Raw genomic sequence first — 556,924 nt, forward strand, 5'->3', positions numbered from 1 at the left:
ATGTAATTACAGATAAATCTTTCAAATTTTGTGGGTAGATAGCCAGAGGGATGTTTGGGTCATATTGGTAGCTCTATTCTTAATTTTTTTTAGGAAACTCCAGATTGTTTTCCATAGTGGCTGTACCATTTTACTTCCTATTAACAATGTATGAGGGTACATTTTCCTCCACATCCTCTGCAACATGTATTTCTTGTTTTATTGATAATAACGATTCTAACAGGTGTGAGTTTATCTTATTGCAGTTTTGATTTGGTTATAGTTAGTGTTTATTCCTAGGTGTTGTATTCTCTTTGCTGAAATTGCAAATGAGACTGCTTTCCTCATTTCTTTTTCTAAAATGTTTTTGTTAGGGTACAGGGTAGGCAAAAGTGGGTTTGCAGTTGTGAGTAGGTGAAGCAAAGAGTTTATTCTTATATTATTATTTATTATTGTATCATTTTTCATACAAACAACTGTAAACCTATTTTTGCCCTACCTTGTATAGGAATGCAATGGATTTTTGTACATTGATTTTGCTTCCTGCAACTTTACCGAATTTGTTAATTGTTTTTAATGGTTTTTTTGGTGGGATCTTTAGTTTCCTATATAAAGAATCATCTCATCTGCAAAAAGTGAAATTTTACTTCATACCCAATTGGGGTACCTTTTATTTGTTCCCTGGCCTAGGACTTTCAGTACTATGTTGAATAACAGCGGTGAGGGTGGACATCTTTGTCTTGTTCTTGATCTTAGAGGAAAAGCTTTCGGTTTTTCACCACTGAATTTGATATTAGCTAAGGTTTTATTATATGCAGACTTTATTCTCTTAAGGTGCCTTCTTTTATACCCATTTTACTGAGTGTTTTATTAGTCAAAAGTGGATTTTGTGTATCATATATAGTGTCAAATTTCTTTTCTGCATCTATTGATATAATCATATGACTTTTGTTCTTTATTTGTTAATGTGCTGTGGAGCAGTCATCAATTTGCATATGTTAAAACATCCTCGTACCCCTGGACTAAACCCTACTTGATTGTGATGTATTTATCTCTTTAATGTATTTTTATGTTCAATTTGCTAGTATATTGCTTAGGACTTTTGTATCCATACTCTTCAGGGATATTGACCTGTAATTTTCTTTTTGTGTGTGTTTTTCTTACCTGGTTTCAGTGTCGAGGTATTGTAGGCCTCATAAAATGAGTTAGGAGTATTGCCACTTCTTCAGTTTTATGGTAGAATTTGACAAGATAGATATTAACTCTGGATGTGTAGTAGAATTCACTAGTGAAGCCATCTGATACTGGACTTTCACTTTTTGGGGAGGTTTTTGATGGTTGTTTCAATTTTCTTATTGTTAATCAGTCTATTTACATTTTTCAATTCTTCATGATTCAGACTAGGAAAGTTATATATGTCTAATAACTTGTTGATATCTTCTCAGTTATCCAATTTGGATAAGAATACTTTTTTAGTATTCTTTTATAGTCTTTTATAGTAATAACTGTGGTGCCCATTGTAGCTTCTCCTCTTTCATTTCTAATTTCATGTATTGAAGTCTTATCTCTTTTTTCCTTAGTGAGTCTAGCCAGAGATCTGTCAATTTTATTATTCTTTTCAAAGAAGTAACTCTTTGTTGCATTAATTTTCATATTCTTTTTGTTTTCTATTTTATTTAATTCTGCTCTCATTCTTATTATTTCTTTCCTTCTAATGAATTTGGGCTTTGATTGTTCTTCTTTTTCTAATTCTTTAAGGTGAAATGTTAGGAGATTTCCATGCTTCTTGAGGTAGGCCTATAATGGTATAAACTTCCCTCTTATTATCACTTTGGCTATATCCTGAAAAATTTCTATCTATTGAATTGTCATTCTCATTTGTCTCTATGGATTTTTAAATCTTTTCTCTAATTTCTTTTTTGACCCAGTCATTGTTTAGTAGCATGTTGTTTAATCTCCATGTATTCATGGTTTATCCCACTTTCATTTTGCAGTTGATTTCTAATTTCAAAGCATTGTGGTCAAAGAATGTGTTTGATATGATGTCACTCTTCTTAAATTTGTTGAGGCTAATTTTGTGCTCCTTGAAAATGGCCCATGTGCACTAGAGAAGAATGTATATTCTGGTGTTCTGAGGAAAAAAGGTCTGTAAATATCAACCATGTCCAGTTGATCTGATGTGTAATTTAAGGCTGATATGTCCTTATTGATTTTTTGTTAGTATTATCTATCCACTACTGTCCATGGGGTACTTATGTCCCCTACTATAAGTGTGTTTTTGTCAGTTTCTCCCTTTAGTTCTGTTAGTAGTTGCTTTCTATATTTTGGTACTCCAAGGTTGAGTGCATATATATTAATGTGTTATGCCTTCTTGATTGTCCCCATTATCGTTATAAAATGTTTATCTTTGTTTCTTGTTACCATTTTTGTCTTAAAATCTATTTTGTCTAAGTACAGCTACACTCACTTTTCTCTGAACACCATTTGCTTGAAGTATCACTTTTTACCCCTTCCTTTTGTGTCTATGTTTGTCTTTGCAGCTAAGATGTGTCTCCTAAACACAGGATAAAGTTGGTTTTGTTTTTTGATACATCCTGCTACTTTGTATCTTTTCATTGGTGAGTTCAGTGTGTTTACATTTAGAATGATTACTGATATATGAGAATTTCCTATAGCCACTCTTTCTTCTGTTTTCTGGTAGCCCTGTGTCCCCATTGGGTTTTTTTTCCTCTTTTCTTTCTGTCTGTTACTTTAATTTGGTGGTATTCCATGATTTTTCCTCCATTTTCTTTTTTGTTGTTGTTGTTATGTGTCTCATTTCTAGATTTATTTTTTGTTCTGTGAATTAGGTTCATTAGGTTCATACAAAAGAAAGTTTATATATATATAGTAGTCCTTTTTCTTCTCATTACATCTTATCTCCATTCACTTCACAAATTAACTTCTTTTCCCCAACTCTTTTTATTGTCACAAGTTATCCCTTTTTGAGATCCCCCTGGTTCAGTGTTGGTAAATTGGATCAGTACTCCCTCAAATAGTACCTCTGAAGGAGAGTACCATCTCCACCTTATTCAATGGCAAAAAAAAATCAATTTTTATGCTATGCATTCATTTCCAATTGCAGTAGCTATCGTCTTCTTTTTAAATGCTTTATCTCCTTTAACCTTAGATTATATTTAACTGTTTAACACCCTATGCTGGATTCTGGTCAAGATGGAGGCATAGGTAAATGTGGCTTACCTCCTTGCACAACCACAGTAAAACTACAACTAAATTACAGAACAACTGTCATCAGAACCATCAGAAAATTGAGCTGTATGGAAGTTCAACAACTAAGGAATTAAAGAAATAACATTCATCTAAATGAGTAGAAGGGGCAGAAGGGTGGAGATGTGAGACATGGAACCAGCTGATCCCAAACCCACGAGTGGTGAATATAAAATGGAGGAATATCTTGGGAGTGAGGGATCCCAGCCCCACACCAGACCAACCAGCCCAGGGTTCCAGTGCCAGGAAGAAAAGTCCCCATATAATTGGGCTATAAAAACCAGTGGGCATGGGTCAGCAGAAGAAATTGTAGGATTCTCAGACCTCTCCTCTTGGAGGGCCCTGAATATGGACTTCCTCTGACTCACTCCCTCTGGGCCCCACCACCAGGGCAGCACCTTGAAGAACACCAGTGGCATGTGGGGAGGAATTGAAGTGTCTGGCATCAGGGCAAGAGCTGGGGGACAGCTTCCTCCCAGACAGAACTGCAAAAGGTGGCCATTGTACCTTTTCTTACCCCTCCCATACACAGAGCCACAGTGCAGTGCAGTGGCACCATATCTGAGTCTCCATCAAACTGACTCACATGAGTAGCCCCACCCTGATGATTACCTAAGGCTCTGTGCCATCCAAACTATGGACCCACTCCACCTGGTAACAGTGGCTTTTCCATATGAATGGCTGGGCTAGGCTCAGGCTTCAGACTCCCTAAATGCATTCAAACAAGCAACAGCTGAGCCAAGCCCCATACCTCTTGTACCTCTCGCTGATTGGCCCAAGGCCTGGTACTAGAAGCAGCCATCTGCAGTTTGATTTATAGCTTCCACCAAGGGACCCAACACAGAACAAAGGTGGTGACTGATGTTGGCCCACATCACCTGGAAAACCTCAGAGCCTGTGCACCCAGTGGACAATTACATACTACATCAGAGTACCACCACCCAACCATCTCCGCAAGCCACAGAGAGGTGGTTGCTGGCCTGAGGTCACAGCCAGTCCTACTAGCTGTCTGGCCTGGATAAATCTCTCCCATTGACCTGCTAACTACAGGAGGAGGGAGTACTTAGCCCATATGAAGGATGCACCTTAATTACCCAGTTTGGTAGATAGGGGAGGCTGTGTCACTGGACCCTATCGAATATTTACTACTTATACCACATTACCAGGATGTGGAGTATAGGCAGCTCTACTTAATACATGGAAGTAAATATAAGGAGCCTGCCAAAATGAGGAGACAAATAAATATAGCTCAAATGAAAGAACAGAACAAAACTCCAGAAAAATAACTAAAAAAAAAAATGGAGAGAAGCAATTTATCAGATGCAGGTTTCAAAACACTGGTTGTAAGGATGCTCAAGGAACTCAGTGAGTACTTCAACAGCATAAAATGATCTAATCAGAAATGAAAAAGAGGCACACCTCTGGTCAAGATGAGGCGTAGACAAACATGGCTCACCTCCTCACACAACCACATCAAAATTACAACTAAACTATAGCAAAATCATCACTCAGAAACATCAGAAATTGAGTTGAGTGGAAGTCTATAAACAACAGAATTAAAGAAACCACATCCATCCAGACTAGCAGAGCAGAGACATTGAATGGGTCGGTCCCACACCCATATGAGGTGGTTAAAAATTCAGGAGATATATATTGGAATTGAGAAGTCCCAGCCCCACACTAAGCCCACCAGCCCATGGTTCTAGTGCTAGGAAGATAAGTCCCTGTAACTTCTAGCTACAAAAACCAGCAGGATTTAGACCGTGGAAGAAACTTCGGGAGTCCCAACCACTTCCTCTTAAAGAACCTGCACTCAGACTTATTCAAACTCACTCCATCTGAGTTCTAGCATGGGAGTAGCAGCTTGAAAGGCAGCAGTGGCTTATGGGAAGGAATTGAGTGTCTGGTATCAAAGTGAGAGCTGGGGGACAACTTTCTCCCAGCAGGAAGGTGGGCAGAAGCCATTATCCCTTTTCTAATCCTCTGCCCACAGAGCCAAAGAGCATGGCAGACACCATACTGAGACTCTATCAACCTGCCTAACACTGTTTGCCCCATCCTGGAGATTCACTGAGTCTCTGCCCCACCCAGTGTATGTGCCCACTCAAGCTGTTAACAGTGACTTTTCCATATCAATGGCTAGTCTTGGCTCATGCTTCACAAATTCCTAAATTCTCTCAAATAAACAACAGACCCCAGCTCCCAAACCCATACCTCTGGCTAAGTGGCCCCAGGCCCAACAGTAGCAGCAGCCAGCCTAGGTTCACAGCTTGGTTTTGCCTGGGAACCTCCAGTCCAGCACAAATAGCCATCTGTGGATTGCTTTGTAGCTCATGCAGGGTATCTCTGCAGAACACAGGTGGGGGTTAACTGTGGCCTGTACCACCTGATAATCCCAGAGCCTGTGTGCCCAGTGGACAGCTACAGACCACTTCAGAGCACAATCACCCGGCCCCTGCAGAGCTGATCCTCCACAGAGGAGGAAGGTGGTGGTCAGTGGTCAGACCCAGGCCTTGCTGCTGACTAGCCTGAATAAATTCCTCCTATTGACCTACCAACAGCAATCAAGGATCAACTAGAAGAGAGGGTGTTCTCAGCCCACCCAGAGGGTGGACCTTGAACACACATCTTGGGTTATAGGGGAGGTTGTGTCACTGGACCCTACAGGACATCTACTACATTAGGCCATGCTACAAAACAGGGAGTCACAGAAACTCTATCTAATGTGCAGAAACAAACACAGGGAGGCTGCCAAAATGAGGAGACAAAGAAACATGGCCCAAATGAAAGAACAGATCAACACTCCAGAAAAAAAACTAAACAAAATGGAGAGAAGCCATCTGTCAGAGGCAGAGTTCAAAACACTGGTTATAAAGATTCTCAGGGAAATCAGTGAAGAACTCAATGGCTTAAAAAAGATCTAGTCAGAAATGAAGGATATACTTAATGAAATAAAGAACAATATACAGGGAAATAACAGTAGAATGGATGAAACCCAGAATCAAATCAATGATTTGAAACATAAGGAAGCAAAAAAATCAACTAATCAGAAAACAAGAAGAAGAACAAGAAAACAAATGAACAAGAATAGTATAAGGAGCCTCTGGGACAATTTCAAGCATTCTAATATTTTCATCATAGGGGAGCTAGAAGGGAAAAAAAGAGGAAGAAATTGGAAATCTATTTGAAAAAATAATGAAAAAAACTCTAATGTGGTGAAGGAAATAGACATGCAAGCCCAGGAAGCACATAGAGTCCCAAACAAGATGGATGCAAAGAGGCCCACACCAAAATACATCATAATTAAAATGCCAAAGTTTAAAGATAAAAGGAGGATCTTAAAAGCAGCAAGAGAAAAGCAGTTAGTTACCTAAAGGGGAGTTTCCATAAGACTATCAGCTGATTTCTCAAAAGAAACTCTACAAGCTAGAATGGATTGGCAAGAAATATTCAAAGTCATGAAAAGCAGGGACCTACAGCCAAGATTGCTCTACACAGCAAAATTATCATTTAGAATCAAAGGGCAGATAAAGAGCTTCCCAGATAAGAAAAAAACTAGAGGAGTTCATCATCTCCAAACCATTATTACATGAAATGTTAAAGGGACTTATTTAAGAAAAAGAAGATCAGAACTATGAACAATAAAATGATAACAAATACGTATCTATCAGCAATTGAATCTAAAAAACAAACTAAGCAAGCAAGAAGAACAAAGACAGAATTATGGATACAGAGAGCATTCTGATGGTTGCCAGATGGTAGAGGGGTTTGAGGGAATGTGTGAAAAAGTGAAGGGATTAAGAAGTACAGATTGGTAGTTACAGAATAGCTATGGGGATATAAAGTACAGTATTGGAAATGGAGTAGCTAAAGAACTTATGTGTATGACCAGTGGACATGAACAAAGGTGTGGGAATTGCCTGGGGGAGTGGGGTTTGCTGTGTGGAAGGGGACAGAAGGGGGAAATTTGGGACAACTGTAATAGCATAATCAATAAAATATAATTTAAAAAGTAAAATAAAAAAATATAGACACTAATTGAAATAAAGAACAATTTACAGGGAATCAACAACAGAGTGGATGATGCCAAGAATCAAATCAATGACTCAGAACATAAGGAAGAAAAAGACATCCAATCAATACAGCAAGAAGAAAAAAGAATCCAAAAATCGAGGACAGTGTAAGGAGCCTCTGGGACAATTTCAAGCATTCCAACATTCTCATCATAGTTGTGGCAGAAGGGGAGGAGAAAGAGCAAGAAATTGGAAACTTCTTTGAAAAAAAATAAAATAAAACTTCCTTAATTTGTTGAAGGAAATAGACATATAAATCCAGGAAGCACAGAGCATCCCAAAAAAGATGGATGCAAAGAGGACCACACCAAGACAAATCATAACTAAAATGCCAAAGGTTAATGATAGAGAATATTAAAAGCAGCAAGAGAAAAACAGATAATTACCTACAAACAAGCTTCCTTAAGTCTGTCAGCTGATTTCTCAAAAGAAACTTTGCAAGCCAGCAGGGACTGGCAAGGATATACAACCTAGATTACTCTATCCAGCAAAGCTATCATTTAGAATTGAAGGGCAGATAAAGTGCTTCCAAGATAAGAAAAAACTAAAGGAGTTTATCATCACCAAATCATATTACATGAAATGTTAAAGGGAATTATTTAAGAAGAAGAAGACCAATGATATGAACATTAAAATGGCAATAAATACCTAACTATCAACAATTGACTCTAAAAAACAAACTAAGCAAACAAGCAGAACAGAAACAGAATTATAGATATGGAGAACATTTTGATGGTGGCCAGTTGGGTGGGGGGTCTGGGGAATAGGGGAAAAGGTGAAGGAATTAAGAACTATAAATCCATAGTTACAGATTAGGCAGGGGAATGTTAACAGCAAGTATAGAAAATGGAGTAGCCAAAGAACTTACATGCATGACCCATGGACATGAACAAAGGAGGGGGCATCACCAGAGGGAGTGGGGGTGCTTGGTGGAGGGGAACAAAGGAGAAAAAATAGGACAAGTCTAATAGTATAATCAATAAAATAAAAAATAAAACCCTACCCTGAACAAGGGTTGAAATTTTTGTCTATTAATTATCTTACTCATAGTTTGTATCCTTATGTCTCTGTTTCAGTTAGAGGAGTGCCTTTCTACATTTATTGCAAAGCAGATCTTGTGGTAGTAAATTCCTTCAACTTCTGTATGTCTGGAAAAGCCTTTATTATTCTTTCATATCTAAAAGCATAACATTTCTGGGTATATTATTCTTTGCTGCTGATTTCTCTCTCTCAGTACTTTGAATATTTGATTCAACTCTCTCCAAGCTTTTGGGCTGTCTGCTGAAAAATACAATGATAATCTAATGGTGTTTTCTTTACAGGTTACTGTCTTTTTTTCCCTGGCTGCCTTGAAACAATTTTTTCTTAGTAATTTTTGACATTTTTAATATACTCTACCTTGGAGAAGCCCTCTTTTGATTCAAATAATTAGATTTTTGGATATCAGGATCCAGGTCTTTCCATAATTTTTGGAAAGTCTCATGGGTTATATATTTGAATTGGCTCTCTCTTTCCTTCTCCCACTTTTCTCTTTCAGGTATACCCATTATTCTTCTATTTCTTTTGCAGATATTTCTTGTGGAGTATTTTTTATTTTTATTTTTTTACTCTTGAGAAAGTGTCTTCTTCCACTTGAGTCATGTCTATGTTTCTGTATCTATTTCACTCCCTTCTCCATCTGGCTGGCTTTATTTTCTAAGTTCACTAGTTTATTCTTCATCCCTTTTATTGAGTTCTTAAACTCTAAAATGTCTGTATGGGTATTTTATAATTTTAATCTCTTTGGTGAAGTTTTTCTTCCTTGATTTTATTTCTGAATTCATTGACTTGTTTATCTCAGTTTTCATGTATCTTGTTGAGGTTGTTTTTTTTTTTTTTTAGAACTGCCATCTTGAATTTTCTGTCATTCGAATCACAGTCTTTGGTTCTTTAGATTTATGTTCTGGATATTTAAAATATTCTTTCTGCCCTGGCTGGTAAAGCTCAGTGGATTGAGCACAGGCTGTGAACCAAAAGGTCACCTGCTCCATTCCCAGTCAGGGCACATGTCTGGGTTGTGGGCCAGGTCCCCAGTGGGGGCCACGTGAGAGGCAACCACATATTGATGTTTCTCTCCCTCTCTTTCTCCCTTCCTTCCCCCTCTCTGAACATAAATAAATAAAGTATTTTAAAAAATAAAATAAAATTTTCCTCCTGAGTTCGCTGTTGCCTTGGTTATTCATTGTGCTTGATGGATTATTGCTCTGCCTGGGCATTTGTAAGAATACAAACTGTTTTTTAGTATTTGACTCCATTTAGCAGGTTAAGAAGAGGTCTTTCTTTTCCTTTCCAGTAGGTGGTGCTGAATCTCAAGTTTTTGTTTTCTTTTACCCACACCGCTAGGACTTTCAGGATGTCTGTGAAACTGTTCCTTCAACCATGGAAAATGCCATATATTCCCCGAGTAGAGCATTCCCTTTTTGGCCCAGTAATCTTGGTCTTGGGGTACCACGCTTGTGCTTTAAAAGTGGTAGGCTATGGGTCTCCTGTGTTTCCTGGAGCCACCTTCCTGTAGCTGCAAGCCATGGGTAGAGTTGCTTGGTCTGAGTTGACTAAGCTATCTCTACCAGGCTGCACTGCAATGGGTAGGGGTGGGGTGAACCAGACAAAGTAAGTTTGTAAGTCTGTATCTCTGTTCTGTCCTTATACTGAGCTGCAATGAATACAGACCAACAAAGATGAAAAGTTTTTTTCAGTCTTTTCACAATCTGCCAAGTGAGAATTTTACTGCAAGTAGGCTACCAATGCATGGGGTGGATGGTTTCCTGCATCTGCAGAATTTACTGTCTAGTAATGGTGGGCTGTGTAATGCTGCCACCCTTTGTATCTCTGCTCTGTTCCTAACCCTAAGCCTACTCTCAGTGTGTGATCCCCAAAGACACCTCATAGTTGTCTCTGCCCCTTCTTTGCCCGATGGGGCTATACCCTTATTCTTTACTGCTATTGAATCCACTGGTGCTGCTACAAAAGCTGGACTCTCCGTGGCTTCCATCTCTGTACTTTCCCTGACTCCACCCTCTCATCCCTACTGTCACTGATATATGCCCCACTTCAGAGGTCTCACTGCACAGAACTCTCAGATATGTTTGTTTTTTGAGCAGGAAATCCTTTGATAAATTGTAGCTGTCTGACTTGTAACTTCAAGAGGAGAGACAAATACCATATATTACACCTATATGTGGAATCTAATGAACAATATAAACAAACAAAATAGAAACAGACTGGTAGATACAGAGAAAAGACTGACAGCTGTCAGAAGGGAGGGGGTTTGGAGGTCCCTGTGGAAAAGGAAAATGAATTAAGTTAAAAAGAAAACTCATAGATGTAGACAACAGTATGGTGATTTCCAGAAGGAAAGAAGGGTGAGGGCAGAAAGACAAGAGTAAAGGGGGGATAAATGGTGATGGAAGGAGACGACTTTGGGTGGTGAGACCACAATGCAATATACAGATGATGTATTACACAATTGTATACCAGAAACCTATATAATTTTATTAACCAGTGTAACACCAAAAAATTGAATTAAAAATTTTTAAACACTATGGTATTGACAGAAACATAAACACAGAGAGGAATGGAAGAAAATTGAGAGCTCAGAAACAAATTCATACATACAGGCAACTTATTTTAGACAAAGCAGCCAAAATCACAAAATAGAAAAAATAAATATATAAAAGTAAAAGCTTCTTCAATGAATGGTATTGGAAAAACTGAAAAACCCCATGCAAAAGGATGAAACTAGGCTGTTAGCTGATACCATTAACAGAAATCAACTCCAAATAGATAAAAGACTTGAACATAAGACCTGAAATCATAAAATACATAGAAGAAAACATAGGCCCTAAACTATGGACCTTGGTCTCAGAAGTTTTTTTGTGAAGTTGACCCCAAAGGCAAAAATAAATACACACACACATACATACATACATACATACAAAAGTAAATTGGGTTACATCAAACTAAAAAGCTTTTGCACAGCAAGGAAAACCATCAAGAAAACAAAAAGGCAACCAACTAAATGAGATAATATATTTGAAAATATCTCTGATCAGAGCTATTTCAATCTAATATTTAAAGTATATAAAGAATTCATACAACGGGAAGCAAGGGAGGGAGGTGGGTATGGCTAGGGTTAGGGGGAGTTGTGGGGGGGAATGCAGACAACTGTAATTGAACAATAAATTTAAAATTTTTTTAAAGAATTCATACAACTCAATAAGGATTCAATTAAAAAATAGTCAGAGGACCTGAATAGGCACTTACACAAAGAAGACATACAGATGGCCAACAGATACATGAAGAGATGCTCAACATCACAAGCTATAACAAAAATGCAAATAAAACCACAAGGAGATACTACCTCACACTGGTTAGTTGGCTATTATCAATAAGACAAAAAATTATAGATGTTAGAAAGGATGTGGAGAAAAGAAAATCATCGTACACTGCTGGTGTAAATATAAATTTGTATAGCCTGTATGGAAAACAGTATGTAGGTTCCTCAAAATATTAAGCTACTCTATGACCCAGCCATCCCTCTTCTGGGTATCTAACCAATACATTTGAAAACACTTATTCATAAAGCTATGCATACCCCTGGGTTTATTGCAGCATTATTTATTTATAAAAGCCAAGACAAGGAAACAGTTGATGATTGAATATATTGACTATACTCAGCTATAAAAAAATGAAATATTGCAATGTGCAACAACATGGATGGGTATTGATAGTATACTGAATAAAATAAGTCAGACAGAAAAGGACAAAAACAATATGGTCTCACTTCTATGAAAGATATAAAACAAAAAGCAACAGACAAACAACAAGAAAAAAACCTCACAGACACAAGCAACTTATAGTGGTTACCATAGCTGAAGGAGATCGGTGGGAGGATGACAATGGGTAGAAGGATTCAAATATATGGTTAGGAAACGAGACTAGACTTCAGATAGTGGGAACACAATAGACTATACAGATGTCATATTATGAAGATGACATCAGACACATATATATGTTATGGTTAACCAATATCATCCCCAAAAAACTTAATTTTTAAAAGCAGTTAAAAAAATAAATCTGAAAAGAAATTCAAAACTATTTTAGCTAAATGAAAAGGAAAATACATGTTAGCAAAATGTGTGGAACTCAGTGAAAGCAGAGCTTAGACAAAAATTTATTCATAGAATGCATATATTAGAAAATAAGAAATCTAAAAATCAGTAAACAGATCCTTCCCTTAAACTAGAAAAAGAAGAGCAAATTAACTCCAAAGTAAGTAGAAGAAAAGAAATAAAAATTAGAACAGAAATCAGTGAAATTAAAAATTAGAATTCAGTGGAGAGGAGAACCAAGATGGCGGCATAGGTAGACACACTGCGCCTCCTTGCACAGCCAGAACTGACAGAAAATTGAATGACAATGAAGTCAGACACCAAGGAAATAAAAGATAAACATTCATCCAGACTAGTAGGAGGGGCGGAGACAAGCACCTGGGTGGAGAGGACTCGCATTGCTGTGGCGGACTGAGACTGGCGGAGTGTGGGACAAATGGAGCAGGCCGGCCGACCACTAGCAGACCCTGCGACCCCACATTGGCGCACAGATAAACGGGACGTGGGGAGCGAAGCAGACCACGCAACCCAGGGCTCCAGCTGGGGAAATAAAGCCTCAAACCTCTGATTGAAAACGCCCGTGGGGGTTGGGGCGGCAGCAGGACAGACTCACAGCCTCACAGGAGAGGTCATTGGAGAGACCCACAGGGGCCTAGAGTGTGCACAGGCCCACCCACTCAGGTGCCAGCACCAGAGGGGCCCAGTCTGATTGTGGGTAGCAGAGTGAAGGATTGGGATCCTGAGGGGAGTGAAGCAGCGCCACTGCTCCCTCTCAGCCCCTCCCCCACGTACAGTGTCACAGTGCAGCGACCAGCATTACCCCACCCCAGGGAACACCTAAGGCTTCACCCCTTAAAGTAACAGACCCGCCAAGACAAAAAAAAAAAAAAAAAAAAAATGGCCCAAATGACAGAACACTTCAAAGCTCCAGAAAAAATACAACTAAACAGAGAGGAAGAGATAGCCAGCCTGTCAGATGCACAGTTCAAAACACTAGTTATCAAGATGCTCACAGAATTGGTTGAATCTGTTCGAAAACCAGATGAAAAAATGAAGCCTATGCTAAGAGAAACAAAGGAAAATGTACAGGGAACCAATAGTGAGGCGAAGGAAACTGGGACTCAAATCAATGGTGTGGACCACAAGGAAGAAAGAAACATCCAACCAGAAAAGAATGAAGAAACAAGAATTCAAAAAAATGAGGAGAGGCTTAGGAACCTCCAGGATATCTTGAAATGTTCCAACATCCGAATTATAGGGGTGCCAGAAGGAGAAGAGGAAGAACAAAACATTGAAAACTTATTTGAACAAATAATGAAGGAGAACTTCCCCAGTCTGGCAAAGGAAATAGACTTCCAGGAAGTCCAGGAAGCTCAGAGAGTCCCAAAGAAGCTGGACCCAAGGAGGAACACACCAAGGCACATCATAATTACATTACCCAAGATTAAACGCAAGGACCTACATCCAAGATTACTGTATCCAGCAAAGCTATCATTTAGAATGGAAGGGAAGATAAAGTGCTTCTCAGATAAGGTCAAGTTAAATAAGTTCATCATCACCAAGCCCTTATATGAAATGTGAAAGGGAGTTACCTAAGAAAAAGAAGATCAAAAATAGGAAGAGTAAAAATGACAGCAAGCTCACAGTTATTAACAACCACGCCTAAAACAAAAACAAGAGCAAACTAGGCAAACTAGAACAGGAACAGAACCATGGAGATGGAGATCACATGGAGGGTTGTCAATAGGGGAGTGGGAGGGGGAGAGGGGGGGAAAGGTACAGAGAATAAGTAGCATAGATGATAGGTGGAAAACAGACATGGGGAGGGTAAGAATAGTGTAGGAAATGTAGAAGCCAAAGAACTTATAAGTATGACCAAGGACATGAAATATAGGGGGGAAATGTGGGAGGGAGGGGGTGGGCAGGATGGAGTGGAGTGAGGGGGGGGAATGGGACAACTGTAATAGCATAATCAATAAATATATTTTAAAAAAAGAACTCAGTGGAGAAAATCAACAAAACCAAAAGCTGGTTCTCTGAAAAGATCAATAAAAATGATGAACCTCTAGCCAGGCTAACTCAGAAAAAAAAAGACACAAAATATTAATCTCAGAAATAAAAGAAGGAACATCACTACAGAACCTATGGGCATTTAAATGATAATAAAGAGCCCGCACTGATGTGGCTCCATTGGTTGGAATGTCAGCCCATACCCCAAAAGTTCAAGTAGTTTGATTCCCTGTCAGGGTAGATACTTAGGTTGCAGGTTAGATCCGCAGTTAGGGCCTATCGGAGGCAACCAATTAATGTCTCTCTCTCTCTCTCTCTCTCTCTCTCTCTCTCTCTCTCTCTCAAGTCAATAAAGATATTTAAAACATTTTTAAATATAATAAAGAAATATTATATACAACTCTATGCTCACAAATTTGATAATCTACATGCAATAGACCAATTACTTGAAAGATATAATTTATGAAAACTTATGTGTCATGTAAAGAAATAGAAAATTTGAATAGACTTATATTCATTAAAGAAATTGAAACAATAATTAACAACCTTTTAAAACAGAAAACACTGTGTCCACATGGGTACACTGGTAAATTGTATAAGAAATTTGGGAGAGAATTTATACCAATTCTCTATAAGCTCTTTTAGAAGTTAGAATCAAGATTAATATTTCCTGACTCACTCAAAATGAAACAAAGACATCACAAGAAAAGAAAGCTATAGAACAATATTTCTCATGAACATAAGTGTGAAAATCCTAAACAAAGTATTATCAAGTTGAATTTAACAACATATAAAAAGAAGTATATACTACAACCAAATGATGTTTATCCAAGGTATGGAAAGCTTATTCAACATTTGAAAATCAATTAAAGTAGTCTAGCACATTAACAGAATTAACAAAAAAAAACATGACCTTGTCAATAGATGCAGAAAAAGCATTTGATAAAATCCAGCAGCCATTTATGATAAAAACTCTCAGCAAAGTGGGAAGAGAGGAAACATACCTCAATATAATAAAAGCCATATATGAAAAACCCACAGCCAATATCATACTAAATGGGCAAAAACTGAGTGTTTCCCTTAAGATCAGGAACAAGACAGGTATGTCCACTTTCACCACTTTTATTCAACATAGTACTGAAAGTCCTAGCTGCAGCAATCAGAGGAAGAAAAAATAAAAGGTATTCAAATTAGAAAGGAAGAAACCAAACTGTCATTATTTGCAGATAACATTACCATGTATAGAGGACCCAAAAGATTCCACTAGAAAACTACTAGAACTGATACATGAACTCAGTAAAGTAGCAGGATATACATATCCAGAAGTAAATTGCATTTTTTACACCAATAATGAATTATCAGGAAGGGGAACTATAAAAACAATTCCATTTACAATTCCATCAAAAATTACCTAGTATAAACTTAATCAAGGATAAAAAAGACCTGTACTCAGGAAATTGTAAGACACTGAAGAAAAAACCAGGAAAATGCAAATAAGGGGAAGTATATACTGTGTTCATGATTAGGAAGAATTAACATAATTAAAATATTCATACTATCCAAAGCAATCTATAGGATCAATGCAATTCCTATCAAGATACATATTGCACAGAACTAGAACAAATATTCAAAAAATTTATATGGAACCACAAACCCTGAATACCACAGCAATCTTGAGAAAGAAGAACAATGTTGGAGGATTCGTGCTACCTGATATCAAACTATACCACAAGACCATAATAATCAAAACATCATGCTACTGGCATAAAAATGCATAGATTAATGAAACAGAATAGAGAGCCCAGGAATAAACACACACCATTACGGCCAATTAATATTCAACAAAAGAGGCCAGAACATTCAATGGGCTAAAAATAGTCTATTCAATAAATGCTGTTGTGAAAATTGGACAGATATATGTAAAAAAATGAAATTAGTCCACCTTCTTACACCATATACAAGAATAAACTCAAAATGAATTACATGAAATGTAAGACTCAAATACATAAAAATACTAGAATAAAACATAGGATGTAAAATCTTGGACATTTCTTATAGCAATATTTTTGTTGATAAGTCTTTTTAGGCAAGGGAAACAAAAGAAAAAATAAACTAATGGACTATATCAAACTAAGGTTTTGCACAGCAAGGAAACCATCAACAAAATGAAAAGACAACCCACTGAGTGAGAGAACATATTCTCTAATGATATATCTGATAAGGGGTAATATCCAAAATTTATAAAGAATTTATGCAATTCAACACCAAGAAAACAAACAATTCAATTTAAAAATAGACAAATCACCTACTCTAGCCAAGTGGTTCAGTTGGTTGGAGCATTGTCCCATACACCAAAGGGTCATGGGTTCAATTCCCAGTCAGGGTACTTACCTAGGTTGCAGATTGGATCCTTACATGGGCACACACCAGAGATGTCTGATTGATGTTTCTCCCTCTCTCATGAGTGCTTCTCTTATCCTCTCTCTCTCTCTCTCTCTATCTATCTATCTCTTTCTCTCCCTGCCCCCTCTTTCTAGCTTTCTCTCTCTCTCCCTCCCATCTTGTCTCTCTAAAAGTAGTAAACATAACCTCAGGTAAGGATTAATTTAAATGGGCAAATCACCTGAATAGACATTTCTAGAAGAGGACATAAGATGGCCAATATACATATGAAAAGATGCTCAAAGCCACTAAACCTCAGAGACGTGCAAATTAAAACCACAATGAGATACCACCTCACATTTGTCAGAATGTCTATCATCAATATATCAACAAAAAACAAGTGTTGGCAACGATATAAAGAAAAGGTAACCTTCATACATTGTTGGTGGGAAGGTAGATTGGTGCAGCCATCGTAGAAAACAATATGGAGTTTCTACAAAAAACTTAAAATAGAACTGCCTTATGACCCAGTGATTCCATTTCTGTAAATACATCAAAAAAACCTCAAACACTGATTTGAAAGAATATATGCACCCCTATGTTCACTGCAGTGCTATTTACAATAGCCAAGATTAGGAAGCAGCTCAGGTGCCCATCAATAGATGAGTGAATTAAAAAGGTGTGATAAAAATAATAAAATAAAGCAAAATAAAATAAAATACTGTAGTATAGTTACACAATGAGATACTATTTGGCTGTTTAAAAAAAGAAGAAGAAAATCTTACCTTTTGCAATAGCATGAGTGGACCTAGAGTGTTTGTGCTAAATGAAATAAGCCAGTCAGAAAAAAAACAAATACAATGATTTCACTCACATGTGAAATCTAATGAACAAAATTAACAAACCAATAGACTCATATAGACATAAAACAGACTGACAGCTGTAAAAAGGAAGGGGATTAGAGGGCTGGATGAAAAGGGTGGAGGGGTTAATCCCCAAAAAACTCATAGACACAGAGAACAGTATTGTAATTACTAGAGGAAAAGACAATTGTGAGGAGGTAGAAGAGGGTAAAAGGGTGATAAATAGTGACAGAAGAAGACTTGACTTTGGATAATGAACACACAATTCAATATACAAATGATGTATTTATAGAATTATACACCTGAAACCTATATAATTTTATTAACCAATGTCACCACAATAAATTCAACAAAAATTTAAATAACATTAATATATATTTATGATCAAAACTCTCAGAATACTAGGAATAGTGGAAAACTTTTTCAAATTGATAAAGGACATCTACAAAAAAGCCTGTAGATAAGATTACATTGCAAGGATATCCCATGTCACTACAACTTTTCATATCATACTGGAAATTCTAAGTAATGCAGAAAAAGAAATTAAATTATACTGATTGAAAATTTAAAAATAAAATTGTTTTTGTTCACAAATAACATGATGGTCCCTGTAGAAAATTCAAATGAATTCACAAAATAAAACCTCCTGGGACTAAAAAACAAGTATAGCAAGGTTTCAAGATACAAGATTAATATACAAAATTCAAAGCTTTTCTATATATACCAGCAATGAACAAGTGGAAACTGAAATGACAAACACAATACAATTTATATTATCACATCCAAAAATTAAATGCTTAGCTATAAATCTAACAAAATATGTATAAGATCTATATGAGGAAAACTACAAAACTCTGATTAAAGAAATCAAAGAACTAAATAAATGGATAGTCCATGTTAATGAATAGGAAGACTCAATATTGTCAAGAGGTAAACTCTCCCCAGTTCATTTTAGATTTAAAGCAATGCCAGTTAGAATCCCAACAAAATATTTGCGGATGTTGCCAAACTTATTCTAAAGATTATATGGAGAGGAAAAAGGCCCAGGATGGCCAATACAATATTGAAGGAGAACAAACTGAGAGGAGCAAAACTACCTTATTTCAGGACTTGTGGTTAAACTACAGTAATCAAGACAATGTGGAATTGGTCAAAGAATAGAAAAATAGATCGATGGAACAGAATAGAGAGCCCAGGAGTAAACATAGTCAACTGGTCTTTGACAAAAGAGAAAAGGTGATACAATGAAGTAAACTTAGTCTTTTCTACAAATGGTTATACAACAACAGACACTCACATGTAAAAAAAATCTAGACACAGACTTCACACCTTTAAAAAATTAACTCAAAATAATCATAGATGATAAAGCTCCTAGAAGACAACATATGAGAAAACTTGGATGACCTTAGGTAGAGCAATAACTTTTTAGTTTATTTCTTTTTTAGAAACTAAAAAAATTAGTTTACTGAAGGCAAGAGGATGAAAGCAATATAAAAATCTAAAGCTTATCTGGCTTTATTTGGCTTTTCTTTCTCTTGTTGACTGGGGGTGGAATTTTATTTATACATTTTATAAGAGTCCAAATTTGCTCATGAAATCCTTTTATTTTAATTTTTTTTATTGTTGTTCAAGTACAGTTCTCTCCACTTTCCCCCCACCAATCCCCCCACCCCTGTCATCCCCACTTCCCACCCTTGATACTACCCACCTTTGGTTTTGTTCATTGGTCCTTTATAGAAGTTCCTGAAAATCCTTCCCTCCTTTTCCCCTGGTTATCACCTCCCACCTCCCCTCTGGTTACTGTCAATTTCTTCTTAATGTCAACATTTCTGGTTACGTTGTGCTCACTTGTTTGTTTTACTGATTAGGTTCAATTTATAGGTGAGGTCATATGATATTTGTCTTTCCCTGTCTGGCTTATTTCACCTTGCATAATGCTCTCCAGTTCCATCCATGCTCTCGCAAAGGGTAGGAGCTCCTTCTTTCTTTCCGCTGCGTCATGTATCCCATCATGTAAATGTACCAAAGTTTTTTGATCCACTCATTTACTGATGGGCACTTCTACTGATAGGTTGCTTCTAGCACTTGGCTATTGCAAATTGTACTGCTATGAACATTAGAGTGCATAGTTTTTTTTGGATGGGTATTTCAGGATTCTTAGCATATAATCCCAGCAGTGGAATTGCTGGGTCAAAAGGCAGTTCCATTTTTAGTTTTCTGAGGAAATTCCATACCGTTTCCCACAGTGGCTACACCAGTCTGTATTCCCACCAACAGTGCACTAGGGCTACCTATCCTCCACACCATTGTCAGCACCTGTTGTTGGTTGATTTATTAATGATAACAACCAATCTAAAATCAATAAATAACCAGAAGTGCCAGAAAATTGAACTACATGGAGCTCTGACAACCAAGGAATTAAAGAAACAGTCAACCAGAAAAACCAGACAGATAAGTCGGCAACAGAGAGAATCTGTGGCAGGGCGGTAGACCATGGGTGTGGGGCTAGCCACGCAAAGGCAGGGGGACTGCGCAGGCAGGGTTGACTGAGTGGAAAACTGAGACTCAAAGCTGACTGTGGACTACAGTGGTTGCTGAGGTGGGAGAAACTCCCAGTCTCACATGAGAGTTTGTTGGAAAGTGAGGCTAGAGAGAGCAGAGGAACTGCATTGTTCTCTCTCTGGCCCCTCCCCCACACAGCCAGGCAGCGCCACAGCGCAGCAAGGAGAGTTGCCCTGCCCAGGTGAATACCTAAGGCCCCACCCCCTTACAACTTAACAGGTGCCTCAAGACAAAGAAATAGGGCCCAAATGAAAGAACAGAGCAAAACTTCAGAAAGAGAGCTAAGCGATGAAGAGATAGCCAACATATCTGATGGAGAATTTAAAGCACTGGTAATCAAATTGCTCACAGAAGTGATTGAGCTTGGTCAAAAAATGAGAGAACAAATGAAAGATACCTGAAATGAAATAAAGCAAAATATTCAGAGAACCAATAGTGATGGAAAGAAAACCGAGACTCAAATCAACGATTTGGAGCAGAAGGAAGAAAAAAACATCAAACAGGAACAGAACGAAGAAACAAGAATTAAAAAAATTGAAGACAGACTTTTGAACCTCTGGGACAACTTGAAACATCCCAATGTCTGAATTATATGGGTGCTAGAAGAACAAGAACAACAGCAAGAAATTGAAAACTTATTCGAACAAATAATGAAGGAAAACTTCCCCAATCTGGAAAAGGAAATAGACTTTCAGGAAGTCCAGGAAGCCCAGAGAGTCCCAAAGAAGTTGGGCCCAAAGAAGAACACACCAAGGCACATCATCATTAAATTACACAAGATTAAACATAAAGAGAAAATCTTAAAAGCAGCAAAAGAAAAGGAGACAGTTACCTACAAAGAGTTCCCATAAGACTATCAGCTGATTTCTCAACAGAAAGCTTGCAGGCAAGAAGGGGCTGGAAAGAAGTATTTGAAGTCATGAAAGGCGGGGACCTACATCCAAGAATACTCTATCCAGCAAAGCTATCATTTAGAATGGAAGGACAGATAAAGTGCTTCTCAGATAAGGTCAAGTTAAAGGAGTTCATCATCACCAAGCCCTTATTATATGAAATGTGAAAGGGACTTATGTAAGAAAAAGAAGATGATCAAAAATATGAACAGTAAAATGACAACAAACTCACAACTATCAACAATTGAACCTAAAAAAAGAAAAACAATGAAAACAAAAACTAAGAAAACAGCAAGAACAGGAACTGAATCAGAGAAATGGACATCACATGGAGGGATTTCAGTGGAGACAGGGAAGGGAGGAATGTGGGGAAAAGGTACATGGAAGAAGAAGCATAATTGGTAGGCATAAAATAGACAGGGAGAAATCAAAAACAGATATCTGTAGGAAACAAAGAACTCAAAGAACTCATATGTACAACCCATGGACATGAACTAAGGAGGGAGGAATGCTGGAGAGTTGAGGGGTTCGAGGCAGAAGGGGATCAAGGGGAAAAACTTGGAGAAGTTATAATGGCATAATCAATATATATATATACTTAAATTTTTTTAACTGTTTATTCTCTATCTTTGAATTATGCCATTAATAGGGATTGCATTGAATAGTAGTAAATTGCTTTGAGTAGTATGGACATTTTGATGATGTTAATTCTTCCAATCCATGAACATGGCACATGCTTCCATTTGTTTGTGTCTTCCTTAATTTCTTTCTTCAGTGTTGTGTAGTTTTCTGAGTACTGAACTTTTACCTCCTTGGTTAGGTTTATTCCTAGGTACTTTATTTTTCTTGCTGCTATATCAAATGGGGTTTTATTCCTGATTTCTGTTTCTGATATTTCATTGTTAGTGTACAAAAATGCCTTTGATTTCTGAATATTGACTTTGTATCCAGCTGTTTTGCCGAACTCACTTATTAGCTTGAGTAATTTTTTGGTGGAATCTATAGGATTTTCTATGAACACTGTCATGTCATCTGCAAACAATGACAGTTTTGCTTCCTCCTTTCCTATTTGGATGTCTTTTATTTCTTTTTTTTGTCTGATTGCTGTGGCTAGGACTTCCAATACTATGTTAAGTAGAAGTAGTGAAAGTGGACATCCTTGTCTTGTTCCTGATCTTAGTGGGAAAGCTTTTAGTTTTTCCCCATCAAGTATGATGTTGGCTGTAGGTCTGTTGCATATGACCTTTATTATGTTGAGGAATGCTCCCTCTATTTCCATTTTGCTGAGTGTTTTCATCATAAATGGGTGTTGTGTCTTTTCAAGTGTTTTATCACATGTATTGATATAATAATGTGATTTTTGTCTTTCCTCTTGTTTATGTGACATATTGCGTTTATTGAATATTGTACCACCCTTGCATCCCCAGGTTGAATCCCACTTGATCATGGTGTATGATCTTTTTAATGTATTGCTGGATGCAGTTTACCAATATTTTGTTGAGGATTTTATCATCTCTGTTCATGAGCAATATTGAGCTGAAGTTTTCTTTCTTTGTTGTGTCTTTATCTGGTTTTGGGACTAGGATGATTCTGGCTTCATAAAAAGAGTTTGGGTTTTTCCTTCTTGGATTTTTTTGAAATAGTATGTGAAGGATAGGAGATAGCTGTTCCTTAAATATTTTGTAAAATTCTCCTGTGAAACCATCCAGTCCAGGACTTTTGTGGGTTGGGAGTCTTTATTACTGCTTCAGTTTTGTCAGCTGTTATTGGTCTGTTCAGGCTTTCTGCTTCTTTTTCATTCAGTTTTGGAAGATTATATTTTTCTAGAAATTTGTCCATTTCACCTAGGTTTTCAAATTTCCTGGCTATTTGTTGTTTATAGTAATTTTTTACACTCGTTTGTATATCTGTGGTATCAGTTGTAATCTCACCGATTTCATTTTTGATTGTGTTTATTTGGGTCCTGTCTCTTTTTCTTTTGATGAGTCTGCTTAAAGGCTTGTTGATTTTGTTTATCTTTTCAAAGAACAAGCTGCTAGATTTATTGATTGTTAGAATTGTTCCTTTAGTCTCTATGTCATTTAATTCTGCTCTGATCTTAGTTTTTCCTTCCTTTTACTTTCTCTGTGATGGCTTTGTTGTTGTTCCTCCTATTCTTGTAGTTGTAGGGTTAGGTTGTTTATTTGAAGTGTTTCTGTCTTTTTTAGGTAGGCCTGTATCACTATGAACTTCCCTGTCAGGACTATCTTTGCTGTGTCCCATAAGTTTTGGACTATTGTGAGTTCATTTTCATTCACTCCCAGAAACTTTTTGATTTCTCCCTTGATCTCATTCTTAACTCATTCATTATTCAATAGCATGCTATTCAATCTCTATGAATTTGAGTGTTTTTCAGTTTTTTTCCTTGAGGTTGGTTTCTAGTTTCAGTCCCTTGTGGTCAAAGAAAATGCTTGATATGATTTCAATTTTCTTGAATTTGTTGATGCTTGTTTTGTGTACTATCATTTGGTCTACCTTTGAAAATGTTCCATGTATATTTAGAAAGAATGTGCATTTTGCTTCTTTGGGATGAAAGAATATATATACATATATTATATATATGTATATATGTATATGTATATATATGTGTGTATATATATATGTGTGTGTGTGTGTGTTTGTGTATTTTTTGTTCTCGGGCATTGTTCAATGCCACAATATCTTTGTTGATATTTTGTTTGAAAGCTCTATCCATTGTTGACAGTGGGGTGTTAAAATCTCCTACTATAATTGAGTTGCTGTCAATGTGTTTCTTGAAGTCCTTCAAGATTTTCCTTATATATGTGGGTGCTTGTCTGTTGGGTGCATATATGTTTATAATGTTTATGTCTTCTTGATGGCTTCTTCCCTTGAGTATTATGAAGTGTCCTTCTGAGTCTATTTTTATGGCCCTTTTTTTGAAATCTATTTTGTTTAATATGAGTATTGCTAACCCTGCTTTTTTTTCGTATTTGCTTAGAATATTTTTTCCCAACCTTTCACTGTCAGTCTGTATAGGTCTCTTGTTCTGAGCTGGGTCACTTGTAGGCAACATATATGTGGGTCGTGCTTTCTTATCCATTCAGCTATGTTGTCTTTTCATTAGAACATTTAATCCATTTACATTTAAAGCTATTATTGATAGGTACTTATTCATTGCCATTTTACTTCCTTCTTACCCATGTTCCTCTCTCTCTCTCACTCCTTTTCTTCCTTTTCATTTTTTTTTAAGATTTTACTTATATTTAGACAGAAGGGAAGGGAGGGAGAAAGAGGGGGAGGGAAACATCAATGTGTGGTTGCTTCCTGGGGACCCCTCATTGAGGATCTGGCACACTACTAAGGCATGTGCCCTGACTGGGAATTGAACTGGCAATGCTTTGGTTCGCAAGCCTGCTCTCAATCCATTGAACTACACTAGCCATGTTAAGATTACTCTTTATTAAGTAAAAGGTACCTTAAGTTGATTGGTTTAAGGTTTTGGGTTTATTTAAGATATGAATAAGTTTATTTTCATATTCCTTAACACCTGCCAATGTGTGGAGCCAGGTTCTGTTGGTGAGGCAATGTGGTGCCTTGTGTCTGTCTGCCTCCTAAATTCCTCATTACCATCTACAGAAGGCTCAGCCTCCAGAGAAGCTGAAGGTATGTTTACAAGGGCATCTTCCCCAGAAGAGTGATTTGGAGCCCCGACTGAAAAACATCAAATACACTGATGTATGTCTCGCTCTATCCTGTTCTGGCTTCAGAGAAATAAGACAGTTGCTAGTGAGAGGGGCTCTACTGTGTGTAGTTTCTGTAAATTCTCATGGGGCTTCTGGACTGGAAGTGGGCAGTGGGAGACCACTCTGCCCACCCTCTTTGCCTGGGATCTACATCTATAGCTGTCTCTTTTAGTTATTAATCTACTCACTCTGCACACAGCATTCAGGCTTAAGCACCACAGAGCCAGGGCAGTCTCTCTCGGGGGCAGGGCTATTGTTTCCCCTCAGGCAGCTGCAGCTGGAAGGGGAGTGATGTGCCTGAGCACTATGGTTGCAGCTGTTTGGGGGATGACTCAGCTCTGGGTTCCTTGCGGCTACTCTCTCAGCTCTCTCCCCAAAGCTTCCATCCTCAGTCTCTCCTCAGGCATCTTTGGGCCACTCTGCTTCTGCCTTTGCTGCAACCAAGGTAAATGACAGCAAATGAAAATTTGTACATTGGCCCTTTAAAGGGCTCTTTGGATCTCTAGCTGTCCATCTCTGGCAGAGAGCAACCCTGCCGCTTTCACCACCAGTTGTTATCTGTGTACTTTTGGGGTTCTGGTGTTCTAGTGTGTGGATCCCATCCTAGGATTTAGACTCCACACTTCTCAGGAGGATTTAACCAGTTGCTTAATTATCCCTCTGGTGCTTCAGCCTGCAGGCACCCAGCTAGCCCTCTTGAGTCTCCACTGCACTCTTTACCAGAAAGGCTGTGCCAAAGTGGGTTCTTCTGTCTGTCTGAGGTTATAAGGCTTCTCTCGCGCTGTTGTTCAGTCATTTGTTCTGGGTAATTTCTCCACAATTTATTTGTAATTACAGATTGGTCCTGGTAGGAGGTTAGTGTCACTTCCGCTCACTCCTCTGCCATCTTGCCAACTCCCCCTCCCACAGGGGACCATTCTGCATGGCATGGGGAATGTAGCCCTGCCCCCACTCAGAAAAGTCAGTGGGGAGCAAGATTCTGCACACACAACCCATGCCCACGGATAGGTTCTCCTGTAGGGAATTAGGCCTGCATTGCACCTAGGCCCTATGAGTCTTGCTTTTGCTAAAACTTCCTCACCCTGAATTGAGGCAGCAAGTGCTTTCTGCATTCTTTAAAGTAAGTTCCTAAAATCTGAGCTAAACCTCCCAAGTATGGAGTGTAACCAGTTCAACCACTTTTCCCTTTACTTTTGCAAATATCCTTATTCTTTGATATAATTAGCAACATCCTCTTCTTTGTTTTCTGTAAAAGTTAACTACGCAAAGTGAACCTGTACATAGTAAATGAGGACCATCCTTCATGTAATGCACCCAGAAAAACAATAAAAGCCTGTCCAAGCAGGGGTCAGGGCCCTCTCTCTCACAGAGAGTGGCCATGACGTCCCTTTTCTTCACAGGATTTCTGTAGTCCATGTGAATTTGTCCATCGCAGCCACAACACACGGGCCCTGCTGGCCAGGGTCCACATCAACCCCCCATGCAAAATTCTTTAGAGGCTTGAATCCTGAGCTCTGGTACTCTGGTGAATCCCTTTCCAAAGTGCTTTACAACTCTGATGTGGCTGGAGCTGGCCTCTGTCTGTACAGGTCTCAGCTATGTATTTCCCAAATTTTTGGTGTACAAATTGTTTGGCTAGGAGGCCATCTTTGAGCAGATTTCTTATTCTCATGGCGTTGGCTTCCAGGTGGAAGGGGTCTGGGTTGTCAGTTCATGTAGGAGGGCATCTGCTTACACCCATGATGTCCTGTCACTCCAGTCCCCATCTCAGCAGACAGGTCCAAAAGATCTCTCCAATTAGCAGAAGCCAGTGGCAGACAGTGCTCCCAGTTTCCTCCTCCACCTCCCTTTTCTCCTCCTCCTCCTCCTCTTTGGAGGCACAGCAGTGGGACTAGGGTGCCTGTGTCCCTGAGCTCTGCACAGGTGTGTGGCTCAGTGGCTCCAGGCAGTGGGGTGGGCAAAGTTTGGCCGGGTGGCAGTAGCCACCCTAATACATGGGGAGCTGCTCATGAAATCCTTATACAGTGGGAGCTGTGGGGCAGAGATTCCTTAAGTTACCCACTGGGAGAACTCTTTCCCTAGGCAGGTGTAATTGCTCAGTGCTGCCTACTTCTTCTTCTGCTTCATAAGCACTACAACATAGGTATTTCATGCAATAGTGAGGCCAGCGATTAGTGAAAAGAAGCTCTGGAAACTCTGCCATCTTGGCACTGGTCCATGTAACTTCATTATTTTGTCTATGCCCAAAGGGTCTTTGATTTTCTAAAAATCCAGGGAACTCCTTTTCCATGAGTACTCTCAGGTCCTCCTTTGTTAAGTAGCCTTTATTACCATCAGATTTGTGAAATATTAACATCGTGATTCCCATTGGTGTATTCCATTTGAGATGGCATTTTGGTGACATCTTGGCCAGAGGTGCAGCAGGATCGCAAGGCTGTCTGTTCGTGTGGCCAGTTGAGCAGTGAATTTTTAGATGCATTACCAAGGACATGATCCATGAAAGAAAGAACTGATCAGCGGGACTTTATTAAAGTTTAAAACTTCTACTCTATCAAAGATAATGTAAAATGAATGAGAATAAAAGCCATAGACTAGGAAAAATATCTGCAAAGAACATATCTGATAAATGGCTATTATCCAAAATACTCCAAGAACTCTTAAAACTCACTTCTAAGAAAACAACCAATTTTTTTTTTAGATTTTAACTTTATATTTTTTATTTTTCAATTACAATTTACATTCAATATTATTTTGTATTAATTTCAGGTGTACAGATAAGTAGTTAGACAATCATATACTTTACAAAGTGTTCCCGTGATACTTCCACTACCCACTTGGCACCATACATAGTATTACAACATTATTGACTATATTCCCTATACTGTACTTTACATCCCTGTGACTATTTTATAACTACTGATCTGTAATTCTTAATCCCTTCACCTTTTGCACCCAGTCCCCCAACACCCCTCTCTTCTGACAACTAGTAGTCTGTTCTCTGTATTCATGAGTCTGTTTCTGTTTTCTTTGTTCATTTACATCATTCTTTAGATTCCACAATAAATGAAATCATACGGTATTTGTCTTTCTCTGATTGACATTTCACTTAGCATAATATTCTTTAAGTCCATCCACGCTGTCACAAATGGTAAGATTTTCTTCTTTTTCGTGGTTGAGTAATGTTCCATTATACAAATGCAACACCTCTTTTTTATACAGTCCTTGACTGATAAGCACTGGGTTGCTTCCATATCTTGGCTACTGTAAATAACGTTGCAATGAACATAGGGGTGTATATATTCTTTTGAATTCATGTTTTGGGTTTCTTCAATTGTATTTACAGAAGTAGAATCACAGGATCATAAGACAGTTCCATTTTTAGTTTTGTGAGGAACCTCTGTACTGTTTTCTTTTTTCTTTTTTTTTTTATTGTTATTCAATTACAGTTGTATGCCTTTTCTCCCCATCCTCGACCCCACCCCAGCTGAACCCACCTCCCTCCCCCCTCTCCACCCTCCCCCTTGGTTTTGTCCATGTGTCCTTTATAGTAGTTCCTGTAATCCCCTCTACCCACTGTCCCCGCCCCCACCCCCCACCCCCGCCCTGGCTATTGTTAGATTGTTCTTAACTTCAATGACTCTGGTTATATTTTGTTTGCTTTTTCCTTCTATTCCTTATGTTCCAGTTAAAGGTGAGATCATATGGTATTTGTCCCTCACTTCCTGGCTTGTTTCACTTAGCATAATGCTCTCCAGTTTCATCCATGCTGTTGCAAAGGGTATAAGCTCCTTCTTTCTCTCTGCTGCGTAGAATTCCATTGTGTAAATATACCATAGTTTTTGGATCCACTCGTTTGCTGATGGGCACTTCGGTTGCTTCCAGTACTTGGCTATTGTAAATTGTGCTGCTATGAACATTGGGGTGCACAGATTCTTTTGGATTGGTGTTTCAGTGTTCTTAGGGTATAATCCCAGCAGCGGAATTACTGGGTCAAAGGGCAGTTCCATTTTTAGTTTTCTGAGGAAATTCCATACTGTTTTCCACAGTGGCCTCACCAGTCTGCATTCCCACCAACAGTGCACGAGGGTTCCCTTTTCTCCACATCCTCTCCAACATTTGTTTGTGGATTTGTTTATGTTGGCCATTCTGACTGGTGTGAGATAATACCTCATTGTGGTTTTAATTTGCATCTCTCTGATGGCTAGTGATGCTGAGCATCTTTTCATATGTCTCTAGGCCCTCTATATGTCTTCCTTGGAGAAGTGTCTGTTCAAGTCCTTTGCCCATTTTTTAATTGGGTTTTTTGTCTTCCTGGAGTGGAGTCGTGTGAGTTCTTTATATATTTTGGAGATTAGGCCCTTGTCTGAGGTATCATTGGCAAATATGTTTTCCCATACTGTTGGTTCTCTTTGTAATTTGGTGCTGTTTTCTTTAGCCCTGCAGAATCTTTTTATTTTGATGAGGTCCCATTTGTTTATTCTTTCCTTTATGTCCCATCTTGAGTGTATGGTGTAAGTTGGTGATTGAGTTTCATTTTTTTGCACGTAGCTGTCCAGATCTCCCAACACCATCTGTTGAAGAGACTGTTTTTGCTCCATTTTATGCTCCTGCCTCCTTTGTATAGACTTGAGTTTATTTCTGGGCTCTCTATTCTGTTCCATTGGTCTATGTGCCTGTTTTTATGCTAGTACCAGGCTGTTTTGATTACAGTGGCATTGTAATACAGTTTGATATCAGGTATTCTGATCCCTACTGCTTTGTTCTTCTTTCTCAAAATTGCTGCAGCTATTCGGGGTCGTTTATGGTTCCATATGAATTTCTGAAATGTTTGTTCTATATCTGTGAAATATGTCATGGGTACTCTAATAGGGATTGCATTGAATCTATAAATTGCTTTGGGTAGTATGGCCATTTTGATGATGTTAATTCTTCCAATCCATGAGCATGGTACATGCTTCCATTTGTTTGTATCTTCCTTAATTTCTTTCTTCAGTGTTGTGTAGTTTTCTGAGTACAGGTCTTTTACCTCCTTGGTTAGGTTTATTCCTAGGTACTTTATTTTTCTTGTTGCTATATCGAATGGGATTTTTTTCCTGATTTCTGTTTCTGCAGTTTCGTTGCTGGTGTACAGGAATGCCTTTGATTTCTGGGTATTGACTCTGTATCCAGCTGTTTTGCCAAATTCATTTATTAGGTCGAGTAGTTTTTGAGTGGAGTCTATAGGGTTTTCCATGTACACTATCATGTCGTCTGCAAACAGTGACAGTTTCATTTCCTCCTTTCCAATTTGGATGCCTTTTATTGCTTTTTCTTGTCTGATTGCTGTGGCTAGGACTTCCAATACTATGTTGAATAGGAGTGGTGAGAGAGGGCATCCTTGTCTAGTTCCTGATCTTAGTGGGAAAGCTCTAAGTTTTTGTCCATTGAGTGTGATGTTGGCTGTAGGTCTCTCATATATGGCCTTAATTATGTTGAGGACTGCTCCCTTTATTCCCACTTTGCTGAGTGTTTTTATCAAAAATGGATGCTGTATCTTATCGAACGCTTTTTCCGCATCTATTGATATGATCATGTGATTTTTGTCTTTGCTGTTGTTGATGTGATGTATTATGTTTATTGATTTGCGAATATTGTACCATCCTTGCATCCCTGGGATGAATCCCACTTGGTCATGGTGGATGATCTTTTTAATATATTGCTGGATGCGGTTTGCTAATATTTTGTTGAGAATTTTAGCGTCTATGTTCATCAGCGATATTGGCCTGAAGTTTTCTTTCTTCGTTGTGTCTTTATCTGGTTTTGGGTTTAGGATGATGTTGGCTTCATAAAAAGAGTTTGGGAGTCTTCCATCAGTTTGGATTTTTTTCGAATAGTCTGTGAAGGATAGGGGTTAGTTCTTCCTTAAATGCTTTGTAGAAATCTCCTGTGAAACCATCTGGTCCAGGGCTTTTGTGTGATGGGAGTTTCTTGATGACTGCTTCAATTTCCTTTGCTGATATTGGTCTGTTCAGGTTTTCTGCTTCTTCTTCATTCAGTTTTGGAAGATTATATTTTTCTAGAAATGTGTCCATTTCACCTAGGTTTTCAAATTTCTTAGCATACAGGTCTTCATAGTAATTTCTTACGATCCTTTGTATTTCTGTGGTATCAGTTGTAATCTCTCCACTTTCATTTCCAATTCTGTTTATTTGGATCCTCTCTCTTTTTTTCTTGATGAGCCTACTTAAAGGCTTGTCGATTTTGTTTATCTTTTCAAAGAACCAGCTCCTGGATTCATTGATCCTTACAATTGTGCTTTTAGTCTCTATGTCATTTAGTTCTGCTCTGATCTTGGTTATTTCCTTCCTTCTGCTTGCTCTGGGCTGTCTTTGTTGTTCTTCCTCCAGTTCTTGTAGGCATAGGGTTAGGTAGTTTGTTTGAACTGTTTCTAACTTCTTAAGGTAGGCCTGTATTGCTATGAACTTCCCTCTCAGGACTGCCTTTGCTGTGTCCCATAGGTTTTGGGTTGTTGTGAGTTCGTTTTCATTTGTTTCCAGAAAGTTTTTGATTTCTTCCCTAATCTCGTTCTTGACCCATTCATTGTTTAATAGCATGCTATTCAGTCTCCATGTTTTTGAGTGTTTTGGGTTTTTACCCTTGGGGTTGGTTTCTAGTTTCATACCCTTGTGGTCAGAGAAGATGCTTGATATGATTTCAATTTTCTTGAATTTGTTGAGGCTTGCTTTGTGTCCTATCATGTGGTCTATCTTTGAAAAAGTTCCATGAACACTTGAAAAGAATGTGTATTTTGCTTCTTTGGGATGAAAAGCTCTGTATATATCAGTTAAGTCCATTTCCTCTAGGGTATTGTTAATTGACACAATATCTTTGTTGATCTTTTGTTTGGAAGACCTGTCCATTTTTGATAGTGGGGTGTTAAAATCCCCTACTATAATTGTGTTGCTGTCAATATCTTTCTTGAAGTCCTCCAAGATTTTCTTTATGTATTTGGGTGCTCCTGTGTTGGGTGCATATATATTTATAATGTTTATGTCTTCTTGGTGGATTCTTCCTTTGAGTATTATGAAGTGACCTTCTGGATCTCTCTTTATGGCCCTTCTTTGGAAGTCTATTTTGTCTGATATGAGTATTGCTACCCCTGCTTTTTTTTCCTGTCCGTTTGCTTGGAAAATTTGTTTCCAGCCCTTCACTTTCAGTCTGTGTAAGTCTTTTGTCCTGAGATGGGTTTCTTGTAGGCAGCATATGTGTGGGTCATGTTTTCTTATCCATTCAGCTGTTCTATGTCTTTTGATTGGAGCATTTAATCCATTTATGTTTAAGGTTATTATTGATAGGTAGTTATTCATTGCCATTATTTCCTACCTGTGTTCCTCTGTCTTTCTCTTTTCCTTCCTTTCCTTAAAGCAGTCCCTTTAGCATCTCTTGCAGAACTGGTTTGGTGGAGCTGTATTCTTTTAGACTTCTTTTGTCTGGGAAACTCCTTATTTGGCCTTCTATCTTGATTGAGAGCCATGCTGGGTCAAGTATCCTTGGTTGCAGGCCTCTGGTTCTCATTATTTGGAATATTTTTTGCCATTCTCTTCTGGCTTGGAGCATTTCCATTGAGAAGTCAGTTGCTAACCTTATTGGGGCTCCCTTGTATGTTACTTCCTTTTTCTCCCTTGCTGCCTTTAAGACCCTCTCTTTGTCTTGGAAATTTGCCATTTTAATTATGATGTGTCTTACAGTGGGTCTCTTTGGGTTCCTCTTGCTTGGGACTCTCTGTGATTCCTGGATTTGGGTGATTTTTTGTCTCCTCAGATTAGGGAAATTTTCCATCATTACTTTTTCAAACAGGTTTTCTGTCCCTTGCTCTTCTTCTTCTCCTTCTGGTATTCCTATTATATGGATATTGTTACATTTCATGTTGTCCTGCATTTCCCTTATTGCCTCTTCATTCTTTCTGAGCCTCTTTTCCTTTTCTTGCTCCTTCTGGGTGTTTTTTTCTACTTTATCCTCCAGCTCGCTGATCCGATCCTCTGCTTCATCAAGTCTGCTTTTCATTCCTTCTACTGTGTTCTTCAATTCAGAAATTGTATTCTTCATTTCCTCTTGGCTCTTGTTGATATTTTCTATTTCCTTTTTCATGTTTATATAGTTTGCAGTGAGTTCATTGTAGTTTCCTTGTAGTTTCTGGTAGTTCTCTTTGAGCTCAGAGAGCTCAGTGAGCTTCCTGATGACCATTGCTTTGAACTCAGTATCTGATAGTTGAGTTGCCTCTTTTTCGGTTAGTATTCTTTCTGAGACTTCCTCCTTTCCTTTCATTTGGGAATTGTTTCTTTGTCTTCCCATTGTTTGTGAGGCTCTTCTTGTTGTCCTCTGCTTCTTAAATTGCTTTGTTCTGACTCCCTGGATTTATGATATGAACTTCTATGGTAGAATGCCAATGGGATTCGGTGGTGCTGTCTCCTTACTCTCCTGTGCTCACTGGTCTTGAGGTGACGTTTATGTGTTTAACACGGTCTAACTCTAGTCTTTTCAGCCCTCCAGGTTTTGTTGTCTCACCTGTGGGAAAAAGAGAAAGGGGGGGAGAAAGGAAAACACACACACACACACAAAATCACACACACACAAAAAAACCACCCCAAAAAAACCAAAACAAAGATGGGAAGGAGGGAAAAAGGAACTAGGAAAGGAGGAAAGGAAGGAAGGAGGGAAGAAGGAATAAAGAAAGATCGTAGGCAAGATAAGAAGGAATTTTAACAAAAATTAAAACATAGAAATAGATAAAAGAAGGCAGGAAGAAGACATAAAAATGGTAAAGGATGGGAGGAAGAAGGAATGAAAAAAAAGAAAAAAAGGAGAGAGGAAGAAGGAATTCAGGGGGAAAGGAAAGAAAAGAAAAAGGATAAGAAAAAATAAAAGAAAAAAAATCTTCTGTTGGCTTTGAACCGGTCAGGTTATATCTGCTGGTGTCCTGTCTGTGCAAGGGGAGGGGGTGGTTGGAAGGATTGGTTTCACTTTTCTCCCTTCCTGGGTCACACTCTTCGCTGTTTTGTAGGTGTGGTCCCTGGCAGTCAATCAGGCCGTTGATCAGCCACTCTAGCAGCTTTGTTCTTGGGACACGCAAGTGGCGGCTCCAGCCGCCCTGGCTTGGTACGCGTGCGCGCGCAGCAGGGGAATCCAGCCGCTTTGGGTTTGTGATGTATTTTGTGCCCTGAGCGCTCTGCTGGCCGACCAATCGAGCCGCCCGGGCTTGGGACTCTGGAGTTAGTACACTCGCCAGCAGCTTTGCGCTTGGAAAATGCGCACCCAACCGGCCCTGCGCTTGGTGAGCGCGCAATCCGCCGCGCCCGAGGTTCTATGCTTGGGGGCCGGATCCAGCCGCCCTGGGCTTGAGTCTCTCGAGCGGGCGGGGCCGCCCTGGGACTGAATCACTTGGCACTTGGTTCCGAGGTTCTGGGCCTGTGGGTGGAGCAGCCAGCCTCAGCTGCAAATGATCTCGGAGGTTTCAGGTGTGGGCGCCCCTCCGGGGTTTCATGTATGGGCCCCGTTTGCTAATCTGCGCGCGTGACCGGACCTCAGGTGAGCGCTGTGACTCCGGTGCTGCTTATCCCGCGCTCGCAGTCCAGGGGCAGAGGAGGGAGGAGCGCCAGGGGCCTCGGCTACTACCGAGAGTTCTCTAACTAGCCCCTGAGTGTCTCTATTTTCTTTTTCTTTTTGAGAAATTCCTCCTTTTCAAGCCCCCCTGGTCTAATCAAGCACCTGGCTGCTCACAGCGCAGCCTGGCCCTCTCCCAAGGCTCCTGCAGCAGCCCCTGAGCCAGGGCTGGCGCTTCTGCCGCCCTTGTACCGCCCGTTCCCGGGTCCCGGGGACCTTATTGTCCTTGAGCACTCTTCTTACCGTCAGATCTTTCAATGTCCTCTATCTTTGGTCTCTGATCTTCGTATATGCTGGAGTACTGTTGGCTGTTCGCTCTGCTCCTCAGATCAGCTAGGTATTTCCCTGGTGCTGAGGGGAAGTGGGTTCTGCTCCCACCTATGTTGCCGCCATCTTCTCTATTTGTCTGTCAGAAAACAACCAATTAAAAAATAGGAAAATAACCTGACCAGACACCTCACCAAAAAATATACGCAAATGGAAAATAAACATAAAAAGATGCTCGACATATTATGTTATTAGAAATTTGCAAATTAAAATAGCAAAGGGATACCACAAAACACCTATTAGAGTGACAAAAACCTAAAATACAGACAACGCCAAATGCTGACAACAATGTGAAGCAACAGGAACTCTCATTCATTGCTAATGGGACTGCAAAATGGTACAGCTATTTTGGAAGGGAGTTTGGCAGATTCTTACAAAACTAAATATGTTCTTATCATATGATTTAACTAGTGGTATTTACTCAAAGTTTTGAAGACATATGTCCATACAAACACCTGTATACAGATGTTTATAGTAGCTTTATTGCCAATTGTAAAAACTTCAAAGTAACCCAAATGTCCTTCAGGAGGTAAATAGATAAATAAACTGTGGTACATCAAGCCATGAATAGACATGAAGAAACCTTAAATTCATATTACTAGTGAAAAAAGCCAATATGAAAAGGTTACATACTCTCACTCCAAATATATAGTATTGTGGAAAAGTAAAAACTATGGAGACAATACAGATGCTCCTTGACTTACAATGGAGTTATATCCCAATAAACCCATCATAAGTTGAAAATATTGTTAGTCAAAAATGCATTAATACATCTAACCTACCAAACATCATAGCTTAACCTAGCTGGTTTCTGTTGAATGGTATCACTTTTGTGCCATCTTAAAGAAAAAAAACAACTGTTTAAGTCCAATAATATAAGTTGAGAACCATCTGTGCAAAGATCAGTGGTTGCTATCGGGATGGAGGAGGGAAGGATGAACAAGTGGAGCACAAAGAATTTTTAGGGCAATGAAACTACTATGATACTATAGTTTTGGATATATGTCATTATACATTTTCAGAAACCATATAATGTATAACACTAAGAGTCAACCTTAATGTAAGCTAAACTTTGAATGGTAATACTGCATCAATGTAGGTTCATCAAAAATAAGAAATGTATCACTCTGACATAGGATTTTGATAGTGAGGGATGCTGTGCATCCATGCAGATGCATACCTGCAGATAGGGAGTAGGTAGGATATCTCTTTACCTTCCACTCAATGTTGCTATGAATCTTAAGTGCTCTAAAAGTTAATTAATTAATTCTAAGGATTTGCCTGCATTAGCAGACTGGGAACAGCAGGTAACCACATACTCACTGGGTAACAAAAGTTTAATGAAGAAATCATTATAAATGTGTGGGCAGGGTTTACAACTATCAAAACAAGGAGTGACATAGTGTCTCAGTGCTAATAACAGAAGAGAAGAAGAGAAATTTACTGGAACAAAGAGAAGGATATCTTACAGGAGCTACACCTAGACAAAGGGACTTTGTTCTCCTCAATGCCCCCAATCTCCTGCTTATATTTCCCATTGATTTAAAATAAACAGAGGAAAGAAAAGAATACAGGTAAATTATAAATCAATAAAAACAGAAAACAAACACAATAGAGAAAATAAATGAAAAGAAAAGCTAATTATTTCAGAGGATTAAAAAATTGATAAATCTTTAGCCAGATTCATCAGGAAAAAAAGAGAACACACAAATTACTGATATCAGGAATGAGAGAATGGATTTCTCTATAGATCCTACAGATATTGAAAGGATGATACAGGGATATCATGAAAAACTTTATGGTAATAAATTTTAATTTTTTAGATGAAATAGACAAGAAATTGCCCTTCCTTAAAAGACACAAATAACAAACACACTTGAGAGGACATACAGAGCCAGATATCTCCATAGATGAATTCTACCAAACATTTAAGAAGTAAGTAATACCAGTTCTACATAATCTCTTCCAGAAAATGGAAAAAGGGGAAACACATCTCAATGTATTTTATAAAGCTGGCATTGCATGACACCAATATCAAAGAGACTACAACAAAAGAAAAATATGGGCCCATCCCTTTCATGAACATAGATGCAAATAAAATCCAGCATCCATTTATGATAAAAACACTCAGCAAAGGGGGAATAGAGGCAAAATACCTCAACATAATAAAGGCCATGTATGGAAAGCCAACTGCCAGCATCATACCCAATGGGCAAAAACTGAAAACATTTCCCTTAAATTCAGGAACAAGACAGGGGTGTCTACTATCACCACTTCTACTCAACACAGTATTGGAATTCCTATCCACAGCAATCAGACAAGAAGAAGAAATAAAAGCCATCCAAATTGAAAAGAGGAAGTAAAGCTGTCATTATTTGTAGATAACATGATATTATACATAGAAAACCCTATTGGTTACAACAAAAAAACTACTAGACCTAATAAATGAAATCATCAAAGTAGTAGGATATAAAGTCAATATTCATAAGTCAATGGCATTTTTGTACATCAGTAATGAACTATCAGAAAAGTAAACTAAGAAAATAATCTCATTTACTATTGCAAAAAAAAAAAAGTACCTAGTTGGTAACAGACCTGTACTGAGAAACACTAGGACACTGAAGAAAGAAATCAAGGAAGGTACAAATAAGTAGAAGCATATATTGTATTCATGGATTGATGGAATTTACATCATTAAAATGTCCATACTACTGAAAGCAGTCTATAGATTCCATGCAATTCCTATTAAGATACCAATGGCATATTCACATTTCTATAACAAATATTCCAAAAATTTATATGGAACAAGAAATGACCCTGAATAGCCTCAGCAATCTTGAGAAAGAAGAACAAAGTAGGAGGAATTACAACACCTGAAATCAAAGTATACTACAAGGCCACTGTAATCAAAACTGTCTGGTACTAGCATAAGAAGAGACACACAGATCAATAGAACAGAATAGAGAGCCCAGAAATAAACCCAGAATTTGTGGTCAATTAATATTTGACAAAGGAAGCAAGACTATATAATGGAGTAAAGGATCTCTTCAATAAATGGTGTTGGGAGAACTGGGTTAGCACATGCAAACAAAATGAAACTAGATCACCATCTTACACAATACACCAGAATAAGCTTAAAATGGACAAAAGAATTAAATCTAAGTCATGGTGCCATAAAAATCCTAGAGGAAAACACAGGCAGTAAAATTTCAGATATTTTGTGTAGTAATATTTTTACTGATATATTTCCTAGGGCAAAGAAGATAAAGGAAAAACAAACAAATGGGACTACATCAAATTGAAAAGCTTCTGCATAGCTAAAGCTTTCATTTTAATCATCATCAAAATGAAAAGGGAACCAACTGTATGGGAGAATATATTTGCCAATGATACATCAGACAAGGTTTAATCTCTAAAACATATAAAGAACTCATATAACTCAACACCAGGAAGATAAAGAAACCAATTAAAAAATGGACAAATGACCCTGAATAGACACTTCTCCAAGGAAAACATACAGAGGGCCCACAGACATATAAAACAATGTTCAATATCACTAGCCATCAGAAAGATGTAAATTAAAACAACAATGAGGTAACACTTCATGCCTTCCAAAATAGCTATTAATAAATCAACAGACAACAAGAACTGGCAATGGTGTGGAGGAAAGAGAGCCCTAGTGCACTGTTGGTGGGAATGCAGACTGGTGCAGCCACTGTGGAAAACAGTATGGAATTTCCTCAGAAAACTACTGCCTTTGACCTGGCAATTCCACTGCTGGGAATATACCCTAAGTATCCTGAAACACCAGTTCAATAGAAATTATGCACCCCCATGTTCATAACAGTGCTATTTACAATAGCCAAGATTTGGATAGAGCCTAAGTGCACATCAGTAGATGAGTGGATAAAAAAACTGTGATACATCTACACAATAGAATGCTACACAGCAGAAAGAAAGAAGGAATTCCTACCTTTTGTGACAGCATGGATAAAACTGGAGACTGTTATGCTAAGTGAAATAAGCCAGATGGTGAAAGATCGATACAGTATGATCTAACTTATGAGAGGGATCTAATGAACAAAATAAACTAAAGAGCAAAAGAGAACTAGAGGCTTAGAATCATGGAACAGACTAACAGTTATAAGAGAGGAGGGGGGAGATGGGGACTGATTGAAGGAAAGTGAAGGGATTAGTCAAATGACATATATAAAGGACCTGTGGACATGGACAACAATGAGGGGACTAATTATGGAATTGGGGGGCAGGTTGGGTGGAGGGGGGTGAAGGGAGAAAAAGTGGGACAAATGTAATAGTATAAACAATGTTATTTTTTTAAGGAAGGTGTACCCAAACAAAAAAGCATGAATATGATACTAGCCATTCAACAAAAACCAGATGTAGATCCTTCTGAACTTTTAGAAAAGATCTAGCAGATCTATCAAAAGCACACTATTCTAACCTAGAGGCACCAAAAAATGTTCAGATGGTGAATATGACCGTTATTCGGCAAAGTGCCCCAGATATTAGAAGGAAATTTGAACGTTTAGATAGAGCATTGAGAATGAATCTCTCCCAGTTGGTGGATATACCCTTTAAGGTTTGTAATGCCCAGAAAACAAGGAAATTAGAACAAGCTACCGTTTTCTGAGAAACAGTGTAGGGAATCCAGAAGGGGAGATGTAACCTGACAGGAAGGCAAAAAGACCCATTGGTGCCAATCAATATACCTATTGCAAAGAGGAGGGACATTGAAGCAGGGAATACCAAAACTCAAAAGGGAGAATAAAGAAGATGGAAATCCCTGTCAAGAAATGCTAGATAGGCAAGGGGAACCTAATGACCAATGGGAGACCCAAGGGATCCCCATACATCTCCCCACCTACTATTATTTACCCACAGTAGCCCCAGGTACAACTGACAGTGGGAAACAAGCAAATTGATTTCCTTGTAGACACAGGAGCTATGTACTCAGTGCTAAATACAAAATGAACTAAGAAAAGTTCTGGTGCTGTAATGGTTACCAGAGTGATTGGACAATTTTGAAAACAGGTGTTCCTTCAACCTCTAGTAATGCCTGCTTTGGGATCAAAAGCTAATGTATATTTTTCTCTATAAGTCAGACTGCCCCATTCTATTGCTGGGCTGATTTTCTTTGTAAATTTCATGCCCAATAACTTTCCCCTGAGAAGCAGCAATCATGTGTAGAAATCAGGCTGGAACATGTTTTCCAGCTCCAGGCACCACCAACTTGCCCAGAAGGACCCAGCGATAAACTCTTCCCACCTAAGATCTATGAGAAAATCAATCAAAACATTTGGGCCAACAGAATCCCAGGTGGAGTGGTTAACAGCTAACCCATCCAGGACACTCATCCTATGGTACCCAACCCTTCCATTTTGTTAAGATAACCCAAATGTTACTTGACAGACTATCACAACCTTGAACCTGGCCATCCTGCTCCCAGACTGGGGGACTCGGCCCTTTAGCAAGATTGCTTGGACTAACCACTGAAAACACCAGACTGGAAGTTATGTACAGATGGGAACAGCTTCATGGAAAATGGACAATGACAAGCCAGTTTTGAACTTCCTCACAGCATTCAAAGCAACAGTGGACCGTTGCTCACTTCAGAAATCTTCCAGAAGATTGGACAGCCATCTTGGAGACCTCAATCTTTGGGAAAAACTGAGAAAATGAACCATACAATAAAGAAGACCCTAGCAAAAATATGCCAGGAAACACATTTGAAATGGGATGAGGCATTCTGTATTGCCTTGCTCCGAATTTTGGTAGCACCCAGAAGTGGGCTTCAATTGAGCCCTTTGAAATGGTGTGTGAGAGACCCTTCCAACTCTCTGTTTTAGGAATCCCCCATGTAGATTTAGAGTGTGAGTCAAAAAATAATAATATGTACAATTTTCAGGGTTAACACTAACCATTTTGCACAAGTTTGTTCATTGCAGGGCCATCTATCCATCTGACAAGCTCTTATACCCATTCCAGCCAGGAAACCAAGTCTTACTAAAGACCTGGAAGACTCAAGGCTCTGGAATCCACCACATGAAAAAATGGGCACTGTCTGAAGAGGAATTGGACCCTGCTGCTGTAGTTGATACTGAAAGGGAAAGTTGGGCCTGCACTCTGAAGATTTAAAATTCCCCTTTTGGAAAGGGATGGCTGTTCCCAAAGCTAAATTCTTCCTTTTCATTTTGCATTTCCCATGTAGGGGCTTCCTCGGGAAATTTATCCTGCTTGGGAGTATGGGAGATGCCACCCAAATCCCCATTCCAAAATAAGTATTTAGCAATGGAAAAGCCTGTGTTTCAAGAAATGATAGGGTGTGTTTGCAAATTTAAGGACTTTTAGTTTCATGATATAGAGTTAAGGTATGGTCCTTTCCATTGTTAAGAAGGACAAGGATTGAAAGTGAGTTAGGTCAAAATGGTTGTTTCTGAATGGGTGATTGTTGGAGGGAAAAGCCCTCCTACTCCCTTCTGGAACATGGCAGCAGGAGGAGATGCTGACCTGCCAGTCTAGCCTAGGAAAAGGATAGGATTGGCTGAGGAGCAGGACCATTCCAGAGCACATGGAATTTTGAGCCACGACATTTAAACAGAGGGTAGGAAGAAATGCATGGTTCTTATTCCCCTCGCTGGCCCAGTCAGGGGGGTGGCTGGGGCACTTGTAGACTGGCTGGCACTTGAAGATTCATGGCCAGGTGGCAGGCTCTCCCACCCCACCCCCTCCCCCCAGCATGGGAAGCAGTGGCAACTGGTGGCATGAGCTGTGTGTACAGACTCCAGAAAGCAGCCTGAGGCCCAACAGTGATGAGCAAAGAAGCAGAGCAGCTGGAGGATGACTAGCAGCTTCCTGCAGTTTCCAAAAGGATGGTATTTTTAAATGGGAGAAGGAACTCCAGGTGTAGCCTTGGACAAATCTGTCAGCAGGTGGCTGGGTTTTTCTTCTGGGTGTTCTAGAGGGGAGGGGAACTGAGGCAGAAGCCTGTCATTCTAAAATTGTGTGGCTTTTGAATAAATGATCTCTTTACTTTTTCACCAAACTTCTTCCTCCAGACTTTGCCTATGGATGGCAGGCAGTAGAACCCCATTTCTGTTTGGTAACAGTAGGACATAAAACCCTATGACAATTATTTAGATTAGGTCTCTGCCTACCGATATTAGAATATTTCCTCTGATATACATCAAACATCTTCTCTGTAAACTGCTCATCTATTTCATTTCTAACAATTAGATCAATTAGCCATCACTGCAGTTCCATTACTACCACTCTCCCTGTAGCTTCTTATGGTAATTCTGTCTACCTTTGCTCTACCACTTAAGCACGATCAACTGGCCTCTGCCATTTTAGGTGCAGAACCTCCACCATCATCTCTGGCCTAGGTCAGACAAATAGTGCATTTGAAAGATGCTGGTTTTCTCTTGGCAGCTTAATACTTTTCTTAAGGGAGTGCCATCCAGGCCTTGTTGGGGAAGGGAGTGAAAAAGGAAAAGGACATGATTAGAAGGTTGCTAATCAAGTTGTACCTAATAGGGTCCATTCCAATTTTCCCATTTTCTTGGGCTATGAGGAAAGTTCCAGTATTTAAGCCTCTCTGCCTTTTGGTCACAATTGAGTTTAGGCTTCAATTAGCCAACAAACTACTCAAGCCAACACATTAAATTCCAAATCATGAATGTATGCACCAATGGCAATACTAACAGCCGAATCAAATCTTATATTTCATTTCTACTGGCCTAGCAGGCTTACAATGCATTCCTATATATGCTCCACAGCCACCAGCAGATAAAAATTGGCAAGAGTTTGCAACACTTTTGATTGATAGGCTATGTCCTCCAAAAATAGGTCTTGTGTTCCTCCATCTGGGCTCTGTGGGGATCTAATTTTCATATGGGCCTGGAGGCAATTAGCATTGGTAGGCACTTATAATTGAGAAGAATCACATCCTTTTATTAGCAAATTCATAGGTGTATTCATGAAGGACATTTATGCATTAGGAAGGGGTTGCCTGATGGCAAGAGTACAAGGGGATTTGAAGGTTTAAACTTCTGAGCCTCTTCTGTGTCTGCCCAAATGACTTCATTCCTTATCTCAGGGTCCCACTCCTGCCCCACTCCTAGGGCCATCAGCTTAGGGTAAGAACCGTAGGGAATGCATTTATTGTGCTGCAAGTCTACAACCCATGCATTGGCCTCCAGGGTTTGTACCACAGCCACATCTGCTCTGCAACTACAGAATGTGAGGAATTCCTACAAAGCTGCCACTTTTCCTGTCTGAGTATATTCTGAGTAAATAATCACAAATTTCAGTGTCTGTGTTTTTCCTCTTACATTTTCTGACCCTACAATCCTTATCATCACTGTTGTAACCACAGTGAAAGGGCCATAGCCATTTGATCTCCCCATTGCTTGTCCTCCACCTATACTTTATACTATGCCACCACTGGGAATGATTCTAGAAACTATGATGTAGAACATGCTTTAGCTGACCAGAGTCTCACTTCCTCCTAACAAAGTTACTGTTTTCCTCTCTAGTATATGAGCTATTCAATGCAAGAATTCCATTTAGAGGATTTGTTTCCTGGGCCCATTTCTGTTATGAATTATGAGGTCAGTCAGATGTTACAGATGTCATACTCAAATTTGAGAAGAGTTTAATGAAGGAACTATTTCAAAATATCTGAAAAATAGAGTATATAAATGATGGGTAGATGATTAATAATTAGGTGATAGATGATGCTGATGATAATAGATGATGGTGATGATGATGAGGGATACATAGATGATAGATGAGAGATACATGATACATGAGAGGTAAATAGATGATTGATAGATGATAGGTAGGTACATACATACATATTTACATACATATATATGTATACATACATATGAGGTCTGTCCAGAAAGTACACAGTCATGTAATATGAAAAATAGAGACATTTATTAAAGAAGATACAAGATATAAGAAGCATTGTACATAGGACAATGACACCTCAGTTTCCTTCAAAGCAGGCACCTTGAGAACTCACACAGTTCTCCTAGCACCTCTTCCACTGTTCAAAACACTGCAAAATCCTTTATTGGAATTGCCATCAGCTGCCTCTGCCCCATTGTGTTTTCCTGAATCTCATTGACAGTCAGAAATCTCTTCCCTTTCAAGGGTGATTTTAGTTTTGGGAAAGGCCAAAAGCCACCAGACACCAAATGAGGGCTATAGGGGGATTGAATCAGCTGGGTGATGTGATATTTTGCCAAAAAACTGTGCATAAGATGTGATACATGAGCAGGCATGTTGTCATGATGAAGCTGCTTATCACCAGTTGCCTATAGCTGTGGCCATTTTCATTGTGTTTTGTCTCTCAACTGGTAAAGAACATTGAAGTAGTATTTCTTATTAATTGTTTGGCCTGGAGGGGTGTACTGATGATGGAAATCTTCCCAATCAAAAAACACCGTTAACATGGTCTTGATCTTGCTGTGACTTTGCCACACCTTTGGGCATGGAGAGTCAGGCAACTTCCATTGGGACGACTGGGCCTTTGTTTCTGGATCATAGCTGTAGACCTACTATTCATCTCCAGTTATGACCTTCATGAGGAAATCTTGTTCATTGGTAGCAATTTGAATTAAGTCATTACCAACTGCAACATGATGTTCCTTCTGCTCTGGTAGCATAATTCACAGAACGAATTTTGCCATGACATTCTTCATGCCAAGATGCTGAGTCAAAGTTTTGGACATAGTAATTTTTAGAATCCCCAGATCAGCTTCTAGTTCTTGCACTGTCAGTTGCTGACCTTTGTTGATTGCAGCACGTACAAATTCAACATTCTCAGGTATTCTACTTGTTGCAGGCCTTACAGAATGTGGATCACTTTCAACAGATTCTTGGCCATTTTAGAACAGTTTGTCCCACACTTCTATTCGTGCTGCACTCATTGCATTGTCCCTGAAAGCCTTCTGAATCATCTGTATAGTTTCTGCAGAGGAATGTTCAAGCTTAACACAGAATTTGGTGCAGATTTGTTGCTCTACTCACTTAGTTATTTTGAATGTGATGGCCACACAGTACACATGCTCATTCAATGGCATCTACTACCCCTGCTGACTAGAATCATTAATGTTCATGCATGCATACTCCAGTCCACCCTCCTTGGCTTCCAGGTTACATCAATGTCATGCAAACTATTCTTATTATATTAACAATGGCTGGACTTTTTCCCAGACAGACCTTGTACACTTATAGATACAAAAATACATATAGAAATAGACAGATGATAGCTAGACAGATGATATAGATAGATGGATAGATTAGATGGATAGATAGATAGATTAGATAGATAGATAGATAGATAGATAGATAGATAGATAGATAGATAGGTAGATAGATGATAGAGTTAGATAGCATGGGAAGAGTTCAGAGAAATCCATTAGGAAAAATGGATTTCTGTTATTAATTATGATGAAGTATTTCATCTTAACATTACAATAGCTCAGAGCCATCACCACTTCTAGACCTGAAGGAGCAAGACATGTTACTGGAAGGCACAGGGCATACATATATGGAGAGAGCCACACAGAAAGAGTTATTACTTTGACAGTGATGCAGCAAATCATGTGGTCCTGGATGGAGTCAGAGGACAAACACCCAAATTCACTCATTTCCTGGTGCCTTTGCAAGCAATTACATTGACACAGAGCATATGGATTACTTTTCTGGAAAGAAAACAGAGGGGAGAAGCGTGGGGAAAAGTCCAAATGAAGATACCTTGCATGCTGTCAAATCAAAACCTCCCCTTGTCAGATCACTAGAAATTCACCACCCAGAGCCAGACAACCCAAGAAGCACAGAAAAATGTTCAGTAACCAAGAAGCACAAATGATGGGGATTTTTGTAAAGTGAAAAAGGAGGCAGGAGCCCTGGCTGGTGTGGCTCAGTGGATTGAGTGCCGGCCTGTGAACCAAAGGGTCGCCAGTTCAATTACCACTCAGGGCACATGCCTGGGTCATGGACCAGCTCCCCAGGAAGGGGCACACAAGAGGCAACCACACATTGCTGTTTCTCTCCCTCTCTTTCTCCCTCCCTTCCCCTCTCTCTAAAAATAAATAAATAAAATCTTTAAAAAAAAAGAGGCAGGAAGTTTAGAAAACTAAAATGGCTGAAATGGAATACGCCTGGAAGACATATTTGCCTTACCCAATCAGGAAATCCAAAGCCACATAGCATTAAGGTCAATTCTGGGTAAAACTGAAATTAGCCAAGTTGGTACTTGATCACTTTATTTCTGCATCCTTTCTCCATTGGTTGGCAAATCTACTTTGACATGATACATAATGTGTTTCCTTCTTCTCATCCCATCTTCCTCATCATACACTTTCTTCCATTTTCCCTCTCTTCTTCCTTTCACAAAAGCTGCCCTATTCAATTCCTTTTACATTCCATTTAAATTTTAATTTCAAGAATCAGTAAATTATCTAAGCAATTCCCTTGAAGATAAAAATTACTAATAAGGCTTACTATGTTATAACTTTGTAAATTGTTACCATTTTACAGATGACAATGACTTTTTAAAAATTTAGACCAAAGTGATATAATTGTGGAATTTTAGGCAATAATAAGTGGCAGTGGTATGCTTCTGTGCCTGAAGATAGGTCACAAACATCCTAGTGAACAAAGCAGAATTTATATCTAGTGCCTAGTGTAAGCTAGACACACTAATAAAAATTAAAAATGCAAATTAACAACCTCATCTAACTGAGAAAGCTCTCAAAAAGCAATTTACTTATAAATAAAATTGGTAATTAATTAAATAGGTACAAATTATTTCACCAGTAAATCATTTCAAATATTTAAAAGACATATACTTCTAAATCTACTTAAACTCTCACATTACATAGAAAAGAAAAAATTCACATTACTTTTATCATTCTGCATGATGCTAATGTCAAAACCCAACAAAAATCGCATGAAAAAGAAAATAATGAAATGCCAGATTTTTATTAGTAGACTAAATATCCACAAAAATCACTCAAAAGCAAAAAGAAGAAATAGAAAAACAAGTTCCATCTTTGACAAAATAAGAATACATCTCTAACACTCAATCAAAATATCTCATAATTTGCTGCCAAATGTTCATCTTGAAAGATATTCATTAATTTCATGGATGAATAAGGTAAAAAAATTAAATGAAACTGAGTATTGATTATTGCAAACTAAATAAAAATGTATATAAATGTATTTATGTTATTAATTAAATTATAATATATAATATACTGTTACCTGTTTTTAATCAACTTTAATGGGGTGACATTGGTTAATAAGATTATATAGATTTCAAGTGTACATATCTATGATACCTGATCTGTATATTGCATTTTATGCCCTTGACTCAAAGTGAAATCATCTTCCATCACCATATATTTGGCCCCCACTCATTTCCTCTGGTAAACATCATACTGTTGTCTGTGTCTATGAGTCTCAGTTTTATATCCCATATATGATTGAAATCATATGGTTCTTAGCTTCTTCTGACTTGTTTCCCTTAGCATGACATTCTTAAGATCCATCCATATTGTCATAAAAGACAGTATTTTAACTTGTCTTATGCCTGGTTAGTATTCCATTGTATGTATGTACCACATATTCTTTACCCAATCATCTATCATAGGACACTTAAGTTGTTTCCATGTCTTGGCCACCATAAATAATGCTGCAATGAACATGGAGGTGCATATGTCTTTGTGAATAAATGTTCCTTGGGTTTTTTGGGTAGATATCCAGAGGAGCATTTGCTGGGTCATAGGGTAACTCTATTCTTAATTTTTTGAGGAGCCTCCATACTCTTTTCCATAGTGGCTATACCAGTTTACATTCCCACCAGCATGAATGAGGATTCCTTTTTCTCCACAACCTCTTCAACACTTGCTATTATTGGACTTATTGATAATAGACATTCTAACAGGTGTGAGGTGGTACATCATTGTAGTTTTGATTTGCATTTCCCTAATAGCTAGTGAAGTTAAGCACTTTTTCATGTATCTGTTGTTATTTGTATTTCTTCTTAGAAGAAATGTCTGTTGAGGTTCTCTGCCTATTTTTTAATTGGATTGTTTGGTGTTGAGTTGTATGAGTTCTTTATACATTTTGGATATTGACCGCTTTATTGGAGCTGTTGTTTGCAAATACCATCTCCCATTTGCTTGGTTGCTTTTTTTGTTTTGTTCACAGTTTCTTTTGCTGAGTAGAAGCCCTTTAGTTTGATATAGTCCAGTTCATTTATTGTTTCCTTTACTTCCCTTGTCTTTATAATCAAATTCATAAAATCTTAAGACTAAGGTCCATAAGTTTATACCTATGTTTTCTTCTTATAATTTATTGTTTCAGGTCTTATATTTAAGTCTTTGATTTATTTTGAGTTAGATTTTGTACATGGGGACAAACTGTAGTCTAGTTACATTCTCTTGCATGTGATTTTCCAACTTTTCCAGCACCTTTTATTGAAGATGCTTTCTTTCCTCCATTGTATGTTTTTGGTTCCTTTGTAAAAAATTATTTGCCCATAGCCCTGATCAGTGTGGCTTAGTTGGCTGGGTGTCATCCCACAGAGAAAAAGTTTGCCAGTTCAATTCCTGGTCAGGACACATGCCTAGGTTGTGGGTTCAGTCCTCAGTTGGGGTTCATATGAGAGGTAACCGATTGATGTTTCTCCCTTGTACGAATGTTTCTCTCCCTCTCTTTCTCCCTCCCTTCCCTTTTCTCTAAAAATAAATTAATAAATAATTTTAAAAATTATTTGTACTTATACATATGGTTTTATTTCTGGGCTTTCAATTCTGTTCCATTGGTCTGCATGTCTGTTTTTCTGTCAATACCATGCTGCTTTGATTATCATTGCTCTGTAGTATAAAATGAAGTCAGGAAGTCAGCTAGTGTGATAGCTCTGGTTCACTTTTTTTTTTTTTTCAGGATTGCTTTGGCTATTTGGGTTTTTTGTGATTCTATACAAATCTGATTTTTTCTTGTTCTATTTCTTTTAAAAATGGCATTGGTTTTATAACAGGTATGGTGATTCCTACTACTTTGTTCTTCTTTCTCAAAGTTGCTGCAGCTGTTTGGGGTCATTTATGGTTCCATATAAGTTTTTGAATGTTTGTCCTATATCTGTGAAATATGTCATTGGTATTTTAATAGGGATTGTGTTGAATCTATAAATTGCTTTGGGTAGTATGGACATCTTGATGATGTTAATTCTTCCAATGCATGAACATGGTATATGTTTCCATTTGTTTGTGTCTTCCTTAATTTCTTTCTTCATTGTTGTGCAGATTTCTGAGTACAGGTCTTTTACCTCCTTGGTTAGGTTTATTCCTAAGTACTTTACTTTTCTTGTTGCTCTATCAAATGGGATTTTTTCCTGTTTTCGGTTTCTGATATTTCACTGTTGGTGTACAGAAATGCCTCCAATTTCTGAATGTTGACTTTGTATCTCTCTGTTTTGCCAAATTCACTTATTAGGTTGAATGCATTTTTGATGGAGTCTATAGCATTTTGTATGTACACTATCATGTCATCTGCAAACAATGACTGTTTTGCTTCCTCCTTTCCAGTTTGGATGCCTTTTATTTCTTTTTCTTCTCTGATTGCTGTGGCTAGGACTTCCAATACTATGTTGAATAGAAGTGGTGAAAGCAGACATCCTTGTCTTCTTCCTGATCTTAGTGGGAAAGCTTTTACTTTTTGCCCATTGACTATGATGTTGGCTGTAGATCTCTCATGTATGGCCTTTATTATGTTGAGGTATGCTCCCTCCCACTTTCCTGAGTGTTTTTATCATAAATTGGTGGTGTACCTTATCAAATGCTTTTTCCACATAAACTGATGTGATCATGTGATTTTTTTGTCTTTCCTTTTGTTTATGTGCTATATTACATTTATTGATTTGCAAATATTGTACCATCCTTGCATCCCTGGGATGAATCCCACTTGATCATGGTGTATGTATCACATGATCATTTTAATGTATTGTTGGATGCAGTTTGCCAGTATTTTGTTGAGGATTTTAGCATCTATGTTCATTGGCAATATTGTCCTATAGTTTTCTTTCTTTGTTGTGTCTTTATCTGGTTTTGGAATTAGGATGATGCTGGCTTCATGAAAAGAGTTTGGGAGTTTTCCCTCTTCTTGGATTTTTTGGAATAGTCTGAGAAAGATAAAGGTTAACTCTTTCTTAAATGATTTTTGTAAAATTTTTCTGTGAAACCATCAGGTCCAGGGATTTTGTGTGCCAGAAGATTTTGATTGCTACTTCGATTTCACTAGTTATTATAGGTCTGTTCAGGCTTTCTGCTTCTTCTTCATTCAGTTTTGGGAGATTACATTTTTCTAAAAATTTGTCCACTTCACCCAGGTTTTCAAATTTCTTGGCATGCAATTCTTTGTAGTAATTTCTTACAATCCTTTGTATTTCTGTGATATCAGCTGTAATCTCTCCTCTTTCATTTCTGATTGTGTTTATTTGGGTCCTCTCTCTTTTTTTATTGATGAGTCTGCTTAAAGGCTTTTCAGAAGCAACCTAAATGCCCACCAATAAATGAATGGATAAAAAAAACTATGGTATGTTTACACAATGGAATACTATGCAGGAGAAAGAAAGGTGTTCCTACTCTTCATGACAGCATGGTTGGAAATGGAGAGCATTATGCTAAGTGAAATAAGCCAGATCATGAAAGAAAAATACCATATGATCTCACCTATAAGTGGAACCTAATGGACAAAACAAACAAGCAAGCAAAATATAACCAAAAACTTTGAAATATAACCAGAAACTTTGAAATAAAAGAACAATATTTTTAAGATTTCATTGTTAGTACATAGAAAAGCAGTGGATATTTGTGCGTTGATATTTTATCCTGCAACTTTACTGTAATTGTTTACTGCTTCTAACAGGGTTTTGGTGGAGTCTTTAGGGTTTTCTATATTAAGAATCAGTCACCAGAGGGGAGGTGGGAGAGGGATAATGGGGGAAAATAGAGGAAGGTCCATCAAGGAACATGTATGAAGGGCACATGGACAAGGCCAAAGTGGGTAGGTTGGAGGGTGGAAGGTAGGGTGGGTGGGGCAGGGAGCCATGCTGGTTTGAAATGGAGGCAACTGTACTTGAACAACAATAAAAAAAATAAAAATAAATAAATATGACATTGGAGTTTTAATGGGTTTTGCATTAAAGCAGCATAATGCTTTGGGTAATATGGACATTTTAACTATGTTGATCCTTTCAATCCATGAACATAAAGTATCTTATCATTTCACTGTCTTTTTTCAATCTCTCTTAATAATATTTTGAAGTTTTCAATATATAAGTCCTTCACATCCTTTGTTAAGTTTATTTCCAGGTATTTCAGTTTTTGTTGTTGCTGCAACTGCAAAGGAATTTATTTATATTTATTTTTTAAGATTTCATTGTTAGTATATAGAAAAACAGTGGATATTTGATTTTTTATCCTGCAACTTCACTGTAATTGTTTATTGTTTCTAACAGTTTTTTGATGGAATCTTTAGGGTTTTCTTTATAAAGAATCATGTCATCTGCAAAAAGGGACACTTACTTCTTCTCAATTTGAATGCTTTTTATTTCTTTCTCTTTTCTGATTGCTTTGGCTAAGAGTTAAAGTATTATGTTGAATAAGAGTGGACATCATTGTCTTATTGATCTTAGGGGAAAATTTTTCAGTTTTTCACCATTGAGTATGATATTAGCTGAGGGTTTGTCATATATGGCCTTTATTATGTTGAGGTACTTTCTTTCTATACCCATTTTATTGAGTTTTTTATCATAAAGGGGTGTTATATATTATCAAATGTTTTTTCCTGCATCTATTGATAAGATCATATGATTTTATCTTTTATTTGATTAATGTAGTATAGCACATTAATTGTGTTGCATATGTTGAACCATCCTTGTGCCCCTGGGATGAACTCCACTTGGCTGTGATTTTTTTAATATATTGTAATATTGAATTTGCTAGTATTTTGTTTAGGATTTTTGTATCTGTACTCATGAGAGATATTTGTCTATAGTGTTCTTTTTTGTGTTATCTTTGCCAGGTTTTATTATGAGGGTTATGTTGACCTCATAAAATGTGTTAGTGAATATTGCTTCTTCAATTTTTTGGAAGAGGTTGAGAAGGATAGGTATCAAATCTTCTTAGAACATTTGGTATAATTCAATAATAAAGCAATCTGGTCCTGGAATTTTACTTTTTGTGAGGTCATTGATGGTTGTTTCAGTTTCTTCATTATTGATCAATCTATTTAGATGTCCACTTCTTTGTGATTCAGTCTAGGAAGTTTATGTAGTATTTTTAGGAACTTATCCATTTCTTCTAGGTTATTGAATTTAATGAAATATAGTCTTTCATAGTGTTCTAGTATGATCCTTTGTATTTCTGTGATATCTGTGGTAACTTCTTTCATTTCTGATTTTGTTTGTATCTTTTCTCTTTTTTCCTTACTGAAGAAGCTATTTATTGTATTAATTTTTGCCTAGTCTTTTTGTTCTCAATTTTATTCAAATCTGCTCTAATTTTTATTATGTATTTCTTCTGCTGACCCTTAGATGCTTTTGTTCTTCTTTTTCTAGTTCTTTAAGAGCTAATGTTAGGTTGTTTACTTGAGATATTTCTTATATAACATGTACACTTCTTTCTTATTACTGGTTTTACTGCATACCAGAAGTTTTCTTTCCAAAATTCATCTATTTTATTTCCATCATCACTCTAAGTCTTCCCCACATAATAAATTCATAAGCCCTTCACCAAAAGTTTTGACATGCTATATTGTTATTGTTATTCTTATTTGTCTCTCTATATACTTTGATCTCAACTTTTAAAATTTTCTTTCTTTTAATGATTCTAGAGGGCAGGGAAGGGAAGGAGAAAGAGAGGGAGAGAAACATCAATGTGAGTGGGAAACATTGACTGGTTGCCTCTTACATGTACCCCAGTTGGGGATGGCACCAGGCATGTGCCCTGACCAGGAATGGTACCCATGATCTTTCAGTTTGCAGGTTGATGCCCAACGAACTGAGCCACTCCAGCCAGAATTTGATCTCACCTTTTATTTCTTCATTGCCCAGTCATGTTTTAGTAGTATGTTTTTGAATCTCCACACACTTGGTTATAGTTTCTTTTTACTTTTTTTTGCTGTTGATTTCTAACTTCAAAGCATTGTGGTCAGAGAATATGCTTAGTATGGTTGCAGATTCCTTAACTTTGATGATGCTAGTTTTGTGTCCCAGAATATATTCTATCTTTGAAAATACACCATGCACTGGAGAAGAATATATAATCTGATGTTCTGGGATGAAAGGCTCTATAAATTATAATTATGTCTATTTGATCTATGTGTCATTTAAGGCTGATATTTCTTCTTGATTTTCTGTTTGGATGATCTATTTAAAACTGTCTATGGAATATTTAGGTACCCAATTATATAGTGTTTTTTGTCAGTTTCTCCCATTATTTCTGTTAGTGGTTGCTTTAAAAACTAGCTTATCAATGTTAATAAATGGAAAACAGATGGCTGGGGTGGTGGGGAGGGGTGGGGGGAAAAGGCAGAAAACTGTACTTGAACAATAAAATTCAAAAGTATTTAAAAATAATAAATGGAAAACAAAACAGTCACTAAAATCAAACATTCACATATGATTAGAAATAAAAACTATTTACAACTAATAATTGAAGATATACCTTTTAATCTGATAAAATACGGTCATTAAAAGTAGAGCAAACATCATGTATAATGATGAAAATATAGAAGCATTATATTAAAGTCAAAAATAAGGCAAAGATGCCCTCTATCACTACTTCTGTATGACATTGGACTAAAGGCTCTAATTATGTTATATAGCAAGAAAAAGAAGTAATAGTCATAAGAATTGAAAGCAAAGGGACAAAAGTATTTTCTTTTGCATGCAATACATTGTCTTATAAAAAACTGAAGAGAATATACAGAAATATTATTTTTGACACAAATTACTAATTACTTTATTTTTTATTATCGTTGTTCAGAAATTATTATGTAACAAGAGGAATAAGAAATTGGACGTTGTTTCAGCAAATTCTCTTTTTCAACAAATGATTGCTGGGTCTCCAGTGCTCTAAATTAAGTAATTCTCCTCAAGAACTTCCTTAACTCTCCCTCTTTGAACTCCAGTTACTGGCAAAGAATTGCAGCTGTCTCTGGAATGGGCAGTAGATTTTGTTTGTAATTATTTTTTTAATGGGCTATCCTCAAAATGAGGTATCTTCAGAGGTGTTTTTCTTCCCCCAGTAATTAGGAGTGGTTTTATTGATTCATTCTCAGCTTTTCCTTCTGTTCTATAAGAGGTGGCATTGAGTAGTAAAAAGATATTTTAGAAAAGAAAGAGAAGGAGAAGACCTTAGAAAAAAGTTTAAGACCAAGGTCCCTGACTTTTTGACCTTGGGTATCACCTGCAACCTTCACCTCTGCTGGAGGAGTGAGACAGCATATTAGCACTTTTTAAATTGAGAGGCACTGAGCATTATTATGTAGTATTATTAAGATGGCAAAGAATGACAATAACAATAAAACTGTATTCAAATAATTATAATAATAGATCATGTTTTTCAGGAGGCCTTAAGGATATATCATGTGCCTGGCATTGGTCAAAGTGCATTATATATCTTAACTCAAACAACCCTTTGAAATAGATTCTAGCATGTTCCAATTTTACCAAGCAGGTACAGAGAGGGTGAATAAGTCTCCCAAGATCACAGAGCTAGTAAGTGGCAAAACCAAGGTTCAAGCCCAGACAGTCTGGATGGAGAGTCCATGCTCAGCATTCTACAAACCACCACTTGCCTAGAGCAAGAGGTAACAACTTGACCCATTGGCTGAAACAATTGGCTCAATTCTCTGGCCTATTGCTTTTCTTTTTCTTTTTTTTTTTTCTGTTTGAAGTACATTTTATTGATTATGCTATTACAGTTGTCCCATTTTTTCTTCCCCTTTATCCACCTCCACCCTGTATCCCCCACCTTAGCTCATGTCCATGGGTTGTACATATAAGTTCTTTGGCTTCTCCATTTCCTATACTATTCTTAACCTCCCCCTGTACCTACCAATTATGTTTCTTATTCCCTGTACCTTTTCTCCCATTCTCCCCTCTCCTCCTCCCTGCTGATAACCCTCCATGTGATCTCCATTTCTGTAATTCTGTTCCTGTTCTAGTTGTTTGCTTAGTTTGCTTTTGTTTTTGCTTTTTTGGTTCAGCTGTTGATAGTTGTGAGTTTGTTGTCATGGCCTGTTGCTTTTCAACCACAAGGTCAGACATCCCTTTAGGGCATCACAAGGATGTTCTTATGTGGTGACAGTTACCAAATTGCCAATTTTAACCAGAAGTAAATGAGATGGGGAAAGAGGGTTGAGAGAGTTGTATGAAAAGGTAGTTGTGGCATGTGCTAGAAATAGTCACTAGGCTAGCAAATAAAAGAGCCCAACCCACCATCAACCCCCCAAGGGAGACAGTCATTCATAATAATTTACCTCTGATCACTATAAGTTGCTGAGAGGATGGAGAAGTAGCGATGATCAGATTTGTTAAGGGTGAGCAGGAAGGGAAAGTTCTGACTGGAGGCATGGACACTCGGCAGTCCAACCGGGGGTCCTGCAAGGGCTGGCATGTTTGTCACTAGGCAGCTTTGTGGTCTGGAGAAGGTCTGTGTGAGACGTGATGAGTTCACTGGTGGCCGTGGGCAGAGTTAGAGGACTAAGACAGCCCATGCCCCTTCAGAGTTTTGTCTCCATCAGATCTTAGAAACATGATCTATGTGACTCATTGACAAGAGCTGGTAGGCACTTGAGGCTGCATCATATGTGGACAGGGGACTGTGGGATGCTCTGTGGAAAGCGCCAAACAGAAAGTTCCTCTTTCTACAAACTAGGAATAATAATTCCCAGACAGTCTGACCGCACTCAGAAATCAATAGCAATGACTGAGACACACACTTTGTAAACAGCCACCGGAAGCCTAGTGAATGCTCTGACAAAGATAGAGGCCAGGTCCCCAGTGCCTGGACCCTGGGGCATGGCGTTTGTGCCTTGCCAGATCACAACTTAGCTAGAAACTTTAAAGCTTGAAAGTCAGAATGAGGAGCAACCACATAAGCAAAGTGTTGTCCACAAGGAAGGTCACCTTGCTTGGATCCCAAAGTCAAGGGAGCTAAAATCACATAACAGAGCCTCTGCTACCTGCAGCAATTTGAACTTACTCAAGAACAGCATTACATAGAAGAGGTGATCCTGGGGCCTAGGCAGCTCACAACATGGGCCAAATTGGCAAATACTTCAACAGCAGATTAGCAAAATTGATGCTACCTTAAATGAAACTCCTTGCTGGCTCTGCAGGGGGCCATGTTTGCTCTGTAATATTTTCTGGTGATATGTACAGAAAAGAGAGTGTTCCAGTGCATTGCCAGTGCAGGCCTTCAGTTAATAAGCTCCTGAGACAGAGGTGGACCACACACAGAAAGGGGTTCTCCGAGGGAGTGGTCAGGCAGGTGACACAGGTGCACACACAGGGCAGAATATTCCAGGTTTGCAGGACACCATGAAGTCGTATTTCTGCAGTAGTGTACCTCAGCACAGCAGCAACACTGCTAAGAAACAAGTGTGGGGATTCAAATCCTAGCCAGCCAGGACTTGTGTGAACATGCAAAAGCAACTTCTCTGAGGCTCTAGTGCCCAGAGAGTGAAATTAATACAATAACCTACTCCTGACCCTCACCCAGATTCCAACCTTCCTTCTGACTGCATGATGAACAGACACCTGGGTTATGTGGTGACTGAGTGGATAATGTATGTGCTGCAGCCTAGCACATAAGAAACACTCAGTCATCCCCAGTACCTTAGCCCGTCCCTGCCCAGACCACAGAGTTCTATGAGTTCTATTTTATTAGAGATGATTTCTGACCAGTAACCAACAGCATGACTTTAACAGGGGAGAGACACTGTGGAGGGAAAGGGGTGAGCTTCAACGTTGGCTTCTTTGGAGAGCCTCGACCTCAGGGTAGGCTGCCTGGTGGGTGGGCATGCAGGAGACTAAGCACAGAAAGTCCTGATCATCTTTCTCTGTGCCTTCGATTCTTCCTTAGTCTCCAGAATGAGCCTGCCACCACCTTCTTCCAAATATGGTCAATAGTGTTCTATTCCATTATCAATTTTGCAATGACTCTGCTTTACAAGAGAATGTCAGGGTAGGACCACTTTCCCTGGGCTCCTGCAGAGGGAGGGAAGAGTGGACCAGAGACACCTGAGGAGAGTTTGGGGCTGGCAGCTCTGGAGAGAAAACAGAAGGAACAGCCATTAGGATCTCCATGCTGAGTCACTCCCCATGTGGCAGAAGCCATTCCTCCCAGGCAGACCACTCATGTACAGAAATATTATTAAAATGAATAAGAAACTTTGGCAATATTGCCTAAATATAACAGCAACCATAAAATATTACAATATACCATAAAAATTGAAATAAAAAGGATATCTCATTTCTAATTGCAATGAAAACAATACATAGATATATTCCTAACAAAAGTTGCAAAAGATGTTCTGTGAATAATTATTGAACATTATTAAAAGGCAAGAAAAATTGGAGAACTGGATAAGTATAAAGCTGAACTATATTCATGGATGGAGACTCAAAAATTATAGAAATATCAATTCTCCCTTATTTAAAATATAAATTTAAAATAATTACAATAAAAATTCTAACAAGCTTTTGTGAAATGTAGTGAGCTAATTGTAAAATAAATATGGGAGAAAAAATAAGGACCAAGAAGAGCTAAGAAATTTTGAAAAAGAACAAGAGAAAAATAGCGAGACTTATGAAGCTATTGCAATTAACATAGCATTTTATTGGCACCTGGATAGTCTAATATACAAATAAAGCAGAATCCAGAAATGAGGTGGGTGTATATGAAAAGTTGATATATAACAGCGTTGACATTAAGTATATAGTATATAGTTCTTGAGCAATGGGAAAACAAAATACAATTATATCCATACTTTCTCTCTCTCTCTCACATACACACAGCAATTGAATTAAAAATTTCAATGTGAACAGCACAGTTTTTGAAGAATATAATGGAGAATTTTTCCTAATTCTGGGGTAATGTATGTTTTCTTCAACATAACAAACACAAAAAATCTATTCATTGGGAGGAAAAAAAGTTTGATATACCAAATATCAAAATTTTTCTATGACAAAAAAGACTTATTCTTAACTTTTGTCTTAAAGCCACAAACTGGGGAAGACATGTTTGCAATAAACAAAAGAAAGGATTATTATCCATAATTCAAAAAAGACTCCTATGAATCACTAATAAAATGACAACTCAAAGGAAAATATAGAAAGTTTAAAGCTCTTGCCAGTATGGCTCAGTTGGTTAGATTGCTATCTTGTAAACTGAAAGGTCATGGGTTCTATTCCCAGTTAGGGTACATGCCTACATTGCAGGTTCAGTCCCCAGTAGGGGCATGTACAAGAGGCAACCAATCAATGCTTCTCTCTCAATTCAAAGTTTTTGTCCCTCTCGCCCTCTCTCTAAAATCAGTAAGACCTGAACAGACCACATACAGCACACGAAATTGAAGCAGTAATCAAAAATCTCCCAACACACAAAACCCTGGACCAGATAGTTTCACAGGAGAATTCACAAAGCATTTAACTAAGAGCTAACCCCTAACCTTCACAGACTATTCGAAAAAATCCAAACTGATGGAAGACTCCCAAACTCTTTTTATGGAGCAAGCATCATCCTAATCCCCAAAACAGATAAACACACAGCAAAGAAAGAAAACTTCAACCCAATATCACTGATGAACATAGACACTAAAATTCTCAACAAAATATTGGCAAACCGCATCCAGCAATACATTAAAAAGATCATACAACATGACCAAGAGGGATACATCCCAGGGATACAAGGATGGTACAATATTCAAAAATCAATAAACATAATACATCACATGAACAACAGCAAAGCCAAAAATCACACGATCATTTCAATAGACGCGGAAAAAGCATTTGATAAGATACAGCACCCATTTGTCATGAAAACACTCAGCAAAGTGGGAACAGAGGGAGCATTCCTCAACATAGTAAAGGCCACATATGAGAGTCCTACAGCCATCATACTCAATGGACAAAAACAGAGCTTTCCCACTAAGATCAGGAACAAGACAAGGATGCCCTCTCTCACCACTCCTGTTCAACATAGTATTGGAAGTCCTAGGCACAGCAATCAGACAAGAAAAAGAAATAAAATGCATCCAAATTGGAAAGGAGGAAATGAAACTCTCACTGTTAGATGACATGATAGTGTACATGGAAAATCCTATAGATTCCACCAAAACATTATTCCACCTAATAAATGAATTTGGCAAAACAGCTAGATACAAAGTCAATACTCAGAAATCAAAGGCATTCCTGTATACCAACAACTAAACTGCAGAAACAGAAATCATAAAAGAAAAATCCCATTTGATATAGCAACAAGAAAAATAAAGTACTTAGGAATAAGCCTCACCAAGGAGTTAAAAGACCTGTACTCAGAAAACTACACAACACTGAAGAAAGAAATTAAGGAAGACACAAACAAATGGAAGCATGTACCATGCTCATGGATTGGAAGAATTAACATCATCAAAATGGCCATATTACCCAAAACAATTTATAGATTCAAAGCAATCCCTATTTGAGTACCCATGACATATTTCACAGATATAGAACAAACATTTCAGAAATTTATATGGAAACATGAACGACCCCAAATAGCTGCAGCAATTTTGAGAAAGAAGAACAAAGCAGGAGGAATCACAATACCTGATATCGAACTGTATTATAAGGCCACTGTAATCAAAACAGCCTGGTACTGCCATAAAAACAGGAACATAGACCAATGGAACAGAACAGAGAGCCCAGAAATAAACTCAAGTCTTTAGGTCAATTAATATTTGACAAAGGAGGCAGGAGCATAAAATGGAGCAAAAACAGCCTCTTCAACAGATGGTATTGGGAGATCTGGACAGGTATGTGCAAAAACAAGCAACTCGATCACCAACTTACGCCATACACAAAAATAAACCCAAGATGGGTAAAAGACTTAAATATAAGTCGTAACACCATAAAAGTCCTAGTGGAAAACATTGGCAGGAAAATCTCACACATTCCACGCAGCAACATCCTCACAGACAGGTCCCCTAAAGCAAGGGACATAAAGGAAAGAATAAACAAATGGGACCTCATCAAAATAAAAAGCTTCTGCATGGCTAAAGAAAACAGCACTAAAATACAAAGAGAACCAACAGTATGGGAAAACATATTTGCCAATGATACCTCAGACAAGGGCCTGATCTCCAAAGTATATAAAGAACTCACACGACTCTACTCCAGAAAACAAACACCCAATTAAAAAATGGGCAAAGGGCTTAAACAGACACTTCTCCAAGGAAGACATACAGAGGGCCCAGAGACATATGAAAAGATGCTCAGCATCACTAGCCATCAGAGAAATGCAAATTAAAACCACAATGAGGTACCATCTCACACCAGTCAGAGTGGCCAACATAAAGAAATCAACAAACAAATGTTGGAGAGGATGCGGAGAAAAGGGAACCCTAGTGCATTGGTGGGAATGCATATTGGTGAGGCCACTGTGGAAAACAGTATGGAATTTCCTCAGAAAACTAAAAATGGATCTGCCTTTTGACCCAGCAATTCCGCTGCTGGGATTATACCCTAAGAACCCTGAAACACCAATCCAAAAGAACCTGTGCTCCCCAATGTTCATAGCAGCACAATTTATAATAGCCAAGTACTGGAAGCAACCTAAGTGCCCATCAGCAAACAAGTGGATCCCAAAACTATGGTATATTTACACAATGGAATTCTATGCGGCAGAGAGACAGAAGGCACTTATACTCTTTGCAACAATATGGATGGACCTGGAGAGCATTATGTTAAGTGAAATAAGCCAGGTGGTGAGGGACAAATACCATATGATCTCACCTTTAACCGGAACATAATCAACAAAAGAAAAAGGCAAACAAAATATAACCAGAGACATTGAAGTTAAGAACAATCTAACAATAGCCAGAGGGGAGTGGGGAGGGGATAGTGGCAAGAGGGGTTTTCAGGAACTACTATAAAGAACACATGGACAAAACCAAGGGGGAGGGTGGAAGCAGGGGAGGGAGGTGGGTTTGGCTGGGGTGAGGTGGAAGGGTGGGGAGAAAATTCAGACAGTTGTAATTGAACAACAATTAAAAAAAAGAAGATAGAAAAGTAAATTGAAGTTCACCTCCACTTACAGATGGAGAAAGAAGGGCATTAAAAGAATAATAGGTGGGTTGTTTACTTTCTCATGGCTAATTGCAAAATTTAGTCTATAACCCCAGTCCTTTGACTTATAGCCCAACTTTCTTCCCACTAAAGACCTCTGCCTTCCAGTAAGAACCAAGCTTTCTACTTGAATTAGGTCCTTAATCTTTATTTTCTCATCTATAAACTGAAGCTACACCTTATCCTTGAAAATTCAAGTGGTTTCTATGAAGATGCAAATTATAAATGTGTACATCCTTTGTGTTTCTCCAAAGAAATATACATAATTCATACAAGGTGTTGTTCTAACAAAGATCCAAGTTTTGACCTCTGATATATGTCAATGACTGATGTCATATATTCCAAAACAAAATGTGGCCCAATATTGTCTGGATAAACCAGGCATGTAAATTAACTCAGCCATAAAACCTTTTTAAAAAATTTAAAAGTGGGTGACTTTGGCAAGTAGACTAAAATACAGAACAGTGTAAGTATTTCAGGCTGTTAACACTACTCATTGGCATTCTGTATGTTATTGTGATGACATTGACAATATAGGAAGGACTAGTGACTCCTGAGGGCTGGTCAATTTTTTTAACCTAGTCATAGTTATTCATATTAATCTCTCTCAAACTGTACCAGCACAGGGAAGAAGAGGAAATTGAAAATACTAGCTAAGGTCAATCTAGTCTTACCCTCTGCCCTTCTTCCCCCCAGTGTGTTGTCTATCTGGATAACATAGAAAATTGAAGTGAAGGTTTGGCATTAAATCATTTTTATTTAAAATGTGACTGATTATACTATGCTAAAAGGATGATGACAACTTGAAACACAGATAACAATTGGTGAATTTAATGGCATTGATTTCATTTTCAGAAATCTGAAGTTGCTGGGGTTTTGTTTTGTTTTTTTAATACTGAAAACACATTTGAAATATATTTGTCTGGTAGGGACATAAGATTGGCATAAATGTAAACAACTGGCAAATTGTTCACAGCAATAAATTGGCCCAGTGGCTTTTCATTCCAAAACTTTAGAAATTAGAGACTGTTCACCAGATGTTCTAAGAAAAAAAAAGTTCTGTTTTGTTTTTTTACTAATTTCACTGCTAAATTGCTAAAAGATATGCTCTGGTAAGTACTCTTCTAGCTGAAAATATCTGTGTCTTGATAAATGTTTATTGAATGGTGTAATTATATTGCTTTTGCTGTTAAATGATATTGACATTTGGAATAAAGATTTTTATTCAGTCAAGATGAAATGGGAACATCTGGAAGTAACCTTATGCATATCATGGAAACAAACAAACAAAAACTTGACCAGTCTGTACTTTTTTATTTTTTCTCTTTCCCAAGTTCTCTGGATGTAGCTCACATCAGAATACACTTAAATATGAGGACTTGGTCACTTAACATTGAAATGTTCAAAGTAAATCTAGCAAGCTGGTGGCTGCTCAAATTGAGATCAATTTAACCATGAAGCAACTGTTTCTCAAACAATGAGGAAGCTGCTTCATTCATTTCAAATTATTATAATAGTAAAAGAGAAAAAATATGTTAAAATATACATAATATAATGGTCATTTATTATAACATGTTCAGAAGCTTAATATTTTTATAATAAGTTCATTGAGACCCCAATACACCACAAGGAGATACAGAAATTAATTTCCAGATGGTATTGACAGTTTGCTGTAGGCTTTTTTCTCCACGCAGAAGGTTTCAATTTAAGAATCTCTTAATTTTATCTATTATATGATTGACCCTCCTTCACAAGTGGCTGTAATTAGGCCACAGGAAGAGGACCACTAGAGTGGTCGGCTCACTATGTTCCAAGCACATTTCTATCTTCTCTTTCCCATTTCCCAGTGTGTAATGGAGGATGACAGAAATTTGGCTCTCTCAAATCCTGAGAACTCCTTACTAATTTTAAAGCATATTTTGATTTATATGGAAGAAATAAGTTGCATATAGTCCTGAGTGTTTCACAAGGAATCTTCAAGGCAAATTCTTTATTTCTTTTAGGTTTCCCTGTCAAAAAATAGATTTAGACATCAGAGTAAGTCAACTATAATCAAATGCAAATGTCTACCACCAGCTGTATCTACACAGCAAGGCAACAGTTGACAAGCCAATTCCCTTAATCTAAACCCAGATCCAAAAGCATTCATTCATCTAAAATATCCAGACTGGTTATCAAGAATGTCCCCAGGTGGCCAATTTCTCAGCATCTTGTTTGCATTAATTGCTTTAAAACATATTCCTATACATTCATGGCATAAAAAAAATGTAGCCAAACCATCTGGTCGCTGCTCTTCTAGTCATCCACACAACTGCTTTTTATAGTGTTCTAGGATGACCCTAAGTAAATGGAAAGGTCCAGATTCTACAGTCCTAGGACAGATTCTTGATCTGAATTAACTCTACTTGCTATTAAAATAGGCTTGGATATGGTAGGCTTGGAAATGTGAGGCGCATTGATAAAGACACCCAAGTTGAAGAAAAGCATATGAACACAAGTACAGTGTTGAAAACCATACGGGGATATGTGGTGAAAAATGACTAGGTTTAACTAGTTAGAGTAACAGGTTACTTTCACTCTTGAAAGGTGTGCAGATGGATGTATCAGGTAGAAGGAACAAATATTAAAGAGAACAATATGTACAACAGCTTAAATTAGCCAGGCAGGTGAAGGTAATTGCAAGATTTGCATGACTAGAACATAACTTAGGGGTGTTGGTGGAGGGGATATTTAACTAGCAGTAATGCAATTAGGTAGGCAAGAGTCAGGTAACTAAGTCACCAGGCATGCTTAGATGTTTGAATTTAATCCAAGAAACAATGGTATTTTTGACAAGAATGTACTATGACCAGCTTAGTATTTTAGAAAGATCATCCCTATGACTTTATAAAGGAAGGGTTGGACAATCATAATATAAGGATGAAGAGATATGTAGAATCTAATGAACAAACTGAACTAACAAGCAAAGCAGATGTGGACTCATAGACAGAGAGCAGATAACAGCTAGTGGGGGTGGGGAGAGGTTAGGGGATGGAGGGATTGAGCAAAAAGGAAAAAGGACTCATGGACATGGACAACAGTGTGGTAATTGCTCGGGGGTTATAAAGGGACTAAATGGTAATGGTAAAATACAGTAAAGATTAAATTTAAAAATAAGATGAAATATTTAAAAAATGGGAGAAATTCTTAAAAGGCAGAACAGACATGCCTTCTTTTAAGGTAGAATGTGGAAGGTGATAGAGATATTTCCCTGGTTGATGATTTAGGTGACTTTCTCCATAAAGAAGCTAGTCTTAGATATGGGGGAAACAGAGGAGTTTGGTTTTAGATAAAATACTGAGTTTAACATTGAACATTATAACTGAATCCACAGGAAATGGCTCTGAAATTTAGGAAGAATAACTGGAGAAAATAAATAAACATGCAACATATAATAATACAAGTAAATTATATATCATACATAATTATTCTTTTTTTTCTACTTATACTTTTTTAATTTTAATTTTCTATTGAATTCAATTAAAGTTGTGTGCCCTTTCTCTCCATCCCTCCACCACACCCCAGCTGAACTACACTCCATCTCCCACCTCCACCTTCCCCCTTGATTTTGTCCATGTGTCCTTTATAGTAGTTCCTGTAATCCCCACATCTCACTGTCCCCTCCCCACTCCCCCCTGCCCATTGTTAGATTGTTCTTAACTTCAATATCTCTGGTTATATTTTGTTTCCTTTTTTCTTCTATTTATTATGTTCCAGTGAAAGGTGAGATCATATGGTATTTGTCCCTCACCACCTGGCTTATTTCACTTAACATAATGCTCTCCAGGTCCATCCATATTGTTGCAAAGAGTATAAGTGCCTTCTGTCTCTCTGCCGCATAGAATTCCATTGTGTAAATATACCATAGTTTTGGGATCCACTTGTTTGCTGATGGGCACTTAGGTTGCTTCCAGTACTTGGCTATTATAAATTGTGCTGCTATGAACATTGGGGAGCACAGGTTCTTTTGGATTGGTGTTTCAGGGTTCTTAGGGTATAATCCCAGCAGCGGAATTGCTGGGTCAAAAGGCAGATCCATTTTTAGTTTTCTGAGGAAATTCCATACTGTTTTCCACAGTGGCCTCACCAATATGCATTCCCACCAATGCACTAGGGTTCCCTTTTCTCCGCATCCTCTCCAACATTTGTTTGTTGATTTCTTTATGTTGGCCACTCTGACTGGTGTGAGATGGTACCTCATTGTGGTTTTAATTTGCATTTCTCTGATGGCTAGTGATGCTGAGCATCTTTTCATATGTCTCTGGGCCCTCTGTATGTCTTCCTTGGAGAAGTGTCTGTTCAAGCCCTTTGCCCATTTTTTAATTGGGTGTTTGTCTTCTGGAGTAGAGTCGTGTGAGTTCTTTATATACTTTGGAGATCAGGCCCTTGTCTGAGGTATCATTGGCAAATATGTTTTCCCATACTGTTGGTTCTCTTTGTATTTTAGTGCTGTTTTCTTTAGCCATGCAGAAGCTTTTTATTTTGATGAGGTCCCATTTGTTTATTCTTTCCTTTATGTCCCTTGCTTTAGGGGACCTGTCTGTGAGGATGTTGCTGCGTGGAATGTGTGAGATTTTCCTGCCAATGTTTTCCACTAGGACTTTTATGGTGTTACGACTTATATTTAAGTCTTTTACCCATCTTGGGTTTATTTTTGTGTATGGCGTAAGTTGGTGATCGAGTTTCTTGTTTTTGCACATACCTGTCCAGATCTCCCAATACCATCTGTTGAAGAGGATGTTTTTGCTCCATTTTATGCTCCTGCCTCCTTTGTCAAATATTAATTGACCATAAAGACTTGAGTTTATTTCTGACTCTCTGTTCTGTTCCATTGGTCTATGTTCCTGTTTTTATGGCAGTACCAGGCTGTTTTGATTACAGTGGCCTTATAATACAGTTCGATATCAGGTATTGTGATTCCTCCTGCTTTGTTCTTCTTTCTCAAAATTGCTGCAGCTATTTGGGGTCGTTCATGTTTCCATATAAATTTCTGAAATGTTTGTTCTATATCTGTGAAATATGTCATGGGTACTCAAATAGGGATTGCATTGACTCAATAAATTGCTTTGGGTAGTATGGCCATTTTGATGATGTTAATTCTTCCAATCCATGAGCATGGTACATGCTTCCATTTGTTAGTGTCTTCCTTAATTTCTTTCTTCAGTCTTGTATAGTTTTCTCAGTACAGGTCTTTTACGTTCTTGGCAAGGCTTATTCCTAAGTACTTTATTTTTCTTGTTGCTATATCAAATGGGATTTTTTTTCCTGATTTCTGTTTGTGCAGTTTAGTTGTTGGTATACAGGAATGCTTTTGATTTCTGAGTATTGACTTTGTATCCAGCTGTTTTGCCAAATTCATTTATTAGGTGGAATAATGTTTTGGTGGAGTCTATAGGATTTTCCATGTACACTATCATGTCATCTGCAAACAGTGTCAGTTTCATTTCCTCCTTTCCAATTAGGATGCCTTTCATTAATTTTACTTGTCTGATTGCTGTGGCTAGGACTTCCAATACTATGTTGAATAGGGGTGGTGAGAGAGGGCATCCTTGTCTTGTTCCTGATCTTAGTGGGAAAGCTCTAAGTTTTTGTCCATTGAGTATGATGTTGGCTGTAGGTCTCTCCTATATGGCCTTTATTATGTTGAGGAAGGCTCCCTTTATTCCCACTTTGCTGAGTGTTTTTATCAGAAATGGGTGCTGTATCTTATCAAATGCTTTTTCCGCCTCTATTGATATGATCATGTGATTTTTGTCTTTGCTGTTGTTTATGTGATGTATTATGTTTATTGATTTTTGAATATTGTACCATCCTTACATCCCTGGGATGAATCCCACTGGGTCATGGTGGATGATCTTTTTAATGTATTGCTGGATGCGGTTTGCCAATATTTTGTGGAGAATTTTAGCGTCTATGTTCAGCAGAGATATTGGCCTGAAGTTTTCTTTCTTCGTTGTGTCTTTATCTGGTTTTGGGATTAGGATGAGGCTGGCTTCATAAAAAGAGTTTGGGAGTCTTCCATCAATTGGATTTTTTTTAATAGTCTGTGAAGGTTAGGGGTTATCTCTTCCTTAAATGCTTTGTAGAATTCTCCTGTGAAACCATCTGGTCTAGGGCTTTTGTGTGTTGGGAGTTTTCTGATGACTGCTTCAATTTCGTTTGCTGTTATTGGTCTGTTCAGGTTTTCTGCTTATTCTTCATTCAGTAATGGAAGATTATATTTTTCTAGAAATGTGTCCATTTCACCTAGGTTTTCAAATTTCTTGGCATACAGTTCTTTGTAGTAATTTCTTACAATCCTTTGTATTTCTGTGGTATCAGTTGTAATCTCTCCTCTTTCATTTGTAATTGTGTTTATTTGGATCCTCTCTCTTTTTTTCTTGATGAGCCGACGTAAAGGCTTGTCCATTTTGTTTATCTTTTGAAAGAACCAGCTCCTGGATTCATTGATCCTTAGAATTGTTTTTTTAGTCTCTATGTCATTTAACTCTGCTCTGATCTTGGTTATTTCCTTCCTTCTGCTTGCTCTAGGCTGTTTTTGTTGTTGTTCCTCAAGTTCTTGTAGGTATAGGGTTAGGTTGTTTGTTGAAATGTTTCTATCTTTTTAAGGTAGGCCTGTATTGCTATGAACTTCCCTCTCAGGACTGCCTTTGCTGTGTCCAATAGGCTTTGGGTTGTTGTGAGTTCATTTTCATTTGTTTCCAGAAAGTTTTTGATTTCTTCCATAATCTTGTTCTTGACCCATTCATTGTTTAATAGCATGCTATTCAGTCTCCATCATTTTGAGTGTTTTGGGTTTTTTGCTTTGTGGTTGGTTTCTAGTTTCAGTCCCTCGTGGTCAAAGAAAATGGTTGACATGATTTCCGTTTTCTTGAATTTGTTGAGGCTTGCTTTTTGTCCTACCATGTGGTCTATCTTTGAAAAAGTTGCATGTACACTTGAAAAGAATGTGTATTTTGCTTCTTTCGGATGAAAAGCTCTATATATATCAGTAAAGTCCATTTCATCTAGGGTAGTGTTAAGTGATACAATATCCTTGTTGATATTTTGTAGGGAAGACCTGTCCATTTTTGATAGTGGGGTGTTAAAGTCCCCTACTATAATTGTGTTGCCATCAATATCTTTCTTGAAGTCCTCCAAGATTTTCTTTATGTATTTGGGTGTTCCTTTGTTTGGTGCACATATATTTACAATGTTTATATCTTCTTGGTGTATTCTTCCTTTGGGTATTATGAAGTGACCTTCTGGGTCTCTCTTTATGGCCCTTCTTTGGAAGTCTATTTTGTCTGATATGAGTATTGCTACCCCTGCTTTTTTTTTCCTGTCTGTTCGCTTGGAAAATTTGTTTCTAGTGCTTCACTTTCAGTCTGTGTAGGTCTTTTGTCCTGAGATGGGTCTCTTGTAGGCAGCATATGTGTGGGTCATGTTTTCTTATCCATTCAGCTATTCTATGTCTTTTGATTGGAGCATTTAATCCCTTTACATTTAAGGTTATTATTGATAGGTAGTTATTCATTGCCATTTTTTCATCCCTGTGTTCCTCTCTCTTTCTCTTTTCCTTCCTTTCCTTAAAGCAGTCCCTTTAGCATCTTTTGCAGAGCTGGTTTGGTGGAAGTGTATTCTTTTATACTTCTTTTGTCTGGGAAACTCCTTATTTGGCCTTCTATCTTGATTGAGATCCTTGCTGGGTAATGTAGGCTTGGTTGCAGGCCTCTGGTTCTCATTACTTGGAATATTTTTTGCCATTCTCTTCTGGCTTGGAGCATTTCCATTGAGAAGTCAGTTGCTAACCTTTTTTGGGCTCCCTTGTATGTTACTTCCTTTTTCTCCCTTGCTGCCTTTAAGATCCTCTCTTTGTCTTGGAAATTTGCCATTTTAATTATGATGTGTCTTGCAGTGGGTCTCTTTGGGTTCCTCTTGCTTGAGACTCTCTGTGTTTCCTGGATTTGGGTGACTTTTTGTCTCCTCAAATCATGGAAATTTTCCAACATTACTTTTTCAAACATGTTTTCTATCCCTTGCTCTTCTTCTCCTTCTGGTATTCCTATTATACGGATATTGTTATGTTTCATGTTGTCCTGCATTTCCCTTAATCCCTCTTCATTCTTTCTGATCCTCTTTTTCTTTTCTTGCTCTTTCTGGGTGTTTTTTTGTACTTTGTCCTCCAGCTCACTGATCCGTTCCTCTGCTTCATCAAGTCTGCTTTTCATTCCTTCTACTGTGGTCTTCAATTCAGAAATTGTATTCTTCATTTCCTCTTGGCCCTTGTTGATAGTTTCTATTTCCTTTTTCATGGTGATATAGTTTGCAGGGAGTTCATTGTAATTTCCCTGTAGTTTCTGGTAGTTCTCTGTGAGCTCAGTGAGCTCAGTGAGCTTCCTGATAACCATTGCTTTGAACTCAGTATCTGATAGTTGAGTTGCCTCTTTTTCAGTTAGCATTCTTTCTGAGGCTTCCTCCTTTCCTTTCATTTGGGGATTGTTTCTTTTTCTTCCCATTGTTTGTGAGACTCTTCTTGTTAGCCTCTGCTTCTTAAATTGATCTATTCTGACTCCCTGGGTTTATGGTACGAACTTCTGTGGTAGAATGCCAATGGGATTCAGTGATGCTGTCTCCTTAATCTCCTGTGCTCACTGGTTGTGAGCTGATGTTTATGGGTGTAAAGTGGTCTAACTCTGGTCTTTTCAGCACTCCAGGTTTTATTGTCTCACCTGTGGGAAAAAGAGAAAGGGGAGGGGAGAAGAAAAAAGAAGAAGGGAAGAGCGAAAAAGGTAATAGAAAAGGAAAGGAAGGAAGGAAGAAGGAATAAAGAAAGATCAGAGGCAAGATAAGAAGGAATTTTAACAAAATTAAAACAAAAAATGAATAAAAGAAGGCAGGAAGAAGGAAAAAAAAGGTATAGGATGGAAGGGAGAAGGAATAAAAAAAGAAAGAAGGACAGAAAGGAAGAAGGAATTCAGGAAGGAAGGAGGAAAGAAAGAAAAAAAAAAAGCCTTCTGCTGGCTGTAAACCCATCAGGTTAGTTCTGCTGGTCTTCCTGTCTGTGGAACGGGAGGGGATGGTTGGAAGGATTGGTTTCACTTTTTTTTTTTAATTTATTTTTTATTGTTATTCAATTACAGTTGTATGCCTTTTCTCCCCTTCCCTCCCCCCCACCCCAGCCGAACCCACCTCCCTCCCCCCCACCATCCCCCCCCCCAATTTTGTCCATGTGTCCTTTATAATAGTTCCTGCAATCCCCTCTTCCCACTGTCCCCACCCCTTGTCTCGCTTCCTGAGCCACACTCTTTGCTTTTGTTCAGCCTCCAGTCCAGTTCCTCAGGGTCCTTTTGCTTCCCCTAGGCCTTTAGTTCACCAGTTGTGCTGTCCTTGAGTTGTAGCAATTAGGGGCAACTCACACTCCCCCTTCTTGCCCTTTGCTGTCTTAGATGCTAGGGGCTCTTAGTGCTTCTATGGGGTAGTTCAGCCCCCTACTGGGTTGAGTCTTTCCTGGGAATGCCGTCTCCCCTAACCCTGTAGCTCCCCTCTGCTGGGTTTTCTCTCTTAGTCCTAGAGAGCCAGTAGGCCCTGTATGGCTCTGTGTGTAGGGGCTAGGTAGGAGTTGTTCAGAACCGCTGCTTTTAGGTGTGGTCCCTCGCAGGCAGCCAGGCCGTTGTTCAGCCCATCTGCTGCTTTGGGCCTGGGTCGTGCAGCCCACCTGTCTGCAGCTCTGGGCCTGTGCTTGGGGCAGCTAGCCTCTGCTCCCTGTGCGCACCCACCTGAGGTTTCAGGTGTGGACCCCCAGTCTGCTAATCTGGGTGCTTGCAACCTGGCTTCAGGTGAGCGCCGGGGCTGCTTATCCCACGTTCACAGTCCAGGGGCTGAGGGGGGAGGGGCGCCAGAGGCCGTAGCTGCTCGGGAGTGTTCTCTAACTAGCCGCTGAGTGCCTCTGTTTTCTTTTTCTTTTTGAGAAATTCTTCCTATTCAAGCCCCCCTGGTCCAAACAAGCACCTTGCTGCTTACACAGCTCAGCATGGCTCTCTCCCAAGAATCCTGCAGCAGACCCTGCACTTGGGCCGGGGCTTCAGCTGCCCTGGTCCCCGAGCTGGTCCCAGGGACCTTAATGTCCTTAAGCTCTCTTCTTACCATCAGATCTTTCAATGTCCTCTATCTTTGGTCTCCGATCTTCATATATGCTGGAATATCGTTGGCTGTTCGCTCTGTTCCTCAGATCAGCTAGGTGTTTCACTGGTGTTGAGGGGAAGTGGACTCCGCTCCCACCTATCTTGCCGCCGTCTTCCCGGACTCCATAATTATTCTTCTGATTAAGGAGTAACAGGTGTTTATTTTTAAAAATTTAGGAAAATCAGAAAAGAATAAAACATAAGTTGTGCAGCTGTGTTTGATATATAAACTCAATAGTTAAAGGTCCTGAATAATAATTGCCATCTAGCTCATATATGGAGTATAAATTTTTTAAAAAGTATCATGTAATAAATATATATAAAAGTAAAAATAAACTGTATATATAATGTAGTTTGACTATTCTGAACTAAGAATGACCTTAAGAAACTGAATTCTCACAAGAAGAATAATCTCAATATTAATAATACCAAAATCTTAATTACATCATATCAACCAAATTAATCTTCAACTTCATGGAAATATCTTTGCAGCTAGCTCATCTTGGCAAGCCCATTAGAAAATAGCACTATAGAAAATCAGGCTCCACACGAGACATAGCCTCAGATTCATCTAAAATTAAGACAAATATCTGTAAACACATGCCCCTATATTTTTTTTATTTTCTATCTATGAAATTATAAGATCTCAAATAATAATTGCCCAAATACAAGAGAAAATCAAAAACTTTGAGAAAAAGTTGACTCTGTTTTTGAATATCTTTACAGCCAATCTCCATTAGGGAGTGAAACGGAACCTCTTCGGGACAAGAATAAAAGTCAATATCTACAGTTTTCATAAAAGATTGTAAACTTTTAGGTTGGTATATCCAGTGTCTCTCTAACCTATGCAAAATGTATGTACTCCAGGCACTTATGAAAACAAATTGATCTTTTTTTAGTGAAGTATAACTCACATAAAAGTGCACAAATCTTAAGTGTATGGTTGGATAAATTTTTACATGTGTTACAATAGACCTGTTTAATCACCACCAAAATCAAGTTGCAGAAAACTTTCGGGACCTAAAAATTCTTCTTGTGTATCTACCAGTCCCTACTACCCTGAACCTTTACAGATGAGCACAATTCTGAACCCTGGCATCATAGATTAGCATTGCCTGTTCTTGAAATGGAAATGCAATCACATAATCTCTTTAGCATCTGGCCTCATTTGTTCAACATATCATTTTTGAGACTTATCTGTGTTGAACATTTGGGCTTATTCCAGTTTGTAGCTATTATAAATAAAATTGCTACAAACATTCTGGTACATGTGTTTTGATAGACATAAGTTCTCATTTCTCATGGATACCCATTCAGAGTGGGCACATGTTATATTCAGCTTTAGAATACACTGTAAAACTATTTTCCAAAGTAGCTACACAAATTAGTACTTACAGTAGAAAATTTAATCTTGAGTTAGATCCACACATGCTAACTTCTTTTTCTCCTAGGTTATTAAGCCCAGACCTTGTTTCAAGCTAGACCATCAGAAATACCTGCCTTTAGGGGCTGGAAAGAAGCATTCAAAGTCATGAAAGGCAGGGGCCTCCATCCAAGATTACTCTATCCAGCAAAGCTATCATTTAAAATGGAAGGGCAAATAAAGTGCTTCCCACATAATGTCAAGTTCGGGGAGTTCATCATCACCAAGCCCTTGTTATATGAAACATTAAAGGGACTTATCTAAGGAAAAGAAGATCAAAAACTATGAATCATAAAATGACAACAAATTCACAACTATCAACAACTGAACCTAAAAAAAAAAAGACTAAGAAACTAGAAGAGAATCACAGAAATGGAGATCACATGGAGGGTTATCAGTGGGGTAGAGGGGAGGGGAGAATGGGGGGAAAAGTACAGGAAATAAGTAGTGTAAATGATAGGTACAAAATAGACAGGAGGAGGTTAAGAATAGTATAGGAAATGGAGAAGCCAAAGAACTTATATGTATGACCCATGGACATGAACTAAGGGTGGGGGGAATACGAGTGGGAGCGGCTGTGCAGGGCAGAGGGGAATAAAAAAGGGGGAAATGGGACAACTGTAATAGTATAAGCAATAAAATATATTTTTAAAAATTTAAAAAAAGAAATATGTGCCTTTACTATATTATTTTAGATACCCCCAATCAATGTTTGAATTTTATCAACAGTCTCTATAAAAAACAGAAACAAACTGCCAATCAATCTGACATACAGATGAAGGATTCTCCAATTTAACATAAAATCAAAGAAAGGTGAGATTTAATAATTTAAAATTTTAAATATGTAGCTGATCTCAAAAGTAAAACAGAGAAAAATCCAAGATGCCCTAAATAAAAAATTTTTTTAAAAAGTGAGAACAGAGGCAAGATAGTGGAGGAGTAAATGGAATCCACACTAACCTCCTTCCAGGACCAATCTGGAATTACAAATAACTTGTGGGGAAATCTCTGGAACAAACAACTGAACAATAGCAAGAGAGAAGACTTATAACTTTGGACAGGCAGAAGAATCATCTTCAGCACTGACTGGTAAGGAATGTGGTAGAGACTCAAGAAGGCTGGCCCAGGGCCTGCAGGCAGCAGCACCAAAGGTATAATTAAGCAAGTGGTTGAATCCCCCTGAGACATGTGGAGTCTAAATACTAAGCTGGGATCCCCAGCATAGAGCCCAAAAAGTACACAGATAACAACTTGTCACGAAAAGTAGCAGGGTTGCTCTCTGCCAGACATGGACAGCTAGAGACCCAAAGAGCCCTTCAAAGGGCCAATGCACAAATTTCCATTTTCAGCCACTTACCTGGGGTTCCATCAAAGGCAAGGGCAGAGTGGGCTGGAGATGCCTGAGGAGAGACTGGGTATGGAGGCTTTGGGGAGAGAGCTCAGAGAGTAGCTGCCAGGATCCCAGTGCTGAGTTGTCCCCCATACAGCAGTAGCCATCCTGCTCAGGCAGACAACACCCCTACTAGAGGTAGCAGACTGAGGGGAAACAAAGCCCTGACCCCAGGACAGACTCTGCCCCAGCTCTGTGGTGCTTAAATCTGACTTCTGAGTGCTGAGTGACTAGATTAACAACTGAAAAAGAGAGCCACAGACAGTAGATCCCAGAAAGTCTCAGAGCAGGCTGCCTAAGGTTAGGTAGGGCCAATATCTGACATTACCAGATGCAGATCCAGAAAGGAAAAACAGTCGTAAATACTAGAGGTTACCAAGATGAAATTCACTGTGGTGTTCTCCATGATTAGCGATATTTTCTTTTCTGCATAGCTTTTTAACATTCATTTCTTGTCCATCAAGTTTGTACATGTTAAGTTACTAGATTTTGTACTATAGTTTATTTCTCTCCTTTCTTATAATAGTTTTCATCTCTTTACACCCTTATTCATACTGGTTCATTTCTTGTTGATAGTGGGATTGCAGGGAGGAGGAGATATTTTTGCAGATGTGGGCTTGTTCCGTTGGCTTTGTGGTTTTGTTCTGGTAGCACCTGCACAACAGCACACAAGACACAGAGGGCAGAGTGACCCTCAGTCAACAAGCTGGAGGGAAGGACCCACCAAAGAATGACCCAACAACAATCAAAACCCAATTATATCTGGAGAGCCAACATAAATGGCACTAAAGGCATCTCAAGAGCACCAAGATCAGGAGATCAAGGAGACTGCACCACTGAATCTCACAGGTCTTCTACCATAGAAGTTCATGCCACAAACTCAGGGATTCAAAACAGATCAATTTGAGAGGCAGAAGCAAACAGGAGAGTATCACAAATACTGGAAAAGCAAAGAAACAACCACCAGATGAAAGGAGAGGAGGAAGTCTCAGAAAGAATGCTAAATGAATTAAAGGCAAGTAAACTATAAGATATTGAGTTGAAAACAATGGTTAATAAGGAAGCTCAATGAGCTCACTATTACCAAGAATTACATCAGCATGAAAAAGGACATAGAAACAATCAACAAGAGCCAAAAGGGAAAGAATACAATTTCTTAATTGCAGAACACAGTAGAAGGAATCAAAAGCAGGCTAGATGAAGTACAGAATCATATCAACAAGCTGCAGAGCAAGGTAGAAAAAAATTCCCAGAAACATCAAAAAAAGGAAAAAAAGACTCAAAAAGTACAAAGAGGGGTTAAGGGAATGTAGGACAACATGAAATGTAATAATATTCATATGATAGTGATACCAGAAGGAGAAGAGGAGGAGCAAGGAATGGAAACCTGTTTGAAAACTGATGATAGAAAACTTCCCTAATTTGATGAGAGAAAATGTCACAGAAATCCAGGAAGCACAGAGGGTCGAATCAAGAGGAACTCAAAGAGGCCAACTCCAAAACACATCATAATTAAATTGAAAAAATTCAAAGACAAAGAGAGAATCTTTAAGGCAGCAAGGGAGAACCAGGTAGTAACATACAAGGGAGCCCTGATAACACTAGCAGCTGACTTCTAACAGAAAGAATACAAGCCAGAAGGGAATGGCAAGAAATATTCCAAGTAATGAAAAGCAAAGGCCTGCAACCAAACTATTCTATCCAGCAAGGCTCTCATTTAAAATGAAAGACAAAATAAGGAGTTTCCCAGACAAAAGAAGGCTAAAAGTATACACCTCCACCAAGCCAGTATTGCAAGATAGGCTAAAGGGACAGCTCTAACAAGATGAAGAAAAAGAGTGAGAAAGAGAGGAACACAGATACAAAGGGGTAAAGTGATGATGAATAAGTCCCCATCAATAATAACCTTACACATAAATGGAGTAAATGCACCAATTAAAAGACATAGGGTATGTGAGTGGATAAGAAAATATGCCCCACATATGTGCTTCCCACAAGAGACACTCCTGAGAACAAAAACCATACACAAACTGAGAGTAAAGGTTGGAAAAAAATATTCCAGGCAAATGGACGGGAAAAAAGCTTAGTAGCAATCCTTACATCAGAAAAAATAGATTTCAAAACAAAGGCCATAAAAAGAAACAGAAAAGATCACTTCATAATACTGAAGGGAAAAATTCATCAAGACATAAATATTGTAAGTATATATGCTCCCAACGTAAGAGCACCCAACAATATAAGAGAAATCTTCGAGGACTTCAAGAAATATATAGACAGCAACACACTTATACTAAGGGACTTTAACACCCTACTGTAAAAAATGGATAGATCTTACAAACAAAATATCAACAAGGATATTGTGGCACTGAACAATGCACTATATCAAACAGATTTCACTAATACATAGAACATTTCATCCCAAAGAAGTAAAATACACAATCTTTTCAAATGCATATGGAAAATTCTCAAACAGACCACTTGATAGGACACAGAACAAGCCTCAACAAATTTAAGAAAGTTGAAATCATATCAAACACTTTCTCAGACCACAAGGGCTTGAAATGTAAACCAACCTAAAGAAAAAAATCAAAAACATTCAAATTCGTGAAGACTGCATAGCATTCTATTAAACAGTGAATGGGTTACTAATGAGACCAAGGAAGGAATCAAAGTGTACTTGGAAACAAATGAAAATGAACACACAACAACCAAAAACCTATGGGACACAGTGAAGGCAGCCCTGAGAGGGAAGTTCATAGTAGTACAGGCTTACATAAAAAGAAAGATTAGAAATAAACAACCTAACCCTACACCTACAATAACTGGAGGAACAACAAACAAAACCCAGAGCAAGTAGAAGGAAGGATATATCAAGATCAGAGCAGAATTAAATGACATAGAGTAAGAACCAAACCTAAGGATCAGTAAATCCTAGAGCTGGTTCTTTGAAAAGATAAACAAAATCAAGAAGCCATTAAGCAGACTCATCAAGAAAAAGAGAGAGAGGACCCAAATAAATAAAATCAGAAATGAAAGAGGAGAAATTGCAACTGATAACACTGAACTACATAGGATTGGAGGAAATTACTATGAGCAACTACATGCCAAGAAATTTGAAAACCTAGGTGATATGGACAAATTTCTAGAAATATATAATCTTCAAAAACTGAATCAAAAAGAAGCAGAAAGCCTGAATAGACCGATAACAGCTAGTGAAATTGAAGCAGTAATCAAAAAACTCTGGGCACACAAAAGCCCTGGACTGGATGGCTTCACAGGAGAATTTTACAAAATACTCTGGGAAAAATTACCCCCTATCCTGCTCAAACTATTCCAAAAAAATCCACAAAGAGCAAAGACTCCCTAACTCTTTTCATGAGGTGAGTATCATCCTAATCCCCAAACCAGATAAAGATAACAACAAAACAACAGGCCAATATTGCTGATGAACATAAACACTAAAAACCTCAACAAAATATTGGCAAGCCTCATCCTTTAGCAGTACATTAAAAAGTTCAAACACCATGATCAAGTGGTATTCATCCCAGGGATACAAAGATGGTACAATAATCACAAATCAATAAGCATAATACATCATATAAATAAAATGAAAGATAAAAATCACATGATCACATCAGTAGATGTGGAAAAAGCATTCAATAAAGTACAGCACAGATTTATGATAAAAACACTCAGCAAAGTGGGAGTAGAGGGAGCATACCTCAACATAATAAAGGCCATATACAAGAAACCTACAGCCAACATCATACTCAATGGGCAAAATGAAAATCTTTCCCCCAAAGATCAGGCACAAGTCAACAGTGTCCTCTTTCACTACTTGTTTTCAACATGGTACTGGAAGTTCTAGCCACAGTGATCAGGCAAGAAAAATAAATAAAAGGCAACCAAATTGAAAAGGAGGAAGTAAAACAGTCATTGTATACAGATGGCATGATAGTGTACATACAAACCCTGTAGACTCCACCTGAAAACAACTTTACCTGATTAGTGAGTTTGGCAAAACAACAGGATACAAAGTCAATATTCAGAAATCAAAGGCATTATTGTACTTCTACAATAAAATATCAGAAACAGAAATTAGGGGGAAAATCCCACTTACTATAGCAATGAGAAAAATAAAACACCTAGGAATAAACTTAACCAAGGCGGTAAATGTCCTGTACTCAGAAAACTACACAACACTGAAAAAGAAATTAAAGAATATACAAATAAATGGAAGCATATACCATTTTCATGGATTGGAAGAATTAACAATATTAAAATGTCCATACTACACAAAGCAATTTATAGATTCAACACAATCCCTATTAAAATACCAATGACATATTTCACAGATATAGAACAAACATTTCAAAAATGTATATGGAACCATAAATGACCCTAAATTGCTTTTGCAATTTTGAGAAAGAATAACAAAGTCAGAGAGATCAGAATGCCTGCCATCAAACTATATTGCAAGGCCACAGTAATCAAAACAGTCTGGTACTGGCATAAGAACAGACAGACACATAGATCAATGGGACAGAATAGAAAGTTCAGAAACAAACCCAGGTCTCCATGGTCAATTAACATTTGAAAAAGGTGCAGGAGCATAAAGTGGAGTAAAAATAGCTTCTTCAATAAATGGTTTTCAGAGATACAGACAGGTACATGCAAAAAAATGAAACTCGACCACCAACTTATGCCATACATAAAAATAAACTCAAGATGGATAAAAGACTTAACTATAAATCACTACAACTTAAAAGTCCTACAGGAGAACATAGGCAGGAAAATTTCAGATATTCCATGCAGCAATATTTTCACTGATATGTCCCCTAGAGCAAGGGATATAAAGGAAAGAATAAACAAACAGGACATCAAATTAGAAAGCTTCTGCACAGCAAAATGAATCAGCCAAATGGGAAAACACATTTGCCACTGATACCTTGGACAAGGGTTTGATCTTCAAAATATATAAAGAACTCACATGACTCCACTCCAGGAAGACACTCAACCCAATTTAAAAATGGGCAAAGGTCTTGAACACACACTTCTCCAAGGAGGACATACAGAGGACCCAGAGACACATGAAAATATGCTCAGCTTCACTAGCCATCAAAAAGATGCAAATTAAAACCACAATGAGATACCACCTCACACCAGTCGGAATAGCCATCATAAACAAATCAACAAACAAGTGTTGGAGAGGATGAGGAGAAAAGGGAACCCTAGTGCACTGTTGGTGGGAATGCAGACTGGTGTAGCCACTGTGGAAAACAGCATGGAATATCATCAAGAAACTAAAAATGGAACTGCCTTTTGACCCGGCAATTCCACTGTTGGGATTATACTCTTAAGAATCCTGAAACACCAATTCAAAAGAACCTATGCACCCCAATGTTCATAGCAGCACAATTTACAATGGCCCAGTGCTGGAAGCAGCCTATGTGGCCATCAGTAAATGAGTGGATCCAAAAACTATGGTATATTTACACAATGGAATACTATGCAGCAGAGAGAAAGAACTATTCCTACTGTTCATGACAGTATGGATGGAACTGGAAAGTATTAGGCTAAGTGAAATAAGCCAGGCAGTGAAAGACAAATACCATATGATTTCACCTATACGTGGAACCTAATTAACATGACAAAGAAATGAGCAAAATGGAACCAGAGACATAGAAATAAAGAAGAAACTCACAGTGACCAGAGAGGAAGGGAGAAGGAGATATCAAGAGAAAGAAGGGGAAGGGTCAAGTCAAAAAACATGCATAAAGGATCCATGGGCAAAAACAATGGGATGGAGGGAGGATTGAATGTAAGAGGTAGGGAGTGAGTAGGGCAAGGGAGAGTAATGGGGGAAATATGGGGACAACTGTAACTGAACAACAAAAAATAAAGACTAACAAATATAAATACAGGCAAAGAAATGTTTGCTTATGGTTTGGTTTTGGTCACACCCTCAGAAAAACAGGAGAGAGGCAGCTGTGGGGTAATGTAGAAACAGGGAAGAAACCACTGTATTTCACATTGATGCAAGGGCAAAGTATGCTTTAGAAACATTTCAAAATAATATTGTAAGGCTAGACAGTTTTTCCTTTAACACATATTCAAAGCAAGTAAAATCTTTCAAAAATATTTACCAATCCCATATCCATTTTAATTTATTGTAATTTTATATTGAAAGGGGTAAAAGTCCACATATGTCTCTGAGAAAAATTAGGGTTTTTTATTTATATACATTACCAAGGAAACTGAGTTATCTTAGTTTTTTTCTACTTTGGTTAGTACTGTGTTGTGCATTCTATACTAGGACAATAAGAATGTGATCATATTTGTCAAAAGAATGTAACATTAAAACAGTTCTTTTTGAATCAGCTTAAAACCTTTTCCAAATAGTCATTTAATAAACCAGGTTAACAGTAAGAAGGAGAAAAAAAAGAAGAAAAAGCAAAAATGAAAAAGAATCCAAATGATATTAATTTCTTTTCTTTACAAATCCCAAATTCCAGGCAGTATTTCCTGTCTCCAGATACAAGTAATCTGCTGAATATTAAAAAAATGGAGAAAAACATCAAATATCTATTTTATTTTAGTTTCAGTAGATTTTGAAATTAGAACAAATAACTTATTGATGGTTTGAAGTACTTCATTCATTAATTTTTTCATTCATTCAACTTCTCCATTCTATAAATAATCTATTAAATTCAAAGTGATTTGTAAAGTGTCATATATAGATAATTACTAGGATTAAGAGGTGAAATGTAAATAAAGCTACCTGTTCGTGGCACTAAAAAGATAACATTCCCTTGTGAAAGATATTAACAGGATATAATTAACTTTTTACCCTTCTAGAATGCAATAATATAATCAAACATCTGAAAAGGAATTTTGTAGACATGTTACTAAAAAACACTTACATTCCTCCATCAAGATATCTAAAATATTATCCTAGTTTTATTCAGAGTTGAATCTATTAAAAATCTCCCCTATGGTTAATATTTTTCCTTATCATTCACTATTATAATCATGACCCCAAAAAATACTCTTTATTTAATTGAATTGCCACATAAATAATAGTATTAAAACTACCTCATAACTAGAGAGATTTTAAAAAATTGATATCCAAAACTGAAAGGCTTAAGCTATCAATCTTATAAGCACCAAACCATGGAAGACAAACACTATTTTACTATACTGTTGGAAACAAATTTTAACAACAGAGTCTAAAGAGTAGAAAAATATCTTTTTCTATTAATGAGCGTACATCATTATTCATCCATGGATACCAATGCAGTATGAATGTAGACATAGTGTTTGTTTTGAGATGTCTTCAAATTTCAGCTGTTATCAATAAAAGTTGATTCTTTATTTCTCATTATTTTCTTTTTTTTGCCATTGAACTGTACACTTTACTTTTTTTAGTATATTTATTGATTATGCTATTACAGTTGTCCCATTTCCCCTTCCCTCCACTCAATCCTGCCCACCCCCTCCCTCCCACATTCGCACCCTATAGTTCATGTCCATGGGTCATACTTATAAGTTCTTTGGCTTCTACATTTCCTATACTATTCTTAACCTCCCCCTATCTATTTTCTACCTATCATTTATGCTACTTATTCTCTGTACTATTCCCCCCTCCCCCTCCCACTCCCCTGTTGATAACCCTCCATGTGATCTCCATTTCTGTGGTTCTGTTCCTGTTCTAATTGTTTGCTTAGTTTGCTTTTGTTTTTGTTTTAGGTGTGGTTGTTAATACCTGTGAGTTTGCTGTCATTTTTGCTGTTCGTATTTTTGATCTTCTTTTTCTTAGATAAATCCCTTTAACATTTCATATAAGAAGGGCTTGGTGATGATGAACTCCTTTAACTTGACCTTATCTGAGAAGTATTTTATCTGCCCTTCCATTCTAAATGACAGCTTTGCTGGATAGAGTACTCTTGGATGTAGGTCCTTGCCTTTCATGACTTGGAATACTTCTTGCCAGCCCCTTCTTGCCTTTAAGGTCTCTTTGGAGAAATCAGCTGACAGTCTTATGGAAACCCCTTTGTAGGTAACTGTGTCCTTTTCTCTTGCTGCTTCTAAGATTCTCTCCTTCTCTTTAATCTTAGGTAATGTAATTATGATGTGCCTTGGTGGGTTCCTCCTTGGGTCCAGCTTCTTTGGGACTCTCTGAGCTTCCTGGACTTCCTGGAAGTCTATTTCCTTTGCCAGACTAGGGAAGTTCTCCTTCATTATTTGTTCTAGTAAGTTTTCAATGTTTTGTTCTTCCTCTTCTCCTTCTGGCACCCCTATAATTCGGATGTTGGAACGTTTCAAGATGTCCTGGAGGTTCCTAAGCCTCTCTTCATTTTTTTTGAATTCTTGTTTCTTCATTCTTTTCTGGTTGGATGTTTCCTTCTTCCTTCTGGTCCACACCATTGATTTGAGTCCCAGTTTCCTTCCCATCACTATTGGTTCCCTGTACATTTTCCTTTGTTTCTCTTAGCATAGCCTTCATTGTTTCATCTAATTTGTGACCAAATTCAACCAATTCTGTGAACATCCTGATTACCAGTGTTTTGAACTGTGCATTTGATAGGTTGTCTATCTCTTCGTTGCTTAGTTGTTTTTTTTCTGGAGCTTTGATCTGTTCTTTCATTTGGGCAATTTTTTCAGTCTTGGCATGTCTGTTATGTAAAGGGGCGGAGCCTTAGGTGTTCACTGGGGCAGGATAATGCTGGTCGCTGGGCTGTGACGCTGTATGTGGGGGAGGGGCCGAGAGGGAGCATTGGTGCCTGCTCCACCTCCATTCTCTGCCAGACTTCAGTCACTCCCTCCACCACCCACAATCAAATTGGGCCCCTCTGGTGCTGATTCCCAAGTGGGTGGGCTTGTGCATGCTCTAGGCCCCTGTGGGTCTCTCCAACGAACTCTCCTGTGAGGCTGGGAGTTTCTCCTGCTGCCGCCTCAACCCCACTGGTGTTTTCAATCAGAGGTTTCAGGCTTTATTTCCCTGTGCTGTTTTCCTGGGTTGTGCAGTCTGCTTTGCTCCCCCGCCATTCCTCCAGGTTTATCTATGCGCGAATGTGGGGCCTCGGGTTCTGCTAGCTGCAGCCTGGCCTGCCCTGCTCCACAATCCGCCACCTTGCTGGGTCCGCCAGCCACCGCCCTGCCACAAGTCCTCTACACCCCTCCTACCAGTCTGGATGAATGTTTCTTCTTTATCTCCTTGGTTGTTGGACTTCCATATAGTTCGATTTTCTGTCAGTTCTGGTTATTTTTTGTTTTTAAATTGTTGTTGTCCTTCTTTTGGTTGTGCAAGGAGGCACAGTGTGTCTACCTATGCCTCCTTCATGGCTGGAAGCCCGAACGGTACCTATTTCTCATTATTTTCTTATATAAATATATACTTGTTGATGATCTTATGTAAGTATGACAAGCTTGTAATCTGTCTGCAGGACATTTTGATTTGGCATACGTAGTGATATTTTAAAAATTTGAGTTAGTTGACAACAAAAAAATCCAGGTTTCCAACTTGAAAACTCATAACTGCCAGTTTAGGACCTGTTTGTTTGATAAATAATTGCTGCATCTCTGACTGCAACAAGCACTTCCTAGTTTGCCAGAATCCCTAGCCATTTTACTTTTGCCTGCACCTCAGTAATACATATGTTTGCAAGTCTTTAGACCATGTCTACTGACACAAAGACTAAAGATGGCCAATAGTGTTATTTAATCATACAAAGAGACATCTTAGTATAAGAAAAGATAAATCCGGTTTTGTGCCATGTGTTTTTTTATAACAAAATTTCTTGCAAGAAGGCATAATGAAATAATAAAAATTCTCTTATCTTGATTTTGTAAATTTGGGATTCACCAAGCCCTTTACAGTCACTGTCTTACAGAATCACAGGTACTTACAGACTGATTTTTTTTGCTCAAATGATCTTCATTCTCCTGTTAATGAGGCTCGGCAAGTAGGAAATATTACAAGATGGTGGAGAGCAATTCCAAGGTTCAGAGGGTCAGGGGGAATAATTCTAACAAGGAGATTTTCAACCAGTGTTCTGCAAGAATTTTTAAAGCATGCAATACCTAACTATTTAGTCAGGGGCACTGACCTCTTTTCCCTTAGATAATCAAATTTAAAAATGGCAACAGCCAACACAACAATGAATGAATCAAAATCATACCTATTTTTGTTTAACTAACATAAAATGTATTTTTGATTACTACAGAATTTTAGTAATTAGTTTATGTGCCATGAGATGAAAATGGTTGAAAATTGCTGTTCTAAGAGAATATATGGCCATGCCTAGGGACCGGAAAATAGCACAGATGAAACCTGTGGCTTAGAAGGTTGAGAAATGGAAAGATGCCTCTCTGTGGAGGAAAATGGCAGCAGAGAAGTCAGGAAGACTACCTGTATAAATCATTGAGGAGGATGTCCAGGATATCATTTCTGACAGCATGAATGTTGGAGAAGTGGTGATGAAAGGAGAGATGACAGGTAAGGTCACCTGAAATGCAAACAGGAGAATTCTAGAGAAAGAATGAGCCTGCAGGAGGAAAACAAGGAATGACCTCCCTTTGGATCAGTTTGTTGGGGAGGAAAGCCAGACTTCAGTTCAGATAAAGAAGGAAGAAAAACAGTTTTTTTAAAGTGTTCAGAATACAGAGGAGTTCACTGAAAATTAAACAGGGAGTTTTTAAGAGCAGTACAACTTCTAGTTTTTTAATGTAATCTTTATTGTATTTTTTTTATTACCAATTAGTTCCCTTGTAGCCCCCTCTCCCACAGCAATCACCACACTGTTGTCCATGTCCATGAGTCCTTTTCCCTTTTTCCTCGATCCCTAACCTCCCCCCACTTAGCTGTCACCCTGCTTTCTATGAGTCTGTCTCTGTTTTGCTTAATGAAATTGAATGGAATCTATATATATGGAATCTAATGAACAAATTGATTTAACAAGTAACAACCAACTTCTGTTTAGATAGGAATTAGTTAATGAAAGCAAAAGCCCAAATTACCCATGTTAAAGAAATCAAGCATTAGACCATGTCTACTGACACAAATTTCCAAATATTCATGATAATTAATATGTTCTTCTCCTTAACCTGGTTTCTACATGCTAATATGAAGGTAAGTACTTTATTCATTCATTTCTTTACTAAGTACAATTTTAAGTTGTTAAAAGTTAGCTTGACTATCCCACAGCTTGTCAAATGAATTCTAATCTAACACAGTATTTGATACATTTGCTCTAGAACTTCAAACATAATGGTAGAATTATTTGAATTGACTCACTTTTCTAAGCTTATATTTCCACAAATATAAAAAGAATGTTCTCCACCTACTAAGTTTCATTAACTGCTGATACATTAAAAAAAAAAAAAACTACAAAGGTACAAGGAGTTCTATCATGAGGTGCAAAATTGACTTATAAGATATTTTTTCCACCAGAAACTTCCCTAGACTTTTAAAAAATAATTCAGTATCTTGCATTGATGCTACCATTAAATCAGCCTGATAAAGAAACACTGCTTTTAAAATCATTTGGCCTTAGTGGCTCTTAAATTCTCCTTATTCTTATTCTTATTTTCCTTGCCACAACTCTAGCATTGAAACAAACAAACAAGCAAACAAAAAAACCCCAAAACCTTGCTTTTCTTTGTTATAAAACATCTAACTGATGTTGGTACCCTGAAGCTTGTTATTTCTCCCTTAGTCATGAAATTAGTGGAGTCATGTAATCCAAGTAACTGAATAAAAAGAAGCTAAAATTATTGTGAGATTTTCTTTTCAGTACTAGTTATTATTCTTATAGGCTGTGATTAAAACACTCAGTATTAGATATGATAAACTAAATTTTCACAGAAACCACTCCTGGTAGAGCATAAATAAAAATACAACAGTTGTGGAGGGGAAATTCTAGTATAATACATGACTAGGCTGGAAGAGAGTAAAAGAATTCCTAGAAACCAGAGCAAGAAAGTTCTTATCCACAGAAGTAAGCCGGCATTGGAGCCAGAGGTTACCTTCAAGTCTATGCTTAATCCTGGTAGCATAGTTTCTGGATTTTAAAGGAATACCCATTTGGATAGAAGAGACAAAGAGGACCTAAACAGACTAGAATATTAGATGAGAGACTAGAAATATAAGCTGCGGGATAGCGGTTACTTTCAGTCAGGAGGGGAGGGTGGTAGAGAAGCACAGAGGAGACTCTACTTGCACTGCTGCCATTTTATCCTTAAGTGAATTGGGTAGTAGGTATATGGGGATTCATTTTCTTTTTGTTCCCCAAATTATACATGCTTTTCTTCTATAAAATTGTTTTAGTTTAATGTGAAATAACTTGGCTGAAATGAAATCCATGTCAAAATATCAAGGGTAATTTCAATTTATAAAGTGATCATTTTTGGCCACAAAAAAACAAAACTATCATGTTAACACATCTGTATATATAGTCACCCCAAAAGATATGCTCTAATAAAAATTTTACCATAACTTTCCTCTTCTGCCTCTTGTATTTAAAAAATCAGAGATAATACTGAACCACGGTTTGTTAAATCAGGTAAAGTTCAACTCTATTACTAAATTCACCATTCTCTTTATTGTGCTATCTATTTGTAACACATGACCCTGAACCAGCTGTGAATGACTTGCAAGTTTTCAGAAATCAAATTCATACACCCAAAACAAAGAATAATAAAAATAGTGTTTTGCTTTAATTTGCTAATCTTTTAAAAACAAATTTTAAAATAGAAAATGCAAAATATATTGAGGAATGGTCACTCACCAGAATAGGTGCCCAACTTCTAAACAACCCTAAGAAGCCCAATTCATTTAAATATGAGGAAGGTTGGAAGATGGCGGTGAGATAGGTGGGAGCAGAGTCCACTTCCCCTCGGCACCAATGAAACACCTAGCTGACCTCGGAACAGACCAAACAGCCAACAGTATTCCAGCATATATGAAGATCATAGACCAAAGACAGAGGACATTGAAAAATCAGATGGTGAGACAATAAAACATGGAGCTCTGAAAAGACTAGAGTTAGACCATGTTAGACCCATTAACGTCAGATCAAGACCAATAAGTGCAGGAGATTAAGGAGATGGCACCACTGAATCCCACTGGCATGCTACCTAGAAGTTCATACCATAAACCAGGGAGTCAGAATAGATCAATTTAAGAAGCAGAGGCTAACAAGAAGAGTCTCACAAACAATGGGAAGACAAAGAAACAATCCCCAAATGAAAGGAAAGGAGGAAGCCTCAGAAAGAATGCTAACTGAAAAAGAGGCAACTCAACTATCAGATACTGAGTTCAAAGGAATGGTTATCAGGAAGCTCATTGAGCTCACAGAGAACTACCAGAAATTACAGGGAAACCACAATGAACTCGCTGCAAACTATATCAACATGAAAAAGGAAATAGAAACTATCACCAAGGGCCAAGAGGAAATGAAGAATAAAACTTCTGAACTGAAGACCACAGTAGAAGGAATGAAAAGCAGACTTGATGAAGCAGAGGATCAGATCAGCGAGCTGGAGGACAAAGTAGAAGAAAACACTCAGAAAAAGCAAAAAAAGGAAAAGAAACTCAGAAAGAAGGAAAAGGGGTTAAGGGAAAGGCAAAACAACATGAAACATAATAATATCTGTACAATAGGGATACAAGAGGGGGAAGGAAGAAGAAAAATAAGAAGGAGAAGAAGGAAGAGAAGGAGGAGAAGGAGAAAAGGAAGAAGAAGAGCAAGGGACAGAAACCTGGTTTGAAAAGTAATGATGGAAAACTTCTCTACTTTCATGAGAGAAAAAGTCACACAAATCCAGGAAACACAGAGTCCCAAGCAAGAGGAACCCAAAGAGGCCCACTGCAAGAAACATCATAATTAAAATGGCAAAATTTCAAGACAAAGAGAGGATCTTAAAGGCAACAAGGGACAAACAGAGAGTAACATGCAAGGGAGCCTCAATAAGGTTAGCAACTGAATTCTCAATGGAAACGCTCCAAGCCAGAAGAGAATGGCAAAAAATATTCCAAGTAATGAGAACCAGAGGCTTGCAACCAAGACTACTGTACCCAGCAAGGCTCTCAATCAAGATAGGAGGCCAAATAAAGAGTTTCCCAGAGAAAAAAAGTCTAAGAGAATACACCTCCACCAAACCAGCTCTGCAAGACATGCTAAAGGGGCTGCTGTAAGGAAAGGAAGGAAAAGAGAAAGAGAGAGAAACACAGGGATGAAAAAATGGCAATGAATAATTGCCTATCGATAATAACCTTAAAAGTAAATGGATTAAATGCTCCAATCAAAAGACATAGAATAGCTGAATGGATAAGAAAACATGACCCACACATATGCTGCCTACAAGAACCCGTCTCAGGACAAACGACCTACACAGACTGAAAGTGAAGGACTGGAAACAAATTTTCCAAGCAAATGTACAGGATAAAAAAGCAGGGGTAGCAATACTCATATCAGACAAAATAGACTTCCAAAGAAGGGCCATAAAGAGAGACCCAGAAGGTCATAATACCCAAAGGAAGAGTCCACCAAGAAGACATAAACATTGTAAATATATATGCACCCAACATAGGAGCACCCAAATATGTTAAGAAAATTTTTGAGGACTTCAAGAAAGATTTTGACAGCAACGCAATTATAGTAGGGGACTTTAACACCCCACTGTTCAAAATGGACAGATCTCCCAAACAAAATATCAACAAGGATATTGTGTCACTTAACAATACCCTAGAGGAAATGGACTTAGCTGACATATAGAGAGCTTTTCATCCCAAAGAAGCAAAATACACATTCTTTTCAAGTGTACATGGAACTTTTTCAAAGATAGACCACATGATAGGACACAAAGCAAGCCTCGACAAATTCAAGAAAATTGAAATCATATCAAGCATTTTCTCTGACCACAAGGGGATGAAACTAGAAACCAATCGCAAAGGAAAAAACCCAAAACACTCAAAATGATGGAGACTGAATAGCATGCTATTAAACAATGAATGGGTCAAGAATGGGAATAAGGAAGACATCAAAGTTTCTGGAAACAAATGAAAATGAACTCACAACAATCCAAAACATATGGGAAACAGCAAAGGCAGTCCTGAGAGGAAAGTTTATAGCAATACAGGCCTACCAAAAAGAATAGAAACAGCTCAAATAAATAACCTAACCATACACCTACAAGAACTCGAGGAACAACAACAAAGACAATGCAGGCAAGTAGAAGTAAGGAAATAACCAAGATCAGAGCAGAATTAAAGGACATAGAGACTAAAAGCACAATTGTAAGGATCAACGAATCCAGGAGCTGGTTCTTTGAAAAGATAAACAAAATCTACAAGCCCTTAAGCAGGCTCATCAAGAAAAAAAGAGAGAGGACCCAAATAAACACAATCAGAAATGAAAGAGGAGAGACTACAACGGATACCACCGAAATACAAAGTATTGTAAGAAATTACTATGAAGAACTGTATGCCAGAAAATTTGAAAACCTAGATGAAATGGACAAATTTCTAGAAAAATATAATCTTCCAAAACTCAATGAGGAAGAAGCGGAAAGGCTGAACACACCAGTAACGCCTGATGAAATTGAAACAGTAATCAAAAAGCTTCCGACACACAAAGCCCTGGACCAGACAGTTTCACAGGAGAATTCTACAGAGCAGTTAAGGGGGAGCTAACCCCCATCATCCACAGATTATTTCAAAAAATTCAAGAAGATGGAAGACTCCCAAACTTGTTTTACGAAGCCAGCATCATCCTAATCCCAAAACCAGATAAAGACATAACAAAGAAAGAAAACTTCAGACCAATATCACTGATGAACATACATACTAAAATCCTTAACAAAATATTGGCAAACCGCATCCAGCAATACATTAAAAAGATCATTCAACATGATCAAGTGGAATTCATCCCAGGAATGCAAGGATGGTACAATATTCACAAATCAATAAACATAATACACCACATAAACAAAAGCAAAGACAGAAAGCACTTGATCATATCAATAGATGCGGAAAAAGCATTTAATAATATACAGCACCCATTTATGATAAAAACACTCAGCAAAGTGGGAATAGAGGGAGCATTCCTCAACATAATAAAGGCCATATATGAGAGACCTAGAGCCAACATCATACTCAATGGACAAAAACTTAGAGCTTTCCCAGGAAGATCAGGAACAAGACAAGGATGCCCTCTCTCACCACTCCTATTCAACATAGTACTGTAAGTCTTAGCCACAGCAATCAGACAAGAAAAAGAAATAAAAGGCATCCAAATTGGAAAGGAAGAAATGAAACTGTCAGTTTGCAGATGACATGATAGTGTACATTGAAAATCCTATAGACTCCACCAAAAAACTACTTGATCTAATAAATGAATTTGGCAAAACAGCTGGATACAAAGTCAATACTAGAAATCAAAGGCATTCCTGTATACCGACACGAAACTGCAGAAACAGAAATCAGGAATAAAGTCCCATTTTATATAACAACAAGAATATAAAATATCTAGCAATAAACCTAATCCAGGATGTAAAAGTTCTGTACTCAGAAATCTACACAACACTGAAGAAAGAAATTAAGGAAGACACCAACAAATGGAAGCATGTACCATGCTCATGGATTGGAAGAATTAACATCATCAAAATGGCCATACTACCCAAAGCAATTTATAGGTTCAATGCAATCCCTATTAGAGTACCCATGACATATTTCACAGATACAGAGCAAACATTTCAGAAATTCATATGGAACCATAAACAACCCCGAAGAGCTGCAGCAATTTTGAGAAAGAAGAACAAAGCAGGAGGGATCACAATACCTGATATCAAACTGTATTACAAGGCCACTGTAATCAAAACAGCCTAGTACTGTTATAAAAACAGGCACATAGACCAGTGGAATAGAACACAGAGCCCAGAAATAAACTCTAGTCTTTACGGTCAATTAATATTTGACAAAGGAGGAGGGAGCATAAAATGGAGCAAAAACATCCTCTTCAACAAATGGTGTTGGGAGATCTGGACAGCTACGTGCAAAAAAATGAAACTGGATCACCTATTTATGCCATACACAAAAATAAATTCAAGGTGGGTAAAAGACTTGCATATAAGTTGTAACACCATAAAAGTCCTAGTGGAAAACATTGGCAGGAAAATCTCACACATTCCATGAAGCAACATCCTCACAGAATATCCCCTAAAGCAAAGGACATAAAGGAAAGAATAAACAAATGGGACCTCATCAAAATAAAAGGCTTCTGCATGGCTAAAGAAAACAGCATTAAAATGATAGAGAACCAACAATATGGGAAAACATATTTGCCAATGATACCTCAGACAAGGGCCTGATCTCCAAGATATATAAAGAACTCACAGGACTCTACTCCAGGGAGACAAACAACCCAATTAAAAAATAGGCAAAGGATTTGAACAGGCACTTCTTCTCCAAGGAAGACATACAGAGGGCCCAGAGACATATGAAAAGAAGCTCAGCATCACTAGCCATCAGAGATGGAAATTAAAACCACAATGAGGTACCATCTCACACCAGTCAGAGTTGCCAACATAAACAAATCAGCAAACAAATGTTGGAGAGGATGTGGAGAAAAGGGAACCCTAGTCCACTGTTGGTGGGAATGCAGACAGGCGAGGCCACTGTGGAAAACAGTATGGAATTTCCTCAGAGAACTAAAAATGGAACTGCCCTTTGACCCAGAATTCCGCTGCTGGGATTATACCCTAAGAAGCCCAAAACATCAATCCAAAACAGCCTATGCACCCCAATGTTCATAGCAGCACAATTTACAATAGCCAAATACTGGAAGCAACCTAAGTGCCCATCAGCAAATGAGTGGATCAAAAAGTTATGGTATATTTACAGAATGGAATTTTAAGCAGCAGAGAGAAAGAAGGTACTTATACCCTTTTCAATGGCATGGGTGGAACTGGAGAGCATTATGCTAAGTGAAATAAGCCAGGTGGTGAGGGACAAATACCGTATGGTCTCACCTTTAACTGGAACATAATCAACAAAAGAAAAAAGCAAACAAAATATAACCAGAGACATTGAAATTAAGAACATTTTAACAATAGCCACCAGGGAGTGGGGAGGGACTAGTGGGGAGAGGGGTCTATAGGAGCTACTATAAAGGACACAAAGACAAAATCAAGGGGGAGCGTAGAGGTGGGGGAAGGAGGTGCGACTGCCTGGGGTGGGGTGGAGGGAAGGGGGGTAATGCAGACAATTGTAACTGAATAAAAACAAATTAATTAATTAAAAAAGATTCAATTGTTGATTTTTGTGAATTTATTGCCATTTTAATGTTCATAGTTTTGATCTTCTTTTTCTTAAATAATTCCCTGTAATATTTCATATAATAGTGGTTTGGTAATAATGAATACTTTAAAATTTTTCTTGTCTGGGAAGCTCTTTATCTGCCCTTTCATTCTAAATGATATCTTTGCTGGGTAGAACAATCTTGGCTGTTCATCCCTGTTTTTCATGACTGAATATTTCTTGCCAATCCCTTCTAGCCTGCAAAGTTTCTTCTGAGAAATCAGATGACAGTCCTATGGTAGCACACTTGTAGGTCACTAACTGCTTTTGCCTTGCTGCTTTTAAGATTCTCTCTTTATCTTTAAACTTTAGCATTTTAATTATGATGTGTTTTGGAGTGGACCTCTTTGTATCCATCTTGTTTGGGACTCTCTGTGCTTCCTTTCATATCTATTTCCTTCACCAAGTTCAGGAAGTTTTCTTTCTTTTTTTTTTCAAAGAGATTTCCAATTTCTTGCTCTTTCTCTTCTCCTTCTGGCACCCCTGTGATGCAAATATTGGATCACTTAAGGTTGTCCCAGAGGCTACTTACACTATTCTCATTTTTTTTGGATTCTTTTTCCATCTTGTTATTCTGATTGGCTGTATTTTGCTTCCTTATGTTCCAAATAATTGATTTGATTCCTAGCTTCATTCACTCTACTGTTGTTTCCTTGTAAATTCTTTATTTTAATTAATGTACCCTTTGTTTCTGACTGAATCTTTTGTATGCTGTTAAGGTCCTCACTAAATTCCTTGAGCATCCAGTGTTTTGAACTCTGCATCTGATATATTGCTTACCTCCATTTTGTTAAGTACTTTTTCTGGAGTTTTGATCTGTGCTTTAATTTGGGCCATGTTTTTTTGTCTCTTCACTTGGTAGCCTCCCTGTGTCTGTTTCTATGTATTAGGTAGAGCTGCTATGACTCCTTGTCTTGGTAGTGTGGTCTAATGTAGTAGGTCCAGTGGCACAACCTCCTCTATAACCCAAGCTGGGTACTTGAGATGGGCCCTTCTTGTGGGCTGAGTACACCCTTCTCTTGTAGTTGAACTTTGATTGCTGTTGGCAGGTCAATGGGAGCTGCAAGGACTGGCTGTGACCACTGAGCACATACCTCCACCCTCTGTGGAGGATCAGCTGTGTAGGGGTGGAGTGATGGTGCTCTTATGTGGTCTGTAGTTGTCCACTGGGTATGCAGGCTCTGGGGTTTCCTGGGTGGTGCAGGCCAAAGTTAACCCCCACCTGTGCTTTGCCCATTGCCACACTGCCTGAGCTATAAAGCCACCTGAGATGGCTGCTACTTGTGCTGAGCTTGGAGATTCTCAAGTGAAGCTAAGCCATGAATCTAGGCTGGTTGCTGTTAGTGCTGGGCCTGGAGACCCTTAAGAAGAGGTATGGGCCTAGAGACCCTTAACAAGAGGCTGGCTGTTGCTAGTTTGAGAAGATTTAGGAATTTGTGAAGCATGAGCCAAAACCAGCCATTAATATGGAAAAGGAGTTTGCACAGGCCCATTAGTTGGATGGAACAGTCTCTGGGAGCTCCAGGGCAGGGCAGATAGTGTTAGCTAGGTTTGGCACCAGTCTGCCAGCTCTGTGGCTCTGTGAGTGGTGGGTTCAGAAATGGGACAAAGACCTGCCTTTCTATCTGGGAGATGGCTGTCCCCCAGCTCCTGCCTTGATATCAGACCTTTCATTTTGTCCCTCTATGCCACTCATGCCTTTCACACTGCTACCCCAGTGCTGAAGCTAAGAGGGAGTGAATCTGAGTAAGTCCATGTGTGGGTTCTTTAAGAGGAAGTGCTTGGGACTCCAGAAATTTCTTTCACCAATCCGATCCCTGCTGGTTTTTGCAGCCAAAAGTTATGAGGGCTTATTTTCCTGGCACTGGAACCTTGGACGGGGGGCCTGGTGTGAGGCTGGGGCTTCTTTCTCCTGAGATATCCCTCCTGCGTCTTTATCCACCATATATGGATGTGAGATGAGCCCATTCTGTGTCTCTACCCCTCTTATCAGTCTGGATAGGTGTGGTTTCTTTAATTCTATAGTTGTCAGAATTCCGTTCAACTCAATTTCTAATGGTTCTGAGTGATGGTTGCTCTATCTTTTAGTTGTAATTTTCATGTGGTTGTGTGAGGTGAACTGTGTTTACCTATGCTGCCACCTTGACCAGAAGTCAAGTTCTTTATACATTTTGGATATTAATCCCTTATTAAATATATGATTAGCAAATATTTTCTCCAACTCATATGTTGCCTTTCCTTTCTTTCTTTCCTTTCTTTCTTTCTTTCTTTCTTTCTTTCTTTCTTTCTTTCTTTCTTTCTTTCTTTCTTTCTTTTTTTTTTTTGATGGTTTCCTTTGGTGTACAAAAGCTGTTTAGTTTGATGTAGTCCCATTCATTTATTTTTGCCTTTGTTCCCTTTGCTGTTGGTATCAAATCCAAAAAGTCAATGCCAAAACCAAGTCAAGAAGATTACCTACTATGTTTTCTTCTAGGAGTTTTATGGTTTCAGGCCTTACATTCAAGTGTTTAATCCATTTTGAGTTGACATTTGTATTTGGTATAAGAAAGGAGTTCAGTTTCACTCCTGTCCACCACCATTTATTGAAGAGACTAACTACCCTTTCTCCATTGTATATTCTTGACTCCTTTGTTATAAACTAATGACCCCTATATGAGTGAGTTTAATTCTGGTCTCTTGTTTTTTAATCCTCACCCAAGAATACATTTATTGATTTCAGAGGGAGAGGAAAGGGGCAGAGAGAGAGAAACATCAGTGTGAGGGAGAAACATTGATTGATTGTCTCCCATTGTAATTGAACAGAGGTTTGGCTGCCGGCTGCCTCTAAAGACAAACTTATGAGGCTACTGCTGGTGCCAAAGAAACAAGATTTTATCCAAGTGCTACACGACCTGGGAGAATGGTGGGCTCCCATCTCACAGACCATCCCCCCTGCCTGCTCTAGTTCTCTATTTTTATAGGACTAGGGAAGGAATGGCTTTTCTCTATGCAATTATTTTTTCTGGCTTTCAGTGCATTCAGGGCCATATCCATTCATATTTGTATCTTTTGGCATGCTCAGGGTAAGAATCTCTCTTTGCTGCCTTCTTGGCCAATGGGGGAGACTCCCCACTATCTGACTGATTGTCTATTGTAACACTGTAGAAGCCTCGACCAGGGATTAAATCCACAGCCAGGAATTGAACCTACAACCTTTTGGTATACTGACAATGCTCCAACCAAGTGAGCCACCCAGCCAGGGATAATTCTGGTCTCTTTATCTCGTTCCATTGATCTATGTGTTTGTTTTAAATCCTATATCATGCTGTTTGATTAATATAGTGTAGTGTACCTTGAAATCAGGATTGATGTTTGCAGCTTTGCTCTTCTTTATCAAAATTGTGTTTAAATATTCAGGTCTTTTGTGGTTCTATAAAACTATTGGATTGTTTTTTATTTCTGCAAAAAATGTCATTGGAATTTTGATAGGTATAACATTGAAATCTGTTAAGTGTTTGGTAGCATGGACATTTTAACCATATTAATTCTTCTAACTATGAGCACAGAATATCTCTCCATTTATTTGTCTACTTCATTTTCTTTTATATCTTATAATGTTTTATAGTTTTCAGTATATAGATCTTTCTATGCCTTGGTATTATTTATTCCTAGGTATTTTATTCTTTTTGATGCATTTTGTAAATGGGATTGTTTTCCTAATTTCTCTTTCTGATAGTTTATTTTTAATGCATAGAAACACAACTGATTTTGTATATTGATTTTATATCCTGAAGTGTTAATTTTATTTATTAGCTCTAAGAGTTTTTGTGTGGACCCTTTAAAGTTTCCTACATATAATGCCATGTCATCTGCAAATAGAGACAGTTCTATTTCTTCCTTTCCAATACAGATAACTTTTATTATTTTTCTTGCTCAAATGCTATGGCTAGGACTTCCAGCACCATGTTGAATACAAGTGGTGAGAGTGAGCATCCTTGTCTTCTTCCAGATCTTAGAGGAAAAGCATTCACTTTTTCACCATAGGGTATAATGTGACTGGATTTGTCATATATGGTCTTTATTATGTTGTTATGTTTCTTCTATATCCATTTTGTTGAGAACTTTTTAAAATAAATTAATGTTGAATTTCTCAAAATGCTTTTTTCTGCACTATAATATGATATTGAAATGATGATATGATACTTATCATTCATTTTTAAAATTTTCTTACTGTGGTATATCACATTGATTCATTTTTAGATGTTGAACTATCCTTCTATTCCTGGAATAAATCTCACTTGATCATGGTGTATGATACTCTAATGTATTGTTAAACTCAGCTTGCTAATATTTTGTTGAGGGTTTTTGCATCTATGTTTCTGAGGGATATTGGCCAGTAATTTTCTTTTCTTGTGCCCTTGATTGCTATTAGTATCAGGGTAATGATGCCCTCATAAAATGAGGTTGGAAGTGTTCCCTCCTCTTCTATTTTTTGAAAGAGTTTGAGAAGGTTTGTATTAATTCTTTAAATGTTTGGTAGATTTAACTAGTGCAGACAACTGGTGCTGGACTTTTGTTTGTTTAAGTGTTTTTAAAGTTATTGATTCATTTTTCTTTCTAGTAATTGCTCTCTTCAGATTTTCTATTCTTTATAGTTCAGTATTGATTGATTGTGTGCTTGTAGAAATTTATTCATTTCTTCTAGATCACACAATTTTAGGGTATATAATTGTTCATGGTAGTTTCTTAGGATCCTTTATATTTGCATGATATCAGTTGTAATGTCTCCTCTTTCATTTCCAACCTTATTTACTCAAATTATTTTCTTGTTTTTGGTAAGTATAGCTAAAGTTTTGTCTATTTTGTATATCATTTCAAAACATAGCCTTAGTTTTATCAATCTCTTCTATTGTCTTTCTAGTCTCTATTTCATTTATTTCCACTCTGATCTTTATCATTTCCTTCCTTCTACTAACTGTATGATTTGTTCATTCCTTGGGATATAAAGTTATGTTGTTTTTGTACTCTTTTTTTCCTTAATGTAAGCATTTACCGTTATGAACTTTTCTCTTGTAACTGGATGTGCTACATTCCATAAGTTTGGGTATGTTCTGTTTTCTCTTTTATTTGTCTCAAAATACCTTTTATTCCCCTTTTGATTTTTCCTTTGACCCATAGGTTATTCAGTATGTTGTTAAATCTCCACATATTTTTAATTTTTTCAGTTATTTCTTGTAATTGATTCCTAGTTTCATACCATTGTGATCAGAAAATATTTATGATATAATTTCAGTCTTCCTAAATGTAAGACATTTTGTGGCCTAATGTATGATTTATCCTGAAGAATACCTCATGTGTACTTAAGAAGAATATATTTCTTTCTGTTATTGAATGAAATTTTTAGTAAATATCTTTTAAGTCAATCTGGTCACATATATAGTTTAAGTTCAATGTTTCCTGGACAATCTATTAATTGATAAAATGGGATGTTGAAGGCCGCCTACTATCATTGTAATGCTGTCTCTTTTCCTCAGTCAGGTCTGTTACTACTTGTTTTATATATTTAGGTGCTCATATGTTGGATGCATAAATACTTATAAATGTTGTATCCTCTTATTATATTGACCCATTATCATTGTATGATGACCTTCTTTCTCTCTCTTTAGAGTATTTGTCTTAAAGTCCCCATTTCCCCTTTACTTCTCCCCTTTACTGTAGTATGTTGTGACATCTAACATACTACAATTCTTTCTTCTATTTATTTATTTTATTGTTTTATTGTTGTTCAAGTACAGTTTTCTGCATTTACTCCCTACCACTTCCCCCCCAACCCCTGCCATCCCCACCTCTCTCCCCTGATCACAACTCACCTTGGTTTTGTCCATGTGTCTTTTATAGTTGCTCCTGAAAACCCTTCCCCCATTTGCCCCCATGATCCCCTTCCACCTCCCCTCTGGTTACTGTCAGATTGTTCTTAATTTCAATGTCTCTGGTTATATTTTACTTGCTTGTTTGTTTTGTTCATTAGGTTCCACTTATAGGTGAGATCATATGGTATTTGTCTTTTACCACCTGGCTTATTTCACTTAGCATAGTGCTCTTCAGTTCCATTCATGCTGTCACAAAGCGTAGAGCTCCTTTCTTTCTGCTGCATAGTATCCCATTGTGTAAATGTACCATAGTTTTTGGATCCACTCATTTACTGATGGGCACTTAGGTTGTTGCTTCCAGCACTTGGCTGTTGTAAATTGAGGTGCTATGAACACTGAGGTACATAGGTTCTTATGAATTGGTGTTTCAGGGTTGTTAGGTTATAATCCCAGCAGTGGAATTGCTGGGTCAAAAGGCAGTTCCATTTTCAGTTTTCTGAGGAAATTCCAAACTGCTTTCCACAGTGGCTGCACCAGTCTTCATTCCCACCAATGGTGTTCTTGGGTCCCGTTTTCTCCACATCCTCTCCAACACTTGTTATTTGTTGATTTGTTTATGATGGCCATTCTCAACAGTGTGAAGTGGTATCTCATTGTGGTTTTAATTTGCATCTCTCTGATGGCTAGAGATGCTGAGCATCTTTTCATATGTCTCTGGGCCCTCTCTATGTCATCCTTGGGGAAGTGTCTGTTCAGGTCTTTTGCCCATTTTTTAATTGGGCTTTTTGTCTTCCTGGAGTGGAGTAATATGAGTTCTTTATATATTTTGGAGGCCAAACCCTTGTCCAAGGTATCATTGGCAAATATGTTTTGCCATACTGTTGGTTCTCTTTTCCTTTTAATGCTATTTTCTTTAGCTGTGCAAAAGCATTTACTTTTTCCAATCTTTTTATTGTTTATCTCTCCCACTAGAGTATAAGCCATGTGGGTGCAAGGATTTTTTGTCATTTTGTTCCTGCTCTGTATCCAGCATCTAGAAGAGTACCTGACACACAGTTGACATGCACTAAATATTCTTGTATCAATGAATGAATAAATGGAGGCCATCTATGTTCATCTATTTCAAGTAATGATAAGAGGAAAATTTACACCTAAGAATTTTTAAAGTAAGTCAAGTATTTTAGTCACCATAGCTATTAAACTCTGTAATGCAGGCATGTAGGAGCTTTCCCAGCAGCCCTCTGGCTTTCCATGTCTCACTGATGAATTAGAATTGTAGAGCCAGGTATACTCATTCAGAGTTTTCTCCCTTGCCTACACATTATATCAAATGATCATTATAAAAACATTCCTTATTTCCATAGATCTTGCCAAAACCCTCCAATATTTCAACACTAACTCCCCCAAAATTGGAAACCCAGTGCTGGGAATGAGTCAAACAATCAGTTAGCACCTGCCATTCTTAGGTTACTTTCTACACCCTGTTTTCCTCCCCATTTAAAATTCTTAACCTTCAAGTTCTGTTCATTATCCTGGTGAGAGATTTAATTATTAGCAGTTTTAGTGGTACATGTTCACTACAAGAATGATGAAAGGTGATTAGAATCACAATTGAGAAGGGCTGACGTGTGTGATGATAAAAGTGAGCAGTGAATGAGCACTGAATGATGGCAACAGAACTTACTGGGTTTGAAACAGCCACCAAGATAGGAGACTTCAACCCTATACAGCTACTACTGATTTAGAACAAGCTCCATATTCATGAATCAGCTTGAAATTTCCCATAATAGTCAGACAATTAAACTTTTTAGCATTGTGCTTTTTATATGTTTAATTATAAAATCTTAATGTAATCTCACTAAAGAGTAAATTGTATCCATCATTTCTAACTGGTTCTTTTTTATGCTTTCTATGTCCTTTACATACTATTGAAATCATCACTAAGTTTCTTAAGTATCCTTATAACCATTGTTTTGAACTCTGTGTCTGGTAGTTTGCTTGCCTCCATTTTATTTAGTTCTTTTTTCTGGAGATTTCTCCTGTTCTTTCTTTGGGAACTATTTCTTTATTTCTGCATTTTGCTGGCTTCCCTATGTTTGTTTCTACGCATTAGGCAGAGTTGCTATGACTCCTGGACTTGGTAGAGTGTAGATGTCCTATAGGGGCCAGAGATAAAGCCTCCCCATTCACCTCAGCTGGGAGCTCCAGGGGCACCCTATATGTGGGCTCTGTATACTACCTGGTATAGTTAAGATTTCATTGCTGTTGGTACTGCGAGAGATAGGCCCCTAGGGCAATCAGCTGTGAGGATCAGCAGCAAGGAGTTGATGTTGCAAAACAGGACTTGTTTCAGTGGGGCTCTGGTACTCACCAAGTCCACCCCTTGAGCCTATCTTTTGTGGGGGTGGTAAAGTTGTAATGCAGTATGGTCTAAAGCTGTTCATCAAATATACTGGCTCTGGGGCCTCCCAGGAGGTGCAAAGTCAGCATTCTCTGTATCTTGCCTGGGGCCACCCGGCATGACCTACAGAGCAATCTGCAGATTATTGCTGCTTGTGTTAGCCCTAAATGTGCCCAGGAGAGGCTAAGCTGTGAACTAAGGTGGGCTGCTGCTAGTGCCTGGCCTGAGGCCACTTATCAAGAGGTATGGGATATGCAGAAGCTAGATGCTGCTTGTTTAAGAGATTTTAGGAAAGTTTAAAGCATTGGGCAAGAGAGTACAGTTATATAAAATAGCCACTGGAAAAGGCTTGGATGGGCCCACAGGTTGGGTAGGGTGGGGTCTCAGCGAATCACTAAGGTGGGACAAACAGCGTGAAGTCAGGTTGATTGAAATTAAGATATGGTGCTCACCTTTGGCCTTGTGGCAGTGTGTGGGGTGGTGTCTCAGAAAAGGAACGTTTTCTGCCAGCACTTTTTTCTGGCAGAAAGTTGCCCCCACCATCTCTCACCCTAATGCCAAACAATTCAGTTCCTCTACATAGATCCCTGATGCATTACAAGCTGCTGCCCCAGTGCTGAAGCTCAGAAATTGTGAGTGCAAGTAAGTTCATGTGTGGGCCCTATAAGAGGAACACCTGGGACTATACAAATACTCCATCTATCTCAGCCACAATCCCTGATGGTTTTTACAGACAGAAGTTATGAGGACTTCTCTTCCTGGCACTGGAACCCTGGACTAGGAGTTCCAGAGTAGGGATGAGACACCTCACCACTCAGGGGAAACCTCTGCAGCCAAGATATCCCTCCCAATTTTAAACTACCACATGTGGGTGTGGGACAAGCTTGTTCTAAATCTCTGCCCCTCCTACCAGAATTGTTGTGGCTGCTTCTTTAAATCCCTTGTTGTAGGACTTTCACTCACCTAGATTTCAGGTAGTTCTGAATGGTGGTTTTTCTGTAGTTTAGTCATATTTTTTACGTACTTGTGGGAGAATTTGAGTACAGTTTTACCTGTGCTGCTAACTTAAGACTGATTTATAAGAAATCAGCAGTAGAGTAGGTGATGCCAAGAATCAAATCAACAATTTGGAACATTAGACAGCCAAAAACACCCAATCAGAAGAGCAAAAAGAACAAAGAATCCAAAAATATGAAAATAATGTAAGGGGCCTCTGGAATAAGTTCAAGCATACAAACATTTGCTTCACAGGGTTACCAGAAGGAGAAGAGAGAAAGCAAGAAATTGAAAATCTGTTTGAGACCCAAGATGGCAGATGAGTAACTGGAAGCTACACTAAGCTATTCCCAAAACCAATCTGGAATTACAACTAAATTGTGAGAAATCATCCAGAATAACCAACTGAACATTGGATAGAGAGAAGCCTTATAACCAAGGACAGACAGAAGAAACAACTTCACCACAATGTTACTGGTAGACAGAATAGAGGTTGCTCACAAGAGCTGGCTGGGCTCCCATGGGCAGCAGCTGAAGCTCCACAGAGATATTTCAGCAGCCAGGGGTTGCCCCAGAGAAGTGTGGGGTCTAAACCCCCAGCTGAGATCCCCAGCTTAAAGCAACAGAACCAGAAAGAAACCCAGATAACATCCAGCTGTGAAGAGCAGCAGGATTTCTGTCTGTTAGGGAGAAATTGCTGGAGATGCAGAGAGCCTCTTAAAAAGTCAATGCACAAAATATCGTTTGCAGCCACTTACCCTAGGGTGTGGCAGAGGGAGGGTAGAGTGGACTAGAGACACTTGAGGAGAGTCTGGGGCTCGTGACTCAGAGGAGAGAAATGAAGGAACAGCTACAATTAAGGATACTTGTGCTGAATCATTCTCCATACTGCAGAAGCCATCTTTCTCATGCAGAGCACTTCTCTCTGACTGGCATCAGCCTGAGGGGCTGCAATCTGTCCCACCCTGTAGTACTTAAGCCCAACTGCCAATTACAGCATGATTATATTAACAGCTCATCAGTTTAGTGGACTGATTAGCTTAGCAACTAAGGCAGAAAAAACAAAAGGGAAGCCAAAATAGGAAGATGAAGAAACAGACCCCAAATGAAAAAGCAAGAGAATTCTCCAGAAGACTAGATAAAATGGAGGCAAGCAATTTATCAAATAGAGAATTTAGAGTAATGATTATAAGGATACTCAACAGCATGAAAAAAGACTTAGAAACCATAAAAAGGGAACAGATGGAAATAAAGAATGCAATATCTGAAATAAATAATACACTAGAAGGAAAAAAGAGTAGGCTAGATGAAGCAGATGATTGAATCAGTGATTGGGAAGACAAGGTAGAAAAAAAACACATAAGCACAACAGCTAAAAGAAAAAAGAATTTTAAAATAATAAGGAGAGTTTGGGGGAGAGAAGATGGCGGCGAGATAGGTGGGAGCAGAGTTAACTTCCCCCTGCATCTGGGTGAAACACCTACCCACTCTACTGAGAAACAAAGTGAACAGCCAAAAGTAGCCCAGCATTTATGAAGATAGGAGACCAAAAAGTACAGAGGACACTGAGAAAACAGAAGGTAAGGGGATTGCTTCAGGACAAAAAGGTCCCTGGGACCAACACGGGACCAGGGTGGCTGCAGCCACAGGCCCACCCATACCAGGCCTGCCCCAGGACTCCTGGGAGAGAGCCAGGTTAACGGTCCCCTCACCTGACAAACAAGGCCTGAGCAACACTGTGAGAGACCTGGTTGCCTGAAGTCGCAGGGAGGGGAATAAGGACGAAGTGGAAAACCCAGGGAGACTGCCAGGTGCTGGCTGAGGAGAGTTGAAAGTTGGGCCGTGTGCGATCCTGACCTGACAGCCCCTGGCCTAGCTGGAGAGGTGGGCTGTGTGAGAGGACAGCCCCTTCCTTGTACGGAGGAAGCCACAGGATTGAGAAGGAGGATTTTTCCCAAAAAGAAAAAGACTCTCGGGGCACTTTGGGGAATTCCCCTGCAGCAAAAGCTCCAGTCCCCTCTCCACCCCGCCACCCATCGAGGGACTGTGCGCACCTCATCTCGGAGGGAGCTGAGACTACAGGCATCAACCAGGGCGGGGTGCCCAATGACTGGGAGTGTGCCCAGCAACCGGGAATGTGCCCACCCACTGGGGATGGTCTGCACCTCATCTCAGAGGGAACTGAGACCACAGGCACCAGGGAGAGTGCGAATCAAGGAAGGCTCTGCACGAACACCCATAGCCCAGAGACAGCATACCATAAAAACGAGTGGGTAGAAGCTGGGAACACCAGGATTCCTCCTGGAAGAGGAAACCCACAAACAAAGGAAACACCAACAGATAAGAAGACAAAAAGGAGAAGGAGGGAGGGGAAGCCGCACGAAAGTCAACCCAGGACCAATCTGAAAATACAAAAATAGTGAAGAAATTACTAAGAACAAACAACTGAACAAGAGCAAGAGAAAAGCCTCAAAACCTTGTACACACAGAAAAACCAGCTCCAACACAACCTGCCCACACCTGCACAACAGAACACAAGAGGTGGGGGACAGCCCCTCAGATAACCAGCTGGTGGCAAAGACCCACCAAAGAAAGACCCAACAAGAACCAAAAACCAAAGACATACACAGAGCCAACAGAAACCACAGCCCAAGATCAGTAAGATCGGGAGATCAAGGAGACTGTACACTAAATCTCACAGGTATTCTACCTCAGAAGTTTACACTAAAAACCCAGGGGGTCAGAACAGAACAACTTAAGAAGCAGAGGCTAATGGGAAGAGTCTCAGAAACAATGGGAAGATAAAGAAACAATCCCCAAATGAAAGGAAAGGGGGAAGTCTCAGAAACAATGCTAAATGAAAAAGAGGCAAGTCAACTATCAGATGATGAGTTCAAGGAATTGGTTATAAGGAAGCCTAATGAGCTCACACACATTAACCAAAAACTACAGGGAAACTACAATGAACTCACTGCAAACTATATCAACATGAAAAAGGAAATAGAAACTATCAAAAAGGGACAAGAGGAAATGAAGAATACAATTTTGGAACTGAAGAACACAGTAGAAGTAATCTAAAGCAGGCTCGATGAAGCAGAGGAACGGATCAGTGAACTGGAGAACAAGGTAGAAAAAAACACCCAGAATGAGCAAGAAAAGGAAAAGAGGTTCAGAAAGAATGAAGAGGGGTTAAGGGAAAGGCACGACAACATGAAACGCAATAATATCTGTATAATAGGGATACCAGAAGAAGAAGAGGAAGACAAAGGAATAGAAAACCTGTTTGAAAAGTAATGATGGAAAATTTCCCTAATTTGATGAGAGAAAAAAGTCACACAAATCCAGGAATGACAGAGAGTCCCAAGCAAGAGGAACCCAAAGAGGCCCACTGCAAGACACATCACAATTAAAATGGCAAAATTCCAATACAAAGAAAGAATCTGAAAGGCAGCAAGGGAAAAAAAGGAAGTAACATACAAGGGAACCCCGACAAGGTTAGCAACTGACTTCTCAATGGAAACACTCCAAGCCAGAAGAGAATGGCAAAAAATATTCCAAATAATGAGAACCAGAGGCCTGCAACCAAGGATACTTGACCCAGCATGGCTCTCAATCAAGATAGAAGGCCAAATAAGGAGTTTCCCAGACAAAAGAAGTTTAAAAGAATATACCTCCACCAAACAAGCTCTGCAAGAGATGCTAAAAGGACTGCTTTAAGGAAGGGAAGGAAAAGAGAGAAAGAGGAAAGAACACAGGTACAAAGAATAGGAAATAAATAAATACCTATCGATAATAACCTTAAAAATAAATGGATTAAATACTCCAATCAAAAGACATAGCATAGCTGAATGCATGACCCACACATATGCTGCCTATAAGAGACCCACCTCAGGACACAAGACCTACACAGACTGAAAGTGAAGGGCTGGAAACAAATATTCCAAGCAAATGGACAGGATAAAAAAGCAGGGGTAGCAATACTCATATCATACAAAATAGACTTCAAAAAAAGGGCCATAAAGAGAGATCCAGAAGGTCACTTCATAATACTCAAAGGAAGAATCCACCAAGAAGACATAAACATTGTAAATATATATGCTCCCAACATAGGAGCACCCAAATACATAAAGAAAATCTTGGAGGACTTCAAGAAAGATATTGACATCAACACAATTATTTTAAATCCCCACTTTCAAAGATGGACAGATCTTCTAAACAAAATATCAACAAAGATACTGTGGCATTGAACAAGGCCTTGGATGAAATGGACATAACTTATATACACAGAGCCTTTCATCCCAAAGAAGCAAAATACACATTCTTTTCAAATGTAAATGGAACATTTTCAAAGATAGACCACATGATAGGACACAAAACAAGACTCAACAGATTCAAGAAAATTGAAATCATATCAAGCATTTTCTCTGACCACAAGGGACTGAAACTAGAAACCAACCCCAAAGGAAAAAAACCAAAACACTGAAAAACATGGAGATTGAATAGCATGCTATTAAACAATGAATGGGTGAAAAATAAGATTAGAGAAGAAATCAAAAAGTTTCTGGAAACAAATGAAAATGAACTCACAACAATCCAAAACCTATGGGACACAGCAAAGGCAGTCCTGAGAGGGAAGTTTATAGTGATACAGCCTACCTAAAAAGAATAGAAACAGCTCAAATAAACAACCTAACCTTACACCTACAAGAACTAGAGGAACAACAACAAAGACAACCCAGAAGAGTAGAAGGAGGAAATTACCAAGATCAGAGCAGAATTAAATGACATAGAGACTAAAAGCACAATTTTAAGGATCAACGAATCCAGGAGCTGGTTCCTTGAAAAGATAAACAAAACCAACAAGCTCTTAAGCAAGCTCATCAAGAAAAAAAGAGAGAGGACCCAAATAAACACAATCAGAAATGAAAGAGGAGAGACTACAACTGATATCACTTAAATACAAAGGATTGTAAGAAATTACTACAAATAACTGTATGCCAAAAAATTTGAAAACCTAAATGAAATGGACAAATTTCTACAAAAATATAACCTTCCAAAACTCAATGAAGAAGAACCAGGAAGCCTCAACAGACCAGTAACACCTGATGAAATTGAAACAGTAATCAAAAGCTTCTGACACACAAAAGCCCTGGAACAGATGGTTTTACAGAATTCTACAGAGCATTTAAGGGGGAGCTAACCCCCATTCTCCATAGATTATTTCAAAAAATTCAAGAAGATGGAAGTCTCCCAAACTTGTTTTATGAAGCCAACATCAACCTAACCCCAAAACCAGATAAAGACATAACAAAGAAAGAAAACTTCAGACCAATATCACTGATGAACATAGATACTAAAATCCTCAACAAAATATTGGCACACTGCATCCAGCAATACATTAAAAACATCATACACCATGATCAAGTGGTATTCATCCCAGAGATGCAGGGATGGTACAATATTTGTAAATCAATAAACATAATACACCACATAACCAAAAGCAAAGACAAAAACCGCTTGATCATATCAATAGATTCGGAAAAAGCATTTGATAAGGTACACACCCATTTATGACAAAAACCCTCAACAAAGTGGGAATAGAGGGAGCATTGCTCAACATAATAAAGGACATATATGGGAGACCTACAGCAAACATCACACTCAATGGACAAAAACTTAGAGCTTTTCCCCTAAGATCAGGAACAAGACAAGGATGCCCTCTCTCACCACACTTATTCAACATAGTACTGGAAGTCCTAGCCACAGCAATCAGACAAGAAAAAGAAATAAAAGGCATCCAAATTGGAAAGGGGAAATGAAACTGTCACTGTTTGCAGATGACATGATAGTGTACATTGAAAATCCTATAGACTCCACCAAAAAACTACTTGACCTAATAAATGAATTTGGCAAAACAGATGGATACAAAGTCAATACTAACAAATTAAAGGCATTCCTGTATACCAACAATGAAACATCAGAACCAGAAACCAGGAAAAAACTCCCATTTGATATAGCAACAAGAAAAATAAAGCATCTAGGAATAAACCTAACCATGGAGGTAAAAGATCTATACTCAGAAATCTACACAACACTGAAGAAAGAAATTAAGGAAGACACAAACAAATGGAAGCATGTACCATGCTCACGGATTGGAAGAATTAACCTCATCAGAATGGCCATACAACCCAAAGAGATTTATAGATTAAATGTAATCCCTATTAAAGTACCCATGACATATTTCACAGATATAGAACAAAATTTCAGAAATTCGTATGGAACCATAAACGACCCCGAATAGCTGCAGCAATTTTGAGAAAGAAGAACAAAGCAGGAGGGATCACAATACCTGATATCAAACTGTATTACAAGGCCACTGTACACAAAACAGCCTGGTACTCGCACAAAAACAGGCACAAAGACCAATGGAACAGAACAGAGAGCCCAGAAATAAACCCAAATCTTTATGGGCAATTAATATTGACAAAGGAGGCAGGAGCATAAAATGGAGCAAAAATAGCCTCTTCAACAATTGTTGTTGGGAGAATTGGACAGCTATGTGCAAAAAAATGAAACTCAATCACCAACTTACACCATACACAAAAATAAATTCAAGGTGAGTAAAAGACTTAAATATAAGTCGTAACACTAAAGAAGTGCTAGAGGAAAACATTGGCAGGAAGATCTCAGACATTCCACACAGCAACATCCTCAGAGACACGTCCCCCAAAGCAAGGGAAACAAAGGAAAGAATAAACAAATGGGACCTCATAAAAATAGAAGAAAGCTTCTGCATGGCTAAAGAAAACAGCACTAAAATACAAAGAGAACCAACAGTATGGGAAAACATTTTTGCCAAGGATACCTCAGACAAGGGCCTGATCTCCAAAATATATAAAGAACTCACAGGACTCTACTCCAGGGAGACAAACAACCCAATTAAAAAAATGGGCAAAGGGCTTGAACAGACACTTCTCCAAGGAAGACATACAGAGGGCCCAGACATATGAAAAGATGCTCAGCATCACTATCCATCAGAGAGATGCAAATTAAAACTACGATGAGGTATCATGTCACACCAGTCAGAGTGGCCAACATAAACAAATCAACAAACAAATGTTGGAGAGGATGTGGAGAAAAGGGAACCCTAGTCCATTGTTGGTGGGAATGCATACTGGTGAGGCCACTGTGGAAAACAGTATGGAATTTCCTCAGAAAACCAAAAATGGAACTGCCCTTTGACCCAGCAATTTCGCTGCTGGGATTATACCCTAAGAACCCTGAAACACCAATCAAAAGAGCCTATGCACCCCAATGTTCATAGCAGCATAATTTACAATAGCCAAGTACTGGAAGCAACCTAAGTGCCCATCAGCAAATGTTTGGATCCAAAAACTATGGTACATTTGCAGTATGGAATTCTATGCAGCAGGAGAAAGAAGGAGCTTATATCCTTTGCAATGGCATGGGTGGAACTGGAGAGCATTGTGCTAAGTGAAATAAGCCAGGCAGTGAGGGACAAATACCATATGGTCTAACCTTTAACTGGAACATAATCAACAAAAGAAAAACACAAACAAAACATAGCCAGAGACATTGAAATTAAGAACAATATAACAATAGCCAGAGGGGAGTGGGGAGGGGATAGTGGGGAGAGGGGTCTATAGGAGCTACTATAAACACACAAGGACAAAATCAAGGGGGAGAGTAGAGGTGGGGGAGGGAGTTGGGACTGCCTGGGGTGGGGTGGAGGGATGGGGAGAAAATGCAGACGATTGTAACTGAATAAAAATTAATAAAAAATAAAAAATAAAAGTGAAAATGAAAGAAATAATATTGAGAAGAGCTTATGAAAATTTTGGACAACTTGAACCATAACAACACCCATATAAGGGAATACCAGAAGAAGAAGAGAGTGAGCAAGGGATCAAGAACCTATTTGAAGAAATAATGACCAAAACCTTCCCTAATCTGGTGAAGGAAAAAGTCACACAAGCCTAGGAAGCTCTGAGAGTCCCAAACAAGTTGAAGCCAAAGAAGACAAAACCGAGACACATCATAATTAAAATGGCAAGGCTTAAGGATAAGGAGAGCACCCTAAAAGCTGCAAGAGAAACAGGTAGTTAAAAACAAGGGAGCACCAATTAAACTGGCATTTGAATACTCAACAGAAACACTTCAGGCCAGAAGGGTGTGGCCTGAAATATTCAAAGTGATGAAAAGCAAGGACCTACAACCAAGGCTAATTTATTCTGCAAAGCTATCATTTAAAATTGAAGGAGAAATAAGGAGCTTACCAGACAAGAAAAAGCTAAAGGAGTTTGTTAATACCAAACCAGCACTGCAGCAAATGTTAAAGGGCTTGATTTAATAAGAAGAAAAAGAGAAAGAAAAAAAAAACAGAGGAAAACAGTCTAACAATAACATGGCACTACATACATATCTATCAATAATCATTTTAAATTTAAATGGCTTAAATGCTGTGACCAAAAGTCTTAGGGTGCTGAAGGGATAAGAAAACAAGACCCATACATATGCTACCTCCAAGAGACCTATATCAGATTGAAAATACACACAGACTAAAAGTAAAGGGTTGGAAAAAGATTTTTCATGCTAATGGAAAAAAAAATAGCTGGGGTAGCAGTAGTTATATCTGAGAAAATGACTTCAAAATGAAGGCTACAGTAAGAGACAAAGAAGGACACTACATAATGGTAAAGGAAACAATCCAACAAGAGGATATAACCCTAGTAAACATTTACTCACCCTATATAGGAACACCTAAATATGGAAAGCAAATCTTGATGGACATAGAGGGAGAGAACAGAAAAGTACAGTCATAGTTGGGGATTTTAACACCCCACTGACTTCAATGGATAGATCTTCGAGGCAGAAAATCAACAAGGAGACAGCGGCCTTAAATGACACACTAGATTAAATGGATTTAATTGATATCTTCAGAGCATTTCACCCCAAAGCAGCAAAATATACATATTTTTCAAGTGCACATGGAATATTTTCTAGGATAGACAACATGTTAGGACACAAAACAACTCTCAATAAATTTGAGAAGATTGAAATCATGTCAAGCATCTTAGACCACAATGCTGTGACACTAGAAATAAATCACAAGAACACCGAAAAACACATAAAGACATGAAAGCTAAATAACATTTTATTAAACAATGAATGGGTCAACAATAAGATTATGGAAAAAATCAAAAGGTACCTTGAAAGACATAAAAAAGAGGACACAAAAACCCAAAATATCTGTGACACTGGGAAAGCAATCCTAAGATGAAAATTCATAGTGATAGAGGCCTGTTTCAAAAAGCAAGAAAAAGTTCAAATAAACAATCTAACTTCACACTTAAAGGAACTTCAAAAATGATGAAAACAAATTCCAAAGTGAGTAGAAGGGAGGAAATAATAAAGATGGAAGCAGAAATAAATGAAATAAAGTGTAAAACAAAGACAAAAAAGATCAACAAACCCAAGAGCTGGTTCTTTGAAAAAATAAATGAGATAGATAAACCTTTAACCAGACTCATCAAGAAAAAACAAAAAAGGACACAAATAAATAAAAGCAGAAAAGAAAGGAGAAATAACAATTGACACCAAAGAAATACAAAAGATTGTAAGAAAATATTATGAACAACTATATGCCAACAAACTGGACAACCTGGGTGAAATGGATAAATTCCTAGAAACATACAATCTTCCAAAAATTAGTAGGGAAGAATCAGAGTATCTGAATAGACAGATTATACCTAATAAAATTGAAGCAGTAATCAAAAAACTCCCCAAAAAACAAAAGTCCAGCACCAAATGGCTTAACAGGTGAATTTTACCAAACATTTTGAGAAGAACACACACCTCTCCTTTTCTAAATATTTCACAAAATTTAAGAGGAGGGAGGGCTCCCACATTCATTTTATTAGGCCAGCACGTTCCTAATTCTAAAACCAGATAAATATACTGCTAAGGAAGAAAATTATAGCCCAATAACCCTGATGAACATAGATGCTAAAATCCTCAACAAAATGTTAGCAAATCAAATACAGTAATGAATCAAAAAGATCATACACCATGAACAAGTGGGATTTATTCCAGGAATGCAAGGTTAGTACAACATTCACAACTCAATAAATGTGATTCACCAAATAAACAAAATGAAGGATAAAAACCACATGCAGAGAAAGCATTTGATAAATTCCAGCATCCATTTATGATAAACACTCTCAGCAAAGTGGGAATAGAGGGATCATACCTAAACATAATAAAGGTCATATATCACAAACCCACTGCCAGCATCACACTCAATGGGCAAAAACTCAAAGCGTTCCTCTAAAGATTGAGAACAAAACAGGGATGTCCACTTTCATCAATCTTAATCAACATAGTACTAGAAGTCCTAGCCACAGCAATCAGATAAGAAGAAATAATAGGCATCCAAATTATAAAGAAAGAAGTAAAACATTCTTTATTTCTGGATGACATGATACTGTACATAGAGAACCCCCAAGATTCTACCAAGAATCTCCTAGAACTAATAAATGTATTCAGTAAAGTAGCATGATACAAAATTAATATTCAGAAATCAGCTGTATTCTTATATACCAATAATGAACTAGCAGAGAGGGAAATTAAGAAAATAATCCCATTCACAATTGATTTTTAAAAATACAATACCTAGAAATAAACCTAACCAAGAATGTGAAAGACCGGTACACAGAAAATTATGACAGTAAAGAAAGAAACTGAAGAAGGTACAAATAAGTAGAAGCATGTACCTGTTCATGAATAGGAAGAATTAGCATCATTAAAATGTCTGTACTACCCAAAGCAATCTACAGATTCAACGTAATTCCTATCAAGATTTTAATGACATATTTCTCAGAACTAAAACAAATATTTCAAAAATGTATATGGAATGCCAAAAGGTCTCACACAGCACCAGCAATCCTAAGCAAGAAGAACAAATTTGGAAGAATCATGTTACCTAATATTAAACTGTACAATAAGGCCATAGTAATCAAAACAGCATGATACTAGCATAAAAACAGACACATAGATCAATGGAACTGAATAGAAAGCCTAGAAATAAACTCACACCTTTGTAGTCAATTAATCTCAACAGAGGAAGCAAGCACCTTCAATGGGCTAAAGATAGTTTATTCAATAAATGGTGTTGGGAGACTTTGGACAGATACATGCAAAAAAAATGAAAGTAGATCACCTTCTTACATCAGACACAAGAATAAATTCGAAATGGATCAAAGACTTAAATGTTAGACCAAAACCCATCAAAATCCTAGAAGAAAATATAGGCAACAAAATCTCAGACATTGCTCATAACAATTTTTTATCAGATGTATCTCCTAGGGAAGGAAAACAGAAGAATAAATAAACAAATAAGACTACATCAGACTAAACAAATGAGACTACATCAGACTAAAATATTTTAGCAAAGGAAATCATCACAAAATAAAAAGACAATCCACAGAACGAGAGAACATACTCATCAATACATCTGATAAGGGTTTAATATCCAAAATTTACAATACTTACAAGACTCAACACCAAAAACTCAAACAACCCAATTAAAAAATGGGCAAAGGAGCTGAATAGACACTTCTCCAAAGAGGACATACAGATGGCCAACAGACATATGAAAACGTGCTCAACATCACTAATCATCAGAGCAATGCAAATTAAAATCACACTGAGATACCATCTCACACCTGTCAGAAAGGCTGTCATCTATAAATCAACAAACAACAAGTGCTGGCAAGGATTTGGAGAAAGGGGAACCTTTCTGCACTGTTGGTGAGAATACAGATTGGTGTAGCCACTGTGGAAAGCAGTATGCAGATACCTCAAAAAAATAAAAATGGAGCTGCCTTTAGACATAGCTATCCCACTTCTGGCAATATAGCCGAAGGGACCCAAAACACTAATTCAAAAGAACATAAGCACCCCTATGTTCACTGCAGTGTTACTTAACAATCACCAAGATGTGGAAGCAGTCCAAGTGCCCATCAATAGATGAGTGGACAAAACAACTATGGGACATTTACACAATGGAACTCTACTCGTCCATTAAAAAGAAGAAAATTTTACCCTTTCCAACAATATGGATGGACCTGGATGGAACATTATACTAAGTGAAATAAGCCAGTCAGAGAAAGACAAATATCATATGATTTCACTTGTATGTGGAGTCTAATGAACAAACTGAACTAACAAGAAAAACAGAGACAGACTCATAGATGGAGATAAGGGTGACACGTAGTAGGGAATATGTTAGAGAGTGGAGGGATTGAGCCAAAAAGAAAAAGGCCTCACTGACATGGACAATGGCTTGGTGATTGCTGGGAGGGAGGTATAAAAAGACTAAATGGTAATGGAAAACATACAATAAAGATTAAATAAAACAAATAAAATAAAGTGATAGAAAAAAAAAAAAAGAAAACCTATTTGAAACAATAATGACAGAAAACTTCCTTTACCTGGTGGAGGAAATAGACATGCAAGTCCAGAGAGCACAGAGAGTCTCAAACGAAATGAACCATTGAGGTCCATACCAAAACACATCTTAATTAAAATGCCAAGAGTTAAAGATAAAGAGAATCTTAAAAGCAGCCAGGGAAAAGCAGTTACTTACATACAAGGGAGCTCCCATAACACTTCTAGCTGATTTTTCAACAGATACTTTGTAGGCCAGAAGGGATTGGCAAGAAATATTCAGTGATAAAAAGCAAGGACTTACAACCAAGATTACCCTACCCAGGAAACCTATCATTTAGAATACAAAGACAGAAAAAAACCTTTCCAGACAAGAAAAAGCTAAAGTAGTTCATAACCACCAAACCAGTATTACATGAAATGTTAAAAGGTCTCCTTTAAGAACAAGAAAATAAGATCAAAACTAGGAACAATAAAATGGCAATAAATAGATATGTATCAATAATTGAATCTAAAAATCAAAATAAATGAACAATCAAAACAGAAACATACTCACAGATACAGAGAACATTTTTACAGTTGCCAGATGGGAAAGTAGTTGGAGGAATGAGTATAACAGCTGAAGGGATTAAGAAGTACATATTGGTCCTGGCTGGTGTGGCTCAGTGGATTGAGCAATTGCCTGTCAATCAAAAGGTTGCCAGTTCGATTCCCAGTCTGGGCACATCCCTGGGGTACAGGCCAGTTCTCCATTTGGGGGTGTGTGAGAGGCAAATCATCGATGTTTCTATCATACTTTGGTGTTTATCTCCTGCTTTTTCTCTTTCCCTTCTCCTCTGTCTAAAGATAAATAAATAAAATCTTTTTTTATAAGTACAAATTGGTAATTAGAGAATAGGCATGAGGATGTAAAGTACAGCATAGGGATTATAGTCAATAATATTCTAATAACTATGTATGGTGTCAGGTGGGTATGAGATTTGTCAGAATGATCACTTAATAAGTTATATAATGTCTAATCACTGAGGTGTACACCTGAAACTGACAAAATATTATATGTTGACTGTAATTGAAAAATTAAAAATAGACCTTGGATGGGTACCTTAGTTGGTTGGAGTGTCATACACCAAAAGATTGTGGGTTTGATTCCCTGTCAGGGCACATTCCTAGGTTTCAGTTCAATCCCTGGTTGAAATGTGTATGGGAGGCAAATGATCAATGTTTCTCTCTCACATCGATGTTTCTCTCTTGCCTTTTTTCTCCTTCTCAAATTAATAAACATATCCTAGGGTGAGGATTAAAAAAAGAGAAAAAGAAAAAAATGATTAAAAATGGGGGAATATATCTGCATGTAGTCAAGCACTATGTAAGTGTACCCTTTAAAAAAGTAAATTATAATTTGTATGTTTGAGCTCTATGTTCTACTTTTGAAGAAATAGAGTTATGTGGAGCATTTCAGAGTGAAATTCTTTCCTTGCATTCTGGCTTTGGCCTATAAGTCAATTTCTATGGCTAGCTCACCATTAAAATAAATATAAATAGAATAATCAATGCTTCCCCCGTTAGCACACCAGTTTCTTAATGGTTCCATCCAGCTATTGATTTAACACAATTTACCTAATTTATAGAAGTTGATAGCATTTATTAGGTGTCAGGTGACATTCATACATAGTGAACTAAAAACAAGATGTTACTAACTAGCCACTGCTCAGTTGCTATATCAGAATTGTATTTATTTGAAGATCAGTTAATGTCATTTTCCTGTGCAATTCAGACAAAGTATGAAAAGATTTCTCAATTTATTTAATAATGTCAGTTAATTACCTAAATTCTAGGGGCAAACCTAAGTTTCTACAGAAATCTACTAGTCTACACAAGCAGATATATACCTTTAACTTATGGGCCTAATTTTGTACATGCAATTTATTCATTACTTAAAGTGTACAAAAATGCCATAATCTCACTATTAACTAATTATGTGGAGTGTGGTATATACTTTGTTGTTGAAAATTCAGGCATTATCATTCTACTCTCATCATTTTTGTCATCTCCATCATACTGTTATTTCTCAATAACACTTTTTAAATTCCCTTAATATTTTCTTTTACAACCCTACCTTTATCTTCACTGTAAGATAACAAATTATCAAATGTTTATTGAACATGTAGTTTGTGACACATGTTGGAGAGCTGGAAATACAGCTGTGGTTAGAATGGACAAAGAACCTCTCTCATAGGAATTACATTCCAATGTGGAACAGAGTCAAGAAACAAAAAAAATATATAGGGAGTTCTACAAATACAATGTCAGTTCAGTGCTATAAAGTAAAGTAAAAGAACGTAAGGAGAAAAAAGAAGATAAAGTTGGATAAGTTACCCTCTGAAGGAGTGGTATTTGAGGGGAGACTTGAGTGAAAATCCCTGAAGGCCTCAGCAGTGAAAAATAGAAGGGTCAATGCCTCGATGTGAGATTGAGCCCACTATTGCTAAGGGACACCAAGAAGGCAGGGACAAAGGGGGAGACAGAGAGGTCAAGAGATCATGCTTCAAAGTAAGGCATGAACCAGATCAGGTAGGATCTCATAGGTCCTAGAAAGAAATTTGGAATTTCTTTTGAGAGTAATGAGAAACCACTGGAAGGTTTTTAGCAGGGGAGGGGCATGAAGTGTTTTCCATTCATAATTACCACTTAGGCTTCTGTGTGAAAAACTCACCTTAGACTAGCAATTCTGGAAACCACTTAGATAGTTCCTCCAGTGATCTGGGGGTAAGGGGAACGGAGAGCAGCAATGGTGGAGGTTAGGGAAGTGGATGGATTGGCTATTTTATTTTTTCTCTAGTACACATGAAAAATACATATACAACTATTAGAAAAAGTTTAAAGTTCCTCCATGTTCTATCTGAAAATATTTCACATACCATGTTCTAGGCCCATCCTTTGTGAGGCACTGACACAATGGTTTGACTTCAGGCTCTGAAATCAGACTGCTTGGGTTAGTGTCCATTAGCTGGTTAATGCCTGGCAGACCTTTTCCCAGTTACTTTACCTTTTGCAGTTCCTATTTCTTTGCCTAGATAATGAGAATACTGCTAATAGCTCTCTCATAAGGCTATTAGAATTATTCAATGGGATAATGTATGTGGAGTCTTTAGCATAATACATGGTGAGTAATAATGACTATTATTTATTTGTGCAAGTATAATTCATGAAGATATCCACGTTTTATATTGTTTTCTCACAAAGCCACATTACTGCCCTATGTTAACCTAATAAATATGTTATTACCCTTAAGAACTAATGTTTTTTTAATTGGCATTCAATAAACAGAATTAATATGCTGAAAATGTGGTGGTGTTTTCCAAATAATTTTAGTGTAGTGCTTCGGGTTCAAAGTTCCAGGAGGTTTTTTTCTCTTATGCTCCACAGGTGAAATAACAACTGAAACCAGAATTCTACTTGTCAAAGAATCTGCATGCAGTGGCATAAAACTAACACAGGTGCCTCAGCATGCTGATGAAGAATAAATAGGAGCACATGTTTTGAAAGGTACATAATACTTCACTTCTTAAAATACTACTTATGAAATGTGGTCAGCTTTGTTCTGCAGTTGGCTGATACCTAACATATAGAGGAACTACTGTTGGTACCACATACCCATGCCACCTGGATTCCCTTATCTCGTTTATTATTATTAACCATTTCAATAACACTTTGGAGATTTTAAAGAAAGAGATAGATTGTAGTCTCTGTTTGAGTGTGGTCTTGCTAGAAGGCCAAATGACTTTTTAAAGGTGCATATTTAGTGACATGGTATGTCTTAACTGATATTTTCCTTTTGAAAATAACTGTCCTTTTGGGGAGCACCCAGAAAGGATATTAAGGATTATGTTTGAATAAAAACACTGGAACTTGCTTTCCAACAGCCACCTTCTTTCTTCAGGGAAGAAATCTTCTTGGAATATGGAAAAAAATTAGTTTGAACATACTAAATCCAAATAACCCAACACTGATCTCTCTTAATCACAGGTCAATATAATAGCAAAAGCTCCAATAATGTTATGCTGGGAAACACAACCTATGATGTGCTCTGCCTGTGTGAGATAGAGGGTGGTCTGAAGGATGTGACTCTCCTGTAAAAACGGGGGCATATACACACACATGCACTTATAATACTTCTCAAGAAGACCTTCCAAAGAATGTCTGTCTGTGCCGCCACCTCCAACTCTCCAATTAAAATTGAAGAGCCCTCAAAGTTTTCAAATTTCTCCTAGTAATACCAAATGTTGGACTTACTTGACAGGCATCATCAACTGTTATCTGAGAATAACCTCCCCAGCTTAATACTTCATTTTCTTTGAACCATGGAAACTGTGATACCTGGGAAGGTGTGTTTATCACTCAATGGCTTCTCCTCACTCATTCTCCAAAATCAGTATGAAGAAGTAAATTTCAAACCAGAGCCAAGGCCATGTTCCTTGAAATACAGGATTGGGTTCTAAGGTTTGGTAACCCAAGGTTAACAGAGAGTTATTGTAAAGTGCTGAGTTTGACAGTTTGTAGAACTGCAGAGCTGTATCAAAGTTAATCTATACTTGTGGTAGATGAAATACTAGGGTAGTACTAGCAACAGTGCATTCTAATACTGTCTTCCTAATACTTTCCCTAAATCTTAACAACACATGGGTATTAGGAAAGCTCTTGGAAACTGGTAAGAAACTAGATTTCTCTACCCGGAGTCAGTATTTCTTCTTTGGAATATTGTACTAACTGAATCATTCCATATATTAAAAATCATATTAAGTGCCCTATTTATAGAGAATTTTATAGCTAAAATGTAGAAATACCATGGTCAGACTATTTTATGAAAAGAGCCAAAACACATAATAAATTAAGATTGATTTGCATGAAATTTTGCAGACATCCAGATGATAACATAAAAAAAGGAAACAAACTTTGTTTGAACTCTGTAGCTATTATGTTAGATTATCCCCTGTAGGACTCTACTTCTGTTCCTAATTTAACACCTGTAAGTTACCATGGAAATTATATATAAAATGTACATTTCATATTGCAAAGGTAGGAAGTTCAAATTGTATGAGAATCAGAATTTTATTAGAATTCCTTCAGCTTATGCCTTTCCCCAGCCTTGAAAATGTGGGTAATTTGTTTTCTATCATTTTTTATATCTTGTTAGTGTTTGGCAATAGTTAACAAAAGTGGTCAGGAGAGCACAGAGACATTGCTAGAACTATAAATGATGGCAAAAAGATGAAACAGATCAAGTTTGAATTTAATAATCTTCTAATTCACTTTTTAAAGTCAATTTCTTGGTGAAATGGAAAAATTAGAGAAGCTCTGCAGTGGCTCCAATGATACAAACAGCTGGAGATAAAGTGCTGGGCAAGCACAAGAAGCATGGGTCTGGCTTTGGGTCTCTATAGTAATGAGGTGTGTTCTTCTAGAGTTCTGCTTTTATTACACATTACATTAGCTTTCTTCATTCCCCAAATGAGACTTGTTGACTCATTGCTAAAAGGATATGAAAGCAAAGGCATCAATCAGAGAAATTCTTTCTTGGGTGCACTTATATACTAATCCTTAGGAACTGTTTCATCAACTGGCGATTTCTAGCAAGAGTGGTAGGTCATGTGCATAATGCACATGAACATGCTTCGAATATTGTTAAGTACCATGGAAAGTAATAGTACTGCCATTGCCATTAGTATTGTGCAAAGTCCTTGTAGCAAAAATTACAGAATCTATTTTCCAAACCTATTGTGAAATTATTGCTGAACTAGAGCTAGAATTTAGACTTTCTTAAAAACTTCATTTTCAGTGCTAGCAGTTACTTCATAAACTTCCTTGGCATGAAAACACTTAAGTTTTCTTTTTTCTCCTAAGTGCCCCAGGCAGCTCACCAGGTGTGCCACGACCTCAACTGGCAGGTGGCCATCAAAGACTGACAATAGTGTGACTGCAGATGGGTAAACCTATATGATTCTTTCTCCTCCCCCAATAAATGTAAATTCCCATTCTTTCTTAATTAAAAAATGACTTTATTTTAAAAGGCAAAACAAAGTTTAATTATTGAACATGATTTTTAAAAGTAACTCAAAGGAATTAAAGCAGGAATTCAAACAAATTGTTGTCTTTTCCCCATTTTTCTACTATATGAATCTATACCTTCAATTCAAATCTCTTTTTGATGGCATTTTCACAAATGTTTGAACATACTACTCATTGATCAATTCCAGTCAAACTTCGAAGCTATAGACCAGTCAAAGGTTATTCATGGCTTAAATTATTCACTGAGAAATTCTTAGGTGAATGAGCATCAATTTAATCTTCATGTGCAAGAATAGAGAGGAAAAGAAACTGACAGCAAAATCCTGTTGCAGGAATCCTCCTTTCTCCAGTTAAAAAGTACCATTTTCTCTTTCAAGTTCCCACCACCTATTAGTTACTTAACTTCTTAGGTAGCTCTAGGCACAGTCTAATTTGTATATTATACTCGTTTATTTGTACCTTTACCATTGGCTACAACCTGAACTCACAAATTGCTTAACAAAGGAAAGTCTGGCTCTGGCTGGTGTGGCTCAGTGGGTTGAGTACTGGTCTGAGAAGTGAAAAGTTGCTGGTTTGATTCCCAGTCAGGGCACATGCCTGGGTTTCAGGCCAGTTCCCCAGTCAGGGGTGTGCAACAGGCACCCAATTTACATTTCTCTTGCACATTGATGTTTCTCTCCCTCTCTTTCTCTCTCTTCACCTCTTTCTAAAAATAAATACATGAAATCTAAAAAGAAAAAGAAAAGAGGAGAAAAGTCTAAAGAAAATGTAAATACTTCCTTATGTGGTAGGCAGTTAAATAGACATGAGCAGAACAAGGCCGATGGGCCAAGTACAGTGAGTCACCAAGGTGCTTAGGAGCCAGCAAAATTGGGAAAACAAGGACCTCACCACCAGGGTAACCTTTCCTCCCCTAGCATATCACTGGTTATACAGTTTAGGTCCCCTGGTCTTTCACATCATTGGTTATTCTGTTCAGACCCTACCCTGACCATTCCTTCCCTGGCATGTTGCTAGTCATGTGGGTTAGACCCCACCTTAGAGGTGTAACAAAGAAGGAGCCAGAGATTAGCCCTTAAGTATTAAGCCTCCAAGAAAAGGAGGTTCTGACCCACATAAAATACATCTAGGCCTCAGTTGTGTTTCAGCTCCCAGACCAGAAAAGCAGCAAAAGTAGACAAATGACACCATGCCTGACATCAGGACAAGCTGCACTGATGAATGATCCCCTGTGTGGCACCAACCAATTAGTAGAGACCAAGACCTTAAAGGGCACACCTGGAAAGATGATCCATATTCTTTTAGGATCCTTCCCTGAGACCTAAAGAATAATACCCTTAAGACAGAGGACCCTGTGTGGTCTCTCTATGGAACATGCCTTTCCCCACCCTGTTCCCTTAGGCATGCTTTCTTTGCCTCTCTCTTTCTCCTAAGTTCCAAGGGCCCTTCTTTTGCCTCTATAACTTGTTTCCTGAACCCATTTCTTCTACAGTTCACTTCTTCTTCCTCTGCGACTTTGTAAATAAACTTTCTCTTATAGTTTGAGTCTTGCTTCTAAATTCTTTCTTAGCCAGAACTCAAGTACTGAGGTTGCTGAACCAAGGTCTGGTCTGACTACAACAGTCTAACACCTGGTGCCATTTTGCCACTAACACTTAGGACAGATCTTTATACTCAGTTAATTACACCATCCATTAATAGATACTAATCTCCAACTGATAATTGCCTGATCTTCCAGGTATGTTCCAGTTGTATTTTATAGTTTTCTAATTGAATTTATTAGAATGACATTGATTAATAAAATTATATAGTTTTCATGTGTATAATTCTATAATGCATCATCTGTATATTGTACTGTCTGTTCACCACCCCAAGTCAAATCTTTCATCACTATTAATCTCTCCCCCCACCTCTCCCACCCCCCTCACCCTCTGATAATCACCATAGATTTGGTGTAACTACAGGACAAGAAATCCCAGTAGACCATAGCTATTCACTTATAAATTATAATTTTCATCTGTGTGGAAGAATATATTTAAGACCTATATAATTCACATACTTTGAAAAGAAAACTTTTTTTTTTGCCCTACTTTCTTGAATTGCTTGGAGGTGAAAAAATGTTAAACGGATAATATCTTTCAACACTGAATTGATTTCTCAGCTTAATTTAAGCATAGAAATTATGTGCCAGATGGCATAATCAACATGTTCTGTTGAAAGATTGCAATTTTATTCTTAAAAGAAAAATAAAATAAGCATTTTCCACGTGGTCTACTCAGTAGGAAAGAAAGTTTATGTATGCTCATTCCAACAATGCCATCTTTTATGAGGGAAATGACAATAGTTTTAAATGTATTCACTGAACTCTTTTGGAAACAGGAATAGTGCTTTGTTTCATTCCACCACAGGTTTCACATAAGATTTATGGTGAATAGCTAGAAAAAGAAATAGTAAAATGAATAATCATGAATGTAGTAAAATTTATCTTAGTGCGATTGGATATTTAAAGACTTCCTGAAATGCATTTCATTTTCAATCATGTCATAAGCATATTCATTCAATATCCTGAACCTTGTGCTCCAAAGTTGGAATGTGCACTTAGCTCTCTTCTCCCACTGAGGTCATTCAAAAATTTGCATATCTAGGGAGAGATGGCAACTGCCTGTTTCCATAACTCATTCCATTTATATGTGACATTTCTATGCCCTATACTGCCATAAAGCACCTGGCCAAGGAACTCAGCTATGAGTTAAAGAGTAAAACATAATGTTTATAAAGAGAGAAGGATACTGTCAACAAGTTTGTAATCTGAGGAGCAGAAAGAGGAGAAACTATTTGAGTGAACAGTTTGCAAACTGAGGCCAGGCAGCCCTTGTGGAAACTGCAAGAGTGATCCATGGAGATAGCAGCAAGGGTACATTTTATAAAGTTACCACTCTGGTTCCCAACTGGTCCATTTTTCTGCAAATGAGGAATACAAATTTGTACAAATTCGTCCAAATGGCATTGTCCTGATTGGTCAGGTTCTTGAGATCTGATTGGTTGTATACAGCCACTCTGATTGGTCACTATCAATGCAAATGAGAACATAGCTGCCCAATTCCAATTGGTTGGGGCAGGTCTCAACCCATTGGTTGAGATGCTATAACAGGAACTCCCTTAAAAGCTGGCAGGAGCATGGTGCAGGAGGTTAAAGGCCCAGTCTGTGGCATTTTCCTGAAGTTCAGAGTGAGTGAGAGGCATCTGTCAGCAATGGCTGCCATGATCTAGTTATGAATTTGTGACCAGTTAACCCCAAAGAGTCCTTCTGGGTAAATATTTTCTCTCTTGAGTTCCAAAGAACAGTTAACTGATACAAATATTTGAGCACCTTGAGTATCAAGAAGAGGAAAAGAGAGTGGGGAAGGGGAGAGGAGGAAAAAGATGGGAGGGGAGAGGAGAGGAAAAGGGGGTAAACACAATATAGGAGAAAAAAAGTGTGAATTTAGTGACCTTGTTTTTAAAAAATGAAGACAGCCCTTCCTATAACATAATTTATTGCTAGAGAAGATGAGACATTTCTAGTTACTTAGATACAAATTTTGAATGCTCATTAAAACAGATAATGGGGAAAAATAAGTTTTCCAGTAAAGTAATAACTTCTCAATCTACACTTCTTTGGGGAAAAGTTCAATAATCATATTGCTATAGCATATTTTCTTTTTTAGCAGGTTGAAATTATTCTCTCATATCTTAAAAATACCTGTATTTTGATACCTGGACAACTCTAGGCATTTCTGGCCTGATAATGGCAGCTTGCTTGGCAGTATTATGCAAAAATATATTTTCAGACTCTTTTATAAGAATAAATTTTTAAATATACTTTATGCTATTACCATTGTCCCACTCCCTCCCTTTATTCCCCTCTGCCATGCACTCCACCCCACCCTCATTCCCTCTCCCCTTAGTTCATATCCATGGGTCGTACATATAAGTTCTTTAGCTTCTACATTTCCTATACTCTTCTTCACCTACCGTCTACTTTGTATGTACTATTTATGCTTCTTATTCCCTATACCTTTTACCCCATTCTCCCGCTTCCCTTCCCCACTGATAATCCTCCATATGATCTTCATTTCTGTGATTCTCTTCCTGTTCTAGTTGTTTGCTTACTTTGTTTTTGTTTTTTTAGGTTCGGTTGTTGATAGTTGTGAATTTGTTGTCATTTTACTGTTCATAGTTTTTGAAATTCTTCTTTTCCTCAGATAAGTCCTTTTAACAATTCATATAAGGGCTTGGTGATGATGAACCCCTTTAACTTGACCTTATCTGGGAAGCACTTTATCTGCCTTTCCATTCTAAATGATAGCTTTGCTGGATAGAGTAATCTTGGTTACAGGTCCTTGCCTTTCATGACTTGGAATACTTCTTTCCAGCCTTTTCTTGCCTACAAGATTTCTTTTGAGAAATCAGCTGATAGTCTTATGGGAACTCATTTGTAGGTAACTCTCATTTTCTCTTGCTGCTTTTAAGATTCTCTCCTTATCCTTAATCTTGGGCAATGGAATTATGATGTGCGTTGGTGTGTGATTCCTTAGGTCCAACTTCTTTGGGACTCCGAGCTTCCTGGACTTCCTGTAAGTCTATTTCTTTCAGCAGATTGGGGAAGTTCTCCTTTATTATTTTTTTCAAATAAGTTTTCAATTTCTTGCTCTTCCTTTTCTCCTTCTGGCACACCTATGATTCCGATCTTGGAATGTTTAGTTGCCTTGAAGATTCCTAAGCCTCTCCTCATCTTTTTGAATTCTTGTTTCTTCATTCTGTTCTGGTTGAAAGCTTATTTATTCCTTCTGGTGCAAACTGTTGATTCGAATCCCAGTTTCCTTCCCATCACTGTTGGTTCCCCGTACATTTTCCTTTAATTCACTTTTCATAGCCTTCACTCTTTCCTCTATTTTGTGATCATATTCAACCATTTCTGTGAACATCCTGATTACCAGTGTTTTGAACTGTGCATTGATAAGTTAGCTGTGTCTTCATCACTTAGTTGTACTTTTTCTGGAGCTTTGATCTGTTCTTTCATTTGGGCCTTTTTTTTTTTTTTCCCTTGGAATGCCTGTTATGTAGTAAGGAGCAGAGCCTTAGGTATTCACCAGGGCAGGGCAACCCACAGTGGCTGCATTATGGCGCTGTATGTGAAGGAGGGGTCTAAAGGGAACAATGCCACTTTCTGGGCTCTCAGCTGGCTTTCAGTCACTTCCTTTGCTACCCACAAGCAAATTGGACACTTCTGGTGCTGATTCCTGGGTGGGTGGGTGGGTTTGTATATATTCTAGGACCCTGTGGGTCTCTCCAATGAATTTTCCTGTGAGTCTCAGAGTTTCTCCCACCACTGCAACCCCCACAGGTTTTTTTCAGTCAGAGGTTTTGAGGCTTTGTTTCCCTCATGCAGGAACTATGGGTTGTGTAGTCTGTCTCACTCCCCAGTTGTTCCTCCCGGTTTATCCGCATGGAAATGTGAGACCACCTGCTCTACCAGCTGCTCTGTGAGCCACCACCTTGCCCCTCTCGGTCCTCTACCTGCTGCCTTGCCATGAGTCCTCTCCACCCCAGGTGCCTGTCTCTGCCCCTTCTACTGGTCTGGATAAATGTTTCTTCTTTAACTCCATGGTTGTCAGACTTCCATACAGTTCCTGGCAGTTCTGGTTGTTTTTTGTTTTTAAATTTGTTGTTGTCCTTTTGGTTGTGCAAGGAGGCACAGTGTATCTAGCTATGTTTCCATCTTGGCCAGAAGTCCTAAAAATAATATTACTGAACATGCACTCCTTAATAATATCAGATAGATTTCAGGAGAACCATGTTATAATTTCATTAATAATAGGACAAAAGCCCTTTGTCAGGCCCTCTCCCAGAGCTGGCTGGACCCCATAAAGCAAGACTGACTCTATTTGTTTTATGAGTCTTTATCCTCAGGACTAGAAAATTACTGGAAGTGCTCTGAAGGCCCAGAGGCTTGGGAACCTATGAAACAGGACATGCCAGACAACAACCACCACTAAGTCCTGCACCCAAAGATAACATGAAAACAAACTGCAGCCTAACTAAAATATCTTGCTCTACAACCACCCCATTACCCCATAAAAGCTCAAAACCCCCACCTCTCGGTGCTGGTTCATTTCTCCAAACCTAGCCCTTTCCCTCCCTTGGGAAAGTAAAAATAAAAACTTTGGATCTCTGTACTTTCTTCTCTGTGTGAATTCTTTCACAGCCCACATCACCAACCATCCTAACAATTAAGATATCTAAATCATATTTCTTGAGTGTCAAATGTTTTCTCCATCATTATTCTTATACTTCACTATACTTCACTATATATACTATATACTGAAGTATATACTAAATATACTTCACTATAACCCCTTACACAGGATTATACCATATAACCAACTTATAGGAAATGTACTAGGTGTCAAACAGGTCACTCTTTATACATGGTTTAAAAATGACAAATCAAGCCCTGGCTAGTGTGGCTCAGTTGGTTGTGCATCATCCCACAAACCGAAAGGTTGCGTGTTTGATTTGCAGTGAGGGCACATGCCTGGGTTGTGGGTTCAGTCCGTGGTGGGTATGGAGTGACGGAAGACAACCAATCAATGTTTCTCACTCATATTGATTTTTCTCTCCCTCTCTTTCTCCCTCCTTTACCCTCTTTCTAAAATCAAAAATAAAGTAAAATTTAAAAAATGCCAAATCATATTAGTTGACACATTAATCACTGCACACTTGGGGTGCTACTAGAAGTGCTACCACATGTCTAGGGTCGAGGCTGAATTTTCTAGGTATTCCAATCCTATTTCTGTTCTGATACAAATGGAAACAATATGAATTAAGGATCTCATTTTAAAAATGGTTTGCCTTTTAATTTGCATTCTAAAATATAGCAACCAAAAATAAATATCCCAAATAAGTAAAACATGAGAAAAAATAGAATTTAGAAAACAAAATGAACAGAAATACCATACTTCAGTGGATTTAAGCAAGAAAGGGAAGAATGATCAAAGAGGTAGAGCATTTGTATCCAAGAAAACAAGGGTTAAAAGAGTTTCAAGAAGGAGGTGGCAGTCATTACTGTCAAAAGCAGTACAGAAGTCTATGAAAATAAGAGCTCAAAGCTGTCCTCTGCATTTGGCCAATTTGAAGTTACTGTTTAGGCTTTTTTAGTGGAGAGGTGGGGTCTGAAGACAAAGTCTAAGTTCAGGGGTTGGAAGTGTAATGTTCAAGAAGAAAGGAGGAAATAAAAAAAATCTTCTGTAGAATTTAGAGCAATTGTTCTCTTTTTTTTTCCTGTGGAAGAAAAAGTGAGTATCTAGTACATCATTACAGCTCCACCCTCAATTCTTTAAGTGTTATTATGTATCTTAAAGTTGTGTGAATTTTGCACTCTAGGTATTTTGCATTTGAATGATATTGAGTATTCTGTATCTTACTTTTTCATTTCCTGCAATGCAAAGCCTGAGAGTAAACTTGAGTGCAAGTGAAAGAGCAGAGAGTGAAGGAAAGAAAGCGTTAGAAAGTATAGTTGAGCTGATTGCCACTGTGGGCAAATGGAGTTGAATTTCCTTGGGATAGTAACCAAGAGTTCCTTCCAGGTGCATTAATTCCTTTGGCATTTCCAAGGTGTCTAACTGCTGGCTGAAGGAGAACTTCTGCTTTGGAGAAAGCCCCATGATAGAGGAGCTGAGAGATGCAGCAGCTAGGGCTGGGTGTAGGGGAGGAAGCATGCACAGAGACTGTCTGACACTCTGAAGCTGAGGTCAGGGGGGCTGGGGCTGGGGCACGGGGCACAGAGAGCATCCTAATTCCACCAAAAGCCTCTAGTAGAATTATGACTCCAGGAGGTGCCATGCTGGTTCTGTGCTTTCTTATGTCTCCTAGCACATGACAGGGAGCACATACCTGTGTTTCAGAAGCAAAAATTTAGAGCTCTGTATATAGGCGCCTTTAAAGAAACAAACATGTTGAAAAAAGTCCAGACCATTTTTGGACCCTCATTATGCTCGGCCTCCAGGAGCCCAGGTTGAGTCAGGGAGTGGGCCAGGCGGACTTCACTTGGAGGCAAAGAGCCCAGGTTACTTCCAAGAGATAGATTCATAATGATGGGCACCAAAGATTAATTCTTCTAGCAGTCTGCCTGCTAGGACAAAACCCATAACTCACAAAAATAAATGGGAAATTAACACTTCCTCTGACCATATCATTGAGGTAAACACTTCCTTCGTGAAGCAGCATTAGTAATTAATCATTTATATTTTAGACACTGTGATAGTATTTATAACACCAGGGATCAGTGAGAAATAACTACACTCACTTGCCATCCTCTGTCCATGCGCATGGGTCCGATTGTATTCATAGATATCATACATCTTACTCAGCTCCAAACTCAATGATGTCTCTGGCAAAGGTTTTCTTTCTACAAGGAGTCTAGTCAAAAGGTCAAATAGCAATGGAAGCTCTGGCAGTCTGAATTGAACTATGCAACAAGTGTAATTTCTTCTTCCTGAGGGAACTCATGAAGTTCTAAACCTGTGGGTCTCAAAACTTGCTTTCCAGACCAAGAGCATCAGCATCATCTGGAAACATGTTAGGAATACAAATGCATGCTCTCTAACAAAGACTTTTGGCTTGATCAAATTCTGGTCAGGCTTCTCTGAACTCTCTTCTCAGCTAGGCCCTGACATATGGGCTTCTGTGTTTGTTTAACACGGAACTGGGGAGCTATTTAAGTGTCCATGATATTCTGAAAAAGAGAACACCCAGTGGACTAGCAGATGTGGACATACCACTTATTACTCACAATGGCGGTGGGTCAGAGTGAGAGAGACTGAACTCCCTGTGTCCAAAACTTGTTTTAAGGGGTTCCAGACAAAGGAGACACATGTCCTACATGTGTCTAAATTACATTACCTCAATGTAGAGAAAAGGTCAAGAAGCAGTCACAGGACAGGAAGCAACTCCCAAAAGTGGATAAGAATGGAGTTACAATCCATTTCCAAAATAATACACATTCCTTTTGGCCAAGGACCCCCTGATCACCCCTCAGTCATGGGAGGGGGAAGGGCCATGTCCATTGACCACACATGTGTTCTCTGCATTGTCCACTTTTAGCAAGAATCCTGCTTAAATTGGTTTAGCCAGACTCCCCTCACCCTCAATATCTGATCACCCTCAATATCTACTCAGGTTCTTGGCTATCTAATCAGGTTCCTTGTCCTCAGCACCTCTGCTGATGTCTGAACGCCCTGGCAAGAATCCTGTCAGGTCAGCATGTCTGGAATCCTCCTTTGCCTTTGGTGTTTCCTCCTAGTAATTTTCCATCCGCTGGCCAAACAACATCCCCCACCTCTGCTCCTTGGCTATAAATTCCCACTTTTTCTTGTTGTGTTCGGAGTTGAGCCCAATCTGTCTCCACTACTATAAAAACCCTGTTGAAGTGCCCCCTCTGTATAAAGCCTTACTGTCTTTAACAAGTGTCACAAGTAATTTTTCTTTAGTGTCCCCTCTCAGACCTACTGAATCAGAAACTCTGAGGGTGGAGCCCAGTAATTTTCATTTTATCTAGCTCTTTGGAAGATGCTGGTGCTTACTAAAGTTTGAGACCTACTGCTCAAAATGAGCCCCTAAGGCAGGGTACATTCATGCTACAAAGACAACATACTAGGCAATGGGGACAGGTGCAAGAGCACACAGGAAACACCAAATCCTTATCTTATAGATCTCATAGCTAGTGACTTGTGAGAGCCCCATTTAGAGATGGGAACATACACTTACTTTCAATAGAAATGAGAAAGGCTGACCTAGGACCCCTGGAGAAACCATGATTATTTCAGGTATCAGATGGTAGTAATTTAAGGATCTGGATTTAAAGTATGGAATCAGTTGTGACTCTGAAAATCCCACAGTTCAGTGGCTAAAATTCTAATCGTCAGTTCTGCGGCTCTATACTGACCTGTGGTTTCACATAAGAAATACCCACAGCTGTAGAGGAAACCACAAAGGTCTGGAAACGGCAGGCAGAGGTAAACACAACCACAGTATTTTCTACAAATGATAATAAAAAACCACAGAAAAGTATCAAAAGGGATACTTTTGGCTGGGAATTTACTGCACGTTTAAACTCAGGGAACTAAGTGGTAAGAAAGTAAAGGGGATCTCCTTGGCTTTAATTGTACAGAGAAATAGTAGGAAAAGCCCACATTTTTATTTCTCATTAAGGGTGGTTAAGTGTGAAACACAAAAGGAGGATTATTTTAGAATATGTCATTATTTCATATTGTATTTTGATTTCATTATTAATCTTCACAGGCATTAGGAACTTATGTGTCTTTGCAAATTTTAAATATATTGAAACTTTTATTAGTAGACATGCTTTTGTCAGAGAAATATTCAAATAATAACTTTAGCTTTAGTTTTCTCTAACTTTAGCTTTTATTGTAAAGATTCTATTTATTAACTTTTAGAGAGATTGGAAGGGACGGAGAAAGAGAGGGAGAGAAACATCAATATGTGGTTGCCTCTCACACACCCGCAACTGGAGACCTGGCCCGTAACCCAGGCATATGCCCTGAATGGGAATCGAACTGGTGACCCTTTGGGTTTGCAGGCCAGCACTCAATCCATTGAGGCACACCAGCCAGGACTAGCTTTTTGAACATTACTATTAAATATTCTACTTAGAAGATAGGTGTCAATGAGTGAGTAATAATTGATATGATGCAAAAGTTGTTTATGTCTCCTGCATTTCATTCTAGAGGAGCATGTTTCAGAGGTTCCTTGACTGTTCAAAGGCCTTTTGTACTCCCTCTAGTGGTGGCTGCCTCGGAGCTGGAGAGTGTTGGAGAGGGCATTTCAAGTGCCCTGTACAATAGAATTTAATGTAAACTTTCAAGTCCAAAAATGGCATTGTTACCATTGAGTGAGTGGCCCCCCTCCAAAAAAAGTACCTTTTCCTTAATCTGCTAGAAATATATATGGTGAGAGGATTTTGATTTGTTGTAAGTCTCTAGTATGAATTTGAATAGTAATTAAATTCTTTATTCCTTAAAATTATAATGTTAATATTAATACTTATAGTATTCAATGTCATTTTTATATGTCACTATTAAAGACTTTAATGCAGCACAAAAAGACAAAGGCTAATTCTTTAATTATGAATTCTCTGTTCTACAAAAATTAATAGATTTTCTACAGACTTAGGAACATATGTCTTTGCAAATTTTAAAACATATTCAACTTTTTAAACAGACAAGCTCTTCACAAGAACAAATATTCAAATTATGAGAAAACAATTCAACTTTAGCTTTTTAGCATTATTATTTATTCTGTAACTCCCTTGTAGTTCAACCTACTTGGAAACAGTGCCAGACCTCTGACACATTGTTCCCAAAAGCATACAAATAAGCCTTATTCTTGCTCAGAATAAGTGACATCTCCTTTTACCCCAAAACCTCTTGACCTACCCCAACCCCATTTGTCTATTTCTCTGTCAAGCAAAACTTTTCCCTATTCTCATCTCACATTCTAACACACTGTTTTCAAGAAGTTCCCATCCCCATGACTCAGCTAAACTGGCGTTTATCAAAAGCACCAACAACTTTCATCTGGCCGAATCCAGTGGCCCTGATACCCATAACCTGACCAGTGCTGGTAGCCTGGCTGTTGCTGGAGTGTGAGCTGGAGTGCAGAGGAGGGGCGGTAGTTCTGCATTGCTTAAGTAACCAGGTTAGCATAGCAAGAGAGGACAGATTCCCCCACCTCCTGGCAAGACACAATGAAAGGAAGTCATTATGCTGAGCATGTGTTAGGCCAGTGAGGGTGATTGACTAAGGGAAAAGCCCTCCTATTCCTTCCTTTGGCTAAGACCTGTCAGTCTAGCTTGGGAAAAGATGGGGTTGGTTGAGGGTGCAGGACCCTCCCAAAGCACTGAAGTTTGAGCACCTTGCACAGCCCTCAGGGGTAGCTTATATAAATGGACAGAAGGGAGAGACGCCCTCACTCTCTGACCCATCTTGCAGTGGTGCAGGCCAGTGCTTTGTGGGACCAGCGGCTGGGGCTGACCTACAGGTGGGTCCCCAGGAAGGAATCTAAAGCAGGACTGCCACCTGGAAAAAGCCAAGCTCTCTGGGTTATGGTGTGGCAGCCACCTGCAGTTCCCAAAGGATGGTATTTTTAAATGGGAGAAGGAATTCTGAGGGCAGCTTTGTATAACAGGGTGCAGCCAGGAGGGAGGCCCCAAATAGGGATTTATAATGGGGTCCAGAACTCAAGGTGTCCAGGAAATATTAGAAAAAATATATATAGGATGTACTCACCCCCACAAGTCTGAGTTTGGGGGATGGGACACATGGAGAAGGGCCATTCAGAGCTGTTATGAATAGCAACAGCTGTGCAGCTAACCTCTGGCATGGTCATTTAACATATCTGTAACCTTCAACTGGTTTCATAGATATGTTAAATAGCTGTGGTCATGCTTTGAGCCAGGGGGATGGAAGTGACTTCCACCCAAGATGTAACTGGGAAGCAACTCCCCCTGGAAACAGCGCCTGCGTGAGAGTGTGGAGATGATTGGCTCCACGCCATGGGACCACACCTGCCTGGATTTACTATGGCAGCCCAGTAAAGCTGGAAGAATAGGGAATGCTGGCAGGTGTAACTGATTGTAGGAGGAGTCAGAAATGGGGCAGCAGAGGAAGACTGGCGCTGAGATTCAAACCCAGGTGTGGCAGCCATGCAAGGAGAGGATCCTGAGGCTTAGGCCAGAGTCAGGACCACATGGCCTTAGGGTGCTCCTTTTTGCCATGCAGCTTAGGAAGCAGGAGAGACTTTGATGGGAAGAAAAGGGATGAAAGGACTCTTGCTGGTGGGCCATGAGAAGGTGCCACATGGCTTTGTATTAACTGGAGATCGTGGCGGCAACACAGCTGATGGTGCCAGGAGCCTAAATCACGGACTTCTACTTCTTTTCCTGAGATACAGTACCCCAGACTAGGGCAGAGGGAGAAGGAAGGACTGTGTGTGTCTGTGGGTATTCTAAAGGACTTTAGTATTTTAATGAAGACATTAAGTCATTACTGTCAGTCTGTATAGCTTTTAAATAAATAATTCCTTTCCTTTTCACCAGTCTCTGGCATTGAGAGACATCTTTCCTCCGGCGGCTGTCAAATCAAACATAGTGGAGGGCACCCCTGGAGAAAAAGGGGGGTCCTTTCATAGTAGTATATCATATAACACCCCCTTGGATGTGTTCTGTAACACTTGGACTAGTCTGGCAGAGGGTGGCCGGGTGTTATGGAGGGGATGGGATTTGAGGCAGGAGCCTGCCATTCTCCCAGATTGTGCAACTTGTGAATAAAAGACTACTTTTCTTTTCTCACCAAACCTCTGCCTCTGGATTTTGCCAGTATGGGTGACAGTGGGCAGCTGCCTTCAGTGACAGTCCCTCATAGGTTCTCTTCTTCCTAAGTGGCATTTGACCAGTCACCCTTTCTTTAATGTCCAATAAAGTACATCAAACTTAAACGGAGGGATATCATAGCTTCATATTTTTCCCCTAATACTGCTTATATTTCTCAGTTCATTGCACCACCATCATTCAACTCCTCTCTTTTCCTCACAACTTTATCCCACCCAAAAGCATATTCAGGCAACTTTACCACCAAAATAGATTCTTTTTTTTTATTATTGTTGTTCAATTACAATTGTCTACATTTGCTCACCACCCCTTCCAAAATAGATTCTGAACATTACATCTCACTATTTCTACTGCCATATTTCTATTAGCACCATAGTGCAAATCAGCATCATCTCTAACCTGAGCCCCTGCAGGACCCTTTAACCACCCCCACCCCCAGCTTACCTTCAACAGTTCATCTCCACAGCAGCCATAATAACCTTGTAAAACAGGTGTCCCCAATCCTGGTGCCCTGGACAGTACCAGTCTGTATCCTATGAGGAACCTGGGACCAGTGAAGCTCGTCTGGGCTCCGCCTCCTGAGCTCTGCCTCCTGTCTCTCTCCTCCCCCTGAGTCAGTGGAAAAACCGGTCCCTGGTGCCAAAAAGGATGGGCATTGCTGTTCTAAAATACAAATTTAATATTATAGTCTCCCAGTTTACAACCCTCCAGTGGCTGCCAAATCTAATTAGAAGAAAATACAATACTTCCCCACCCAATGGCCAACAAGAAACAACATCATTTAACTCTTGCCAAACCTCTTTATATTTTCTCCACCCCTGTCCTTATGTTTGTTTCATCCATCTTATCTACTTTTTCAGCAGCAATTTCCTCTGCGTGGCAGGTAATTCCCTGTTTTGCTAGTTCCTTCTCATCTTTCGTGTCCCAGGTGCAATGACACTTAGTTCACTTCTCTGATTTCTCTGTCAAAAGTAGCTTCTTGGATCAACCCATTACCTTTTTCATAATCTTCATAGCATCTTTTCCTATCTTGAATTATCTCATTAATTTATATATATGTTGTATCTCCACCCACCAAAATATAAGCTCAGCAACGTCACTGATCTTCTCTTGTTCACCATTGTATTATGGGTGCCAAGTACTCATTACATAGCATATTAATTGGACAAATAATGAATAAATTCCTCAGTCTGTGACAGGCAACATAGCCAAATGATATGCCATGGCTGCTGTGAATGGCCATTTCCTGAACATGTCTCTGGGTTTATGGCTTGCTTCCTCTTCCCCAGTATACTTGTGATGCTTCAGAGCCTGGGCCCTAGTGAGTAACTGCTTCAGAGTTCCTCCAGTTCCCCAACACTGGGAGTGCCTTAAATGGAACCTCTGACTGCAATTCTGTTCCTGGCTCTGTTCTCTGGGACAAATTAATTGGACAGAGTATGAAGGACAAATTGATTAGGGCACATATGAGACCAATATGAAGACTATTTTAATTGTCCAAAAAGTAGATATAAGCCCCTGAAGAAGAACCCCAGCAGTAGGTTTGGTAGGGAGTGAATGAATTTAAGAGATATTACAGCAGAACTGACTAGCTAAATAAGTAGGGATGGAGCTGTCTAAGCTTGCTAAGGGTGCCTATACCAAACAGGCACAAAATGTCACATGCTAGGCTGCTTAAACAATAGAAATTTACTTCTCATAGCTGTTGAGGCTGCAAGTCCACAACCAAGGTATCAGCAGGGTTGATTTCTCCTGAGGCCTCTCTCGTTGACTGGCAGATGCCATCTTCTCACTGCATCATGTGTGTGTGTGTCTTCTTCAAAGAATACCAATTCTATCAGATTAGGGCTCCACCCTAGTGACCTCTTTAACCTTAATTACCTCCTTAAAGTCCCTACATGCAAATACAGTCACATTTGGATTTATGGCCTCAGCATATAAATGTGTGGGGGACACAGCTCAGTCTATAACAGAAAAGAAGACCCATTTAGGCTAAGAGGCATCAATGATGACTTCCAAATTATAAGATTTGTCTAATTGTCCTTCATTGCTATTGTAGACGTCTTATTTATTTTGCATATTAAGCACATTATAGTCACTCCAGAGAGCAGGAAAACTTTGTTACTTGAAGAGTGTATTTGTAGATTGGCTTTAGGACACAGAACCCATCAACTTCCAAATGACACCCAAAATTTCTTTGTGCCAATTAGTGTATTATTTAGATGAGTGTGTTAGTTGGCTTCACTAGTTTTAAGCAACAGAACCATCTTGGTGGCTTCTCAATCTGTCTTGAAAAGACTGGAAAGGAACTAAGAACATTCTGGTCCTTACAGAGGTACTATCCTAAAGGAAAAGTGTGAAGAGCTCAATCTCATGTGGATTGATGCAGGATGGACATGAAGGGCCTGGAACCTGTGCCTGGATATTGTCTTTTGCCAGGCTGTCTGCACTTTCTCACCTCCCTCTTCACAGCTCATTGCCCATGGGCTCTTATTTCACCATGACACTGAAGCCCCTCCTATCCAAATTTCCAGTTACCTCCATTTACCACATTCCATGGTCAAGCTTCAAAACCCACTCGACTTGACATTTCAGTAATAACTAACACAGCTGACCACACTTATTCCTTGCAACACCATTTTCCTTAGAAAACACATTATTTTCCTCCAACATCATTGGCTCCTTCTTACTCTTCCTCTTGGATCTTCCTCTTTCCTTGTTCCACTCTCTTTATGTTCATTATCTCATTCAAGACCCTTGATTAAAGATCAAATCTAATCTTTAGCTCTGACCTTTCCCCGGCAATTTAAGATTCTTATGTCCAGTTCTGACACTTCTGCTCAGAAATTTAAATGAACATCTTAGACTTAGTACTTCCAAAAATACTAATACTTTTTTCCTGAAAACCTTCTCCGGTCTTTTCCATTACAGTAAATAGCACAAAATTCACATAGTTGCCTAATTCACTAATAATAAAGATAATAATACTTAACTAACACATATATGTTTACTGGAGGCCAAATTCTTTTCTAAACAGGAAACCTTATTTTTAAGGATTTACATCTTCTGTGTTGGGCTTCCCTTTTGACATGGTTTATTAGGAATGTGTCTTTTGCACACTGAAGGAGCACACTCATCAGACACATTCCCTAGCACTCACCCCTCCCCAGACCCCCACCCATTATGAGATTAGACTATGGACACTGCAAATCAGATGTGCCTTGTTGAGTCCTGAAAACTCTCCCCCCAATCAAATGTCATGCTTCTTTTTATGTAGTAAAAATTAGCTAATGATAATAATTACCATGGCTATTTTACAACTAGAATAAAGAAAATTCATGCAGAAGATGCCTGCCTCTCAAAATTATAACAGGATAAACTATTAAAAAGCAGAACCACAAGCAACTGCTTTGGCCAAAAATCAAGAGCCATAAGGTAGCAATAGTACAAGTAGAGCTTTACAATATTCCAAACTACTGGTTTATGTCACCTCTTAGCCATGAAAGAGGCCACATTCATGAGCCAGTCAAGGCATATAATGATTACTGGGAACATGTACCCTTTGCTTCAGATTTTGGTGGCCATCTCTCATTGAAGGGCTGAGGGCATGAGGTTCAGTTTCCTAAGCAATCATGGGTCTGGGTAAACATGCTTGACTGATTAATGATAACAGCTCTTAAAACACCACAGATGTTTCCAGCGCCCAGAAATGTTTATTATTTTATACTAAATTAAATTCATTTTTCTCTTCCATTCCCTCTAAAAAATGGTGACAAATTTAAATTTGGAGTGGACTGCTATATTGGGTATGGCCATGTGCCACAACCTCTAAATAGGCTATGGCTTGAGTTTGTATTTCATGAGAAAAGGATGGGAGTGAGGAGATTTAAGGGCAGGGGGAAGAAAGAAGGAAAACCCTCAATGAGCACCGTACCAGTGTACAATTAGCACTGAGCCAATCCCCTGCACACAGAAGTGACTTGATAAATTTTTGTATTTACCAAAATCAGTAATAATCAAACCAGTAATAATTTATCATATCATTGTACATGATAAATACTTATTTATGATAGGCAAAGAGAAGGAAATAAATACTTAAGGAGAATCTGCTTTGTTCCAGACTCCACAATTGCTGGGAAATAGAAAATATTATTTCCATTAAATACATTAGAAAACTGAAGCTCACAGTGAGTGGTTCACTTGCCCGACAGAGCACAGCACATATTTATCCACTGCCTCAAAAGATAAGAGCAACAGCAGACATTTACACAGTGTCTACTTACTTTGCTTATATAAATCATTCTAGGCTATTTCATGCTTATAAATGTTACTTCTTAAAAATCTATATTAGACTAGACAGTCATGGCATCTTAACTGTTGTGTTTTTTTCATGTTACCATTACCCTGGTAATTCTCACTGGCTGAATCTTAGCCAGCAGAAAGAGTCTCTCAGAAGAGCACACCCTTCCAATGGATAGCTTTCCCTGGCATTTTTTCTCTTTTCTTTTTTAAAGATTTTTTAGAGAGAGGGTAAGGGGGGGAGAAGGAGAGGGTGAGAAACAAACATCGATGTATGAGGGAAACATTGATTGGTTGCCTCTTGCACATGTCCCAAACAGTGACCTTTTGCTTTGTGGGACAGTGCCCAACCAACTGAGCCACACCCTCCAGAGCTCCCTGGTTTCTAAGGATCATAGCTCTATGATTCAGAAATGTACACAGACCCTAGCATGAGCTGAGGCAGGATTAGAAATTCAGATGGTCATGAATATCATTTTTAAATTAAAACTAAAAAAATTAAAAATGGAACTGTTTTATGACCCAGAAATTGCACTTCTGGGAATTTATCTGAAGAAAACCAAAACACTATTTCAAAAAAATATATGCACCCCTGTATTAATTGCATTGTTATTTATAATAGCCAAAATTTGGAAGCAGCCCAAATGTCCATCAGTAGATGAGTAGATAAAACAGCTATGGTACATTTACATAATGGAATACTACTTGGCCATAAAGAAGAAGAAAATTTTACCCTTTGTGACAGTGTGGATGGACCTGGAGGACATTATGCTAAGTGAAATAAACCAGTCAAAGAAAGGCAAATATCATGTGATTTTACTCATACGTGGAATCTAATGACCAAACTAAGCTAACAAGCAAAATATAGACTCAGAGCAGGCTGACAACTCTGGGTGATTGGGAAGTGTGGGAGGAGTGGAGGGATCAAGCCAAAAAGAAAAAAAGACAACTCATGGGCACAGACAACTGTGTGATGATTGCAGGGGTGGGGGGGGGCATGGATGGAGGTAGAAGAGGGTATAAGGGGAATAAATGGTAATGGAAAATACAATAAAAATAATGTAATAAAAATAAAATAAAGCAACATAATAAATAAATAAAACACTGAGCTAAAAGCTGTGGTTTATAAATCAACTTCAAGGGACAATTAGATATTGTTTGTTTCCACTTTTTAAAAATTGTAGTAACACATGAATTCATAAAGGCATACGTGGTTACATATAAAACAGGAAGAGTCATGGCATCGCTGTGTATTATGATCTTCAGGAAAGGAAGACATTTGGCTTGCTGTTCAGGGAAGGTCATTATAAATGTAGGACAATTCTTGACAATGATTCTGATTTTTTTTCTAAATGTTAAAGATAGGCATATAGTTCATTCACATCATAAAGTGTGCATATTTTCTACATGTAAATATAAATGGGAATGGCCTACAGAATTTATTTATTTATTCCTCAATAAGCATCTATGCCTTGTTTGTTTGTGTCAAGAATTGTATAGTAGGTTTCAGGGTAACAGCTCAGCAAAACACTCCCCCTGCCCTCGAGTACCTCAGTGTTTAGGGTAGAGAATACAAATGAAAGCAGAGAAATCAAACTAAGCAAAATGCTGTAAGAGATCAAATTTCAGAACTTCTGCCATTTGAACAAGAACAAACAAATAAAATTGTTGTCCTAATCTAATAAATATTAATTCTTTGAGTTAAAACATTTGTTCTGGAAAAGGCAACATATTTTTTTGAAACATTTTAGGCCTTCCTATGGTAACGTATCTATCAGAATGGATCTGTGGGGCAAATGGTTTTCTGCTGTCTCTGAATGTTGACTTCTTACTCATTCTTCAAAAGTGCACTAGAAAAGCTGCCTCCTTCAAGAAGTCTTCCTTGATCCCCTAAGCTGAATATGCTCTGTGCCCACTTTATTACTGTCTTATAAATAGATCACCTTTAGACCAATATCATGGGGATTTTTTTCTGATTTTTTGCTTCAAGAACACATGGCTCAGGCCAAAGACACCTCAAATTACCAAACAGAATATCTTCCTCATTTTTTTCCTGGAGAATCTCTTCCTCTCATGGAACCTATGCTGATGCTTCTGAAAAATTCAGTCAAATGTAAGTACCTCAGGTTGTATATGGACCAAGTGAGCACTGAGAAGCAGGACCAACAGTTTTCCGTGTGCACTGTTCTCCACCTAGATCTGACCTCCACAGAGCTGAGACTGTTCCATGAAGCCCTGCTGTGGAACACATGGGTGTCTACCCTCCATTAATTCACTTTTTGATCTTACTTAAAAAAAAAAAAAAAGAATGATCATGATGTATATAAGGACCCTGATTAAGGTTAAATTAAACAGAATGAAATGGGTAACCACCAACCAACTGATCTCTGTTTTGGCTGAGACTGTGTTTTGCTGCAATATCAAACAATTCTGAAATATCAGGGTTTATAACAGAAATTTCTCCCTCAGTCTATATAACATCTCTCAGTAATAACATCCGTCTTGACTGTGCTCTGCTCCATTCATCCTTTCTGAAACGAGGGCTGAGGCTGAAGAAGTGGCCCATATCAGGAACACTGCAGATATCATAAAGGAGGATAAAGAAGGTGACAGACCATGTGATAGCTTTCCAAGCACAGGTCTCTTCTCCTCCTGTTCCACTGTCAAAAAAAAGTCTATGGCTAAGACTGGCATCAATGGGATGAGGATGTATAATTCCCTCATAGGGAAAAGCCTGGATGGGGGCAGTAAATATTTTAAACAATAATTTCATCTACTACAACATATGAGAAAGTTTTAGATATTGAAATAATCCAGAAAAACACTATACCAGCAGGTTCCTATTGCATTTTGGTGGAAATATAGTCATGTCAATTGTCTGCTTATAAATCTTAACTTTTTTTATCTATAAAGTCAGAGATTTGGTTTACATGGTATCAAGGTCCCTTCCAACTCTGCCACAAATCCCGAAGCCTCCATTAGGATTGTTTGTTTTGGTATCTTATCCAAAGTACGAGTGCCAGTATTATTTCTATAGTTCTGAGACCATACCAAGTATGGTGCTTGTAAACCTATATTGAATGAATTAAATTAAACACTATGAATAACTTACACTTTAGTGCAAATTCATTTGGTAATTTCCTGGAGGCAGGTTCCATGGCTGGACTGTGGAGAGCGCTTGAGAGCCTCAGGGGTGGAGGTGAAGGGAGAGGAGGAAAGAGAAAAAATGAAAATAGCACAAGAAGGCACGCAGGAGGGCAATCCAAAGACCAAGACTTGGAGCCCCAGCTCCCAGGCAGTTCCTCTCTGAGCCGCCCTGAGACTAACAGCAGGCTACAGTTCTGAGTTTCCCTGTGGCTGAAAACTGCTTCACTTGCTAAATCTAAAGATATATGTATATTTTGAATCTATTGCAAATGGAAAGAGGTTTGGTTTTTTTCTTCTGTTCCTTATTTTATTGAGAGAAGTAAGTAAAGACAACACTCTCAAACTGTTAGAATTTAATTATAAGAAATGCTGCAGTATTATTTAAAAATAAAATTCTTGGTTTTATTGTGAAAGGAAATGATAGCCTTTCAAACCTAACAAAATAATTGATTTGCCAAGAAAATCCTCTCAACTAGAAGAAATCAGCTAAGAAGAAACATACAGACAGTACTTTTGTCCCCACTTACTTTATTTTCATGAGGTGATGAAAAAGCTCTCATTTAAAAAAAAAAAAAAAACCTCTCCTATACTTACTTACTACAAATACAAAGGATTGTTATTAAATAATTACAAAATATAATTTGAATTTCATACTTAATCTTTAGGTGGAGTGATGGATATTTGTCTTCTACTTACCCATATCACTCTTCCTGCTTACAGAACTGCAGCTTGGACATCACTTGTGTGTTTTATTTCTTATTTTAACAATTGTAGTCCATAGTAGCTCCTCAATTATTTCACTCCTTGATTGTACAAATAAATCCAATGTGTGGCTTTACTTTTTATCAAGGCAGTGTGAAGCCGATTAAAGAATTTAGTGTAGTTTGAAGTTAAAAGTAGTTGGACTTAGAGCACAGATAAAATTCACCCAAATAATGGAAGCTGTTTTGTAAGCTCAACCAACATTGTGCCACTAAAAAACAAACATTTTTTTCCTTAACTAACTTCAACATGATGAGCTGTAAAACTTTAAATGCTGTAGTGAAGATCTGAGAAGTGAAACAGAAAGCAAATAAGTAAAAACAGGAGTCTGAGTATATAAGACCCCTGAGGAATCCATTATTTTCTATCTATTTTATTTTTTGCTTTCAAATATTACCTTCAAACTAATTATTTGAGCATGTCAGAAAAACACATTCAAGGAAAGGAGTATCTGAGCCATAATTTTTTTTACCTCTCTCAGAAATCTGCATTCTTACATCTTTTGCTGACTCAGGAGAGGACTGGCTCTCATTTTGGCAAGGAAGACACCAACACACCTCTGCCTTCTGACCAGTGGTTCTTCCCCTCTCCGACTGGCTATGGTATTGCAGAAGCAAAGCCACCAAATAGGAAACAATTATTCCTTAGGCCTTTAAATCAAAAGCATTTTATGGTTTCTACAAACTGTCCAGAATATTGCTGTTTCTGGTGACTAAAAGCCTGTATGTGCATGATACTGAGAATGTTTAAGCTCATGATATAAAATATGTAATGCCACTATAACTTTCAAGTGTTATTTCACAATTAAACACTCAAATCTTGAAGCTTAGCAGTAACCTTGGTCAGGATGTAATACCCGCAGGTCTGCCTCAGTCAGTACTAGCGTATTAGTATGCAGTTTTCCTTGGAGACTGTCCATCTTCACATTGTGCCTGTGTTCCCCTTTCCAACCTTCCTGTCACTGCTCCGTGTCCACGACCCCGCCTAGGGCGCCTTGGAAGGATCTCTTGCCATTTCCTGCATTCTACATGAGCACTAATTGAAAATTTGGGTGGCCTTGCTTATTTATTTTCCTGGAATGCAGTGGGTTATATTTTCATGGCATTTTCTCAGCAGTGCAGAGTTTCAATTTCAACTACAACAATGAGAAGAAAAGCTAGTCCGTGTCAGCATGCTGCACCACCGGTTTGAATTTGCAGTACCGCCTTTGCAAATTATAACTAAATGTAAGCCATCAGAAGTGACTGTTTTGTCAAGAAGCTAAAAACACAGGTTTACTTTCCCCATGTAAAGGAGAGAACATGATGATGTGCTCAGTTACTATAAAAAAAAACCATAAATAGGAGGTAACATTAAAAATTATTTGGTAAATATTCATAAAATGTACTGGCTCAAACCTTCTGTCAGATTAATATATTTTAAAAGAACTTGCCTCACCATACTGTAGCACTGGGATTTCATACAAATCACAGCCTCATGTGTTGCATGCACATTTTTCTGTAGGATTATGAAGGCCAACAGTGAAATATTTAATTTTATCAAGATGTTATACCATGTTGTTCTAATAATCTACCATTGCTGTAAAGTTTGTATTGCCTAACATTCAAAGAGGACTCTATTTCAAAGAATTTGTGTACAAAAAGAATTTTAGCAAAAATTAAATCTATAAACATGGCTTACAGAATTTATACCTTAAAACTGATTTTTTATCTCATTTCTGAACTAAGGATACATAGAATGAATTTTTAACATCTCATTCATTTTACATGAAATATATTGAAAAACATATGGTTTGCCATTGGTGTAATCAACATGTACACTAATTGTACATCAATTTACCTCAAAATGGAAAAATGATAAGAGCTTTCTATGGAGCAAAGGTTGCCATGGCTGTCAGCTGAAAGTAAAATCTTAAAAAAATTCTGTCTTATTGAGTTTGGGCAACTGATCTGGGAAATAAAAAAATTTCATCTGTTTATTTTAATCAAACAATTAATGGTATTAAATAGCTATTCTTAGTCATTTTTTATAAACAGACATAAATGACAATAACACAAACTGTATCTTATTAATACCTTACTATAATTCATAAATAGGATTTCTTTTCCATATACACTTTGTTTTTAAATCAAAGGTGTGAAAGAGGAAAAAAATTGCTTGGGCTATGTAAATATTACTTATAAGCTTAAATACTTATTTTGAATATATACAGATATAAGCTGAATAATATAATTATGGATTTTCACATGATACTGATTATGTATTTGAAGGTATACTGTGCATACAATAATGTAACACTTTATGTAGCTCTTCATAACTGTAAACACATTTTTCAACATATATAAGTGAACAATTTAGAAAACAAGCTAGCACACATTCATTAACTTGGTAAATTGAAACATATTTTGCTTAGTAGTTCTGTTTTCATTTGACCTTTTAAAAATAAAATATTAAAAGGAAATCACACTGTTCACATCCACATCATTTTTTTCCTAGTAGTGAACTTCTTCATATATCTGTCTTGTTATGTTAAATTATATTTTAAGGACATAAATGTCAGCTGGCTTATAGTCCATTTGGAGTCTTGCCTTTTGTAGTTAAGTCTGAGCAGGTATGGGAAAAGACATCGTTTACAAAGTCTCAAAAATTAAAACGACATATTTCTAATATTTCCCGCTATCATTACCACTTTGCTAACATTAACAATAAATTTTAGTATGGATGATGACTTCTTCCCTAGATGTCAAACAGCAACATTAAAATATTTTAAAATAGAAATGTAATTCACAGAATAAACAAGAGCAAAACTACCTCTTTTGACTTACCCTTTCCTGAGTATGTGGAGAGCTGCCATTTCCCTTCAGATGTGTGACTCCAGAGTACATTTTCCAACTTGTTCATAGACATAAGTCACAGCTGAATTTAGGCACTGCTCAAAAGAAATGAATTCCTAAAATTTCAACACTATTTATAATAAAAATAGAAAGTCTGGGTTGGAGGATTTATATAACAGGATTAGCCATTATCTGCAGAGCAAGCTGAGGAGAGATGAGGTTGCCAAATTGGTATGCAAAAACCAAAAAATCACTAGTGTCAAGTATGAAATATCTTCTCATTTTTGCTTTTTCTTTAAACTTAATGACTCAGACAGAAAACTAGGGTATTTTTACAATGTTGAATAACAATTACTGGATCTATGTAGTGGTTTTCTATATCTGACATTCAACAGTAAACAACTGACAACTCACCTGATTTGGATTAGTTTATCCAAAGCATAAGGTTCCTGATTTCTTTTTCTTGAGAGTATAAGCTGGTTCTTCTGAACACTTTCTTGTAATAAAGGCAAAAAGAGGTTATATAACTAAGAGAACAAAGTACCTAACAGACCTTTAGGCCTAAGGATTTACCTGTGTAGACTCTCTACTCACTTCAAGACTTAGAAAGAAGAGGCATCGTGACTAGGAAGCACTAAACCTCCCAAACACAATTCTCCAGTTGCACAGGCCACAAATGATCTTAAGAGCTGTCAGAAGCAAAATACTAGTATACAATCTTCCTATGATGAATAGGTCAGCCACAAAAGAGAAATGTGTAAATCAGATAATTTTTTTAAAATTACAATGCTGCTCTCAGAATTCTTTTTACATAGAATTCTGCTGAGGACCTCAATTTACATTAAAGATGAAAGAAATGTGGGGAAAATAAATATTTAAACTGTGACTGATGAGACATGATGATGCAAGTTGGAGTAAAACAGGGCTAAAGCAAAAGGGAATCTAAACATTCAGAAGTCCTGAGCCCCCACAATCGCACCCCCCAATTCCTCACACCCACCATCTGGAATGTGATTTCCAGTGGGACCATCCTCACTCACCCACTACAACATTTTTCCATAGTTGCTATCTCCAAATTCCGTTTTCAACGTTTTCTTAGGAGTGTGTGTGTGGGCACATGCATATGTGCCAGGCAGTAGCGGGCACTGACCCAGCATGTCTACTGCTGGCCTGACCACAGCAATCCTTCGGGCTGCCTGTCAGACGAGGCTTGCCCAAGGACAAAGAGGGAGGCCCCTTGAGTCGGGGCCATTTTTGTATAGTTTTGGGGGGCCTGCCTTAACTTGCCATTGCCTTTAGATCAAATAAGACTGAAAGCTAAAATGACAAGTTATTAAATGTACTTATTACTGTTAAAAAATAACTTATTTTCTCAGAACCATTTGTTCTGTTCAAAAATTAAAATGGAAGGAAGAAGAGAGGGAAGAAAAGGAGTAGGAAGAAAAGAAGAAACCGACGTCAGTCTATTGACTCAACTTTCTTCTATCTACTTTCACTTAATTTTTTTCTTTTTAATTTTGATTAGTTAGCTTATAGTTCTCACTTGCCTGCTGCCAGCCATATCTAGTTTTGTAACAACTTTTCTCCTCACTATAAAAATATGACTTTCAGGAGATAAAAAGCCATAGGATATAATCAATTCCTATGAATCTAAAATGAATTATGTATGCAAAAGGAGTAAGAAATTGATGTCTGCCGCCACCATCACCCACAGACTGAAATGCTTGCTTCAGTCTTCTGGAATGTTCTGGTGGCCACTGTCTACTGCTTGCCCATGAACCATGGGCACTCCCTGGACAGGCAAATAAGTTTTCTGCATGCATTTTGTTTATGATGGCCTGAAAAGAACTTGGGGTGTGTCAGGAACCAAAACTAAATGGAGATTTTAATAGTTCAGACTCCCATAGATTTTATATATTAAATAATGTTTTTTGTCTCTAAGTGTTTTTCAATAGTTGAAGGCAATTAATTGTAAATATCATTAACAATGTTAATTTTATTCATAATTATTAGATATGCTGAAAAAGTCAGCATAATTTCATATATCAGAGTTATGAATTTTTATATGTATTGTATTTTGTTATTTCATATTTAAATAAGCTGCTTTCTTAGGCTTCTTCGAAGAGTATTTCATTAAAATGCTTCTACAATATAAAATATTCTAATTTCTATTTTTTAAAAATGTAAGGACTGTCAAGTTTATAAAGTTAATTTGCTGTTTCTGTTAGTTTGTATGGTTACATAGTATGAAATCTCATTGGATAAAGTAAAAAGCTTTGACAGAAGCTTTGTAGTTCCATCACAGAACTGCATGCATTCTATAATTATATTTTCTATGAAGGTCAATATTCAAAATTAGTTATTTAGGTTCATTAAAGGTCGTGACATGTATACCATGTCTGGTAATTTAAAACTGTGTAATATGTAGTTATTAGATTTCTAGTCAGGTTAGACATATTGTGTTAAAACACATTTGAATAATTTTGTTTTGTCATTTTTAAAAAATAATAGTAATAATGTATATTTAATTCATTACTTATTTTCATGTGAAGCTTACAAATGCCTATATTTCTAAATTTCCAATACAGATCACAATAATGTGAATGTGTGGGTGTAATGTGAACTACAATATGCATATACATTCATTAAATAAGTACATTAAAATATTAAAAGGCTAATAATTTTCTCATGCTTGCATTATAAAAAGATAGTTGTGCAAGCAGCCTAGTGCCTGGGATTATTTCTATCCCCAAATACTGCTGACATAATTATAATAAACCTAACCAATAGGATAGTCCCTTATTTTGTCCCGCTCAAAATTCGTGGGTTTAAATATGTTTGCATGTGCTTGAAAAACAAGCAGGAAAGACAGCTCCTTCAGAGTTTCAGCTGTTACTTTTTTATTTATTAAAGATTTTCACCCAAGAAATTCTCTTTGGCAGTCAGTTTGTATTAGCCCTAATTGTAAGTATTTATCAAATAAGACCTGGGCACAAAATGTTTTAAAAAGTATAACACAGGATTTTTCATTATCCTCATCACTTTCCATGATCCAAAATATGTTTTTTTAAATGTTGCTTTTGGATAGTAAATATTGCAAAAATTGTAATAATTATGTCTTTACTTCATGGCAAATTAGCTTAATTTACAAAAATTAAGAGAGGTCATGTACAGAAAAAGAGTAATGCATGGAGTACAAGAGGCTTTGTCTGTTGCTTTGAAAAACAAGCTTGAAGTGCTGCAATGTACATGTACAGAGGATATCTCTGAATCAGTACCTAGGCAATTAGTTTTACACAGAAAATAAATCTTTTTTGAAAGTGCTTTCTAGATTTGCACTGCCTCTAGAATCAGTTAAACACAGATCTCTTAGACATTTAAAAAATTATTATCAGCTCTGTTGAGTTATAATTCACATACAAAAATTGCACATATTTAGTGTATACAATTTAGTGAGTTTGGAACTTAGACATCTTTAAACGAAAGAATTACTGTATTGTAAAGCAAGCAAGAAAAACAATGTGAAAATTCTGTAAATATAGATCAACTAAGAATGCATAAAGCTCCTCCCTCTGTTTGATGTGGGACACTGACTTGCTAGTTCAGGTAGAACATTCTAAATTCTTTGAGAATTAATTTATCTATTATTTCTCTTAAAACATGTCAAAACCCATGAGTGAGTGGGGGGTGGGAGACAAAAACTGGTATGGCAATGCATTTCATTTCCCCTTTCCAGCATTATAACCAAGGGAAATATGGGCTAGAAATTTTGGTTTAAAACTGATTTTCCTAGAGAATAACAACATCCTTCTAAATGTGTTTTAACAAATAAATGCTTACAAACAGGAGGATACTTAACAGCAATAAGAACTATAATTAAACATATCTAAACCAGAAAATGATGTGAAAGGAGTAACAGCAATCACTGAAATTTTCTTTCACAATTTGAAATCAGCAAACATAGTATATAAATTTCTAGGATAAAATTATAATTACATAGAAACATTTTCTGCATTTGTTCTCAAATAAAACATTAGTAGGAATCCTTACAGGTCTCTAGTCCTAAAAAGCTATTGTTTATAAGAAAGAAAACATATGCATGTGCTAAAATAAAATCTATCATTCATGTCTGTGCACTTATTTAAGCCTCCAATCTGTTAGTAGGATGAATATGCATCATGTTAAATACATGAAAACATAATAATAATGCAAACCAACACAGACCCACACATCCAGGATCTGAAGTGTGGCCAAGGTAAGAAGAAATTACTTAATGGAAAAGTAGGAATTCAATTTAAAAAAAAGTTGAAAACGCAACTCATGTAAATAACATTGTTGTTCTCTTTATTACTTTACTTTACAGCTAACCTGCTATAGTTTGGTTTTCTACTGCAGTACCCTAGTCAGGGACTAAGAGGCAAAGCAATTAGTTCATGGGGCAAGGGGCTGAGGAGGTGTGAAAGTGATCCAGGATAGAGGAGCACAAAGGTATGGAAATAGAAGAGGACTAAAATCTGCCTCAAAGTCAGAGAAAGCAATCAAAAGTTCTCAGTTTTAAAAATGGCTTGCCAGGTAACACAAAGAACAAAGTATATAAGAGGGAAAAAAGTCCCCTTAATATAACAGCAAGAAAAATTAGTATGATCCACTACCACTGTCATATAGTCATTAGGAAAAACTCCACTACTACCACCCATACATTCTGCTCTATGCAGATGGTAGGCCAGATAAAGTTGCCAGAGAGAAGGCCGTGTAGTTCAGCCAAAACTCACTAAGAATAGTTGTTGAAAAGTGTGGTCATGGGAATTTAGAACTTAAAGTAACTTTTGAGTTTCTTCCTCCTGAACAGTTTCTTTTAAAATGCTGTAACTGGAACTCTCAAGCAGTCAAAAAATGCATCTGATCAGGGCTGATATCAGGCCTGGCCAAGAATGTGGGCTTCTAAACTCTCCATGTAGTTAATCTATACAATAGCTTCTTGAATAATGCAGTTTCATTCAACGTCACTTTTTTAAAACGTTGATGAGAAAAAAAAACAAACAATTCCAGCTGGGGTCTCTGTCTGTGGAGTGTACACTCTTTGTCCATGTCTGTGAGGGTTTTCTCTGTGGACTCTGGTTTCCTACCACAGCCAGAGCTCTGCATGCGTCTATAGTGTCCCACCTATGTGACTGAGTGTGAGATGTGTGATGGGCTCTGCAACGGAAGGGTGTCCTGTCCAGGGTGGGGCCTGCCTGTGCCCTCAGCTGCTGGGATGGGCTCCAGACACTTTCGGCCCTGAACTGAAATAAGCAGGTTGGAAAATAATAATCTTACTTGTTTCTATTAATCTTTCATAAATGTTTATATAGCTCACATATATTTCAGTTTAAAAGTAGATTTTGAGTCTTTACTTAGAAGTTTGGTGATTTTTTGTGATCAGAAATATGCTGTAGAAACTTAACTCCTGTTTATATCAATTAGCCTGTGGTAAAACTGGTTTCGTTCTATGTCATTTTGCTTAAAAGTCACAGCTTCTGACAGCCTCTCAATGACCTAAGTGAGGACACACTGTATCTCTAAGCTACATCAATTAATTTATCTGTCTATATTTAAACCAATAACATTATAGTCAACCCTTGATTTTTCACAGATTATGAATTTTTTTTTTTAGTATTTCATCGTTCAAATTCCACCAGAAGTGGAAAATAAGTCATAAAGAACAAAGGTTCAGACTTTTGTCTAAAGGATGAATTGGAAATTATCTTTGGCTCTTAATTTTTCATGTATTCCTTATCCTTTAATTCCATGGAAAGTATAAGAGAGTTCTGGCCTGCTGGGAACTGGCCCAGCAGTAGCATATGAGGAGCTGTGTTGGAGATGTGCTTACATGAGGCAGCTTCATGCAGGTGGGCAGGACACATCCTTCAGGAAGCACTGTCATTAGCAGCCAGGCCCTAGCTGCAGTGGACACACCGAATGGGCATCCTGCACACTGATGTTTCTACTTGCCTTTGGGAACTATAGTCAATACCTTCATGGGGAGCACAGCTGAGTCAACAACTTAGGTGAAATCTACTGAAAACAGAATGAGAAAACTAATTTTAGGGAGTTTAAAATCTTTTATTGGGTTTGTGAGAAACCAAGGCGTTAGCTGAGCAATGAAAGGAGTCAGATGAAAATTGTCATGTTGAAACAAAAAGAAATGAGGTATAAAACCAGGCAGACAAATTGTATGCAAGGCATTTCTGAAACTCCTAGAAGTTGGAAGCCTTCATAACAGGACGCAAATCCTATAAAAAACCAAGAGGCCAGTAACATGTCTCTATGCCCAAGTGAAACTCTAACTGGTGCTTTTGCTCCAAATTGGGTGACATTCCTTGACAGCAGATGCATAACATGACAAGCCAGCCAGTCTGCTGCCCTAAGCCCCCATCTATCAGGGGAAATATCACATGAGTGGAATAAACTTGAAATATGGTATTATTTTCTATGTCTTTTCTATGATTGCAAACGCTAATGATAAAATGCAAATTGGCCCTTTTCCCACTGAAGTATAAAAGACCTTCCAGTGAAAAATTTTAAAAGAAAAAACAAAACACACACACACAAACCCCAACACCTGGCAGTTTAAAATAAGTTAAAATGCTATCTTAGATTCAGTTATAACTCTTTCATTTAGAAGATAAATAGGTGTAAATTCCTATTCACAGAAAACCAAGATTTAGCTTTTCCTTGCCCTCTCTGCAGTAACAGGGCAGGCAGATGCCCATGTCACTAAGATGAGTCATTTTTATATTCTGACCAACTTCCCTCTCCATAGGTTCTGTATCTGTCATATCTCTCTGGCAGTGAGTGACTTTCACAATTTCTCCATTCTCTTCCAGACCACCTACAGACACAACCCATGTCCAGGGACACCCGGATATAAACACAGGTGGTAAACACAGCTGCATGATTGTGCTGGGTGGCAGCAGTGACCATATGGTTGGAGTAACACTGTCGAAACACCATATTTCTATGTAGATCCATCTTTATTTACAATTTTTAAAAATAAAATATGCAATAGCAAGTAAATGGAAAACCACAGAGCTCAGCTTTGCTGTAAAATTGATTGGAGACATTTGACTATTTTGAGGACTTTGTATATACAGAGTCCTGAAACTGACAAGAAATGTAAGTGCTGAAGTCCATGTAGATGCGTTTGCTAGAAATACACAATAGGAAGATTAAGTTAAAAACAAAATGATGCAAGGGGCTTCCTGAACCAATAAGTCCAATCTGAGAACTGCTAAAATAGTTTTAATTGTTACAGCCTTTGAGGTTTTTAAGTTGTCCTTGTGGTATTAAATCATAAAAGCCTCCAGTGAAGGATGACAAAATTGGATGGTGCTTGGTGAAACATCTCAATCATCTCTACATTGTCAAGAGTTACATGTCAATTTTTGCTCACATTTTTGTACCCTTAAGTGCTCATAAAGCATATTTTGAATTAGGCAACTGGAAATAGGCCTAATTCTGCCACTATCATCATGTATTGCTCTTATTATTATTTTTAGTTTTGCATTCAATGCTTATTCATTGACCATCTACTATGTGTGAGACAGGGGTGAACAATATACAGTTCCTTCCCTCAAGGAGCTTATATCCTAGTGGAAGGAGACCCCAAAAAGTAAACAAATGGATAATAATATATGTACAAGTTGTGGTTAGTGCTATTGGGTGTGTTGAATACCTGCTGTATAAGGCTCTGTGGTATCCACAAGGAAAAATAAGAAAGGAAACTGACAGCAAGGGGCTTAGAAACAGAAGACCAAGCAATTGTCAGTCTTTGGTAAAAAAAAAAAAAGAAGAATTACCAAGATATGGAAAATTATAGTTGTTTTGAGGATTAGATTCTATACAAATTATGGTCCACTACAAACTGATACGCCATGCAGTATGAAACACTATAGGTGTTCATTTAATGCTTAAAAAAATGTAAAGAGCAGGAAATGTGCCTGTCATAGTGCTTCTTAAGACTTAAATCACAGAAATTTCATGCTTTAAATTATCTTTTTTAGGTCGAACTATGGTAAATATGAGGCAGAAATGAAAATACAAAGCTATAGTAATATCAAATTGCCTCAATAGATAGTACTGCAACTTATGTCTGATCATTTTTATTTACCGACAGCTTCTGCATATACTGCATCAACATTTGCTAGCTGGCTTTAGAATACAGACCAGAAATTTAAGAAAAGAAAAAGAACACTACCAGTAACTTTTATATTAGTAAATGATTCTCTTTCCTCTTTTGAATGTTTTTGTTTCAGGAATACCGCGTTGTCTCTGCCTCTCTTTTTTAATCCAGGAAAGATGTGTGAGTCCTCACGAGCCATTAATATGGTAGGATTGCTTCACTTGAGAAATGGCTTGTCACTGAGACCCAAAGGGGAGATAAGAAATGGGTTTAATTTCACCATAAGCAGGGTACCACTGTCAAGGACACAGAAAACTTAATTTCCTACCAATATCCGCCACCAGGTCTCTGACTTGTTTCTTGTGTGTTTGAAAATGGATGATCCTGGGGCAGTTGGGTTATTATATGCTGGAGCAACACTTTGACATGTCTTCTGATGTAAAGGAGAGAAAAACGAAGTCATGCTAACTCCCAGGACTCAAAGTGTCTGTGCAAAATATTACCTTCTTTTTCTAGGGATGTATTTGTCTTACAGGTGTGCAAGTTCAACACATAAATATAGTTGAGATATGGTAAACATAGGTTGTTTTTGGTCTTTAATAATATCTTGGCTGCACTCGCCCAGAAGCCATCCTTGAGATACGTTTTCAAGGGCTGTATTTTATGACGTGAGGGGATAGCAGGAAGCACAAGGAGGGGAGTGGGGAAGTCAGTAGGAAAAGGAAAGGAAGCCAATAACAGGTGTGTTGGGAAGGCATTCCTGAGGGTGCTAGAGCTCAGTCTCAAGGGGAGTTCTGGAATACACTGGATAACATGCCTCCCAGCTACCCCAAAGGAGAGGTAGCCTGTCTGGCTGAAGCCTGCTTCTGGCCCAATAGAACTCTGGTCAGTTCTTCCAGCTTTGCACAGGTACAAAGGGGCAGGCTTTCCCAGAAATAAGACTTCAGAGAACAGAAGGGTAGTAGAGAAGTATGGGCAGCTTTGGTGGCCTCTGCTACTGTCCATCCCTTACATGCCGTGTTGTGTTCAGTTTGTCCTGTTACTGATTCTTCATGCTAATGTCCAGTTATACCCACATCAGGAGTATTAAGTTGAGCTATGGACTTCTACAGTTGGTCCCAAGGTCATGGTGATTTCCATTATTTCTCCCTATATCCCTCATTCTAGATTCCCCTCACCCTCAACTAGCACTTCTGCTGGCCTAGGTTGCTTCCTTGATGAAGTGGCCCAGACCTTTGTTCTTTTGTCCCAGTCCATGGTCTAAGCTCTGGTTGCCATGCCCCGCCCTGCCAGGATTGTTGCACTGCCCATTAACTGATATCACCAGGCATGTAAAAGATGTCCAGTGAGTGTCTGAGTTCCAGAAATAATCTTCCCTGCTCCTATTTCTTCCTGATGATGGGATCAATTTTTTGTTGCCTACATGAGGAGCCCAAATGAAGAGAGGCCTTTAGTTTTAAAGGAAGTTTTTGTACCTAGCAGAGTGTTCTCCACTGTTAGAAGAGCCAGGACTCTATCAGGGACTCAGGGATGCAGCACCCTGGTATATATGTGCCAAAATATATATCGCTTCCCATAGCATAGCATCCCAACCCTGCAAAATGTTATTCCCAGGCTAGAGCCTTAGCTGTGACATTAGAAACTGTTCTAATGTTCTACCATTATATTCTATCTACCAGCTTCTGGGTGTGTGATGCATGACAGAACCAGTGGATCTTGTGGTATTGTCCCCTTTGTCATATCTTTTTCACTCTAAAGGGGGTCCCTGGTCCCAAGTGATATAGGAAATCCCATGGTGATAAATCAGAGCACTGCTTGCCAGGGCCCTGCAGACAGAAAGACAAACACAAACACAGGATATGTATCTGGGTTTGTGGAAATCAACTTGGCACCAAGTTGATCCACCTGTGGCTGTCTGCTCTTCTTGTGGGAAGGCATAATAACACTGGCTGCACATTGGCCACAGCAGCTGATGGGGGTGGTCACACTGTCTAGAATCTGCCTTGCTGAGAGGCAGCTCCATCCCTGCCACCATGGCTACTCCATTCATAGGTCCATTGCACAAACACTGGGTGACCCTGGAAAGAGGCTGGTCAAATCATCCTGGATACTGGTGTGGATGCTCCCTCGTGGGCATTCATGTGACACATACAGATGGGCCAAAGATGAAGTTTGTTTGGGGTGAGAGGTGGCAACACCCTCACCATGGTTATGCCTCCGCTTCATGGATATGCTACTCTCCCTTCAGCTGAAACCAGGCACTCCAACAAGTCTCTTATCTTTGGAAACTTCTGGTCTGGAAGCAGGTAACATCCTCTTGATCATATATAGTCCCAGTGGCAGGTAAACTCTCAAGAACTTTGTCCTGATACTCAGCTCCACTCTCATGGCAGCAAACACAGGCTCCTATATGCCTGGTTCTAACCCGGTTCCAGAGCCAGTTAGGTGAATTCTTTGTAAGCCTCAAAGAAGTGTCTGACCCCAATTGTTTCAGGCTCTCTTTGTAATGTGGAGTGACGTTAGCATGACCATATATTGTCCAAACAGGAGCACTTTTGATAATTAAGCCAGGATAACAAATAAGAACCAGTTATCTCACACAGAATGGGATCACCCTAGTTACCTGCCACCTTTTCCCAATCTTAGTGGCCAATTCCAGGATGACCAGAAAAATCCCTCTAAAAACCCTGTAACACAAGCTTCAACTCTATCATTCTCCATGTCATTTCTCTGCATAGACTCTCAACTCCTTTGCTCCCTGATCCTTCTGCCTTGTAAAACTCCAACCTTGCTTACAACTAATTTTCTACTACCTACATTACAGCAGCAAAACATACAAAAACATGATGACCGGTTTCATTTTAACCTTATCACAGTTTCTTGACAGTTTGTCTTACAATATCCAAGACAAAGATTTCACTCTCCTCAAACCTTCCTTGCCCCTCATCCTCCATTTTCACGGATGTTCTTGCTAGGTTTTTTTTTTTTTTTTCCTAATAAAATAGAAGCAACCAAAAACGTATTTTGTCATTTTCCCGGCACCACCTTCTGCCATCCCCATGTCATTTCCTGCCTAGACTGTGCAGTAGCTCCCTAAGGGATTCCTTGTCCTCTTGCGAAACCACCGGCTACGCTCAGCCTAGGGAGATCCTGAAAGGTGAATGCCCGTCATCCATCTTTCTACATCTAGCGCCTATGCCACAGAAGTGTTGGCTGAATTTAAACGATAAACTCTTAGTATCTTCGCGCAGTAGAGTGGCATTCTCCTCCACAATTTCCAGGGTCCTGTGGCTTTCGAGAGTCACCTCACCTCCAACAGCTTTGGTTTCTAAGCACCATCCTTGCCTCCTCCGCTCTACATCCCAGGTCTCCGCCCTGTCCCCGCCCCATCCAGCACCATTCCGTCGGAAACTCGGCGCTCTGCTACACGGCGGATCGACACCCTCGGCACTCCCGGTGGGCGGAAGTGGAGGGCCGGCCGCCAGAGAGCTCTTCGGGAGAGCGGCCGGGACTCCGTCCGAGCGCGCCAGAAGGGCAGCAGGCAGGCTGCAGGAGGTATTTATCGGAGCCTGGACGCCCTGGCTGAGGGCCAACCCGGGAGGCACGAACATGCGGGGCGGCGGCCCCGGCTTACGGAGCGGTGGGTGGGAGTGGCAGGCTGTTGGCGCCGGTCGTCAGACCTCCGCCCCTGAGGGGGAGGAGGGGCGGTGCAGTGCTTCCGCTGCCTCCGCCGGGCGCGGGGCCCCGGCCTCTCCTACTCCGGCCGGCTGGGCCTCTCCAACTCCGACCGTCCGACCCTCTTGGTGTCCTGTATTGCGTCACCGCCCCCTTACGCCCTTGAGCGATTGTCACTGACGGGGCTCGAGAATATATTGGTGCAGAGCGGGTGTGAGGCATGTCCTGCTTACCTCTGCCTCAGCATAGAGCTAGACTGGGCATTTCCTAGGCGCCTGTCACTGTCTTAAGCATTTTCCTGTGACGGGTTCGGTTCTTCTGGAGGTAGGTGCTGCTGTGGGAACAACCCCGGAGTGAAGGGACTAGCCTGAAGTCAGGTTACTGTTCAGCTGTCGTTGAGACCCTGCAGGGTCAGGCTCTGGGGCGGCGCACCCAACCACATTTAACCTCTCCTTCAACGTTTAGTAAAGAGACACTGCTTGATTCCAACGAACAGTTCTTGAAAGAGCTTGTTTTTAAGTGGGAATAAGCTAGGTTTAGTCGCTGAAGGTTAATCATACCAATAAGTATGAGAAAATTTGTTTCATTGTTTTTACGAATCTGAGTAAACCTACAAGGAAAACTTTAGAGAAATCCTGTAAAAATCAACCACATCTTAATTAAATAAATCATCTGGGTGCAGTATATTGGGAAAGTAGTTCTAACTCTGGTTAATGTGGATCTATCTCCCAATGATTAATAATGTATTAGTACATTCTGGGCAGATTCAGTGTAAGTGACTAACAAAGAACTGAAATCCAAAAGGATCATCTGTGCGCTAAAAGTTGTTGATTCAAAGGGTGGTAATAAAAAGAGGATGATGTGCTGAGTACTTAAATGTTCTGTTTAAGTAGAAACAATCATTTTAAGCAGAGAAGCAGAGGATCTCCTATTATAATTTGGAAAAACGATTGGGAGGTTCAGAAAATGATTTTTTTTCTTGTCAAGCATTTAATTTCATGTACTAAATATAATAACATTTTGACCTATTCTCTTTCAAAAAGACTCATGTTAATCTGCTATGTTAAATTTCTATTCCACAAATATTTGAGAGCTTGTTATATAAAACATGGGAAAAGAAATGGATACTCAAAAAATTTGGCAGAGACAGTCTTCTATTAAAGGATTTTGGACAATTTCTAGTGTCAGGCAGTGGCAGCATTAAGCCGTATTGGAAATTTTGGTTATACATTTAGTTTCTCAATCACTTTTCCACCCATTTTCCAGCTAACTCCTCGTCATCTAACCAGGATTCCTAGTACAGCACCTGCTACATAGTAGGAGCTTAACTGTTTATTGAATGGATGAGTTTTAGGCCATTTTTGACTAGAGAGGATTTTGAAATGGACTGGAATGGCAAATAACATTGACCACTCGCTAAGTAGTGTGATGGAATATGAATTGTTCACAGCCCGGGAGAATATGTTCATGGATCCCTTGGAGTGTCTGGTGAAATCCAGTGGTGTAGTAGTGTTCAGTTATAATCACATGATTCAGTTTATGTTTATGTTAATTTAAAATAATTATTATTGATATAAACACATACACATAAAGCAGTTGTAGGGAAATTATGAACCTTGTAGCTGTGGGCACACAGGTATTCTTGGGCCTCAGTTTGAAAATTACAGTAAAAAATATTTTGGCTGAGAAGTCAAAGCAACCACCCATCTGCACTGTAGCCTGGGCTGAGTTACTTAGCCTCTTTGGGTTTCAGGCTCCACTTTCCTGTACTCAGAGGATACATAAAACTAGATTATTTCATTTCTATTTTTTTAAAGATTTTATTTATTTTTAGAGAGAGGGGAAGGTAGGGAGAGAGAGAATCATTAATGTGTAGTTGCCTCTCGTGTGCCCCTCCCTGGGGACCTGGCCTGCAATGCAGGCCTGTGCCCTGATTGGGAATCCAGCCAGTGACCCTTTGGTTCAAAGGCCTGCACTCAATCCACTGAGGCACACAAGCCAGGACATACATTATTTCTAAGAGTTGTTTTCATTTGAAAATTTCTAACTCAGTGAATTTCATAATCACTTAGCATTTGTCTTATCCATGAGTTGTCTTAGGGGTTATGGCTATTACTTGTATTTACGTATCTGTCAAAAGATAAAGCTCTTGCTGGATGGGGATTAGTCTCAGTCATTTTGTATTTCCCAATTTTGGCATATGCCTGACACACACTGGGAGTAAAATAATGTTAGCCTCTATTCTAAGGGGTCATTTTTGCCCTCTCAAAGAACAGCTAAAAACTAAATTGTAGTATTATAAGAACAGCAAGAATTTAGAGGGAAGGATCTATTGGAGTATAGTAATTGTGAAGGCTTCATGGAAGTCAGACCTTAATGGGAAGAATGTGGTCCTTCACAGGAAAGGCAAATGAACGTCTGGGTAGCACACCAGGAAAAAAGGCCCACTGACTGGTTAAGTGAGTTCATTTTGAATTATGGAGTGACTTGAAGGTCAGGCACAGAAATTTGAAACTTTATGAACATTTTTTAACTTATTAGGGGGGTGGGCCATACAGTTTGCTTTATTTATAGTTTTGGTTTAAGTAATTCCTTCTGCTTACTCTTTCCCCCTTACAGTAAATCTTTGTGCCAATAATAGAAAGAACAGTGGACACCTGGGCTTGGAAAAACTGGATTTTAGTTAATTAGAATATATATGGCACAAGGTGAATCCAAGCACGCACCTAGAATGTTACCTGGCACAAAGTTAGCGTTAGTAATCATTGTGCTACACTGAATGAGTTCTCCCTTTATTACTTGCTAGGTGTGCTGCTTTTGGCTGGTTTGGCCCTTAGTTTCATCTTTGACGAAATTTTTTAACGCTTTTTCCTCCTACAGAGTTCTGTGATTTTGGAGGGTGTATGATTTTAACTTTATTGTATTATAATTTTATTGAAAGACAAGACAAGAAGCTAGGAATATCTGACTTTAGTTTAATCTTAATTGAAAGCCCCATGTGATTGACATAATGAGTATCTGGATAAGTCAGGGTCTCCTCAGGAATCAGAATTCCTCCAGACAGTTTTCTAGTAAGGAGATTTTAATAAAGGGACTACTTTCAGAGGCATAGCAGTGCGAGGGAACAAACAAGGGATAATGAGGCCTGAAGAGAAACTAACAACAACTGGAAGAGACAAAAGGTGAAAGTAGAGTCCACTGAGAGCTGGAGCCACAGAGGAAGGGTATGATAATTGCCTGAGATGTGCTTGGGGTGGGGGAGTAGAACTGATGTCCCCCAGCCTGAAACTGGTCCACCTCTGAAATTCAAAGCTCAGACCTACTGCTTATTGCTTACATATAGTCTTTCATCTTTCTAAGCCCCACTTAGTTAGCTCAATTACAACTGTTCTTTTATTGCATCTTTGGTCACTCTCATACCAGTATCCATCTGTTTCCTCCTGCTGTCAAATTCTTAGCCCTGGACCATCGCAGTTCTTTATCTTCTTTAATGAATAAACTGAGTTGCTGAGACCAGCAAGGGAAAATCCTAGTATATAGATTTGTACTTCCATAAATTCATGTTCACCAATTTAAACTGACCATCAAAGACTTTTCTAGAGTTTTCTTCCTCAGTGTTTGGTTCTATTCTTTCTTTTATTCTCTATTTTTTCTTTTTAAAATATATTGATTATGCTATTACAGTTGTCCCAATTTTTTCCCCATTTGCCCCCCTCCACCCAGTACCCCCCTTCCCTCCAGCAATCCCTCCCCTTAGGGCCATGTACATGGGTCATGCATATAAGTTCTTTAGCTTCTCCATTTCCTATACTATTCTTAACCTTCCCCTGTCTATTTTGTACCTACCATTTATGCTTCTTAATCCCTGCACCATTTCCCCCATTTTCCCCTTCCCTCTCCCAGCCAAATGATACCCTCCGAGTGATCTCCATATCTATGATTCTGTTCCTGCTGTAGTTATTTACCTAGTTTGTTTTGTTTTTTTAGATTCAGTTGTTGATAGTTATGATTTTTTGCCCTTTTAATGTTCATAGTTTTGCTCTTCTTTCTCTTAAATAAGTCCCTTTAACATTTCATATAATGAAATGGCTTGGTGATGATGAACTCCTTTAGCTTTTCCTTGTCTAGGCAGCACTTTATCTGCCCTTTCATTCTAAATGATAGATTTGCTGGATAGAGTAATCTAGGTTCTAGGTCCTTGCTTTTCATCACTTTGAATACTTCTTGCCAGTCACTTCTTGCCTGCACAGTTTCTTTTGAAAAATCAGTTGATAGTCTTATGGGAACTCCTTTGTAGATAACTCTCTGCTTTTCTCTTGCTGCTTTTAAGAATCTTTCTTTATCTTTAACCTTTGGCATTTTAATTAGTATATGTTTTGGTGTGGTCCTCTTTGGGTCCAGCTTGCTTGGGACTCTCAGTGCTTCCTGGACTTGTATGTCTATTTCCTTCACCAAATTAGGGAAGTTTTCTTTCATTATTTTTTCAAAGAAGTTTTCAATTTTTTTTTCTTCCTCATCTCCTTCTGGCACCCCTATGATTCATATGTTGGTACGTTTAAAGTTGCCCCAGAGGTTCCTAAGCCTGTCCCCAATTTTTTTTTAATTCTTTTTTCTTCTTGCTGTTCTGATTTAATGCTTTTTTTCTTCCTTTTGTTCCAAATCATTGATTTGATTCTCAGCTTCTTCCTCTCCACTGTTGGTTCCCTGTAGACTTTTTTTATTTCACTTAGTATAAACCTCATTTCTTCCATTATGTTTTTGTCATACGCAATGAGTTCTTTGAGCATCCTCATCACCAGTGTTTTGAACTCTGCATCTGATAAGTTGGCTATCTCCATTTCCTTAAGTTCTTTTTCTGGGGTTTTGTTCTGTTCTTTCATTCGGGCCATATTTCTTTGTCTCCTCAATTTAGCAGCCTCACGGTGTTTGTTATTGTATATTAGGAGAGCTGCTTTGACTCCCTGTAAAAGGCTCCAGTAAATTGTGTGGGGTGGAGCCTTAGGTAATTGCCAGGGTGGGGCAACCACTGTACTGCTTTGTGTCTCTGTGTGGGATGAGGGTTTGGAGAAGGGACTGTGCCGCTGCCTGGCTTCTGGGGGTATACCTGGCTCTTGCCTATTTCCAGTCACTTCACCCACTCCCCTTATGTGACTAGCACCCTTCCAACTGTTGCCGAGGTATGAATTCCAGAGTGGGTGGGTTTGCATATGTTTTAAGACTGGCCCTTTCAGTGAACTTTCCTGAGGAAAGTCCAAGCTGTTTCTTCTGCTGTCCCAACCCCCAGTGGTTTTTATAGCTAGAAGTTACGGGGGTTTGTCTTCCCGGCACTGGAACCCGGGGCTGGGCTGTTCGGTCTGGCCTGGAGCTGGGATTGCTCACTCCCAAGGTATCCTTCCTGAGTTTTATCAACCACATGTGAATGTGGGGCCGCCCATATGTGTTCTGCTGCCTCTCAGTGCCTCACTGTGTCCCCTCGCCTCCCCACCACTCCTACCCATCTGGATGATTGTGGCTTCTTTAAATTCTTGGTTGTTGGACTTCCAACACTTCAATTTTCTGATAGTTCTGCGTGGTCTTTTGTTTCAAGATTTAGTTTTAATTCTTTTTGTGGTTGTGCGAGGAGGCAAAGTGTGTCTGCCTACGTCTCCATCTTGACCGGAAGCCCCCTGGTTCTGTTCTTTGCAGAATCTCTTTGAAGCATTTTCCACTTTTCTCAAAACCCCTCATCTTTTCATATAATCTATACTGTTAGTAGATCATCTTGCCACCTACTTCAGTATTTACGGAACTATCAGAGAAGAATCCCATGCTTTTTTCCCAAGAAACTTTACTCTTTCTCCAGTTACACTAAAAGAGATTGTATTTACATTAAGATGTTCCTCGAACCTGGGTTCTGTATTCCCACCCATTCCTGCCTTTTGGAGCAATTCACTCTGTTCTTCTCTTGCCAAAGGCTCCTCCCTGTTAGCCTTTAGGCATGTTTAGAGACAGACAATAAAGCAAATCAGAAAAGCAATAACAGTAAAAAAGTATCATCCTCCTTTGATTTCACATTTCCTTGTTAAAATTCCTCTCTTCTTCCCCAAATCTTGATGGACTAAACAAAGGTAGAAATCAATTTTATTTGATAATATTGTCCACTCTTTCTGGTGGAAGAAAACATTTTTTTTGAAAAGTTATGTTTTCTAAAATATCAGGAAGTAATATTTTGTTCATCCAGTTGTTGGTACGTCATCAATACCTAGTGGAATGAGTTAGAGGACCAGCCACCTTTAGACCTATAGCTTTTGGCTGTGAAATGTAATAAAAATAATTGGCCTGCTGAGGCAGACGATTTTATGGCTCCTGAGAAATAAAGGAGACTTTAACTAACATTTTTAATTAAGATGAAACCCAGTGCTTTTAAAAGAAGAACTGGGTAATCAAGTATTTATGTAACAGATCAGTTAATGTGGGAGCTCTGGAAAGCCAAATTGTCAGACTTCCCCCCTGTGTACTATCTTGCTTTCAGTATTCTTTCCCAGTCACCTCATGTACAGCTTCTTTCCTTTAAACCTTTAGCTCCAAATATTGTAGCAGGAGTCAAAGTTTTTTCCCTATCCAAAAAAAATAATAAAAAACTGACTACCACTTACCATTATGTTTTTAAAAATCATTGGATTTTTTTCAAATGAATTAAAACATAAATACTTCTGCTTTTATCTTAAAACAGTATATTTTAGTTTTATTTTGTTTATAGGAGTAACAAAGGAAAGAGAAAACCAGGAAAGCAGGGGAGCTTTATCTTTGACCTGTTCAGTGCTTCCTTTCTGCAGATGTCTGTTTTGAGACCCAGAGAGTCTTTGTAGTACAAATTTGTATCCCATGGATTCTTTCAGATTGCTATTTTTTTTTTGTTAATTATTATTTTGAGATGGAGCAGAAGAGAGATGATTAATAGAGAAAACTGGACCAAAGAGGTCATGACTCTCTTGTCTGTCCCACCTGGTGCTGCTAGATGGTAAAATGTGTGACAGAGCTGATATAACTTAACCTTGACCCTACTCAGGAATAATAGAATCTGAGTTTACAGAAAACTGAGGGAAGTAAATTACCGTTCTTTAAGACCCTTTCCTCAATTTCTCTGGAAGATCCCTCTGGGGCTAGCTTAGCCCAGACCCAAGGGGCAAGACTATCCTTGGATAGGTTGAACGTGACTGAAGGAAGATGTGGTGAATTCAATAGTTTGATTATGTTGTTGGGTGGCCTGAGATACTAGTTGAGTATAATTTTATTGTTGAAACTCACTAGGCAACTCTGCAACTAGACTTTTCTGGAGTCCTTTGGATCCAAGATGACTCTGGACTGGCTTGTGTCTATTTAGTGCCTCTTGAACTTTAATGTGCACACAAATGACTAAAGTGTAGATTCTCACTTAGTGGGACTGGGCTGGGGTTGTGAGATTCCACCTTTCTGATTTGCTCCCATTTGCAAGTTTGAGTAGCATGGGGAGATGTGGGGTTTGGAAGTTTTTTATTTTTTTTTTTAGTGTTTTCTTAGGGGAAATCTTTTACTTTTCTATGGCTTGCTCTAATAGAATATTGCTTTAACATTGGAGGCTTTCTTTGGTCTTTTTGGTGAAGGTTCTCCAAAGTCTTCAATGAATCAGAACTTCTTTATTTTCAACTCAAGGCCTTAATCCCTTTAGCTGAGCTGAGCCTTTGGGGACCTGACAGGGTAAGATACTTTTTTGGTTGAGATTTCTTGTCTACTATTTAAATCAGCAAAATTCTTCTTAACTGAATAGTAAAAAGTTCTAAACCTATTTTTGTGGTAACATTTTATGTTTTTGTTTTCCTTAATATTATTGCTACCAGTTATTTTTATATGTATTTTTAGTCTGAAGTTATGCTAAAAAATAATTTGCTGTCTTTTATTCTGCCAATAAATATTTTGAAAAATTAAAGATTGTGCCACAATAAAATGTGGAAAAGTTATAAAATTAAAATTTTCTGATCTCTTTTGAAGAAACACTTTAAATTTATCATGTGCTTCATTAAAGGAGAAGAGGCAGATGAGTTAATACTAATGTAATATAAATCTAAAGAAAATGCATTTATTTAACTATTATAAATTATAAGAAAATGTGGCCTTTCATCTTTATTTTAATGAAATGCTTTTATAGTGGTAATTTTCTCTTTTGACCTGTGATGGGTAGGAGGTTAATTGATATTAAATGGATGCTTTGTTAATCCTTCATCAACTGCTAAATTGGTATGTGGGAATATAGGTCAAGGCTACACAAGGCCTTGACCAGCTTGTTTTCTCAGGGAGGTTTTTCCTTTTCTCCAAACCACACATCATTCTATCCATCTGGAAGTAGAGGAGACTCTCCTTTCTCCCCTCCCCATCTCTCCCTTTCCTTTTCTCACTCTCCAACTCCCCTACCTCTTTCCTCAGGCCCCTCACCCCCAACCCCTTCTTCCTTCTTGGTGCTGCCGAGTGACAGCTTGTAGATGTTGCGTGCAAGGAGTTCAGCAGGCGCTGTGTGGTCTGAGTGTGTGGTCTCCACTCAGCCCAGAGGTTGCTAACAGGATAGATGAGAGAGAGCAAGACTGTTTAATTTATTTCGGATGCCAGAATTGTGCCTCCTAAACTTGATTCCAAAGCTAGCAGCTTCAATCCCCCACAGCTGTGGTGCAGTTGCAGCTCTGCACCAGGTCTCTCCCAACAGGCACTTTACATAGCATCTGCCTGTTTAAATCCTTCTCAGCTCAGAAATGTTAATGATACTGCTGAGTGCTGTGATGATTTTGCTTTCACTATGTCAGATATATGGCCTTGAAGAAGTTTCTTTTGAGGTAGAGCTAGAGAAGTAAAGCAGAAAATTTAACATAAATGACAATGTTGATGTATTTTTAGAAATTGGGAAAACTATTATACAAAACTTGGGTCACATTAATTCAGCTCTGCATCTGGGAGTTACATGGCATACTGTCATGTTTAACAGCTTTAATAAAATGAACCAATTTAAGCTGACAGTTGATACCTTGACCTTTTTTTTAGAATCTACATTGATTTTGGCATGCCTGTTTACTGTAGTTATTGTATTTGTAAGCAATGATAACTGGCTTATTTCATCATACAGATTTGACATGCTGAGACAAATGAAACTTTGTTTTTATGCAATAATATAAAATTTGGGACAGTATGTTTTTTCTAATTCTTTCATTATAAATGGCTTAGCAATAGTTTCTTGATTTTCATTCCTCTGTCATTCCTGAACATTCTTTTTGAGAGATGATCAAGTATTTCGTTATTTAAGTAAACATGTATAGACTCAATATCAGTTGGGATTTTGCATTGTTTGGTTTCTTCATTTCCCTATCTTCCCCACGGTCTTGCTACAATGGAGTTGTTATTATTGATGCATTGTCCAGGATTAGAAAGTCTAGGCCACTGACATTTTCCAGAGGAGTTAACATATGTATTTTATTGTTGTTTTATTGCTTTTCACACTACTTTTAACCCTGAATTTCAGTATGATCTTGTGCACTTAATGGTGAGAATACGTTTTGAGAAACGTGCTGTTGAACAATTTTGTCTTTGTGCAAACACCACAGAGTACACTTACACAAACCTTGGTGTTACAGCCTACTACACACCTAGGCTATATGTATATAGCCTATTTGCTCCTAGGCTACAAATCTGTCCAACGTGTTACTGTACCGAATACTGTAGGCAATTATAACACAATGACGGTTGTACTTCTAAACATACCTAAACATAGAAAAGGTACAGCAAAAATATGGTTATAAAAGATAAATTATGGTATAACTGTGTAGGGCACTTAACCATGCATGAACGGAGCTTGTAGGACTGGCAGTTGCTTGTGAGTCAATGAGTGAGTGATGAGTCAATGTGGAGACCTAGGACATTACTGTACATTATAAACACTGTATGTCTAGGGTACACTAAACTTATAAAACAACACAAGATTAAATTAAAGAACAGGAGAAATGACACAGTCAAGAGACATGGATGTATGAGACTGTAGCAGGCGTAACACAGCATACTGTTTTTCAGCAAACTTTTTGTTAATAAGTAGAAAGAGTAACCTCTAAAATAATGATAAATAGTATAGTAAAGACATAAATTGGTAACAGTCATTATTATCAAGTACTACGTGCTGTACATAATTTTATACGACTGGCAGTGCAGTAGGTTTGTTTATATCAGCATCATCACAAACACATCAGTGATGCATTATGCTACAATGTTACAAAGGCTAACGGCATCAGTAGGTGGTAGGAAATTTTCAGCTCCAATATAATCTTATAGCACCATTGTTATATATGCGGTTTGCTGTTGACTGAAATGTCATTATGCCACACGTGACTATAAATGAAGTCAGTTTATATCACTGGGTGTGTAAAGCCTTCCTCCACTCCCTCAACTTTTTCAGTCCAGGCCATGGTTTTCCTTAGTCTCATTTGATTTTGAAACAGAAAATTTGAGGAATTTAATGTCAAATGCTTTTTAAAAACATACTGTCATCCTGTATTTCCTCTTGCTTCCTTTTTTTGTTGTTGTTCTATGTTTGTGGTGATAGTGATAATCTACTGCTCCCAATAATTCCAAAGCAAAATTAGTATATTCACAGAACTGTGCAGTTATCACCACTAATTCTGAAACAATTTTCTCACTCCAGAAGGAAACTCTGAACCCACTATTAATCCTTTCCCTTTCCCCCTTCTCTAGCCCCCACTAATCGACTTTCTGTCTCTATGGTTTTACCTATTTTGAACTTCTATATAAATGGAATTGTTGCTGGTGGAAGTGGGGCTCTTTCATGGGATATGAGGAGAGCATTCCACAGACCCATGCATGGAGTTTGTGGTGTGGGTCAAGATTTATTCAGATGGAAATAGAAGACTGACCCTGTGTCCCATCTCTGTCCATCCAGCCATGGAAAAAGTACAACTGTGTATTCAGTAAGGCTGAAACGAAGGCTAGGGTCCAGAGTTTCTGTTTCAATATTGAAGCTTAATCCTTTGGAACCTGCACTTGGCTGCTAAGCGGTCTTAGTTCCCATCCAATTAGTTTAGCACTGTTCCAGACTGCCTTGCTGTACCCAGTCTCCTACTTGCAGGCTGCTTTTGAAGTCCACGTGGCTTCTAGACCTGCATAGTAACTATGGCTAGAATGTGCGAATGAAAGGGGAGTGTGTGTTGGGGGCGCAGTGGGGGAGAGAAAGAGAAAGAAAAAGAGAAAGAGAGAGCTTCTTTGTTAAGTTGGGCTATATTATCTTGGGCTTGGGTGGACCAGGAGCTTTCCCACAGTAACCAATCAGCCTATCAAACACTTATGGGCTTTTGCTGTGGCTGCCTCCCAACCAATTGAGTCCTTTTCCAGGTTAGACTGATGGGCCTCAATAGTCAGGTACCTCCTTCTGAGCCATTTTGACTTCTGTTGCTGACGTGCTTACCTCCCACTGCTCCCCACAACAATCTGGTCAGGGAAGGGGGAAGGGAGGAGTATTAGTCCTGGGCAGCAATGCTGTGATCTGCTGGTGTGTGAAGCCGTAACTTACTGGTAGAATGATAATGTCTGATTCGCCTTGCTTCCTTCATTTATTAGTAACTAGCTAACTACCCATGGTGATAGAATCATACAATATGTAATTTTTGTGTCAATTATGGCAAAATATGTGCATAGTAGTAGTCATTACATTATGTCTTTTACATTACCCCATGTCATTTACCTAGCAAGTGAAAATTATGTACACACATATATATGATTGATAAATTATGGTCATAGTCAAATAATCGTTATAAATAGAATTGAACTTATGTCTTGGATACTCGAAATATTTAACAGGAGCTGTGAAATGTTCTAGGCTTATAGTCGATAGAATGCCACATGTGTGTATTTATCTCTTTGTCACTCAACCCTTTGCTGCAGTGGTTAATAATGCAGGACCCTATACCCAACTGTCTATAGAGTTTCAGCAGTGTCATTGCTAACTTCTTTGAAATTTGATGTAGAACTCTAAAGCGATAATCCTGATAGAACCAAATCCCTCCATGTCTACCTCATCTTTTATTGGACTAAATCTTTTAGGAATGAACAGTGAGCAGGAAAAAGAGCAGTATTCTGTACTAGGTAACTAAGGTGGGAGTTGCCCTCAAGAGTATTTGACTTTCTTGCAAAGGTAGAGAAAGTTTTCTGTAGAACCACAATACCTTGGCATTTTATTTTATTTTTAATTTTATTTACTTATTTATTGTATTTTTTTCTATTACCATTTACCCTCTTTTTACTGCCCCCCCCACCTTATAGTCAACACACTGTTGCCCATGTCTGTGAGTCCTTTTTCCTTTTTGTTCAATCCCTCCACCACCAACCCTACCCCCAAAAGCTGTCAGCCTGCGCTCGCTCTCTCTCTCTCTCTCTCTCTCTCTCTCTCTCTCTCTCTCAGTCTGTCTGTATTTTGCTTGTTAGCTTAGTTCATTAAATTCCATGTATGAGTGAAATCATATGATATTTGTCTTTCTCTGACTGGCTTGTTTCACTTAGCAGAGTGTTCCCCAGGTCCATAAATGCTGTTATAAAGGTAGAATTTTCTTTCTTTTTTCTTTTACAGTTGAGTAATATTCCATTTGGGCTGCTTCCATATTTTGGTGATGCAGTGAACACAGGGGTGCTTAAGTTCATTGGAATTAGTGTTTCAGGGTTTTTTTTGGATAAATTCCCAGAAGTGGAATTGTTGGGTAATAAGGTAGTTTCATTTTTGATTTTTCAAGGTATCTCTGTAATGCTTTCCACAGTGGCTGCACCAATCTGAATTCCTACCAGCAGTGCAAAAGGGTTCCCCTTTCTCCATATCCTTGCCAACACTTCTTGTTTGATAGCCATTCTGACTGGTGTGAGGTGGTAACCTCATTGTGGTTTTAATTTGCATTTCTCTGATGATTAGTGACAATGAGCATCTTTTATGTCTTTTGGCCATCTGTTTGTCCTCTTTGGAGAAGTGTTTGTTCAGTCTTTGCCCATTTTTTAAGTTGGGTTGTTTATCTTCTTGGTGTTGAGTTTTATGAGTTCTTTATATATTTTGGAGGTTAAACCCTTGTCTGATGTATTATTGGCAAGTATGTTTTCCAATATGATTGGTTCCCTTTTCATCTTGGTGATGGTTTCTTTAGCTGTACAGAGGCTTTTTAATTTGATGTGATCTCATTTGTTTATCTTCCTTTATTTCTTAGGAGATATATTGGCAAAAATATTGCTACATGGGATGTTGGAAATTTTCTTGCCTATGTTTTCCTTTAGGACTTTTTATGGTATCATGACTTATATTTAAGTCTTTTATCCATTTTGAGTTTATTTTGGTGTATGGTGTAAGTTGGTGCTCTACTTCCACTTTTTTGCATGTATCAGTCCAGGTCTCCCAACACCATTTATTGAAGAGGCTATTTTAACTCCATTGTATGCTCATGTCCCCTTTGTCAAATATTAATTTGACCATAGAGACATGGGTTTATTTTTGGGCTCTATTCTGTTCCATTGATCTATGTGTCTGTTCTTATGCCAGTAGCTGACTGTTTTGCTTACAGTGAGTGGCCTTGTGGTATAGTTTGATGTGAGGTATGGTGATCCTTCTTACTTTGTTCTTCTTTCTCAAGATTGTTAAGGCTACTCAGGGTGTTTTTTGGTTCCATATAAATTTTTCAAATATTTGTTCTAGATCTGTGAACTATGCCATTGGTATTTTAATAGGCATTGCATTGAATCTATAGGTTGCTTTGAGTAGTATGGTTGTTTTAATGATGTTAATTCTTTCTATCCATGAACGTGGTATTTGCTTCCATTTATTTGTATCTTCCTCAGTTTCTTTCTTCAGTGTTCTATAGTTATCTGGGTACAGGTCTTTCACCACTTTGGTTAAATTTATGCCTAGCTACTTAATTTTTTTGTTGCTTTCATAAATGGGATTTTTTCCCCTAGTTTCTCTTTCTGATAAAAATGCCATTGATATCTGAATATTGACTATGTATCCCTCTATTTTGCCATATTTCCTTATTAGGTGTAGTTGTTTTTTAATGGAGACTATAGGGTTTTTTATGTACACTGTCATGCCATCTGCAAGTAATGACAGTTTTACTTCCTCCTTCCCAATTTGGATGATTTTTATTTATTTTTCTTGTCTGACCACTGTGGCTAGAAATTCTACTACTATGTTGAATAGCAGTGGTGAAAGCAGATACCCTTGTCTTGTTCCTGATCTAATGGGAAAGCTTTTAGTTTTTGCTCCTTGAGTATGATGTTGGCAGTAGGTTTCTTGTAATGGCCTTTATCATGTTGAGGAATGCTCCCTCTATTCCCACTTTGCTGAGTGTTTTTATCATAAATAGGTGCCCGATTTTATCAAATGCTTTTTCAGCATCTATTGATATGATCATGTGATTTTTGTTCTTCATTTTGTTACTGTGGTTTGTTACATTTTATTGATTAACAAATATTTGACCATCCTTGCATCCCTGGGATGAATCACAGTGATCATTGTGTATGATCTTTCTAATGTAATGCTGGATCCTGATTGCCAATATCATGTTGAAGATTTAGGCATCTATGTTCATCAGAGTCTTTGGTCTGTAGTTTTCTTTTTTTATTGTGTCTATACCTTGTTTTGGAATTAGTATTATATAGGTCTCAAAAAGGGTTTGGGAGTCTTCCCTCTTCAGTTTTTTGGAATAGTTTGAGAAGGATAGGAGTTATCGTATTTTTCGGACTATAAGACCCCCCCCCCCAATTTGGGAGGAAAATGGTGGTGCGTCTTATAGTCCGAATGTAGCTTACATTTACATTGGTGAAATATTATGTTATTAAATATTTTACCACATTTTTTGTTTCAAAATTCTTTTTCCTATTTTCTTCCTCTAAAACCTAGGTGTGTCTTATGGTCCTAAAAATATCGTAGTTCTTTTTGAATGTTTGGTGAAATTTGCCTGTGAAGCCATCTAGTCCAGGGCTTTTGTGTGGGGGGAGTTTTTTGATTACTGCCTAGTTACACTAGTATTATTGATCTATTCAGGCTTTCTGTTTCTTCTTGATTCAGTTTTGGAAGATTGCATGTTTCTAGAAATTTATCCATTTCTCCCAGGTTGTCTGATTTCTTGGTATATAGTTGTTCATAGTAATTTCTTAAAATCCTTTGTATTTCTGTGGAATCAGTTGTAACTTCTCCTCTTTCATTTCTGATTTTATTTATTTGTGTCTTTTCTCTGTTTTTCTTGAAGAGTCTGGTTAAAAGTTTGTCAATTTTATTTATCCTTTCAAAGGAACAGCTCCTGGATTCACTATCCTTTGAATTGATTTTTTTAGTCTCTTATTTAAATTTTCTCTGATCTTGATTATTTCCTTCCTTTTATTTGCTCTGGGCTTTGTTTGTTGTTTTTCTTCTAGTTCTTGTAGATGTAGGGTTAGATTGTTTATTTGAGATTTTTCTATCTTCTGTAGGTAGGCCTGTATTGCTATTTACTTCCTTCTCAGTACTGCCTTCACTGTGTCCCATAGGTTTTGGTTGTTGGGTGTTCCTTTTAATTTTTTTCCTGTTACTTTTTGATTTCTTCCTTGATCTCATTGTTGATCTATTTATTATTTAGTAACATGTTATTTAGTCTCCATTATTTGAATGTTTTTTGAGTTTTTTCCTTAAGGTTGGTTTCTAGTTTCAATCCATTGTGATCTGAGCACATGCTCGACATGATTTCAGTTTTCTTGAATTTGTTGAAGCTTGTTTTGTATCCTACCATGTGGTCTATCTTTGAAAATGTTCCATGTGCATTTGAAAAGACTGTATATTTTGCTTCTTTTGTGTGAAATGTTCTGTAAATATTAATTAAGTCCATATGATGTAGAGTGTCATTCAGTGCTACAATATCTTTGTTGATTCTATCTCTTTGTTTGGAAGATCTATCCATTGTTGACAGTGAGGTGTTAAAATCACCTATGATGACAGTATTGCTGTAGATCTCTTTCTTGAAGTCCTTCAAGATTTTCCTTATATATTTAGGTGCTCCTATGTTGGGCGCTGATATATTTACAAATGTTATATACTCTTGTTGGACTTCTCCCTTTAAGTATTATGTAGTGACTTCTTTGTCCCTTTATGGCCTTTGTTTTGAAGTCTATTTTGTCTGATATAAATATTGAGACCCCAGCTTTTTTTTCGTATCCATTTGCTTGGAATATTTTTTCCATCCCTTCACTTTCAGCCTGTTAGGTCTTTTGTTCTAAGGTGGGTCTCTTGTAGACAGCATATATGCAGACCATATTTTCTTATTCATTCAGCTGCCCAATGTCTTTTGAGTGGAGCATTTAATCCAAGAAATAGGTATTTTTCTAACGCAACGATTTATGAGTTGTAAAAATCATTTTGATTTAAATATTTAAAATACTTTTTTGGAAAAAAGGGTTGGGAAAAAAGGGCTAAAGATCTGACTCTACACATTAGAGTTTCTGATTTTCATTAATGAAGTAGTAATATAGAATGTTAAAATTTTTACCTCTTGGACCTTACAGTTTGAGGCCACATTTGAACTCAGTCTCCTGACACCCATAGGCAACCCATAGAAGAGTTTTTCTGTTCAGGTCTTTGTGGTTAAGTTGATTGATCTCTTAATTCTTTGCTTTGGCAGGAACAAATAACCTGTCTTTATTATATTTAGCACGCCTGTATTTAGTATTAAGGGGAGCTGTCAGGTTGATCGAGTAAGCTTTCAGGATATAGTTAGAGGACTCTCAACTTTTATAATGGTTTTCGGCAGTTACTATTGTGGCACAGATTTACTGGTTTAAAAAATAGTGCATAGGCTTATCAAGGAATGGTGTATCTCTTGCAGTAGGACATAGCAGGCTGAAATCTCTCTCCAGGCCACATCTCAGCGGTTTCTCATAGGTGGAATTCCATATGGCTTAAGGTTTGCTGCTGTCATTGAAGAACCAAAAGAATGGAGTTGCCAGTGAGCTAATGTGTTCCCAGATCTGTTCAGCCCAGTTACCATTTTACCAAGTATTTGCTTTGATCTGGGACTTGGTTAGTGCTATGAGTACAGGAAAGAGTATGATACACTCCCAGCCAAGACCATTGAGGACATTTCTTTAACAGGAACCTTGGTATAATACATTTTTCCTCCCTTTTTTAAAATTTAGAGGATATTATTTGTGATAATTCTTTTCCTAAGATTATTGATTTGTAGGAGAAATGAATAGATCCACAGCTGCTGAGAGGAGATGTGTGGTCAGTGTTCCTGAGGAATCTGTGTAGTGCCTTAGATCCCCATCCGTAAGCGCTGCTCCATACTGTGTTTTGGAATTGGCCTTTTTGTGCATTCCAAGGTAGACTACATGTCTAAGAAATTTATATACATGCTCACTGTCACAAGGAAAGCAATATAAAAATGTATTTAAAAACATGATTTCCTTGACCCCTCTACCCTTTCTGGTCTCATTCTCCCAATAATGTTAACCTCTGGTGTCTGACCTTCTCAGCCTTTCTCCATATTCATACCGGCATATATATTTCTATGAAGGTAGCTTTTGTTCTTTATTTCACCTTTCTTCTCTCCCTCCCTCCTTTCTACTGGAGCATTGGTTAGATCCTCATTCAAATACATGAACTGTAACATTTTTTGAAACAATATAAAAAACATGAACTTGGGCTGGGTACAAAGTCCATTGTAGAGTTACAGACTACAGTATTTATGGATGAAATGATGATATGTTTGGGGTTTGCTTTAAAAAACAACATAAAACTGAGTTGCGGAGGAGAGGTAGTTGAAACGAGAAAAAATGTCGAAGCTGGGTAATGGGAAAATGGAGGTTCCTTATGCTAGTCTCTTTTTTTTAAATGTATGTTTAAATTTTCCATGATAAAAAGTAAAACAAAAAATCACATGGAGAATCAGACTAGCATAGAGCGAAAGCCTGGTTCTGTTTGAATCCCAACTCTGCTGCTTAGTTGCTGTGATTCTGGTCAAGCTGTTTAATCTCTGATAATCTTACCGCTGTTAATAAAACCATTTAACATTTTAGAATATTTATTATAGTTAACTTTTTAATATGTTTTAAAATCATAATGTATATAAAATTATATAATGTATGCATAAATATATATACTATCTATATTAATTTTGAAAAATATGTATTTTTTATTAACACAAGCTGAAAGTGCTCATAATAAATTACTAGTCCAGAGCTTGGATTTCCACTGGATTCATTGCATGAAACCACAGTCTGTCACTGATTCTTGCCAGGTTTGGGGATTTTTTAGGCCTTGGGTGTGTTTTTGTGGAAGCTGATACTTTTTGAGCAATAGGAGACCTGATTTCCCTGCATCTGGACCTGCAGGCTGTGCTTGGTCCCAGGGGCAGGAGTGATGATGGTGCTAGCCTGGCATTGCTGCTAGAGCATGATAGCTGCGAAATACAGGTTCAAACTGTAGGCCTCCAGGTTTTGGCCACATTTTTATTAGAAACTCTCTGCTTCGCTGATGTCAGTTGGGCAAATGTTCCTTTTCGTCATAATAGGCTTTTGTCTGGGAAAGCTCTCTTGGTTGATAGGCAGGCTTCAGTTTTCCCAAACATCTGGTTAGAAGACTGTCCCATGAAAGTTTCATATAATATATATTTGTATAAATAGTGATTTTAATATGTATAGAAAACATTTCTGGAAGTATTCTAAAATTCTAAATAGTTAGCTAAATGTATATATGTTTTAGATATATATATATTTTTACACATGCCATAGGTATATATATCACATATATGTACACACACACACACACACACAGACATACCTTGGAGATATTGTGGGTTTGGTTCCAGACCACCACAATAAATTGTGCCACAGAAATTTTTGGTTTATCAGTGCATGTAAAAGTTATGTTTATGCTGTACTGTGATGTAGTATAAACTGTAGTCCCTTAAATGTGCAGTAGCATTATACCTAAAAAACAATGTACATACCTCAATTAAAAATACTTTTGCGAAACAATACAAACCATCATTTACGCCTTCAGCAAGTTTTAATTTTTTTGCTGGTTGAGGACTTTAAAAAAATTTTTTTTCTATTATAGTTGACACACAATATTATATTAGTTTCATGTATACAACATAGTGATAAGACGTGTACCTTATGAAGTGATCATTCTGATCACCCACCTTAAACCATGTATAGCTATTATAATATTATTGACTATATTTATTCTTTATGCTGTACTTCATATCCCCATAACTTTTTATAACTGGCAGTCTGTACTTCTTAATCCCTTTGAACTGATTTACCTATCACCCCAACTGCCCTTACATCTGCCGTGACCATCAATTTGTACTATCTATGAGTTTATTTCCATTGTGTTTATTTTGTTTTATAGATTCCACATATAAGTGAAATAATACGCTATTTGTCTTGACTTATTTCATTTTGCTTAATACCCTTTTGCTCCGTTCCTGTTGTTATAAGTAGCAAGATTTTTTTTTATGGCTGAGTAATATTTTACTATATATGAGATCTGCCTGGAAAAAATCCAACCATTTTTAATATAATGAGAATGGTTTGCACAACATCGATGTAACCTGGCAGCCAAAGAGAATGGACTGGAATGTGCATGCATGAACAATGATGACTTCACTGTACTAGTCAGTGGGTTTGGTAGACACTGCTGAAGGAGCATGTGTACTGTGTGGACATCCCATTCAAAATGAGCGAGTGGAACAACAAATCTGCATCAAATTTTGTGCTAAGCTTGAGCATTTCTCAGTGGAAACTATTTGGAGGCCACAGCTCTGGACAACTGGTAATTGGCAGCTTCATCATGCCAACGTGCCTGCTCATGTATCACATCTTGTGCAGAGTTTTTCTGTGAAACATCAAATCACCCAGGTGACTCAGCTCCCCTACACTCCAGATTTGGTGCCCTGAATCTTCTGGCTTTTCGTAAAACTAAAATCACTTATGAAAGGGAAGAGATTTCAGTCCATTGATGAGATTTAGGAAAAAATGATGGGGCGCTGATGGCGATTGGGAGAACTGTGTGAGGCCCCAAGGTGCCTACTTTGAAGGGGACTAAGACATACTATCCTGTGTGCAGTATTTCTTGTATCTTCTTCAATAAATGTTTCAATAGAGACCTGGGTGATTTGATGTATATAGATATGGGTAGATATGTATGTATAGATATATAGATATACATAAAGATCTATCTATCTATATATAGATTCTATCTATCTATCTCATCTTTAACCATTTACCTAGTTGTGGATATTTTTCTGTCCACATTTTGTATTGTAAATAATACTGCAATGAACATAGAAATGCATATCTGTTTTCAAATTAGTGTTTTGGATTTCTTTGGATAAATATCCATAAGTGGAATTGCTGTGTCATGTAGTAGTTTTATTTTTAATTTTTTGAGGAAATTTCATACTGTCTGCCATAATGGCTGCACCAATTTACAATCCCACCAACATTGTATGAGGGTTTCCTTTTCTCTGTATTCTCGCCAACAGCCAATACTTGTTTATTGACTGATTGATGGTAGCCATTCTGACAGGGGTAAGGTGGTATCACATTGTGGTTTTAGTAACCATTTCTTCATGGTTAGTGGTGTTTAGCATCTTTTTATGAGTCTGTTGGAAATCTGTATGTCCTCTTTAGAGAAATGTCTATTCATATCCTCTGCTTATTTTTAAATCAGAGTTGTTTTTATGTTGAGCTGTATGAGTTCTTTATATATTTTAGATATTAATTCCTTATTGGATATGTCATAGGCAAATATGTTCTCCATTCAGTAGGTTTGGTTTTTGTTTTGTTGATGGAATTTCTCGCAGTGCAAAAATTCTTTAGTTTCATCTAGTCACATTAGTTTATTTTTGCTTTTGTTGTCTTTGCCCTAGGGGATGTAGCCTGAAAAATATTGCTACGGCTGATGTCAAAGAGTTTATTTAACTGTGTTTTCTTATAGGAGTTTTATGATTTTAGGTCTGACATATTTTAAATTTATTGTTGTATGTGATAGAGTGGTCTCATTTCATTTTTTTCATGTATTTGTCCAGTTTTTCCAACACCATTTATTGAAGAGGTTAACTTTATCCCATTGTATATTCTTGCCTCATTTGTCATAAATAATTGATCATATAGGTGTGGGTTTATTTCTGGGCTCTTTATTCTGCTGCATTGGTCTATGTTTTGATTTTTATGCCAGTACCATGCTGTTTTTATTACTATAGCCTTGTAAAATAATTTGATAGCAGGTTGTGTAATACCTCCAACTTATACTTTCTCAAGATTGCTTTAGCTTTTGGGGGGCTTCTATGGGTCCATATATATTTTAGAATTATTTATTGTAGTTCTGTGAAAATGCCATTAGAATTTTGATAGAGATTGCATTGGCTCTATAGATTGCTTTGGCTACTATGAACATTTTAATGATGTTAATTCTTCCTATTTATGAGCATGGTATTTTCTTCCATTTACTTGTTTATTTTTCAATTGCTGTCTTCAATGTCTAATAGTTTTCCAAATACAGGTCTTTAACTTCCTTGGTTAAATTTATTTCTAGGTATTTTGTTTTTTTGGATGTGACTGTAAATGGGGTTGCTTTCTTAATTACTCTTTCTGATAGTTTGTAATTGGTGTATAAAATTATGCTCGTTTCTGAATGTTAATTTTGTATCCTGCTACTTCACTGAATTTTTATTCTAGTAGTTTTGATGGAATCTTTACGGTTCTTTCTATATAGTATCATGTCATCTGCAATAATACCAGTTTTGCTACCCCTTCTCCAGTTTGGATGCCTTTTATTTCTTTCTTTTTGTTTGTTTGATTGCTGTGGCTAGGACTTTCAGTACTATGTTGAATAAAAGTTAAAGTGGACATCCTTGTCTTGTTCCTGCTTAAAAAAGAAAAAGGTCTCAGCTTTTAACCATTGAGTATGATGTTAGCTGTGTGTTTGTCATAAGGTTTTTATTATACTGAAGTGTATTCCTTCTATCTCCACTTTGCTGAGAGTTTTTTTTTTAATCATACATGGATGTTGTATTTTGTCAGATGTTTTCTCTGCATCTTTTGATATGGTCATATAATTTTTTAAAATCCTCACCTGAGGTTATATTTATGAATTTTAGACAGTGAGGAAGAAGGATAAAGAGATCAATGTGAGAGAGAAACATTGATTGATGAGTTGCCTTCTGTATGCCCCTTGACCAGGGATTTGACCCATAACCTGGATAGGTATGTGCCCTGACTGGGGATTGAACCTGCTGTCCTTCAGTGTATGGGATAATGCTCCAACCAACTGAGCCACCCAGCCAACGTTGATCATATAATTTTTATCCTTCATTGCGTTTCTGTGGTGTATCTCTTCAATTGATTTTTGGATATTGAACCAACCTTGCATCAAGTAGTAATAAATCCCTTTTGATTATGGTATATGACCTTTTTAATGTATTGCTGAATTCTGTTTGCTAACATTTTTTGAGGATTTTTACATCTGTGTTCATCAGAGGTGTTGTCCTGCAATTTTGTCTTTTTGTAGTGTTTTTGGTTTTGCTATCAGGGTAAGGTTGGTCTCCTAAAATGAGTATGGGAGCCTTCTCTCCTCTTTAATTATTTGGAGTATTTTGAGAAGGATAGGTATTAATTTTTCTTTGAATGTTTGGTAAAATTCACCTGTGAAGTCTCCTGATCTAGGACTATTATTTGTTTTGAGTTTTTTGCATTGGTAGTTACCAGTCTGTTGAAATTTTCTTTTGCTTCCTAATTCAGTCTTGGAAGATTTTATGTTTGTAGGAATTTATACATTTCTTCCAGGTTGTCCAATTTGTTGGTGTATAATTGTCTATCTAGTATTCTAATCTTGTGTATTTCAGTAGTGTCAGTGTTATTTCTCTTCTTTCGTTTATGATTTTATTGATTTGGGCCCTATTTTTTATGATGTGTCTGGCTAAAGGTTTATCAGTTTTATTTATTGTTTGTAAGAACCATCTCTTGGTTTTATTGTTTGTTTCTATTGTTTTGTTAGTCTCTATTTTATTTATTTCTGCTCTGATCTTTATTACATCCTTCCTTCAACTCACTTTGAGCTTTGTTCTTTTTCTAGTTCCTTTAGGTGAGATTAAATTGTTTAGTTGAGACTTATTTTTGTTCTTGAGGAAGCCTGTTTTGCTATAAATTTCTCTCTGGCTGTCCCACAGATTTTGAGTTGTTGTGTTTTTGTTTTCATTTGTCTCAAGGTAACTTTTGAGTTCTTCCTTGATCTCATTGTTAACCCAATAATTGCTTAGCATATTATTTAGCTTTATTGTGGTTTTCATGCTTGTTTGTTTATGTCAATGATTTCTGGTCATACCATTCTGATTAAAGAAGATGCTTGATATGATACCAATATTCTTTTAAAAAATGTATTTATTGATTATGCTATTACAGTTGTCCCATTTCCCCTCCTTCATTCCACTCCATCCTGCTCACCCCCTCCCTCCCACATTCCCCCCCTATAGTTCATGACCATGGGTCATCCTTATAAGTTCTTTGGCTTCTACATTTCCTATACTATTCTTACCCTCCCCCTGTCTATTTTCCACCTATCATCTATGCTACTTATTCTCTGTACCTTTCCCCCCTCTCTCCCCCTCGCCTGTTGAAAACCCTCCATGTGATCTCCATTTCTGTGGTTCTGTTCCTGTTCTAGTTGTTTGCTTAGTTTTCTTTTGGTTTTAGGTGTGGTTGTTAATAACTGTGAGTTTGCTGTCATTTTTGCTGTTCGTATTTTTGATCTTCTTTTTCTTAGGTAAATCCCTTTAACATTTCATATAAGAAGGACTTGGTGATGATGAACTCCTTTAACTTGACCTTATCTGGGAAGCACTTTATCTTCTCTTCCATTCTAAATGATAGCTTTACTGGATAGAGTACTCTTGGATGTAGGTCCTTGCCTTTCGTGACTTGGAATACTTCCCAGCCCCTTCTTGCCTGTAAGGTCTCTTTGGAGAAATCAGCTAACAGTCTTACGGGAACTCCTTTGTAGGAAACTGTCACCTTTCCTCTTGCTGCTTTTAAGACTCTTTCCTTATCTTTAATCTTGGGTAATGTAATTATGATGTGCCTTGGTGTGTGCTTCATTGGGACCAACTTCTTTGGGACTCTCTGAGTTTCCTGGACTTACTGGATGTCTTTTTCCTTTGCCAGATTACGGAAGTTCTCCTTCATTATTTGTTCAAATAAGTTTTCAATTTTTTGTTCTTCCTCTTCTCCTTCTGGCACCCCTATAATTCGGATGTTGGAATGTTTCAAGATATCCTGGAGGTTCCTAAGCCTCTCCTCATTTTTCCGAATTCTTGTTTCTTCATTCTTTTCTGGTTGGATGTTTCTTCCTTGTGGTCCACACCGTTGATTTGAGTCCCAGTTTCCTTCCCGTCACTATTGGTTCCCTGCACATTTTCCTTTGTTTCTCATAGCATAGCCTTCATTTTCTCATCTAATTTGTGACCAAATTAGACCAATTCTGTAAGTATCCTGATTAGTAGTGTTTTGAACTGTGCATTTGATAGGTTGGCTATCTCTTCATTGCTTAGTTGTATTATTTCTGGAGCTTTGATCTGTTATTTCATTTGGGCCATATTTTTTGTCTTGGCACACCTGTTACATAAAGGAGCGGAGCCTTAGGTGTTCACCAGGGTGGGTAAGGCTGGTTGATGGGCTGTGACGCTGTATGTGGGGGAGGGGCTGAGAGGAAGCAGTGGTGCTTGCTCCACTCTCTGCGGGACTGCAGTCACTCCCTCTGCTACCCACAATCAAATTGGGCCCCTCTAGTGCTGATTCCCGAGTGGGTGGGCTTGTGCATGCTCTAGGCCCCTGTGGGTCTCTCCAATGAACTCTCCGGTGAGGTTGGGAGTTTTCTCCCACTGCCGCCTCAACCCCCATGGGTGTTTTCAATCAGAGGTTTGAGGCTTTATTTTCCTGCGCTGGAGCCCTGGGTTGCGCAGTCTGTTTAGCTCCCCTGCTGGTCCTCCCATTTTATCTATGTATTAATGTGGGGCCACAGGATCTGCCAGCCACCACCTTGTAGGGTCTGCTAGCTGCAGCCTGGCCTGCCCCGTTCCACACCTGCCACCTCACTGGGTCTGCCAGCTGCCGCCTTGCTGCGAGTCCTCTTGCCTAGGCTGCCTGTCTCCGCCCCTCCTACACGTCAGGATGAATGTTTCTTCTTTAGCTCCTTGGTTGTTGGATTTCCATATAGTTCGATTTTCTGTCAGTTCTGGTTGTTTTTTGTTGTTGTCCTTCTTTTGGTTGTGCGAGGAAGCACAATGTGTCTACCTATGCCTCCATCTTGGCCGGAAGCCTCCGATGTCAATATTCTTAAATTTATTTTGTGTCTTAACATGTGGTCTGTCCTGGAAATATTCCATGTACACTTGAAAAGAATGTATATTTACTAGTTTGGGGTGAAATGCTCTGAAAATATGAATTAAATCCATCTGATCTAATATGGTAAAGTCATTATTTCGTTGTTGGTTTTCTGTCTGAACAATTTGTCCATTGATGTTATGGGATGTTAAAGTCTCCTATTAATGTAATACTGTTAGTGTCACCCTTTATGTTTGTCAATGATTAGGTGCTCCTTTGTTGGGTATGTAAATATTTATTAGAATTATATCCTCAAGGGATTAGCTTGATCCCTTTATCATTGTGAAATGCCCTTCCATATCTCTTGTTGGAGCCTTTGTTTTAAAGTCTATTTGTCTAAAGAAGTATTGCTACCTCAGCTTTTTTTCTTTGTTTGTTTTCAATTTGCATAAGATATGTCTTTCTGTCCCTTTACTGTCAGTCTTTGTCTTTTGATCTGAAGTCACTCTCTTGTAGACAGCATATATATGAGTCTTTTTTAAATCCATTCTGCCACCCTATGTATTTTCATTTGGAGCTTTTAGTCCATTTATACTTAAAGTAATTATTTATAGGTATGTAGTTATTGCTATTTTATTATTTTCAGATTGTTTTTGTAGTTGTTCGGTGTTCCTCATTCTCTTACTCTCTTGTTTTGTTGATGACTTTTTGTATTATTGTTTGGATTTCCTACTCTTTATTTCTTTTGTATGTTTTGTGGATTTTTTGATTGTGGTTAACATGTGCTTTATATATCTCAAGTCATAATCTACTTTAAGTTGATGGTCACTGAAATTCTAACACATTCTAAAATCAGTAAAATTTTTACTCACCCCTCCTTGTTTATGTTTTTCTCATTTCTTCCTTTGTGTATGTATTCCTTAATTTGTTATTGTAATTTACATGTGATCTTCCTACTTTTGCCTTGAACCTTTGTACTAGCTTTATAGTTAGTGGATCCACTGCTCTTATTATTTGCCTTTATTAGTGAGAATTTTTTTCTTTTCTGTATTTTCATATTCACATTTTCATTTTTTTTCTTACAGAAGTCTCTTTAACATTTCTTGTAATACTGGTTTAGTGCTGATGAACTCTTTTTCTTTTTTTGTGAAGCTCTCTACCTCTCCTTCAGTTCTAAATGATAGCCCTCTACCTCTCCTTCAGTTCTAAATGATAGCCTTCCTGGGTAGAATAATCTTCGTTGTAGGTCTTTCTAGGATTCTTTGTACTTCTTGGACTTGTATGTTTATTTCCTTCTTCAGGTTAGGGAAGTTTTCTGTCATTATTTCTTCAAATAGATTTTCAGTCCCTTTCTGTTCTTTTGGTATCCCTATGATGTGAATATTGTTGTTCCAGAAGTCCCTTAAATACCCTCCTTTTTTAAAAAATATTTTTGTCTTTTTGCCAATTTGATTGAATATGTTTTGCTACCTTGTCTTCTATTTCACTAATTGAATCCTCTGTTTTATCTAATCTGTTAATTCCCTCTAATGTATTCATCATTTTAGTTATTGTAGTCTTCATTTCTGACTCATTCTTTCTTATGTTTCCTGTCTCCTTTTTCATGTTTTCTTTCGCTTGTTGAAGTTCTCACTGAGTTCATCTACTCTTCCGCTAAGTTTATCGAGCATCCTTATAACCAGGGTTTTGACTTTGTATCTGGTAGGTTGCTTGTCTCCGTTTTATTTAGTTATTTTTCTGGAGTTTTGCCCTATCCTTTCTTTTGGGACATGTGTTTTTTTTTTTTTGTTTTTTTTTTTGGTTTCTCGTTTGGGGTGACTCACTTTGTTTAATTCTGTGTGTTAGATAGATCCGCTGTGACTCCCAGTCTTGGCGAGTGACCTTATGTAGTAGGTTTCCTGTGGGGCCCAATGGTGCATTCTATCCATGATGGTCCATTGTATGGGTTGTGTGTGTCCTCCTGTTGTTGTTGAGCCTTGATTGCTTTTGGCACATTAGTAGGTGAGATTGACCCTCAAGCTGACTGACTGACTGCTGGTCCTTACTAGTAGATGATCTGTGTGTGTGGGGGGGCTGACCCCCATGTGCAAGAGTCGATCTAGAATTGCTCTTGTGCCAGGCGAGTCTGCCCTTTGGGTGTGTCATTGTGGAGCTGGTTGATTTTGCTCTGATGTGGTCTAAAGCTGACTATCAGATGTATTGGCAGTTGTTTGTGACCAATTAGGGACTACCTTGTAGGAGGTGCAAAGTGATCTGTGATTGGTTGCCAATTGCACTGATTTTGGATGCACTGCAAACTGAAGGTGTCTGCCACTAATGGCAAGGTTGGGACCTCTTGGTTGGCACCACATTGTGACCTGAGACCAGTCGCCACTTTTGCTGGGCTTGGACCCACTTAGTTTAACCTAGGTTCCAAACCCAAACTGGCTGCTGCTTATGTGTGACTTGGGAAAACCTGATGGAAGTGACAATGCAAGTTAGAGATGGGTTGCCAAATACGTAGGGTTTGGGACTGCTTATTAAGGTGTGCACAGTGTGGTGAGGTAAGTTGCTATTTGTTTGTGGTTTGTTAATCTTTGAGAGATTTTAGGAAACTCCACAGCTGGAGCCTAGGTAGACTGCTTGTGTGGAAAAGCTGCTGGAAGAGTTCGGCCAGGTGTGCAAGATGGGTGGAGCAGGGCCTGGGAATCACCAGGGCAGAGCAAATGGTATTAGCCAAGTTAATGGTGATCTGTGATTTGACATCCACCTGCATCAGCCTGGTTGGGTAGAAGGAGACCTCAACAAAGGAACAGTGGTGCCTGCTAGCACTTCCATTGAGGAGAGAGTTGCCCTGACCCCTGCTCCACCAACCCTTGCCATAAAGCTTCTCAATTTTAGTTCCTCCCTGTATGTTCCTGGTGTTTTTCAAGCTGCTCGTCTTGCACTTGAACACCAAATGAGTGAGTTTTTGAATGAGCAAATCTATGTGCAAGTCCCTCAGGAGGAATTCCTGGGTCTCCAGAAGTCCTTCATCTCTCCTGGATGGAATCCCCTCTGTTTTTTCACAGCCAGGTGTTATAGGGACTGCTTTTTCTGGCACTGCTCAGGTTGGGGACCTCCATGTGGGGCTGTGACTCCTTGCTCTTCAGAGATACCTCTATAGCTGAGATTTCCCTCTCTATTCTTAATCGGCACACCTTGGGTATAGGACTTGCTCATTTCTCATCTCCGCCCCTCCTAGCAGTCTCCACATGGCTTTCTTTATATCCTTAGTTATATTCTGTTCAGCTAGTCTTTGGTTAGTTCTCAATGATGGTTATTTTATTATTTAGATGTAATTTTGAAATGGTTGTGGGAGAAGATGAGCACAGTGTTTACCTACTCTGCCAACGTGACTGAAAGTCTCCCAAGTGTTCTTTTTTTTTTTTCCAAGCCAAACTGTATCCAGCTTTATTAAAGATACCTTTTATCAACAATCATGCCATTTCAGGCAGGACATGGGCAGACAGTCATTAACAGTCTACAACAACTTTCAAACTCTCTTCTTCAATGTACTACCAAAATCAGAAAGCCACTATAAAACCCAGTGAAGTCTTCATTTGATGCTCTGAACAGGGAAAGTTTAGAGTGAGAGTTGACGTTTGACATTAGGCATGTTGTTTAACAACTTTGCACAAACCAACTCTGACTTTCAGGAAATGAAATGAAAATGGCAGAATTATCAGTCTGTAGATCCACAATCTAAAAAGGGAACTGCTGCTCTTCTGAGGGATGCCATCTCCATGGTGACACTGGAAAGTCCACATTGCCAAACACACTGGTTACCAATTTTTTATAGGTCAGGTCCCAACAGGTCTCCGGGCTTATAGGAGTCAAATTTATGCTTAAAGTGGTGAGGGAGAGAAGGACATAAAAATTAATTTTAGTTTTCCCATACCACAAGGTGTTTGTGCCAAGATGGCTAATGTGTGTCAACATCAAGGGATCCCTCCCTCCAGGAACCAAGAGGAAGTCTCTCAAAATTAGAAGGGAAAGTTGTTTTTTTTGCCATGTCAGTCCAGCTTTGGAGCCATTCTTTTAGTACTATATGTCCTTCCCCCAGAAACAACAACGAAGTATTCTGTGTGCTAATGACATAGTTTTAAAAAAAAGTAAAGCAAAATTCTGCATTTTTATAAAACTTGATAAAAATAGTATTTCAAACTGTACAGTCACCAGAAATACACAGTTATAATAAATGTACATACTTCACTTGGCATCTCCAGCTCCTTCAGCTTTCTGTGCCTGGTCTGTTTTGGCGTCTCTTATTTTCTGCAGGGTTATTCCCATCCTTGCCAGCATCAACTTTCCCATTTTACCCTTTGGGTATCTTCTTTCCCTTCTTTACAGGGGCCTTGCTAGGCTTGTGCTCTGGCTTTAGAGGAATAGGTTTAGCGGATAACCTGGTGGATCTTCTCTGTGGTTCATCCTTCACCTTGGCTTTATCTCCTTTAGCATCCCCTTCAGCCTTTCTCTTGGGCATTATGGTGACTGTGGAGGGACATAGGAGCTGGGTGTGGGGATGCAGCAGCGTGTGGGCTTTGGCTGGTCCAAAGGTCGTTCTCCCCTCCTCTTCACACTGATAGCTTAAGTGTTCTTAAATTATCAGTAAATTCACTGTAATTACTACATTTGTTCATTGGAGAAAAATGTGTGTTGAGCTTCAGTTGTATGCCAGATACTGTTCTAAATGCTAGGTGTACAACAGTGTTTGGAGCAGACAAAAACTCCTCTTCTGGAACTTACATTCTAGTTAAAACAAAGAAGTGTTAATTATAGTTATCGATAGGGTGGTGATAATAATTTCTATTAAAATTCTAGTATAATTAATTTTAGAACCCAATAAAAATAAGGTTCATCTGTAAAATAAGGTACCGTCTGTAACTAAGATAACTTGTTGAAGTTTGATTATCCTATTAGATATTTAATTATAATATGAAAATTATTTTGTGATAAGCATAAAATGGGTCAGTGGGCCAAAGCATAGATGGTCCAGAAACAGACATGAAATGAGAATTTTTGTCAATGATAAAACTGGCTATTCAGATCAATAAACAGTGGATTGATCAATGAAATGGTATTTTGGTCAACTAGCTCTTCAGGACTCTAAAATAGATTCCAAATCAGTTTAGTAATTAAATGGATAAAAGAGATAGCATGAAAGTATGAGAAACATGACTTTGAAAGCATGATTCTAGAACTAGAGGAGAAAGGATCAATACTTTTGACATTAAGACTCAAAATTTCCTAAGGATAAAGAGAAACCTACCATAAACAATGTGAAAAAACAAGTGATAAACTGATGATGATACTGACAGTGTTCATAATGGACAGAGGGTTAATACTCTCTAGTAAGATATCTTAAAATCAAGGGGAAAAAAACTTGATAAAAAGATGCAAAGGTAGTAAAAATGCAATTCATACACAATGCAAGTTGAAACCATTTATTTTCTTTTGTCTATCAGGTTGCTTTACAAATTGAACAGATTGCTAATACCCAGTGTTGCTGGTGAGACTATGTGTTGGTAAAGCATTTCTGCAGGCTGGTTTGGTAATGCATGCTAGGACCTTAAATGTACCTCATTTGACCTGCAATTTCTGTTTGAATCTAGTGTAATGAAATAACTGGGTAAGTGTGCAAAAATGTCTTCTGGAAAAATGTTCATTGTCATGTTGATAATAGCAAAAATATTGGAAATCACCTAGATGCCATTGATTATACATCCATGCAATGGAATGCTAAGCAGATTTGTATTTACCAACATGGAAAAATGTCCATCATATAGTTTATATGTGAAAATCAGGTTGCAGTATGTTTACTTAGCCATGCTACAGTTTTATAAAGCACATGTAACTATATCTATATGTATATTCTGATTGATGAAGATAGTGTATATACCATTGAGGTAAAAATCATCATTCATTACATGAATGATGATTTTATTTTTCTTCATACAATTTAAAATATTTAGAAGTTTCTGCCGTGTAATGCCTGTTCTTTTTATAATCAGAGCGGAGACACCAAAGCTCTTTCTTAGGTGAGGAGGTGGAGGGAAGTTGAAGATGAGAATGCAAGCAGTGTTTTTAGAGGCCCCAGATCCACAGTTTCCTGTAGCCTTTGTCAGGGATCTTGCACACCTGAGTGCTACCTCTGCTGGGTGGGATGTAGAGGGGTGATACGTGGAATGAAGGGCCCATGGCACATGGAGTCCCCCTTTGCGCTCTGGCTGCTACCCTCATGGCATCATGAAGTTTTACGCCAAGATGGCTGGCAAGGATTTTATGGAACTCTTTCTTTGTCCATGTCAGTGGCACCATATCAAAACTGGCGAAAGTCTGTGTGTTTCACATGAGCCAAGACAAACTGCTTTGGGACCACTCATTCCAGGGTCATGCACGAGGCCAGGGTGTGGTGCGAGGTTAGGTGGGGAGACTCCTTCCACTGGTTTCTCATGGAAGGTGTTTCAGAAGAATTCAAAACGATTTATTTAGAGCTGTCATCTGAGCATTTGTTCAGAGCAGTGAGAAGCACAGGGAATGCTTCTGCCCCTGAAACTCCAGCCGACCAACAGAAGTTGTCCCTGCCTCATGTGGCTGGCAGCTGGTGGCTCTGGAGCTGCTGTTGCCCACAGGTGGGATCTGGCTGTGGAGGTGCTTTCCAGAAGGGCCGGGGAATATTTCCCAGAGCCTAGAGATCAAGCCTGTGATGTTAGTGTTTATCTGCCAGCTTTGAAGACTGAAGAGCATTATAGAAAGAATGGTAAACATCGGTAATCAAGTGCTGGTTGAAGCAAATCTAATGACAGAATGAACTTCAGTGTAGAAACTAATGTTGTGTCTATAAAAAGTTATTTTAATAACTTTTTGGATCTTGGAAATCCTCTAATGCCTGCTCTGGATATGTCTTAAAACAGAAACCTGAAGAGCATGGTGTAGTGTGGGTAGGGAGTAGGAAGCTTCTGCAGTTTTTCGAGGGACAGCAAATAAATCCTACAATGGCCTTATGCAATATTTTGAGCAATACTCTTTTTCTTCATCTTCAGATGTCACTCTTCAGCATTTCTTTCCTTCCTTCCTCATAAAAATTCAGTCAGGCTGTTTTATTTTTTTATTTTTTAAAGCTTATGGTCTTTTCACAATTGAAATAGACCCTGCATTGACTGGATTAAGAGTCTGCATCCTCACTGATTTATATAGAATGTATATTCTGTTGAGCTCCTCTTTCTTTGTAAAGCTTTCATTACAAAATCACTGATGAAAGAGTTGGATAGTTCAATTTTATGTTTATTAACTTTGTCAGTTTTTTTCATGCTTTTTGAGGTGCAAACAAGAGAAGGATTTTGTACTTCAGTTCTTTTTAGGGAAAAAGAGGAATGTAACAAAATAAATAAAAATAACTTTGAATCCTTAAATAATTGGATCAATATTATATGATAAAATTCTGCTGTGTAAAATGGGAACTTCATCAAGTATAAACGTTTTCTGAGGGAATTTTTTTTTAGTTTAGACAGCTTAATATGATATCTGAAAGATACAAGGTATTTATCATTTATGTGCATTGTTAAGCTGTGTGTTGTTTTTCAAAGTATATATTAGTGTATATTCATGATTTTAGATTTACCTACAAAGTTTGAATTGGTTATTTATAAAAAGGTTCACTAATAATGCATATTATTCACACAAGAATTCAAAGAAATAGTCAACTTTACGTGGACCAAGATGTTTCTTGTGTGAACTTTTATGTGAACCATGTTTCTGTTTTTTCCCAATAGTATTGCCACTCCATTTCCAAAGTAATTCTTTTTGTTTTTTTAATCCTTACCTGAGGATGTGTTTAATTGATTTGAGAGGGAGAAAGAGAGAGACAGACAGACAGACAGACACTGATGTGACAAATTCAATTGGTTGCCTCCCAGCGGGGGGGATCAAACCTGCTACGTGGATATGTGTCCTGACTGGGGATTGAACCCACAACCCTTTGGTGCACGAAGGACCCTCCAACCAACTGAGCTACCCACCCAGGACCAAAATAATTCTTAATGCTTTATTATTTTGAGAAGAGGACAGAGGGGTTTAAAAGGGCTGGTACAATGATTAAGTATCTGATAGAGAAGGGAGATCCATATGAAATTTTAGTTTTGTAATGGTTTATGCAATAAGACAACTCATTAACCTTGCAGCCTATATACTTGCTGACTCAGTGAATTCCCATGACTATATTTCCATCAGTAGTGAATAATTTCCTACTAGATTTGGTGATTAAATACTTATATTTGTTATTGTTACTATTACTGTTTGCTGATTTCTGAATTCCTTTTATGGTGTTGCAGAAAGAAAACAAGCATGAAACCTAGGTAAGTCACTTGAACTTGGGGTTAAGGTCTCTTTCAGTGTGAGTAGATTCTGATTCAGTACTCTGAGGGTTATAAGAAGATTAAAGCATTGTTTTCAAAAGTATTTTAAAATATCTTTAAGTTATTAATACATAAGCTAGTATTTATTTTTTAATTTCTAAGTTATACAAATTGCTTGATAAATATTTCCTAAGCTGTTTGTGGAGATTTTTTTAAAGCTATTTTTAACATTTTTAAAATCCCCTGCTCTCATCTGCATTTTTGTAAACTTTAAACGCCAGATGAAAATGAAAAACAAATGTTTTAATACAGTGCAATCATGGTAAGATCTGCAGATTTTTTTTTTTCTGTGCCATAACACAGAAATGACTTATTGTGCCTATTTCTAGCAACTCTTCCAAAATTTCTTTGGTTCATTAATTAAATGAGAATTTTCAAACTATAATAAAAGTATCTTTTTACCTATTTAATCCCCTCTCCTTCTATTAAAGAAAATAAGTCATTGATGGACTGTATTAAAGTGCCTCTTTATATCTAGAAATGTGTGTTTCAGTATAGTTTTTATCGTTCCACTAAATATAATTTGCTAAAAGCTACTAAAAATGTTGCTTATAATAATATGTTTATTCATAAGTATATGAATTATTCAGTGAATAGAGACATCAATGCCAACCAATATCAAAAGAAATCAGACAAATGTTTGTTGGTTGGTTAACCTCTAAGGGTCCTCCTAGTTCTTTTATCCCCATTGGTTCAACGACTTGAAAAATGTGTGATATTTAACGTAAGTCTGGAGACACATTAGTATTACGTTTACTTTTTTAGCAAACCTATAACTCTGATCATTGACAGCATATTGATGTGTAGTTTGGTTCTTGGGCTAAGAGCTAGTATATAATTTGAAACTCCTCTACAATGCCTAGTATGGATTTCAATACTGCCAACCTTTATCATTTGCCCATTGGTATCATTTAATCCTTTGTTTATTATTAGCATACTTGTACAAGGATATTACTTAATAAAAGTGGCTTACTGTGTATCTGTAATAAACATGAGTAATAAAACTCATGTTTACTATACCTCTTGTCTTTATCATTCTGCTTTCAAAAGATGAAATTAGCTTGTCATGTGTACTTTAAGGTAGGTTTATTCACTGTGTTTTGTACTACTTTCATTATTTTAAATGACTATGTAATGTAAACATAGTATATTGTTTTAATTAAACAAATGAGGTTTATGACAGTGAAAGTCAGACTTTTGTTAACCTGTTTATTCACCTAAGAAAGACCCTATGACAGATTTTCAGAGTACATTATTACATTTAAAAATATTTTTAGGAGAATCTGTAGGCACTTAATGACAACTTATAGGTGAAAGATAAAGTTAAAAATATCCTTGTTAGTCAGGCATGGGTTGTGAACAGAAAACGTTTCAAAACTAAGGTTTCTTAAAGCTTAATCAGGTTTCTTAAGGCTTATTAGACTCTTTCCTGAGTGTGATAGGAAATTAATTTTATTTGTGATTTTAAGCATAAGAACATTATCTGCAATGCATGATATTTGTAATTGGAGGTGGGTTGAAAAAAGACATCTCTTTCCATAATTCATTCCACAAATAATTGCTGAGTACATACTATGTGGTAGGCGCTTTTGTATGTGTGGTGAATATTGCACTTTAAACAGTAGATGTTCTTCTATTTCTAATTTAAATGGCTTAGTGTTCTTCCTGAGATAATGGTTTGTCCATGTTTGGAGAGTGTAGATGATACTTCATGGTAGAGAAATGCCATTGAATTTTCACATCTGAACTAATATAATGAATGGGGGTTTTCAGTTGCCTCTGATTTGTATGTCTCTTCAATCATAAATAAGAAAATAGATTATACTTTTTGATTTATGACTGTCCACTATAGCCTAGACATTACTTTGTTTTATTTGGGCAAACTTTGAGGTTCACATAGTTAAGGTTATGATCCTCTCTCTGTAAAGGCCCTCAAAATGGATTGAGAACATTGGGAGTAAGTTGGAAATGCCTTGTCTTAGTTTTTTTTGATTTGCAATTTTTTTGAAATGAGAGACACTGTAATTTCAATCATGTTTCATGCCAGAAAGAGCCCCAGGTACATAAGAAACAATCAAGGTTTTCAGAATGTGGGCTATCAAATACACAAATGACCTCATACGATGCATAGGATCAGGCGGAGCGTTGAGCACACTTTCAAAACAAGCTTTCCAGACTCTTGTCCATATTTAGAAACATGTTTAAAAAGATAACAGTAGTATGTCACATTTAAAGAATACTTATTTCTGAAACTTCTATAATTTTATGTATCAAGTATTAAATTTCCTAGTGTGGCTGTTTTTAAATACCAGTTTATTCATTGTTTATTGTGCATTTGCCAATTTAAATGTGAAAATAAATATTTTCTCCTGACTTTGATGAACAATGGGTCTTATGTGTTGATTAGCAACAGAATATTAATTTGATGTAGTTTTGCTTTAATATATTACCTAAGCATTATTTTTGATAATTTTTAATTTCATATTACAGAAAACTTTCAAAAATAACAAAGGTACATCATTACTCTAAACCTTTTTTTCACGCCAGTTGTTTACTTCTTGCCCCATTTTTTAGTTTAAAGAGTATTTATTTTTAAAATTATACAGTCACCCCTGGCTGGTGTGGCTCAGTGGGTTGAGTGCCGGCCTGCGACTCTTAATGGTCGCCAGTTCAATTTTCAGTCGGGGCACAGGACTGGGTTGCAGGGCAGTTTCCCAGTAGGGCGCACATGAGAGGCAACCACACATTGTTGTTTCTCTCCCTCTCTTTCTCCCTCCGTTCCTCTCTCTCTAAAAAATAAATAAATAAAATCTTCAAAAAAATAAAATTATACAGTCAAATTGACTTTGGGCAGGGATGGTACACTACTATGAATTTTAACTCATTTTTTCATGTAGCCACTACTGCAATCAGGATACATAAATATCCCATCACTCCATAAAAGCTCCGTTTATAATTATTCCCAGCTCTTACCTCTCAACTTCTGGCAATTCTCTGTTCTCTATCCCTATCGTTTGTCTTTTCTAAAATGTAAGATAAGTGGAATCATATGTGCCTTTTCAGGGTGACTTCTTTCATCCAATTTTAAACTTCCCTGGAATGGTTTTTTTAAAAAAAAATTTTAGAAAATTTTTCTCATACAACTGAATTGAACAGAAACACCTTTCAGTTGATCATATAGTAACAATACGCTCCCTAGTTTTAAGGAACTGATAAAGTATTGTGAAGGCTTTTATTCCCAAGAATAAAAAGTGACATACTTTTGGACTCCTGGTAGTCAGTTCTCAGTTTTAATTCATTTTGGTCTATTCCTCCAGTATGTGTATGTATGCATGTTCTTTGAATGATGGAGGAGATATGGAAGACATACTGCAAAAAAGATCTTGTACCTATCCTGTGGAATTGTGTAAATAAAATCTGAGGAGTTTTTATTTCATATTGTAAGTTACACATGTCTTCTTGGAGAATGAATAAAAATGTGTAATGTTTTGTAGTTTCCCTGGATTTTTCTTTTGCAGTGTGCTTAGTAATATCATCAGTTCCTCCTGCAAGAGGTTTTTATTTGAATCCTTCAGTTTCTTTCTCTAGTTTTGTACATCTTGATTTACTTTTCTGTATTAGTGTCATCTGCTTCTTGGCAAACTTGATAAACTCTTCTCGGGCCAACCTTTTAGCCTTCCACTTCTTCAGGGAGCCTGCTAGTCAACTATTTTCTCTGCCTTAGATTTCCCAGTTCCAGAAGTGGCTGGTGAAGTCAACCTGTCTTGAACAGGATCCTTCTTGGCTGTCTACCCACTACAGCCCTGTGATTCACAGCCCAGAAGCCCAGCAGCCACTGCATCCACAGCTCCTACTGCCACTGCCCTCTTTGTTTTTATCACTTGAAAATATGGTGTAAACATAATGCTTTTGTTCTAAATACCTTAATATGTAGTTATTAAGAGCAACGACATTCTCTTATATTACTGTAGTACAGTTTTCAGAGTCAGAAAATTAAACATGAATACCAATTTTTCCAATTAATGTACTTTATAGAAAATTTTTTCTTGTTCTAAAAATCCATCCAGTATCACACATTACATTTGCTTGTAATGTCTCATTAGTGTCCTTTATTCCTGATTTTGACATTTTCAAAGAGTGAAGGCCAATTACTTTGTAGGATGTTGGTCAATTTAAGATTGTGTGATTAGATTATTTTGATTAGATTTGAGTTATGCATTTTTGGTAAGAAATCACAGAAATGATATTAGGTCTTTGGCATTGTATTTTGTTAAGAAGGACGCAGTGCCTGTCTCAGTTGGCGATTTTAATTTCTGACTTTATCATGACTTCCTAGTAGTTAACATGCTATATAATAAGGGAGAACTTTCTTTTCTCCCATATATATTTGTTCATTGATTTATGTTATTAGGATGGAGTTGAATATTTTCTTTTCTAAATAGATTGCTATCATTAATTACATTAATGCTCTAATTGTCTTATATTTGGGAAGGAGAGCCCCTTCAGTATGGTTTCTATACACTTTTGACATGCCCCCATCATTCTTTGAGTAATTTCTTACTTATACAATGTAACAAGGTGGTCAGGCCAAATTGCTGGGGAACAGGAGGAGACCCCAGAACCACACCAGAAAGAGCACCTCCCCCTAAAAGGGAGGGGAAAAACCCCAAGGCAGTGGATTGAAAAAGCAGCTGGTGAGAGCCCACCTTCTCCAAAGGGAGGGACTACCTGAGAAGGGAGACTGCCTGAGGCAACTGTAAACAGACTAGCCAGGGTTGCCTGGCAACCGAGCAGCCCAATTTTTCTTGGGCTGAGGGAGGAGGCTGATGCTAGAGGCAACTGCAAACTTCTGGGCATCCAAGCAGCTTGTGACCCAGCTGGAGGGAAGTTGTACTGAGGCTGTGTGGTACCAAAAAAGTAAAACATGTATGGTGGAGATCAGCAATCCATAGCAGCAGCAGGACTCCCTGCTCCTGGCCAGGATGTGTATGTGCCTGTGTGTGACTGGAGACCTTGCCCCTTGTGTAAAATGGTGGCTGAAAGAGGGGAAAAGACAACTGGGACAAACATGGTGGACATTAGCTCACATTGGTTGAAAAGCTGGACACTCCCAGTGTGTGGGATTTTGGGAGAGGGTTTTAAATAGAACACAGGCAGAAGCCCCTCTCTGTTTCTTTGCCCTGCACGGGCTGGAGCCCTTGTGGGAGTGGTAGATGCCAGCCGCCTGAGGTTTAGGCCCCATATGGGCAGGAGCCACCTGGCAGAGGTGGTGTCCTGTGCTGGGATGTGCCTCACCGAGTACCAGTTCCTGGGTTACTTGTGCATTGTCTCCTGACTGACTTATTTCACTTAACATAATGCTCTCCAGGTCCATCCATGCTCTTGAAAAGGTAAGATTTCCTTCTTTTTTATGGGCACGTAGTATTCCATTGTATATATGTACCACAGCGTTTTTATCCACTCGTCTACTGATGGGCACTTGGGTTGTTTCAGATCTTGGCCATTGAGGATAATGCTGAATTGAACATAGAGGTGCATATATTCTTTCAAATTAGTGTTTCGGGATTCTTAGGATATATTCCCAGAACTGAGATTGCTGGGTCAAAAGGCAGATCCATTTTAATTTTTTGAGGAAACTCCATACTGTTTTCCACAGTGCTGTACCAATCTGCCTTTCCACCAGCAGTGCACAAGAGTTCCCTTTTCTCCACATCCTTGTAAGCACTTGCTATTTGTTGATTTATTCTACGGGTGTGAGGTGATATCTCCTTGTGGCTTTAATTTGCATGTCTCCGATGACTATAGTAATATTGAACATTTTTTCATATGTCTACAGGCCATCTGTATGCCCTCTTTGGAGAAATGTCTATTCAGGTCCTTTGTTTATTTTTTAATTGGATTTTATGTCTTTCTGGGGTTGAGTTGTATAAATTCTGTATATATTTTGGAAATTAACCCTTTATCAGATGTACCACGGGCAATTATGTTCTCCCATACACTGGGTTCTCTTTTTATTTTGTTGATGATTTCTTTTGCTGTGCAAAAGCTTTTTAGTTTGATATAGCCCCATTTGTTTCTTTTTTTTTTTTCTTCCCTTACCCTAGGAGACCTATTGGCAAAAATATCACTATGCTCTCTTAGACTGAGTCTGAGATTTTACTGTCTATATTCTCTTCTAGGATATTTATGGTTTTGCAACTTATGTTTAAGTCTTTTATCCATTTTGAGTTATTCTTGTGAATGATGTAAGTTGGTGGTCAAGTTTCTTTCTTTTTTTTTTTTTTTGCATGTACCTGTCCAATTTTCCCAGTACCATTTGTTGAAGAGACTGTCTTTACTCCATTGCATGCTCTTGCCTCCTTTGTCAAATATTACTTGACCACATATGTATGGGTTTATTTCTGGGCTCTCTGCTCTGTGTCTTGACCTATATGCCTGTTTTTATGCCAGTACCAGACTGTTTTGATTACGATGACCTTGTGTTATTTTTTGATATCAGGTATTGTGATCCCTCCTACTTTCTTTTTCTTTGTCAGGATTGCTGAGGTTCTTTTTTGTTTCCATGTACATTTTAGGGGTATCTGTTCGAGATCTGTGAAATATGACATTGGTATTTTAATAGGAATTGCACTGAATCTATAGATTGCTTTGGGTAGTATGGACATGAAATAGTCTAGTGCAGTACCTTTATATTTCTCTCTAAAGTTGTTGTCTGAAAAATTTTCAATTTTGTCCCTAATTTAGTGGTTTTCACTATAGCCACAAAGTTGTGCAACCATCACCACAGTCCATTTTAGAACTTTCATCATGACAGCAAGGGCACATACTCATTAGCAGTCACTCTTTATTTCTTCCCAACCTCCACCCTCCTCTCCAGGCCTAAGGCAACTACTAATCTACTTTCTGTCTCCATAGATTTGCCTATTCCAGACTTTCATATATAAATTAAATTATGTAGTATGTAGTTTTTTGTGACTGGCTTCTTTGACTTAGTACAATGGTTTTAAGAAGCATCCATTTTGTAGCATGTGAGTACTGCATTCCTATTTCCTTTTTCTTTTATGTCAATAATACCCTGTTGCAAGGATGTACCACATATTATTTACTCTTTCACCATTTTCGGACTATTGAGTTGATTCCACTTTTTGCCTATTAATTAATAATGCTGTGAAAATTCATGGGTGTTTTTATGTGAACATCAGGTTTTCATTTTTCTTGGGTGTATATACTTAGGAGTGGAATTGGTAAATCATGTAGTAACTCTATGTTTAACTTTGAAAGGAACTGCCAAACTGTTTTCCAGACTGTTTGTAATTTTTATATTCCCACCAGTAATATACAATGGTTCTAATTTCTTCACAGCCTTACCAGCATGTTATTTTTTTGCCTTTTTGATTATATCCTCCTAGTGGGTATAAAGTGATACCTCATTGTGGTTTTGATTTTCATTTTCCTGATGACTAATGACATTGGGCTTCATTTCCTATGCTTATCAAATGTATTTTGTATTGTTTTTGGCAAAATAACTTCAGAATTGTTGCCCAGTTTTAAATTGTATTATATATATATATATTTTACTTTTGAGTTGTATTTTTTATATATTCTAGAGACAAATCTCTCATCAGATACAGTTTCTTCCTATTCTGTGGCTTGTCTTTTTACTTTCTTGATTGTGTCCTTTGAAGCACATTTTTTTACAAATTAAATTTATTGGGGTGACATTGGTTAATAAAATTATATAGGTTTCACATGTAAAATTCTATGATACATGATCTGTATAATGCATTGCGTGCCCACCACCCAAGGTCACGTCATCTTCAGTTATGTCCAGCAGAAGTAATGCTGACTTGAGTGTGGTTGGTTGGGTAAGGATGTGGGTGTAATAATTTATCGTTTTAATTTGAACATTTCACCTAAAATGTCATATGGTGTGCTTGAGTGTGATATTGCTATGTTACAGAATTACATGCTCATGATTTTGTAATAAAAGATTTTGTAATAAAAGCAGGGTGTTATTTGTACCAGACCCTGTATTTGACCTTTTTTATGCTTTACTACCTCCACACCCCCCTTCCCTCTGGTCTGTGTCTGTTATTTTTGTTATTTTTCTTGTTCGTCCATCAGTTACTTTCAGTTTAATATCCCACATATGAGTGAAATATGGTTCTTAACTTTTTCTGTCTCACTTATTTCACTTAGCATGATATTTTCAAGATCTATCTATGTCAGCGATTTTCAACTGGAATGCTGCAAGATTTTTAAAACATGTAGTTCCTGACTATTTAGTCAGGGGCACTGACCTCTTTTTCCTCAGATTGTCAGAGAGATGACATCAGCCAACACACCAATAGCTGTCCAGTGTGAGTGAGTCAAAATTATACCTTTTTTTTTTTTTTTTTTGGTCAGATTGGCAACAAATATATTTTTGGTGTTCTGTAGAATTTTAGTATTTACGGGTGCCATGAGATGAAAAAAGTTGGATATTGCTGATCTATGTTGTCACAAATGGCAGTATTTCATCTTTTCTTATGGCTGAGTAGTATTTCATTGTATATATGTACCACATCATCTTTATCCAGTCATCTATCAAAAAACACTTTGGTTGTCTCTATGTTTTGGCCACTGTGAATAATGCTGCATTGAACATAGGGGTGCATATTATCTTTGTGAATAAATGTTTTCAAATATTTTGGGTAGATATCCACCTCTAACCTTAATTTTTTGAGGAACCTCCATACTGTTCTCCATAGTGGCTGTACCAGTTTACATTCCCACCAGCAGTGAATGAGGGTTTCTTTTTCTCCACAATCTCTCCAGCACTTGTTCTTACTTGTCTTGTTGATAATGGCTATTTTAGTATTTACGCGTGCCATGAGATGAAAAATGTCATGGCATTTCATTGTATTTTTGATTTGCTTTTCCCTAATAGCTAGTGAAATTGAGCCTCTTTTCATAATTTGTTGGCAATTCATATATCTTCTTGGGAGAAGTGTCTGTTTAGGTCCTCTGCCTATTTTTAATGTGTTTGTTTGGTTTTGTGTTGTATGAGTTCTTTTATATAGGGTTTGGCAGAAGTAATGCCTGTTTGAGTGTGGTTGGTAGGTTAATAATATAGGTATAGTAATTTATGATTTTAATTTGAACATTTCACCTAAAATGTAATATGGTGTGCTTGAGTGTGATATCATTATGTTACAGAATTACATGCTTATGATTTTGTAATAAAAGAGTTTGTAATAAAAACGGGGTGTTATTTGTGCCGGACCCTGCATTTTTAGATGTTGATTGTTGGAGCTTCAGTTTGCAAATAACATCTCCCATTCAGTCTGCTGCCTTTTTGTTTTGTTGTCTGTTTCTGTTGCTGTGCAGAAGCTTTTTAGTTCGATGTAGTCCCATTCATTTATTGTTGCCTTTACTTCCGTTGCCTTTGGGATCAAATTCATGAAATCCTCTCTAAGAACAAGTTCCATAAGTTTAGTACCTATGTTTCTTCTATGTAATTTGTGTTTCAGGTCTTATATTTAGGTCTGTGATCCATTCTGAGTTAACTTTTGTATATGGGAACAAACATTAGTCTCGTTTCATTTTTTTTGCACATGGCATTCCTATTTTCAAGATTACAGTTTTAAAAAAACCTCAAGTTATAAGAAAACGCACATAGACAGTTTAAGGAGCTCAGAAATAAAATCAATGAGCAAAAATGAGTACCAAATAAACTGAAACTAAAAAATAATCAAATAGAAATTCTGGAGATGACTAACTCAGTAAAAGAGATTAAGAATGAACCTTTGAGCTTTGGAAATAGAATTGACCAGATGGAGGAAAGAATTAGTGATATCGAAGATAGAAATCTAGAAATGACACAGAGGGAAGGAAGAGAGAGACTCTTTAAATTTTTATTAGAACCGTGTCCGATTGATTTCCTTTTTTTTGTTTTGTTGCTCATGGTGGTGTATCTAAGAAGGCTTTGCCTAACCCAAAGTCACAAAGAAATACCCCTGCGTTTTCTTCAGAGATTTATAGTTTTTTGATCTACATTTAGGTATGTAACACATTTGAAGTAAAATTTTGTTCTATAAGGAAGGGATCCAATTCTAGTTTTTTGCGTATGGATATCAAGTTGTCCCAACACCATTTGTTAAAAAGATTATATTTTTCTATTGTTTAAAAATTACTTGACTATAAATATAAAGGTTTATTTTTGGATTCTTAATTTGATTTCATTGATCTATATGTCTGTCTTTATGCCAGCACTGCACTGTCTTGATTATGTAGCTTTACAGTAAGTTTTGAAATCAGGGAATATGAATCCTCCAACTTTGTTCTTCTTTTTCAAGATCGTTCTGGCTATTTTGAGTCTTTTCTGTTTTCATAATTTTTATGATCAGCTTGTCCATTTCTGCAAAAAAAGACAGCTAAGAATTTAATTGGGATTGCATTTTATTTGTAGATCAAATTGGGAGTATTGCCATCTTAACAATATTGTCTTCCCACCCATGTCTTTCCATTTTTTTTTAGATCTTTAATTTCTTTTAACAATGTTTTGTAGTTTTCAAAATACAGTTTTCACATTTCTTTTGTAAAACTTATTTTTGAGTATTTTATTTTTTTCATGCTATTGTGTACAAGTCTTTTGGGGTTTCTTTTTTTTGCACGTATGCATACAATATCTCTCTCCTATCCCTATCCTCTACTCCTATGTTTGTCCTATTTTAATTCCTATATCCCATTGATACCATGAAACACTTGGAATATATTCAGCCTCTTTAAGCAATTACATTACATGACATTTTTGTTTTGTTTTGTTTTTGTTTTTGGTCTGGTACTGTATGATAGGCATTGAGGATGTAGCAGTAGAATTGATTAAACATCATTTGTTCTCAAAGAGGTGACACAAATATATCTAAGGTTTAACACAGCAAATATTAGAATGATGTAGCAGAAGCATTGTAAAGGGAAGAATCAGGGAGATTTTGTTAGAGACAGTAACATTTAAACTTGACCTTGAAATATTGGTAAGGATTCCACATACTTGGAAAGACTACAGGTAGTGGACACAAGAAAAAGGAAATCATGAAGGCATAAGAGGTCAACAGGCTTATGTGGTGTCAGATGACTGAGGGAAATGACTGAGGATGAAGTAGGAAATGTAGAAGAATCTAGTTTTTACAGTTTACAGTTTTTACAGTTAATAAAATGTTAAGGATTTTGCTCTGTCCATTGTGGTTTAGTTGGTTGGAGTGTTGTACCATAGAATGAAAGCTTGTGGGTTCTATTCCCAGTCAGGACACATGCCCAGGTTGTGGGTTCTATCTCTGGTTGGGAAGCATCTGAGAAGGCAACTACTCGGTATTTCTCTTTCTCTCCCTTCCTCTCCCTCTAAAAGCAGTGAAAAACATCCTTGGGTCCAGAGAAAAAAAAGTTAAGAATTTTGTGGGCACTGGAGACCACTGAGCAGTGTTGTGGAAAATTTTTATTTTTATATTTTTAGGGGTGGAGTTGATGAGATCTGTATTTTAGAGAATTAACTCTGGTGTTTGCTGAAAGGGGCAGAGTACTCAGAACAGCAATTTTAACTGGTGTGCCACAAGAATTTTTAAAACTTGCAGTACCTGACTATTTAGTCAGGAGCACTGAACTCTTTTTCCTTAGATCAGGGATGTCAAACTCATCTTCATCGGGGGCCACATCAGCCTTGTGATTGCGTTCAAAGGGCCAAAATAATTTTAGGACTGTATAAATGTAACTACTCCTTAACTGTTAAGGAGTTGAAATTACATTCAGCCTTTTGAAGGCAACCTCAAGGCTTATGTGGCCCCTGGTGAAAATGCGTTTGACACCACTGCCTTAGATTGTTAAATAAAAACAAATGACAGCAGCCAAAACAACAATAGCCATCCAGTGTGAATGAATAAAAATTATACCTATTTTTTTGTTAGATAGGCAAGAATTATAATGCAGTTTTTGATGTGCCACAGTATTTTAGTAATTAGTTTGTGTGTAATGAGAATATCCAGGGAGAGAAGATGAAGGTCTCAACTAGGAGAGCAAAGTAGAATTGAGAAGAATATTTGAGTTTGCATTGTGACAGAAAGATTCTGAGTATTCAGGGATGCGATAGGGAAGAAGAGGAGTCAGTATAACCTTGAATTGTCTCATTTGGTTTATTGGATGATGATAATATCTTTCTGGTTTTTCATACTTTGTTGTTGTGTTGCTGTTATAATTTTATTAAGTAAATTACGTAGGCTTGTTTGATTGCATTATTGGCCATGAGATTCAATTCAGTCGCCAGCCTCCTCTCTTTTTCCAGAGGAGGTCAAGTTTATGTCACATGGCTCAAAACCCCAACTCTCTAATCACATGGTTACTCTTTCTGGTTTGGCCAGCCATAATATTGAGTTGCTATAAATATTATATAACTGTGATATTGAGGGCTCATGAATAACAAACACAGTCCTTGGATTTTGAGTCTCTCTCAAAATCACAAGGGACAGAAGTCAGTCACAATCTTTATTATACAACATACTCCAAACTCATTTAGCTCTCTTTTCTGGCATACATCTCCATATATCCAGATTCTATGTCTAATCTGCCATTATCTTGATAGTCAATTTTCAATAAAGCTTATAACTTCCTTTCCCTGTTCATCCTCCTTTCCTCCTCCCAAACACACATATGCCTATTTGCAGCCTCATTACCACATTTGATTAAACGAGTGGTCAGTTCCTGTATTGATAGGATGATATAAATCTTTTCTCTTTTGCTCCTTTTGAAGGTTTCAAGAGCTCTTATTTTTGTCTTCATTTTGCCTTTTAGGAATAAAAACTTTTTCCCTCTGCAGATATTAAAGTAGGATCAAAGTTTTATAATACTCTTGAAGTTTTGTTTTTGCTTTTCTATTACCTGCTGTGTTAGTTTGCTGGGGCTACCATAACAAAGACCAATAGACTTGTGACTGAAACAAGAAACATTTGTTTTTTCATGGTTCTGGAGGCTGGAAGTCTAAGACCAACATGTCAATAGGGTAGGTTCCTTCTGAGGCCTCTCTCTGGAGCTTGTAGATAGATGGCTATTTCTCTCCATGTCTTTACATGGTCATCTTTCTGTGTGTGTCTTTGTCCTAATTTCCTCTTCTTATAAGGACACCAGTTGTATTGAATTAGATCCCATCTATATGAGCTCATTTTACCTTAGTCATCTCTTTAACGCCCTAGTTTTTAAATACGGCCACATTCTGAAGTACCGGGGGTTAGTACTACATGATTTTTTGCTTGGGACACAATGCAGCTTGTACACCTGTCTAATTGGTTTCCTCTGGATCTTTTTGTTTATCTGATTTCCATCTCTCATATGTTTTTTTCTTGACCATATTATAGTCTTTGGTTGTCCTTGTATATTTTAGAGTCATGCTATAAACAGATGATTGCTTTACTTTGTGTATGGGCAGAGTTTGTCTGTAAAAGGCTTTTCTGTCAGGTAATAATGACTGCCAGTAGCCCTTCCCTTTCTGGGGCAGACCCTTACATGTCAGGGTCTTAGGTTCTTTTTTCCTAGAGCTCTTCAGTTTCTCTAGAGAATGATACTCTAGTTAGGACAGTGATGTTGGGCGTGGAGGTGGCTTACACACCGTCCTGACAGTGGTGCTAAGTGCAGGGTTAGGATAGAGGCCTAAGGAGTTCTACAGTTTGCTGTGTAGGTTGACAGTGAATTACCCTTATTTTGTCTGGTATCTCTGAGTACTGGTCCTCTTCTTTTTGTTTTTTTTTCAAAAAAACTAACTTCTAATTCCTGCCTAACTCTGCAGGATGAGGGCAGGGGCCAGAATATCTAACTTCTCACACTATATACAGATATAGCTAACTAGCAAGTTCCTTCTATTTTGTTCTGAACCCTCACCCTCATCTTCTGGGGCATCTGAAGCCTTGAGCATTTAAGGAGTTCTGCAGGATTTATTAGTGAAGTTTTATTATTTATTGGTTGCCCAAATGCTAGGTACTGTGCTAGAATTATCCTGTGTAATCTTAATTGTAACCTTATGAAATGCTCTATTAGCTCCTTTTTACACATAAGAAAACAGAGGTTTAGAACAGAATTAGTAAATCTGCAGCACCAGGACTTAAACACAGGTGTATCTGACCTCAGAAACTTGACTTTTACCAACTCTGCTGTACTCAGAACTGTTAGGAACTCCCACTTCTGCCTCTGCCTCTACTTTCTAGTTATTGTAAAAATGTCAATATATTGATTTGAACACATTAAAAAATGGTTGGTATACTAAGTATAATACAAAAATAAAGCAAAATTCAGTACACCTATGGGAATATAAATATAATTTAATTTTTATGAATTAATCAGAATGTCTTCCTTAAACAACTTTGGGAGAACAGTTTCCATCATATTTGTGGGGTTCAGCAAGTGTAGGCATGGAGATAAATAGTGACATTAAGTTTGTCTCTCATGATTTTGAAAGTTCCTATAAACAAGAGCTTAGTTTTTGTTATTTTTCAGATATTTCCTTCTCAGTACCAGCTGGAGTATCCTTAGTAAACTTAATATTTGGTAACTGTTGGCAGACCAGCTACATGGCAAAAAATTTAGAACTATATGTTTAAGAATACTTTTTATGTTCTGGAACTAAATGTCTAGCATTCTTGTATTTTGAGTCACTGCTTTTCTCAGTTGGCACTAATCCTTTTTTTCTTTCTCTTTTACAGATTACCTCTGTAACTAGATCTCCAGTTTGCTCAACAAAGCACAATGTCTCGTTCACGACAACCCCCCCTTGTGACAGGCATCTCTCCAAATGAAGGAATTCCCTGGACCAAGGTCACAATTAGAGGAGAAAACCTGGGGACTGGCCCAACTGACCTCATAGGTAAGGGCAAGGACTGGGCTATGTATCCATGGTAAATACATTTTTATGTTGGACAGTAGAGGCAAGATATATTATTTTGAAATAGTGAAGGTGATAGAAAAACATCACTGTGGTCTGTACAGTGTGATCTGAATAAAAGTGAGAGAATTATTTGATTTTCTGATTTTTCTGTTAAAAATCATTATGTTATCAAATCTTACCTACATTATCTTTCATCACGTCCTTCAGAACGTTTCCCATAGCTGAGATTTACCTCCATTTCTTCAGTGTTACTTTTTCCTGCTTAGATTGCCAAAACAGCCTCCTTGCTATTTTTGCTCTCTTTAGTTTTCTTGTAATTATACAACTGTGTTCCTTCTTAAATGTTCTGTGAATTATGGCTCTTCTGCTCATTATTGCTCTCCAGATTAAATCTAAACTCCAGCACCTGGTGATGTCAGTATCACTTGGCTCTTGTCCTCACTCCATCTAAAAGAGACTCTCATCAGGTGACCTATAGGTCTTAATTTGTTTCTTTTTCTCTGCCACATGGCAGCTCCATCATGGTTGAGAGCAATACCACTGATCTGAAATTCATAGTCTGCCTGCCAAGGCTTGAGACTTACAACCAAAAATCTCCTCAGACTAATTCTCACGCATGTTAATCTGCCTTTTTAGTTAGATTTTCCTAATATTTACATATTTAGAGCAAGCTGAGTTTTAGTTTTTAGAGTCAGTTTATGTTTTTTAATCTTACAAAGCTCAAGGACATGAATGATAGAAAACTATGCATCTAGTTGCCACAGCATAACTATTTTTAGATGTTGGTTTGCATGGTGTTTCTCCCCCTCTGTTACATGGAAAACCTTTACTGCTGGCTTATTTAAGCATTGATGTTTGTCAGTGGTTCTTACTGCTGGCTTTTCTTAATCTTTTCTAGAATTTAAAAAAAATGCTCTGGCCCATTAAGTCTCTCTCTCTAAAGAGCCTTGTTGTTGTTGTTGTTCTTGTCATTATTATTAAATACAACCGAGTGTTAGATATAGCCAGGGAAGAGAGCAAATTAGAAATATAATTTTAAGGTCAGTTAAGATTATTTTGCTGTGAATTCTTTATGAGGGAGTACCTATCCATTGAGAATGAAGAAGGGAGAGACTGTAATATATATGCTACTACATATATATTCTGATTTCCCATCTGCATTTATCTGGATTCAGACATTCTCTTGACTTGTTTCTTAGCTTGGTAAAGTATTTGAGATTATGAGTTGGAATGTGTTTTTCTTGCATTATAGGTGCTGATTGACAGATTGTTTTTTGGCCATTCAAAAAAACCTTTGAAAAGAGAAAGTGAACTGAAGCTCCCCACCATGTTTAATAACTGAGTTTTACATTTCCCAGCTAATTCTATTTGCTAATGTTACTTAAATATGTCTCATTTTATAGTTTCTCTAGTTTACAGTATTTTATTCTTCAGTAAATGAAACATTTATTCCTATGAAGATAGACTTATCTAATCATATATGTCTTGTGTTTTTGATATAGCTTATTCCAGAATTTCATTTATCCAGGGTGGAAAAGTGCCCAGAATGTATGGAAAGAGGCCATACGGATAGAGATTATATCCCACATTTTAATTGGCAGTCATTGCGAGCTCCTAAACATGATAGTTACTATTCTATATAAATTTTAATCTTGCCTTAGCTTCAGGCAGTGCTATTCTTATTTGACTAAATGTATATTACTTTTATAAACCTTGGTAGTTCAGCTTTCAACCTGCCTATGTATTGCCAAAAAACCATTTTTTAAAAAAGCAAACTTAACCTACTAAGTTGTGTAAGTGTTTTTAACTCAGATATATCTATACTAGCCAAATAAAACACTATAAAAACACTTTATTTGGAATTCTACAAGTTACTTAAAATAAGATGTTATTATATTTCATGAAGCAGATTTCTTAGCTTTTAGTAACTTAGCAAAAGTGTGCTCAAGAAATTAAATAGGTCTTATGATCTTATTTAATTTTCATGACATTTTAAATGATCCATTTGAATCTGTGTTTAAAATTATATGGTGATTATTAAATTTTTTGGTAAAATGCAGAGTACATGTTAAATCAGAGGAACACTGGTAGCAGCTATGACCAGATGGCATTGTTCTGGGTAGTTTTTTTCTAACTCGTACCATTATGGTCATTATTCATGTTTGCTCGTTTGAACATGTTTTTAAGACTCCACGTTTTTGTAGCTGATAGCTGTTCCCATTCATCAGTTCTAATCATAAGATGTTTCTCTAGCAGGGAACTTATGTTAGGAATGAATTTACATTAAGCCCTGACATTTGTTCTTGAGTTTTTCTCCTTTCTGATATAGTAAATTAAAAAAATATTAAGTTATATATTGACCCGGAGTGATATCAAATTATCTACCATCTGTAATTAGACAGTTTGTAAATTAAAACATTTCCCGTTCATTTAAAAAAATACGCAGATTTAAGTAATGCATACAAATTATTTGAACAAATATGCATTGAAGTGTTTTACAGTTATTATCTTGGAGATGGAGAGGAGTTCCAGAGATGCTTTCAATCTCTTAAATTGTTTAAATTTTTTGTAACAAAAATAGATTATGAGGAAAGATATCTCAGACATTCCTATTTGAAAAAAATAATTTTTAATTATGAATGCATTTAAAATGTGTAAATGTCATTATACATATCTTAAAAAGCCAACAGAAAACTTAGTCCTAAAGGAACCTTTAAGTGCTTTATTGTTAAATAAAATTCACACATGAATACATAATAGATGTTTTAGGGAATCTTTAAAATTAATTATTTTAATAAATGTCTTTAAAATGTAGTTATTTTTATTTCTTTATAGTTAATATAACATTCTTACTACATATTGCTTTAACTTGCAACAGAACATGAATTCCTCCCTACATTTTTTCAACCATATTTGGCAGGTATTTCTGGGAAAAAAATTATAATTGCCAAACTTAACTGTTGAACAGTATAAAAAGTTACATAATGAGAAAAGAAAGTGTGAAGTGGCCAGGTCTTTGACACATGTATTTTGGTTATTTGCTCCAGAAATATTTGTTATATTGGTCTCTGTTTTATGGAAATGGAGAAATAGGGATGAAATCAGTTAGTAGACTAGATGGCAGTTTGTTTACATGGTGGTATTTTGGTGTTTTTCCAGGGGTCTTGTGTTCCTCTCTACAATCTTTCAGTGCCTCCCTGTTTCATTACTGCCTAAATTGTAATTTACTTGGAATTGGGCCTGAGATGCCAGGCATGAGTTGATCTTTTGGGAGTGCCCATTTAGTGTGAAAGCAGAATGTAGTATAGTATCATGAACTGCCTTTAGAGGAATGATAAGCAGATATTAAAAACGAAATACTAACCAGTAATGTCCGAGAACATACCCTGGATTTGCCAGACTCCAGGCTATGCTTAAAATAAAGTATCTACTGTAGTTCATTCTGTTACACCATGTATAATTGAACACTAGTAAAAGTATATGTAGATTATTTTCAGGAAGATGTAGAAATATGTTTTTAGGGAATGACATATCATTTATTTATACTTTAGAATTTATATCAATAACTTAGACTTCTAATAACAGCAATGATTTTCCTTCTAATATCTGTGAAAGCAATTTAAGATTCTTATAGTCTTAAGTAACAGAATGCCTAAACATTATTATTATGGCCATTATGATCTAATTCCATTGATGTTTAAAGAAACTTAAATGTAATCTAAAAGAAGTCTTAAATATTAGAGAAAAAAGATTAGGCAAAAATCAATAGAGACAGTGGTGTATTTGCAAATAATATTGGGAATATTCAATAATAGAAATAATATTGAATAAATATTGAACAAAGAAGTGTTACTTCTGGATTTATTTTTCAGTTTTTGAAAAGGCCTGGTATTACTAAGAGGAGAAAGAAGAATTGCCTTTTCATGTAATAGACATAATTAACTCTTATCATTGTTCTTTTTAACTTTGCTTTTATGCATGTTTTTATTTTCAGGTTTGACAATTTGTGGACATAATTGCCTCCTGACAGCAGAATGGATGTCTGCAAGTAAAATAGTATGTCGAGTGGGACAAGCCAAAAATGACAAAGGAGACATAATTGTCACAACCAAGTCGGGTGGCAAAGGAACCTCAACAGTATCTTTCAAGCTACTCAAACCTGAAAAAATAGGTATCACTTTTCGTGATGTTATTCTGAAAATGAGAACAAAAATGGGTTTTGTCTATTAAAATTTCAAACTGGTGGATTAGTCTAAAATTTACCTACTACTATATCTTATTAGGAATGGGGTACTGGTTAAAGTTTGCATTACTTTTGAAAAAGTACCTAAGGGTAATGATCCTGACAGAATTATCATTCTAAATTCTTTATAAAATCTGTTCATTTAAAATTTTGATTTGACTAAAGTTCATTGCTCTTAAGTACATTTATTCTTGAATTGCATTTTTTTTTCTGTTATATGGTTAATATTTGAGGTGAAGTAATCCTCGCAATTTGACCAAATTAGCGATAATGTCTAAGTAACAAGCTCTTTTCCTTCATTTTCTCCTTCCTTTCAGTCCTGGGCAAAATGCTACCTGATCGGGAGGGAGGTGCTTTTAGTCCTTTAAACTAAAAATAACTCTTCATTGTACCCCATAGCATTTTACATGTTATGTTTTTATACACCTAATACCATATTCTCATATTAGAATAATTAAGAACTTGGTCCGAGGAGCTAGACTCTGACTATTAATCTGGACGCTAGCACTACTGACTGTGGGAGTTGAGTGCTTAGTTTCTTTGTGGGTGACAGTTGAATCTTTTTACCTACTCTAGAGGATCAAGTGAGTTAGAAGATACAAGTAAAGTGCTTAGTATAGCCCCTTACAAAAAGTAAATGTTCAAAAATTATAACTTTTTTCATTTAAAAAAATTTTCTTTTTTTAAATTTATTGGGGTGATATTAGTTAATAACATTACTAAGTTTCAAGTATACAGTTCTATAATATATCATGTATATTGCATTGTGCGGTCACCACTCAGTCTAGTATCCTCCTGGCACCATATAGTTGACCTCCTTTACCCACTTCAACCTCCCCACTATACCCCTTTCCCTTGGTTAACCACCATACAGTCTACGTCTGTGAGTTTGTTTTGACTGTTCATTTTTTGTTTTCTATTTTATATCTCACATGTGAGTAGTATTCTATTGTATGCATGAACCGCATTGTCTATATATTCAGTCATCCATCAAAGGATACGTAGGTTGTTTCCATGTCTTGGCTGACCTATATAATGCTATGATTGCTATGATGAATATAGGGGTACATATCTTTATGAATAAATATTTTCACATTTTGGGGGTAGATACCCAGGATAGGGATTGTTGGGTCATATGGTAGCTCTGTTCTTCCTTTTTTGAGGAACCTCCACACTGTTTTTCATAATGGCAACAGCATGGATAGATCTTGAGACTCTCATGCTGGTGAAATAAGTCAAGACAGTAGTCAGGAACCATATGATTTCACTTGTATGTATGATATAAAATTGGAAGAAAAAACAAGAAAAACAAAGACTGCACACAACAGTATGGTGGTTACCTGAGAGAAGGGGGTAAGGGGGTTGTGAAGGGTAAAGGAGGTCAATTAATACGGTGATGGAAGAAGATTTGACTTTGGGTGGTGGGCACACAATGCAATATACAGATTATGTATCATAGAAATGTACACTTGAAACCTGTACAATTTTATTAATCAATGTCAACTCAATACCTTTAATTTAAAAAACAAAAATAGGAAAAAAAAAATTCTTACCATCACTATATGAGGGTTCCCTTTTTCTCCATATCCTCTGTAACACGTATTTTGTGTCTTATTGGTAATAACCATTCTAACTAGTGTGAGATTATTTTATTGTGGCTTTAATTTGCATTTCCCTTATAGCTAAGGAAATTGAGAGTCTTTTTCAAATATCTGTTGGCCTTTTGTATGTCTTTTTGGGAAAAGAACCATTCAGTTCAGGTTCTCTGCCCATTTTTTAATTGGAACAATTGTTTTTGTTGTTGTTTAGTTATATGATTTCTTTATGTATTTTAGATATTAGCCCCTTATCAGAGGTATCATTACAAATATTTTCTCCATCCAATTGTTGCCTTTTTGTTTTGTTGATGTTTTCTTTTGTGTGCAGAAGCTTTTTGTCTCCGGTCTTACTGTATTTTTGGAGTATAAGACGCACCCCACCCAATTTGGGAGGAAAATGGGGGTGCGTCTTATAGTCCGAATGTAGCGTACCTGGCTCGCTGTGGGGGGGTGGGCGGTGGTGGAGTGGGGTCACAGGAGGCAGGAGCAGGGTCACTGCTTCAGGAAGCCGGCAGTGGCAGGAATCGGGCAATGCTGTAGGCCCTAGGCTGGGAGGAGGGGGTGTCCCAGTGGTGTGAAGCAAGGGAGGCAGGAGTGGAGTCCTTGCTGCGGCATACTATAGTGCTAGGGAGGAGGGTATAGGTGGTGCAGGCATGTTAGGAGAAGAAAGCCTGCGGTGCCCCTACGTGCCTCCATCATGTGACTGGTGTGTCTCCCATTTACATTAATATGGGCAAATTCCACTGCAGGGTCACCTGTCAATGTGGCCCTGTAGCTGTTGCAAAACTAAAACTCCCATCATGCTTGGACAGGTTGAGATGATGGGAGATATAATTTGGCAGCAGCTGCAGAGCCACACAGGTTGTGCAAAACTGCTGTCCCCATACAAGAGTGTTGCACAACCTGTGGCCCTCCAGCAGCAGATCCCCCCATAACAGTGTCAGCAGCAGATCTCCCCATAACAGTACATCATCCACTGATGTTCTCAGCTACAGCGCCCCCATAACTATGAAGGACACGGTGCTGGTAGTTCTGCCATTACTGTGTTTTGTTTTAGAAAGATACAATAGCGTACCGTAGTCTCCTGCTGAATCTACCGTAATTGTGGAAAGATGTCAAAGCAGAAAAGGATTTCTGCTTTAAAGGATGTTATTAAATATTTTACCACATTTTTTGATTCAAATATTTTTTTCCTGTTTTCGTCCTCTAAAACCTAGGTGCATCTTATGGTCTGGTGCATCTTATAGTCCGAAAAATACAGTATATTTATGTATTTGATCCATTTTTTGCTACTTTTTGTGTAAAATAGCAGTGTCATATAGCAGTCTAGATTCATTTTTTTGCACATGACTTTCCAATTTTTCCAACACCACTTAATGACGAGCCCTTCTTTTCTCTAGTATATGTTTATGGCTTCTTTGTTGAAAATTAGTTGCCCAAATACATGTGAGTTTATTTCTGGGCTTTCAGTTTGTTCTATTGGTCCATATATCTGTTGTTGTTGTTGTTGTTTTTCCCAGTACCATACTGTTTTGATTATTGTAGCTTTGTAATATAGTTGAGTCAGGGAGTGTGACATCTCCATCTTTTTTTTTTATTCTTATGGTTGCTTTGGCTCTCCACGGTCTTCTGTTATTCTATACAAATTTAAGGATTTTTTGTGGATGTTGTTTTCTATCTCTGAAAAATGTCATTGGGACTTTTATGGGGATTTCATTAAATTTGTATATTGCTTTAGGTAGTATGGCCATTTTAACTATGTTAATTCTTTTAATTCATTAACATAGAACACCTTTCCATTTCTTTGTGTCATCTTCAATGTCTTTTGACAATGTCTAGTAGTTTTCATGTCCTTCACATCCTTGTTTACTCCTAGATGTTTTATTCTTTTTGTTGCCATTGCGAATGGAATTTTTTTTTTGAAATTTAGTTGTTAGTATATAGAAATGCAGTGCATTTTTTTTACACTGATTCTGTATCCTGCAAGATTACTGTACTTGTTTGATTCCAATATTTTTTTGGTGGCACCTTTATGGTATTAATTATACAGAATTATGCCATTTGCAAACAGTGACAATTTTACTTCTTCATTCTCCATTTGCATGCCTTTCATTTCTTTCTCTTACTTTATTAATCTGGAGGGGTACATCCAGTATTATGTTGAATAACAGTGGTGAGAGTGGGCATCATTGTCTTGTTCCTGCTCTTAGAGGAAAACTTTGTTTTTCACCATTGAGTATGCTAGTAGCTGAGGGGTTATCATATATGGCCTTTATTATGTTTACGTACTTTCTTCTCTACCCATTTTATTGAGTGCTTTATTAATCATAAATGGCTGTTGTATCTAATCAAATGCTTTTCTGTATGTATTGATATGATTTTTATCCTTTATTTTGTTAATGTGGTGTCTCACATTTATCAGTATCTAAATGTTGGGCCATCTTTTCACCATTGACTGAACTCCAGTTCATTATGGTATATTGTCTTTTTAATGTATTGTTGTATTTAATTTGCTAGTAATTGTTTAGGATTTTTGCATCTATATTCATCAGAGATACTGGCCTATAATTTTCTTTATTTATATTTTCCTTATATGTTTTTAGTATTAGGGTACTGTTGGTCTCATAAAATGAGTTAGGAGGTTTTGCCTTTAAAAAAATAATTTGGAAGGGTTTGAGAAGAATAGCTATTAAATTTTCTTTGAATGTTTGTTCAGATTCACTGAAGCCATCTATCTGGTCCTGGACTGTTACTTTTGGGGAGGTTTTTGATGACTGTTTCCATTTTCTTACTGGTGATTAGTTTATTTTGATTCTTCTTCATGATTCTATCTAGGAAGGTTACATATTTCTGGGAACCTATACATTTCTTCTAGGTCAGGGGTGTCAAATTCATTTTCACAGGGGGCCACATCAACTTCATGGTTGCCTTCAAAGGGCCGAATGTAATTTTAACTCCTTAACAGTTAAGCAGTATTTACATTTCTACAGTCCTAAAATTATTTTGGCCCTTTGAAGGCAACCGTGAGGCTGATGTGGCCCCCAGTGAAAATGAGTTTGACACGCCTGTCTAGGTTATTGAATTTGGTGTCGTATAGCATTTCTTGAGTATTTTTGTAGGTTCTCTTTCATTTCTGATTCTGAGTTTTTTCTCTTTTTCCTTGGTGAGTCTTGCCAGAGGTTTGTTAATTTTATTAATCTTTTCAAATAACCAGTTCTTTGTTGCATTAATTTTTGGGTTTTTTTTGTTCTCTATTTCATTTATTTCTGCTGCAATTTTTATTATTTTTTTCCTTTTAGTGACTTTGGGCTTTGTATTTTTTTCTTCCCTATTTATTTAAGTTGAATTATTTGGGTGTTTGAAAATTTGAAAATTTTCTTGTTTCCTGAAGTAGGCCTGCAAAGATGTAAATCTCTCATTACCACTGTGGCTGCATCCACGAAATTTTTATATGTTGTATTGTCATTTTAATTTGTCTTTGTGTATCTTTTGAGCTTTTATTTCTTCTTTGACCCATTCATTGTTTAGTAGCATGTTGTTTGATCTCCACACATTCTCCGCTTTATTTTTGCACTTGTTTCCAATTTCAAAGCATTGTGGTGAGAGAATATGCTTGATATCTTGTCAGTCTTTTTAAATTTGTTGAGGCTCGTTTTGTGCTCCACTATATGGTCTGTTCTTGAAAATTCTGCATGTGCACTAGAGAAGAACGTATATTCTGGTGGTCTCTGATGAAAGTTCTGTGAATATCGATTATGTCCATTTGGTGTAATGTGCGAATGTAAGGTTGATATTTCCTTATTGATTTCCTATTAGGATGATATATCTATTGCTGTCAGTGAGGAATTTAGGTACCTTACTATCATTGTGTTTTGTTGCTTTATATAAAGTAGGTTTACAGTTGTTCCTATGGAAAAAATACAGTAATAAATGTATAATAATATAAGAATAAACTCTGTTTTTCATGTATTCACAACTGCAAACCTACTTTTTTGCCCCACCTTGTATTTTGGTACTCCACTTTTGGGTACTTGTTTTGATAAGTGTTATATTTCTCACTTATTAATAGTCTCTTTTATCATTATAAAATGTCCATCTTTGTCTCTTTTTACTTTTTTATCTTTTAAATCAATTTTGTATGATATAATTACAGCTACACCCACTTTTCTCTGGTTGTCATTTGCTTGGAGTATAATTTTTCACTTCTTTTCTTTGAGTCTTTGCAGTTGAGATGCCTGCTGAAGGCCACAAAAAGTTAGGTTTTATTTTTTGATGCATCTGCTACTGTGTGTCTTTTAATTGGTGAATTAAGTCCATTTACTTTTATAGTGATTATTGATATGTGAGGATTTCCTGCAGCCATTTTATCTTTTGTTTTCTGGAAACTGTGTCTCCATTGTTTGTTTTTTCCTTTGTCTTTCTGTCGGTAGTATTCTATGATTTATTTCCTCCTCTGTTTTCTCCTTTATTATGTATGTGTTTCATTTCTAGATACCTTTATTGCAGTTACCATTAGGTTTATACAAAAGAAAGCTTCATATGTACAGTAGTACTTTTACCTGTAGTTGCATCTTATTTCCATTTACCTGAGCAAGGTCAGTCTTACCCCCTCCCCTTATATGTTTTTGTTGTTACAGATTATCCCTGTGCATTGATTTATATTTTTACTTTTTAAATTTCTATATTTTATTGTATTTTCTGTTACCATTTAGTTCCCTTATACCTCCAGCAATCACCACACTGTTGTCCATGTCCATGAGTCTTTTTTCCTTTTTACTCAATCTCTCCACCCCCTAACCTCCCCCACCCTCCCTTAACTGTTACCCTGCTCTCTATCTATGAGTCTCTCTGTATTTTGCTTATTGGTTCAGTTAGTTCATTAGATTACACATAAGTGAAATCATATGGCATTTGTCTTTCTCCAATTGGCTTATTTCACTTAGTATAATGTTCTCCAGGTCCGTCCATACTGTGCCAAAGGGTAAAAGTTTCTTCTTTTTTACAGATGAGTGGTATTCCATTGTGTAAATATCCCATAGTTGTTTTATCCACTCATCTACTGATGGATACTTGGGCTGCTTCCACATCTTGGCAATTGTAAACAGTGAAGCAGTGAGCATAGGGGTGCTGAATTAGTGTTCTGGCTTCCTCCAGTTATATTCCCAGAAGTAGGATCGATATGTCAAGAGGCAGATCCATTTTTAATTTTTGAGGTGTCTCCATAATGCTTTCCACAGTAGTTTCACCAATCTGGATTCCCACCAACAGTGCAAAAGGGTTCCCTTTCTCCATATCCTCGCCAGCACTTGTTGTTTGTTGATTTACTGATGATAGCCATTCTGACAAGTGTAAGGTGATATCTCGCTGTGGTTTTAATTTGCATCTCTCTGGTGATTAGCCACATTGAGCATCTTTTCATAGTTTATTGGCCCTGTGTATGTCTTCTTTGGAGAAGTGTCTGTTCAGGTCCTTTACCCATTTTTTAATTGGGCCTTTTTTTTGGTGTTGAATTTTGTAAGTTCTTTATAGATTTTGGATATTAACCTCTTATCAACTCTATCAGTAAATATGTTCTCTTAAGTCTTTGGCTTGTCTTTTTATTTTGTTGATTTTTCTTTTGCTCTGCTAAACCTTTTTAGTTTGATGCAGTCCCAGTTCTTTATTTTTTCTTTTGTTTCCCTTGCCTAGGGACATAAATCTAATAAAATACTGCTATGAACAATGTCTCAGATTTTGCTGCCTATCTTTTCTTTGAGTATTTTCATGGTTTGGGGTCTAACATTTAAGTCTTTAATCCATTTTGAATTTATTCTTGTGTGTAACGTAAGAAGGTGGTCTAGTTTCATTTTTCTGCACGTATCCAATTTTTCCCAACACAATTTATAGAACAAACTATCATTAGCCCATTGTATATGCTTGCTTCCTCTGTCGAATATTAATTGACTATTAAGGTTTGGGTTTATTTCTGGGCTCTCTATTCGGTTCCATTGATCTATGTGTCTGTTTTTATGCCAGTACCATGCTGTTTTGATTACTATGGCCTTATAGTATAGTTTGATATCAGGTAATGTGATTCCTCCAACTTTGTTCTTTTTCTCAAGATCGCTGTTGCTATGTGGGGCCTTTTGTGTTTCTATACAAACTTTTGAAATATTTGTTCTAGTTCTGTGAAATACGCCATTGGTATCTTGATAGGAATTGCACTGAATCTGTAGATTGCTTTGGGTATTACGGATATTTTAATGATATTAATTCTTCCTGCCCATGGCACGGTATGTACTTCCCTTATTTGTATATTCTTCAGTTTCTTTCTTCAGTGTCTTTTTTTGTTTTTAAAGATTTTATTTATTTATTGCAACAGAGAGGAAGGGAGGGAGAAAGAGAGGGAGTGAAACATTAGTGTGTGGTTGCCTCTCTAGTGCCCCCTACTGGGGACCTGGCCTGCAACCCAGGTATGTGCCCTGACTGGGAATTGAACCTGCAACCCTTTGTTTCACAGGCTGGTACTCAATCCACTGAGCCACACCAGCCAGGGCTCTTCAATGTCTTAAACATTTCTGAGTACAGGTCTTTTACATCTTTGGTTAGGTTTATTCCTAGGCATTTTATTCTTTTTCATGCAATTGTGAATGGGATTGTTTTCTTAATTTCCCTTTCTGTTGGCTCGTTTTTGGCATATGAAAATGCAACTGATTTCTGGACATTTTGTATTCTGCTACTTTGCTGAATTCGTTTACTAGTTCTAGTAATTTCTTGGTGGAATCTTTGAGGTTCTCTGTATACAGTATCATGTCATCTGCAAATAAAGACAGTTTTACTTCTTCCTTTCCAATTCAGATGACTTTCATTTCTTATTTTCTGATTGCTGTGGCTAGGGCTTTCTGTAAGAGGTGAAAGAGGACGTTGCTGTTCCAGATCTTAAGGGGAAAGCTTGTTTTTATGTGTTGAGTATGATGCTGGCAGTGAGTTTGTCATATGGCCTTTGTTATGTTTAGGTATGATCCCTCTATTCCCACTTTGCTGAGAGGTGTTTTTTTTATCATAAATAAATGGTCAATTTTATCAAATGCTTTTTCTGCATTTATTGATATGATCATGTAGTTTTTATCCTTCATTTTGTTTATTTGGTGAGTCACATTTATCACTTTGCAAATGTACCAACATTGCATTTCCCAAATAAATCCCACTTGATCATGGTGTATGATCTTTTTGATGCATTGCTATATTTGATTTGCTAACATTTCGTTGAGGATTTTAACATCTATGTTCATCATGGATATTGGCCTGTAATTTGCTTTCTTTGTAGTTCTTTATTTGGTTTTGGAATTAGGACAATGCTGACCTCACGATATGTGCTTGGGAGCCTTCCCTCCTCTTGAATTTTATGAAATGGTTTGACAAGGAGAGGTGTTAGTTCTTCTCTGAATATTTGGTAAAATTCACCTGTGAAGCCATCTGACTCAGGACTTTTGTTTGTTGGGAGTTTTTTGATTACTTGTTCAATTTCATTACGTGTAATCTGTTTATTCAGATTCTGTTATTCTTCCTGATTTAGTTTTGGAAGATTGTATGTTTCTAGGAATTTATCCATTTTGTCCATGTTGTCCAGTTTGTTGACGTATAGTTACTCATAATATTTTCTTACTGTCCTTTGTATTCCTCTGGTGTTGGTTGTTATTTCTCCTCTTTCATTTCTGATTTTATTTATTTGGGTTCTTACTCTTTATTTCTTGATGAGTCTTATTAAAGGTTTGTCAATTTTGCTTATCTTTTCAAAGAACCAGCTCTTGGATTCTTTAATCTTTTGTATCATTTTTTAAGAGTCTATTTCATTCATTTCTGTACTGATCTTTATTATTTGTTTCCTTTTACTCACTTTGGGCTTTTTTTATTGTTCCTTCTGGAGTTCCTTTAAGTAAAGAGTGGGATTGTGCCCTGGCTGGTGTGGCTTAGTGGATTGAGCACCTGCCTGTGAACCAGTCTCCGGTTTGATTCCCAATCAGGGTACATGGCTGGGAGAGATGCGAGCCACATCCTCAGTGGAGGCATGTGAGAAGCAACCACACAATGATGTTTCTCTCCCTTCTTTCTCCCTCCCTCCCTCACTCTCTAAAAATAAAATAAAAGTTGGATTGTTTATTTGAGCTTTGTGTTGTTTTTTGAGATAGGCCTGTAATGCTATTAATTTCCCTCTTAGGATTGCTTTCCCAGTGTCCCAGAGATTTTGGGTTGTTTGTTTTCATTCTCATTTGTTTCAAAGTATTTTTTGGTTTCTTCCTTGATCTCATTTTTGACCCATTCATTATTAATAACATGTTATTTAGCTTCCATGTCTTTATGTGTTTATCAGTGTTGTTCTTGTGATTCCTAGTTTCATAGCATTGTGGTAAGAGAAGATGCTTGATATGACTTAAAAGTCTTTTCAAATTTATTGAGACTTGTTTTGTATCCTTATATGTTGTCTGTCCTAGAAAATATTCCATGTGCAAATGATAAGTATGTATATTCTGCTGCTTTGGGATGAAATTCTCTGAAGATAGTTAAATCCATTTAACCTAGTGTATCGATTAAGGCCCCTGTCTCCTTGTTGATTTTCTGTCTGGAAGATCTCTCCATTGAAATCAGTGGGGTGTTAAAATTCCAATTATAACTGTGTTTCTGTTGCTCCTTTTATGTCCATCAAGATTTGCTTCACATATTTAAGTGCTCCTATGTTGGGTGCATAAATGTTTGCTAGAGTTGTATGTTCTTGTTGATTGTTCCCTTTATCATTTTGTAGTACCCTTCTTTGTCTCTTGTGATAGCCTTGGTTTTAAAGTCTTTATTTGTTGGTTATAGGTATTGGTATCCTAGATTTTTTTCCCTTTCCATTTGCATGATGTGTCTTTTGTCCATCCTTTTACTTTTAGTCTGTGTTTATCTTTCCATCTGATATGGGTCTTTGGAGGCATCATATACATAGGTCTTGTTTTCTTATCCATTCAGCTACCCTATGTCTTTTGGTTGCAACATTTAAGCCATTTACATTTAAGGTGATTATTGGTAGATACATATTTAGTGCCATGTTATTGTTAGCCTATTTTCCTGTTTTTTTCTTTTTGTTTTTGTTGTTGTTCTTCTTCTTCTTCCTCCTCCTCCTTCCTTTCCTCCTCCTCCCTTTCATCCTCCTCCTCCCTTTCTTCTTCTCCCTTTCTTCCTCTTCTTCCTCTTCTCCCTTTAGCATTTGTTGCCATTCTGATTTGGTGTTAAAAAACTCCTTTAGCTTTTTCTGTTCTGGGAAGCTTCTTATTTCTCCTTCAACTTTAAATGATAGCCTTGTTGGGTAAAGTAGCCTTGGTTGTAGGTCCTTGCTGTTCATCACCTTGAATATTGCATATCACTCCCTTCTGGCCTGAAGTGTTTTTGTTGAGAAATCAGATTACAGTGTAATTGGTGCTTCTTGTATATAACTACCTGCTTTTCTCTTGTGGCTTTAAGGATTTTCTCCTTGTCTTTAAGCCTTGCCATTTTAATTATGATGTGTTTCAGTGTAGGTCTCTTTTGGTCCAACTTGTTTGGGACTCTCTCAGCTTCCTGGACATGTGTGTCTTTTTTCTTCACTAGATTAGGGAAGTTTTCAGTCATTATTACTTCAAATAATTTCTGGATCCCTGCTCACTCTCTTCTAGTTTTCCAATGATGTGATGTTGTTATACTTCATGTTGTCCAAAATGTTTCTTAATTTCTCCTAATTTAAAAAAAAATTTCTCTTTTCTTTTTGCTGCTCTGCCTGGGTGGTTTTTTTTTTTTTTTTTCCTGCCTTGTCTTCCCAGTTACTGATTTGGTCCTTTCATGGAACCTACTGTTATTCATCCCAGTGTATTATTTCAGATATTGCATTCCTTATTTTTGACTCATCCTTTTTTATGGTTTGTGTCTTTTTCCATGCTGTTGAATATCCTTATAATCATTTCTCTAAGCTCTCTAGCTGATAAATGGCTTGCCTTCAGTTCATTTTTCTCCTAGAGAATTCTCTTATTCTTTCATTTGAGGTCTGTTTCTTTGTCTTCCTGTTTCTTTTTTAGGCTGCTTCTTTTTATTTGTTTCTATATATTAGATAGATTTGCAAAGACTCTGGTTCAGTCCTTTGTCAGGTTTGCTTATGACTGGTCATGGGCAATCTCTTTGGAGCTATCAGCAATCCATTCCCTCTCCTTGGCCTGTGTGTATGCTAAAAGAACAAGGCTGCACAGTAAGGTTGGTATTTACCAGCACCGACCCGGAGGAGGGCTAGCTACAGTCCCAGAGTTCCCAGAGAACCCACTTAGTTGTTAAACTTAATAAGTGATATAGCCTCAAGCTGTACCTAGCAACCAGGCGTAAGCTCCAAAGGCTAGGGTAAGAGTGATTCCTTTGGGTGGGTCCATTGCTTTCCCTTACGCTGATGCCACTTAGAGAAGAGTGCTCTGCCTGAGAAAGATGGCTTCTTCAATACAGGGAATGACTCAGCACAGGGATCCTGGAGACTATTCCTTCAGTTCTTTCCCCAGAGTCACCAGCCCCAGACTCTCCTTAAGTGTTTGTAGCCTACTCTGCCTGGCCTCTGCTGAAGTCCAGGATAAGTGGCTGCAAACGGAATTTTGTGAGTTGGCCCTTTAAGAGGCTCTCCTCTCTCTGTCTCCAGCTGTGTATCCCTGGCAGACAGAAATCCTGCTGCAGAATGCTATGTGGGTTCCTTTCCTGGTTCTGGTACTATATGCTGGGGAGCCCAGCTTGGGCTTTAGACCCCACACTTCTCAGGGGGAACCACCTGGCTCTGAAATATCCCTCCTGAATTGAACTGCCACCCATGGGAGGCCAATCAGCCCTCTCCCCGCTCCTCCACACTCCCTACCAGTCATGTTGTGGTGATGTGATTTCTTCTGTGTGTCCTTGGTTATAAGGTTTCTTTCCAGCTAGTGTTCAGTTGGTTATTCAGGATGATTTCTCTACAATTTAGTTGTAATTCCATATTGGTCCTGGGAAGAGATTAGTGTAGCTTCAACTTAGTCCTTCCCTGTCTTGGGTCTCCCTATGCATTGATTTCCATGTTGCAGTAGCTAATGTCTTTTTCTTTTAATGATTCCACCTCCTTTAACCTTTATGTTACATTTAAGTGTTTAATACTCTATTCTGAATAAGCGTTGGGATTTCCTGCTTCTGTCTGTTAGTCATCTTGCTCATAGTTTTTTAACCTTATGCATTTTTGGTTGTAAGTATATTACCTTTCAGAATTTCTTTCTTGTAGGTCTTGTGGTAGTAAAATTCTCTCAGCTTCTGTATGTCTGGAAAACTATTTTTTTCTTTATATCTAAAGCATAACTGCTGGATATAATTTTGGCTTGTGATTTCTCCCTTTTAATATTTGGTTACTGTATCTCCGAGCTTCAGTTTTTCTGCTGAAAAATTCATTAATCTAATGGGGTTTGCTTTGTTACCATTGTCTTTACTGTCATGGGAACCCTTTCTCTGTCATTAATGTTTGGCAATTTTAATATAATGTGCCTTGGAGAAGGTCTTTGTGGATTGAGATAATTAGGTGTACTTGTTAGCTTATTGAATTTGGGGATCCAATTCTTTCTGTAGTTGTGGGAAATTCTCATTGATTATTTGTTTGAATAAGCTCTTGTTGCTTTCTCTAGCTCTTCTCCTGTTTGTATACTCATTACTCTTAAATAGTTTTTTCTAATGAGTCAGATAGTTCTTGTAGAATTCTTTTTTTCTTTTTTTATTTTTGAGTTGCTCTTCCACCTGAGTCTTCGATTGCTAAATTACTATTTTCTATATCAGTAATCCCAGTCCTCTTTCTAGTCAGCTGTAGTTCCTAAACTTGCGAGGAAATTTTTAATTTTTGTACGTGTTTTTCAGCCCCAGAATTTCTGTTTCAGTCTTTGTCATAGTTTCAGTGTCTTTGATGAAGTAGGCCTTTTATTCATTGATTTTATTTCTGAGATCACTAAATTGCATTTCTGAGTTTTTTGTATCTCTAGTTCTTTCAAAACTGCAATCTTGAATTCTCTGATATTTAAATCACGTGTTTCATATGTTAAGTTTATATTCTGGAAATTTTTTCATTTTTTCCCCAAATTCCTTTGTTACCTGGGTGGTTTGTTGTGCTTGATGGATTATTTCTAATTGAATATTTGTGGGAATGAAAACTTTTTTTTTTTAAAGTTTTTGACATTTCACTATTTAGCAGGTTGATAAGTAGATGTCTTTTGTTTTAAGAAGTGCAAGTTTTTATTTTTTCTTACCTGCACTCCTGTGGCTTCTATGATCTTTGTGCAGCACTGTAACCTGGACCATGGAATATGCCTGTTATTTCCTGAGGAGGTGGGTGACCCTTCCCCTCCTGGGTCTTGGGGGTACCACTCCCATGGATTGAAAGTGGTGGGCTGTGGGTGTTTTGAATGTTCTTAGTGCCCCCACCTTCAGGTAGCCAGAAGCTGCCAGTGAAGCAGTTCTGTCTGATTTGACTTAGCCTCCACTTGGTTGTATGGAGATGGGTGCAGGAGGATTTGGTGGGGGAAATGGTTTTGTGAGAGTGTGGTTCTGCTCTTCCCAATATACTTAGCCATAATGAGTACAGACCACTTAGGCTGGAAGGTCTCTCAGCCCTTTTGCATCTTCCAAGTGAGGATTTTGCTGCCTGCCAGGACACAGGCATGGGTGGCTTGTCACATTTAAGGAATCCCTTGTCTGGTGGTTGACTGTGGAGCTGTTTGACTCTTTGCATTGTTTCTCTGTCCCTCACCCTGGGCCCAGATTCAGTGTGTCAGCTACCAAGGTCTGATTGCTGTTTCTGCCCTTCTGGTTCGTCCAATGGTCATTGTACTTCACGCCTTCGCTGTTATGGCCTCCACAGGCACCAAAGTGCCCATGGCTTCTGTCTCTGTCCCCTTCCCTCTTCTGTCTCTGCTATTAGCTAAGATGCATCCTCCTTCAGATGTCTCCTGCGCAGTGTCTCAGACATTTTTCTTTGTTGAGCAGAGAATCCTTTGTGGAATTATAGCTCTCTAACTTACAACTTCAAGGGAAGAGATCTGGAGGTCCTCTCATGGCTGCCATGCTGCTGAACAATAATTTTTTTCTCATACCTATTTCTGTGCATGACCATCTCCCCTCCTAATCTGAGAATAATGTCAAATTCATCCTTTTGGTCTTATAATGTCTTGCACATAGTCAGTACTGGATTAATGGTTGTATAATATAGGAATACTAGAGGTGTGATTAAATCCAGGCCATACTCCTCTCTTGTGTAGAAAAGTAAGTAATTTCACAAATGTTTTTATTTTCTATCTTATAGAGCTTTTCTGCAGCATTATCTTTCCTAAATTCCTAGGTTTTTTGTCAATAAAAATTTGAGGAATTTAAGGCAAATTTGAAAATGGTATTTATATATATGTACATATATGTGTGTGCATACATACACTGCTTGTCTAGAAAAAGTCCAGCCATGGTTACTATAACAAAAATGGCTTGCATGACATCATTGTAACCTGGCAGCTATGGAGAGTAGACTGGAATGTGCATGCGTGAACAATGATGACTTCACTGTACTAGTCAGTGGGGACAGTAGACACAGTTGAGTGAGCGTATGTAATGTGTGGGTGTCGAATTCAAAATAACTGATCAAGTAGAGCAATAAATCTGCATCACATTTTGGATTAAGCTTGAACATTCCTCCACAGAAACTATTCAGATGCTTCAGAAGGCTCTTGGCGACAATGCATTGAGTGCAGCACAAATAACAGTGATGTACAAACACTTCAAATATGGTTGAGAATCTGTTGATAGCGATCCACATTTTGCAAGGCCTGCAGCAAGCAAAACACCTGAGAATGTTGAATGTATATGGGCAGCAATCAACAAAGATCTGTAACTGACAGTGCAAGAACTGAAAGCCGATCTGGGGATTCCAAACACTACTGTGTCCGAGATTTTGACACAGGATCTTGGCATGAAACGTGTCATGGCAAAATTCATTTTGTGGCAACTGCTGCCAGAGCAGAGGGAACATAGTGCTGCACTTGCTAATGACTTGATTCAAACTGCTGATGAACCAGATTTGGTGCCCTGCAACTTCTGGCTTTTTCCAAAACTAAAATAACCTTTGAAAGGGAAGAGATTTCAGACCATCAATGACATTCAGGAAAATACAACAGGGCAGCTGATGGTGATTCCAACAAAGGATTTTACAGAGTATTTTGAACAGTGGAGGGACTCTGGGAGAACTGTGTGAGGTCCCAAGGTGCTTACTTTGAAGGGGAGTTGGGCGTTATTGACCTATGTACAATGTTTCTTGTGTCTTGTATTTTATTCAGTAACTGTCTCTATTTTTCATACTATATGGCTAGATACTTTCTGGACAGACCTCTTGTACATATATACATTATCACTGCTTTTATTTACTAATTTTAATTAACATTTTTAAAAACTAAACTGAAATTAAATGAACTGTGTTTCCTGGAGGTACTTAACAGAATCCAGCATCATTTCATATCATGTTTATACAGAAGATAAAGAAAACTGATTTGAAAGTATAATATTAATTTTATTCTAATTTCCTGCTCTCCTCATGTCAGGGCCTAGCACAGTGTTGGCTCAGTAAAGGCTTATCTAACTGAACTCAGGAGTATCTGGACTTGAGCATAACTTCTGACAGTTTCCTGTTGCATATGGGCAGAAATGTGGTTGCTGATAAAATTAGTGGGTTCAGCAAGGTTCATACAACTAGAAGTTGCCTGGGATTAAATATCCTTTCTTCATGAAACCTGCACACCTGCAGCCTCACCTCTCTGCCCATTGGCACTTGCCCATTTTCTATTGCAGCGCAGGTCTGAAGGTTGGTAAATTGGTAAGTTAGGTGCCAAGATGCATGACAAAGAGCCCAAAAGAAGGTATGATGCTATTTTCATAGGCCATATTTTATTCACAGGTACTACCTATTCATTTTTTTCCTGAATCCTAGTCAGTTCCAGTACATAAGCTATGCATTCCTTGGAAGTTGTTTGACTGATTTCTTTATATAAGAAATTATTGGATATTTTGTTGAATATACCAAATTAATTGTACTGGGTTTTTGTTTTTGGTTTTTTTTGTAAAATACATTTGTTTTAGTAGATCTTTTTATCAGAGGCTTAATTTGTCTTCTCTATTGAGTAATGCTCAGTGAAACCATGAGCCAGTTGGTGTTATTTTCTTTTTTCAAATGGATTTTCAGTGTTTTTAATTAAACCACCAGACATTAAAAAAAAATTAGAGCCTTTGTGTTCTCAAATCTCTTAAAAATTACCCTAGTATGCATTAATATCCTGAAAAAATAAAGCAATTTGCAAAACTTAGAAAGTACCTGGAGTTGTCTATATCTTACTAAGGATGCACTCCTTATTTTGGTAGGTATTTTGGACCAGTCTGCTGTGTGGGTTGATGAGATGAATTATTATGATATGCGTACTGACAGGAATAAAGGAATTCCTCCCTTGTCCTTACGTCCTGCTAATCCACTTGGCATTGAGATTGAAAAGTGAGTACCGTACCATCTTTCCACAGTTTTCTTTATTTTCAGTTGATAAAAGATTTTATATATTTAGACACTCAAACTCTGGAAATATCTGGGGAAGCACAATTTCATACACCTTCATTGTTGGAAGACGAGTGTTATTTCTGAAGCCTGGTCAGCTTTGCTGCCAATGAATGGTCCTATTAAAACTTTTGGCAAAAACTACTTACCTCATCAGGTTTTTGAATTTACATTTTGTTAAGAAAGAAAATATCTTGAAAGTTTTTTCAAATTAAAATTTTTTTTTCTTTATTTTTATTATTGGCACTATTACAGATGTCACTAGTTCCCCACCTTTGCTCACTCACCCTTCCCTCTGGCCATCACCACATTGTTGTCTGTGACTGTGCATATGTGTCCTTTGGCTAATCCCATCATTGTTTTTCATCCAGTTCTCTCTTTCCTCTCCCCTCTGACAGCTGTCAGCCTGTTAGGTGTCTATAACTCTGTTTCTGCTTTGTCCGTCAGTTTATTCTGTTCATTAGATCCTATATATCAGTGAGATCATATGGTATTTGTCTTTCTTGGACTGGCTTATTTCACTTAGCATAATACTCTAGGTCTATCCATGCTCTCTATTGCAAAGGGTACGATTTCCTTCCTTTTTACAACCACGTGGTACTCCATCGTTTAAGTGTACCACAGTTTTTCTATTCATCTACTGATGAGCATTTGGGCTGTTTTCAGATCTTGGCTATTGTAAATAATGCTGCTGTGAAATAGGGGTGCATATATTCCTTCAAATTGGTCTTTTGATATATTCCCAGAAGTGAGATTGCTGGGTCAAAAGGCAGATCCATTTTAATTTTTTTAGGAAATTCCATACTGTTTTCCACAGAGGCTGTACCAGTCTGCATTCCCACCAGCCGTGCACAAAGGTTTCCTTTTCTCCATCTCCTCTCCAGCCCTTGTGTGTTGATTTATTTATGGCAGCCCTTCTGGCAGGTGTGAGATGATATCTCATTGTGGCTTTAATTTTCATCTCTCTGATAACAAGTGACATTGACCATTTTTTTCATATGTCTATTGGCCATCTGTATGTTCTCTTTGGAGTAGTGTCTATTCAGGTCCTTTGCCCATTTTTTTTTTTAAATAAATATTTTTTTCTTTTCTTTTATTTATTTTTAGAGAGGGGGGAGGGAGAAAGAAAGGGAGAGAAGCATCAGTGTGTGGTTGCCTGTTGCATGGCCCGCACTGGGGACCTGGCCTGCAACCCAGGCATGTTCCCTGACTGGGAATCAAACTGGCGACCCATTGGTTTGCAGCCTGCGCTCAATCCACTGAACTACACTAGCCAGGGCCTTTGCCCATTTTTTAATTGGATAGTTTGTCTTCATGTTGTTGAGTTGTATAAATTCTTTGTGTATTTTGGAAATTAACCCCTTATCAGATGTATCCTTGGTGAATATGTCCTCCCATAGAGTGGGTTCCCATTTTATTTTGTTGATAGATTCTTTTGCTGTGCAAAAGCTTTTTAGTTTGATATAGTCCCATTTGCTTATTATTTCCTTTTCTTTTCTTGCCCTAGGAAACATATCAGCAAAAATATTACTACGAGTGATACCTGAGATTTTACTGTCTATGTTTTCTTCTGGGATATTTATGGTTTTGCAACTTATATTTAAGTCTTTTATTCATTTTGAGTTATTCTTGTGTATGGTGTAAGTTGGTGGTCTAGTTTTATTTTTTTTCATGTACCTGTCCAATTTTCCCAGTACCATTTGTTGAAGAGACTGTCTTTACTCCATTATATGCTCTTGCTTCCTTTGTCAAGTATTTCTTGACCATATACGTAGGGGTTTATTTCTGGGCTCTCTGTTCTGTTCCATTGATATATATGCCTGTTGTTATGCCAGTACCAGGCTATTTTGATTACAGTGGCCTTGTAGTATTGTTCGATATTAGGTATTGTGATCCCTCTAACTTTGTTCTTCTATCTCAAGATTGCTGAGGCTATTTGGGATATTTAAAAAAATCAAAGTATAGTTAACATAAAATATTATATTAGTTTCAGGTGTACAACATAGTGACCTTATTAAGTGATCACTATGACAAGTCTAGTAACCTTCTGTTACCATACAGTTGTTACGCTACTCTTTATATTCCCTATGCGGTGCATTACATTCCTATGATTTATTTATTTTATAACTGGAAATGTATACCTCTAATCCATTCACATTTTCCGCCCATACCCCACTCTTCTCTCCTCTGGCAACCATTAGTTTGTTCTCTGTTTCTATGTGTCTATTTCTGTTTTCTTTATTTTGTTTTTTAGATTGAGATCATATGGTATTTGTCTTTGTCTGTCTGACTTATTTCACTTAGTGTAATACTCTCTAGGTTCATCCATGTTGTCAAATGGCAAGTTTCATTCTTTTTTTTTGGCTAGGTAAATTCCGTTGTGTACTTATGTATACACACCATATCTCCTTTATTTAGTCACTTTTCAATGGACACCCAGGTTACTTTTATATCTTGGGTATTGTAAATAACTTGTAGTAAACATAGGGGTTCATGTACTGTTTTTCACAGTGGCTACATCAATTTACAGTTCCACAGCACTTATTATTTGAATAATTAATACTTTTCATGACATGAGAACTAACACATTTTCTGGAGTTGATAAATTTAAATGTTTAAATGACACTTGAAATAAAAATAGGACTTTCCATAGGCCTCGTATTCTGAGAAAAATCGTATAGTAATTAGGCCCAATGTAGTCTTTTATTTTGTTTAAAACTCTTGCCTATAATTTATACTTAATTCATACTTATTTACTTAACTAGAATTGTGGCAGGTGATGTCTTTCAAGATGCCTTGTAATGAAATCTAGAATTTTCTTAATCTCTAGAATAATGTTTGTGTAACTTTTATAATTAATGCCTTTACCCTTATATCTTTCTTTATCAATTTTTCTGACATCTTAATCGTGTCTTATTATCTGGTCTTAGTGACTCTGCTTATGAAGTAATATACAGTTTGTTTCTCAATAAACCTTACTGAAGGTGACAAATTTGTTTTTTAACATTTTAACCACAGCTTTATTTTAGTTTTTTCTAGGAATGGAAAAAAGTGCCTACTAATCTTTAAACTTAACTTTCAAGCCTACATTTGAACACCATTAGTAATTCAAATATTAAGCTTCTTTTTCATCTGCTGGAGTTTACAAGTGACTGCGAGGGAAGCAACAAAGTGTTTGTCTTCGGAAGTAATCATGTGTTGGAAAAGTCCTGAGGCTTGGCACCTTTTAGTGAGCTTGGGTTCTTCCAGGTCATATCTTGAAGTTCTTTGGCCATATGGGTCATTTTGGAGCTGTTTTAAGGATTTCAGTGCTATACAAATTCAGAGTCTAAGGATCAAGAAAGTCCAGAAAAGTATGGTGACTGCTGGATATTTACCTGAGCACAGTTTCAGGCATGAATAGGCTTTGCAGTTGGTTGTAAAACTTTTGATGGCCTGCTTCAATACTCTCAAAAGCCCATTAGTTTCTTTCCAAAGTCTCCCACAAAAGAAATGTTGATCTCTTTGATTGTTCTTTTCATAAAAAAGAAGCTATTTTGTGCGTGGGCATAGGAGTAAGTATATTATATAAATCTTGTACAAGCATTAGACAAAACTAAGAAAATTAGGATTAAATTGGATGTTTACCATCATAAAGTGAATTTCCTTAAATTTTATTTTGGTATATAACCCACTTCCTTACCTTGTCATGTCCTTTCACCTTTTGTCTTTATTTTTCCTGTTATTGGTGCTACCCAAGAAGGGGTTTGGTTGAACTGTCTCTAATAGCATTTAAAAAAAATGGGCTTCAGCATAATAACGTGCATTCTTTTGATAATGTTGGTAACGGCAGGCAGGAATAATGGTGTTAAAAGTGTTAGGCTATTTAAAATTTTTCTCCTCTTTTTTCTGAGAGGTAGTCTAATTTAGTCTGGAGATACACTCTCAGTTTAAATCATAGCTGTAGCACTTACTGGCAGTATGACTTTGCGCAGTTATTCCTCTTTGCTTTAGTTGGAGTACCTGTGTCATAGGGTGGTTGTGAGGATTCAGTGAATGAATAGTGCCTTAGCATAATGTCTTGCTCATAGCAAGTGATTAGTGTTCGTCCTTATTACTGTGATTTTTTGTTCTTCATGTATATGTACTATTCATTGCTCTGCCACTTAGGAAAATGATCTTTTTTTCAATGAGTATTAAGATTTTAGGATAATAAATTGTAATAAAATCTTCCATGAGGATTATGTATAGTAGTAATTCAAGGAGAGAGTAAGTGGTGATAGAATTAGCAATAATATTTCTTTTGAGTTGTTACTTAATCGTGAGTAATATTTGCTGAGCCATGGGATCATTAAAGTGTAGTTTTGGAAAAGGTAAAGTCATGATTCTTATAGTACATAAAATAAACATGTCAGAACTTTTATTTAATTAATTAGTTAATTGGAAAACCAGTAAAATATTAAAACCAGTTCAAAGGGAATTCCAGAGAACTGACATGAATAGGCAATGAAAAATGCTAAAAAGATGCAAAACTGACTACTTTTACTGTATGGTAATTAATTGCATCTACACCTGACAAGGTACTTTGTTGGCCAGGGATTCCTGCTCACCATTAGCCATTACCAAGTTAACATTTGTTTCTATAACAGAATTGCAAAATAGAGACAAAGAAAGGCACAGATCCCTGTAGAATCAGAAAATGCTGGGAAGGCCCTTAGGACAGGGTTGTATATCCAGTCATCTTTTTTGTCTGTTTAAAGTCTTTAAAATTTTTTCAGTTGAAAGAATGAGAGTATAGACATACGAAGAAGCAAGGAAGTAAAAGGTGAAAATGAACCAAGAGAAGAGAATGATTTTGGTCAGAAAAATGCTCTTTCAATTTTTTTTTTTAATACTATCAGGAAGAATGTGTTTATTTTTTTGAGCTTCAAACTCAAAAAAAAGAGGTCTTATTTTAGAAAAAGAAGAGAACAGGAAAGGGAAAACAGATGTTAAAATACTGGTGGTGTGTGTTTCATTTGCCTGAGTCGTCATATTTTAGATAAATGCTTTGGTCTTCGTAGAGAATGGTATTACATTTAGATTAGAATTCCTAAGAAAATTTTCTTACTGCCTGTCCTTTATATCTGTTTATTAATGTCATTTGGGGGTTTCTTTTATAATTCAAACACTGAAGAGGACCTATTTTTAATATTTTATAAATGTTATTGGAGGAAGAATGACAGGGTTTTAATATTACTTGCTTGTTGAAATATGTTAATTGAGAAGATTTGAAGAATTATGACTGTTGTGGGATAGTCTACTGTGGGCCTGATGAATTATCAGCTTAACATGGTGAAGCTGCCTTTGGAAGATGGATCAGCTCCTGGGAATTGCATTATGAATGTTTATGGAACTTCTCTTCAGCCGACAGTCAAATTTACAGTGTGAAACAGTGAGCCATCCCATACGGTTATGGCCAGTTTCTGAATATGAAAAAGCAAGTGAGAATAACAGAATATAGATATTCTATTACTTTTCAGTGTGAGCCAAAGTTTAATAAATATTTTATTGGTATACTTAGCATGCACACTTTCCTCTTGCTGCCAAGTTTAACAGCTGGTATTTATTGGCCTCCTTCTACTGCTAAAGTTGTTCATATTCCTAAATTTTTAATTGATGGTTTGCACACATGGTACCTTAATACTTATAAAAATGTTACTAATCGCTCAGAAAGAAATAACTTCATTTTGAACTGAGACTAGGATTTACTTGTAAACACCCTGTATTTTTTATTTATGATACCAGTTGTCACGAATGCATGTGTTCTTTGCACAGCTTAAAGTGTACTGGAGACAAACTATTTAAACTGAAAAAGAAGGTAAAAACAGGTTCATGTTAAGTAAAGCCTTTACTAGGTTTCATTTCTTAAAAATAATATTTCACTAACATGAGATTATTTATAAGTTATGTTTTTGGAAGAAATTCTTATATGGGAATGAGGACATAAAAACTGAGCTTTGCCTCTGTTTTTGTGTGATCTACAACTCTTTTTGTGGAACTTTACGTGGGAAAGGCTATCTAGAGCAGTTCATTGATATACCACCAATAACTGTTTTATTTCCACAGGGGCTTTATGGGCAATAGAAATCTGATTTTTCTTCTCATCATTTTGACTTTCCAATAAAAAGAAAAGGTGACCACTTTATTTGCACAATTTAGAAAACAAAGAAATGTGGCCAAATAATTCTTAGTATGACTATAGAAGATAAGAACCATGATAAATTTACCTTTTAGAAATTTCATAAAAACAAATTTGTGGAATGCAATATAGAGCCTCAGTCCAGAAACTGTGTGAGACAGGAAAAAAAAGAAAAAAAAAAACAAACAAAAGTAAGTTCACAATATTTAATATAACACACTGAAAACAATGATGCTAAATATTTAGAGCTAAAAGAATTACATGACTTCCAGAGCCAAGAAGGAGATGTAGGTAGACACACTGTGCCTCCTCACACAACCAAAAGAGAGACAACAACATATTGAAAAATAAAAAATAAGCTGAACTGACAGAAAATCAAACTGTATGGAAGACCCACAACCAAGGAGATAAAGAAGAAAGATTCATTCAGACCGGTAGGAGGGACAGAGAAGGGCAGCAGGGGCATAGAGGACTCATAGCAAGGTGCCAGCTGGAGGACCTGGGTGGGCGAGGCGGCAGCTGGCAGACTGGCTGGGCCCACATTTGCATTTGGATAAACCAGGAGGAGCAACTGGGGATCTAGACAGACCACACAACCCAGGGTCCCAGACTGGGTAAATAAAGCCTCAAAACCTCTGATTGAAAAAACCTGTGGGGGCTGTGGAGGAGGGAGAAACTCCCAGCCTCACAGGAGAGTTCAGTTGGAGAGACCCACAGGGTCCTAGAATGTACACAAACCCACCCACCTGGGAATCAGCACTAGAAGGGCCCAATTTGCTTGTGGGTAGCAGAGGAAGTGACTGAAAGCCAGCCGAGAGCCAAGCAGGCAGCACTGTTCCCTTTTGGACCCTTCCCCCACATGCAGCACCACAGTGCATCCACGTGGGTTGCCCTGCCCTGGCAAATACCAAGGCTCCACCCCTTACTACTGAAAAGGTGCACTGAGACAAAAAAAAAAAAAAAAAGAATGGCCCAATGAAAGAACAGATCAAAGCTCCAGAAAAAATACAACTAAGCAGTGAAGAGATAGCCAGCCTATCAGATGCACAGTTCAGAACACTGGTAATCAGGATGCTCACAGAAATGGTTGACTGTGGTCGCAAAATAGAGGAAAGAGTGAAGGCTGTGAAAAGTGAAATAATGGAAAATATACAGGGAATCAACAGTGAAGGGAAGGAAACTGGGACTCAAATCAATGGTTTGGACCAGAAGGAAGAAATAAACATTCAATCAGAACAGAATGAAGCAACAAGAATTCAAAAAAATGAGGAACGGCTTGGGAACCTCTGGGACAAGTTTAAGTGTTCCAACATCCAACTCATGGGGTGCCAGAAAGAGAAGAGGAAGAGCAAGAAACTGAAAACGTATTTGAAAAATAATAAAGGAGAACTTCCCCAATCTGCTGAAGGAAATAGACTTCCAAGAAGTCCAGGAAGCTCAGAGAGTCCCAAAGAAGTTGGGCCCAAGGAAGCACACACCAAGGCACATCATAATTCCATTACCCAAGATTGAAGATAAGGAGAGAATCTTAAAAGCAGCAAGAGAAAAGGAGAGAGTTACCTACAAAGGAGTTCCCATAAGACTATCAGCTGATTTCTCAAAAGAAACCTGGCAGGCAAGAAGGGGCTGAAAAGAAGTATTCCAAGTCATGAAAGGCGAGGACTTACATCCAAGATTACTCTATCCAGCAAAGCTATCATTTAGAATGGAAGGGCAGATAAAGTGCTTCCCAGATAAGGTCAAGTTGAAGGAGTTCATCATCACCAAGCCCTTATTATAAGAAACACTAAAAGGACTGATCTAAGAAAAAGAAGATCAAAAATAGGAATTTGGACAGATGTGGCTGACGGTGTGTCAGTAAAATGACAACACACTCAGAACTATCAACAACCAAACCTAAAAAAACAAACTAAGCAAACAACTAGAACAGGAACAGAATCATAGAAATGGAGATCACATTGAGGGTTATCAGTGGGGGAGAGGGCTGGGGAGAGAGGGGGAGGAGGTACAGGGAATAAGAAGCCTAAATAGTAGGTACAAAGTAGACGGGGGGAGGTTAAGAATAGCATAGGAAATGTAGAAGCAGGAACTTAAAATGTACAACCCATGGGCATGAATTGTGGGGGGATGCAGGTGGGAGGAGGGATGCAGGGCGGAGGGGAAAATGGGACAACTGTAATAGCATAATCAGCAAAATATATTAAAAAAAAGAATTGAGTATAGTATACATATTTCAAAAGAACAATCTAAACTCTCTTTTACAGGGTTAGCCTCTTCCACTTTTCATCTTCCCATCTTCCAAATGAAGAAAATACCATCTTTTCAGGCAAGCACAGAGTAACACAACTGCAGTTAGGCCTCACTCCATCTGAGGTAGTTAGAATTTCTCTCAAAATTATTCTTATTTTGCTTGGTCATGAGTCATTCCTGTAGATTATTCTCATACTTGAAAATGAAGCAGGTATGTTAAGAACATTCCTGTTAGTTTTATCTGACCGCTCACTATACCTGGATCTTTCCATGACATGGTGTTAAGCCATTACAGGTTTAGATGTAAATCTGTGCTTACATTGCCATCTAATAGAAAGCATGTATTTTAAGGGTGGCAAGATTTGTCAGTTACTGAAACTTTAATGGTTCTTTTAAAACGATTTCATGAGTTTACCCACTACAGTATGTGTTGCTTTCACTCTCCAAGGTCCATGTTATTAGATTTAAAGTGTAGATTGAATTTGAATTACTCAGAATATACCTTATTGAGTTGTTAAGCCATCACTTCACTTGGTGGGTTAGAGCCTAAAATCCCATTATTGTGAGCAACGTTTTGAGTTCTTTTTAACTGTCTATTAACATAGTGCTTCTTTCTTATGTAACACTATTATTAAGACTATTATTAACCCTATTTTCTGCATTCTAAATCAGCTCTCCTTCTACATTTCTGATTTGCTGGATTTGTAGTTGTGGTTTTATTTCATAGCTAAGATTTTCTGGTTCTCTATTTGACAGTAGAAGTACCAGTTCAAATCTCTACTATTTACATGCAACCTCTCTGAGACTATTTCCTCACTGTAATATAGGAATATATAACTCAGTGTGCTGTTATGAGAATAAAATACAATGATACTTCTGAAAATAGTATATAAATATAAACTAACTATAAAGAATACAAATAATAGCAAAATCATTTCTTACATGTCAGAATCTGCTAAGCCTTCCACATGCATTAGCTCCCGTCATCCTTAAATAGTCCTAAGAGGAAGATGATACAATCATATTAGCTTCATGGTAAATGGAACCATAAAGAAGTTACAAAACTTCCCAAAGGTAATACAGACACAGCTGGCAAACTTCAGGATTGAACCCAATGCCTGTGCCCCCAAACCACTACTTAATTACTTTTCCACACACTATAATACTGTCATGAGTTGCCTCTGCTTTTGCAGATAAGTTCCATGAAGAGCTTCATTGCTCTTGGCATTGTCATTTATTGTCTGTTTTCTTTTTTTTTTTCTTTTTGGATCTTCTGTTTCACATTTATTTTGATGTGTTTGTGTAAAAGATCAATATATTTAGGCATATATATTGAGATAGAATAATGACTCAGGATGCCTTCAGCTGTAAGTAACAAAGTGAAAATTTAGCTTAAACATAAAAATTACTAAAGCAAAGTGGCTTTAGTAATTTCTAGTGTTGAAACAATAATACACAATAAATAATGATATGGTAAAGATACAATATTGAAACAATAATATCCAATACATAATGAAACACAGTAATGTCTGAAGGTAAGGAAGATGCTTTCTCATTTTGGTTTTCCTTAAAAGTATGGAGACTTCCCAGAAATGCTCCAGTAGATCTTTCTTCAGGCATCATTGGTCGAAACAAGATCACTCAGTAAATAACAAGAGGAATGTGATAAGCATGTCTTAGGATAATTGGCATTTATTCAGGGAAGGTACTAGTGACAGGCTATTGTGGGACTGTTTTGTCTGAGAGGGCAGAGAATGAATTTTGGTTCACTAGTCAACAGTGGATTTAATTGTATGATTTGGGGCAAATTATCTGACATCTCTGTTAGAATTTTGTCATTTTTAATATAATTTCTGCTTTGTAAGTCTGATTTCTTGTGTAAGTCCCAATATTCTCCCAATTTAAATATACATAGCATACTGAAAAACAGTCTAATGTCTTCAGTAAGAAATCATAAAAAAATCTCAGTCTTAGGGATGATTATGAGGACTAATTTGGGAACTAGGGTTTGGGAACTAGGAGATAGTATTTTGCCCAAAAGATCTAATACTTTTCAAACTCTGCTTGACCCATTTAGGTGCCTGAAGGAGCTATACTCATATGTATGAGAACTAATAGTACATTGGAAATACGATATTAGTAGGTGGATTAATGTTTCAAATCTTAGTGTAGAGCTGTCTTGTGGAAGCACATGGCCTATGCCAAATGTCTAAGGTACTTCCTCACACCTCAGACTAATGGGGGATCTTTCACCCACTTCACCCTCCAACTTTTGCCCTGCTAGTGGCATGATGCATCCATGATGAAGAGCCTGTGGAGGCTTGGCCATGCCCCATGTGTTCTCTTTATTACCAGAAGACTCCACTGCTAGTAAGTGGGGCCTCAACCACATTCTGAAATATGGACAGGCACACATTTGCTCCCTCTTGAGGAGGAGAAAGTCATCAGGGACTCCTGCCATAGGAGAGTTTCTTAACAGCACTTTTCTTAGAACCCTTAATAGAAAAAAGGCCTTTATGTTGTGATAAAACAGAACTATTTATATTTGTAAACACAACAGTTTACATTATAAATTAGATGTTAATAAAGTTTAAGAATGACATGAATTTTAAATATGTGAAGTTCTAGATAGCTGCAGGTTTTCATCTTTCACTATAACCAGTTTAAGCATTTTAACTGTTTAGAATGTAACCTTTTTATAAGTGCCATGTATATCCGGTTTTTTTTCAGTACATTTTATTGATCATGTTATTATTACAGTTGTCCCAGTTTTTCCCCCATGCCCCAATCTGCTCGGTACCGCCCTTCCCTCAAGCATTCCCAGCTCCATAGTTCATGTCCATGGGTCATCTGTGTAAGTTCTTTGTCTTACCATTTCCTATGCTATTCTTAACCTCCCCCCGTCTACTTTGTACCTACTATTTAGGCTTCTTATTCCCTGTACCTCCTCCCCCTCTCTCCCCAGCCCTCTCCCCCACTGATAACCCTCAATGTGATCTCCATTTCTATGATTCTGTTCCTGTTCTAGTTGTTTGCTTAGTTTGTTTTTTTAGGTTTGGTTGTTGATAGTTCTGAGTGTGTTGTCATTTTACTGACACACCGTCAGCCACATCTGTCCAAATTCCTATTTTTGATCTTCTTTTTCTTAGATCAGTCCTTTTAGTGTTTCTTATAATAAGGGCTTGGTGATGATGAACTCCTTCAACTTGACCTTATCTGGGAAGCACTTTATCTGCCCTTCCATTCTAAATGATAGCTTTGCTGGATAGAGTAATCTTGGATGTAAGTCCTCGCCTTTCATGACTTGGAATACTTCTTTTCAGCCCCTTCTTGCCTGCCAGGTTTCTTTTGAGAAATCAGCTGATAGTCTTATGGGAACTCCTTTGTAGGTAACTCTCTCCTTTTCTCTTGCTGCTTTTAAGATTCTCTCCTTATCTTCAATCTTGGGTAATGGAATTATGATGTGCCTTGGTGTGTGCTTCCTTGGGCCCAACTTCTTTGGGACTCTCTGAGCTTCCTGGACTTCTTGGAAGTCTATTTCCTTCAGCAGATTGGGGAAGTTCTCCTTTATTATTTTTCAAATACGTTTTCAGTTTCTTGCTCTTCCTCTTCTCTTTCTGGCACCCCATGAGTTGGATGTTGGAACACTTAAACTTGTCCCAGAGGTTCCCAAGCCGTTCCTCATTTTTTTGAATTCTTGTTGCTTCATTCTGTTCTGATTGAATGTTTATTTCTTCCTTCTGGTCCAAACCATTGATTTGAGTCCCAGTTTCCTTCCCTTCACTGTTGATTCCCTGTATATTTTCCTTTATTTCACTTTTCACAGCCTTCACTCTTTCCTCTATTTTGCGACCACAGTCAACCATTTCTGTGAGCATCCTGATTACCAGTGTTCTGAACTGTGCATCTGATAGGCTGGCTATCTCTTCACTGCTTAGTTGTATTTTTTCTGGAGCTTTGATCTGTTCTTTCATTGGGCCATTCTTTTTTTTTTTTTTTTGTCTCAGTGCACCTTTTCAGTAGTAAGGGGTGGAGCCTTGGTATTTGCCAGGGCAGGGCAACCCACGTGGATGCACTGTGGTGCTGCATGTGGGGGAAGGGTCCAAAAGGGAACAGTGCTGCCTGCTTGGCTCTCGGCTGGCTTTCAGTCACTTCCTCTGCTACCCACAAGCAAATTGGGCCCTTCTAGTGCTGATTCCCAGGTGGGTGGGTTTGTGTACATTCTAGGACCCTGTGGGTCTCTCCAACTGAACTCTCCTGTGAGGCTGGGAGTTTCTCCCTCCTCCACAGCCCCCACAGGTTTTTTCAATCAGAGGTTTTGAGGCTTTATTTACCCAGTCTGGGACCCTGGGTTGTGTGGTCTGTCTAGATCCCCAGTTGCTCCTCCTGGTTTATCCAAATGCAAATGTGGGCCCAGCCAGTCTGCCAGCTGCCGCCTCGCCCACCCAGGTCCTCCAGCTGGCACCTTGCTATGAGTCCTCTATGCCCCTGCTGCCCTTCTCTGTCCCTCCTACCGGTCTGAATGAATCTTTCTTCTTTATCTCCTTGGTTGTGGGTCTTCCATACAGTTTGATTTTCTGTCAGTTCAGCTTATTTTTTATTTTTCAATGTGTTGTTGTCTCTCTTTTGGTTGTGTGAGGAGGCACAGTGTGTTTACTTACATCTCCATCTTGGCTGTGGAAGTCATGTAATTCTTTTTATCATTGTGTGAGGAGGCGGAGCATGTCCACCTATGCCTCCATCTTGACCTGAAGTTCCAGTTTTTTTAAAAACATTTTTGAGCTTTATTGAGGCATAGTTGACAAATTTGAATCGTATGTAAAGTGGACATCCTGGTGATTTGATATGTGTATATACATTTTGAAAGGATTCCAACTATCAATTTTAACACATTTGTTACCTCAAATAAGTTTTTTAAGCTCCCTCAGCAAATATTAATTATATATTACAGTGTTGTCAACTGTAGTCATCATGGTGTACATTATATTCTTGAAGACCTTGTTCATCTTAGAGCTGAAAGTTTATACCCTTTTACCAGTTTCTCCTTATTTCCTTGCTCTAGACCCTGGTAAACACTTTTCTACTCTGGTTTTATGAGTTTAACTTTTTTTTAAATAGTCCAGATATATTTGCAAATCTGATAAAGGGTTAATAACCAACAGTTGTAATGAAAACATAAAACTCAAGAGCAAATCCCACCCCAAGCAAAAATATTTCATTTGAAAAATGGGCAGAGGTGCTCAAGAGACATTTTTGCAAAGAAAACATAGAAAAGGCCAACAGGTACATGAAGAGATGCTTAAAATAACTAATCACTAAGGAAATGGAAGTCAGCCACATCTGTTCAAATGCTTATTGCCCAAAACTTAAGACAGAACAAGTATTGGTGAGGATATGGAGAAAAGGGTACCCTTGTTCACTGCTGGTGGAAATGTGAATTGGTATAGCCACTATGGAAAACAGTATGGAACTTCCTCAAAAAATAACAATAGAGCTGCCCTATGACTCAGCATTTTTTCTTCTTAGTATTTATCTGAAGAAAATGAAAACACTAACTCAAAAAGGTATATATGCTTCTCATGTCCATAATGTGGAAACAAGTGTCCATAGATTGATAAGGGGATAAAGCACATGTTGTGTACACACACATGGAATGTTATTGAGCTGTGAGAAAGAAGGAAATCCTGTCATTTGAACAACATGGGTGGACCTTCATCTCATTTTGCTAGACAGAGTAAGACAAATGCAGTTTTTATTGTTTTTAACTGTGTTAAGCATGACATAACTCTCAGACCTCTGGTGTAGTGTTAGCCATTTCACCATGGCATGCAAGTGTTGTATTTTTGAGTTTTGTGTTTTCGTGTTATATATTTTTGCTTTACCTGCTATCATCATATCATAGATATTTATTTTTTATATTGTCATTCTTAACTCTAGTGACCCCTTTTCACAATACTGCTTCAATATGGGTAGGGAACCCACCAACCAAGATAAAACCTACAGGTCTTGAGTGAAGGATAAAGAAACTCAGATTGCCTTCTCACAGATTTTTTAACTGCTTCTTTGTCACCTGTGTCTTTAATCTTTTAGTTGGAACTATTCCCTGTTAGAAGATTTCACATAGTTGAGTGATTTGTGAAGACTTTGAGTTGATATCAGGTGATTCTGTAATACTTTTTGATTCTGTTGAGGTTATTTAACTTTCTTAGCAACTGAATTGTTAGGATTACAGACAACTTCAGTTTAAGCATTGTACAGGAGTAAGGCTGACAAAGTCATGGGCATGCCACCATGCACCTCTCCCTCACACAGATGACAGACACATGATGCAGATGTGCCAGATGACACAGATCCTGACCCGCAAGATCTGCTGTTGTGGCCACAGTAAGCAAATACACAGGGACTACAGAAATCCTGTGGAGAAAAAGGGGCTGCGTGGCCGCTCTCCAAGTTAGAGAGAGGGCCCCTGACCCCCACCTGGACAGGCTTTTATTGTTTTTCTGGGCACATTACATCGAGGGCGATCCTCATTTACCATGCACAGGTTCACCACAGGTGATTACCTTCTAAGGACGACAAAGGACAGAACACTGCTAATTTCTTCAAAGAGAAGGATGTTACAGCTCGAGGGGGAAACTGCTCACACTCCTCCATACTTGGGTTGTTTAGTACAGATTTTAGGAAGATGAAGATACTTAATAAACATTTGCTGCCTCAATTCAGGGTGAGGGAGTTTTAGCAAGAGCAAGTCTCATAGCAGTCTAGGTACAATGCAGGCCTGATTTCCCACAGGAGAACCTATCCATGGACATGGGTCCTGCCTGCCAACCTCGCTCCCCACTGGCTTTTCCGAGTGGAGGCTGAGCCACATTTCCCACGCTTGGAACGGTTCCCCATAGACACACTCATTCGTCAGACCATTCTTTCCATGATTTTTGAAACAGCGCTGTAGACAGACACTGCTGACTAGTTAAAGTAGGTCTGTGGAACATAGCCAATGCATGTCAGAAGGGAGGGTTTTTAGTTATTTAGCTAGAACTCAGCCTTTCAATCCTTAAAAATTCTAACTTGGAAGCATGATGTACAGATAAGTAAAATCAGAGAAACTTCCAAAGGTGACAGGATTTTATTACTAAGTAAAGTATCAAACCAATGTGAAGAATCCAAACCAAAATAAACTTCTAAAAATGCAGAGTTCTTTAGCTCCCTTTCAGAAACTGTATAGTGAAATTATCAAGCTATGCAACACACACACACACACACACATACACCCTAAGGAGATTTACACTGTAGTCTTTTAAATTTTTTAAGCCAGTGAGGAAAGATGTAAGGTTGGCTTAGTCTCTGAGTTACTGAAATTGAGGTGAAGGCCAGCTTAATGTCCATGATTGCCTTAAAGTCTTGTTTTATTTTATTGTCTGTTACTACAGAGTTAAGCAGGCCTTCCCCCTCACCTCCAATTAAAAAAGAAAACTCAGAGTTTGTGGACCTTTTTCGCTCTTGACTGAGGTACTAACAATAAATGTTGAATTCTAGATTAAAGTACAGGATTTACAAAGGAAATCATGGAGAACCAGTTTTGATGCCTGCATCCCTTGCACTTTGGGGGCGTATGAAGGGATAAAGTAGAAGAACCAGTAGAGAAGGGGAATATTTGTAAGATTTTTAAAAAAGATTTTATTTATTTATTTAATTTATTTTGTCCAGTTACAATTGTCTGCATTTTCTCCCCATCCCTCCACCCCACCCCAGCCAGTCTCACCTCCTTCTCCCACCTCCACCCTCCCCCTTGATTTTGTCCTTGTGTCCTTTATAGTAGCTCCTATAGACCCCTCTCCCCACTATCCCCTCCCCACTTCCCTCTGGCTATTGTTACAATGTTCTTAATTTCAATGTCTCTGGTTATATTTTGTTGGCTTTTTTCTTTTGTTGATTATGTTCCAGTTAAAGGTGAGATCATATGGAACTGGAGAGCATTATGCTAAGTGAAATAAGCCAGGCGGTGAGGGACAAATTCCATATTTATTTATTTTTTGAGAGAAGAGAAGGGAGGGAGAAAGAGAGAGAGAGAAACATCCATTGGTTGCCTCTTGCACGTGCCCCACCTGGGACCAACCTACATCCCAGGCATGTGCCCTGACCAGAATCAAACCTGCAACTTGTCTAGATTTTTATTTTTACCCGTTGATTAGGGACTGATTTCATATGTAGATAGATTTTAGAAAACATCAACTAAGTTTCTTTAAATGTTATATTCTAGTATTGATGTAATTTTAATGTTTTAATTAATTTCCTATCATATATAATCAAAGTTGATATATAAGAAATTAGCAGAGATGTAGGAAATATATTTTGTATACACACACAAACATAGGCTTCATAATGTAGATGGATAATTATAACAGTTTATATTCATGTTTATTATACTAGGTACCCGTGGACATCTGTTACATCTTTGTAAATAATAGGACTTGAAGTATATTTTAAACTTTTTTTCTCCCTCAGAAGTAAATTTCCCCAGAAGGACTTGGAAATGCTCTTCCCTGGAATGAGTGCTGATTTCACAAGTGAGAATTTTTCAGCTGCCTGGTATCTTATAGAGAACCACTCAACCACCAGGTTAGTGATGTGGGACTGTGGATTGTGAATTGTTTCACTTGGATGCAGCTGATATGATTATATAGTAATGTGGGTTTTAGGCCTAGCTCTGCCACTTTGGAGACCTTTGACTTTGGGTGAGCTTGTGAACATCATAGGTTATCTATATCCTTATTTATAAAAAGGGATTATTAACTAGAGGGCCCTTATTTCCTGTTATCATGTTGTTTCTGTAAGTTTCATTATTTGTACAACCTATTGAAACTTTATGGAGTCTCAGCTGGCTACTTAAACTGATGTGCCTGAATGTGACCTTTCCCTACTCAAGGAACAAAACTTTCAAGTCCTGGTATAAAGTGGGGCAAACACATCCTTCCCAGATCATAGAGCAAAGGAAGATGACTTGGTTTATCATTTTGAAAACACTTGATTTAAAACTAGGCAAAAAAATACACAGGGTCATATATCCAAAATAAAGTGCTTGTTGTTGTCTAATTACATTTTACCCACTGTCTCTACAAGATTGGATTTTTAACTTTTTTTGGAAGACTGTTTTAAAACAATTATATTTAGTAAAAATGTTTGAATGTTTTATTGCTTAAAATCTGTATTCTTGAAAAGTCAATTTGTTAAAATGTAGCTTAGGAGAAATTTTTCAACTATTAGGAGTCAAATCATTAGTAGAAAAGATGAGGAAATTTGTTATGTACATAGAATAAATTTGTCCTCAAATTTTTAAAGCAGATGTCTGAAATCTTTCATTATAAAAAATGATTCTAATTTTACATTATGGATGTGCTTTTTTGGTTACTGTAAGTCAAAATTAATCTTTTTTCTGCTCAGGGCTATCGTGGGACTCAACATGTTTGAATTTTATAGCCAGATTTTCTTAGCTCAGAAATAAAACTTCTGAAATACAGAGAGCTATTTTTTTTTCTCTGCTTGAGATGTAGACATAAAATATTGTGGTCTTTTTAGTTAAACAGTGAATTAAAGACCTTCCCCAGGTTTTCTGAAATTTCACTGCTAATGACTGGATTGGTTATTGATGTGGTAAGGGTAACAATATGCTCAGTTTGTATCCAGAATACAGAAATGAATGTACAGAGAAGATCGTGCCTTAGGCAGCATCCATAGCTACATGATCTAGGTCTTTCCACCAGGGAAATGATAGTCAGAACTCCTTACCTGGCATATGGATATATGGTATATATTGGTTACAAAATATCTACATGTATATTTACTTCATAAGGGTCTGATATATTTGGAATGGCCATTTGAGAGCTACTAATCTCTTTTCTAGCTGCTGTAATAATAAAAGTTTTAGCTCTAGGTAAAATTTGAAAGCTTTTGTTTTTATCTGGTTATATATTATATTAGTCTATCTTTCTTAATGTAGGCTTCGGTATTTTATACATAATGCATTGTCTTGTTTCTTTTTTAATGTTAGAGGTGTCAAACTTTTGGTTTCTTTATTTCATTCAGTTTTGAACAGCTCAAAATGGCGGTCACCAACCTGAAGAGGCAGGCTAACAAGAAGAGTGAAGGCAGCCTGGCATGTGTGAAAGGGGGTCTTAGTACTTTCTTTGAAGCCCAGGATGCTCTCTCAGGTAAGGTGACCCTCAGAGCCATCTGCTGTGGCTTCCACAACAGAAACCTGACACAGTGTTTGCAGAGTGTTTACAGGCTGTGACATTTGGTCTGTATTTATAAAAGTAGATATCTAAAATGTTCCATAAATACTTGCTGCAGACCAGGCTGGAATGTCTTTGAAGCGTGGTACTTTAAATATTTGTCTCTGAGGCTTTTGTAGACTGATGGTACATGTATGAAATAGGAGACTGCTTTGCCTCTCCACAATGCCCAGTCTCTAGGGCTAGTGAGAAATTAAATCCCAATGGGTAAAATTCTAGAATTTAAAAAATCCTTTTACAGACATCAATATCTTACACATGTGACTAATTCTATAAATTGTGACCCACTGTGTGTTTGGTTTGGAAAGAACTGATAATAAAAATAAATAATTATTTTTAGCACTCACCTCACCAGTCCTATATAAAACATATAACTGTCCACCATGCAAGTCATCATCTGTATATGCAAGGGAAATTGTCTTAAATAGAAATACTGTGGCTTTAGACATTTCAGGAAAAGATGTTACATAGGTTTTCCCCCTGTGAAACTATCTTTAATAGAAATCAAATTATTGTTTTTCTAGTAAAAAGTAACATATATTAATAAAATCCCAATTCTTTTAAAAAACAGACACCTATAACCCAGTACCTATAGCTAAGTACTGCCTGTAGATACCGAAGGCACACCTTATTCCATTCAGAAAGACTAAATATTAAATTAATTTGTATTCTTAAAGTACAGACATCCTTTTATTGTTTTTAAAGCCTCTTCCTCCTGGGTCAAACATGACTTCTGACAAATTAAATGTTCATTTGATACAGCTCTTTCCCTCCAGGTAGAAGTTAGGTTTTGATTGGAGTTAAATGTGAATGTTTAGGATGGAACAGAGAAATTAGGTAATCTCTGATAATACTCTGTGTCCCATATTTTTTGATCAAGTGCCTTTCTTTCTTTGTGCTTATTGATATTCTAAGTTGTCAATGTTATTATGTCAACAATAGAACCCTGAGCATATATGAACAGTTTAGTGTTATCAAGTTATTAATATCTTTAGTAGCTATACAAATAATAATTTGCCATATGTGATTAGCTGTTCTCATAGATAGGTTTAATTAAAACTATTTCATTTAGAAAAATGTTTGACTTTTCTCTTTACCCTTTCTTTAATATACATGTTTGTGTGTACATATATACTTGTATTTGTTTGTTTATAGTTTTACTTCTGTAAGGGGCTTCACTCTTGGCAGATTTTAAGAACTTTTATTTTGTGCATTAAATTTATGTAGTTTTGATTTGGCTGGGTGGCGCAGTCGAATGGAGTGTCATCCCATACAACCAAAGGTTGTGGGTCTGATCCCCTGTCAGGACACATACCTAGGTTCCATATGTGATTCCTTGTTGGGGCACATATTAGAGCAATTAGTTTCTGTCACGTCAATGTTTCTCTCTCTACATTCTTCTCTCTTTAAAATCAATAAACATATCTTTGGGTGAGAATTGAAAAAAAATTTATATAGTCTTATTTATTAGACATTTGCCCTGGAAGTATATGAGTAACTTAAAAGTTTAACAAAGATAATGGTGACCAACTACTGATAAGCAACTGACTATCCCATCTAGAAAATGATTTATTGATAGCAAATTTAAAAACTTTAGACACATACATCTAGCTTTTCTATTTTTTGATGTAAATGAAATGCATATTATAAAAATATTAAACAGATGAATAGCACGAAATACTATAATTCTGTTACAGAGATATTCACATTAATATTTTGATGTATTTCTTTTTTTTCCTTATATGTATACTTACTACAAAATTAGAAAAAAATATATATATAGTTGTGTATTTTAGAAACCTTTATTCTTTAGATTGCTCTTCTGGATATTTATTTTAATTTATTGTAGCATTTGATTTATTAGGAGCTCTTTAGAAATTTTTTTGACTATAGTCTTAAGTGCAATTGACCTATAATTTTTAAAAATGCTAATTATAATGCCCTGGCTAGTGGGGCTCACTGGATTTAGTGTTGGCCTGGGAAACGAAAGGTGGCTGGTTTGATTCCCATTCAAGGCACACGCTTGGGTGCGGGCCAGGTCCCCTGTTGGGGGAGTGTGAGAGACAACTATTTCTCTCTTATACAACAATGTTTCTCACTCTCTTTGTCTCCTTCCCTTCCTCTCTGTCTAGAAATAAATAAACAAAATTTTAAAAAACAAAAATGCTAATTATTGGTCACATTTTGGTCAGGTTCTGTAATTATACAGAATCATATGAATTTCTATGTATATATGTATGTATTTTGAAACGGGTTATGTAGATTAGGAAGTATATGTTGGAAATGTGAAAGAGCTAATAAATTGCTCAGGTTAATTTATTTTACTTTTTATTATAATAAATTTCAAACATGCTAAAAGTTGATAGTACAGGCATCCCCATATACCTGTCATCTAGACTTAGTAGTTTTAATATTTTTCCATACTTGCTTCATCAGTGTTTTTTGAGGTAGGTTGGTTTGTGTTTTTATGATGTCAAGCAACAAATCTCAAGCAGCATGGTATTTCTTTCCTGTGTACTTTAGTATGAGCCTCTCCCAGCCCCAATAAGAACATTTACTTAAATAACCACAATGCCATTATCACAGCTAACAAAAGTTTCAATAATTCTTTAATATCTTGAATTCCCAGTTTATATTCAGATTTCCCCAATTACCTTCCAACTAATTTTTTTTTTTAATAGTTGATTTGGCAAAGTCAAGATCAAAATAAGGTCCAGATATTTCATGTTTTTTTTTTTTTAAGTTTCTTAAGTCTCTTTTACACTAAAATAATTCCCTCACCTTTGTTATCTGTCCTTTTTTTTTTTTTTTTTTTCCATGCTAAGGATTTACTGAAGAAACAAGGCTATTTGTCCTGTACTATATCCCATACTCTGGATTTGACTGATTACTTTCTCATGGTGTCATTTAACTTTTCTTACATTCTATTGTTTGGATTTACCTAATTGGACATTAGTAAGATGCAGTTTCAACATTTTTGGGTACAGGTGGTAGTGTGTGTTTTCTACTTCATCACATCAGGAGGCCATTAGTGTCTGCTTGTTCCTCTTGTGGGACACTATGATGGATCAGTAGGTTGAAGTGGGGTAGGCACTGGCAGTTGGAGATACACATACACACATACATATATATATACACATACATGTATATGTATATATACATACATATTTGAAATTTCTACTTTCTATCTTTCCTTTATTTTCATTTGGGTTCCCCTGAAATTCTCTTTCATTATGATTTTCATGTTTTTTAGCATTGCATTGTAATTCTTAAATTATTTAAAATATATGTATTTTAAGCCCTTCTCATTATCAGCTGAATTTATTTGTGTGTTCTGCTTCTTTTATTTACATTGAATCTTTTTTTTAATCGATTTTAGAAAGGGGTGGAGAGAGAGAAATATCAGTTTGCTCTTCCACTTACTCATGCATTCATTAGTTGATTCTTGTATGTGCCCTGACTGGGGGGAATCAAACCCACAACCGTGGTGTATCGGGATGGACACTTCAACCAACTAAGCTACCCAACCAGGGCGTACATTGTAATTCCATTTTTGTGTTTTCAGAATTTAAAATTTTAATTTTTCTTTTTGATCTAGTAGTTTGTCGTAGACTTCTGTTTTTTCAAAGTTAGTTTTAGTCTTACAATATTATGAAGTGTTTCTTAATATATGCCAATTTTCTGTTATGTTACAGTGCTGAAGATAAAAATGGGGACGTGGGGCATATTCTCTTCAGGACACACTGATATATTATTAATACCTGATTAATTACATGATTTAAATCAAGGTTATTTATAATAAACCTGTCAGATCTCTCTCTTCGATTTTGTCAGTTTTTCTTTGTATGAAAAAAACATGCTCACTCTGTAACTTCAGTTGATTGGATATCTTGACACTAATATTATAATGTAATAATAACTGCAAAATTAGAGCCAGTTCTTAAGACCACTAGCAGGTTTGATAATTTTCTAGAAGGACTCACAAAACTCACTGAAACCTGTTGTACTCACAGTAATGGTTTACTACTTCAAGAACATACAGATTAAAATCAGCCAAGGGAAAAAATCATGGGGCAGGCTGGTCCAGGAAAATTCCATCATGGGGTGTCCAGTGTGTTTTCAAAATGGAGTCATGGACAGAACTGATATTCCTGGTAATGATGTGAGACAATGTTTCTAAGTATTGCCAACCAAGGAATCTTACCCAATCCTTGGTGTCCAGTTTTTATTGGGGCTCTGTTATTTAGACATAATTAACTGCCCCAGTGGATGGACTCTCCAGTCCCTCTGGAGGTTGAGCTTATACTGAGTGACCCAAAGCTCTCACTATAAATCACATTATTACATTACCTGGTGTGGCTCTTTTTGATACCATGGAGTATTTCATGTACAGTTCATGGATTCTTTTCTACTCCTTTCCAAAGAGGTATATAATAGTAACTATTATCCTCTTGTATGGTCTTTATTTATCTTTAAGTTTTTATGCTGTGGTCAGTCTTTTTTCTTGTGTGTACCCCTGAATATTTTAATCAGAACTTGAGGAGGGGACTCTTCTCAAAAAAGGAACTGAGTCGTGTGCAGGGACCTCACACACATAGCAGCCGGGCCAGCTAAGGAGGAGGAGTGTGGGTGCAATTTGTTCCCACTTAGGGTGGCTCACAGATTGATCAAAGACAGGCAGCAGGGGCTCAAAGATCAGCGGCACCCAGAGAGACTTTTTTCCATACCACTGAGTATGCTGTTGTATAGCATACAACAGCATATAGGTGCACTGAGTATGCTGAGTATGCTGAGAGGCCAGGCCAACAAAGAGGAAGGAGGAGGGGGCCAATTTGCTCCCACTCAGTGCACCTCACTGACTGATCAAAGGGATGCAAAATGAGGTGGATTACAGGCACCCATGCTCAGAGTGGACAGTGCAGGCTGCACAGAGCTCTGAGGGTGTGGGCTGGAAACTGGGAACCTGTGATTATTGCAACTCACACTGAGCCTCATCCTTGTGGAACCACAGGAAAGGAAAAAAATCGGAGACCAGCTGCCCTCTGCCTGCAGGATCCTGGAACACCTAAAATCAGCAGGTGGCTTTTTTTTCCCCCCTTTCAAGAGTAAGACAGTAAGACCTGGAGCTGTGAGAAAAACAGAGACAGATCCAGAAAGAAGTCAGAAGGTGAATACCAACAGCTGAGACAAATTTCACTTTGTTGTCCTTCAGAACTTGCATGTTTTTTTAATCTCGCTTTTTCTGTTTTATTATTTTTTCTTTTGTTTGTTTTTATTGAATGATTTGGTTTTTTATTCTCCATTTCATATTGCATTTTAATTTATCTTCTTTCACTTCACTCATATTCCAAATAACACACTACTCTTAGTCTTTTACTTTTTATTCTTTTTATTCAGACTTTATATTTCTTGTCATACTATTGTTATTCCAAATCCCACACAGCACCCTTCCCTGGTCTTAATCAATTTCGCCATCTTCCTGAGCTTTCTTACTGTTATGGTTAATGTTATTTTCTCTAACACTACACCAAATTTCTATCCATTACTCTCACTTTTTCTCCTCCATCTAACCTCACATAAGCGTTCTTCTTTCTTAAGTCAGATCACATATTTTTTTCCCTTCTAATAAGAGTCTTATTTCTCTTTCACCTTTTATAAACCGCGACTAGTTGGGTGAAATATCATGGTTGTTGCTCTACTTCTCCAAATGTAGTCCTATTTGTTCACTACTTGTTTCTACTTTAAATCCCATAGAATATTCTCCTGCTGTCTTATTCCATTTCACCTTTGCCCTGCCCATGATGAGTTGAGTGAGAAATTTTATTTTGTTGTTTTCTTCCTCCCTTTTTTTTCTTTTTCCCCTACTCTCAACCTGTGTTTTACTCCTTACTCTTAGTAGCTTGCTTCGCCCATCCTCTCAAAATCATTTTTTTTACTGTAGACATCTCATATTCACTTTTCACTTATCTACAATATTCTTATTTCCGTTCCACCTTTATTAAACTTCATTCAGCTATTGTTGCTATCGACCCTGCTGTTGCTGTTCTGCAATTTTGCTCCTGTTGGTCCGATATCTTTTCAGTCTTACTTCAAACCTCATAGTATACTCATCTCTCTTCTTACCTCATTGTTGCCATTGCTCTTTAGTGTTTTACTTACATTTAAATTTTGCTCTCTCCCTTTCTTCACCTTGGATCTATCCCATGTTTTATCAATTCTTCTCCTTAGCACACAATAACATTTTCCTCTTTTCCTCATCTCATATTCCCTTTGTCATATCTTATAATATCCACAATCTCTCTTGATATTTATTAATCTTAGTTCAATTGCGGTTGAGACTGCTGATGTGGTAGGGGGGTTATTTTTGCTGGTGTAGGTTTGGTTGGCTGGTAATACTGGTTTGTTTACCAACACCTTAGCATAAAACACAAGATGGGAGTTGTGACTACCACTAAACCTACCAGAGGGGGGAGAACACCCCAACAAAGGAGCCACCTATTGGTAAAACCCAAATATAACATGCCAGCCCAGACAAATGGAAGAAAGGGCAACCCTAGAGCATCCCAACAAGCAGATCAAAGAAACCACACCACTGAGTCCCACAAAACTCCTACCACAGAACTTCTTCCTACAAAGACAGCTGGCAAAGCAGAGCATCTGGAATCATAGAAACAAACAGAGTCACCTAAATGGTAAGACAAAGAAAGAACACTCAATCTAAAGGAGTGGAAGATTCCCCAGTAAAATAACTAAATGAAATGGAGGCAAGCAAACTATCAGATATAGAAGTCAAAAGAATGATGATAAGGATGCTCAGGGAACTCACACACAACTACAAGGAGCTGAGTGGGAAGTACAACAGTATGGACAAGGAAATAGAAACTATAAACAAGAACCAGGAAAAAATCAAGAACAAAATATCTGAAATAAAAGTACATAAGGAGGAAATACAAGCAAGCTGGAGGAAGCAGAAAAACGAATTAGTGAGCTGGAAGACAAGGTAGAAAAAATACCCAGAGGAGCGGCATGAAAAAAGACCCCCAAAATATGAAGATAGCTTAAGGGAACTGCAAGACAACATGAAATGCAACAACATTTGAATAACAGGAATACCAGAAGGAGAAGAAAAGGAGCAAGGAATAGAAACCCTGTTTGAAAAAATAATGACAGAAAACTTCCTGAATCTGGAGAGGGAAAAAGCCATTCAAGTTTAGGAAGCACAGAGGGTCCCAATCAAGATGACCTAAAGAGGCCTATTCCAAGACACATCATACTAAAATGCCAAATTTTAAAGACAGTGAGGAGACACAGTTATATACAAGGAAGCTTCTATAAGGATAGAAGCTGATTTCTTAACAGAAACACTATAAGCCAGAGGGAATAGCAAGAAATATTCCAAGTAATGAAAAGCAAAGGACTGCAACAAAGACTACGCTACCCAGCAGGGCTGTCATTAAAATGGAAGGCCAAATAAGGAGTTTCCCAAACAAAATAAGGCTGAAAGAATACACCTCCACCAAACCAGCACTGCAAGATATGCTAAAGGGACTACTTTAAGAAGAGGAAAAGAGTGAGAGAGGAACACAGGTACAATGCGGGGAGATTGGTGGAGAATAAGTACCTATCAGTAATAACCTTAAATGTAAATGGATTAAATGCTCCAATAAAAACACATAGAATACCTGAAAGGATAAGAAAACTTGACTCACATATTAGGCTGTCAACAAGAGACCCACCTCAGAACAAAAGACCTACACAGACTGAAAGTGAAGGGTTGGAAAAAAATATTCCAAGCAAATGGACAGGGAAAAAGCTGGTGTAGCAATACTTACATCAGACAAAATAGACTTCAAAACAAAGGCTGTAAAAAAGAGACAGAAGGATACTTCATTATAATCAAGGGAAAGATCCATCAAAAAGACATAAACATCATAAATACAAATGCAGTCAACATAGAAGCACCCAAGTATATAAGGAAAAATGTGGAGAACTGCAAGAAAGATATAGACAGTCACACAGTTATACTAAGGGATTTTAATACCCCACTGTCAACAATGGATAGATCTTCCAAACAAAATTTCATCAAGGGTATTGTGGCATTGAACAATGCCATAGATAAAATGGACTCTCTCTCTCTCTCTCTCTCTCTCTCTCTCTCTCTCTCTCTCTATATATATATATATATATATATATATACACACATTCTTTTCAAGTACACATGGAACAGTTTCAAAGATGGACCACATAAGAGGACACAAAACAAACCTCAACAAGTTCAAGAAAATTGAAATTGTATCAGTTATTTTCTTGGACCACAAGGGCCTGAAAATAAAAACCAACCTGAAGGAAAATCTCAAAAACATTCAAATTCGTGGATATTGAATAGCATGCTATTAAACAATGAACGGGTTAAGAATGAGATCAAGGAAGAAATCAAAAATTATGGAAACAAATTTAAATGAATACACAACTGTCCAAACCATACGGGACACAGCAAAGGCACTACTGAGAGGGAAGTTCATAGCGATACAAGCCTACATAAAAATCATAGAAACATTTCAAACAGCCTAACCCTACACTTACAAGAACTGGAAGAACAGCAACAAAGCTCAAAGTGAGCAAAAGGAAATAAATAATTAAAATTAGAGCAGAATTAAATGACATAGAGACTGCAGTGCAATGGATCAATAAATCCTGGAGCTGGTTCTTTGAAAAGATAAACAAAACTGACAAGCCTTTAAGCAGACTCATCAAGAAAAAAAGAGAGTGGACCCAAATAAATGAAATCAGAAATGAAAGAGGAGAGATTACAACTGATACCACAGAAATACAAAGGATTATAAGGAATTATGAAGAACTAAATGCCAAGAAATTTGAAAACCAGGGTGAAATCGACAAATTTCTAGAAACATATAATCTTCCAAAACTGAATCAAGAAGCAAGGGGGAGGGTGGAAGCAAGGGAGGGAGGTGGGTTTGGCTGGGGTTAATGGGAGAGGTGGGGAGAAAATGCAGACAACTGTAATTGAACAACAATAAAATAATTAAAAAAAAAAAAAAAAGGCAGAAAGCCTGAACAGGCTGGTGACAGCTGGTAAAGTTGAAGCAGTAATCAAAACTCCCAGCACACAAAAGCCCTGGACCAGGTGTTTTTACAGGAGAATCGTACAAAACATTTAAGGACGTGCACACCCCTATCCTTCTCATACTATTCCAAAAATCCCAAAAGAGGGAAGCCAGCAATTCTTTTTAAGAGTATCCCAAACTCTTTTTATGAACCCAACATCATCCTAATCCTAAAACCACAAAAAGACATAACAAAGAAAGAAAACTACATGCCAATATCCCTGATGAACACAGACACTAAAATCCTCATCAAAACATTGGCTAACTGCATCCAGCAATACATTATGAAGATCATACACCATGATCAAGTGACATTCATACCAGGGATGCAAAGATGATACAATATTCACAAATCAATAAACAATACATCACATAAAAGGAAAGACAAAAATCACATGATCATATCAATAAATGCAGAAAAAGCATTGGATAAGGTACACCATCCACTTATGATAAAAATCCTCAGAAAAGTAGAAGTAGAGGGAGCATATCTCAACACAATAAAGGCCATATATGAGGAACCTACAGCCAACATCATATTTAATAGGGAAAAACTAAAAGCTTTCCCACTAAGATCAGGAACAAGACGAGGATGTTGGCTTTCACTGCTTCTATTCAGCATATATGGGAACTCTTTTCCAATAGCAATCATTCAAGAAAAGGAAAGAAAATCCAAACAAATGGGAAATGAGGAAACTGTCATTGTTCGCAGATGCCTAGTTCGCAGTATACATAGAAAGCCCTATAGACTCCAGCAAAAAACTGTTTGACCTAATAAATGAATTTTGCAAAACAGCAGGATACAAAGTCAAGATTCAGAGACTGAAGGCATTTTTGTACACCAACAATGAAATATCAGCAACAGAAATCACGAAAAAAATCCCATTTGCTATGGCAACAATAAAAGTAAAGTACCTAGGAATAAACCTCACCAAGGAGGTAAAGCACTTGTACTCAGAAAACTATAGAACACTGAAGAAAGAGATTAAGGAAGACATAAACAAATGGAAGCATATACCATGTTTATGGACTGGAAAAATTAACATCATCAAAATGTCCATACTACCCAAAGCAATTTATAGATTCAACACAATCCCTATTAAAATACCAATGACATATTCATTGATATAGAACAAATCATAAATTTATATGGAACCATAAACAATCCCAAATATCTGCACCAATTTTGAGAAAGAAGAACAAAGTAGGAGGGATTACAATACCTGATATTAAACTGTATTACAAGGCCACAGTAATCAAAGCAGTCTGGTACTGGCATAAGAATAGACACACAGATCAATGGAACAGAATAGAGAGCCTGGAAATAAACCCATGTCTCCATGGTCAATTAATACTCAAAAAAGGACGCAGGAACATAAAATGGAGTAAAAACAGCCTCTTCAAGAAATACTGTTGGGAGACCTGGACAGCTATGTGCAAAAAAATGAAACTTGACCACCAACGTACATCATACATAAAAATAAATGCAAGATGGATAAAAGACTTAAATATAAGTCGTGACACCATAAATGTTCCAGAGAAGAGCATAGGGAGGAAGATCTCAGATATTCCATGCAGCCATATTTTCACCTGTATGTTCTCTAGAGCAAGGGATATAAAGGAAAGAATAAACAAATGGGAGTACATCAAAATAAAAAGCTTCTGCACAGCTAACGAAAACAGCAGCAAAGTGAAAAGGCTACCAACTGTATGGGAAAATATATTTGCCAATGGTACCTTGGACAAGGGTTTGGTCTCCAAAATATGTATGGAACTCACATGACTCCACAACAGGAAGACAGACAATCCAATTAAATGGGCAAACGACCTAAACAGGCACTTTTCTTAGGAGGACATATGGAGGGCCCAGAGACATATGAACGGATGCTCAGCATCACAAGCCATCAGAGAGATGGAAATTAAAACCACAATGAGATACCACTTCACAATGGTGAGGATGACTATCATAAATCAACAAACAACAAGGTCTGATGAGATTTTGGAGAAATCTTGAACCTTAGTTTAAGGTTTAAATCTTAAAACCTTAGTACACTATTGCAGAGGATGCAGACTGGTGTAACCATTTTGGAAAACAGTATGGAATTTCCTCAAAAATCTAAAAATGGAACTACTTTTGACTCGGTAATTCCACTGCTGGGATTATACCCTAAGAATCCTGTAACACCAATCCAAAAAACCTAAGCTACCAGATGTTCATAGCAGCACAATTTACAATAGGCAAGTGCTGCAAGCAATCTGAGTACCCATCAGTAAATGAGTGGATCAAAAAACTGGTACATTTATACAGTGCAATACTATGCAGCTGAAAGAAAGAAGGATTTCCTATCCTTTGGGACAACATGGGTGGAACTGGAGAGCATTATGCTAAGTGAAATAAGCCAGGCAGTGAAAGACAAATACCGTATTGTCGGGGGGCTTTAACGCAGCCCCCCCCCCCAGTTCTGCCATGGACGAAGAAAAAGACTACCAAGACATGATCTGCTTGGGGAGGAAAGGTGGCCGTTTCTCTCAAGGGGAGAAGGGCCCCGAGCCTCTCTCTCTAGGGGCTTTTATTAGGTTCATTCACATAGGAATACAGATAAAGCTCATCAATCATTGTCAGCCAGTAAGGGTTAAACAATACAAGATTTACAGAGAACTCTGAGGGCTTCTTCTGAGTTACAGCCAATTAGTTAGAGGGCCATAAAACTTTAGGCGCCAGACTCATCCCAGGTCTGGACCCTTATCTCTTAAACTGAGGGTACAAATTAAGTAGGTTTCACAGGAATGTATGTATTTTTGTTAGGCCTGATTCCCCAGGGAATCTGCCCCTCCCAGCAGAGGACTGCACTGCCTTCTGTTATTGCTTCCGGCTTAAGTTAGGCAAGGGAAGTAAGGCAGCCAAGAGATTAGGAGACTTCTTGCGGACAGAATGAAGACTCAGGCTATTTCAAAGCCGAGGGGCGAGGATCCATCACCCCCTTTTCCTACAGCCCCCCGAGTCCTTCCCTGCGGGCCTCTTCCGTGACCAGAACCTGTCTTAGGTTGATCCTCCCTTGAGGATTCTTACCTGTCATTGGCTAACTGGCCAAGCTCAGGGCCAAGCAGGGTGAAGTGGGCAGAGGTGGTACACCTGCCAGGGAGACAAGCTTTGTCTCCTTAGTGGCTTATGATCCCAACTCTGACTCAGCCTTAACCATGAGGGGTTACAGCCTCTGAAACCAGGCAGGGCGGTTCCCAACACCGTATGATCTCACCTATAAGTATAACCTAATCAACAAAATAAACAAGCAAGCAAAATACAACCAGAGACATTGAAATAAAGGACAAACCATGAGTAACCAGAATGGGTAGGGGTAGGAGGGGTAACGGGGGAAAGAAAGGAAAGGGCTGTCACAGAACATGTATAAAGCATCCATGGATAAAGCCAGAGGGGGTTAGCATTGAGAGTGGGAAGTGGGGGGTGGGTCAGGCTAGAGAGAGGGGTGGGAGGAAAATGGAGACAACTGTACTTGAAGAACAATAAGGATAATAATTTAAAAAAATTCATAAGTTTTTCTGGCATAACTAATCTGCCCATGCTAATCTCAGTGTGTTTAGTATAGTTTTTTCATTACTATATCCTAAAAAAAATATTCCCAGTATCATACTTCACTTTTCCATGGCTTGTCACTCTGCCATACTCTTCCACTCCCTTGAAGTCTTCATGAGCCATGGTTTCTTGCCAGCTCATCCTCACAGCAGTTCTCCCTGGGCATGGTGGTATTTGTGGAGCTTCTTTATAACATTAGATGATGTGGACTCCGGCCGTTGGTGTCCGTGGTGTTGTGGGTGCTACGAACAAATTCACATGAACTGCAGAAGTCTGGTGGAGAAAAGGGACAGCATGGCAGAACTCTGAGTGAGAGAGCACCTGGACCCTTGTCTGGAAAGGCTTTTATTGCTTTCTGGGAGCATTACAACAACAAAGTTTCTCATTCATTATGCTAGGTTTGCTTTAGGTGATTACCTTTTACAGATAACAAAGAAAAGGATGTTGCTGATTACTACTTTCCAATAACAAAGAAAAACATGTTGCAAATGCAAGGGAAAAAAGTGGTTGAATTGGTTACACCACTCCTCCTCCTTCTCCTCCTCCTCCTCCTCCTCCGGAGGTTTAGCACAGACTTTAGGAAGTTACTTCAAAGATTCGCATTAAACATTTGCTACCTTAACTCAGGGTGAGGGAGTCTTGGCAGAGGCAAGCCTCAAAGAGGCCTAGGTATAATGCAGGCCTGGTTCCCCATGGGAAAGCCTATCTGTGGGCCTGGCTCCTGTGTGCCGCCTCGTGCCTGTCTTTTTTCTGAACCAGGGCTGAGCTACATTCACCACTGCCACGGTGACCAGTTCCCTATAATTAAAGGTCTTCCAACTTCCTCCGTGCCATTGATTTTTACCTTTATTTCAGTTACCAGTCCCTGACTGCTTCTTAAACTTGTCACCTGTACTGTCATTTGTTTTTTAGTGGCAAGTCCAACATTATCACTACTCTTTGGGGACAGCTATGGGCCAACTGTGTGAATTATTTCTTTTTATAATATACTAAAAATTCCAGAATAAAGAGGCCAAAGCAAAGTAACTAAACACATGTTATTCAATACATGGTTGGTCTTCCCTTCCTTGTTACTTTTATTGCTGCTACTCCAGGTGATGTGAGCCATATTGAGGTTTTTGGCACATTCTGTTACTATCTTTTGTGTTGGCCAATAAGTCATTTAGTTTTTTTTCTGTAAAATACAACACACTTTTTTCATTTTCACCTATAACTTTATTGATTTGGATATTTTGAGTATGTTGGCTGTCTCCCACTTGGCTTCTAGTGGGTAGAGGCCAGGACAGTTGCTGAATATCCTCCAAAGCATAAGTCAGCCTCACAGCAAAGAACTGTTTATTGTGAGGCAAAATGTAATCAGTACCAAGAAACTTGTCAAATCACTTTGGACACATTTGATCAGTTATAGCACCTTCTTCATACACTGTGCTTATCTCTTTTTGTGTCAGTTGCATTTTTATATTTCTTGAAATAATAAAGCATAATACTCCAAAAAAGTTGTGTATCATCTTCCATTTTCAATATTAAAATGGCTGCATAAAAATTCAGCAATTTTGATAATTTTTTAATGCATGCTGAGAATGACAGCTGTCATAATGCAATCTAACAAAATTGTTTTCATTGAAGTTAAAGACAACTAAGCATTACTAGAGCCATTGCATGGGAAAAATTAAATGAATTTTTTGGCCAACCCAATATTAATGTATGAAGATAATGTAGGTAGATAAATGGTTATATAAAATCCAGTTATGTAAGTGAGAATCCTTTTTCCCTCTTAGTCTTCTATGTAGTAGTTGCAGTTGTATTTATTATTATTTATTTTTTCCAATGTAACTGGTGATGGAAAGGATTCACAGATTACCTAAACAATTTAAATATGTTTGATATTTATATATTAATAATTTATGTGTTTAGCCACTTATAAAAAATTGGTAGAATAAGAGGTAGAAACTAAGTGTTTGAAAAGCTCTTCTTAAATTTAAATTATTAGTACATTTTGCCCTAACCTTTCATAGTTTTTTCTATTAGTAAGTATTATGCTCAGAGGTTTGCACATGGTCCAAATTAGGCCTCAACCTATACTTGTACAGGCCTAGGAACTAAATATGGCTGTTTTTCAAGGGTTGTTTTTAAAAAAAAGAAAAAATGGGAGAAGAAAAACATTGTATAGAGGCCCTATGTGACCAACAAAGCCTTAAATATTTACTGTCTGGTTCTTTGTAGAAAGGGTTTGTCAGTTTCTGACTGAGTTTGAGTGTTGTCATGTCACACAGGCCAGCAGTGACGTAGTGGTTGGAGTGTACACATCACAGTGCGACTTCACTGAGTCCTGACAGATGTTGCCCACACGCACACACACACACATCATTTCCTAGTGCCTCATTTCATAATGGCTTATATAAATGCAAGGACAAATATGATATTTTTGATTAAATTGGCACATTTGATGCCTGCATTTTACTACAGAGTTTAAAAAGTCAAGTAATTTCAGTGAATAAATAGGCAGTCTTTCTATAACTGAATTTTTTGAGTAGAACTTTTATATACTTAATTTTTTTGTTTCCAAGATACAAGTTTATAGTGTACAATTGCTTCAAGTTTCAATAGATTAGAAACAGTAACCAACCTTTGATCATGAACCAAATTACTTACTGAGTTATATTATTTAAAAGTGTTTCCAGAGACAATAAAAGTTCAGGTGAACCAGACACTGGTTATTCGGTTTAATTTTCTGGTAAAAAGGATTGCCTTTATAAGTTCCCTGTGTCTCTTGGTCCTCATGCTTGGCTGACAACTTGACTAGCTCTGCTGTGGTGGAGATGGTTGGCAGAAGCTGCTTTGTCAGGAGAAAAGGGCTGTAAACTGAGTTCAAGGAGCTAGGCTCACCCCATCTTGACCTGTTGCTCAGTAATGGGTTTTGTTAGCAATTGAAAATGTGGAAGCATGATTTCCCTTAATGCTATTTTGACTTAGAAAAGTAACATTTGAAGCAGGGCTACTGTAAGATGTCTTAATGCCATGGACAAAACTACATGTAGTGTCTGCTTAGTAAAATACAATGAGTGTTAAGTGTTTTTTTGCAACCAAGACTTTCAGAAAATCACAGCAACATTTAAATAAATAGAGTGAGCAGATTTATTTGTGTTAAACACGGAAGTCTTTCTAGTTCTGCTTTTTAATATTTGGGCATTTTTGTCTCCTTCAAGACAGAGAAATTTTTTTCTATTTAACTTATGTGCAAGTTAAGTTTAGTCATTGATATTTGCAAATATTTTGTTATAATTATCACGTGATCCAAATTTGAAACATTAAAGAAATAACTTTTTTTTTTATTCCAGAGTCAAACAAGGCAACAAATAATATGGTGGCTGATTTTTTTCCCAAATGTATTTTTCAATGAATGTGTTTCTTCAACAGAGAAGCGGTCTATTTTAGAATTTCAAACAAAATTAGAGGTTGCTTTACCAAAAGAAGTATATTAAAATAATAACAAGATCAGGATTAGAAAGTAATTAAAAGAAGCAGAGAAATAGATGTATCACACATTGAGAATATTTTTATACTGCATTTAAGCACTGAATTTGATCCAGAATTTTCTAACCAGTGATTCAAGGGAAACAAATAGTAATTTATTAAAGAAATACACTTTTTTCTTCCTTAGATTTTTCTTTCCTCAGAAATCTGCCACCCATGGCTGGCGGAGTTGAGGCAGAACCAGTGAGTTCCTTTTAGCAAAAAGTTTGACGCCCTATTTGAATGAGAATAGCTAACATAAAAGTGATGTTAATTTCAGCGTATTGGTTATAAAGTCTGTGGAGTTACACATCTTGTATTTGAATTTTTGCAAGAGCAAATTATGTGAAAGAATAAAATTCTGGGTGTTTTAGCAGCTACTATTTTTGAGAGAGGTCCTTTTATTTGCAACTGAACACAGGTCCCAGGTGACATAGTAAGTCTATTATTTTCATTTTACAGGTGTGAAAACAGGCTTAGACAATTGATGCTGCTTACCCATGCAGTATGGGTAGTATGGGGTGAAGTTTTCTGTTATGGGATCAGACTGCTTGAGTTCAGATTTTGGGATTGGCTTTGTTACTTTGGTCAATTTATTTAATTGCACTGAGCCATGGTTTTTCCCTCTGTGAAATAGAAATAATATTACAACATACATTATTGGCCTCTTAGAAGAGCAATATGCTTTAGAAACTAGCAGTGTTTAATTAATGGTCATGGCTTAATTAATGTTTGGCTTGCTATTTTTGTTATTTTTATTACATTGCAAATTTGTATTTGAAATTGTATTTGGTCATTTTGTTTTGCAAATTTCCTAAGTGCTTCACTTAAGCTTGATTTGCTCTATTTAAAACCTTCCCTCTTTGCTGGGTAAGACAATTTTAAAATATAAATTATTAGTCCTGGCTGAGTATCTCAGTTGGTTAGAGCATTGTCATGATATGCTAAGGTTGTGGGTTCATTTCCCCATCAGGTCATATACAAGAATCAACCAATGAGTGCATTAATAAGCAGAACAACAAATCAGTATTTCTCTCTTTCTCCCTCTCTCCCTTCCTCTCTTTCTCCAAAATCAATAAATAAAAATTTAAAAATAATAAAATGTAAATTATTGATTTCCTAACAATCTTTATAATAATTATGTAGACCTGTATCAATAATAGCAAAAAACTCTCCAGTGTAATTTGTATATCCACAAATTGATGCATTGGTCAATGTTACTAGCTATTTCTTGGGAACTTCCAGTGAAATAATTATAGAATGAGTAGAATGTGAATAATAGGGATTTTACCAAGTCTGAAATTAAATATTTTTAGTTGGATAGATTCCAAAAAGTATTTCTGTTTTGCAGATGGTGAACTGTGAAATAAGTATGAATTTCCTATGGCCAAATATCAAAGATATTACTTACTTGAATCTCACTTTTTTTGTAATTCAGTAGTTTTTACAACTTAACATTGAGAATCACATGATTATGGCTATAATGTACTAATTTAATAGTGTGAAACTATGAATAATTTAGACTGGTGTCTGCTGGTTACTTTGCTGAGTTTATGAAGAGCTTTTTTTGCACATTTGTACTTATTTCCAGCAATGAAAATAATGTGACCATTTTAAAAAGCTGTTTAAATACATCACTTTGATGTGATTTATTCCCACTCATTTCAATAGCCTAAATTTTAACTTGACATTTTATTCTAGCCATCCATCAAAAGCTAGAAGCAGATGGAACAGAAAAAGTAGAAGGCTCCATGACCCAAAAACTGGAGAATGTTCTGAACCGTGAGTTTCATTCTACTACCCAAAACTTTTTATGAACTTTATAATAAGCTTTGACATAGTTATTGGATCTGGTTTCACAGAACAAGGTAGTAAGTTGTATTTTAGTATTTATTTCTAAATATTCATGCTTTAATGAACATAAAGAGGAATAAAAACATTGAAAATGGCCCTGGCTGGTGTGGCTCAGTGGATTGAGCGCTGGCCAGTGAACCAAAGGGTTGTGGGGTTGGATTCCCAGTCAGGGCACATGCTTAGGTTGCAGGCCAGGTCCCCAGCAGGGGGTGCATGAGAGGTAGCCACACAATGATGTTTCTCTCCCTCTTTTTCTCCCTTCCTTCCCCTCTAAAAATAAATAAATAAAATCTTTAAAAAAATTGATCTTTATTTCAATGTCTGATTGTATTTTGCTTGCTTGTTTGTTTTGATCAGGTCAATCTGACAGTAACCAGAGAGAAGGAGGGAGAGGGATAATAGGGGATAATTGGGGGAGGGGGAGCATCAAGGAACGTGTATGAAAGACTTATGGACAAAACCTTTTGGGTTCGAACATGGGAGACGGGGATGGTTGGGGTGGGGAGGCATGATGGAGTGAAAATGGAGGGAATTGTACTTGAACAACAATAAAAAAAAAGAATGTAAAGAAAAAGAGGTCAACTTACAAAAAAAAAAAAAGCATTGAAAGTAAATGTCCTGGGTTTTCTTTCGTTGTTTTTTTTGCATTTTATTTATAAGAAATCATAATTTGAAAACAAACCAATATACTTCTTAATAAGTAAAATTTGCCACTATAAAAGAGACCAGTATATCAATAGCATCATCAAAGACAAAAGCACTGAGACAGTAGCCAGGATTTTTATTGACCAAAAACCCGAAAAAGCATCTTCAAATATCTACCACTAGTAGACTACTAGATTACCAACTACTAGACTAAGAGTTGCTTAAGTGTCACTTATTTATACCTGGCTTTTTTTCCAAAATGAATATAAGGCAGCTGCCTATTTAGGAGTGTTTCTAACTCTGAAACATTTTTTTTAAATGTAGGCTAAGAGAAACTGACATATGCAAAATTTCAGAATCTGTCCACCTCTCCTTATATAGCAGCTCCCAGGTACTTAAAATCCTGATTTGGAAGAAACTCATCAGGTGAACCACTTCCTATTATAATATTAGTGGCTGGCTTAAAAGTAAGTCATCCTTTTTAACACATATAGTAAACATTTGGCAAGGAGTGATAAAGCCCAGAGGAATCTCCTTGTTTTTTTTAAAATAAGTATGGTGTATGATTTCCTCATAGAATAAGAATAACTAAAAAATTTAAGAACTATCACATTGGATCTTTAGTGTTTCTTTGAATGCAAGACTGTGATGTTAAGTTAGTTTTTGCACTTCTAGCTTAACTTATTTCCATGACCAGAGTTTATTGAGCTTTTTTGTAAATATCTGTTCATAAAGATAGGGTTCTCTGATAAGAAAGTATTTTCTAGAAGGAAGCTTTAATTTGACATAGGCTTTCCTTGGTAGTAGAATTTTAGTACTTAGATTTCATCCTAAATTTATGAGTTTGATAGCTCTTTAAATATTTGTCCTTCTAGTTGTTTTTATTATCAATATTATTATTTGCTATGAGATTTTGCCTTGTTTTTGTATGAGAACCAAATCACCAACTGGGTTGCAATGAATATGTTCTTAATTAAACCCAAATAAACATTTACTAAAACTTTTTATATTAGCATAATCAGAGATATTAAGGTCTTGGAAGGATATTTTCTACTCAGGGATGTTGTTTTTACTATAGAAATTGTCATTAAACTATTCTGTAAAGAAAAAAGTGAGATTTTTTAATTAACTTTTCGAAGCTAATTTTTATGTACAAACTGACATAGTAAATATATCATTGTTATCAGTAAAAGATAATAGGTACTTGATAAGGTTTTGAAAAGATTAGAATTTGTTTCAACTGTTAGGTTTAACATAGTGTGTTAACATAATTTTTTTTAAGTAGTAGTTCAGGAAATCCTCCCTTGGGACTTGAGGTATAAATTTGTAAGAGAAATCATTTTACTTCTATTCCTTTATAACCACGAACCTTTTCTAAAATGTGTCATGCTGACTTTCTACTGAAGTTTGTTTTTTTGAATAAAGTTCTGCGTAACATAAATCACAGGTGGCAAACACAAGGCCCAGGGGCTGAATCTGGCCCTGCACCTTGTTTCTACCTGGTGGCAGCGCTGAGCTCCTGGCCCCTGGTTAAGGAGTGGTTACATTTATACAGCCCTAAAATTACATTTGGCCCTTTGAAGGCAACCATGAGGCTGATGTGGTCCCCAGTGAAAATGAATTTGACATCCTTGACATAAATGGTCATTTCTTTATGAGACTCCTTTAAGACTTTCTGGTGTAACTTTTTCCTTATATTTCTTTGTAACAATCCTTTTTTTCAAGAAACAGTTTTATCAACTAAATGTTGGTATTTACTACCTTATGATATGGTTTTGCAAATTCAATTTGAGCAACATTCATTTAAGACTGATTGTTTAGAAGTACCCTGCTCAGTACAGTGTAGGGTAGACAGCTGAAAGAGATGTGGCTCCAGTCCTGCAAGCATGACCTCCGTCCAGACTAGTGTGTCAGAGTTACCTAACACTTCAGAAATTGTGCCACTGGGGAATCAGAAAAGTTATAAAAGTACCATGGAAAATTTTATTTCTTTTGAGAAGGAAGGAAGGATTGGTTAATATAAATGTAGTTTAGTTTGATTAGTTTATTATTGATGCTTTAATTTTAAACTAATTTATATTCATTTTCTTTGAATTATTTTATTTATTTTTTTTTCAAAGATCTTTATTTTTTAGAGAGAAGGGAAAGAGGGGAGAAAGAGAAGGAGAGAAACATCAACGTGCGAGAGAAACAATGATCAGTTGCTTCTCACATGCCCCCAACAGGGGACCTGGCCCGCAACCCAGGCATGCGTCCTGACTTGGAATCAAACCAGTGATGTTTTGGCTTGCTAGCTGGCCCTCAACCCTCTGAGTCACACCAGCCAGGGCTCTTAAGTCATTTTAAATGAAAGTTTTAAAAATTTGGGCAACCTTTTTTACTATAAATTAAATTTAAAAAAATATTTTTACTTATTTGTAGAGAGGGGAAGGGAAGGAGAAAGAGAGGGAGAGAAACATTAATGTGTGGTTGCCTCTCACATGCTCCCTACTGGGGACCTAGCTCACAACCCAGGCATGTGCCCTGACTGGGAATTGAACCCACAACCCCTTTGCTTCACAGGCCCATGCTCAATCCACTGAGCTACACCAGCCAGGCCTGTAAATTAAAATTTATGGATAATGTTAACTGTAAGAAACTTAGTCCATTTTGTTCAGAATTCATCAGTACTTAAGCCTTTCATTGACATTCTTTTGTTTTCACTGACGTATTTCTCAGATTTACCTTTTAACATAATAATTTCTTCTTGATTTCAAGGCAGTGATGAAGTAATGTTTATATCAAATTCATTTATCCAACTCTATTTTCTTACCTATTTCAAGAGTATAGAACAGTGTTGGCCAATAGAACTTCTGCAATGATGGAAATGTAGCCATTGAGCATTTAAAATGCGGCTAGTGTTGCTGAAGAATTGAATTTTTAATTTTTATTAATTTTAGTTAATATAATTGAAATAGCCCCATGTGGCTAGAGCTACCTTATTAGACAGTGTGGGTATGGACAATATAGTATAAGTATTATTTATAGTAGCAGTTGTGTAGTAATAACTAAAATATTCACAGTGTTCAGTAAGGGTCAGAAACATTCTACATATAAAATGTCTGTCCAGCAAAAGTCCAGCCATTGTTAATATAACAAGAACGGTTTGCATGACATTAATGTAACCTGGGAGCCAAGGAGAGTGGACTGGAATACTCATGCATGAACAGTGATGACTAGTCAGTGGGGGCAGTAGTAGCATTGAGTGAGCATGTGTACTGTGTGGCTGTCGCATTCAAAATGACTGAGCAAGTAGAGCAATGAATCTTCATCAAATTTTGGATGAAGCTTGAATATTCTTCCACAGAAACTATTTGGATGATTCACAAGGCCACAGCTCTGGGCAGCTGGGGATTGGCAGCTTCATCATGACAACGCACCCACTCATGCATCACGTCTCATGCAGTTTTTTGTTGAAACATCAAATCATCCAGGTGACTCAGTCCTCCTATAGCCCAGATTTGGTGTTTTGCAGCTTCTGGCTTTTCCTAAAACTGAAATCACCTTTGAAAGGGAAAAGATTTCAGACCATAGATGAGATTCAGGAAAATACGACAGGGAATCTGATGGTGATTGGGAGAACTGTGTGAAGTCCCAAGGTACCTACTTTGAAGGGGACTGGAGGTGTCATTGTCCTATGTACAGTGTTTTTTGTATCTTCTTCAATAAAAGTCTTTATTTTTCATATTATGTGGCTGGATACTTTCTGGACAGACCTCATATTTAGTCCTCACAATAATTCTGTGAGCTTTATACTATTATCTCCCTTTTAAGGATAGAAAAACTGAAGCCCAGAAAGATCAAATGACTTACCTAATGTCATATAAGTAGTAAGTGGTAGAATTGGGCTTTATATCTTGATCTGGCTTCAGATTTGTACTTTACTGACCTTTCTGTGCATGGTTTTGATATGCCTGAATTTCAGTTGCCACAGTTCAGTAAATATACCTGTTCCCAAACAGCACGGTTCCGATTTCATTTGCCACAATATATTTGCCATAATTACATAAACTACTAACTCAGATGCTAGCTCTTCAGTCTATAGATCACTCTGAAAATAACATATGCACGTGATCTGTGACCAAATATGTCTCTTCTGAGTCCATTGGTGGTTGCTCACTGCATGTGTTATCAGTTCACACACAGACAGCAGAGTGATTGTACAGCCTTTTTGTTTCCCAGAGGCAAACTCACATGGTAGAAGTGGATAATTAAAAGAGGGAATTGGCCTCAAAAGATGAAAATGCATCAAGAAACAAAAGTGATAACTAAGTAAAATTCACATCTAACATGACAAGTTACAGAAGAGGTGGGAATGTAGATGCTGTCTGAGAGACTCAAGCTGCGCAGTCAGACAAACTCAGTGATGATGAATTTATTGATGGAAGTGAGGCAAGTGTGAATAAAAAGTTGAAGATGTTTTATAGGAAGCAATTCTCAGATAATGTGTGACATGAAAGTACAACGGAGTATGATAATTTGTCAAAGCATAGAAAAGGTGCTTGATACATATATATTTTATGATAAACAAGGCAAGTAATCTTGATAATTTTTAAAAAAGGGAACACTTGAATTTTCTTTGTTTCTAATGTTTTAAGTTACAGTATACTAAATAAATAATAGGTTTACAGCTTTTTAATATTCTTTTTAAAAATATTTTTTATTTACTTTTAGAGAGAGGGGGAGGGCAAGAAACACTGACCAGTTGCTTCTCCTACATGCGTCGACTGGGCCAAACCCACAACCCAGGCATGTGCCCTGACCGGTAATCGAAACTGGTGACCTTTCACTTTGCGAGATGATGCCCAACCAACTGAGTCACACCAGTTAGGGCTTTATAATATACTTATTCATTTATTACCAACAGTAAGTTTTTAATATTTCAACGAAATTTTTAAAAGTCACAGAACAATCATTATTTTCCCATTGATTATTAAGATCATTAGTAGGTTTCAGCCCTGGCTACTGTGGCTCAGTGGATTGAGTGCCAGCCTGTGAGCCAAAGGGTTGCTGGTTCAATTCCTAGTCAGGGCACATGCCTGGGTTGTGAGCCAGGTCCCCAGTAGGGGATGCATGAGAGGCAACCACACATTGATATTTCTCTCCAACTCCTCCTTCCTCCCTACTCCTCTCTTAAAAAGTATATAAATAAAATCTTAAAAAAAAAAAGATCAATACTAGGTTTCAGTTTGCACGGTCATTTATGCGGTCCTGCACAGCATGCAAAGTGATGCTTGTACTGTACTGTACCACCTCTCTAACTAGAAAGAATACTGAGCACTTACTTATTTAGAGGCAGATTTTTTTTAGTCCTTGCTCTGTAAGCATTTATTGAGCACATGTTAGTTCTATCACAGGGTTATGAAGATAAAAGTTAATGCTTCTCAGAGTGTATAGACTACTAGAAAATACAGACAAATAAGCAGATGATTAAATTGTGGTGGTGTAATCCTCTGTGGTGTAATCCACAGGTAGAATTACTACCTGTGGTGGTAGTAATTCTGGGATGCATCTGGAGCCTTCACAAGGGGGACCTCATTGAAAAGTGGAGTAGAGAGAATATTAGGGGAGGGTGGGTTGGTCATGTGAGTTTTAAAAGAAGTCTAGGAAGTAGCCAGATAAGAAGAGGTTGGTGGGTGGGCAGCTAAGTGGATACAGTTTGTCCCAGGCAGAGCAAGCGGCATTGAGGAGGAAGGCACCAACTTCAGAAAGGAGATGGGCTACATTCTAGGAGTCTGGATCCAGTGTGGCTCCTGTGCATAGGAGACAAAGGTGCTAGGTATCTGCTCATGATAAGCTTTCTGTGTAGTATCATGAGATTCATCTTTATCATGAATACTGAGCCACTGATTTTAAATAAGGGATTTATTTATTTATTTAAAATCCCTTATTTAAATAAGGGAGTGATACTATGAACTTTTCAAAGAACATCCTGCCCTTTGTATAGACAATGGATTAGAAGGGAGCTAGACTAGAGTCAAGAAAAGAAGCCAAGGTAGAAGTTACAGTTGTAAGAGTGAAGTGCTGAGGACTCTTAGCCAAGGAAGAGGTGATGAACGTAGATTGAATAGCAGATGGGAGATGTTAAGGAGATGAGAAAGGCAGTATTCAGTCACTGGATGATATAAAAAGAAGTAATTAATGAAGTAATGAAGTAATCAGTGGTGACTTCCAGATTTCTCGCCACAAATGGAGGAAGAAGGAGTAGTTTTGGGCAGGAAGAGAAGAGTAGAGAGGAAAATAATGCAGTTGGATTAATAACATGTTGACTTTGAGATTTATGAGGTTATACCCATGAATATCTTTTCAGCTGTCAATACCTCCTAGCTGTGTCACAGGGGGCAAGTTAACAACCTCTCTGTGTTTTATTTGCCTGCAGTATAATGTAGTGCTTGTCTTGTTTTATGGGGACATGAACAAATTTAAATGAATTAACAATTAATGCATGTTTTCAGAATAATATAAACTTTTTAGACAAGCACCTAGCATAGAATAACTGCTAGACATTATATGTCTAGTATGTCTTTATGCCACCCACAAAGGCTACTCAAAACTCCTTTTAGGTTATGAGGGACCCATAGATGCTAAAATGTTTTTTCTCCCTCCATGATATCTTCATTCTTTTCATTCTGCTTCCTCAGCTCTTCTCAAAGGCAGATAAACTAATTGTCCATCCAGTAAACTTCTCCACAACGAAACCTGGCCAAATTAATCTGCCTAAACTCTGGGTCCTATACCTGTGCTCAAAGCCCCTAAAGCTGAGGTGCTTCTGATTATTGTCCTGAGTTTTGCTATCAGGGTTCATTCAAAGGGAAATCTTCAGAGTTCCTCCTCAGGGACTAAGTGGGTCCCATAGGATGATGCTGGGATGTCACAAGAAATGCTCCCATAGGATCCCCATAAAACAGTGAGGGCTGATTGACTGAATTGTCTCTCCCAGGAAAACAAAAATTCATCTTTGGCATGGCTCAGAATAGAGGACTCCTTTGTGACGGGTGAATTCATTAAAAAAAATATGTCTAGTGAAAAGTGTATGTGAAGGTTAGTCCTAAGCTAACAGGCATATTTTAAGATAACAGATTTGGGAATCATCAGCATAGAGACAGTAGTTGAATTAACAGGATTGAATGATTTCATCCTAACTACTGTGTGTAAAATTAAAATAAAACCAAGAACTTGAAACACTAAGGAATATTATTTAGAGTCAAGTTTGTAAAAAAAGGAAGTCACTTTTACTCGGTGTTATGATGGTAAATGTGTAAAAACTGGCATTCCATAAAGGAAAAAGAAAAAAAGAAGAAAACTAATCCTAATAATAGCATTTCTAATGTGTAAATTCTCACATCTTGGTCGTGTTCAAGCCACCAACCTGACATTGCTGAATGGGAATTGAAAAGAGATGGGAATAATTGGCTCTTGTGAGCAGTATGGACCAATATCCACTCTTCTCTCATCTCCACAATTTTGTTCTGTATACTTCATGTGGTGCTCTATAATTCCACTGTCGGGCATCACTCTGTAAACAAGCATTGACCATTGGTAATGATACATTTCATATAATATTATGTTATAGATGGCAGCCTATCTTGTCATTTTCTGGAATCTGTTTAGAGAAACTGCAACTCACAATAAGTAGGTTGTTAGAGCTCTTTGTGGTCCTGGTTTTGCTATGAATTTAAGTATACATTTTTAAGTTACTTTAAATTACCAGGCATTTTAAGGTTTCCTAATCTCATTTACTTGCCCATTCCTGGGATAAATTGTGTTGTCGGGGTGGGGGGGATTCTTTCATCCTCCCCACAATCTCCCCAAATCACATCAAGCAGAAACCACAGACTAAAAATCACTTTCATGTTATACTGTCTCAAGTGTTGGTGCCATGAAAAGGACCAATAAGGGTCACTTCGAAGTAAGAGAAAGCATGTTTACTTTAAACAAGCATGCTTGAAATTGTAAGACAGCATTAGAATTACATGACTAGTTTTTCTAGATAACACAAGTTCCTGACATAATTAAAATTTTTTTCATTGTTAAGGATAAGCTAAATGAGAAGGAATGAGTTTGATTGGTTAGTGTGCAGTACTGCAGTGATTTTTCTTCCCATGTTTTCCCCCCAGCTTTATTGAAATAAAATCGACATATAACATTGTGTACAATGTGCTAATTTGATACACTTTTATAGTGCAGTATGATTACCACATTAGCATTAGCTAACACCTTCATCACTTCACATAATTGCATTTCTTTTTTGTAGTGAGAACATTTGAGATTTACTCTTAGCAGCTTTCAGGTGTGTCACACGGTTATCATTAATTAGATCCCCAGAACTTACTCTTACTGGAATTTTTTACCCTTTGATCAACACCTCTCCACTTTCTCCACCCCCGTCCCTCAGCCCCTGGTCACCACCATTCTACTTTCTGTTTCTATGAGTTTGCCTGTTTTAGAGTCTACATGTAAGTGATACCATGCAGTATTTGTCTTTCTCTGTGTCTGACTTAGTTTACTTAGCATAATGTCCTCAATGCCCATCCATGTTGTCCCATCTTACACTGAGGAAAATTTTATTGTTCAGTTAGCCCAACTAAACAGTGGCAGCCACAATGTTATTATAGCAGCATTGCTGTTAGTGCTCGGGGTACCTCTGTGACTATGAAAATGACAGTCACTCTCCAGTGAGCTGGTGTTGAAAAAGGACCAATTTTCAGGTCTAGACTTGTTTGGGGCTAGTAGTTTTAAGATCAGGACTTGTTCTGCAAACCTCACGACCCAAGTTACAATTTTCATTGCCATGTCTTTCAGTTAGATTTGTTCTGTGGTTATACCCTGGATGTTCAAACTCCTGCCAGCTGCCATAGAAATTGGGTGTTTAGGTCTAAGAAGGTGGAGTGAGGACGTGGATGGATTGGTGCTAAGAGCGATTGTTGTGAAATGCCTGACTAATGGCTTGTTTGTGGTGTCCCTCACATGTGAACAACACTGCTGAATTCAGTAGCTTCATTTTCTTTCTTTAAAAAAAAATTAATTTATTGGGGTAACATTGGTTGATAACATAAATTTCAGGTGCAACTTTATAATGCAACATTGCATGCTTCCCACCCAATTTCATATTCTTATTAGTGACCCTAGAGAATAAAGACATAAAATGTATTTTGTGAGCTGCTGATGATTTTTATCTGTTTGCCCAAATCTTGGTTTCACTGCTCTCATTTATTTTATTACTAGATATAATTGTCTAGTTATGAACTCTCAAAATTTTATTGTGAATGTAGTAGAATTCACAACAGAATAATAACTTTTGAACAGAAATTATCTATACATTAAAATTATAATTTTATAATGTATAATTTTTCTGTGTGCCGAAATTGAAATTCTCCATATATACATACATTTCTATGTAAATTATAATTGTATAGTTTATAATTTCTGCCTAAAATTTTCTCCATAAAATGTTTATATTTTATTTACTTATAAGTGAATTTTCTACCTATACTTGTTTTCCTACTTTTCAGAGGAGCTAAAATTGTTAGTTGGTATATTTTATTATCTTTAAAATAAGATGAGAAAAATCTAATTTTGAACTCTTGTACATTTGGCTTTAAATTCCTTTGTTATATATAAGTGCTTAGAGATTTAGTATCCACAGCTCACACATAAGTAATCAACCTTTTAAAAATACTTAATCACTTTCATGGATCAATTTATTTATGATTATGAAGATTATTTTTTATATGACAAAACAATTATTTTCTTTGAAGAAAAAGTTTTAACCCTAATCAGATTTCACATTCATTCAGCCACCGTTGTGTGGTTTGGTGGCAAGAAGAGAGTATGTTTTTCTTATTATAGCAGAAATTTAGTATTCAACATTAAATAGAGTGTGGTGAAAGCAGCTATTTTGACAAAACAAGGTCTTTATATCAGGCTTTTAAAATTTCAACAGAATTTAAACAATATTTAGATAAAACAATTAGTTATAAAGATGACTTTTAACAGGATCAGGCCACCCACAATGTGGAGTTGAGAATATGGCATGCAAGCCACCCAGTGAGACTGAGGTAATTTTTTCATCTTTGCTTAAAGTTTTGTCACTAGACCAGATAATGTAGAAACTTTTTATGTGCAGTGATCAAACAGTTGAAAACAGTTTATTCTTTCTCTCCCATTTTCTTGTGGCTAATTAAAAATAATTCATAAGTTGAAAAAGTTTAACTATTTTAGACCACAGTAAATTTTGCTTTAGATAAAACAACTCTTTCATTACAGTAATTCCTATAGTTTGAGGTCTTTTAGGTTAAAAAAATATATAAAATGTCCAGTTTGTATATAATATTATAAGAATTAGCTGATACAAGGAACATTCATTAATGATATGTTAAAGTTTGCCATTTTAAAAGAGATAATTTTACCAAAAAATAGGATTGGTGGTAAAATATTTCTTTTGAACAACTTCTCTGAAAAGTGTTTTCCTTGTTTTGTATATTACCACATATGTAGATATGGAATTCAGGGAATTTAACTAGTGTGTGTATGTTTGCACATATGTGTACATGTGTGTTTTAACTTATCTGAATTATGAAGTAACCTAAGGGCCCATGGTTGCTATGAAATTTAGAAGAGTGACTAAAAATAAAAGTATCTTCACATAAGAAAATTTATGTGGGCATGGTAAATATGCTTATTTTTAATTGGATACCATTCTTAGCCTAAGAAAACATTTAGCAGACAAAATGGAAGTTCTGTTTTAACAAAATATCTCCCTTACAGCTAACTTTTGAAAAAATCTATTGAGTTTTAGTGTAAAGCTACAATAGCAGTCTAACATTTTGTTTTCTTCTGTCCAGTTATACATTTTATGAATAAAATCAATTTTTATCTTAGTTTGGTTGTTTTTTAAATAGGGGCAAGTAATACTGCGGACACATTATTTCAAGAAGTATTAGGTCGAAAGGACAAGGCAGATTCTACTAGAAATGCCCTCAATGTGCTCCAGCGATTTAAGTTTCTTTTCAACCTTCCTCTAAATATTGAAAGGAATATTCAAAAGGTAGAGTATATGTTTATGTACCTATGGTTATAAATATCACAAATTTTAAAGAGTTGTTGAGATTTTTTTCTTAACTAAATGTCTTCATTATACTTTACTGACAGTCTCCAAAATGTTTTTTTTTTTTTAAGGGTGATTATGATGTGGTTATTAATGATTATGAAAAGGCCAAGTCACTCTTTGGGAAAACGGAGGTGCAAGTTTTCAAGAAATGTAAGATTTGTCTATTGCTTTTAGATCTTTCCATTTACAGGAAGAATGCAGGATGTATTCTACAAAGGATATTACATGCATTTTAGTTTTTGTTTGTAGGGTGCTCTTTTTAAAATGTAAAACAGTTACCTCAAAAATAACTATGGCTTTTCTTGCTAAGATGAAGTGAAATGAGCAACCACATTATAGAATAGGTTATTCTTAGACATTCTTTGCCACTTATTAACCATGATGTTATTAAAAATCTATTTTATTGGAAAGAATCAATTATATATATTTTATAGAGATGGAAACCTACATTTAATCTTTCCTCTTCAGAAACATTGGTATATTTTTGAATTCTAACCCTACAAAGTAAACAGTTTTTGAAATAACCTCTAATGCCAGGTACAGAAAATAAAACAGTAAGAAAAGCCTAGAAAATGCCCTATGGTAATACATTATCAACTAGGAGCAATATCACAGGGCTTTATTATTTGTAAGTCCTAACTCTTAAGGACTCAGAATACTTTATTTTATTTTTATAGTAGTTAATTTACATTTAGTGAAATGCACAGAAAAATGTATACACCCCTGTAACCCGCACCCCAGATAGAACGTTTTCGTCTCTCCAGAAAGTCCCTTTGAGTCTCTTCTCAGTCAAGGCAACTACAGTTCTGCTTTCCATAACTTGATTGTAAATTTCCATTCTGTAAATCCTGTATATTTGTTTCTTTTTTGAAAATAGATTATGCTGAAATAGAAACACGGATTGAAGCTTTAAGAGAATTACTTCTGGATAAATTGCTTGAGACACCATCAACCTTACATGACCAAAAACGGTATATAAGGTAAACTTGCTGCAAGAATTTTCACAAATCGCATATGTCTGTATACTACTGGATACTTTATCTATCTCTTAGAGCTAATTGGGGAGGAATCAGGAGATTGATGAAATTATGAAAGCGAAGATACTTAGAAGTACCTAGTATAGGACACCAAAACTCTTTTGTATACTAATAAATTTGTAAGTACTCACTTTTTTAAATTATTATTTTTTAATTGTAAGTACTTTTTAAGGGCAAGAAAACTCTGCCTGTTTGAGGAAAGGAAAAGTAGCATCATTGCTTAGTCACCTCTTCCTCCTCCTCAGCAAGGGCTTACCTAACCTAGCGGGATGGTTTGGGTGTTGCACCTTGTAGGCATCCTCAGGCCACAAGGCAGGAACTCCCTGTATGGTTGAGAGCACAACATTGTCACACACTATATGGGAAATTCTTCATGACACAAAAGTGGGTCATGGCTCAACAGTGGAGAAAATTCTGAAAGGTTTTGGTCTTGGAGAGAAAGTGGTAAAGTTTTTAAAAAATAGCAGTAATATGGAAGGTGATGGACACATAGGATATGTTAAGACTTTCTTTAGAAAGAAGCAGTGTCGCATAATGGGAGCTAGCTGTTCACTTTGGGTGACTTGAATTTTCTTTTTCAGTTTTTTATTCACTTGTGAAATGGACATGCTAACACAATCTACATCTCAGGGTAGTTGCACAGGGAATCAAGAATACCTTTAAGAATTTAATATAGCACCAGGTGCATAAGTAGTTAATATATTATATATATACATATATATACACACATACACTATATATATATAGTGTTTATGTCAGGATTTGAAGACAAAGCATATAAATTTAAGCTTTTATATCATTGATTTAAAAATATGAACTTTATTTTCTGCTGTCATATTTTGAATACGACCTTTGTTCTCAGAATAAGCTATTATTTTTCAGACTTAATACCCTTCCTCTTTAATTAATGAACTTTGTTGAATATTCATTAGTTGATAATAGACTACATATATTGAAAATAATTTCCAGGTAAGGAAAGAGGGTCTGGACTGAAAACCACTGATTTGTTTGCACTTGCAGAGGGTCACCATTCAGACATGTGTTCCTTGTGATGCAAGAGCACAGCAGGACCATGAGCCATTGTCATTGTCAGCATATTCATGTTGCTGAACAGGAAAGGGAGAGGAAGCCTTCTCAGTGGAATAGAGAACACTAAAATTGATTACTGCCACTATCCCTCATCTGCAGTGTGCCCAGACATTATGCAACTTGCACTATGTTTATCGTTTCTGACCCTCCCAGTCATCACTACGGGCATTTGTATTACGCCCGTTATACTGGTGAGGAGACTGAGCCTCAGGTGTTGTTACTGCTTGTTCAATACACACAGCTAGTAAGTAATGGGACTCCAGCTTACCTGCTTTCAGGGTCTATTTTGATTTTCTCTAAGCTACCTTCATAAGAAAGAAATGTATTTTTTAAAGATTTTATTGATTAATTTTTAGGGGAAGAGTAGGGAAGGGAAGGAGAAAGAAAAACACCAATGTGTCGTTGCCCCTTGCCCGCCCCCCACTGGGGACCTGTCCCAAACCCAGGCATGTACCCTGACTAGGAATCAAACCGGTGACCCTTTGGTTCACAGGCTGGCACTTAGTCCACTGAACCACACCTGCCAGGGCACTTTTTTTTTTTTTTTTTTTTTTACATATAGAGAGACAGAGTTCTGGGATTGTTAGTTGTTTTGTCCAGGATATAGTTGGTTAATATTTCATCTGTGTTCTGCTGGTTATTCTTTGTATTTATTTTATTGTTGATATTTATCCTATTAAATTTTCTGATCATAATGTGTTAAATCTTATTGAGTGTATAATATCTTTATGTAGTGAATTACTGTTATTAGATAACTAATGTGTAGTTCTTATAACTGGTTAACCTACTGGATAGCATTTAAAAGGCAGTAGGTGTTAAAAAAGATTTTTTTAATGACCTATTTAAATGCTTTTTTTCCTGTTATTTTAAAGGAAAAAGTATAAAAAGGTCAATAACAATGCCTAGCAGTTCATTTATTTTTTAATCATTTTATTTTTGATGAAATTTGAAAAAGTTTAAGCAATTCTATTTTTCTTATTTGAATTAAGTTTTTAGTTATTAATAAATAGGAAAAGTAACATTACAACCAGGTCAGATATCTGTTGGACTTTGCTATCTACGATGATAGGTATGGTATCTTACTGCTATAGAGACAGCTTTCTCATCAATAAAAAATGTATCTCTATTTGTTCTCTTATATAATTGAAACTATGCATGGTGTGAATGAAAATCAAGTCACTACTGTGTTGTCTTTTATTCTGTTTTATTGAATTAAAAGCTTTCTGATTATTTTTGGTCTCCTCATTCTGTTTTAACCTTTGTTTTCTTTTTTAGCAAGAGGCAAAGTTTCATATACTTCTTCCCATGTCAGTGTGATCCTATCCCTGGTGATTGTTAAAAATAATGTCAGAATGTGACTAAAAACTTTACTTCTTAAAATTTAAAATATTGAGCCTATACTCATCATTAACATATTTTTCCTCAAAAAAGTATTTTAAAAAGTGTTCATTAATACACAGCTTTAAAAGAAATGGCAATAAACATGTATCATATTCTAAACAAATATTTTTGAAGTGAAACTACTAGTACTTATTTATAACTACTTACGAAAAGAAAAGAAGAAACTTAGTGGATTAAGTAATTTAACCAAGGAAAAACCTAGCACATGTTGTACGTTTAAATTGAAACACTGGAATTTCTGAGAGAACATGTTTATCTTTCGTTATAAAACTTTTAATGTAATACCCATTAATAAGACAATGGAAAGAGGATTATTATTAAATTTTGCAAGGAGTTAGTCACCATACTAAAGAGCTTACAGTTTTAAAAGTTACTAAGCAAAAAATACTTACTGATTTCTTTTGCTTGAGAAAGACCCCTTGTAAATGGATCATCTATATTCTTACTCAATAGTTTAAAAATTAGAAGGAAGCAGCTTTCCTATATTTTACAACTAATACAAATCTGAGGATGTTATATGAGTTGAAAGTGTTAGGAGAAAGTGTTGCAGAAGTATTTTGGAGGCAAAACAAGCCTAACTAAGGAGAATGATAAGACCAAGTCTCCCTGGCAAGAGAGAATAAAATCACATGTTTTTTTGAGAAGTGACACAACATACTATTTGTCATGTTTATCTTCCAGTGGATAAAAGAGGGAAGTCTTGTGAGAAAGGTAGAATCTGATTGGGTTTTGAAAGCTTTGAAGTGCATTATTTATGCCAAGCTAAATGTAATTTGTTAGACTGTAGATTTCTTCTAGGGATACTATTAACCGATTTGTCACTCTTGTACAGACACAGCTTATTTGTAGCCTGTAAATAGAGAGTCACAGGGAGGAAGAGAAGGGCTAGCTCTCAGGGCTGTTCTAGCGCAGTGGGTGCCAAGCTGTTTAAGGGGCCTTTTTGCAGGACAGTCAAATACCCAGCTCTTCTCAGAATCTAGGTTGTCTTCGTTAGTCTGGAAAGTCAAGGTCAGGATGGATAGTTCCTAAATGTGATATGAGATTTCTTCTCAACATTGTATTTATTGCTAACTTACTACAAAATGTTTCTCCTTTAATTAGCTGCTAATTGAGATGTCTATGAGTGAGGAGATACCCAGACCTACAAATGGTAGGAGAGAAGTATCAGATGATTCTCTGAGTTATTAACATTTGGCTAGAGGTCACAGCTTCTAACCATTAATTAAAATTTATCATCGAACAAAAACCTTTAATAGGCAGCTGATTGTCTAAGAGTAATTTTAGGACAATAAATTCAACTTTTGGAGTTGATTTAATTTGATTTAACGTGTTATATTTATACATTTTGTGAGGGCTGAGCACCAAATCGTGGATGGTATTTGGCAGAAATTTTTCAACTGAAATCTCTTTCAGTTGTCTATCTGGGTTTGGATATTTTCTGTACAAAGATCACTTTAAATATTTGAAGAACTATATTACAACTATTAAAAATGCCCATCTATGCTATATTTACTAGAAAAACATTTTCTCAGTCATGGATTAGGATTTAGACTTTAGAGGTAAGTGCTTGTTGTCACCTAATCTCTTTCATGTAATAAAGTGGCTTTACGTTTCAGTTAACCCTTGTTTAGCTTGTCTAGAAAACAGTGTCATTGTGCCATCTAGTGGCCATATTTTAGAACAGAAAGGAATTAAAAAAAAACAACCCTGAAATCAAAAATAATATTCACCAGGTGTTTTGTGCTGTCTCCCACCTGAGTTTTATATAATTACAGAACTAAGTAGAAACACTCTGTGAATTAAATGTAAATACATAAAAAGGTAAGTTCTCATTAGTATGTTGAATCATCATAAATTATGTTTATCTTCTTTGTCTTTATAAAAAGTCCTAGTTTTATAAAATATAGCTTTATTGTTGTTTCATTTCATGAAAAGAAATTTGAATCTGTTTTCATTTAGAACTAAATATTAGAGACAGATCGACAACTGTTTTACTAATTGATAAAACTTTAGGCTTTCTTAAAAAAAGTGATGATTTTGAAATAGGTTAACTTTCCTTTTATCCTTATTTATGGCTGTGTAGAGGAAGCCTACTTGGTCAGCCTTGGCCTTGCTTTTTCAGGTACCTGTCTGACCTTCATGCACCTGGTGACCCTGCTTGGCAGTGTATTGGAGCTCAACACAGATGGATCCTTCAGCTTATGCACAGATGCAAAGAGGGCTATATACAAGATCTGAAAGGCAAGGCTGTTCTCTTCTGATGCATTATGCCACTTCTTATTGTCATTTTAACATATTTTGGGAACACTTAATAATTAAGGAATGATTAGTTATTTTTCTTGATATCTCTATCTGTGGTGGGTATTCTCCTCTCCCCATCCTCCCCCCCCTCCCGGGTTAGCATTATAGCAGAGTAACAGAACAGAAGACTCTTTAAATGTGTCTGTTATTGTGGCTGACAGGAAGTACTGACAAAGATTTGGTTTAGGAGACAAACTTTTGTGAGAAGCAACCTGATATTAGAAATGATATTAGTCTTTGATGAATGCTAATAGTCCACTTGTTATTTTTTCAAATGTATGTTGAACCCTGCTATACACCAGGCACTATGCTAAGTACAGATAGATACTGGGGAATAAAACAGACATGGTCCCTACCCACAGTGGATTAAACATGTAATTAACCCAATACGAAGGGGTGCCAAGTGATAATACAGGAAAATAATGGTATTATGAGGGAGGAGAACCAAGGAGAATGTTTTAGATGGCTGGTTATCTCAGAGAAGGTTCCATGTAAGCCAAGAGCTGGAAGGATGTGGAGTAGCCTTCTGGGCCCCCTGCAGCCTGAAAAAAGGACCACCCTTTGCAAAGACCTCAAGGTAAGTTTGAAGGAAGAATTCCCAGCTGCATTCACAAACACTGAATGCCCTGAATACTGTGTGTCAGCCACTGTTGGGTGCTAAGGATACAGTGGTCGGTATGACAGACAAGAACCTGGGTCACATGAGGCTTCCAAAATAGCAGGGGAGAGGGATGTGGAAAATGAGCAGTAGAATAGTGTGCTACTTTTAAGCCTGGGAATTTCCAAGTGCCACAGTAGCACCTAGTAATTTGATCCGGAATTTTGAGGTCACAGAAGTGGTAGTCCAAGATTTGAAGAAAATGCCACATATTTTCAGAGATCTGTAGGGTATCTGTATTGGCCGATTGAAAGAGGTGGGAAAGAAGAAAGAAATGAAAACCAGTCCAGGAAGAAAAGGCAGGATGTGTAATGGATTTCAAGCAAGAGAAACCCACTGAATTCTGTGTGGCTGGAGCTTAGAGCATGATCGGAGTTGATAGAGTCTGAATGGACTTTGTTTGGTAGCTGATGCTTCAGGGGATTTGGGCTTTATCCAGCAGGTGTTGCGGATCCATTAGAAGTTCTAAACAAGAGAAAGACCCAATGAGATTTATTTTTTAAAAGATGACTTTGTCTTCCATGTGGTGAATGGATGAGAAGGGTATAAGCCCACAGCACTGAAGCTGGTTAGGAGGTTGCTCTGGCAATTCAGGCATCTCACCTGGCATGGAGGTGGTGGATATGGAAAAAGGGATGGATTTGAGAGCTGTTACAGAAACTGGAATCTGACCTTGGCAGCTAGTTAGGATGATGGCACCACTGAGTTAGGGGACCTAGAGGAGAAAATGATTTTTTCCTTTTTGTTTGGATATACAAGTGGAAATATTCAGTAATAGTTGGATTTAGAGAACAAGAGTCTTGAATGTGGTTGGCATGTAGATGGTCCTGGTAGGTGATGCTTTTACCCAAGAAGATGAAAATGAAAAAGAAAACTTAAGAATCGTGAATCTGATATTTACAGGGCTAGTAGAAGAGAAACCTGCAAAGGAGCAGAAGAAGGGGTATTCACAGGGCTAGGAAAGAAATAGGAGGGTATAATATTGCCAAAGCAAAGAGGAAAGGAGTGATTACCAAGGGTTTTAAAAGAAGAGTAAGATACAGAGATGTTATTTAGCTTTAGCACTGAGGCTGGTGTGGTTGGGACACACAGAGGCAGTGGCCTGGGATGCCAAATAGATTTTATAAAATAAGGCATAGTGATACTTAATAAAGTTTCCAGGAGTCCTTAAAGTAACATGAGAACAGTCCTTGCACAGAGGGAAGTCCAAGAAAAGAGGTCACAATTACTTATAATATTTATAGCACAGTTCTGTCATGAATTAGAGTACTTTCCAACTGTGATTCTCTTCTCTAATTTTGATTTTTAGGAAAACCTCAATATCTCTTTGATTCCACATCAAAATTCCTATTAATGTCATTATTTTATAGCTTTAGCAAGTGAAAATGACACCAAATCACCAAATGATATACGTAATCTGTAGTCTTTGGAGGTATCTGGAGGGCTTTACATATTTTTCAATTGAATCTACCCTCGTAGTCAGGACTCTAAACCTTGACTGCCTGTCAGAATCCCCTTGGTGGTTTTAAAAACTACCAACTTCTGTTCTCCACCCCATTTCTACCAAGTACATTAGTTAGAACCTCTAACAGTAGAGTCCGGGCATCAGTATTTTCTAAAGATTTCAGATGATCCATGTGTAGCTAGGGTTGGTAATCAATGCACCAGATGCTGTACAAGGGACTGGGAATACAGTGGTGAGCAAGACTGACGTGATCTCTGACCTGTTGGATTTTGTAGCCCAGTGGGAAAGACATATATTTTTAAAAATTATGTAAGTATTTATTACATAAATGTAATTGTGGAAAGTGTTATGAAGTGGGTAGTACAGAATCTACTCCACAGTAGTAAGGGGGAGATTCAAGGAAGTTTTCTCAGGGAGGTGATATTTCCATTGTAACTAAATGACAGAGACCAATTATCTAGGTAGTCGGAGAAGGAGTAATCCAGAAACCCAGTAGGTTTTCAGTAAATGTCACCTCATTCCCAACTCTTCTGATACAGTGATGATATGCTCCAGATAACAAACAAGATGTATGGTCTGATAAAGGATTTTCCTATTTAGCTTATAAGAAACAATCTGACTGTATAATTTGGTTATGAAAATATGTGAGTTTTGGGGATGTGTGTATATCTTGAGGGCAACATAGAGACTAATTCAGGTTGGAAATTGCATGTATCTTATTGTCACATCCTTAACCTGAAATATCTGATAACCAATATTACATTGGCAAAGGTCTGAATTTTTCTTGAAGATAAGTGGAGAGATATTTACCTAATGGGTTTTTTTCCATTATCTTGATGTTATGTTTTGGTATATGTATTCATCCAGAGCTGCTTATAATCAGTATTTCTGGGGGAAAAAATGAAAATAGCTTATATGTAACTGGAGCCCTACTTTTTAAATTTATTCTGACCAATCTTGTCACAAAATTTGCTCATCACTTGTGAAATAATTAAAAGAATGTACAGTAAATCTATTTGTTAGTGACAAGCTCCTAAAGTTATTTTCATAAGTTGGTCTTTTGGTTAGGAAGTAAAAAACAATTTACAGCCCTTTGAACTTACTCTACAGAGTTTGATGACAAGACAATGTAAACTCCCTAAATTCATTAGTCAGGTGTTTATAGGTTATATTTTAATTTTCATTGACATTCAGTAGAACATGCTTACCTATGTCCCTTTTTTTTTTTTTGTCAGCGGACATTACCAATATAAACAATGTGGGTAATCCTAACATATAGGAGCTTTTTAATTGGAAGATTGGTATGCTGTTTTGAGCTCACATCAGTTTTTTTACATACTTAAAAGCAGAAAGGGTAATATAATAACCTCCCGTGTTTCAACAATTATCCACTCATAGCCAATCTTATCTATATTCTCATTTGTTTTTACCCCACCCCTTGCCCTGCATTATTTTTGAAGCAGGTCACATCATCATTTATACTTATTTCAGTATGCAATTTTAAAAGATAAATATATATTTTAAAAACTAACTGTGCCCTGGCCACTGTTGGTTGGAGCATTGTCCTGTAAACTCTGAAGGGTTGTGGGTTCAGTTCCTGGTTGGTGCACATGCCTAGGTTTTGGGTTCAGTCTGGTCAGGGATGCATACAGGGGGTAGCTGATGAGTGTTTCTCTTCCCTTCTCTCTCTCCCTCCTTTCCTTTCCCTCTCTCTAAAATCAATAAGTATGTCCTCAGGTGAGGATAAAAATAGATAAAATTAAATCACAACCCATGTCTATTAAAAATAACTTTAACCAAAACACCATTATCATTACCTAAAATATTATCAATGATTTCTTTATAATATCAAATATTCAATTAATTTTCAAATTTGGAGACAGTTTAATATCTTCAGGATCTTGATACATTCATAACATGGCTTTTTAACATTCTATAACAGTGCAAAGGCACATGATATAAAATCTGGCATAAATGTAGACAGAATATGTGTTTCCTAGAATGGGACAATTTGCCATATGTAAAATATGGTTCACCTTGGCCATTTTGCACTTACTTTTCTGGTTGTCATCATTAATGCATGTATATGTCATTGGTTACATGTTAGTTATTTAATATACACTTATCTACATTTACATGGGTAATGTAATTATACAGTATAGTATAGACATATGCATGTATGTATGTGTAAGTATTTGCAGATATTATTTACCTTAAGTATAAGTTTGCTGGGTATAAGCACAATTTTTATTTTATATAATCTACGAGTTGTTCATGATAGACTCATAAGTGATATTTATGAGTGCTTTAATTATATTGTATCTAATATAAATATAAAGTAATATGGGGAAAAGGCTCCTAAATATCTTTTGAACTTTCTGTTGGACATCCTGTCATAATTATGACCTTTTATATATGGAAGAAACCTGGGTAATTGTCTGTTCCCAACAGATGTTTAATAGATGACTTTAGATCCATTTTGCATGTGAGGAAGGTATCTCAAGGGAAGCCAGGTGACAACCCCACTTCTCCATGTCTTGAGGAGTGGCAGAACTAGTGAGTGGTTCAGATTTCTCCCCATCCCACCAGAGTGTACTCCCTCTGAACCAGGGAGGCAAGACAGCAAGTTCCACACGACCTCTCTGTATTCTATTGTTGGAGTAAGTATTTCCATCAAACAGGATTTTTGATGAACATGATGAACATAATAATGACATTGCCTGTATTTCATCTAGAACTTTGTTAGAAAGCTTCATTGTTTTTATTCAGGTATACTCAGGAATCTATTTTCAAAATGAAAGATAGTTGCATTCTAAATGTAAAGAATGAGTTGTAAATTCTTGTGTTACAATCTGTGCTTGGACTTCTAACACTGGAGAAGAGAAATAATTGTAATTTTTTAAGTAAACCCACAGGCAAACCAATGGTTGAGAATTGAGACAGCCTTGTGAAATAAAATACAAATTTAAATCAGTAGACTATACATATATCAGACAGGAAAAGGTTTCTTTATATCTTTTTAAGTAAAGCTGATCTTTAAGCATACATTTAATTAACATGAACTTTTTTTGAGTCTTAAAGTCTTTACATGGTTGTTTTGGGAAAAAATGTTAATTGTATTTATTTTGTGGTCTTCAGAGAAAATGTTATGAGCAAAGGTGGTGATAGATTTTTCAGAGACAACAGTTCTATATTAAAAAGTTACCTTTCTAGGAAAGAGTCTCTTGTATATGCAGCATTTGTCAGCAGAGGTCATCATAAGGTTGATATTCTTATGAACACTGCATTAGATCTTTCTCTGGATTCCAGTTTTTATAGTAATAACACATACTGAACTAAGAGGATGATATCTTTCATGCTAAAAACACTAGGACACAAGAACAGGAAATTATCATTGCACCTTAAACTCACGTTGTCACTTGTCTTCCAAATATGCCTCGTTTCCTCCTCTGTGGCCTATGTCTCTGTTATCCAAATGTGATATTTTGATTTTTCTAAGGGGAGACAAAGATGGGAAATAGAGATTATAATATTTTAAAAACTCATCTTGAAAGCTTAAATACTAATGGAAGAGTGATTTTTTTCCAGCCTGAATCAATTAACCATTTTGATTCTCTTCCTCTATTCTTGGACCAGCCCTGTGTCCTGTATTGTTGCACATGGGAAACCTTTACCAACTTATAAGAAGCGTCATTTTTCCCTTAAAATTCCTGTGAAGTAGACCCAAAATTAGACTAAGTCTCCAGGTTTCTTGCCAGGAAAAGCCTTTGCTTAACCCCCTACTAATATTCCCAAACAGGACTCTTAAAGGTAGGCTTCAAAGGTCTTTTTTTCTTCGTTTGGAAAATGAGTTTAAGTCTCAAAATAGATGTTGGCTATATTTAATAATTCAAGGGAAAAGGTTTCAGCCTCCTCACAGAGTAATTATTCAGATTTGTACTTAATTAGGACTTTCCAAAAGTACGTATTAGAATGGGGCACATTGGAGGTCGTTAGAGTAGGAGCAATAACTTAAGCAAGCAAGAGATTTTTGAAATAGTCACACAACAGAAGGAAATACATTCATATGTGACTCAGGTTTTCTTTGAAAACTTAGGTATATGTCACACCAGAAAGTCTTATTCTGAATCATCTTATTGTGGATTTATTGTAGAAGAAAAATGATGAGAATATTTTAGAGGCTGGACTAAATACCTACTATTTTAATTACTTCAAACATTGAGTAGATTATTAGATTAATTACTTTCTGAAATAAAAATGTGTGTTTATCCAGTGACCTAAAAATATGAAAATGGCTGTATATATTTTTAGTTCAAAAGTTCGTAAAAATACGTGCATAAATTGTATTCTATAGTTTTATGTATAATTTTGTGAAATTACACAGTATAACCAGACTGTATTTTTTTATATTTCTCAACCTTTACCTACATAACTTATAGTTTGTTTTGAATTATTAAGGTATTAATATTATTCTGCTATTTCCATAATGCAGGTTTAGTTATACTTTACACGAGATTAAATTTCAACCTCTGTTAAGAAACTGGCGGAAGATTCAGATTTTCTGTGGGACTAAAAAATATCTTCATGGTTAAAAATATAGTAAAATTGTGTTTTTATATACATTACATATTTAAATAAAATTATTTCTATTTTAAAGTTGTTACAATGAAGTTGCACATTAGGAAGATTTTTAAATCAAATTTATTTTCTGGAGATTTAAAAATAGTTTCTCTTCTGAATGTTTATCAGAGCATTATGAGCCCAGAATAACATAATTGATTTTAAAGGAAAAAAAGGAAAGGCACACCTGCAGTAAGAACTGATATGAGACATTAATTTGATTTTTACCTTCTTGCAAGTAAGTGTCTTCCAGTGTAGATCACTCAACCCCAGCATTATCTGCACACTTCTTTTGTGTGTTGTGACCAGGGTACTTTTTAAATTGACTTTGGAGAGTGAAAAGCTTCTAAATGCTTCTAGTGGGATTTTATTTGCTTTAAGACTTACAAGCAATGAGGTATATATATTGAAGAAAGTAGGTTCAAGAGAGAGAAGTAGAAGAAAAGTACCAGTTAATGATTTCAATGAAAAAAAATCTCTCCAGCAAAGTGGTGGTCTGATTTTCTTTTCCCTTTTGTCTTTTTATTCCAGAAAAGGGGGTGGGGGAACCCAGGTGATATTCAGTGTGCCATGAATTAGCTTTACAATTAATAGTTTACCATTAAAATTTTTGATGCATCCTATTAGAAATTCACTATTGTTTATAAATAGTATTAAGTTTATATAAACAGTTTCAATTACTTAAATGCAGATCAGCAGGTTTTTACATAATTATAGATTTGTTTTTAAATTTGATTTGAAAATACAACTTTAGCTTCCAAATTAAACTTAAGACTAGTAATTAATGCTGGTATTTTAAGTAGTTTTTTTTAAAAAGTCAGTAACTAGGAGTTTGATTTACTTTATGAATACCATAGCATTTGTTTATAATCATGTGTAGTAAAATAACAGCTGTTGAATATCATAGAAGAGAGTTGGATTAAGTTCTCTTTCCTTGTTTCTTCTATTTTATACTAGATTCTATTCACCTTATAATGAATGATCTGTGTATCTTTGTTAGATCAGACAGGCCACAGACTTATGTCAAAGACCTTTTTACTTTGTTATCCTGGCAGCTGGCCCTTCTCCCCTGTCTTGCTTACTGTGTATCTGGAAGAGGACTTTTTGTGGCCGGGAGCCATTTCATGTCTAAACCATGTACCCTTCCTTAGAGAAAAAAATTTTTGACAGTGAATGTCATGAACACACATTGAATGCTAACATTAACTGGTAACTTAAAATAGTCATCATTACAAATATTTTAATTCTGTATTCTGTCATTTTGGTAATAATTTTGTTGCTTATATATTTTAAGCATGTTTTCTCTACTTAAATCTTTATTTATAAATATAAAAATTGCAATACAGGTGTAGTACCGTAATTAAACATAAATAATTTTGTTTGCTTATTAATCTATGTAGCTTATATGATTCTTGCTTAGATAGCCATTGTTAGCCAATAGATGCTTCTTCAAAGTTCACACCTGTAGTTTTGCTTTGAAAATAGCTTTTCATTCTGCAACTGTTGTTGTGAATGGTGTTATATCAGAAACATAACCTGGAGCCTGTTAAGGACAATCTGACACCCTAAAAAGTGAAGTAAGGTATATTAAATATGTCTCCCTTTGTTTAATTTGACTAAATGATCCCCTTTAAATTGAGGAAGGGCTCCTGTAGGAACTTTATATATAGAAGCATAAGATCAAAAAGAACATTTTAATCTGTTGACACAGGTCTAATTCATAAGGAATTTGTAATTCTGCCTTGATATACTTGCCCCTGCCCCTGCCCCCCAGCTTTGGCATTGAAATTCTTCTGTGTGTTGTGCTTGAAAGGAATCCCATCCTGCCTTGTCTGTGAAGGCTCCTGGCCCCTCATGTTTGGTCAACAAGCAACAGTGGGTGGTCGTGCTGCACATGGGACAAGGGCCTGCTGTGCTCAGGAAAATGTGTTCAAATGTTCAAAGGTGTTTAAGGGCAGTAAGGAAGTCAGCTGCCCTTCTGAGAGTTGGGACCAGTGTTCCTTCCCCACACTGTTGTAGACTGTGAGAAAACTTGTAAGAGGCATGAAGGATGAGAAAATATAATGAATTTATTCACCTGGCTCCACGTTTGCAGGCTTCCCTGAAGAAAGGTCTCTTCTGCCCTTTATGTTGTATAAGGTCTGTTAAAACAAATATTGATTACTTTTCATTTAAAATAGGGAAAACTTGCACATTTTGAGTTGAAAGGATTTGACTGATATGTGATAAGGTTTCCTGGAAGTCTTATGGAATACTAGGTATATAAGCATTTTCTAAAAAGTTTTCTTAAAGTCATTATCAGTTTTTCATAAGAAAACAGAGTTTTAATGTAAACCCTTAAGATTTTAAGGTTTGCAGAACATGTTTTCAGATCTATAGGTTAGCATAAAATTGAAGAGTTCTTACTAGTAGAAATCTCACAGTTGTTGGGGAAAAAATAGCAAATGTTTCAATTCGTTAGTAGCAAATTGTAAAAGGTTGTTTATTTTCTGTTAGAAAATAAAACACTTTAAACATTTTTATTCTTTTATTCTTTTAGTGAAGTGACTAGAATTGCTTTATTAGCATTGTGAAGAAAATAATTTCTGCAACTTCTGAAAACAGATTTTCTGTTTTTTCATAATAAAACAAAATTTCTGTTTTGTTTATATAGTATTACATCCATAAATGGTATTTTATAATTTTGTTTGTTTTTGATCTTTTAAATTACTCCTGCATATTCATAATTAAAAAAAGAATTCCTTTTGAGCATGCTGGTAGCATGTTATAGAAGTTTTATTTAACTAGAGAATCAAAGTATTATTCTTGATTGTCAGTAATTAAGAAACTCAGTCTTTTTTTTTTAATTTTAAGTGTTTAAAGGAATTTTTCTTCCAAGATGCTTCTTTAAAGCATATGTAAATAAGATATATATCTCTTCTTTGATATATTGATAAAAATGTAACTCAAATTCTAGTTTGTGAAATTTAGAAGGTAGAGCTATACCTGAAGAATATTCTGCTCTAGAATCTTGTTTATTTTTTTCTACAAATTCTATAGTGATGGTTTCTCACGCTATTGGGTGTATTTATATTTGCAATTTGTCTCTAGAGTAATCTTTACCCTATAGTTACTCCTCTCAGATAACTTTGGGATTATTGCCAAGTAATTGTGATCTTAAAAGCACTAATTTATCTGAGTATATTTATTGGTTAATCTGCTTAGTGCCTTTAAAATATTTAAGCTGTAAGGTTCATAAGAAAAAATAGGAAATTCTGATTAAGATTTTATTGTTACTTTTCTAGTTGGCTTTAATATTTTGTTGATGTGCTCTTCTTTTAAGGATTAATTTTCCCATGTGCTCTTTATGTTGAGGCATACTTTTTATACATTTAGATGACACCACTAATTAGTATCCTAAATTATAGCAATAATGAGCAGAATAAGCATATTTTTCATTTTGTTCTCAGTGGTGATTTAAAGTTTCAGACTTAAACTTCACGTAATAGAATCAGAATTTTATAGCTAAAAAAGACTTTAAAAATTCCATAGTTTCTAGCCCTTATTTTTACAGGTGATAAAGCATAGGCCTATTATGAGTCCATAAGCTCACTGCAAAACCCCATACCAATTGCATAGCTATGTGAATTATGGGTAGAATTAAACCCTGACTTAGTTTCAAATATAAGAAACAATTGTTAGTGTTAGCACAAATGAAGGCAGAAAGGTTATAACCCTGTTTGATAAAAGGCTTTTAAAAATTTTCCATCTGGAAAAAAATCACAGGAACAGTTATTTCTAGAGAAAATTTCCTGTTTAAAAAAATGACTTCACCCCACCCCAGCCAAACCCACGTGGTCTTTATAGTAGCTCCTGTAAACCCCTCTCCCCACTATCCCCTCCCCACTCCCCTCTGGCTATTGTTAGATTGTTCTTAATTTCAATGTCTCTGGTTATATTTTGTTTGCTTTTTTCTTTTGTGCAGTATGTTCCAGTTAAAGGTGAGATCATATGGTATTTGTCCCTCACTGCCTGGCTTATTTCACTTAGCATAATGCTCTCCAGTTCTATCCATGCTGTTGCAAAGGGTATAAGCTCCTTCTTTCTCTCTGCTGCGTAGAATTCCATTGTGTAAAAGTACCATTGTTTTTGGATCCACTCATTTGCTGATGAGCCCTTAGGTTGCTTCCAGTACTTGGCTATTGCAAATTGTGCTGCTATGAACATTGGGGTGCATAGGTTCTTTTGGATTGGTGTTCCAGGGTTCTTAGGGTATAATCCCAGCAGAGGAAATGCTGGGTCAAAGGTCAGTTCCATTTTTAGTTTTCTGAGGAAATTCCATAATGTTTTCCACAGTGGCCACACCAGTCTGCATTCCCACCAACAATGTACTAGGGTTCCCTTTTCTCCACATTCTTTCCAACATTTGTTTGTTGATTTGTTTATGTTGGCCACTCTGACCAGTGTGAGATGGGGGTGGAGGGATGGGGAGGAAATGCAGACAACTATAATTGAATAACAATAAAAATTTTAAAAAAAAAGAAAAAAGAAAAAAGAAAAATAACTTGTAATATCAGAGAAAAATAACTTGTAATATCAGAATTAAAAAAGATGACTGAATTTAATTAATTGTGAATTGTATGAATATTGTGTTCAAAGCCTTATGATGTTTTGAAAAATAATAACATGGTACATAATCTAGAAATAATTATGAATTTATTCTAGTAAATACATATGTTTTTCTTGCTGTCCTTTCAGAACTATCAGTAATTATTTTGTCAAAGTCAAGTGTCTCACATAATCTGTATCCTATTGACAGTAATGATTGCAAGGTTAAAAATTATATTCAAACTGTATGAAATCTGAATATATTTTCACTCAAAATGAAATTTATCAAGTGTAAAATATTAAAATTAAAAAAAAATGTTCCTGTATATTTTCTCAGTTACTTTTCTCCTGAAATATGAAAAATTATTAAAATTAAAAGGCAAAATATAAAAAATGATTTCATATAACATTAATGCAGCATTAAGTTTGTGAAAGACAAAATCAAATGCAATTTTATAAATACTTTAATTTCTATTACTTTCAAAATGTCCCATTGCAAGCTAACACTCTAATGAAAAAACTGAAGTGTGTATATACAGTTGAACACTGTCCTCAGCCGGATGTAAACGGGCAGATAATTTAAGTTTTCAGGAAAAATGTACTAAGTAATATCATTTTCACTTGCATATGATCTGCACATAAATCAGAGCATGATATTATGAAAGTATAATTCTCATAACCATATGTTTGTATAATATATGTATTTCTCTTAAACACATCAGGAACTATTACTATCATATTGCGAGGTTAAACAAACAAGAGAAAATAAATTGATTTCTTGTAAGATAGTTTAGAACTTTTTGCTGATTTTGTTACAGAAATTGTTTTTATCCATCTTCTTTTTATTCTTTTTAGTAATGCTTTGTTATCATTGAAACTACTTCATAATTGTAATTCTTTTGTGGAATAGAAATACCAAGTGATGTAATTTAAGTTTAAATAAAATCACAGGATCCTTATGTTTTTTTAAAAAATATACTTGATAGCAAATAATTTCTGACAACTGAGATTTAAAATATTTTCATTAATTTTCTCTTCAAAGGATACTCCTATTAATTTCCTGTAAAATAACTCATTTTAAGAATTTTTTTTTTTTGGACAGAAAATGGTGCAAAATGATAGGGAGGAAAACACATTTCTGAGTTGATGCCCAGTGTTTAGTTTGCTGGGCTTGTGCATTTGTGTGCAGTGCTGAAGCGCTATCTTCTGGTCACTCTGCAAAAATACCTCTTGCAGATGTGTTCCAGATGCTGGTTACTCCTGAGGGCGGGTATGCTGTTCTTGCTTCCTGCTGCTGTGACATATGTGCTGGTAATTTGACATTACTAATTAAGAAATTAGTTCATGTTAAATTTTCTTTTCCTGATACTATAGAGAATTCTGCTATGATACCATATAATGGAAGAAAATCGTATTCTTTATAAAGGAAAAGGTAAATCAATCTTTAGCATTAGCAGTTTCAGAATTTGAGTTACTTAAATTAAACTACATAAATACCTTAATTTTAAACTATTTAAGTTGTAAACATCAGTTATATAGAAAAACTTTTTCTGGGAATACTTAAACAATGATTTTTGTATTTTAGAAAAAGGAGTGTATCTTTTTTTGTTTTTAGATTTTATTTATTTATTTTTAGAGAGACGGGGAAGAGAGGGAGAAAGAGAGGGAGAGAAACAGCAATGTGTGTTTGCCTTTCGCTCACCCCATACTGGGGACCTGGCCCGCAACCTAGGCATGTACCCTGACTTCGAATGGAACCGGTGACCCTTTGGTTAGCAATCTGGCACTTAATCCACTGAGCCACACCAACAGGGTGATAATTGTATTGCTTTTATAAGGAATGGTATACAGTGTACTTTCAGTAAACTAGGAAGTCTTTTTCCTTTTTAGTCAAAAATGTATTGTCCTGAATAACGTGTAACATTTTAAAGTAAAGAATTCTCTTGCACTTTTTTATATACATTTTTATATAAATGTTTAATGTGATACTAAGTTCAAGACCCTTTATACTTCAAAATGTTTCAGAAAATTGATATTTTAATATTAACTTCCTCAATTCTACAATTAATAGCAGTGCTGACTATATAAACTCTAAAGAAAATGTCCTAAATCGTTAAAGCTTCTACACACGACTATTTCTTTAATGTAGAAAAATTCAGTTATAAAAAAGTATTTTTTTCATTGCTTGTATTTTCTTACTCTGAGTTAATGATTATTTTGCTTTCTTAAAATTAAATTATACAAATCTTCTTATCTTAGATGTTTTCCGAAGTAGAAATTTATGTAAATTAAAACATTAGCACAGTAGTTGAAATACAGTTAAGTCTTCAATAAAATTCTATTCCACTAAAAAAAATCTGTTCAAATGACTTAATTTCTATTTCTGTAAAATGTACCTGGTTTTACAGAAATCTGTGAGGATATCTTATATTGTATCACATTAAATTGCTTATGCTAGGAGGAGCCCATGAAACAGGTTCTCTATAGCACTTTTTACTGTATTTACTTTTTATTATTTTATTTTCTGCTTTCACCAGCAGAATGTAAACAGCTTGAGGGCAGGGCCTTATCTTTTGTTCATCATCTTATCCCCAGGGTCTGTATAGTTCCTGGCACATAGGAGGTGTTCAGTAAATAATTGTTTAGTGTTGTTGAATAGCTTCATTATCAGTAACATAAAATTATTATTTTATAAACGTGTTTTATCTGTTCCACCTGAAAACAAATCTGTAAGCTTTTAATATTCTATAAACTTAAAAAAAAAAAAACAAGGAATAAGGTTTTTGTTAAATAATTTAGTATAAGCCATTCAGTATATATAGAGGGAGTTATTTGTAGAATGTCCAATGACTATGGACAGAGACATCATATTTATTCCTTATCCCTAAAGAGATAGTATTCTGACTTGGAAATAGGCAGTACTTTATGCAGCAGCTATAATTCAAGTTGCATTTTAAGGATGAGAGTTTAAGTAGATGGGGAGGAAGAATGAGTTTAAGGCCTTTCAGGTACAGAGGATAGAAAATAAGGCAGGAAATATAAGGTGTATTTTTATAGGGAGAATATTTAAGTGTCCTATGCATGGTAAATACTCTATAAATGTTTATTGAATTCAGATTGTCTTGAAGATCTTTGAAGATGCTCAGCTAAAGAACTCAGGGTGGGGGATTATAGACACCTCTACAGGCTGAAAGGCAAATTTTACTACTTAAAATGAATATCTTAGTAACCATGGGATTCCATTTCTAATAGCTCTCAATACTCATTTTAGAAGAAATGTTTCCTGGTTCTTAGGATAATTTGGGTTGGAATTCTGAGGTTATTTTTGAGTATTTCTGAGGAGAGAATTGGCGGGGCTGAAGTTAGCGGGTGGAAGGATTGAGCAAAAAGGAAAAAGGACTCATGGACATGGACAACGTTGTTACTGCTGGGGGGAGGGGGCATATGGGGACTAAATGGTAATGGAAAAAATATAATAACGATTAAATTTTTTTAGGAAGCAGTATTTCAGTGATATTAATCTAGGACATAAAGAGAATTTCTTAATAATAGTGGCATGTTAGGCCTCTGGAACATTAACAGCATGAGGTGAAAAGGATCCAAACTAGTTTGTTTGGCATTGAAATAGGGAAGCAAATCCCACATCTCAAAGAAAGAAAGAAATGGGATTGAGGGGTTTAAGTTTTAAGGAAGAAGTCAAAGATTTGTGCTGTAAATCTTCATTAAAAGAATCAGACCTCTATGACTTCCTTTCTAAGTAGTTTTTGAGAAAATGATTTCTCATACTGATTTTTATGTTTCTGGAACACCCCTTCCCAGTTTTGCCGAACATTCATTCTAAAATGATACATAAGTTTCAGTCCATGATTTGTTACATCTCTTTATTGAGCGAAAGTAATGGATTGAATCCTCCAAATTTGTCATGACTTTTAAAAGCTGTTTAGAGGAAATATTTTTTATTTTACTTAGTAAATGCTTTATTTAAAAAAATGGAAAAGTTGAGCAAGAAATAACTCAAAGAAGCAGTGCTTTAAATCAAGTAAATATGAATATATAGAACCTACAGGAATGTAACTACTCTTTTCCAGGTACTCCAGGCCTGCACAGTCCCATGGTGGATCCAGATAATGATCTACGTACCTCAATGTTGGTCCATCTTAATCAGACAGCATCACTGAAGAGGGGCAGCAGCTTCCAGTCTGGTCGAGCTGACAGTAAGTGTGTCCCTCTACCCCAATTTTGTCTTTTAAATTTGTACTTGTGTAATTTTAAACATTTTTCTCTTGGGTGTTTTCATAATTAGTTCTGTTATTACTGCTGAATATTACCAACCATCATCTCTTCTACTTATTAAGAAACTTCCCAGTAATTAAATTTAAATAATTAAAATGCATTTTACATCATACATTAAATACATGCCATTTGATTTCTTAATAAGTCAGTGGCCACAGGTTAGTGTTTATTCAAGATACTTAAAGCCTAGTTTATTTTTTTCTGTGGTTTAATTTTTAAAAATATGCCACAGAAAAAATTATGTGAGAGCTTCTTCAAGGTGAATTTTGCAACAAAAGTAATTTTTGTACTCAGTACAGAGAAAGACATCTTTTCAGTGAATTATTAAATTTTGTTTGAAAAGAAGGATTTATTGTTAATCATAAACTAATTGCTAGTCTTTCTTCTTGAGTTGAAGCATCTCAAGTGGTAACTATGTTACATTTAACTTTCTAATGTTGATATTTACCTATTGTGTATATGAGATATAAAATGTATTGATTATAATTCATTCGTGTGCCAATTAGACACTCTTAGTCACTGGTATTTCTAATCGAAACAACAGAAATAAGAAATACAAATAGAGTAATAGAAATACTTTATGTTAAATTCAAATACCTCTAAAGTCTATTTGGAAATATTTCCTGTTATTCTTACAAGTATTGAAGTAGGGAATTTTTTAAGGTTTATGTGGTTTATAATTTTTAAGGTTTATTAATGTCCATTTAATGGACATTAATAAATATAAATGTCCATTATAAGAACATTTTAAAATTAGATGATTCATTTGTACTAAATGAAAAGCTCCCATAACTGTTGATTTTCCTGCTTCTTGCCCTGTGTATATTCTCCACCCAGCTCACCAAACAATGGAAGAACAGAACTGTTTGCTTCTGCCTGCTGTGCTACAGTGTTGCCTTCTCAGTATATACACCCAGGGCCTGACCCTGCAGTGCAGCCCACAAGAGTCTTTAAAAAATACTTCCTTTAATTAGTAGAATAATGTCAGGTCTAAACTCTCTGCACCTCATGGCTTCCCTGTTGTTATGTAATTTACTACCATCAGTTGACATGCTAATAGCCTTAAATAAATTAAAAATTATACTTGAGGCCAACATAATGAATTATATCACCTCGAACAGATCAGATTTATCCTGCCTAGGTTTTGTCAAGCTTCTTGGATCTGTTTTATCAAATTATGGAAATTTTCATCAAATTTGAAAATTTTGTGGCCATAATTTTCTCAAATATTGTTCTGTTCTGCTTCCTTTTCTGTGGCTCCAGTTACGTGTGTGTTATACCAGTAGATTACCCCATAGGTCACTCAGGCTGTGTCCCCTGTTCCCCATCTGTATTTCATTATGGTCTCATTGTTATGCTTTCAACCTATCTTCTTTTCAGCAAAGTCTGACCTAAAATTTTCACGTACTCCATTTTCATATCTTTCCTTTCATTATTTTCATGTTTTCCTTTAAATATTTTAACATTACTGTTATTGGTTAATTCTGTATCTCTGTTATTTTTAAATCTGTTACTAATAACTAGTTTTCCTCCTAGTTTCTGGTTATGGTTCACATTTCCCTGCCTTTGACATTGCTAATTGTTTCACTTTTTATTGTTCCCAGACACTGTGAATATACATTGTTGAGTCTTTGGATTTTGCTCCCTTGATTTAAAAAGTGCTGGACTTGGTTTTATCAGTTATTTACAGTAAGTTTGATCCATTCAAGGCTTGTTAAGTTTGCTAGAGTATGTCTAGAGATGCCTTCATTCTAGGGATACTGAAGCCATCCTGTTGAAGCATAATCTCTTGGGTCTCTCCTGAATGACCCAGGTAATTGATGAAGACTATTCCTTCAGGCTGTTAAGAGCTAGAAGGTCTCCCTGCCCTGTGTGGTCTCTGGGAATCTTGACCTTATACCACATATGCATGACCTAGTACTTAGTAAAGCCTTAAGAAGACTCTTATATAGGTTTTTCTAGCTTGTTTTCTATGTAGCTCCTCCTTGCTCTATAGAACTCTTCCCTGTATTTCCAAGTTGGCTCCACCTCCTTAAAATTCATCTTTCCAACTCAGAAAGGCCACTGAGCTTTGTTTAGCTTCCTCCTCCCTTTACCTCTGTTGTCTAGAAATTGTCTGCAGACAAAAGCCAGGGCAAATTCGGACTCACCACATTTCCCTGTCCTTTTGTTCAGTGTCTCAAAATAGTTGTTTATATGTTTTCCTCCCAGTTTTCTAATTGTGTATGATTGGAGGTTAAATCCAATTCTTGTTGCTCCAACATGGCTAGAAGTGGAAGTAAAATAATTCAAATTTATTTTCACTAATATTATTACTTGAAATTGGAACATTATGAAGAATTGCTGATAATAAAACACAGGTATTAATAAAGTTGAAGAAACTTGTTCTCGACTCTGTGATCAAAGCAAAATTCATAAGCCTACATACTTTTAATTTCTACTGAAAAAAAATTTGGGCATTCATGACATATCCCCTTAGTTCTTTTCATCAGACTTAGGAAATAACTCTTGAGGTTTCTCTGTCAATGATATAACATGTGGGAATTAAATTAGTACATGTTGAATTCATTAAGAAAAGAAAACCCAAAATCATTTTTCAATTTTAATGATCAGAATTTGAATGAAGTAGACTTAGAAGGAAATTGGGAAGTGGGGGTGGGGAGGATTCTCATTATATTTATAAGTACATAGGTATAAAGAATCTGCTAATAATAAAAACACAACAGATGAACAAATAAAACACAAGACTGAGAATTGTTCTCTGTTAGTGGGCAGGAGGCTGCAGGAACCTATCAGTTTTCCAAGAATCTTAATGATTGAATGCCACCGCATTAAGTAATTGAAGAACTTCCAGCTCAGTATGATTTTCTGGCAATACCATTTAGTAGCTATATTAATACTCCAGACAAAATAATTTTACCTATTAATGTACCAAAAAAGATTCAACTGAGGGGATGATTTTGGAAGCCTGTTAGAATTGGTTTGTTATGTTTTTACTTAAAATCGTCTAAATACTTCTATCATAAAACCATTTCAATTAGAATACTTACTGATTGATGGATTTAATGAGAATAACTATGTTTACTTTCTGTTCATTTATTGTGTGTTTTTTTTAAAGAATTTTTCTTTTAAATTGGTGAAGAGGCAATGTTTCCTATTTTTCTTTGGGGTGCAGGCATTTTCTATGACAGACTCATCTTTGAGACTAACACCTCTGTGTATGTTAAATATATATGTATATGTAGAATACATGGGTGTGTAGAAAGCCAGGCCAGACTACACAAATAGCATGTCCAACTTCATAGTCTTCGGGGACTTGGACTCAGATTAGGTTGCTTTCACTTTAATTTAAAACAAGCCCTGCAAAGAATATATGAGGTAAGGATACCATATTAGTTTCTCACAATAGGGATATAGCTGAATGGAGGAGCTTATATCTTTTGAAACATTAATTCTGGGGAATAAACCATCTAAGAGTCTACTTGCTACTATATGAGGCAGGTATTTAAATGCTTTTTCAGTTTTTAGATTTTCCTGTTCTATATTTACCTTGTCATTGACCCAAGACACATTAGCAATGGCCTAGGCTATGTAATGTGCTACCTGCCATTTCGAAGGCAGTTAGTGTTTGTCTGTTTCAGCTCTGTCTTTAAATGAAATATACCTCTTATCTCACTAGACTCATATCATATTACTATTAGGACCCCTTTCATTGGCTGTCCATTTAATTATAGGCTCTCTGAAGGCGGAGACCTACCCTGTTCAGTATTTGTGCTGCACATCATCAGACAGATCTTGGAGAGTAGCCACAGAATTAGCACACAGTGGGCATTCAGTAAACGTTGGCTGGATGGACAAGTACAAGTTTAAAATATGCTCCTAAGTAGTAATGAACCATGCCTTCCTCCTATAGGACAACTGAATTCAAAGCTTCTCACAACTCATAACATAGACAAAAGACTAACATGCTCAATAAATAAAGAGGTTCTACAGGCCACAAAAAAAGGAATTATGAATGGCTCTTAAGCATTTGAATAGGTACTCAACCTCAGTCATAATAAAAACTAAAAAGGCATTGTAACACTATAATGTGATACTAGTTAGGCAAAAACTGCCAGTGTTGTTTTGGGTTTTATGTGTTCTGTTTGTTCATTGCTGAGGTTATAAGGAAGCTATAACTTGCATGTGTTGTTTGTGAGTGTGTAAATAGTCCCTTAGAGGTCAATTTAATAATACCTGTTAAAACCACAACTTTATGTACTCTTGGACCCAACAGTTCCTCTACTGCACTTATATAGATGGATCAACTTAATGATATTTCAGCTTTACAATAATATAAGTGCAGTACATTCAGGAGAAACTGTACTTCTGATTTTGAATTTTGATTTTTTTTCCTGGGCTAGCAATATGTAATCTGATACTGTCTTGTGATGCTGGCAGCATGGTGAGCCACAGTTCTCAGTCAGCCAGGCAGTCAGTCTTTGGGTAAACAATTGACACTCTTAGTCTGTAGTGTATCATGTTGCCAGCTCTTTTTGGATGTTGGCTTCTGAGCACGGTTAAGGTAGATGAGGCTAAGCTAACATTTGCTAGGTTAGGTGTATTTAGTGCATTTTCGACTTAACGATATTTTCAACTTACAACGGGTTTATTGGGATATAGCCCATCGTAAGTTGAGGAGCATTTGTACTTGCACATATGCTTCAATGACGAGGTATAGCTTATTGGTTGAAGCATTAATGTTAACTGGAAAAGATTAGAAACAGTCCTATCCATTCGAAGGGGGCTTACTAGTTATGATACTTCCAAAATATGAAACATTATGTAATCGATGGGGGAGAAAAAGAGGAAGCATTTATGTATGAGTGTGGAAGAACTCCAGGACTCATTGTTAAATGGAAAAAAAGCTATGTTAAAAGAGTGTTTTAGTATGCTTTTATTATTTGTGTAGAAGAACATTTGGGTGGGTGCAAAATACATATTTCTGTTTGCATTTGTATGTAAAAGACATTTCAGAAAGAATCACAAGAAACTATTAACAGTGCCTTTTTATGGTTGGAGTTGTGAACTGTGCCATGGGGGAGGAGGGTGAGTGGTAGTTCTCTTTTCTAACTATATATTGTCTACTTAGAAAATTATTAAATATTTTAAAATAAATAAAATCCACCTTTTTCCCACTAGAATAACAATGATAATATTACACCACAAGTTTTTTTTTTGCCTGGGGGTATTTTTAAAGGAAGCTGGTAGTTAATGGAGGAATTAATGAAAGTTCCCTATTTTGACCTGCTTTGAAGTTGCTAAATAGACCTTAGAAGTTGACCCCAGAAGGGCTCTTCATGAGTGCTGTGCAGTTGGACAGTGAAGAAGCCTCTGTCTGCCTGTGTTGGCTCTGAAGCAGAACAGGGCCGGGAAGCAGGACATGGCAGGAAGAGAAGCAGGAAGAGAGTCAATAAAGAAAGGTAGAAGGGTTGGGAAAGTGATTCACACTCACTGAATTACTATGTTTGTTTTTATTCCCACAGATTTATTCTTCCCCTAAGAATTCTATAAGATCTTGTTTCCCACTTACTACAATAACTACATTAAATTACATGTAACCCAAGAGGCTTCGATATTTTTTCCATAAATTTCTTTATTACGTACATGATTGTGCTTGAATATGTTCCTTTGTGATAACTTGACTTCTTACTGAATTTTCCCTACATAAGAATGTATAGTGGCATTTCTAATAAGTTGGTATTAGTTACAAATTTAAATATTGGCCCATATTTATTGCCTTACTTAGCTGTTGGAAGGCATGACTTTTTAAAGAGATATATAGGATCTTGAGGTCAACAAGGTTGAAAAGCCAAAGCATCCTCCTCTATGAAGTCCTCCCTGCTCCTAGTGCTGTGCCCTCCTGATCTGTCATCCCCTCCCCTGCCTTTCATGACCCATGAGGAAGCTGGGGCCTCTGGTGAGAGTGTGTTCTGCACAGGCAGGCTTTGGGAATGTGATATGAAGAACGAAATAATGGTCTTTCACTATATTAAAGCTCTGTAGCCAAAGTGGAACACATTTTTGGGTCGGGAGTGGCAATATATTTAAATAGATTTTTATTCCTGATTCAAAAGTATACTCACAGTATTTTATTCTTTACCTCCCTTAGCGTGGAGATACAAATCTCCCCACCTGGTAGCATTTGTTGAAAAATTGACCAAGCTTGTTTTAAGTCAGCTGCCTAACTTCTGGAAACTCTGGATTTCCTATGTTAATGGAAGCCTTTTCAGTGAGGTATGTATACTAATATGACCATAGACATAGTTAAGTAATTGTGAATTTTTAGTCTTAAAATGTCTTAAATATTCTGAAGTGGCTTTTTTAAAACCTTAAAGACCCAACACTTATAACTATTGTCTAATATTTAAAAATTAGTTAAAAGCACTGTAAAGCCCTAACATTTGATAGCTGTATGACTCTGAACAAGTTAATTGTTCTGGGATTCAAATTTCCTCAACTGTAAAAAGAAAATACTAAGTGCATCTGTTTCAAAAGGTGATTATGAGGATTAAATGAGATAGTCAATTGAAGAAAACTCAACATGTTTTCAAGGATTCTGAATTAAGTGCCAGTCAGGCCAAATTATGTGTGAAATTATTGTGTACTATGAACAAATGATAAAATAAGGATAAAATGCTTACAGCTTACACACAGATTTGAAATAATTCATATAATTTTGAAATTTCCTAGTTTGAAAGAATTTAAAGATTCTGTTATTTAGTTCTCATATGATCGATCATTCTGCAGAAGTTATTATAAGCCTTTATATCTTTACAAGTCACACGTTTACTTAGTATCTTAATCATAACATAATTGGTGCCATAGGAGTTATGATCATAAAGTAATGACTTTAACTTATTATGTATTCCACCTGGAACTTACATACATCACTCTGTAGTCCCACTTCAATTTCTCCATGAAAGGCCCCTAGGTCCTGGTATACACATTCTAGTACCCTTTGCCTCCACTTGTAACATGGAAAAGGCAGCTCGGGTTTCAAGTCTCCAAAGAGACCTCTTTATAGCCCTGAGAGATCTGGGGATATAGGGATCTTCTTGATGGTAAAAGCTATTTCCTACTTCTTTTGTACTTGCCACCACAAAAATGGATGAGGAAAAGGGCTAAAAAGTTTGGGGTTTTTTTTGTACCGAGGCATACCTTTGTGGTTCAAGATCTCTAGTCCTCGGTAAAAAGTGATTGCGTGTGTTGGGTCCTCCAAAGGTCCATGCACTCTTGCTTGTGGGCATACACTCATGCTGCTCTTAAAGAAGAAGAGTTACTCATTTTATTTTTTGTTTTTTCCATTGTATATTTAATTCTTATTTGTCTACTGTCTCTTTTTAACCTAGTAAATTCCTAGATTCTTCTTTATGAGAATGGTTAGTTATCTAAACCATGAAATTTACTTAATGCATGAAAAACATAAAATCATAAATGCATAAAAAAACATGTTTCTTAGAAAAATTAATCTCTTAAGCATTTCTTTCCTTTAATTTCAGCCATGTATCAGCTACTGTACTTTCTAAGTGAACATTTAAATATTATAGCAATTAATAATGTATGTCATAAATTATGTTCTTTTTGTATCACTTGGTTATACAAAAGGTCCATTGAAAATTTATACAGAGAAGGTCAGTCTTCCATAAAACAAATGTGGAGTTAGGATGACACAAGTGCAAAATTGTTACTGTTGACCTAGGAAAAAAATGCTTTAAATGTCAATTTTCCAGGTGATATGAAAAAGTTTTCTCAATGTACAGCTTTCAAACATTTCCCCATCAATTTACATTTTTATTCATCTGAGTTGGATGGGAGTTGTGTGGCTATGCTGAGAATAGGTTTGGGTTCTTGCCCTCTCCCACAGAGGGGGGACAGCCGCACCACTCCCATGGTGCCAATGGCTGACTTTTTTAATCTGCTCCATCCCTAACTCAGATTGCTTATATGAGGACTAGAAAGGTTAGATGCTTCCTTATTGCTGCCTTAGACAAGGAATTTTCACACTTTTTCTTACAGAACACTAGTGTTGAATTAGAAACACCCAATATTTATCACTTATTAGCTATGACCTTAGGCAAATAACTTTACTTCTCTGTGCCCACTCCATAGGGCTGGTTTGAGAATTAAATGAGTTAATATAAGGGAAGTGTTTACTTACTACAGTGTCTGGAAGATGAATAAAAATTTGCTCGTATTATTTGGAATAAATATATATTCCAATATTTGAAATCTCATTGCCGTGTTGCACATAATAGGTTTTCAGTGAACCAAGTTTCATAGCATTAAGAAATACTGGTCTGATGAACTTCTAGATTAGTGTTGAATAATAACAAGATGGATTAACCCATCTGAAGAATTATTCCCTTAGAAAATAGATTTAAACCTAGTTATTTTCTCAGCCAAGTGCTTTTTCCTTCTGATTGGATCGGTTCTTATTGGTGGCCCAGCACACATTGACAGTACTGGCCTTATTGTGTGTCTTTTTAGACTTTTTTAAGTTCCCAAGTGTTTTTGGTCTGAGATATTTTAGGGAAAAGGAAGAAATTTTCCTTCCTTATAGGTTACACCTAGTTGTGAAATAAATGAGCTATTTCCAAATGCATGAACAACAGTAGTACAAAAAGAAATAGTTTTTATCAGTTTTACTGAGTTGGTTATGCCTGTGGTATTTCTACTTATTTATACTTATAAATTTACATATTTGTTTTTAAACTATTGTTTTTAAACTATTTACCCTCTCTTGGAGAGCTAGAAAGACACCAAAGGGCAGTAGACAAGAACGAAGGAGTTAGGAAAGTGTGTCCACCATTTCATTCTGTGAGTGAGATCCAGAAACTTAATTAAATTAGTAAAACTGGGAAGAGTTTTGGGCTTTGATAGTTGCTATTTAATCTCATATAAGAAAGCTCTGTAATATTTAAATACAACTTACTTGAAATTTCTTATTTTTCTTGTTATAGAACTGTTTTGCTTTATTAAGAGTTAATCCGTTAAAGATTTAAATGGAGTTTGCAGCAGTTAAAAAATAGTCAGTTCTTCCAACCAGTCAAGCCCGTGTGAAGTAACATATGTGAATCAAAACAGTGAAATCTAGCCGTTGGTCTCACCACAAAGTAGTTTTGGTCTGTGTGTGCAGGAAAGACTTAAGGTTTTAGTTAACGAAATAGTTAATAGTAGGTTAAGATCTCACCTTTAGATATATTTTAAATATAGTATATTTTGGGGTGAAAAAATTTAAAGCACCCAAATAATTTTTAAATATTAGGAATAGAATTTTTTAAAGTTTTATAATGTATAGTATATAGCACTTTATGTTCCAAAATTAGATTTAAAAAGTAGAGCAAACCGTACATAATTCAATGTTAGAAGTGTTCAATTTCTTCATTAGATTAAAATAATAAGCTATTTTTAAATTGACAGTTGCAAGGGGCATGCTTAGAACTCATTCTCCCATCTGCTCCATTTTTCATATATCCGGAGACAGGTCCTTGAAGTTTATAAAATTCTTCTGTGCAGTAGATGGCATCATGCATTCGTTAGCACATGTTTGGTGGACAGAATTGTTCTGGCAAAATTTAGCCTTAATTTTGATATGATGATTGATTTTCACTTTTTTCTTTGATTTGAAAATAGTTTGCAAAGGACTATGACATTATCTTCCCATTGAACTAGTCCACTATGTGAAAGTTCAGTATTAGGTACTGTGGGAGTTAAAACTAGAAAAGATACCATCTGACAATCAAGAAGCTTACAGTTTTATACTGGCATGACCCTTCATTGAGACAGTTTACATCTTTAAGAGTTTCATCTCTTCCTCCACAGAACACTAAACCAGGTTTGTATTAGGGTTTAGAGAAACAGAGCCAATGTCTAACCATATATCTAAAGAGAAATAGATTTACTTTAAGAAATTGGCTTACATGATTATGGAGGTTAATAAGTCCTGAGATCCGCAGTCATCAAGCTGGAGACTCAGGAGAGCCCCTTGTATAGTTTCAGTGTGAAGACCAGCAGGCTCGAGACCCTGGAATCGCCAGTGTTTCAGTTCCGGTCTGAAGTCTGGAAAGGGCCAATGTCCCAGCTCATGCAGTCAAGCTATAGGAATTCCCCCTTACCCTGGCCTTTTTGTTCTAGTCAGGCCTTCCACTGAGTGGATGGGACCCCCCCACACTGAGGAGGCCAAGCTGCTGCTTTTAGCCTACAAATTCAAATATTAATCTCATCCAGAGACACCCTCACAGACACACCCAGAGTAATGTTTAACCAAAGTTTTGGGTACCCAGTGGCCCTGTAAAGTTGACACAACAAAGAATGAACCTCACAAAGTCCTTTACGTAGATTTCACAGTACAGGATGACAATGTTGTTCTCTGTCTCCTGACATCACAGTAGGTACTGGGCTCCTCAGCAATATCAGAATTCCACACCTAAAACAGTTTTCTCAACCCCCAACATTCACACAAAATTATTAAACCTCTGCTCATCCCTTTGTTGGAATCTTAAATCTCCAGGAGAAGTATTAAGTCTGTTGGACATTTCAGGAGCATATCACAGGATTATGCCCTGCACTCAGGCTGCCATGTGGAGATGCTGGAGTTCAAGTTTTTAAAGAAGACCTTTCGATTAACCTAGTGGCATTCAGAGCCATCGTGCTTTCTGAAATATATTCCAGGAGGTTCTGAAGAATCCTAACCCTTGGTGATAACTTTATTTCACCAAATATCTATTGAATGCCCTGAATAGCCTCTTTGTGCCAGGAACTGAAACACGTACACACACATATGCACATACACACATAACACACACACACATTTTAATATACATATATACAACATAAGTAAAATAGTGGCCAAGATAAACATGACCTCTCCCCTCCTGTGGAGACAGAATGAAAATTTTTTTTTAAAATTCTCCTAAATTTTGATAACAGTCTTAAAGAATATCAGTAGTGGGAGGGAGGTCAGGGAAGATCTCTATATGGAGATGATATTGAAACCGAAACTTAAAGCACAAGAAGGAAACAGCTATATAAAGGATCGGGAAGAGTGTTCTAGGTAAAGAGAATAGCACACCCAGAACTGGGAAAGGGGCTTGGCAGAAAGTCACAGCTTCCAGAGTGTGCTGAGCAGTGGGTGAGTGTATTAGGAGAAGCAAGAGCTGAGGCTAGAGGAGCAGGCAGGGTTAAGAGTTTGTATTCTAAGTCACAGGTGGCAAACACAAGGCCCATGGGCCAAATCCGGACCTCTACCTTGTTTTATTTGGCCCGGCATCTTGTTTCTATCTGGTGGCAGCACTGAGCTCCTTGCCCCTAGTTAAGGAGTAGTTACATTTATACAGTCCTAAAATTACATTTGGCCCTTTGAAGGCAACCATGAAGCTGATGTGGCCCCGGTGAAAATGAGTTGAACACCCCTGTTCTAAGTGCTGTGGGAAGTCATGGAGATTCTTTTAAGTGGTGGAGTTACCTGGCTGAATTTCTCAGTTTTAAAAAGACCACTCTGGTTGCCTGTTCTAGAATGAGTTGGCAGGGAACAAAAGTCAAGTTTGGGATGTTCCTGAGGCTGTCCAGCCAGAAAATGGTGGTTGGGTTACAGTTTTGGCAGTAGAGTTGGAGAGCAAAGGATAAATTTTATTTGTATTTTGGGAGTAGTGTTGACCTACTGATGGATCACATGCGGATGACAAGGACAGGGATTCACATACAACTTCCATGGGCTCCCAAGTGAGTAGGTGCTGTTTTCAAAGTCAGAAAGACATGAGAAAGAACATTCTTGGAGGAAAATAAGTTTTCCATTTTAATCTGTTGCATTTGAAATTCCTGTGAATTATTCAAGTATTCAGTGTCAGAAGAAAGATTTGGGTTGTATATATATAAATTTAGAAGTGTGATACATGATTTATAATAAATATCTATTTGGTCTTTGTCCCCATTTCTGGCACAGAGCTCCTAAAACCCTTGGAATTTCTGAAGTGAGGAATGGTAAAGGTGTCTTTTGTTATGTTAACGACACGACTTAGGTTCCCACCTAAGGATGGAGGGCTGACTGCCCAGAGCACCAACCATGTGATTAGAGGGTTGGAACTTTCAGTCTCACCCCCCCAAACCTCCTACATAGCTGGAGATGGAGTTCAGTCACCAATGGCCAAAAATTTAACAAAGCCTCCATAAAAACCCAGAAGGAAGGGATCAGAGAGCTTCTGGGTTAATGAACACACAGAGATTTTGGGAGAGTGGCCTGTTCAGAGGGAGCATGGAAGCTTTGCATCCTTTCCCCATGCCCTATGCATCATTTCTATTGGTCTGTTGCTGGGTTATACTCTTTTGTAATAAACCAGTGATCTAGTAAGTATCATGTTTCTCTGAGTTCTGTGAGCTATTCTAGCAAAGTAATTGAATCTGAGAAGAGGTTCGTAGGGACCTCCAATCAGTAGCCAGTCACCAGAAGCACAGGTGACAACCTGGGCTTGTGATTGGCATCTTAAACTGTGTGTCTGGGATTGGGGGGAGGACAGTCTTACAGGACTGAATCATTAACTGGAATCTGACTCTAGGTAGTGTCAGAACTGGGTCCTGGAGAATTGTTTGTTGGTCTGAAGGAACCCCCTGCCCTGCCATTTTCCCCTCCCACATACATAGTGGATTTGAGTGCAGAACCTGAAATAGGAAGGTATTAGAAATGGTATTTGAAGCTATGAGAATAAAGTAGGATAGAAAAAAAAGTGCTTAAGACACAGGCCTAATAAACTACCATTTAGAGAATAGCTTTTTATCAGCTCATTAAGCAGGGGCCACATCTCTGCTTTTCTACACCTGGGCCACTAGATTACCAAGTATTATTTTGAATCAGAGCTGCATACTTGACAGAAACAGAAAGTAGGCTAGCAGCCATCAGGGCCATTTGGACTTACCTGAGTGGTCATGACTCAGCTGGAAGTCACTCTTGACATCTCTCCTTTCTCACTGAAACACCCAGTGGAATCACTAGGTTCGGTCACTTCTGCCTCAGAAGCTTGTATCTAAGCCATCCACAGGGATCCCTTGTTCACTCCTGTAGCCTGAGACACTGTCATTGCTTCGAGTGTTTGCCAGTGAACTTAGGATTTTTCTTAATAAATTATTATTGAGGTAAATTTTGGGTTTACCATTTTTTCAAAAACTCAAGTTTAAGTATTTCAAAGCAGAAGTGTGTTTCTACAAAGAAAAAATGATAAAAGCTGCATACTTTAAATAAAGTTTTAAAATAGTGTAAATTAGAGCCTGAAGTGTTGTGTATCTGTGTGTTGACCACTCCCTATCAAGTGTGCCTGATATTTTTGTTGAAAACATTCTCAATCCTTTCTCTTCTTTTATGCATTCACATCAATAATGTTCATTATATAAACTAACTCCATACACTGTTTTGCTAAACTTAGCCATAATATGCATATAACATATATTTAAAAATTAACTTGAAGTCAGTATCATAATTATTTGTAATGCAATTGTTCTTAGCATGAAAGTTTTCTTGACTGGTCTTTAACCAATAATACATGAATATTTTAACTTTAAAGTGTAACTTTTGCTTTATGTTAATAAAATACCTGAACTTTCTTTTTCATTGTACCATCTTGTCACTACTTTATTTGGAAACTTTCTTAAGCTTGCCTTTCTAAGGCATTTTATATAATAATACCTAGTTCTTAGAAAATTTGGTAATAAAATGTTAACTGAAATCCATTTGAATTGGTTTCTCTTTAATCAATGTATTGTAGTCATCTACGTGTTACTTTAAGGAGAATTATCAGAACAGAATGTGGCTATCAGATCAAAAATTAATTTTAGGATTCTGTAATATGTTTTCTCCTAAGTTAGACTGAAAAGCCTCTGAAGAACAGCAATGATTTATATTTTCTTAAAAAAATAAAATGCCAGTTATAATGCTTATATTCATCAATATTTGTCAGGGGAATGGAATATATGTCCTAAGATTACTAGACATTATTCTAGAGTTTACTCTTTCTTTCATTTCTGTCCTAGTCGGTGAGAAATGATGTTGAGAATGTTATCATGGGCATGATATTTTTAAGCAGGGGTGTCCAACCTTTTGACGTCTCTGGCTCACACTGGAAGAAGAAGAGTTGACTTGGGCCACGCATTAAATATACGAACACTAACCAAAACTGATGAGCAAAAAAAAAGGTCCACGCATAATTTTCGTGATATTTGCCATCACAGATAAGCAAAAAAGTCCTCACATAGTAACACTAGTTATGCAGTGGCCCTTTCAGTAATCTTTTAAAATTATCAAGCAGGTACCACGTTTGTGATCACTAATATAGAAAATGTACATATCTAAGTAATAAAACATCACTGATGTTTTTGTTAATATTTTTTATTATAAAAGTAAAAGATGGCATCATAAAACCAGTGGGATGTTTGACATTGTATTTGAGAAACTAGTACATCAGTATCTGGTTTCATGGAAGTAGTTGCAGTTCTCAGTAAGTTCTCAAGGTGCTCATCAGATATTTTGGTTCTAATTTTACTCTTAATGTGTTTTATTCTTGAAAATAGTTGCTTGCAAATGTAGGTGTGGCCAAATAGTGATGACATGAATAAGGCGTGATTGTGAAGCAAGGGATATTTGTCTTTGGGAAGATAGTATCTATAAAAGTCCAGTAAAGAGACATGATCAAATTCTTCTTTAAGTTGAACGTCAGATTGCAGCTCTGTGCATTCCATTTGAAAATTGGCAGGTAACATATTTATGTCGATTGAAAATGGAGTCTACAATATAGCAAAATTTGATCATTTTCACAGAAATCTTGAAATCTGTTTTCAAATTCTTGCGTCAAATAGAAAAGCAAGGCCACATATTTTTTTTTTTTTTTTGCTGTACATAGGAGTGTGTTTAGCCAGCATGTCAAAATGCATAAAATTGCCTGCTTTAATTTGAGCTTGCCATAATTTCAGTTTCATTTGGAACACTGTTATTGTTTGAAACATGGTATTAATAAGCTGGTTTTCACCTTGAAGATGCATGTTTAACAAATAGTGAAAGCATACATATGTTTATTTTACATGACTTTGTGCCACATAATCACAAAAAAATCTCATAATCTTTTAGGTAAATGTATGATTTTGTGTTGGGCTGTATTCATAGTCATCCCGAGCTGCATGCTTGGATACCTCTGCTTTTACATTTAACCACATAAAATTGTTGATGAAAATGACATTTGAAATTCCCCTACAAAAAAAAAAAAAGGTGTTTCAGTTAATACTTAGGTTCATTAATGGGAATTGTACTTAAATATTTTAGGAAGGTGAATAACTTCTAGTTTTAATGAGAAAGGTTTTCAGAATAGTCATCCTGTAATCAGAAATTTAGATTATTTCTTATACATTTCTTTTAATCAAGTTATAACTGTATTTCATCCTTTTTTATGTACAGCTCCAAATTATTTCTAAAGATGAATGTTTGTTTGTTTTTTAATTTTTAAGACTGCTGAGAAGTCAGGCCACATTGAAAGATCAAAGAATGTAAGGCAAAGACAAAATGATTTTAAGGTAAGTTAAAGATAAGTATGTAGACTTTTTCAACAGGGTAGGTTTTCCTCAATCATAGTAGAAGACTTTATTGATGTTCAAGATATTCATCATCATTCAGGCAGAATCATTTATTTGATATAATCAAGTTAGTGACTTTTAATTCAGTTTGCTTATTTACTGTTGTCCAGAAAATGATTCAGGAGATAATGCACTGTCTTGTGAAGCTGATCCGTGGAGCTCTGCTTCCGCTCAGCATCCCAGAGGGTGGAGCGGGGCAGTACGGAGGCTGGGAGGTGAAGTCTGAGCTCACTGGACAGTGGCTTGCTCATGTCATCCAGACTATAAGGTAAATATAGACACACTCTCCTGAAAAGGGTCAATATTTTTTGTTTGTTAAAAACAATACTGAGGATGAGATATGGTTTTTAACACATTCTGTGAAGAATTTTACTTTTATATCCTTTTGCCTCCACTGTTTCCCATGTGTCATCTCACAGACTATTAAACCTTCCTGGTTTTATGTTTGATGAGAATGTTAGACTGGGTATGCATCTTTTATTGTTTAATTCAGTGTTACTGTTGTATTTTAATCCCTCTTATAGTTTTACTTTTACCTTATTTTCAACATAATATTGTAGCTTCTAAGCTCCATAATGAATCATTACAGGATTGCCAAAATGATGTGATTGTACTCGGCTCACTTTTGTTTTGTTGTGTTTGTTTTACAGGCTTACTTATGAATCATTGACTGCCCTTGAAATTCCTAATGACATGTTACAGACTATTCAAGATCTCATTTTGGATCTCCGAGTACGCTGTGTGATGGTCACATTGCAACACACAGCAGAAGGTACAGTGAGGAAAATTGATGACATTTACTAGACAATGGTTATCTATGCCATCTCTTTCTGGTTTCCAAATATTTGAAAACAAGAAATTACTTTTATAGAAATTTCAATATTTTAGACCATCTGTAGCTGTTCAATAGAATTTTTTTCCAGAGGAATTAAAAAAAATTTTTTTTTATTTTTATTCAGTTACAATTGTCTGCATTTTCTCCCCATCCCTCCACCCCACCCCAACCAGTCCCACCTCCCTCCCCTACCTCTACCCTCCCCCTTGATTTTGTCCTTGTGTCTTTATCCAGAGGAATTTTTTAAAAAAATTAGAGATGCCAGATTACAGAAACTAATGTGGATCTACTTGAAAAATACTTAAGGATATAAATATATTTAAGGATATAAATATGCTTGTGGCAAAAGTTAAGTAGAGAATAAAATGTATATGAAATATCACAATTTTGAAAAAATAATGCATATTTTAAAAGTTTAATTTACAACTATCAATGTAAAGTTAGAAGAAAGACTGTTAACAGTGGTTCTTCATATGGTAGAAATTACAGGCAAAGCTCATTTTCTTTATATTTTCTAGAATTTTGGGGGACTTTTTACAAACAGTTATAAAAAAGCAATTAAGATTATCTTTACAAAGTAGCCCTTTGGTTATTAAATATTTTCAGAAACAAGGACATTATTATAAACAACATAAGCTATTACTATCTATCACCATATCTATATAGAAATGGTGACTGATAAACTCAGTAAAAGGAAGTGAAATCGAGTCAGGTGAGAAACTGAGCAGTGTTCTCTTAATTCATCACCTCTTCCTTTTAGGGAACTGAAACACACTGCAAAGCAAAAGGTTTGGATGTATTGCATTCCTTTAGCCAAGTGAGATCAGACTGTCATTGTCAGGAATGTGTAGGATTAAAATAGAATATAAATTGTTCATTAGAAATTTTAGGGAAAAAATTTTGTACATTTGATATTATCAAGAGTGCTGAATAACTAATTCATTGTTTAAAGTTATTAAACCTAGCATAGCATTCTCTAAGTTGGGCTATGTAGTCAAAATTTTTACTTAAATTAATGTTTTATTAGAAAAATGTAGTGAACAATACACATTTAAATCCTTGACTTTACCAGAATTATATTATGTACCTACTTTTTTACAAACCTATAAAAAAGTTAAAAAGCATAACCATATAGAGATTTTTATCTCTATAAAGTTCAGTGTGATAACTGCAATAAAAAGTACTTGTGTTTGTTTTCCTTATAGAAGTAAAGAGATTAGCTGAAAAGGAAGACTGGATTGTTGGTAATGAAGGACTTACTTCTCTAGTAAGTTTAAATGCTTTTAAATCATTAATCATTAGTGTATATTATATCAAAATGAATGATTTATTATATTAATAAGGAGCATGTGCTCTCTGTATCACAACTCTAAATAATTTTGGAAATAGAAAAATAAATTTTTTCTTAGAGTCATTTTTACTGAACACTAACCATACATACTTATTTATTGCTTCTCAAGTACAGTTTATTTATTTAAAAATTAATAAAAAGTAGATTTCTTTTAGAATAATCTATTTTCATCCTGTATCACTTTCTATTTTTGTTTGCATTGCATTTTTTAATAGATTATACTTAATTCTAAGTTACCCAACAACTTGAATTTTTCAGAAAAGCAAGATACAAAAAATGCGATTGCTGACTCCTAAACCAAAACAAAACAAATAAACAACAGCAAACTTCTCCAAATATATACACAGGTCAAGTAACCATGATCGCTGCCTTCAAAAGAATCATTTATTTAGATGGGATGTTTAGGTTTTCGAAATACCTTTGAATATAGCTTTCATAATTTATCATGTTTTACATCTGTGCCATGGACCAGAATCTGAGGAGGCAATTAACAGTTTCTGCCTAGTTTGTACATAAGGAAACTAAAATAAATGGTTTTGATTTGCCGAATTTGTAAAATAGTGATTGAATCAGGGTTGTTTTTTTTTTTTACCATTTTTCAACAAAGTTAGTACAATATCATTGACTGTATTCCCTGTACTGTACATTGTACCCCCATGACTTAAGTCAGGTTATTGAGAAGTAATAACCCCATGTAATATTTCTTCATTTCCTCTAATTTCTATACTTCTTGACAGTTTTTCTTTGAGAGTTGAGGAATTTATGACAAGTTGAGATTTTTCCTCCTCTTCCTTCAAAGTTCATGGTTTCTTCCTAAGTTAATATAAATATATACAAATATACCTTCCTTTATATGTAACAATGTGATTTAGAACTGCAGTGCTTGCTTCTATATTTTTGTAAATGAAATCATGCTTGAAATTAGGGGAATTATTAATTTAATAAATAAGTAAATTGTAATTATATTTTAAAGGAGTTATTTTTTATAAAATACCTGTTTTGATTCATTTGGTTTATTCTGTTTTTCATAATGATTTATATTTAGAAAAACTAATAACTAATTCTGTCACACTGAATATTTAGAGGAAGGAGGTGTGGGGCAGATCTTGCACCATCCATTATGGCAGCCACTTTACATGGTGGCTTGTGTAAAATACGCATCAGATTTCAAAGACTCAGCACAAAAATAATGTAAAATATCTCAACTTTTTATATTGATTACATGTTGAAATAATATTTTGGTATATTTCATTATATAAGTTAATAGTAACATTAATTTTCTCCTTTTAGTTCTCTTTTTTTTATATATATATTTATTGATTATGCTATTACAGTTGTCCCATTTCCCCCCCCACTCCACTCCATCCTGCCCACCCCCCTTCCTCCCACATTCCCCCCCCATAGTTCATGTCCATGGGTCATACTTATAAGTTCTTTGGCTTCTACATTTCCTACACTATTTTTACCCTCCCCCTGTCTATTTTCCACTTATCATCTATGCTACTTATTCTCTGTACCTTTTCCCCTCTCCCCCTCCCACTCCCTTATTGACAACCCTCATGTTCTAGTTGTTTGCCTAGTTTGCTCTCTTTTTTGTTTTATGTGTGGCCGTTACTGTATCCAGCAAAGCTATCATTTAGAATGGAAGGGAAGATAAAGTGCTTCTCAGATAAGGTCAAGTTAAAGAAGCTCATCATCACCAAGCCCTTATTATATGAAATGTTAAAGGGAGTTACCTAAGAAAAAGAATATAAAAAATAGGAACAGTAAAAATGACAGCAAATTCACAGTTATTAACGTCCTTTTAGTTCTCTTAATGTGGTTACTGGAAAATCTGAAATTGTATGCATGGCTTGTGCTTGTGGCTCACATTATACTTCTGCTGTATGGCACTGGATTTAGAATCATAGTCTGATTCAGTCCTGATTCTGCTATATCATAGCCATGCAATCTCTAAGAAGCCACTTAACCTATATGCCCTAATTAAAGAAGCAGAACATTTTTTCACAATGTTGCTAATTAAGATGAAATGGGAATAAAGCACTGAACTACAAAGCTTTGTACACTTATAGAGGAGTTTTATTTATTAAAATAATACCTGTAATACTGGGGCCACTATAATAATACCTTAAGTTTATGTTATACCTTACTGTTTTCAAAGCTCTTTCATATAACCCTGTCCCACTTAATTGTCACATCGAGCCTGAAAGAGAGGCCAAAAAGGAAGGAATCATTTGACCATCATACACTGAATAACGTGCTACAGTTGAAATAGGCCAGGGCATATTAGACAGCAAGTTATCTTGATGCTTGGCTTTTGATACGTGTTTCAGATAAGACTTGTCCAAATGAAAAAAATACATATGTTTAATCTGAGAAAATAAAGCATCTGTTTTCATGAAAAAAATTGCAATAAGTTCAACAAAACTTAGCAATAAAACAGGTATTGGCTTTAGCTCCTTCTTCAGGTTAGTATTTCTTGCACACATAGCTAGCCCAGAATGTACTGACTGACTGCTGCCACATCTGGGTCCCTGTATGTGCTTATGTGATAACTGCCACTCCTGGAGTTCCAGTGTGTGCTTACCTGATAGCTTCCACCCTGTGGTCCCAGTGTGTGCCTGTGCGTTAGCTGCCATGCTTGAAGTTCTGGTGTGTGCCTACCTGATAGCAGCAACACCTGGGCTCCAGGTGTGTTTTCACCTGATAACTGCCACACCAGGGGTTTCAGTGTGTTCTTGCTGATAGCTGCCATGCCTGAGGTCCTAGTGTGTATCTACCAGATAGCTTCCACACCTAGGCTCCAGGTGTGTTCTTACCTGATAATTGTCACACTTGAGGTCCCAGTGTGTGGTTACCTGATAGCAGCCTCTTTGAAAATGCTTTGAGCCCTGGCTGGTGTGGCTCAGTGGATTGAGCTCTGGCCTGCAAAGCAAAGGGACGCTGGTTCGATTCCCAGTCAGAACACGTGCCTGGATTGTGGGCTGGGTCCCTGGTGGGTGGCACTCAAGAGGCAACCACACATTGATGTTTCTCTCCCTTTCTCCCTCCCTTCCCCTCTCTCTAAAAGTAAGTAAATGAAGTGTTTTTAAAAAAGAAAAGAAAATGCTTTGAAATGGTTACTAAAAAAATTATTTGTAGTCAATTTAAATTTTAACTATAATATAAGAAACTGTAACCTCTATAACTAATTTTATGTTTGGTTTCACACACACAAACCACAAAACTAAACCCATCACAGCTTATAGATGAATGACCCACAAGAAGTTACAGTTCTGGCGTCAGCCCATCCTTCCTCTAGTCAGAGTTTATTAAGGAAACATACCAACATGATAGACTTGATAAAGCTGAGCATGGTTTTAACTATTCAGCATGGACCTCACTGAAGAGAGAAAGTGAATCAGCGCTTGGAATAAAATTCTGTGTCCCAGCTTTGAGTGTTGTAACTTAACTAACATCTGTAAAACTCTTAGACTTTGAACAGTGACTTGAATTACATGCCTCTAATTTATTTTTGTTAAGGTTTCTATAGTACCAGTCCCATTGGTTTGAACTGAGATTGTATTTTTCTTTGTGGTGGGGTAGGATAACATTCCTTTATTATGCTAAAGAAATGAACATGCAGCTTTGCCTCATTATGACTTCTTTCAGCTGAAGTATTATCTTTAATCTGTACTTCAGTGCTCTGAAATAGTTTATTTGAAAGCATCCTGTTTTTTTATGTTGAAAATATTTTCTGCCTTTTTAAAATCTGGATAATTTTAAGAATTTTTTTCTTTCAGAAGAAAGAAGAAAACTGGAATGATTTGTGGTAATTCCTTATATCAACTAAATTGGTGATTCACTGGCAATATGCAGAGATAGCACTATTTCTGTTTAAAAAAAGAAATAGGTTTTTTGCCTCTCATATACTCCCAGTTTAACTGAAACTACTCATTGGGCTCTCCAGTATTCTCTATCCATTTATTGTATTGTAATAGATGTATATATATATAAAACAAAAATAAGAAAACCTAGTTCAAATTTTAATATAAGATATCTCAATAACCACACATGAATTTCACTATTTAACTGCCCACAGTTGAATTTTGGATTTAATTCTATTACTATTTTAATATCTTAGATTTTCACCCTTTTTGAGTCAGGTACATTGGATGGATAAGATCAGGTATCTAACAAACATTTTGACTCTTTAAATACTCTCTGTGCAGTTGGTATTTCATGCTATAACCACCAGCCCCCCAATATTTTTTATTTTTTGGTACTTCTACTTTTAAGTATTTTGTATGATTCCCTCTAATGGTTTCAAAGTGCAGCATTAAAGTTGAGGCACTATTTTAACTTTTCATTAAATCTGGGTTCCTTTTTGTTAGAAAATAAATGTGTCTTTTTTTTCCCTTATGTACAGATGTCTCTTTCTCCTTTTCTCCCCCAACTCTTTTAAAAGTTGAAAAGTAAACTGAGGCGAGGTTCTGACTCCAGACTTTTGCACAGAGCTGGTTTATTTGAACTTTGAGCCTTGCACAGTTCCATGCCCCTGAATGAAATATAGATCCTTAGCTTTATCTCTTCAACTCCCACATCTACACTTAGTGGTTATGACACAATGTGGCCCCTCAACCCCGTCAGGTTTTGTCCACCCTGGCTGGGGCCCGTGCACATGTTGTCCTCCCTTCCAGAGTCACTTCCCTTCTTCTCTTTTCTTTTTAGGGGCTGCTTCCTCTTGTTCTTCACCTCTCAGCTTAAATGTTCTCACTGTCTCAGAGGGGCCTTCTTTAACTATCCTATTTAAAACTCATCTCCCTCCTTCACCATTTTTCTCTGAGTTCCACCTACTTCATGAAAATTAGTTTGGGATTGCACTTATTTATTTTATTTCTGTACTTGTTTTTAGTAAAGAGTAACAGTTTTGTTGAATCTTTCATGATTAGTGTCACCCTAGAATATACACTGACTGAGAACTCTGTCTTTCTTATTCTTATATCCCTGTTACCTAACAAATGCTTGGCACAGGATAATATCTTAAATACAGTTATAAGCTGAGATGTTAGGATTCATTGAAATTTCATTGAATTACATTTGTTGTATGTTTTTTAAGTTCATTTTCTGATTTAATGTATGTAGAAAATGATTATATTGACTTTTCAAATTAAAGATCCTAGGTCTTTTCTGGAGCATTATTAATATTAAATTTTCTTATGAACAGTAGCAGAGATGTGGAAGATCTAAGAGATGGAGAGTACATTCAGACTATGCCCTGCAAGCAGGGTTTAAAATATAAAATCACTGTATATATTTGCTTTTTATTATGTCATTTGCCTCTCAGAAGAGTAGAATTTTGAAGAAAAATTTTAGTTACACCTGCCTTCGGTTCTTATTGAATTAGATAGATATAAGAGTTTCAAGATTCAGCCATTTTTAAGTATCAAGTGCAAAACATGGAAAAGCTAAATCTCCATGACTGGATTGTTTGTATCTCAGTTCTGTTCCATGAATTTGAAAAATTGAGAGTTTTTGGCCATATTCACTTTTTTAAAATGTCTTAATAACTAATGCTTCCTTTGAATTTTAAGATACATATTTTTCCCCTCTAGCCATATCAGTTTGAACAGTGCATTGTACATTCTCTGCAATCACTTAAAGGAGTTCTAGACTGCAAGCCTGGAGAAGCCAGTGTAAGTGCTCTGTTACATTCAACCTCTATTTCAAACTTTCCCAGTGAACTGTTCTGAATCACAGTTGTAAAGTTTTGAGTCATTTCAGTCTAAGAGCTTTTCCCTTTGACTGCTTCCTTGTTTTATTTCATGTAACTATATAGACTATTGATTTCTTGATTCCAAGAGAGGCTGATGGAAGTTAAAGATGTGAATGCAGGTGTTGCAGGTAGACTACTCAGCATTGTGAACACTTTGTATACAGAGTAAACAGGTGACTTGGGTATTGTTTAGCAGCTCTATGTCAACATCTTCTCAGGGCAGAATCACTATAGATTGAAATACTTCCTGTAGTCCAGCTCTTCGTTCATGGTCCTTTTTCAGAGTAGGCTACACACACTGGAAGCAGTTTTCCATGTGTTAACTTTTTATATTGAACTTTGTAAATAGAAGTTGTGTTTTCTTAGCAAAGTCCAAAAATTTTCAACAAAATTCTTCCTGACAGGTATTTCAACAACCTAAAACACAGGAGGAAGTTTGCCAACTAAGCATCAATATCATGCAGGTAATAAATAAAAGCACTCATTCCCTGAGCCTGAAATAATGCAAATTATTTGTCAACCCTCTCTTATTTAGAATATATGTATAAACATATACTATATTAAATATGTAGTCTTTTTTTATCTGTATATGATAGTTTATAGTAAGTCATGTAACAAAATAAAGTTGAAGGTAAAATTCCAGTTTCTTTTAGTAATACCTCAATATTTCATTTATATTATATTCCCCTGTTTTGTATTCTTATGGGACTTTATATATATTTCTGTTAGATCACCGATTACATAACATGATAGGCCCTGGCTGGAGTGGCTGAGTGGATTGAGTGCCAGCCTGAGAACTGAGGGGGTCTCCAGTTCAATTCCCAAAGACATGCCTGGGTTGCTGGCTGGGTCCCTAGTATGGGGCATGTGAAAGTCAATCACACATTGATGTTTCTCGCCTTCTCTTTCTCCCTCTCTTCCCCTCTGTCTAAAAATAAATAAATAAAATCTTAAATGACATCATAGTTATTTACTTTGTATCCATAGTGTGAAATTCTTTGGGACCTGTACTTTGTGGGCATGTAAAGTTGAGCATGCAAGTGAATGAATGAGAGAAAGGAAAAGGTGTTTTTCCTAAAATATATGCAAGATATATATATATATTTTATATCTTGAGTATATTGAGATAAAGATCTCAATATTTGGGTCAAAATATAGGTGCTTTAAATTTTCTCTTATTTATGTAATATACATTGGTGGATATAGCGTCACTTACGGGAGATACATACCTATATACCTCTTATAAGGATATGTACTTTTTGATTTTTTAAATTTATATAAAATTATTTTTAATGTTCAAATGAATTAGAATCTAAGCATTCATGTCACTGAAACTTCTTATTTTTTGACTTAGATTTTTATATATTGTCTGGAACAATTGAGCATTAAGCCTGATGCAGATGTAGATACTACACAGTAAGTAAAACTGAAATTAATCTCATTCTTGCATTTGGGAGGATTAAAGATACAGACTGGTGTTCTGTATTTGGTTGGCCTTATATCCTAAGACTTCCAATAAGAGAGACAAATATTTTTATTAAAGTTATATTTTTCCATATTTGATCTATATTCTTCCCATAATTTCTTTTAACTTTTGAGCTCATCTTAGCATTACTAGAAGCATGTTGAGCAAACTGAACACAGGATTAGCTCACTAATTATCCAAATTAAGAAGTTTTATACAATAAATGATAGTAGAAAATTAAAATATATAACTCCTTTGTGTTAATGTTCACAATTCCAGTATAGAGGATTCCACTAATACTCTTGTTAAAGACTAAGTATGTTAGTGGGGTTAATTCTGGGTTGGGCCTATTTGGGCTGCAGGGGACAAATCTTGATTCTTGATATTTACAAATGCATGTGATAATTTTTTTATAATAAAGTTCCGTAGGATTTTTTTTAATCTAGCTTTTCTGAATGACATTGGGACATGTAACTTTTGTGCACCTAAGATTTATGCTTTGACACATATAATACTGAAATAAATGCCTGTTAAATTCATGTTTGAAAAATTATGAAGTTTTACCTATTTGTCTATTTCCTGGTATTGGTTTTTGCTCCTCAGTATAGAAGACTATCACCTCTCTGAGACATAATAAATAGTTAATTCTTCTAGTTTTTGCTTAATTTGCTTTTGTATGTTTAACACATTAATCCACCAGGAATTTGTGTTATTAATCAGTTCCCTGATATGATTGATTAAATAAATCTCTTCTTGCCCTGGCTGGTGTGGCTCAGTGGATTGAGTGCTGGTCTGAGAATCAAAAGGTCGCCATTTCAATTCCCAGTCAGGGCACATGCCTGGGTTGCAGGCCAGGTCCCCAGTAGAGAGTATGTGAAAGGCAACCACACCTTGATGTTTCTCCCCCTCTCTCTCCCTTCCCCTCTCTTTAAAAATAAATAATGGAATTCTATGCAGCAGAGAGAAAGAAGGAGCTTATACCCTTTGCGACAGCATGGATGGAACTGGAGAGCATTATGATAAGTGAAATAAGCCAGGCGGTGAGGGACAAATCCCATATGATCTCACCTTTAACTGGAACCTAATCAACAAAAGGAAAAAGCAAACAAAATATAACCAGAGACATTGAAGTTAAGAACAATCTAACAATAGCCAGGGGGGAGTGGGGCGGGGACAGTGGGAAGAGGGGATTACAGGAACTACTATAAAGGACACATGGACAAAACTAAGGGGGAGGGTGGAGGCGGGGGAGGGAGGTGAGTTTAGCTGGGGAGAAAATGCAGACAACTGTAATTGAACAGCAGTAAAAAAATGTTTAAATAAATAAATAAAATCTTTCAAAATAAATAACTGACTAAATAAATAAATCTTTCCCTCCTATTATTTTGTTACATTTTTTTTCATACATTATTGAATTTTAATATATAGTGCAGTGTATTTCTGAACTTTATATTCTCTTTCATTCATCTATATTTTCTATCAGGTTGTATTTTTCATTATCATTAGTTTATTCCTTTGACATTTTTCAGATTGTTATCTTTATTGCTTCTGTTTTAAAGTATGATTTGATATTTTCATCTGTAAGTCTGCCATATGAATTCCAAAATATGTTGGTGAAGTTTAAAGAAGGGAATTGCTACTAAGGTGTTTCTTATGATTCTGTCATATCTTTAAATTAATGAGTAAATTTATGGTATTCTTTCCTGTATTTATGGTAATAACAATTTTAGTTATTGTGTTCTTAGTTCTGATTATTATTTTTTTCTATCTCTTTGTTGAGGTTTTCACTGAGTTCATCCATTCCTCTCTCAGGTTCATTGAACATTTCTATAACCATTACTTTGAACTCTTTATTTGATAGATTGCTTATCTCCATTTCATTTAGTATTTTTTTCCTGGGGTTTTGTCCCTTTTTTTGGAACATATTCTTTTGTCTCCTCATTTTGCCTATATCTCTGTTTGTTTCTGTATATTAGAGAGATCAGCTACATCTATCAGCCTTGAAAGAGTGGCCTTATGTACAAGGTGACCTTTGGGGCCCAGTGGTGCAATTTTTCCTTGTAACCAGAGCTACATGCTCCAAGGATGGCCCTGTGTGGATTGTGTGCACCCTTTTTGTAGTTGCACTATAATTGTTGTTGGAACTCCTGTGTGTGGGGTGTCCCCAGGCCAGCTGGATGTGAGAATTGGCTGTGACTGCTAAGGATGATTTGGTATGAAGGGGCTCTCTAGAGTGGGAGACACTTTGGGGAGGCTCTGGTGCTGGTCAAGGCTGTGTACTGGTTGTGCCGATACTGGAGCTGCTTGAGAAGTACTTTGCTGCTGGCTGAGTTCACCTGCCAGCTGTGTTAGTGGTAGAGCTGCTTATATGGGACTCCAGAGCAGGTTGAGGTGCATACTTTCTTTGGAACCACTTTGAAGTCATTTTGGCTTGGACAAAACCTGGTGTGTGACCTCTGATGAATGCTGGGGTGGGGTGAAGGTATAGAGAGTGTCAGAATTTGCACTGGCCTATGCTGGGCAGGCTAGGTTGAAGGAGAGTGAAATAGAAAAAACAAAGAAATAATGGCATTTGCCAGCACTTTGGTCCCTGGAGAAAATTCCCATTGTTCCCTTTAGGGCAACTACTTGCCCTAAAGCTAGTTAATATAATTCCTACATGGTTGATTCAGGTACTTTTCCAGTTGCTGCCTCAGTGTTGGGACTTGTAGTGAGTGAGTTTGTATTGTACTTGAGCCCTTAAAGAGTGGAGTCTTTCATTCCTGGAAAGCCTTGTTGGTTCTGAAAGGTATATATTATGGGGGCTTCCTCTTCCTGGTGTAAGTCCTCTGGTCTGGGACACCTGGTGTGGGATTCAGACCCCTCTTGTCTTCAGGGAGGATCACTGTGGTTGTGGTATCCCTTCCACTTGTGAATCACCACACTGGTTATGTGGGTCCTGACCAACCTGAATCTCTGCCCTCCTACTCATCTAGATGTGACTTTTTCTTTATGTCCTGGGTAGAAAAATCTGTTCAACTAGTCTTCAGATTCTTCCCAGTGAAGATTGTTCTATATTTAGTTACAGTTTTGATGTGTCCATGTGAGGAGTTGAGCTAAGGAATTACCTACTCTGCCATCTCGACTCCCACTACCCAGAGAACTGACCAAATTATTTTAAAGTCAAATTAACATAAAGCTTATTGCATATTTTATTGATAGAGTTGACATATTACATTAGCATTTTTATTTTATTGTTTTGATTGTTCTCTTTCTTGTTTTATATTCAGTCTTTCCATTGATGTTTCTTCTCCTGATTTGTTTGGAAGTATTCATGAAGACTTCAGTTTGACTTCTGTAAGTAAGATGATACTTAAGATGATAAATAGAGAGTAAAACATGTCATTTTAAAACTATGTAATGACAATTTCATAATCTATCTAAATTACCTATTTATTAGTGCTGTAACTTACTACTCTTTACTTTGGAGTTGTGTTTTATTTTGTGAAAATGTTAATAAAAATATAATTTTATACATATTCTTCACTTAAAATCTTTTTAGATGAAGTTGCAACTTAACTAGTTCCATCTACTCTCTGCATCATGCAGGTTCTTGAGTGTGAACTAGGTGTCCTAGCAGTTCCCTGGTGTTAGAGAGTTCCTCCACATTTTTCCTCTTTAACAGAAGAAGCTCTACTTTTCTCTGTTTTATTTCTGTAAGTTCCCTAATAGCATTTCATTTGAACACAGAGTTCTGTGGCAAAAACAAAGCCAAACACACCCACACACACAAATACATATATATGTATGTATATGTGTATGTGTATTTATGTATATATACATATATATATACACACACACACACTTTAAAAAATATATACATGTATTTAGGGGTGATTCACACACACACCTTATCACACATATAAATTTAGCTGTTGAATTGTGAACTCTAGCTATCTTAAAAACAAATAACCTTCTTTGCTCTGTCATTAGCTTGAAGGATGGATGTATGTGTGTCACTCAAGAAAGAAAACATAGGACCTGAATTTTCTGCCCTATATCATTTCCACATTTTTTATATTTATAAATATGAATTCCTAAATAAGCAATTTGTTATATTGGGAAAAGTATAGTTTAATCAAAGTAATTTTTAATAAAATCTATTAGTTAATGGATTGACAGAATTTAGGAAGAAAAAGGTTCTAAAGAAAGACTAAAAATTTGGTTTAGGTCTAGATGTATTGAACAAGTGTTATTCAGATAGAGATATTTAGTGGAGGATTAGCTGTACTTACTTGGACCCCAGGAGAGAAGTCTAGATATAGATTTATGAATTGGCAAAATAAGGCCTGGGAGTGGATGACAATACCAGGAAAAATAGTAGTAGGTTAAGAGAAGAGCCAAATATACAAAAATAATTTGGAGGTACCAGTATTTAAAAGGATGCCTAGAAACAGAGGCCTTGAAATTTTCTGTGAAGGAATAATCAGAGAGAAGGAAATTCTTATAGAGAAATGTTCCGGAGACAGATGGAAAAAACATTTAAACAAAGGAATATTTAAGAGCATCTTAGACTGAAAGAGTATCAGGTTAGATCAGATGAAAACTAGAGCCTCATGACCTTGGCAGTTAGGAGGCCGTGTATGGCAGTGCGAGAACCACATCGTTGGACCACTCAGGGGCCATCTGTAGGACAAGAGTGAATAAGGAGCTAAGGAAGTTGCTGTGGAGAGTTTAAGCCATTCTTTCCATTGTGAACAAAGAGGGCTAGAGAAGGACATGAACTGGAGGAAAGATCCTTCTAAATTGAGAAAAGCCTTGCCAGCCATTTGACCAACTATGCTTTTTTCTGTGTTTTAGAAGAAGCCTAATTTTTTAATTTTTTTAAAATTAAGAAAAAATGTTGTTCAAATACATTTGTCTCCATTTTCCCCGACGACTCCCCCCACCCAGCCATCCCTACCCCCTACCCTTGATCCTACCCCCCTTTGGTTTTGTCCATGTGTCCTTTATAGATGTTCCTGTAAACCCTTCCCCCTTTCCCTTCCATTACGTGATAATATGTACAGTGTTTGAAAACAGCTGCTATGTGCTTGGAATCTTCCCTTCTCCTTACTAACAGTCTAAATTATATAGACCTCTCCCAGTTCAAGTGTTTGTAGTCATTTGATGTGGTGGTTCTCCCCTGAGTCTACTTTGTTCCTTCTTCAAGAGTGAACACCCGACTCCAATGTGACCCTGACTACTGGGAAGCAGCCAGAACCACACATTAGGTTACATCTCTCTGTTGACCAAACAGAGAGCTTACTGTGAACCAAAACCCCACATTTCATACTTGCTTCTGCTACTCATGGGACCTTATCTCTTCCACTTGACTCTCTAAAAATTGTGTATTTTGCACCAGATTCATTTCCTTAGTTCTCCCCTCCCATGGTATCTTGTTATATTTGGCCCAGATTATTGAGATCTTCTTAAGGTCTTGTTCTGTTATCCAGCAGAGGCGATTATGGTAGAAAGAGGTCGTTTGAAGTCAGCAGACGCTGGTTTTTCCTGATCTGCTTCTTACTAATTGAATAACCTTGGGCAGATCACTGAGCGTGTCCAGTTTTCTCTTGGACAAAATTGGGATGGTAATGCCTATACCTCAGAGATTGGTGAGGAATAATTGAAATAATACATGGGGCTATGGTCCTTAATCTGCAAGTTTTCCCTTTCATAGGTTGTGTTGTTATTTTCAAACATATATATTTATCTAAGTTGTTAAAAGCTTTTGATTATTTGATTGTGTTATTCAGTTCTTCCTACTTTTAATTTCTTCTGATTGGTTAGATTTGAGGAGGGCATACTTACTAAGGGTAAGACTTTAAATCACCCAAATAGTTTTTCCATTTTATGGGAAGAACCATTTTCCTTCAGCTAAAGATAGTTAATTAATAGTGGTTAGAAGATGCAGCAGGCTCAGGTGGACTCCTAGATAAGGCTGATATTTGTAGGGAAGACTTTTGAAGGATAAGGCAATTAAGGCCAGATGAGAATTTCAAGGAGTGCAGCATGTTTAGAGTGGCTAGTGAGACATTATGTTTGCTTTATTTCATGTGCTTTAGAAGGACCATATAAGGATAACACCAGATCTAGGGCAGGAGGGAATACACCAGCCTTACCTGTGCACCTTTCCATTGTTATTCACTGTTCTCTTTCTGATTTTTACTTGCCATTTAAATTCAAAGTGTGGAGGAGGAGCAGCATACACACCATAACCTTCTTTACCTTTTCTGTACTCCATTTCCCATCCATAGATTATCAGGGCTATCAACAATGTTTCATTTGCTTGAAGGTACCTTAATAATTTCTTGACCTTTTAATTATATTTGTTGATGACCAGAAAAGGCATTGAGTAGACTACACTCTAATAGAAATAAAGATTGGGACATATTAAATATATGAACATATTAAATAATAAATGCCTTTAAATTTAGAAAGTTTTAAAAAATTTGATGGTGCTAAATGATATTATTGAGAGATATAATCTGTGCTTGGCAATTGAGTTTGAAGAGTACATTTTATCTGTGGTTTGAATACCTCAAAGGACAGGGGCCTATTTATTTCCATATTTATCATATTGACTTCAACATAAGTTATTCTGATTACATATGAAGCAGTAAACAAATATGGGTGAGAACTTTTTCTGGAAAGTGGTTTCTGCCTTAGTTTTTAGTCAAGGGATCTTAAACTAAGGCCCTAAATTAGTCACATTTGTTCCAGAGAATGCTCTTAAACCTCACAGAGCACAGAGAAAGTGCTTTCTGTGAGCCACAATAACAGTGACAGATGCCATTCCTGGAATTCTGTTTACAAAAAGAGTTCTTCTGAACTGTAAAAGATGTTTTATTTATCAGCATTGGGGTCTGTAATTTTGATGAGAAATTACTTTAAGTAGCTAGAATTCTGTAGAGTACAGACCATGAGGCTCTAGTTCTGTCTAATCCTGACACTGGGGCAGAGTCCCCTACACTCTGGGCCTTCACTCCCCAAAACAGGGAGAGTGTTCTACATAAAACATTCTGTGAAGGTCCAAGTTTTTGAAGAAGCCCATCATATAGATTGTATTATAATTCTCTTATAAACTATTATCTAAGGTTTCTACAATTTTTTTAGTCCCTTAAAATATTCATTTTATAACTATTTTGTACACAAAGAATTAAGTAAAATAACTAACAACATGAACCCCTTTCATAAGAACCAACAGCTGATCCAGTTTTACTAGTTAACTGTGTTTCATCAATCTATTTCTCTATATAGCTGTTAAATTTCAAAGGGAATATTATTTGACTTTTTAGTGTCTTATACAATAATGAGCAATTAGTAGAATTATAGAGTTGTATGTTTCTCTCTGTGTTAATATTGGGAAAGAAGGAGCCAAAGAACACCAAAGTATTGAATGTTGATATTAAACACCAGAGATTATAGTTAAAGTTAATAAGTGATAAATGATACTTGTTAGACTCTCAATTTGTTACTATAAATGTAATTTTCTAAAAATTTGTTTTGCTCTTAGGAACAGCAACTTTTGATAGTCCTAAGTAATTGCTGCTACCTAGAACGTCACACCTTCCTAAATATAGCAGAACATTTTGAAAAGCACAACTTCCAGGGGATAGAAAAAATAACACAGGTAAATGAATTGTATTAAATGAACAAGTTGATTGTTTTGTTTTAGTTTCCAAACTATTTTCTCAGCACTCTCTTTCTTTTGCTTTCCTATACTTTTCCCTCTATTTGCCCTCCTCACACCCATATTTCTTCCCCATTTTCACCCCACCCTATTTTTAAATGACTCCTGTTCTTCTCATAACTCATCTTGAATAATTAATATAATATTTTCTTCTTTTGTCTAGAGCAAAGTTTCCTCAAGGTTTGAGCTCATTTACTCCCCACGTAAGCTGTTCATAAGTGAGGGAAGAAAATAATGATGGAAAGGCATAAAACCCAAATCTTTAAGAATCATCTCAACTTTGGCTCCTTTTAGATTAAAGCTTTTACTTATAGTCCATAGCAGACTCCCTGAGCCTGCAGAAAGTTTCTCTTTCTACTTATTCACACTTTTTCCTCTTTCCCTTTCCATATGTCTGCAGTGGTCCTTTTGTTTTACTACTTAAGCAGACACGCAGGTGCTTGGGTGTGCACACACACACAATTGGCTTTCAATAGTTGTAGGAAGCTTCATATCTTGTTTAATATCTTACCTGACAAACACATACTGTCCAGTCTCTAATCCATGGATATAACAAGGTTGAATGAAAATGAGTCCTGTATCAATGGAGGAGGTTTTTTAAAAAGTTGTACTTTGTTGTTTATATTCTTTCAAGTAAGCAGAAAAGGAAAAAAATAAGTAACTGTGTTATTAAAGGTTGGTTGGTTCCTGGGCAAACGTTTATCAGATTTCTAAGTAAAACTAAGCTAGAACCACTTTTAATGTCAGTACACTTTTCTCAGTGTAAAGAATAAGAAAGATAATGATCTTGTTAATCTTATAATCAAAAGGTACTCTTGATGGATTACATACTTTTTACAAATGATGATTCCACTTTGTGAACTAGATTGGGGTTTTTTTTTTTCAAAGAATGAAAATATAAAAGTGGGTGGCTCTGTCTTTTCCTGCCTTTTCGTAAAGATTAATCATTCTGATGAGAAATGTTATGACCTAAGGCTGTGGGGCCAAAAGTTGAGTTTATTTCCAGAAATTTTTGTGTTAAGAATTGCGGAGTGCTCTCTTGCAGTAAAAAGTGGACACTTTGTTTTTATGCAATAAGAGTAATGACAATATATTTATGGGAGAAGTTTTTATCATTTAAAAAGTGTATGAAATGATTAGGAATTACATATATAGCAGAAGCAGTAAGTTTGTTTTTCTTTAGGTTTTTACAAAGTTATAAGTAGGAACTCTCTACTGACGTGGTTTTATCATTAAGAGGTAAAATGAAAGTGACATATAAATAAGCTTAGATATTGTTCCTAGTCTTTGTCCAAATCATTTTGAGACCAGAGTAATATGAAGGATTGAAGGGAGGGATGCAGCTTAGAATACCTGGTAGGCTATATTTTTACATTTAGAATTTGGAATTTTTTTAGTTGCCCAGTGAATAGTTTGAAATTATTCAGTTGTATAAATAGTAAACTAGATTTAGATTACAGTTTATTGATTCTGCTTGTTATGAGTAAATTTATTAATTTTATGATATCAGCCAAGTAAAATATAGTTTTGCATTAAGGGAAAAGAGGGTGCCGACTCCTAAGTATTTTTCATAGTTTCATTTTCAAATTACAGATAACTCTAGAGGTGAGATCCTTGAAAAATCATGGGGCAGATAGGTCACATGAATAATTCGGTATCCATTTTTTAAAAATTAAATTTATTGGGTTAATGTTGGTTAATAGGATCATATAGGTTTCAAGTGTATATGACTATGATACATGATCTGTATATTACATTGTGTGCCCACCACCCAAAGTCAGATCCTCTTCTGCCATCATATATGTGGCCCCTTTTACCCTTTACTACCCTCCTACCCCCCCTTTCTCTGGTAACCACCAAACTGTTTCAGTTTTATATCCCACATATATATGAAATCATACAGTTGTTAGCTTTTTCTGATGTACTTTACTTAGCATAATATTCTAAAGGCCCATCTATATTATCACAGATCGCAGTATTTCATCTTTTCTTGTGGCTGAGTAGTATTGCATTGTATATATATACCACATCTTCTTTATCCAATCATCTATGGAAGGACACTTTGATTGCCTCCATGTCTTAGACACAATGAATAATTATGCAATAAACATAGGGATGCATATATCTTTACCAATAAATGTTTTTGAGTTTTTTGGTTAGATACCCAGAAGAGGGATTGATGGGTCATATGGTAACTATTCTTAATTTTTTGAGGGACTGCTATATTGTTTTCCATAGTGGCTGTAAGTTTACATCCCTACCAACAGTGAATGAGGGTTCCTTTTTCTCTACAACCTCTCCAACACTTGTTGATAATATTCATTCAAACAGGTGTGAGGTGGTATCTCATTGTAGTTTTGATTTGCATTTCCCTGATAGCTAGTGAAATTGGACACTATTTCATTTATCTGTTGGCTGTTTATATGTCTTCTTGGGAAAGGTGTCCAGGTCCTCTGCCCATTTTTTTTTTTAATTGGATTGTTTGCTTGTTTGGTGTTGAGTTGTATGACTTCTTTATATATTTTGGATATTAACCCTTTCTCAGAGCTGTTGTTTGCAAATATCACCTCCCATTTGATTGGTTGCCTTTTTGTTTTGTTGTCAGTTTCTTTTGCTGTGCAGAAGCTTTTTGGTTTAAGATAGCCCCATTCATTTACTTTTGCTTTTACTTCCCTTGCCTATGGGGTCAAATTCATAAAATGTTCTTTATGATCCAGGTCCATAAGTTTAGTGCCTATGTTTTCTTCTATGTACTTTATTGTTTCAGTACATGGGTAAAACTGTAATCTAGCTTTATTCTTTTGCATGTGGCTTTCCATTTTTCCCAGCACCATTTATTGAAGAGGCTTTCTTTTCTCCATTGTATGTTTTTGACTCCTTTTTAAAAAAATTACTTGCCCATATACATGTGCTTTTATTTCTGGGCACTCAATTCTGTTCAATTCGTCTGTGTGTCTGTTTTTCTGCCAGTACCATGTTACTTTGTTGTGGCTCTGTAGTATAATCTGATGTCAGATAGTGTCTTACCTCTGGCTTCCATTCTTTTATCCTGTTTCTGCTTTTGGAATAATAATTCACTGTGGCCTCATAATATAGTGCCACCAAACACTAGACATTTTCAGATCTCCCTCCAGGTACGAACTGGTGGTTTGAAAAGGGTTTGTCTGGGCATATTTCCTCCTGCTTTCTTATTGGTACTTTTACCAGTAGAAGGATAAAAATGACCAGTGTTAATTCCCTAAATCTTTTTCATCTTCAAAAGTAGAATTAGTTTAAATATAGGGATAGTGCGTAAATAACCATGCTTTAAGAGTTTATTAAATTTAGTGACCAGTGACTAATTAAAGCTAGAATGATTTCATATATATAATTTTATTTGATGCAGATAACCTGTAAAGTAATTAAGGTATTAACTCCATTATTTTTCATACAGAAGGATGCTCAGAGAGGTTAATGATTTGACCTGTTTAACTAGCAGGACTCAATATTAAGTTCTCTCTTTCTAAATTGAGAATGTTTTCTGGCCCAGCACCATATATCTTAAAAAAAGAACAAAATTGTTCGTATGGAAATACACCAAAGGAAAATTGTAGCTGTAATTATATAATACCAACTTTTTTTTAATATATATATATATATATAAAATGCTGTTTTAACATGTCCTAGTCTTTTTTTTTCCCCTTTTCTTATTGACGTTCGAATACAGTTGTCACCATTTTCCCACCACCACTTTCCCCCACCCTACCCACTCCCACCTCCTACCCTACCCACTCCCACCTCCTACCCTCAATCTCACCCCCCTTGGCTCCATCCTTGGGTCCCTCATTCATGTTCATTTGCATCCCTTTCCCTTCTTTCCCATGTTATTTTCCTCTCCCCTCCCCTCTGGTTACTGTCAGTTTGCTGTCAATTTCAGTGTCTCTGGCTATATTTTGCTTGCCAGTTTGTTTTGTTAATTAGGTTCCACTTATAAGAGAGATCATATGGTATTCGTCTTTCACTGCTTGGCTTACCTCACTTAGCATAATACCTTCCAGTTCCATCCATACTGTTGCAAAGGGTAGGAGCTCCTTCTTTCTTTCTGCTGCGTAGTATTCCATCGTGTAAATGTACCATAGTTTATTGATCCACTCATTTGCTGATGGGCACCTAGGCTGCTTCCAGCACTTGGCTATTGTAAATTGTGCTGCTGTGAACATCGGGGCGGGGTGCATAGGTTCTTTTGAATTAGTGTTTCATGATTCTTAGGATATAAACCTAGCAGTGGAATTGCCAGGTCAAAAGGCAATTCTGTTTTTAGTTTGTTGAGGAAATTCCATACTGTTTTCTACAAAGGCTGTACAAGTTTGCATTCCAACCAACAGTGTACTAGGTAGGGTTCCCTTTCCTACACAACCCCATCAGCACTTATTATTTGTCGATTTGTTTTTGATGGCCATTCTGATCTGTGTGAAGTGATACATCATTGTGGTTTTAATTTGCATCTCTTTGATAGCTAGTGATGCTGAGCATCCTTTCATATGTTTCTGGGCCCTCTGTATGTTCTCCTTGGAGAAGTGTCTGTTCAAGTCTTTTGCCCATTTTTTAATTGGATTGTTTATCTTCCTGGTATGGAGTCGAGTGAGTTCTTTACATATTTTGGAGATCAGACACTTATCTGATGTATCACTGGCAAATATGTTTTCCCATACAGTTGGTTCTCTTTTCATTTTGCTAATGTTTTCTTTAGCCATGCAGAAGCTTTTTATTTTGATGAAGTCCCATTTGTTTATTCTTTCCTTTATGTCCCTTCCTCTAGGGGACATATTAGTGAAAATATTGCTGCGTGGAATATCTGAGATTTTCCTGCCTGTCTTCTCCTCTAGGACTTTTATGGTATCACAATTTATATTTAAGATCTTAGTGGGAAAGCTTTTAGTTTTTGCCCATTGACTATAATGTTGGCTGTAGGTCTCTCATATACGGCCTTTATTAGGTTGAAGTATGGTCCCTCTATTCCCACTTTGCTGAATGTTTTAATCATAAATGGGCACTGTTCTTTATCAAATGCTTTTTCTGCATCTATTGATATGATCATGTGATTTTTGTCCTTGCTTTTATTTATGTGATGTATTACATTTATTTATATGTGAATATTGTACCATCCTTGCATCCCTGGGATGAATCCCACTTGATCATGGTGTATGATCTTTTTAGGTATTGCTGGATGTGGTTTGCCAATATTTTGTTGAGGATTTTAGTGTCTGTGTTCATCAGTGATAGTGGCCTGAAGTTTTCTTTCTTGTGTCTTTATCTGGTCTTGGGATTAGGATGATGCTGGCTTCATCAAAAGAGTTTGGGAGTCTTCCCTCTTCTTGGGTTTTTTGGAATAGTCTGTGAAGGATAGGGCTTAGCTCTTCCTTAAGTGCTTTGTAGAATTCTACTGTGAAACTGTCCAGTCCAGGGCTTTTGTGTGTTGGGAGTTTTTCGATTACTGCTTCAATTTCATCAGTCTGTTCAGGCTTTCTGCTTCTTCATTGAGTTTTGGAACATTATGTTTTTCCAGAAATTTGTCCATTTCACTTAGGTTTTCAAATTTTTAGCATATAGTTCTTTATAGTAATTTGTTAAAATCCTTTGTATTTCTGTGGTATCAGTTGTAATCTCTCCTCTTTCAGTTTTGATTGTGTTTATTTGGGTCCTCTTTTTTTTTGATGAGTTTGCTTAAAGTTTTGTCAATTTTGTCTGTCTTTTCAAAGAACCAGCTCCTGGATTTATTGATCCTTAGGATTGTTTCTTTAGTCTCTATGTTGTTTAATTCTACTCTGAGTTTGGTTATTTCCTTCCTTGTACTTGCTCTGGGCTGTCTTTGTTGTCGTTCCTCCAGTTCTTGTAGATGCCCATTTTTTAATTGGGTTGTTTGTCTTCCTGGTGTTGACTCATGTGAGTTCTTTATGTACTTCGGAGATTAAACCCTTTTCTGATGTATCATTGGCAAATATGTTCTCCCATATAGTCCATTCCTTTTTCATTTTGATGATGGTTTTTCTAGCTGGGCAGAAGCTTTTTATTTTGCTGTAGTCCATTGCCCTAGGAGATATATCTGCAAAAATATTGGCTACTTGGGATATCTGAAATTTTACTGCCTATGTTTCCTTCGGGACATTTACGGTACCGTGACATATATTTTATCTATTTTGAGTTTATTCCTATATATGGTGTATGTTGGTGGTCTAGTTTCATTTTTTTTGCATGTACCAGACCAGTTCTCTCAATACTGTTCATTGAAGACACTGTTTTTACTCCATTGTATGCTTGTGCCCCCTTTGTCAAATATTAATTGACAAAAAAAATATGGAATGCTTCACGAATTTGCATGTCATCCTTGCTCAGGGGCCATGCTAATCTCTAGATCATTCCAATTTTAGTATATATGCTGCCAAAAAGAGGACAAGTATATATTTTGATGTGCATACTGTTGCTAAGGAAGTTACAATATAATGGTAGATTATACAAGTATTAATTGCTCCTAGATTTAAAATATATCTTAATATATCCTGTATTTCTGTAAGTTGCTACCAACTGTTTGAAGTACTCTAAAAGTTGCTGCCCAGTTTTAATATGTAGGAATTTAATGAGTACCGCTATTTCTGAGTACATAATTATTAAATTAGAGTCCCCCCTTTTTTCCTTCAGAGAGATGCCCTGTTTTGGTTGGAGACACCTGACCTGAAAGGATAGCATGCCCTTAGGCATCACCTTCTCTGTGAATCCTTTTTAGTCCTCTTAGTAGTGCCCCTTTAAACACTCTCTTGTCTACTTCCTTAACAGCCATATCTTTTTTAACAGGTAGTTTTATGAGTGTTTGTCTTTCTTTTCTGTTAGTGATATCCTTGACAGGATTTTTCCATTTACTTTCACCCATCATTGTCAGGTAGTGCTTTAATGATGGATGGGCCTTATGTTTCAAGTAGGGTCAAGTGTACTTAGTTAATATCTGTGTTCATAGCTGGTGTGAACAGGGCATTAGTGAAACAAGTCAATTGAAATAATAATAATTGCTGCTAGATTTTACTGTGTACTTTAAGTGTGCTGTGCAAGTTTCATAAATTATCTTATCAAATTTTCACAACAAAATTAATGGAGTACAGTTTACCTTAATCCCACCTTGTCACATATTAATGCTGCCACTGTGCTCTTTTTTTGTTTCATTTTCCTAGTATCTTTCTACTCATCCATTTATTTCCAACCTTTTTTAAAAAAAATTGAGGTATAGCCCTGGCTGGTGTGGCTCAGTGGACTGAGCACCAGCCTATGAACCAAAGAGTCGCTGGTTCTATCCCCAGTCTAGGGCACATGCCTGGATTGCAGACCAGGTCCCGAGTAGGGGACGCGTGAGAGGCAGCCACACATCGATGTTTCCCTTTCTTTCACCCTTCTATTTATTAAAAATAAATAAATAAAATCTTTTTTTAAATTGAGGTATAATTTATATACAGTAAAATACACAAATCTTAAGTGTACAGATTGGTGACTTTACACACACACACACACACACACTTATATATATATAAGCATCCACCACCCAGATCAAGAGATGAGAATTTCCCTCATTCCCCATTGCAGTCAGTAGACACCCATCTCAACACTATTCTGATTTCTGTCAGCATAGATTTTTTTGCTTGTTTTTGAACTAAATGTTGAATGGACCCATATAGTTTATATGTAGCCTTTTGTGTCTGTCTGTTTTTGCTCCAACTTAGTAATTTTTGAGATTCGTTGAAATGGTGTATCTCTCAGTAATTTAGTTTCTTTTATTGCTGAGTTTGTATAAGCACATTTTGTTTATCATTCTCATGGTACTGATCATTAGGTTGTTTGAATTGTAGGTTTCTATGAATATAGTTGGTATGAACATTGCTGTACAAGTCTTTTGGTGGACATTTGTGTGGTACTCTTATCTTGGATGCAGTAGTACCCCATTTATCTGCAGTTTTGCTTTCCACAGTTTCAGTCCCATGATCAAGTGTGGTCTGAAAATATTAAATGGAGAATTCCAGATTAATTCATGTTTTCAATTGCATGCTGTTCTGAGTAGTATGATGCAACCTCTTTCTGTCCCGTTCCACCCTGCCCGGGGAAGTGAATAATCCCTTTGTGCAGTGTATGCACACTGTATGTGTAGTACAATAAGGTATTTTGAGAGAGAAAGACTAAATCACATCACATAACTTTTATTACAGTATATTGTTCTAATTTTTCTATCTTATTATTAGCTATTGTTCATCTTTTACTGTGCCCAATTAATAAGTTAAACTTTATCATAGGTATTAGGTGTAGAAGCAAAACATAGTGTGTACAGGGTTTGGCTTCCACAGTTTCAGGCATTCACTGGGGGTCTTGGAATATATCCCTGCAGATAAGGGAGGTACTGTATATAACTAGAAGACGGATTGCTGGTCATGGAATAAACTGATTAGAAACTTTGAGTTGTTTTCCAAAGTAGGTGTCTTATTTTACACTCAGCCAGCAATGTGTAATTCTTCCAGGTGCTCCACATCTTCACTGACACTTAATGTTATTGTTTTTACTGTTGCTTTCATTTCCTTACCCTGATAAGTAATGATGTTAGCCATCTTATACATTCAGATAATCATATTTAGATATCTTCTTGTTTTAAAGTGCCTGCTTAGTTTGCTTACTCATTTGTTAATTGGGTTATTCACCTTTTGATGAGTGATTTTTAGAATTGGGTAAATAAATCATTTGTCAGATATATTTTTTTCTCTCTCAGTCTGTGGCCTACTGTTTTGCTTTTTAATGGTATCTTTTGAGTAGAAATTTTTAATTTTGTTGAGATCCAATTTGTCAGTTTTTTAAATGTTTAATGCCTTTTATATTCTGTTAGATTCTTTACCTGCTCCAATGTGTTAAATATTTTTTTCCCACAGGTTTTGTAGTTTTAGCTGTTCTATTCAGGTCTATGATTTATCTTTTACTAAATATTACATTTTGTTCATTATCATTGTGTTAATTATACGTGTATTATTATGGGCTTATAGTATGTCTTGAAAAGACAGTTCAACAACTTCTTTTCTGATTTTTTTTCTTGCTACATAGCATGGGCTAGGACCTTTATATTAATCTTAAATATAAGTGGAGAGAGGGGACATTTATGAAGTCATTTTTTTCATCTATTAAAATAATTCCACTTCTCCAGAATATATTCTTTTTATTTATTTATAGATTCAATTTGGGAGTAACCAGGATTTTTATGTCTTTATTTATGAGAGCTATTCATCTGTGATTTTCCTTGTTTGCAATACCTTTGTCAGTTTTTGAAGTTAGGATTTTGTTGGCCTCATCAAACAAAATAGGAAATGTTCTCAGCTTCCAGTCTATGATAAAGGTTGTGTGTGATAATTTCTTCCTTAATGCTTGTTAGAATTCACAAGTAAAATCATCTGGGCCTGAAGTTTTCATCATATGAAAGCATTTGAAATAATGGGCTCTATTAGGGCATACTTGTACAATTTTTACCAAGTTGTGTTTTTCAGGTTTATCAATTCCCTGTATATTGTCAGATTACATAAAAGTATAATAACCTCTTCAAAAGCCTACTTTTGTCATTGGTGGTTTTCTTTAATATTAATCTTTAAGAAAATTTAATTGATTTATGCTCTTATCCTTAATCACTACTTTTACTTTCTTTGAGTTTAATTTTCTCTTTCTAGATACCTGGAGTAAGAAATGAAAACATTAATTTGAAGCCTTTCTTCTTTTAAGCCTTTCTTCTTTCTGATAGATGCATTTTTAGCTATAAGATCCATTGCTTTATCCTTACCACACAGATTTTGATATGTTGTATTTTCATTGTCCTTCTAGGTTCTTACTAATATTTCCTTTTTGGATGCCTCCCTTCTTTTAAGAATTAGCATTTGTATTTCACGTTCTCAAAGTATTTCTAATCATCTATTTAGGTTTATGCTTCTAAGTATGAGAGAAAGAGAGAAATTCATTCCCTGCCACTGTTTTCATCAATTGTTCATCCTCCTTAATTTGATGTGTTTACTTTTAGGTTAGAGTCCTTTCTCAAGTACATGGGTGATACACTGTTTGAATCTTTGCATATTCAAAAATATGTTTCTAGGACTCTGTTAGTAAATGATATCTTGGCTAAATATGGAACTCTTGGGTTGCATTTTTTTTTCCCTGCAGATATTATTCCAGTGATTTTGTGTTCCAGTGTTACACCCGAGAAAGCTGATGTCAGTACTGATTCTTTTGCCTTTGTAGATAAATTATGCTTTTGATCTGGAAACCTAAAAGAATTTCTCTTTCTCCCTTTATTATTTTAGAAAATGGGTACTTGAATAGTATTTGCCTAGATTTGTACAGTGTCTCATCAGTCTAGCCTGAGCAAGCCTATTCAAATTACAGTCCTACTCTTTCCAGTTAAATTTTCTTCTATTGTTTGCTTAAATATTATCTCTTCTCTGCTTATATTTCTGTATTTGAACTCACTCCCTTCCTTCCTTCCTTCCTTCCTTCCTTCCTTCCTTCCTTCCCCACTCCCTCCTCCCCTTTCTTTTTGCATATTGGAGCTCCTGGATCTATCTTCTGACTTCCTTCCTTCATAGTTTCCACCTCTTTACATTTTTACTCTGTGTTGTAAAGTACTTAATTGCACTTAATTTCAGTCTTAGTAGTGACCAGTAGTTTCTCCAATTAATGTAGTCAGTTGTAAGCTTTGGAAATCGTGTATTTTATCTTCATGAAGTCTTTTTTTTAAGTATATTTTATTGATTATTCTATTACAGTTGTCTCAGTTTTTCCCCTTTGCCCCCCACTTCCTTCCAGCAATCCCCCCCTCAGTTCATGTCTTGGGTCCTGTATATAAGTTCTTTGGCTTCTCCATTTTCTATACTATTCTTAACATCCCCCTCTCTGTTTTGTACCTACCAATTCTTCTTTTTTATGCGTTTGAATATTTTTTATTGATTATGCTGTTACAGTTGTCCCAATTTTCCCCCTTTTATCCCCGCTCCACCCTGTTCCCCCAACCCTCTAGTATCCCACCCCTTAGTTCATGTCCATGGGTTGTACATATAAGTTCTTTGAGTCCTCTGTTTCCTATACCATTTTTTATCTCTCCCCATCTATTTTTTGCCTACTAATTATGCTTCTTGTTCCCTATACCTTTTTCCCCCCATTCCTCCCTTCTCCCTCCTGACTGAAATCCCTCCATGTGATGTCCATTTCTCTGATTCTGTTCCTCTTCTAGTTGTTTGCTTAGTTTTTGTTTTCATTGTTTTTCTTTTCCTTTAGGTTCATTTGTTGATAGTTGTGTTTTTTGTCATTTTACTGTTCATATTTTTTATCTTCTTTTTTCTTAGATAAGTCCCTTTAACGTCTCATATAATAATGGGTTGGTGATGATGAACTCCTTTAACTTGACCTTATCTGGGAAGTACTTTGTATATCCTTCCATTCTAAATGAAAGCTTTGCTGGATCCCTGTACCTTTTCCCCCATTATCCCCCTTTCCCCTCTCTGCTGATAACCTTCCATGTGATCTCCATTTCAATTATTCTTTTCCTGTTCTAGTTGTTTGCTTAGTTTGTTTTTGTTTTTATTTTTAGGTTCAGTTGTTGATAGTTGTGAGTTTGTTTTCATTTTCATGTTCATAGTTTTGATATTCCTCTTTTTCTTAGATAAGTCCCTTTAACATTTCATATAAAAACAGCTTGGTGATGATGAACTCTTTTAGCTTTACCTTCTCTGGGAAACACTTTATCTACCCTTCAATTGTAAATTACAGCTTTGCTGGATAGAGTAATCTTGGTTGTAGGTCCTTGCTGTTTATCACCTTTCAACACTTCTCGCCAGTCCCTTCTTGCTTGCAAAGTTTCTTTTGAGAAATCAGCTGAAAATCTTATTTTTTTATTATTATTTTTTTAAATTTTTATTGTTATTCAATTACAGTTGTATGCCTTTTCTCCCCATCCCTCCACCCCACCCCAGCCAAACCCCCCTCCCTCTCCCACCTCCTGGGATTATACCCTAAGAACCCTGAAACACCAATCCAAAAGTACCTATGCACCCCAATGTTCATAGAAGCACAATTTGCAATATCCAAGTACTGGAAGCAACCTAAGTGCCCATCAGCAAATGAGTGGATGCAAAAACTATGGTATATTTACACAATGGAATTCTACACAGCAGAGAGAAAGAAGGAGCTTATACCCTTTGCAACAGCATGGATGGAACTGGAGAGCATTATGCTAAGTGAAATAAGCCAGGCGGTGAGGGACAAATACCATATGATCTCACCTTTAACTGGAACATAATAAATAGAAGAAAAAAGCAAACAAAATATAACCAGAGACATTCAAGTTAAGAACAATCTAACAATAGCCAGGGGGGAGTGGGGAGGGGACAGTGAGGAGAGGGGATTACAGCTGAAAGTCTTAAGGGAACTCCTTTGTAGGTATCTCTCTGCTTTTCTCTTGCTGCTTTTAAGATGCTCTCTTTATGTTAAACCTTTGGCATTTTAATTATGTTGTATCTTGGTGTGTTCCTCTTTGGGTCCAGCTTGTATTGGACTGTGTGCTTCTTGGATTTGTATGTCTATATCCTTTGCCAAATTAGGGGAGGTTTTCTTTCATTATTTTTTCAAACATTTTCAATTTCTTGGTCTTCCTCTTCTTCTGGCATTCTTATGATTCAGATGTTGGTAATACATTTGAAGATGTCCTCGAGTCTTATTATTCTCTCCTCGTTTTTTTAAATTCTTGTTTCTTCATTCTGTTCTGGTTGACTGTTTATTTCTTCCTTATGTTCCAATTCAGTGATTTTGAACCCCAACTTCCTTCCCTTAACTATTGATTGGTTCCCTGTGGATTTTTCCTTATTTCACTTAGTGTAGCCCTCATTTCTTCCCTTATGCGTGTGCCGTACTTGAGTTTTCTGAGCATCTTCATCACCAGTGTTTTGAACTCTGCATCTGATAGGTTGGCTGTCTCCATTTTACTTAGTTCTTTTTCTGGAGTTTTGGTCTGTTCTTTCATTTGGGACATATTTCTTTGTCTCCCCAATTTGGCAGCCTCCCTGCATATGTTTCTGTGTATTAAGTAGAGTTGCTTTGACTCCCTGTCTTGGTATACTTGTTATGCATAAGAGGCGGAGCCTTAGGTATTCAATAGAGTAAGGCAGCTCACTTTGCCACTTTGCAGCACTGTATATGGAGGAGGGGTCACAGTGGGAACAATGCTGCTTGCTTGGCTCTCGCCTTATTTCCAGTCACTTTCCCCACTTCCTATATGCAACTGGCACCCTTCTAGCTGCTTCCCTGATGCTGAATGCCAGAGTGGTTGGGTTTGCATACATTCTAGGACCTTATGGGTCCTTTAAATGGACTCTCTGGAGAGACCAGGAGTTTCTTCTGCCACCCCAACCCCCACTGGTTTTTACAGCCAGAAATTGTGAGGCTTTGTTTCCCAGCACTGGAACCTTGGGCTGTGCAGTCTGTCCTGAGGCTGGGACCACTTGCTCCCCAGGGTGTCCTTCCTGGTTTTTATCTGCCACATGTGAGTGTGGGACAGACCACCTTTTCCACTGGCCACCAACTGCTGCTGCGTCGCCACCACCACACCACGTCCTCTCCACCCAGGCTCCCCATCTCTGCTCCTCCTACCTGTGTGCATGAATATTTCTTCTTTAAATCCTTGGTTGTTAGACTTACATGCAGTTTGATTTTCTGGCAGTTCTGGTTGTTTTTTTGTTTTGAAGTTAGTTGTGATACTTCTCATGACTCTACAAGGAGGTGAATCGTGACTACCTACACCTCCATCATGGCCAGAAGTCTATCTTCATGAAGTCTTGTTTTATATTATACTTTAATTTCCTGAAGGGTTTTAGTTATTTTTCTAAGTTCAAGTTGTTTCTTTTCTCCTCTATAGCTGAATTTCACTGCCTGATAGACATCCTTATTTATAGCTGCTAGACTCCCTAGATGTGTGTTTGTTTCTCAATATTAGTTTCTTAAAAGTCAGGTCTTGTGTTAGAGAGAAGCTTGTGTTTTGTGGGTCAGTGGTGTAGAAGTAGACAGGTCACTAGTCTACTGTGGAGGAACTGGGCCCACAGACTCTACTTTCCAAACTCAGTACTCTACCCACCCACTCTGTAACTTCTTGGGTGCCTCTGAGACCCAGCACAGACTTTTTGGACTGATAACTAACTCACTTCCTCACCCTGTTCTACTTCCGTTATCAGCAGGAACTCACAAGTATATGTGGGCTGAACTTTCTGTGTAAATAACCTACAGTCCACATATGGGGATTAATCCTTATTCTATTAAATAGCTGTGCTAAAAGTGGTCTTTATTACTGAACATAAATAAAATAAGTGTTTTTGTAGGAAAATTGATAAGTACTTTTAAAATATGCTGGAGTGTTTTTAAATTTACATTATTATCTCTTCCTTTGCCCTCAAATGGACAACTTAAAATTACTCTTTATTATGTGTTTTTAGGTTAGCATGACCTTATTGAAAGATTTAGACCAAAGACTGTTTGAAAATTACATTGAATTGAAAGCAGATCCCATCGTTGGCTCCTTAGAACCTGGCATTTATGCAGGCTATTTTGATTGGAAAGACTGCCTGCCTCCAACAGGTAAATGGTTTCAAGTTATCGAAGTTCTCCAAAAGTATTCTAATACATCTGGAGTAATAAATATGGATATGCTTTTTATCAATTAACATATGCTTAAAATGCTTTTATTTTTATTCACTTTTCTTATATTCACTGAGGGATTAGTTTGATTATAACTTTTTATTAGCTAAAAGCCATTTCTTGATAGTTTGGAATGTAGTATGCTTTTTAATTATTAATACTTAATGGCATAGTTATTTTTAAATTCCAGAGAATAATTTATTATACCTTATAATATTTTATAATTTTTGTAATACATACTTGCTTCCTATAATATTCTTTTATTCCACAGATATAATAGACTTCAACAGTTTTTTTTTTTAATCCTCACCCAAAGATATGTTTTTATTGATTTTAGGGAGAGAGAGAGAGAGACAAACATTAACCAATTGCCTCCCATACATACTCCATACTCCGACCAGGGATTGAACCTACAGTCTTTTGGTGTATGGGAGAAAGCTCCAACCAACTGAGCCACAAGGCCAGGGCCAAAATTTGACAGTTTTATACAATGACTTTGTGACCATTATCAAAAAATTTAGTTAAGAAATCTGGGCACTTCTACATAAGACGTAATTATTGATGCTGAGAAGATGAAGGTAAAAGGAAAATATATCGGAGTAAGATTATTATTCCTATAGTAAAGATAGTAATTTAGCAAAGAAAATTGACCTGCAGGAAAATGACAAACACTGTTTCAGTATTAACTGTTGCTTGCTGAATCAAATAAACACTTTGATTAATCAAATAGTTATTTCTTTGTATGAAATAGTTTGCAATACATAAAACTGAGCTTCCTATTGACATTTATATGTAGAAGTAATCTCAGAAATGATCATGTTTATATTAGACATAGGTTTTTTGGGGAGATATATATGCAGATGTACCAGTGAATGGTTAACAGATTTGAGTTAATCTTCATTCTTTTAACTCACCACTGTTATCACCTTTTGTTTTTATTATGTAATGATTTTATTAGATGGCAGTAAAATCATTTACTCTTTAACACCTTTGGTTTTATTATATAGTGTTTACATTAGATAGTAACAGTATAGTGATGTCAAAAGTCTACAGTAAAAACCATAATCATTAAATTAATAATATTTTATGTGACCACAGGTATTTAATTTTTGAAATCACAGTCATTATTGTTATATGAGGCCTTTTACCTACAGCTGGCCATAATTGATCTTTTTTCTAAAATCCATTACCTTTCTATATATCTCTCTACTGTTTCTAAACTGGATTATAGTTTATATCCCAAATACATCCTTTTAAATTTTAAATTAGATCCTGTCAGTTTTGTACTTAAAACCCTTGCAGTATATTCCCATTATATTGTACTTACAGTAAAATCTATAGAGTTAGTGCTGGACCCTGCTTGTGCCTTGACGCATCTTCACCACCCATCATTCTTCAGCGGTGCTGCAACACATTGGGCCTTTTTGTTGCCCAGACTTCCCAAATCCTTCCACCTCAGGGCCTCTCAAGACTGTTACTCCTTTGCTTAGACAATAATTCTCCCTCATCTTCATAGGGCTGACTACATTTTGTCATTCAGACCTCAGCTTAAATGTCACTATACCAGCCATCCCACCTGAAGAAATGGCATGACCAATGCAGAACAGTTATGGTATTTTAGATTTAACCTGTGAAAATTACTTACATTTTATTTGTAAACTTATTATTTCAATGGAGAATTTATACATGTGGTTCTAGCACTGGCCTTTATTCTGAATGAGATTATTAAAGCTAAGGTCATAGTCTGTGGGTTAATTATCACAAGATTGTTGATAAAATTGGCCTTCTCTGATAAGCATGGTTTATGACTTTAAGTAAACAAATAATGACTTTCAACAACAAATTATCATTCTCATTCTCAAGATTATCAGTCAACAGCCTGTGCAACTTTTGATCTACAGTCGCTATTTAAAACTGTTGGGCCTAGATGACTTGGAATTTCAATATTTTTGGATTTTAGAAAGATAATATGTACATATATATTACACTACATGCACAACAGGGGTTACTTCAGAGAAACATGAAGCGATAATATTCTGTTCAGTTCAGGTGAGAAATGTCACCACAAGAGTTCACACATTTGCAAATTCACAAATAAATTTTTGCCTCCTCAATCCTGTATCTCCAGTATCTAGATTACTGCCTGGTACGTAGAGCCTGGTCAGTAAATATTTGTTTACTAACTGTATGGATGACCCCCTGGGAGCTCACTGAGGTACTTCTGTTGTGGCCTCACTGCCTGCTCATCACCGCCCCACCCCCGACTGCCCTGTGCATGCATTAGGCCCGCCTCTGAGCTGAGTGCTTTCTCCAAGAAGTCTGCCTCCATCAGTCTGCCTCCATCACACTGACAAGATGGGTCTCCTATTCTCTGAACCCCTCTTACACCTTTTAACATCTCCCTCTCTTTTTTTATTCCCCCATATTAGGGGGATTTTTAAATACAGATATGAGGAGATTTCTTTAACATTTTGAGACTTCAAATTATTTAAATATTTTTATAGAGTAGTGGCTGAAAGATTCAGATTCCAAAGAGCAGATATCAGAATGATTTTTCAACAAAATTTCTTTATTTTCTACTCAAAGTACCAATCCATAGTATCAGATATTACCCTTACTAGCTTCTTAGCCTTCTGGTGGTGAACTAGTTCCAGGTCTGTTTCAAATTTGTTTGACAGCTCTTAGCAGAACTGAATGTCACTGCCGCGCCCTTTCACCCCAGTCCTAGGAGGACTAGACAAAAAAAGCCTGAGCTCTGTCAACCAGCCTGATTTACTGCTTCTCCCCCTTGGGTGGCCCACATCCATCAAGATGGGAGGCATCCAGTGACCTCTTTTCTTTCCTCATTTGGGACACTTCTCCTTGTCTATAATGTATGTAAATTTTCTCATTGGAAAAGAAAGGCCCGACCTGCTGTAACAAACGTTTGTGAAAACAGTTTACCATTACCATATATATATTCAGAAGTACAAGAGTCGTTCTACAGGAGGCCATGCGTGCACACACATGCACATACATATGTATGCACATCCTAAATTTTTTAAATCCTTGCAAGCAGTTTCAGTCATTATGTCCCCATAAATACCTGGCTCAATGCCTTGCATATAATTATCACATAATACTTGTTGTTGCAATCTTCTAAATTTTAACTGTCATAAGGTAACCAAATTATTACCTCCTGAGAGCTAAGTGGTGGTGGGGATGCCTAGGACTTTAGACGCTAAACCAGAAACCATGGTGATCCTAACTATAAATCACAATTTCCTTCTAATAACTAAGCTCCCTATCACTCTTCTGTTAACAACCCAGCTTTTGAAAAAGTCATCTTTGTCATCCCTTAAAGATTCCAAACTAGTCCTATCTGTCCTCTCTTGTCAGATGACTTCTTACCCCTAAAGTCTGCCTGTACTCTCACCATTCCACTGAGCCTGTCCTCACCAAAGCCACCTCTGAGGTTATAATATAATTGGGGATCTGATTGGTGTACTCCTTTCCCTAGTCCGTGTCTCTGTAGTGCTCCCAGTTGTTGGACCCTCTTCCTGAGGCTGTCTTTCCTTGGCATCACTGATCTCACTAGTTGGTGGCCCTCAGTTTCTTTCACGGGTTGGCTTATTTTCCTGTTTGTACTGCCTCTCTCTATTATTGATCTTTTCTCATACTTTCTCTTAGTCATCCACTCGTGTAAGACTGAGTGGTGCCTCCAGCATCTGTACCTGCAGCTTAATCCTTTATGCTGAGGTTCAAATCTTTCTATCTACCTTCCTGGTAGACACCTCCACTGGAACATTCCTGAGGCCTCTTCAACTTAGCAAGTTCAAAAGCAAACTTGTCATCTTCTCTTTCTCATCAGCTCCAAATCAGTTCTTTTTCTCCTGTACCCCAACTCAATGAGAAGGGATGGAGACGTCAACCAAGATTCTCTGTAACCCTCCTGTTTTATCAGACAGCTAGTTTTCAGTACCACCCACTTGTCTCCATCCTCCTGTTCTGCCCCTCATTATTTCTTATTGTTTCTTATCAGGACACTTGAGTGTCTCCTCATAGTCTCAGCATCTAGTCTTGCCTGTTTCAAGTCCACTTCTGTCCTGTTGAAAAGCTCATCTTTCTAAAATATAAATTGGATCTGTCACTCCCCTGCTTAAAACTTTTCAGGGTGACCCATTCCCCGTTAGCTAAAACCTAAACTTGTTAGGCATTGCTACTGTTTATACTTGCTCATGACTGTCCTTTATTTCTCTCACACTCCTACTGTCAACTTCTCACTCCTGACTCCTCTAGGCAGCAGGCAGTCAGAACCACTATAGTGCTGAAAGCCCCTGCCTACTCCATTCTGGTCTTTCCTGATACTCAGTCACTGCTCCTCTGGGAAGCTTCCCCTGCTCACCTTCCCATTTGCCTCCAGTATGAATTTGTATCCCTTTCCAATCTATCATGGAGGATTTAGTGTTCCTGCAGTGGTTTTCTCTTCTTTGTACACCCTTGCATGTAGGTACTGTCATCATTGTCTTGCTAGTACCACTCTTCTGCTGTATCCAATCTCCCTAGTGCAGGAGCTGTCTTTTTCATGTCCACATTCCCAGTATTTAGCACAGTCACAACATGCAAAAGATGCTGTGTGTATGTTGAGTGAAGGAATATGGATAGTTTATTAGTATACATGTATGTTACATGCCATTGAATCAACTCCTAGGCCTGGCAGTCTGTGAATGAATCATGTCCACAACGTTCTGTCCTCAACAGCCCAGCTCAGCTACTGTAGTCTTGGTCCTATAGCTTCTTTTATGGGGTCATCTCATCTCATATTTGGTCTTCTTTTCTGCTCTTTTTTTTTTTTTACTAGCATTATTATCTTTTCCAAAGAACTCTGCCTTCTCTTGTTGTGCCCAAAGTAGGATAGCCTCAGTTTTGTCATTTTTGTCTCTAGTGATGTTCCAGGCTTCATTTGCTCTAGGACTCACTTGTTCATCTTTCTGTTAGTCTGGTATATCCACAGAGCTTTCCTCAAATACCAAGTTTCATAGGAATCAACTTTTTTCCTATCACCCTTCTTCTCTGCCCAATTTTCATATCTGTACATAGTGGTTGGGAGTAAGAGGGTATGAGTGATCTTAGCCTTGGTCTCTAATGACACATCTTTGTTCCTAATTATCTTTCCTAATTCTTCTGTTGCTATCCTTCCAAGTCTCAGCTTTCTCTGGATTATTTTTATTTTATAAGTATACAGTCTTACTAAATGTCCAGGCGACTCCTCAGCTTATTATCTGCCAAGTGTTTGCGATATAGTTTTACAGTTATTTTTCTCAAATTTTTTCCAATAGGAAAGTAAATCATATGGTGTTCTAATTTTCATTATTATTCTTGTTCACTTTTTGATAAACAGTACATAGTGAGTATTCCTATTTGTTGAATTAAAGTGAGGATATTAACACTCGTTTTCTTATGTCCTGTGAATTCTCATATGGTAGCTTTGTGTACTTTCTAAATTTTGAGCAATTGCTTTTGAATTAAAATATAAATATCATGTCTACCGAACACATAAGCAGTTCTGTATGTCATTGCCATGCAAAAAGTAACATGCTGTTAAGGGATAGTTTAATTTTGATAAAATTAATATTTTCTTCAATTATTAGCATGTATTGAACATAACTGTTAGCACTGACATTCTGCAATTTTTTGGTATATACGTTCAAGGTCATCAAATTACTTGTGATGTTTCTGTGAGAATAGGGTAAGTCATGACACAGGTACTGCATGTTTCCTGTATGTTTAGTGATTATTGCAACAAACAAGACTTGGTCACTAAGCATCTGTCCCCAGAAATAGTTGTTCGTGTATGTCTTCATTTAAAGTCTGAGCATTACTGAGAAACACACTTGACTTGTGAGTGATACAGAGGAAGGTTCTCTTTTTTCCTCCCACCCTCTCTGCCTTGCCACACAACAGTCAGGAGTCTTAGTGCATTCCAAATACCTGCCACAGCAATGACAGCATTCCTGAAGGAGGAGGATGTGGGCTTTCTTTTTTACCAGCTCACTTATTTAATGGATGCCCTTGGAAAACAGCAGTGAATGAGGTTTTCTCCTTTCTTAAGGGGCACCATGAGTCACAGTACTTCAGAGACTGTTGTTATACCATGGTGGACCCTAAGACAAGGCCTCAGTGAGGATATCTTTATATTTTCTCTGCCATGAAATTGAACTAGAAAATGCCTTTGGTGTGAGTAACAGTGGTTTGTGGCCTCCGGATAATTTTATAAGCAAAATGAAGATTCTGCTGGCTGTATGACATTAAGTGGTATGGCTTTTTTACATAGTTTTTTTTTTTTTTTTTTTTTTAAAGATAAACATCATTTCATGAACAGAAGGGACATGAGACTGCGATATCAGCAGTTCATTTACTCTTTCTCAGTTTCCGAAAACAGTTAGATGTTGTCAGTGTTCATTTCACTTTTATAAACTGTATTTAGTTCTGTTTTTTGTGTACTTCTGACTTCATGATCACTAACTGAAGTTCAGTCTTGCATGGTCATATAGTGATTTTTATTTTAAAGCTGACTTAAGACCTCATGTAAAGTGAACAGCCAAAATAGTTTGACTGTTAATCTTCCAAAATAATTTCAATTAACAACTTAGTATTATTTTTAGAGTTTTTATCTCCAAAAACTAAACTTTGTAAATCATATAGGTAACTAATTACTTATTGCTTAAGTAGGTAGGAAAGGTAGTTTCTGATAATAAATGTAGTAGTTAAAAATTTCACTTGATTAATTTCATGATTCAAGAACAGATACCATTAAAGCCATAGCCATGCTTTTTTACCTAACAGTTGGATATTTGAATTGTTGTCACCTCTTTATTTGTATGTATGTCAGGAAAGGTTATTCTGGTTAGTTCTGAGTCACCTATTTAATTGTTCTATTATCCACAGCTATTAAGAACTCTGAGTATTTGCATTTGGTAAGTTTTAAATCAATATAAGAATATATTAGTCTATATTTACAAATACACATGGACGTTCCAGTCTTTAAAAGACATTTAGTAAATATTTAAATAAATAAAAATAATCCATTTTTTTACTAAAATATTAGTTTTAACTATTTTTTCTAAAAAACATATTCCTTAAATATATTTAGTAAATGAATTTTAATTTAACTATTTTTATGTAGGTAAAGTAACTTTAGCGATTTTTAATTCAAAATGCTTTTATATTATTTGTAGTCATTGAAATTATAAGGGCGTAAGAAGTATAATTCATGACAAATAAATATGGTGCCATTCTAAAAATATAGACACATAAATTATTGATTGCTTATATATGATATATGTAATCCAGAGCAAAATAATTTCCCATAATCAGTATTATGTCAGATCTCAGACCCCATAGTGCTCCATTTCATCAGTGAGCAAGAGTTATTAGATGTACGTTTTCACTGCAGCATGATGTGCTGGGGGAGTATGTTCAAACAAGGTAAAGGAAGAGAAAATGTAAATCTAATAATGCAGATAAAGACTATGCACAACTCTTAAGTCTATGCTTATTCTATTCAAGAGAACATTTATTTTACATTATACCTCTACCTGTCAGAATCTTTTAGACATTTTCACTGTCTGAACTCTTTATTTATTTTTTTATTGTTCAAGTACGGTTGTCTCCATTTTCCCCCCACCATTCCCCACTACCCCAGCCATCCCCACCTCCCACCCTTGATCCTGACCCTATTTGGCTTTGTCCATGTGTCCTTTATACATGTTCTGGAAAACCCGTCCGCCCTTTTCCCCCTTTACCCTGTCCCACCTCCTCTCTGGTTACTGTCAGTCTGTTCTTAATTTTACTGTCTCTGGTTATGTTTTGCTTGCTTGTTTGTTTTTCTGATTAGGTTCCACTTATAGGTGAGATCATAATGATATTTGTCTTTCACCACCTGGCTTATTTCACTTAACACAATGCTATCCAGATCCATCCATGCTGTTGCAAAGGGTAGGAGCTCCTTTCTTTCTGCTGTGTAGTATTCCATTGCGTAAATGTACCATAGCTTTTTGATCCATTCATTTACTAATGGGCACCTAGGTTGCTTCCAGCACTTGGCTATTGTAAATTGTGCTGCTATGAACATTGGGGTGCATGGGTTCTTTTGAATTGGTGTTTCAGGGTTCTTAGGGTATAATCCCAGCAGTGGAATTGTCAGGTTGAAAGGAAGTTTCATTTTTAGTTTTGTATTATGGAATCTGAGGGAGGATCTCAGATATTCCATACAGCAATATTTTTACCAATATGTCCCCCAGAGTAAGGGACATAAAGGAAAGAGTAAACAAATGGGACCTCATCAAAATAAAAAGCTTCTGAACAGCTAAAGAAAACAGCATTAAAATGAAAAGAGAACCAACCGTATGGGAAAACCTATTTGCTTGTGATACCTCAGACAACAGTTTAATCTCCAAAATATATAAACTCACACGACTCCACTCTAAGAAGACAAACAACCCAATTAAAAAATGGGCAAAGAACTTGAACAGACACTTCTCCAAGGAGGACATCACTGTCTGAACACTTAAGAAACAATTCATAATGTATAATGTCATGCACCTTGTAACTGAATTAACTAAAAGCTCAGTCCAGTTTAGCATTTCTAGAAAATAAATGTTAGAAAAGAGGAAAAAGGAAAACAATATTTTTATATGATTTTTCAGAAAGTGGAAGACTATAGACCTCAAATCTTGATGTTGCTCTTTGAGCAAAGAGATCGTTAAAATGTTTGTGGGCCTTTTAAAGTAATAAACTGTGTATGTTATATGTATGTATGCATTTATACACACACATTGCTTCTATACATGTTTATTTCTATATACACACACTTATTACTGTGTACATACATGATAATGTAGTTATCATTTATTGAGTATACACTATGTGGTCTACGGCCATACCACCCTGAACGCGCCTGATCTCCTCTGAGTATACACTATGTGCCAGGAAGAGGACTTTACATAAATCAAATGATTTAATCCTTAGCACCTCAAGAAGTGATGTTTTTATCCTCATTTTATATATGAAGCCACTGAGCACAGAAGAGAGTAGTAAATAAGTCACCCTAGATCACATAGCTAGGAAGTGGTGGATCTGTGGGTCAGAGTTCAAATACAGCAACCCCTACTTAAAAGCACTATGTAGTAATGGTAGACAAAGAGCCCACAACCTCTATGAAAAATCTGTTAAGCCCTGGCCAGTGTGGTCATTTGGTCAGAGCATCATCCCATAAACTGCAAGGTCTCAGATTCAATCTCTGGTCATGGCACAGGCCTAGATTGAGGGTTAGGTCCCCAGTCAATGCATGTACAAGAAGCAACTGATTGCTGTTTCTCTCCCACATCAATGTTTCTCTCCCTCTTTTTCCCTCACTTCCTCTCTAAAAATCAATAAGCATGTCCTTGGATGAGTATTAAAAAAAAGTCTTTTAAGAAAAAGATATAACCTGGTAGAAGGACACACATCATGAAATTCACAAAGGAACTAAAATGGCCAGTAAATATGAAAAGATATTAAAAGTCATCAGTACTCAAAGAATGCATATCTTTGAGTGCATTGTAATGCATTAAAATTGCATTAAATTGACATTTTAAAAAAACCTCCCCAGTTGGCAAGTGTTGAAAAGCTCGCTAATTCCTGCTTTTTTGCAAAGTTACCAAGAAACAAACTACCTTGTCATTTTTTCCTCCATGATTGTCCTAGGAGTGTAAATTGGCACAACTATACAGAAACATACACGTATATGTATGTATGTGTATGTGTGTGTATGAATATGCATATATAATTTACTTAGAGAGTCTAAGAATTTATCTTAAGAAAAACATCAGAGAAGTAAACAAAGAAATATGTATAGGGATGTTTATTGAAGCATTGTTTTATATAACCAAAATCTAAAAAAAACAACTGAAATGCTCATTAATAGGTTAAACAAATTATGATATATTTAATTAAATACTGTGCATCCTGTACAATGGATGAGATGAACACACACTCCTTTATAATGGATGAGATTGATACACACTCATGCATTTATTATCCTCTCATTTAAAAATATATATCATTTACAGTATGTACAGTTTTTCATGTACAAATTATCTTGACAAGGGGTAAGAAGTAGAATTTCAGAAAAATTTATCTTTCTACTTCAAAATTTTGTGTTTGACTATTTGCAAAGATCATACATTTTTATTTAAAAAGTAAATCTTTATCGTTAAAAAATGAAGAGAAACTGTCCATAGAGTCAGCATACTCGTGAAAACAAAGTTACACTAATTTATTTTCTTCATAGGCACACCCTTGATTTCACAGTCCAAAAAATGACACCAAGTAAATCTAAATTTCAGCAAGTCATTTGACAGTTTTTCGATATGCTTTTAGAATTAACATTGCTGGAATAATTATAGCCAGAGTGTCCTAATGTTAGTCTAGATAGAAGTCTCTAGTTATTTCAATAAAATTTTTTCAACAGTGTTTATCACTTTATTAGCCATTTGAAAATGGAGGAGTAAAAATTTCTTTAGCCAAATTTATCAAGATTAATCTGTTAAGGTTAGCTTATCTAGCCCTACCTTACATTTACATTATACTTACAAAGTTTCTATACTGCTTTTGTGTAACCCTATGATGGAATATCCTAACCTTAGTGACAAAATTTATCATGATTTATTAATTAGTAATACCACCGAATCAAAACCATAAACTTCAGAGGAATTCTGGTTTCCAGAAATGGTGTAAGAACCTGTATTAGGTTAACCATTCCACAGTCAAAAATGGTAAGCTCTGTACAAAATATGGAAAACAAGTATTTGGAGCACTGAAGCATCCTTAGAAAGCAAACAAACTAGAAGAAATGCATCAACCTTTGAAGGAGGTGAACTTGCTGGCCAAGATGTTTCTTTATGTAGCTTTCACCTGAGGGTTCTCTCCAGTCTGCAGCACCTGGTGATTAATTATTCCTTCAGCAGAAAGTCACAGAATGGTGCTGTAAGTGCTATAAGGAATGCCGCCAAAGAAACTAACAGGTGGTAGAAACTTACATCTAAAGGAAGAAATGAAAGCACCATAAATGGTGAATATGTGGATAAATATAAAAGGCAAACTTTGGGTTTTTTAAAAATTTTTTTAAAAAGATAATCAATTGTTGAATGTCAGAAAAATTAAGTTGAATTCACAATCAAAAGCTTTCTTTGTAGAAAACTCCAAGTCCAGATAGTTTTATTAACAAATTCTATGAAACATTTAAGGAGAAATAATACCAATTTTACACAAAGATTATCAAAAAAACCACCTTTTTTTATTTGGTAGAAAAACTTAAGTCCATATATTTTTACGAGTAAATTTTATGAATCATTTAAGGAAGAAATAATACTGATTTACACAAACTATATCAGAAAACATAGGAGGAGCAAGCATGAAGGGCATCCCAGCAGCATATAATTCAGGTGATCGAGGAGATTTCACCACTGAATCTCACAGGTCTCCTACCACAGAAGTTCACACCACAAACTCAGGGAGTCAAAACACATCAATTTATGAAGCAGAGGCAAACAAGAAGAGTCTCTCAAATAATGTTTGTTTCTTTATGCACCCATAAAAGAAACAAACCCCAAAGGAAAGGAGAGGAGGAATCCTCAGAAAGAATGCTAAATGAAATAGAGGCAAGATAAACAATGGTTATAAGGAAGCTCAATGAGCTCACAGACAATTACCAAAAACTACAGGGAAACTCCAAGGAACTTATTTCAAACTATATCAACATGAAAAAGGACATAAAAACTATCAATAAGAGCCAAGAGGAAATAAAGAATACAATCTCCGAATTGAAAACCACAGTAGGAGGAATCAAAAGCAGACTAGATGAAGCAGAGGATCGAATCAGCTAGCTGGAGGAAAAGGTAGAAAAAAACTCCCTGAAAGTGCAAGAAAAGGAAGATGACTCAAAAAGAACAAAGAGGGGTTAAAGGAAATGCAGGACAACATGAAACAATAATCTCTCTATAATAGGGACACCAGAAGGAGAAGAAGTAGAGCAAGGAATAGAAAACCTATTTGAAAAAGTAATGATGGAAAACTGTCCTAATCTGATGAGAGAAAAAGTCACACAAATCCAGGAAGCAAAGAGGGTCCCAATGAAGAAGAATGCAAAGAGGCCCACTCCAAGACACGTCATAATTAAAATGGCAAAATTCAAAGACAAAGAGAATTTTAAAGGCAAAAAGGGAGAAATAGGAAATAACATATAAGGAAGCCCCAATAAGACTAGCAGCTGACTTCTCAACAGAAGCAGTGCAAGCCAGAAGGGAATGGCATGAAATATTCTGAGTAATGAAAAGAAAAGGCCTGCAACCAAGACTTCTGTACCCAGGAGGGCTCTCAATTAAAATGGAAGGCAAAAGAAGGAGTTTCCCAGACAAAAGAAGGCTGAAAGAATACACCTCTACCAAGCTAGCACTGCAAGATATGCGAAAGGGACTGCTTTGAGAAAAGGAAGAAAAAGAGTGAGAGAGGAACACAGGTACAGGGGGAATAAGTGAAAAAGTACCTATCAGTAATAATCTTAAATGTAAATGGATTAAATGGTCCAATCAAAAGACACAGAGTAGCCGAATGGATAAGAAAACATGATCCACACGTATGCTGCCTACAAGAGACCCATCTCAGAACAAAAGACCCACACAGACCGAAAGTGAAGGGTTGAAAAAAATATTCCAAGCATATGGACAGGAAAAAAAACCCGCAGTAGCAATACTTATGTCACACAAAATAGACTTCAAAACAAAGGCTAAAAAAAAAGAGACACAGAAGGACATTTCATAATACTCAAGGGAAGAATCCATCAAGAAGACAAAAACATTATAAACATATATGCACCCAACACAGGAGCGCCTAAATATATAAGGAAAATTTTGGAGGACTTCAAGAAAGATAGAGAGAGTAACACAATTATACTACGGTATTTTAACACTCCACTGTCAAAAATGGATAGATCTTCCAAACAAAATATCAACAAGGATATTGCTTCATTGAACAACAGCCTAGATCACAGTTGGCAAACACAAGGCCCGAGGGCTGAATCTGGCCCTCCACCTTGTTTTATCTGTCCCAGCACCTTGTTTCTACCCAGCGGCAGCACTGAGTTCCTTTCCCCTAGTTAAGCAGTAGTTATATTTATACAGTCCTAAAATTATATTTGGCCCTTTGAAGGAAGCCACATGGCTGATGTGGCCCCTGGTGAAAATGAGTTTGACACCCCTGCCCTAGGTCAAATAGACTTAATGATATATATATAAAGCCTTTCATCCCAAAGAAGCAAAATACACATTCTTTCCAAAAGCATATGGATCATTTTTAAAGATACACCACATGATAGAACACAAAACAAGCCTCAACAAATTCAAGAAAGTTGAAATCATATCAACCATCTTTTCAGACCACAAGGGCCTTAAAATAGAAACCAACCTTAAGGAAAATAAACTCAAAAACACTCAAATTCATGGACATTGACTAGCGTGCTATTAAACAGTGAGTGGGTTAAGAATGACATCAAGTTAAAAATCAAGAAGTTTCTAGACACAGATGAAAATGAACTCACAACAGTCCCAAACTTATGGGACAGGGTGAAGGCAGTCCTGAAGGAAGTTCATAGCTATACAGGCCTAACTAAAAGATACAGAAATATCTCAAATAAACAACCTAATCCTGATGCGGATCCTGGCCCACGGGATCTGTGTGTTGTGGCTGCAATGGACAAATTCACACAGATAACAGAAATACTGTGGAGAAAAAGGGATGGCATGGCCACTTTCTAAGTGAGAGAAAGGCTAGAGAGCCAGAGAGCCAGGACCCCTGCCTAGACAGACTTTTATTGGTTTTCTGGGTACATTACATTGAGGATGATCCTCATTTACTATGTACAGGTTCCTTGTAGGCGATTACCTTTTAGAGATAACAAAGGAAAGAATGTTACAGATCAAGAGGGAAAGTGGTTAAACTGGTTACACTCCATACTTGGGAGGTTTAGCACTGACGTTGAGAAGTTAAAGATACTCAGTAAACATTTGCTGCCTCAATCCAGTGTAAGGGAGTTTTAGCAAAAGCAAGTCTCATAGCAGCCTAGGTACAATGCAGGCCTGATTCCCCCCGGGAGAACCTGTCCATGGGCGTGGGTCCTTGTGTGCCAGACCTCACTCCCCACTGGCTTTTCTGAGTGGGGGCTGGGCTACATTTCCTACACACAGAACAGTTCCCTATATAATCCTACATGTACAAGAACTGGAGGAACAACAACAAAGCCCAGAGCAAGTAGAAGGAAGGAAATAACCAATATCAGAGCTGAATTAAATGACATTGAGACTTAAAGAACAACTCAAAGGATCAATAAATCCTGGAGCACTTTCTATGAAAAGATAAACAAAATTGACAAGCCTTTAAGCAGACTCATCAAGAAAAAAAGAGTGAGGACCCAAGTAAACACAATCAGAAATGAAAAAGGAGAGATTACAACTGATAACACAGAAATACAAAGGACTGTGAGAAATTACTATGAACAACTGTATGCCAAGAAATTTGAAAAGTTAGGTGAAGTGGACAAATTTCTAGAAAAATATAATCTTCCAAAACTGAATGAAGAAGAAGTAGAAAGCCTGAACAGACCAATAACAGCTGACGAAATCAAAGCAGTAATCAAATAACTCAGAAGTCATCATTCCAAAGCCCTGGACTGCATGGTTTTATAGGAGAATCTTACAAACCATGTAAGGAAGAGCTAGTCCCTATGCTTCACATACTATTCCAAAAAATTCCAAAAGATGGAATACTCCCAAACTCTTTTTACGAAGCCAAAACCATCCTAATCCCCAAAACAGATAAAGACATAAGAAAGAAAAAAAAAAAAACCTACAGGCCAGTATCACTGATGAACATAGAAGCAAAAATCCTCAACAAAATATTGGCAGACTGCTTCCAGCAATACATTAAAAAGATCATACACCATAATCAAATGGAATTCATCTCAGAGATGCAAGCATGGTACCATATTCACAAATCAATAAACCTAATACATCACATAATCAAAAGGAAAGATAAAAATCACATTATCATATCAGTAGATGTGGAAGAAGCATTTGATAAGTTACAGCACCCATTTATGATATAACCACTTAGCGAAGTGCAAGGACAGGGAGCATACCTCAACATAATAAAGGCCATATATGAAAAACCTACAGCCAACATTATACCCAATGGGCAAAAACTAAAAGCTTTCCCACACAGATCAGGAAGAAGACAAGGATGTCTGCTTTCACCACTTTTATTCTACATAGTATTAGAAGGCCTAACCACAGCAATTAGACAAGACAAAGAAAAGGCATCCAAATTGGAAAGGAAGAAAACAAAACTGTCATTGTTTACAAATGACATGTTAGTGTAAATAGAAAATCTTATAGACTCTGCTGAAAACCACTTGACCTAAAAAGTGAATTTGGCCAAACAGCAGGATACAAAGCCAGTACTTAGAAATCCAAGACATTTTTGTACACCAACAATGAAATATCAGAAACAGAAATCAGGAAAAAAATCCCATTTGATATAGCAACAAGAAAAATAAAGTACCTGGGAGTAAACCTAACCAAGGAGGTAAAAGATCTGTTTGGAAAACTACACAACACTGAAGAAGGAAAATAAGGAAGACACAACCAAATGGAAGCAAGTACCATGTTGATGGATTGGAAGAATTAACATCATCAAAATGTCCACAGTACCCAATGCAATTTATAGATTCAATGCAATTGCTATTAAAATACCAATGGCATATTTCACAGATACAGAACAATTCAAAAATTTATGTGGAACCATATACAACGTCAAATAGCTACAGCAATTTTGAGAAAGAACAAAGTAGGAGGGATCATAATACCTGATATCAAACTGTATTACAAGGCCACTGTAATCAAAACGGTCTGGTATCAGCATAAGAACAGACACATAGATCGGTGGGACACAATAGAGAATGCAGAAATAAACCCATGTCTCCATGGTCAATCAATATTAAACAGAGGACGCAGGAACATAAAATGGAGTAAAAATAGCCTCTTCAACAATTGGTGTTGGAAGGTCTGGGAAGCTACATGCAAAAAAAGTTGAATTTGACCACCAACTTATACCATACACAAAAATAAACTCAAGATGAATAAAAGACTTAAATACAAGTCAGGACACCATAGAAGTCCTAGAGGAGAACATAGGGAAATCTCAGATATGCCACGTAGCAGTATTTTCAGTGATATGTCCCCTAGAGCCAGGGATATAAAGGAGAGAATAAACAAATGGGACTTCGTCAAAATAAGAAGCTTCTGAACAGTTAAAGAAAACATCAGCAAAATGAAAAGGGAACCAACCATATGGAAAAACATATTGGCTAACGATACCTCAGAAAAGGATTTGATCCCCAAAATATATATAGAACTCGACTCCACTCTAGGAAGACAAACAACGCAATTAGAAAATGGGCAAAGGACCTGAACAGAAACTTCTCCAAGGAGGACTTACGGGGGGCCCAGAGACATGAAAGGATGCTTAGCATCATTAGGCATCAGAGAGATACAAATGAAAACCACAATGAGATACCACTTCGCACCAATCAGAATGACCATCATAACCAAATCAAGAAACAACAGGTGCTGGTGATGTTGTGAAGAAAAGGGAACGCTAGTACACTAGGTGGGATTGCAGACTGGTACAGCCAGTGTGCAAAACAGTGTGGAATTTCCTCAAAAGTCTAAAAATGGAACTGCCTTTTAACCTGGCAATTCCACTGCTGGGACTGTACCCTACAAATCCTACCAATTCAAAAGAACCTATGCACCCCAATGTTCATAGCATCACAATTTGCAATAGCTAAGTGCTGGAAACAGCCTAAGTGCCCATCAGTAAATGAATGGATCAAAAAACTGTGATATATTTACACAATGGAATACCATGTAGCAGTAAGAAAGAAGGAGTTCCTGGTTTTTGCAACAGCGTGGATGGATCTGGAGAGCATTATGCTAAGTGAAATAGGCCAGGTGGTGAAAGACACATACCATATGATCTTACCTGTAAGTGGAACCTAATCAACAAAACAAACAAACAAAATATAACCAGAGACAGTGAAATTAATAACAAACTGACAGTAAACAGGGAGGAGGTGGAAGGGGATAGTAGGGAGAAAGGGGAAAGGGTGTCAAGGAATATGTATACAGGACACATGGACAAAACCAAAGGGGTGTAGGATCGAGGGTGGGAGGTGGGGATGGCTGGAGTCTGGTTTAGTGGTGGGGAGAAAATGGAGACAACTGTATTTGAACAACAATAAAAAAATATTTAAAAAAGTATTAAAATAGACCCACGCATGCATAGTTAATTTTTGACAACGACACCAAGACATTTCCACAGAGAAAGGCAGTCTTTTCAACGCATGTACTGTGAGAAGTTGATAAATATATGAACAGTTATTTCAACAAAGAAGATATATAAATGTCCAATAAATGAAAGATATGCAACATTATTTGCTATCGAAGAACGCAAGGAAAAACATAATGAGTACTACTTCAGACCTAACATAGTAGTTAAAATTGAAGAGAGAGACAATACTACTTCTTTTGGCAGGGATGTGGAGCAACTGGAATTCCCATCCATGTCAGATGAACCTGTAAAATCATGTAGCCATTTTGGAAAAAACTTCTTATAAACTTAAACATAAATCTACCCCAGGACCCACCAATTCCAGTTTCAGGCATTTTCCTAGAAGAAGTGAAAAATAAATGTGCAAGTAGACTTGTACTCTGTGGCCATCGCAGCTTTCTTCATGATAGCCAAAAACTGGAAACAACTTAACTGTCCATCAAGAGGAGAATGTACGAAGTTGTAGTAAATTCAGACGGTACAACAGTATCTGTGCAATGGAGTGCTACTCATCTTGTTACTGGTACCTTCCAATGTGGATAGATTTCAAAAACATTTAAGTGGGGGAGAAAAGCCAAATGCAAAAGGTTATATAATATAGGAAGGATTCCATTTAAGTTAACTTCAAAGACAGGCTAACTCATCTGTGGTGACAGATACCAGGGTGCTTATTACCTATGGGGATCCTGGGGATTGACAGGGAGGTGGTATGAGAGCTGTTTAGGAACCTTGATCATATTCTATATCATGAATGTTGTAGTAGGTACACAGTTACATACTTTTTTTTTATCAAACCCCATCAAATTGTACACTTAAGGTCTGTGCATTTGCTCTATGTGAATTTTACCTAAAAATTTCAGTGACTAAAAAAAATTTTTAAGTCATACAATAAAAATTTAATTATAAAAGAACATACAAAAGAAGGTATAATTAGAAACTAAAAATGTCATACATGTAAATTGTATAAGGACAGTTGTGGGGACAACCTAGTTTAACAACATATGGATGAGATAACAGCTGAGTAAGACTAAATGTATACATTCTAAAGGTTTTAGATATTTGAAGTTCTCAGTGTTCTGTGACATGACTGCCTCAAAACAGCGAGTGAAACAGTAGCTAAAACTATAAAAATGTGGTGTCCAGAGACAGGAGGTGCAGATTGCTGTGTCCTGGAGTCATCATCTAGTCCTAAAACCAGGCTCTGTGAGAAATGACTGTCAGAACAGACATTTAACCTGGGTAAAGCATTAGGTACAGATCTAATGGCTCTCTTCAAATGCCTGATAAAGAACACAAAAAAAATTAGTTTTGCATAGCTGCAGAGATTATTAGAATTACTATGAAATAGGTAGTAGTTAGAGTTTTCTAAATGTGATCAGCCTTCTAAGAAATATATTTTCTGTAGTGCCAGTTTTCACATTGATGATGACCAGCCAACAACTGGATTTACTGTTACCAGAGACTTTTGTTTGATCTGAATGGACTCAAGACTTGCAGGCTCTGATACTCTGTTATGATTAGCTGGAATAATCAGACTTGCCATCATGAGATAGGTATCTTGAGGAACAAGTAGCATTTGGGAAATTAGAATTAGTATGGTAGGACATTCTAAGCCCCTGAGGGTTTTTTTTTTCCAGGATTTTATTTACTTATTTCTAGAGAGAGGGGAAGGGAGGGAGAAAGAGAGGGAGAGAAACATCAATGTGTGGTTGCTTCTTGCACACCCCCAACTGCAGACCTGGCCTGCAACCCAGTCATGTGCCCTGACTGGGAATTGAACCAGTGACCCTTAGTTTGCAGACTGACACTCAATCCACTGAGCCACCAGCCAGGGCAGCCTCTGAAGGTTTTTTTTTTTTTTTTTTTTTTTTTTTTTAAACCTAAGTAATGTACTTGAAGTGATGTTTTAAGGGAAATTATTAATGTGGTGATGGCATGTTGGTATGGTTGTGGCTGCAGAGGTGTGATAAGGAAGCCATTTCCAAAGTTTTGAGGTACTAAGGTGAGTGGATTGTGAGCTTGAGTGGTATCAGAGGAGAGATCAGCTAGATTTCATTTATTAACTGTGGATCAATAACAGCATTATTAAATATAGTAGATATATTTACAATTTGGAGACAATTGTCAGAGAACCATTTTCACATTTCATTCAAAGTGTATCTGTTGTTTTTTTCTTTTTGCTACAAAAGTAATTAAATTTAAAATTAAGTATGTAAAATTGCTTTCCAGAGCAGGAATTGACTTTGTCATGTATGTTTAGAAATAAAAGGGGAAAATCAATTATTTCAATTCACTTACATTAGTGTACATCACTGCTCAGTTATGATATTAGAGACATTGCTGGAATGCTAAACTAAGAAAGCAACTTTTCAATTTAGACAAGGTTTTTCTAGACCTGTAACATCTGTAAGTTGCCTGGTTGGGTCTGCTTTGGCAATCATTGGGTGACTCTGCTGACTGTGTCTGAGACAGGAACCACCCTAATGTGTCACAAGATGACACCAACATAAATATACTTATCACTGAGTCTGAGTCCTTTGCCCATACTTAAAATCCTTACAAACACCTAAATAAGTAGAATAATTTTTCCTTCCACTGAGCAAATATTGGCTTTATTTTTCTATCAATAAAAAATGAAACCATATGCAAAGTTATCCCCTCTGTTTAACTTGAACTTTAAGTTCTCCTTAGCTTTCTTTTCAGTTTTTGCTAATGCATTCAGATGAAACTTTTATGGCAGAGTCTTTTATCTGATCAACTTTGCACGCCACCACAAACACACTACCAACACACATTACCTTTAAATAACAGTACTTTATTAAAGATAGAAATTCAGTGAAAAAAATACAGGTATTTTGCATTCTAAATAGTACATTCTACTAAAGGAATTTAGAATTTTGCTTCAATCATACAAGTTAGCTTTTGTCACCAATAAATTTAGAAAGGCCTATTTATACTTTCTGCACTGGCCAAAGAAAACTGCATATTTGTTGCCCTGTTTAATCTTAGTCTAAGCTGAATTTACAGGTATGATATATATATATGTATTTGGAATACTGAGATTAGACTAAAAGAGTGAAATGAGCCTGTTTATCTCTATACTCAAAAGTCTATGTGTTCCTAATGTACAGATAGAACTTACATTTTCTTTCCATTCACAAATTTAGCAAATATTATCAGGTATGTTACATATAAGGTACTCTACAAGTTTTCCAAGTTGTTCCTGATTTCCAAATTTAAAATCTAGATAGAGAAGCTGGTGTACGAGATGAAATCATTGTGATAAAAGATCTTAAGTTAGAAAGCATTTATAGTCTCCTTCAGTATCATGCATCCTACGTTCTTCATGCTCTGGAATGTCTTTAAAATGAGTACTTGCTGGAGGAACTCCTAAAACTGTTTCTTAATTTGTATCTGTGGTGCATCTTTTTGGATGGTTGGTGGTGTGTATGTGTGAAGGCAGGTTTTTTGGTGAAAAATAGCATTAGGTGGCACACACAAAAAAGTTAAATGCCAAAATAGATCTGTATTCTCTTATGATTTTATATTCATTTATTTTTAAAAGCTGTATCTTCTTCCACATAAGGTGACCCTGCCCTGCCTTTAAAATTAAAATGTACTTGGTTTTGTAATGGGAACATGTGAAGAACAACTTCCATGCTGCTCAACTATATAATCATGTTATTTTCTTTTAAATTGTTATTTTTTTGCATTTACCTAAGGAAAATACATTTCCACTGCCATGTGAAAAGTTTCTGGATTGGTTATTGTATGTTTTTTTTTTTTTTGCCAGCACTTTTCTTCTAATACTATCTTGCAGTTTTAACTAGATTGTTGTATTTCAGTGATGTACTGCACTTACTTCTGCATGAAGATGTCTGAAGTGATGGATAGGCTGCTTGCCCTTTATATTGTAAAATCAGCATCTCCTATTTAAACATTCTGCTCATCAGTTGTTAAACTTTAACCACCCACAGGGAAATTGTTTTTCTGAAATTTTTGGAGTTTACTAAAAGGCATTTTGAAGCCTGATACAGGGTATACACAGGGCTGTTGCTATATTGCTTTCTGTGTCATCTTTATTGATTAGTAGTAATGTGTGGCATTAAAGCATCTTGATACAGATACTTTCTGTATCATCTTTATTGATTATTAGTAATGTGTGGCATTAGACAAAAAGGGACCCACACCTCATCAATATCTAAACCTAAATGGAAGGAGAGACAGGAAAACCCTCAGTATTTGAATCTTTGGGAATGGGGAATCAGTGAATAACAGCCCCCTTCTCTGCCCAAGTTTCAAACCAATTAAATAAGAGAGTAGAGTCAGTAGCTAACAAAGCTGATACTGGAGAATGGTTTAGATGTAAGAGCCATATGGTTTCCTAGCCGTTAGCCTCCATCTTGAAATAGGCCACCAAAGGGAAAGGCTGAGACTGCAGAGCAAATATATTTGTCTGGGTTACTGCCTCACACTGATTTAGAGTGGAAAGGAGAAAAAAAAAAGAGACCGAACTCCCATGCTCAGGCGTTTAGTAGTTTGCTCAACCCAACCAAAAGGTGAACTAATGTCTGTGTAGCACCACCTGGAAAGTTCCACCTGTGTGGGAGAGGAGTAGGGAATGTGACAAGAGGCCAAGAGTATTGAGGGGGAAATCTCACTCACAGAAACCAGAAGATGGGGGAGACACCATTCCCCTTATTCAAAACAAAACAAACTTCCAGCAAGATAGAGCTAGCTGTGTCATAATTGTGCAGACAAAAGATATGAGCTGATTTCAGCAAATAAAATAGTATGCAAGTGATGTGGACACCAGCCTGCAGTATCTACGGCATTGTGGCTCAGATGAGACAAATTCACAAGGACTACTGAGTCCTGTGGAGGAAAAGGTACGGCATGGCCACTCTCTCAAGGGGAGAGCGCCCTACTCTCAAGAGAACATGCCCCGAGGCTTTTATTTCTATCCTGGACACATTACATTGAGGATGGTCCTCATTTACTATGCACAGATTACCTTTTACAGAAAACAAAGGAGAGGATGTTGCTAATTACATTAAAAAAGAAGGACATTTGCAAATAAGTGGTTGAACTGGTTACACTGGTCCTTGGAAGGTTTAGCATAGATTTTAGGAAGTTACTTTAAAGATATGCAGTAAATGTTTGCTGCCTCAATTCAGGGCAAGGGAGTTTCAGCAAAAAGCAAGTCTCAAAGCTGCCTAGGTACAATGCAGTCCTGATTCTCCATGGGAGAACCTATCTGTGGGTGTGAGTCCTGTGTGCCCGACCTCGCTTTCCACTGGCCTTTCCAAGTGGGAAGTGAGCCCTTGCCACGCAGAACGGTCTTCTATATGCAAGAGGATTATTTCAGAATCTAAATATTAATTTATATTACATATAAAATACCTCTGCCAAAAGTTTAAGGATCAATTATAAAAACAGTTTGTAAAATTATAAATACATTCTGGATGTGTTTTTCCACTCTACAGCCAACTTTGGCCTTTCTGGGTGATGGAATCCAACATCAGTACCTCTCTCATTTCCAGTTTTCTCTTGTTTCTGCCTGTAACTTCAACTGCATGTATACACATTGTACCTTTTTCACACCTGCTTCCCAATCCCATCTTTACTACTCTCTTAGAGGCTGTGTGCCATCAATTATCCTCTTTCTCCAGGTCTTTCACATTGTTTCTCATCTCTGCCTCCACAATTCCTAAGTGGTGCCTGGCTTTTAGTAAGCATTTGGCAATGGATTTATTCAATCAGTTGACTAATGAGAAATTCTTTGGCATAAGCTACTCCAGCCAGAGATGATAGGGAAAAATAAACATCAATTAAAATACCAATTTATAGTTTAGTTTTTAAAAGTAATAGATATTTTCAGCAGTATGTCAAATTGAATTATATTTTTTCAATCCATTAATGTCAAAGAAGAGAACTTTGGTTGATAAACAGAATAACAGTTCCCCAAAATAACATACGAACTACCCATTTAGAAATAATTGGAACATTACAGAATATATGTAACACCCAATGTCTCTTAAATATAATTTCACCTTTCCAAAATTACTCTGAAGGATCTTTGATCCTGACAGAATTTTATGAACGTCATATTCCTGGAGCTGTTGTTGGACACCTAAACATCTGTTCTCTGAATTTGGAACATGAGCGGTAACACTCGGTGTAGTGGCTCTCTCTCATGATCCATCTTCCACAGGTTTTCTTCATCCTAGTCATGAAGTAGTTTGGCAGTTCATTACTTCTGCTTTTGATCAAAACAGATGCCAACTGAGTGTACTTCATCTTTGAGTAGAGAAGTCTAAGTCAATAATTTTCTCCTTTATTAAACTCTGAAAAGATAGTTTTTAGAATTCCTTGGACTATTTTTGTTAATTTCATTTAAAAAGTATTATGAAGTAGATTTTAATAAACTTGTATTTGATCTATTTGTAAGAGAAAAACAATTTTATATTTTCTAAAAGAATATAATCATAATAATCTTTTAAAGAATGTTTTATTGATTATAGTATTAGTTGTCCCAATATTTCCCTCTTTGTCCCCCTCTGTCAGGTACCCACCTTCCCTCCAGTAATCCCCCACCCCTTAGTTCATGTCCATGGGTCATGCATGTAAGTTCTTTGGCTACTCCATTTCCTATACTATTCTTAACATCTCCCTGTGTATTTTGTACCTACCAATTATGCTTTTTAATCCCTATACCCTTTCCCCTGTTCCCCTACCTCTCCCAGCTGACAACCCTCCAAATGATCTACATACCTATGATTCTGTTTCTGTTCCAGTTGTTTGCTTTGTTTATTTTGATTCGATTGTTGATAGTTGTGAATTTCTTGCCTTTTTAATGTTCATGGCTTTGATCCTTTTTTTAACTAAGTGCCTTTAACATTTCATGTAATAATGTCTTGGTGATGATGAACTCCTTTAGCTTTACCTTTCCTGAGAAGCACTTTATTCTAAATGATAGCTTTGCTGGATAGAGTAATCTTGGTTATAGGTTCTTGCTTTTCATCACTTTGAATACTTCTTGCCAGTCCCTTCTTGCCTGCAAAGGTTCTTTTGAGAAATCAACTGATAGTTTTATGGGTACTCCTTTGTAGGTAACTCTCTGCTTTTGTCTTGCTGCTTTTAAGATTCTCTATCTTTAACCTTTGGCATTTTAATTATGATGTGTCTTGGTGTGATCCTCTTTGTGTCCAACTTGTTTGGGACTCTTTGTGCTTCCTGGACTTGCATGTCCAGCTGTTATCCAGTTATTAAATCCCAGAGTAGGTGGGTTAACATATATTTTAAGACTGGTGGGCCCTTTTAATGATATATCCTGAAAATCTAGCAGTTTCTTCTGCCACCCCAACCCCCACTGGGTTTTACAGCCAGAAGTTATGAGGCTTTGTTTCCTAGCACTGGGACCCTGGGCTGTGCAGTCTGACCTGCAGTTGGGATCTCTCACTTTCAAGGTATCCCTCCTGAGTTTCATCTACCACTTGTGAATGTGGGGCCACCCATGCCCATTCTGCCACTGCCTCTCTTTGCCACACTATCTCCTCAGCTCTCCTCCCCTCCTACCCATCTGGATGATTGTGGCTTCTTTAAATTCTTGGTTGATAGACTTCTGATAGTTCGATTTTCTGATAGTTCTGGGTGTTTCATTGTTTTGAGATTTGGTTGTATTTCTTTTTGTGGTTGTGTGAGGAGGCAAAGCGTGTCTATCTATGCCTACATCTTGACCAGAAGTCTGCCAGAAATCCATAATAATCTTTTTTAAAGTCACAGTTTCACCTCACATTTTTTTCCCAGACATTTTCTCCCTTTTAGTAACCGGTTTAATGTATTAGAGTCAGTGCTGCAAAACCATTTGTACAATGCTTTGGACATTTGGTTGTAATTTCTTTGCCAAAGGTTTTTCAATAAAACTAAATTTTGGCTCTAATGGTCTTTAATGTGAAATTTATTAACTTACAGATGAACTGTGGCCTACATATTTTCTTCATTACATGCCTTATCTGTTAAAGTACTTATTTTATTATGTATTAAATTGATAGCTGAAAACTATGATATTTGGCATCAGAGTAAACTAATGTACTATTGTGCAAATAAATAGTCAGAGTCCTTTCTAAACTTTTCATTTTGGACATTTTCAGACATATCAAAATAGAATAGTAAAACAAATCTTGATTGACCTGTCGGCCTGCTTCAGTAATTATGAACTCATAACCAATATTGTTTTATCTGTAACCCTCTCTCTTCCCCACTACTTGTGGGATATATTATTGAAGTAAATCCCAGACATTAGATCATTTTATCCATACATGGACCAGATAAGGGCTTATTTTCTTTAAACCATAACCCTAATACCTTTATCAGATCTGGAAAAAATTAACAATAATTCCTTAATTTCATCATATCAGTGATGATATGATATGAGTAAATTAAACCCATCAGTGTTCAAAATTCTCATTAAAGCTTTTTAAACAGTTCATTCAAATTAGGGTTTAACCAAGGTCTACATCAGGGGTGTCCAACCTGCAACCCACTGGCCGCATGCATCCCAGGATGCCTGTGAATGCAGCCCAACACAAAATTGTAAATTTACTTAAAACATTATGATATTTTTATTGTGATGGCGTGTTGCAATGTATTTAATGTGTGGCCCAAGAAAACTCTTCTCCTTCCAGTGTGACCCAGAGATGCTAAAAGGTTGGACACCCCTAGGCTGCATGTTGCTTTTGGTTGATATGTCTCATTATTATTATTAATAAGTAATAATAATTATTATTTCTTCTTATTATTTATTTTTACTCTCTAGTATCCCCTCTTCAGCTTATTTGTTGAGTAGATCAGTTCTGTAGATATTCTAACTTTCTGGGCTTTTCAGATTGCTACTTCATGGTGTCATGTAACATGTTCCTCTGTTTCCTATAAATGTGTAAATAGTGAAGAAGCTTTATCAGTTTTAGGATTTGATTTTGTTTTAATTTTGTTTACTACCACCAAGAGGTACATAGTGTTTGGTTACCTCTCTTTTTGTGATGTCAAAATTGAAATTGAATATAAGTGGCATCAGCTTAATCTACCTTTTAAAGTTTATCATAATCTTTCATTTAATTATTTTAGTACTATATGTAATTGGTTCCATGATCTATTCCATTTCAGGGATTGCAAACTAATGACTGTTAGCTGGAATACTAAATAAAAAAATAAAAAATCCATCAACTGTTTGGTTACTCTGAAATTCATTTTCTACAGGAAAGGCAGGATAAATGGTGGGTTCTTTATTTAGCAATTTTCAGAATGAGTTGGTTGCCTCATATTTTTAAAGGTGATTACATGATTTTCTTTTATTTTTTGTTATCTTTATTACTTTTATCTCCTAGGAGTCTACAACAGACACTTCCTTCCCTTAATAGCTAAGGAAACCAAGGCCCAGGTGAAGGTTATCTAAGGCCACAGAGGATCATTTGGTTGACAAAACTAGGACGTTTCTTTCTCAATTGTATCACTTATTAGCAAGTTCATTAATGTGGTAAATTCTATGTTGAATAAACAGTCCAACAGTGGAATTAGAATCCAGAACTCAGTTTGGGACTAGATTTCAAACGATTGCAGCAATAGACATTAACAAAGCAAACTAAAAATAATATTAATAAAATCTTTATATTTATTTGGGACATAGATTTTCCTTTGGATAAATTTACTTCACTTTTCTGATAATATCCAAAATAACAATCTAAATGTATGAGTGTCAACCAAAGTAAATTCATAAGTATGATATATTTGAAAACCCATTTTTCATTTTTGAAACTACTGTCATTTCTAATTGCACATGTATGACAGCCTATAATTACAGTAACAAGAACTTCAAGAATTATATGTAGAATGAATATCACTTGTGGAAAGTTTATAAGTTGAAGGAGTTTAATAATAGGTTTATGAAATCACAAACTTTCATGGACTTTAAATATGATGGAAGTAAAAAATTAATATTCTTATACTCGATGGATGGGTAATAATAATGCAAAGAAAAATTGGTGTATATTCTTGGACTTTTTCCTCTTCATTTTGGTTTTGTGCCATGGCTTTTTTTCCTTTTAATTTTCCGCTAAGGAAATCCTTTTCTTTCTTTATTTTTTCCAGCTACAGCAAGTTTTACTTTTAGACACGTGGACCCATATTCAGAAAGACTGTATATAAAGTAATGTTGACTAGGAAGTGCTTTTGGTAGGGCATACCTCCCTGCTTTTCTCTCCTCACTGGAATACAGGCAGTTCCCACTAAAGATAAATATGCATTTTTGTAATGAACCAATTCTATTTCAGGAAATTACATAAGAGAAATGAGTGTTTATGTTGGCCAGAAGATATGGACAACAATATTCATAGCAGCTACTTGATATAGTTAAAAAATGGAAACAACTCTGATATCCAAAGCAGTAGACTAGATATATAAATTGTGGTACAGTAAAATTCTGTATAGTAGTGAGAACAACCAGATTCTTCTATATGCAACCACATGAATGATTCTGACAGACTTGAGGGGAAGAAGCTGGATCCAAAATAATATGTACCATCTGTTTCTGTATGAGTTAATTGCTACATTTATATGAAAACCAGCACACTGATCAATGGAGACAGAAGACAGAATAGTGATTACCTTTCAGGTAGGCGTGTTGCTGGGAAGGAGTACAATAGAATCTGCTGGGGTGATGGAAATAAATATTTTATACCTTGATTGGATGGTGGCTAGATGGTATATATAAATATAAAAAATCATCAGTTTATACACATAAGATTTATGTATTTTGCTCTGTGTAAGTTGTACTTAATTTAAGAGTGCAGGGAAAACTATTTTCAAACTTAAAAATATTTGTTTTTATTGTTATTCTATTATAGTTGTGCCAATTTTTTCCCCTTTGCTTTCCTCCACCCATCCCAACTCCACTCCCACAGTCAATTCCCACACTGTTGTCCATCTCCGTGGGTCTTTCATACATTCTCTTTGAGTAGTCCCACCCTGACTGGGAATCAAACTGGTGATCTTTCTGTTTTCAGTCCAGTGCTCAGTCCACTGAGCTACGCCAGCCAGGGCTCCTTCGCCCATTTTTTTTTAAATTGGATTGTTTGCCTTCTTGGCGTTGACTCGTATGAGTTCTTTATATATTTTGGAGATCAAACCCCTGTCCAAGGTATCATTTGCAAATATGTTCTCCTATGCGATCGGTTCCCTTTTCATTTTGATGATGGTTTCTTTCACTGTGCAGAAGTTTTTAATTTGATGTAGTCCCATTTGTTTATTTTTTCCTTTATTTCCCTTTCCCTAGAAGATATATTGGCAAAAATATTGCTACATGGGATATCTGAAATTTTCCTGCCTATGTTTTCTTCTAGGACCTTTATTGTGTCACAACTTTAAGTCTTTTATCCATTTTGAGTTTATTCTGGTGTATGGTGTAAGTTGGTGCTCTAGTTTCATTTTTTGGCATGTACCACTCCAGTTCTCCCAACACCATTTGTTGAAGAAGCTATTTTCACTCCATTGTATGCTCATGGCCCCTTTGTCAAATATTAATTGGCCATAGAAACGTGGGATTATATCTGGGCTCTCTGTGGTGTTACATTGATCTGTGTATCTCTTCTTATGCCAGTACCAGACTGTTGTGATTACAGTGTCCTTGTAGTATAGTTTGATATCAGGTATTGTGATCCCTCCTACTGTATTCTTCTCTCTCAAGATTGCTGAAGCTATTCAGGGTCTTTTTTGGCTCCATATAAATTTTTGAAATACTTGTTCTAGATCTCTGAGCTATGCCATTGATGTATTTTAATAGGACTTGCATTGAATCTATACATTGCTTTGGGAAGTATGGACATTTTAATGATGTTAATTCTTCTAATCCATGAACAAGGTATATGCTTCCATTTATTTGTATCTTCCTTCATTCTTTTTCAGTATTCTATAGTTTTCCAAGTACAGGTCTTTTACCTCCTTGGTTAAATTTATTCCTAGGTAAATTTTTTTCTTGTTGCTATAGTAAATGGGATTTTTTTTCCTAGTTTCTCTTTCTAATACTTCATTATTGGTGTACAAAAATGCCTTTGATTTCTGAATATTGACTTCGTACCCTGCTGTTTTTCCAGATTCACTTATTAGGTTGAGTAGTTTATTGGTGGAGACTTTATGGATTTCTATGTACACTTTCTGGGTTGTACATAGGGTTGTCTGTGAATAATGACAATTTAACTTCTGCCTTCCGAATTTAGATGCCTTTTATTTCTTTTTCGTTTATGATCTCTGGCTAGAATTTCCAGTACTAAGTTGAAGAAGAGTGATGAAAGCAGACACCCTTGTCTTGTTCCTGATCTTAAGGGAAAAGCTTTTAGTTTTTGACTACTGAGTATAATGTTGGCTGTAGGTTTCATGTATATGGCTTTTATTATGTTGAGGTATGCTCCCTCTATATAGTCACCCTTTGCTGAGTGTTTCTATCATAAGTCAGTGCTGGGAGAAGAACTTCCAGCCAAGATGGAGGCATAGGTAGATACACTGTGCCTCCTCGCACAAAAGAAGGAAACAACTAATTTAAAAACAAAAAACAACCAGAAGTGCCAGAAAATTGAACTGTATGGAAGTCTGACACCCAAGGAGTTAAAGAGGAAACAATCATCCAGACCAGTAGCGGGAGGAGCTGCACAGACGGGCAGCCAGGGCGTAAGGGACTCGTGGAAAGGTGGCGGCTGGAGGACTGGGCAGGCAAGGCGGCGGCTCACGGACTGGGTGAGGTGACGGCTGGTAGACAGGACTGTCCCACATTTCTGTGCAGGTAAGCCAGGAGAAACTGAGAAGTGAGACAGACTCTGCAACTAGGGTTCCAGCTCAGGGAAATAAAGCCTCAAAACCTCTGACTATAAAAACCTGTGGGGGGTTGCAGTGGCAGGGGAAGCTACCAGCCTCAAAGGAGAGTTCATTGGAGAGACCCACAGGATCCTACAGTGTACACAAACATACCCATCCGGGAATCAGCACCAGAAAAGCTAAATTGGCTTGTGGGTATCTGAGGAAATGACTCAAACCACGGAGAGCTGAGCAAGTGCCACTGTTCCCTCTCTGACTCTTACCCCACAATTGGTGACACAACACAGCCAAGTGGGTTGTGCCGTCCTGGAGAGTACCTAAGCCTCCGTCCCTTACTACATAACAGGCGTGCCAGGACAAAATAAAATGGCCCAAATGAAAGAACAGATCAAAGCTCCAGAAAAAACACAACTAAGCAATGAAAAGATAACCAGCCTATCAGATACATAGTTCAAATCACTGGTAATCAGGATGCTCACAGAATTGGTTGAGTATGGTCACAAAATAGAGGAAAGAGTGAAGGCTGTGAAGAGTGAAATAAAGGAAAATGCACATGGAACCAACAGTGATGGGAAGGAAACCAGAACTCAAATCAGCAGTTTGGACCAGAAGGAAGAAACAAGAATTAAAAAATATGAGGAGAGGCTTAGGAACCTATGGGACAACTTTAAACATTCTAACATCAGAATCATAGGGGTGCCAGAAAGAGAAGAGGAAGAGAAAGCAATTGAAAACTTATTTGAAAAAATAATGAAGGAGAACTTCCCTCATCTGGCAAAGGAAATAGACTTTCAGGAAGTCCAGGAAGCTCAGAGAGTCCCAAAGAAGTTGGACCCAGGGAAGCACACACCAACCATAATTCTATTACCCAAGATTAAAGACAAGGAGAGAATCTTAAAAGCAGCAAAAAAAGGAGTTACTTACAAAGAAATTCCCAAAAGACTATCAGCTGATTTCTCAAAAGAAACCTTACAGGCAAGAAGAGGCTAGAAAAAAGTATTCCAAGTCATGAAAGGCAAGGACCCACATCCAAGATTATTCGGTCCAGCAAAGCTATCATTTAGAATGGGAGGGCAGATAAAGTGCTTCCCAGGTAAGGTCAAGTTAAAGGAGTTCATCATCACCCAGCCCTTATTATATGAAATTTTAAAGGGACTTACCTAAGAAAAAGAAGATCAAAATTAGGATAATAAAATGACGACAAAAACAACTATAAACAACTGAACCAAAAAAAAAAAAAAAACGGAAATGAAAACAACCTAAGCAAACAACTAGAACAGGAACAGAAACACAGAAATAGAAATCACATGGAGGGCTATCAGCGAGGAGGGGGAGGGGAGAAAAGATTCAAGGAATAAGAAGCATAAATGTTAGGTACAAAATAGACAGGGGGAGATTAAGAATACTGTAGGAAATGGAGAGGTCAAAGAACTTATATGCATGACCCATGGACATGAACTAAGGAGGGAATGAGGGTGGAGGTGGGGTTTAGGGTAGAGGGGTAGAAAGGCGGACATAATGGGACAACTGTAATAGCATAATCAATAAAATATATTTAAAAATCAGTGCTGGATTTTATCAAATGCTTTTTCAGCATCTATTGATAAGATCATGTGAATTTTATCCTTTTTTTTTTTATGTGGTGTATTATGTTTATTGATTTGCCAATTGTACCATTTTTACATCCCTGGTATGAATCCCACTTGATCATGGTGTATGATCTTTTTAATGTATTGCTGAATCTGGATTGCTAATATTTTGTTAAGGATTTTAGCATCTATGTTCATCAACAATAATGGCCTGTAGTTTTCTTTCTCTGTTGTGTCTTTATCTGGGTTTGGAATTAGGATGATACTTACCTCATAAAAAGTGTTGGGGAGGCTTCCTTCTTCTTGAAATTTTTGGAGTACTTTGAGAAGTATAGGTGTTAGTTCTTCCTTAAATATTTGGTAAAATTCACCTGTGAAGCCATCCAGTCCAGGACTTTTGTGTGCTGAGAGTTTTTTGATTACTGCTTCAATTTCACTAGTTGTTATAGGTCTATTCAGGCTTTCTGCTTCTTCTTGATTCCATTTTGGAACATGATATGATTCTAGAAATTTGTCCATTTTACCCACGTTTTCCAACTTTTTGGCATCTGCTTGTTCATAGTAATTTCTTACAATTCTTTGTATTTCTGTGGTATCAGTTGTAACTTCTCTTATATTTCTGATTTTATTTATTTGGGTACTGTCTCTTTTTTTCCAGATGAGTCTGATTAAAGGTTTGTGAATTTTATTTATCTTTTCAAAGACCCAGCTCCTACATATATTGATCCTTTAAATTGTTCTTTTAGTCTCTATGTCATTTAATTCTGTTCTGATCTTGATTATTTCCTTCCTTCTACTTGCTCTGGGCTGTTTGTTGTTGTTCCTCTAGTTCTTGTAGATGTAGGGTTTGGTTGTTTATTTGAGATTTTTCTATCTTCTTTAGGTAGGCCTGTATTGCTGTGAACTGTCCTTCATCATTGTGTTTGCTATGTCCCATAGGTTTTGGTTGTTGTGTGTCTATTTTCATTTGCTTCCTGATACTTTTTGATTTCTTCCTTGGTCTTATTGTTGACCTATTCATTATTTAACAACATGTTATATAGTCTCCATGTATTTGAATGTTTTTGAGTTTTTTCCTTGAGGTTGGTTTCTAGTTTCAATCCGTTGAGATCTGAGCACATACTTGATATGATTTCAATTTTCTTGAATTTGTTGAGGCTTGTTTTGTGTCCTACCATGTATTATTCTGTCTTAAAATGTTCCATGTGCATTTTGAAAAGAATATATATTTTGCTTCTTTGGGATGAAATTTTCTGTATATATCAAGTCCATGGTGTCATTCAGTGCCACAATATCCTTGTTGATTCTACGTTTGGAAGATTTATCCATGTTGACAGTGTGTTATTAAAATCCCATGTGATGACTGTGTTGTTGTCAGTATCTTTCTTGAAATCCTCCAAGATACTCTATTTATTTAGGTGCACCTGTCTTTGGTGCACATATGTTTACCAAGTTTAAATCCTCCTGTTGTACTACTCAAGTAGTGACCTTCTTTGTCTCTTGTATGGCCTTTTTTTTAAGTCTATTTTGTCTGATATAAGTATTTCTACTCCAGCTTATTTTTCATGTCCATTTGCATGGAATATTTATTTCAATCCATTCACTTTCAGCCTGTGTCAATCTTTTTTTGTGAGGTTGGTCTCTTATAGGCAGCATATGTTCAGGTCATGTTTTCTTGTCCATTCAACTATTCTATGTCTTGAGATTGGAACATTTAAGCTATTTACATTTAAGGTTATTTGATAGGTACTTATTTATTGCCATTTCTTTCTGTACCTTTGTTTCTCCCCATCTTCATACATCCCCGTCTTCCTACATCTTCTTTTTCTCCTTCTGATTTTCTTATGATGCAAATGTTGTTACATTTCACGTTGTCCTGAAGCTCCCTTAAACTATCCTTGTTCTTTTTGAGTCTTTTTCTGTTTTGTTGCTCTGACTGGGTATTTCTTCAAACCTTGTCTTCCAGCTCGCTGATTCGTTCCTCTGCTTCATCTAGTCTGCTTTTAATTTTATTTTTCTTTTAGTGTATTTTTCATTTCAGATATTGAATTCTTCATCTCTTCCTGGTTCTTATTCGTAGTGTCTATGTCCTTTTTCCTGCTGCTGTAGTTCCCACTAAGTTCTTTGTAGTTCCCATAAAGTTCCTTATAGTTCTCACTGAGTTCCTTGAGCATCCTTAGAACCATTATTTTGAATTATGTGTCTGATAAATTGCTTGCCTCAATTTCATTTAGCTCTTTTTCTCAGGATTCCTCCTTTCATTTCAATTGGGGGTTATTTATTTATCTCCGCATTTTAGATGACTTTTTGTTTCTTTCTGTGTCTCAGGTTGCTCTGCTTTGACTGCCTGTCTTCATGAGGTGGCCTTCTGTGGTAGGAGTTCTGTGGGACTCAATGGTACACTCTCTTTGACCTCCTGATCTGCGTGCTCTAGGTTTGGTTAACAAAGCAATACTACCCAGAAAACCAAACCCAGGTCAGCAAAAATACCACCCTACCACATCAGCAATATCAACAGGAATTGTGCAAAGTTTAATAGAGGTGGAGAGATATTAAGAATATTATAAGATAATAAAAAGGGAATATGAGATGACTAAAGGAGAGAAAAATTATTTTGAGTGGGAAGAGGGAGGAGAAATGATAAGAGGAGAATAGAAACTAGGTGAAGAAAGGGAGAAAATAAAATTTAAAATGTAAGTAAAACAGGGAAGGGCAATGGCAAAATGGAGTAAGAAAAGGGAATAGTATAATATGAGGTTTGAAATAAAATTTAAAAAGTAGTGAATGAAAGGGAACAAAATTGTAGAAAAGCCACAGCAGGGTCAATAACAATGATAGCTGAGCAAAGATTAGTAGAGATGTAAAGAGAATAAGAATATTATATGAAAGAGAAAAGAGAGTATGAAATGTTTACAGTAAAGTAAAATTATTTTGAGAGGATAGAGGGAAGAGAAATAATAAGAGTAAGGAACAGAATCCAGGGTAAGAAAAGGAAAAAATAAAATTTCAAACTCAAATAAGCAGGGGCAGGAGGAAGGCAAAATGGAGTAAGACAGCAGGAGAGTAACCTGTGAGATTTGAAATTTAAAAAAAAATAGTGAACAAATAGGAGTGCAATTGAAGAACAGCGATAACCATAATATCTACACCTAACAAGCCACATTTTATAAAGGGGGAAAGAAAATAAGAATACTGTAAGAAGCGGGGAAAGAATGTGAGCTGACTAAAAGAAAAAAGACTGATTTTGAGACAATAGAGCAAGGAAAAATAGTAAGAGTAAAGAATAGGAACAAGGGTAGCATGGGGGAAAGTAGAATTTTCAATGGAAATAAGGGCAAGAGGAAGGCAAAATGGAGTAAGATAAGGGAAGGGTACAATGTAAGCTTTGAAATAAAAATATAAAATATAAATAAAAAGTAAGAAATAAAAGACAAAGAATAGTGAATTAGCTGGAATATAATTGAAGCAAAAGGAGAAATATTTAGAGGCTATGCGAAAGAAAAAAATAACGCAAATTCTGAAGAAGGGTGAGGTAGAATTCATCTCAGCAGAGTTTGGTGTTTGCCTCCTGTCTTCTCTTTCTGTATCCACCTCTGGCTTTTTATCAGCTCAAGGTCCTGGGGGAAATAGTCCAACTTCTGGCAGCACTACCTGTATCACCTTCACCTGCCTGTGGAGAGGGTTTCTATTGTGTTTGGGAGTGTGGGACCCTTGGGTCTCCCCTGGGAGTCACTGTTCCATCTTCTGGGAAAATTGTGGGTGTGTTCCCCCTGCCCCTGCACCACCCGTCTTGATCTGTCCCAGCTTATTTCCAATAATGTGTAGTTTGTGATGCACTAGTTCTCTGTTTCAAGGGAGGGGCCAATCTGTGTAAGAGGGTCAGCTCTTTCTTGCTTGGTGCTGATGGCAGCTCTTTGTGCAATTCAAGGCTGGGTGGGACCCTGATTCTCCCTTCTTGCATGGGTTTCAGATCTCCCTGCTTTGCTGGCCTCAGTGGAATAGGGCCCAAGGAACCAGTGTATTTTGTTTCCCTGAGAGAAGTTCAAAATGGGCTCAGTAGGCAGTTCTCCGTCTTTCTCTTTTGGATATGCACCCTGCAGTGGGTTTTTGAGCCTGTCCTGCCTGTTTTGCAGATCTTCCTGTTGGATGTGGTGGTGCTCTGCTCGAAATCCTGCAGAGGTGGGGGCAGGGTGCATCCTTCCCTTCCTGGAGGTTTGATCTCTGCCAGGGGAAGGAGGCTCTGCCTGCCTCTAAATAATCTCCGGTACTCAGCTCTTGCCCGTCCAGTTCCCAGCCCACTGCCTTCACCATAGACACAGTCCTGAACTCTCCACTCTGTGCAGTTTCTGGCCTGCTAGCTGTGCTGGGCTGGGGCCGAGAAATCCCTTTGCTGTGCACCTGTCTGATCACTCAGCTGTATTCCCTGAAAGCAAACTGCACTCTTACTCTTTTCCCTTTGCTGTCAGGGCAGTTGTGCACAGAGTCCCTGCCCAGCATACTTCAGCTCCCCTTTTAAAAAGTCTCTGGGCATACCCACTGCAGCACTGAATCACTGTCCAGTTTTCCATACACACGGCACCTCTCCAAAAATCAATCAATCAATCAATCTCTCTCTCTCTCTCCCTCTCTCTCCCCGCCATCTCTTCCCCTCCCTCTCTCTCTCTCTCTCTCTCTCTCTCTCTCCCCCCCATCTCTTCCCCTCCTTCTCTCTCTCTCTCTCTCTCTCTCTCTCTCTCTCTCTCTCTCTCTCTCTCTCTGGCACTCTCCCAGTTGGCATTTGCTGCTGCAGCTATGGGTGCACTGCTCACTGTGTGTAGCCTGGATCTCCCCCTGGATCTCCCTGACTTTCTTTATCCAAGTCACTCCCTGCCAGTGCCTGGGGGTTTTCTGCCCTGGGAGGGGAGGGAATTGCAAAGCTGTGATTTCTGACTAGGCTCTCCATGGCTGCAGGCACCATGCACGGGGTATTTCCCCTTCAAACCATAAAATCTCCTTACCACCTGTTAGAAATGCACAAGAAATAGAGGCGGGAGGAACTGGATGATCTGATCCAAGTGCCTTTATTTAATGCTGTGCTTAAGGCAGGCTGAGTAGGGATCAATTGCAGCAGCGAGTGTAGGCCAGAATGGGGTTTTTAAAAGAAAAATCACAGGGTTTCTGAGGGGATAGAGGAGGGGTTAGTCTCTTGTTCTCCAGGCGGTTGCCTCAAGGTTTCAGGATGTGAGGACGTGAGCCGGGGCAATGGGTTAGGTAAAGGGACAGGCTATTCCCAGGTACAGGAGGGTCAGTCTGGCCCCCAACCATGGTGTCTGCTGCCAGATGTCTATTGTGTACAGTGGGAGAGAGTTCAGTTAAGCCGTGGGCTATCAAATAAGTTGTGACAACTGAGTCATGGACAGTCCAGCTGGTTGGAAAACTAGCCTGACAGTCATGAGCAGTCTGGTAGGTTGGGGATCTGGCCTGACCCTTTCATTGCCCATTGTGAAGCACCTTCTGTACCCCTTGGCTTCCAAACTTCATATTAGCTGAGATTCTGTTGAATGTTCAGTATATTTGTTAGAAGATCAGTTGAGCATCCGAGTTGAGGGCAAGAACAAGTAGACTCAGCTTCCACCTACTTGGCTGCCATCTTCTCTTCTCAAACTTAAAAATCTTGACAACAGAGCATGTATTATGATTTAATAAGTACAGACAATTACATATCTTTTCCAAATGCATGTCTTTGTGTAATATTTTGTAAAGTACCGGTATTTTCAGCTGTGAAAGCCACTAAATCCAAGTATCCGAATAAAGTTAACTTAGATTTGACCTTCAAATATTTGTGATTTTAACTCAGGAACACTTTTAATACTGTTAAATGTGAAACTTAAAAAAACCTGTAGTAGAATCCATTACCACTTATTTGAGTCCCCATTTTTCTCACTGGGAGAGTGCTGTACCTATTGAGGTTAGACATGGCCCTGTACAAGTGATGTAGATGACCCAGCCACTCAAAGCCTTAAGTGCCACCACTGTTTTTTTCTTGCCCTCTCTCCTGCTCTGTGCTTACAGGAGTTTTTGTTAACCTCTATAAGCTGAAATCCATGAATGATCGCAGTGACCCCTCGACCCTCCATTGGACATATCTCATGAGCAAGAAATACATTTGTTATTATCTTAACTTGCTGATATTTTAGTGTTTTTTTTAATTTTAGCATAACCTAGCTTATTCAAATTAATAAAATGATCTTTATTTCTTTATCGCTACCTTTTCTGATTTTTTATTTATAATGCATGAAATACATAGTATAGATATATGTATAAATTATGTTTTATAAGTTTACATATATATTTTTAGAATGTGTGTATTATTATAATGGCACTTATCTATAAATTAGAAGTTATATATCATACAGTATAATCTTATATATTTCTACATATAAAAATACGTGCATCAGAGGGCATAAAATTCTTTTACCTGTTAATTTGCATAATCAAAAAAGTTTGAAGACTACTCTATTAGACTGTTTCTCTTAATAACAGTCTCCATGCCTTAGTCACCTCTGGGCTCCCCACCATAGGAAGTCCCTTTACATAATGGATTCTCAACATATGTTTGAACAAATGGATGATTTAATAAGTGAATGTATGGTTTACCAACTGGAGAATTATTCTAAGTCTTAACCTTTTCTCCTGATAAGAAAACCTCTCATACAGGTAGTCCTAATGCTTCCAGGCTCCTGTAGAAATATAGGTGATGCCCCATCTGTACATTGCTGTAGAAACTATAGATGAGAGAGAACCTGGTGATACACCATTCGAGGCATAACAGTGTTGAATGAAAACATGGAGTTGTAGGGTTGGTCCATTTTTGCATTTTTTTAAAGCTTCTAGCACTGAAAATAAAATACCAAACATCAGTTTGTTTGGCTCATATTGAAAGCTTGATAAATTTGTTAAGATTCATTTTGGTCTATTTTTAAATATTTTAAAGTTCAGCTGTTATTTTTATGTATATTATTGCATTTTATCCTCCCAACAACCCTGTTGGGACAAGGTATTAATTTCTCCATTTGACAGATTTTTTAAATTTGGAGAATTAGAAAAGGCTGTGACTTGTTCAAAGTATTAGAACTAGGCCTTCAGCCCAGTTCTATCTCCAAATTCTAACTTGGTCACTCTTACCGGAGAAGTGTATGGGACATCAGAAGTGGATCAAACCAGAATGAATAACAATACTGTGTAATTTTGCATATCCTAATATTTTCTAAGTAGTTGGATTAAAAAGGTACTTTGTGCTTCCCTCTGTCCAAGACTGAGAACAAGCCGAGCTGCCACCTTCCCTGAGCAAGGGCCTTCCCCAGGGGAAGAAACAAGTGGTGGCTTAGCCACAGATCAGTGTGTGTGTCTAACTTGACGTTTTCCCCAACAAATAGTGGCGTATGCTGGATCATTTCAAAGTATAGCAGAGTTATAAAGGTTATTGTAATGAATGATAAAGATACTAGTAAGAATAAAGGAGTTGCTTTTATTTTTGGATAAAGAATCTGCACAAAACTGTACCAGGCGCTAAGAAACAAATTTGGTGGAGTAGTAAAAGCAAGCGTTGATATTGAAGTAGCGGAGTAAATGTTGATAAAGTCTCCAAGAGAAAAAATAACTTAGAATTCAGGTACTAGAATGAAGATTTTCTTACAAAGAGTCAAACAATATACTATCCATGAAACAGTCATCATTACTACCCTTCCTGCTCCTTTTCCTTGATACCATTGAGCTCCTGTGCCTTTGTTGTTGATAATCCTTACAATAAATTTTAAAAGCTGGTATCACAAAGTAGAAGTGCAGGCTAATGTACGTAGACAGCTTACCCAAGGCATGGACTCAGACTCAGATGCCACAGTTGAGGCTCTTTCTAGCTCGCCATGCTGCTTCTTACTTCAGTTATATCATCCCCAACAGATTTTACTAGTCAAAATTTGGCTTCTAAAAGATGCTTATTGAAAGATGTAGAAGATTTTTAAAAGGTTTATTATTGTGTAAATGACACTAAACCCCAAGTTAGCTATTGGCTTTTCATATTATTTCTTGTCTTCAATTTTATTGCAACTCAATTGTTTTTAATTTCAAGGTCTTTAGTTGAATGGCTAAAACATATCATTAGATTTTATTTCTTTTTATTTCTTTGTATTTCTTCAATTGTATATGGAATCATATATTGGGAATAGGGACCATACCCTGTTACTTCTTTGCTATTTTCCACGGTAATGATTCCAATGATAAGGATACAATAGTGGTTCCATAAAATAATATTACCGGGCATTTTCATACTATCTACAGTGGGCCACACAGTGGTGGAGCACTTTCTGTGTGTTAGCTCATTTCATCACAGAGCCACACAGCTAAACAGGGGATCCAGGATTCTAACCCAAGCATTTATTACTTTTTATTTAATTGTAGTCATTCTTATTTTTAAAAAACTCAAAATATCAATCAATAATCAAAAAGATCAAGGTTTTGAAAACTGAACTTTTACAGACCAGTTTATGAAATATTACATATAAATGTGGTGATGCCTCAAATTGTAAAACAAATATATTCATTTGCGTATAAACACAGCATCCTATTTTCATGTCCTTTTCACTTTCCTAGTTGAAGTTGCTTTCTCATGAAAAAGACTAAACTGAAACAAATGAGTTTGATTTCTTAGTTAATGTTTAGTTTTTACCTTTAAGCCTAAAATTAAGTGTATATTAAAATGTTAAAAAATGAAAAAAATAATATAAAATTAAATGTATCGAGTATCAAAAGAAGCTGATATTCTGTGTACAGTAATCTAAAGTAGTCTGTAATAATTTATGATAGTATGTTTTGTTTTACACATCATATTTTAACTTTGCAATAGAAGTTATGATTCTGTTACATATATTCAGTATTAAAAGCTTTCTGTGAATTATGTGAATGCTAAATAAATTCTTGTGAATATAATCCTTTCTTACAAATGGAAAAAAATAAGCCATGAAATCATATTATTGTTATTTTCACTGCTAGCAATATTTTTTATTTTCATAGAAGGAAGTTTTCCCATTCATTTAAAAGCTAGGAGGAGATCATATTAATTAAAGTCCTCCTTCCTCCCCTTCCTAAAAAAAGATCCTGAGAAAGAAATAGAAAACAGTAGAGGGTGAAGTGATTCATTTGCATACTACATATAAAGTGTATCCATTCCTTGAATATTCATTTTAAAAATCCCCTTTTGGCAAAAGACATTCATCAATTTAGGAAAAGTCATCAGATTAGGAAGGAGTGAACTAAAACATGAAGACCTGGGACTAAACACGCCTTACTCCAACAAAAGCTATTTTTGTTGCAGAATATTTAGACCTTTCTATCTGTCTGGCAATATTCATACAGTTTCTGGTTACTTTGTGTTCAATAGGCAGTAATTTCGATAATGTGTCTTCAGACTGTAATTGAATAGATAATTTACTTGAAAAAATAATACCCCGAAGTTCTTTCATGTTGTGTTTCAGTTTGACCAAAAAAAAAGTACATTGTGGGATATTTATAGTATTTTTTCAATCTATTTATATCTGTAGACTAGCACTGATAACTGATTTAGGGCACTGGGGTTAAAAACAGGAAATGTGGTTTATAATGTAAGTAGTATCTCCAGAGTTTCCAAAGTTTGATTTTTTATATTATTGACTAAAGGGTATCATGTTTCAAAACAACATTAGGCAGCGTACCTTGAAATCTGTCTGTGTTTAAAGGAGTCGTATGTCCAATTATGACAGGAAATGCTTCATGGAAAAGTTTACCTTCTTGGTATAGGTTCAAACTGTATAGCAGTTGTTTTCTGTAATTACACAGTGTTCCTTCTCTTCAGCTTTTTTCAGACAGCATTTACACTGTCAGATTAAATGTCTTATGTAACTTTTAGAAAATTTCCTTTGGCCTTTGTATTTTTAATAATTTTTAGTGTTTTAATTGAAAGTTTTATCATAGTTGAGGAGGTGCATGCATATATTGTGGTTATTATTAATTATAGTAATTAGAGAATCCAAGTTAGAAAACAAAAAGGCATGAAGCGGGGATCTAATTTTGTGTGGCCTTTTGAATGGTTGGTCGAATTGATCAAAACTAAAAACCTTTGAATCAGCAATTCTACTTCTAGGAAGATGTCTTATATAAATTATTCCATGAAAATACAAGGATCAATGTCCATTGCAACATTATTTATGTTAGTACCCACTGAAAGGCAACATAACTGTCTAACAGTAGGGGAATAAATTATGAATAAGTAGAATGAATAATAAAAATGAATAACAGAATAAATAGTAGGAGCATGAATAATAAATATGGTGCAACCATACTACAGTGTACTAGGCAGCCATTGAAAATTATAAGGTAGATGCATACACTGGCATGGAAGAACTTCTGTGATATATTATGGATGAAGTAAGCAAGTTTCAAGAAGAGAATGTGTAGTGTACTCTCATATTTTAGGGAAAAATATGTTTTTCCCTCAATATATAGGAAATATATATATAGGAAAATATATTGGAAAAGATCTGGAAGAATATACAACAAACTAGGGAGAAGATGAAGGAGAACTTTATTGGACTTTTTTATTATGAAAACTTACACTTATGTGTTGTGTTAATTCTTTCCAATGAATTATTCAAAATAAAAAATTAATCAAGAATAAAGTTTTGATCAATCCAAAATGTTCACTATTCTGTTCTTTAATGTCTGCCTAGCAACTTGTCCAAATTAGTAATTGTAAGAAGAATCAAATTTGCCTGTATGCCAGTTTTAATTTATAAATCATCTCTCATATTTCAAAGAAAACCTGAAGCCTCAGTAAATCAACTGATTTTCCAGCTAAAATTTACAACCAAGTCATGGCATCTGCACTGTACATTATCTGTTGTACATTATCTATTATAGATTATTGCTAGGCATCATATTTCCAACAAGTCAGGGAACCATTTTTTTCACAAACGGTGCCAAGGATTCTAATCAAACAGAAGCCCTGTGTGTGCCATTGTGAGTTTTATTATTTGCCAGTTTTATTTCATGCAGTTACTTTCTTGTGCTGTCTTAGAAAACATGAAAGACCCTCTCCCGTGTGCAATATGGTGACATTTTCTTGAATCTGGTGTGTCCCAGTAGAATGTAGGTCTTGTAGGAGAGGGACTGTGTTTTTGTGGATTTGCTTTTTTTTGGTCACTGCTACTAAAGCCCCAGCACCTGAAATAGAGTCTGACATGTAATAATAACAAGCACTCAATAATTTTTAACAGTGTGCCGATTACAAAAATCAAATGCCCTCCTTGTTAGATTAAAAGAAGAAACTGACAAATATAGCAAGAAAAAAGACTCTTTTTCTGCTTTGATGTATGAAAAACAAGACCTTCTTTCTTGGAGAAAATGGTATGTGGTATATGGACCCACTTACAGGAAGCCCACCCTGTGAAAAGAAGCCTACAGGTTCTTGCTCAGAGCAGAGATGAGCTTTGTTTTCTCCATGGGGAATTTCCACACTAAACTACTAGATTAATTGCTAAGTGATAGTCTAGATTGATACTGTGTGGGCGGGGACACTTTTTTGGTCAAATATCATGACACATTCTAATTTCATATTCAGAGAGTATAGGAGATACATATACTAATTGTTTAGAAGCTGTGTTCTCATTCCCTTGCCTAAATAACATGGAAAGTTGTGGGTGTTTATCTGAGGGGAATGTTTTGAAAAGCAATACTTATTTCTACACCATAATAATGTAGCATCTGTCTGTAATTTCAAGGAGCAAGTCAGTTTGCCTTATTTTTCCTGGTCATGCTCTCCACATTGACAGCGCCTTCTCTAATAGTATCATAAATGTGGCATTTATGGTGCACTATGAAAACCTAGATTTCCTAACACATTAACTGAGAGTGCACTGTGTTCTAATATATCTGAGCCTCTGCGTAAGTATCTAGCACATAGTGAGCATTCAGCAAATATTTAATAGTTTATTATTTGCATTAAAGTATTTGCTTAAGTATATAGCTAGAAAATACGGCATTTAGAAAAATGTATTTAGCCTCAGCAATATCTTATTCTGCTGTACTTTGTTAATTCAAATTGTATTTTTCAAATGAACTCTGAAAAATTATTTCAGAAGGACTCTGTTTTCTTAAATCCTGTGAGAAGTGAAAGACCATGCTTTAGCAGAGAATATCTCCTTTGCACATAAACTGAGCAATTTATGTTTTTAGTGTATGTCAAATGTAAAATATTATAGAATTCTACATATATTAAATGTTTTCATTCAGTCAGTCATTTAATGATTTATATAAGAGGGTTAAGTCGTAGGAGCTTACTAGTGAGCAAGACACACGTGGTCTTTGCCTTCTTTGATTTTTTAACTCATAAATATTTGTGAGCATCTGCTATAGGCCAGCCACTGTGGCAGTTGCTGAGGATACAAAGATGAGGTAAGTGAGGTAAGTAAACCACAAGGATTGTGCTTGTAGTTTACAGTCTAGCAGAGGAGAGCGATTTATCATGTCAGACAAATAGGAAGCTGTGGCAGTAGGAGGAATGGGACCCAGCAGTGAGGACATGACAGGGGAGCTACGTGCAGCAGAGTACAAGGGAAAGTCAGTGGGTGTTACCAGTAATACTGCCTTCCATTGATGGCCGCCTGCTATCATCAGCTACTTAGAAATATTTCATTTATAAATGGTATCCCTGTTTTATAAAGAAAAAACAACACATTAGAGCTGTTCAGAAACTTGCCCAAAGGTGACTGATTAGTAAGTATCATGGGTATTTGAGGTCAACATCTGCTTCTGCCTTCTGTTCACATATATACAGCATGGGAGGAAAGTAGATATACAGTTTGCATGGAAAATAATACAATAATCAATAATAATGCAAGAATAAACTCTCTTTTGTATACTCAAAACTGCAGACCTATTTTCGCCACACCCTGTAGAATTCTAATTCAGGCCACTCCTCAGGCCACCATAGGACCAGTCTTCCTAGCCTTCTCCAGTGTGTGGTGTTTAACCATTCTTTTCAAAACCAGTGTGACAAAAGAGTTCCACTAAAATTCCAACTTCCAGAGAATTTTGTGTAAACCAGCGAAATAAGAGTATCATGAAAGACAAGTCTCTCCAGTAATAGCCCATTACAGTGACACTTGATATTGTATCTGGGCTGTCTGCTGTTATCATGTTCTCATGCACATCAGCTGTCCCCAGATTCCTTGTGCCCCTCAAAAGAACTTTGCCTACAATTCGTAGATGCTGCAGCAAGATGACAAGATGACAGGTTTCTTTTCTTTGCTTTGTTTTTAATCCTTACCTAAAGATATATTTATTGATTTTAGAGAGGAAGGAAGGGAGAAAGAGAGAAACATCGATCCCTTCCCATGTGTGCTCTGGCCAGGGATCGAACCCGCAACCTTTTGGTGTACCACCCAACTGAACCACTCAGCCACAGCAAGATGACAGTTTTGATGGGCTACATTGTCCAGACTTCTACACCATGTGTTTCAGAAAGAGAAATGAGTGGGTTTTTTTCAATCATCATACATTTTACCCAGCTCTTTGCACCTTTATTTAAAAACTAGCACCTGAAATATGAGGGGAGACACCCAAAAAAAACAGAATTATTTTCTGGAGGTCGGGCCCCTTGTAGTACAGGCTTCCCCTGCTAGGTGAGTGTTCTAGGAATCCATCTGTACCAGCGTACCAGCCGGCATTGTTGTGAGAGGCTGCATTCTGCTTCAGTGAAATTTTTTTTCAAGACTCTCAACATGTTTGCCCATTTCATGAAGGTTGATTTATGAGCACACCTGAGGCACTGAGTGCTCAGAAGCTTTTGACCAAAAATAGCATGAACCCTGGCTCCACCTTCCCTATTCACCTGATCTTTCCCCCAAGTGACTTTTTTTTGTTTCCCCGGATAACAAAAGTCCTTAAGGAAAAATGTTTTTACCAGTGTGGAAGAGGTGAAATAAAAAAACAGAACTAAAAGGAATCAAAATCAATGAGCTCAAAAAAGTTTTTAGCAGTGGAAAAAAATGTCTCGATCACTGTATTTCATCAATTAGAGAATACTTTGAAGTTGATTGAAATAAAACATGTAAGAATAAATAACACAATTTTTAATTAAAAATTATTGGTTTTCTGGGGTCGTCTCCCCTTGCATGTGTGCTACTTTGTAATCTATAAAATGCTTCTTACCACTAAATGATAATCTCTCTAAGGGTGGGGTAAGTCTGTTTTTCTCACTTTTATATATCACCACCTGGCAGTACCAGCAAATAGTACATACACAACAGATATTTGAAGAATAAAGGAATAAACATGTTACATTTGTATAATAGCTTTGTTAGCAAAACAGTAGGCAATTACCTAAAAAGCGAACTGATTTTTGTCTAGGGCCATAGTATTAGTATATAGGTAAGACAGACCTGGGTCTCATTTTTTCCGACTTTCTATTGAATGTTCTTTCTGTTAACTTCAATAAACTAAAAATCATCATCAACATTTAATGTTAATGATATAAAATTAGAATATAGTAGTGGGAATAGAAGGAACACATACCACCCAAATTAACTACAAAATCGTTCCTTTTTCACAATCACAGACCTTTTGAAAACAGTAGTAACCAAAATCAAATCCTGGTCCTGACCCTAAATGCCATGACCATGGTCCCTTTGAACTCATTCTTCATTCTGCCATCTGCTCTAAGTCCTCAACCACTCTGATGACAAAATTATATGCAGCCTTTCTCTGACAGCTCCAGAATCTTTCTCAGGCAACATGTTTCTTGGCATTATTACTACCTCTTTCTTACTTTCCAAATCAAACCCTTTCCATTGAAGGGAGAGACCATCAAGTTTAGCTCAGCTGTCAGTGAAATCACAGGGAAGACCCAACTTTACAGTTCCCCAAAACCAAATCTCTTCTCTTTCATCTTGGAGTGTTTCCATTCTCATTCTTTTGGCATGATTTCCATACTTTCTTTTCCCAGTGAGACAAGAGCAAACAGCCACTTTAGCTACTAAAAAGGAGATTTCTTCCTGCTGCCAGCTGTCTTTTGGTGGGGTTCTTTGACGTCAGTACGGTGTGGAGCAAGCTAGGCAATCTCTGGCACCTGCCACTATTACTGGCTTCTTTTGATAGACTTTTTAAAGAGCTGACAATCCTCCCCCACAGTTGGACTTGGAGCAACATGGTAAAACCAAACTCTACAGATAAACCCAAAGGGTTAATCTGCATTCAGTTTGTTAGAAACCCATCTTAAAGTCTCAGTGTGGACCCCTGAGTGAGTGCAGGGTAGAGATTAGGGAAGGGAGAAGGCTAGTGAGCAGAGTCTGATACTGGCTTTGTTTCTCAGTATAGATAACTGGCTGGAGGATGGAGCAGAGAGAGAAAGGAATTGAAATTCTTAACTAGGAAGACCACAAAGATCTTATCTGTTTCATGTTTATAAACCTTCATCCCTCACTCCCTAGACACAGACTCTGTCTAGTCTTTAGGCCCTTTGCCCTGAGTTTGCCACCCCTCCTCCAATGCTATTCTTTAACCTTTTAAGGATATCACAAAATAAAAATAGCAAGTAAATGTTTCACAAATTAAATTGGAATACAGAGATTTTTTTTTAAATACATAAAACCCTTTCATATAGCCATTTAACACTAATTTATATGTACAACTAGATACGTACACAAACACCAATAAATTAAGGCAAAAATACTAAGGACTTTGGGATCTTATATTGGGTATACTTCCATATTCTACTGGAAGGACCTAATGTCTGACTGCCTCTGATGTGTGCTTAGCAGTGTACCAGGTAGTAGAATCTCAACAAATTCATGTTGAATGAATTGAGCACTTTTAGACATTCCTTTAATACTGAGCAATTTTAGCCCAATAGACAATATAAAAATACTTATATTTGCATTTAACACAATGGGTAGCTTTTTGGAGAGAAGCAATCAATTTTTTTATATTTAAAATTTTTTTGTTATAACGCCAACCTACACATTACTTTGGAAGGTTATAATTACATTTCTCTGAACTTTGTCTTGAGCTAGCATGCATTTTTCAGATGTGTTCAATTTAATTCTATCCTTTTGAACCTTTACTGAGTTACTGTGACTTGATTCTCTTCATCCCTAGGGCCACAAATTTTTTCCTTCTGTTTTTCTAACATTACCACTTACCCCTTGAAGTAGTTTGTCATTGCTGCTGGGGACGGAGGGGCAGTTATATCACTTTTTTCTGTTCATAAAAATAAGGCCTCCAAGAAATTCAGGGTTTTTTTACTTGTCCAAGGTTAGGATTCTGTGCTCCTTCCAATACATTATTTTTGTGAAACTTGTGGTCAGCATAACATAGAACAGGAAGATTGATTTATTTTTTCAAATTTTCTGTCAACAAAAGTATGATTCTACAGGTGGAAAGCATCCTGTGCTTTTTTTCCTGCTATTCACAGCTTTGTTTTTAGAATTGTGTTGAGTAATTTAGATTTATCTCGTTTACAGGCTGTCTTTATTAGTAATGCTTAGTCTGATGGGTTCTTGCCAGGAAATGTTTTTCCTCTCAGGGTCATAGTGGGAGTTGACTTTATAGCATACTAAGCATGTGACATTGTCTTATTTCATTCTAAGTTTAACTTTTTGCTTTTTAGTCAGCACTCTAGCCCCATTCTTGTCTTCACACTAAAGAATTTTACAACTTAAAAACTGCCCTCATATTTTCAGTCATTGCTAGAACCCAACCTCCTGTTCATGTAGTAGCATTGACAGGACCCTGGTTTTCATGGAGGGTAGAGACTCTTGAATTTCTTATTCTTAAGTTGCTTAATTATCACTGGCCTAATATTGTGCTTTTGTGCTTATATTTTTAGTAACTGTATGTATTTTATATATGTATGCACTTATAAGCCAGTCTTCCACAGGGTTGCAATTTAAAGATTCTGTACCTGAGTACAGTGATTTTGGACTGTTGAACCAAAGTGCCCTTCCTCGCCTCACTCCACTCACATTGGGACAACTGCCAGGGATCAGGGAACAAGATGAGACACACTGACCCATGTGATCATGATTGTCACAGCCAGGTGGGACCTCATGCCATGACTGTAGCAGTAAGCAACCCAAGGAACACCTCTGTGGTGTGGCTTTCTTCTTACAGAAAGAAAGCTTCTCTGGTCTTGAGCACAAGTTAGTTTATTTCACTTCCACTTATAATAGATTCCTATATTATTTTCTCCTACCTCCCAGGTAAGATTTGTTAGCTTGCAATTATCTTTTCTCAGGAAGTCAACTAATTTCTGGATTATATTTAATTACTCTTCAATCAGCTTTATCAGTTTTTTCATCAGCAAAATATAATTAATAACACCTGAACTTTCATATCTCAAAGAAATATATATGAAGTTTGTTCCTCGAAAGAAAAACAGTGTACCTATATATACACCATTGTATATGACAGAGATCAAAAGCTAGTTATCTATTTAGAATCTGCAAATGTCAGTTCAAAAAATTGATTATAGTTCTTGTTCTTAGTATTTATCTCAACTTTCCTTAATCAATAGCTTGAATGACATTTGGGAAAAGATTCTCTTTAACACCATTACTGTTAATACACATGATTTTACAGTGCAGTAGAAGTTTCCCTGTTCTATAGAGAAGGAATTCTCAGTGTGTGCAGTTAATTTAGAAGGCATTCTGAAATATTCCACTCCAAATCTGAGTTATTGTTTTGGAATTACAATAAAGCAGCATTTAGTTCTTATGTTTTTTATTTTCCTTGCATTATAATGAAGCTGTTAATGAACCCTGTGAATACCAGCACCTTTGGTCTTGAGTACAAGTTAGTTTATTAAATACATTATCTTCTTTAAGCCTCACTGTTCTTAAGTTTATTAACAGAAGAAAAAACTGGGCTCACAGTCTTCTTGCCAAAAGTTACAACTTGTAGGTTATGAAATTGGGGTTTGATCTAAGATAATCTGACTTCAGATTTTATACTGTTAAATCTTTGTGCCTGCTTTTAAGTGAAGTAGTGTTCATTAATTCTGTACCACCTGAAATCTGGTATTTTGTCCAGTCTTTAACATGTTTTACAGAATCAGATTGAATGTGGTTTTGTCGAAGTTTCTCCCAAAAGTATTTTTAAGGTCAAAATAGTTACACTGCATAATAATTTGATTTTTATCTTTGGCAGTATAATGCTACAATATTTTGCATATGTTTTATAAGTTTTGATAAATATTCTTCTGTTGTCACTTTTTTGGTTGTTAACTTGAGTGTGTGTATGCATATATGTAAAGAACATATATGAAGAAACCAAACGACATTTTAAAATTTCAGTTTTGAAGGAGGCCGACAAACAGTTATAGAGAACATAAACAATGACAATGGAAAAATAATGAAAAAAATCTCTTAAGTAATTTAACCTTTAAAAAAAAAAAAAACCTGTACAAAGATACTCCTTTCACCATTTGGTTCTCAAAAGGAAATTGACAGTGGTGGTGTTACTTTCTGTTTCTCCTCAGACAACTGTGCAGTAATACCAGCAGCAGGGACAGGCTGCTTGTGTTTCTATTAAATGCCTTTTTCCTCCCCCACTTTGTTTTCAGGTGTCAGAAACTATTTGAAAGAAGCATTGGTGAATATAATTGCAGTACATGCAGAGGTAAGCTATCATTTGATGTTCCTAAGAGATACGAGTAACTGGAAAAGGAGAAACAGGCTAATTTGTGGTTTTTATGGTGGCCTTTTCCCCCAACTTTTTGTGCATTCCTTTGTGTTTAACAAATTAAAGTCAGGATAGGTCTCCATAATGCACCATTTCTCCTTATTTTAAACCTTCTTTCAGGTATTCACTATTTCCAAGGAATTGGTGCCTCGGGTCCTGTCCAAGGTGGTGGAAGCAGTTTCTGAAGAGCTCAGTCGACTCATGCAGTGTGTTTCATCCTTCAGCAAAAATGGAGCATTACAGGTACCAGAATTACTCACAGTTCCATGTCAAACTTTCAGTTCATTTAAACACACAGGTATATTTTTAATCATCAGTCTTAAGATACACAGACAGATTATTTTATGGATCTGCTTATTGGCGATCCACATTGTCTCTCCTGCATAAGCCTTGCCCGTTATGTCTTGTCTACAAGTTCCAGAGTTTCTGTGTCTTTAGAGCAGAGCAAGACCTTAACAATCCTTGTGAAATTATCTTGACTGAGGATTCCTTCTAAAGTTCTGTAATTTTCTTTGTTTTATTTTATAGTTGTCTTTACTACATTTAATTTCACAAGAAATTTTTAGCAACTTTTTAAAATATAAATTTAGGAATTTTATTTATTCTTTTTAAAGATTTTTCTTATTTATTTTTAGAGACAGGGCTAGGGAGGGAGAAAGGGAGGGAAAGGAACATAGATCAACAGGTTGCCTCTCACACACCCTCAGCTGGGGATCTGGCTGGCAACCTAGGCATGTGCCCTGACCAGGAATTGAATCGGCAACCTTTCTGTTCACAGGCAGGGAGGTGCTCAACCCACCAGTCTACAACTTTCTTTTAATAAGTCTCTTCAAACTCTTCAATGTAGTTTGCATAGAAATGACAAATAACTGTCTCTTTGCTTTAATATTCTATTGGTTTTTGTTGTAGGTATTTACATTATGTAATTACAGTAACAAATATAACTTATATAAACCAGATGATTCTTGGTATGCATACAACCAAATTGGTAGGAGCCAAGGTGTGCAGGCATATGGGAGAGTGACCTCTTACACATAAGCTTTCAGTTATCTAGAACATAGTGTGTTTTTTAAAAAGTACTGGCAGTTTTTCTTTCAGTAATGGCTGAAGAAGCTCTTATTAGGCCAGCCCCCTATAGAAAACAATTGTAATCTTAAATAAAATATAAATTTTTTTAAATTTTAAAAATCAAAAACATGAAAAACACTTGGAGAACTGACCATTAGTAAGTGACTCTGGAAGAAATGGTACTTGGGTAGCCTGAAGGCAGGTCCAGAGCTACCTAAAACTTCACAAAACCTACATCTTTTAGGCTTGAAGAATAGGGCAAAGTACTACAGGAAAGTGAGGAACCTATCCCAGAGAACAGACAGCAAGAGCTATAAATTATATGTATAAGCTACTTAAGTCTCTACTTGGCCCCTAAACTATACATGCATGGCTGGACTCCACTATAACTAGCCCAATTAAAGGTAAAAGAACTGAAGTAAGAATTAAAATGCTGCCCAAAAGCCAGGAGTTTTCAGTTTTGAGTACAAATAAGTAAATTACTTGCTAAAACAAGCAGAACAAAATCAATACTCTTCAGAGGCATATTACAGAATCAAAAGTCTCCCCAGTATGATATACACAGTGTCCGGGATACAATCCAAATTTTATTGAAATGTAAAAACAGGAGAACCAAGATGGCGGCGTAGGTAGACACACTGCACCTCCTCGCACAACCAGAACTGACAGAAAATCGAATGGCAGGAAGTCCGACACCAAGGAACTAAAAAATAAACATTCATCCAGACCGGTAGGAGGGGTGGAGACGGGCACCAGGGCGGAGAGGACTCGCGTTGCCTTGCCATCGGACCGACACTGGCAGAGTGTGGGATGAAGGGGACAGGCAGTCTGAGCACTGGCAGACCCTGTGGCCCCACATTCGCGCACAGATAAACCGGACAAACGGTGGGGAGCAAAGTAGACCACACAACCCAGGGCTCCAGCACGGGGAAATAAAGCCTCAAACCTCTGATTAAAAACGCCCCTGGGGGTTAGGGCGGCAGCAGGAGAGACTCCCAGCCTCACAGGAGAGGTCCTTGGAGAGACCCACAGGGGCCTAGGGCACGCACAAGCCCACCCACTTGGGAACCAGCACGAGAGGGGCCCAGTTTGATTGTGGGTAGCAGAGTGAAAGATTGGGGTCCAGTGGAGAGTGGAGCAGGCGCCATTGCGCCCTCTCGGCCCCTCCCCAACGTACAGTGTCACAGTGCAGCTACCAGCTTTACCCCGCCCCCGGGGAACACCTAAGGCTCCGCCCCTTTAAGTAACAGACACACCAAGACCAAAAAAAAGGCCCAAATGACAGAACACTTCAAAGCTCCAGAAAAAATACAACTAAGCAAGGAAGAGATAGCCAACCTATCGGATGTACAGTTCAAAACACTGGTTATTAAGACGCTCACAGAATTGGTTGAATTTGTTCGAAAACCAGATGAAAAAATGAAGCCTATGCTAAGAGAAACAAAGGAAAATGTACAGGGAACCAATAGTGATGGGAAGGAAACTGGGATTCAAATCAACGGTGTGGACCAGAAGGAAGAAGGAAACATCCAACCAGAAAAGAATGAAGAAACAAGAATTCGGAAAAATGAGGAGAGGCTTAGGAACCTCTAGGACATCTTGAAACGTTCCAGCATCCGAATTATAGGGGTGCCAGAAAGAGAAGAGGAAGAGCAAGAAATTTAAAACGTATTTGAACAATTAATGAAGGAGAACTTCCCTCATCTGGCAAAGGAAATAGACTTCCAGGAAGTCCAGGAAGCTCAGAGAGTCCCAAAGGAGCTGGACCCATGGAGGAACACACCAAGGCACATCATAATTACATTAGCCAAGATGAAACAGGAGACAATCTTAGAAATAGCAAGAGAAAAGGAGACAGTTACCTACAAAGGAGTTCCCATAAGACTGTCAGCTGATTTCTCCAAAGAGACCTTACAGGCAAGAAAGGGCTGGCAAGAAGTATTCCAAGTCATGAAAGGCAAGGACCTACATCCAAGATTACTCTATCCAGCAAAGCTATTATTTAGAATGGAAGGGCAGATAAAGTGCTTCTCAGATAAGGTCAAGTTAAAGAAGTTCATCATCACCAAGCCCTTATTATATGAAATGTTAAAGGGAGTTACCTAAGAAAAAGAACATAAAAAATATGAACAGTAAAAATGACAGCAAACTCACAATTATTAACCACACCAAAAACAAAAACAAGAGCAAACTAGGCAAACAATTAGAACAGGAACAGAACCATAGAGATGGAGATCACATGGAGGGTTGTCAGTAGGGGAGTGGGAGAGGGAGAGGGGGGGAAAGGTACAGAGAATAAGCATAGATGATAGGTGGAAAATAGACAGGGGGAGGGTAAGAATAGTGTAGGAAATGTAGAAGCCAAAGAACTTATAAGTATGACCCATGAACATGAACTATAGGGGGGTAATGTGGGAGGGAGGGAGTGGGCAGGATGGAGTGAGGGTGGCGGGAAATGGGACAACTGTAATAGCATAATCAATAAATATATTTTAAAAAATTAAAATAAATAAGAAATGTAAAAACAGAACAAAACAGGAAAACATGACCCATTTTTAGTAGAAAAGACAAGCAAGTGAGAGCAATCTTGAGATGACCTAGTTGTTGGAATTTAAAGACAAGGATTTTAAGCAGTTGTGTTCAGTAATGGAAAGGAGACTATGCTCAAATGAATGAAGAGATAGGAAATCTCAGTCCAAAAATAAATCTCAAAGGAGTAACTAAATGGAAATTCTCAAACAGAAAACATATATATATTTTTTACAATCTACTAGATCAGAATAACTGCTGAGTGAAGAGGACAAAATGAAAAGTCACTGAATTTGCAGATCCCACATGAGAAAAATAAAAAGGAATGATTAGGAAAAAAGTAAGAGCACTAGGAACCCTTGGGGCAACATCAAAAGGTCTAGCATAGACATAATTGAATTTGTGAAAGAGTCAGAATGGCTAGTCAGCACGTGAAAGGTGGTCAGCAGCAGCATCAGGTGGAGCACTCACACGTTGTTGGGCATGTAAATCATACAACTACTTTGGAAAACACTCTTGCAGTTTCTTTGAAAACTGAACATACACATCCCCTATGACCCAGCCATTCTAATCATAGGTATTTAACCAAGAGAACTAAAAATATATGTTTATGAAAAAAGCATCCAAGAATGCCCATAAATTTTCTTCTTAATAGCCAAAACCTAGAAACAGCCCAGGTGTTTATCAACAGAATAAAGAAACTGCAATATGTTCATATAACCAACTACTGTTGAGCATTAAGGAGGATAAACGACTGGTACCACCTCAATCACAGGTGGCAAACACAAGGCCTGTGGGCCGAATCCAGCCCTCCACCTTGTTTTATCCGGCCCAGCACCTTGTTTCTACCCGGTGGCAGCGCTGAGCTCTCGCTTAACTGTTAAGGAGTAGTTACATTTATACAGTCCTAAAATTACATTCAACCCTTTGAAGGCAACCGTGAGGCTGATCTGGCCCCCAGTGAAAATGAGTTTGACACCTCTGACCTAAATGAAACTCAGGAGTGTTCAGCTGAGTAAAGGAATCCTCACACCGAAGCACACATATTACCATATAGGTTTCTTCTCTAGTAGGAAGAAAAAATCTCAGGAAAGTGCCTTCCTCTGGGTAGTTGAAATTAAGTAGGAAGGGTCCTGTGGGGGGTGGTTCTGTACCTTGATATGGCTTTCCATTGCTCAGGTGTATGCATCAGTCAGAACTCATCACATGGTATACTGTAAGATTTGTCCATTGTGTAGCATGTAAATTTTAACTCAAAAAATCAAGAGTATTGATCGATTCCCAGTCAGGGCACATGCCTGGACTGCAGGCCAGGTCCCCAGTTGGGGGCATGCAAGACTCAACTTACCAGTGTATCTCTCACACACTGATGTTTCTCTCCCTCCTTTCTCCCTCTCTTCCTCTCTCTAAAAATAAATAAATAAATAAAATCTTTAAAAAAAAAAAAGAAAAGAAACAGGCTACTGTAGTTAATCATGCATGGTAAAGTACAGCAAAACAATGTGATAGGTTGGTAATTGGATAGATAAACGGTAGTGCCAGTTAATGTTCATAGTAGAGTCTTGGTTTACAGGTTTTCACTGTAAATTCTTTCACAGTCTCTATACATTTGAAAATTTTCAGACAAAAATATTGGGGGGCAAAAGAAATGGAGAGCACTTGTTAATTTGGCATTTTGGTTGAGGACAAATCTGTTACAAAAACTTCTGGTCTATTTCTGGTTGCCACCAATTTTCTCTAAAAATTTGATTTATCAGATTTTAGATATAAAGTTGAAAGGACATTATTATAATAGTTCTGTTGCAGGAGAAAGGTAGCATAAATGGTGTGGTACTAAAATTAATAAAAAGGAAGTTGCAGTAACTACAGTTGACCAAGGCAGTTTTGAAATTATACAATAACAAAAATCTCTCCTCCAGGCAAATTTTCTCTGCAACCTATTTACCTGATGGCAAAACTTCTCTCAAAGTTAGCAGGAAGAGGTTAGGAAGAAATACTAGAATCAGCTGGAGAACTTTTTCCATATACCACAGGTCCACAAATAACATTGTTTTATTCAATATCATTTCATAATAATTGATTCCTGGGTGTTTGGGGTTTGTACATTTTCCCCAAGTCTGTAAGGTTTTCTCTGGGACTCCAGTTTCCTCCCACACCCTAGACCTGTGCATGTGCGTACATTGCCCCATCTGTGAGAGTGTGAGATGTGTGAGGTGCGTGTTACAGAAGTAGCTGTCCAGGGTGGGGCCAGCCTCCACCCTCAGCTGCCAGGATGGGCTTCTGCCACCTGCAGCCCTGAACTGGAATGAGTGAGTTAGAAAATAATGATTTTACTTGTTTTTATTAATCTTCTTAAGTGTATGTATAGCTCACTGTTATTTTAGTGTTTAATATTAGAAGCGTTTGGAGTCCTTAATTAGAAGTTTGGTGATGTTTTTGTGACCAGAAATGTGCCATAGAACTTAATTAGCCTATGGTAAAATTGGTTTCATTCTATACCATTTCTCGTTTAGTCACAGATTCCAAGATCCTATCAATTACATTAAGTGAGGACTTACAGTTCACATATCCAGGAGAATACTGGCCACCTTGACCTTTCCAACCTCTAATGTTTTGATACTTCCTATGAACTGGGCAGGCATTTTTCCATTTTGAAAAAGTTCAAATGAGTATAACTGCTCTACCTCACCCTTTCCCCTTGAGAATGGCTGTTTTTGACATCCTTCTTTTGAACAGATGACTCTGAGAAAGACTACAGGTTAATAATCTTTAGTAATTATTTACATTAAAGACCAGTGCATCAGTTTTCAAAACCTTCCTGAGAACCAGTTTAGAGAGGAGAGAGGAGTCGAGTGACAGTTTGGTGATTTTAGCTGATCCTTTGGCATATTTTTCGTCATACAGTTTTTTTTGTATATTATATAAATAACCACAACTTTTATAATTGGCATAATGCATAGGTTAATTAATACACCTTGTTTGAATAAAGTTTCTACATGAAGGTTAGTTTTGCGGTGATTTATTTAATCCTAAAATACTCAATTAAAGTTCTACTTTATTTTTTTCTCTTTGATGTTTTCCTTGTAGGTATGTTTTTAACATAAACTAGAATATAAACAATAGAGGTAAATTGTCATACATGTGCTTTCTAGTTACCAACTATTTTTCAGGCTTCTAAAGCACTGAAAAATGAAACCAAACAATTGCTTTCCCAACGGGAAAGTTTCACTGAATATACTGTATCTTATCAGCTGTTATCTAGATTGGTTACAGAATTTCTAATAAGTCTGATTTAAAGAACTAGCCATGTCTTTTATGATTTTTTTACATTTTATGCATTCCTGGAGAATAAGAGCTATTTGTTTCATATAGACTCCTGAGCATCACCCACGCTGTGGGTACCTGAGTCACAGGTAGAGGATGTGGGCTTTCTCTTCAGAGGCTTTTTTATTACTCTGAGGAAAACAATCTGTGTAAAGTCACACTTCTTCAAGCTTGCAAACAAGTGTAAGCTCTAGGTTAGCTTCTCTGTCATAAAAGTTTTGTGCTGATAAAACTCCTATACCATACAATGTATCCACAAGATAAAAATAGTATACAATTCAGTGATTTTTTACTGTGTTCACAGAGTTGTGTAATCATCACCACAATCAATTTTAGAACGTTGCATCACCCCAGAAACTCCAGACCATTAGCAATCACTTCTCATTTTCCTTCCATCCCCTCATCCCAGCATTAGACAAGCACAAGTCTGTTTTCTATCTGCTGATTTGCATATTCTGAAAATTACATATAAATAGAATCATATAAATATGGCTTTTTGAAACTAGTTTCTTTCACTTAACATAATGTTTGAAAGGTTCATTCATGTTGTAGCATATCATTTCTCTTTATGACTGAATAATAATATTTCATGATAGGAATATACCACACTTTATTTATCCATTCATTATTTGATGAGTATTTGGGCTGTTCCACTTTTAGCTAATATAAAGAATGCCTCTGTGAACATTAATTTACAAGATTTTATAGACATACGTTTTCATTTCTTTTGTTTATATACCTAGGAGTGGAATTGCTAGGTCATATGGTTACCTGTTTCTCTTTTAATGAACTTTCTTTCTTCCTTCCTTCCTTCCTTTCTTTCCTTTCTTTCCTTTCTTTCCTTTCTTTTTCTTTTCTTTTCTTTTCTTTTCTTTTCTTTTCTTTTCTTTTCTTTCTTATTTTTGTTGTTCAAGTACAGTTGTCACCATTTTCACCCCCCCACACTCCCCTCTCCCACCCTTGAACTCACTTGGCTTTGTCCATATGTTCTTTATATGTGTTCCTTGATGGCCCTTCCCCTATTTTCCCCCATTGTCCCTCTCCCTGCCCCCCTCTGATACCAGACTGTTTTCAAAGCAGCTATATCATTTCGCTTTTCTACCACACTGGAATGGAACTGGAATGAAGATTCCAGTTCCTCTACATCCTTGTCAATACATGTTACTCCTGGACTTTCAGATTAAGCCGTCCTCGTGTGTGAGAAGTGGTATCTCATTCTTTTCATTTTATTGATGGTTTTCTTTTGAGGACAGAATTTTTTAAATTTTGATAAAGTCCAATTTATCTATTTTTTCTTTCATTGCTTGTACTTCAATGTCATTTCTAAGAAGGCTTGCCTAGTCCAACATCCGAAGATTTATTCTTGTTTTATTCTAAGCATTTTATAGTTTTATTTCTTACAGTTAGGTCCATTTTGAGTTAATTTTGTGTTAAGGAAGGGATCTGTTGGGTTGGCCAAATAGTTCATTTAGTTTTTTCCACACAATGGCTCTAGTAGTGCTTGGTTGTCTTTAACTTCATTTGAAACAATTTTGTTAGATTGTATGGTGACAGCTGTCACATCACTGTGCATTTAAAAAAAAACATCAAAATCAGTGAACTTTTGTGTAGCCATTTTAGTATTGAAGATAGAAGAAAATACATAACATTTTCGGCATGTTTTGCTTTATTATTTCAAGAATGGTAAAAATGCAACTGAAACACAAAAAACTGTTTATGCAATGTATGGAGAAGGTACTGTGCCTGATTGAACATATCAAAAGTGGTTTGTGAAGTTTCTTGGTACTCTTGACATTTTGGTCAAATAATTCTTTGCTGTGAGGCTGGCTTATGCATTGGGAGATGTTCAGCAGCAGCCCTCCCCACTACCCACTGGAAGCTAATAGCTGCCGATAGCCAATGTTCTCAGAATATCTGAATCAGAAAAGTTACTGGTGAAAATTTAAAAATGTTTATTTTATGGAAAAAAAAAAGAGGTGAATTCTTTGTCTGACCCAATAATTTCATTCTTTTGCATGAGGATATCCAGTTGTCCCAGCATCATTTGTTACCAGACTATTCTTTGCCCATTTAATAGTCTCAGCACCCATGTTGAAAATCAATTGATCATAAATGTAAGGATACCCAGTCCTATTCTGTTGACCTTTGTGTCTGTCCATATACAGTGTCACATTGCCTTGGTTACTGTAGCTTTATAGTAAGTTTTGACATCAGGAAGTGTGAATTTCTCCAGTTGTGTTACTCTTTTTCAAGATTGTTTTGTCTATTTGGAATCAGCTTGTTGATTTTTGTTTTGTTTTGCTTTTTTAAAGGTATGTGTGATTTGAATGGCATTACACTGAATCTATAACTTAACTTTTAGCTAACTTTTGAGGTTAAAGTCAGTGTGCTTACAAGTGCATAGGTGTAAGGAAGTAAGCCAGCCCACTTCCTTAAATCTGTGGAGGAGGGGAATAGTTCAGGGACAGTGTTTCAGACTTTCCTTCCTCTCACAAGCAGACTAAAAGAAAAATTACTGGTTAGATAGTAAATACAGATTGCTGGGAAATCCTTGTGTATTTTGTCCTTTATAGCAAGATATCTAACTGCCTGCCTTCGCACAGTCATACTTGACTGTAAATTAATTTTCAGTCAAAGGAAATTTGGTCGCAGCCGATTTCTTTGGACTGTTTTCAAGTTTGTTCATAATTAATAATCACATGGGGGTGGAGGTGACCATGTGCCTGTAGTGTTCTGTCAACACTGTGCCCACAGTGAACAGGCTGGAGGCTGTTCCCCTCACCCCCTATTTCTATTCAATAATCATCACAAACCCTTACTGTCATTTTGTCCTTTTCTCATCTTTAGGCGAGGCTTGAAATCTGTGCTTTGAGGGACACTGTGGCTGTTCATCTGACTCCTGAAAGCAAGTAAGATACTAAATATTCTTGGTCTGAGTACTTCATTAATAATAAAGCTGGTCTGACTCGTGCATAAAATCTTTTGTAAAGATAACTGAGAAGAGAGAATGCTCATGATTTTGTGGTATGTAAATGTTTAAACTTGATTGATCAAATTTTTATTTAAAAAATGTACATCTATATTGTCATGGGCTCCTAAGACTCGTTCTTCATAGCATAATACAAAGAAAAGATAATGTAATTTTATGTTTTTCATTCTGTAAGATAATCTTAGTCTCATAATTGATGTAGCAGAACGTTGCATTCTTTTTTTTTTAAAGGAGAAAATAAGAATCGAGAAAATAGTATACTCATAGCAGACTTTGAAGGACTGTTTAAGTGTTGTAATTATCAGAGGAAACCTTGTGGTTTCTCTGAAAAATTTTGTAGTGGAAATTTGATAATTTTTAGCTGTTTTGAATGAAAGTCAGGATTTCCTATCATTGAAATATCAGTAGGTGAACTGAAACAGAACTACTAACTACTTGCTTTTACAAACTTGTTTACTCCACTGGCAACATTACCTAGGACATTTTGGGTTATACTGATAATGTGCGTGAGAAGCCAAGTAGTATACAAATTGTTTAAGGATATTTTGTGCAATATGGTTATTCATTTCCAGCTTTTGATAACATGGCTAATGTCATCATTCTTACTGCCATCATTACAACTGAAAGACTTCTTACATTTTTTTCCTAACAAAGTTAGCTTCTTATTCCTGTTCATCAGGCTGACCATTTCTAGGTGGCTCCCATGTTAGTTACTAAAGCACACCTTTTCCCAATGGTTGTTCTTCTGCACAAAGTGCTAAATAACAGATTGTAGAAAGCACTCCTTCCATATTTGATGTGTGCATGCCTTGTGTATTTATTTTCACTAAGGTAGCCTTTCATAGCCTAAGTTCCTCATTTATAAAACAAAGATAATAATATTTTATAGGCAAAGTTTTGGGGAAATTAAATGAGAAAATATGTCAAGTCACCTTCTAAACTGTTGGAGGTATCCTCCTCCTCCTCCTCGTTATTATTGTCATAATGTAAAAATAAAGACTAATAGCATCACATTTGATTAATTGAGAAGACGTTTACAAGAAACAATATGATTGTGGAGATATGGCAGAGACTTTCCTCAACATCAGGAAGGAAAGAGGAGAGCCAATTTCCTATTGGGAAGGGAGCAAAACATGCCTACAAGTTATGAGATATCCCTGCACCCACACCCTGCCCCCACCAGCAACAACTGAAGTGACCCGGTGCCCGGGGTAGCTTCATGACTCTATTGGGACTTTGCAGTCTCTCTATATGTTGCTAGGATACCTGCCCCTAGCCTGAGAAATCCTGGTCAAGAGTTATTTCATGGTATACTGATGAGAATGTTTTACAATACAGAATCAAAGACCACTTTGAAGTCATGCATAATTATATTTATTTTTTCACCTTAGTCAACTGTTTCTTAGTGAATGGTATAAGTTATTACCAAATATTCTCTCCTAAATGCTTTTCATTTGATTCAGTAATTTTTCTGGTACTCTCTATATTAACAAGTTAAACATACCAAATTGGTGGTTTTAAAATTCACTTTCCTTTTTCATGAAATGAAATAGTATTGAACTTTAAAATGTGGATACATCTCTCCATTATTCTACAAATTTTAAAAATAATGATATCTAAATTCTATAAAAACTTCAGTTATTATAATAAGACATTGGCTGTAAATCAGGCCATGGACACATCAGTACTCTGTGTCCCCACTTGTGTGACCTTTCACAAGATTGTATTTCTACTTAGTTTCCTTTCTTTCTTACTATTTGCTTTATCTAGAGTTCAGTCTTGTTTTGAAAATAGAATTTTAAAAAACTAACATTTACATTAAGCTTTCATCTATCATGAGTAGCATTCTTTTATAAAATTTAGTTCCTACTTCCGTTTTTCAAGTTATATTTCATTTCTTAAATGAGTTTTTTGACCCTGCTCCTACCAAGGCTTTGGTAACTATACCCTCACTTTTACTTTTTCCATTGCTTTGCACTTTTTCTCATGCTTTTTCTACATGCTTCATTAGTTTATACTAGTTTTTTTTAATATTTAAGATATGCTTAAAAAATTTTAATGATGCCCTTAATTTCACTTAGAAACATAAAATATTTCAACTTAAATGTTGCTACTTGTGTTCCAGGTCTAGTTTTAAACAGGCTTTGGAAGCCCTGCCTCAGCTTTCCAGTGGAGCAGATAAAAAGTAAGTTCTCTATGCTATTCTCAGAAGTCAGATGTGTTGAACAAGATTTTATTAACTAAAAGTACTCTTTTTATAAGTAATAATTTGGATTTAAGGAAGAGAAGTATTTAATATCCCTTAATAGTATGTATTATGCTAGCTGTTCTTTGCTTCTCTTCCAAGTGACAGAATAAGGAAAAACCTTTCTTCTATGTTTATGACAATTTAGACATTGGTTCTTTTCTTGTCTTAAGCAGCTAAGATAGAGAATGTCACAAGAGTGACCAGTATAGAAAATGTCACAAGAAAGTTTATTTTGATTTACTCAATAAACTATATCATTGTCCTAAATTTTTAAGATAATACTTAGAGAAATGTAAAAGAGAGGACAACATAGTAAAATGCAGGGCTCAGTGATTTTTTTTCCTTTGAGTAGCTCAGCAGTGTACATTTTGTGCTCTATATAATACTAAATATGAAGAAAGATTTGTAAATATGATATAATAAAGTTACATGTGTTTCACTAATACTGTATTGATTGTCTCAGTCTGAGTTTAAACTTTGCTACTGATGTAACAAGAAATTCTGACCTGAGCCTAAATCTAGGCCAGGTAAATTTAATAAATGCCCAGCCTACCCTCAGCTGAGTTAGAGAAAACATTATAGATCTTTGCTCCTTCACCAAGGTATTGAAGTCCACCAACTTTTGCATTTGGCTGATCAGCCCATAAACAAATAGTGGGTTGGCCAAAAAGTCCACTTAGTTTTTCTCCGTAAAATAGAAGAAACATTTTTCATTTTCACCAATAACTTCTTGATTTGCATTATATCGAGTATGTCAGCTATGTCTTGCTATTGGCTTCCAGTGTGTAGAGGCCAGGGGTGCTGCTAAACATCTTCCAATGCATCAGACAGCCCCACAGCAAAGAATTATTTGGCCAAAATGTCAAGAGTACCAAGAAACTTCACAAACCACTTTCTACACGTTCGATCAGTCACAGCACCTTCTCCATACACTGTACAAATATTTTTGTGTTTCAGTTGCATTTCAACTTTCTTGAAATAATAAAGCATACTGTGCTGAAAATGTTGCATGTTTTCTTCCATCTACAATATTAAAATGGCCACACAAAAATTCACTGATTTTGATAATTTTTTAAAAATGCACAGTGATGTGACAGCTGTCACCATACAATCTAACAGACTTGTGTCAAATGAAGTTAAAGACAACTAAGCATTACTAGAGCCATCATATGGAAAAAACTAAACAAGCTTTTTGGCCAACCCAATATTTATGGTGTTGTTAAAACTGCATGAAAAATTCAGTGTGGGCCCTGTGATCTAGCACAGATGAATGTGTGGAAACTTGGAGGGCAGAGAAAACACATGGAACTGGGCTGATGTCATATGGAGACTTGGACTGGGCTCAGGAGAATGGGTGGCAGACCATTTCTTTTGTTTGTATGTCCCTGTGTATGTCCCTGAATGGGCAAGTGCGTGGCTGTACAAACAGTGTCACACCTGCAACGTTCTTGGCTGTTTTCCTACTTCTCATACTAACTTTCAAGGTCTCTCTGAATTATTTTTAAACCCTGTTCATTTCTTTAAAATAAATATGAAAAAGATTAAAACTATTATTTTAATAACATAAAGAACATGGCCCCAAAGGCTAGTTAGTGCTTTTGGGGGGCATCAAGAACAATAGCCACCCTGCTATAGTCCTGGATGGGGTCTAGAGTTTAGATCTGCTATTGGGACAGTGTTCTAATATTGATCATTGTTAAACCATGCAATAATATCTTGGCCCCAATACCAGTAGGCCCCCTTCTTGGTTTCTTCATCTGAACCAGTTGAAGCTAAGATCCTTTCTGGCCCTAAAATTACATAGATATATCAGATTAGTTAAGGAAACAGGTTAAGTTATCAAGTATGTAGTAGAATGATTTACCCGGTGGAATGAGAAGTAGCCCTGATTCTTCTGGTGTTTAATTCACCACTTTAGTTTACCACTTGTCGATGTTTGTTTAAAAAATAAAATAAGAGAAACAGAGATTAGACAAATTGTTTCCCAGGGGTGGGAGTAAAGGGGAAAGTGCTGCAAGGGGCCCCACAAGAGAGAATATGGAGGATGATGGACCTATTCTTCAGCCTGATTATGGGAGTTGTTAGGCTGCTGAGATGTATTTATCAACATTCATAGAACCATATGCCAAAAAGAGTACATTACAGTGTATGTAAATTTTTGAAAAGTGAATTAAAATGTACAGGTACAAGCAATCTGTTTGAGGGAGGAATCTAATTTTGAGGAAGGGAAAAGGAGGGAGATGTTTTATATATAAACATAAATACGTATCTGTAACACAGTTGGCTCCCCAGCATGTTTTCCAAGCTTCATTATGTCAGGTTGCAAACCATATCTGATCCCCACAGGTTACTGGAAGAACTGCTGAACAAGTTCAAGAGCAGCATGCACTTACAGCTCACCTGCTTCCAAGCTACTTCTTCAGCCATGATGAAGACATAAGTACCTCCAAATTAGGGCCACCCAAAAATAACAAGTAATAAAATTAGAACTTTCTTAAGTGTTCCCCTTGTATACAAAGCATTAGGTTTGCAATTTCTTTTTTTCTCCAGAATTAGTAGTGTAGAAAGATGTTGGTATATGTTTTATTTCAATGAAAGTACCCTTATTTGAAATGCCCAAGCAGCAATATTTCAGTATTTGTTTTGTTATTTTTATTATATTAGGATCCTGTATGACTTTAAAATTTTATATGATATTCTCCTCATATATAAAATTTTTAAAGTCATACAGGACCCTAATATAATAAAAATGACAAAACAAATACTGAATATATATATATAATTTTTTTTCCTTAGCGAAATATTTCATGATGAATGCCACAGGAAGAGTTACTCTTCAGGGAGTATTTTTGAGATGGCATATGATGTATACTAAAGCATTCTTTTCAGCATCTTATTTACTAAAATTTTAATATCAGTAGCTTTCAAGACATAGGAACAGAATGATAGAAGAGATTTGAGAAGTTATATGTAGATGTCTTTGGAGCTTTAACTCTCCTAAGCTGTTCAGCTGTCCTGAAAAACAGTATTTCATACCTATAGCTCTAACTCTCCTATTCAAGTAGATTCTAGAAAATTTGCAGTCTTCACAAGAAAAATATTACATTTCAGGTAGATTATTTGTGGTCCAGATATCCATGAGGTACCTTTGCATTTTTATTGTTCACAGTGCTAAGCATCTTTTCAATGTAGATTTTATTTTATTTTATTTTACTTTATTTTATTTTATTTTATTTTGTCTCATTCACTCTTAATTTGATATGTCACCTCAGGTCAGTGTGTTGCCTGTCCCTGAAGAGACCCCTCTGTTACATGTGGTGGAACTCGGATACCCCGTGGGTGTTGTTTGGAACAGCTGCAGTCTTCACTCACTGTCTCCTAAGAATAACCCAGACCCTGGGGCCAGCGCTCTTTGCTCCTTCCCCTTGGCAGTTTCCTTTCTCACCACTTCTTACCCTTTGAAGTGTCTTGCTCAGTAGCTAAGAGAAGGCTGCTCTGGCTGAGTCTGTGTTTTCTGAAGACTCGAAGATGCCCCTCAGGGCATCTGATTCTCTATTTGTAGTCTATGTGTCAGGGTTTTAAATTTTTTCTACGGGTTTCACAGAATGTCCTTTCTTTAGCGCTGAAATTAGTATCTATTAATGTAACTAGTTTTAGAGTACAGTATACAGTACCCATTATTTGAAATAAGTCAGTGTTATGTCTGTTCATTTGATACATGGTGGGAAATCACAGTAACTGGTAATTACTCTTTTATAAATGTGCTTGATAAAGCTTATTAAGAAATATACAAAATATTATCTCTTAAGCATGTTAACCATTGTAGCTAACATGACTATAAATTAAATTTTACAACTCCAATTCTGAATATGTGTGTTATTTTAAATATCTAGTATAGAGCATTCAGCCAATAAACACTGTGTCTTCAATAGATGTAATTTAGTTGACATTTTTTCCCTAAGTCTTTATGTCTACATTTTTATTAGTTATATAACTTCTTATAGGTCTATTTAACACTCACAATAAATACTTAAATTCCAATTTACCTTATGTTTGTCTAATCATTGTCAGAAAGCACTTACCACGTGTTCTACTAGTTCTCTACTAGAGGGGGCTTACCGTATGCTAGGCACTGCACTAAACTATCTCAGTACTCCCAACAGCCTTATGCAAACATTATGAACTAGAAGGTATTATGTTCATTTCACAGATGAAGTCGTTGAGACTTAGAATTTAGTGAATTCTCAGAGACCACAAGGCTGGAAAGGGCAGGGTCTGTGTCAGACTAAGAGCTGTCTGTATTCATCCCTTCTTAACTTAACCAGAGCCGGGTCTTCCTCCCAGCTGAATATGCTTTCTTCTGGCCCTCCTCTAGAGGCAAAGGTCACGGAAGCACATGAACATGAGAGGATAATAAAATGTAAGCAAAATAGAAGCAGGTAAAGGGCTTTGATGGCTCAGAGAATCGAGGGCAGGCACATAAAAAAACCCATACCCAAATGAGGTGGTTCAAGAACTACTATTCCAACAAGTCAAGGGGGACTTCTTGGAAGAAAGGGGAATTTTAAGAGCTGCTTGAGCTACAGAAGAATTTAGTGGTTAAGAGGAAATGGCCAAATATAATGTAAGAAAAGATGTGAGAGACTTGGAGCAAATTTACAAAGAGGTAGCTGAGAAAAAAATTTAAGTTACTCAGGTGCTTGCTTTCATACCCAGGTAGTATTAGGGTTTAGCACATCACGCCCCTGTCGTCAGACTAGCTTCATGTCAGTTAGCAAAGTCGGCCTCGCTTTCAGTGCTGAAAAGTATTGGAAGTAATTTGATCTTACTGGGATTTTCTATATCAATGTACCACAAAAGTGGCGTGTTCTAGAAATGATTCCGGCGTTACAAACCAAGCATCATGGGAGTAGGCACAGCTCCCTGAGACACACTCCTGTCTCTGCCATCCTTGCATGTGGTTTTCTCAAAGGGATGAGTAGGAAAAATTACATTTTAATTCCAATTTGATGAAAGATGGTCATGTGTATTTCTGTTTTGATTGTGTGGTGTGGGATATTTTATTATTAGTGGCTTATGGATATTATCCTGTGTTTTCTGAAAGTTATAAATTAGTAACTTTCAAATAAGGATTAGGTTTCAGACAAGTAAGTTTAATTATATTTTAATGTATGCTTAAATAATTATGCTTTACTGTAGATTGAAACTTGCATATATTTTTGTCATTAAACATTTGTCTAGCAGTGCTATCATATAGGTTTTCACATGGATTTATAAACTGCTCTGGAAATCTAAAAGATACACTGAATACTTGACACACATACTTCAATTAGAAAAACAATTTTAATGATTTTAGCTTTGCTTTAAATGTGGGTTGTATATTTTTATATAGTAGAGTCGTCATGCTTTTTGTGTACTGATTTCATCTCATTTCCTATTCACCTGCATTCTAAATTCAGTTTTATTATAGGTATCACTGGAAAGCCTTTTTGTACCTGGCTAGGTAAATATTTTACAAACAGGATCTGGGTTCTTTGGGCTACCTGCTGTAGTTTGGCTAATGAAAGCCAATAGGATGTCTTAATGTCTTTCTCCTGTCTAGACCCATAAACTCTAAGACAGGGTTAGCACTGGAGCTGGTCACTCCATCTTCCTCAGCATTGGCACCATGACTGACACCCCATGATTGTGTTGTTCTGATCATTGTTGATACTATTGTGGTTGTTGTTACTTTGATCACATTTTTCTTGAGTATTCATATCCCGTCTGCCTGCAACCCTTTGGCGAGGCAGAAATCTTTGAGAACCAAGGAATCTGATTGCCAAGGAATGTTCACAGAAGGACTCAGCTCTGCAGGAGGAGGAGAACCAGGGAAGAATGGGGTCATAGGGTCACAAAAATCAAGGGAAGAGCAAGAATCACAGTCAGAATAAAGACTAAGTTGTCAAGAGTCCAATATTCTGGGTATGTCCAAACAGTGAATACTGAGAAATGTTGCTAGACTTGGCATTTAGAAAATTGTAAATAACCAGAGAATGGTAAGGAAGGAATCAGAGAAATTTAAAACTTTGGACTAATTCTCTTAATTCACTGCAGAGGCTGTCAAGAGAGCTGCCTCTTCCTTGAAGATCACAAAGTTTCAGCACAATAATGAAACTCCTGATTGTCGGTCCTCAAGGCTCTTCCTCAGCTTCCTTCTCTTTTTAAATTATCCCACTGCATGTCTGGTCAATTGCTGCTGCCCCTGCTTCTTTGTATTGTAATGACTTATAAATATTCTTACCCACTGCCTTCTTTTCTCTAAAGTCTTCCCTTTAAATGCTTATGAAATTTCTCTAGTTAAACGACAGGGCCTCCTGAAACCAGGCATCACCTGGGTATGTGCCCTATGTGAGATGACCATGGAGTTGTTTTCTCTTACAAAATGTTCCCTGTGCCCTGCTCTCAGCTGACCCCAGAAGCCCTTCCAGGAAGTACCATGTACTGCAACCAGTAGCCATTGGACTGCCTCAGTGTGGTGACTGCAAGTTCTAGCCCAGCAGCTGGCACTGAGTGAGCCCTTAGGAAATATTTGTTGATTGTTATTGATGAATTTACAGTAGCAAATGTGTCAGATTACCTTTTTGTATTTTTTAAATACATATGGAGCTGGCTGTGAAATGAGCAATATCTATATCCACCTCCCCCTTTACCTGCTTCCTAAAGCCATCTACTCTCAACTATTTTAGCCGATCTGATTCTTTTGATACTGACCTCAATATCTCTATCTTACAGGTTTATATTACTACTTTCTAATTCTTCAACTTAAGTCACTAAGGTCTTCCTACAGCAGATGAGAACTTAGTTGTTTCATTGTCTGTGCCACACACCCACACTTCCCTTAACCTTTCTTCCCAGTATGTTCATTTTGGGTTGATCATAATTCAGTGATCAAGTTACTCTGCCTATGTAAATGCCATTCAGTGCTAAGCCAGTAATATACCAAGATCCTTTTTCTATTATACTTTTTTGTATTTTCTATGCATTCTATGTAGTTTTCACTCATCCCAGAACTTCCTCCAACCAAGTTATGCAAATGTCCTTGCACTATGTTCAAACACATAGGTATTTTATCAAGTTTATTTTGAACAATCTCACCCATAGCTGCTCAGCCGCCTCTAGTTTGGATTGGGCATGCTCTAGGTCAGTCTTGTGCCTGTCAGCTTGGGATTTCCCATCAATATTATCATCCTGGAATTTTCTTCTGCCTGCCTCTCTTCTATGTTGGATCAACTACTTTTTTTTGTCCCGTGCTGTCCTCTTTCTCAGCCTCTGGTAACTTTGTGAGAAAAGAGTATATGGGAAGGAAAACTTTTGAAACCTTGAATATATGGTGAAAGTCTTTGTGATTGTTTGGCTGGACATTGAATTCTAGTTTGAAAATCATTTTTCCTCAGAATTCTTATGCCTTTACAGTTATCCTCCAATATCTGTCTGTCTCTGCTTGTAGAACATCCTTTTCCCAGTTTTCTGAAAGTTCATAATGTTCTGGGTGTGATGCCCTTATACTTATATTCCTAGTGGTGAGTCTAATGTGTTTAGATTCTGGGAGTTTTTCTTGAATTATTTCTTCAAATCCCTCTGCTCCTATTTTTTTCCTTTACCTTTAGTAGTTGGCTCTCCTATGCTGGTCCTTCATAAAAATGTTACCATATTTTTCCTCATGTTTTATCTCTTGTCTTTATTCTGCTTTCTGAGAAACTTCCTCACAATTATACAGCCTTTCTATTGAGTTTTTCTTTTTTTTTTTCTTTAATTTATAAGGAGTTTTTTGTTCTGAATATTCTTTTTTATAGGGTCCTATTTATTATTTCTCTGGGAATAAGAATATTGTTTCAGAAGTTTTTTTTCTTTTTGCATAGTCTCCAACTTGCTTTGTCCTTTTGTCCTGATATTAGAATAAATATCATAAGCTTTCTTCAAATTTCTAGCAAGCTTTGGATACCTACTCACTTATAGCTCTAAAAAGCTAAATAGGATTGCAAGCTCCATGCAGTGGGTGGGTCTTATCAACTGAGCTTCAATTAGAATAGTACATACAGGCCTTTTCATTGGGGAATCTCTTAACATTATTGTATTTAGTTCATTTTTCTGGGGGTGGTAAGATTTTCCAGAGAGGGTTCCTTTAATCTCATGCCTTCTAGAAGGAAGAATAGGAAGAAGGCTTGGAACATCATTTTTGTCAGGGCAGTACCCTTGCTCTCCAATGGATTTAGTATCCTATTTACCCTCTTCAGGAAATAAAGCTCTAGTCTTCTGCTGGAGTGGGAACGTGGAGGGCATTACCCAGCTGTGTGAGAAGGAAGAGACCTGGGAACATGCGACTCACTCTTTTTTTTTTAATCCTCACCCAAGAATATACTTACTGATTTTAGAGAGAGGGGAAGGGAGGAAGTGAGAGAGGGAGAGAAACATCGATCGGTTGCCTCTCTCATGCATCCCAACCAGGGACTGAACCTGCAGCCTAGGCATGTGCCCTGATTGGGATTCAAATCTGTGACCTTTTGGTTTACAGGACAACACACCAACCAACTGAGACACACCAGCCAGGGCTGGCTATTTCTTAAACAGTCTTTAAACTGATCATTTGATTTTAATCCCAACTTTTATTCCCATTCCAGAAGTTTCCTTACCACAAAATCTTTGGCCTTTTGGGAATTTTACAGCATAAGCTAGATTGCAGCTTTGTTTTACATACTGCCAATTTAGGCCGCAATGTTTTTAGATCTGCTAAATCAGTTTTCACTCACCCATACATTTGGCAGCTTTCAAACTCTTCTAGCTATTATTTCCTCTCATATTTATATTTTTCTTTGTGGACTTACACCATATATATATATATATATTAACTGTCTTATTAACTGTATATAGTTATAGATACTATAATGTGCAGTATACTTAGTGTGCATATATAGATTATACAGAATATACAGTGTGTATATATGCTGTGTGTATACACACAAAACTGCACTGTCATTTTTGTAATTTTGGTTAGAGCTAAGGTTAGCTTGTGGTTTCAGTCTGCCCTCTATAAATGAAAGTTCAGATTAATTTTTTGTTTTATTTGATCATAATATATAAAACTTCATGTGTGTATGGTTTACATTTGTTGTTCATAAGATATGATGGTTTACTGAAACCTTTAAACATTGAAGGGAGTATTAGTGGAGAGAAGCTGTGGGCCCTCTATTCTGATAACCCCACTCCCCACCCCTAGATGCTAAAGGTATAAAATCAGGACTGGCATGCAGAAAATATCTTAATTCCATAAATAGAAACAACTCTTACAATACATCAATGACATTTTCTTAGCAAAAAAAAAAGTGAAACTAAGATGTCTACTACATCTACTTAATATATAGAAAATGCAGGGGATAGAAGAATGTATCAGTGAATAATCAGCAAAATCTATATTGCAGAGAACTCTAAAGCAAACTACCCCATTTTCAACAAAGAAATTTCAGGCAAAATTAGAGAAAGAGGGAGAGGTCAGAGGGTATCCTATATAATAAAATATCTTTTGGGTATTTATCAATTAATTGCATTATATAAATATTATTTGAATTGAACCAACAAATTATTTTTTAAAAAATTAAAAATAATTTAATTTTTTCCCTGGCTGCTGTGGCTCAGTGGATTGAGCACTGTCCTGCGAACCAAAAGGTTGTTGGTTCAATTCCTAGTCAGGGCACATGTCTGAGTTTGTGCCCTGAAACAAAGGCCAGGTCCCCAGAGGTAACCAATAGATGTTTTTCTTACATATCATTGTTTTTCTCCCTCTCTTTGTCCTTCCTTATCCTCCCTCTAAAAAATAAATATAATCTTTTAAAAAATTAATTGCAAAAAGTTAAGCAACATTTTAATATTATTTAAATATGATATTAAGAAATTATATGTGGTTATGATTTTTAAAGTCATCTTTTAACTCTTTGTAAATTACATATGTCATATAAGATGTCACTATAAAGATATAGTAACCATAACAGTGTGGCACTGTTACCAAACAAAAGTGGGGTTCAGCTGCCTGCTGCCAAACACAGGCATATTCTGAAGAAAAGGTTGGTGGGGAAGGAAAAATGTCTTTATTGAAATGTTGCACAATTTGGGGGAACAAGGGACTTCCTGGCTCCAGGTTCCTCTCTTCTGCAAAACACAGAAAAAAAAAATTTTTCCCCAAAAGACTGAAACCCAAGACCATGCCCAGATATCCTGTTTCATCCTTATCTGTTCTTTAGAGCACAAAGCTGCTACATGGACTATTCTCAAGCTTCAGGCTCCCTGGAATCTGTGCCATGGGGCCTGTACTGCTATCAGCACACTGTGGCTTCTCATTCCAGGGGCCTGGGGCCTCTGCCAGCTGCTGCAGCCAGTCATGTAAGGCCTCTATCCATGGATCCCAGAAGAGGAGAAGGATTTTCTCCCCTCCATTTAAATCTCCTGACCCCAAATTCCATGCACTCTGGAAGGGTTCAGTGCCCCAGTCAATCCAGTTTTTTTTTTTTCCCCCCCAGGATAAACTGGCAGGTCAGCACCTCCCCTGTCAACCATGTTTGGGAGTAGGAGAGCTTTTCCCTCTTCAGTCATTACCAGCCTCACACTTAACTCTGCACAGTGACTTCCTCCTGCTATGTCTCTGCCTGTTGGTGGGGAATCTGTTGTCACATGCCACATCAGGGTGGCATGTGCACAAGACACTAGAATGTGGCTCTGTCCCTGCCCCTGCCCCAGGGCAGTTCCCACATTCGGCTCCTCTGCCATGCAGTTTGGCCAGGCAGGCTGTCAGTTATCATATTGCCAAAAGAATAGACAAATATATCAGTGGGACAGACCTCATAGCCCAGAAATAATCCCATACAAATAGAGTCAACTGATCTTTGACAAAGGAGCAATGGTAATAACAATGGAGGAAAGATAGTCTTTTCAACAAATGGTGCTAGAACAACTGGACATCCAATGCAAATAGATTCTAAACAAAGACCTTACACCCTTCGTAGAAAATTAACTCAGATCATAGACCTAAATGTAAAATGCAAAGCTATAAAACTAGTAAGACAAAATCTAAATGACCTTGGGTTTGATGGTGACTTTTTAGATAAAACAATTATTTATAATCACCAAAATTTGTAAGCAACCAAGATGCCAGTAGGTAATTGGTGAATAGTCTGTGGTACATCCAGACAATGGAATATTACTTAGTTCATTTAAGAGTTCTCCATTTCTGTGAAAAGATTTAAAAGATTCATGAAAAGACATGGAAGAGGATGAACCTTAAATGCATATTACTAACTGAAAGATGCCAATCTGAAAAGGCTACATACTGTGCAGTTCCAACTATGTGATATTCTGGAAAAGGCAAAAGTATGGAAACACTAAAAAGATCACAATTTATTGGGGAGGGTGGGATGAATAGGTAGAACATAGAGAATATTTGTCAGTGAAACTATTCTATATGATACTATAATGGTGGGTGCATGTCATTATACATTTGTCGAAACCAACAGAATGTACACCACCAAGATTGAACCCTAATGTAATCTGTGGACTTTGGGTGACATGTCAATGTAGGTTCTTCAGTTCTAACAAATGTACCACCTGGTGGGGATGTTGACAGTGCAGGATCCTGTGCATGTCTACAGGAGACAATGTAGAATGTAGGAGACCTCTGTACTTTCTACTCAATTTTGCTGTGAACCGAACTGCTCTAAAAATCTACTGACTGTGTGTAATTATCTATTAACTCTTTACAAATGACATGATAAGGTGGCTGAGATTTACCTCAAAAATATTTGAGGAAGGTTTCAGTGGAGAGTGAGGGAAGAGGGTAGGATGTTGATGAAATAAGAGTGGCCATGAGCTGAGATTGGGTTATATGAAAATTATGCTTTATTGTAATTATAATGTTCTCTCCACTTTTAATATATTGGAAATTTTTCATAATAAAAAAATTAACTAGGAAAAACATAAAAAGGTAGCAGCTCATTTATACTAAAGTATAATCAATTGAACAAGTGCAGGTAATTAATACCAAATCCTTTCATGATTAAAAAGAGCTGACAGCGGAGTGATTAGGCTTTAGTCACCTACAAGAGGCAAAGGAGCATAGTAAGTATCAGTTGTATTTGTCTGCATGTACTGCTAGAACAAAAAAAATGTGGGCTGAGGCATCTTGGTTAAGGATGAGTGCTCACAGATCACTTCATGAGAAATCATAGCTGCAGTGTTAACTAAGGGTAGAGAATGGCTGTTGGTATGACAACAGGTGTGTATTCTAGCAGATTAAATAAACTGTTATTCCCTTCCTTGTTGTGGATAAAATGTTGAAAGTAAATCTCAGAAAAAAAGATGATCTCTAGAAAAGGAGATCATTTCACATTGAAAAGAAAGTTGCCCTGGTCAGTGTGTCTCTGTGGGTGGAGTGCTGGCCTGTGAAATGAAAGGTCACCAGTTCGATTCCCAGTCAGGGCACATGCCTGGGTTGTGGGCCAGGTCCGCAGTTGGAGGTGATCACGAGGCAACTGATCAATGTTTCTCTCCCTCTCTTCCTCCCTCTTTTCTCCTCTCTCTAAAAAATAAAGTCTTTTAAAAAGAAAAAGTTATCTCTTTTTAATTATAGGATTAAAGTAGGATTATTAACATTTAAAGGATATTTATTAAAGTAATATAGAGCAATATAGAGTAAACCTTAATGTTTCAAAAGATGCTGAGTCCTAATTCTCCTTGCTGGGTAAATTCCTATTAAATTGACACTTGCAAATAACAGCCATAAACTCTGGCAATAAGTCATAAAGCGTATAACCTGAATGCACTAAGGAATGAACAGAAGCAGACAGAATCCACATGCTATCAAAGGTACTTAGAGTGATTTCCTCTTTTTGTGGCTTTTAGCCAGGAACCAGGTACAATTGACACATTGAGTAGGGTGGCAGGGAAACCAATGGAAAAAGTGGTGTCTTTCTCCTGTCAGGATTCAGAATTTTGTACCCAGAAAATTACAGTTACTGGAGAGAGGAAGACCTTTAGGAAAGGAAGACCCATTGAAGAGAATCCAAATTCTGTTGGTCTAATCCCTGGCTGACACCCTGAAAAGCAAATGCATGAAGCAAACTCAGAACAGTTGAGCTAAAGACAAAGATTTTAACTGAGATTAAACCTTAACATTTAAGAAACTGAGTTTGCTGTTCAAGTTCAGTGAAGATAATTGCCTGTTAAACCAAATGAAAACAATAGGATCCAGATTGTTCACAATTTTCATTCATCATGTCTAGAATAAAACCCAAAATTACCAGATGTGTAAAGGAAAATGAAGCACACAGAGAACAGAAAATCAACTGAGACCAGCCTCAGTAGGTCAATGGGATATTATTTGAAGGATAGAAAAATGCTCGGGATCAGGTGAACATAAAATTTCATAGCCCCTTGTTAGATGTAAGCAGATGGTGTCACTTGGGTAACTGGAGAACAAATAGAGAATTAGGCCAACAATTTTTTTAAAAATAATGGTTTATAATTTCCCAAATCTAATGAAAGACACATTTACAGATTCAAGACGCTCAGCAAAAAGGATAAACACCTGCTACCCTGAGGCAAACTGTTAAAGCCAAAGCTAAAGATTAAATCTGCAATAGCAAGCAGCAGTAGAAAAACAACATATTACATATAGGGGGACATTTGAATTCACTTCTGACTTGACATCAGAAACTGTAGAGGCCAGAAGACAGTGAAAGAACTGTGTCTGAAGTAATAGAAGAAAAAAACTCAACCACAGTTCTAGAGCAAGTGAAAATATTCTTTCAGAGTGCAAGCAAAATACATTGTCAAGTAAAATTAAGACAATTTGTTGCCTGCAGACGTGCACAATAAAAAAAAAATGCTAAAGAGAGTTTTTTGAACTGAAAGGAAATGATACCTAATGGAACCACAGATCCTCAGAAAGCAATGAAAAGTCTCAGAGATGGTAAATAGCTGGGTAAATATAAATATTTTTCCTGCTTTTATTTCTTTAAAAAATTTATAATATATATGATATATACAATACATGACCATTTAGACCAAAAATGACATTATTGTGATGTGGGCTTGATAGTATACATAGATGTGTCAGAGGAGGGGGGATGTGGACCTATATGGTTACAAGATTTCTACACTTATATAAACTAATATATTGACTGCAAATGGACTGTGAAAAGTTAAGGATACATATTGTAACTCCAGGAAAATCACTAAAACAGTAATGTAGAGAAGTATAGCTAAAAAGCCAGTAGGAAGATTATAACTAAATTTTAAAATATTCAAATGTTTAAAATACATGAAGAAGAAAAATAGGCAAATAATAGAATGATATACTTAGATATACCTATAGCAATAATTTCACTAAACACTAGTGATCAAACATTTTGGTGAAAGGCAGAGGTGGTCCGAGTGGACCCATCTATATGGTATATGCATATACTAGAGATGGACATTATATTTAGAAAAACAGAAAAAATACACTTTATATTTAAAGTACAGGTTGAAAGCAACTGGATGGAAAAAAAAGACACCATGCAAACAGTAGTTTGGAGTGGGTATATTAATATGAGAGAAAGTATTTTAAGACAAAAATGTCATTAAAGATAATAAGGGACTTTTCATAATTACAAACTGGTTAGTCATAACAATCATACATGTCTCTGGCCTAATAACAGGACATTACAACCATACATGTCTCTGGCCTAATAACAGGACATTACATGTAGAGTACTAAAATACATGAAGCAAAAATTGACAGTTAATGGGAGAAATAGCCAATTCCATTAATCATATTTAGAGAGTTTCAAACTCAAAAATTGATAAAAACAACTAGACAAAAAATCAGCAGATTCTGAACAATACTACTGAGTACCTTCACATTATTAATGCTTGTAAAACACTACACTCAACAATTGTGCAATATATATTCTAAGTTCCGTGGTTCCTTCATCAGGATAAATCATACACTGAACTATAAAACCTCAAAAATAGAAAAATATTCAAAATCATACAGAGTTTGCCCGCTGACCACAGTGGAATTAAAATAGAAATCAATAACAGTAAAGTATCTAGAAAACTCTAAGTAACCCATGAGTAAGGAGGAAATCACCAGGAAAATTAGATAATATCTAAAACTGAGTAAGAAGTGTGGAACCTGTGATAAAAGATAGCTACCAAAAAGGGCTTTTGATGCCTAACTAGGCTCAAATACTCAAAACAAAACCCTCTCAAGCAAGCCACACTTCAGGGAGAAGCCTGTACTGAATTGCCTGCCTCCTGCACTGAACTGCAGCATGTGTTTCAGGCACCTGAGCCAATCCTTATAAAGGAGTTTCTGGAATCCTATTTCAACCAATAGGGCTAAGACTTTCCACGTCCAATTAGAAGTGCATAACTATAATACCCTCAGTGTCTTCACCAACTAACCAGTATGGCTCCACCCTGACCAGTCAGGACAGTGCTTTAAGATCAAACAGGATTTTGAGAGCTAGGATTTACCTATTCCACCTTCTCCCATGACTACATCAAAATGGCAACTACATTATTGAGCATTCAACCTGGAGAACCATCTAACACTAGCTGATGTCCTATAACTAAAATTATAAAGAAGAAGCATGTGGAGACTGGTAGGGGCAAGAACAGGATCTGGCTGGCCCTACACCCATGTGTGGCATTGAGGATCTGAAGGGATATATCAGCTGCAGAGGACCCCACTGAGGAGCACAGGAGACCTAGGCCCATAATGGGCTCCCAAGGCCTGAGTGCCAGTGCCAGGAAGAGGGCACTCAAGACATATGACTGTGAAAATCAACCAGGATTCTGTCCGAGTGACACAGAAAGCTACTAGAAACCCAAGCGTTGTCTTCCTTTTTTAAAAAATTTAATCTAGTAATGCCTTATATTTATTTACTAATATATTTATTTTTATTGTGTTTTTCCATTACCACTTATTTTCCTTATATCTTCTTCCACCTCTACCCTCCCTCAATCACCACACTATTGTCCATGTCTATGAGTTCTTTCTCTTATGTTTTTGCTTGATCCCTCCACCCCTCAAGCCCCCAGCCCTCAACCCCTCACTAGAGCTGTCAGCCTTCTCTGAGTCTGTCTCTGTTTTGCTTGTTAGTTTGGTTTGTTCATTAGATTCTACATATGAGTGAAATCATATGGTATTTGTCTTTATATGACTGGCATATTTCACTTAAGATAATGTTTCCTAGGTCCATCCATGCTGTTGTAAATGGTAAAAATTTCTTCTCTTTTATGGCCGAGTGGTATTCCATAGTGTAAATATATACCATAGCAGTTTTATCCACTCATCTACTGAGGAACACTTGGGCTGCCTCCAAATCTTGACTATTGTAAGTAACGCTGCAATGAACATAGGAGTGTATATATTCTTTTGAATTAGGTTTCTTTGGATCAAGTGTCTTAAAGTGCCTACTCAGAGACTTGCTTGCTCACAGGGACTCACCCTGGGCTCTAGTGGAGGGCCAGTGGCTCAAAGGGCTCCAGAGACACAGAGAGAAACTGAGTTGTGTGGCTTCAGGGCAGGGGCTGGAGAGACCATGATTGCTGACCCATGCCCCACCAAGTGACCAAATCTGAATCTTCATTAGCCTGGTGAACCCTACTTGCTCCACCCTAATGACTCCCTGAGACTCCACCACAACCTACTTGTGCAATACCAGAGTCTCTTTTGGAGACAGGCAGCTGGCCTTGGCCCATGCTGCAGTCTTTTTAAAAAAAAAAAACAACAACAACAAACAAACCTGAATCTGTATTAACCTGATGAACACCAACCACTCCATCCTGATCACTCCCTGACACCCCAAATACCCAGCATGTGTACAGCTTGAGGCTATTTCAATGACTGAACTTCATGGCCAGCTGGCAGATGGCAGCAGACCTCAGGATGTCCTGGGGGTTTTGCTTACTGGCCGCAGGTCCGTACTGGTGGAAGCGAGACTCAGTTTATAGTATGGCCTCTCCCACTTGCCTCCATGGCCAGCACTGTCAGCTACAAACCATTGATTACTTTTTAGCTCCTACCAGGTACCCCCGAGTCAATCATAGGCAGCAGTTGAACTTGGCCTACACCAGACCCTCATAAGAAACCCCAAAACCAACATACCTGGTGGCCAGCTTCAGACCACAATAGCATACCACCCAACTAGCTCCACAAGTGACACACCCGAAGGGTGGGAAACAGCAGGCACCAGGGTCTGATGGGGCAAATAGTGCTCCATGAGGTCAGTCCCTACACAATACTCATACATTGTGATCATGGCCAATCCCCACAGCCAGTCAGCCTGAGGGTCAGTGCTCCTCAACAACACTGATGTGCTAACAGAAATCAAGTCTCAATTACAGGAGGTCACACACAGCCCACACAAGGGAGACAGCTGGAGAATCAGGCTCATGTGGTCAGGTACACAGCATGACTGGGCTACACAAGATAACTACTATGTAGACTACCCTCCCAAGACTGGGAGACATAACAGATCTACCTAGTACACAGAAACAAATACAGAGAATCAGCCAAAATGAGGAAACAGAGAAACAGTTTCCAAATGGAAGAACAGGAGAAATCTCAACAAGAGAATTAAACAAATTGGAGGCAAGTAGTCTACCAGATAGTTTAAAACACTGGTTATAAGGCTGCACAAGGAACATAAAACTTTAACAATGAGATAGCATTGAAGAGGACATAGAAACCATAAAAGAAGAATCATTCAGAAATAAAGAATACAATAACTGAAATGAAGAATACACTAGAAGCAACCAATAGCAGAGAAAATGAAGTAAAGATTTGAATCAGTGACCTGGAAGACAAGGTAGCAGAAAACAATCAGAGTAGCAAAATTAAAAGAAATTAAAAGAAATGAAGATAAATGTTCCAGAAAACCCTTCAGTCTTTTCATAAATATGTACATTTATGAAAGATTAATAAAAAGTCAGATCATTAAAAAAAAAAGAAAAGATAGTTTAAGGGACCTCTGGGACAACATCAAGCATAATGACATTCACATCATAGCAATACCAGAACAATAAGAGAAAGAGAAAAGGATTGAGAACGTATTTAAAAATATAATGATTGGACTTCCAGCCAAGATGGAGGGGTAGGTAGATACACTTTGCCTCCTCACATAACCAAAAGAAGGACAACAACAAATTTAAAAACAAAAAATAACCAGAACTGCCAGAAAATTGAACTGTGTGGACATCTGAAAACCAAGGACTTAAAGAAGAAACATCATTCAGACTGGCAGAAGGGGCAGAGAGGATTTGTAGAAAGGTGGCTGGAGGAACTGGTGGGTAAGGTGGTGGTTGGCAGACCAGGCAGTCCCACATTGTGTGCAGATAAACCAGGAAGAAAACTGGGGAGCAAGATAGACTGCACAACCCAAAGCTCCAGTGTGGGGAAATAAAGCCTCAATACCTCTGACTGTAAAAACCTGTGGGGGTTGCAGCAGTGGGAGAAACTCCCAGACTCACAGGAAAGTTTGTTGGAGAGACCCATAGGGTCCTAGAACATATACAAACCCACCCACCTGGGAATCAGCACCAACCAGAAGGGCCCAATTTGCTTGTGGGAAGCGGGGGAACTGACTGAAAGCCTGCTGAGAGTGGAGCAAGCGGCATTGTTTCCTCTTGGACCCCTCCCCCAGATACAGTGCCAAAACGCACTAACGTGGGTTGCCCCTCCCTGGCAAATACCTAAGGCTCCACCCCTTACAATGTAACAGGAGCACCGAGACAAAGAAATATGGACAAAGTGAAAGAATAGATCAAAGTTCCCAAAATAGAACTAAGCAATGAAGTGGAAGCCAACCTATCAGATGCAGAGTTCAAACCACTGGTAATCAGGATGCTCACAAAAATGGTTGAGTATAGTCACAAAATGGAGGAAAAAGTGAAAGGTATGCAAAGTGAAGTAAAGAAACATATACAGAGAACCAACAGTGAAAGGAAGGAAAACAGGACTCATATCAAGGATTTGGAACAGAAGGAAGAGATAAACATTCAACCAGAACAGAATGAAGAAACAAGAGTTCAAAAACATGAGGAGAGGCTTAGGAACCTCCAGGACAACTTTAAACATTCCAACATCCAAACCATAAGAGTGCCAGAAGGAGAAGAGGAAGAGCAAGAAATTGAAAACTTATTTGAACAAATAATGAAGAACTTTCTTAATCTGGCAAAGGTAATCAACTTTCGGGAAGCTCAGAGAGTCCCAAAGAAGTTGGACCCAAGGAAGCACATCATAATTACATTATCCAAAATTAAAGAGGAGAGAATCTTGAAAGCATCAAGAGAAAAGGAGAGTTACCTACAAATGAGTTCCCATAAGACTATCAGCTGATTTCTCAAAAGAAACCTGGCAGGCAAGAAGGGGCTGGAAAGAAGTATTTGAAGTCATGAAAGGCAAGGACCTACATCCAAGGTTACTCTATCCAGCGAAGCTATCATTTAGAATGGAAGGGCAGATAAAGTGCTTCCCAGATAAGGTCAAGTTAAAGGAGTTCATCATCACCAAGCCCTTATTACATGAAATGTTGAAGAGACTTATCTAAGAAAATGAACATAATCAAAAGTATGAACAGTAAAATGACAACATACAACTATCAACAAGAGAACCTAAAAAAGAAAACAAACTAAGCAAACAACTGGAACAGAAACAGAATCACAGAAATGCTAATCACATGGAGGGTTATCATTGGGGAGAGGGACTGGGGAGAATAGGGATAAAGGTATAGGGAATAAGAAGCATAAATGGTAGGTGCAAAATAGACAGGGGGAGGGTAAGAATAGTACAGAAGTGTAGAGCCAAAGAACTTATACGTATTACACATGGACATGAACTGGGGAAGGGGGAAATGCTGCTGGGATGGGGCTGCAGGGTGGAGGGAAATAAATGGGACAACTGTAATATCATAATGAATAAAATATATTTTAAAAAATTAAAATAAAGTGATTGAAAAATTCCCTAGCCTGGTGAAGAAAAAAGACACACAATACCAAGATGTGAAGAGTCCCAAATAAGATGGACCCTGAAAGCCATACCAAGACACATCATAATTAAAATACCAAAAATTAGAGAAACATTAAAGCCACCTGAGAAAGGCAGTTAACTACAAGAGAGCTCCCATAAGATTGTCAGCTGATTTCTCAACAGAAACTCTGCAGGCTAGAACTGATTGGCACAAAATACTCAAAGTGATGATAATCAAATATGTACAACCAAGATTACTCATGAAAGCTAACATTTGAAATTGAAGAAGAGATAAAGAGCTCCACAGACAATAAAAAACTACAAGGATTCATCACCACCAAATTAGTGTTATAAGAAATATTAAAGAAACTTATTTAAAAAGAAAGGAAAATGGGAACACAAGTATGAATAATAAAATGGCAATAACTTTGTACCTATCAATAATTTTAAATCTAAATGGATTAAATGCTCTAATCAAAAGACATAAGGTAACTGAATGGATAACAAAAAAAGACCCATACGTATGCTATCTACAAGAAACACATTTTGTATCAAAAGAAACACAGATTGAAAGTAAAGAGATGGAATAATATATTTAAAAGAAATGTAAATTTTAAAAGCTAGGGAAACAATACTTATATAAAACACAGGACACAAAGACTATTTCATGATGAGAGAGGGATCAAAAGAACAAGAGGTTATAACCCTTGTAAACATTTATGTATGCAACATAGAAGCGCCTAAATGTATAAAGCAAGTGCTAACAGAACATAAAATGAGAGAGCAACAGTAATACAGTCATAGTGAAGAAGTTTAACACTGCATTGACATCACTGGACAGGTCTTCCAGACAGAAAATCAGCAATGAAACAAAGCTTAAATGACACATTAGATCACATGGATTTAATTTGTGTTTTAGAGTGTTTTAACCCAAAGCACGGAATATACATTCTTTTCAAGTACACTCGGAACATTCATTTTCCAGCATATACCATGTGTAGGCCACAGAACAAGTCAATAAATTTAAGAGGATTGAAATAATATCAAGCATGTTCTCCAATCACAACAGTATGAAACTAGAAATCAATTACAAGAAAAAAAATGAAAAGTACACCAACACATGGAGTCTAACATGTTATAAACTATGAATGGGTTAACAATAAGATCAAGGAAAAAATAAATATATAACTTGAGACAAATGAAAATGAAAACAATGGCCAAAATCTATGGGACACAGAAAAAGCAGTTAAAAGTGGAAAATACATAGCAATACAGGCTGACTTCAAGGAATAAGAGAAATCTCAAATACATAATCTAACCTTAATACCTAAAGGACCTAGAAAAAGAACAAGAAACAAAGCCAAAAATGAGTAGAAGGAAGGAAATAATGGAGATTAAGGTAGAAATAAAATCAAGTCTTAAAAAAATACAAAAGATTAATAAAACCAAGAGCTTGTTCTTTGAAAAGCTAAACAAAATTGATAAACCTGAAGAGTCATTATGGTGTCTGTGTGATCTAGGGAGGCTGCTGGATCAGACTTCAGCCAAGGCATAAAAGATGATGACAACAGCTCAGCCAACATCTGAACCTGTGAGAAGTGGGAGAGGAAAAGGAGGAGGTGATTTGAGCCAACTCTCAAAGCAGTATTCTAGTAGAGACCTACCTTCTCCTACAAAGATAAAATATAGACAGGCCATGCAGGATACCCCTGAAGAAGTTCAGAACCATGACTTCAGAAGAGAGCTGGAAGAGACAGAGTGAGCTGCTGAAAGGGAAAAAAACAGATCATCCAACTTGAGGACATACAACCTCGTCTTTAGTGTCAAAGAAGCCTCAATTAGACCGCTGCCAACCTTCATGCAGATGATCCTCTAACAGGTGAGGAAGATGAAGACGAAGATTTTGAAGAGGAGAGTGATGATGACACTGCAGCTCTTCTTGCAGAATTGGAAAAAAAAATGAAAAAGACACAGTTCAAGGGCAAGCCAAGAAGGAACTAGAGCAAAAAGCTGAAGAAGAAAGGATTCATATTGAAAACATTCTGAGTGGAAACCCTCTCCTTAATCTCACTGGCCCATGCAGCCTCAGGCCAACTTCAAAGTTAAAAGAAGGTGGGATGATGATGATGTTTTCAAGAACTGTGCAAAAGGAGTAGATGATCAGATGAAAGACAAGATTTGTCAATGATACGCTGCGATCTGAATTTCACAAAAAGTTTATGGAGAAATACATTAAATAGTGCAGTTTTATGTGCTTAAAGACTATAAAATGTAAACCATCACTCCTACATTATTCTGGTTAGTCTGTTTTTTTTCTTTCCCCCCATTTAAATTGTGAATAGGCTTCCCTAATTTGAAGTTCCAAAATGTATTTTCATTGACTGACACCTTATTTGATAAGGACTTGGGAATTGTTTCAGCCAGTTTCCAGACTGAATGTTTCCAGTCATATGTTTTCTTTTTAAAATTGGAAAGATTACCTTCTTGTAATAATTTTTTTTCATAATCTAAATAATCTGCATTTCCCAACTTTTTTGTTGAACTGTATGCAGCTTATAAAACACTGCATATTTTCTTTTGTGTATTGCATTTCTTTGTACATTAACTTTTTCTCATTGTTTCTCTACCATTGATTTAAGGTCAGTTAATTCCTGATATCTTCTCTGTTTTTTAAAAGAGTGTGATGAAAGATGAAAGGGATTCCATTGTGGACCACTCGATGCTATGGAAATATGTCATCAACCAAGGAAGCACCCTGATGTGCACCCGAGGGAGCACGGGGTGTCTTACTTTTGCAGGGGCTCCTTTCTTGGCCCAAGACAAGAGCTCCTGAAGCATGCCTGGGAGGCCTGAGGCTCTCACTGTGTTCTGGATCCCAAGCATCCAGGTTTCTTTGGAATGAGAGACAGTTTGCACAGTGACACACATTAGAGACAAAGCCTAAGAAAATTTTTAAATCAATGCATGAAATAAAAACTTTGGAAATTTGAAAAAAAAAGGTTGATACACCTTTCACCATACTGAGACAAAGAAAGAGGATCCAAATAAATCATAAATGAAACAGAAGAAGTGGCAGATGATAGCAAAGAAATACAAAAGATTTTAAGAAAATACTACAAATAATTATATGCCAACAAATCAGACAATCTGGAAGAAGTGGATAATTTGCAGGAAAATACATTCTTTCAAGATTGAATTTTAAAAAACCCAGAAAATCAGAACAGACTACCAATGAAATCAAATCAGTAATCAAAATCTTAACAAACAGAATTTCTAAACCAGATGGTTTCACAGGGGAATTTTAACAAGCATTTAAAGAAGAATTACCACCTATCTTTCTCCAACTGTTCCAAAGAACTCAAATGGAGAGAATCTGCCATGCTTATTTTGTGAGGTCACCATTACCCTAATTTTAAAACCAGAAAAAGACATTGTGAAAAAAGAAAATTTTAGCCCAATATCCCTGATGAACAAATTCTCAACTCAATATCAGCAAGCCAAAATCAGCAATACATTAAAAAGATTATACACAAATGATCTTTGTGATTTATTCCTGGGATGCAAGTTTGGTATTTAGATGCATGTCTTGCATCCAAATAAAGTTTGGATGCAAGATATGATATTGCCTGAATATCAGTTAACATGATACAACACATGAATAAAATGAAGGGTAATAAGTATATGATCATATCTTAGATGATCACAGATGCAGAAAAAGCATTTGACAAAAATCCAGTATCCGCTTATGATAAAAACTCACAGCAAAGTGGGAAAAGTAGGACCATGCCTCAATATAATAAATGCCATATGTGAGAAATGCATGACTAATATCATACTGAACAACAAAAAGTTAAAAGTGTTTTCCTTAAAAACAGGAACAAGACAGGGATGCCCACTTTCACCACTTTTATTCAACATAATATTGGAAGTCCCAGCCACAGCAATCAGACAAGAAAAGGGAAAAGGCATCCAAATTGGAAAGGAAGAAGAAAACTGTCATTATCTTAGATGACATGGTATATATAGAGAACTCTAAAGATTCCATTGTACAAAAACTATTAGGACTGATAAATTAATTCAGTGAAGTAGCTGATACAAAGTAAATATGAAGAAAGTGGTTGCATTTTTATACACCAATAGTGATCTATCAAAAAGAGAAACTAAGAAAACAATCCCATTTACAATTGAATAAAAAAAATACCCAGGAATAAATTAAACCAAGATGTAAAAGACTTGTACTCAAAAATTATAAGACATTGAAGAAAGAAATTAAAGAAGATACAAATAAATGGAAGCATATATTCTGGTTATTGATAAGAAGAATTAATATCATTAAAATGTCTGTACGGCCTAAAGCAGTCCAATGCAATCCTTGTCAAAAAACCAATGGCATTTTTCACAGAACTAGAACAAGTAATCCGTAATAGCATAATCAATAAAATATATATTTTTATAAAAAACAAGTAATCCAAAAAGACCCTGAAACACCAAAGCAATCTTGAAAAGAAGAACAAAGTTGGACGTATCATGCTGTCTGATATCAAACTATACTACAAATTTATATTAATCAAAATAGCATGGCACGGGCATAAAAAAAAACACATAGATCAATGGAACAGAATAGAAAGTCCCAAAATAAGCCCATATTGATGGAGTCAATTAATACATAACTAAGGATGCAAAAATATAAAATGGAGTAAAGACAGTCTGTTCAATAGATAGTGTTGGGATAACTGGACAGAAACATACAAAAAAAATTAATCCAAGTCACCTTCTTACACCATAAACAACAATATATTCAAAGGGGCTCAAAGACTTAAATGTAAGACCTGAAGTCACAAAACTCCTAGAAGAAAACATAGGTAGTAAACTCTCTGATATTTCTCTTAGTGATATTTTTTCTGATATATCTTCTCAGGCAAGAGAAACAAAAGAAAAAATAAACAAATTGGACTATATCAAACTAAAACCTTTTGTACAGCAAAGGAAACCATCGACAAAACAAATTCTCTTGTATCTTCAACTGAATGGGAGAAGATAGTCACCAATGGCATACCTGATAATAGGTAAATATCCAACATTTATAAAGAACTCATACAACTTAACACCAAAACCCCAAACAATTCAATTAAAATATGGGCAGAGGTCTTGAATAGATATTTCTCCAAGGAGAACATACAACAGACATATGAAAAAATGATCAATGTAACTAATTATCAGAGAACTGCAAATTTAAACCACATTAAGATATCAACTCACACATGTCAGAATGACTATCATCAATAAATCAATAATCAAGTGTTGATGAAGATGTGAAGTAAGTGGAATTCTTGTGCACTTTTTGAGGGATTGCAAATTGGTGCAACCACTATGGACAACAGTGTAGAGTTTCCTCAAAGTAGAAGTACCTAGTGATCCAGCAATTTCACTTCTGAATATTTATCCAAGGAAATAAAAAAACTAATTCAATAAGATATATGCACCTCTGCCCCATGTTCTTTTCAGTGTTATTTACAATAGCCAAGATATAGAAACAACCCATGTGCTCATCAATAGACTATTGCATAATGAAGAGGTGGTAATATACAATGAAATATTACTCAGCCACAAAAAAGAATGAAATCTTACCATTTTTGAAAACATGGATGGACCTAGAAGGTATTATATGCTAAGTGAAATAAGTCAGGCAGAGAAAGACAAATACCATATGATTTCCCCTATATTGTGAATCTAAAGAACAAAATAAATGGATGAACAAAAAAAAAGGCTCATAGTTACAGAGAACAAACTGATGTTTGACAGATGGGAAGGGGATTGGGCAAAAAGGGGTAAAGGATTAAGAAGTACAAATTGACAGTTACAAAATAGTCACAGGTATGTAAAGTACAGCACAGGGAATATAGTCAATAATAATATTCTGATAACTATGTCTGGTGCCAGGTGGATACTAGATTTATGGGGATAATCACTGTGTAAATTATATAAGTGACTAACCATTATGCTGTACATCTGAAACAAAATAATTTTGAACATTCACTTTAATTGATAAACACAAAAATAATGTATATGTACATATACAAAAACTGCATTGATTTTTAAAAATATATTTATTGATTATGTTATTACAGTGGTCCCATTTTTTTTTAAATTTTGTAGTCTTCATTTGCATGAGGATGGACCAGTCAGGAACTAGGGTGAGTAGTTTGTATAAGTCAGCTCCTCTCTGGCTGGGAAAACACACTTTCATTTTCCATCAAAAACTAAAGGCTGCTTCCCCCACCAAAAAGGAAACACAGAAAACATCTCACTGGACCGGAGTGGAACAACATTGTCTAGCCAGAGGGGCCTCACCACAGAGACACCTTGCCCCAAGGCAGCCTTGTGCCATCTGCTTCATAATTGTGCTATAACACTTTTGAGCTGTCCACAGCTGTGCTTTTTTTCACATTCATGCTATAAAACAATTGAGCTCTTGGCACTGAATGAAATTTTCTTCTTCACTACACCCCAAATTAGGGGTTCCTGTTGGTGTTGGGTTGGTGCAAAGGACCATCACTTGACAAAAGTAAATGAACTGAATGAAAGGTAAAACACCAAAATCTAAGGAACCCAGCTAGACTGTTTGGAGGAAAATATATAATTCTAAATGGTTATGTTACTTAGGTTGCTTCCAGCTCTTGGCTATTGTAAATTGTCCTGCTATGAACACTGGGGTGCATAGGTTCTTATGGATTGGTGTTTCAGGGATATATTCCCAGCAGTGGAATTGCCTAAGTGCCCATCAGTAAATGAGTGGATCAAGAACTAGGGTACATTTACACAATGGAATACTACTCAGCAGAAAGAAAGATGGAGCTCCTACCTTTTGCAACAGCATGGATGGAACTGGAGAGCATTATGCTAAGTGAAATAAGCCAGGCGGTGAAAGACAAATACCATATGATCTCACCTTTAAGTGTAACCTAATCAACAAAACAAACAAGCAAGCAAAATATAACCAGAGATATTGAAATTAAGAACAATCTGATAGTAACCAGAGGAGAGGTGGGAGGGGTAATGGGGGGAAAAGGGGGAAGGGTTTTCAGGAATAACTATAAAGGACACCTGGACAAAAAACCAAGGTAGGTGTGGAATCAGGGAAAGAAGGTGAGGATGGCTTGGGGGGGGGAGGGGTAAGTGCAGACAACTGTACTTGAATAACAATGAAAATTAAAAAATAAGTAAATGGTTATGTTAGATAAGAAAACCCCTATAAATCAATGATCTAAGTTTCCATGCTAAGACATTTAAAAAGAAGAGCAGATTCAACCCCAAGTAAGTAGAATGAAAGAATTTAATAGAGTAGAAATCAATGAAAGATAAAATGCATAAGCCATAAAGAAAATGAAATCAAACGGTTTTGATCTGGTTTCCCCTTTTGGTTCTGTCATCAACTCTGCACAATGCTGGGAAAGTCACTTCACATTTTGAAGCACCTTTTTACTCATCTGCATAATGAATAGTTGGACTTAGATGCACACAAAGTGCTCTGAAATTTTAGGGTGATTGCAGAAGCAGAAGAGCAATAATAGTAGAATTTTACTAATAATCATGTGCAAGCAGTTCCTCAGTAAATGTGCTGAATATCACTTTTCCAAGTATTTACTTTTATAATCTATAATGTTGACTAGTTTTTATTCTCTTTTAATTCTCAAAGGAATATATAGATGTTACTCACAGACAATGTTGTTCTATATCAAGCACTAGACTGTTGGCTTGTTACAAGTGGATGTGTTCAAGTAGTTAGACTGCAAATCACAAGTTAGAGATCCCAAGCTTGATTTCTGTTTGACTTGCTCCTGAGGCTGTTGGAGAATCGCTGCCTTTGTTCTATAGGTCTATTTCCCCATATGAGTTGTCAGCATTATTTTAAAGATTTAATCAAATACTCAGCTAAACCAAATGTGTTCTCTGCCTCAAATAAATTCAGGTAAGACTGTTATAAAGGAGCATTCCTGACTTGCTCCTTACTTCCTATTTATTAAATAAGGCTTCTCTCTAAAACTTTTAATTGATTTTCAAAATAACAGTTTAGAATATGACATTAATGTCAAGAAGTAAGCACATCACCAAAATCTTAGACTTTAAAAGGAATTAAATAAATCACTTTTCCTCATAAGTGGTATTGGAGATAGTCTCAAATTATATGTTCTTCAGACCAGTTCCCAGAGTCCTCACATTCAACTATACCCAGGAGCTATGAATGGGATCTTCTCTTTAGCCTGTTGACCATGATGATCCAGGACTTGAAGGTCAGTAGGCTGACTGATTCTGAGTCTTCTCCTGTGTGTGAGTTAGGAGATATGGGATAGAAGAACAGGGTGTAATTAGTATATCTGGAGGAAGAAGCACATTGAAATGGGAATACCTCCAGTTTTCCAAGAGGCAGCATTAATATATTTTTGGCAACAATACCAGAGAAGTGATGCTCATAACATGAATTTAATCACAAGGAAACATTAAACAAGCACAAGCAAAGGACAGTCTATGAAACACCAAATTAATATGTTTCAGAGGTGTCAAATTCTACAATAGAAGACAAAGCTTGAGGCACTTTCTCAAGTTAGAAACATGACAATTAAATGCATCATGTGATCTGGATTGGATCCTCAACCAGAAAAAGGATAGTAAGACAATTGGTGAATTCTGAATAAGATCTGTAGACTAGTTAATAATAAATTGTATCCATATTAATAGTCTGTTTTTGATCATTGTACTGTGGTTATGTGAGATATTACTATTTAGAGAACCTGAGTAAAGAGAAGGAATGTGGAGATCCTTTATACTATTTTTGAAACTTTTGTAAGTTTTAAATATTTTTAATGGAAAGTTGTGTTATAATTTTTTTTAAAAAGCTATAGAATAGAAAACTTTCAATTCTGTGCATGTTGGCGAGGAATTTAAAAAAACAAACAAACAGCTAAACCAATAGAAATAACTAGGACATCCAAGATGGTGGAGGAGTAAGTGGAAGCTACACTAACCTCCTCCCACAACCAATCTGGAATTACAACTAAATTGTAGAGAAATCATCCTAAATAACCAATTGAACATGAACTGGAAGGAAGCCTTATTACCGGGGGCAGACAGAAGAAACCATTTTATCACTAGGTTTCTGGTAGGGGTTGCTATTAGACTTCTTACACCACACAGGAGAATAAACTCAAAATGGATCAAAGACTTAAATGTGAGACCCCAAACCATAAATATCCTACAAGAAAACATAAGCAGCAAAATCTTGGACTTGACTTGTGGCAATATTTTATTGGATCTATCTCCCCAAGCAAGGGAAACAAAATAATAAATAAAGAACTGGGACTACATCAAACTAAAAATGTTTTGCACAACAAAGGAAATCATCAACAAATAAGACAACCCACAGAATGGGAAAACATATTTGCCAGTACATCTGATAAGTGGTTAACATAAAAAAAATTATAAAGAACTTATAAAAGTCAACACCAAAAAAACAAACCAATTAAAAAATGGGCAAAGGATGTGAATAGCCGCTTCTCCAAAGAGGATATACAAATGGCCAATAGACATATGAGAAGATGCTCAACATCATCAATCATCAGAGCAACACAAATTAAAACCACAGTGAGATATCATCTCACACCTGTCAGAATGGCTATCATCAATAAATCAACAAATAAGTCCTGGTGAGTATATGGAGAAAGGGGAACACTTTTGCACTGTTGGTGGGAATGAAAATTGGTGCAGCCACTGTGGAAAGTGGTATGGAGATACCTAAAAACATTAAAAATGGAGCTGCCTTTAGACACAGCTCTCCCCTTTCTGGGAATATAGCCAAAGGGACCCAAAAACACTAATTCAGAAGAGCATAAGCACCCCTATGTTCATTGCAGCATTATTTTCAATCACCAAGATATGGAAGCAGCCAAAGTGTCCAAGTGTCCATCAAGAGATGAGTGTATAAAACAACTATGAGACATTTACACAATGGAATACTACTTGGCCATAAAAAAGAAGAAAATTTTACCCTTCGTGACAGTATGGATGGACGTGGAGAACATTATGCTAAGTGAAATAAGCTAGTCAGAGAAAGACAAATACCGTATGATTTCACTCATATGTGGAATCTAATGAACAAACTGAACTAACAGGAAAATAAAAAGATTCATAGATGGAGAGCGGGATGACAGATAAGGGGGGGAGGATAAGGCGTGGAGGGATTGAGCAAAAGGGAAAAGGTCTCATGGATATGGACAACAGCCTGGTGATTGTGGGGGCGGGGAGGCGGGTGTAAGGGGACTAAATGATATGAGAGAAAAATACAATAAAGATTAAATTTAAAAAGAAATAACTAATATTTGGGGTAGGTGGTGAAGCACAAAAGGAGTAAGTTGAAAATGCAAATTAAGAAGGCAAAAATATTTTTAAATGAATTAACACAATGTGAAGAACTACTATTTTCAGATAAAATATCATCTATGTGGTATTTAAAAATGTATGTCATATCTTTGTCCTAAAATATAAAGACTCATACAGATTGGAAACAAAAGAATGCCAGCCAAAAATAAATAAATGAATAAACAAACAAACAATCAAATAAGTCAGGAAAATATTGATGAAAAGCAAGCTAGTACTGCTTATTTGATATCAAATATATTTAGGAATAAAAATGGCTACTATGTAATCATATACATAATAATTTGCCAGGAGGATAAAATGATTTTAAACTTAGGTGTACTTAATAATAACAACTTTAAGATACATAATTTTAAAATTGATGGATTCTCAATCCACAACTATAGTGGTAGATTTTTAACACATTATTCTCAGTATTAATGGATTTAGGCAGACAAAATAATTATAAAGTTTAAAGAAAATTTGAAAAGTTTTCTTTAGAAAACAATTAGAAAACTTAATCAGGAAGAAATTCATATAACCATACAATCATTAATTGGAGACTTGGCCACAGACTAGCCATAAAGCAAGTATCAAGAAATAAACAAGAATCAGTATAAAGTTCTCTGACCACTGTAAGAATACATTAGAAATCAGTAACAAGAAGATAACTGGTAAAACCCATTTATTTTAGAACAGATTTCTGAAGAACACATTGGTCATAAAAGAAACCATCACAAAATTAGGAAAAAAGTTGAGAGCCGAACAATAATAAAAAAGTTCACATGAAAACATGAGATGCAGCTAAAAAGGCTGAACATGAGTCAAGCACCAAACTAAGAAGTTGGAAAAAATGAATGAGCCCAAAGAAAGTAGAGGGAAGGAAATGATAAATAAATAAATAAATAAATGAAAGTAGTAGAAAACAAAGATATGACAGAAGTGATTGAATCAACAAAGCTACAAGTTGGTTCTCTGAGTAAATTTCAAAAAGGGATTATCATAGACAAAATCCGATTAGGCTAATCAAGGTAATAAAACAGAAGAGAGCACAGACATTAGGAATGAAGAGGGAAACAATGAACCATACAAGTGCTTTTAAAAAATAAGATAATTCCGTGATGAAATTGACTTCCTTGAACACAGCCAGCTGAGAATCTGAACCTCAATTTGATGGTGGGTGAGAAGTGATGGTATCCAACAAAATATACCCTCTCTTCACTACCTGGTAAGAATTCTGGTGATCCTAACCAGGCAGGAAATTGCTATGCAAGGCTGAGTGAACTCTTCCCCCATCCCACTTCAGTCCTGTCAGTCACTTCATACAGAACTTAAAACGTATTCTCATCAGAAAAGAAAGATTCTTTTAAGAAGGAGAAAATGAACATACATGATTTTTTAAGGCTTATTATTCAATGTTTGATGGAACCAAGTTACAACAAGAAATTCCATTATGTATAAGATGATGGGTGATACGTTATCTGCAGTGACAATTTGAATGACAAATGGGTTTTAAAATGTAGGTTCCTAATCAGAACCTTTCAAAAATGCCACTGTGTTTAAGAATAGAGCTGTTGCCTGCCATTGTTAATGACACAAATGATGATGTTCACAGCGGCACTGCAGTACTTGCGTTTGCTTCCCACACTGCTCCTGTGAGAAGTCAGCCCATCATTTCATTTCACACTCCTCCTCCACCTCACGCCGATTAAAAGAATTTAGGGGGAAAAATGTGACTGGCAACTTGCTTTCACTTTGCTTTTCAAAGGTGGGTTTTTTTGGGTTTATGGTTTTGTTTTTTTTGTTTTTTTTTTTTTGTGAAGGGGATAATCAATCCAGTTTTGTCTACAGAAGTGGTTCTTAAACATAGGTGGGCATTGAAATCACCCAAGGGGCTGGGGCAGGGGCCCAGGCAGCTGTGTTTTTGCCTAATTTTCTAGTGGTTTTGAGGTGTACCAAGGTTGGAGCATCAGTTTAGGGTGTCAGCATCTGTGTTGTCCACAGCCTATGACACATCCTCTAGGGCATGTTATGTCCCTTGGCACCTTGAAAACAGTGAGCACTTACTATATGTCAGAGATTGTTCTAAGTGTACATGTCTTAGCACTTATTCTCACAACAGCTTTTTTAGATCTGTACTTCCATTTTATTTCCATTTTACACATGAGGAAACTGAAGTCGAGAGATCAAATAACTTGCCCAAAGCCACATAACTAATTAAAAGAGAGCTAGGATTTGAACCCAAAGATTCCAGCTCCAAAGCTTGTGCACTTAACCTCATCACTAACTTCTTGATATAACACTAGTTATGAGACAGCAAATATTGCTGAATGAGGGTCTCCTTTAAAGCAACAGTCAGAGCAGAAACATGAACTCATGTGTCAGGCTCCAAAGAGAGAAATGAAGGGTAAACCTAGGTAGGTTGGCAGTTCTCAGATTCCATGAGGCTACAGAGATGAATTGCATTTAGCTCTGTCTCAAGGAGTATAGAGCTAGTAGGAGAAATTAAGAGATGCGTGTTCCCAATTCCCTGATATTTCTGTTTGGGTTAAAAAAAATAGATTTAGCACTTCCATGGCTGTGAGCACAAGAAGAAATCACAGTCAGCTTGTAGATGCTCGTAGAAGCCAGGGAGTGAACAAGATCACATCAAACAAGTAGGAGGATCAGACAGAGTACAGCACACAGGGTCTGAAGGGAAAATCTCTGAAGACAGTTTGTGGAAGAGACTCAGAGCAGTCGCAAGGAAGGAGGGAAGCCAGAGGCTCTGGGGCAAATTCAGAAGAAAAGGATTACATAAAAGTTTACTTTTTAGAAAATGCATTTGAACATAGCCATTTAAAGTGATCGGTGTCCTAGGATTTTTAGGGGAAAATGACATAAATGAACTTCATCACCTGATGCCACTTTATTGTTTACTAATATGTCCCCTAGCATTTATGGGAGAAATACTGCTGCCTATAGTAAGACACCAGTGATGTGAGGTCTAGTTGCTGTTATATAACAAGCTTTATTCATCTGTGCAAATGTCAGAACACAGATACATCACCCACACTGATATCGTAAAAGGTCAGCTCTGGAGCCACATGTCTGTATGTGTGCCTATATTTAACCATAATTTCTGTTCACAGCATCACCTTTCATAGGTGTAGCATGCTATGCTCTTCCAAGAACCTTTATGTACAAGACTTTTTTTACATCTAGACATCACTGTGAAGTGAGTGGAATCAATATTTTTACATCTAGATATCACCAAGGAGAAAACTGAAGCTAGGAGAAGTTAGTGCTTCCTAGGATCACAAAACTATTTTGTGAAAGAGCTGAAGTAAAACTAAGACCCACTGAATCTCCCTCAGTTCAAACCCTTTCACCCTTCTCTAGAAATGTCTTCTTGTGATCAACCTCTTGCTGAGACCACTAAGTAAATGCCCTGGAAACTTGAGGTCCTTTTTAGAAGGAATGTTTTAAAACCACATCAAAACATATATGTTAAAACAAACTCAGCCTTCAGTGTAATTCATAATGTATTATTTCAACATAATAGTTGGTAAACCAACTATAGAAAGATATTTTTAAGGATAATCAGATAAGCTTAGATATGGTGTGAGTTGGATTATAATTAGAAGTTAGTTTGGGCAGATGTGATGATACATTGTGCCTGTGTGAGAAAATAGTCTTATTTTTTAGTCTTATGTTGATGTGGGCTCTGCTTCAACACAATATGGCAGTGGCCTGGGTGGGCAATATCTCTGCTGCCTGAATGTCAAAGTATTGTATTTCTTTTAATTTTTGGAAATGCCCTCAGAACCAATTAATGAAGCACAAAGAAACTGAATCACACTACTTTAGAGTTTTATCTCATTGGGATCCAAAACTATTGCCTGGCTAGCTCACTGATCCCATTCCCCATTGTTGGCACTTACTCCACATAATTATCACCTTAAAAGAGCTTCCTTCTACTCTGTATCTCTCTGTGCAAGGATCTTAAATTATTTTATTAAATTCTATGGCCAAACCATTGGCTTGTATGTTGATGAAATTGAATGACTCCAACCAGGCTTCTGGTATAACTTTTATGGGGAGCCTAGTGATTCAAAACCTCTCCTCCAACCAGGTTGCTGTGGGAGACCAAGCACAGGGACCCTTGGAACTAAATCAGACATCCCTGTGTGTGGATGAAAACAACAGCTTTATCTCATGGAAGAGGAAATCAACCCTAGGTAGAGAACTGGGCCTTGCATCTGAAATGAAGGCTTATCTTATTAAGCACATGTTGGCAGTGAGCGAGATATTAAGAGGAGGTGCCTGGAAGGAGACAGGAGCATGAGTTATACCAAAGAATCTAATAATTCTTCTAAAGCATCTAATAATTCTAAAATTACTTAAGTAAAGAATCATGAATGGGGACAGTTGCCTTCTCCCTCACTCCACCTCATTTCCAGCTTTTTTCTTTTAAACAGGGGAGGATGAAATTGGCTAATATGATTGGTTTTCCTTTTTACACTTTTCAAGGAGATCCTGTATAAAAGATTTTTAATTTTTGTTTATACACACACACACACACACACACACATATAAGCAGTGTCTGCTCAAATAGCAATTCGAGTCATCTCCATTGACAGAAGATGGAAGCAGCTCATGGCAAGTGTGAGAGCCCAGCCTGGGAGCTGAGATCCAAGCTGGATGGCCTCTCCCACTTGTGTGATGAGTCTGTTTATAAGAAAAAATTGTAGTTCTTTGAAAAATGCCATTGAAATTTTGGTGGGGATTGCATTAAATATGTATATTGTGTTAGGCCATATGGCCATTTTAACTATTAATATGTTGATTCTTCCAATCCACAAACACAGAATATCTTACCATTTGTTTGTGTCTTCTTCAATTGCTCTCAACAGTGTCTTGTGGTTTTCAGTGTACTTGTATAGATTCTTCACTTCCTTCATTAAGTTTATGCCTAGAAATTTTATCCTTTGTTGCAATTGCAAATGGGATTTTCTTCTTCTGATATTTCATTGTAAGTATATAAAAATGCAATGGATTTTTGTACATTGATTTTGTACCCTGCACCATCTCTGTATCTGGTTATTGTTTATAATAGTATTTTGGTGGAGTCTTTAGGGTTTTCTATATATAAAATCATATCATCTGCAAACAGTGATAGTTTTACTTCTTCATTCCCAGTTTGGATGCATTTTAATTCTTTTTCTTGCCTGATTGCTCTGGTTAGAACTTCTAGTACGACGTGGAATAATGGTGAGAATGGGCTTCCTTGTCCTGTTTCTGATCTTATAGGAAAAGCTTTCAGTTTTACATCTTTCAGTGTGGCTGAGGGTTTGTCATATATGGCTTTTATTATCTTGATGTACTTTCCTTCTATATCCATTTTATTGAATATTTTAATCAAATTTTTATGGAACCACAGAAGATCCCAAATAGCGAAAGCAATCTTTGGAAAAAAGAGCACAGTCAGAGGTAACATGTTCCCAGACTTCAAATTAAATTACAAAGGTACAATAATCAAAACACTATGGTGTTGGCAGAAAAATAAATACACAGACCAATGGCACAGAAACAAAAGCACAGAAATAAACCCACAGATGTACTGGCAACTAATTTTTGACAAAGGAGCCAGAAACACACAATGGAGAAAGGAAAGCCTCTTCAGTAGATGATATTGGAAAAATTGGAAAGCCACATGAAAAAGAATGAAACTAGACTACTACCTGATACCATTACATCCTAAGAACCCTGAAACACTAATTCAAAAGAACCTATGCACCCCAATGTTCATAGCGGCATTTATTTACAATAACCAAGAGCTGGAAACAGCCTAAATTTCCAGCAGTAAATAAGTGGATCAAAACACTGTGGTGCCTTTACACAAAGGAATACTACGCAGCAGAAAGAAAGAACGAGCTCCTACTCATTGTGACAGCATGGATGGAGCTGGAAAGTATTATGCCAAGTGAAATACACCAGGTGGTGAAAGAAAAATACCATATAATCTCACCTATAAGTGGAACCTAATCAACAAAACAAACAAGTGAGCAAAATAGAACCAGAGACATGGAAATAAAGAACAAACTGACAGTGACCAGAGGGGAAGAGGAGGGGGATAATGCGAGAAAGAAGGGGAAGTGTCAAGTCAAGGAACATGTATAAAAGTCCCATGGACAAAGACAATAGTGGGGAGGATTGAATGTGGGAGGTGAGGGTGGGTAGGGCAGGGGAGAGTAATGGGGGAAAAGTGGGGACAACTGTAATTGAACAACAATTAAAAAAAAGGAAGAAACCAGGCTATGATTTTAGGAGAAAATAAGAGTATCTATTCTTTAATAGACTATCCAATAGAATCTACAGATTATTTTACATTCTTTACATTCTTACCTTACAGATTATTTACATGTTTTTATATTCATGACATATTTGGCATTATGAAAAGTACTAAACAATGCAAAAAAATGAACTCAAAATGGATTAAGAAGAGCAAAAGAAACTATAAACAAAACAAAAAGGGGACAAAACAAATGAAAGAAAATATTTGTAAACAATACCTCCAAAAAGGGGCTAATATCCAAAATATATAAAGAACTCGACAACTTAAAAACAAGAAAACAATTCAATTAAGAAAATAGGCAGACAACCTGATTAAACACTTTTCCCAAAAAGCCATACAAGTGGCCAGATATATGAAAAGAAACTCAACTTCACTAGCTATAATGGAAATGCAAATCAAAGCCACAATGAGATACCACCTCACACCTGTTAGAATGACTATTATCAATAAAACAAAAAATAACAAGTTTTGGAGAGAATGTGGAGGAAAAGGAACCCTCATTCACTGCTGGTTGGAATGTAAATTGGTATAGCCACTATGGAAAACAGGGTAGAGGTTCCTCAAAAATTGTTTGAGCTACTATGTGATCCAGCAATCCCTCCCATATTATCAACCTGGAAATTTTGAAAACACTTATTTGTAAAGATATATGCACCCCTGTGTTCATTGCAACATTATTTGTGTTCACTAAGATATGGAAACAACCAAAGTTTCTTTCAATGGATGATTGGTTAAAAAAGATGTGATACCTATATACAATGGAATGCTACTCAGCCATTAGAAAGGATAAAATAATGCTATTTGCAACAATGTGGATGGATCTTGAGAATATCATGCCAAGTGAAATAAATCATACAGGAAAGACAAGCGCCATATGATTTCACTCCTGTGGGACATAAAACAGAAAGCAACAAATGAATAAGCAAAACAAACAAACTCATAGACAATAGTATTGTGGTTCCCAGAGGGGAAGGGGTTGGGAGGAGTATAAAGAAGGTAAAGGGGTCAAATATATAGTGATGGAAGGAGACTGGATAGACACTGAGTGGTGAGCACACAATGTGTTATAGAATTGTATACCTGAAACTCATAGAATGTTATTAATCAATGTCACTCCAATAAATTTAATTTAAAAAAAAATATTGTGGTTCAGTCAAAACCATCTAACCTGTGTTTGTCTGTAGTACTTTCTCTAATTCAACCCTCTAGAGTGAAAGGCCATGCACTGCCTAAACACCAGCCACTAAACTTGTTGGATCTGATCACCAAAGTGGTGACATTCACGCAGGGCCCAGCCTCCATTGCCCTCTGAGGCACAGGTCTCTTACACCCAGCCTCTCTGTTCCCCAGTGGAGGGCAGAAGGTCAGGAAGTGTGCTGTTTGGTACCCAAAAGAAACTAGTCTAGCACTCTTCTTATGGGATCCAGACTTCTCTTTGTACCACTAGCAGATTATGTGAGAAAAGTCTCTGCCAAAGCCACGCTTTGACTTTTGAGAGAAAGAAAGAGGCTCCCATGTATGTTTCATGGAGTCCAGACTAGAGCAAGACCTTGTTCCACTGCATTTTCAGAAACCCCATAAATGCGTTCACTCAGAAAAAAAAATGTTTCTTCATAAAAATAGACAATATATTTGATAACTTACCTCATAAATGAAACTCAAGTATTTGGAGATGTTTTAAACATGGGAAAAACAATGAGCTACCTAAAAGTGGTTAGGTATGAAAATTCCTATGGAAGGTTGGGGTTTTAGAAAATGCTCCAGGTCAGTGTCTCTGAGCACATGGCTTCAGAATAATGTAAGAGTTAAAATCCCGCATTTCAAAATCTTGTGTTTTATAACTCTTTCTTCTTTGCTCCAAACAGAATTTCTTTGCGCTCGCTCGCTCTTGCTCTCTCTCTCTCTCTCTCTCTCTCTTTCTCTCTCTCTCTCTCCCCACCTCGCCCAGGCCTGCTTCAGGTGACCTCAATATAAAGACTCCAATTCAAAGCAACAACCTTCTATCTCAATTGAATAGATAAGATCAAGAGCAGGTGGTGCCATTTTTGTTTCCTTAGATATGTTTTGCCACCTGAGTTAAGTACTCTGGAGATCTGAGTGAAAATATCCAGTGGAACAAAATGGGATTGGAAATCAGAAGCAGGCGGAGCCAGGGAAGCAGCTCACAAACTTCTCCAGCCCGAGCTCTTTTCCCCTGGCCAATGGAGTGGAGCTGAATCCTTTCTGAGGTGCCTCACGGCTCTAAGACCAACCTGTGGTTAGGCAAGCTCTGGACACACTTTAGTCATTTTGTGAAAAAGTTTGTAAACTGTAAAAATACTTCACACCATTATCTCTCTCCCTATCAGGTAGCTAGTCTCTTTCCACAATAACCCACCACCAAATTGGTCTGCTGGTACTTTCACTCTTTCACTTGGGGAGGCGAGAGAGAGGTAAGGGAGCTGAGATGTCTAGGGGAAAAAGACTGTCTTTGCTGGCCTCCCCGTGGCTATCCCTTAGGGTCCCAGTCCCTTTCCATCTTCTTCCTTCAGCCAGTTGCTACCCTTCCTCAGAATTTCATTAAAGTTTTATTCCCTGTGGCAAACCCAAGGCCCTTGTCTCCTCTCTCCATCCCACTTGGCTACAACCAGAAGATCTTCAGGAGTTCAAAGCTGCATTGTTGCTGTGGAAGAGTGGTGTGTTAGATGAACTCTTGCTGTCAGCTGTGAGAACAGTGATCTCTCTACAAATGCTTTCACTGAAACAAGCCAGCTTGAATAAAACTTCATATTTTTACAATAATAATGTCTTTAATCTCATAATTATACTATGTTTATGTAAGATATTAACTTGGTAAAAGTAGGAGAAGGGTATATGGACACTCTACTATCTTTGCAACACTTCAGAAGTCTAAAATTATTTCAAAATAGTTGTTAAACAAATTGAGGACCACCTTCTAGACCTTCTAGAAGCACCTCTTCCCTTTGCCATCTGGAGAGATTTAGAGGGATTAGGTCTTCTGCCTAAAACTGGCCTTGAGAGTTTTAAACTGGCCTTAAAGTCAGAACTGAACTTTATCTCACACTGTTTGCAATTAGCTCTAGGAACTCACTAAAAAGAAGGCACCCCTACTCAAGTTTACCACTGTCAACTTTGACTAAACCAACCCTGCAGCCCTCACTCTCCTTTCTTGTCAGTGGTTTGCTGGTCTCCAAATGAGACTGGGGTCAGGACAGATTCCCTAGCCTCCATGACGAGCCACATCCTCTTCCTGCTTACACCTATTGTGCCCCAAGTCAGAATTTTACCAGAGGAGTCATTTTTATTCCTTCTTTCCTTCACTGATTTCAACAACTTTTTTCAGTATCTACTGTATCCAGTGTCATGCTCATCAGAAATAAGGGCTAATCTAGAATGAATTGAGGTGGAAGCACCATGCCTCAGACCCCTAACTGCTTGGCAGATCTGAGAGCCCATTCTGATTTCTTTCTCACCGCCCCTCGACCACAGGCACTTCCCCATGACTGAGAAGTATTTGTCCCTCAGTGAACTCATTGTCCATATGCACTCTAGATCAAATTATCCTCTTCCTTCTTGTCTCCAAGTACTTTGTGATGTCTCCACTGCTGACCAGATTTAACATTTTTTGAATCTCAAAACCAAGCTTTTCACCCTGATCTGTTTTGTTCCTCTCCTCTTCATTTAACTTTTGCTGTCACTGTGATTATCCTTCAAATATTCCCCAGACTTATCTCGAACTGTTCTTTAATTTGTCTGTCACCTTCATTGTCCTCCTCCTCCCTGGGTCAGTGTCCATCCTTGCTCACGGGGTTTCTCTACCCACTCATCACTGTCTCCGTACCCTAACCTGAGAGGAATAGCATTCTAAAGAAAAGCCTAACTACTCTATAAACATGAAAATTTTAGTGACTTGACAATAAAACAATAAAAGTTTATTTTGTGCTAACATAAAAATCCAATGTGAAATTCCTGATCTGGTGACCCTTTGAGGTGCTTTCCTCCAAATGATGACTGTGTCCATCTATGGTTCTGTGCTTGTCTAGCTCATCACAGGGCTTTCCACACAGGCAGTAAGCAGAAATGGGCTGTGTGGCAGCTCGCACAGGAGGACTTTCACGGGCCAGGCCTGGAAAATGTGCATCACTCCTGCCCACATTCCACTGGCCAGGACTCAGTTTACTAGCTTGTCTTAACTGCACCAAAGGCTGGCAAATGGAGTCAGGCATGTGCCTTGGAAAGAAAATAAAGCAGGCTTGGTGAATCCTGTGCTCACGTCTACTGCACTTCATAGGCTTGTGAAACCAACCAATGGATGTAGTTTTGGACACAAACGCTGTTCTCTCTTCCTTCTCCTTAAATCACCAGGCTTACTTTGCTTCCCTCCTTGAAATGACACAAAACAAGTAGATTTCCAGATTACCATTACCTTTTCTTTCCCACCACCTCCAATTGAATGCCCCTGAAAACCCAGCAAATAACATAATATCTAAATTCCTGAATCTCATCAACACTCAATCAACTCCCTCTTTTTTAGTCACCCGATCCTAAATCATATTCTGAGAGCCAGACTTTCCCTACCTTGCTCTCTGCCTTGGACAATGGGCTATGTTATATAAACAGCCAGCCATGTCCTCTGGCCATTGGCTGAATATGAACAGTGAATGCGAAACACCGACAGGACTTAGGAGAGACAGGAGAATGTGGTAGGAATGATCATGCCCTTGACTGAAAGCCACTCCTCCTCTCACAGTAGCCCTCCCTACATGAGTCTACTCTGGATCCTCCTTTCAGGCTTTACAAGAGGTAGGGGTTCTGCTGGCACTAACCCCAGCATGCAGCAGTATCCTCTGTTTCCATACAACCTTCTCACACCTCTGTAAATAGTCCCTTTATTAAACCATCAGTGAATTATCCTTGTTTGTGACCACCTTTCAGACTCCTGGTGGGATGCTCTCTGATGCTCCTTGGAGTTGGCAGTATTCGGCTAGATGCTCAGGGCTGCCATGAGCCCTGTCCTGCCTAGTTTGTTCCACACCCATGATGACTGTGTCACCCTTCATCCCTGTCTTCAGGCCATGTGTTCAACTTTCAACTTCTTTATTTTCAGAACACCTTCTCTTTATTGGTCTTCGGGGATGGTTACCCCTGGACCTCTATAGAACGTTTACCTACAATTTACCTTTACCCCTTCTTTACTTCCTGTTTACTGACCTCTGAAAATGTGTTATCTCCTTTCCTGTCTTAGGGCTACACTTGAACTGTGCCCTTGGTTCCAACTTCTCTTGCCATGCCCCAGGCCTTGCTCTGGGAACTTTCAAAGGGGGTGCTGTTCACACTTGAGGCTTGACAGTTCTTTGTCATATAGCACCATCCTGTGCATCATAGGACACTACAGGAAATTTAGTATTCCCAGCCCAACACACCCACTAAAAGCTAGCAATAACCTCCCCTCACTGTGACATCCAAAATGTTCTATGGCCACAATGGAATGAAAAATAATCAGAAATAGAAAGATATCTGGAAAATCCCCAAATAATTGGAAATTAAACAACATACTTTTAAATATCCCATGGGTCTAAAAAGAGATCAGAAGGTAACTTAAAAAATATTTTGAAGTGAATGAAAACACAATACAGGGTTGTGGAAAAGTAGGTTTACAGTTGTTTGTATAGAAAAATAATACAGTAACTCATAAACAATAGTACAAGAATAAACTCTGTCTTTTGTGTACTCACAACTGTAAACCTACTTCCCACCCTGTATATTAAAATCTGTGGGACACATGGGGAGTGGTGCTTGAAAGGAAGTGAAGTGCATGAAGTGCTTATGTAATAAAGCAGAAAAGGTCTAAAAATCAGTTCTCTAAGCTTCCATCTTAATCCAGAGTAATCACAGGGGAGGAAATAATCAACTAGAGAGGAGAAATGAATGAAATTTAGAACAAGAAAAGCAATAGAAAAAATAATAAGACCAAAATCTAGTTCTTTGAAAAAAATCTATAAAATTGGATAAATCTCTAGCCAGAGTGATACAGGAAAAAGAGAGAAGACACAAATTACTAATGTCAGGGATGAAAGATGGGACATTACTCCTAATTTTACAGACATGAAAAAGATATTAAAGGAATATTATGAACAACTGTATGTCAATACATTTCATACCATGGATGAAACAGAAAAATTCCTTGAAAGCAAACTACTAAAACTCACTGAGGAAGAATTAGATAACCTAAATAGCTCTATATTGTTGAAGAAATTGAGTCCACAGTTTAAAATCCTCCCATACAAAGAAACCTCTGGCATCAATGTCTTCACTGTCAGATTCTACTAAACATTTAAAGGATAATTAAATTTTTGTAGAACACCCAACTTTTTCAGAATATAGAAGAGAACACTTCCCAATTCATTTAGTAATTCCTACATTACCCTGATACCAAAACCAGACAAAAACATTATAAGAGAAGAAAACTGCTGACCAGTATCCTTATAACCACAGACCCTAAATTCTTTAACACAGTATTGGCAAACCAAATCTAGCAATATATAAAAAAGATGAAATATCATGACCAAGTGGCATTTATACAAGAAATGAAAGATTGGTTCAATATTTGAAAAGTATTGTCATTCAACTTATCAAAAGACAAGAAGAGGAAACCATGTGATCATATTAATAGATGCAGAAAATGTGCACTGGCTGTGGAGTCAAACCTCAGTTCAAATGCCATGCCATGTCTGCTGCTTACCAGTTTTGTGTTTCTCGCCAAATGACAGCCGGCTTCAAGAAGCCCTACCCTTATCTATAGATTGGGCAGAGTAACTCCACCTTCACACTGGTGAGGTGATGATTAGTGAGAAATTCTAGGAGTCGTACTTGGCCCACACTGCCTCCTCCCTAGAGGATAGAAGGATTGGTGGTAGGATTTTTATTTGAGAACCTAAGAAGAAAGGATAGGTGTTCATCAGTGTTCCCACTCCTCTGGCCCAATGAGACTAAGCTCCTGAAGGCAGCAGCAGCATGCTCAGCTGGCCGGGAGGGGAGCTGCATTCCTCCCCGGGGCTGCAGAGCAGGCATCACAGGGCAAGGTCTCTGCTCATGAGCTCTGTGCACAGAGGGCAGCACACAGTGTGTCTGAGCCTTTGCCAAAAGTGCTGCCTCAGCCATTTCAAACTCCTGTCCAGAGGTTGGACTTAAATTAGGGAGCCATGGGAGCCCTTTTAAGGTTTCTGAGCAGAGCAGTGGCATGACCGCAGCGCATTTGGAGTTGTTGCTGGAAATGTGAATTGCACATATGTCAGTTGTAACTCTGATGAGAGACTGGGGTGATGAGGACCCTGAATTCACCAGGGAATGCTGTTCCAAGAAAATGCATCCTTGCATTAGGAACAGAGCCAGGTCCTTGTGATCTGGCCAGGACCACACATGAACTTTAAGGCATCCTGCTCTGTGTTTCCCTGCAAGGCTTGTTTGACAGTCTAAGGAAAGGGGCTTACCTTAGTCATGCGTGGGGGGTGGGGTGTGCAGAGAAGCAGCTCTGAGTCCTTCTCTCTGCACCACCACATGGGAGGAGAAGGAATGTCAGTGTGCACCCATAGCGGTTGCTCCCCACCCAATTCAGTGGATGCTATGCTGCCCGGGCCCCTCTTTTCCCTCAGAGTCATTTGTCCTAGCCCTTTCTTCTAGGTGAAGGAGTGTAAGGGCAGGGCTGCAGGCTTGGGTTAACCCCACTAGGTCCAAAAGGCCTGGAGAGGAACACTCCGGGATATTGCCTGGAGCATTTGTGCATCTGTCAAAGCTGAACTAGCTGGCACTGGCTTTTTTTTCTCTCTCTGAGAGGTGCTGGGAGTCTCTGGGGAAACTGACAGAATGAAAAAGATCTGAGAGTAATTCGAGGTTAATAGCAGGCCTCAGAGAATCAATGACAAGGTTGGGTTAATGAGACATTCATAGAGCATGTTGTGATATCTGGCATTTAATAAGTGTTTCATAAATTTTAGCTATTTTTATTTTTATTTGTTACAAAAAAATGGCCACACGCCAAGGGCTAATTATAATAATAGGTAACATTAAAACACTTACTATAGAGCTGACACAGTTAAAATTGCTTTACACATGTGAATTTATTTAAAGCTCAGAAGGACATTGTAAGGCAGGTACTACCATAACCTCCATTTTACATTAGAGAAGAATGAGGCATGGAGAATTTAAATGACTTCCCTGTAGTCATATGGAAGGAACCCAGAAAATGTGTAAACCTCAGCTGAGACACACTCTGGTCCTGTCGTTCTATTCCTACAGCTCAGGTCACCTGAGTGCATGGCCAAGCTCTTGGTCTCGTTCACACACCTGTGAGGATGATTACCCCAGAACTACCAATAATTGGCTATAGAACCAGAGTAGATCTTTCTTCGCTGAACTTAAGACTTGTATGCCTGCTAGACAAAAGCAAAACACTGGAAAAAGCAATAACATTTATTATTTCATTTAATGAGAAGCCTGTAAGTGTGAGCTCTAGGGCTGATTGTGAGTGAGTGACCCAGTGACATTATCAAGGACCCAGGCTACTGCCATTCTGAACATGTAGCTTTTCTTCTTAAAATGGTTTCTTAAGGTCCCAAAACACCTGATACAAGCAGAGGGGGAATCCAGGGTCAAGAAAAAGAAGAGAACATTTGTGTCTCGTGTGCCTTTGTGTGAATGAGGAAGTCCTTTCCAGAACCCCTGAAGCATTTGTCTAGTCTTGGCAAGGGGACTGAGACTTCCACAACTGACTTCGACCAAACAATGTTTGTCTCCTGGACTCAGCCTCCCCTGATTGACCTGACCTCTCAGAAGTGCTCAACATATTTGCATTCCGTTAGCAGTGAAAAAATTGGAAGTTCCTTGGGGGCAGCCACATCTTGGCCAGTACTGCAGATGGGTGTCTGTGCTCCTGTCTCCAGCCCATCCAGCTTCTGCGCTGGCCCCATCCTCTGCTGTCTCCTGAAGGACCTCAGCCAGCAGCACACAACAGGCTGCGTTAGCTTCTCTCTGAAAACTTCCTCCCCTGAACCCATGCATCCTTCCAGCTGCTGCCCCTTTTCTTTGTTTCTTTGATAGCCAAAGTTCTTGAATTTCCTATGCTTACCATTGTTTCTACTCACACACTAACTCAGACTTTCAGCTCCCCATCTCCACCAAAACAGCTGTCAAGTCCACCCAAATTCTACTTGCCAAAGCCAAGGGCCACTTCTCAGTCCCAGTGTCAGTGTCTCTGCAGCAAACGTGAGAGAGCAGTCACATCTTCTTGAAATGCTGCCTCTGCCAGGTTCTTGGCCGCCTCATGCTGGCTCTTCTCTCACCAGCCTTTGGCTCCTTCTTGGCCTTTGTGTGGCCTCTCATCTTCTCCCTGACCTTCTCCCTATGAGGGTCTCATTGTCTTGCTCACATGGTCTTGTCTCAGCTCAGGACCTTAAACACCATCTCTGTATTCTCCACTCCCAAGTTCTTATTTCCACCTTCCAGCTGCCTCAGCTCCAGCCTGATGAGGCCAACAGCTGCTTACCTGTCACATCTAGTCAAGGGTGTGATAGGTGCTTCCAGCTTACCATCTCCAAATTAAAAACTGATTGTTCACCACCCCCCATTCTCTCAATTGCTCAGCCCAAACTCTTGGACTCATTCTTGATTCTGTTCTATCTTATACTCCACATGTAATTTATTAGAGAATATTGTTAATTCTACCTTAAAATATGTTCAGAATTTGCCCATAGCTAGCACTCTGATCCTCCTCTGGACTCTCAGTGTTCTCACTGCTGTGTTCACCTTCATCTCCTGGATGAGCCCTCCACATGCAGCCCAGCAGATCCCTTTAAAAGGAGATGAGAGCTGTTGGGCCTAATGCACAAACCCCAGCCTCCTCCTCCTCCGCCCACAGCAAAGCCCCAGGCCTTACTGTCTGTTACCTGATCTGGTGACCCTTTCTCTCCCACTTTCCCTCCTGCATTATCCCCTCACTCCTTTCATTCCATCCACACATCCTCCTCCTGGCTCTTTGAGGACTCACCAAGCAGAGACACACTTACTCAGCTTGACTTCTTCCATGACACTATCACCACCTGACAATACATATTCATGTGTTTATTTATTGTCTGATTCCTGCAGAATATAAGCTTTGAGAGGGTAGGAACCCTGTAGGTTTCAGTCAGTGCTAAAACTGTGCCTGGTACCTACTGAAAATATTTGTAGCTGTAGAAAATATTTGTCAGCTGCTAATTAAACTGTGTGACCTTAGATGAGTCACTTTAAACTTGAGGACTTCAATTTCTTCATCTATAAAGTGAGGTGGCACACAGACTTCCAAGCTTCTTAAAAAAAATAGTCTCTAGAAAGATGATATATTAATGTGCTAGGGCTGCGATAACAAAGTACCACAGACTGTGTGGCTTAAACAACAAAAGTATATTTTCTCACAGTTCTGGAGGCTGGAAGTCTGAGATCAAGGTGTATGAGGGTTGGTTTCTTCTGAGGCCTCACTCCTTGACTTGTAGATGGTCATCTTCTTACTGTGTCCTCACATAGTCTCCCCTCTGTGTCTCTGTCCTAATCTCCTCTTCTTATAAGGACAGCAGTCAGCTTGGATTAGGGCCCACACATATGAATTAATTTTAACCTGAATCACCTCTGTAGGACCCTGTCTCCAAACACAGCCACATTCTGAGGTACTGGGGATTAGGGCTTCAATATACAAATGGGGGGATACAATTCAGCCCATAACAGATGATAGTGTCACAGCCTGAGGTAGAGCTACAGGACCTCTAGAGGGGACTTTGTGCCCAAGACAGATTTTGAAAACAACAGTGAATGATAAGAAGGTGGTTTCAAGATTGCTGTGTTTATACTTCTGACACTATTAGAAAAATTTCCAGTAAACCTCCATGTGAAAATATGGGGATTTTTTTCTCCCATTGTTTTTCTGCCTGATCACAACCCAAACAGGTGAGTGGAACATTGGGGCTTGGCCCAGACAGTGTGACTGGCAGACACGGTGCTTCCTCTGCTCTCTGCTTTCATACCCTCTTTCAGATGGCTCACTGTGCTGCTCACCAGTTTAACACAGAAATGAAGCCCTGACATGTGACTCCCAAGGCAGCTTACTCTTTGGGGCTGCTTGGACTGTGAGATTCTGATGAAGGCTGCCACTGGGGAGAGAAAGACACCTTGCTGCCCGGGAACCTTGGGCCTCTGTGTCTGGGCTCTTTGTCAGAGCTGCATTTTGGGAATTCTGCTCCACTTTCCTCCTGGTGCAAAAAGCATCCTACTCATCACCGGTGCACTCAGCTCTCCTCACTGCATGCTGGGCAGCCCTTCTCCATGCAGCCCTCCCTGCATGGAGTAGAAATTGTTTATTGAACTCTGGAATGTAGAACTGCTTTCCAGTAAAACCTCCGAATTAGTAAGATCTCTCCATGACACCAATGCAGAAGAGATGGTGTGCTGTGACATTTCACATTTCCTCTCTGCAAATCCATCTCATAAGTCACCTCCCTGGAGCCCCAGCACGTCTCCCTGGCCTGGACACTCAGTGCTGTCCACAGAGCACCTGCTGTCTGCACCCACCCTGCCCATCTAGAGAAGGAAGCAGCTGGACCAGCAAGGATGGTCCCAGGTTTCCATTCCTAAAATGAGGCGTCAGAGCTAGGTGGTGGTGCCTCTCCTCCCCAGGCAGGCGGTGCCCTCGGGTTTCCCCAGCACCTCCTGGGGCTGCCACAGCCCCCTGCCAGTGTTCCACTGGGGGCTTCTTGGTTTCTTGTAAAAGATGAGATTAGAGTAATGCTGAAGATTTATTCCCACCTTATTTCAATAACACAACAGGGAAATGCCAATGACACGCAAGCCGTTCCTCAAACCACCTTGTTTTTGAGCTCTGCAATGGAAACACACCACTTCCTTCCACTGAGTCAGGCCGGTGTGGCCTCCCTCTCCCCGGGCGCCAGGCCTGCAGCAGCTGCTGAACGCCAGCTAAACACGAGTACAATATCATTATTTCCACCAAAAAAACTTCACTCTCCATGTGGAACTCAACCATTTAAAAATGTTGTGGCTTGTTTTGGTGTGTGTTTTTAAAATTTGCATAAGTCATTAAATGGGTTAAAAAAGGAGAGATTGGTGTGATCATCCACTGTCCACATTCTTAATTCAGTAAATTCCCCCCACTGGCCCCTACTGCTCATGAGGCCCTAGGTGTTCTGGTCTTAATCCAAGTTAGGAGCTTTAGCATGAACTGAGGGTGTCTGGATACACAGAGGCAGAGAGCAGCTGGAGCTCAGGGAGAGGGTGAAAGTACTTGCTGTTAAATTCTGTCTCTTCTAGAACATCCTAGGTTCTGCAGCTAGAACAATTTCTCCCAGGTTAACCCCCACTCAGAGCCCTCCAGAGTGCACCCACAGCCCTTGCCTGAGAGTAGACAATCTCTGCCAAGACAGTTCTCCACTCTTTGTCTCCTCTGTCCCACAGAGGAGATCTGTACTCTCCATCTTCCCCAATGACATCTGCCCTGGAGACATGGGCTTCGGCTGTAAGCCAGAACAGACTGGGCTTCAAGAAGGACCATGACCTCATCCAGAGGCAGAGGTCCTACAGGAATGCACTGGCAGTGGCCAGACAGGAAAGCAAGACGTCCTGGAAATCAGATGGGGAAGGTTTCAGAAGCCCAGGCCCCAAGCCTGAAGCTGTGTGCTGAGGAGGCTGGAAAGCAAGAATTGGAATCTGAGATAGGAGTCTAAAAGACAGGTTCCAAATATATCCATAAAAAACTGTGATGTGGCACTGAGCCAAGTCCCCTGGCAGACAAGCAGAAGCTGTGGCTGTGTAGGTGGGGCTGTGAGAGCCCTAAGGGGCAGCAGCTGCCCGAGTCCCCTCTCCCAGCAGTGCAGCTTTGCCCCTATTCATCCAAGCCATCCACACTCATCTCTCATCCACCCCGCTCTTCTTCCAACCACAGCCTCGGCCCCACTTTAGCCCTTTCTAAAAGCCCACGTGACCCTGTATTTTCATGCCACCTACACATAAATGAAAATAGGCCCCCCAAAGCCCATTGTTCTAATTGTTTCATTTGTAAAACCTTATTGTTCCCTTGAGGGGCAGACATGCTAAAGACCATAAGCCTGACTCCTTACCACTGCCAAGGCTTTCTTTAATGCTTGGTGACCCAGAGTCAGGGGGCTGTAGAGCTGCAGGGGAGCCTCTATTCTGACCGCCAGCCATGAAGCAAGATCCAGGCCAGCTGCCCCTGGCTTCTCCAGGCCTCTCTATTTGCTGGCCCTTTTTCTCTGTTTCTTGGCCCCCAGAGGGACAAACTGCAATTTTAATATGATACTAAACTTACACTAAGTGTAAAGTATGTTTGTCACTCTCTACTAGTTCTTTTGCCATTACGCTTTAAACAGTTTCTTTGAATGGTTCCCATGATGCTTCTGGAAAAGCCCAAACCTGGCTCCTAAACATAGCTCTTTAATCCTCACACCTGTTTTTGTTCCAGAGACTCTATTTCATAATATCTGAGTTAGAAACCGCAGAAACCAAAGTCACCAGCCAGAGGGTCATTATGTTTATTTAAGGTGATTCTTATGAGTTTCCTAACTTATTGCTTCAAACTCTGAAAAAATCAAAAAGAGAGAGAAAAGAAAACAATACTCACTGTTTCTGAAAAGGAAAAACAAGAACAATTCTAAGCATACTTCACACAGTCTGGGGTTTCTGAGCCCCGCCCAGAGCGCTGGCTGCTTTTCCATTGTTTCTCTGCAATGTAACCCTCACTCTCTCTAGAACCATCCTCTCATTTCCTCTTCATGGGTGTTGTGGTTATGTCTTTGATTTCAAAATCATTCAACATTCATTCAGCAAAAATTTGTATGGTAAAAAATGAGCATGGTATCAAATCAATTCACCAGATACCTACTGAAAGCCCTATGTGTGTATATGTCCCCCGTGACCCCCTCAGCCCTCTGTGCCTCACCACACGATACAGGCTCCTACCTTCCCCTCACTGGGGGCCAAGAGGCCAGGAGCCAGCCATGGTTATGTTTTGGGCTTTGAGTATTTGTTCAGTGGATGAAGGCATGCAAGACCCAATGAATAAAGCTGCTGCTGCTACTACTCCTGGAGCATAGGTGGGAGTCACTCTAGGCATTTAGTGCTTATAGCCGCCTTGTGAGTTGTTATCACCCCCCTTTAAGAGATGACGAAACTAAAACACTGCAAGGGTAACTCATTACCCCAAACACCCAGCTGGTCAGTGACAGAACCCAGATGATACAAAGACATGTAGACCTCACCATGACGTGAAGGACACAGGGGCCCTCCCAAGTAAAGTAAAATAATGCAGAAGCTACATAAATGCTACCAATCCTGGTGGGGCCTCCAAGCACCAAGAAGAATATTGTGTTATTATGGAGTAAGTAGTCAGGGAGCATTTCATAATGGAGGAAGAAAATGGCTCTAGTCTAATGGATTGAAAGCATAGGGAAAAAATGGTTTCCATTCAAGAAAAGGAAACACCACTCTGACAGTCACAATCATCGAATGAAAGGGAGGTTGTCAAGGCAGAGTGTGTTCTCTGTCCTGAAGAGGGTGGAGGGTCCCTGGGCAAGGGTGCTGCAAGGAGGGTCCCGTCAGATGAGTCACTGCCTACCCTGTGATCTCTATGCCCATCCCCTCTGCCTTCTGTGCTATCACCAGTATTTTAAGGGTCTCCTTCACCAAACCACCATTATTGCTCCCAAAAGGGTGCCCCTGAGGCAATGGCCCCCAGCTCTCTAGACCAGCACTGCTGCTGGGCAAGGCCTGTGAACTCACATCTGCTATCTAGGATTAACCTAGGCTTAACCTAGTGTGATCATCAGTGTTCCTGTTCTTGTGAGTGGAGTTTCTCATTTGATATCTGAGGCTCACCTCTTCTACACAGGCCATTCTCTCCAGACTGGAGTTGGAAGGAAATGGCTACAGGCAACATGGCAGGGCTGGGGCCCCAAGCACCTTGGTCTCCTCACTGGCCCCTCCCTGCCATCCTCACTCTTACCCTCAACTTTCTTCCTCTTTTGTTTTCTTCCATTGCATTCCTTTTCAAGTTGGACATTTAAGTAACCAAGCACAGTTTGTCTCTCCCCTTTATTATTTCTTCTACCTTCCCCCACCCCAGTTTTCTCCAGCACTGATTTTCATTTATCTGCATTTGTCATTAGTTTTCACTTTCCATAATCCTCGTCCACACATTTCCATTGAGACCCAGTTATATTCCTGGCTTTTCCTCTGGGCTGCAGTTGGTACCTCCAGAAGTGAGTGAGGGATGGCAAGTTCTGTGCTGATGATTTGTGTTAGACGGTACTAGACACCCTCAACCTGAAAGCTTACAGGTCTGTGGCTTTCCCTGACCATGGTCTTGGGCAGTTGATGTCACCATTTCATAGATGAGCACTGACACTAAAGTGGTCCAGTGACCTCAGTCTCACTCTTAGCCAGATACTCTTTCCAAAAGTAGCACCAGAAAAGCATTCCTTCACTTTTCTCTTCACAGCACACACATTTTTTCTCATGAAAAATTCAAACATATCAAGATTAAGATATTTTTTATTATCAAAAATTTCAAAAGTATTTGAAAGTAGCAAGAAATAGTTCAATGAACCTCTGTGTGCTCTTCACCCAGCCTTAATAATTATCAAAGTGCAACTATTCTCATCTCATCCTATTCCTTTTTCAAATGTATTTTAAAAATGTATTGATTTATAAAGTACAAGGTCAGGAGCTAAAACTGAATTCAGTAACATTTGTAAATAAATCTGCATTTGTTTAATCTCAACAGAATCAAATAGATTTGAAAAATAGCTGCATCCTGTATGTGTATAGGATACTGTGTTTTCAACTCTTATGTGCTTGATGCTCATATAGATTCAAGACCTGTTGTAATAGCTATGTAGCCATGAGTCCAATTCTTTTTGTGTTGTTGTTCTTTACCATTTCTTTGAAATAATTTAGACTTGCAAGACAGTTTCTAAAATAATAAGAAGAATTCCTGTATGGCCTCTACTCAGTTTCTAAAATGTTAATACTTTACCATTGGTAATAACTTTTTCCTGAATCATTTCACAATAAGTTGCACACAGTGTAGCCCTTCACTGCTATATATATATATATATATATATATATATATATATATATATATATATATTACAAATTAGCTTTTTCTCCCTCTTTTAATTTAATTTTACTTTTTAAAGATTTTATTTATTTACTTTTAGATAGAGAAGAAGGGATGAAGAGAGAAAGGGAGATAGGCATTGATCTGTTGTCTCTCACATGCTCCCAGCTGGGGATGTGCCCTGGTATGTGCCCTGATGAGGAATTGAAACAGAGACCTTTTGGTTCACAAGCTGGCACTCAGTGGCTCAGTTCACTGAGCCACACCAGTCAGCATTGCACTGGTAAATGCTTCAGAGTATTTTTTCTAAGATTAAAGATAAAGGCATTCTCTACCTAATTATTCACAGTAAGAATTAACATTGAGACTTATGGCCAAGATGGAAGTGTGGGTAGATACACTTTGCCTCCTCGCACAATCAAAGGAAGGACAACAAATTTTAAAAAATCTCACCTTTAACTGGAACATAATCAACAAAAGAAAAAAGCAAACAAAATATAACCAGAGACATTGAAATTAAGAACATTGTAACAATAGCCACAGGGGAGTGGGGAGGGGATAGTGGGGAGAGGGGTCTATAGGAGCTACTATAAAGGACACAAGGACGAAATCAAGGGGGAGGGTAGAGGTGGGGGAGGGAGGTGGGACTGGCTGGGGTGGGGTGGAGGGAAGGGGAGAAAATGCAGACAATTGTAACTGAATAAAAATAAATTAATTAATTTAAAATATATATATTAAAAAAAAATAAAAAAACAAAAAATAACCAGAACTGTCAGAAAATTGAACTGTGTGGAAACCCATCTGACAACCAAAGAGTTAAAGAAGAAACATTCATTCATACTGGTAGGAGAGGTGGAGATGAGCAGCCAAGGTGGAATGGATGTGGGGCAAGGCGGCAGCTGGTGGACTGGGGTGGGCAAGGCTAAGGCTGGCAGACCAGGTGCTCTCACATTTGCATGCAGATAAACTGGGGAGTGAGACACACTGTGCAACCCAGGGTTCCAGTGTGGGAAAAGAAACCCTCAAAACCTCTGACTGAAAAAACCTGTGGGGGTTGTGGTGGTGCAAGAAACTCATAACCTCATAGGGGAGTTTCTTGGAGAGACCCATAGGGCCCTAGAATGTACACAAACTCATCCACCCAGGAATCAACACCAGAAGAGCTCAATTTGCTTGTTGGGTAGGAAGGGAAGTGACTGAAAGCCAGCCGAGAGCAGAGTAAGCAGCATTGTTCCCTCTTGGAACCCTCCCCCACAGACAGCACCAAAACACAGCAACATGGTTGCCCCACCCTGGCAAATACCTAAGGCTCTGCCCCTTAAACCTAACAGGTGTGCTGAGACAAAAAAATATGGACCAAATGAAAGAACAGATCAAAGTTCCCAAAATAGAACTAAGCAATGAAGAGATAGCCAACCTATCAGATGCAGAGTTCAAAACACTGGTAATCAGGATGCTCACAGAAATGGTTGAGTATAGCTGCAAAATAGAGGAAAAACTGAAGGCTATGCAAAGTGAAATAAAGGAAAATATACATAGAACCAACAGTTAATGGAAGGAAACTGGGACTCACATCAATGATTTGGAGCAGAAGGAAGAAATAAACATTCAACCAAAACAGAATGAAGAAACAAGAATTCAAACAAATGAGGAGAGGCTTAGGAATCTCCAGGGCAACTTTATTTATTTATTTATTTATTTATTTATTTATTTATTTATTTTATTTTTTATTGTTATTCAATTATAATTGTATGCCTTTTCTCCCCATCCCACCACCCCACCCCAGCTGAAACCCCCTCCCTCCCCCACCTCCACCCTCCCCCTTGATTTTTCCATGTGTCCCTTATAGTAGTTTCCAGGACAACTTTAAACATTCCAACATCCGAATCATAGGGGTGCCAGAAGAAGAAGAGGAAGAGCAAGAAATTGAAAACTTATTTGAACAAGTAATGAAGGAGGACTCCTCAGTCTGGCAAAGGAAATTGACTTCCAGGAAGTCCAGGAAGCTCAGAGAGTCCCAAAGAAGTTGGACCCAAGGAAGCACACACCAAGGCACATTATAATTACATTACCCAAGATTAAAGAGAAGGAGAGAGTCTTAAAAGCAGCAAGAGAAAAGGAGAGAGTTACCTACAAATGAGTTCCCATAAAATTATCAGCTAATTTCTCAAAAGAAACCTTACAGACAAGAAGGGGCTGGAAAGAAGTATTCTAAGTCATGAAAGACAAAGACCTACATCCAAGATGACTCTACACAGCAAAGCTATCATTTAGAATGGAAGGGCAGATAAAGTGCTTCCCAGATAAGGACAAGTTAAAGGAGTTCATTATCACCAAGACCTTATTATATGAAATGTTAAAGGGACTTATCTAAGAAAAAGAAGATGATTGAAACTATGAATAGTAAAACAACAACAAACTCACAACTATCAACTACTGAACCTAAAAAACCAAAAACGAAAGCAAACTAAGCAAACAACTAGAACAGGAACAGAATCACAGAAATGGAGATCACAGGGAGGGTTATCCATGGAGAGGAGAAAGGGGGAGAATGGGGGAAAAGGGACAGGGAATAAGAAGCACAAATATTAGGTACAAAATAGACAAGGGGAGTTTAAGAATAGTATAGGAAATGGAGATGACAAAGAACTTATATGTATGACCCATGGAAACTAAGGGGTGAGGTGGGGGGAATAATGCTGGTGAGAGGGGTAGTGCAGGGCAGAGGGGAATAAAGGGGAGAAAAAAATGGACAACTGTAATAACATAATCAGTAAAATATATTTAAAAAATTATCATTGATATGATCCAATCATCTAGTCTCCAGACAATATTCCAGTTTCACCCATTATCTCACTACTTTTTTATGGAAAAAAATTGTTTTTTCCTAGTCCAGGTGTAATCAAAGACCTTACTAGGCATTTAGTTGTCATTTCTCTTCAGTGTCCTGAGTGGGACAGCTTTACCCTCTGTCCTTTCTTTCATGACCTTGTCATTTTTATAGAATATCCCCCTTCTCCTTCTCCGCTTCCTCCCCTCCACTTCTTCCTCTCCTCCTTCTTCTCTCTCCTACTTCCCTTCTTCCTCCTTTTCCTCCTTGTCCTCCTCATTTTCCTCCTCCCTTCTAATTAGCTGGAAATCTAAGAAACAACATCATTTCACTTGTAAATGTTTCTCTCAGTGATGTGTATTATTCGCCACGATCCCTCAGCACTAGAGGAAGGCTGGCTTCTCATCTATGTGGTTTATTGCATTCTCTGGATATAGACATATGGATCTAAGATGTGGCTTTGCTCATCTCTCAGGTCTTGAGGCCTCAATGGATGCCAGGGGCAGGGCCTGTCTTCCTCACACAGCACACAACCAGCACCACATGCATTCTGTCCGAAGAGGAGGTTACTGTTCATCTATGACACAGGTGGCAAACACAAGGCCTGTGGGCTGAATCTAGCCCTCTACATTGTTTTGTCTGGCCTGGTACCCTGTTTCTACCTGGCGGCAGTGCCGAGCTCTGCTTAACTGTTAAGAGGTAGTTACATTTATACAGTCCTAAAATTACATTCGACCCTTTGAAGGCAACCGCAAGGCTGATGTGGCCCCTGGTGAATATGAGTTTGACACACCTGATCTATGATGATCCTGGGGTAGAGGGCAGGGGGATAAAATACAAGATTGGCATTTTAAAAGTATTTTTTATTCCCTTCTTTCATTTCCCCCACTTTGTCTGATTTAGTTAGGGCTTTCAGCCAATCAGCAACTACAAAGAAATAAAAAGCTGTATAGGAAAGCATCCCCCACATATCGGGCTGTGCAGGAGCAGTTGTTACATGTAAGCTCTCCATTGCTTTTTCAGCTTCTACAATCAACTTAGGGATCAGGTGTGGAAGATTTATGGTGATCAAGCAGTAAACCTGTGTTATCAGCTATAATTTGGTCATAGAAGGAATGTAAAGTATTTGATTTTACAAGTAAATGTAATAGTGCATCTTACAGAGGAATGGGAGGGGAGCTGTGAGAGGGAAGAGAAGCCAAGTGCATGAGGTGAAGGAGAGAGTACAGAAAGGCATCCTTGCTATGGTTATTGAGAAATACAGGAAATACAAGTGTGCAAAAAAAGCAAATTTTCTGATTTAGTGCAAAAGTCTGTAGAACATTCTTAATTACCCAGAGGGCCAGTGTACATGAATGATATGCAGGGCTATGATGATATTATCAGCCAGGAGAAATGGTAACAGCATGCCAAGGGCCAGCTTCTGGGGAGTAGGCCTGGGAAGCAGGTGCCGCTGGGAATGTTTCTTTCCATTGTAAGCCTTGCTGAATTCTTTCATATTTTACCACATGTATAAATTACCTTGATAATTGTTTTTAAAGACTAGTGAACCAAGAACCAAAGGAACTGGATTCTTGTCTTGGTTTCACCGGTTATCAGCAATCAGTCATTATCTAGGCAACAGTCTGATGCCCTAGTACCTGCCTCACCCTCTCAGAGTCATTGTGAGGGTCAAAGTAGATCATGTGCATTTAGGTGTTTTATAAGCTATGTATTGCAAGTAGTGGCAATAATAGTGATATTACTGTATTTTTATCATTATGGGAAGAGGGAAGACAAACATGTGAAAAAACATCCAAAAATATAAATTAATTAATTAAGACACTAAAAAGAGCTATGCAATACTTTAAATGCAGGGAAAATGTTTATAAGGGAAAATCTGAGCCACTCCAAAGATAAGGGGAAGTGTGTATCTGCAAAGATGCTGTCTCAGTGAGGACTACTCTACCCCTGGGGAAAGCAAACTCACATTATGTATATTCAATTATTATTTTTTAAATTTATTGTTTTAATTTAAAAATATAGTTGATGTGCAATATTATATTAATTTTAGGTGTGGAATCATGTGATTAAACATTTATATTACCAATGAAATGATAACCCTGATAAATCCAGCACCCATCTGATATCATGCATAGTCATTACAATGTTATTGATTATATTCTTTGTGTTGCACACTGCATCCCCTTGATCATTCTGCATCCATCAATTTTTGCTTCCGAATCCCTTCACCTCTTTCCCCATCCCCCAAACCTCCTCCCATTTGACAACCATCAAAATGCTTCCCGCATCTATGAGTCTACCTCTTTTCTGCTTGTTTATCTATTTTTGTCTTCTACATTCCACATACAAGCTAAATCATCTGGCAGTTTTCTTTCTCTGTCTGACTCATTTCACCTAGCATACTACCCTCTAGGTTCATCCATGTCACTGTAGATGGCAAGATTTCATCATTATTTTATGGTAGAATCACATGCCATTTTATATATTCAACATTTCTTCTTTATCCATTCATCTATTGATAGAAATTTAGGTTTCTTCCACATCCTGGCTATTGTAAATAATGCTGCAATAAACATATAAATGTATATGTCTGTATGATTTAGTGTTTTAGGTTTCTTTGGATAAATACCCAAAAGTGCAGCTTTTTTTCTCTTTATATCAACAGACTTTGTTTTAAAGTCTGTCTGTTATAAGTATTGCTACCCTAGTTTTTGTTTTGTTTTGTTTCCATTTTCAGGAAATATTTTCCATCCCTTTGCTTTCTATCTGAAGTGAATCTCTTGTGGATAGCGTAGGTAAGGCTCTTGTTCTGTTATCCATTCAGTTACTGTATTTCTTTTTTTTTTAATTTAAATTTTTTATTGTTACTCAATTACAGTTGTGTGCCTTTTCTCCCCATCCCTCCACCCCACCCCAGCTGAACCCCCTCCCTCCCCCACCTCCACTCTCCCCCTTGATTTTGTCCATGTGTCCTTTATATTAGTTCCTGTAATCCCCTCTCCTCACTGTCCCCTCCCCACTCACCCCTGACCATTGTTAGATTGTTCTTAACTTCAATGTCTCTGGTTATATTTTGTTTCCTTTTTTCTTCTGTTGATTATGTTCCAGTTACACAATGGAATTCTATGCAGCAGAGAGAAAGAAGGAGCTTCTACCCTTTGCAACAGCATGGATGGAACTGGAGAGTATTATGTTAAGTGAAATAAGCCAGATGGTGAGGGACAAATACCATATGATCTCACCTTTAACTGTATGTCTTTTGATTATAGCATGTAATTCATTTTCATTTAAAGTAATTAATGGATGGCTCTTCATTGCCATTTTTATTCATATTTTTTATCTCTCTTTTTTATTCTTCTTTTTAAAGAAGGCCCTTTAACATATGTTGTAATACTGGTTTGGTGATGATGAACTCCTTTAGCTTTTTTTTTTTTTTTCTGGTTTGGGAAGGTCTTCATCTGTCCATCAATTCTAAATAATAACTTTGCTGGGTAGAGTAATCTTGGTTGTAGGTCCTTGCTTTTCACCACTTTGAATATTTCACAACAGTCATTTCAGGCCTGCAAAGTTTCTGTTGAAAAACCAGCTGACAGTCCAATGGGAGCTCCCTTGTAGGTAACTAACTGCTTTTATCTTGCTGCTTTTTAAAATATATATATTTATTGATTATGCTATTACAGTTGTCCCATTTCCCTCCCCTTCACTCCACTCCATCCTGCCCACCCCCTCACTCCCACATTCCCCCCCTATAGTTCATGTCCATGGGTCATGCATATAAGTTCTTTGGCTTCTGCATTTCCTATACTATTCTTACCCTCCCACTGTCTATTTTCTATCTACCATTTATGCTACTTATTCTCTGTACCTTTTCTCCCTCTCTCTCCCTCCCACTCCCCTGTTGATAACCCTCCATGTGATCTCCATTTCTGTGGTTCTGTTCCTGTTCTAGTTGTTTGCTTACTTTGCTCTTGTTTTTGTTTTAGGTGTGGTTGTTAATAACTGTGGATTTGCTGTCATTTTTACTGTTCATATTTTTTATCTTCTTTTTCTTAGATAAATCCCTTTGACACTTCATATAGTAAGGGCTTGGTGATGATGAACTCCTCTAACTTGACCTTATCTGAGAAGTACTTTATCTGCCCTTCCATTCTAAATGATAGCTTTGCTGGATACAGTATTCTTGAATGTAGGTCCTTGCCTTTCATGACTTGGAAAACTTCTTCCCAGCCCCTTCTTGCCTTTAAGGTCTCTTTAGAGAAATCAGCTGACAGTCTTATGGGAACTCCTTTGTAGGTAACTATGTCCTTTTGTCTTTCTGCTTCTAAGATTCTATCCTTCTGTTTAATCTTGGATAATGTAATGATGATGTGCCTTGGTGTGTTCCTCCTTGGGTCCAGCTTCTTTGGGACTCTCTGAGCTTCCTGGACTTCCTGGAAGTCTATTTCCTTTGGCAGATTAGGGAAGTTCTCCTTCATTACTTGTTCAAATAAGTTTTCAATTTTTTGTTCTTCCTCTTCTCCTTCTGGCACCCCTATAATTCGGATGTTGGAATGTTTAAAGATGTCCTGGAGATTCCTTAGCCTCTCCTCATTTGTTTGAATTCTTGTTTCTCCATTGTTTTCTGGTTGGATGTTTCTTTCTTCCTTCTGGTCCACACCATTGATTTGAGTCCCAGTTTCCTTCCCATCACTATTGGTTCCCTGTACATTTTCCTTTGATTGTCTTAGCATAGCCTTCATTTTTTCATCTAATTTGCAACCAAATTCAACCAAATTCTGTGAACATCCTGATTACCAGTGTTTTGAATTGTGCATCTGATAGGCTGGCTATCTCTTGTTGCTTAGTTGTATTTTTTCTGGAGCTTTGATCTGTTCTTTCATTTGGGCCACTTATTTTTGTCTTGGCGCGCCTGTTGCACAAGGGGGCGGAGCCTTAGGTGTTCCCCTGGGCAGGGTAATGCTGGTGGCTGTGCTGTGATGTTGTATGTGGGGGAGGGGCCGAGAGGGAACAATGGTGCTTACTCCAATCTCTGCCGGATTTCAGTCACTCCCTCAGCTCTCTACAATCAAACTGGGCCCCTCTAGTGCTGATTCCCAAGTGGGTGGGCTTGTGCATGCTCTAGGCCCCTGTGGGTCTCTCCAACATACTCTCCTTTGAGGCTGGGAGTTTTTCCTGCTGCTGCCTCGACCTCCACGGGTGTTTTTAGTCAGAGGTTTGAGGCTTTATTTCCCTGCACTGGAGCCCTGGGTTGCATGGTCTGTTTTGCTCCCCTGCTGTTCCTCCAGGTTTATCTATGGGTGAATGTGGGGCTGTGGGGTCTACTAGCTGCTGCACTGCCTGCCCCATTCCACAATCTGCCTCCTCGCTGGGTCCACCAGCTGCCGCCTTGTCGCGAGTCCTCTCCACGCCGGCTGCCCATCTCCGCCCCTCCTACTGGTCTGGATGAATGTTTCTTCTTTATCTCCTTGGTTGTCAGACTTCCATACAGTTCGATTTTCTGTCAGTTCTGGTTGTTTTTGGTTTTTAAAATGTTGTTGTCCTTCTTTTGGTTGTGCGAGGAGGCGCAGTGTGTCTACCTATGCCTCCATCTTGGCCAGAAGCCTCTCTTGCTGATTTTAAGATTCTCTCTTTGTATTTAACCTTTGGCAATTTCATGCAATGTGTCTTGGTGTGGCCTTTTCATCTCATTTGAGACTGTCTGTGCTTCCTGAACTTGTACATCTATTTCCTTCTCAAGTTGAGAACGTTTTCCATCATTATTTTTTTGAAATAGGTTTTCAATTTCTTGCTTTCACTTCTCCTTCTGGCACCCCCATGATGGAAATGTTGGCACACTTGAAGTGTCTCAGAGGCTCCTTACACTATCTTCATTTTATTTGATTCTTGATTTTTTTTTTTCTGTTCTAACTGGGTGTTTTCTGCTTTCTTATATTCGAAATTGCTGATTTGATTCTCTGCTTCATCTATTCTACTGTTGATTCCCTGTACTTTTTTTCATTTCATTTCTGACTTTTAAAAATGATTTTCATGTCTTTTTTATGCAGTTGAAATTCTCGCTAAGTTCTTTGAGAACCATTATTTTGAATTTTGTATCTGGTAGTTTGCTGGTCTCCATTTTATTTAAGCTATTTTTTTCCTGGAAATTTCTGTTCTTTTATTTATGACATGTTTCTTTGTCTCCTCATTTTGACTACTTCTCTGCGTCTGTTTCAATGTATTAGTTAGAGCTGGTACATCTCCTGGACTTGGTAAAGTGACCTTAAATAGTAGGGTCCTGGAGGCCCAGTAACACAGCCTCTCCAGTCACTTGGGGTGGGCACTCTAGGTGTGTACCTTGTGTGGGCTGTGTGCACTCTCCCATTGCAGTTGAGCCTTGAGTGCTGTTGACTCATCACTGGAAGGGATTGACCCCCAGGCACTATGGTGAGCCAAACAGAAATAGTCCTGCCCTCTTGGAGTTTAGGGCTTAGAAACACAGTTATTATGCACTTGTAATTGTGCTAAAAGAGGCAAGAGAGGGGTTTGTGATGTCATGGCATTTTCTTCACAATAACTTTTAAAAAATTATTTTTCAATTAAAGTTGATATTCAATGTTATTTTATATTAGTTGCAGGTATACAGCTTAGCAGTTAGATATTTGTATAATTTAATAAGTGATTTCTCTGATAAGTCTAGTACCCACCTAGTGTGATACATAGTTATCACAATATTATTGACTATATATCCTATGCTGTACTTTACAACCCAATGACCATTTTGTAACTACCGGTGTGTACTTTTTTAATCCTTTCACCTTTTTCACCCAGTCCCCCAACACCCCTCCTCTCTGGCAGCCATCAGTTTATTTTCTGTATCTGTGAGACTGTTTCTGTTTTATTTATTTTATTCTTTAGGTTCCACATATAAATGAAATTATATAGTATTTGCCTTTTTGTTTGACTTATTTCACTTAGCATAACCCTCTAGGTTTATCCACATTGTCTCAAATATTAAGAGTTCATTCTTCTCTATGGCTGAGTAATATATTGCATATATGTACCACTTTTTTATTAACTTGCCTACTGCTGGGAACTTGGGTTGTCCCATATCTTGGCTATTGTAAATAACACTGTAATAAACATAGAGACTTGTTTAAAAGAAAACTTTGGCACTCTGCATTTCCTGTACTTGTGTGTCTTTTCCCTGCACCAGGTTAGAGAAGTTTTCAGTTATTATTTCTTCATTGCCCTCTCTTTTCCTTCTGGTTCTGCTATGATACAGATGTCGTTACTCTTGATGTTGTCCCAGAGGTCCCTTGAATTACCCTCATTTTTTCTTTTCTTTTTTCTTTCTTTTTTCTTTCTTTCTTTCTTTCTTTCTTTCTTTCTTTCTTTCTTCCTTTCTTTCTTTCTTTCTTTCTTTCTTTCTTTCTTTCTTTCTTTCTTTCTTTCTTTCTTTCTTTCTTTCTTTCTTTCTTCTTTCTCTCTCTCTTTCTCTCTCTCTCTCTTTCTCTCTCTGTCTGTCTGTCTTTTTTTCCTGCTCTGATTGTGTTTCCTGCTACCTTGTCTTCCCAATTGCTGATATGATCCTCTGCTTCATTTCAGCTGCTGTTGCTTCTTTCCTGTGTATTCTTTATTTCAGCTATTGTATTCTTTATTTGTAACCTGCTTTTTTATGGTTTATATGCCATTTTTTATGTCACTTAAGTTCTCACTAAGTTCCTTGAGCATCCTAATAACTATTGTTTTGAACTCTGTGTGAGGAAGATTGCTTGTTTTCATTTGATTTAGCTCTGTTCTTTCATTTTGGGCATTTTTGTTATCTCCCTATTTTGGCTGCTCTCTGTAGATCTGCTGTGTCATTCAGTCTTGGCAAGATAGTCTATGTATTAGGTGTCCTGTGAGGCCCCAGGGTTACATTCTCCTTAATCACCTGAATTGGGTACTCCAGGATTGTTTCTTGTTTGGGTTTGTGTCCCCTCCTGTTGTAATTGAGCCTTAATTGCTGTTGACACATTCGTGGGTGGGATTAATCCTCAGACTAGCTGTCTGTTAGGATTGACCCATATTCACAGTATATAAGACTGCTGTGCAGGGGTGGGCTGACTCTGTGAAGTGGGATTGGCTTTAGGAGGGTCTGGTGCCTGTTGAGACCTCCTTTTACTTATGCTGCTTGTGGACTAATCAGATGGTGCTCTGCTGTGGTCTGAAGCCAACCACCAGATTTATTAGTTCTAAAATCTCTTGGGAGAGACTCTGGTGCAGGTCAATATAAGAAACTGCCTGTGACTGGCCCTGGGCTACCTCTTAGGAGCTATAAAGTGTTCCACATTTGGTAGTTGTCTCTCCTGTGCCTGGGTGCATGTGGGAAGTACTATACTGGGAACCGAAGCCCGCTGCCAACAGTACTGGGCCCGAGGCTAGTTAGCAAAAGGCCCAAGGTACCCTAAGATCTGCTGTCACCTTCCAGTTGCCTACAAGGATCAACCACTGAAAGAGCCTCAGGAGGTACTGGAGTCAGTCACATGAGGCACTTTCTCAAGGAGTCACCAGCTGGGGAGAGTGATCTTCACTAGGTTAATACAGCTTTAAACTCAATGCCAGTGCTGCATCTGAGGCCACTCAGCAAAAGTCTCCGTGTATACCAGAGGCCAGCTGTCACCTACCTGGGCCCTGCAGACCTTTTTGGTGTGGCGGGGTCTCAAAGAGTCATCAGGGTGGAGCTAGTAGAGTTCACTAGGCTAAAGCAGATTAAGAGTTGGATAATGTGGAGGAAGGTGAAGTGGCTCCTGTTGACCCTGTGGGAAGATGGCCCTTGCCCTAAAGCCACGCAACTCAGTTTCTCCCTATGTCTCTGGCACCCCCTAAGCCCCATAAGAATTTTTCAAGAGTTCCTCAAGAAAAACTGCACCACAGGCCCAGGCTGGCTGACGCTGCCAGATCCTCCAGCCTTGTATGAGTTGGGTAGGGCAGGGTCTCAGGTACTCATCAGGGTGGAGCCAGCATAGTTCACTAAGCTAATGCCCTGTGGGGATAGTTTTTAACCCAGGAAAGATAGCACCCATGGGCCACGCAGTAGGAAGACTTAACACAGGGTCATTGGGAGCTGTCCCTCTAGCCCTCGCCTTGAAACCACACAACCCATTCTCTCCCCTATTACTCTGGCTCCCCTGAGCTGCTGTCCCTGTGCCAGAGCCCACGATAATTGACTGTGAGCAACAGTTTGCATACTGTCCCTTTAAGAGGACACCTATGGTTCCAGCAACCTTCTGTCTTAACAGGGTAGATGGAATTCCTGCTGATTTTCACTGCCAGATGTTATATGGGCTCCTCTTCCTGATTCTAGTGTTCTGGGCTAAAGAATCCAGTATGGGGTTGACACCTCTTGCTCCTCAGAGGCAACATCTGCAGCTGAGATAGCCCTCTCGATTCTCAATCATTGCACATGGGTACAGATCCAGCACTTTTCACATCTCCACCCTTCCTACCAGTCTCAATGTGGCTTCTTTTGTGAATCCATAATTATAGGACTTCTGTTCAGCTAGTCTTCAGATGGTTCTCCAGGTATTTCAGTTGTAATTTTTATGTGTCATGAAAGGTGGTGAGAGCAGATTCCACCTACTCCATTTTCTTGAGTCTTCTCCCCATAATAACTTTTTAAAAAGAAGAATATTCTTTTTTATGGAGTGAATGTGTCCTCCCCCAAAATTTGTATGTTGAAGACTAACCCCCAATGTGATAGTATTAAGAGGTGGGGCCTTTGAGAAGTGATCAGGTCGTGAGGGTGGAGCCTTCATAAATGAAATTAGTGCCCTTTTAAGAAGCTATTACAAGGTCACATGTAAGGACGCAGTGAGAAGGTAGCTGTTTACAAAACCAGGAAGAAAAACTTCACACCAGATCTGTCAACACCTTGATTTTGGACTTCCAGCTTCCAGAGATGTGAGAAATAAATGTTAGTTGTTTAAGCCACTCAGTCTGTAGTAATCTATTATAGCAATCCAGTTGACTAAGTCTTTGATCAGGAAGCATGAAGATTGCAAAGGCCATCCCTGTGATGAGGAGCAGGCCATGGAGGTGGTTGTAGAGGTGAAGTCTGGAAGAGGCTACTTTAGGAAGGAGTATTTCACAAACTATGCAGCAAAGTCACAAAACTTATTTGACCAAGAGTTTTAAAATATGAATATACAAATGGGATCCCAAAGCTTTCAATACCTTGACTACTAATAGATTCATCAATGATGGCTTAGGGAGAGTCTGTGGTTGTCCCAGATGACAACGGACCCTGAGACAGGACTTATAAGCAAGTGTTTGGGAAGTGACACAGGTTGAGGAGTGGAGAGTGAGGCAAGGGAGGTCAGAAGTCATTGAGGGGTGCCTGGGACATTGGGAAGAGTTGGTGGTATCTGATATCACTCCACCATGAACACAAGGAAGCTAGGGCATTTGCCCTCCACTCCTACATGCTGTTGCCTGAGGGTTCTGCCTGGGGCTTCCCTCTCTGCCACCCTGACCTGCAGTCAAAGGCCCCTGAGGAGCTCTGGGAGGATATGGTCAGGACCCCAGAGCATCAGCTCCAGGAAGAGTTGACAGAGGTGGATGGGTTTCTGGGCTTAGAAGGTAACACCACAAAGCATAGTCCTGCATCTTTAGAAACTTCCTTTTAGCGTTGACATGTGGAGTCCTGAGCTGGGAGGCTACCTACTTGGGGCAGATGCACCTGAGTCCATAGGCAGGGTCACTCCTGTCTGCTGTTTTCCAACTGGTGGAGGCAGGAGGGGATAGTTTCCTCTATTTCCATGCACTAACATCATCATGTTGCCTCTTTGGAGGCATCTGGAAAGAGTTGTAATAACCTGCTACTCCAAGTGAGTCACTAAGGGGAGAATCAAGAGCACCTGCTCCTGCCAGCAAACCACACAGACCTTGGCCTCTCCCACAAAGCAGACAAGTACACTTGTCCCATGCCACTTTGGTCTATTCTGAACCTGTATCCTTCCTGCACCCCAAGCATCCACAAACAAGACTGACACCTTGGCCAGCCCATTTGGAGAAGTCAACCCTACCACCAACAACAGATACCAGGCAGTGAAGGGGCCACTCTTAAGACTGGGATTTCAGAAAGGATTTGTGAGGAGCCAGAGTAAGTCCTGGGAAGCCCTTCAGTCTTGGGCAAGGGGAGATGGTTAGTCATTCCTCACATTTGAGAAATACGTCATGGAATGACGTCTGGTGGTGGCACGTCATGGAATAGACATATTCCAGTGCAGACAAGGAAGGCAGACCCACCCAATGGACTCATGGTAAGGACTGAAAGGAAGGATTGAATGCATCCCACACCTGGAACACAAAGAGCAGGCACCAGAACATCTCTTCTCTAACCTCATTTAAGCCTGTCTTCCTTCTAACGCCACCCTCTCAATGTGCTCATTTAATCTCTACCCTAAGTATGTGTGAGGTAGAAAAGCATGTTTAGAGTCAAACCAGAGAGCTCTGTGTCATGCACAATGACAGAAGCAGGGCATAGGGCTGCTTGGCTGGAGGGACATAGGACAGAGGCAGGAATCTCAGGAAGCTGGCAGCAGGGCTCAGATGTCATGGTCCATTGTGTACAAGGCAGAGGAAACTCCATCCACACACAAAATTCATGTGGCAAACCACAAGCTAGCTCTTAAAAATGTCTACCCACAGGTGACATGTGTCACTTCCTCTTACATTTCATCTTTCAGAGTAAGACACATGGCTGTGCTTACCTGCAAAGAAGGCAAGGGTAAAATCTTACCTTGTGCTGGCAAAGTAAAGAACCAGAGTATTTGGTTTTTTTTTTGTTTTGTTTTGTTTTTTTTGGCTAGAAAATCTTATTATTATTATTTTTTAATTCTTATTGTTATTCAATTACAGTTGTCTGCATGTTCCCCCCATCCCTCCACCCCACCCCAGGCAGCCCCACCTCCCTCCCCCACCTCCACCCTCCCCCTTGATTTTGTCCATGTGTCCTTTATAGTAGCTCCTGTAAACCCTTCTCCCCACTGTCCCCTCCTCACTCCCCTCTGGCTATTGTTAGATTGTTCTTAACTTCAATGTCTCTGGTTATATTTTGTTTGCTTTTTTTCTTTTGTTGATGAAGAACCAGAGTATTTATAAACAGCCTGGATGATTCCCATGAAGGGAAATGGATTATTTATTCTTCAGCAATGGGAAGGGCTTGCCAAGGATTAAAGACAGCACCTCCAAATCATGAATGACAGGGTATCCACAGACCTGACAGGCCACCCAGATTCTTAAGGCAGATGAACAGTGGAAGTCTGCTCCTCCAGGCTGGGGTCGGCCCCACTGGACTTCCAGCCGGGAGTGACACTTCTGGGCCGGGCCTGTCTGTTCCTCTCCAAGATTCTTTTGACAGCCTCCCCTAGTGTCAGACCCCTAAGGAGAAAGGCCTCTTCCTGGCTGGCCAGAGTGTTCAGGATAAACGTTGCTCACCAGGAAGATGTGATATGAAAGGACATTCTCAGTAGAGGGAATGATATATACACAGCATACCAAGGAAGTTTCAAAGAACTAATGTAATCCTAACTGCACCTATGTTTTGACTCAAGGTTCTTCTTGTGAACCACAAGTTACAGAGTTTCAGTAGATGAAATGTGCTTGACAAATGTTAAATATTGCATTATTACCCAAATCATGTTACAGGTTATAAAATGTTGATTATTACAGAAGATTTGGATCTCAGCTGCACTGTGTGGCAGTTATATTGAGCTCATTTTGTTAGAACTATCTTTTCAGGGAAGCTGCTGCAAACACCCTTTCCTTGGGTTTCCTTTCATTTCCAAAACTGACTTTGGCAGAAAGTGATTTTGTTACACCCTTATCAGCAGATCACTAGAGCTCTCCTGGGAAATTAAAATTTCTTGTGTTTTCTAATACTGTGTAATGTTCTTTTTGGTCATTTTTTGGAAAATGAATATGCACTAGAATATGATTTTCAATGCAACTAGATCAGTGAAATGTATTGGGAGCATTTCAGGAAATGGTGAGTTTTGGGTTTGTTTTTTTTTTTTGTAAACTCAAATAAAACTAAACAATACAAATTGATAGATATTTAATACAATCTTTAATTGATTTGCATGACATATTTGTGTTAAATAAAAAGTTTTCTAAAGCATATGTACTTTTAAAATTAATTTATTTCTTGGTGTAATGCCTGGGATTTATTTCAAAATAATCTTCGGAGTGTGGGGTGTTGGAGAGTCACATATGAAGCAGGACTGGCCAGGAGTTGAGAATTACTGGAGCTGGTGATGACTGTGTGGAGGCACCATGCCACCCTCTCTGTGTTAGTGTATGCCTAAAATATAATAAATGATTTAAAAGTCACTTTATTTACACTTTGAGCAGACAAGGTCATTTAAGGCATCATAGCAATTCCTGGTGCTGCTCTTAATGAAAATGTTTGATGAGGACAAATACTATGGAACTAAGAATGCCTTTCACATTACTTAAATGATGGGAAAAAATCCAGTGAGCTGTACTTGACCCACACACTGACTATAGTTTGCAGATCTCTGATACAATACCAGGTAGAGGTAAGGCTAAGACAAAAATGAAGGCATGAGGCACCTCTAGTCAGCATAGCAGACCCGTTCTGGTGGCCGTCTCCTCAAACATTTAACATTTCAATGACCAAGAATAAAGTTTAATTGGAGTCATGCTCAGTGGATTGTCTATTGTCTGTGGTTGCTTCCCCGCACCTATGCGGCGATTGAGCAATTGCAATAAAACCCATGTAAGAGCCTCAATTTCTCATTTTGGCCTGAAAAGCATAAAATATTTACTATCTGGAGCTTTACAGAAAAAGTTTGCTGCCATGCCCTATGCCATATATATATATATATGGTATGTATGTGTATGTATGTGTGTGTGTATATATAATTATTATTATTATTTGTATCCCCAGCTTTGATGCAAACATTTTGAAGGCAGGCACCCAGTTGTTCAACACTCTTCTTCAGTAAGGACAGAAAAGGGTGTGACTGTGGAATTCGGAGCCATGTTGCCTGGAGATGAATCTGAGTTTCTCCTTATAAGCTGTGTACCCTCAGGGCATTTATTTGACCTCTCTATGCCACATCTATGAAGTGGAATGATTATAGTACCTCCCTCATGAAGCTTTTTAAATGAATCAGTAAGTTAATACCTGTGAATAGTAGCTATTTATGCATTATTTTGATCCTCATCCTTAGCAGTCCGAATGCACCTCAACAAAGAGCCTTTGCTTTCTATTTGTTTAACTTAATGTTTCGGCCAGTTTCCCTAGAACTACCTTCCTCAACAGGAACAAAAAATCAAATCTGTCCTAGAGGCATACTGACCTCTCCAACCCTTGCCAGGTTAAAACTGCCACTACTTTAGTCTAATAGTCTTTCCCTTCCTTCACTGTCAAGGACATCAAGGATGTGATGCCCTGAGATGCAAGGTCAAGGGCCCTCATGGTGCACCCCAGGGGGGATGTCCGGAGTGCACTTGTTTTCACCGCACCCTTATGCCAAAGTGCTCTCCTTCAAAATCTGATTGAGAACACGTCTCTTTGAGGAAACATGCCTAAAACACACCTGAGGGCTGCTGCTCTTACCTTGGGCCCCTGCTGCTGCAGCACACACCTCACACCTCTACTTTCCACCAGCTCTATTTGGTTAAAGTCGCATTTCTACACCTGTCTCTAACTTAAAGAAAGTAAAGTTCTGGTGCACTCTAGGATGAATGTGTGTCACCCCCAAATTCATATGCTACAATTCCAACCCCCAAGGTGATAGCACAGGAGCTGGGACCTTTGGGAGGGCATCAGGTCATGAGGGCTCCACTCTCACAGGGTTAGTGTCTTATAGAAGAGACCCCAGAGGGGTTCCCAGAAAACATCCACTTTGTGAGGACAGAGACAGAAGTCGACTGCTTATGAACCAGGAAGTCCCCGCTAGACACTGAATCTGCCAGTGCCATGATCTTGGACTTCTTAACTTCCAGAACTGTGAGAAATAATGTTTCTTGTTTATAAGCCACCTAGTCTATGATATTTTGTTAAAGCAGCCAGAGTGGACTAAGACAGGGTAGGAATGTAAAATAGTGTAGCTGCTCTGGAAAACAGTATGGAGTTTCTTCAAAAATTATCCAGCAGTTTCACTTCTGGGTATATGAGGTCTGTCCAGAAGGTATCCAGCCATATACTATGAAAAATAGAGACATTTTTTAAGAAGATACAAGGTGCAAAAAACATTGTACCTAGGATAGAGACATCTCAGTCTCCTTCAGGTAGGTACCCTGGGACCTGACACATTCTCTCAACCGCCATCAGTGGCCTTATAGTATTTTCCTGAATCTCATCAATCGTCTGAAATCTCTTCCCTCTCAAAGGTGATTTTACTTTTAGGAAAATCCTGAAGTTGCAGGGCACTAAATCTCGACTGTAGGGGAGCTGAGTCACCTGGGTGATTTGTTGTTTCACCAAAAAACTCTGCATGAGACATGATGCATGAGTGGGCACGTTGTCGTGATGAAGCTTCGAGTCACCATTTGCCCATAACTGTTGTCTTATGAATCATCTGAATAGTTTCTACGGAGGAGAGTTCAAGTTTAATGTAAATTTTCGTGCACATTCGTTGCTCTACTCGCTCAGTCATTTTGAATGTGACAGCCATGCAGTACACGTGCTCACTCAACGGTGTCTACCACCCCCACTAACTGGCTAGTACAGTGAAGTTGTTATTGTTCACACATGTGCATTCCAACCTACTGTCCTTGGCTGCCAGGTTACATTGATGTCACACAAAACCATTCTTGTTACATTAATAATAGCTGGACTTTTTCTGGACAGACCTCATATACCCACGTGACATGAAAGAAGCTCTGAGAGAAATATTTGTCCCTTATATTTATAGTAGCGCTATTCACAGAAGTGAAAAACTGGAAACATCCCAAGTGTGTATCCACAGAAGGATGAATGAATAAACAAAATGTGGCATATACATACAATGTAATATGACTTGGCCTTAAAAAGAAAGAACATTCTGACACATGCTGCAACATGGAGGCACCTCGAGGACTTCATGCTAAGTTAAATACACCAACTACAAAAGGACAAACATTGTATGATTCCACTTACATGAGGTACTCAGTGTACTCGGATTCATTGAGACAGAAGGTAGAATGGTGGTTTCTAGAGGCTGGGGGAGGAGAATGGAGTGTTTAATGGTACAGAGTTTCAGGTTTGCAATATGAAAATGGTTCTGTGGTAATGGTTACACAACAATGTGAGTCTATTTGATGCAACTGAACTTAAAAATGGTTGAGATGATACATTTCATGTTATGTGTATAAAATAAAACATTAAAATCTGAATTTTCTTCATCTTTCTATTCCCTGCATGTAGCTCACAGCCTGGTATCCACTTCTGGAATTCTTTCCAGAGCAGAACCTAACACACGCTTTTGAATGTTCAAAATAGATGCCAATAAAATTGATTTCGGGAAACAGCCAAATATTACTGAGTCAAGTCAACAGACAGTTTTTAGTCTGGAAGTCATGCATGGCAATGAATTGATGGGACTATGAAGCCCAGAAGCAGATGCTTACATATGTGATGACCACAAAGTGTTTGCAGCATTGTTTATGAAGCAAGGGTCACCTAGGCCAGGAGCCTAACCAGGCTCTGGCTGGGACCCAAATGTCAGAGGGCATGGCTCTCCCCTGGAGAGCAAAGTTTAGGTTCCTGTCTCTCAAGGTGATTTCTCTGAGGGACAACACTCCCATTCACTAGAAATTCTCTCGCCAAAAACATCACAGAGCACGTGTGGTGATGGCAGCACGTGATGCTTGCTGATCTCACACCATCTGGGGCTCTGGGTCCAGAATTCCTATGCTGCTTTGCAAGCCTAAACATTGTGACATAACACCTAGTATTGATAAAGACTGGTTTCTTCCCCTTTCTAACACAAAATTAACCTTAATCAAAAACAAATGAGGCCAGCTTTGTGGGCAAATCGCCACTCATATTTCAGCTAGTGCTAGTGATTAAGGACAAAGATTTGGGGAAACCACCGGAGTTTCTAATAACTGAAGAACTGTGTTTGACCTGGGCGTTTTCCCCCATGAAAGCTGACAGTTGATCAAGCCTGCAGAGAATGAAAAATGAACATCAGTGGAGAAATGAGTCATTGCTCTCTGGCCACTCATCTTGACTGTGTGAGGGCTGCTCTTCACTGGTCTGTCCTCTCTGCTCTGCACAGAAGGGTCGCATGAGTAGCCCCGCTGGCCTGAAGACAGAGGACAGCATGCAAAGGGGCCCTGTGTGTTCTTATTAGGCTAAAGTGAATTGAACTTGCTATCATTAATAATCATTTTGCTACTTCTGTAACTAAGGTAATTCTCATTTTAATTATGAAGTATTCATTCTGGTGTGTGTGGTCTGAGGTGGTGTGCAGATAACCCATCTAATATTAGTTGCCTCTCCCCAAAAAGCTGTCATCTTTTTGTCTGGAATTTTATCCCCTTCCTTTGAGTGGCAGAGCCAGGGACAGCAGTCCAAGCCCAATTACCCAGCTCTGATTACTTTTAAGCATATATTTATGAGTCATCAGTGACCTCTCAAGCTGTTTGTTGCTCTCTGGGTATACAGAATGAGTAAGACACAGAACATATCATTAGCAGCTCCCAGTAGGAGAGAGAGAAGACGCTGAGTGCCTAGGTACCGCACTGAATTTTCAAACCATGGACCCTGTGTCCTCACAACCTCTTGAGGAAGCTAGTGGTCAGGTGGGTGGAAGAAAGGAGTGACTATGGAATGCTGACTTTTCTGTACTGAAGGAATCTGGCTGACGCTGCTGGATTCTGGCATTTTGGAATTTTGTCCAGTGAGACAGAAATGCCAAAGGAAGAGAAAGTGCTGTGACAGTTTGGTGACAGATTCAGAGACAGCAGTGGAAGCATACCCTGCGTCCCTTCCCCTGCCACTCTCTCTTTCCCCTCCTTCCTCTGCCCATGACACCCACAGCATGCCACCTGGACCCAGAGAGCCAAGGGTCAGGCCCAACTCTATGCTTATCAAACAAACAAACAATCAAACCAATGTTTGACCTTGGAGTTATCCTCCAATTTAACCCCCTGAAATTTTTAGGGTACTCAACCATGACCTACCATGAAGCTTGCTTCTCTTTTCTGATTGTTTCGTGATTCTGAAATGTTGGGACTCTAAAAGTTATCAATGATGTCAGTGTTTTTCTTTTACTTTTTTTAAATTTAGGTTTGACTTCTCTAAAAATATTATCTGTTAGAAAAATAGAATTCTATGACATCCTTCAGAAGGGAAATGATTTTTCTGAGATCTGAAGAGACTAGAATACCTACTTTTTAATAAGGGTTAATAAAAATTTGCATGCACTAAAATTCACTCCTTTTGGTGTACAGTGCTACACATTTTGACAAACGCATCGAATTGGGTAACTACCACAGAAGTCAGGACTCTGAAGAGTCCCATTCTTCTCCAAAAATCCCTCTATTTGGACCCCCGCACTCACTGACTGTCCTTTGTCCAGATAGTTTTTTGCCTTTTCCAGAATGTCATATAAATGGAATCTTACAGTAGGTAGATTGTGAATCTAGTTTTTTTTTTTACTTTAAAACATGCATTTAAGATTAATTTATGTTGGAGTTCTGGCCAAGATGGAGGCATAGGTAGACACACTGCGCCTCCTCGCACAACCAAAAAAAGTACAACAACATTTTAAAAACCAAAAACAACCAGAACTGACAGAAAATCGAACTGTATGGAAGTCTGACAACCAAGGAGATAAAGAAGAAACATTCATCCAGACCAGTAGGAGGGGCAGAGATGGGCAGCCGGCGTGGAGAGGACTCGCGACAAGGCGGCAGCTGGTGGACCCAGCGAGGAGGCAGATTGTGGAATGGGGCAGGCAGTGCAGCAGCTAGTAGACCCCACAGCCCCACATTCACCCATAGATAAACCTGGAGGAACAGCAGGGGAGCAAAACAGACCATGCAACCCAGGGCTCCAGTGCAGGGAAATAAAGCCTCAAACCTCTGACTAAAAACACCCGTGGAGGTCGAGGCAGCAGCAGGAAAAACTCCCAGCCTCAAAGGAGAGTATGTTGGAGAGACCCACAGGGGCCTAGAGCATGCACAAGCCCACCCACTTGGGAATCAGCACTAGAGGGGCCCAGTTTGATTGTAGAGAGCTGAGGGAGTGACTGAAATCCGGCAGAGATTGGAGTAAGCACCATTGTTCCCTCTCGGCCCCTCCCCCACATACAACATCACAGCACAGCCACCAGCATTACCCTGCCCAGGGGAACACCTAAGGCTCCGCCCCCTTGTGCAACAGGCGCGCCAAGACAAAAATAAGTGGCCCAAATGAAAGAACAGATCAAAGCTCCAGAAAAAATACAACTAAGCAACAAGAGATAGCCAGCCTATCAGATGCACAATTCAAAACACTGGTAATCAGGATGTTCACAGAATTTGGTTGAATTTGGTTGCAAATTAGATGAAAAAATGAAGGCTATGCTAAGACAATCAAAGGAAAATGTACAGGGAACCAATAGTGATGGGAAGGAAACTGGGACTCAAATCAATGGTGTGGACCAGAAGGAAGAAAGAAACATCCAACCAGAAAACAATGGAGAAACAAGAATTCAAACAAATGAGGAGAGGCTAAGGAATCTCCAGGACATCTTTAAACATTCCAACATCCGAATTATAGGGGTGCCAGAAGGAGAAGAGGAAGAACAAAAAATTGAAAACTTATTTGAACAAGTAATGAAGGAGAACTTCCCTAATCTGCCAAAGGAAATAGACTTCCAGGAAGTCCAGGAAGCTCAGAGAGTCCCAAAGAAGCTGGACCCAAGGAGGAACACACCAAGGCACATCATCATTACATTATCCAAGATTAAACAGAAGGATAGAATCTTAGAAGCAGAAAGACAAAAGGACATAGTTACCTACAAAGGAGTTCCCATAAGACTGTCAGCTGATTTCTCTAAAGAGACCTTAAAGGCAAGAAGGGGCTGGGAAGAAGTTTTCCAAGTCATGAAAGGCAAGGACCTACATTCAAGAATACTGTATCCAGCAAAGCTATCATTTAGAATGGAAGGGCAGATAAAGTACTTCTCAGATAAGGTCAAGTTAGAGGAGTTCATCATCACCAAGCCCTTACTATATGAAGTGTCAAAGGGATTTATCTAAGAAAAAGAAGATAAAAAATATGAACAGTAAAAATGACAGCAAATCCACAGTTATTAACAACCACACCTAAAACAAAAACAAGAGCAAAGTAAGCAAACAACTAGAACAGGAACAGAACCACAGAAATGGAGATCACATGGAGGGTTATCAACAGGGGAGTGGGAGGGAGAGAGAGGGAGAAAAGGTACAGAGAATAAGTAGCATAAATGGTAGATAGAAAATAGACAGTGGGAGGGTAAGAATAGTATAGGAAATGCAGAAGCCAAAGAACTTATATGCATGACCCATGGACATGAACTATAGGGGGGGAATGTGGGAGGGAGGGGGTGGGCAGGATGGAGTGGAGTGAATGGGGGGGAAAGGGGACAACTGTAATAGCATAATCAATAAATATATTTAAAAATCAATTAATTTATGTTTATGTACAGATAAGTTTTTATTTCTCTTGGTTAAATACGTAGTAGTAGGGTATTTTGGTCTTATGGTAAGTATATGTTTCACTTTATAAGAAAGCACCAAACTGTTTTCCAAACTGATTGTAGCATTTTGCTCTTCATAGTTGCTCCACATCTTTGCTCTGCATCTTTGCTAAGACTTGTTATTATCAGTTTTTTTCTTTCTTATTTTAGCCATTCTAATAGATGTGTAGAACTTGTAGTTTGAACTTGAATTTCTGTAATGAGTAATGATATTGAACATTTTTCCATGTGCTCATTTGCCATCCATGTATTTTTATGGTAGAAGTTTGTTTGTTAATAAATTAGTTCAAACCTACAGATACTAATATAACATATGCTCATATAATTGCTCACCATGAATGTCTAAAAGATTTAGCCACTGTCCTAAAGTTGATTGTATAATTTCATGAATGTTTTTGTCTACTTGCTACTTATGTAGATATCCACAAACAATATAGCCAGTGATATAAAATGAAATGGATTGTTTCTGAAAAAATACATGTCTGGAAATGGAGATGATCAGCAATTTTAAAGATCAACCTCTTTAAGCACATATCTTCTAACAACACTATAAGGTTGACAAGGTTGTGTCCGTTCTGTTTGGCAATTCTGACCTTTGTCCCACAGCCTTTTTATCTGTAGGTTGGCTAGGATGTGAGTGTAACCTCTGGTGGATGTGGTCACACCAAACTGTCTCTCCTCAGTTCTTTGCAAAGCCGTGACTGTTCCTGCGAGGGTGTGGTTTGAGGTAGCTACTGGATTTGACCCTGCCTGAACCGCAGCGAGATGTAAATGTCAGGGCTCCACACCAACACTTCCATGCCTGCCATGCTTCAGTCTTTTGCCTGAAGCATGAGATTTGTAACTCATTAGGAAAGACTCATACGGAAATGGACTGTGATGGCAGCTGTCCGTGGAACGAAGGCTGCTTTAGCTCATTTGTCCATCAAGCAAGGGTAAGAAGGCATTGAAACCGGTGGGCACCAACCAGGATCAGACATCTCCACAGTATTAGCTTCCATGGACATCTGGGCAAAACACATGGATGGAGGAGCCCAAAGACACTCACCATTGGAAAACAACTCCACTCAAGCCCTGGTGCTGCTAGGTCAATGCTTCAGCCTCTGTGGGAGAAAAGTATGTTTTAAGGCTATTGGAGGTAGTGGCAACACCCAGGATGGAGAGAAAAATTATTCCTGAGTGTAAGTGTTGCTTTAGGAGAGTTGTGAGGCTTAACTCTGTGTCTCACAGTCCTTAGAGACAAGCCCAGGAACCTATCAGCATATAATCCCCTCACGTGAAACCGTGGTAACGGCATCGTGGACAGGTGTGGGTGGGCCAAGGCAGGTGATGCTGGTGTCTCACATGGACAATTGTCTTTTCACTTTCTTCACCTACTTCTCCCATTTCTCTCTTTACCTTTTTCATTTATTTGTCTTCCCAGGACTATTTTCTTGTTTATTCACTGCCTTCCCATTGTTTTATCTTCCCCATGTCATTGAACTTGTTTCATTCTGCCGTTGAGTCCAGTAACTAATTTGTGTGTCTGCTTCCCCCAGAGGGCTTCCAGTGACAGCAGGTCCACCAGGCATTGTGTGCGGGTTTCACACGGCACAGCCTGGGGTGCCATTCTCCTCGTAACCACTGCCTTTATTTATAAATATGTACACATAGAATTTATGTATACTTATTAGCACAACTTTCTGATTTTTGGTGACAATATGTGCCAAGGTCCAGTCAGGCTAATAATGGTGCTGATTGTAATCAGCCAGACAAGCAATGACCCTGTCTTCTTTTGCATATATTGGGCTTCATGTTTCAGGGCAGTTTGGGGTTTACAGAAAATTACACAGAGACTACAGAGAGCGCCCAAATGTTGCCCTCTCCATCCCACATGGGAACTATGTCTTTTTAAACAGCAAGCTCCTATATCCAAGCCTGATGTCTGAAACACAGGATGTCTTCAACACATTTTTAAAAAATTGAATCAGGTTACTCACCACTGGTGATCAGTACCAGAGTGTGGTTCAGAATTACCTGACTGCTACTCTGAGGAACAAATGTATTTGTTTCCCAGAATCCCTGGAAGGAACTTTACCTAATAAGACTTCCAGCCCCAGTGAGAGTGATAGATTTAGGCAACTAGTTGCCAGGCACCACCAAGGGTGCCTCCTGGACATTTTGGTCTTGGGGTCACTCAGGCCTCACTACCCAGTACAATCATGTTCATACACTGACTTAACACTCGAGAAAACCTGAACTCCAGGAGATTAGGGAGCTATCTAAAGTTACTCCTGTAAAAAGTGGCAGCAATGCCTGATCTTTGACTCTGCCCATATCTGGAAATGCGGTTCATGTGCAAGGGGATGTGCAACAGGTGTGACAGACACTCCCACATTAGTGCAAAGAAAGAGCATAAATATCACAATAATTGTTTCAGAGTGAGTATGGGTTGAAAGGATAATGTTGGATACATTAGATTTTACATAGAACATTATCATTAAAACTAATTCTTCCTATTTATTTTTGCTCTTTCTTAATGTGGCTCCTAGGAAATTTGAAATTATATGTGATTCACATTTGTGGATTGAATTATATTTTTACTGGAAAGCACAATGCATCTCTAGGAGAAGCTGAGAGATTTCATTTTATTTGATGGGAAGAATAGGACAGGAAGGCTGAAGACTAGCTGTGGTCCCAGATCAGTCAGCTGTCTGACCCTGGGCAGGCCACTTTCCTACTCTGTGCCTCAGTTTCCTTATTTAGAAAAGTGAAAGGACTGGCTAGGACAGGTGGCAGTAAGCTTTCTCTCATCTCCAAGGTTATGCAAGCAAAGGGACAATTGTGCCTAAAAATGTATACAATTACTCCAGTGGTTTTGTGGTTTAGATACATAACTATTGAACAGAGAAAACTGTTTTCTCAGGCTGCAAAAGAAATTGTTTTAACACTATTGCTGTTCCTTTAACCTTCAAGGGGCACAAAGGCCATACTGCTCATTCACGTGGAGGGTACATGTGGGCAAATAATTTTAAGATGCAAGATAGTCACCTAGTTTTGCTTCTTAGTGGCTTTTAGGATGTTGTTCTTCTCGTACACTTTAATTCTTTCTTGTGGTTTATTTCATCAACAGAGGACCTTGATGTAATCATTTCCCTGTAATTTACAGATAACATCTCTTTCACTTAATGTAGAATACTGCCTCTGTCAATGCATTTTACAGGCAAGCCCTATCTTGGATGGAAATTAAACAAGAAATTGGAATTCCTAATAATGACATAAAAGTGATGCAGATAAGAAGTTGAATTTAAAATGTCTAAATTAAAAGAATAACATCATTGGAATAAAAATATAGAAAAACAAATTATACCCATTGCAACATTTCTGTTTGTTTCCAGACATGTATTTTCTGAAATGGGCCCCCTCCACTTACACGGCATTTTGCACATTATTTTAGCCACCTCAGGAGAAATATGGTATCTAGAACCAGCTAAGCAATAGCCCTTCCTTGTCCTGTGGGGCTCAATTAATGCGTGGAGGATCGTGTTTTATGTTCAACATTTCAGGAACAGGATGGGGAGAGAGGACAGAAACTACTTTATCCATGCAGTCCGCACAGCTCACTCAAAGGTGATAATGCTTTTCTTGGGGCTAAGGACTGGGGTCTGAGGCAGTTGTTGCCTTAGAAAAACATGCTACTCAACTGGACGACTTATTGCCGTGTGCCTTGTATGATATTCCAGTGATTTTTCTGTTGTCTGGGCAATGTGCATGAGAAAGAAAATCAGTAGAAATGACATTCCTAAACCAGATGAAAATGGACTGTGGAACCATGGCAATGGGCAAAGGAAGGTGGGATAGAGCCTACCATTTGGGCCACTTTTGCCTTGAATTCTTTAAAATGTATTTTCTCTGCCTCACCTCTGATGAGGTTAAAATGTTAGGTTTGGAGAAAAGAAGGATCATTTGGGACCCGAGTGCAGGGGTCAACTATTTGAAGGCTACTGTGAAGAGAAGAGACTTGACCTGCTTTGCTGGGCTCCAGTGGCTCATATTTAACCAGTTAAACAGGAGTCTCAGCTTGTGGAGTGCTTCAGTATGGCTCATCATGGTGAGTCTTTCCTGCTGGCTGACCTTCCCTGGGGCCCTGAGCCCATCAGAGATGGTCCACAGGTAAAGTTCAGCTTCATGGCCCGTTTCAGGGCCGCGGGCCACCATGCCGGCCTTCCATGAAAGCACACGCATTTGCACTACTCTCCTGAACCCGCTTCTTATTAGTGGGATGCCAGGATGGTGAACAGACATTGCTGTTGTTCTGCCATGACCTAGCCAGTGACAAAAAGAAAAAGAAATCTGAAAACAATCTGGGGTCAGAGCCCTTGTCAGACCAAGTGGCTCTTCTGCTCCAAGGTCTGCATCGTGGGTACTGGTTTTTAGAGGCTGAAGGCTTGGGAGGGAGGGGAGGGCCAGGAGACCCTTGCGGCAAGAGTGACCCATGAACACTGTGGGGGTGAGCTGCTCCTCCAGCCAAATTAGAGGCGGGACTGGAGAGACAGGGCCTGTGAGATATTGGCTGTAAGGGATGGGTGGTCAGGACAGTAGTAACCAGGCTTGGTTGAGGAGGGCCAGCCCAGGACAAGAGCCGGGGGGCCAGGCCTGCAGGTGTGGGAGTTCTGAGAGCTCCCACCAGTCTGTGTTAACCCAGGTCCCTGCTGACTCTGTGGCTCACCCGTGGCTCACTTATGAAAGCAAGCTTTGAATACCTCCGACCAGTTTGCCGACATCCCTGGTTCCCTTCCATTCCTGCTCTCCTTCTTCTCTCCATGGACACTCCACAAAGCAGCTAACACCAGAAGTAGAAGGGACAGGGAGTGAAAGAGCAAACCAAGTTCCACCTGGGGGTGTGCTGATAAATGTCTTACAACTGTAAGGGAAGAGGAGGCCAAGGGTAGGCCCTGACTTGTAGTGTTTATTGACTCTTATGGTGTAAGGGCTCCCACCATGGTCAGTTTCAAGCTACAGGCACTGAAGGCAAAGTTGGGAAAGCATGGATGACAGTCACCCACCATTACGTGGCAGTTATCAAATACTCCCTAAAGCAGAGAGAATAGGGAATTATAGTCAGATAATTTGGAAGTAATGAGTATTTTGAGGATATTTTACTTTTGTTTTTAATATAATTTATTATACATTTATATAATTTAGTTTTAAATATTGGCTTTGTTTTGACCACTGAAAGGTGGATACTGGCAGTAGAAAACCAACAAGAACTGGTTCCAGCACAACACCGACCCCTCCCGTCCCCTGGCCCACAAGACAGAGATGGAGGTAGGGAGTCTAAGAGGTGCCCATATGCCAACATAGGGCCCTCCACACACAGTGCAGACCCCAGGGGCTCTTTATCATGACAGAGAGAACACAAGACTTCTGACTCACAGGAAACCCCACTCTGCAGTCATCTCTTTCTCCCCCAGTGACACTAGGAGACACGCAAAGGTGCACCTGAGGGAGCAGATCTGGGAGTTTTTGGTTTCTGTTCAGTCTGACACGTTGCAAGAGCCTCTACACGAGCTTCCTCATGCCTTGGCTCCACATACCCAGCTCTGCTTAGTAACCCTAGAGTGGCTCTGCCAGCAGCCACCTAACAATCCCACCTCTCAGCTCAAACCCCAGCCTCAAGCTCCCACCCTTCTCTGTTGCTGTCTTTGCCCTCGCTGTAGGCCCTGAAATGGCCCTTCAGGCTTACCCCATACAGGCTGTCCCTCCCCTCTTCCCTGCCACCCCACATAAGCTCCCAGACTTTCAGCTGTGGCAGTTTTATGTCCAGGTAACAGATACCAGAATCACAACCACAAGAAGCCACACAGCTGGAGTAAGCCTGTGGAGTTCTTCTGATCTCCTATGAGTCTCTCCTTTTCAAGGGGGACCTGACACCCAGACACTTGGCACAGACCCAGAGCCAGAGAGTAACAGAAGCAGGAGGAGGACTCAAGAGTTCATCGAATTGGAGGACACTTCAGTCAACTGGCAAGGGCAGGGAGTAGCTGCTGGCCCAGGCCTCACCGACCCCTGCAACAGACCTCTTGCAGCCTCAGAGCAGAGGCCTCAGGGATAGGGAGCCCATGGAAGCCTGAGCTGCTGACTCCAGGAGAGCCCAAGAACTTGACTGTCAGATGAGTAAAGGTTTGTTTTTCCCCTGACTGGAGGTTTTGCTCTTGTTGCTGGTGTTGCATTCTAATTGTGAAGCAGTTATTCATCATCTGGACTGGTGGGGACTTTTGCTGGGCTTACCAGGAATAGGTTGGTCAGGTTGTTGTCCTTACCCAGGTCTGCAGTGAGACAGGGCCCTGGGAGAGCTTGCCTTGTCCCATGTCCAGGGAAGGGAAGCAAACTGCACCGAATTTCATACTGACTGAGTGCTTTGCCCTCTACAAACATGAGTAAACACTCTCATATTTCCTCCCAGCCCCTCATTTAATACAGATGGGCTGATGTGTAGGTCAGCACCTGCCAGGTCTCAATAGTCACATGGCAGCTGCCAAATCTCTCTAACCTAGTGCCAGTGGAAAAGGCCATAAGTTCCTTAGAACTTACTGCACTTAATTGTGGAAAGGAACAAGTTTCTCACACCAAGCTTGCCCTTGAAGCCCCCTCCATCCGGTACTTCACACTCTTTACCTATTGGTGGCACCCATCCTTAAAGAGGTGCTATTCTTCCCCCAACATCTCCGGGGCAGAAACTTGTGTCCAGAATTTTTGGGATCTAACCAATGCTAATTCAACCTTTCTGGTCCCACAAATCTCTTTCCATTCTCTAGATAGCCATGCTAAATAGCTAGATTTTTCTCCTGCATTTCCAAATGAACTTTGGAGGACCCTCTGTCTTTATCCTGAAGAGTGGGTAGCAACCGAGGCCCCCAAAGACTCACAGGTCTGAAGAAAGAATGTGGAATTGGAATGCACAGAGGGCTTGGACACTCCCCTGATCTAACGGCCCAGGTTTGCTTGTGTGAAGGGCAACAGGCATGGAGAGACCTCCTCAGGCCAGCTGCCAGCCACCCTTCCTTGTCGCATGGGTCCTCCCCTCCACTTCTCCAAGTTCCTCAAGTGGGAAGAGCTCTCATAAGAAATCTTTTCCCCCTTTCATCCATTTTGGTCATTGTAGTGATGGGCATCATGAACTAGAGACATGTTCTAGCTGGAAGGGGACACAGAGATCCCCAAAGCACAGATGAGACTGAGGAGAAACATGACTGGAAGGGCCCCCAGCTCCGGGGCCGTCACAGCTGACGGTGCAGTTCACACATTCTGCTTCCTCTCTGTTCCCTTTCTTCAAAAGTAGAACATAAAAATTTTTTTTTATCTACAACTAAACATTTTTAAAGTTTAATTTTCATATGATCACTGGGGTCCTAAATGTCAGAAAACTTTGAATTTTGCCTTGTGGTTACTTATTAATATAATGGAAAGAGGCCCACTCAGCTCAGTTACTGGAATCATTAAAGCGCGGGGCAGGGGCAGTGTGATAACAAAATCACACCGCAGTGAGTAAGCCTAAGCAGCAGTGACAGGAATGACTGAAATGTTCGAGTGCCTCTCAACGTGTCAGCTTCAGTGTTTGCAGTTCTTGATCTTCCTTTCTTCCTTCTTCTGTCTCTCTCTCTCTTTCTTTCTTCCCTGCCTTCCTTTTTTATGTTTTTTGCCAGGAAAAGGCTCTAGCATATTACCATTTAGAGAAGAGTAATGTTTTAGCAACATTATATAGTTGCTATATACATTAGTCAGTACACGAGACTGGCCGAGGACTCTTGCTTTATGTTCCTTGTGCAGAAGGAAGATAGCACTGGAGAAACCCTGCTTGAACCACACCTGCACAGAATTTCAGAAAGGGATTAGTTACCAGGGTTCAAAGAGGGATGTGCTTATTTGCTTGAGATTTATGCTTGACTAGAAGAAATGTTTTCTAAAGAGTAAATGCTACCTTTTAGTCTAGAGGTCACTCAGAGACTGCCAGAAGATAGATGGCAGAGGGATTAGCATTCACTCCAGATTCCAGGGAGGAGAGTGGGCAAGGTCGCCTTCAGGATGGGGTCAGGGGGATATTTTTAGGACCTGCACACAGGTAGTGTGAAGAGTGTTGTAGATGGGGTTGGTGATGGGCATTTTTATTTCAGTCATTATTATTTATTTTAAATGAGTATTGGAAAATAGATATCACATCAACTTTGTGTTTTGTATAAATTGCTATTGCTCATAATAATGCTAAATTGACATTTAAATTTGAAAAGTGAGTCCACCTAAAGAATTTAAGAAAATGTCAATACTTTAAATTATTTTGACAAGTCACACTTTAAATTGATAATACCATCTGAATAAATAATACTTGTCATAATTTTTAATTAGATATTTAATTAATAAACACAATGTTGAAGACAGTATATATGTGACAAAAATTTACCTTTCCTACTCTCTAATCCTACTTTCTAACCCTGATGACAATCTATGAAGTAAGTGCCCTGATTTGCAGAAGAAACTAAAGGACAGACTTTTATAGCAGGAAAGCTGGAGCTCCTGGCACAGGATGAGCTGGGGTTGTGCTTTTTCCCTGACAATTGCTAGCCATGCAACCTTAATAAGGTACTTACTGCCCTGGCCCTGTTTCCCCATCTATGAGATGAGAAATACAATGCCTGTGCCTTAGGATTACTTCAAGGGTCGCATGAGCTGATGCCCCAATAAATGGTAATTTAATGAGATTCTAAATGAGGGCTAGCCAGATCTTAATGAACAATCCCAAATTCTTGGTGTTTCTCTTTCGTCAGTCTCGCTCTTCTCTCTGATTCTAGTCTCTTTCCCCATCTGAAGTGATGAACTCCCATATGTGTAGCTCCTCTTTGTGATAAAAAGCCAAACGTCCTACAAAGTCTGGGCTCAATGCCAGTGGATGGCTCACCAGCTAAGTGAACTGGGCACACTGTGTCACCTCTCTGACCCTCAGTCCTTCAACTACATCTTGGCATCAGAATTGAGAAGAGGGGCTTTGAAATCTGAAAAATCTGAATTAGCATTCTACTTAGCCTCTTAGTAGCTATGCAACATTAGGCTAGTAACTTTTGGTTTCTACGCCTCAGTTTTTTCATCTTAAAAATGGGGGATGAAAATAACTTCTTGGAAGCCTTCACCAACCCCCTTTCCTGGCCAGTGGAGATGCTCTGCCCACAGCACCTACTTAGTGTGACTAACTCCTCCACCATCCCATGAGCCTTGCAAGGCCAGGATGTTGTCCTGTTGAAGCTGTGTATCCCTGGAAACAAGCAGAGAGCTGGGAATATAGTGGACTCAGGAGATGTTCTCAAAAAATTAAATGCAGAATTACAGATGTCTCGTAATTCCATATATACCCCAAAGAACTGAAAGCAGGGTCTTGAAGAGATCTTTTTATCCCCATGTTCATAGAAGCATTATTCGCAATGGCCAAAAGGTAGAATCAATCCAAATTTCTAGTCATAGAAGGATGAATGGATAAATATAATGTGGCATATACATCCAACGGAATATTATTTAACCGTAAAAAGGAAGGAAATTCAGACACGTGCTACAACATGGATGAACTTTGACAATATTATGCTCAGTGAAGTAAGCCAGTCACAAAAGAATCAATACTATATGATTCCACTTATATGAGGTCCCTAGAGTAGTCAAATTTAGAGAAGCAGAAAGTAGAATAGTGGTTGCCAAGGGTTGGGGGGAGAGGAGCCGGAAGTAATTCTTCAGTGACTACAGGATTTCAATTTTGCAATATGAATAGAGTTCTGGAGTGGATAATGGTAATGTTTGCACAGCAATGTCAAAGTACTTTTCACTTCAAAATGTACATTTTACTTTTGTATATTTTACCACAATTATGTATATATGTATATGTATATATATGTGTGTATATGTGTGTATATATATACACATAGTGCATATATAGCATATATATACATATATAGTGCACACACACTATATATATAGTGTGTGCACATTTTTTTCTCCTGTTTTCCAGCAATCCCAAGTGTTACCACCACATGAGGTTGAACAGTGGGGCCAAAGGTGAAGAGTGAGCATGGAGAAGTAAAGAGGATGGAAGGTGAGTGAGGGAGCTCCCCTGGGAGAGTGGGGGGATGACAGAGAGAGGGCAGTAGCCACAGCCAGGAAGCCAAGAGAGGTTCAGCCCAATATAGCTCAGAGGACAGAACATATATCTTGGAGGAAAGATGACTCAGAGGAGAGGGCATCCAAAGGGACATAGCAGGCAAAAGAACTGAACCCAAGAGAGGGGCGGGGAAGAAAAGGAGTTTTCCCACGGCCAGGGTGGAGTGCTGAGCTCAAGATCCTGCCATCATAGACAAAGGCCATGCTCTGTGTGTCTCTGTATGTGCTCGTGCTCGTGCACGTGCCTCGTGCAAATGCAACTAGGCAATTAGGGACCCCCAAGGCAATCTAAGAAAGGAAACACACACACACACAGTCTTAAAGGGACATACAAATTTGGGGTTACATTTAGTGCTTTTGTTTCCCCTTCTGGTAACAAAATATATATTAGAAAATTTAAAAATTCTATCACTGAACTACTGGAGATATAATTTGCACTTTTCACCATTCTTTTAAAAATTGATGAACGAACTCCATAAAATTTCAAAAAAATTATCACATGGTTTTGAAACTTGCTTTCTTTTTACTTAAACTAACAAATACTCCTTTATGTCATAAAATACTTATATGTACCATACATTTTTTATCCTCACCCAAGGACATTTTATCATTGCTTTTAGAGAGAGAGGAAGGGAAAGAGAAACATCGATGTGAGAGAAGCGTAAATTGGTTGCCACCTGTATGAGCCTGGACCAGGGGTTGAACCCACAACCTAAGCATGTGCCCTGACTGGGAATCAAACCTGCAACTTTTCATTACGGGATGATGCTCCAACCAACTGAGCCACACCAGCAAGGGCACCATATAAATTTTTTTAAGTGGTTACATAGCATTTCATTCTGTAAATGACCATCATTTAACTAATACCCCACTGGACACTGCCGGAGATATTAGACAGGTCCATTTGAGTTCATGTGTGCAGTGCCCACAAAGGGCCAGGCATTGCTCCAGGTGCTAGTATACAGTGGCAAACCCAGATCGTATCATCTACGAGTTCTTTCTTATTAGGGAAGGAGATACGTATGTGATTACAGTAAAGAATGGCCAGTGTTGTACTGTAGACACAGCAAGTACAAACTTAAGTCCTTGGCTAAAGTTTTCAAGAAATACAATTCATAATGTTTCTAACAACATGATTTTCACTTTAGCTCTTATTCCACTAGGGTGATAGAAACTCAATCTCAATTAGCTTTGGATCTCTCCCCTTTCCTTGAGTTGGTACTAAATATAGCACTGCTCCTGTGGTGCCCAGGAGTGTGGTGGAGGGAGACAATGGGGAGGGCCAGTCTGGTCCTCAATATGGTGTCCACTCAGATACAAGCCAGGAGGCCACCACTCAGTCTTATAGTCATTGGCCCTCCCAGGTTACTATGGAGTTATCCTTCAGTCTTATCTATTTGCTCCTTTGTAAGTTGTGCTTCCTCACTGTTCTTTCCAACAAACTTTTCTCAGGTTTTCTCTCTCTCCCCTCCCACCAGCAATTCAAAGGTTCTTTCTGGGAGGCAGAAGATAGATAGTTCTTTATCAGGGAACTGCTGAAATTGATGCACTCATTTCTTCTCATTCTCTTTCTCCAGTTATGAGAATCTTTGTCTAGTCTGGGGTGGGAGGCCAGAGGAGTGAAAGGGTTTACCTTCATTAAATTCTGGATTCTTTGAGTCCTCTATATCTTTGGAAGAAAAAAAGACAGGAGCAGACAGCTGGATTATATTCTTTCTGACCTGTAGCAGTGAACAATAATAGCCTGACTACTTGGAAGTGAGCAAAGGGGAGAGTCTCAACAGTGGGGAACATCTTTTTCAATATTTCAACATTATTCTTCATGGATTCAAACAGAGGGTACAAATGAGAAAGCTCCTGACCTAGGGTGGGAGGTGAAGAAATGCTTTCATGTGATGTCAGAGCTAAGATGTAGTGGAGAAAAGAGTGTTAGCCAGGTGATCAGATGGCCGCAGAAGTATATAGGACAGAGAAAAGAGGGGCTTTTGGGCCTGGCAGTAGTTCAGTAGGATTAGAGAGTAAAGTTGATGAGGGAAGTGACAAGAGATGAAGGTAGAGGTTTCAGATGCAATGCTGATTTTCCTCCAGATAAAGATTATTATGGAAACCTGACCCAGGAGGAGAGAAAATTAGAGGAAAAGGATGCTATGTTTGCTGAGGTGATTCTCTTTAAAACCACCCTTGTGCCTATGGGAAAAGGACAAAAAATGAGAATTGTAATTTACCCAAAGAAGAGAAACAACAGCTTTTAGGGATAATAAAATGCCCATAATTTGAACTCCACAGATCATACACTTTTGACCATTCACTCAAATACTGGGATAAAATGAACTTTACAGTAGAGTATGCCAGACAGATGGTCTAAACAAGGATGATGAAGGCCCCTCTGGCATGCTAGGAATTCTCTAAGGACAGCCATCTGCCAACATGTTGCTAGCTTGGCAGAAGTAGGGGTCACTCAAAGGAGTACCTGGTTTTCCAGGTACCTATAATACCCTGTAACTTGTCACTCTCCAGTAATATATCTATCTTTCTGAGTTCATTTTGGTATAGCTTGTCCTAGAAAAAAATGAGATATTATGACCTCTGGAATTTCTTTCCGGAGAGATGATGTAGAATTGATAATGTGTTTTTTCTGACATAGATAAGCATTATCAGGGCACTTTATATAGAAGTATTTCTTTGTCAATATAGTACTTGCTTTAAGGAAACTGAATCCATACAGTCAAAATTCCACTCTGTAAAAAGAGAGGTTTATAAACATTGGTACCTGAAGAAGGTGTAAAATTACTTAAGAACATGTTGAATGGCTAAAAATACCTCTGAAATGCTCTTTTAGATATAAAGAGTTGATATAGTACTTGAAAAATACTTGCTTACATATACTGACTCAAGTCCACCCATACTTGCTAAGTAGATAAAGCCCCTAAAAGCAGTATGATACTTTATTTTCCTATTGTTTCTATTTAGTTACCACTTTGCAAATTCAAAATTATTCTAACCTAATATTCTGGGGCTCCTAGAAATGTAGTCTGGGGCAAACTACAAACATTTCTGACAACTCCAAGCAATCTTCTGCTGCAAGAATTTGACCAGCACAAGATGCAGCCCTCTCTTCCTAGTGTTCCCTCCAGACTACCAAGTAGTTGATAGAGCTGATGGGCTAGGTCACATAGGAGAGAGGGCAATCCATAGACTGAGAAAGGTGGGTCCCATGTCAAGCTGAACAGACATGAGTTAACAGCAGACAGAGGGGAACCAGAGATCACAAGGGATTCCATTTCATGTGGGTGTTCTTTCCCACACACAGTTTTATAGTACATGTTACATTCAAGATACCTGTTAAACTATATCTTCTCCTCTTTAACAACAAGGACAAAATCAAAGGAGCTGTAATGTAAAAGGAACATTAACATGATTTCCTTGGGTTTACCAGACCTGTTAAGGGAGAGTAGGGAGAGGAAAGAAAGGATGTTCACTACTTACCTTAGATGTTTTTTCTGTGGGCTGGAGGAACCACCCAACTCTAGGACAAGATTTACATTTTTTAATAAACAAGCTAAACACTTTGAGATCTGATTTTAAGGACACATATAACAACCAGGAAGGAAGCAGGCTGCTAGAGCAACCTTGCTAAAAAAAAAAAAAAAAAAAAAAGCAACAGAAGGAGGAAGTATTTATAAAGCTATCAAGATGAGTGTTTAATAACATACACACACATAGTCCATAACATTACTTTTTTAAAAAGTCTTTATTTATCAACTACCTAAAATACCACATAATCACAAATATCAATCTGAGTTAAAAAGCAATTTACAACAACATTGTGACACGATTATGTACAACCATTGTCTAAGGAATGATTACCCCAGTGCTCAAAACACCCTTGCCCAGGAGGCTTGGCAACAAGATAGAACCAACACAGCACTGGATTGAATCAGAGGAGCTGCCTGGTCCTACCCACCCATAAAGCGGGAGTGCAAGATAGTGAGCCCTGTTACCTTTGAGATCTCTTCCACCCCAAAAAGTCTAAAGTAAAATATGAGTTTCTGTTGGAGGAGGATTGGACTCTTAGCCTTTTCTTATCTTTTCTACATCTCCTCTCTGTTTTCTTCCACTTTAGCTATACTTCATATACTTGCTTTCCTTAAAGCGATGGAAATAAATGCCATGAAAACTGACCTTCACTACATTCATCATGGAAAAACTATTCAACAACAAGGGGTGAACAAGATACACATAAATGAATATGGATCAATTTCAAAGGTGGGGGTGTGAAAAAAGTGAGTTGCAAATATAGCTGGTAGGACAGCCCCAATGGAACATTTATGAGTCTATTTAAATTCTGCATCAGGGCTGTCATACCATCTGCGAGCTACAAACTATTTAGGGAGACATAAAATAAAAACATAGCCCTTAAAGAAGCTCATGGCTTTCAGAAAAACGTTCACCTGTGGAGAAAGGGGAGAACTGTGATCTAAGAGGAATGAAAGGGGATTTGAACTGTGTCTGGATTTTTACTAAAAAATAACCGGTAAACCCCAAAGTAATTTTAGACCTTTACTGGTGCAAGAGTAGGCCTTCTCTCGAGATGCCTACAAGTCTACTGCTCAGCTTGTCAGACAGAAGCTCCTAAAAGACCCTGCACCAAGACTCCCAGAGCTGTTCCTACTCTGGGGGGTTCCATGCAGTGATGGGGGAAGAAAATCTTGTTCACACCTTAGCCCAATGCACACCTTCTAAACACAAACCTAGGCACACCTGTGCTTAGGTGATTACCACACTGTTGTGCCCCTTATTCCATGGTCAGATTGTAAATTTTCTCTCTCAGTGGGGCAGTCTCTTCCTAGCTCAAACACAGTAGTCTTGCTGGGTTCTCTATAGGGTGACTAACTGTCCTGTTTTGTCCAGGGATGGAGGGGACTCCCAGCTTTCTGTTAAAAATGAGTTGGTCATCCTGGTTCTCGAGTGTTCCAGAAGGCATCAATTACTGCCCATGCTTTTACTAAACTTCAAGAACAAGAAATATATTGAATAACAATAAAAAATAAATTTAAAAAAATATTTTAAAAAAAGAACAAGAAATATGCCAAGAAAATGTACCTTTGAGAGAATTATTTTTCCCTGGATCCAAAGCTTTTTGGCATAACAAGTACCTAAACTCTTTTACAGCACCTTTCATTGAGAACAAAGTAGTTTATTCTAGTTTGCTAGTCTCATTATATCCAGTCAAGGAATGAAGTAGCCATTCCTTTCCAAAGTCCTGAGACAACTATTGGGATTCTTCACCCTAAATATTTTATAATTGTTTCATTCACTAGACACACTCTGGATCCCTCAAAATTAAAAAAGTTAACATAATTGAGTGCAATAATGAGAAAGGTGGGGGATGGTCAAAGCCAACATTTTCCAGAAAATGTAACTCCCATGTTAAAGCAGATTAATATTAAGAGAGAGAGAGAGAGAGAGAGAGAGAAAAGAAAGAAGAAGAAAAGAATTCAAACAGCAATGGAAATCAAGCATGTACTTGGAGAATTAAGAAGATGTATCCCTGGGACAGACCCCGGAGAACCTTTCTGAAGTTCAGGTTAAATGTTCTGCAGTGAAGGGCCGCACACCAGGGCCTGTGTCACAGTGGTTCCTTTTGTGTCTTCATTTACCCCTTAGAGTAATATACCCCAAAATACTTTGCATCTATAAGATGTATAAATTACTGCAGTTCATGAGAAATACAATCTGCTGTTCAAACGTAGCCATTCTGGCTAGCTGATAAAATGCCTTAATTGATTACATTGTGGTGGAATTCTACAACAATGCCTCTAAAAAGAATGAGGTAAGTCTGTATTGTTAGGTTAAAAGAACACTGCACAAGAGTGGGTGTAAGAGGATTCCATGATATTTTTTAAGTTTATGTAGATTGGTAGAAAACTGAAATGTGTCGGAAGAGTAAGTCAAACTCTTCCTTTGGATACTTCTAGGGAGGAGGATTAGCTCTTTTATACTGTTTACATTTTCTGTAGTTACTATGAATTATATTATTATTAAAAACTTCTTTTAAAAATGAAGAAAATGATGTGACTTTCCAATGCTTCATTGCTCACCAAAATGGATAACTGCTATAATTTTTCTAATGCAGGGATATGTACAGTTTGTTGAATAAACTAAAAAATACAGATTTGAATAAGAGTGGCATATATTGGAGAACTATCAAGTCTTCTGCCGAGCCTGAAAGTAATAGCAGTTATTTTGTAGTATGACAAAAATATCGGTTACTAACATCACACTTTAAATATGTGTATGCAAAAACAAATAACAAATATGTGTTTGAGTTTACTTAAGCAAGTTGAGATCTTAATGAGTCTATAAAAAGATGTATTTGGAGAAAGCCCAGTAATATTAAGGCCCTGTCAAACCATTATTTGCATGAGGAAGCATATAATATACAAAATAAGCAAAAACAGCCCACTGAGTCTGCAGTTATGCAATTCGTGAAATCCTGTCATCATCTTTCCTAACAGAGTTCACCAACTCAAAAAGCACTGGCTCCTTCTTTTTAGTGTTGTCATGGATAACTCACTGATAGCCAAACAAAACAAACAGGATAAGAGGGGAAATGTCACTGAGTTTCAAAAATACATCTTTTGTACTTGGATTGTTGATCTGTCTTTTTTTTCTTTTTTAAGAAAAAAAAAGCTTAAGCAAAAATTTCTATCCAATAAGACAAAAAGAGAATCAAAAAAGTCTTAATCAATTATTACTAGATTGTTGGACAGATGAAAATGTAGTACTCAAGTGGATCTGGCTCTAAAGGTAAGGGGAACAAAAGCAAAAATAAAAAAAAATAGGACTACCTCAAACTAAAAAGCTTCTGCACAGTGAAGGAAAGCACCTTCAAAATGAAAAGGCAACTTACTAAATGGGAGAAGAGATTCGCAAATCATACATCTGACAGGGGGTTAATAGCAAGAATATATGAAGAACTCATGCAACTCAACAACACAAAAATGAGCAACCTCACTTAAAAAATGGGCAGAGAATCTGAATAGACATTTTTCCAAAGATATACAGATGACCAAAAGGTACAAGAAAAGATGTTCATCACTAATTATTAGAGAAATGCAAATTAAAGCACAATGAGACACCACCTCCCACTGTTAGAATGGCTATTATCAAAAAAACAAGAAATATAAAGTGTTGGTAAGGATGCGGAGAAAAGGGAACCTTCGTACCCTTTTTTCCTGGGAATGTAAAGTGGTGCAGCCACTATGGGAAACAGTATGAAGATTCCTCATAAAATTAAGAGTAAAACTACCACATAACCCAGCAATTCCACTTCTATGTATTTATCTGAAGAATATGAAAACACTAATTTGAAAAGACACATGCTCCTTATGTTCACCACAGCATTATTTACAACTGCCAAGAAATGGAAACAACCTAAGTGTCCATCAGTAAATGAATGGATAAAGAAGGTGTGCATATATACAAGGAAATATTATTTGCCATAAAAAAGATGAAATCATACTATTGATGATAACATGGATGAACCCTGAGGATATCATGCTAAGTGAAATAAGTCAGATAGAGAACAACATATGCCATATCATTTCATTCATATGTGAAATCTGAAAACAAAAACTAACTGAACCAAACAAAACAAACTTCTAGACACAGAGAACAGATTGGTGGGTACCAGAAAGGAAAGGGGTTGGGGGCAGGTGAAATGGGTGATGGGGTTCAATAGCATGATGAAAGATGGTAATTAGACTTTTGGGGGTGATCATTCACTTTGTAGTGCATACAGATGTCATATTATAATGTTGTATACCTAAAGCTCTAAAAATCATAAAACGTATTGTAGCAATTTTACCTGGATTGAAAAAAAATACTACTCATGGGTAGCCCTAATGCTTTTTGGCTCAGGAAAATAACAACAGAGTCTACCAAATGGTTTCCAAGAGCACCCCAAGAGGGAAAGCAAACAGGGCAGTGAAAGGCAGGGCTTAGGAGCCTACCTGGGGGTGAGACCCAGGCAAGGAGGTGAGATGAGCCACCCCACAGCTGGAAGCACTGTGGCCCAACCTCAGTTGAAGATTTCGTTTCCTTCTATAAGCAAGCATTTTCTACAAGAATATCTCCTACAAGTGGTAATCCATTTCTTTTGTGGGCAGAGTAGCCTCAAATGGAGATTTTACTTCCCTGAGAAACAGTACAACACTTCACCGCTTTCATCACTCTAATTAGTGGTCAATACTGAAATACAAGTTCTCTCAGTCTTTAAGCAAGAAATTATCCACATCAAATAAAAGATAGCATTTAAGCAAATGTAAACACAACCTTTGGTTAAATTTCACAGTTATCATCAATGATGACAATCTACAGAAGACCCTAAAGACTGTCCTTCCTTTTGGAAAAAGCTCATCTGTGAATTAGATGGAGCTGATTTTCTATACACATTCTTGCTGAGATTCTCCTCAAGTGTTGAACTGAAGCTCCAATTCCCAAGTTTATCAAAATAAAAAGAGGGGGTTCAATCAGCTATTGTTGTTAAAGTCAGATATTTACAATGAAACAAAATCACTTGACATTTTCATTCTTGAATAGAAGAGTGGCGAATAGATCTGTGATAATCCTCCGGACTGCTAATGTGTTCAGGCAAATCATAGCTCCTTAGGAAATGTCCACTGTTTTGTTGAGCAAAATAATATAGTTGTCTGGCTAGTAGAGGTTCAACCTTTAATGAGATTTTAAGAACATATTACTAAGATATTCTTTTTACTATCTTACCAAGATATTCTTTTTACCATCTTGCAATTGGATCATTATTAAATAACTCAACATATGTAAGGGTATAGTAAAGTTAAGTCCAAAGTTAGGTACTGTAACACCTCAAAAATTTTACACTGGGAGCCTTCTGAAGAACTGATTTTTGTTAGTCTTTCCATATACCCACCTTTAAACAGAATCTACTTAATTCTGGGTTTCAACTGAAATTAAAGTTAAAGCTGATACTTTTAAATCATCTGTTGCTGAAAATTTACATTTAACTGAGACTGAAACAAATCAGGTAAAATGACCAAATTGAAAGGAAATTTGAGGTAATATTTAGTGTAATTTAGGCCAATACATTTATTTTTCCATTTCTGTTTGACAGGGATGAGGGGGTTCATCCTGAACAGTTTACAATTCCAGGATGACCTAGATAATCTGTATGCTTCTAAACCAAAGAGAAAAGAAAAAGAAGCAAAAGAAACAACAAAACTGCTATTGTGGAAAATAAAATTTAATTGATCCCAAATTCATCTAGCTTGATTATTATTGTGGATTGCATTCACCAAAAGAATTTTAACTTTCAGCTCTTCCTGAATTTACAACATCTAAGAAAATTAAATGCTTTCAGTTAACTGTGCTATTAAATTGAGCCTCTATATTATTTGATATGTAGCAACTTAAGAGTAACTTAGAAAAAGTACCTGGAATAAATTAAATCTGTAATAAAAAGAATAGACACTCCTGGGTGCACACACACCTATTTCCCTTTTCTGCACCACACAGGGTGATTTCAGGGGTCCTTGCCTGGGAAACCCATCCTTGCCTGACTTATAGGAGACAGGGTGCATTCAAAAACACTTAAAGTAGAATCGGTGATTTGGGAGTTTATCACCAGCTTCCTAAATGTTATTTATCAATGTCAAGTTTATTTAGTCATTTAACAATCCCAGTTGTTAACAAGATTCCATCAATGATTTTATCAATCATTGGAGCAGATTCATGAGAAAAGTCTGAAGTTTATGGGATTATATTTTTGTTTGTTGGGTTGGTTTTTGATTTTACAATCAAGACAGAGGACTGCATGTTAAATATTGGATAGTGTTTTATTTTATGTTTCAATAAGAAACATCAGAACTAAAATGTGACCTGAATTTTCACATTATTGGGTATGATTTTTTACCTTTGCTACTCATTATCTGGGCCCATTCATAACCCTTGAAGGTAAGTACCAAAGTTTTCAAATTCAAAAGTCCTAGGTATTCAAAAGTCTTTTCTGTGGCAGATTAATGCTGAATGTTGTCTATATAAACTTTTTTCTTTCTTTTTTAATGAAAAAATGTGTTTACTTGACATAGTCAAACCTAGCTTAAATTCTGCTGCAGAACATTACAATGGTCTGATCTACTTGCATTCCTTGAAAGATTTAGCTTTCTCCAAATAACACATGGCTCTTGGTTCCTGATAATTATAATTTTTAAAAAATCTAGAAATAAAAGAGAATTTGGGAAACATTTGAAGGACCTACAAAATACAGAAGTCAATAAACAGCTTCCATTTGGGAAAAAAAAAAAAAAACTTCTCCATCAAATGAAAATCAGAGAGCATTTCAAAAGTAATATTAAATGTGGAAAATTTTAAAGGGCAACTTTTAGCATCAATCCTTTTAAATCCTTATAAAATGAGAATATGGCAATTTTCTTGAAAAATAAAAAAGATGCAACAGATGCAGGCCATGATTGGAGGCTGCCTCCTGTTTCTGATGAGTATATTTCCAGGGTTGGGAATAGGATGAGGGTCTCCGGGCTGCACTCCCTGCATCACTCACTGGATTGCAATTCCTCCCTCACTATTTTCCCAAGTCATTTGACATTTACTTTTCATTTGAGAGGTCTCTAAATGGAAGCCTGCTCTTGATGAAGAACAGGGAGACAACCATTTAAATGTGACTGAATACTCACATGAGCAGTGATGAGTTTCCTTTGCCTCTGGGGATCTGGAAACTCCTCCCCGAAGCATAGCGTTATCTGGAATCTTGGCAGGGGTCGTCCATGGTGAGCGAAGGCTTGCAACTCTGGAGAAACCCCACAAGAAAAAAGAAAAGAAAAGATGTTCAGAACCTTCATCATTGAGCACATCAGGTTAAAACAGGAAGCAAGAGCTCTATGTTGATTCTGAAGACAACAGTAGAAATGAGCACTCTTTATTTCTCTTAAGTGGGGTTTTTAACCTGTAGACCCCAGATGGAAAACTGCATGTACACGTACATACATGTGCTTTTGCTGAGCAGGCTCTTGGCCTCACTTGATTCTTCAAGAGGAATACGCCTTGCAGATTAAGAAGCTTGCTTTGCAGTATTGGGCCCATGAGGATGCAAAAGGTAGCAGAAAGGAGTGAAGGAGGAAGAAAAAGGAAAATATATGTAGTAGCTATGTTGAAGCAAAATAATAATTTATACAAAGAAGAAATTATCTATTAAAAACATCAGAATTTTATGACTTGTCCCAGGATTACTTTAAAACCTCTTCTCAAAACTGCTGAGCCTTCATAATCCCATATCTGTTACCTAGGACCTCTATGTGACTCAGGCCCCACAGAAAATGCTTGATGTTATCTCTGAGACTGAGTGCCAATATGGGCAGCTACATCCCATTTGGCACTAAGCCCAAACTGTGTGACTTTGGGTGGACTTCTCGCCTGTCTTCTAGGACAGAAAATGATTTGAGATGAGAAGGGTAATGATGAAGCAAGAGGGGTCCCCACATTTGTGGATGTACAGAGCCTGAAGCCACCACTCTTACCCTAAGGGTGCAAAACAGAGAATGGAGCACTGTTGGAAAGATGTGTTCAACCCCTCACCCACATTCAAGATAACTCATGCCTCTAGCTGCTCCTCTTTCCACTAGACTCAAATGTCATTTCCACAAAAGAAACATGCTTACACAGTTTCTGCTACAACTTCTGTGGAACAGCACCCAGTTGCATCTTTATCAGATCCACACCCTCGAGCTCTGCCTTTGGGGGCTGTCCCTAGCAGTCTGCAAATCCTGAATGGGTAGATAGCAAAGATTTCCACTGTTCTCTTCAACTGAAGAGAAGTTTCTAGCTAACTCACTGGACCATTTGACTTCCTGCTTTTTTTTCTTCCAGAATTCAAATCAAACCTAACTGACTTAGTCAGAATGTATAAAAGTCATTTACACTACGGAGGTCTGGCTACACCTACACAAGCTAATCAGAATGGCGAGTTGGTATAATTCTCTGAAAAAACCATGCCTCAGACGCTTGATAACATGAGAACCTCTGTGATTAGGCAGAGCTGGTCCACACAGCTACAGTTTTTAAGCTTACATGTCCCTCCTTGCACCTCAGTGACCACTGCAAGATAAGAGTTTACTGTGGACAAAAAGTACAGTTCTTGGTTACAGAAGAAGGGAAAAAGAAAACAAAACAACTCTTGCTCACAGAGAAATACTAAGTTTTAGGCAAGTGAATTCATAGCTTGAGGATGCTGGTAGCTGGCATGTCATGCCTGCCTGCCTGCCTGCTTCTTGCCTGTATCCACCTCTTAGTTCAGTGTGCCTCAAAGAAGAATTCATACCTAGTTAGAATGAGCAGTCTGCTTTCCTAAAAAATGCACTGTGAGAGAAACTCAGAGAAACAAGTGCTATCTCCCTGGGGTGCCTTAATTAAAGCCCTAACCCTGTGGTAGCTCCTGGATCCAAAGAGACCAAGATCCACAGTCTTTGAGGAGATCCAAACCAGAAAGGCTCTTTCAGACTCCACTGCAGAATAGAAGGAACAGATGGGGCAGCCCTCAGTGCCTCGGGGCCACTCGCAGAACCCTATCATGATCACCATGCTGAGCCCCAGGACAGACAGAACAGTCACAACACTTGCTTAGAGGCAATTCTTCAGCTCAGTTAGGGAGGGGCACTCAGACCTATATGGCTTTCTCACCAGTGGCGCTGCCTTGGGGAACCAGGGATTCAGTTCTCCCTCTTCTTGTCACACCTCTGGGGAAGGGTTAGTCATCTAGGGAGATATTTGTTTGGGGGCACCAAAAGAGATTTTGAATGAGCATAAGCAAATTTGGGCAACTTAACCCCAAAAGGCTGAGCAAATGTCAATGGTGCCAGAGCACAGAGGTGTTTCATATTTTTATTTCAAAAGAACTGAATTAAGATGCACATTTGGGGAAAGGAGAGGCACAAGAAGACCCAAAGACATAAGGTGTTTCTAAAGGCAGCACTTGAAAAAATAAGTTATGGGTAAGGTAGAGAAAGAATTGGCAGTTATCTGGCAGGTTGGAACAGCTTTCTGCCTCCAAAAGAGGCAGCATCAATATCAATTTCTACATGAGCACTTGGGATGAAGTGGTTTCATCTCAATAATAATGTAGCCAGTGGTTTCACAAAAACCAGCTCAGGGATAATTTAATTGCCATGAACTCAAAACTAGGAAAACAAAACTTTACTGGTTCTGAAAAATATGATTTGAAACACACATACCATAGAGATAGCTTAAAGCCTTCTCATAATTTTCCCTTTGAAAAATCAGTTCAACACACTCTAATCCATGGCCCACCTATGGGAGGGCATCTGCATAAGGATGACACATCTCATAACCAAGAATGGTAATGATATATTTCTAACAGTTACAATTTTCCTAAGAACCTTGAAAGACCTGAAACATCAGCAGATATGTCTGCTGAGATCACACTGCCTATAAAGTGTGAATTGGATTACTAGGTGACTATTTGTGGAATTCCAGAAGTTCAAGTCATCAGCCTGAACCACAGTCCCCCCTGAGCAATCCCCCTCCTCTTCATACCCTTCTGCTGATGGAGAGGAGCAGGTGGTAAAAGGAGAGGTGAGATGTGAAACAAACAAGAAGCTTATTCTGGGATCATACCCGGTGGGTTCAGGGGTTAACAGAAAGAAGAACCCTGTCTAGCTGGAGTAACGTGTTGTTTTTGACCACTGTGATAGACACACCGTCACCACCTTTATTCTCTTTCTGTAAGGCTTATGGTATGAGGCACTCAATTCTAATCGATAATTAGGTATATTACCTGATAAAAATTGCTGTGTGTCAAATAGTTTGCAGGTCTGGTCTCTCTCCAGTTTGTTGGGCCGGTCGCTGCACAGTGCCAAGGGTCCGTCCCAGTAGATCCTACTCTGACACAGTCTTTTGGCATAAAGCCCATCGGGGGCCATCCAGAGGACCACTCCCCTTTCTAGGTGGCTCAGCAGTTTCTCGATGTTTTTCCTCTGACCATTGTCCTCTGGGTAGGGGAAGAGGACCTGGTCCAGGTTACTGGCATCGTAGGTGTGTCCATGGGAGATCCGACAGCCTTCGGGGCTGGCCGTGGTCAACTCTTTCACTAGGATTTCCCGGTAATACAAGCAGATGTGGAGGCGGCAGTCTGCAAACAGAACATTTGGGGTCAGTGCTAAGGGACCGAGACACATTGCATGCCCAGCAGGATGCCAGCCTATCAGCCCGAACAAAGAATATTTGTTGACACACTGATACCCCAACTTGCTCTGTGGAAAGTAAAACGTTCCACGGTCACGAAGTCTGTCACATGCTGCACACCCTTCTCCCCTTCCTGGAGGTTCCCAGACAATGAGAGACATTGGACAAGTCCCACAGGACATCAATTTGATGTTGTCTAACTCAGCATTTTCCAAATTTATGGGACCATGGGTTTTGAGAGGGTGGGGGAGCAAAACTTGCATTAGTTTTCTGCAAAGTAGGTTTCACGTGTATTAGAAAGCACTACTGTTAAGAACTTCCTATGTCATTTTTTGGCGTGTGATGATGCTAGTAGTGGTGATGTCTAAAATACTAAATCATGTGCCACTGAACAAAAATTCATCTTTAAGCATGGCAATCAGTTTCTATTTTGGAGAAAGTAAACCCTAAGTTTAATTTTTACTAGCAAAAAGAAAAAAGAGCATAATGATGTTTCAGGGGAAAAAACAAGTATGTCCACAAATCTGAAACTACCCTAAAATATCAATATGATGCCATGAGGTTAAAAATACATATATATGAAAGTCTCAAGAAGGCTAAACACTAAGGCATTAACAGTGGTGATCTCTGGGTGGTGGGAATGTGATGTTTATTTTTCATTAGTTTTTCCACTTTGTATGAACTACTTGTATAATAAAATTAATCCATGTGGAAAGAAATGAATCAATGAGAGAAATGTTGTGAGAGTAAAGTCTGCTGAAATCCCACTAGACCATGTGTTTAAGTCTGAAAATAACTCTAAAACAATGCTTTATAAAACATTAAACAGGATGAATTTATTTATGCAATTTTGATCATTTCAGAACATTCTTTAAAATATGACTCACAGACTGAAAAGACCAAGATAGATTTGCAAAGGGCCCTTAACTGAAATGCAAAAAAGCTTCCTATTAGTAACTTCAGGGGACTTAACAAGGGATGGAAATGGCAGTTCTCTAATAAATGCACTCAATTAATCTGTATTATTCATGCCCAAAACAGAAACCCACAAAACCCTCTTATTTTTCAATGGTAGGTTTGTAGACTGTGTTAATTCTCCACTTCAATTTCTGCTGTTGTAAACACTGGCTGGGAGCAGCTTGGATGGCACAACGTGATGAGAGTGGGCGTTGGCCATTAGAGGTGACTTGCAGGGCAGGTTTCATTTCATTTAATGTCACCAGAAATCAGGAGGCCACAGTGATACAAATAGCTGTTTATTTCCTACTTTTCAGACACTCACACAAGTTTTAGGAGTTCAAGAAAGGGTTTGAAATTTGCTCAAAGCAAACACAAGACTTTCTGCTTGGAAAATCTCCTCCCCTCCACTACTCAGGAGGCTCTCAGAAGGGGAGGCAGCAGCCTCATTCTGAACTTTGGAATCAAAAAGAACTAAATCATAAAATTCCAGCTCCCCTCAGAGCCAGAAAGGTACCCAAAATCCTTGTCTCCCTGAAACCTTGAGAATTTAGGTTATTTTTTTTTTGTCACTGATTTTTAAAGAAGTGAGGTTGGGTTGGGGGGACGCAAGAGGATCCAGAAGCTTAAGCTTTTCATTTTTAACATAAATACAAATCCCATTCTTAAACAATCCAACACATTATCTAAGAAATAAATATATACTCATCATATATTCTTAGTACACCTGAGGTGCCTTCCTTAAAATAGGTAAGATCAAGGTGCCAGGATTCTTTTAGAAGTGAAACTTTAAATATCAGACCTAAACTATTTTTTTTTTTTTGCAAGACATATCAAAGTTCAAAGAAAGACCACAATACTCACACAAAGGCAATGAACGCAAAGCAGCCAGAACTAATGTCTCTAGGACACTGGTGAGAAAGACCTGTGTGTGGCTAAACCTGGAAGAGTGATCAGCTTTTCACAATGAGAAACCCTGATGCTGTTTTCTAAGAAATTATACTACATTGTGAAGGTGTTAGCTGAAGAGGGGCCCTAGGTAAATGAAATGGAATGTTTGCATATTCTTGGAAATTCAGATAAATGCCACTGGAGAACTTAAAATGACTCAACCAGGACATAGAATTGAATCAGAATCATAGTGGGCTTCTCAGTGCTAACTTTGCTAATGCTGTTTCTCATTTACAGAGGTGGAGAGTTCAATGTGTCCACACACATCCAGGTACCAGCTAGAGGAGTGAGTGCCCACAGGCTGTGCTCACCAACTGCCCCATCAACTCTACCCAAAAGTGAGGGTGAACTCTGCAGACACAGGCCACCTGTGGGTGCCTCCAGACCGTACGCCACACTCACCTGAGAGGGCCAAGGCTTCGGCAGACCTTATGCTTGGCTCTATGGGGATTCCAGAGGCCTGGGACTCAGGCGGGGCACAAGCATAAAAGGTTCCTGTCACCTGGCAACCTGTATTTGCAAATAAAAGTCAGAGTTCATCCACACATAGAGAGGCCTGCAACAAACCCAGGAATCCTCTCGGGCCATGGGCTGGCCCTCCAGAGCTGACCACAGGCTCTCTCAACCAGCAAAGACAAACTGAAAGTCCTATGGGAAGAACCAAATTTGGAGGAGGAAGGAGCCTTTTCACAGCTTTGGAAGGAAACTCAGAACTCTCTCTGTAATCCTTCCTTCCTTCCTTCCTTCCTTCCTTCCTTCCTTCCTTCTTTCTTCTTTCCTTTCTTTTTCTTTCTTACTCAATACCTCCATCACCACACATAATTACCATTTTTGTGTGTGTGTTGAAAATATTTAAGATCTACTCTCTTAGCAACTTTTAATATCAAATATCTTACAGTATTTTAACTATAGTCACCATGCTGTACATTGGATCTCCAGAACATATTCATCTTATAATTGGGAGATTGTACACTTTGACCAGCATCCCTCCATAACTGTTAACACGGAAACCGAGACTCAAAGAAATGGAGTGATTCGCCCTGTTCACAGCAGAACTGTGAGCTCAGGTCCACAAGAGTTCTTAGGCCAAAGAGCCCAGTTAAAACCTTGCACTATTTTTAATGACACCTAATACTTCAAAATATGTCTGCCTATTCCACCTTTTTTGCACAGTTCTAGGCATTGTCTCTTTACTGGAATTATTAGTTTAGTAGAGCCATATGCACTGGACATGGGTCTGAATTTATGAAACAATTTTAATGTTCATTAATTTCCCCACTGTGATATGGAAAACCAACATTTGCTATAAATTATTCCTAAGAAGCTAGTAAAACTGAATTATGAGTTCTTTTGTAAACATGTTACTCAACAGAAACCTTAAATAATGGTGTACTTCTTCAATACCATAATCCAACAGCGACTGGAACATGACTAGAAAAAAGGGAACTGACCAGATAGTCCTAGAACATACAAAAGAATCTATATGTTGACCCTTCTCAGGATTTCTATTTAAATAACTAACTCAAGAATTCTAAAATCATGTGTTATGCTGTACTGAACATACCATTTGAAATTTTCTTTTCCCTTAACTAATTAGTGCTTCTGCTGCAAGATCTCCTCTTGAAGTATGGGGAACCCGTACAGGCATGGACCCACATCTAATCCAGAGTGGTCCAAAACCAGCACTACATACCCTGTGGAAACTTTTTATTTTTTTTAATTGTATTTATTCATTCCTCCGATTATCACCTCTAATCCCAAGAATGACTACAATGAGCACACCATTGTTCAAGAGAAATATACCGGCTCAGTAATCTCCTGGTGTCCCTGTGGAGGGGGAAGGCTTGGGCACAGCTGTAGTAAACCCACTTGACAGATATGTAGACAGGAACAGATTAGCGAAATGTTGTGGCTCTCAGCCCACATGAAGGGACAATCCAGGAGGGAAGTTTACTAAATTCTACTATTTTTTCCCAAGGATTAAAAATAAAGCTTAAGATTATTCAACAAGGTGGGAAAATGTTAACCTGTTGAACAGATAATTAAAAAAAAACATAGCTAAGCAGTTTGACATCTGACATTCCCTATCCTAAGGGGAAGGCTGGGCTTTGGAGTTAGCAGATCCGAAGTGGAACACCAGCTTCACTCTCCTAGAGCACATTTTGTGAGCTCGCCTCTGTAAAAATACAGCTGTTTTTAGCTGCTTGAAATGATCTTTGTCATGTTTAAATAAGATTCACATAAGGTAGCTACAAGAATAGGTCCTGACACGTGGTAGGCCCAGTGTTAGGCCCTGGCATCCTTCCTCTGAGGACCTTACCATCCCACCGGAGAGAAAAACTCTCCTTCTCTGCCTGTGAAGTCTTTTCCAGCAGTCCTGATAAGGGAAAAGACTTGTGGTCCTGCCCCAAAGAACAGATCAGGAGAGACCAAGGCCCTTTGGCCAGGTTTGCTCTGCCGGGTCAGTGGCAGCTACAGGAACCAGCCCCAGCGCAGTCCTTTACCATTTTCACAAGCTGGGCCTTGCCAGTGGTGGCTTCGGGGTCCAAATGTCACAGGACATTGATAGGGGATTTCAGGGTGGGGCTGGTCAGGGACGTACTCCCTCCAGGTTCGGTCATGGGGTGGCATCATGTAATTATGAACCTGCTAAAGAGATGAAAGCAACCAGATCAGCAAAGACAGTTTGTTGGCATTGGGAAATGGGAGCAGATTCTTTCATATCCTCCCAAATTCCTCAGGCAATCTATTCATTGGCTGCAGGCCAATCATTTTATCATCTGAACGACTCTGGAGTGAATGGCTCAACACTCTAGGTGAAAAATAGCCATAAAGAATCAAAATAAGCACAATGGAGATAGTGTTGTAAAGTAATGATTTATGTAAAGCTTCATCATATGGTTAAACCTGGCACCAAAAGTACTGTGAGGAAATTAGCCTTCTTTCCCCTACCAAAGTGAATACAACAGAGCTGTAATTCACATCAGAAAAGTCCAAAGAGATCAGCTGCCCTGTGGTTTCACATGATATAAAGTACTACTTCCAAAATCTTCAACTGCCACAATAGGTCTGTTTCCCAGAAGATTTTAGAATCAGTAGTAGAAGTTTATACCAACAGGCAGACACACCAACTCCTCCCCTACTTAAAACCAACACTGATAGCAACACCAGGTTGAAAGTGGGACACTCATTCAATGAACAGGGATTTGGTTGGGTTGTTTGACTAAGAGCAAGAACAGTTTTTTGTTTGGGTTCGTGTATTTTTTTTCCCAGCCTTCCCTTATAGAAGTTGTGCTTCCTACCATACCTGAGCTGGGAGTGAGGTGTAAGTCGTCGTCATGGTGTAGGGGTGGCTCATGGTCATCTGTGGGTCCTCTAGGGTGAGCTGCTTTGCTCCTATGTGTTTTTGCAAACGGAAATGGCACAGTGTGAAAAAGGAACTGATATAACTAAGCATCAAATCTTAGAAAAATATCTGAGGATTTAATTCTTAGAATGTATAATAGTGTTGACAAATTCTAAGACATTTTTTCAGCCATTCTTTTGGGCAATTATTTGTTCATTCTATTAAGCTGATTTCTACAAAGTCCGGCTGTATGTGAATGCACCTGTGTGGACAGAAAGGGCCCCACCAGCAAAATATTCTGCAAATAAGGTCACCTGTAGGGTTTGTTTAAAATGCAGATTCCTGGGCTCTACTCTGACACAATGTCAGAATCTTAGAAAGAGGGAATCTGAATTTTAATAAGCAGCCCAGCTGACCATAGTACACTTTAAAAGTTGACATTTTTATTTCTATAAATAGTAGCAATATGTGGATGAATGTGTGCTTCCCTTCTACAAAAAGTTAATCATGGAAGACTGATAGATAAACAAAGCTTTGAACAAGTTTTCCACTTTCTGTTGGGGAATTGGGCCCATAACTTAGTAGAATTAACTGGAAAACACACACATGTGCACACACATGTGCACACAAGCAGGTGGAAGCTGAGAAAGTACCCTACACTATACCATAAGAGTTTCAACTAATGACCCAGAGAACTTGGACAGTGAACCTCCTGGGCCTGAACATGAGGCAGATGGCAGGCAGGCTATGAAAAAACAAAAATAGAAAACTGAACTTTAGAATGAAATTAAGGTGTTACAAGTGTCTGACTGCCAATATTCTGTGGCCCCAAATCAGGAAGTCCCACCTTTTTTGGCTCCCTCAGGAACAATCCTGTATACTTTGTAGGGGTCTGAGATGTCCAGCTGGCTTCTCTCAACCAGTTCCTCAAAATCGTTGCTCTTGTTCAAAGCACACCGCAAACGTGTCTTCCAGGTAGGAGGGTCTGGCTTGTCGATGCCTTCTCTGAATTTCCCTTTAAATAGTGCCCAAGCCTGGTGAGAAAGAAGAGGAGAAAAAGTTAAAATACAGATCTTTTAAAAAAGAATCTGGGAATTGTATTTCTAAAGAAAAGAATGATGCTTCAGTGCCTCAAATTTACACTGGCGCTCAAAATGTAAGACAAACATGCCAGTTATCTTCTATGTACAGCACTGGTCTCTATCATTGCTGAGTTGAAGACAAGTGGTTTGGATAGTCTCTAAGCATTTGTGAAAGGTAGGTAAGATGTAAAGGAGCCCTGGGGAAGGACCTACTCACCAAGTTTCTGAAGCATGGTTGATTATAACTAGGGACAGAGCTGTGGGATGAGCTTCTCCCATGGAGCACATCTGGTCTGTCAGACAATCTGAGGTATTCTGAGAGCAAATTCCCTGAGGAAGTCCCCTACGCCTGCTCTGCCCACAGGTGGTGGGGCTGAGCCCTAATATACAGTTCACTGAGTAAACTCCTCTAGGGGAAAACAGCCATGAGGGAAGCTCACACACAGACAGAAAGATCCAGAGAGAGGCTCAAAACAGAGATCCTGGAGGGAGGGGGATAGAGGAGGAGAAAGAGAAAGAGAGAAACCCAAAAGGCTGGAGGACGGGGCTGGGGTTTTTGAGAGAGACAGAAACCTAGAGAAAATTCCAGAGGGATACTTAGAAACAGGGAGTCAAACAGAAGCAGAGAGATAGAGAGGGAGAAACACGGATGGAAGGGTCCAAAAAGAGGTGCAATGAGAGAGAGCCTGCACCAGAGACATTGAACCAAAGGAAAACATTTCTCAGAGAGAGACAAATAGTGAAAACATAGGGAAACATAGAGTGAAAGAGGCAGAAAAACAGGCTGACTCCAGCACACCCATGGGGGCTCACAGAGACAGAGAGGCAAAGAGAGACAAAAGTTAATCAGCGGAGGCAAGGAAGGGTCCAGGGGTACAGATGGAGGCTCAATGGAAACAGAAATCCACAAAATTACAACCGCGGACACTCAAGGCAGTGTCCTGAGATGGGTGACCTGCTCTGATCAAACCAACAGGTACTCCCCTGCTACTGGAAGTTTCTGACTCCCTCGGTGCTGCTCATACCACACATTCGGGATCCGACTTGGTCCTCTCGATTTTCGAATTCACTAGAGAAGCTGAAACTTCCCTCCTCTCGAGGCTTCTGTCCTTAGACACCTGATGCTCCCTGGCTGCCAGGCCCGCCCACCCGGGACCACCCTTTCCAGTGGGTCCTGTGCCTGTAACCACCCCCCGCGCCCCCCCCCCCCCCCCCCCCCCCCGTGAGAACAACCGGGCCGGCGCACCGAGCACGGACTCAGCTCACTGCAGAGTGGATTCGGGACCCATAGGACTCTCTGGGGCCCTCCCCCATCCAGACCGCGGGCTCCCCCCACGTGCGTGTAACCTTGAAGAGGGCCGCGTCCTCCTCGCGGTTGTAGTCCTGCTTGCCCGCGTGCTTCCAGGGGATGCGGAAGATGCTCTTCTCCTCGTTCTCCCACACCAGCCCTGGGTACTTGCTGCTGTCGATCTGGTCGATCAGCCACTGGCGGAGCTTCCCGTTGCCGCAGCTCACAGAGCTCATGCCGAACTCTCCACCTCGGCTGCCACCACCCTCCAGGTTCATGCCCAGCACGCCGACTGCCGCCCTCTCGCGCCCAGGATCTGCCTCCAGCACTCACTCTGCGCTGCAGGGGAAAGGAAGGCCGCCCTTAAGCACCGCAGCACAGCGCTCAGGGTACCCTGTCCCACACCGCCCTGGCCAAAGAGGACGAGGCCCGGAGTCTGGAGGCAGAGAGGCGCGCGGTAAGTGGAGTCATCAAAGTTAATTGAGAGAAGACACCTTCTCAGTTCGTCCCCTTGGCGTGCACAATTCTGTCTCCCCCCGAGCGCGCCCTCAGCGGAATCTATTTTTCTACCCCATCCTCTAGATTCTCCATTCTTCTTAAGCACTCCACAGCCCAGACACACAACTTTAGCCTTTGTACACAGTCATCGAGCCTCCACCCTTCTTGGCACCCTGTTTGCACTCACTCGTAGTTCTTGCTCCTCTTTGCCCATCCCGAATCTATCGTCAGTCCATTTGCCCCCACAGTCAGTTTCCACTCTTGCCTATTCCCCATTTCACACTCCTGTGGTGCCCCTCGCGCGCCAATTTTGCACGCGGGCTAGCCTCGTTCCAGGTGCTCAGCACCCACCAACTCGTCTCAGGGCCTTCTCCCTCACCAGAACTCTTCGTCTCAAGAATAGCCCTGAGCCCTCGACAAAGAGCAAGGATCAACTAGGCTCTGAGGGCAACAAACGGCAGTGGCCTGGCTTTTGGCAAGGAGCGCAGCCAAGCAGCGAGAGAGAATGATGGCGCGTGTAGTGTCAGCCCGACCCTGGAGGCCTGCGAAGGAGAGCCGCAGTGGAGAGTGCGAGTGACCGGGAAGGACTAGGGTTGGGGCGGCAGAGCGCAGGCCCCGAGTACCCCAAATTTGGAGCTCCTCCTCCTCCAACACCAACCAGGGAAACGCGCGCGGGAGGCCGCGGTGGGTTTTGGACCCTTAAGAAGGAGCAGAAGGGGCCTCAGAAATAAGGGGCTCTCCCCTGCAGGGAAGACTGCCGCCCCGTGTGCGTGCCTTCGATGGCCCCGTCTAGGACACTCCTGAGGACCTAACAATCTTGTTCTCCCATCTGGTCCAGCGGGTGCCTCCGCCCTGTCCCGGCGGCGCTGGACCGCCCGGAAGAGTGGTCGGGACACTGGAGCAGGGTGAGCCGATGGAGATGTTCGGGTAGTGCCCCGAGGGCCCTCCACAGAGCCCGCACAAAAGCCTTGGGACCTGAGCACACAGGGTGGGGGTTCGGACTCCCACCAGAGGAGCGTACTTTCTCCCGGCTCCGAAGCTGGGGTCTCTGGTGCTGCCTTCGAGATTGTCCCAGGGACCTCGGGCCTCTCGCTCAGGGTTCTCTGTCGTGCCAGCCTCACATCTGTGCTCCAGCCCGACCCCAGGTCTTACCTTGCCCCGAACTAGGAGCTGAGGGCAGCAGTGGGTCCCAAGTTCAAGTCGTGAAACTGAGACTCAGAGGTGAGAAAGAGGAACTTTAAGAGCTTAAAAGCCGCGCTGGGGCGGAGCCTAGGTCGGGGCGGGGCTGACTGTGCCTGAGAGGGGCGGGGAAGGAGCGCTGGGAGCTGAGAGCCAGGACTGGCCAGCGAGTCCGGGGCCAAGGGTTCGGGGGCGCCCGCACACGACGGTCGGCGGCGCTAGGCGGGAGACTCCGGCTCCCTCCGCCACCCTCTTCCCTTTACTTGCGTTGGGAACGCACGACCTCGACGGCCCTCATTCGTGGTGGTTTCCTGCAAGAGGCAAGGCGCGAAATCGGGACCTCGCCTCAGCTCCAGGACCTGCTGGAGGCCGGTGGATAACTAATAACACCCAAACGACTGCTGTGCGGTTAGGGCGGGAAGTGGGGGATGTGTAGGAGCGGGAATCTGATGCGAAGGGGACTTTGATTGCAGAGCACGTAACCAAAGACGGAGGAATTGTCCATATTGAAGAACTGTGAGTGGGTGCGAGGCATCTTTAGTCCCGCAGCTGTCCGCAAGAACTCTGCCCCTCTGCGGTGTATACAGAACAGAGTGCTCATTAAAAAGAAAAAAGAAAGAGAGAGAGAGAGAGAGAGAGAGAGAGAAAGGAAAGGAAGGAAGAAAGGAAAGAAGAAAGGAAGGAAGGAAGGAAGGAAGGAAGGAAGGAAGGAAGGAAGGAAGGAAGGAAGGAAGGAAGGAAGGAAGGAAAAAAGAAAGAAAGAATGAAAGAAAGAAAGAAAGAAAGAAAGAAAGAAAGAAAGAAAGAAAGAGAAAGAAAAAAAGAGGAAATGGCCCAGATCCCTTGAACTATAAACTGTGGCTCAAATACTGTCTGCATGTTTGAAATTCTCATAATTTGGCATCTATTAAACTGGTGAACTGAAGTGACTCAGAAGGCAATGCATAGTCCCCGAAGTTTCAATTACAGCTACATGGAGGTAAGGGAGGGATCCTGAAATCTCCAAGTGAATATTTGCTTCTGTACTTAAGTTCATCTTAAAATGACATAGTTTAAACCTCAACCTAGTAGGAAGCAATTTACTATAAATGTCCAGAATAATAATAACTCTTAAGTGGACCAGAAATTTTACTTAATTTTCCAAGATGTCCTTAATATAAAAATTAATTCCCTGACCATCTGCCCACTAAACTTTCACCACACCATTTGGGATATCCTGAGCATGTTTATTTACTTAGCAATTTCAGGTAAACCTTCAGCTCACCAGTTTCTATATGATTTTAGACCACCATCACCCCAGGTCAACTCACAACTTTTGAAAAGCTTTTGATTTCACTTATTTCTCAGTTTTTCTTTTAATCTCATATGTTGGGTCAATGTCTCCTACAACCCCCCACCCCCCCAAAAAAAACCCCACTAAGTTTAGTTTACAAAAAAAAAAAAAAGGCAGTGAGACATAGATTAGGTACACTTTTCCTAAAACGCATGGACTTTCTCAGAAATTAACAGGATGACATATTTTTATTCACCCAAGTAAATTTTCCATTATCAGAATCTATGTAATAAACAACAGGGTTTTGTTCAAAGAAAAATCTGGTCACAACCTGTTCTTCCTTTCTTGTCCTTTCACAGGTTCATTAATTCAACAAATACATTTTGAGCACCTACTACTTGTCAGGAACTGCTCTAGGAACTTGGAATATCTCAAGAGCATGAAGTGAAGAACACTGTCTTCGTGTTGCCTTACATTTTAGTCAGTGAGTTTCTTTTCCCCACAATGTTCATAAACAACAGACAGAAGAAGATTGCTAAGAACAAAAAATGGCAAACCAGAGCTTTTCATACTTTCGTACATGTGTCCTCTGCACCAGGTTTAGTTAGTTTCAACATTTTTTCTCATTCATCTACTTTTAGAAGTTCAAAACAACAGTCATTGTATGAAACTTTCTGAGACTTTACCAGTCTACCTTGTGTGATTGCTAATCTTCAACGCCATCTTCTGGTTTACTCATTTGTCATATTGATCTACTCTAAGTGATTTTTTTTATGATGAGGTGACAATATAAGCAATAATATATTCTAACCATTAAAACTCTTGATGTCCTTATTACCACTAATTTCATCCTTTAAAGGGGTGGGGGGGCTACAAAATTTTTTAATCCTCACTCAAAGACATGCCTATTGACTTTAGAGAGAGGGGAAGGGAGGGGGAAAGAGAGGGAGAGAAACATCGATGGGAGAAACATCAATTGTCTTGACGAGGACTGAACCGGCAACCTAGGCATGGGCTCCAACCAGTTTACCGGGCTACATGCTCCAACCAACTAAGCCACACCGGCCAGGGCATGTTAAAAGCAATGCAAATATATCCTTGAAAAGTTTAAAGGGCAATCCTTTTTTTAATTACTTGCAAGAAATTGGGAAAATACTAAAAATGTTTTGTTGTTATGATGTAGTTCATATAGGATAAATATCTCCCCTACTGCTCTTTGGTTATGTAAGTATGCACTATTAATTATTACCATTAACCATGGTAATAATTACCTCATATGACCATGGTAATAATCACCTCATAATAATGTCATATGGTGGTAATACATTATATTATTCATGTATTATTATATTATTACATAAATAGTAATATGACTATGCAATATACAATATAGTACTATACTATGTACTATAGTGACACAGTAATATAGTACCAGTATAGTAAGTACCAGCATACTATAGTAATATACATTATATGGTGTTATATAGCATTATAGTATTGTTACTATTACATCGATATTATTGATATATTACTGATATAGTATTATTGATATAGTATTATTGATAATTAAATGCTTGGGTAGGAGAATCAGCTAGACCTCGTTCAAACCTGTGAGATCATGGATGAACTATTTATCCAAAGTCTTACCCTCCCATGTACAATGAAGGCAATGGCTTTCTTAAATCCTATTGTGCTGTGATAATGAAATGATGCTTAGTGCAATGCCTGGCACATCCCAAGTGTTCAACAAATCAGCATTGTCACCATTATTTTGTGGTTCAACATTTAGGGAAGTTTCATTGACTTTATCTCATTTGATCTCTCAACCAAAAATGCCTGGTGGGCAAGGCAGGCAATATTCAGCTTTACTCTACAGATAAGGAAAGAGATCAAAGATGTCCACTGAGGTCCAAATGTCTTGCCCAAGGACACATTCTGACCAACTGTTCTTTCTCTTAGTGTATAGGCATTTGGCTGACTGTTGCATTCATGTCTCAGAATCAGCCTCTGAGTGCAAGCCTGTCAGTCTGGAGATGGCCCTTTCATTCCACTCTGGAACTCCTTGGTCAAGTCAACACGCATAAGATGAGATGCAGTCTTACTGACCTCATTCCCCTCATCTGTGATGTGCAAGTTGGCAGCAGGTAAGCACTGAACCTTCCTTCAATCCTAAATAACTGTTTTATTCTTTCTGCTCTGACTTAGAACCATTAATGGCAGCTCAGTGGCCTTTTTGGTTATGGTAAGTTCAAAGTACAAAAAGCTGCATTTTTTTTCAAAGCCACTGAACTAACTGCTTGTCTTCACTTCATTCTTCTTCACAAAGCTATATTCACTTTAAGGAAATTGGAGGAAATGGGTGCTACTTCTCAACCACCACACTCAAATAGGTAACACTCTGAAAAAAATCTAACCTTATAAGCTACTTACACAGGAGAGTCAAGATGAAATGCCCCAGAGATGAAATTATATGTTAAATGCTCACACTACAACCCAGTTTAAAGTAATTGAGTTGGACTTTCTTTGTAACGTGATAAATTCCATGGTACTAGCAATAGGGGACACACACCTGAACTGTTTTCTTGTAGAGCTGCATGTACTTCCTAATTTAATTTTCTTTTTCTCTTTTTTTAAGTATGTTTTATTTATTATGCTATTACAGTTGTCCCAATTTTCCCCCTTTGCACCCTTCCACCTTGTACCCTGATTCCCTCTATCAATCCCCCCCTTTAGTTCATGTCCCTGGATCATGCATATATATTCTTTGGCTTCTCCATTTACTATACTGTTCTTAACATTCCTCTGCTTATTTTGTATGTGCTAATATGTGCTTCTTAATATCTGCACCTTCCCCCCCATTCTCCTCCTTCCCCCTCCACACTGATAACCCTCCAGATGATTTTCATATCTATGATTCTGTTCCTGTTCTAGTCATTTGCTTAGTTATGTTTTTTTAGGTTGAGTTGTTGATAGTTGCGTTTGTTGTCATTTCAATGCTCATAGTTTTGATCTTCTTATACTTACACAAGTCCCTTTAACATTTCATATAATAAGGGCTTGGTGATGATGAGCTCCTTTAGCTTTACCTTGTCTGGGAAGCACTTTATCTGCCCTTCAATTCTAAATGACAGCTTTGCTGGATAGAGTAATCTTGGTTGTAGGTCCTTGCTTTTAATCACTTTGAACACTTCTTGCCAGTCTCTTCTTATTTGCAATGCTTCTTTTGAGAAATCAGCTGGTAGTCTTATGGGAACTCTGTAGGTTACTCTCTTCTTTTGCTGCTTTTAAGATTATCTATCTTTAACCTTTGGCAATTTAATTATGATGTGTCTTGGTGTGGTCTTCTTTGGGTCCAACTTGCTTGGGACTCTCTGAGCTTCCTGGACTTGTATGACTATTTCCTTCACCAGATTAAGGAAGCTTTCTTTCATTATTTTTTCAAATAAGTTTTCAATTTCTTGTTCTTCCTCTTCTTCTGGTATCCCTATGATTCGGGAGTTGGCATGTTTGGAGATGTCCCAGAGTCTTTTTTTTTTTTTTTTTTAATTCTTGTTTCTTCATTCTGTTCTGGTTGACTGTTTATTTCTTCCTTATGTTCCAATTTGTTGATTTGAACCCTGGTTTCCTTCCTTTCACTTTTGGTTCCCTGTGGATTTTTCCTTATTTCACTTAGTGTAGCCTTCATTTTTTCCCTTATGCTTTTGCCATACTCAGTGAGATCTCTAAGCATGCTTATCACCAGTGTTTTAAACTCTGTATCTGATAGGTTGGCTATCTCCATTTTGCTTAGTTCTTTTCCTGTGGTTTGGTTTTGTTCTTTCATTTGAGTCATATTTCTTTGTCTCCTTGATTTGGCAGCCTCCCTGTGTTTGTTTGGATTAGGTAGAGTTGCTCTGACTCCCTGTCTTGGCACACCTGTTATGTTGTAAGGGGCGGAGGCTTAGGTAATTGCCAGTGTAGGGGCAGCCTGCTTCACCACTTTGTAGCTTTGTATGTGGGGAAGGGGTCTGAGAGGGGGCAATGCTGCTGCCTGACTGCTGGAGGCTTGTTCAGCACTTGCCCTGCCTCCAGTCACCTATGTGACTGGCACCCCTCTAGCTGTTGTCCTGGTGGTGGTTCCCAGAGTGGATGGTTTTGCATACATTCTAGGACCCTGTGGGCCCTTTAAATGGACTCTCCAGGGAGACTGAAAGTTTCCTTCGCCACCCCAACCCCCACTGGTTTTACAGCCAGGAGTTATGAGGCTTTATTTTTCTGGTGCTAGAACCCTGGGCTGCCCGAACTGGCCTTGGGCTCCCTCTCCAGCTACCCTTATTGTGGGACTGCCCATTCTGCTGGCTGCCACCTTGCTGCCACCACACCACATCCTCTCTGCTCCTACTCCCCATCTCTGCTGCTCCTACCCATCTGGATGAATATGTCTTCTTTAAATCCTTGGTTGTTGGACTTCTATACAGTTTGATTTTCTTGCAGTTCTGGGTGTTTTCTGTTTTGAGGTTAGTTGTAATCCTTTTTATGGTTGTGCAAGGAGGCAAAATATGTCTACCTATGCCTCCATCTTGACCAGAAATCCCTAATTTAATTTGCAAAGTGCTCTGAGTTTCTTCAATGAAAGAACTTTGCAGAGCTGCAGCATTGAGGATCCCCAGAACAGGACTGTTCAGGGCTAGTTTGTGAACTCTTTTTAGGGTGCAGAGCTGACATGCATGGCTATCTCCTATGCACAGAGAATAACCCATTTCCAGGCTTATAGGAAATTGAACTTGTCATTTTAACCAATTATGAAATAAAGGTCACATAGTCAAAGACACTAAGGCAATGTCATCTCCTTTCCCTTGGTTTACAAACAACTGTTCCCATTTTGCCTCTTCTTCTTGCCAGTATTCTAAGAAGTCTCCTTGTAACATTTTCTTTCTTTCTACGTAAGTAGTGACTTGGCCTTTAACAAGGGACCATTTGATACTGCCAAGTCCCTTCACCAAGCCAACAAAAATGTAAATGGTTTGCAATGACTTTGGGCAATTTTTTGAAAATTGAAGCAAGAGGTGAAAAGCAGATAGCTTTCTCTAATTCCTCCCATCAATAGAAGTCCTTAATGTTGGGTTATTCTAAAGTTCATCAACTTCCTTTTCAGTTGAACATTGTAAAACAGCATCCCATCACTTGTCACATATGAAATGTTACTTCTAAGATCCAAGGGCACTCTGGGTAGTCCAATGTATCTTCAGGAAAGGTTAGGTTATGCTGTGGTAACAAGTCCCCAAACCTCAGGGGCTTACAACCACACAGAGCTACTGCTCATTCACATGAATTATTTACTGCTGTTCATCACCACTCAGAATGCAGGCTGGCAGAGCAGCATCTGTTTAAAATGTTCCTAGTTACATGGCATACAGAAAGGATACAGGGAAAACCATGTGCTGGTTCCTTAGGCTTTACATCACCATGACTCATATTCCCTTGTTTCAAGGTAAGAATTGTACTGAAGGAAGAATTGCCTGGCTGTAGTGTAGGTAAGGCAGCAGAGAAAAGAAAGTCCAGGAGTCTTAGGAGGACTCAGGTAAGAGGCAGGGAGCTCTTGTACAGGAGAGGAGTTGATAGAGGAGTAATTACAGAAGGGGAGGAGGAGTGCACAAGGGTTAGGGTGCCTATGGTGCAATGAGGTAGGAGTCAAAGGTCACTGGAGAGATTCCAACCTCAGAGATTAGGGGACTAGTATAACCAAGAACGTAAGTGAAGAAGTCTGGAGAAGGAAAAGGTTTATGGGGGACTAGACAGGGGACATTTGGGATGATATCCCAACATCCAGGTTGATATAGGTTAATGCTGCAGTTCCTTTGGGACAGTGTCCCTTTGCTTCCTTACATTTGGAAATATGGAATTGTCTCTTGATCATTTTTGAAACACAGCATCTAAAAATGGTAATTGCCTCAAAGCAATGAGCTCTAAAAATGAATGTGTCTTGCCTCTAAGGGCATGCTTTTGGGTACAAGAATATAATGTGGTGCTACCCTCCCTTAGCCTCTAAGTGAGGGACAGTGGCAGACCCTGAGATGAAGGTTAGCTTGTGGGGTGTTCATTAGGGAGTGCTCTTGGGTCAAATACCAGTGTAGCCAGGGGAAAGAAGCGGGATTGGGCAGGAGGAGAAGCTGAGATGCATGCGATGCCCTACCAGAAAGGCCTCAGCCAATGCTGCACAGAGCTCAGGAGGTAAGAAGTGCTAGCTACAAGTTGGGGTGAAAGGACAGGGCCATCAGTCAAAGGTGCAGGCTTTCCTTGGAAGGAGGCATGGATTTCAAGGTGGTTTTTTTCTTTAGTGGGAGCAACCAGGGATGCCTCCTGAGAAGCATCTTCCAGAGAAGCCCAAGAATTGGGGATCTGAACAGCACATGACAGCATCTACCCAAGTCTACTCCTTGCTCTACTTTGGTCCACTTCCTCTTACACGTTTTAGGATTAGCTCCTCCAGGCTTCCAGTGATTTCTCTTCCTGGAATAAGGTCGTCAGGTTTAGCAAATAAAAATATAGAACTCCCATTTAAGTTTGAATTCCAGATAAACAATGAGTATATATTTTAAGGTGGGTAGGTCCCATGCAATATTACAGGCATGCTTACACTAAAGAAACTAGTCATTGTTTATCTGAAATTCAGTTTTTACTGGGCATCTGATATTTTACCTGGCAACACTATCCTGCAGGAAACTTAGAAGAAGAAGGATTAGTGGGCAAATTACAGTCCCAGCACTGTTGCTGGTCTTGGGGCCCTGAGTGAAATTAATTGTGCTTCCTCCTCTGTCTTTCTGCTGGGCCAGTGGCTGACTTGGTGGTAAGACCTAAACCTTTATCACCAAGGGCTTTGAACCCCTGGTCACCATGTCCTTACTGGTTCAGGGGTTGCATCCCTAATTACTATTTGCTATTAAGACTGCACAAGGGAGCACAAACGGGGCCCAAATGAGTCACTTCTTCCTATCCTATTGTATAACAGCACTCCACATTTCCTGATGAGCAGGGTCAAGACAGTGACTTCTCACCTGGTAACCCCTGACCAAGGAGCCTCTTCTATGTCTTCCTTAGCTTAGACCTCAGTGGCATACTCACAGTGTCCCTTTGGAACCAGGAGCCTTTACTTTGCAGAACCCAGCTATGCAGAGGTGAGAAGCACTCATTCACCAAGTGGTCTCTGGGTGTGATGACAGGGGGCTGGTCCTAATTCCATCCCTTGCTGGATGTTCCATCCTGTCTCACTTATCAGCAGGTCATTCCAACCTGCTTGGCCCAGCAGTTTTAGAACCAAGGCCCACAAGTAGGTAGGTGCTGTAGGTCCTTCTAGACACTGTCCCTTTGTGGCCTTAGTGCTCTGCACATTGCAGCCAGACTGCACAGTAATTTGAGCTGCTCATTGACCTAGTGGCCAGCCAGAAGGAGTGGTGGGGCAGAGCCTGAGGGGGCACACATTGTCATAATGGAATAATCAGAAAAGAAGCCTCTGAATATTTTCTAAATAAGGAGAGCACAGAGCCCTCCGTAGGGGAGAGGGCCAATTCTGCTAGCTTGGAGAGTCCAGGGGAACCTGGTAACTAAAGCCTTCCTGCAGCACTTTCAGCAGCTGGGAAATGAATCCTTCTTTCCTCAATGTGGTGTGGGTGGTGTCTCCCAGCATGGACCACAGGGACCCACTATGTGCAGTGCACTCTCCTCTGGCCCTCAGGTTTTATCTGTGCAATCACCAACTTTTTCCTTTTAAATGTGGTATGGCAGGCCAGTTCCCCTCAGACTGGCAGAAGGGACAGACACAGTAGAGAGGTCATTGCATCTTTCAGTGAGATAATTGGGGGAAAGGACTGTAGGCATCGTTTGTAGAAACAAGCACTGTGAAAAGCTGCTGGGAATTTGCAAGAGGTTTATTAGGAGAAGTGATATTTGAACAGAACTTTGATGGCATAGCTGGGTTTTTCCAGGCAAGACAGGGTGGAGGATTATTCTAGGTAGGGGAATCATGGTCAGTGACAAAAAGGCGAGGGAGCCCAAGGTCTGGTGTAGGAACTGGGGATGGGCTGGAATGACCCGCAGTGACTAGAGCAAATGAAGGAGGAGCTGGCAGGGAAGGAGAGCATTCCCTTTGGCTGCTTGGGGAGGATTTGAAGAGGGTATGTTAGAGTGGAAATTGTTGGTTTCTCCTTTGCTCCATGCTTTATATGTTAGAGCAGCCTCCCTCCTACACACAGCAGTTTAAGTGCTTTATACACATTAACTGATTTTAGCAAGAGAGTTGTTAGGGTTACTTTAAGTTGGATATTAGGCAACTCAAACCCTCTTTTAACCCCTTTCCACATATGTTTAGCTTAGAAAAATCTGAAAATATTTTCTTTTTAACATTCTATGACTGTCATGTATGAATGCAGTTGATTTGCCCTATTTCAGAAGTGTGAGAGGGCTATCCAGGCCAAAGCAGGTGGCAACCCACCTAGCATAGGGGCTTAGATACGTGTTCTTCACCTGTTCTGCAAAGACACCAGGCCATGGTAATGGACACCTTCAGGAGTGTGATGTGAAATTCCTGCTTTGAATCTCTGAGCGAGAACAAAAGGCTGGCCTTCCAGGAGCCTTCGGGTTCTGTCCATAGGTATGGTGGAATGGCACATGCCCATAGACCTATGCAGTTACCTCAGACTGGACATTTTCCTGGGGACACAGAGTGTAATATAAGGTCTGCCCCATCTGGTCTGGAAACTGGCCTGCTGCCCAGAAGTGTTCTGACTGCAGGTAAAAACCTGTGACCTTCCTGAGCTCATGGGCACAACATGGCATCCTCCTGCTCTGCGCTTGTCCCCCAGCAGCAGCCAGCTGGCCACACTTGGCCTTGTTCTCAATACTTCAGGGAGGCTTTTTGACACATTTGGAGAGAGTTTCCTCCATAGTTTCTCACTTTAACCCAGTGAGGAAGTGAAGCAGCCATCAGGACTCCATTTTAGAGATGAACACTGGATATTGAGGGAGTTATTAGAGTCACCAGTGTCAACAGAATGAGCTGGACAGCGAGGACAACCCTCAGCTTGTTGACGCCTGCAGCCCCTAGCTTCTGAATTTTCACCCAGCCCTTCTACCAGTCCCCACCCAAGACTGTTACCTTTTCCACCTTCACTTGAGACTTGCTGATATGGTCAAATGAGTGAATAAGGGAATAATCAGTGTTGTCAGCATGGTGCTTGTTCTCTCCCCTAAGCAACCATTGCAGAGTCAGGCCCATGTGTTCAGTATGATTTGTGCTTTCGACTTTGCCTAGCCATTTCATCTCAGAAACTTCAAAGTTCAGAAGGGGCACATATGAGCAGGATAATAACACAAGCAAAGGCAGTCATGGCCCTGTGGGAATTGACACACATTGCGTTGGTGGCATTCAACTGAGAGGGACAGTGTGGACATTGAACAAGTTGTTTTGGCATATATGTTGTTATAAGTTGTTTCTCATAAGGCTATAACTGATAGCACCAGGTAAGAATACTTTAAGTGAACAGCAGAGGATTTTAAGAGGACAATTCTGCTTGGAAGTATGAGACCTGCAGCAAGATATGAGTGCTCCCCCCTCCCATTGCTGACTTTGTGATCACCTTGGCTATCTCCCACCCTTCTGGGCCCTTTGTGTCAGGGGCAGCTCTCTATCACCCTGGGAACCTCTCTTGGGAAGGGCAGTCTTGTACTCTTGAGTCACTTCCCAGGGAACCCGGCTCACGGGAGGATTTTAGCAATTTTTCAACTAACCTGTATCCTTCATCCAGCTTATACCAAAATTTCTGTTTTGAAACTCCCTTCAGAAATTCTCTTTTCTAAACATTTTGCCTTTTCTTTTCAACTCTTTGCAAAATCATTATGTAAAGTCAGTAGGCAGTGAATAAACCTATGGATTTGTCTGTTTCTGATCACTGAATTAGGTTCTCTGTCAAGTATAAAAAGGAACCCACTTATATAGAAAATGTGGCCTCAGGGGCTGCACTATTGCACATTTCAATTAAGTTTCTCTGGCAGACATATTTTGCTTTTATCTTGAACAATTGATGAACATGTTACTCTATAGTCCCTGACAAGGGAGTCACAGTCCATAAATGAATTCTTACAGGTTGCACTTGGGCATGTTCTTTCTGGTGACTTACATGGAATTTTTGGGAGGTTGCATTTGCCAATTTGTGATTTGCATGAACTTTTTGTTTTATAAATTAATATGCCATCTCTTTTTTGGGTAAGTTTTACTACTTCTTGGCTTCCTTTTGTAGTGTTTGTAATGAAAAGCCCCCTATATGTTCTTCTGTGCCTCTCTCTATCTTTATAAATTAAAAATCAATATTCCTAATTTCCCCCCATAAAATCTCCTTAATTCCTTCAATGTTTCTTTCTTTTGAAAATCAAGTTTAGTGTTTATCAGCAAAGTTAAGTTCCAGGATGTGTTCATTTTGAATCCCACACTAAAACACCCAGTTGATGAGTGTATATATAGGGGGTACTGATTTTTGCACTAGCCTATTGAATAATTTTCTGAAAAAGTCTATTTTTAAAACATTGAATTATCCTGTACAGATCTCAGTAATTTTAGCACTCTCCTTGCCATGGGTTTTGTAGACACATAGCTCCCTAGTCTTTTGTGGTAAGGTTCCATGATCTCTGTGAAGGCCTCTCCTCCCCACCCCACCCCCAACCTCGTAGCTCTCCTAACTATGAGAGACAGCAATTTCTGTTCACTTTTCCATTTGTCTGGTTGAGGAAGATGTCTCAGCAGGCAACAGTGTAACTACAGGAGGCATTCACTTTTCCAGGGGTTGTGAACCCCATTGTGTGACCATGTCTCTTATATATAAGCACATGTAGGACCCATTGGCCAACCTTATGTGATTTGGGGGGCACGATGCATCCCCACTATCTCTTCTCTCAATGCACTATCTCTTCTCTCTTCAAGGTGCCATGGACTGTCCTCCCCATGTGGCAGTTAATATTTTACTGTGTTTTCTGAGTCCCCTCTCTAGTGGCTCTGTGTGGCTCTGTGAACTGTCTAGGGCAGGAAGACCTTCTGCTACAGGGCCCCTCTCTTTGGGGAGGCAGGGCTCACTGAAGCAGAGTTTTGAAATTGGCAGCAAGCACACATTTCTCTTGCACTAGTTTCAAACTGGCATTACATCGAGTTCCAACAAAGCATGATTTTCTTCTGAGAGTCTGTGACTTATTTTAGATCAGCAACTTTTGTGAGGTACAGCATGAGACACCACAGGAGACACAAGGGTAGCCATGACACACAGCCCAACACAAAGGAGACACCACGGTTATGAGCCTGGACTGTGCATGTGCCACTCATCCGTGGGAGGAAACAGAAGCAGAATGAAGTGTGATCATGACAAATGAAAAAAGGGAGTGCATTTGAGGGAACTAGAGAGAGGATCATGAAGATGGCATTTGACCTGAACAGGTTTCAGTGTCTGGGTTGATACCAGGGTGGCCAGAGTCTTGAAATGTGACAGTGGGATATTGGTAGAAAAGCATAGTCTGGGCTGGAGGTGGAGACTCAGGGTATAAAGGCTTGAAGCCTATGGAGGGCCTCTGTACCAACTAAGGGACTTGTACTTTATTGGACATTAGTTCTTCAACATCAGTGTGATCCCAGAGATTCAGACTCAGTCAGTGGGCCCAGAACCTGCATTTCCATCAGAGAGTGGGGGATTTTAATTCAGGGGGTCGAGGACCACACACTGTGAACAACACAGAGGACTAGAGGGGGGCAGTGGAGAGGCACATTACTAGTTTTGGAGCAGGAAGTGACAGAACCCAACTTGATTTTTAGGAAGGCAGACTTTGCAGTAAGTGCAACATGGGTTGGAGGTGCAGGAAAGGGCAGGTGGGAAGACAAGGTGATGCCAAGCATGGTGAGGCAGGGGGACAGCAGCTGTGCCAAGAGCCAGGGATAGAGAATAAAGATGGAGGAGTGATGTTTAGGATGGAGGATAACAAATCTGACTTGGAAACTTGGGTTGAAGATACCAGAGGGATATTTGGTCTGATTGTCCTGTAAAAAGCAGTTGGTATTTACATTAGAAGCAGCTTAACTAGGGGATCAGGCTAGGTGTGCACCTATAGGACCCATTGGCAGACACAGAAGTAGCAGAAGATTCATGAACTGTCTTCAACACAGTGGATGTTGTGGTTAAGAGCAGGCTTCTCTATTTGCCTGACCCAAACTTGTAGAGATGGGGGCAGGGGGAGGTCAGGAGGAACTAGGTTTCTTCTGACCATGGATGCTGATCACTTCCCTCCAAGAGGTTTCATTCAGAATGGCTTTGGAGTGGCCCTGAGTGGGAACAACCCAGGTAACTTCCTTTGAGGTCACTGCATGTCCCTTTGCCCTAGGAGGAAATATTACACTGTGCTATGCCTGTCGGAGCCTGGAGCACACACACTGGGTCCAGCCAGCATGCAGGTGTAGGCATGCAAAGGAGGGAATAAATGTTGGGGCTTCCTATGAATACGGCAACTTTTTGGAGGATTATTTTCACAAATCATTTTTGAAACATGAAGTAGTTCTGCTCCTCACTGGAAGCGGGAACCTAGGGGCCATATATTCAGTCAGGGGCCTGTTCCTCCAGCCAAGGTGGACTGTGGAGGAGGACAGAGGTCTCCGCAGAAATGCTGCTTTGGATTCATCATCAGTGGTAAGCTGCAGAAGGGCCAACCTAACATCTGGTCTGCGGCTTGCTAAGTAGAACTTTCTTCATTGATTCCTCAGTCATTTTTTACTATAACCTTGTGGGATAGTGAAGCAGGAATTATGATTTCATTTCAGAGATGAACAAGGTGAGATTGAAGGGGTCATTAGAGGTACCTGATGTCAACAGAACAAGCTGGGCAATGAGGACAGCCCTGCACTGCATGCTTCATTATGAAGTGAGCTCAGTATGATCAATATTGAAAACCATGTCCCATCTCATTAACAACCCTTCGGTCTGGAAGGCTCTTTGCTTTCTGTGCTTGCTCCCTCCTCTCCTTCAAGCCTTTATTCAAAGTTACCTTGCAGGGGGACCCTCCCTGCCCCAGACACTCATATACTCACACTTGCCTTAATCTTCCCCAGAGCACTTCTTAGCTCTTCACGGTCTACTTCTGTTACTTATTGGCGTTGTTAATGGTTCATTTCTGCTCACGAGAGTGTGAGCCCCATGAGGGCAGGGGCTTTGATACTCAGGCTCATTGCATCACCAACATCTAGAACTGTATGTTCACATTTTGGATGCTTGATAAATGTTTTTCAAATAAATGAATAAATGAGTGAATAACAAGCAAGGAAAGCAAATTCACATCCATGTAACAGACCACATGACATAACAATTGTGTGGCTGAAATGAACACACACCTTCTAGAAAGCAATTGGACACTCTTCTTCAAAAATGTTAATCTCAGCATTCATTGTTGTAAAACTTGAATTAATTTAAATACGTAACCTTTAAGGAACAATTAAATACACTTTAGTACATTCACACAGTTGGGAAATTATATTTATGAAAATTTTTTTAATTGGGGGAAATACTTATGAAATTAAGGGAAAAGGGCAGGATGCGAAATTGCATGCATGATACAATCTTACCTAAGAAAAACACACATGGGTTAGGGAAAACCCCAGTGAGTGTGCTGAGGTCATAGATTATTTATATATATTATTCTTATGTCCATTTTCTTTCTGTTTATATATTTTTAGGGATAAAAAATCAGATCCATTAAACATCTCTGTTAAGAACAGAAAATTAGCATACGTTAACATCAAGTTGTTGACTTATGTTAAATACTATGACAATATCTCTTGACTGTCACTTTCACGTAATCCCTCATCTATGCCAGCCCTCCATTCTCTTACTTTAAAATGTATCCCTTAAATATGTCTTTAAGGCAAATTACTCTTATTTTCACATTGGTGCCTTTTTCTGGATGGGGTTGAAGCTCTTTGCAGGGAAACAGAACTCTATTGTCAAAATTCAAAGATGATATTCTGGGCTGGGTATTTCAGGGAAATACAAAGATATATTAGAGCATGTTTCCTGCCTTCAATAAATTTTCAGTTGAGCAGCTCTACAGCTCTAGTTCTCTGGTCTTTACCTCAGAGGAACTACTTTTATTAAAACCACCAATGACATTCTTCTGGCAAAAATCCAAAGGCCTCATTCCTTTTCTGAGCCTCTGGGCCTCTCAGCTCCTCTGCAGAGGCTGACCAGCTCCCTTCTCCACAGCACCCTTCTCAGTCTGGTTTTCAGGGACATGCTGTGCCCTTGTTCAGAGCTTTCATGATCCATTGGGCATCTAACTGAACCCCCCTCCTCCTACTCAGAATCTCTAGGCTTCAAAATGCTCTTGAATCAACTCTGATTATCTGACCAAATACTTCAAAGATATTTATCTTCCTGGCGCCAATTACCCTCATAATCTTGCGCCCAGTAGCCTATGTTGCCTTCTTCAACCAAAAAAATTAACCACTTTGCTACCTTTCACCTCTACCATACATACTTTCATCTCCTAATGATTCATGTGCTCTGTCTTTAGCAGAAAAAGGCAGGTCTCTCTTCATCCCAGAATACTCTCTTTGCAGCCCTAATTCAACCATTCAACCACAGCTTTCAACTTCCTCTTTCTAAACTGATCTTGTCTGTCCCACTCACCTTTAATGGGCTGTCCCTTTTCTTAGCACAAGGTTATATCTCAGAATACATGTAATATCTATGGACATGATTTTAAAAATTAATCATTGATTTATTTAATGTTTAATCTATTTTATCAAGGTATGATTGACATGGAAAAGCAGTACATGTTTAACACACGCAACTCAAGTTTGGGGACGAGTGTACATCTGTGAAACTATCACCAATATCAGGGCTGTAAACATCCACCACCTCCCCAAATTCCCTCCCATTCCTTTTATTGTTATTATTTTCTGGTAAGAACACTTACCATACTCTCTATCCTCTTAGAAAAATTTAAGTAATTCAATACAGTATTGTTAGCTATAAGCACTACATTGTACAGTGGATCTGGAACTTTTCATTCTGTGTAACTGAAACTTTGTACCCTTTGACCATTGTTTTCCTCTTCCTCTCTCACCCCTACCCCAGCCCCCGGCAATCACTATTCTACTCTCTGCTTCTATGAGTTAGACTATTTTAGATTCTACATACAAGTAAGACATGTTTTTCTGTATCTGGCTTACCTCACTTAGCATGATGTCCTCCAGGTCCAGCCATGCTGTTGAAAATGGCAGGATTTCCTTCTTTTTAAAAGGCTGAATTGTATTGCATTGCATGTATATACCACATTTTCTTTATCCATGTATGATAAGCATGTTTTTAATCTTTGATTTGTATGTTTCTCTTGTAATATCCTAACCCCTTAATAAGTTCTAAGGGTCATTCTATTTATCATCTTTATAGTTTTTCACAGGATTTAATGCTTTGCACAAAGACAGGTAAAATGAAGTAGAGAATTGAGGCAATTTTTCAAACTAGGCTAATTTTTGAAACCTGCTGTTGAGAAAAACAAGAAATTTGAGTTTGCATGATCCTAACTGCTCATCTACATTGGCCAAATTCAGATGCATTTCCCCTATTTCATTTTCTGCCTGCAGACCTCAGAGGCACATGCTCCTTGACTCTAAGTTTCCCAGATGACACACAACTCCGCAAGGGTTTAACAGCATCTCTTTACCCCAACTCTTATGTTTTTGATGTTTCCTCAGTCTTTCCTTCTTTGTCTTTCATGCCCTTGATATTTTTTGATAGTTACTTTGTAGAATGTCTCAAAATTTGGATCTATTTTCTCATTATTGATTACATTGAGATGATGAAATTGTGTCAGGAATCCCACAGAAGTGATACTGCATCCTCCTCCCACAGGACTTTTTCTTGGTGATGTTACCTTAATCACTTTGTTGAGGTGGCTGCAGAGTTTATACTGTGAAGTTACTATTTTTCTCCTTATAATTGATCAAGTTCTTGGGAGATATAAGTTGAGACTATGAAAATGTCCTGTTTATTCTCAAAGCTTAGCCCAGTGGTTTGCATATCCATCAATGGACCTTGTCTACAATGATTATTACTGTACTTTTTGATTGTTGGTGATTTTGCTTTTCCTCATTCCTTCCACATTTAACTTGAATTCTTCTGTAAGGGTGAGCTGCCCCTTCTCTGTCATTTATTTATTTAATTGTTAATTTAAATCACTATGCATTCATGAATATTTATTTTATTCCAAGGATTAGACTCCAATACTTTTAATTTATGTATTACAATCCATGAATTTTGTAGATCAAATTATACCAGTTCTGGCCATTGGGAGCTCCTTCAGGTCAGCTCTGTGTCCTCTTGACATGTTACTTTCATTTTCAAACACTTCCTTATTTTCCAGCCCCACAAGTTTCAGGCTCATTTGGTATTTTCCCTGATTCTATCCTGAAATCAACTGCTTCTCCATGAAATCCACCCCTACATTTTTGAATCACAACTTCACAATCACAATCACAACTTCATTTTAATTACCACCTTCTGGTGGTGTCTGGTGGAGACATTGGCCCCAGGAGAGCTGAGGCCTTCCTTGTCTGGTCATGGCTATTTCCACAGCACCCAAAGAGTACCTGACATAGCTTAGGAGACTGCTGGGTGTTCTTAGAGGAACAGGAAGAGATTGGCTCACTCCTTTCTCCTTTGGTGACTTCTAATCACTTAGCAGAGAATTCTGGTGAGTGGTCACAGAAGGAATTGGTGGCTTTGAAGCAATTCCAGCTTCTGCCAGCCTGGAGAGCCTGAAACGAGGAACCAAATCTCTGTCCTCATTTTTCTAACAATAGTTCTTAAAGAAACATAATCCAAGAGATCACAACTCACTCCACAGAACTGAACGCATGTCAAACAGCCAGGAAACTGGAATATGCCATAAAACAGTAATGTTCAACCAGTGCGCCACAAGAATTTTTAAGACATGCAATACCTGACTCTTTAGTCAGAGGCACTGACCTCTTTTCTCTTAGATTATCAAATTGAAAAGTGACAATAACCAACACAACAATAGCCACTTGGTATGAATGAATAATAAAAAAAAAAAACAACTTATTTTTTGTCAAATCAGCAAAAAACGTTTTTTGGTGTGCCACAGAATTTTAGTAGTTTATGTGTGCCATGAGATGAAAAAGTTTGAAGTTGCTGTCATAGAATATCTCAGTAACTATTTATTTCATCATTTAGCTTGGCATTTAATGTACAATACTGACATGAATTCTGAAAAGTTCACTGGCACTCACATACCACATTGATAAACCAACAATTGAGAGCCAGGTAGTAAGCTTCTCAGTTGAAGACTGAAGATATACATGCAGTTGGAGTAAGGTTGACTCTGAACAACCAGGTATGAAGCATTGGAACTGCTGCTAAATATTGTAATTAAATTGACCTAAAATAAAGTACTTTAAACATTTATTCAGTTATTTGTACTACTGGGAAAATATTCTGACTATCTGAAGTTTTCAAAAATAAAGTCTGAATGACATGATAGGCCAAAACAATCTCTCCATTTGCCATTATTGTGTCATTAAACCAAGGACATTCACTGTTTAGGTTCTTGAAGATTGTTGAAATGTGGCATACTAAAATGTAAATTATGTTTTTTAAAATACCTTACAATGAAGAGCCTAAGTTTTAGGAACTTACAAAGTTGTTAAGTGTCAGTGCTGTCTCTCAGCTTACTTTGAGAGATAACAACTAAGAAACTGATTGAGTTCTTGGCTTCACCTTTGGGAGGTGACAGTAAAAAAGAGCTTACTTTAAAGACAAACACCCCAGCTCTGCCTATTACTACCTGTACTTGCTTAAGCAATAGTTTAACCTTGCAGCCTGTATTCCCATACCTGTTAAGCGGTGATAATATTACAAATCCTTCATTCAACTTTATTTATTAAGCATGTATTATGTGCCATGTTCTAAGCTTGATCCTAGGGAGAAACAGTAGTGAGTAGGGAGCAAGACAGATGAATTCCCTCATCTTACTGGGTTTGCATTTTTTACATCAATATGAATGCATGGTCTTTCATTTTGTGTATCAGAGTTCAATACAATCTTTTTTTTTTCACTTTTCCAAGTATTTAATATTGGTTAAGCCATGATTCAGGGTCCCACAGTGGGATGTGCCCAGGTCCCTTCACCTCCCTAGGATGATGGAGGACAGAGGAGAGGCGGGGTGGAGGCCCTTCTTTACAGGAAATGAGCCTTTTGCCAGCAGTCATCCCAGGCTGACACTTAGCATATGGGGCAGAAGGACTTGTGCACATGCCGGTACCTCTTGCACATGGAGACATCACCCCTGTTAATGGTCATTGCCTTCTCACAGGGTGCAAGTTTAAGTTCTGACAACAGTTCCTGGTCTGGTTCTGGCTGGGGAAGTGGCTGTCAAAAGGGCGGTCTGGTAGTTACGAATTTTGGCCTCGATTTCTTCTGCCACATTGCTAACTCCTAAAGATGCCCCTGAAGCCACACACAGCTTAATGTAACCTTCAACAAAGATGAGTCTCTGCTGCTTTTTTTTTGTTTTTGCTCAATTTATTTCAGCTTTTGCCATTGGGAACTCCGTCAGGTTGGCTCTTGTGCCATTTTGATATGTCCCCATACCTTTTTTGAGCACTTCTTTACTGGGTCCACAGATAGGGGAGATAAAGGACTAAACAAACAATTAAAATTCAGAAAACTAGCATATCTGAGATGGCTATGATCCCACCTAGCAGGACTGACTTTAAACTTAGGCTATCCGGCAGGGGTGGGCTCCAGGGGCTGTCAGTGGAGAAGCATTGTGTAAAAGTACAGAGGCTTAGAATCACCCAAACCTCACGTTCCCTAAATGAATAGTTCATTTGATAACACTCACACCAGGTGGCGTGTTGAAAGCTGGAGGTGCTGAGATGAGTAAAACACCATCCTTGGCTTTAAGGAACTCTCACACACTCACGCACATGTACACATAAGGTACACACAATGCATGATACAGTGTGATATGTGTCGTACAAGAAGAATTTTGCAGAAAGAATGTGTCTGAGGGAAGCAGGGAGGGTTCAGGGATGAGAAGCTCAGTCCTGGAGGAGAGGGAGCTGGGCAGTCTTCCTATGAGACAGGCTCTTCCTGTGAGAGGAGAGCAGGACAAACTTAGTGGTCAGCATATGCAAAAGCAAGAAAGCCCTAGGGCACATGACATACTGAGGGGACAGCAAAATGTCCCAGGAGGGAAGCTGGCACTTTGGAAGCATTCGAGAAGGACATGTGTTTAAGGCCACCAGCCTCTGTCAAACTGTTTGATACATATCCTGTGGCCATAGCCACACAGCCCGTGCCACTGCCCCTTCCCTGCCCTGGGAGCTGAAGGACTGTAACAAATGCTAAACTTCCAGAAAATTTCCCACAAGCCTTGTGGTTTCCAGGGGACTCTCATTGTCCTAGGCAGCAGCAGAGTGCCACACAATCTGTATGAATGTGACTGCAGTCTCTTCCTTCACTCTTTCCCCAGAGGCCACCAAGATGGCGATTTGGGCCCATAATCCTCCTACCTATTTGTAGCCTTTATATGTGCATCTGTAAACAATACATGCTATTTTTGCTTGTTTTTTTTAAAGGTCATTGAAATTATATTTGGAATGTTTTATATCTTTTAAAAAAATCCTCACCCAAGAACATGCTTATTGATTTTTAGAGAGGGGAAGGGAGGGAGAGAGAGAAACCTCATTGTGAGAAATGTTGATCAGTTGCCTTTCATACACGTCTCAACTGGGGACCGAACCCACAGCACAGGCATGTACATGGAGCAAGGATCAAACCTGTGACCTTCCAGTTTGTGGGACAATGCCCAGCCAATTGAACCACACTGGATAGGGCTATAATGTTTTATATCTTTAATAGAAAAGGTAAACTATCAGTTCTTATAGTGGGAACCTGGCTATTTGGTATATTGTACTTTATATACTTTGTATTTCATTTTTAAAAGATTTTATTTATTCATTTATTTTAGACAGAGCAGAAGGGAGGGAGAAAGAGAGGGGGAGAAACATTAATGTGTGGTTGCCTATTGTGTGCCCTGCACTGGGGACCTGACCTGGCCTGCAACCCAGGTATGTGCCCTGACTGAGAATCACACTGGCGACCACTTGGTTTGCAGGTGAGCACTCAATCCACTGAGCCACACCAGCCAGGGCTGTATTTCTTTTAAAAAGTTTAGGATTCCAGGTGCCTGAGAGCCCTGTTCCTCAGCCCCACTGCAGAATCCAGAACAGAATCTAGTTCAGAATCCAGGACTTTGTCATCAACTCCCCTTGGGGGATGGGACTGATGGTAGGGGTGGGGGTGAGGTTAAATGAGAACTCACCAAGGTCTGGTGGAGTGCTTCTCCTGAAGCTACCACGCAGTCCTGACCACAGAGTGCAAGTCACCATCCCTGCAAGTGCAGAATCTGTAGTCTCTGGATTCCTGTTGGTCCCAAGGACAGAGCAGAAACGTGTGGGGGGCATTTCTGCCCCAGCCCCCATGGTGCCTGTGCTTTCACACAGTGTGGAGTAAGGTCAAGAACATGCCTGCAAGGCCTGGCCATGTTCAGTTTGAGTTCTGGCTGCGCCCTTTGTAACTATGTGACCCTGTGCAAGTTTCCCAACAGTCTGAGAGTGGAAATGTCACTATTAAGCTGATGCTGAAAGACAAGAGGTTGGTTAATACTCTAGGCCTGTGGCTTGGGAAGGTGAGGTGGTTGGCACCCACTTCTCAAGTGATCATCCTGTTCTTTGTGATGGAGTTAAAATGAAATAAGTTGACTTTCCTTTCAGCACCAAGTCTTTTTTTATGTAAGGAAGTACCACTTCTTCCTTACTGTAATGAGGGTTAAAATAAACTCTTGTGCAAATGCTTTGTGTTCTCTGGTAAAAGACATTGTATATAAAAACAAAGAGCATGTGCCCTTGGTTTGAGGTGCAGAAGGCAGAGGCTTCAACTTTGGACAGCTTCATGGTATTTCACCCTTTAGAATTAACATCACCAGTTTCCTGACTGGTTGCCCTTCAGGTCATTGTGTGTCTCAAAAGGTTTCAGGATAATTATTTCCTGAGTGTATTTAAAAAAATAATAGTAATTGAAATCCTCTTATTTACAAAATAAAATGTTTCCAAAGAAGACCTAAGAATGAGAAAGAGATCACAGAAGTCAGGCTTGAAAAGCAGAGGGAGGTACTGGGCCCTGGGATGGCAGTCAAGACACTGCCCAACTCTGTCTAGGGAATGCAAGTTTGGGGGTGAAGTCCTAAAAGATAACCATTTCCTACTGAACTAAATAAGTCTGCTGCTCCCAGATATTTCTCAGGTCTTCATCGATGGCGAAGTGTCCCTAAGGGGACAGATGCCATCCTAATGGAAGAACAAATACATTCTTAAGGGGAAAAGTAATGATGACAAACACCACACTGCTCCTCTGTTACATTCTGGGAGTTCACCCATCAGTCAGGTCTGAGGAGAGATAATTCTCAAAACACTTCCCTTCTTTCTAACACCTCACGCCATTGAAAATCAAAATACTTATCCCTAGAACAGTTTTTATTTTTTAGTTGAGAGTGAGGAGGAGGCCTTCATTTACATGTCCTTCTTTTAATTACCTACGGTGGGAGTGGGGTGAGAGAGAGAGAGAGAGAGAGAGAGAGAGAGAGAGAGAGAAAGAGAGGGAGAGAGAGAGGGAAATGCCAAGCCACAATCTACTGTTCTGCTCTTTGTATGAATCAATTTTGCTTTTATAATGATGATATAAAATTAGATGTATTGACAGGGAATGTCAATCCAAACTGTTGAATAGAAAAGAATGCTATATGACAGTATTTATATTATAATATCACTTATATAAGCCTCTTGTCAATCATCTATCAATCATCTATATCATGTTTAATCTACCTAGATAGCAGGATCAATATTCAATAGATGTTAAGATTGCTTATTTTGAAGTGAAGAGATGGAGGTGATTTTTACTTTTTAAAAATATTTCATGTACCTATATACTATTTCAGTAATTAGCAAATGTCATTTTTATCTTCAGAGAAAAAAGCTACTTTCATTTTCAGAGAGAGAGAAACAGACAAAGATCTGGTATAGACAAATTCAGGTAGAGCATTTGATGGGTCCAGCTGAAACTTTCTGAATGGTGTTGGAATGACTGAGCTGGAAAACTTATGTGTAGAGTTTCTACATGTTTTGTTTTAGGTTCACAATGAACATTGAGAGAAAGATCCTGAGATTTCCCATATAGCTCCTGGTCCTGACCCCAGCACTCACGCACAGCCTTCCCCACTGTCAGCAACCCCCACCTGAGAGGTACATTTGTTATAGCAGAAACTACGCTGATACATCATCACCCCAAGTTCATAGTTTACATGGCGTTCATTCTTGGGGGTGTACATTCTAAGGGTTTGGAAAAGTATATAATGACATATATCCATCATTATAATGTACAAAGTATTTTCACTGCTTCTGTGCTCAGCCCATTCATCTCTCCCTGTTCCCCATCCCTACCAGCACTGATTTTTTTGTTGTTGAAGTTACAGCTTTTCGAAGGCGAGATTGTCTTTTGTACTGCTTTTCCCCCTAAATTTGGATTTAGAGAATACTTGGTTTCAGTCCAGGCTGAATACTACATACATCCAGCTGGTATTAATAATTTGCACTGAGCAAATTATTTAATCTCTCTGAGCATGTATCCTCAACTGTAACACAGAAACACATCTATCTGTCAGTGATGACTAAATGTGTACAAAATGCCCGTGGTAATTCTGAGGAATACGTGTATGCATGAGTGTCTGTGCACACAGGTACGTGTACGCATGCATTGAATGTAGTATATGTTCATGCATGTGGATCTGTGGGCACACACATGCAGCATGCGCATGTGTCTGTGCATGCAAACACGGGATATAGACATGTATGTACTGTGTGTGTGCCGTGCATGCATGTTGTATGTGTGCACAAGTGTGTGTTTTGCCTTCAGTTTATTTCCACTGTGTAGTTTTGATATGCCTTACTATTAGTATAGACAGGAAGTGATAGGCTAATAAGACTCAGCGGTGATAGAGTATATTTAAATGCAGAAGAGATTGTCAAAAGACCCCATTCTGCCCCGTCTCCTCCCAACCAGCACACCTACTCCACATCCTCCACCTCTTGGTCTTTCTCCATCATTCCCTGAGTCCTGAAGAGCTGAGGCAGAGCTGCCCACTGGAACAAAAGAGTGGTCAGAGTGAGGAGAAGTTGACTGGTGCAGCTGAAATGCCACCATTTGTCAAATCTCCAAAGGTACCCTCTGCCAAGTATGGTTTACTGACTCATATCACATCAGTCTCCTCCTACTTATTAAACTTCAAACAGACACAGTATTTTGTCTCTAATTCATCACCACACAAAACTTGGAAGAACTAAGAGATGGACTTTCACCTCTTGGCATCTTAATCAGCACAGTCTCTGGTCTCAGATAAAACAAAATATTTTAATTCTAGCTGATTTCTTTTTATTCAAACCCAAGAGGAGTTTTTTTTTTAAACCCTCACTTGAGGACAGGTTTATTGATTTTAGAGAGAGGAGAAGGGAGGAAGAGAGGGAGGAAGAGAAACATCAATTGGTTGCCCCTTGCACATGCCCCAAATGGGGACTGAACCCACAGCCTAGGCATGTGCCCTGATGTGAAATTGAACCTGTGACCTTTGGGTTTATGGAATGATGCTCCAACCAACTGAACCACACCTGCCTGGGCTAGCCTGAGAGGAGTTTTATGCTGCACCAAAATCTAGGTGATAAGAACTTCTTTAGTTTTTTTTTTTAATATATTTATTGATTATGCTATTACAGTTGTCCCATTTCCCCCCCACTCCACTCCATCCTGCCCACCCCCCTCCCTCCCACATTCCCCCCCTATAGTTCATGTCCATAGGTCATACTTATAAGTTCTTTGGCTTCTACATTTCCTACAATATTTTTACCCTCCCCCTGTCTATTTTCCACCTATCATCTATGCTACTTATTCTCTGTACCTTTACCCCCCTCTCCCCCCTCCCACTCCCTTAATGACAACCCTCGTGTTCTAGTTGTTTGCCTAGTTTGCTCTCGTTTTTGTTTTATGTGTGGCCATTAATAACTGTGAGTTTGCTGTCATTTTTACTGTTCCTTTTTTTGATCTTCTTTTTCTTAGGTAACTCCCTTTAACATTTCATATAATAAGGGCTTGGTGATGATGAACTTCTTTAACTTGACCTTATCTGAGAAGCACTTTATCTTCCCTTCCGTTCTAAGTGATAGCTTTGCTGGATACAGTAATCTTGGATGTAGGTCCTTGCGTTTATTCTTGGGTAATGTAATTATGATGTGCCTTGGCCTGTTCCTCCTTGGGTCCAGCTTCTTTGGGACTCTCTGAGCTTCCTGGACTTCCCAGAAGTCTATTTCCTTTGCCAGATTAGGGAAGTTCTCCTTCATTATTTGTTCAAATAAGTTTTCAGTTTTTTGTTCTTCCTCTTCTCCTTCTGGCACCCCTATAATTCGGATGTTGAAACGTTTCAAGGCGTCCGGGAGGTTCCTGAGCCTCTCCTCATTTTTCCAAGTTCTTGTTTCTTCATTCTTTTCTGGTTGGATGTTTGTTTCTTCCTTCTGGTGCACACCATTGATTTGAGTCCCAGTTTCCTTCTCATCACTGTTGGTTCCCTGTACATTTTCCTTTGTTTCTCTTAGCATAGGCTTCATTTTTTCATCTGTTTTTCGAATAGATTCAACCAAGTCTGTGAGCATATTGATAACCAGTGCTTTGAACTGTGCATCCGATAGGTTGGCTATCTCTTCCTCGCTTAGTTGTTTTTTTTCTGGAGCTTTGAAGTGTTCTGTCATTTGGGCCATTTTTTTTGTTGTTTGTCTGTCTTGGTGCCTCTGTTACTTTACGGGGCGGAGCCTTAGGTGTTCACCAGGGCGGGGTGATGCTGGTCGCTGTGCTGTGATGCTGTATGTGGGGGAGGGGCCGAGTGGGAGCAATGGCGCCCGCCTCACTCTCCTCCAGCTTTCAATCTTTCACTTGGCTACCCACAATCAAACTGGGCCACTCTGGTGCTGGTTCCCGAGTAAGTGGGCCTGTGCACACTCTAGGCCCCTGTGGGTCTCTCCAATGACCTCTCCTGTGAGGCTGGGAGTCTCTCCAGCTGCTGCCCCAACCCCCAGGGGCATTTTCAATCAGAGGTTTGAGGCTTTATTTCCCTGAGCTGGAGCCCTGGGTTAAGCCGTCTGCTTCGCTGCCCCCCGTTCGTCTGGTTTATCTGTGGGCGAATGTGGTGCCGCGGGGTGCTACCCGCTGCTCTGCCTGCCTCGTTCTCCGCCACTCTGAGTCCGGCCCTCTGGGTTTATCTGTGCAAATGTGGGGCCTCAGGGTCTGCTAGTGCTCATACTGCCTGCACCATTTGTCCCACACTCCGCCAGTCTCAGTCCCGCCACAGCCCTGTGAGTCCTCTCCACCCCGGTGCCCGTCTCCGCCCCTCCTACCAGTCTGGATGAATGTTTATTTTGTATTTCCTTGGTGTTGGTTCCCCTTGCTGTTCGATTCTCTGTCAGTTCTGTTGTGCGAGGAGGCGCAGTGTGTCTACCTACGCCGCCATCTTGGTTCTCTAGTTTTTTTTTTTTTTAAGATCAATTTTCTTTTAACCTGTGTCCCCATGTAAACTTCATTCATTAATGTTAAGAAAAACATAGTAGATTAAAAATTCTGAAGCTGAACTGGCAAAATATAATCGAGTGCACAATATTGGTCCTCAAGCCAAAAAAATTATGGTGCAATTTGTTGCTAAATCAACTCAATGTACTTTATTAAATGCCTTTGTTATAAGCCTTGTGATGGTTCTTCTAGCTTCCTGGAAATTTAAGCTGTACAATCCATCATCTTTTGCTACTTTTCTGTTGCTAAATTTTCAAAACCAGGTTGTATTGAGATATCAACCAGGAAACAAGAATTATATACTCTTTTCTCTCACCTTTTCTCTGGTGGACAGTGCAACTTACTGAAAAATATTTTAGGAAATTCCAGAATTTTCCCAAGTGTTAAGCAAATGATCATTTCCACAAATGAGTTCACATTTTAAACATACATAAAATTAGACAAATAGAACCCCAATGCAATAAAATGTATTATAATCAAAGGGAAGATTTTCATCATGCAACATTTCATTTTAAATAAGTATCCCGAAGACATGTAGAAATTCAGGAATGTCTAACCCGGGGATTCTCAATTTCAGCACCATTGTTGACATTTGGGCCACGTGGTTTTGTGTTGTGGGGCGTCCTGTGCATTGCACAACGTTTCACAGCATCACTGGCTTCTTTCTCCCAGATGCCAAGTAGCGTGTGCCATCGCAGTTGTGACAATTCTAAATGCCTCCAGTCAACCTACAGATTGGCTGAAGTGGAGAATCACTGGTCCAACCTACTAGCAATCAGCCTTTAACACCAGTAAAAAAACAAGCCAGGATATTCAACAAAAGGGAAAGAAACATCAGTACATGTTACACCATGTACGAATCTCAAAAACTTTATGCTAGGTGAAGGAGGCCAGACACAAAGGACTACATACTATATGATCCCATTTATATGAAATGTCCTGCAAAGGTAACTCTGTAGAGACAGAAAGTAGATCAGTGGTTGTCAGTGTTGGCTTAGGAATGAGGATGAACTGAGAATAGGCATGAGGAATCTTACTGTGGTGATGAAAATGTTCTGAATCTGGGTTATGGTGACAGCTTTCATGACTTGGTAGGTGTCCTAAAAACCACTGAATTGTACAGTTTAGATGGGTGAATTTTATGGTATGTAAATTTGACCTAAATAAAGTTTTTTAAAAAACATAAAAATGGAAGGGAAAAATGTATTGCAGAAGGTAATCAAAATGGGAGGCAACCCTAATCCCAGTGATTTCTTTTAACTATAGGAAGTAGTCTCCTAAAACCAGAGATCAAATTCCCCATGTTCTATCAACCAAATGACCGTTAGAGCAAGCCCACAATATTTTTTGCTGGCCAGACAGCTGCACGTCTGTTAGCACCTGATACGACTCCCTGGGCTGTTTAATTGCTTGTAGCATGTGTCTCTCTATGGAAAACAACATGCATGCATGGCCACCCATGTCCAACAGGGCCAGGAAGGAGACAGGCTGAGCAGCAGAGCGCTGCTGTGTAAGGCCCTCTGTGCTTTGTGATGGCATATAAAATACTTCCCTTTCATCACGAAACGTGCCTAGGGTGACAAGCAAGAGATGTGACGGGTAAAAGGTCTTAAACTGCTCATAATCCCCCATTGTCCAGTCAAACCTCCACCATAGTAAAACAAACACAAAACACAAAACTTTCCTTTGGTGTGCATTAAATAACAGCTGTTGTGACGATTAAAAGAAATTCTGGGGACTCTCTTATTGAGCACATAGCTTCTTGGAAAATATTCAGCTGCTGCTAATAAAAATATTTACTATATTTACTCTTTACTTAGAGGCCTAGTAATTTTCAGGGGTTTGTGACCCGTTGGACATTTTAGTAAGTGGGGTGAAGAGCCTTCCTGGGGTAAGTTAGAAACACTAATATGGCCAAATACACAACCCAAAGTGAGGCAGTACTCAAAATTTCCAGAATCTTCAGCTCTGATGGAGCTAAGAAAAGGGAGAAGTTGGTTAGAAATTGGGGTTTTGGGGTAAGTTATGCCAAGACCTTAATCTGGCAAAGTTTTGGGCAAAGGGATGTGTCGATAATAAATTTAACCTTCCCGCCTCCACACACACACATTTTATCTGGAAACTGTGGGGACATGGAAGAGATGATTTTAATAATTAAATTTCCCCCTAAGGCTACATATAGAAAAAGATTCTCTCTTAAATGACTTTAACAGCTGATATGTTATACAACATTGAAATTCTGAGAAATTCTGCCCTTGTTTTAAGGCCCAGTAAACTGAGGACTGAAGAACTCACACTGGACCTCAGCATGAACGCAGCTGGTAAGGTGATATGCCCAACAATGCTACCAACATTTCAGGAAAATAACTGAAATAATAATTCTGATGGGCCCCAACCTGCAAACTGGGGGGTTGAGGGCAAGAAGGTAGATGATCTACCTGATTAAATCCCACCAGAGTCCTTGAAAATGTCATGCAGAATGTTGCTTTTCACGGATCAACTCTGACAATGGGCACTGGAAGATCATCAGCACAATATTTGTCCCGCGCATGTTCTGCAAAATGCACACATCATAATTGTACCATGACATTTTACTGAGCAGGATTGAGGATTCAGGATTCAGGGAGCAAATATATTTTAAAAGTAATTATCTCCTAACATGGAAATAAGTAAAAGGTGCCATCACTAGAGAAAATCCAAAGGTTTCTCTCTCTCTCTCTCTCTCTTTTTTTTTTACCTTAAATGCCTACCTCTTTTTGGCAAAATAAATAAATAAATATAAGTTTAATTAGTAACTTTGAAAAGTTTTCACATATTGACAGATCCTAAGCTACATGAGCAGGTTGAGAAGCATACGGCTGAGACAAAATAAATCCTTGCTACCTAAGTGGTGCATGTTAGGCTATTTTCCAAAATACCAAGATGTCCTTTATTTCTAAAGAACATTATGGTCTCATGCTTTCTAATTTTTGAGTTTTAAACTTATAGAAACCAAAGGGAGGAAAGCACTGATTCAACATCTTGACAAGGTTTATTCTAGCTATGAAAGTCACAAATATTTTCATCTTACCCCCTTAAAAATATTTACACATTGTCTGTTTGGAATGGTTGTCATAACCAGTCTTCAATTGCCCCCATTGCTTCTTATCCTACTCCTCAAATTTTTCTTTTGAAAAAGTTAATTCTTTTCCATAGACTTGAGGGTTTTTTTGTTGTTGTTGTAGTTTTTTTTAAGTTTTGGGGCAAAACAATTCTTACCTCTACGCAGGAGATAACTCTTAACTCTGTGGTGTTAAAGGTGTATTAACTTATACCTGATAATTTTGTATAGGACTGAACAGCTGTCATTGATCCACAACTGTTTCTTAGACTCCATAACTCAACAGTGAACCTGTCCAACTACGGATCCCCAGGAGAACATAGGCACTGCTACCCTTTGCGAACTCGTTTCTGTATAATCTATCCTTACCCTCATCAAATCTCCTCCTCCCTATTTGCTGAGTTATTGGAGCATCTACCTTTTTCCCTCTCCTGTGCAGTTTCTGCCTTACCTCTTGTTTTCTTTCTGCACCTTTGTCTTGGTCCTTCTAGCTTGGTTTCTCTTAGCTCTTCTAGCATTGTCCCTCCCAGAAAAAACCCCATCTCCATCTGCTGCCCCTCCAAATCTAGTTGCCACTCACTGGCCTGTTCAGACTTCTTCAGTGGATTCCAAACAGAACCAATTCAAGTCTATGTGCCACAAAGACGATTTCTGATTCAAAGTCTTCAAGGAAAGCAATTTTCCTCAACAAATATATCAGGTGAAGACATTGCTCTCATAGAGTAGTTAATGGTGGCCTCTTCTACTTATCTCAACTTTGTTAATTCATAAATTAACCCACTGAGAACAAACTACGTCAAGATGAAGTTGCCCGACCTCTGTTTCTAAATTATTTTGGCAGATTGCTCACACAAAGAGGTCCTCTTTCATTGGTTCCAATACAGTGCCGGGCAAAGAGTGCTGGAGTAAGAGTCAGACCTGAGTTCTAGATTTGGTTCTGCAGCTGCATGGGGGTGCTCATGATTCCATAGGTTTGTTGGGAAAATGAATAAATATGTGAAAGTGCTCTATTAGTGGAAAACCCTCGATAAAACATTATAGAATTGACCAAGTAAAAGTAATTTTCTTAATTCCATTATACACTTCTTTTATTTGGTGAGGGAACAAATTTTCATAATCTCAGAAAGAAGCTGATGGATAGAAAATCTAGAAAGTCTGTCCTTTCTCCCAAGAAACCTGAAGAAAAGATGTGAAATAAAGCAGATGTAGATACTGGATACTGCTTTGCAGGGCAGTACACCAAAGGCACTTCGGATCGGAAATAGTAGTATGCATGGGAGACTTGGCTGTCAACATCTAGCCTTAGGGCCCGCTGCACAGGTGATTCAGTATTAGCTCAAGTCTTTTCTAGAGAGTGATTTCAGCATCACAAGTTTATATGCCTCTAAAAGAAAAGTTGCTTTGAGCAACCATTTTAACTGGTATGGTGAACTTTGTCCAGAGCTAGTTTCACAGCAAACAATCAGCATCAAACTCTTCTGAGAAATGAGCATAAATTGTGAGAAAGGCAGTGAATGAAGAAATCCAGGAAATACAACAAAGCTATCAGATAGTAAGTGCATGGATCTGAGTGAAAGGTGACAAGAATAAGGTCAACAATATTATAACAAATACATAATAGTTAAAAAATGCAAGCCACAGAAAGTAGATAAAGCCAGAAAAGTGTGGCTGGGCTCTGGTTGGGGCTGCAGAAGCAGTTCACAGAAGACCCTGGAGCAAGCCTTTCCTCTGAACTCGAAGGCAGCTGATACTCTGGAATGGATGGACTTGTGGGCTCAGCGGGCCAGGGGCTGGCCCATTGCCGAGTGCATATGTGGAGTCACCAACAATTTTAATTGATTGACTTAAACACAGATAAAGGAAATGAATGTGTCAGCACAAGTTCTTTTTTTTTTAAGCAAAAACAGCAAAATAAAATAAGATTAGGATCCTTGTGGGATGATATTGATAAAAGTAAGTTTAAGAGGCTAAGATTCAATTCCCAAAATTTGACTCTTACTTATTGTTTAAGAAAGGCTCAGAAACAAATGATGTCAGTACATAGGGAAGATTCTGAGCTCCTACCCATTTCACAATGTGCTCAGATTTCTACAATTCCCAGTGTGCTAACTATATGGAGGCAAAGAAGATACTGAGCATATTTCTAAAAATTAGATAGGGAAGACTCAGTAAGCAGATGGGCTTTTGATGGGCTCAGCCCATCTCACCGAATGCACAAGTAACAGATGGAGAACATGTGGCTCCCAGAACGCACACTTGCAAGGAAATAGGAGAGAATTTCTGGGAATGGAAAGTACAGACTTTGTGCCCTAGGGTTCTGGATTATAAGCTGGAGGGTAAGGATGGGAACCAGGGGCCTTAAAAGGTCCCTGTGCCCTGCTTGCCGGCCTGAAAGGTACAGAGACGGCCTGAATAAAAAGCAAGGCCACTGGGAGGCTCTGACAACAGCTGAGGCAGAGAGGAGCAAGAAAAACCACAGGACCGATGACCTGAAAGGAGCTCCTGCCAGGATAGGATGCAGGCACCAACCGTGCTCCAGGCCCTGCCCTTGAGAAGCCAAGGTCCACCGGCAGAGGCTTGTAGTCTTCTGTCAGAGACATGCCCTTAGGCTTTCGGCACAGAGGAAGTGCACATTTTATGACTGGAAAGTATCAAAAATTCACAAATTTTAAAAAAGGTCCTGTCACCAAATAGAAGTATATTGTAATTTTTGCAATAGAGGAAGTAGTCTTAATAAATTGTGTATACACAGAATCATTATAATTCTGACTCTCTGGAAGGCACTAAGGGAGTTGGCAATTTTAAACACACTTTAAATTGGGAATTCTTTGACAAAGAGAAAGGGGGAAGCTTCAGCCTCCACTGACATCTTATAGAGTGTAGATTTTCTTATACTGAGTTTAATAAAAGGGAAACCAGAGGAAGACATAGCAAAGGAAAAATAATGCAACTTTCTCATCTGGGCCTTCAAAAGTAAATAGTTATCTCCAATTATATTTGAAGAAAGAACCAGAAAAAAATGAAAGAAACATGTGAAAAAGACATCTACAGAGATAATTGGAGATGACTATATTTTCATTATCTTTTTGCTTCTGTCTCCAGAGGAAAAATGAGTGGGCCAAGTCTCAGGAGATGTGACAAAACCGAGTCAGAACAAGCGACAGTGGCCACAGTGAACTCAGATGGGATTCCAGGGCCTCAACATTTTCTAAGAAAAGGGTGTTGATACAGAAAGAAAGTGAAGCACATAAAAGTTTGTTTTGTTTTTCATGTGGGACCTTATAAACACAGGGGTGCACTTATTGTATCTGACAGCCAGGTCATCTATATGACAATCAGTAATAGTTATGGAGTAAAACAAGGAATAACAATGGCTGGGGTGGGTGTGGTGGGGGGGGGGAAATGGAGACAATTGTACTTGAACAACAATAAAAGAGAGAGAGAGAAATACATACTATAAAAATGTTCTTCTATGGAATTTTCTATTTATCATGCCAATAAATAAGAACAAAAATAAATCAATAAAAGGAAAAACTAATATTTTGATTACAATAATGAATATTTTGAGAAAATGAGGCAAAACATACACCTGCATGTTGTTCTACCATATTAATGAATAATTACAATTTGTTTTCGAGTCTTAACTTCTGCAAATTTGTGATTTTGTCAAAACTGAACTTCTCTTAACATCAGATGTGTCAATCTTTCTTCATTCATCATTGACATAGATGACTTTTACTTTATTTGAATTTTGACAAATTTCTTTCATGTTAAGCAACAGATACATAAAGAGTTAGGAACAGTGTGAAACAAATGGATGAAATTAGGAGAGATTTATAAAAATCCCATTTCACCTCAAATTCCATAAATAGCAAGTCTATGTTTCTCTGGGACCAATTCCAGTGGCTTTCAAGTATCTCTTCCATCAAAACATTTTAAAGACAAGAAAACATGTCAGGGGGCCATATAGAATGCCAGATTGAAATACCTGACTATGTTATTTCAAATTTACTCTGCAAGTGCTGAAATGTAACATCACAGGATTGGAGATGAAACAGCCCCCATGGAGCTCCGATTCCAAATCATTCTGAATTTACTTGGTGGGGTGGGGAAGGCTAGCTGATTCCCCATGTGCCGTCTTGCCTGTTAACTGGGAGTTCTTCACATTCAGTTCTGTATAGAATACATCGTTAATTAAAGGAGACATAACAGGAACATTTGAAGTTTACCATTAAAACTCTATGTAGACACAGCCATTGTTTAGACTTAGAACTTAGATCAACGAAATAATTTTTACAGGGAGGTGTATTTTATCACTAACTCTTTAGGATTGCTGGCTACTGGTGCTAATAAAAAATAGAGCAACTTTTATTTATTAAAATTTGTTCTTGAAAGGTTCCACATCTCCTGTACTGGGAGTGGAGGGTTCTGCTCCAATCTCGGTGGCTGCTGAGGAGGGACAGATGGAACTCTCTAATTCCTGGTGCTGTTTCATGCTTCCCCAAGGGGGAGGGGGAGGGGGAGGGGAAGGGGGGCATCAAGTTGCAGAGACACCCAGTGACCAAGCCACACTGAAAGGCACGCAGTGGAGCCCTGGAGTTTGGGTCAGGTGTATTTGGGAAGTCCTACTGTGTAAGACTTTGTGGAGAAGTATCTCTTCAAGATCTCAAGTCAGTACCAGGTGTTCAAGAGAGCAGCCAGCTGCCCCACCCTGTGGACCTGGTGAGGGCCCCTGACAGAGTCCTGGCCTTAGGGACACAGAGCATCCATCCCAAGCCACTCTTCTGAGCTCCTCAGGCTGACAGGAGGTGGTGCTGCTTTGTGGCTTGTTGACCCTCTTCCCCATCAGCCTCCCCTTGCTCCTGTTGTAGGTGCTACCTGCTAATAACCCTTTGTACCCCTAACTCTGCTAACTACTGCTTTCAGAGAATGCAAACCAGCACAACTTGTCACTACTTCAAGGTGGCACCTATCTAAGTCAGTCACCTCACTTGGTAGATTTGCCCTTAGAGAGGTCCTACAGGGCATCCAGTCAGGCTATGACACCTGCTCCTCCCACCTCCAAAATGCTCTTCCTTCTGGCCCTCAGTCCATCCTGCATGGGCCCAAATCAAATCTAAGGTCCTCCCTGGCTGCTCACAGTTTACAGGCTGAGGACATCCCTCAGTCCTTATAATCCAGCACCTTCTCCTTTGCAACCTCTAGCTTCTCTCAGTCACCTGACTTCATGCAGGCCCAAGGGCAGCTTCCAAGTCCACTGCATGCCCTACCATCTATACCTTTACTTGCAAGTCACCCTCTGTCCAGAATGCCCTTGACCCTTCTCCCAAGGTCTCCATCTTCAGCCAGGGTATTCTCCATCAAGCAAGTGTCTATGCCCAGAATATTCAGGAATGGCTGCCTTCTCTTCCCAACTCAATTAAAAAGTCTTTGAGGACAGGGCTGCCCTGCCCAATTTCCCCTTTCTCTTCAGAAAGCTGCTCACTGGGAAGTGTCTCATGAGCAGCTTTCATGGCCAGCTATGGGCACTGGGGCACAACCAAGGAACTGGACACTATCCTATTCTGCTTGTCATGACCGAGGGTCTTGTCATGAGGGCACAGTGCTTAGCAGATGCTCAGATGCCACTGGACCCTGACGGCCTTCCCTTGGAGGGTGTCATTTCTCCAAACAGGCCACGGGTAAGCACAGACCAGTGGGGGTGCACTGGCAGGTTAGGGACGCTTCTAGAGTGCTTTCTAAACAAGAAAGCAGTGACTCGATGGCCAAGCTTTGGATAGCACACTTCTGGGCAACACATTAAGACCCAGGGTCCCAACTCAGACCCATTTTCAGTATCAGCTTGTTGACACTCAGATACTTGGAAGCTGGTGGCACTTCCTCCATCCTATCACTGAGTCTGCCACACCCATGGCTGAGGGCCAGGGCTGCCTGTTGTAAGCAATTCCCCTGCTGTCCCCCATGGGCCACATCCTGCAGGCTCCCCTGCTGGCCGGTTTTCTATCTGGTTAGGGGAGACAGTACAGGAGTATATGGGATGGGTCACTTGTAGCCTGCTCCCTCTTGGCCAAACACTTCTTAAAGATTCACCCTTACATATTCCTGCTCTTACTGGTTCTAGAAATGCCACCTCCCAGCCCTGCACCTTAGCCCTAAAGGTTAGAAGGAGGCACTGCCGGTCTCTGGTTGCTTCAATGTCCACTGTTGCTTCCCTTGCCTCTGTCCTTGATGAATGTCTCCATTTGAATTATTTGAGTTCAATGACAGAAAATCCCTGAGCTTTTTGCAAAAACCTCACCAGACATCAGAGTTCCTCAATCCGAATAGCGATGGCACATCAAGGGCAGGACACCATCTGCTTAGGGTTCTAGGCACTGACTCCCCCACTCTACACACACAGGATATTCTGGATTCCTGCAAAGGGCCTCCTGGGGCCGAAGACATCCCAGGACTCTGCCTGCTTCTCCAGGCTAAACTGGAAATGCCCAGTTGGAGGTATGTGGGGTGGCCATAGTATACACACATGGGCAGGCTCTGGTGGAAAAAAGAAAGAACTGACTTTCCCTTGTGCCACCACTGCCCTTCCCCCTTGGTCTCCACATGAGGTCTCTCATCTAATGCAAACCCATCTTTAGAAAATAACTTTGACACGAATGCCCATGATTGTTAACATTTCATTAGTTTAGCCTTCCCAGTGGTACTGGCATTTCAAAAGGAGTGTTAACTTACAGGCACACCTGAGCCTCACTGCTTGGATTCCAACCCTCATTTAGCCACTTTCTAGCCGAGACTGAGTAATGCTCAAGTTCTCTATAATATGAAAAATGGGGGTAATATTAAAACTTGTCACACAAGATCATCACAAGATCATGATTTCAAGAAAGTCTCAATGCCAGCTCCTGTCACACGAGAGCTCAGTGATGGCTGACCATCACGAGGTTGTTTCATTATCTACATGAAAGGTCTTTGGGATTAGAAGGGGCCTTCCTGGACATACAAACTGCCACCCAGGAAGACTGTCAGGGAGACTGTCTTTGGCCATATCACTGGGCCACTAAACAGGGTGCCATCCAGCACTGCTCATCCCTTCTAGGGAGTTTCTTTCATGCCCGTCTGGAGAAGTTCCCCACATGTGTGGGTTGCCTCCTCTGGGACTTCCCCAAGGTATTCCAAAGAACCGGAATCAAAGTGAACCTTAGCCAGGCCTGCCTGGCATGTGACTGCCATGCCGGCCTGGTCACTGGTTCAAGACCTCAGCCTCTCATTTGCCAAGCATGAGCCTTTTTCCTCAACCTGCTCCATCAGGACCCGTACCTTTGTACTCTCAGGAGGTGGAAGGTGACAGGAAGTGGCTCAGGCAAAGCAGAGAATGGGTCCCTCTGCTGTGAACCAGTGAATATCAGGCATGAAGTGGGTTTCAGGCAACCCCTGCTGCATGGAGCTTGGAGGCACCTCATTTTTGGAGAGTCCTGAAAGCTGCTGCAGAGAGTCAAGCAATGCTCTCCTCTCACACCTGCTTGCCCTTCCCTCTGTCACCACATCTGTGTGGCTTAACACAAACCAAGCAGAATTGGAACATCTGACCTCTGGCACATGACAAGCCTCTCTAGGGACTCCCATTCTGAGGAAGCTCTGTACCACTTGGGCCTCTCACCGTGGTAGGCACACCCTTTGCAAAGCAGAAGGTGACATTTCTCTAGTGCACATGTAGGGGTCTTTTGTTTTTTTATTTTCCAAAAAGGCTCCCCATCAGTGCCTTGGGGAAACCCAGAGCTGACCAACAAAAGGCAAACCTGCTTACCAGAAAGTACAGTTCCTGTTTGTGCTAGTCTGGCCACTTCTGGGGATGGGTGCATTAGGTCAGAGGGAAGACAATTGGAAACAAGTGAACATTCAGGGAAAAAAGGGGCAAACACCATGTTGATGGCAATGTTCCATTCATACATGTCACTTGTTACTAATGTGTGTCCTGGAGAACTGAGCAGCTAAGTGGGAAGACCACAGTAAGCTGACGTGGTCTCCTTGGGTCAAGCTGGGCAAATGGGCAAATGATGAAATCAGCACTGTTTCCAAAAGCTATCTCAAACTACATCATTCCTAGAAGGAACTGTTAATCGTAAAAAATCAATCCCTCCCCCATTCTCACCTAGTTTTCTTAAACAGGGCTTTGCCCAAAGGATCCCATTCAAAAAGTCTTTTCTACTAAACTTACCAAAATCAACTCCGTGTTCAATTAGAATATTGAAAGGCTGAGTACTTTCAGTCACCTGTTAAAATAGCTCTTTTGATGATGACTCTAATTAACTGAACTAGAAGCTTCAGTAACTACTAACTCTTTATGATGACAGTTTGCATAGAGATCTACAGCCAAAATAAACCAAAACTTGCAGATGTTCAAATATGTACTGGTAATTCTTAGCCCCTGATGGAAAGAGATATAGACATAGCATTTGCAACCTTTAGTCAGATGTTTAGTAAGGTGGTTAAGACTAAACTGCAAAATAGAACACTAATTTTGATACTAGCTGCAATAATTGTGTCCAGTTATTATAGTCACAGGTCTCAAAATCTCTAGTGTGAGTAGGAAAATAAGAGTCAAGTGTCAAGACCTCTCTGCATGAAGAAAAACAGTCAGTATGTTACACGACTCCAAGCACTTAACAGTCCTGACGAGTCTCAGGCCTGGGAGAGAAGAGATAGACATGCTCAAGCCTCCAGCAACAAGTCGAAGACAGTTTTTCTTTTTCTCAGTTTCTGCCTTTCTCTGGGCAATAAAAAGGAAAGGGAAGAGGAACTTCCCTCTGAAGTCTTGGTGATTTCTTGTTAAGTACATATATAAATATAAGCGTGTTGAAAGCACGTTCTTAATAAAATTATTAATAACTCAGAGTCAGGATGGGAGGAGTCATCTAGTGTGGGATCACAGGGTTTTTAGTGTGTGTTCCCTATTTTTATGATTAGATGCTGGTTTGCAGAGCAGCCTTCGTGACCAACGCTGGTTGTGCAGTACGAGCTCTGACATTTCCCTGGGCACCCAGGTACGTGAGCTCAACATGCCCCTTGATGCCATACGCATGATTCCCTTCAAGGTTAAGAATTTCTAAAAATAAAACTTACAAACAATAAAACACAGCTGTGTGTATGCACACACACACAGGCACACCGATCACTCAAATTTATAGCTTATCTCTATGTGTGAGTCACATGAAATAGCTCCAGAAGCTGAAAGTGGGGTTCCCTGCTGAGACAGAATCTAAAAAGCACCAGAACCCCCAAAATTAAAGAGGCCACCAGTGG

At 38.1% G+C, this 556,924-nt stretch overlaps 3 protein-coding genes, 1 non-coding gene and 3 pseudogenes across 14 annotated transcripts; 3 read left to right on the forward strand and 4 right to left on the reverse strand.

Moving 5' to 3' along the window:
• Nucleotides 1-27,028: 27,028 nt before the first annotated feature.
• LOC112297616 (protein S100-A10-like) lies at nt 27,029-27,315 on the reverse strand (annotated as a pseudogene).
• Nucleotides 27,316-156,538: 129,223 nt separating this feature from the next.
• EXOC2 (exocyst complex component 2) lies at nt 156,539-411,333 on the forward strand. Of its 9 annotated transcripts, none has more exons than XM_045189122.2 (30): nt 156,539-156,683; nt 205,339-205,499; nt 209,515-209,691; nt 226,779-226,905; nt 243,878-243,991; nt 245,456-245,580; nt 263,596-263,676; nt 275,334-275,479; nt 275,611-275,692; nt 276,420-276,522; nt 281,192-281,310; nt 293,937-294,011; nt 296,789-296,914; nt 303,145-303,269; nt 312,516-312,581; nt 312,752-312,909; nt 313,292-313,413; nt 314,682-314,743; nt 320,422-320,502; nt 320,987-321,046; nt 321,937-321,998; nt 325,317-325,383; nt 329,582-329,698; nt 344,269-344,410; nt 395,012-395,067; nt 395,251-395,373; nt 404,899-404,960; nt 407,166-407,225; nt 409,635-409,762; nt 410,561-410,698. In XM_045189122.2, exons 2-29 carry the CDS (start codon nt 205,382-205,384, stop codon nt 409,726-409,728), a joined length of 2,850 nt encoding a protein of 949 aa, XP_045045057.1. In that variant the 5' UTR covers nt 156,539-156,683; nt 205,339-205,381; the 3' UTR covers nt 409,729-409,762; nt 410,561-410,698. The 9 variants fall into 9 exon arrangements, with proteins under 9 accessions (XP_045045057.1, XP_045045052.1, XP_024408101.1 ...); XM_045189119.2 differs by lacking the exon at nt 409,635-409,762 and adding an exon at nt 164,426-164,519 and having other exon boundaries at nt 156,545-156,683; nt 410,561-411,333; XM_045189117.2 differs by lacking the exon at nt 409,635-409,762 and having other exon boundaries at nt 410,561-411,333.
• LOC112297562 (non-histone chromosomal protein HMG-17 pseudogene) lies at nt 186,079-186,846 on the reverse strand (annotated as a pseudogene).
• HUS1B (HUS1 checkpoint clamp component B) lies at nt 188,454-189,354 on the forward strand. The gene is given in 7 exon segments (XM_024552332.2): nt 188,454-188,498; nt 188,500-188,570; nt 188,572-188,755; nt 188,757-188,944; nt 188,946-189,004; nt 189,007-189,138; nt 189,141-189,354. Coding segments are annotated over 7 exon segments (828 nt in total). The 3' UTR covers nt 189,290-189,354.
• LOC112297667 (U6 spliceosomal RNA) lies at nt 336,086-336,189 on the reverse strand. The gene has a single exon (XR_002974074.2). It is a non-coding gene; the product is annotated as a U6 spliceosomal RNA (small nuclear RNA).
• A 17,518-nt stretch (nt 411,334-428,851) lies between the features above and the next one.
• LOC112297657 (spliceosome-associated protein CWC15 homolog pseudogene) lies at nt 428,852-429,572 on the forward strand (annotated as a pseudogene).
• Nucleotides 429,573-497,693: 68,121 nt separating this feature from the next.
• IRF4 (interferon regulatory factor 4) lies at nt 497,694-517,545 on the reverse strand. 3 transcript variants are annotated; one of them, XM_045189124.2, is made up of 9 exons: nt 517,486-517,545; nt 515,895-516,174; nt 514,313-514,499; nt 513,427-513,515; nt 512,624-512,765; nt 510,522-510,629; nt 507,805-508,158; nt 504,692-504,804; nt 497,694-502,695 (listed from the first exon to the last, which is right to left on the reverse strand). In XM_045189124.2, exons 2-9 carry the CDS (start codon nt 516,111-516,113, stop codon nt 502,552-502,554), a joined length of 1,356 nt encoding a protein of 451 aa, XP_045045059.1. In that variant the 5' UTR covers nt 516,114-516,174; nt 517,486-517,545; the 3' UTR covers nt 497,694-502,551. The 3 variants fall into 3 exon arrangements, with proteins under 3 accessions (XP_045045059.1, XP_024408170.1, XP_045045060.1); XM_024552402.3 differs by having other exon boundaries at nt 512,624-512,768; XM_045189125.2 differs by lacking the exon at nt 510,522-510,629 and having other exon boundaries at nt 512,624-512,768.
• Between the last annotated feature and the right edge of the window lie 39,379 nt (nt 517,546-556,924).

This window comes from Desmodus rotundus, chromosome 3, assembly GCF_022682495.2.
Source record: "Desmodus rotundus isolate HL8 chromosome 3, HLdesRot8A.1, whole genome shotgun sequence".
Taxonomy (NCBI): Eukaryota; Metazoa; Chordata; class Mammalia; order Chiroptera; family Phyllostomidae; genus Desmodus; species Desmodus rotundus.

Coding starts and splice junctions, on each gene's coding strand:
- EXOC2 (XM_045189117.2), top strand. CDS start 205,382: ATGTCTCGTTCACGACAACCCCCCCTTGTGACAGGCATCTCTCCAAAT. Junction 303,270..312,515: donor ATGGAAGCCTTTTCAGTGAG/GTATGTATACTA, acceptor TTAATTTTTAAG/ACTGCTGAGAAGTCAGGCCA. Junction 320,503..320,986: donor GCAAGCCTGGAGAAGCCAGT/GTAAGTGCTCTG, acceptor TCTTCCTGACAG/GTATTTCAACAACCTAAAAC.
- IRF4 (XM_024552402.3), bottom strand. CDS start 516,113: ATGAACCTGGAGGGTGGTGGCAGCCGAGGTGGAGAGTTCGGCATGAGC. Junction 512,769..513,426: donor ACACCTCACTCCCAGCTCAG/GTATGGTAGGAA, acceptor TCATCTCTTTAG/CAGGTTCATAATTACATGAT. Junction 504,805..507,804: donor CACACAGCAATTTTTATCAG/GTAATATACCTA, acceptor GGGTTTCTCCAG/AGTTGCAAGCCTTCGCTCAC.